At 48.1% G+C, this 574,680-nt stretch overlaps 5 protein-coding genes, 1 long non-coding RNA gene and 2 other non-coding genes across 33 annotated transcripts; 4 read left to right on the top strand and 4 right to left on the bottom strand.

The window, feature by feature from the left end:
• Positions 1 to 2,016: 2,016 nt before the first annotated feature.
• IRAK2 (interleukin 1 receptor associated kinase 2) lies at positions 2,017 to 63,283 on the top strand. Of its 3 annotated transcripts, XM_015069352.3 has the most exons (13): positions 2,017 to 2,234; positions 10,280 to 10,462; positions 29,480 to 29,617; positions 35,738 to 35,829; positions 37,956 to 38,150; positions 38,234 to 38,298; positions 40,808 to 40,922; positions 43,482 to 43,591; positions 45,643 to 45,838; positions 49,714 to 49,776; positions 57,347 to 57,547; positions 60,775 to 61,066; positions 62,144 to 63,283. In XM_015069352.3, exons 1-13 carry the CDS (start codon positions 2,141 to 2,143, stop codon positions 62,254 to 62,256), a joined length of 1,857 nt encoding a protein of 618 aa, XP_014924838.3. In that variant the 5' UTR covers positions 2,017 to 2,140; the 3' UTR covers positions 62,257 to 63,283. The 3 variants fall into 3 exon arrangements, with proteins under 3 accessions (XP_014924838.3, XP_026898417.2, XP_026898416.2); XM_027042616.2 differs by lacking the exon at positions 29,480 to 29,617; XM_027042615.2 differs by lacking the exon at positions 49,714 to 49,776.
• A 2,347-nt stretch (positions 63,284 to 65,630) lies between these two features.
• Positions 65,631 to 90,276, top strand: TATDN2 (TatD DNase domain containing 2). Of its 3 annotated transcripts, none has more exons than XM_053218945.1 (8): positions 65,631 to 65,711; positions 66,441 to 66,872; positions 74,029 to 74,523; positions 81,842 to 82,720; positions 87,061 to 87,188; positions 88,724 to 88,907; positions 89,323 to 89,491; positions 89,672 to 90,276. In XM_053218945.1, exons 2-7 carry the CDS (start codon positions 66,447 to 66,449, stop codon positions 89,461 to 89,463), a joined length of 2,253 nt encoding a protein of 750 aa, XP_053074920.1. In that variant the 5' UTR covers positions 65,631 to 65,711; positions 66,441 to 66,446; the 3' UTR covers positions 89,464 to 89,491; positions 89,672 to 90,276. The 3 variants fall into 3 exon arrangements, 2 of the variants coding, with proteins under 2 accessions (XP_053074920.1, XP_014924839.2); XR_003415063.2 differs by lacking the exons at positions 65,631 to 65,711; positions 89,672 to 90,276 and adding exons at positions 65,731 to 66,328; positions 89,099 to 89,196 and having other exon boundaries at positions 89,323 to 89,459; XM_015069353.3 differs by lacking the exon at positions 65,631 to 65,711 and adding an exon at positions 65,731 to 66,328.
• Positions 90,277 to 94,926: 4,650 nt separating this feature from the next.
• On the bottom strand, positions 94,927 to 108,610 carry GHRL (ghrelin and obestatin prepropeptide). 7 transcript variants are annotated; one of them, XM_027042638.2, is made up of 5 exons: positions 101,355 to 108,610; positions 100,999 to 101,115; positions 97,938 to 98,046; positions 97,752 to 97,794; positions 94,927 to 97,147 (listed from the first exon to the last, which is right to left on the bottom strand). In XM_027042638.2, the coding sequence occupies exons 1-5, from the start codon at positions 101,460 to 101,462 to the stop codon at positions 97,132 to 97,134; spliced, it is 393 nt and encodes a 130-aa protein (XP_026898439.1). In that variant the 5' UTR covers positions 101,463 to 108,610; the 3' UTR covers positions 94,927 to 97,131. The 7 variants fall into 7 exon arrangements, 6 of the variants coding, with proteins under 6 accessions (XP_026898439.1, XP_053074922.1, XP_026898440.1 ...); XM_053218947.1 differs by lacking the exon at positions 97,752 to 97,794 and having other exon boundaries at positions 100,999 to 101,112; positions 101,355 to 101,476; positions 101,909 to 108,610; XR_003415064.2 differs by having other exon boundaries at positions 97,752 to 98,046.
• Positions 108,611 to 122,500: 13,890 nt separating this feature from the next.
• SEC13 (SEC13 homolog, nuclear pore and COPII coat complex component) lies at positions 122,501 to 157,501 on the bottom strand. 2 transcript variants are annotated; one of them, XM_015069356.3, is made up of 9 exons: positions 157,388 to 157,501; positions 154,018 to 154,062; positions 151,688 to 151,803; positions 148,576 to 148,727; positions 147,897 to 148,030; positions 134,174 to 134,307; positions 133,627 to 133,750; positions 132,575 to 132,721; positions 122,501 to 122,953 (listed from the first exon to the last, which is right to left on the bottom strand). In XM_015069356.3, exons 1-9 carry the CDS (start codon positions 157,388 to 157,390, stop codon positions 122,840 to 122,842), a joined length of 969 nt encoding a protein of 322 aa, XP_014924842.1. In that variant the 5' UTR covers positions 157,391 to 157,501; the 3' UTR covers positions 122,501 to 122,839. The 2 variants fall into 2 exon arrangements, with proteins under 2 accessions (XP_014924842.1, XP_026898437.1); XM_027042636.2 differs by lacking the exon at positions 157,388 to 157,501 and adding an exon at positions 156,962 to 156,980.
• Positions 142,083 to 142,185, bottom strand: LOC113594678 (U6 spliceosomal RNA). The gene has a single exon (XR_003415098.1). It is a non-coding gene; the product is annotated as a U6 spliceosomal RNA (small nuclear RNA).
• A 4,468-nt stretch (positions 157,502 to 161,969) lies between the features above and the next one.
• ATP2B2 (ATPase plasma membrane Ca2+ transporting 2) lies at positions 161,970 to 546,462 on the bottom strand. Of its 13 annotated transcripts, none has more exons than XM_053218944.1 (27): positions 546,302 to 546,462; positions 461,011 to 461,055; positions 365,636 to 365,730; positions 283,110 to 283,627; positions 244,193 to 244,390; positions 238,046 to 238,303; positions 236,918 to 237,043; positions 224,014 to 224,139; positions 222,295 to 222,327; positions 221,102 to 221,161; positions 215,906 to 215,947; positions 214,904 to 215,062; positions 211,897 to 212,111; positions 207,978 to 208,220; positions 195,817 to 196,058; positions 194,463 to 194,697; positions 185,817 to 185,996; positions 185,548 to 185,635; positions 181,365 to 181,471; positions 180,708 to 180,899; positions 177,682 to 177,895; positions 175,777 to 175,988; positions 175,485 to 175,592; positions 173,471 to 173,653; positions 172,049 to 172,224; positions 167,828 to 167,882; positions 161,970 to 165,029 (listed from the first exon to the last, which is right to left on the bottom strand). In XM_053218944.1, exons 4-27 carry the CDS (start codon positions 283,306 to 283,308, stop codon positions 164,718 to 164,720), a joined length of 3,963 nt encoding a protein of 1,320 aa, XP_053074919.1. In that variant the 5' UTR covers positions 283,309 to 283,627; positions 365,636 to 365,730; positions 461,011 to 461,055; positions 546,302 to 546,462; the 3' UTR covers positions 161,970 to 164,717. The 13 variants fall into 13 exon arrangements, with proteins under 13 accessions (XP_053074919.1, XP_026898419.2, XP_026898418.2 ...); XM_027042627.2 differs by having other exon boundaries at positions 164,945 to 165,029; positions 172,053 to 172,224; XM_027042618.2 differs by lacking the exons at positions 167,828 to 167,882; positions 172,049 to 172,224 and adding an exon at positions 351,992 to 352,084 and having other exon boundaries at positions 546,302 to 546,461.
• TRNAN-AUU (transfer RNA asparagine (anticodon AUU)) lies at positions 268,252 to 268,324 on the top strand. Its single transcript has one exon. It is a non-coding gene; the product is annotated as a tRNA-Asn (tRNA).
• On the top strand, positions 346,656 to 358,142 carry LOC113594645 (uncharacterized). 3 transcript variants are annotated; one of them, XR_008297009.1, is made up of 4 exons: positions 346,656 to 346,869; positions 357,086 to 357,297; positions 357,506 to 357,672; positions 357,879 to 358,142. It is a non-coding gene; the product is annotated as an uncharacterized LOC113594645 (long non-coding RNA). The 3 variants fall into 3 exon arrangements; XR_003415066.2 differs by lacking the exon at positions 357,506 to 357,672 and having other exon boundaries at positions 346,661 to 346,869; XR_003415065.2 differs by lacking the exon at positions 357,506 to 357,672 and having other exon boundaries at positions 346,662 to 346,869; positions 357,089 to 357,297.
• Positions 546,463 to 574,680: the final 28,218 nt, after the last annotated feature.

Here is a 574,680-nt window from a genome sequence, read left to right as displayed (position 1 = left end):
CTTTGTCCTCTGATGGATTGTGGGAGCACTCTTCCTGGAGCTTTTTTTCAATATTATCAATGGCAGCTACCATTTTTCGAGTCTATTCTCTGTACAAGAAAGACTGTAGTAGGCATTCTATATGGGTTGTATAAATTGATTTAATCTATTTCTCTAGCTCACAACCTTAGGCAATAGAACTCATCAGTACCATTTTATAGATGTGGAATGCAAGGTTTGAGAAGTGAAATGGGTTGTCCAGGGACACAAAACCTGTTGGTGGCAGAACCAAGGCTTGCCCCAGGACTTTTTGCTTTCCTTTCAGGTTCCTTCTGCAGCCGGATGTTTATGGCCACAAAGTGGAACTCTAGTTTATTTGCTCTCACTGATGTTGCCTAATCTCTTGGAACTTCTCTATTTCCGTGTAAAAAAGGGGATAATACTGGGATGCCTGAATGGCTCAGTTGGTGAAGCATCCAACTCGTGATTTCAGCTCAGGTCATGATCTCACAGTTGTGAGATCAAGCCCCTCATGGGGCTCTGTGGTGGGCATGCAGCCTGCTTGAGATTCTCTCTACTTCTCCCTCTACTCCTCCTCCACTTGAGCATGTGCGTGTGCACACGCTCTCTCTCAACAAAAAAGGGGGATAATACTATCTATAGCCTAGGCCTATGAAAGTTACAGAAAATGATTTATGCAGAGCACATGATAGGTATAGATAAGTGGTAGTTATTATAATAAAGAGGAAGTTTGTAGCCAGTGATCAGACTGTTTGGGTTCAAATCCCAGCTCTGTCACTTGTACCTGTATGATATTCGGCAACTTACCCAACCTCTCTGTGCTTCGGTTTCTCATCTGTACAATGGAGGTAATAACCACACCTACCTAATAGGTTCATTGAGAGGAGTAGTTAAAATGACCCAGGTGAAGTCTGCACATCGTAAATGATCAATAATACTAGCCACTATTAGTGTAAGTTCTCCTTCTACTCTACTTAATAATTCAATTTGCCCTGAAATCTCTCTTATTCTGCTTTCCCCCATTAAGATTTATTACCTTCTAAGATAATAATTCAGTGTGCCACCCCCACTCTCTTTCATCATACTTTGCTTTTATTCTCTAATGTTACCTATCATGTTCTATAGTGCTAAGTTATTTACTTACTTAATATTTTACTGCTTATTGTCTATATTCCTCCAGGGTATGGATTTTGTCCTTTTTTTTCTTTTTAAAAAAATTTTTTTAAAAATGTTTATTTATTTTTGAAGGAAAGAGAGAGCATGAGCCGGGCGGTGGGGGGGGAGGGGAGGGGGGAGGTGCGCAGAGAGAGAGGGAGACACCGAATCTGAAAGGGGCTCCAGTCTGAGCTGTCAGCGCAGATCCCAACATGGGGCTCGAACTCACAAACCACGAGATCATGACCTGAGCTGCAGTTGGTCACTTAACCGACTGAGCCATCCAACGCCCCATGTCCTTTTTTCCTCAGAGGCATTGCCAGCACCTAGAACAGTGTCTAGCACATAGTAGCTGTTCAATGAACACTAACCGTTATTATGATAAAGTCTATCTTGTCTACCCTATTTAACTCGCTCTCAATTCCTAATTCCCTTAACCAACTTTCCTTTTTCTTTTTTGCAATAGCACTTACTACCTTTTAACACACCTCATAACTTATTTATTACATACTTTTATTACTTATCATTAGTTTTCTTCTCCCACCATCTAGGTTTTAAGTCCCATGAAAGTAAGGAAGTTTGTAGATTTTCTCCAATCCTGTATCTCCAATACCTTGAACAATGCCTGGCATATAGTAGGTAATTAACAGAATATTTGTTGAATGAATTCTATGTGGCGGAGCGCCCAAAACACTGGGACTGGAGTCAGAAGTCCTCCTGGGACTGCCACTGAAGTCCTCGTGTGTCCTTAAACGCGTTCCCGCCCCACGTCGCCAGTCGGTCCAGCCGGCGGGGCGGGTGTCGCGCCGCGAGTGGCCGCTGGGGGCGGTGGTGCCAAGCTCCCGGCCCGCCCACTTCCCCGGAGGAGGTGGCTGGCTGGCTGGCTGGCTGGGACCCGCCCGCCCCCGGAGTAGAGAAGCCCCGGGTCCCCGCGGGGCTGCCCCAGTTGCCGGCGAGCCTGCCCGCCGGCCTCCGGAGCCCAGCCATGTCCTGCTACATCTACCAGCTGCCCGCCTGGGTACTGGACGACCTGTGCCGCAACATGGACACGCTCAGCGAGTGGGACTGGATGCAGTTCGGTGAGTGGGCTCCCCCTGGCGACCCCGCCACCAAGCCCCCTGCCCACCCCTGTTTAAGTGGGTCCCGAACCGAGGGGCTCTTTGTGCGGCCGTTCCGGGCCGGAGCCTCGTCGTGTATCCTCAGCTGGCCACCACCTCTTATCTGGACACCCCCTACTCCTCACCACTACCACCGGGATTGTCTGGAAGGTGTTAGACGATCTTAGAAAATTTCTGTTGTTCATCTGTCGCTGAATAATGACCGGCTCGACTTTGCTGTTTACGGTAAAGCTTATCCTAATAGCTCTATCAGCAATTACTGTGCGCTTACTGTGCGTCCCGCCCGGATGCAGGCACTGACACGGATTATCTCATTGAATTCCCACAAGGGCCTATAAGGTGCATGTTTCTCTTACACCTTTTTACAGACGTGGAGACAGATTGAGAGAGTGATGGAGTAAATTGCCTACGGGCATGGCGTTGCTACACTCCTGGGTGTGTTTGTTTGTTTGAGCTTGGTAATAGGCAGAGAGGGCCTGGCATCTGGGGCGGGGCGGGGGGGACGCTGCGCCCCTCTGGTCCTCCGATTCCCAAGCAGAGGTCTGCATTCCAGTCTCCACCTCCTCCCAGCTGGTGACTTTGGACAAGTTGCTTCACTTCTCTGAGCCTCAGCTTCTTAATCTGTAAACTGGAGGTTCTTGTGAGTAATGAAAATTACGCAAAGGCACCTGACACTTAAGTGTCAGATTCTTGTAAGTAATAAGGAAGTATTAATAATTATTATGTTTGTGTTTGAAGTCATTGTAACTGGTACCACTTTATTTTTAAAATAATCTCTATATTTTCTTTAAAATTTTTTTTTTTAACGTTTGTTCATTTTTGAGAGAGAGTGAGTGAGAGCGAGCCCTAGTGGGGGAGGGGCAGAGAGAGGGAGACAGAATCTGAAGCAGGCTCCAGGCTCGGAGCTGTCAGCACAGGGCTGGATGCGGGGCTTGAACTCACGCTTAACTGACTTAGCCACCTAGGTTCCCCTAAAATGATCTCTGTATTTTCTTTCGAACTTAGATTATGGTATGTACCATTTATACAAGAGTGTATGATATATGCACAGTTGAAAGAATAGTAATAAAATGAACGTGTTTTTGTTATCCATCAGTTTGAGCAAATAATATACCTTTTAACCTAGTGATTCTCAACCAGAGGCGATTTTGCCCCCTCGGAAACACATGTCTGGACATTTTTGGTTGTCACAGCTGGGGGTATGCAGTGAGTAAAAGCCAGGGGTGTTGCTGACCACCCTACAATGCACAGGACAGCCCCCTCCACATAGGATTATCAGGTCCAAAGTGTCAATAGTGCTCAGATTCAGAAACCCGTTTTCAACCAGTAACAAAAATAATACACGCTTATTGAAAAATAGCGTGGCAAACAAAGATTAGCTCAAATTCCACTACTCAGGGATAACCATTCTTATTTGGATGCTAATATAATAATGATAATAAACAGCAACAACTTTTGCTGCCTACTTCCTATGTGCTAGCAGAGTGCTATGTGATTTATACCTTCTAGTATATAATAATAAATTTACTTATGTGCATGCATTTTTCAAAAATTGTATCATTTTGTACATTCTAATAGCATGCTTTTTTAACTTAAAATATTCAGGTATTTCTCCTTGCCAAGCAATGTTCCTTAGCAACATGGATTTAGGTTTTATTTTTAGCTTGTATTTTTGTTAACTATTTTTAATGGAAAAAGCGACGCATGCATTTATAAAAGTAAATAATACAGCAGGGGTGGGGAGGAAGGTAAATGTCTTTCTTCTTCCGGGTCTTCAGTCTCAGTCCTCTCCCCAGAGGCGGTCACTGCTAACATGTCAGGACACCTCTGAGAAAGTCAGAACACCACCTGATCTTCTAGACTGTTCCTTTGTTCCAATGACCTGTGACTTCTCTACTTTGAATGTTTCCTGGGCAGTGGACAAATTTTGTATAAGAGACTCCCTCTAGGTTTTTTTTTTTTTTTTCATGTCGGCCTTGACTGTAAACACCAGAGGAACTTCTGTTCCTAAGATATTTAAAAGGTACACCTGTGGCTTTTTTTTTTTATTAAAGTTTATTTATTCTGAGAGAGAGAGAGTGAGCAGGGGAGGGGCAGACAGAGAGGGAGAGAGTCCCAAGTAGGCTCCTCACTGGCAGTGCAGTGCCTGATGTGGGGCTGGAACTCACAAACCGTGAGATCATGACCTGAGCCAAGATCAAGAGTCAGACACCTAACCAACTGAGCCACCCAGGTGCCCCCAACATCTGTGGCTCTTTAAAAGCACTTTATGAGATATAATCCATATGCCATACAATTCACCCATCTAAAGTGTATAATTCAATGGTGTTTAATATATAGAGAGAGTTGCATATCCATCTCGACAGTTAATCTTAGAACATTTTCGTTGCCCCCAAAAGAAACCCTATGCCCCTTAATTGTCAACCCCAACATTCCCACCACATACCACTCATTTTCCTCAGCTTTGGGCATTACCTATTCTGGACATTTCATAGAAATGGAATCATATAACGTGTAGTCTTTGGTGATTGGCTTCTTTCATATAGCATTAGTGTTCAAGATTCATCTCTGTTGTACCATGTATCAGTGCTTCATTTCTTCTTATTGCTGAATAATGTTGCACAATTTATTATCCATTCACCAGTTAATGGGGTTAACATTTGGGTCCTTTCCACTTTTTGGCTGTTTTGAATAATGCTCTTGTGCATACTTGTGTACAAGTTTTTATGTAGATATATGTTTTCATTTCCCTTAGTAGATACGTAGGAGTGGAATTACTGAGTCATATGGTAACTTTATATTTAACGTTTTGAGGAAGTGCCAGACTGTTTTCGATATTGTCTGCACTATTTTACAGTCCTTCCACCCGTGTACGAAGGTCCAATTTCCCCATATCCTCCCCAACACTTGTTATTATCTGTCTTTTCACTGCTACCCATCTGAGCAGGTGTGAATGTAATTGTAATTTTGATTTGCATTTCCCTAATGACTAGTGATGCTGAGTATCTTTTTATGTACTTGTTGGCCATCTGTACATCCTCTTTGGGGAATACCTCTGATTTTTTAGACCCTGGAGACACTAGAATTGCTCAAAGTCTTCAAAGACTTCCAATTGTGATTTAGGATATAATCCGAGCTCTACCAGGCTTTCCCGATCTGTCACAATCTGACCCCCACTGACTTCTGACCTCTTCTCCTTCCACACTTGCTCTTGCTTGCCCTGCTTTCAGCCACATCGGCCTCCCTGGTCCAGGCTCAGGGCCTCTGTACTTGCTGTTGCCTCTGCCTGGGACATTCCTCCCCCAGTGTTCACCATGGCTGCTTAGTTCCCTCTTGCCGCTGTAACGAATTACCACAAATTTAATGCCTTAAAAACAACACACATTTATCATGTTACAATTCTGGAGGTCACAAGTCCTAAAATCAAGGTGTTGGCAGGGTTGCATTCTTCCTGGATGCTCCAGAGGAGAATTCATTTTCTTGCCCAAATGTATCAGCTTCTAGAAGGCTGTATGCTTACGTTGGCTCGTGGCCTCTCCCTCCACCTTCAAAGCCAACAACAAAGCATCTTCAAATCTCTCTCTGACGTCTGCTTCTGTTACTATATCTTCTCTGAATCAGACACTGCTGATTCCCCCTTGTAAGGACCCTTGTGATTACATTAGGTCCACTCCGATCATTCAGAAAATCCCATCTCAGAACCCTTAATGTGAGCCCATCTGCAAAGTCGCTTTTGTCACTCAAGGTGGTTTTGGGGTTTAGGATACTGACATCTTTGGAGGGCCATAGCCCTTCTGGTCTCAGTTCATACTTCACCTTATTCCAGAGGCCCACCCTGCCCCCCTGTTACTCTGTACCACCACTGTGTTTTATTTCCTCTGTTCCACTTAACACACTTTGATATTACCTCATTCCTTATTTATTTATGTGTCTCTCTCCCTGGAGAATGTAAGCACCATGAGTGCAGAGACCTCACCCATCTGGTTCACTCCTGTATTCCCAGAGTCTAGGACAGCACCTGGCCAGTGGGCAGACATTCAACAGCCACTTGAACAAATGATGAGCTGAAGGATGTAGGAATGGCAAGGACGGGGTGGGTGTGCACTTTTTACCCCACTGAATTGGCTTTGGCCCATGGTCAACCAGCTCTCCGTGTTGGCATGGGGCTCGCTGGGCTGGGAGCTAGCCATGTTGCCCGTTTAGCTGCTCCTTGCCAGATCACAGTATTGTCTGGCTTCCTCTTCATCAGCACTAGTGATCGCCATTGTCCTTCCATTGCTAAAGAGTTTTTGCTTCTGTGAGTCATTTAGAAAAGAAAAGAGGGGTACTTGGGTAGCTCAGTCAGTTAAGCATTTGACTCTTGGTTTTGGCTCAGGTCATGATCTCCTGGTTTGTGAGTTCAAGCCCCGCAATGGGCTCTGCACTGACTGTGCAGGGCCTGCTTGGGATTCTCTCTCTCTCTCTCTCTCTCTTTCTCTTTCTTTCTGTCTCTCAGAATAAATAAATAATAAACTTAAAAAAAATAAAAGAAAAGAAAAGATAGTCCCTTAGGGCAGATTGTGGTACTGGGGGGTACGTGGGGTGGGAAGATCCTTTGTCAGGTGATTTAGAAAATCACATGGCCACATATGCGTGCTCTTTGGATTTGGCAACTGTTGGGAGACATTGTGGCTGCTTCCTGTTCATTTCCCTATGATTACAGTGGCATCCATTTTTTGTCTTAGGGCAAGACAGGCTTCTTACAGCATCACCCACCCAGGTGTTTTCCAAAGGGCCCGAGGGCAGGAGTTGCTTTGTTGGACTGCTCTGCGTTTTGCTCAGTCATGCATGTGCTAGCCTTTGTGCATCGCCCTGCTTTGTCCCGGTCTAGCTGTGTGATTTTGGGCAAGTGACTGCCTCTCTCTCTGAGCCTTCTGTTTCCTCATCTACAAAATGGGAGTGAGTTGCTGAGATGCTTAGAGGACATGTTAGGGTCTTTCGTGTTTTCTCCTTCTCTTAGCCATGGAGGAGTCCCATTAATCCTGACAAGGGTCATTTGACCCTACATCACTTCCCACTGGCCAGGAATCATTTCAGGAGGCTATGTCGTATCTGTTTTAGAGGGCTTTGAGCATGAGGCAAGGCTTACTACTCTCAGGTGAACGAACTCCTGCAGGATTCAGGGACTCAGATCCGGTGGGATGGTCCCTCGTGGTCTTAACCGCAGGGAACAAAACCAGGTTTTCATAGAATGTAGATGGCTTAATAATTACAGTTAACACTTATATCATATTTTCTATGTATGAAGCATTAGTCCAAGTACCTCTCTATATATGACTAATCTGATCCTTGCAACAGCTTCTGAGGCAGGTGCTATTGTTATCCTCATTTGCAGATGAGGAAACTGAGGCACAGGAAGAGGTGAAGGTCCTTCCTAAGTGGCAGAATAGGATTTTGAACCCTGACCTCAAAATCCAAAATCTAGGCCCTGAACCACCCCTGTCCTGTCCTGCTTATATAAATATGTATTTTTATATCTGTAGAAAAGTTTGGAAGATTAGAAGCAAAAGTATGACCAGTGTGGGATGATCACAGAGACTTTGATTTCATCCTGTTAGCCAATAATGACCAAGTATTTCTTGTGTGTGCTGAGAAAAGAGTTGGGAACTTAGCAGGGCCCTCAGTGCTGACTCATTCCCCCAAGATCTCTATCTTGCCTTGACCCTGTTTTAAGGGCCTGGTTAGATGTTGATAGGTTAATGCGTTAAGAATTGTCACTTTCATGCAAATGTGCTTTCATGGAAATGTTCAAAGTGCAAGGCACCTCAGGGCTGAGTTCCTATTTCTCTTGTGTTGCCTGTAAGGAAAGCGCACCCCAGAAAGGTGTGGTGGAACACCACACCAGGGTTTCTGTTTTTCCCACTACCTCTGAAGAGTGGGAGGCGTGCTGTGCCGGTGAACAGGTGAATAGCCGGGTACATAGGGAAGGGGGCAGGGAGAGGTGTGGGGGAGGTGTTCCTTCCTCTTCCCTCCCCTCTTTTCTCTCAGCTTCTAGAAGCAGCCCCTGACCCTGCTGACATCATTTCCCACTGACCAGGAATCTGGCCTGGGGTTTCCAGTGACTAAAGTTGCAACTGAGAACTTTCCATCCCCTAACAGGCTTTCTCTCCGCAGAAAGATTGAGGCTGTCTCAGTCTTTCCCATTCCTCCAGAGGGAGGGGATTGTGCAATGTGATCATGTCACTGGCTCTGAGGTCTTCTGTAGGTAGTGTCTGTGGCTCTTAGGATCAAGTCCAAACTCTATATAGCCCGGCCTTCGAGGCCTTTAATGTAGTCCTGAGTTTTATCTCTTGCCTCCCCTTCCCCACTCAGTTCACTTATGTTTGTATTTTTCAAACAGAAATCTCCATGGGCTTCTGGTTTATTCACCACGGTATCTCTACAGCTTGTCACAGGCTTGGAGCACAGAAGTGTTCAGTGATGTTTTGCCGAATGAATGAACGAATGAACGAACAACTTGATGTTTATATGCATTCCTGTTCCATGATTTCTGAAAATCTGGAACTGAAGCGTGATTATTTTATTCCTAATTAGGACAAAAAAAGCCTCCTTCACTTTAGTAAACTCAGTGGAATACATGTGACCATTCAAAATGCCATTTAGGAAGAGTTTCTAACAACTCGGAAAATGCTGATGGTGTAATGATAGTAAATGAGAGCAGGATGCAAAATCTTACAGTCCAGCAACAGTGCATCTAGAACCGCTCCTGTGTGGAGGGGAGGGGAGAGGAGAGTTTTGGAAAGAGAAAGTACCCTAGTGGGATGCTGTGTAACATGTTATATTGGTGTTTTTCTCCCCTTTTTTTTCCCAAGTTTTCTTTAGTGAACAACCATTAATTTTATCATGAAAAATGGAAAGCAGGAATGCTTTATATTTAGTATTGCCAGCAGCAGCCACCTGCAAATTTTGTAGTGTTTCTGAGTTGGCAATGTGCTTTTAGATGCATGAGCTCTCTTTTTTTTTTATTTTATTAAAAAAATTTTTTTAATGTTTATTTTATTTTTGAGAGAGACAGAATTCCAGTGGGGGAGGGGCAGAGAGAGAGGGAGACACAGAATCTGAAGTAGGCTCCAGGCTCTGAGCTGTCAGCACAGAGCCTGATATGGGGCTCAAACCCATAAACCATGAGATTGTGACCTGAGCTGAAATTGGATGCTTAACTGACTGAGCCACCCAGGCGCCCCTAGATGCATGGTCCTTCTTGATGCCTGTAACAGTTCTATGAGGATGCTGGGCCATGGGTTCATTTGTTCCTTGGTTCTTTCATTCGTTCATTCATTCATTCATTATTCCCCCTCCCTTGCTGCCAAGGCTAGGACTTAGGGGTGAGGAGAATGAGATGCCCAGGGCAAAATTTAAGGAGGCACCTACTTTCCAGCTACTTCTCTAGCTTCTGAGATCAGCCCTGAGAGTGAGCTTTTGCCCCTGAGTGCCTTAAGTTTTGCTGCTGAGTGCCTCCTTTGCCTCACCTTGGTCCTGGTCTTGCCCCCACTCTGTACCAGGTGCTGTTCTCTGCTCTGGGGATCTAACAGTGGATGGAACAGATAAAACTCCCTGTCTACATGGAGCTTCTGTTCTAGGAGGGGAGGCAAGAGAAGTTCTATTACCTGCCCCCTCTTACAGTTGAGGAAACTGAGGCTCCTACCAGTGAGGTGACTTGCCCATAATGGACAAGCAGCTGAAGTTCAAGGTCGCCCCTGACCCTCTCCTCCAGTGGGCTCTCTCCTAAGTTTTGTGTGGCTGTGAAGTTGATATTTACACTGAGGTGTCGAAGTGCCAGTCCCATGGGTGTCAGGTGGACTCAGTGCTATAACTCGGGCTGCCTGTGGACCCCAGCTACAGGTAGAATTTCAGGTGTGAAAGGGAGCGAGTGAGAAGCTACTGCGGACAAAGACCGCTAGCCTGGTGACCCTCTGGTGGAAGTACTGCCTTTCTGACGCTGAGATGGCCTCTCGCTTGCCTTCCAGCCTCGTATGTGATCACAGACCTGACCCAGCTGCGAAAGATCAAGTCGATGGAGCGGGTGCAGGGCGTGAGCATCACGCGGGAGCTTCTGTGGTGGTGGGGCATGCGGCAGGCCACCGTCCAGCAGCTGGTGGACCTTCTGTGCCGCCTGCAGCTCTACCGCGCCGCCCAGATCATTCTGAACTGTGAGTATCCAAGGCGGCCCGCTCAGCCGCCCGCGAGCAGGTTTCAGCAGGAGCCGCACCCTCTGGCCTTGGAACTTTTCTTCACCTTAGGAAAAAAACGTAACTGACAGAATTTACCACCCAACTAAGAAATTACCTCTGGGAGAGCAGTTGGGTGGCCAGGGAACCAGATATTGGAGAGAGACTTTTCTATAAGTTCTTCTGTACCTTTAAAAGTCTGCTTCTCTATTCCAAAAGTACATTTAAAAATAACGATTAAAAAGATAGCTATACACAAAAATCCAAAAGAGTCTACAGTAAAAAACGATTTATGTCGTCATCCTATATTCTCAGTTTTACTCCCCAAGAAGGTAACCACTATTAACAACGTCATGCCTATCTTACTGGAAGTTTTCTGTGCATTGGCTAACATATATGTGACATCTACAACTACTTTTTTTTAAAGATTTTATTTTTAAAGGAATCTCTACAGCCAACGTGGGGCTCAAACCCACAACTCCAAGATCAAGAGTCAGTTGTACACTCCACTGACTGAGCCATCCAGGTGCTCCTGTATTTTGAGTTTTTAAAACGATTTTATTTTATTATTTTTATGTGTATTTTTTAAATGTTTTTTTGAGAGAGAGAGAGATAGAACAAGCGGGGGAGGGGCAGAGAGAGACATGGGGATAGAGGATCCAGAGCCGGCTCCGTGCTGTCAGCACAGCAGTAAGCCCGACATGGGGCTCGAACTCACTCTCGAACCATGAGATCATGACCTAAGCCAAAGTCAGATGCTCAAATGACTGAGCCACCCAGGTGCCCCTTAAGTTTTGGTTAATGTTTGTACCAATATTACTGGAGCACCTGGGTGGCTTAGTTGGTTAAGCATCCGACTCTTGATTTCGGCTCAGGTTATGATTTCAAGGTGGTAAGATTGAGCCTGCATCAGGCTCTGCACTGAGCGTGGAATCTGCTTAAGTTTCTTTCTCTCTCTCTCTCTCTCTCTTTCTCTCCCTCCCTCCTTCTGCCCCTTCCCCGCTTGTGTGTGCTCCCTCTTTCTCTAAAATAAAAACTGGAGAGCCTGGGTGGCTCAGTCGGTTAGGCATCTGATTTTGGCTCAGGTCATGATCTCGCAGTCTGTGGGTTCGAGCCCCATGTCGGGCTCTGTGCTGACAGCTCAGAGCCTGGAGCCTACTTTGGATTCTGTCTCCCCCTCTCTCTGCCCTTCCCCTGCTCACACTTTGTCTGTCTGTCTCTCTCTCAAAAATAAAATAAAACATTAAAAAAATAAATAAAAATTTAAAAATTAAAAAAAATCTGGATCAGTATTACCAAATTACCTTCTTACCCGCTATTACAACAGTGGTGGGAACGTATTTAGCAGGTAATAATCGTTCTCTGCCATGAAGAGATGCTGCAAAATTGAAGTAGAATTATGCCAAGTGCCTTGTGTTCAGCCAATGCTTAGCAGAAGGCAGGTAGGGTCATGGCTACTCCCATCTAGAACCCACCCCTTCTCATGTCTCCAAAGAGACAGTGTGGGGCAGCAAGCCGGTCTTTTATTTTATTTTTTATTTTTTTAACGTTTATTTATTTTTGAGACAGAGAGAGACAGAGCATGAACAGGGGAGGGGCAGAGAGAGAGGGAGACACAGAATCCGAAACAGGCTCCAGGCTCTGAGCTGTCAGCACAGAGCCCGACGCGGGGCTCGGACTCACGAACCGCGAGATCATGACCTGAGCTGAAGTCGGACGCTTAACCGACTGAGCCACCCAGGCGCCCCAACAAGCCGGTCTTTTAATAGGTACTTTCTGAGCCCCTGCCTAGTGCCTGGTGCTGTCCTAGTTTCTAGACGACAGTGATGGGCAAAGCGACAGGTCCTTTGCCCTCATGGAGGATATAGTCATATGAAGATATAATCAATGGACAGGAAAGTAAATAAAAATAATAGGTTGGAGTGAGCAGGCAGGAGAGTCTCCTAGAAGATGTTAGTCATGGAAGACTAAGAAGTCGGAGAAGGTGAAATTGGAGGGATGGAAAGAAGACAGCCATGTGAAGAGCTGAGGTAAGAGAGCCCAGGGAGAGCACTGGATTTTGAAGGAACCAGCATGAAGCTGGTGTGGGAGTCAAGAGCAGTGCATTCTGAGCCACAGAGACCTGCAGAAGACCCTATGTAGGCTCTGGTGTCATCCTGTCTGGGGCTTTTGGTCTGGGAAGAAGCTGGCTGAATCAATAGACACAGGTTCAACACTTTCCTGACTGCACCTCAGGACTTCTGGAATCATGGAGGGCTTCCAGGAGGAGGGATGGTAGGATCTAGAGCAAAGAGCTGATTGATGGGGGCTTAGAAACCTCCACCCTCAGAGGTGGCAGGAGAATAAGGGACATTGGGGTGACCCTGCGGGTGAGGAGATCTAGAGATGAAGCCCAAGGCAGGATTTCGGGTACACCACAGGGGTAGATCACCTCTTGGGCAGGGAAGGCTAGTGGGACAGTGAGACCATCTCTCGCCCTTAGGCACGTAGTGATTCTTCAGGATTTCGGGTGTCCGGGGACACAGGGCTTCTGCACACCCACCAGATCTTATTAGATGAAGGACCGTTCCTCTGCTGGCAGGATTCTCTGCCTGGGGCAGGTTGTGGGGAAGATCCTGCTTACACAGCAAGCAGTGACACACCAGTGTGGGACTCAGCCTGTTCCCTGCCTCCAGGCCCTAGCAGCATAATCTCTGAATCAAGAATGGGCACATCTCAAAACATGGCTACCCCCAAACTTCTGCAGCCTCTGCCCCTGTCTGGCCAGCCTCCCCCAGCTCACCATCTTCCTCAGACTGGGGAGGGGTGGTCTGCTCAGCCCCCAGACTCCCCAAGCCTTTGGGAACTTCCTGAAACCCCTCCCTACCCTGCCAGCCCTTCTGTCCTGAGAGGGTTCCCTTAAGTCCAGTCAGACAGCATCCTTACCCTCACATCCCCAAGGCCAGGTCCTCATCCGGGTCAGCCGGGGGTGGCTGTGGTTTTACAGGAAGGTGGTCAGGCAGTGTGGCTAAGCCCTATTGTTACATGGGCAGGTCCTCCCTTTCCCTGGGCCTTAGTCCCGCCTTTGTCCAGTGGGGGTGGGCTGGATGCCGTCTGAGCCCCCTCTGGACACTCCTGGTGCCGTGGCCCCCATTGTCCCTCAGACCTTGTTGGTTGGTGTGGCCGACGCCTGCCCTGTTTAGCCATGCGCAGACCCTGGCTCTGGCTTCTCTGTGTCCCCAGAGCCTGGCACGTGGTGGATATGGAGATACGATTAGCACTGATTATGTGCTCAAATATTTTTCACCTTTTGAGAGATTTAATGGTAAACTCTTAATGGGTTGGAAAAGAGGCAAGGAGGGAAGGGGCCGCTGGAGGTGAGGGGAAATGCCACTGGGTCAAATGCAGTCAGAATCTAGCGGCCTGGGCTTCTCCAGCCTAGCCCACTTCGGGGAGGGGGCCAGTGGGTTGGGGCCCGCACGACACCCTGGTTTTGTCTCTGCTGAGCGGCTGAAACACTACCGGGATGTCCTGAGCCCCGAAAGCAGACAAGTACCAGGCATTGAGACAGGCCTCTGGTTGGACACATCAACTCGCTATTGACGTCAAAACCTGACTGTTGACTAATCTTGAACATGTTCTTAACGATTTGAGGTCAACACACAATGTAGTGCCAGGTTTAAAGAAGCCACTCACTGCGGCATGACACTTTAAGCTAACTATACTGACTGAGCCCTGAGCTGCCTGCTTGCCTCCTCCCAAAAGCCCCTTGAGGTGGGTGCTCTAAGGAGCCCCTTCTCCACCTAAGGAGACTGAGGCCAAGAATGGCTCAGTGACTCCCCCAGGGGCATAATTCTGGTCGTGGGTACAGATGGAGTTCACACCCAGGCGTGTCTGGATCCAACGCCCTCATGCTTAGCATTTCTCACAGAAACTTCACTGAACACAGCATTTGGGCTTCCAGGCAACAGTGATATTTTTTCTGTCAGCCTCTCTTCTGTTTAGAATTGTACTCAGATCCCCGCTTTCCTGGTCTAGCTGCCCTCAACCTGTCAGGACTGTGGGAGTCTACCTTTGCCCCTCAAACCTCTCCTCTCTCCCCCTTAGCCCCTGAGGAAGAGAGACCAACACTTGTTTCCACATCCACAAATCCCCTCGATGTTCTTCTGACAGCCTGGTTGTGTTTTTACTATTGTTTTACGTCCTCAGGCAGGACACTTCCCCTTTCTATTTTTGTCATTAGTTTAAAAAAGTGCCATAAATCTCTGCCCCTTTTTGGAGGTAAATATAGAGGGCATATTCTATATGTGTGAAGCGTTTTAAGTTTCTGTATTCTGACTAGTCAAAGCCATTTTCCCTTCCCTAATCAGAACTTAGCTAAACCTTATTTTGCATTTGCTTGAGGAAGATTGCTTATGAACTTGATCAGCTGCTTCCGGCAGTTTGAGAACCTGATGTCTGCCTACCACTTCTTAAAGGGCCTCTAGAATAGATTTGATAGAAGCATGCTTGGAAACCGCACACACCAGAGGTCCTAGGTGTAAATTGGCTTCCTTAGAGACTATATTTGTATTTGTATCTCCAGGTGCTATATTTGTATTTAACAGAGGCCTTCTGAAGATTGTATCTGAACTGAAGGGCAGTGTGTGGGGTCCCCTGGGGGCCACATTGCACCTAGTCTCTTGAAATCAAGTACTGTGGGTGGTCGCTGTTCTGACTGTGTAGAGACCTGGGTCTGTGGGTCTCTGTCCCTTGATATTTTCTCCACCTTCATTGCCAAGACTGTTGTTATTCTACTTGCCAAACTCCTAACATTAAATGTGATAAGAATTAGAATAGGGGTACCTGGGTTCCTCCAACTGAAGCATCCAGCTTCTGTTCAGGTCCTGATCTCATGGTTCGTGAGTTCAAGCCCCACATTGGGCTGTCTGATGTCAGCATGGAGCCTGCTTTGGATCCTCTGTCCCCTTGTCTCTCTACCCCTCCCCTCCCTCTCAAAAATAAATAAACATTTAAAAAATGCCTTAAAAAAAGAATTAGAATACATTAGTACAGAAGGCTTACCACCCAACTGCCCATTCCTCTAGCAAATTTGTTTTCCAGCGTCAACCCCTTTTTATTCTCTGAGCCATCTCTTGGTGGTTGTCTGTATTAACATTTCTGGTTCACTGCTGTTACTAAGGGCAGACTCCAGTACTCAAATAAGGTGCACGCCTAACTTGCCACCCAAGCTGTCGGCCAGGACCTAGTCACATGATAGCACCTAGTTGCAGGGGAGACTTGGGGAATGTAATCTGTAGCTGGGAGGTTGTGTGCGTAACTAAAGCTTCTATTACTCTAGAAGAGAGGGAATAAATATTGGAGGGTCAGCAGTCTCCCTAGAATTTTCCCCTTTGGGCTACCCAAATATCCATTTATACCTGTCTTCCCACAACTAAAACATGCTCACCCCTTCCCCAAGAGAGACAGGACCGAGGCCCTAATCAGTTTCTTCCTTTAGCTCAAGGCCCAGAATCTGTGGGTGATGTGTAGTCTTCGGGATCAGCCCCCAGTGGTCCAGAACCTCTCCACCAAAGAGAAGTTACCTGCTCCCCTTCCTCCAGCACACTCAGAACCCAGTGGTGGTATCTGCACAGGGAGCCACGCTCACAACTGTCCCGTTTGAAATGAGAAACACGCTGTGGTCACTGATCTGTAGCAGTAGACATCTGGCAGAGCAGCAGGTGTAAAGGTCCAACCCGGCCAAGGGAAGTAAGTTTTTGGCTTGATTCATCTGCACCCCTTGTTCTTCTTGGTAGATCAGGGGTTCTCACTGCGCCAGACCTCCAGGCATCAGCATCACCTTGACCTTGTTAGGAATGCAAATTCTGGGGTCTCACCTCGTCTTCAGATTCAGAAACTCCAGGGGTGGGGTCTGGGTCTATGTTTTACAAAGGGGTGAGGGATGGGGGCAGGAACTGGGGGGAGCTTCCCTGTTCATTATTCCCTGTGGCCTCATCTGAAGTGGGAAGTGAGAAAGATCTGCCCTTAGGGAGGGCCACTTGGCTTGCACAGCCCGCTTCCTGTTGGTCTGGGAAGTGTAGTTTTTAGCCAGGCAATCATATGTCTAGCTAAAACTTCTAGAATGTGTGAAGACAAGGGGAATGGGCATTCTCTGCCTTATTAGTACTGTCTCTAAATAATGTGTTTATACTGATCCTTTCATATTTATTTTTATTTTTTTAATTAAAAAAGTTTTTTAATGTTTATTTATTTTTGAGAGAGGGAGAAAGACAGTGCAAGCAGAGGAGGGGCAGAGAGAGAGGGAGACACAGAATCTGAAGCAGGCTCCAGGCTCTGAGCTGTCAGCACGGAGCCTGACGCAGGGCTCAAACTCATGAACTACGAGGTCATGATCTGAGCTAAAGCCAGATGTTTAACCAACTGAGCCACCCAGTTGCCCCTAATTTTTTAAGTTTTCTTTATGTATTTTGAGAGAAAGAGAGTGTGGGCACACAAGCAGGGAAGGGGCACAGAGAGAGGGAGAGAGAATTCCAGGCAGGCTCTGCACTGTCCACACAGATCCTGATGCAGGGCTTGAACTCAAGAACTGTGAGATCACGACCTAAGCCGAGACCAAGAGTTGGATGCTTTACATACTGAGCTACCCAGAGGCCCCTCATATTTATTTTTAAATGCAACATACAAACTTTATTTTATTCTTTTTAAATGCAGCATGCAAACTTTTAAAAAAAGAATTTATTTTTAAGTAATTTCCACATCCAACATGGGGCTCGAACTTAAAACCCCAAGATCAAGAGTAGCACATTCTACCACCTGAGCCAGCCAGGTACCCCTAAACTTTATTTTTTTTAAATTCAGCATATAAACTTAAAAAAAAGTTTATTTATTGAGAGAGAGAGGGAATAGAGAGAGAACAAGTGGGGGAAGGCAGAGAGAGAGATGGAGAAAGAGAGAGAGAGAGAGAGAGAGAGAGAGAGAGAGAGAGAGAGAGAGAATCCCAAGCAGGCTCCATGCTGTCAGTGCAGAGCCTGATGCAGGACTTGATCTCAAAACTGTGAGATCATGACCTGAGCTGAAATCAAGAGTCGGACCCCTAACCAATTGGGCCACCCAGGTGCCCCACAAACTTTTTTTTTAATGCATCATACAAAGTTTATTTTTTTGTCCTTTTCATATTTATTAATTTAAATATTATCCACTAATTTCCTAGAAGAAGATTTGGCTTATACATAACTTCTCTCCCTTTAAAAAAATTTTTTTTTCAATGTGTACTTATTATTGAGAGACAGAGCAGAGCATGAGCATGGGAGGGTCAGACAGAGGAGGAGACACAGAATTTGAAGCAGGCTCCAGGCTCTGAGCTGTCAGCACAGAGCCCGGCAGGGGCTCAAACCCACCAACTGCAAGATCATGACCTGAGCCGAAGTCGCACACCCAACCGACTGAGCCGCCCAGGCGTCCCACTTCTCTCCCTTTCTAATACATTTATGTCACAATTTTTAGTTCCTCAGTATATTGCTTTTGTAACATTTAAAGAACATCCTTACATTTCTGGTTCTTTCTTGGTCAGCTCTAGGCAATGCCTATTGATTCCCCACTTTGTGAGATGAAATTGCCCATTTTCTTGCCCTTTCTTACCCTATTCTGTCCACTTTCACCTCCCAACTTTGGGTGAAGACCAGTTGTAAGTAGTCCTCCATGGATGTTGTTATAGCTCCAGGCTCTGGTAAGCCCACAGGGAAGAGCTGGCTCTTGGGTGAAACCCTAATCTCAGGGTCAGGACAGGCAGGGGAATGCTGTCTGTGTGTCCTGGTTGATAGATGTCTGTGATGGGGAAAGTACTGTGTGCATAGGGCATCTGCAGGGCGAATCATAGTCTAGAGTAGCCTTTCCCAAAGCATGGGTCTCAGAAGAGTACTCCAGCCAGATACCCCTGCTGCAAACCAAAAGCTCATGAATAACTAAACTTGGGCAATTCTGTATGCTTTATCAGTGGCCCCTACCTTTGGAGATTCACAATGTAAACCATCATATTAAGGCTCTGATAAGTCCTGTAGCAAAGACCTGCTTAGGCCCATGTTTCCATTTATATTTGATCATGGGACCCCTTTTGATGTGATACTTGGAAATAATCCCACGGAACCAACACACTGTGGGAATCACTGCTCTAAAGAATGGTGACCATGGTGAAATTGCCAGACATTTCAGAGAGGCCTCATGATGGAGAGACCAGGGGATCAGGAGCAGACTTTTATGGTCAGGCTGCATTCAGCATCAGAAGAGTCTGTCCCAGGGGGCCAGGGCTGACCATCACCCTGGGGCTCAAAACATGAAGATCCTACTCCTCAGAGGGACTTTTCCAGACTCTGAGCCTTGGGAGGGGACTGTAAGCCAGGCTCCAGAGCCCAAGTTCTAGCATCTTGGGTGCATAGGAACTGGAATACTTTGACAGAGGCCAAAGTATTGGAGCTGTGACTTCCAGCCAAAGACGGATCGGCTGTCATCACTGCTGAGCTCTACAGCTGGTTAAATGCCACCAAAGGCAGGCCTAGGAGCTGAGCCTGTTGATGGTGAGGACCAGATGGCTCTAGCTCTGAGGAAAGAGGCTGGAAACCAGCTGTGCCTAGCCCGTGAGATAAAATTCTCCCTCATTCCTCCTCATAGAGAGTTAGGTACGTGGAAGCTGGGCAGGGGTCAGTAATGAACTAAAGAAATATTTGTCAAGTGGCTACAATATGTCAGGCACTAGGGACACAGCAATGAAAATACAGACACGGTCCCAGGCCTCAAGGAGCCTGCAGTCTAGCGTGGGAGACAAATACTAACAGGATGATGACACAGAGACCATAACCAACCGCAGTGTGAGTGCTTGGGGAAGTGCATGTGGGGTGATAGCATGAAAGAGCGCAGGATTTGATCTCATCAGGGCAAGCTTCCCTGAGGAAGTGAAAACTGAGCTTCCATTCGAAGGCTAAGTGGACCTGGTGAGTGAGGGACCTCGCAAACATTTCTAGGCAGAGGGCACAGCACGTGCAAAGGCCTGGAGATGGGAAGGAGTGATGTTTGAGGACTCAGAGAGGCCGTGGAGGTCTCAGCTAAAGGACATGTGAGTGTGGGTGGGCTGAGCCTACAGAGGGCGCAGGGGGCAGGGTCAGGCCACTCAAGGCCTCACAGGCCATGGTCAAGGGTCGGCTTCCTCAGGGGCAAAGGGAAGATTTTGGAGGGCTTGTCCCTGGGGTGTGCCCATTGTTCTGTCCGCTATGTGGAGTAAGGTTTTGTGAGGTTCCGGGTGTGAGAATCTGAGTGGGAGAGCAAGAAGCTTCTGGAATCATTCCTCCTGCTGCCACCGTCTTCTCGGAGTTTTCTTGTGACTTTTGCAATTTTCACGTTTTGTTTTGGTTGTGCAACCTTGACAATTTCTAACTTTTGGTTTGGCATCTCAGCCAAAGTCATTTCCTTCCTGGAGCTGGGCTCTCATTGAATGGGGAATTTTTGGCTGCTGTTTAAAAGGAAACAGAAGAGAATGATCTCTTTCTTTCCAAAAGAGCCTGGGCTGTTGCAAGGGCCGGAAGGGGCTCCTGCATTTGCTCTCTTGGAAGGCTTCCCAGGATCCGCCCGTTTCCAACTGCTAGGGAATAAAAAAAAACATGGATAGGATTCAGGGTCACTGGAGAATTGCCCCTGGAGGTTGGCACTGTGTTTGGCCAGGATTCCCCCAGGCCTGGAGTCTGCCCATCTGGGTACTAGTTGTAACTTGTATTTTGCACCTAATATGTGCCAGGCAGGCATCTTCTCTCACAAATCTTATTATCCCCATTTTATAGATGTGGAAACTGAGGCTCAGAGATTGACTAACATGCCCAGAGCCACATTGCTCGTAAATAATGGGCTGGGATGGGGACTTACACCCTTACACCCTACTGGGGTAGGTCACTAGATGGTAGGTATCAGGTCTCGCTTTCCCCCTCCGAAAAACAGGTACACACATTGCCCTGTCTATTTTTCTTGTAAACTAGGAAACTTCAAAACAGAAGAGTTGGTGAGGTTTTTAAAAAGTTACTGCTGTGTGGCTCAGGACAGATCATCTGACTTTCCTTCCACACACTAGCTATTCCACTGGAATAAAGCAAGGCTTTAATCACTGTGGGGTTTTTTTGGGAGTTGTGTGAGAATGAACAGAGGGTCTATGCAATGCATCTAAAGCAGTTCCCAATTGTTTATTTATCTTTGAGACAGAGAGACCACAGTGAGTGGGGGAGGGACAGAGAGAGAGAGAGAGAGAGAGAGAGAGAGAGAGAGGATCGAGAGAGAGGATTGAAGTGGGCTCTGCCCTGACAGCAGCAACCCCTGTGAGGGGCTTGAACTCACGAACCATGAGATCATGACCTGAACCAAAGTCGGATGCTTAACCGGTTGAGCCACCCAGGTGCCCCCAGTCCCAAATTTTTTAGAGAGGAAAGGTAAGAGCTGGTATGAAAGGAACGGCCATTTACTGAACTCCTGCTCTTGGAAGTAGGCTTCCCTGGGTTGCAAGTTTTGAACACTTTGAGATCATCCCCTAACCGGGATAGGCTAGGCTATGTTGCAGTCCCAGATAAACCCTGAAATCTCAGTTGTTCAACACAACAAAGATTGATTCCTTAACGTCCAGTGCTGTCTCCTGCATTTTTGTAGCTGGCTTTGTCCTGTGGAACACATAGCTCCCAGGGGCAGCGTGGCTGGGGAAGAGAGGGCTGAAAGAGGCTCACTGGCTCTTAATGGCTTTGTCCAGAAAGTGATGATAGCATTTCCAGTTAAAATCCATTGGCCAGAACTGGTCACGTGGCCCCAGCAAGGGAGCCTGGGTTTGAGAGGAAGCAAAGGACTGTTTGGTCAGCAGTGTCTCGCCTATAGGTTTCCTCAGTTCACGGGGATTTATGATGAGGTTCTACCTAACCATGGCCTACGCGATCTAACCCTTGCCCAGCTCTGTCACTTCATCTGTGCCACCTTCTCCTTCATTCATTTAGCTCAGCCACTAGGGTCATCCTTCATTTGAGGAGATACACCGGGCAGTTTTCTGCCTCCGGACCTTCGAATATGTTCTCCTCAGAATGCTGGTCCCTCCCCAGCTCTTTGCATTCTTCCCGGGGCTAATCTTTCTCATCTTTTGAGTCTCTCCTTAAATAGTATCTGTCCACAGAAGCCTTCCGAGGCCACCCCATGTAAGTAAGTCTGTCAGGTACCCTCCCCTCTCTCAACTTTGTTTTCAGCGCAGAACTTCTCCCAGTTTATAATCAGAAATCTCTTATTTAACTAGCTTGATGTTGGGATTATGTCAGTTTTGATAATGGATGGCATCCCCAGTCCCTAACACAATGAATGAATAAATGAATGAATGAATGCAGGGGAAATCATTTTAGCAGCTGGTGGAGTACAGGTCAATGGAAAACCAGAGGCAGAGCAATTAGGAAGGCTGATTAGGAGGTCATTCTCTCAGATTTGCCTAATTTTGTGTCTAGCTTGAATTGGGAGTTGAGTGGTGTGTGTGTGTGTGTGTGTGTGTGTGTGTGTGTGTTGGACTTTGGATATCCAGGAGGGTCCAGTCCAGAGATGAAAAGGGCAAGGAAAAAGGAAGATCCAGAAAGCTATGTTTGTCACTGATAATGCCAGCTGGCACCAGGATTCTTTAGTTATGGCTGAATCACTTTTATTTGTGCTAGAAGGCTACATTTCAGCCACATGAGTCAGCTGAAGTGTGAAAACACACATACAAATATTACATCACTGTGTATCTCGAGAGCTGTGAAGGGAGGGAGGGATTTCCAGATTGTGCTCACTGAGGAAAGACCTTGTTGGCACAGTCCCCTCTGCTCGAGTGTTCGGCTCCTGGGTTTGCTACAGTATTCAGTGTCCTTGAGCAGCTGCGGGGGAAACCCCAGGCTCCTCTCCCAAGGGTTCAACATGCATCAGCCTTTCACTTGAAGGAAGTGGGTCATAAATAAGTGAAACAGACATAAGATGACTATTCTGGGTTTTGCTTTTTTGAATATATAAAACAGAGAGAGCAGTTGAACCTGCTCCCCAGAGCTGTTAAATAGGCCATGCATAGGGGCGCCTGGCTGGCTCAGTTGGAAGAGCATGTGACTCTTGATCTTGGGGCTGTAAGTTTGAGCCCCACACTGGGTGTAGAGATTACTTATATATATACATATAAATATACATATACACATACATATACATATACATATATATATTAAAGTAGGTCATGTGTATGGGAAAGCCCTTAAGACAAAGCCTGACCTTGGGTTGGGGATAGTGATAATAACCATAGTAAATAAGAATAATAGCTTACATCTGTTGAGCCATTGCGTGTTTCATCCTCACAGCTACTCCGTGGGAGTGAGGGTACAGGGCCTCTCATTTGTCACATGAAACAGGTCACCTCGCCAGTGAGCCTGACTGTGTCTGGTGGGAAGCATGCCAAACGCTGTAAGCTCACTATTTGGCTCCATGAAGGGGACACAGAGAAATGCTTTGGCTCCCCTGTCCCTGTCCCCTGGTGCCTGAAACTCAACCCTCATCCCTCTGGGTTAAGCCAGTGGTTCTCTCAGCTTTACCTGGGGAACCTTCAGATACATCCAGGCTCTGATGCCCCACAGCCACTGGGCCTTTCGAGACCATGCCACTGCCTGCTGAGAGTCACGGTTTCCATTAGAGGACTGAAAATGTTGCCAATAGCCATTCACCCCATATGCTTCCTTCAGAGACCCTAAGCTGAGAACCAGAGGTTCTTTCTCTGTGCCTTTTGGGCAGGGAGAGAGGGCAGAGGATGGTCATTGAAGCAGTTTGTGCCCTGTCCCTGACCTTGGGCTGGCTGCTTTACATATCCTGTCCCACTGAGTCCTGGGGTAATCCTGGGACAGGAGGGTTATAATTACTCTGATTCCACAGATAGATGCAAATGATGTTCAGGGTTGAGAGAGTTGCCCTCGGCACACAGGTGGGAATTGTAGAGGCTGGATCTGGAAACAAATGGAAGCTTCCCCACGCTTAGTCTCTGTTCTACTCTTTGATCACAGTTTATATTTTTATTCTTTTTTTTTGTTTTTTGAGAGAGAGAACACATGTGTGCGTGAGGGAGGGAGATGGGGGGGGGAGGCAGAAGAAGAGGGAGAGAGAATCTTTTTTTATGTTCTTTTTTCTTTAAGTTTTGTTTGTTTAATTTTTATTTTTGAGAGAGAGAGAGAGAGAGAGAGAGAGAGAGAGAGAGAGAGAGAGAGAACAAGTGGAGAAAGGGCAGAGAGAGAGGGAGATAGAATCTGAAACAGGCTCCAGGCTCTGAGCTGTCAGCACAGAGCCCGATGTGGGGCTTGAACTCATGAAACATGAGATCATGACCTGAGCTGAAGTTGGACGCTTAACCAACTGAGCCACCCAGGGGCCCCGAGGGAGAGAGAATCTTAAGCAGGCTCCATACTCAGCATAGAGCCTGATGTGGGTCTCTGTCCCATGAGCCGAAATCAAGAGTTGGATGCTCAACTGACTGAGCCACCCAGGCGCCCAAAAATACAATTTGTATTTTTGGATCTCATCATGCTGCAGAACCAACTTCACATGTGTAGAATCATTTTGAGAATATAATCCCAGGGGAGAAGAGTGTGAGGCTGTGCCTATACATCGGTCATAGAAATGCTATAACCAGTTTGTTTCTAGTCTTGGCCTTGGCAGACAGGAAACTTGTGGTGAGATTTCAAGTTTGTCACAACCCTTTGTCGTGAATGCTTTGGCTTCCTTTGCCCTGCCCTGTCATTGATGGTCTATTTTTACCTCAACAGCACTCAGGTGTCTCAGCCTGAAAGAGTGGGTGTCGTATCTGCCCGGCTCTCACAGATCAGGTTCCTATAGGCATTAAGGGTAGAGAGCCACATTTTCTCCTTCTTCTCGTTTTCGAGGTGGGAAAGGAGGCTTGCAAAGGCCCACGGCATAGCTTCCGACGACTCAGATCAGGCACCGGCAGCTCAAGAAGAGAAGTGGAGATGTTTAATGTTTATACATCTTATTTATTGTCAGTACCTAAAATACATCTAAAAGCACGCTGAGACAGGGGTTCACAGGAAACTGAAATTTGTCATCCATCTGTCACTGTGGGCCTGACGTGGAGCTCTGTCAGCTGACCTCTGTGGCTGGCTGTGGCCTTTGAAGGTTGACTGGGTGGAAGGGTGGGTGTCAGCCAGGAATGTGCTGGCAGGTAGACCCTGCTGATGTCACAGGACAGTTCTCCCCTCTCTGTGTGGGGACCCCCACTCCCGAGTGCTGACATGTGACCCAGGGTGCCAGCTGTAGGCCACTGCATGTCACTGTAAAAGAATAAGAAAAACAAAGAGGAAGGCTGAAGTCTCCTTAGGATGAAAACATAATGAAGCCTTTATTTCCCACATGGGTGGAGGCCATAGAGGTCAGCCACAGATGGGCTGGTGGCCTCAATGCTCCTGTCAGCTATGTCCTGACTGAGAGGCAAAGATTTGAGCAGTCAGAGAAACGATGAAGTCCCCAGCAATAGGACGCTGCAGTGAGGTCAGGCCAGGATGTTCACCCTCCCCACCCGCCCCTCCATTTGATGATGAGGAAACCAAGGCTCAGCCGGGGCCTCAGACAGGGGAAGGTGCTGTTTTTTTCTGGGGCCACAGACAGCTCAGGGTGCAGGTAGGACCTTCAGGAAGGCAGTGTAGCTCGGGAACATCTCCTGTTGTGGCCTGGCGTCTGCAGGAAGTCGCAGTCTCGGGTCCCCTTCACCAGCTTCATTGCGAGGGGAGCTGGGGCCAGGCTGTAGCGGGCCTCGTGAGAGGAGCCCCCACTGCCCTTCTGCCTCATACACAGATGTCCTGAGATACCACCATGGTGGCCCTTTGAGGAGCACAGGAGCCCCCGCCTCGGGGCAGTGTGTGGTGGGAGGATCCTGGGAGAGGCGCCAGGCCAGAGAGGGGAGGGCAGAGGCGATGAGGACTCCAAGTGGCATGGGGTGGCCCCTTCCTCCTGGGGCAGGGGCACAGGGTTCACTTTATACCCACCTGGGAAACGGGAGGCTCTGTCCCCACTCTGCTCACCAATTCACATTCATAGCCGGCGATCTTTCACTTTGTCATTTTGCACGAGGGCATGTGGAACGAACGTGGAGGTGTCACATAAGGCAAAGGTGTGTGACTCCATGTGTCCGGCTGCAGGGCTGCTGCTGGAAAGGACTCCCCTGCTTCTAGGCTCTCAATTTTGGCCAGAAGGTCTTCGGCCTCAGGTGGGGGTGGGGGTGCAGCCTGGCCCATAGACAATTTTCTGAGTGCCTGGGGACCCCAGATAGGGGGTGGGGGATGAAGTGTGCATTCTCCCCGGGGGTCCCTGCTGTGGGCATGAGTCCTGCCCATGGCCCTGGCCTCCCCTCCTTCCTGCTTCAGTGAGTCTTTCCTCTGCCTTCTCCCTCCGGTGGGTCTCCTCTCCTCCTTGAACCGCTGGTTCCCTACTTGCTACTTCCAGGGTTGTGGTGAGGATATTTGTAGTGAAAAGATCAAGAACACATCTTGGTGGGTGGCAAAAAAACAGAAGTGAGTCAGATCTGAATCTAGAGAGATGGCCTGTTTGCTAATCTAGGTCAGAAGGGGTCTCCGGGGCTGATGACTACTCACTCTACCTTGGAAGACTCAGTTCCAGTCATTATTGTAGCTAGCTTGCTTCCGGATTTTTATCCTTCTCAGGAAACATACTTTACTGTGCAACTAATGCATGACCATCATTGAAAATTTCTACAGTGTGAATAAACGGAAAACTAACCAACCAAACCCATGATGTAAAATAATTGATAACCGCAATTATCAATTGCAGGAATAATCACTGTTCACATAATCACTGTTCACTGTTTTGTGTATATTCTTCAGGTTCTTTTTTTCTTCGTTATTCTATGCTTTCATATTTTACAGAAAACTGGTTACATAGTCTGTAGACTCTCCTGTCACTCAAAAGTGTGTTAACCCCTTTCCATGTCAAAGGAAAACATTTAGTTGCTATTAAAGTGAAAAGAAAACCCACACAAGTTAAAAAATTTAAATGAGCAGTCACATTTCTAGAGAAAGAAAATTGAATGCTCTTGCCAGGGTCTGACGGCGGGGAGGGATGGGAAGTTGGTTTTTAAAGGGGACGGAGTTCAGTTTGGGAAAGTGAAAAGGTTCTGGAGTTATCTGGTGGTGATGGCTCCATGGCAGTGTGAATGGACTTAATGCCACTGAACTGTGGACTCAAAAACGGTGTAGGTGGTAAATTTTATGTCTTGTGCATTTTACCACAATAAAAAAGATATAATAAAACTAAAAAAGAAAAGTGTCGATGGTTCAGAATTGTGTTCAATGAAAACTAAGATTCACATCTTACCCTCCTTATACTAAATATTTTTAAAATATAATAGCAACAAGGGGCACCTGGATGGTTGAGTCAGTTGAGCATCAGACTTTGGCTCAGGTCATGAACTCATGGTTCGGGCGTTCGAGCCCCGTGGAGGGCTCTGTGCTGATAGCTCAGAGCCTGGGATCTGCTTTGGATTCTGTGTCTCCCTCTTTCTCTGCCCCTCCCCTGCTCACACTCTGTCTCTCTCTCCAAAATTAAATTTTAAAAAACATTAAAAAATTAAAAAAAATATAACAGCAACAACAATGAAGTTCCCGTGTTTGGAGCTAAGCAGACCACGTGCACTGTGTCCCTTAGTCCGCACAAAAGAGGCTAAAGGTCAACTGAGCTGGGACATGATAGAGCTGGTTTCCATTTCAGAGCCTGAACTCTAATCAGCTCATCTCTGCTGCTGCTTTTTCTTTTTTTTTTTTTTTAAAGATTTTATTATTTTTTTTAAGTTTTTTTTTCTTTGAGTTTATTTATTTTCAGAGAGAGTGAGCATGAGTTGGGGAGAAGGAGAGAGAGAGAGAGAGAGAGAGAGAGAGAGAGAGAGAGATATTCACAAGCAGGCTCCATGCACTGTCAGCGATGTGGGGCTTCATCTTATGAACCATGAGATCATGACCTGAGCTGAAATCAAGAGTCCGCTGCTTAACCTACTGAGCCACTCAGGCGCCCAAAGATTTTATTTTTAAGTAATTTCTATACCCACATGGGGCTCAAACTCACGATCCTGAGATCAAGGGGTGCATGCTCCATGGACTGAGCCAGGCAGGCAGACCTGCTACTTTTTCCATAAGATCATTTTATTTAAGAGAATAATAAATAGGTCATTGTCAGGAAGGGAGAAAGTCATCCATTACCCCCCATTCAACCTCCCTACTGCTTCTGTGCGTTCCCTGTAGACTGTCTTCACACATTCCCACCGTTTTCTCCTGCTTTGTGCCGTGGCCACAGGGTGGTGCTGTCTGCCGAGGGGAGTAGGGGGTTTGGGGTGGGGGGTGGGGCACAACAGTTGGTGTCTCAGCCTGAGCCATTCTGGTGTAGATGGCGAAACCAGCTCCAGGTTTGAATCTGATCAGTTGTTTGGGGACAAATCATTTCGCGTATCTGAACTTCAATGTGTTCAAAAATAAAATGCAGTCACTTCTGTCAGCCTCCAGAGATTGTCCTGAAAATCAAATAAATCTGTGTGGTGCCATACAAGTGTAGTGCCATGCATTTTTAGGCATTATTAATATTGTTCTAGTCCCAAAGCTTGGGTTTGAAAAGCTTGGCTCCTTGGTAATAATCAGCGTTGTTTAGAGAGATACACAGTTTACCTGTCAGAAGAAATGCTGCCAGAGATACACAGGCTGGAGACGTTTCGTCCTAGCCCCATCGGATGCATGTGTGAGCAAGTCGGAGGCTTTCCCCGGGATTTCAGTGCCCCTGTTTCTGTGGTTCTCAAACGTGGGTCCACCTAAGAACACCATAGGGTGACGGGCCTTGAATGCAGGGCTGTAGAATTTGGATTTGGTCTGGAAGGTAAAGGGGAGATACAAGGAGTTGGGAGAAGAGCGAGTACTTCATTTGGACAGTGGGAGGTCACGAAGGCTTTAAACAGGAAAGTGACAAGGCAAGATTTGTATTTTAGCTAGATGTGGCCTGGGAAGGGATCGGGAGGCTGCCACAGCTAGAGGCAAAGGCCAGCCTGGGGAGATGACGCCATCCGGACAGTGGTAGAGGAGGCAAGAGGAGGCACTCTGTATCACTGAGTGCAGGCTCTGAGAAGCTGGCTAGGAACTGGTGTAGATACACCCTCGCAGCACCTTGGGGTTTCCCACATTGGTGCAAATGGGAAGTGATTCCTCTCAAGGACGGAGAACCTCCACCCAGGCTTCTTCGGCCAGTCGTGCATGCCCAGGCTGTGTGATCTTGGGCAAGCCGCCTAACCTGCTCCGGCCTCTGTTTCCTCATTTCTAACCTGATGAAATGCAAACAGCTTGTGGGAATCTGAAGCATGCCCCTGGAACTCTTGGTGCTCAGTGGATGTAGCCTCTGTTTGCAGGGCTCCCACCTGTGAGACAGGGAAGGATGCACATGATTCCACTGTGTGTGGAAGGGGAACTGTAGGACTGCCAGACTTGTATATTTAGGGGCTCAACTAGGCACTTGGTGAAGTGAATATCTTTAATTTCCTCATGTGTTCAGGGGAACATGCAGTCTATAAAGCCCTTTCACGTCTATCTTCCCATTTCCTTCCTCTCAACAGCCCTGTGAGGTAGGCAAGCAGGCACGATCGTTATTATCCTCTCCATTTTATAGGTGAGGAAACAGGCTCAGAGAAGGAGAGTGTCTTGTCCAAGGTCACACAGCTGGCAGGGTTGGAAGCCTGTTTTGTGTGACTCAGTGTCAGAGCTGGACCGATCACAGGAGATTGTTGTCTCCCCCCATTACTTTCCTGGGGAGGCTGAGACCCAGGAGGCAAAGAACCCAACGGGGCCCAGTGAATTCTAGGGAGAGCCCGGAATAGACCCCAGCTCTCTGACTTCTAGACCCGGCGACTTGGTGGCTACCCCGCTTCATTGAGTAATACTAACTTTCTTTCTTTTCACCTTGTTTCAGGGAAACCAGTTCCTGAAATCAAATCCTCTTTCCCGGATGCTATGAAGCCGGGAAGACCTTTGGCAGCTTCTGTAAGAAACACTGAAGATGAACAGGGAAAGGGGCAGTCTATGAGGCCAGCTGCCTTGCCAGGCCCGGGTATTTTAAATTAAAATTTTAATTTAGAGTAAATGTATCTATAAGGATTTTCAACTCAGCATATAATAGCAAAAAATTGGGGCACCAGGGAGGCTCAGTCTATTAAGTGTCCAACTTCAGCTCAGGTCGAGATCTCATGGTTCACAAGTTTGAGCCCTGCATCAGGCTCTGTGCTGACAGCTCAGAGTCTGGAGCCTCCTTCAGATTTTGTGTGTGTGTCTCTCTCTCTCTCTCTCTCTCTCTCTCTCTCTCTCTCTCTCTCTCTCTTTCTCTCCCTCTCTGCCCCTCCCCCACTCACAGTCTGTCTCTCTCATTCTTTCAAAAATAAATAAAAACATTAAATTTTTTTAAATTAAAAAAATAGCAAAAAATTGGAAACAACCATGGGGATGGTAAAATTAATGACAGTCGATCATAACAATATAATACTGTTAAAAATGATGTAGATATTTTTACATATGTGGAAACATGCTCACGATATATTGAATTAAAACAGCTAAAAAAGTCAAATGACAGAACATATACCGTTTATTATCATTTTTATAGAAAGAAAGAAATAACTCTGTAATTGAGGGCTCTCTATGTGTCGGACATTGTTTGGAGCACTTCAGAGATGCTGACTTATTTAATCCTCAGCTGTCCAAGTTAGGTATTTTGATTATCCCCATTCACAGATGAGGAAACTGAAGCACAGAGAGGTTAAACAGCCTGCCGAGGTCAAATGCTTTGGGGCCCAGGTATTTTACCTATGGTTTTACAAGTCCCCAGCATGGGCTGATCCTGCTGCTGGCTCCGGCTGGGAGCCCGATGACCTCTCTGTCCGTTCTCCACAGGCCGCCTTACCCTCGCAGCTGTGCGCTGAGGGCACTGATGGGAGCTGCCTGCCCCCACTCCCCCAGCCTGCCGCTTTGTGCTTAAAAAATTCTTTTTAATGTTTATGTATTTTTCTGAGAGAGAGACAGAGTGTGAGCAGGGGAGGGGCAGAGAGAGGGAGACTTAGACTCTGAAGCAGGCTCCAGGCTCTGAGCTGTCAGCACAGAGCCCAACGCGGGGGCTCCAATGCCCACGAACTGTGAGATCATGACTTGTGCCAAAGTCAGATGCTTAACCGACTGAGCCACCTAGGCGCCCTGCTGCTTTGTTCTACAGCACCTGAGGCACTGAAAGGAAAAGTGATTTGCTCAAGGTCATACAAGTAGAAAGTAGCATGTGAGCAGTGTGATTTAAATGTCCGTGTCCCTAACCACTGCACACACCGCTATCCCCAAGCCTTTCAGACCACTTGTGCCCATGGAAGGGTTCAGGGACAGTTTACCAAATGATGGAAGGACTCAGCCAGTGGATGACTTCCCCGGGGGGTGGGGGTGGTGGTGGGGCCACTGCATACATCCATGTGTCCATTCTCACCACCCCTCCCTGGGGGCCTGGCCTCCCTTCTGCTCTCCTGTGAGCTGAAGGTCCCAAATCCATGAAATCTCAGTTCATCGATGCTGTTCCTGAAGCCAGAGTCAGCGTTGGCTGGGAGGAGCATGCCTGGGGTTTTGTACAGAGCTGTATTTGAGTCCCACCTCTCCCTTTCTAGCAGGAGAATTACATAGCTTCTCTGTACCTCGGCTTCTTCATCTAAAAAAGTGGGCACAATAGTGAAAGCCTATGGCATCATGTTGTAGTAAGGAATCAAATACCTCAATGTTGCTACCATGTAAGCATTTATCAAATGTCAGTTAATATTAACAGCATTCTGGGCACCCCAGATAGGTTGAAGCTGGGAAAATAATTTTGGCGCAGGAAGTCTGAATTGTTAATTGTAGCTAAAGATAAAAACAAGCAAAAACAAGTGCAGAACTTTGAGCAGCAGTTAGAGATAAGGGGAAATGGTCCTAAAGCAAATGTGAAATGGTTGATGGCCAGAGGAAAGAGTGATAGTAAAAGACGGAAATTCTAGGGGACTGCTGGTCCAGATGGAGAAGGTGATGGGGGTTGCAGTTTCTTCTGGTATTCCTTACCTGGCCTACTGTAGAAACCAGCCTTATCTGGAGAGGCCTTTGCACTGTTCAATCTCTTAAATGGCCCTCGGGAGCACATGTGCCCCTGCAAGGGGAGATGATAAACACAGTCTACAGACAGAAAGGGGAAGCCAGTGGTCTATCTTTGCCCAAACTAAAAATAATCATTAATTTCATCAGTGACCCAAACCTTGTCTTCTCTTGGGAAAACCCTAAGGTTCCATCGGGCCCCAGATTTCAACATGACTGATTATCTTGTTGGGGTGGAAAATGTGGAGGTGGTGGCGGGGGAGGACAGAGATGGGTGGTGGCAAAGGTGCCCTTCTGTGTGGGAGACGCTGGCCCAGGAACTTCTGGTGCCCCGCTGAGTTGTAACTCAGGGACGGGGCTCTGGCTGCTCCCCACACCCCCCAACCCTGGACAGCTGGGGAAGGATGCCGAACCTATTGAAGCTTCATGGCTGTGAAAGTGGCAGGACCAGGATCCAGCCCAGGCCAGTTGCCCTGGAACCCATGAGGTAACCCGTCTGTGCCGGCTGCCTTGTGGGTGGAAAGGAAAGGGGGAAGAGACATGGAGGAGGAAAGTACGTGAGTAGCTCATTAAACAGATTCAGAGACAAGGGCTTTAGTAGCTTGAAATACTGTCACAAAGCCTTAGCTGTAGGAGAGGCCATTGGGTTCTCAGTCAGCATCTCTTATCCTGCACGTATTTTTACCATGTTTGGTACTCCGCATGTGCCAGAGACGGAGCTTGTGCTCTGTAACGGTCATCTTGTTTATTTAGTCTGGATGAGAACTCTACAAGGAATGGGCTTTTATTGCTCTTTTTACATTTTATTTATTTATTAAAAAAATTTTTTTTTAGTGTTTATTTATTTTTGAGACAGGGAGAGACAGCATGAACGGGGGAGGGTCAGAGAGAGGGAGACACAGAATCTGAAACAGGCTCCAGGCTCTGAGCTGTCAGCACAGAGCCCAATGCGGGGCTCGAACTCACGGACCGCGAGATCATGACCTGAGCCGAAGTCGGACACTTCACCGACTGAGCCACTTTCTCTTTTTACATTTGAAAAAGCCCAAAGAAATGAAGCACAAGTCACCCAAGTGCAAATCTTACTAAGGAAGGAACCAGAACTTGAGCCCATTTCTCTCTGACGCCAACAAAGCAGATGGGGAAGCTGTAGAGGCCACTCCACTGCCAGCCACAGGGCCGGATGCAGAAAGCCCCCAATCAGATATAGCACCACTCCGACATTATGTCCTCATGCCTTCAGTGACACAACTCAGAAGGACAAGATTCAGGGTATTCTTCTTAGGGAAGCAGACATGCCAGAAAGATTTCTGTAGGATTTTTTTTTTTTTCCAGTAAATGTTTGGCACATGGAAGGTTAGTGATTTGGAAACGACCTGTGTGAAGATGAGTGTCTTCCTGGACCCAGTGCTTCCCCCATGCATTTACAAAGCAAGGGCTGGCTATTCTCTGAATTGTCCACCTTGTGGTGTTGGCTCACATCCCATTCCGTTTTCCCTACAAACCACAGGGATAAATAGCCACTCCTCCAACTAGTAGCCCTCAGATGTCACGAGGTCAGACCTCAGTGATCACCCTCCCAACCCAAGAGGCCTAGTACAGCCTTCAGGTGAACCCCAGGCATCAAGCCAGACCAGAAGGTCATGGTTTATCTGAGGCCAGTACTGGCCTGGGAGTCACCGGGCAAAGGGAGAGGAAGAGGGACCATGTGTGCAGTGAGAGCCCCTGTCGTGAGGCGAGCTCTGGGCTGGGGACAGGACAGAATTTGAGGGAAGAACCGGGAGGGAAATGGAGTGGCCTGGAGCAGCCTAGAGCAGCGGTCCCCCAGGGTGTGGAGCCTGGCTCCCCAGTGGTACCAGAGAGCATGCGTGTTAGAAAAGATGTATATCTCATGCACAAAAAACTAGGGGTTTCAAAGCTAAATACATAATATGTGAATTAAAGGGGATTGAAAGAAAAACATCAAGTAACTCACAGGGGAGGCGGCACAGAGACATGGCCAACAGTTAAGAGATGGATGAACACGACCACAGTCTGGGGACACAGGCCAAGGGTACTGAGCCGAGGCCAAGAGCAGGCAGGGGCATGGGTAGAGGCAGTGGTGGCAGGGAGCCTTACTCCAAGGCAGGGTCCCTGGGCCTGCCAGCAGAGGCCTACATTGGACTAGGTCACCTGAGAAGCAGGAAGATTTTCACCAGACAGGGATGTCTGGATGGCTCAGTCTGTTAAGTGACTGACTCTTGATTTTAGCCCAGGTCATGATCTCACAGTTCGGAGATCGAGCCCCATGTTGGGCTCTACTTGGGATCATCTCTCCCTCTCTCTTTGCTCCTCCCCCACTGTGTGTGCACTTTCTCTCTCTCTCTCTCTCTCAAAATAAATAAATAAACTTAAAAAAAGAGAAAGATTTTCACAGGACAAATGCCTGAGAGAAAATGGGGAAGGTAGGTGCTGGGCAAGGCTGGGAGAGACTTGGGGCCCAAGGGAAGGAGAGAGGGTGGGAAGTTTGGGTGGGAGTGTCTAAGGCAGGCCTACCTGGTGTCTTTAGGGAGATCAGGACCCTGGGTCTCCCCTTAATCTCCCCTCCACACTCATTCACTGGGGGGAGCAGCCCATGGGAAGCACAGGGGAATGTGGGGGATTGATTTGAGAGGGCGGTAGGTCTCTCGGTCAGCTGCCTAGAAGTAGCAGCTGGTCTAGAACAGTGGCCCCAGGGAGAGAGGCTTAGGATGCACCTCCTCTTGGGTCTTGTGGGGATAAAAGATCCTCAGCTTGCATTACGTGAGCTTTGTTTTATCAGCTGCCTGGGTTAATAGTTTAGCAAGTCTGATATTAGTTTCAGCATGGTGCCCTTTTCAGTCTTCTGAATTAAATTTTTTTTACGGTCAAAGTTCCAGATTAATCACTCATTTCCTGATGTTGTAAACCAGAAATACCTGAAGTAAGTGGATTGGGCCAGCAACCCTGGGGTCAAGGCCAGGTTCCCTTGGAGGGCTGGCCCCAGGTTACTCAGAGACCATCCTAGCCATGGAGCCGCTGGGTATTTCCACATGGGGACATCTGAAGCTCCTGGCTTCTGGCTGAGGCCTGCTTCTGCGTTGATCAGCCACCGCAGCCCATCTCATGTCTAGCTTGCACCTGCTCTAGTTCATCCGACTCCAGACTGCTTTGTTAGTGTTCAGGTTAATCTTTTGGCGGAGGCTGGTGGGGAAATGTCACCTCTTTAACCTGGCTTTTACTGGACCCCAAACTACACTTCAAGCCTTCTCTCTCCTGAATCTTCTTCATTTACTAAGCGGTGAAGAACATGGACTCCAGAGTCATGACTGTGTGCCCCTGGAAAGGTTGCTTAACCTCTCTCTGCCTCAGTTTCACCGTCTGTAAAGAGGAGATGGTAATGGTCCTTATCTCCTAGGACTGTCTTGAGGTTTAGATGACGTGACAGTATTCGCTAGTTAAGTGTGCCTGGAATATTTTCTGCATGCCTGTGCTTCCCTGCTGTCATACCTCCACTCAGCCAGTCTCACTCCCTCAATGCCTTCTGACCTCATAAGCACTGTTCGAAAACATTTCCCCATCTTTCAAGGTCAAATGCTCCTTCCTCTGTGAAACCTTCCTTGGCCTCCCAAACTGCTTTGGTGGCCTCTCCTGCCTCTGCCCTTGGGAGGCTGGTTATTGACATGACTGCTGCAATGGAGTTTACTGGAAGGAGGGCTCCCTAGCTAATCACCTCTGTGTCCTTCACTATTCCTTGTGTGGGAGGTGGGGCGGAGTAGGGCTTGGAAGTCACACGGATCTCCGTTGGAAGCCTGGCTCTGCCACTTAATTGGCTGTGTGCCCCTGAGCACGTAGCCACCTCCTGCGCCTCCATTTCTCCACCCATCAACTGGGAATCACATAGAACCAACCCTGGGGCTGTGGTAGAGCTTCACTGAGGTAACTTGTAAGGAGTGTGTGGGCTGGCCCCTGGGGGTGTCAGAAAGTAGCAGTTGTCATTTGGGACACAAAGTGTTTGTGGAGTGAATGAGAACCTGGTTTGGTGTGGGAACTGGTTGAGGACCCCTCCTATCTTCCTCCTTTCCAGGGCCTGCTCCAGCCCGAGCCAACCTCCTGCCTCCTTCCGAAGATGCCCCTCATTCCTTAAAAACCAACTTTCCTGTTTCATCTGATTCAAAGGTAAATCTTCCTCACCCCCAGGTGCTACCTCCCCAGCTTGTGGCTCTCACTCAAAAACCCAATGTATAGGGATGCCTAGGTGGCTCAGGTCATGATCTCAAGGCTTGTGGGTTCGAGCCTCACTTTGGGCTCTGTGCTGGCAGCTCAGAGCCTGGAGCCTGCTTTGGATTCTGTGTCTCCCCCTGTCTCTGCTCCTCCCCCACTCACACTCTATCTCTCTCTCTCCTTCAAAAATAAACAAACATTACAAAAATTTTTTTAAAAGGGAATGTATTGGGGTGCCTGGCTGGCTCAGTGTGTTGAGTGTGCAGCTCTTGATCTCAGGGTAGTAAGTTTAAGCCTCATGTTGGCTGTAGAGATGACGTAAATAAACTTTAAAAAAAAAAAAAAAGCAATGTATTTACTTCCTTGGACCAGTCTAGGCTCTAGTGGTTAGGGGGATGGGGAGAAAGGAGACTCGTGGAATTACTCCAAGCTTCTAAGATTCTACATGCAGGCTGTCAGTGCAGCTGGGTCCTGGGGGTTGGGGGTGACTGAAGAGGGTTCATTTCAGTGAATACATGTTTTTTTTTTTTATTTTATTTTTTTAACGTCTATTTATTTTTGAGACAGGGAGAGACAGAGCATGAATGGGGGAGGGGCAGAGAGAGAGGGAGACACAGAATCTGAAACAGGCTTCAGGCTCTGAGCTGTCAGCACAGAACCCAACGTGGGACTTGAACCCATAGACTGTGAGATCATGACCTGAGCTGAAGCCGGATGCCTGACTGACTGAGCCACCCAGGCGCCCCAGTGAATACATGTTTTTAATGAGCTTTTCCATTATTTGTGTTTAAATGAGGGCTGGCATCTTTTTCCCCTCACAATATGTAAGTAATGTTACATTTATACTAAGTCATTTGCTTACAAACCACCTCTCTTCTAACCTTTTTTTCAGCCCAGTATATGTCTGAGTTACCCTAAACATTCAGTGTCTTGGGCCCAGGGCCACGTATGACTTTTGTGGGTGTTTAGGCACTTTTGCCCTCCTAGGCCTTTTCTTTCCTTTGTTAAAAAAATAAAAAGATTTTTTTTAATGTTTATTTATTTTTGAGAGAGACAGACAGACAGAGGGTGAGTGGGGGAGGGGCAGAGAGCGTGGGAGACACAGAATCTGAAGCGGGCTCCAGGCTCTGAGCTGTCGGCACAGAGCCGGTCGTGGGGCTTGAGCTCACAAACCGCAAGATCATGACCTGAGCAGAAGTTAGACGCTAACCGACTGAGCTACCCAGGCGCCCCTAAAGATTATATTTTAAAATTGCATCGGCACAAAGGTGAACACAATCCAACTGGATTAAAAATTAAAAACATTTTCTTTGACTCTAAAAGTTCATTTTTGTTCTTCTGACTTTAAAATAAATCAAAACATTTTGGTGGGCCTCTACAGCTGTCCTGGGCAGGGTGCCTGGCGGAGAAGCCAGTGCTTTGTGGGTCTGGTTAATGAAGCTCTTCCATAAAGAAGATGGGCACTGAAGCGTGTGTTTTTAAATAATAATTTTCAAAGATAGTGTAATAATTGGGAGAATGATCATGGTATAATGTTAAATGAAAACACCAGAAATCAAAACTAGGAGTATGGCATGATCCCAATTTAAAAAATAAATCTGTACATCTACTTTATAAGAACTATCTTCAACATTAAGAGCAGTTCAGTGGATAATGGGATCATGGATGATTTTTTTCCCTTCCAATTTTCTAAAACTGTAAGAGCAGATACATCTTTAAAAAAAAGTTAACTTTCTGTGCATCTATTTTTTTAAATGTTTTATTTGTTTTTGAGAGACACACACACACCTATAAATAACTACTACTGTGTTCGCATTTTGATATATTTTCTTTAATCTTTTCTGTATTCATATATGTGTGTGTGAATAAACACATTTAATAAATATAAATTTATTTATATTGAGCACGAGCTCAGCCATTGATCAGCTGTGTGACCTCATCTCAGCTCTCTGACTGACCTCCTTGGTTCTCACCTTTGTAAACTGGGGAAAAAATAAAAACCCCCAATCATGTGCCAGGGACAATAATATTTTCCACATTAATTCCATATTAAATTCCATCTCTCCTCTCTGCATTCCTAGGACTTTAGCGTCTCCATTCCTAAGCAGGAAACACTTTTGAGTCTGGCTGAAGACAGTCTTTTCTGGAGTGAGGCAGACGTGGTCCAGGCAACTGATAACTTCAACCAAAGCCACAAAATCAGTGAGGGGACCTTTGCCGACATCTACAAAGGGCAAAGGCATGGCACGCCATTCGTCTTCAAGAAGCTCAGAGAGGCGAGCGCTTCTTTGTTTCTAGTAAGGGGTGGAGCCTGTATGGGTGAGGCTGAATTTTCATGTTTCATTGTCTTTTCCCACAGGTGGCCTACTCAGGTCCAGGATCTATCGAAAAATTCTTCCAGGCAGAGGTACAAGTTTGTCATAGGTAAGCCCCCCCTTTGGAAATACCTTGTTTAATAATGATGACAGCTAACCCTTATATAGTGCTTTCTGTGTGCCAGGCATGTCTTAAGTATTACACATCTAAAAATTCACTTAATCCTCACGAGAACCTTGTAATGGAGCTGCTGTTATCAGCATTATTTTACACAGGGGCAAATTGAGGCCCAGGGAGATTAAGTGTCTTATTCAAGATTCCACAGCTAGTAAATGGCTGCATAGTCCGTGCTTTTTCTATGTAGCAACTATATGCATAGATTAGACTTATCACACAAACTTGGTTCACTTGGTCCAGCTCGTTCCTTCCATTTTTTGAGATGGGCAGAAACTGACAGTTTCTAACTCCAATGGCAAATCCATCTTAAAACTGTATCGCTCCAGAGCAAGAATTGGCAAACGATGACTGATGGGCTAGATCTGGCCGTGCCTGTGTTTGTCTGGTCTGATTGCTAAGAATGAGTTCTCCATTTTCGAATGGTTGAAAAAAAGAAAAAGAAGAATATGTCATGGCACATGAAAAGTACATGAAATTGAGATTTTGGTGTCCATAATAAAGTTGTACTGGGACACAGCCACACTTACCTATTTCTGTATTCTCTGTGGCTGTTTTTGTATGATAGAGTACAGCTGAGTAATTGTGACAGAGACCATATGGCCTATAAAGTCTAAAATATTTGCTATCTAGCCTTTTACAGAGATATTTTGCTGACCTCTAGTCTTGAACAATAAAGGCCTTCAAAAGTCATCCTGAAACCTGCTCCTTTTACAGATGGGAAACTGAGGCTGAGAAGTGAAGTGAGCCTGCCTGTCACAGAGCTGGGTGGGGATTGGGAAAGAAAAGGGGAAGGACCTAGGAAGACTCATTCTGGCTCTGCCGTCACTGATGAATTTAACAAATGCGTATTGGGCACCTGTCATGCTCTGGACTCCAGCTGTCATTCAACCTTGGCAAGTCACTGTCGGGGTTTCCTCTGCCAATGTGTAGCCTTGGGCGAGTAATGCATGATTACTGGAGAGTATTTTAAGAAATAAGGAAAATCAGGGGCGCCTGGCTGGCTTAGTTGGTAGAGCACATGACTCTTAATCTCAGGGTCGTGAGTTCAAGCCCCACGTTGGGTGCAGAGCCTACTTAAAGGAAAGAAAAAAAGAAAATCAGAAATAAGGAAACAGAAATCACCTGTTTTCCATAGCACCTGTAAATAACTACTACTGTGTTCGCATTTTGATATATTTTCTTTAATCTTTTCTGTACTCATATATGTGTGTGAATAAACACATTTAATAAATATAAAATATTTAATAAATGTTTTTATTTATTTATTAAATATTTTATATTTATTAAATAAATAAAAACATTTAATAAAAGATGAAAGTATAATTCCCCTTCCCATTTTGGCAAAGTGCCTTTCTTGAGTTGGCAGATACTCCTTCACTGAGTGGGCAAATGTTGAGTTGTCAAGGCCCTTTTTTGGCTCTAGAGAGTACAGTTGTGAAGAATACACAGCCCCTGCCTTGTCGAAGTTTAGGGTCTGGAAGGGACTGAGTGTAAATGGCTCTCATTAGTGTGAAACGTGCAGTAGCATGGCCTGGGGAAGTGGGGGAGGGCAGAGGGATTGGATAGGAGGCCATTACAATAGTCCTGTGGAGTATCCATCAGGGCCTAACTCAAGGCAGAGGAGGGAGGAATGAAGGGGACAGTTGGAAAGCTATTTATGATGGTGAATGCTGACTAATTAGATAGGGAGGTAGGAGGGTTTCCACGAAACTGGATGGATAGTGGTGCCCTTTGCTGAGATAATAACCGTGGGCATGGGAGCAGGTTTGGGACTTGTTGAGTCTAGACTGCTAATCTGCAGCATCGGAATGCTGCAGACATTCAGGTCTGGACCTTCGGGACGGGCTGAAATGAGAGACGTTGGGACATTCCTGATACAGGTGGGAGATCCCTGGAGACACAGCTTATCAAACAAGATGATGAGCGGGGAATACTTACGCTTCAGAGGAAGGCAAAGGAGAAGGGTCTTAGGGAAAAAGGCCATGAAAGAACAGTCAGAGAGGTAGGAAGAGGGTCAGGAGGGAATAGTGACTCAGAACCCAGCAGAAGAGGATTTCAGGAAGAATCCAGTCCTGGGAGTCAAACAGACCTGCGGTCTGATCCTGGCTTCACTGCTTGCTGGTTGTGACTATGAGCCAGTTCCTTAACCTCTCAGCCTCTGTTTCCAGAAGATGGGGTGGTTAAGATGTTATGTGCTACCAAGCAGTGAGGCAGGATAAGCTTGAGCTCCTTGACTTCAAGCTTGTTGAAGGCAGGCAGTTTTCATCTCTCTACCCTGATGCTCAACCCTCAGGGGTCACAGCATTTGGTACCTGGGAAGCCACTGGTGGCCTCTGAGGGGTAGAGGGGGCAGAAGAGGGGTGGGAGGTGAGGAAGTGGAGCAGTCTTTGGTTATTCTTTCTGTCTGACTCCTCACCTCTGCACTAATTCCTGATTTCAGATGCTGCCACCCCAACGTCTTACCTTTGCTGGGCTTCTGCACCGGAAATCAGTTTTACAGCTTGATCTACCCATATATGGCAAATGGTTCTTTACAGGACAGACTCCAGGGTCAGGTAAGGGGCTGGATCATGGTCAGAGAACAGGACCAGGTAGCATCTAGGTAGGGACTCAAGGTTTAAGGACTTCCAGATGGGAGAGGGGCCATCCAGAGAGAATTTAGGTTGGGGTAGATAAGATCTGGCTAAACATCTTCAGATAAAAGCCTATACAAATTATTTGACAAGAGGCATTTCATTTAAGTCAAGAGCAAGACAAAGGTATCCCATAGCACTCATTTTATTTAACATTGTTCTGGGGGTGCTAGTCAATGCAATAGGACAAGAAAAATAATTAAGAGATACAGAGTATGGGAGAAGAGGAAGCAGATTTTTATTTGCTGAGAATGCTATTCTTTTTTTTTTGAAAGCTTCCAAGATTATTCAAAAAATTTTAGAAAACTATATAAGATTAAATAATAAAATATTAATTTATATGAGAAAATAAAAATTTAGCCACTTTGCTTATTAATAAAAATGCAAAAATCAACAGTATTAGCCAACAGCACACCTATGCAACTTACAATAGCATCTCAGGTATAGCACTCTGTTCTTTTTTTTTTTATTTTATTTTTTATTTTTTAACATTTACATCCAAATTAGTTAGCATATAGTGAAACAATGATTTCAGGAGTTGATTCCTTAATGCCCCTTACCCATTTAGCCCATCCCCCTTCCCACAACCCCTCCAGCAACCCTCAGTTTGTTCTCCATATTTTTTAGTCTGTTTTGTCCCCCTCCCTGTTTTTATATTATTTTTGTTTCCCTTCCCTTATGTTCATCTGTTTTGTCTCTTAAAGTCCTCATATGAGTGAAGTCATATGATTTCTGTCTTTCTCTGACTGACTCATTTCACTTAGCATAATACCCTCCAGTTCCATCCACATAGTTGCAAATGGCAAGATTTCAGAGAATACTATTCTATTATATATTTGCTTCCATATTTATGGACTATCTCTGGAAAGATACAAAAAAACTGGTGTCTTGGCTACCTCTGAGGAAGTGAGCTAGGTAGCTGGGGCATGGGACAGGGGGAGAAACTTTTACTACATACCCTTTGTGCCTTTCACATATTATGTGAGCATCATACCTACTAAAATTACAGTTTTAACAACAAACAAACCACCTTCCCGTCAAATCTTCAAATAGGGGGAAATTTTATTCCACAGGAGATTACTGCTTTCCTTAACAGAGACCAGACAAAGCAATTATTTGTGATATAATAATGATCATTAGCTTTATTGTGCTCTTGCTGTGTTCAAGACACCATGATAAAGGCTTCTCCTTCAGGCCTTGCCACAACCCAAGAGGTATCTCCCATTTTCTAAAAGAGGAGTCTTTGGGGCTCCTGGGTGGCTCAGTCAGCTGAGTGTCTGACTTTAGCTCAGTTTGTGATCTCATGGTTTGTGAGTTCAAGCCCTGCATTGGGCTTGTTGCTACAGCGCAGAGCTTGCTTTGGATCTTCTGTCCTCTCTCTCTCAGCAACCCCCTTCTCTCTCTCTCTCTCTCTCTCTCTCTCTCTCTCTCAAAAACAAATAAACCTTGAAGAAATTGAAAAGAGGAGTCTCTGGCATAGAGAGGCAAAGTGTCTTGCTCAGAGGAACAAAGCTGACAAGTGTCAGAGCCGGAATTTAAACAGGGTTCATGTGGCTCTAAACTTCAGAGGTTTTGAGGAGAAACCTGTTAGCAAGGCCAGTTCTTACAGGATGTGGGACCCAAGACGAGACTTGAAAAATAAGTAGTGACTTAGCCTGGACTTCCAGTCTTAGAACAACTGTGGCAGTGCCTGGGGATGGTGGGGGCTTTAGCTCACCCCACAATCCCCATCAGCCCTTGTGAGGTCTCCCCAAATACACATAAAGTTGGTGTAAGGCCCATATGCTTGGTGAGCTAACACAAGCTCCCTAGCTCCTCTCCCAGCCATCCCCTCCTAGAGGAAAATTCCAGACTTTACCACTCTATAGTCATGATAAAAATAGCTGTAGTTTATTGAGCACCCACTGTGTGGCAGACACTATGCTAGGGGCATACCATATACTCCTACACCATATCCTCCTTTGAATCCTTAGAGCAATCCCAAAGCATAGGGGTTTAACATTTAATAACATTTCCATTTTATAACTGAAGAAACCGAGGCTCAGAGACGTTGAGTGTCTTTTCCAAAGTCACACAGCTAATGCGTGTCTGAGCTGGGATTTACATCTGGATCTTCTCATGTTAAAGCTGGTACCCTGCCAGTATTCCATGCTGGCCAAACCCTGTTGCAGAGGAAGTGAAGGTCTGGAGGAGAGACAGGAGCTCATTGGGACTTTAAAAAGTAACAGGCATAGGGGCGCCTGGGTGGCTCAGTCAGTTAAGCATCTGACTTTGGCTCAGGTCACGGTCTCACAGTTTGCGAGTTCGAGCCCCGCGTCGGGCTCTGTGCTGACAGCTCAGAGCCTGGAGCCTGCTTCGGATTCTGTGTCTTTCTCTCTCTCTGTCCCTCCCCGACTAGTGCTCTGTCTCTCAAAAATAAATAAATGTATATAAAAAATAAAAAGACACAGGTGTGACTCTCCTCTTTTTTCCTTTACTTAGGGTGGCTCGGACCCCCTTCTCTGGCCCCAGCGTGCCAGCATCTGCTCTGGGCTGCTTCATGCTGTGGAGCACCTGCACAGCCTGGAGATCATCCACGGCAATATCAAGAGGTGAGAAAGGTGGGCCGCACCCTGCTGACCACCTGTGCTGCGGGGACAAGACAGCACACGTTCTTGTGTCCCTTCCTCCCCCCCCCCCACCTCTTTTCTCCGTGGCTCTCTCTCCCCATCTCACCTCCCTTGGGTCTCTTCTGTCTTTCTTTGTTACTGTCTCAAAAATCAGCGTCTGCTGTCCTCACGAACTACCCATCTGTCACCCCGTCTTTTTGAGCTGGTGTTTTCCCAGCGAGCACCTCACATGCCGATGTATTTTACTTCCAACCCAGTAGCTGGTCTGGACCTGATCCTTGAGCTTTGGGTGGAGCCCCCTGGGATTTTGAGCTTTTCACTCAGGGTCTTCTTGGAGAACTGTCCCCTGCTTGTGTATCTGTTGGCAAGAGCAACTCGTGTCAGGGAATCTTCCTGAAGGGTAGGTGTGCAACCCAGTATCTCATGCTCCCAAGAACACGAGAGACCAGTCTGGGGACTGGAAGCATGGGGAGAGATTCCAGAAGACACCGGAAAATCTGGCAAAACTGACCTCAAAACCATAGAACTCATGCTTCCTCAAAGTTCTGTGTTTGGCAAGTGGGATCCCTGTCCTCTTTTTTTGTCCCTGATTTTTGTTTGATTGCATAAACAATTGTAATAGCGAGAAAGGAAATGAAAGGGTGAGAGGTCATTCTGGCTCTGGCACCCTGACTCACACCTGGCCTCCATTTCTTCAGCCCTTGCCCTCACAGAAGTCTTAGCCTTAAGGGAGTACTGTTACTTGGTTACCAGTTCACATTTTCTTTTTCCCCCCTTTATTTAAACAAGGCAGATATTTCCCTTTATTGCTTGTCATCCTTTTTTTTTTTTTTTAATTTTTAATGTTTATTTTTGAGAGACAGAGAGACAGAGTGTGAGTGGAGGAGGGGCAGAGAGAGAGGGAGACACAGAATCCGAAGCAGGCTCCAGGCTCTGAGCTGTCAGCACAGAACCCAACGTGGGACTTGAACCCATAGACTGTGAGATCATGACCTGAACCGAAATGGAATTGGACACTTAACCAACTGAGCCACCCAGGCGCCCCTGCATTTCACCATTTTTAGTGACTTTTTAGTTTTCTGTTGAAGGATTTACCCATAATTTACTTAACCACTCCTAATAGTGGATATTAGAATTGATGTCTCTTTTGTAAACAACTATTTAGGGTTAATTTGATAATTTTCACACATGTAACTTAGTTGTTTTCTTGTTTGTTGTTTGTTTTTTCCTTTGAAGTACTTTATGAGAATGTTTACTTCCACAGATTAGATGACTAGGCTCAAGAATGTTTCTTATTGCTTCCCCTATTCCCCATGATCTGGGCAGGACTAGTCACAAAGGACGGTGGCCTTCAGACTTGAGTCAGTTGGGCCAGAACTTGGGGGTTGGAACAATTTTGGAAGGGACCAAGCCCTCATAGGCTATCGGCTTGGCAAACTGAGGTTGATGAGGGTTTGACATCTGTGGGGGTCAGGAAGGCCACACCTCTTTGGCTACACCAATGGCATGCCTGGGGCAGCACAACTAATCTTAGCTCTGTCTTCATTTCCTGGTGGGAGTGGGTTCCCACTCCCTGCCCTTATCAGGACTGGCTCAGAAAATCCAGATTGAGGGTCTTTTTTTTTTTTTTTTTTTTTAGTTTGTTTATTTATTTATTTATTTATTTATTTATTTATTTATTTAGTGTGTGTGTGTGTGTGTGTGTGTGTGTGTGTGTGTGTGAGAGAGAGAGAGAGAGAGAGAGAGAGAGAGAGAGAGAGAGAGAATCCAAAGCAGGCTCTGCACTGTCAGCGCAGAGCCCAACACGGGGCTCAAACTCACGAACGATGAGATCATGACCTGAGCTGAAATCAAGAGTTGGATGCTTAACCAACTGAGCCACCCAGGCACCCCCAGATTGAGGGTCTTAAGTGACCCTTAACTTGTAGGGGCCAATGCTGCTTACTGCAAAGTTGTTTTCCAAAAGGGTCTCCTTGGCAACCTCTTCTTTCCAGCTCAAACTGAGAAAGTTCTGTCTGCTTTCTTTTCCACAGCTCCAATGTTTTGCTAGACCAAAACTTCACCTCCAAGCTGGCTCACCCAATGGCTCACCTGTGTCCTGACAACAAAAGGTCAAGATATACCATGATGAAGACTCACCTTTTCCAGGCCTCTGCTGCATATCTGCCAGAGGATTTCATCAGGGTGGGACAGCTGACAAAGCGAGTGGACATCTTTAGCTGTGGAATAGTAAGAGCTTCCTTCTGTGCTTGGACTTTGGCCTGTACCTATTTGTTCTCCCCACAGCTCCTTTGTAAGCATAAGATATAATAGTAGCCCATAGATATATTCCATCAAAGTACAGTAGGGGTTGGCAAACTATGGCCCCCAGGCCAAAACTGGCCCAGGGCATATTTTGTACCACCTATAACTAAGAAAAGCTTTTACATTTATAAAAGATTTAATAACAATAATAATGAGTGAGAGAGACTTGGTTTGTGGCCCACAAAGCCTAAAGTAATTACTGTCTAGCCTGTTACAGAAAGTTTGCCGACCCTCAAAGTACAGCTACTCATGAGTGTCCAGCTTCTAGTAGGCTACTTAGTGCCCTGATTCCCAGCCAGCCAGCCATCTAACGGTCCAACCAGTTGTCTGTTCATCTTTGTCCATCCATCTGTCCAACCATCTGTTCACTTAGTCATCCAGTATCCATCCGTTCAACAGCCACCCACCGATTTAGTATCCACCTCTGCTTCTACCCTCCCTCCTCACCACTCCCACCGTCCTGTCCTATCATCACTGCGTGCTGGGCACTCTGAATATAAATGTAACTAAAACATAGTCCTTCCCCCAGGAGCTCATGGTCTGACTATAACAGCCTCCAAAGTATTTCTCTGGAACATCCTTGCATCTCTGTAGGTTGGATGTGTTTTAAGGCTTTTATGGCTAAATAGATATGAGAAATGCTGGGTTAAGTAAAGTCCAGCACATTTCTTTATCACAAAATTAATCAGAGACTTCAATATGGTTATGAGCCTTTATTTTTTTATTTTTATTATTTTTTTTAATATATGAAATTTATTGTCAAATTGGTTTCCATACAACACCCAGTGCTCATCCCAAAAGGTGCCCTCCTCAATATCCATCACCCACCCTCCCCTCCCTCCCACCCCCATCAACCCTCAGTTTGTTCTCAGTTTTTAACAGTCTCTTATGTTTTGGCTCTCTCCCACTCTAACCTCTTTTTTTTTTTTTCCTTCCCTTCCCCCACGGGTGTCTGTTAAGTTTCTTAGGATCCACATAAGAGTGAAACCATATGGTATCTGTCTTTCTCTGTATGGCTTATTTCACTTAGCATCACACTCTCCAGTTCCATCCACGTTGCTACAAAAGGCCATATTTCATTCTTTCTCATTGCCACTTAGTATTCCATTGTGTATATAAACCACAATTTCTTTATCCATTCATCAGTTATGAGCCTTTAATTTAATTGGGAATTCACCACAGCTGGGCAAGTGGTATACAGCATTTCCCAAATTTATTTGACCGTGGAACCTTGTTTCCTCGGTATCTTTCAGCACCAGTGTCCCATGGAGCCCCATCTGGGAAATGCTGGCTGAGAAAAAAAAAAGTGACAGTCTCTGATTGACCTTTGCCAAGAGCAAACACTTGCCTCTCAGACCTTGCCCTCTCTCTTCCTCTCTAGCCTCGAACTTTGAGCTTCCTCTCTCTGACCCCAGTCTCTTATCTGTCCACCTCTTGCACTAGTGCCTTCCCCAAGCCACCTTCTGCTCTTAGCCTGACCTCCATATGTCAGATTCTGCTTCCTTCTGTCTCCTATTGGCTCTTCTGGTTTCCTTGACCCCATCAGGGGTCAGTGGCTCAGTGATGCTTAGTGGGGCTAGGCCAGGCTCCTGCTCATCTTAAGAACCAGCAGGACTAAACCCTGAGGCTACCGGGCAATACAGTGCAGAGCTTAAGGGCAGAGGTTTGAGTCCCAGCTTAGTTATTTTCAGCTTTGTGACCTCGGCTAGGTCACCTGTAACTCTGGGCCTGTTTTGTCCTCTGTAAAATGGAATAACGATAGGTATGGAGACTAATAAGATAATATATATAAACTAGTTAGCACGGTACCCTGCACATGTCAAGATTATTATTATTGTAGTGGTAGTTATTATTCCTACCCTTATACGCTCACTCTTGATTTCTTTTATCCTTGAAATAAAAAAAAATTTTTTAATGTTTATTTACTTTTGAGAGAGACCATGTGCTTGAGCTGGAGAGGGGCAGAGAGAGGGAGACGCAGAATCTGAAGCAGGCTCCAGGCTCTGAGCTGTCAGCACAGAGCCCTATGTGGGGCCCTAACCCATGAACAGAGAGATCATGACCTGAGCCAAAGTCGGATTCTTAACTGACCAGCCACCCAGGCACCCCTACCCTTGAATTTTTAACTCAGCTCTTGATATAACAATTTTTTTTCATTCATTCACGCATTCATTCATTCAGTGCCCACTGGCTCCCTTCACTCTTTTTCTGTGCCCTGCCACTGACACTATGATTTTGAACTCTGGTTCCTCCTGTTAGGAACACTGCATTTCTCAGTGTTTTTGTTTGTCTGTCTGTTTGTTTGTTTGGTGAACACTGAATGATCTCCATAAAAGGTTCAGCACAAAGCCTGTCTGTACTAGGGGCAGAGGGAATGTCTATTTATTCATTTCCCCTCGTCCTTCCCTCTCTTCCTGGCAGGACTGGTTGGGAATCCCATTTCAATTTGCTCCCATCCATTTGCTACGGGGTGCCCTCTGCTGCCCCCTCCTGGCCCCTGCCAGTCTGTAATTAATCCTGCAGGTCTGTCCTCTGGGGATAGGATGCCAGCTCAGATTTTAGGCACTTGCCTGAAGATCACCTAAGTGATTAAGGAAGAGAGTCAGGGGCACCTGGGTGGCTCAGTTGGTTAAGCGTACAACTTTGGCTCAGATAGTGATCTCTTGGCTTGTAAGTTTGAGCCCTGCATTGGGCTCTGTGCTGACAGCACAGAGCCTGCTTGGTATTCTCTCTCTCTCTCCCTTTCTCTCTGCTCCTCCCCAGCTTGTGCATGCACACTCTCTCTTTCTCAAAATAAATAAACTTAAAAAAAAAAAAGGAAGAGAGTCAGAATTTAAATCCAGGCAGTCCTGTCTGATCGTACACCCCTTAACCACTATGCTCTTATGTCTGCTGAGAATTTCTGTTCAAAGCAGGTGTTCCCTATAATAAGACACATCATGGTTTGTCAAAGCTGTGGTGTCTTATACTGGTGCAGGGGTGTGCTCCTTCTGTGCGTGGGTGAATTAATGAACAAATAATGTTAATAAAGGCCGAGGAAGAAACATGCTACAGATACTGCTGAGACGTGCTGTGTAGAATAGACATATATACCCAGACTCCTCCTTTTCCTGAGACTGATGTAGCAATGCCTACTTACCACTTCGGATGGGTTTTTTAGTGAAATGATCTTTAAAATATAGTGTGTGGGCCCCTGGGTTGCTCAGTAGGTTAAGCATCAGACTTTTGATTTCAGCTTAGGTCATGATCTCACAGTTCATGAGATCGAGCCCTGTGTCAGGCTCAGCACTGACACCATGGAGCCTGCTTAAGAGTCTCTCTCTGCCCTTCCCCCACTCATGCTTGCTCTCTTTTTCTCTCTCAAAATAAATAAATAAACTTAAAAAATAGACTTAAAAATAGTATGTGTACATATATGTATATAGATAGATATGTGAGTATGTGTATACACATATTTATATATATAGTATGCATATATAAATATACATATTATATATTTATGTGGATATACATATGCATATAAAACTCATGGTAATACACACATATTTGCTTTCCATCATTCCTGACTTGCTATTTATTCAAACCTTCTACTAGCAGCTGGGTGTTGTGTTTAGTTGGAGGAGGTGTTTAGTGATACTCTGATGTTCCAGATTTGGGGCAAGTGTCTGTCCTGGCAAATGGCAGAGCCAGGCCTGGAGCTCAGCTTTTGTTTCTGAGAAGAACCGTCTCTCTTGGCGAGAATCTGCTGTCTGAACTTCTACATGAGTGTCTGAACCATGCTAACTGCATGTTTTCTCCAGGTGTTAGCTGAGGTCCTCACCGGCATCCCTGCAATGGATAATGACCGAAGCCCAGTTTACCTGGTAAGGGAACCAGTCACTTCTGGCTCACAGCTAGCAGGGGAGGGATCCGGAGGGCAGAGACCTCTACTGTACCCATTTTACAGCTGGTTATGAGGCCTCAGTCTAGGGTTTGATCTGCAAAGTAACCTTAACTTCTCTCCTACTTACCAGCCAGCCAAGAATTTATTTTTTGTGATAAGAGAACTCAGAATGTTTAGGGGAAACCCATTTCTTCTCTCCACACATCCAGCAATCAAATAGAATTTGTTTTCAAGTTGGAAAAAGTGAATTTCAGTCCTCTTAAATGGGTTTATATAATAAAAACAATAATTTCCATTTTGAGGGTTCAAAGAATTAGCATTCCTGTGTATATACATACAGTGTAATTTCAAAAATATAACAGCACAGCCAGACTCTGTGTTTGGCACCTTACATATATTATCTTTCTAAGTCATCTCAAAACCGCCACGAGATTGCTAGGGTCATTGCATTCACCCACACTTGAGAAAAGCAGGCTCTGAGGTTTGCCTGAGATCTCAGCTTTACTAAGTGTCAGAGCTGGACTTCCACGTCAGGTCTTTCTGGACCACAGATCCTGAGTTCTTAACCCCGACACTTGGCTGACTGTTTAATTTTCATGACAGTGCAACCACATGAATTCAAGATTATTATCATCCCCATTTTTCTGATGAGAAAACTAAGGCCAAGGTGAAGAGATTTGTCTCATGCCCCCCAGTGAGATCTGTGGTAGAACTGGGATTTGAACCCATGTTTTCTGCAGAGTTCCAAATCCTTTTCATCAGTTTGAGAGGGGAGCACCTTTCCTGACTTGATGGTGAAGCCATGAGAGCAGTTGGTTTTTTGTGGCTGGGCCCCAAAAGCATCCCCTGGGCCCTGGGGTGGGGGGCTGAAGGCCTTCCTACACACAGGAAGCCATGACTTCTCCTTTTGCTGATCCCCCAAGCTCTGCCACTTTTGGGCCACCGAGCCCCAGATACTGCACAGAGGTAGGTTTCAGATTTGATGTGGGGCAATTTGAGGTGGTTTCTCCTATTCTGACAGTTTTCTTTTCTTTTCTTTTCTTTTCTTTTCTTTTCTTTTCTTTTCTTTTCTTTTCTTTTCTTTTCTTCTCTTTTCTTTTCTTCTCTTTTCCTTTCTTTCTTTCTTTTCTTTTTTTCTTTCTGCATTTTATTTATCTTTTTATTTTTTAATTTACATCCAAGTTAGTTAGCATATGGGGCAATAATGATTTCAGGAGTAGATGCCAGTGATTCATCCCCTATGTAAAACAACCATTGCTCGCCCCAACAAGTGTCTTCCTTAATGCCCCTTACCCATTTAGCCCATCCCCCCTCCCACAGCTCCTCCAGCAGCCCTCAGTTTGTTCTGTGTATTTAAGAGTCTCTTATGTTTTGTCCCCCTCCTTGTTTTTATATTATTTTTGCTTCCCTTCCCTTATGTTCATCTGTTTTATATCTTAAATTCCTCATATGAGTGAAGTCATATGATATTTGTCTTTCTCTGACTAATTTTGCTTAGCATAATACCCCCCCAGTTCCATCCACGTAGTCGCAAACGGCAAGAGTTCATTCTTTTTGATAGCCGGGTAATACTCCATTGCATATATATGTACCACATCTTCTTTATCCATTCACCCATCAATGGACATTTGGACTATTTCCATACTTTGGCTATTCTGACAGTTTTCGTGAAGTGAATTCCCTAGCAGTCCTCTGGGTCTCCCTGGATGAATGTCACAGGAGAAGGAGCTTGTTGAGACATTTATGTAAAATTTTCTGGAAGGCATTTTTTGTTAATGGTTTCTAAAAATGTGGAGGAAGGGATGCCTGCTGGCTCGCTCAGTACAGCATGAGACTCTTGATATTGGGGTCATGAGTTCAAGCTCTATGTTGGGCATAGAGTTTACTTTATAAAAATGTGGAGGGTATAATTTTTTAAAAATCTTAATTAAAAAAATTAAGATTGCACATGTATTTAAGATTTGGGTCAGAGATGAAAGCTGGTAACACCTAGTGTGGTCCACGGTAGGAGGAAGCTGGCCTTTCCTTCACCCTCGGGGGAGTGTTTCTGGCCACAGTGTTTTTGGAGGTCATTAGGTGGTTTCCATCAAAATTTAAAATGGGCATGCCTTCTGATGCAGCAATTTCACTTGTACATAGGGACACACACATACAAGGGAGGAAAGACAGATGGACAAGAACGTTGATTGTAGCATTATTTATGTTAGTAAAGAGCTGCAAACAAGTGAAATATGTGTCAACTGGGAGGTGGTTAAAGAAATGACAGTATAATCACACACCGTGGAAATTCCATGAAGTTATTCATAAATAAGTTCATGAACATAAGTTTATAAATATTTATAAGTAATGAGGACAAAGTGTATAATGTGATAAATTTTGACATATGTATATATCTGCAAAATCATCACCAAGCCAAGCTCATGACTGTGCCTACTACCTCAGAAGTTACCTCTTCCCCTTTGTAATCCTCCCTGCCATCCCCCACAGCCATTGATCTGCTTCTTGTCACTGTACAAGGCTCTGTTTTCTGGACTTTCATACAAAATAAATCAGAGAGAGAGTACTCTTGTTGTCTGGATTTTTCCACTCAGCATGGCTATTCTGAGATACATCCATGTTCTTTGTGTCAGTGGTTCGTTTCTTTTTGCTGAGTAATGTTCCTTTGCAGACATGTGTCACTGTTTGTCCCATCACCTGTTGATGGACATATGGGGTGTTTCCAGTTTTTGATCGTTACACATACAGCTGCTAGGTACTGTTGTGTGTGGGTCTCACTGTGGACATGTGCATTCATTTCTGTTGAGGTATAATTCACACTTGTGAGGCGTATAGAATGGTGTACGTCTTAGAAAATGTAGACATTTATGTAACCAACACCACCACAATCAAGATATGGAGTATTTCCATCATTCCAGAAAATTCCCTTGTGCAGTTTTACAGTCAATGCCTTCTCCCCACTTCCAGCCCCTGGCAACTACTGATCTAATTTCTGACCGCATAGTTCTTTTTTGGAATATCAGATAAATGGAATCATAGAGTGTGTACCTGTTTGTTTCTGGCTTCTTCCACTTAGTGTGGTGCTTTTGAGATTCATCCACGCTATTTTGTATACTAGTCGTTCATTCCTTTTCTTGCTGAGGAATATTCCAATGTATGGATATATGACCATTTGTTTAACACCAGTTGTTGGACATTTGGGCCACTTCCAGGTTTTGGCACTTCCAAATAAAGCTAACATAAACATCTTATAAAAAAAAAATAATGAGAGGGGTGCCTGGGTGGCTCAGTCAGTTAAGCGTCTAACTTCGGCTCAGGTCATGATCTCTGTTTGTGAGTTTGAGCCCCGAGTCGGGCTCTGTGTTGACAACTCAGAGCCTGGAGCCTGCTTTGGATTCTGTCTCCTTCTCTCTCTGCCCCTCCCCACTTGTGCTCTCTCTGTCTCTCAAAAATAAATAAATGAAAAAAAAACTTTTTTTAAATAATGAGAAAGACACATATGTTCTTACAGGAAAATATCTCCAAGTGAAAAAAGCAAGTTCAGAATACCTTTATAGTTTAATCCCATCTTTGGCAATAAGTAGATGAATGAATAAAAAAAACTTGTAGCTTACATTTTCTTATTTGCAAACTGGGATAGATAATAGTACCTACTTAAGGGGCTTTAGTGAAGGTTGAGTAATATGTACCTAAAACAGTACCAAAAACAGTGACTTAGAGCGGCGCCTGGGTGGCTCAATCAGTTGAGTGTCCCACTCTTGATTTCAGCTCAGGTTGGGGGATCATGCCCTGGTGACAGGGTCTGTGCTGAGCGTAGAGCCTGATCAATATTTTCTCTCTCTCTGCCTCTCTCTCTCTTTCTTCCCCCCCCCAAAAAAAAATTAAAAGAAATTAAAAAGTTAAAAAAAATACCAGTGACTAAAATATAGTAAGCACTATATGAGTTAACTATTAACTATGATTACCGCTGTTTTAATAACTCTTAAGTGGTTGCTTGCCACTATAATAATTATTACATATAACTAATATGTAACAAAAGTAATTATACCTATAGACTTCTGTAGCAGAAGGTCTAGGATAATATAATCCAAACCACTAGCAGGTGTTACCTTTGGCAAGTGAAATTGAAGGGATAATCTGCATATTTGGTTCCAAAAACCCAACCGCGCCTCTCTCCCCCACTTCTCTGGCCTCAGGCATGGCCACTTCTTGAAAGCCCCTTTTGTTATGGAGAATTTCGAAGCTGCACAAAAGTAAAGAGAAGAGTATAAGGAATCTCCATGGATCCATCCCATCAGTTATCATTATCACGCTTTTCTTATTTCTTTTGAACCCAAAAAACGTGTGTGTGTGTGTGTGTGTGCGTGTGTGTGTGTGTGTGTGTGTGTGTGTGTTAAAGCATAGCCTAAGGGCACCTGGGTGTCTCAGTTGGTTAAGTTGGTTGATTTCAGCTCAGCTCATGATCTCATGGTTGGTCATGGATGAGATCTAGCCCCCGAGTCAGGCTCCGCGCTGTGGGTGGAGCCTGCTTAAGATTCACTCTCCCTCTCCACCTGCTCCTCCCCCTCCTCTCTCAAAAAAGAAAGAAAGAAAGCATAGCCCACGTATTATATTATGCCACCCATAAAATACAGTTTTCTTAATTCCTTAATATCATTTAACGCCCATTCCATATTTAAATTTCCCAAGTTGTCTCCAAAATTGCTTTTTAAAGTTGGTTTGTTTGAAACTGATACACACAAGGTCCACATGTTGCCTTTAATTATGTTTCTTGAAACCCTTCTTTTTTTTTTTCTTAAAGTTCTTTAATTTAGATAATCTCTACACCCCATGCAGGGCTCAAACTCATGACCCCAAAATCAAGAGTTCATGCTCTTCTGAGTCAGCCAGACGCCCCTTGAAACTCTTCTAGTCTCCAACTGCACCCTTCCCCACTTTTTCTTTCCACATATTGCATTTTTGCATAAAGTGAGTCATTTGTACCGTAGACTGTCTCATGTTCCGGATTTTTATGTTGTTGTGGTGTTCTTATTTCTCTATTCCTCTTATCCTGAGACTTGGTTAGATTCACGCTCAGTGCTGCTTTCTAGATGGTGCTGGGTGCTTTCCACTGCATCACAACACGATGCGCATAGTGGATCCTTCTCCTTCTGGTGCTGAGGTTCATCAGTGGGTCCAGGTGGAGTTGCTGACTCCACTAAGTTCGCTAAGTTTCCCCATCACACCCCCCCCCCACCCCGTGCTCTTAGCATCTCTTGATGACTCTTGCCAGATGAGATCCGTGATTTCACGGGGGGGGAGGGGGGAGTCAAATGGTGAGCTTCTGCCTCTATCATTCTTTCAGGGCAGTCGTTTTGAACAGTTTCTGACTCTGTTTCAGATGGTGGTAACCTCCATATCTGTAAATAACACCCTTCTGATGTTTATTGATGTATCAACTTTAAACACCATGACAACTTCTTAAAATATGTATATATAGTTTGGGGCGCCTGGTTGGCTCAGTCATTTGAGTGGACTTTGGCTCAGGTCATGATCTCATGGTTTCTGAGTACGAGCCCCATGTCAGGCTCTGTGCTGTCAGCTCACAGCCTGCATCCTGCTTCAGATTCTATGTCTCTCCCTCTCTCTGCCCCTCCCCTGCTCATACTCTGTCTCTCTCAAGAAAAAATAAACATGAAAAAAAATTTAAAAATATATTTTAATATGTATTTATTATTCAGAGAGAGAGAGAGAGAGTGAGAGCACAAGTGGGGCAGGGGCAGAAAGAGGGAGACAGAGGATCTGAAGCGGGCTCTACGCTGACAGCAGAGAGCTCAGTGTGGGGCTTGAATTCACAAACCATGACACCATGACCTGAGCTGAAGTCAGACACTTAACAGACTGAACCACCCAGACATCCCTATATTTATATTTAAATATATATTCATATTTTATATTATTTACGACATGGAGCTCCATCACTTTTTGCATTTTATATAGCATAAAATATTGTACAATATTTATAGTGCATATAACATTGTATACAACATAAAGTACATTGAAATATTTGCATATATTTACATGAGTAACTACATAAAATACTACATATTCTATGAAATATAATTACAAATATGTACACATATAACATACTGATTAAAGTATATATTATATATAACAGAATATGTGTGGAAAATTTATATTAAATGTTTTACTATGTACACAAATAAATATATCACAAATATAAAACATAAATGTAAATGCTTCATATGTTAGTGTAATGTACAACAGATTGTTATATCAATAACAATATGCTATAATGCTGAATGCAATATGCTATATGCTATATGTTATGTCAGTAAATATACATAATTATATTACATAGTTCCCTATACTATATTTAATATATTTAATCAATGCATTTAATATATTTGCAACATATTTACATATTTGTAAATATATACTTATGAAATATTATGAAACATAATTTATACTATTTATGTTTATATATTTATATAAAAATATATAGCATAACTTTTGTCATATGCATAGTTTAGATTTCTGCTAAGTAGTATAAAATATTATAAACCTTATAATATATAAATATAAAATTTATAAAATTGTAAGTATACACAATATTTATATAGTAGATCTCCTATTAAATATATATGTGTTAGGGGCTCACTTAGTAGAGGATGTGACTCTTGGTCATGAGTTTGAGCCCCATGTTGGGTGTACGAATTATTTAAATAAATAAAACTTTAAAAAATAATAATGCTTCTTGAACTTTAAAAAATAAATAAATATACATGAGTCAGAATCCTACACCCTAAAATATGTATTTTATATCAAAAAAATGTGCCTGTAATTGTTAATAAGATTAAATTATGAATGTAAATAAAGTGTTTAGCATGTAGTACTATATAAACCATAGCTATTGCTACTATTTATCATGGTCACTAATAGACTATTGAATCTTTATTCAGTGTCGAGTGTCACACTTCATGCCTTAGATGCGTTATATCTTTTAATCTTTGTGTTAGTCCTATTATCTCCATTTTCCTGGTAAATCAACTGAGGCCTATGTTAAGTCCCTCCCTGGGTGGTACTAGTGTATTATGGAACACCTTGTACATACATATAGGGAACTTATCAGTTCTCCAGTTCTGGCTTTTTTCCTTGTTTCTTGGATCCTTGTATGCTTTTATTTCTTAAAATCCTGTTAAAATTTTATTTTTACATTTTTTTTATTTTTGAGAGAGAGAGAGAGAGACAGAGCACAAGTGGGGGAGGGGCCAAGAGAGAAGGAGACACGGAATCTGAAGCAGGCTCCAGGCTCCGAGCTCCGAGCTGTCAGCACAGAGCCCGATGCAGGGCTTGAACCCACGAACCGTGAAATCATGACCTGAGCCGAAGTCAGTTGCTTAACTGACTGAGCCACCCAGGTGCCCCTGAAAATCCTGTTTTCTGCGAAGTTTTGCAGCCCTGGTGTGTCGCGGGGGATGGTGGGGAATGTGCGGGTTGAATCCCACATCCCTGCAACTCACACTGGAGTGTTTATCCTCTTCTTCCCACAGAAGGATTTACTCCTCAGTGAAATCCCAAGCAGCACCACCTCACTCTGCTGCAGGAAGACGGGCGTGGAAAAGGTGATGGCTAAGGAGATCTGCCAGAAGTACCTGGAGAAGAGAGCTGGGAGGCTGCTGGAGGACTGCGCCCAGGCCTTGGCCATGGCTGCCTGCCTCTGCCTGCGGAGGCGGAATGCCAGCCTGGCAGAGGTGAGCCTCACTCTCAGCCTTTACCCTGGCGATGAGCCCTGCCCTGGGGTGGGTGGGCCTCCCGTCCCGGTGGCCCTGTGGTTCTGCTTTACCAGGGACTAGGTTAACACTCGGGGTCAAGCCCTTTACCGGTGATTTCATAAACCTGAGCCTTATTTGGTTGCAAGCATCACAACTTAATGGAGCTCATAAGAGCAAAGCAGGGAAGCCAGTGACCTAGAGTAGCTCAGGAACCTGAGGGCAGTGTGCTGGGGACCTCAGGAAGCCCAGGATCCCGTACTCAGATGTTAATAGAACTCTGCTTTCCCTGAATCTGCTTGATTCCTCCTCTCCTCTCCGTAGGCTCCCTTTTCTTGACCTGTGTTTTGGTTAGGAGATATGGCCATGGGTATTATTTATATGCTATGGTTCTACCCCGACTGGGAGATCAAGTCTCCAGGTCCCAATTCCAGTCTCTCAGTGAGAGAGCCTGTTTGGCCTACCTAGAGTCATTGTCCACCCGTTGGCCAGTCAAGTAAGGCGAGGGGAGTGGGGCCCAGTTTATAAACCTGGTGGTCAGGGGGTCAACCCAAGAAAGCTGGAAGGGCTAAGTCCTAGAGGAAGGGAGCATCCTTAACCCATGGGCCAGGCAGATATCCCAGAAATCAACCATATCAGGGGCTACAGCATCTTTCTATGCATGTGATATAGAGTGGTGGTTTCCATGGTAACAAGTATAGATTTGTGGTCCATGCTGGGTATTTCTAAGGACCAAATGATTGCCTGAGAGGACTCTGAGACTAACAGTGATCTTCAAGTGGTGTTTGGCAGAGAGGGACTCCTTGCAGTTACCTCAGGAGTTGCTTTTGGCAGCAAGAGGGCTCAGGGAGGTGCAGGCCCCACCCAGGACTACAACCAGACACCCCCTTTTACTTCACATAATTGTACTGAGTACTTAACACTTCATTTGAGGAAAGGGCTTAGTAGCTGAAAAAAAAGTCTTTGAACACCACCGCTGTAGCCCAGGCCTGCCATTTTATAGATGGGCAAGTAAAGATCCAGAGAGGAAAAGATGAGGCCACAGAGTGAGTTTCTGTCAGAGCTCTCTGGACTCCACGTTCATTCCCATGTCCACCATATTGCACTGGGATGTGGCAGGAGCTAGAGACCCAAGTGGTTGTTCTTCGCCTGAGCTGTTCCAGGTGCCAAGCGGCACAGCATTCATTCAGTACTTGTGTGTTGGGCAGGGGGATCAAATCGGTGAACAAGGCAGGTCCAGTTCTGCTTTTCTGGAGCTCGCAGACAATGTGTAGTAGTCATCTGTGTGGTGAGCACTATAGCATATGATGGGGTCCCACCCAGGAGGATTTTCCCCAGGTAGTGATTGTAAGCAAAGAGCAATCCAAACAGAAGGAGCAGCTCCTGCAGATGTCCTGAGGTGAGAGAAAGCCTGGCTTAGTCAAAGGTCTGGAAGAAGGTGTAAGTGACTACAACAAGAAGCACATGGGGAAGAGTGGCTTGTGGTGAGGCTGCTGAGAAAGGAGGAGCCCAATAATTTAGGGCTTTGCAGGCACAGTTAGGATTTTGAGGAAGACACTAGGGGTTTGAAGCAGGGGCAGGACGTAATCAAATTTATGTTCTGAAAAGATCTGTCTCCCTGAACCACTTATTCTTTCATTCAGGCTTTCATCTCTTCATTTATTTTATTCTTTTGTTCAACGTATCAGTTAAAGGACACTCGATGAAGCTGTTATAATGAGGAGACTCCAGAATACAGTGGTTTAAATGAGATAGAAATTTATTCTCTTTAGCTGAACAGCTTCAACGCAGGCAGTTCAGAGCTGATGTGGCAGCGCCACTTTACTGGGGACTCCAGGCCGCCTCTATATTTTTGTTCTGCTATCCTTACTGTGTGGCTTCCGTTTCAGAGTCCAAGATGGCTGCTCTAGCTCAGGCCATCACATCTTCATTCCAGCCATTGAAAGGGGGTTAAGAGGAAGAGGAGAACACACTCCTTACCTTTTAAAGGTGTGACTTGGAAATGCACACATCACTTTTTCTCACACCCCATAGGGCCTAATCTAGTGACATGGCCACACCTAGCCACAAGGGAATGCAGTTTTTTAGCTTGGCGAATATTTATTTGGTACATGCTCTGAAGATTTGTCTCAAGAGATGACATTTGAACTGGACCTTGAAGGATGAGGAGGCATTAGTTATGTAGAATAAAGGAGATAGGGCATTTAAGGTATACAAAGAGGAATGAGAAGTGATCCTTGCCCTCAGTATTGCACAAATAAACTGGGAAGATGAGAGGTCATCTGGGTCATGGACTTGAAGACAAGCAGGCCTGGGGTCAGTAGTTCTGTTACTTACTGGCTGAGTAGCCTTAGGCAGGGAACTTAATTTCTCTGGTCTTTTAAATTTTTTACCTATAAAAACTCACTGTGCATCACATTCAAATGTGCTTTGTAAGTTGCAAAGGGACTGAGCAAGTGAGATGTGTCATCATTATTAAGGGTATATCTGTCTGCCCTTTGTGTGTGTGTGTGTGTGTGTGTGTGTGTGTGTATGTATGTATACAAAGAAGAAACATTCCTTGCCTGCCTCCCTCTGATTTCCTAACCTCCCTAGTCAGAAATGTCCTCAAGGGAAATATCTATATTACTTGGGGCGTTTCCAGTTGAAAGAGATAGAATTTAAGTCAAACTCTTAGTCACACACATACCCACAACACAGGAGGGGGCCTGGGAGGGAGTATATGAATGAGTGAATGAATGAATGAACTTATTGGCTCACATAAACAAATAGCAGACAGGAGACACAGGGTCTCAACCAGCAAAAGCGCATCTATCTCTTTCTCTGGCCTCTGTTTTATTCTTTGTGGGGGGTCTTAATTTTTCCTGCTGTGAACAGGTTTTCTGTGTGGGTAAGGAGTCTGGATCTACCACTAGAAAGGAAACTGGAGTCTTTCCTCAATAAGCTTTAAGTAGAAAGGTCCCAGAATAGGATTCTGGTTGACCAGCTTGGGTCACGTGATCAAACCTTAACTCATTAAGGTCAGAGGAATGGGATACAATGTTTGGTCCATCTTGGTCATGTGCTCTTTTCAAAGGCACATGCTCTCTTCTTCTAGACAAAGCAGCAAGAATCAACATTTGATTCTTCAGTCTCCCTCTTTCTCTCGGCTCAGGAGACCTGTAATATTTTTGATTTCAGAGAAAGTTCTTATCTCTCCTCTCTCCAAGGTGTGTGGTTCTGTGGCCGCTGTGGAAGAGCGGCTGAGAGATCAGGAGACGTTGTCCCCTTGGAGTGGGCTTTCCGAGAGCACAGGCTCTTCCTCCAACACCCCAGAAGAAACGGACGATGTGGACAATTCCAGCCTTGATGCCTCCTATTCCATGAGGGCAGCACCCAGGGCTGGGAATGTTGCCTCACTCCCCCCTACAGAGGGCAGAGAAGGCAGGCTGCAGGCTGATGGGGGAATGCCGGCAGATTCCTCCTCTGGAGCCTATGCCAGTCCGGAGCCTCCCCAGGATGGTAAGTGTGTGGAGAATGGAGTGCTTACACAAGCTCGTTTATGGGTCTCTAACTCAGCCTGCCATTTGTTCCTTCTATTGCTCTAATTCATGCGTTCTTTGATTTTTCAGCCGTTCACCTACTACTAGCTGACTGCACAAAGAGAAGCCTTGGGTGGAGGTCATCCTTTATACTTCCCTCTGTCTCTGGCTGCCTATGTCCAGCCCATCACCCAGTCCTATCCATTGGCCTAAATATCTCTCAGCTCCATCTGCTTCTCTGCATTGCCTGGCCCCTCTTGGCCAGGCTACTGTCTTCTTGCTGGATGACCACACAGCCTCCCTGTGTCCCCCCTGATCCACTCTGGCCCCTTACCCTGTCCCTTCTCCAGCGACCAGCCAGAGTAGTTTTTAAAAACAACTCATGTCACCCCTTGTTTAAAGCCTTTGTATGGCTCCCCATCATACTGAGGGACCAAGTCAGAATTCTTCCTATCTCTCCGTCTCCTCTCCAAACACCCCAGGCTTCCTTCTGAAATAAAAATTTGGAAGGCCTGGGTGCCGAGGTGGCTCAGTCAGTTGAGTGTCCAACCCTTGATTTCGGCTCAGGCCATGATCCCAGGGTGGTGGCATGGAGCCTGCTTGAGATTCTCTCTCTCCCTCTTTGCCTCTCTTCCCCCACTCACATTTTCTCTCTCTCTCTCAAATTAAAAAAAAAAAAGACCTTTTTAATGCAGTGTCCTTGTCCATTACTAAACATGGCTTAATGAATGTCCCAGGCCCTACCTCTACCTACATCTTCCTCCCATTGGGAGAAGAGAGGAGGGAGAAGAGAGAGAGGGTGTAAGTGTTCATGCCAACGTCTCCCACCCATGAGAAGGAGCGTGGAAGGCCCCGCCTTTCTGAAAAGTGGGGGCAGGTGGCAAGGCTTCACTGCAAAGGCAGAAGCAGGGAAAATGCTCGTTATGCTCAGGGCCTGATTCAGAAACCTGATTTAAGTGAGAAACTGACCAAGTCTGACTTCTAAGAATTATAATAGTAACTATTTCTAAATGCCGTTTGTTCAAGTTCTTTCTTTAAATTTTCTGTTGAATGCCAGCTACAGAGACTTCATGGAAGATTGAGATCAATGAAGCCAAAAGGAAACTGATGGAGAATATCTTCTTCTACAAAGAAGGGAAACTGGACAGCCTTGAACTTTTTGGCCCCTGATAACTAGAACACAGCTGAGGATCTTTGTCCTCAATTGGAAAGATGAACACCAAATCAAGAAATCTGATGCCGAATCAAAATCTCCCAGGAAACACCACCCCCCGGCTTTCCTGGGCCGGGAAGAAAAGCTTCCAGAGTGAGCTAGGGAAGAAGGGACCTCAGCTTTTCAAGACAAAAAATACAGGAAGTCATCATCCTTTCTGGGATTTGTCAGTCAGAGCGGAGTATTAGGAGACTGAAGTGTAAACCGCGGTCCACGGGCCCAGAATTTGGGCGATTTTATGGGTTTGGGCTGTGTGTTAATACTGTTACCCAGCTCACACCCCTCAAGAACTGCCGGGGAGTGCTGTCATTTGTACTTTCCAAAGTTAAGATCTCTGGGTCACATTTGCCACCAACTCCTGCAAACTTCCATGGCCTGAAAGATTCTCAACTTGTGTGTCCTAACGCAGTTCTTAAATTCACATACCAAGGCCTCGAGTTTTACAAATGCCAGACACCTGGCAGAGGACTCAGTAGGTTTTCCACTTTCTGCATCTTGTAACCCACAGATATTTATTTAACGCCCACTCGGCACCTTTATCCTCCCATCCCACTAATGCTAATATTTTCAGTGGAGATTTTATTTTGAGAGTATGTATTATTTATGAGTGAATGAAGAATCTGGAGAGCTAGTTTCATGTCTGATTCTGCTATTTAAATCACTTATTTAATTTCTGGAACCTTGGTTTCCTTGTAAGTACACCTGTTCGTTTTCCTTCCTGGGGCTGTTGGGAGGAACAGGTGAAATGGCTACAGAAGTACTTTGAAAATGCACTTGCCCTGTTTTATAAAATAAATAAAAAGACAATAAATATAGATTTCTGCCATGTACTTAAGGTTTATGCAGTGGGTATTTTTTTTGAAAAGTCATGTTGCAAATCTTTTTGGGAAACATCCTGTTTTAAATTCAGTGTGTCCTGTTTTAAATAGTCCTACTATTATAATGATTTCTTCTTTTCGCAAAATAAAAATACATGGCAGGGGGGCACCTGGCTGGCTCAGTCAGAAGAACATGTGACTCTTGATCTCAGGGTGGTTGAGTTTGAGCTCCACGTTGGGTGTAGAGATGACTAAACAAATAAACTTAAAAAAATACATTGATAAAGTTAACAGATATCTTGTAATTAGTTTTGATTGTATCCAGATGAGTTTGTTTGGGAAGGGTGCCCTGCGCCACGGGGTATCATGGAGTGTCTAAGAGTTGGGCGCTGCCTCTAAATGTTGATTGTTAGTAGCTGTGTGATGTGTCAGGTTAGGGAGTTACTCTGAGCCTCTGTTTCTTCATCTACACAATGGAGAGAATAAAAAGTACCCTTTTCATGTGTTTGTCATCAGGCCAAGGGGAAGAACTTGCTTCGTGAAAGCATTCAGTAGTCCCCCAAGAAGTTCAGCTTTGTACTGATGCGTAACAAAGATGAGCACACTCCGGTCTTAGGGGCAGCCATGTGTACTGACACCCCTGTTTTAAGCTCTAATGGCTGTGAGGAGTCAACTAGAGTGTGTGTTATATGCCCCAACCAGGACCTGGAATGTGGCAAGCACCTTACAATTCTGAGTAGGGTCTTTTCAGGACTAGTGCCAGTAGGGTACTGGTTATCAAGACATACCAGCATTTGGAGAATAGGGCTTCATACATTTCTGGAGAAGTCAGTGAAGGGGCTCCTGGGTTATGTCAGCTAAGCATCTGACTTCAGCTCAGGTCATGATCTCACGGTTCGTGAGTTTGAGCCCCACATCAGGCTCTGTGCTGACAGCTCAGAGCCTGGAGCCTGCTTCAGATTCTGTCTCCCTCTCTCTCTACCCCTCCCCCCGCTCATGCTCTCTCTGTCTCTCTGTCTCTCTCTCAAAAATAAATAAACATTAAAAAAAATGGAGAGGTCAACGAACCACTCTGACAATCTGATGAAAGCTACAGACCTTCTCCCCTCAACAGGATGTAAATATGTGCATAGACATTTGTGGATATGAATTCCAGGGGGGGCTCATGGGCACCATGATGTCTTTCTATGGATCCTTAGAGGGAAGGCCTTTTTTCCCCAAGTTAATAAATGTACATGACCAAAAAAATCCAGTACAAACCATTACATGCTAGGAAAAAAGCCTTTTTTCCACTGGGGTTTTAGTCTCTTGCTTCTTCTCTCCAGAAGTTACCACTGCTGCTGTTTGGGGTATCCTTCCAAAGATGATGAAAATTTTATCTTTTTGCTTAGCGTCATTAATCATTAGATTTCATTAGAAAATTTTCATTCGAAGATCAAAACTGTGAGTCAGACATGGAGTTGGAATTTCTGGCTTCAGTGTAGGCATGTTTTTTCACATCCTTCCTGGCCATTCTTCCTCAACAGTACTTTTGGATTACTTTAGTCTTTTTGCCTGGTATTCCACTCTAAGGATATTTTATAATTTATATAATTAGCTTCCAATGCTGGATGTTGAGGTGGTTTCATTCTTGTTACTACAAAGTGCTCCTTCCAAAAAGGCTGTACCAATTTACACAGAATCAGGTATGGGAATGCATTTCCCCCCATCCTCAGCTACAAAGAATATTATCATGCTTCTTGATCATTGCCGATTAATAGGTGAAAATTTATAATTTTATTCGTATTTTTAAGTGACAAGTGGAGCCATTATTTTCAGATATTAAAGAGCCTTTCGTAATTTGTGTCTGTTTCTTGGTTCCTTTCTGTTTCCTTGGTTCATTTTATTTTTTTTTTTTAAGTTTTTAATTCCAGTTACTTAACATCTGTTTCTATTTTAATACTTATCTTATTAAGACAGTTTTTTACATAGTAAGGACATCAGCCCTTTTTTATGTGTTGCATTTTTCTAATATTCTTTTAACTTTGATATTTTTTGCCCGGCAGAAATTTTACATTTTAGATTTTTGTATCGTCTTTTTTTCCCTGTGGCTCCTAACTTCCAACTCTGCCACTCTCTGGGTGTGTCACTTGGTCTCTGAACCAGTTTCCTGCTCTGCAAATGGGGTCATGATGTTAGTGCGGGTTCGAGGAGAGTATCGGGACCTGAACGCGTCTAGCTAAGGGTTGAAGCGCTGAGCAGCAGGGAGAGACACTGTAGGGTACGGGTTCGCGGACTCCCCCAGAGCCGTGGAACACTGGCGAGCGGAACTGCGGCCCTCCCTAGCTTCGCGCTCTTCGGGCCCACGTGAGTGGCTCCGCCCTGCCTTGCTTCCGACCAATGCCTCCAAGCCTCCTGACCAACAGGCGAGCTCCGTCTTGCTCGGAGTCCCGCCCCCTGCCGATTCGAGCAATGGGCGTCCCCCGTTCGGCGCAGTACCCGCCCCCGCCGCACGCCGGGCGGTGGGCCGCAGGGCTCGTTCCGGGAGGCGGGCGCAGCGGAGGCCGGTGTGGCCGGAGCTCGGGCGGAGGCCGGGCGCGGGCTGCAAGACTGGGGTGGGAGGCGAGCGGGCGGCCGGGGTGGGACGTTCCGGCCGTGGGGGCGGCGGGGGCGGCGTCTGGGCTGCGGCGGCAGGGGTCACCGGGCGAGCCGGAGGCTGTCCCGTGGCGGCCGAGCGCCGCACCGCTGGCTCCTGAGGGGCGGCTCGGGCCCCTAGGGCCCCGGGCTGGTCGGCGGGGCCGCGGGAGCAGGGCGGGCTGCGCGCCGGGTCTGGCCCTGCCCTGCGGCCCGCCCTCGGCATTCCAGGCCTCTGGACCACGCGCCCCCCCCAACCCCCTAAAGGCTGAGGGTCTGGTAGCCATGTGTGGACCCTAAAGCGCCTTGTAGTCTTTTGAAGCGCTTTGACATCTCGGAAGGGCTCTGTACTGCAAACTAAATCGAAGCGCTTTGTAATCCCGGAAGCGCTTTGACATCTCCTAGTAGCGCTGTGCAAACTGAAGCGCTTGGTGATCGCGGAAGCACGTTGTGGGGTTTGGAAACCAAACCGACGCCCTTAGTAAATCTTGGATCGTTTTGACTAAGGCGAAGCGCTTTGGAATCGCGAACAGTAGAAGCGCGTTGGTATCTCCGAAACCTTGAGAACTGTGATGGGCAGTGGAAAGAACGGGGAAAGGTCAGTGAGGCCCCTGGCTCTGACCTGGCTTGCCCTCCTCCAGGGGACCCTGGGATGGCGGGGGTCTGCGGAGGGGTGGTGTTGGAATCCAGGCCGCCTCTTTACTTTGCAGGTGCCCATGGCGTCGGAGCGGCGCAAGGTCAAGTACCACTGGAGCAGCACTTCGGAAGGGTGTCCCCGCAAGCGCAGCTGCCTCAGGGAGCCCGGTGATGTGGCCCCCTCCAGCCGGTCAGCTCCTAGCTCTGCGTCGCGTTCAGGAGGCACCAGCAGCCCTAAGCGCCTGAAAGCCCAGAAGGAGGACGATGTGGCCTGCACCCCGAGGTTGCCCTGGGGCTCATCCTGCCGCAGAAATTCTTCCTCCTCCTCCTCCTCTTCCTCCTCCTCGCATTCCTCTGGCCCAGGTGTGGGCGGGGCTGCCCCCAAAGGCTGCCTGATTCGGAGCACACGGGGATTCCTTTCATCGTCCAGAGGATCCCCTCTTCGCTCTGCCAACCCCTCTCCGGAAGAAATGGCTTCTCTAGAGGAGGAAGCCTGCAGCCTTAAGGTAGGTGACTGGGAAGGCTTGCAGTCGGTGAAGCCCTTGCACGTGGCTTGAGATATTGGTGGCAGGAAACTAAGAAGGGTCATGTCTTTAAAGACCTCTGGGGTCTTCCCAGAGGTCTAGCAAACTCCGAACACCCAGCAGTTGGTCGAGGGGGGGAGGGGGCAGGCTAAAGTGCCATAGAGAGGTAGTTTTCAAACTTGGCAGCGCTTCAAAACTATTTGGAAAAGCTTTAAAGTGCTTGTGCCTGTTTCTCATTCTCATTTAATTGGGCTAGGGTGTGGCCTGGGTTTCCAGATTTTTAAATGCTCCTCAAGTAACTGTAATGTGCAGTTTAGGTTGAAGGATTACTGCATTAGAAGGGGCACGGCAAGTTCAAGAGACACCGCTGTGTTTATGTCAGTTGTAAATGTAAGGAATGGTGCCCTTGTAATCTGAACCTTTCTGAGTCACAGAACTGAGAATCAAAATTTGGTTCTTGGGGCGCCTGGGTTGCTCAGCTGGTTGGGAGGCTGACTTCGCCTCAGGTCATGATCTCACAGTCTTTAGCTTGAGCCCCGCATTGGGCTCTGTGCTAACAGCTCAGAGCCTGGAGCTGGCTTGAATTCTTTGTATCCCTCCCTCTCTTCCCTTCCCCCACTTGTGTGTTCCCCCCCCCACTCAAAAATAAACATTTAAAAAATTAAAAAAAAAAAACTTGGTTTTTGGTGTGGCTTTTCACCAGAGTTAACGGTTTCTAGCACCTTGGGATTTTGCTTGGTGGGTAGGGTAGCATTTGTTTTGGAGCTTAAATATTTAGTTCCCCATTAGGAACATGCAGGAGGATTTCTCAGAGGAGGTACATTTCATCCACTCCTTCATTTTATATTAACTTAAAAAAAGATGGATAAAATTTTCTCAGCCTTTTGCTTTTGAGAGGGAGGTGGTTGTGGTGAGGGAACGTTGAACATGAGTCTGTGAGAAGTAGAAGCAAATGTAATTCATCTCTCATGGTCTGCTGTTTCCCCGGTGGAGAGGGTGAGTACTAGCTAATGTCACCGGCTCTACCATGAGCTTCATCCACTCTTCCAGTCAGGTTTGGAACAAATATTTATCGAGGGCCTCGATTGTCACAGGCAGTGCTCTAGTTGCTTGAGATTCTCCAGGAACAAAACGGACATCACCGCCCTCTTAAAAGTTTGCATTCTGGTTTTACAGCTCTGGGCCTTAGAAGGTGAGGAGTTGTGTATGTGGAGGAGTGGAAGAAAAGTCATAGTTGGGTGAGATGAGCTGCTTTCAGATAAAGTGATCTTACAAAAGAAATAAAAGGCAATGAGGAAAGTGGATTGACCTATAAACTTTGGCTCACTGGTTAAATTACATGGAACTGAGAAATTAGGCTGTCGTTGGCTGTTGATCCTGTGGATCTCTTAGGTGAAGTGGGCCGGGTGTTCTCACTGTGCACCTCACACGACTCTTGTATGGCACGTGGATTTTTTTGTTTTTGTGATTTCAGATTCTTACGTCTTTGGCATAAGAATACATATTGAATATGATTCAAATGTAAATCAGGTGAATATCAGTCTTGGCCCATATAATTTAATCTTGCCATTAATCCTTGACATGATTCACTTAATTTGGGCACAGCATAAAATAATGTCAATTGATTAAATTTTACTTTGGTGACAATTAGAGATAGAATGAAGCCCTTCAAGAGGGGCGGGAATCTTTGGTTGGTCTTTCAGGGGTGCTGTATTCCTGGCTTAGGCTGTCCTGCAGACCAGGAACCAAGATTTGAAGATATAGCCTCTGATCCAGGTGGGTGTAAGTCTATCATGGACCCATCTGTATCTCATTTAGGCCTAAGGGCCTTCTTATGCCAAAAGCAATTTAATGGTTAGCTGTGGAGTCATGAGTAGTCCGGTCCTGTCTCAGAAGTCGTGAGGTTAGTGCTTTGCCTTTAGTCCATAAGCTCTTGAGGGTTCCTGAGTACCAAGCACTCTGCTGGATTGTGGAGCCATGAGATGGCTTCTCAGGAGCACATGTTTTGGGGGGAGGCTTGAGAAGTCACAAGACTGCCTCGTGATGTGGTGCGTGGAGCATATGAGTGAGCCCAGGATGGAGGCTAGCGAGCGAGGTGAGGGTAGGTTGCAGCAGGACTTTAGTAGCCAAGGGAGTTTGGATTTTGTTCTAAGCCATTAGAGAGTTCTATAGAACTCTGTACATGGGGAAGGCAGATTAGCATCTTTGAAAGGTCACTCATGTTCCATGAGGATAGAACATAAGCATGTTGATACTGTTAATCCTAATTCTTCCTCTCTAGCTCTACTAAGGGTTGTTCCTATAGTGCTTGCTAGTTTGAAAAAAAGGTGTGGTACTGGCCTCATCTTGATGAAATACAAAATGCCTTTCTTAGTTTCCTCTCAGTCTGCACCTCTGCCCCTCTTGCTCTGCAGCCACGTCCAGCTTGTTTGTCTAGTAAGTCGTAAGTCCTAAGTCCCGTCAGCAAGCACAGCCCAGCGGCACTCACAAAAAAATGGCATGTTCCCCCCTCAGGTCCTTCTAAGGTCCCCTTACTCTTACTTTCTACCCACTTATCCGCCTGTTCTTCTTCATTTGCTCTGTAAACTTTGGGGTACACCCTTGGCTTTGTGTGTGGGTCCTGCATCATCTGTCTCCTCCCCAGTTTCAGCACTGAGGTCTCAGCCAGGTCACAGGATATTCAGAGGGGAAGATGCTTGCTTGAGTCTTTTCTGGCTGCAATAACAATGCCGCAGACTGGGTAGCTTGTAAACAGTGGAAAATTATTTCTTACTGTTCTGGAGGCTGGAGTCTGAGATCAAGGGGTCAGCATGGTTGCGTGAGGGCCCTTTTCTGGGTTGCAGATTTCTCCTTCTGTCTTCACATGGCAGAGGGGACAGGGAAGCTCTCTTGGGGCCTCTTAGATGAGAGCGCTAATCACATTCATGAGGCCTCCACTTTCATGACCTAATCACTTCCCAAATGACCCACCTAGTACCATGACCTTGAGGTTAGAGTTCACCATAGGAATTTTGGGGGGACCCATTCAGACCATGGCTAGACTAGGCAATTTGGAATCACTAGATGCCTGCTGGCCCAGCCTCTTAATGTTTATTCCTTATTACCTCTCTCTAGGACAGTTGTTGGAGAAGTTTTCTCAAATTCTAATGGTGGCTGAAGATCTTCGTTTACTCTTAGAGTAAGAGTTAAATTTATCTGTTGTGAGCACCTTCACCTACCTGGTCTTTAGTCTTTAGTATGACCTACCTAAATTTCTACTTTCAACTTAGGGAAGGAAGACTGGAAGGGAAAAAATTGAACATTTATGATGTGATAGACCTTTATCAAATATGATTTTCAATGTTTGACCCATAAGCTCTCATATAATCTTGAGAGGCTTGTGAAATAGGGATTAATATCTTTACATGTCAGTTAACAAATATTTACATATCGATTAACAAATGTTTGAGCACCGAGTATGTGTAGGCTCTGGGAAAGGAGGCTCAGAAATGTTAAGTAACTTGACCAAGGCCATATAGCTTGTATGTGGCGAAGCTGTGCTGTAGTCCCAGATCCGTGGGACTTCAAAGCCTGTGTTCTTTCCAGTGCGGCCCTCTGGAGCACCTGCTCTGTCCTGGCCCAGTGTTAGAATGAGGGATGGAGAGATGAGGAGGGCAAGATCCTCCCCTTGAGGAGCTCTCTGCAGGGTGGCACAGCCCAGACATAGGAAGCCATTGTGTATGTTGGCTCTCGAATGACAGAGCTTTCCTGTGTGATTGTGGTTCCTGCATACTCACCCGGCAGATGTCCAGCGCTCGGGTGGTAGTCCGTGCTAGCGCTTGGAGGTGCGAAGAATAAGGCCGTGGTTGAAACACTGAAAAGTCATTCATCACTGAGCATTGTGTGGAGTGCTGTAACAGGGGTATTTAAAGTACTCAGAGTCAGAGGGATGAATGACTAACCATCGAGAAAGTCCTCACGGAAGAGGTGCCCTCGCTTGCATTTGCTCCAGCACCTTTCTTCATTCCCGGGCACTTGGGTGTATGGAGAAAGCTGGGAGATGATGCTTGGAAAGAAGCTTGGGGTTGAGCCTGTGAATGGCTTCCGATGTCATGCTCGGGAGGTGGGGATGTATTCTGTGGGCAAATGCAGCACGAAGGGTTTTAAGCAGAGGCGTGATGGGGCACCTGGGTGGCTCAGTCAGTTAAGCGTCCGACTTCAGCTCAAGTCATGATCTCATGGTCCATGAGTTCGAGTCCCGCATCAGGCTCTGTGCTGACAACTCAGAGCCTGGAGCCTGCTTCAGATTCTGTGTCTCCCTCTCTCTCTGCCCCTCCCCTGCTCGCACTCTGTCTCTCTCCCTCTCAAAAATAAATAAACATTAAGAAAAAATTAAGCAGAGGTGTGAGGTTGCCAGATTTTAGAATTCCTCTGGTGCACTCTAGAGAAAGGATGGGAGGGAGTAGGCAGGAACTGGGTAAGAACTGTTGGCAATTGTGCAGGTGGGTGAGGACTAGGGCTGGAACAGCATCTCCACTGAGTCTTTGCCCCACCTTCAGAGATGGATAATTCACCAAGCCATGCTGCCAGGAAAAATGAAATCTCTCCTTTAAGGAGCCAGGTTGTTGGCCTTTTCTGTTGAACTTTCTGCCTAATCTTTACCTTTATATCCTCCTATTCTGAAAGTCTTCAGTAACCTGGATCCATTTCGGGTCCTCACGGCCTTTGACATCTCAGCCTTTGCTGCTGTTTCTCAATTTTCATATTTTTGCCATTCTCCTTTGGTTTCCAGGATATTAGGGGGTACTTGAGTTTGCCTCCTAGTTCTGCCACTTACAAGGCATATGGCAGTTTCCCTCTCTGTACAAGAGGGATGACAGCTGTGGCATCTCTGAATTGTAAGTCACAAGGTAACACAAGGTATGTTATTTGAATTCTAACACTTTTTTCTCCCCCAAGGATAGTCCTGGTCTTCTTTACCAGGATGGGCAAAATGGTGGTCCATAAGCTGAATGCGGCCTGCTGGGTCCTCAAAGTACCCAAAATTTTGGAAATTGCACATTAAAAATATATGCCTCCTGTCCAGACCTCTGCCTTGAACCGGGGACTTGAGGGACCTTCTTCTCCTTCCCTACTTTCTACTCCCTTTTCCTGTGTTATTTTTCTCTCTGGCACTTTTCACTCTCTAACATATATATTGCCTTTATTCTGGTTTTCCCTTTGCTCACCAACTAGAATGTAAGGTGCAGTAAGCAGGTGTTTTGGTATGCTTTATTGAATGCTAAACCCCCAGATCCAGAAGCGTGCCTGTTAGCATATAGTAAGTGCTCAACAAAAAATTGCTGACTGGATGAAAAAATGAGTTAAATTTGAGATTTCTTGTTTTACTTGGAAAACCAGAATCTTTAACTCTGGATCTGTACTAACAAGCGGTGGCAGTTGGTTTGAGATGAGGAGCTATGACCCATCAGACAGTACAGGGGCTCCTCTGTTTGCTGTCGACCTTGTCTTTCCATGCTGTCCTACACCTGCCCTGGGCCAGGGGTTGGAGGGCGAGGAGAGGGGTAGCTCATGGTCCAGGGAGAGGTAGAGAAGTCAAAGAAGGGATTTGGAGCCTTCCAGGATGAATAGTAGTTTGTGAAATGAATTCTAAGGCAAGGGTATTCCAAGCAAAGGAGATTAGATTTGCCTATAAAGGTATATAAGAGGGTGTGACGGGGATGCTGGAGGCTGGCAGGTGGTTGGTGGTAGAGATGCGGGTGGTGGAGAAGCAGGCTGGGAAGTTGTGGCTGTGCCCTGTAAGGCAAGCCCAGGGAACCTCCAAGTTCATTTTTAACATTTGTTAGATTTTCTCAAATAAGGAAAGGTACCCAAAAAATGGTTTATAATCTCCTTTCCCAGATAATCCCCGAGGCAATTAAAAAAAAATGTTTACCATGTTAGAAAATTCAGAGGTTCAAAATGAAAGTAAAAACCACCTTTCCCGTCCATTTCGTCAAAGCTAGTAGATGCCAACAATTTGAGTACTGCTAGTAAAAAAATAGCATGCCATGTTAGTGTCTAGATTTATATATTTCAAAAGCCTTAAAAAAAAACAGACAACAACCAAAGATGATATGTGCTTCCTGGAAAGAGTTCAAATAATATGAGAGGTGTGTAAAATAAGAGGGTAAACCTCTTTATGTAACCACTCGCTTCCTGATGGACAGTAGAGAAAAAGTATCAGCGACCTTAGTGTGGAGTTCTCTCTCTATATATATATTTGAGAGGAATTTAATGCAAATGAATTAGAACAAGTTGTAGGGACTATAGAAGGCCTTGGGATAATGGTCAATCTAGGTCCTGGTTGGGAAGGTTTGGACTTCATTGCTTTTGAGATGATTCTAGAGGAAGATGTGTTGAGTGTTCTTACCCCAGGCTGGGATTAGACTGGATGCATTTCACAGTAAATTAACATTGAGAACAAATAGTGTAGCTCCTGGAATGAGTGAGTGCTGAGGGGAAGGAAAGAAGGGACTGAGACTTGACCTGTGTCTCTGAGGAGATTTGAGGTCGGGGGTAGTTATAGTCTCTGGACTGACCCTGGTGCATTCTCTGGGAGACGAGACACCTCCCAGCACCAAGGTTTTGATTTGGGGGAAGGAGTTTGCAGAGAATTTCGATAAGGCTTGCACCCTGCCTCAGGACTTGGGAGATTGGAGTCTATTGCTCCCTGGGTCCTTAGGTCTCTTGGACTCTTAGATGTGGGATTGGGTTAATTGAGCCTTTTATTGCTGAAATTTTGGGGTTCTCTTTTGTGTATGTGTGTTCTGAAGTGTTTGGTGGTAGTCCTTGGCCTTAAGGAACTTACATTCTAGTGTTTTTAGACTGTTTATCTCTCAGTTCATTCCTGCCCCCTACAGTATGAGCGTATGATCTAATGAGCGGTAGAAAGTGAATAGTAAGAAATGGCAGCAATTCAGGCCCTTTTACAGTGGTACTTCTCAATAGGTTGGGATGGAAACCACCTCCAGGAGAGAATCTTTGTCTTAGCCACTGTCACTTTGCCTATGATTGGTGCAGCCACCACTGATTTATGATTTGCTGAGTCCTTGCTATATGAAATCGCCCTTGGGACAACCCTTTCATGATCTGTGATTTTTTTTTTTCCCCCTTCCAGGTTGATTCGAAAGATAGTTCTCGTAACTCCACAAACTCTGAATTTGCAGCCGAAGCTGAGGGTCAGAATGACACAATTGAGGAACCAAACAAGGTCCAGAAAAGGAAGAGGGATAGGTTTCGAGACCAAGGCTCTACAATGATCTACCTGAAGGCTATCCAGGGCATCTTGGGAAAGTCGATGCCAAAAAGGAAGGGAGAGGCTTCCACTAGGGCCACACCAAACACAAGGGAGCGTCCCAGCCGTGGAGAAGGGCCAGCCAGGAGTGCCACTGTGTCTCCTCCTCAGAAAGGGAAAGAGTCAGCCCCAGAGGTAAGAGCAGAGGAGGAAAAGGCTGTGCTGGAGAGGACCAGCTTCTGCGACAGGAGAGTGGTGATAGACCCTCAGGAGAAACCCAGCGAGGAGACACCTGGTGACCGAAGGACAGTCATTGACAAGCATTCTCCACCTCTGGAGTTTTTGGATGACTCTGACTCTCATTTAGAAAGCCAGAAGGTGAGTTGAACTTACACCAAGCATTAGGTTTTTAGTTCTCTTGATTTTATGTTATTTGGCCTTTGTAGTTTGATCCTAGGTGTTCTTCGTTAAAAGCAGCATTTGACTTACCCACGATTCCAGGACAAATTGATGATTCTCTTCTAAAATACTTCCAGAGTTTCTAAGAAGTCTCAAGACAGTGCTGAGTTTTCTTTCTTTAAGATTTTATTTTTAAGTAATCGCTGCACCAAACTTGGGGCTCAAACTCACAACCCTGAAAGCAGGAGTTGTATGCTCCACCAACTGAGCCAGCTAGGCACCCCCCAACCTTTTTTTTTTTTTTTTTTAAATGTAGACTTTATGTTTGTTAGGATGTGTGTGCCTGCCCTAACAAAATGGATAATGGCTTAAAGAAAATAGAAACCTGGCTTCAGAAGAATGGCTTCGTAGTTTCAGGGACACTGGTGCCCTCTGTCTTGATGCCCTGCCCCCTCAGCTCAGTTTCTATCTGTGATCTGAGTTGGCTACTCTGAAGGGACCCTGAGTACATTACATTGACATTCTAGCCAGTAGGAAGGGGAGAAGAGCAGAGGAAAGTACACTCCCTCTCTTTTAAGAACTTGGCTCAGAAGTTGTCCACATCATTTCTGCTTTTATCTATTGACATGAATCTAGAATCCTGGCCAATGCCTAGCTGCAAGAGACTCTGGAAAATTAACTTTCATCTGGGAGATTTACACCCAGATCACCTTTATTGCTCTTGAAGGAAAGAATGGTATTGGAGGGACACTAGCAATTTTTAACACAGTTTATAATTGGGGGGAAAAGCATTCCTCTGTTGTACCCATCTCTACTTATCCTTTACTTACGTCTCTTGAGTAGCAGCTCCTTGAATCTCTTTAACTCTTTCTTCTAGTATCTCCATATTTCTCAGTGATCTTGCACTGTGTATTGATTTTCTAGTTGTAGACATCTATGGACGTGCTATGCAGAAGACGAGAATTTAGTTTGCTGCGCTAACTTTGGCACCACCACACCCATGAACCTGTTACCTCTTCTCCTTGCAGCTCCCTGTGTTGTTGTCATACAGTTTCTGGCTAAATCTGTTGAAGATTTGTTATTCCCATGTTCCTAGCCCAAATCATCTAATATACTCTGATTACATTTTTTGTTTTGTTTTATTGTTTATTTTTGAGAGAGGCAGAGTGTGAGCGGGGGAGGGGCAGAGAGAGAGGGAAACAGAGAATCTGAAGCAGGTTTCCGACTCTGAGCTATCAGCACAGAGCCCGATGCAGGGCTTGAACCCATAAACCGTGAGATCATGACCTGAGCCACCCGGGCGCCCCTGATTACATTCTTATAAAAAGTTTATCTTCCTTTGAGAGCATCACTGCCTTGTTTTTTCCCTTTAGTTTTCTTCATACCTGTCACTAATTCATCCCCAAACTGCTGGTGCCATAAAATTCTCCTCAATATTGTCAAAATAAGTAATCTCAGTTTTCTTCTTCCCTGTACTTGCCTTAGTTGTTGCCTTAGAATTCCCCCTTTTCCTGTTTCTTTCATTTTTGCTTTCTTTGTGAGTAATTAAGGTAGGTGTATATAATACTTACTGCCCGCCCCCCCCCCCCCCATTTTTGACATACTTAATGTCTTGGTTTTTTAAAAATTTTTAAATGTTTATTGTTGAGAGAGAGAGAGAGAGTGACAGAGTGTGAGCAGGGAAGGGCAGAGAGAGAGGGAGACACAGAATCCAAAGCAGACTCCAGGCTCTGAGCTGTCAGCATAGAGCCCAATGTGGGGCTCAAACTCAGGAGCCATGAGATCATGACCTGAGCTGAAGTTGGACACTTAACCGACTGAGCCACTCAGGCGCCCCTGACATACTTAATTTCTAGGAACACTAGTTTAATGTTTTGAGTATTCCTTTTTTAGAGCATCCTATTATTGTTTGAGATTATCATGCCTTATCTCTTTGAGAATATTATAGGTTTGTTTTGAGTTTTCTTCTGCTTTCTGCACTACTTTTTCACTGAGTTTCCTTCTCATTTTTTTCCAAGTATTTTGGTTTCTATCTTTTGTGGTAGAGCTCTCCTGGGATGTGTTGGCTGTCTGTTCATATTTAAAGATGGAGCTTTCAAAAGCTGATTGCAAGTCCTAAGTGCTGGCTTCAACATAGAGTGATGACATTGGGTAATTTTGTGGGGGTCCCAACTGGATCTGTGGCTTGCTGTTCACAGGCTGCTCAGTGTCCCCCAGGGGAAATGCTCTATTCCTCCACCTAGGAGATATACATCTGGCTGCTGCTGTTCTGGGAGTCAGGGTGAGGGAGGTACCTGGGTTGTCAACTGTCTAACGTGCGATGGTCCCTCACCCTTGATTGTGTGTCCATTGTCCCTGATTATTCCATAATCTCCTTGGCTCAACTTTTCCAAGTATGAACCTTAGTCTTTTGCTGGGTGGAGAAAGGGCAGACCCACCTGCACAGGATGAGAGGAGGGATCTGGGGACCTAACATCACAGATTCCAACTCATTCTCCTGTTTTCATCTCCAGCTTTACCTTCATTTTCAGAGGTCGAATACTTCCAACTGAGTCTTTTGGGGGTCCTGTACTGTGGCTCACCCTGGGTTTTTCTCACTGCAGGCTTAGGTTTTGGCTGTCTCTGATCTGCTTATCTGATAACTGTTCATCTGTCTGCTTTCTAGCGGCTGATTTTTGTGTAATTAGCTTTGCCGTTTATTCTATATGCTTTCTCTTTGTAGGTTTATGTATTTTCAAGTCATTTCCTATAATTTTCAAAGGGTTTTTTGGCAGGAAGGACAAAAACCACATGTGCTATATTTAACTGGAAATCTCAAGAACAATATGTTTTATAACCTACTTTTTCTACTAACTATATAATGGCTGCGTTTCCTGTCTGATGTTGATCATGATCTTGTTGGGCCACCTGAAATTCCTTTGTATGGATGAACTTTCCAAACTTACCCAGACTTCTGTTTGTCAGGCAGGACATTTAGATTGTCTTTGTTAAGTATGCATTTGGAGGAGGCATGAAATGGTAGGTAAGCACTGAGTGTTGGGATCAGGTAATAAGGGGTCATACCTTGGCCACCTGAACTGTGATCATGAGAAAGCCGCTTAACCTCTTTGAGCCCCAGTTTCATCTGTGTAAAAATCACAGTTCTTGAAATCTTATCATGGTTAAACAAAAGGATCAGCAGACTTATTTTGTAAAGGGTCAGGTCATATCTTAGGTGTTGTGAACTATGTGGCCTGCGTTGGAACTATTCAGTTTTGCTGTGGAAGCATGAAAACAGAGACGGTATTTAAGTGCACAGGCCTGACTGTTCAGTAAAACTTTGTTTACACCAACAGGGAGTGCATTGGATTTGGCTTATGGGTCACAGTTTGCTGAACTGATACATGAAAACACTTTGCTCAGTGACTAAGTATATAGTAGGACCTCAGTAAATGTAACTTTAAATTTTACCATATTTGTGTGAACCTAAGGCAATCTTCAATATAGGTAACCTTCCATTTTCTTAAGAAAACGCAAAAACCTTTTCTTGGCCAACTTGACTAAGCCTTTCAGGAACTTAGATCACATAATCATAAGTCTGTTTATGGTATGTATTTGTAGTTACACTTGCATTTTCAAATTCATATGTTTTCCCCACTCTGCTATTTTTCCCACTCACTCATTTCATTAAATTTTATTGAACCTTTGCACATATCTTTGACATGGTCTTTGCTGTCACTGGAGTTACTTTTTGAGTCAAGTAGTGTGATTTCCTGAACTTCCCTGATAATAAGAATGGAAAATCTGACTCAGGAGGTCTGAGATGGGCATTGATGTTTGTTTGTTTGTTTTAATGTTTTTATTTATTTTTTTGGGGGGGAGGGTCAGATAGAAGGGAGACACAGAATCTGAAGCAGACTCCAGGCTATGAGCTCTCCTCACAAAGCCTGATGCGGGGCTTGAACTCGTGAACTGAGAGATCATGACCTGAGCCAAAGTCGGATGCTTAACCAACTGAGCCACCCAGGTGCTCCTCAAGTATTTTTCCAATGTCTCTTTATGTGCAATCGTTTACCATATTGCTTTTTAAGAGTGATAATTAAAAAAAAATTTTTTTTAATGTTTATTTCTGAGAGAGAGAGACAGAGTGTAAGCGGGGGGAGGGACAGAGAGAGAGGGAGACACAAAATCTGAAGCAGGCTCCAGGCTCTGAGTTGTCAGCACAGAGCCCGATGCGGGGCTCGAACTCACAGACAGCAAGATCATGACCTGAGCTGAAGTCGGACGCCCAACCGACTGAGCCACCCAGGTGTCCCAAGAGTGATATTTAAAAAACAAAAAGTGTGGGGCCCCTGGGTGGCTCAGTTGGTTGAGTGACCGACTTCAGCTCAGGTCATGATCTTGCTGTCTGTGAGTCCGAGCCCCGCGTCGGGCTCCATGCTGACAGCTTGGAGCCTGGAGCCTGCTTCAAATTCTGTGTCTCCCCCTCTGTCTGCCCCTTCCCTGCTCGTGCTCCGTGTGTCTCTCTCTCAATAATAAGTAAACGTTAAAAAATTAAAAAAAAAAAATAAAAAAATTAAAAAAAAGTGCTCTTTAAAAGGTTTGTTGAAAATGACGTTGGGCAAACTGTGAGGTCATATCCTCCAGAAATGATTATTGAATCTGGTACATCTCTTTGCTTAACCCACCCCTCTATTTTTAAGAAATGAATTTAGGGAACCTTCCTATAAGCATCCAACATTAGCTTGGTTGAGGTCTGTTTGGGGTCATTTGTCCTCCTCACATAAAAGAATGTACATCTTGCAATACAGGAGACTTTGTAAGAACTAGCATATAAAATGCCCCCTTTCTGAGGGGTCATCTTCGGGGATAAAACCTTACCTTCTGTTCAGGTGCTTTTTGTAATTTTAATCAGATTAGTTATTTAAAGAAATGGCAGAATAACTTTAAAGAGCTGGATTGCAAAGATGTTAATTGCATCTGAGAATGGTTTTAACTTTCAAGTGCACATATACAAAAGTAATGTTTCTAGTGTGTCTTAGTGGAAAAAAGGAAAAAAAAAAAAAAAAACTTGTCCAGCTCTAGCAAGACTGCAAGTTTTTATTGTCTACGTTGGTGGAAATTTCCACCATAAGTAAGATGGTTTTTGAAGGATTATTCTCCCTTAGAGATTAACTTGTAGAAAACTTTTTTTTTTTTTTTTTTTTAAGTAAACTCTGTGTCCAATGTGGAGCTTGAACTTGCAACCCTGACATCAAGAGTCACACACTCCACTGACTGAGCCAGACGCCCCTGAAAAACCTTTTATGGGAAATTTCAAGCATATTCAAAGTAAATAGATTAGTGTAACAAATCACCCAGTTGCCTGTCACCCACCTTCAGGAGTCCAGATTAAATGTTAAATGTGCTGCAATTTAGGTGATCTTGTATCTTAGAAAATATTTTTTAAAAAAGATTTTTTTTTTTAATGTTTATTTTTGTGAGAGAGAGACAGAGACAGAGCATGAGCATGAGCAGGGGAGGGGCGGAGAGAAAGGAAGACACAGAATCTGAAGCAGGCTCCAGGCTCTGAACTGTCAGCACAGAGCCTGATGCAGGGCTCGAATTTACGAACCGTGAGATTGTAACCTGAGTGGAAGCCAGACACTTAACTGACTGAGCAACCCAGGCACTCCTAGAAAAGGTTCTTGTTTGGATATTTCTGTTACTCAGGAAAGGAGTAGCAAGAAGAAAATCTAAAGTGGGAAAGTATCCTATGGGAAGTTTATAATTCATTAACATTTTTGTGACCAATAAAATGTGACCATTTTGTTTCCTTTTGGAGTGTGGGTAGAGGTATGGAAGATTAGTATCCGCAGTAGAAACAAAAAAAGATTTCTTTTCCATTTTAAGGAGGTAATCAATTTATTCATCAGGCTTCTTTAGAATAAATTTTTTGTTAGGTGATTTGTATTTGCTTATACAAGTATTTTTAGGAAAACACTTTGTAAAGTGTGTTTTGCTGCTCAAGCTGACTGGTCCTGGAGGGTATAGATGGCTTCGTTAACTAAAAGAAACTAGGAACAGTCTTTTTGGCATGAGTTGAGATCTATGTGTTTACTGTATTTCTCAAACCTGATTTGTATAAAAGTGACATGGAGAATTAAATACGGATTCTTTGGGACCCTGTTGAATTAAAATATCTTAGGGTGGGGTAGCCTTAAAAAGCCCCCAGTTGGTTCCAATTTGAAGCTAAGTTCAGGAACCATTGCCCCATTTATTCTACAAATTAATTCATCAAATATTTGTGAGCACGGTATGCTAGGCACTGTTGTAAGTGTTTGGAAGATATGAGTGAAGAAACCAAAAATTCATGACCTTCGGGACTTCTGTTTTAGGCAAAGCTAAATTGATTTAATGTAATGTGATCCACTTAACCATTGCCATGTAGTGGCTGAAACTAAATGTTTTACTTTGCTTTCAGTTTTGTGAGTGAGGAATTCAGAAAGGTCCGGACAAGGCAGGTCTTGCTTGGGGGTGGAGGTGGTGGTCTGTCATGTGCTTCTCATGCAGTTCTTGGGAGGCCTGCATTCCGAAAGTTCATCAGGGCTGGACGGGCAAGGTGCTTGCTCATGTGGCTGGCAGTTGATGCTGGCACCTACATGGGACCTCTCTAGCGTATGGTCTCCGTGTTCTGGCGTATGGTGGCTGGCTTCCCTGGGAGGAGCAAGCTGTCAGAACAGAGGGGAAGCTGTAAGGCTGTTCTGACCTAGCCTTGGAAGTTGTCCAGTGTCCCTTCTGCTGTGCTCTCCTGGGTGTTCTCCTGTGAGTCACTAGGTTGCCTTAGGTTTGAGGGGAAGGGAGGGGTCACAAACCCCACCTCTCAATGGGGAGTAGTGTTAAAAGCATTTGCAGACACATCTTAAACCCACCTTGACTGTGCGGTTTGCATTTGGAATGTATTGGAGACACGTTAGAGATGAGACTTGCTGGGTGCTGCTTTTCTCTAAAATCCCCAGCACACCAGGTGTTCTAGAGAGCAGATTTTCTCCAAAGGGATCATTCAGAAAGGGAGTGCAGGAATAGCATCCCCTTTAGGGATGGTATTCTAAGACTGTGGTCACAGTTGTTTTCCTCAACCTGATATGACTGGTTATAACTGTAACCTGGCTCACATTCTGGAAATTACAAGGAAACCAGGCAGAAAGTAAGCCAATGCAAAGCCTTCACTGTGGCCAGAAAGACAAGCCAGGGTTTATGTTCTGCTGATGACAGAGTGTGAGAGGCTGTCTTCATTCACACAGGAGGGCTCACCCATTGTTTGTTTTCTTTTCTGCAGCCTAAAGAAAGGGAGGTGGTGATAGAGCGCACCTCTTCAGGAAGTGACTGGTCTGATGTAGATGAAGTCTCCACAGTCCGATTCTCTCAGGAGGAGCCCGGCTCGCTGAAACCCTCCACAGTTCCAGAGCCTTCTGCCTTCCCCACTGACTATGTCATGTACCCGGCTCATTTGTACAGTAGTCCGTGGTGTGACTACGTCAGCTATTGGACCAGCAGCCCCAAGCCTTGCGGCTACCCCTCTGTGGGCGCCGGCAGTGACACGCTGCAGGCAGGGCGGAGCAACCGGGGCCTCCTGAGTGATTGTCCCCCTAACTCTGCAGCGACTTCCCAGAATACTTCCAGAGACCAGGAGGCAACAGAGGAAGGCACATCCCAGAACTCCCGTTCATTTCATTTCTCCAGAAGCTCGGAAGAAGAAGTGAAGGAGAAAAGAGCACTCCAGGAGGAGATGGCACCACGTCCCTGCGGAGGCCACGCATCCGGCTCCCTGCCAAGGAGCCATCGGGGGTCAGGCCTAGAAGAGGGTTTCATCGATACCCACTGTCACCTGGACATGCTGTATTCCAAGTTGTCTTTCAAAGGGTCCTTTACCAAGTTCAGAAAAATTTATAGCAGCTCCTTCCCTAAGGAGTTTCAGGGCTGCATCTCTGACTTCTGTGATCCTCGGACACTGACTGATTGCCTGTGGGAGGAGCTCTTGAAAGAGGATCTGGTTTGGGGGGCCTTTGGCTGTCATCCTCATTTTGCACGTTACTACAGTGAGAGTCAAGAAAGAAATCTTTTGCAAGCCTTAAGGCACCCCAAGGCTGTGGCATTTGGGGAAATGGGCTTGGATTACTCGTATAAGTGCACCACGCCTGTCCCAGAACAGCACAAGGTAATGAGGGTCTTTTTAGTTTGCTCACAGTTTTATTTCCTCTGTCAGTTGTTGAAACCCAACAGTAAAGCTTTCTCTGCTCTCGTATCTAGAGAATTCAGAGCCCCTAAAAATGTGATGGCTCTTGTCCAGACCCTCAAGATGTTACTTGTCACATGATTCACCAACTATTTCTTTACACTTGATTGTGTAGGAGAGGGGGATAGGTACTCTGTGACATCTTATGGCATGATATATATATATGGCAAGACATTTGTTACTCTTTTTGGGAGGCAACCAATTTTGTTCAAACTATATTTTTAATCCGATTCTAAAGTTAAGTATGTTAGTAGCAGAATATTTTGAAAATATAAAAACAAGTAAAGAGAATTTCCCATCCTGCCAGAGATGACGACTATTACCCATCTTAGTACTTGCCCCTGTCCAAGTATTTTTTTGAGCACAGACATTTGCCAGAGGAAGGGTGGTTCGAGTATTTCAGTGGAAGTTTCTGATTTGGGAAGGAGCAGGACAAGAGGAAAGACCCTCCCACGTTGTCACTGCTCACACTGCCAGGTTGCGTTTGTTGTAGAATTTGTTGTGTGCTGTCTTCGTGCTGATGATGCCTGGTAGGCTGGGTCTGCATGCCCAGTACGTTCCAGGCCTTGGTGAGAGGGCTCGTGGATGCCAGCCTGGGCAGAGTTTAGCAAGCCAGCTTTCCCTTTAGCACTGTCCCCTGCCCGGCTCGGTCAGCCTCTGCCATGCACTGATACTGTGCCCCATTGATACTTGCATCTGTGGTTAACGGTGTGAGTTAAGAGAGGGAATCTTGTAGAGTCAGAGGTTTCTTAGTTTTCCCTTGATCAAAGAGAAAGTTTAGAGAAGGTGTGGTACTCTTCTGCTGAAGGACTCCAGACCTTTATACACCTTTAGGAGAGAGATTCCAATTTGAATACAGTTGTCCATGGCAACCAACTTGCGTGCAAGGCTTAAGAGTTAATTTACATAAGAAACGATTTCAGATGCTCAGATGCTCCTAAAGGATCTCTTTAAAATGAGTTTTCTAGGACCTGCTAAGGTTACTAAATTTGGAACAGGGTGATTTTGACTTGATCTGTTTTCAGACAGGTGGGGTTTTATTTGTGCAAATGTTTTCAATTTTTTACTTTAGTGAGTTTCTAGTGTAAATAGTGTTTGTGTTCAGAATTAGGTTTGTCTTACACAAACTTCTTGCGTGTCCACAGTTCTTTTCGCTAATACTAGAAAGCTTGCAGTTCCTGGCTTGTGGCAGTCATAAACTAGTCCAAAGTGAATGGAAGAATAGCTAAATCTGAAGACATAGAAAACAGATTTTTAAGAAAGTGAGGAATATTTAATATTCAGCTTTCCTGGTTTGTTTCCCTGGCTCAATGCAGGTGTGGTATGGAAAGAGGAACAATTGAGAAATGTGTGCACTAAGGCAACTGGAAGGAAGAAGAGTATTGTGTTTAATTGTATAGCTGGGGTTGATTGAATGCCTACTATGTGCCAAGAAACGTACTAAGTATTTCACAGTAACTTTTCCCTTTATTAAGTTATTATGGTAACGGGGCACCTGCGTAGCTCAGTTGGTTGAGTGTCCACCTTCAGCTCAGGTCATGATCTCACGGTTCGTGAGTTTGAGCCCAGTGTTGGGCTCTGTGCTGACAACTCAGGGCCTGGAGCCTGCTTTGGATTCTGTGTCTCCCTCTCTCTGCCTCTCTCCTGCTCATGCTCTGTCTCTCTGTCTCTCAAAAATAAATAAACATTAAAAAAAATTACTATGGTATCAGATCTGCACGTCGAGGCCCATAGGGCGTGTGTGCTGCGCAACAGACATCTTGAAGGTGTAGCAGAGGGTGATAAAATCCTGTGGATATCATCTGGCTTGGTGAGAGGGGACTCATGACTGCAAAATGGCGATTCAGAGGAAACACATAGCTGGCAGCGGGAGGGGAAGATAAAATATTTCTGTAGAACACTGACGACCACCAGGCTGGACGGAGGAAGTGGATGCCTTGTTCTTGATGTAAGTCTACACTCAGGCACCAAAGTGAGAAGTGGTGGGACCTAACAGCTACAATAGGTAGATGTCTGCACGGAGTTGGATTTACCTAAAAGCAGAGTGGTTGACAAGTTCTTGATGAATATTTTACCTTATGAAGGGAAGAAGATAAGCTGATGGAAGAAACCGTATCTGGCTAAGTGATAGGGTGCCAGCTCTGGTTGGTTATTAGAGCTTGGTTTCTGTTACCTAGTATTTTCTGGAAGGATTGGGAAACAGGAAAGCAAAAGAATTGGGGGAAAATTCAATAGTTACCCTGCTACTCAGAGTGAACCACTGTTAACTTTTTCCTTGCTTATCTGTGTGTTCGTAGATTTAACTGCCTATTTGACTCCTAAGAGTTAGTTCCTGGATAGTTCAGGTACGAGTTGCACACATCAGCTAGCATGACTATCAGAATCTCTTGGTATCTGGTTTCAAAAGACAGGGAGAGTGGGCTGGCCTTCCCTACCTGGGCTGTCTGATCCAGGCGGTTTTTGCCTCTAGTTGTGTTTGACTGAAATTAATTACTGGGGAATTGAGTATGCAAGAGCTGCCTGGGCCACCCCTAGGAGAGACTGATTGACTCAGGAATTCCTGGAAATAATGGATCCGTGGGAGAACCAGAGCTCGTACAGGCAGAAGAGTAATTATGCTGGGTCAGTAGCTTCCCCTCGCTTGATTCCCTACTGGTGTTTGTCAGCTGGATTCCTGGTGATGACAAATGCTCTAGGTAGCTCCAACCCAGCCACAGGGTCCTGCCTTCTAACACGTCTTCTCCCATCTGCCTGTTTTTGAAATTTGGATGTTTTACAAAATGTTGTATTTTTAGTATTATTGTCCCTTGTAGAATTGCAAGGAACAAATGGCATGTCTGACAAGAACCTGTCATAGAATTATATGTCCATGCTTTTTAAAAAAGAAGTTAGGAAATAAAAATTAGTTTTGAATGTTTTTTCCACTTCTGAAAAGGTTCTGGTTTCAAATATATTTTGAAAAAAATAGGCTTTTTATAACAGCTTTGTAGTATTCTATCCTAAGGCTATAGTTTGCCCTTATGAACAATTTTTTAGAAGCAGGAATTAAGCCTTGGAAATTGAATCTGTTGTGACCTCCAGCTTCTGGAGGGACCCAAGGAGGGCAGCTGTGTTGGGGAGGGGATCCAGCGAGCTGTAGATACAGGGCTAGACCGTCTTTGAAGACTCTACCAAGCATTCTAAGATTTTGGTGTCTGTGGTCATTTTCCTTTTGTTGAAAACACAGGTTAAACAAGAATGACATCAGAATTGGTATTGGTTCACTGTCACTGTTAGAAGAGGAAGCCCAAGCGTTGGACTTGAAGATGTCATTCTCAAGTGAATATTACAGGACTCAAATTACCAATAGTAGTTTTTTGATGTTAAAAATGCAAACATGAATTCTGTTCCACTGTTTAAAAAAAAAAAACTCATGGAAACATTGTTTTAGATGAGGTCATTTGTTTATAATGAATTAATACTCGTGTTCTTCTAAAGCTGAACTTGTTAGAGGAAAGGATAAGTTCTAGCCCCTTTTTTATTTAAATTCTTAACAATATGTGTATTTTACTAGTGATTTAAAAGTGGCTAGAGTTTGTTGTTGTTTTTTAAAGGTTAAAAAAATGAAAGGTAGTGTATCAGTAGGTATTCACCTAGAAGGATATCTGATTTTGGTTGAGTAAAGAAAGTGAGTTGGAGAAAATAGGTAGTTTATTCTTTCAAATACTTGAGCACCTTTTGAGATCCACACATTGTGCGGGTGTGTGTGTGTGTATGCACGTACAACTTTGGAACTTGCGTGGAAGGGGATTACCTCTTGGGGGTAGGCGTAGAGATGGGTACGGTGAGGGGAAGGACATTTAACTTGATGTCCCTGAGCCCTGCCCTGCCCCTGCAACCCCACATAAGCATTGCATGGTGGTTGCTCTGTGGAGTGCCAGGGTTTAGATGTGGATTGTGGTGCCCCAGCTTCCAGTTGCGGATCCCTTGCCCTCTCCTGGAACCTCCTCTTCTTCAACTGCATGACAGGCCAACAACAGTACCTTACCTTAGGGTGCTTGCGAGAATCACAGGAATACACCTAAAGAGTATTTAGGAATACACCTAAAGAGCTCTGAGCTCTACCTGTGAGTCAGCACCCAGTAAGCGTTAGCTGTTATTATAATACATTATGTAGTCTGCAGAATTGGGGACGATGGAGGTGCTCACTGCTCTGGGTGTTGTGGAGGTAACAGGCTTCTGGAGTGGCTCTGACCCACAGGTGTCCCTGTGCCTTCTCCCAGGTGTTTGAGAGACAGCTGCAGCTGGCCGTATCTCTGAAGAAGCCCTTGGTGATCCACTGCCGAGAAGCTGACGAAGATCTGCTGAACATCATGAAAAAATTTGTGCCCTCAGACTACAAGATCCATAGGTTAGAAGGCTGGAGCTTCGGTGGGCAAATGAGAGGAACACTTCTTTCTGTGTAGGATATTAGTTGGAAAAAGGAAAACTCACTGAGGAGAGGATGATCCTATCAGGTCTTTGTGACATAGTATCCCTTCTAAAGATGAAGTATTAGATTCAATCATGTGAGATTTCTGATATTTGACCATTTTTCACTTATACAATGGCAATTTCATATGGTTTGAACTAATATCCTAAATCACCTCTGAGCAACAAAGGGGCTTTCGTGACCCTGGTCCCTGGTGGCAGGCTACAGTGGAGTCTGAGCTCTCAGAGATGAAGGCCCTACATCTGGGGAGAGATCACTGTGTTGTCCAGTGACTTAGCAAATAGAGATCATTCCAGGGCACCAAAAAAGAAATTCTTTCCTTTTTTGAATTTGAAAGTTCATTTTCTAGCCATTGAATTTCACTATGCATTTAATCTGAATTGTGTCTAGGGGCTCAGTGTGGTAAACTCTTGATCTCCTACCTGGGAGATCAATGCCTACCTGTCCTAGGCATTTGGCTCGGGGTCCCTGGGAGCAGCTGTGGAGGCTGGCAAGTGACTTCCGCAGAGAGTAGGGCTGAGTCGTGCATAAGGTGCTGTGGGAGCCAGAAGAGGGGCTGTTAGCTTAGCTTTCCTAGAAAGGGGCCAGGAGGTAATGCCTGAGCTGGCTCTTTCAAGATGGGTGAGATGGGTTAACTGAAAAAACGGAGCCTAGAACCCAAACCAGGTGTTGACAGGCAGCAGAAGGCAGTGGATTATCAGGCTAGACCGCCGCCTTTCAGGTGCCCAAGTGGAGAGGGCGACCTCTCTGATTGTTGTAGCACACACCAGAGATGAGGCACCGTCCCTCAGCCCTTTTGGGTGGGTTGGTTGGCTTCTCATGGCTTTGTTTGGGGATGGCTTTGAAGGAAGTCTAATGGGGGACAGGTAAACCAGGGCCAAGACGGCTCAGCGAGGTGTTGTGGCTGGAGGAAGCCCTGAATTTTCCGATTGGTTAACAATATAACAGTGCCTTAAGAACATGAATGGATAACACATTCAGAGAAAATTGACCTGTAGTCCCACTCTCTGATATCTTCATTTTTTTGTTTGCTTCCAGTTCATTTGGCTGCAGAGACATAGTTTTTTACCTATTGTAACTGTAATCTTGGAGGGGCTGCAGGTTTTAAGTCTGTTTCTCTTCTCGTGTTACAAGTGCACCCTGTCCCTATATTGCTGCTGGATATTCCCTGTGGTGGCCACTTCGAGTGGCTGCGTGGGATTGGGCGCAGTGATGGGCTAACTGCTGAGCTTTGATCGCTGAGAGTCACCGTGGGTCTTACCTTGTTGGAACCATGGTGTTCCCGTCTGGCTACCGTGGAGTCCTTCTCTTGGATGAAATCTTTGTGTTTCTGGGAATTTGTCCACACAAAATCATTTGAAAGGGCCACTGTGTCTTGGGGGCAGTTGGGGGCTGTTGCAAAGGGGGCTGTGAGAGGGTCCCTGATCTGGAAACCCTCCCCTCCCCCCCACCAGGCACTGCTTCACTGGCAGCTACCCAGTCATCGAGCCTCTGCTGAAGCACTTCCCCAACATGTCTGTGGGCTTCACAGCAGTCCTGACTTACTCCTCGGCCTGGGAGGCCCGGGAAGCTCTGAAGCAGATCCCGCTGGAGAGAATCATTGTGGAAACGGACGCTCCCTACTTCCTGCCCCGACAGGTAGGGGTGGGTCATCAGGCTGAGTTGAGGCGGGGATGGGGGGAGGGGGGCGGTCACCTTTGCAAGGTTGGCAGGCCCAGAGCCCCAGTGACTTCCAGGTTTCACCCTTGGCTGTGTAGATGTCTCCTTGTTCTCTGCAGAACCAAAAGTCTAGGGGGCTGAGAAGCTGAAGGGTAACCACTCTCTTCCAGGCAGTGCAAAGCCCTACCCTGTAGAGGGTAGTCCAAGGAAGCGTGGGACCCTGCTCACCCAGAGCCCCCCATGACTAGGACTCTCCCTGCACCTGCAGGTAAAGGGGTCTCTACAGGGCAGCCCCAAAGAGGTCCTTGCTGGGGAAGGGACGGGGGGGGGGGGATCTGTGTAATGACTGTGCACAGAAGGCACAATGATGTTCTGAATGCTTGATGTCTTCCAGGTTCCCAAAAGCCTCTGCCAGTATGCCCACCCAGGCCTGGCCTTGCATACGGTCCGAGAGATTGCGAGGGTCAAAGATCAGCCGCTCTCCCACACCTTGGCCATCCTGCGTGAGAACACCAGCCGCCTCTACAATCTTTAAGCAGAGAGGGTGCAGTCAGGAGAAAAAGGTCAGACTAGAAAAGGTCATCAAGATCACGTTACATGTTTTTTAAAAATCAGGACAAAAATTGGTTTCTCTGCATCTTCTTACTGGAGAGAATGTAGAAAATAGGGTGAGCATTTAGCCTGATCTGTCTTGAGTGAACTTGGTTTGGGACCTTCTTCCTTTTCTCTCCCCACCCCTCCAGGACAACCAGTGGCCTGACAGAAGATGGGCTGGTTTGCTCTCTGCCTGTATGTCCCAGGTCAGGGATGTGTCTGAAGAGAGCCCCTTGGAACGGAGGAAACCAGGACAGGATGTTTGCCTCGAAGCCCCGTCCTAAAGCTCTACTTCCGGCTCGGGGGTGGGGTGGGGAGCAGCGTGGAGCAAGGGCGCGGGTAGGGTCTACCTCCTGGGGCAGTCAGTGACGCAGGAAGGGGCTGAGAGGAGGGCGCAGCGAGTTCGCCACTCCAAGTCCTGGTGCTCTGCAGCCTGCGACGTTGAGTAGTCTTCACAGACCCTCTCCTACTCGTCTGAGCACCTGTGTGTGTGTAACTCCGCTCCTGGGTCTCCGATCTAAAGATGAACTCCCAAGTGGGAAACCTCCTCTGGGGGACGTTAACTGGAGCCTTGTCTCGGAGGTTTATGGTCCTTCAACTGAGAAGTCCTCCCCTTCTTTCCCTGGATAATGCTTCGGTTTGGCTGTCCCCGCTGCTGCCTCAGCTCTGCTTCAGCATGAGTGGAAGACCTTGGCTGCTCGTCTCACTGGTTCTTCTGCCATTGGTCTGGAGGGGCGGGGGACGCTCACTGTCTGGGGGATCTGGACAGACTGGGGGACTCCAGGAGAAGGCCTTTGGGAGGAAGAGGACCCCTGAGAAGGTGTTTCTGCTTACCGATGCCCCCAGGGCTACGGCTCGGTTGTGTTCATCTGGTAAGGGTTCAGTTTGCAGCAGATGCGACCTGCTAGTCTGCTGTTGGGACGTCCCACCTGCCTGTTGCTCCATTTTTGCCCCATTCTCCTGGAACACTGGACCAAGAATACTTCTGTTTCATCCCATGTAACAGCCCCTTATGTGCCCCACCCGGGTTGAGAGGTAAACCAGTTTAATTCTTCAGAACTCTGTTGGGGCTGCTCAGCCATGGTGTTGCTTATGCCGCACATGATCTTAGCCAAAAGGCCGAGAAGCGATGGTGTTGCTTATGCCAAACAAACAGGCCTGGTGTCTCTGCCTTTCAGTCCCCTCCCAGGGCTCTTTCTCCCTTGCCTTTGCCTCATCTGTGTCCTTTCTCCCTTGTTGGAAGTGAGTGCCTCTCCTTTGACTTTTGAGAGGCTGGGTCGTCAGGTTCTAAGCTGTGCTCTGCTCCCTGCCTGGTATATCTGTTACAGGCCCTGGAAGGTTCTAATGGTTGAGGGTTAAGTGTGAGGACACTCTGCACTTTGTCCAAAAGGATCCTTTACCCCGATCTCCCACAGTGAGACGGGACACCTTCAGTCCCTTGTCTGTTTCTTGGAGGCCGGTAGCTTAATTCGTGAAATCCATCACTTAATGCTGGATTTCTCTAGGGGTTTTTGGAAGGTGCATTTGAGCCTCGTAAGCTGAAAGGGAATGGACTTAACGTTTCATAGCTGGTGTTTCTGTCTTGGCCTGGTGCACGTGTCACTGGCCTGGGAAGCAGGCCTTGATTCACTGTTGGCCTTCCATGGCTCAGCTGCGTGGCATTGTCTGTGCCTCCAGTTTGCCAATGCGGGGAATCGGGGGCTTGCTCTCCCGCTTGGAGGACTAAGTATTTCAGAGCGCTCTGTTGTCCCGCAAGTGAACTGCAGCCTGTACACCTCCTTTACAACAAGCCCTGTCAGTCAATACTCGCTGCGCTGGAAGCGGAGTGGTCCTGTGCTAGAGGGCTAAAAGTGATGACTAAGTGGATGTCTCTGAGCCTGTGCAGTCTCCCTGCCAAGGTAAAGCACAAGGTGCTGTGTACTCTCATCTCTAGGATTTAAGATGATCATTTCTGTGCTGTTACACAGTGGAACATGACTTGTGTGGGCGGTGAAAGCTGGTGGGCATTGTTTTTGACTTGATGGCTGACTTGATTGTTTTTGCTGTGCTGCCGGAATGCCTCTGTATGTCCCCCCACCCCCTGCCCCTTTTGGCCATCTCTTTCTGAAAATAAAGTGATGGGTCTTTAGCCAGCTCCTGTGCCCTCTGTGGTTGGTTACACTTCTCAGAGTGATAACAATCAAGTTGTTGGCCAGCCTTGTAACCTGAGAATCCAAAGTTGGGGACAAATTCTCAGGTATACATGTTATGTCTCTGCAAAATGAAACTGGTAATAAGAATAACTGGTACCTTCCTTCTTCAGAGTTCTGCCCTCGAACATTAACCCATTTTACTGCCTGGGAATTCCGATGTACTGCTGCTTAGCAGTACACAGATCTTTGCTTTTCCTTTCTCCCCCCAGAGCACTGCAGTAGGAGAAACGGAGTACACAAGGGTAGTGTTGACAGATCTGTTGTAGTGAGGCGAGTCTTTGGACTATGGCCTCCTCTGATGCCTCTGGGCAAACTTGGGAGGAAATTCTGTGTCACTACTTTCAGTCGGTCCTCTAATTTTGTGCCAAGGTATTACTGAACACAAGTGCACAAGCCAGAAGTAAGCCTGTAAAAAGGAAGGCTGTGTTCCAAGAATGCTACAGATGCCTGTGCTGATTTGACGCCTGTGCTGATGCCTCGTTCGAGACACGGTCATCGATGATGCATCTTCAGCATATAATTCCATCACTTTGTCTCCTCCGTTCCTTCCCAGGAGAGCACACGGTTGATGGCATCTGCTCAGGGGTAGTCCTATTTGTGGCTAGAAATCTGCTCTCGGCTCTTGTGGTGCTTCCATCTTTTCCTCTGTATTAAGTTTGGGACCAATTACCAGTTGTTTACCGTCAGCACGTTCACGTTTGCATCAGTTTTATAAAATAAGGGCAAATGGCCACTGAGCTACATAGTGACGGAACAGACTGCATCAAACAGAGATGGCCGAAGTGTTGGTCAGTGGCCTGCCAGCCCCTGGATCACAGTGAGTGCTCATTCGTCAGTGATGGTTGGGGGCGTATCCAGATTAAAGAAGGTAACTAAGTGTGGGTCTTCATTCTTATGTTTGCACGCTGTCAGATGAATGTCTGAGCACACACCTATAAGTGTATAGTAAGTTAAATACATGTTACTGTATACTGTATACTGTATACTGTAGCAGGTATATTATAAAAAGTTTTTTTTTTATGCTCCAAAACCAAAGTTTTTTATAAGGAGGATTTTTCTCCCCCAGCAAATATGTCGCTTCCCCCAGGGATAAATACATGCTCTTTCAGAGACACTTAAGCTAGTGGCATCATTAAATGATGCATGGAGGCATGGGTTTAAGAAAGCTGACCTAGTCATAATCTCACAGTTTGTGAGTTTGAGCCCAGCATCGGTCTCTGCAGTGATGGTGCGGAGCCTCACTGGGAATCTGTGTCTCCTTCTCTCTAGCCCCTCCCCTGTTTGTGTGCGCTCGCTCTCTCAAAATAAACATTAAAAAATTTTTTAAAAGGCTGACCTAGGACCATTTTGGAAATGCTACATTTTCTCAAGTGTTTCCTCTGCTAAATTTTATTTGTCAGTTGTTGACTTGAAATTGTCCTCACCCCACTTCGATGTATTATGAAGGAAAATGAAAAACAAAAGAAGCCCCTTGGATCATAGGCAGTCAGGCAAGGGAAGCAGGGACTAAAGATAAACCCAGGTACCATAGCTCTGGATAGGAGTCAGCAACAGATTTGCAGGTTGACTTTGGAAAGTTACTAACTTCTCTGAACTTCTGTTTTCTCCCTCTTAAGTGGGCTTGTGCAAGTTAACTGCGACTACGTTGAGTACATATAAGTTTATAGAACAATGCCTGGTAAACAGCAGGCATGCAGTAAATGGTGATGGTTTGAATAAATGAATGCCTGCTATGTGCCTGGTGTCCGTGTGGGGGATACTATGTTCAGTCTTGATAGTGACCCAGGGAAATAGGTGTTTTACATGCGATGAGCCTGAGAAATTCATTGTCTTGGTCTGGATCATACCTCTGGGATTCAAATTTGGGTCAGGCTGAAGGTCCTAGCTTTGTATCACATCATGCTCCCTGGCCCAGGAGTGAGAGTACTTGTTCCACAGTGGGTGCTAAGCATCTATTTCTTTGCTTTTTCTTTTCTTTTTGTCATTCACTCAATTTATTTTTTTTTATTCTCAAGTTAGCTAACATACAGTGTGGTCTTGGCTTCAGGAGTAGATTCCCATAATTCATCACTTCAGCATAACACCCAGTGCTCATCCAACAAGTGTCCTCTGTAATGTCCACTCCCGTACCCCCCAGCATGTGTTTCTTCCACAAATCACCTAGGTAAGTGGGAGAGTGCTTGTGAGTCCTTTGCAAGAGGAGTAAGCCCTTGTTTTTGTTTTGGAAGCATCAGGTGACCGTATTCCCCTCATGGCCTGACACCCATGCTGCCTTGAGCTCAACCCATGCATGCTTCTTGGGTTGCCAGCTGCCTTCCTAGACCACTTTGACCATGTGTGAGCCTTGGATCCTCCTCTGGCTATTGAGAAGAGGGCTGACAGTGAAGAAAACAGTCAGCAAAACTAAAAGGCAGCCGACGGAAGGGGAGAAGATACTTGCAAATGACGTATTAGATAAAGGATTAGTATCCAAAATCTATAAAGACCTTACCAAACTCAACACCCCCCAAAAAACAAATAATCCAGTGACAAAGTAGGCAGAAGACATGAATAGACACTTTTCCAAAGAAGACATCCAGATGGCTAACAGACACATGAGAAGATGCTCAACATCACTCATCAGGGAAATACAAATCAAAAGCACAATGAGATACCACCTTACAGCTGTCAGAATGGCTAACATGAACAACTCAAGCAATAACGGATGTTGGTGAGAATGTGGAGAAAGGGGAACCCTTTTACACTGCTGGTGGGAATGCAAACTGGTGCAGCCACTCTGGAAAAAGTATGGAGGTTCCTCAAAAAATTAAAAACAGAACTATCCTACAACCCAGCAATTGCACTATTTATCCAAAGGATACCAAAATGCTGATTCGAAGGGGTACGTGCACCCCAATGTTTATAGCAGCACTATCAACAATAGCCAAAGTATGGAAAGAACCCAAATGTCCATTGACAGATGAATGGATAAAGATGTGGTATATATATTTAAATTTTTTTTTCAACTTTTTATTTATTTTTGGGACAGAGAGAGACAGAGCATGAACGGGGGAGGGGCAGAGAGAGAGGGAGACACAGAATCGGAAACAGGCTCCAGGCTCCGAGCCATCAGCCCAGAGCCTGACGCGGGGCTCGAACTCACGGACCGCAAGATCATGACCTGGCTGAAGTCGGACGCTTAACCGACTGCGCCACCCAGGCGCCCCTGTGGTATATATATTTAATGGAATATTACTCAGTGATGAAAAAGAATGAAATCTTGCTATTCCCAACAGCATGGATAGAACTAGAGTGTATTATGCTAAGCAAAATTAAGTCAGAAAAAGACAAATATCCCATGATTTTGCTCATGTGGAATTTAAGATACGAAACATGAACATAAGGGAAGGGAAGCAAAAATAATATAAAAACAGGGAAACAAACTGTAAGAGACTGCCAAGTACAGAGAACAAACTGAGGGTTGTTGGTGGGGTGTGGGGTGGGGGGGGGGGGGAAGACCTAAAGGGGTGATGGGCATTAAGGAGGACACTGGGTGTTATATGTAAGTGACCCACTTCTAGGAAGAAAAAAAAAAGGGCTGTGGGCCTGGTTAGTGATGATCAGAGTTGCACCCCTACTAAGTTACAGAGTTTAAGGATGTGGCTAATCTCCAGGATAGTGTGCTAGTCTCTACATCAGTGCCTAGGGGGTGGCCATCTGGAGGCTGAGGAAGGTCATTTCCCTGCATTTCTACTGCCTTTCTCCCTCTTCCCTCTCTTCTCCCACTGTGTTCACCAGTACCTTAAATTCTTTATATGGTGAATAATGCTTTTCAATCTTACTACTGAGGTTTAGAGGTAGATGCTTTCAGAAGCAAGGATTTGGTGTGCAAAGTGCCCATGTAGTCATATAGTCAGCGTCTAGACCTCTGGGAGACGTAAGTATGTGTGTGTGGTAGGCATAAGGGATGGACATGACGGCAAGCCTGGGGCTAGAGAAATGGGAGGAGGTAAGTGAGCATGATGTTTTCTCAGTTCTGTTGAGGATATCACCTGGCCAGGTGTGAATTTTCAGAAGTTTTATATGAGATTTTATATGAGAATCGACACCAGTTTGTGCTGGGTGGGTGATCTGGTTCTACTGTGTGCTGTCCTGCCTGAATTGAATAGGATCCAGTTGTCTTTCAGCACCTTTAAATAAGCTGTTTATTAGCCCAAGGATCTTGTTAAAATACAGATCCTGGTACAGTTGGGTCAAGATTCTGCATTTCTAAGAGGTTCTCAGATGATGGTGATGTTCCAGGGTGCACGTGGTGTTCGTTGCTGAGGGTGGCAGTTGGATTTCAGTGTGCCTGCCAAGTGTGATCAGTGGTTAGTGCCAGTGGGGCTGTGCCTTCAGTGCCAGGTGATGATAGTTTTACTCGAGAAGATACGTGGCTCCTCCAGCACCCTGATAAAGGCTTTTCTGGGCTCTGCATGTTACCCCAACTCTGTGCAGAGGGTCGGCCTACATGTTTCTAATAGGTATTGGCAGTGCTTATATTTGGAGCCTCCTTGTTCTTTACCTTTTTCTCTCCTTAGTGATTCACCCATCGTCTGTCATCACCAGCTCTTCAAAGACAGTTCACACGTTTTACGTGGAAGTGTAAATCACTGATAACTGACATTCCTCCCGAGAAGGCTGGTATCTTTGGTGGAACTAAGTTGTGGAACTTAAGGATCAAGTCTCAATTCAGCTGTGAGCTGGAGTTGAAAGTGTTTAGGAACACCTGCCTGGTATCAGTGAAGTACCCCGAGGCAGTGCCCAGCCTGGCCTACATGAGGTGGCATCTGCTTTGCCGTGTCTTTTTGGGAGAGGACAGGGAGGAAGGAGAAATGGTTATTTCAGCCCTGTCTAGCAGTGGCTAGTAGCCGTTGTAAGCACCCCAATTATGTATAACTTCATACTCATGCCTTCACATTCCCAGGATCCTGTTCTGATCTTGATGTCACTTCAGTGGATGTTGGCTCTGATAATGTCACCTGAAGTTTCCTGGTCCCCCATCCTTGCTGATTGCTAAATAGCTCTCATTGTAACTTCACTGTGCTCAGGAAGCTGTGGTATTTAAAAAAAAACAGTCTGTCTTCTGTTCCCTCCCTTTCTCCCTCCCCTCCCTCTCTTGGTTTCCTAAGTATGCACACCTGCCTTACTACCTATCCCTCCTTGCTCTTTGTACTGACCATAGATTAAAAAAAAAATTTTTTTTTCAATGAAATGTGAAGTTTTCCTCTGGTGAAATAAATTTCCATTTTGAACGTTCGGCATACAGCATGAATGTTTATTCACTTCTTAAGCTAGTACCACTCAGAACTGGGTGTTGTTGCAGAAACAGTTTAAAAGCCAGGTGGGCACTGTCAGGTTGGGAGGAAAGCAAGTGGGTCGTTCTAGTGGATGATCACTCATCTGCCAGGACCTCTGAAAAGGAAAAGGTCAAAATTCAGTGTCCACTGTCCTGCCAGTGCCATCATAGATGGCTTTTCTTCCACAATGGCGATGTCGGAGGTAGTGTGTTGTAATGCGGGGAGGAGGCATTGGCCTTGGCGTGTGGACTGTGTGAGTTGATCTTGTCACCTAAAAGCCGAGCCTCGGTTTCCTTCTCTGCACCCCCCAGGTAAGTGCCATGCTCCCTGCCTACCTCATGTGGTTGGTGGGGGTACAGGGTGACACCGTGTTAGTTAGGGAAGTGCTTTGCATGTTGTAATGTGCTTCCAAAGGCAGGTGTTGGCCCCCGTGACCAGGAACAAATGAATGGTTTGTTTTTATAAGCCAAGAAGGGATTCAGAACAAAAGCAAGAAATCTTTGCTTCACTGGCTGCAGAAGAGCCTATTCTGATGATAGCACTAATTCCTTTTGTTCACGAGGTGAAGTTATATAATAAAGGTATAATTTTATGCACTCACAGTTGAGTGTTAGCTGCATTTTATGGTTAGGATATTGGGGTTCCCTGGGCCCCAAAGTTAGTGTGCTAGTTCTTGGAACATAGCGAGCGTGCTCTTGAAATACAAAGACTGTGTTCACCTCTCTTCTGAGCCATTTGGAAATCCCAGCCCAGTCTGCTCTCCTGCAGACATTTGGGAAGGAAGAATTAGAAGCTCTTTGCGAGGCAGTGGTAGGGGAAGAAAACTTCTCTTGTGTCACCCATAGGCTGAGCTCCATTTGGGACTCCATGGAGACTGAAGTGACCTGACTGGGGCAATGACTTACCCTCGGCCTCTTCCCAAAGGACGTCCTGAAGAAACTTCCCCAGTGCCTGGCCATGCTGGTGGTACTGAGCCCCTGACAGCTTGATTCCAACATCAAAAGGGGCGTTGAACTAGGAGGAGGGGTGGGGAAGACCCAGGAAGTGTCAGAGGTCACACCCTCCCACCTCTGCCCCAAACACACAGGCCTCCCAAAGGATTTCCTGGGCTCTCCGGGTCTCATCACAGGGACAGGGAGGGAGGAGGGTGTGCGGGCCCAGCAGGTGCCAGTGAGAGGCTGCTCAGCCAGATTACTCGCCTTCTTAGGCCTGTTCTTCCCGCCCCTGCCATCTTCAGGAGACTTACCTTGTACTCTTTGCTTACCTCTAGTGAGGTTGCTCATAAAAGCTATGGGGTTCCCGAGATTGCTCCCACTCCCCCTTGTAATTTTGGAAGACCTAAGTTTGAGGTTGCCAATGGTAGAATTTCAGACTCCAGTAGGGAGACCGGGAGGACAGTGGGTCTTGCCAGTGTCCTAGCAGTAGCCCGGGTGGTGGTCTCTGCTCCTCATCTGCCCCCACCTCTCCCAGCCATTCTTCCTCTCCTGGGCACAGGTCTTTCCTTGTTCCATGGGAAGTTAGACAAGAAGCTGACCTTTGCCTGGAAAGATGCTCTGAGCCAAGTGCCCCCTTCTTTCTGTGCCTCTGTCTCTTCCCTTCTCCAGGGGAGCACCCTATTTTCCCAGCTCTGTCAGCACTCTAGCAAATGATTTATTGAAGCTCAGCTTTGGGTAAATGGGGAAGAGCTCTGTTTGCAGCCACATCATGGATTCCCCTACTTAAGAGCAGACTGTATCGTTATCTCTGTTCCTCTAGTAGCTGCCTTGGTACCTGGCAACCTGCATGCTGGTCACCGAGATGTCTGAACAAGTCACTGAGGGGATCCTGGTGGTGGGAGGGAGCCTTTGGTCATTGGTCCTTCTGCTGCCTGCCCTGGAGCCTCGTCCGGTCCAGGGCTGCAGTGACACCCAGCGTGGAGCTCCCTTGTCTTCGCCAGGCTGGCCCAAGGCCTTGCCTCCGCGCCGGGTGCAGTCCTCCGGGCCTCTGCCAGCAGGTACTGCCGTCATTCTCATTTCACACATGAGCAGACGTGCTCCAAGAGGTTGTGAGAAAAACAAATAGCTGCTTGTTGAAAAAACTGACCTTCCTCATCTCCACTGTGAAGGTGGAGAGAATGGGGAAGGACATGATTGATATTTTAGGAAACTTTGGCCCATCTGTTCTCTCCCATGGGCAATTATTTCTTTCTCTTCCATCCTGTGGCTGACAGGTGACCTGAACAGACTTCTTGGGAACCACATGAGCATGGGTCTGGGGGCCTGCTGGCTGGCAGGGCACCCGGAACTGGGGGGCCACATGGCAACTGCTAATGGGGAGGTTTGCTTCTGGTGACTTGAAAAGGTCCATTTGGCCTCAGTGCCTCATGAGTTCTGTCAGGGATGGGGGGCGCCAGGGGAAAGGACAGGACTTGGTCTCAAAAGTCTTACGGCTCTGAAAGTCGATTCCGGGAGGAACGTGTCTGGGGGATGGTGGGGGCCTGGGATGGGACAGGTGGAGCCCCAGTGCAGGAGGGGCTCAGGCAGTAGGTCCAGAGCCCTGCAGCCAGGGATGCAGGCCTCCCCACCTCTGTCAGCTCCAGATTTCAGGTTCTAGTTGAGGCAGCACAGTCCACCTCTTCCAAGGCCAGCCTTTGTGGGAACTGGAAACTTCTGGTCATCCCATCTCTGCCTTGAGTCATCAAGCCACTGAAACCTCTTCCGTGTCTGGGCAAACTGAGCATTAGCCCGACTGGGGTGAGTGTCAGCCACAGGGGCTGCCGGTCTCACCAGGAAATTCCCCAGTTTGAGGATTTGTAGGAATCGAATGGGGCTCTCACATGTGGTGTGGAGGAGGCACCTGAGAGCACCCCTTGGTTCTGCTGAGGGTCTGAGAGCAGGGGTTGGGAGCTCATCCTTTTTTGCTAGAAGAAGCTGGCGGGAGGGAGGGAGGCCAAGGCAGGACACCCTCCAGCTTCTCGGGCCAGAAGAGACTGGGGAAGGGCGTTCTTGGGCCACTGTGCATGCTCTGTTTGCCAGACCAGTGAGGGGAAGGGGGGCTTGGGAGCTGGAGTCAGCCGTGACTGCAGGTCCTGCCTCTGCCACACACTGGCTGTGGCGTGTCAGGCACGTGTGCTCACCTGTCTGAACTTCTTTTCCTCGTCTCTACCACAAGGGCAATAATGTCAGCCCTACTTACCTCACAGGTTGTTGTAGAGATTAAATGGTGTGCGATAAGGGAAAGACAGTTTGCAGATGAGATCCCGGTCAATAGACACAAGCAGTGCGATAATTAAGGACTCCCCCAGGGGAATTCTGGTTCCACTGCATGGAGGCGTCTGTCATCTGAATGCTTGTCAGAACCATCGCCTTAACCACAGCCAGCCTTTCAGGAAAGTTGCATGGAGAACCCCTACAAAATCCCTTTACTCCCTCTCTGTCCTCATGTTCTCTTTATTTCGAAGCTTGCTCCTCACCTCGGGCAGGATTTGTCGGAGCCATGATAAGCCCCACCGATCCTGTCGTTGTCTACAGATGGGGGTTGGTGAGGGGCCACCAGAGATGGGCTGGCGGTAGCTGGCCTGTCCAGGGTGCCATCTGCATACGCTCCAGCCCCAAGAAAGGCTGGAGAGGCCCAGAGGCCACGAGTTTTCTGTGGGGAAATGCCTTCAGTCCATGACCAGCCGACTCTCGCTGGCTGTCTGTCTTGGCAACATGCGTGCTGGCCCCCTTTGAAATCATTTGGTGTCAGCTAGCACCCCTGCTGTTCTGCTCATGGCTCCGGTCCTGTCCCGTTTTGTTGTAGCAAAGTCCTTTCTCTTAGACATCTGCCTCCTGATGGGAAAAGACCTGGAGCCAGTTCAGGGTCAACTGTTTTGTGCTATTTTACATTTCTTAAGTAGTCGGTAGGTGGATCCCTGTTCATAGCCTGCCCTCCTCCTCCCTCCTCCCGTCCACTGCCACAAAAGCATAAAACTGCAGAGGAACCAACCCGGATTTCTAGTTCATCCTCTGCCCCTTCCACTTGACTTGTGTCTTCTGGGTGGATCAAGCCTTCTAGAGCTCGGGGCTGCAGTTTGGCTGGTGGCTTCTTGGATTCCTTTCTCTGCTGGAAAGAGGTATTCTCTTTTTAGGGCCCCAATCCTCTCCCTCTCCCCAGTATACTTCTGGAAGCAGAGTGAGGTGTGAACCTATGGTCAGACCCAGATTCCTCCTTTGTGCTCTTGGAGATAGCTGAAGCCCAGAGAGTTTGAGCTACTGCCCAGGTCACACAGCTGGCAGCTACATGGCAAGGCTGGGATGAGATACCCCAATTCGAATGTGGGGCTTTGTGGGGAGACATCTTACCTGTACTTTCTGGTGTTCGGGGCTCAGGAAGCTGGAGCCTGCCATGGCCAAGTCTGCCCACAGCACGCTGAAGAGCAGCAGGCTGCACACGGTCCCCGGGGAGGGCATGGTGTCAGGTGGGCCTGGAGGACAGATGGTGTCCAGGCAGTGGGTCCTCCCCTGTCTCCCTGTGCCCCAGATCTGGTGAGGGGACTTGGCCCTGGGATGTCACTGCAGAGTAGAGAAGCTCTTCCTACCCCTGAGAGAGGGGCTCCCTCTGTTCACTGCCGCCAGGTAGAAGCGAATTAAAGGATGTGTGCCCTCTATTCCCAGGCTGTTGAGCACTGAGACTCCCCATGTTTGTCCTGGGCCCCAGGGAGCTTGTGCTGAATTTCTTAATGAAGGATCATGAAGCTGGGCCAGCAGGGTCCCCAGGGGATACAGGGGTTTGGGGGGCTCCAGCCGCCCCACGTTGTGCAGCCTCCCCTTTGTTCAGTTGGGCCCGTGAATGGCCAGCAGTCACAGTAAATTAAACCCATAAACCCACACACGAAGAGTAGAGAGAGAGTACCTACCTGGGGTTCCTGGTGGAAGTGGTGCCCGGTAGCCGTCTGGTCCTTATGTAGGAAGCCCTGTGTTTGTTTTAAACTAGCAACCCCTTCCTAACTTCCTGTGGCTGCTTTACATTCTTTGGGAACTCATATGCTCATGTCCTCTGGGTAGAAATCAGCAGTGGAGGTCACATGCTCGGAGAGATTGCTGTGTTGGCACCTGCTCCAGCTGTCACCAAGTGGTCCCAACTCTGGTTCAGGTGGGAGGGGGGAGGCGGCTCAGGGGTCCAGGTCAGCTTTGCTGTTCTCTGCTGCTCTGCATACTCCCCTTCTGAAATTCCTCTTCTTCCTGGCTAGAATGAGGTGATGGTTACCAGATTTTTAAGAGTTTTTCCAGCCCCAACATGTTATTTTCTGTGACTGATGCTGCTTTGGCTTCCACAAACCTCTGGAGCTCATGGGGATCCTGACTCCGGAAAGTTTCACACTTTCCCAAGCAGGGAAGTGCCATGATAGAATGAGGAGTCTGCTGGGAGGGACGGTGACACAGGCTCCTGACCGTCCTTTCAGAGGAGGCGGCGTGGGGATCGTTTCCAGAATGCGTCGGTTTGCCTTGGTGTTTCCTGACGTCTTGCCTTGTCTCCCTTCCCCTAGCCAGGTTCTGAGAGGGAACAGACTGGCCCTGGAGGGAGAAGAGCTATGGCCCAGTGCTGGCACAGGTGACTACTCCCAGGGTGATGGGCCCCAGGCAGATGACTAGTAATCTGCCTTGTGTCAGAGCTGCTCCTCAGAGTGGCTTTGAGGATGACATGAGGTGATGGATGTGAAAATCTTCTGAGGTGTCATGCACACGACTACCCCTTCTGTTCTGGCCAGTGGGATTTGCAAGTGTATGCTGTGGTCACACATTCTTGGATGAGGAGTTAATTAACATCACAGGGGAATCCTTCCCTGTCTGGAGAGCTTCATCTATTTGGATGCCCAGGCAGTGACTCCTAAGGGCTAAATGAGTTGCCTCCACAGAAATTGTAGCATTTCTGAGCAGGAACTCTCTTCGTGCTGGGGCTCAGGGGCTCAGAGCTGGGAGATCAGGAAGGGCTCCTTGAAAGAGGCAGAAGGTGAAAATGGAAGGGAGGGCATCACCCGGTGTGAGCAAAGGTGAACAGAAGGCGTGGGTGTATGTAGAGCGTTTGGGGTAAAGATTAGAAAGTTGGCTGCCTTGGATGAGGGTGTCCGTGGGCGGGGGGGAGGGTGTCATCAGGAGAGGCCTAGAAGATGGTTCTGGGTCAGGTTATACACGGCCTTGAAGGCCTTGCTAGCTCAAGGAATTTGGGCGTTTTCTGCAGGAGGGAGGCCCCGGAAGGTTCTTGAACAGAGGAGTGACAGGATTGTAGAATACAAGAGTTGGGAAGACCTTGAAGAGCTGGGAGGCTGAGCTTTGATTTCACTGGAAGGAACCCTGAACACCAAAAAGGCCCCAGTCCCCTCAAAGCCACACAGCCTTCAGTGGCAGATGCTGGCTTCCCAGGTTCCTGGCTGCTAGGTCAGTGTCTTCCCTGATAGACCATCCTGATTGCACAGCAAACCTGGGATTCCAGAAATATCTGCTTGCTGTGAGAGGGGTGGGATTGGGGCAGGGGATGCAGTTAGGCTATCAAGGCAATAGAAGGCTGATCATCAAATGACTGGCCATCTGACTTAAAGGGGGCACTGGACCCTTGTAGAGTCTCTAGGGACAGTGGAGGCATGGGAGGGTCTGGACTAAGCCCCTTAGTAGAAGGTGGGGGACTAAGTACCTTTTCGTGGAAAACCTCTCATTGCCAGATTGCCATAAGGGCTGGAATCCCTCCTTTAGCCCCAGCAGAATGTGAGCATGTTTCCAGGAGGCCTTCCCTCTTGTCAGCCACCTGAGCTTAGATCTCTTGGCTCCTGGGTGTGGACAAATCCGGAGTTCTTGGAGAAGATTTGCAGCTTTTTCAGAGCCCCTTTCCCAAAAGGAAAGCCAAACAGAAGCCCTCACAGACCCAACTATGGTGACCAGGCACCTGCTGAGACATGAAGCCTCTGCTTAATCCGGATGCAGGAGCTGCCAGTGTTGATCCTAGATAAGGCTACCGGCCAGCAAACACCCTGCTCGCTCTGTTATCTTTGGGGGACAGAGAGATGGCCAGTGTGTCGGGAATGACCCTAACCACATACCACAGAGTCGAGGCTGGTAGGGGGAGGGAGGAACATCTGACGGATGTCAGAACTGTTGAGGAAGGAGCCAGGGGACACCTAGAACTTTCCTCGCTGCCCACTCATAGTCATGGAAGCAGAGACAGGCATGCGGTGAGGAACATATACACATTGGAGCCAAGGGGAGTCTGGAGGAAGACAGTGTGACTCAGGGAAAGGACTGACTTTCCTGAGGCTCATTTTCTTCCTCATTCCTTTCAAGTACGGATCATCTCAAGGCCAGTTTGGCCCCTCCCTGTCCTGTGTCTTTCCCAGAACTTAGCGGGTGCTCATTGCACATGCTTCTTGTGGATTGCTTGCTGGCTGGTGATTTCTTTCCCATTGTGGGGCCTTGCGGGCCTGCCTTAATGAATGGATGGGAAGCACTCATCATCTCTGAATTAATTGCTGTATGTAAATGGTGTCTGAGAACAAATTATACACTTTCTACTACACTTTCATTTCTACTGACAATTTAGTTGGCTTGTGTAGCACTTTTTTCATCAGTTTGGCCAAACCTCTTGTCTGAATGAGGCAGATTTTGGGGTTGTAGAAAGGGGTTTTTATTTTTTGGTGATGGGGTTATAGATAGAAATTTTTTTCTGGTGGGATTTCTTTTTTTGTCTTGGTTTTCATACTTTTAGGTTGGCATTGTTCAATAGAAATACCATGCCAGCCTCAAGAGCCTCATAAGTATTTTAAATTTCATTAGGAAATGTAAAACCCAGTGAAATCAACTTAATATATTTTCTTTAATCGAATAAATCTAAAATATCAGTTTGATGTGTAATCAATCTACAAAATGCTTAATGAGATACCAGACACTGGTTTTCTTTTTACGAAATCTTCAAAATTCAGTGCACCTTAAACTTTTTCCAGTACATCTCTGCTCACACTGGCCTTATTTCCAGTGCTTAGTAGCTGCATGTGGCTTGTGGCTGCTGTACTGGACAGCACCATTCTAGGTAATCATGAGTATCATTCTTGCAACTCCCACAAACTTAGCCATGCTCTCTTCCATGCCTCCAGCTGTCTGAGCCAGGTCTTTCCAACCGAGGCTTCCCGTTGTCCTGCCGTCATGGTGCTGGGGCCCCAAGAGTTAGTTTCTCCTACTTTCAGTCTTCCTCCCCAACAGCTTCTGCTCTCAGCCTTAAAATATGCCCTGGTCTCTAATCCTGCAAGGGTCTATCCGGCACCGGCCTGCTTCCCTTCACTCTACCACCTCCAGGAATAACTTCCTTTCCCTCCCTGTTTCTTCCTTAGTGTACACTGGCCCCTCAAAACCCCAGAGAGAACTCCCATCTACACCCTGTGTTGAATCCGTTCTCTGTGTGTTGCTGGTAGCAAAGCCATAGTCTAGGGACCACTAAGAGCCATGGGATCTCAGGATGAGGACTTCAAGGCTGTCTAATCTCAGTTTCTGGGTGCAGGCCTGTGCTGGGCTGCACTGGATTCGTGGCGGAGCTTATAAGGACACTGGGTATTTTTATACCTGATTCTGATCTTAAGTGGGGCCCCAGAGTTTATATTTTTTTAAAAAATTTATTTACTTTAAATGGTTATACATTTTGAGGGGGGGGGTAATGTGTGAGTAGGGGAGGGGCAGAGCAAGAGACAGGGAGAGAGAACCCCAAGCAGGCTCCATGTCCTGTGCAGTGCAGAACCCCACGCAGGGCTCGATCTCATGAACTGTGAGATTATGACCTGAGCCGAAATCAGGAGTAGGGTACTTAACCAACTGAGCCTCCCAGGCGCCCCTAAATTTTTATTTAAATCCCAGTTAGTCAACATATAGAGTAATATTAGTTTCAGGTGTACAGTATAGTGATTCAGCACTTCCATACAACATCTAGTGCTTATCATGACAAATGTCCTCCTTAATCCCCATCCCCTATTTCACCCATCTCCCCACCCACCCCTCCTCTGGTAACCATCAGTTCTCTGTAGTTAAGAGTCTGTTTCTTTGTTGGCTTTTGTTTTTCCCCATTTTGCTTGTTTGTTTTGTTAAGTTCCATATATGAGTGAAATCATAAGGTATTTGTCTTTCTCTATTTCACTTAGCATTATACTGTTGAGCTCCTCCATTCATGTTGTTGCAGATGACAAGATTTCATCCTTTTTTATGGCTGAGTAACATTCCAGTGTGTGTGTGTGTGTGTGTGTGTGTGTGTGTGTGTGTGTGTGTGTATACACCACATTATCCATTCATTAGTCATTGGAGGCTTGGGCTGTTTCCATAGTTTGGCTATTGTAGAGAAAGCTGCTACAAACATCAGGGTGAATGTGTCCCTTTGAATTAGTGTTTTTATATTCTTTGGGTACACCTAGTGCAATTGCTGGATTGTAGAGTAGTTCTATTTTTAACTTTTTGAGGTATCTCCATTCTGTTTTCACCAGTGGCTGCACCAATTTGCATTCCCACCAACAGTGCAAGAGGGTTCCCTTTACTCCACATCCTCACCCAACATCTATTGTTTCTTGTGTTGTTGACTTAGCCATTCTGGCACTTGTGATTTGTATTTCCCTGATGATGAGTGATGTTGAACACCATTTCATGTGTCTATTGGCCATCTGTGTGTTTTCTTTGGAGAAGTGTCTGTTCATGTCTTCTGCCCATTTTTAAATTGGATTATCCATTTTTTTGTGTGTTGAGATTTTTAGGTTCTTTATATATTTTGGACACTAATCCTTTATCAGATATGTCATTTGTAAATATCTTCTCCCATTCCTTAGGTTGCCTTCTAGGTTTGTTGATAGTTTCCTTGGCTATGCAGAAGCTTTTAATTTTGATACGTACCTATAGTTTATTTTTTATTTTATTTCCCTGCCTCAGGAGACATATCTTGAAAGAAGTTGCTATGGCTGCTGTCAGAAAAATTACTGCCTGTGCTCTCTTTGAGAGTTTTTATGGTTTGGGACTGACATTTAGGTCTTTAGTCCATTAAAAAAATTTTTTTAATGTTTTATTTTTTTTGAGTGAAAGAGACAGAGCATGAGTTGGGGGAGGGGCAGAGAGAGAGGGAGACACAGAATCTGAAGCAGCACAGGCTGATGCAGGGCTTGAACTCATGAACTGTGAGCCAAAGTCAAATGCTTAACTCACTGAGCCACCCAGGCACCCCTCTTTAGTCCATTTTGAATTTATTTTTGTGTATGGTGGAAGAAAGTGGTCCAGGTTCATTAACTTGCATGTTGCTGTCCAGTTTTCCCAATACTATTTGGTGAAGAGACATTGTTTTTCCCATTGGACATTCTTTCCTGCTTTGTTGAATTTTAATTGACCATATAATTGTGGCTTCATTTCTGGGTTTTCTATTCTTTTTTTTTTTTTAATTTTTTTTTCAACGTTTATTTATTTTTGGGACAGAGAGAGACAGAGCATGAACGGGGGAGGGGCAGAGAGAGAGGGAGACACAGAATCGGAAACGGGCTCCAGGCTCTGAGCCATCAGCCCAGAGCCCGACGCGGGGCTCGAACTCACGGACCGCGAGATTGTGACCTGGCTGAAGTCAGATGCTTAACTGACTGTGCCACCCAGGCGCCCCATGGGTTTTCTATTCTGTTATATTGGTCAATGTGTCTATTCTTGTGCAAGTGATCAGTTACAGCTTTGTAATATAACTTGAAGTCAGGAATTGTGATGCCTCTAACTTTTTCTTTTTCAGGGTTGCTTTAGCTATCTGAGGTCTTCTATGGTTCCATACAAATTTTAGGATTGTTTGTTTTGTGAAAAATGATGTTGGTGTTTTGATAGGGATTGCATTGTGTAGGGATTGCAAATGTGTAGATTGCTTTGGGTAGTATAGACATTTTCACAATATCCTTCCAATCCATGAACAGTGCACATCTTTCCACTTCTTTGTGTCATGTTCAGCTTCTTTCATCAGTGTTTTATAGTTTTCAGAGTATAGGTCTTTCACTTCTTTGGTTAGGTTTATTCCTAAGTATCTTAGTGTTTTTTGGTACAATTGTAAACAGGATTGATTCCTTAACTTTCTGCTGCTTCATTATTGGTGTATAGACATTCAACAGGGGTGCCTGGATGGCTCAGTTGGTAGAGCACATGACTTGTAATCTCAGGGTTATGAGTTCAAGCCTGATGTTGGGCATGGTGCCTACTTAAAATTAGAAATGCAGCAGATTTCTATACATTGGTTTTGTATCCTGCGACTTTACTGAATTCATTATCAGTTCTAGCTAGCAGTTTTTTGGTGGAGTCTTTGGTGGGTTTTCTACATATAATCATATCATCTGCAAATAATGAAAGTTTTATTCTTCCTCACTGACTTTGAGGCCTTTTATTTCTTTTTATTATCTGATTTCTTTGTATTTTTTTTTTTTTTATTATTAGCTGTGACTAGGACTCTAGTACTGTGTTGAATAAAAGTGGTGAGAGTGGACATCCTTGTTTTGTTCCTGACTATAGAGGAAAAGTTCTCTGCTTCCCCTACCTAGGATGTTATTACCTGTGGGTTTTCATATAGGTCCTTTATTATGTTGAGGTATGTTCTCTCTAAACCTACTTTGTTGAGAGTTTTTACCATGAATGGGTGTTGTACTTTGTCATACGCTTTTTCTGCATCTTTTGAAATGATCATATGGTTCTTAGCCTTTCTTTTATTAATGTGATGTATCATGTTGATTGATTTGCAAATATTGAGCCACCGTTCCAACCCAGGAATAAATCCTACTTGATAGTGGTGAATGATTTTTAAATGTATTACTGGATTTGGTTTGCTAGTATTTTATTGAGAATTTTTGCATCTAGGTTCACTAGGGATATTGGCTTGTGGTTCACTTTTTTTGTGGTGTTTTTTTTTTATCTGTTTTTATCTGTTTTTGGCAATCAGGGTGATACTAGCCTCATAGAATAAATTTGAAAGTTTCCCTTCCTTTTCTAATTTTTGGAATAATTTGAGGAGAATAGGTATTAACTTTTCTTTAAATGTTCGGTAGATTTGCCTGTGAAGCCATCTGGTCCTGGATTTTGTTTATTGGGAGTTTTTGGATTATTGATTTCAAGTTCTTTGCTGGTTACCAGTGTGTTCAAGTTTTCTATTTCTTCCTGTTTCAGTTTTGGTAGGAATTTATCAATTTCTTGTAAGTTATCCAATTTTTTGGCATATAGTGTTTCATAATATTCTCTTATAATTGTATTTCTGTGGTGTTGATTATTTCTCCTCTTGCATTTATGATTTTATTTGGGTTCTTTTTTTTTTGATAAGTCTGGCTAGAGGTTTATCAGTTACATTAATCTGTTCTGTTGGGCTTTTTTTCTTGTTTGTTTCTATATCATTTATCTCTGCTGTAATCTTTATTATTTCCTTCCTTCTGCTGGCTTATTTGTTCTTTTTCTAGCTCCTTTAGGTGTAAGGTTAAGTTAAGGTTGTTTATTTGTGATTTTTCTTGTTTTTTTTAAAGTAGGACTGTATTGCTATGCTCTTCCCTCTTAGAACTGCTTTTGCTGTATCTCAAAGATTTTAGACCATTATGTTTTCATTTTCATTTGTTGCTAGGTATTGCTAAATTCTTCTTTGATTTCCTAGTTGACCCTTTCATTGTTTAGTAGCATATTATTTAACCTCCATGTATTTGTGGTCTTTTCAGATTTTTTTCTTGTGGTTGACTTCTAGTTTCATAGTGTTGTGGTGAGAAAAGCTGCATAGTAAGACTTCAGTCTTTTTGTATTTGTTGAGGTCTGTTTTGTGTCTTAATATGTGATCTCTTATGGAGAATGTTCCATGTGCACTTAAAAGGAATGTATATTCTGTTGTTTTAGGATGGAATGTTCTGAATATATCTTTTAAGTTCATCTGGTGCAGTGTGTCATTCAAAGCTATTATTTCATCAGAAAAAGACAGGTATCATATGTTTTCACTCATATGTGGAATATGAGAAACTTAACAGAAGACCATAGGGGAAGGGAAGGAAAAATAAGTTACCAACAGAGAGGGAGGCAAACCATAAGAGACTCTTAAATACAGAGAACAAACTCAGGGTCGATGGGGGTGGGGGGTTGGGAGAGCAGGGAAAATGAGTGATGGGTATTGAGGAGGGTACCTGTTGGGATGACCACTGGGTGTTTGTATGTAAGTGAGGAATCACAGGAATCTACTCCCAAAGCCAAGACTATACTGTATACACTGTATGTTAGCTAACTTGACAAAGTATTAAAAATAAAGAAATAAAAATAGATTTTAAAAACCCAAAAAACAAAAGCCATTTTCCCCTTGTTTATTTTCTGTTTAGATGATCTGTCCATTGATGTAATCGGGGTTTTAAAGTGTCCTATTATTGCATTGTTATCAATTAGTTTGTTTATGCTTGTTTTATTTTATTTATTTGGGTGCTCCCATGTTGGTGCATAAACAATCTTGTTGGATTGTCCCTTTTATTATTATATAGTGCCCATCTTTGTCTCTTGTTACAGTCTCTGTTTTAAAGTCTAGTTTGTCCATGGGGTGCCTGGGTGGCTCAGTCAGTTGAGTGTCCAACTCTTGATCTCAGTTCAGGTCTTGACCTTATGGTTGTGAGTTCAAACCCTGTGTTGGACTCATGCTGAGTGTGGAGCCTATGTAAAAAATAATAATAAATGGGCTCCTGGGTGGTTTAGTCAGTTGTGTCTGACTCTTGATTTCAGCTCCTGTCATGATCCCAGGGTTGTGGGGTTAAGTCCCATGTCTGGCTCCATGCTGAGTGTGGAGCCTGCTTCAGATTCTAAGATTCTCTCTCTCTCCCTTTGCCCCTCTCCCACACTCTCTGCCTCTCAAATAATAAAAACAAACAAACATCTAGTTTGCCTGATATAAGTATTGATATTCTAGCTTTCTTTTGATGTCCATTTGCAAGGTAAATGTTTCTCCATCCCCTCACTTTTTTTTAATTAAAAAAAAATACTTAATGTTTGTTTATTTCTGAGAGAGAGTGTGAGTGGGAGAGGGGTGTAATTTTTTTTAATGTTTATTTTTGAGAGAGCGCAAGCAGGGGAGAGGCAGGAAGAGAGGGGGACAAAGGATCCCAAGCAGGCTCTGTGCTGACAGCAGAGAGCCTGATGTGGAGCTCAAACTCACAAAGCGTGAGATCATGACCTGAGCCAAAGTTGCACACTTAACCGACTAAGCCAACCAGGCGCCCCAACTCTAACCTCTCACTTTCAATCTGCAGGTGTTTTTAGGTCTAAAATGAGTCTCTTACAGGCAGCATATAAATGGTTTCTTTTTTTTTTTTTAATCCTTTCACCCTGTGTCTTTTGATTCGAGTATTTAGTCCATTCACATTCAAGGTGTGCAGGGCTTGAACCCACGAACCGTGAGATCATGACCTGAGCAGAAGTCAGATGCTTAACTGACTGAGCCACCTAGGCACCCCAGTGTTTTTGTTTTTGATTTTAATGTTTAGTTTTTGAGACAGAGAGGGAGGGAGGGAGGGAGGGAGAGTGAGTGGGGAGAGGCAGAGAGAAAGGGAGACAGAATCTGAAGCAGACACCAGGCTTTGAGCTGTCAGCACAGAGCCTCAATGTGGGGCTCAAACTCATGGACTGCTTGATCATGACCTGAGCAGACTGAGCTACTCAGGCACCCCCTTGGTGGTTTTTTTTTTTTTTTTAAGTTTATTTATTTTAAGAGAGAGAGAGAGTACACATGAACGGGGTAGGGGCAGAGAGAATCCCAAGCAGGCTCAGTGCCATGAGTGCAGAGCCCAAAGCAGGGCTTGATCTCATGAACCATGAGATCATGACCTGAGCCAAAATCAAGAGTCAGACGCTCAACGGACTAAGCCACTCAGGCACCCCTACTGGTTTTTGATACAGAGTTTCCATTAGGTTTATATATAACCCCCTTCTGCAAATAGCAATCTGTATTAAGTTTATGGTTGTTTTAGTTTGAAGACATTCTTTTTTCCTCTCCTCCCCATGTTTTAGGTATGTATATGTTACTATATTTTATATCCCGTTTTTGGTGTGTGTCTGAGTTCCTTGCCTGATTTTTAGAGACATACTCATTTTACTGCTTTTGTGCTTCCTGCCTTTATACTGTCACTTTTAGTCTCTCCACACAGAGAGTCCTCCTTACTATTTCTTGTAGGGCTAATTTAGTGGTCATGAACTCCTTTAGTTTTTGTCTGTCTGGGAAACTCTCTCTCTCTCCTATTCTGAATGATAGCCTTGCTGGATAGAGTAATCTTGGTGGCAGATTTTTCCCATTCAGCACTTTGAATATATCATGCCACTCCTTTCTGGCTTGCTAAGTTTCTGTTGAAAAATCTGTAGCTAGCCTTACATGTTTTCTCTTATAAGTTAATGACTTCTTTTGTCTTACTGCTTAAAAATTTTATTTTATTTTGCAGATTTAATTACAATATGTCTTGGTGTGGGTCTGCTTCTGTTGATTTTGATGGGAGTTCTCTGTGCCTCCTGGATCTGGATGTCTATTTCCTTCCCCAGATTATGGAAGTTTTCAGCTATTCTTCAAATAAAATTTCTGCCCCCTTTTCTCTCTCTTCTTCTTCTGGGACTCCTATAATATGAATGTTACTACATTTGAACAAGTCATTGAGTTCCCTAAGTCTGTTCTCATTTTGTATATTTTTTTCTCTCTTTTGTTCAGCACCATTGCTTTCCATTACCTTGTCTTCTAGGTCATTAATTCATTTCTCTGTTCCTTCCAGCCTTCTATTCATTGCTTCAAGTATGTTTCTAATCTCATTTATTGTACTCTTCCTCTCTGATTCTTTTTTAACTCTTATATCTCTATGGTAGGGTCTCACTGATCTCTTCTCTTCTCTGGCTGTGGGTTTATCTTATGCTTTCATTTGGGATAAATTCCTGTCTTTGCATTTTGTCTAAGTCTTGCCTTCTTCTCTGTGTTAGAAAAGCCATTTATGTCTCCTGCTCCTTCTTTGATGTGGCTTCTTCTCTCCCTTCAGTTGTGGAGTTTGTTCTGTCAGTCTTCAGATCAATTTCTGGGATGTTTAGGATGTTTTTATAGTTATCTGGTTATGTTATTGAGATGGGACAATTCTAGGGTCCTCCTACTCCACAACCATCTTCTGACTATTCCCAAGGATCTGTATTTTAACAAGTATCTCAGGCAATTCCTTTCTGATTGTAAAATAATTGGTTACCTTGAGCAGAAAATTCAGCCCCCCCCTATATATTTTAATACCTTATTCTGGAAAGTCTCAAACACATAAAAAAGGTTAATATAATGAATCTCAAGGCATCCATCATCAGCTTCAACATTTATTTACATCTTCCTCTGTTTATCTTCCACATTATTTTTTTGGGGGGTGGGATAATCTCAGAAGTCGTGTAACTTCAGCTTTAAAAACTTGAATGTAGGGGTGCCTGGGTGGTTCAGTTGGTTGAGCATTTGACTCTTGATTTCAGCTCAGGTCATGATCCCAGCATTGTGGAATTGAGCCCCACGTTGGGCTCTGTGCTGACAGCATGGAGCCTGCTTGGGATTTTCTCTTTCCCTCTCTGCCCCTCCTCTGCTCATGTACTGTCTCTAAATAGATAGATAAACTAAAAAAAAAAAAAAAAAAAAAAAGGCCTTGAGTATGTGTCTCCACAGATAAAATACACAGGTGGTTTGTTCACATCCGGAGCTCACATTTGGTTGACCAGTCCATGAAGTCTCTTAGTCTACAACAGTCCCCTACCTGCCCCTCTCTTCCATCCCTTCATGCATTTTACACAACAGGCTATTTGTCCTGCACAGCTTTCTGCATTCTGGACTTGGTGGACCACTTTCTTGTGGCATTGTCTGACTTATTCCTCTCCCACCTGCCTCTCTAAACTGGTAGTCACACTTCAACACGTAGAGCCTCATGAACTTTTCACATAATGGAGTTATGTACCACTGATTGTTGTCTACATGTTTTATTAAGAATTACAAAAGGTGATTTTCTGTTCTGTTGATTTCTAGGTTTTTTAGTATTTTTTCCTTTAGCAATTATTTTGTTAATTCACATACAGTTTGTACCAAAAGGCAAAATAAATGTAGGATTTTAAAAAATTATTTACTCATTTTCAAAATAAGGTTGGTGCCTTAGCAACCTGCAATTTTCTTTCCTATAATAAACTTAGGGATTTTTTTATGTAAGTGTTTCAATGAGTTTTATAGTCCCTGCAATGTTTTTTTCCTATAATAAACTTAGGGATTTTTTTATATAAGTGTTTCAATGAGTTTTATAGTCCTTATTTCTTTAGATGCTTCTATATTTGATGATTCCCATGTGGTTTTGACATGACACTATACTTTAAAGTTTGAGAGTGCATGCATGCATGAGTGGGGGAGGGGTAGAGAGAATGTTAAGCAGGCTCTGCACCGACAGTGTGAGCCTGATGGGGGGCTCAAACCCATGAACCGTGAGATCATGACCTGAGCTGAAATCAAGAGTCAGGTGCTTAACTGAGCCACCCAGGTGCCCCTCAAAACACTTTAAAAAAAATTCTTAATAATTTATATATTTTTAAATTTACATTCAAGTTAGTTAGCATATGGTACAACAATGATCTCAGGAATAGATTTCTTAATGCTCCTTACCCATTTAGCCCATCCCCCCCTTTGATAACCTCTCCAGAAACCCTCTGTTCTCTATATTTAAGAGTCTCCTATGTTTTGTCCCCCTCTCTGTTTTTGTATTATTTTTGCTTCCCTTCCCTTATTTTCATCTGTTTTGTATCTTAAAGTACTCATATGAATGAAGTTATATTTGTCTTTCTCTAATTTCACTTAGCATAACACCCATCTAGTTATATCCGGATGTAGTTGCAAATGGCAAGATTTCATTCTTTTTGATTGCTGAATAATACTCCAGTGTACACACACACACACACACACACACACACACACACGTATACATATATACATATGTGTGTGTGTATACACACACACATCTTTATGTACATATCATATATATACATATATACGTGTGTGTGTGTGTCTGTGTATATATATATATACACACACACACCACATCTTCTTTATCCATTCATCCATCGATGCACATTTGGGCCCTTTCTATACTTTGGCTATTGTTGATAGTGCTGCTATAAACATTGGGGTGCATGTGCCCCTTCAAAACAGCACACCTATATCCGTTGGATAAATAGCTGGGTTGTAGGGTAGTTCTATTTTTAATTTTTTGAGGAACCTCCATACTGTTTTCCAGAGTAGCTGCACCAGTTTGCATTCCCACCAGCAGTGCAAAAGATCCTCTTTCTCCGCATCCTCACCAACATCTGTTGTTGCCTGAGTTGTTAATGTTAGCCACTCTGACATGTGTGAGGTGTTATCTCATTGTGGTTTTGATTTGTATTTCCCTGATGATGAGTGATGTTGAACATTTTTTCATGTGTCGGTTAGCCATCTGGATGTCTTTTTTGGAGAAGTGTCTATTCATGTTTTTTGCCCATTTATTCACTGGATTATTATTTTTTTGGGCATGTTGACTTTGATAAGTTCTGTTTAGATTTTGGATACTAACCCTTTATCTGATATGTCGTTTGCAAATATCTTCTCCCATTCTGTCGGTTGCCTTTTAGTTTTGCCGATTGTTTCCTTTGCTGTGCAGAAAATTTTTATTTTGATGAGGTCCCAATAATTCATTTCTGCTTTTGTTTCCCTTGCCTCTAGAGACATGTTGAGTAAGAAGTTGCTGCGGCCAAGTCAAAGAGGTTCTTGCCTGCTTTCTCCTCTAGGATTTTGATGGCTTCCTGTCTTATGCTTAGCTCTCTCATCCATTTTTAGTTTAGTTTTGTGTATGGTGTAAGAAAGTGGTCCAGGTTCATTTTTCTGCATGTCCCTGTCCAGTTTTTCCAGCACCATTTGCTGAAGAGACTTTATTCCATTGGATATTCTTTCTTGCTTTGTCAAAGATGAGTTGGCCATACGTTTGTGGGTCCATTTCTGGGTTCTCTATTCTGTTTCATTGATCTGAATGTCTGTTGTGCCAGTACCATACTGTTTTGATGATTACAGCTTTGTAATACAGCTCAAAGTCTGGGATTGTGATGCCTCCAGCTTCAGTTTTCTTTTTCAAGACTGCTTTGGTCATTCGGGATCTTTTCTTTAGGCTATTCTGGTTCCATACAGATTTTAGAATTGTTTGTTCTAGCTCTGTGAAGAATGCTGGTATTATTTTGATAGGTATTGCATTGAATACATAGATTGCTTTGGGTAGTATCGAAATGTTCACAATATTTGTTCTTCCTATGCAGGAGCACGGAATATTTTTCCCTTTTTTTTTTTTTGGTGTCTCCTTCAATTTCTTTCTTAAGCTTTCTATAGTTTTTAGTGTATAGAGTTTTCACCTCTTTGGTTAGGTTTATTCCTAGGTATTTTATAGTTTTGGTGCAATTGTAAATAGGATCGATTCCTTGATTTCTTTCTGTTGCTTCATTCTTGGTGTATAGGAATGCAACTAATCTCTGTGCATTGATTTAAACAAATTTTTTTTAAGTTATTCATTTTTAGAGATAAAGTATGAGTGGGGAAGGGGCAGAGAGAGGGAGACACAGAATCTGAAGCAGGGTCCAGGCTCTGAGCTGTCAGCGCAGAGCCCGACGCGGGGCTTGAACTCATGAACTGTGAGATCATGACCTGAGCTGATGTCAGACACTCAACCAACTGAGCCACCTAGGTGCCCCTGTGCGTTGATTTTATATCCTGCGACTTTGTTGAATTCATGGATCAGTTCTAGCAGTTTTTTTGGTGGAATCTTTTGGGTTTTCCATATAGAATATCACATCACCTGTAAAGAGCGAAAGTTTGACCTCCTCCTGGCCGATTTGGATGCCTTTTCTTTGTGTTGTCTGATTGCCGAGGCTAAGGCTTCCAATACTATGTTGAATAACAGTGGTGAGAATGGACATCCTTGTCTTGTTCCTGACGTTAGGGCGAAAGCTCTTAGTTTTTCTCCATTGAGGATGATATTAGTGGAGGGTCTTTCATATATGGCTTTTATGATCTTGAGGTACAAGGCTTCTCTCCCTACTTTCTTGAGGGTTTTTATCAAGAAAGGATGCTGTATTTTGTCAAATGCTTTCTCTGCATCTATTGAGAGGATCATGTGGTTCTTGTCCTTTCCTTTATTGATGTGATGTATCACATTGATTGATTTGTGTTTATTGAACCAGCCCTGCATCCCAGGTATAAAGCCCACTTGGTCATGGTAAATAATTAAAAAAAAATTTTTTTTTTAATTTATTTTTGAGACAGAGAGAGACAGAGCATGAGTAAGGGAGGGGCAGAGAGAGAGGGAGACACGAATCTGAAGCAGGCTCCAGGCTCTGAGCTGTCAGTACAGAGCCTGACATGGGCCTCAAACTCACAAGGCATGAGATCATGACCTGAGCTGAAGTCAAACACTCCACCGACTGTGCCACCCAGGTGCCCCTAATGCATATTTTTGAGAGAGAGAGCGTGAGCAAGGGAGGGGCGGGGGGGCGGGGATAGAGAATCTGAAGCAGGTTCTGTGCTGACAGCAGACAGCCTGATACGGGGCTTGAACTCATTAACTGTAAGATCATGATCTGAGCCGAAATTGGATGTTTGAGCCACCCAGGCACCCCTGAAAGATTTTAAGTAATCTCTACACCCAACATGGGGCTTGAACTTAGAACACCCCAGATCAAGAGTCTCATGCTTTACCGATTGAACCACCCAGGCACCTGGGGTCTTGTGTTTTAAAAGTCCATTCTGATAATCTCTTATCAGGGGCCTTTAACTTGGAGTGTTTAGACCTTTTATATTTATTGCAATGACCTACACAGTTTGGTTTAAATCTAACATCTAGCTATTTACCTTCAATCTGTCTCCTCTGTTCTTTGTCCCTTTTTCTTTAAAGTTTATTTGTTTCTTTTGAGAGATACAGAGACAGTATGAGTGGGGGAGAGGCAGAGAGAAAGAGAATCCCAAGCAGGCTACACACTCTGCCAGTGTAGAGCCTGATGTGGGGCTCAAACTCAGAACCGTGAGACCATGACCTGAGCCAAAACCAAGAGCTAGATGCTTAACTGAGCCACCCAGGTGCTCCTCTTTTCATAGACACTTTTGGACAAGTACATTTTATAATACATGCGGTCTTCACAGTTGGCTTGTTAGTTATACTCTCTGCTTTATTCTTTTAATGCTTGACCTAGGATTTAAAAATACAACTTCAGAGGTGCCTGGGTGGCTCAGTCAGTTGAGTGACTCTTGTTTTTGGTTCAGGTCATGATCCCAGGGTCGTGGGATCAAGCCGTGTTAGCCTCTGTGCTGAGCCTGGATCCTGCTTGGGATTCTCCCTCTCTCTGTCGTGCGCGCTCTCTCTCCCCCCGACCCCTGCTCCCTCTGCCCTTCTACCCTGCTCATGCTCTCTGTCTCAAAAAAAAAAAAAAAAGAATCTGACTCTTGATTTTGGTTCAGGTCATGATCTCATGCTTCATGAGATCAGCCCCGTGTTGGACTCTACACTGAGTGTGGAGTCTGCTTGGGATTCTGTCTCTCCCCCCCTCTCTCAGAATAAACATTAAAAAAAAAATCAACTTCAGGGGTGCCTGGGTGGCTCAGTTTGTGAGCATCTGACTCTTAATTTTGGCTCAGGTCATGATCTCACAGTTGTGAGACTGAGCTCCGTGTTGGGACTTGTAGTGAGTGTGGAGCCTGCTTAATATTCTCTCTGCCCTTTTCCTGCTTGTGCTGGCTCTCTCTTAAAAAAAAAAAGTACACACACACAAATACAACTTCAACATAATGCAGTATGCTTTCAACAAATATGATACCACTTCCTATATAAGACCCTTACAACAAAGTATTTTCAATTCCCCCACTTCCATTATTTGTGCTATTGTTACTTATTTTATTTCTATAGAAGTTGTAAGCCTCTCAATGCAGTTAAAATAATCAATACTGGAGAGATAAAAGGAAAAAAAAGTATATTTACCCACATTTTTTTCTATCCCTGGTTCTCCTTATTCCTTGGTATATATCCAAATTTTCATCTGATATTTTCATTTTGCCTGAAGAACTTCCTTTGACATTTCTTATAATGCAGCTCTGCTGGTCATTATTCTTTCAGCTTTCATTTGAAAAACTCCTTATTTCACCTTTATTTTTGAAAGATATTTTCACTAGCTACAGAATTGTAGGCTGATAGTCATTTTTATGTTATTCTTTTTTCAGCACTTTAAAGGTGTTAAATTTCTTATGGTTTGCATAATTTCTGATGAGAAGTTGGCTGCCATTCTTATGTTTGTTTCTATGTAGTATGTGTCTTTTTCTCTGGCTTTCATAGTTTTTAAAATTTCAGCAATTTTATTTGGGGTATGTATGTATGTGTGTTTAGTATTCTGCTTGGGGTTCTGATCTTGGATCTCTATGGTTACAGTTTTAATCCAGCTTGGAAACATGTGTTATTTCTTCAGATATTTTTTCAATCCTCCTCGCCCCTTAATTTTTTTCTCCTTGGGACTCTAATTTACACAAGACTACTTGATAGTATCCCACATTTCAGTTGCCAGGTTTGTTTTGGTCCCTTCTGTTTGTGCTGTTTGTATAGTTTTTATTGCTGTATCTTCAGACTTACTGATCTGTTGTACTGCAGTGTGTACATGCTCTTCCTCCTGTCCAGTGTTTTCACTTCAAATATTGAATTTCCCATTCCTAGAAACTCCCAACTTTTTTATGTCTCATTTTCCTTATGTTCCTGTTCCTTTATATTCTTGAACACCTTTGTGATATCTGTTGTTAAGGTCTTTATCTGCTAATCCTGAGGTCTCTCTGATTTGTGTCCATTAATTTTTTTTCTCTTCTGGTTATGGGTCATATTTTCTTATTTGCACATGTAATTTTGGATTAGAAACTGGACATTGTGAATTTAGTTTCTAAGTGCTTAATTTTCGTTATTGCTTTAAGTGTTGGGTTTTGATCTGGCACAAAGTGAAATGATTGTGGACCTCAAGGCTTGGTTTTCATGGTCCAGAGGAGCCTGTGCTCTAGACCTAATTTAAGATTATTACTAAGGCGTGATCTTTCTTAGGACTCTACCCAATGCGCTGCATATTCTGAAGTTGTACTCTGGGTCTCAGGCACATGAACTCTTCCCACTCCTCTGAGTTCTAAGAATTGTGTGGTCTATTGGTTTCTGGTCATGAAGTTGTGCCTTTTATTCATGTAGGTTAGGACTTGGTCAGACTCTAGGAGACATTTCTGTAGATCTGAGGAGCTTGCTCTGAGCAGTTCCCTCTTCTCCAGGACTCTGCTCATTAGGTTCTAGCTTAGCATTCCTGGACTCTGACCTCTGTGTCTTCAACTTGACCACTAGACCCTGGATTGTCTCCTTGCCCTTTGGCCTGAAAGTTGCTCCTAGGCAGTAAGCTGGAGCAGCTGGTGCTCCCCTCACCTGTTTCCCTCACCCAAACACTGTCTTTGTCCTATGTCCATAAGCATTTGTTTCATGTATATTGTGTGGTTTCCTAGTTGTTTAGGGAAACTAATTTCTAGGGAAACTCTTACAGCCATTACTCCTTCATGTGTGGAAGGCAGTGGAAATCTCCCCATTTTTGAACTCACTTGTCAATGAAAACCTGTGAATCCCCTGGTTTCTAGTTCTCACATTGGCTTGCTGAGTTTTCTATTTGGGATGGATGAGTATTTGATGGTAATTTTTGGGTTACCTGGCTCATAGGATCATAACAACTTCCTTTTTTCTTGCCTATGCTGGTCCCACACAGGTATTCTAGGTATGAAGAGTTTGGCCCTAGGGTTTGAGGGACTACCTTAATGTTGTCTGGGGGTCTCATTTTTCTATCCCAGTTTGCTTTGTTTTTGTGAAAGGATTAAAAACCATTGTGGTTGCTATTGCTCTTACCCTAACCAGAACTCTCTACCTTTTAAGTTACCTTTCCATTCATATCACTTGGGCATGGCCCTTGAAGACTGACAGTGTGGTATTTCCAATTGATTAGTCTATTTTGTGGTAACGAAATTTGAGGGATTTTGCTTTTACCCCAGGAATAGTTAACACTTTAGCACTCTATAAACCATTATGGGTGGTAATTTTACTTACCTCCAGATTACCTTGATTCTCTGTGGTGTAAGCCACAAACAGAGCTTATGGCCAGGAGCCCACTAACCTACCACCAACCCACTGTGTGACACAGGACTAATTTCTTCTCGTTGATGGTAGCAGACACCAGAAGGAAGACCAGGCCTGTCCTTGGGGGGAGCACAGAGCTTGTTAGGGAAGGCAGACATGTAAGAAGAGCTAACTAGAACTAAGGGGTAGTTTTTATCCCCTGAGAAGTGTATACAAAGGTGCCTTCTTGAGTCTTTTCTCATCTGAATAAACAGAAGCACAGTTCTCATACTGTTGTCCAAAGGCTTGGATTGTACAGAATGACATGGAGGCTGAGGGGCAGGGCTGTGGCCTCTATATCCTTACTTCAAGCACAGTCGATCCACCTTTTCCGATTTTATACATTATGATCTAATATTTATTTCAAAACAGGGGTTTTGCTGCTGAAAAATGAAGGATGAGCAGGTAGAAGAACAGGGGTCCACATTTCCTTGTGCATGCAGCCTCCTGCGGTGAGTGGCCTGACCTTTTACAAAGCTAAGTGCACTCACATAAAGGTCTGCTGTGAGCACCACCCCACATTACAGCTGAGGAGCCCTCTGCTCACATACTCTTCCTGAGTCGTGCCTTTGACAGCACCCACTCTGCAGTTGAGCTGGATTGGGACTCAAAGGCTAGCTTTACCACTTGGCGGTGGACAGCCCTGGGCAGGTCTTCCACCTTCAGTGCCAGTTTCCTCATTGGTAAGTTGGGGGTATAGGCCTACACTGGTCTGTTGTGTTGCAACACAGGACGGCTCCAGTGTAGTACCAGCTCGCGATAGGTTTCAGTATAAATTATACCCGCCGTTGTGACGACCGATTCAGGTGAGGGTCTCAAGGCTTCTGCTAACAGGTGATACTAGGTTCAGGGTTGACCAGGACCAGAACCATGGTCTCCGGCACTGACAGGGTCCATAATCTGCACGAAGTGTACCCACTTTCCGGGCCAGTCTCTTAATTGTGGGTATTTGGTTAATACTGCCCTGTGTTTGCATGGCACGTTATGGGTCACCTCCATGCATTAGTTCATCCGAGTCTTCTCTGTAAGGCAGACTTGTATTCCCAGTTTCTGGAAGAGGATATGTGTCCAGAGGACACACTCCCCCTCACCGGAGCCCACGTCCAGTGTGACTGGAATCACAAGGATGTTACACAGATACCAGCTTTGTGTATGTCGGCTGGGGGTTCAGCCAGCCTACAGGGACCAGGGTCTTGGAGAATGTTGTTCTAATACACTGACAAACAGGAGTGAACATGAGCTTTTTAGGGAGGGGTTGGGATAATGCAGGAAGAATTATAAGCAATATGAATTTATTTAACTATTTTGGAAACAAAACCCCCCAAATAATGCCTGAAACCCAAAAGGTACATAAAAATGGCCAAAAATATTTTAAAATAATAGATTTGAAGATCATTTGTAGCTTTTTTCTCCTAACATGAGTGCTTTCAGCAGGACACTAAATTACAAACCATATCAAATCATGTTAAGGCAGATGATCTATCTGGTTGCACTTGTAACTACTCCTGGGGAAGGAATCTTGTTGGAGCTATTCCTCCCAGCGGTTTGGTCAGTTGGTCCAGGAAAGGGCAGTCCTGGAGTCAGCAGGAGGGGAGCTGAGCCTTTCCTGTCTTGTCACTGCTCGTTCTGCTGGCCCTCTGTGACGGAAGTGGACACAGAACCTTGGCCCTTGTTGACATCACTGATGCACACCCACTGCCCGTCGACAGACTCCTTCCACAGGGTCACCTGCAAGCCAGTGCACACAGCCTGTTACAGGTCTGCACCCTTCCCTCTGCTGTCCTTACCTTCCCAGATCTTCAGCAAGACGGTGACAAAGGATGTTTCTGACTTAGCTCCCCCTCACAGGAAGAACAACAAATATTCATGAACAAGAAGCCACTGAGCAAATCCTAGAAGACAGGAATGTGGCTGAAGCACCCCCTGCCCGACCAAAGAGACCAACTCCTTGTACCAGAAGGATAGTCTGGAAGGCTACATGCTGACTGCATGGCCCCCACCCAGGTTGACTCAACACCACATCCAACTTGTTTTTCCAGGGGGAAAGGAGCACAGGGGTGACATCCAGTCACTCAGCACTGTAAGTCATGGCCTCGTGGGATCCCTCATTCTGGGCTCCGCCCCATGGGGACTGCAGGCACATCTGTGGGTTTCAACTACTCGGAATCTGATGGTGACTAAGTGGGGTTCTTAAGTGGTCAACACCACAGGGGAGGCATGGTCCACCTCCCGGTCACCAGGTCCAAGTGAGATAGAATCATCATGCCCATGCACTGGGTGGGCTTCCCGGAACCAGCACTGTGTTATTAACAGACCAAGTTCCTAGCTGCAGAGCCCAAGCAGTAGTCCCAACCAGTATCTCTGCTCATCTACAGCACCAAGGTGGGGGTCCAGTCTGCCCCAGGGAATGCTCTACAGTGCAGTTCTGCCAGCTCTTGAACCTGGTCTGCCCCCACCCAGGCAGAAAGGCTGAGTCACAGCTCCACTTGCTGCAGTTCCTGGCTCTTGGTCTCTCATCCAGAAAGCCAATTTACAGACTCTTGTAGAGAGCCCAGTCCTGACTGTAGGAAGCCTGACCAGAGAATCCAGGTCACATTGACACCCACTAGCTTCACTTGGGCAGGGAACTCGAGTCAGCAGTCCTACCTGCTGTTCTCACCCAGTGGAATACCCTCTATGCTCAGAACTCAAACAGTTGCTTCACTAAAAAACAGACCCTAACAGCAGCCACACCTGTCCAAGGACCAGGAATGACCAGAAACCCAACTGCGCTGACCGGTCAAACTATCTGCCAAAGTGAGCCTGCAACGTTTGGAAGAAGGGACCACTTAACTCCAATGCAGACACCAACACGAGGATCATAGAAAGCCAGGTAAATGTGACACAACCAAATGAAACTAATAGAGCTCTACAATGGACTCTAAAGACAGGAAGACGTATGAACTGCCAAGAGGCCCTAAATAAACAGGGCTACAAAAGACATGTCAGAATCATCAAAAGTCAAAGAATTTTAAGAGCAGCTAGAAAAAAAAAGGTTACATATAAGGGAACCCCCATAAGACTGTGAGATTTCTCAATAGAAGCTTTTCAGGCCAGAAGAAAATGGGATGACACAAAATACTCAAAGCAAGAAAAACTATTAACCAAGGCTACTCTACCAGGCAAAAGTGTCCTTCGGCAATAGATAGACTTTCTTGGACAAACAAAAGCAGAGGGAACTCATCACCGCTACATCTGCCTTACAAGAAATGCTAAAGGGAGTTGAGTATAAATAAAAGGATGCTCATTAACACTATACAAGGCAGCATAAAACTTACTGGTGATGATAAAGTTGGATTCTGTAATATGGTGATGTTAGTGCATAATTCACTTCTAGCTCTAGTTTAAAAGATAATGTAGTAAGAAATAACCATGGTAGTTAAATAACCATAACTACAATAACCTGTTATTAGTTACACATTATAAAATATATAAATTGTAACATCAATAACCTAAAATGTGAGGGGGAGAAGTCAAAGTGTTTAGATGTTATTTTAAAACACAGTGTTTTAAAATGTCTTATGTAAACCTTATAGCCACAAGGGAAAAACCTGTGGTAATATTAGACCAAAGAACATGACAAGTCAAAGCATACTGATACCATAAAACTTCAAAACACAAAAAAAGAAGGAACAATGTATCAAGAAAACCACAAGAAAATAAAATGGCAATTGTGTAAGGCCTTAATAATTAATAGTTACTTCAAATATAAATGGTTTAAACTCTCCCGGGGAGACAACACCTGGCTGAATGAATAAAAAAAAACCAAAAACACAAGATCCAACAATATGCTTCCTATAAGAGATTCACTTCAGCCTTAAAGACAGAGATGGAGTAGGGATGGAAAGAGATACTTTAAGCAAATGGTAACCACAAAGAAAGCAGAGGTAGCTATATTTATATCAAATACACTTTAAAGTGAAAATAGTAAAGAGAGGGGTGCCTGGGTGGCTCAGTTGGTTGAGCATCCGACTTCAGCCCTGGTCATGATCTCACGGTTCACGGATTCAAGCCCTGCATTGGGCTCTGTGCTGACAGCTGGGAGCCTAGAGCCTGCGCTTCTGATTCTGTGTCTCCCTCTCTCTCTGCCCCTCCCTCTCTCAAAAATAAATAAAATGTTAAAAAATAGTACAGAGAGAGGGATCAACACACCAAGAAGATGTAACAATTATAAATATATAGATACCCACCAATGAAACATCTAATTATATGAACCAAAACTAAACAGAACTAAACGGAAATAAAGAGTAACACAAAAATGGTTGGGGACTTTAATACTCTCAACAATGGAGATCATCCAGACAGATAGATAATAAGGAAACAGTGGATTTGAACAATAGTACAGAACATATGGGCCTAACATGTACATAACCTTCTGACAGCAGAACATAAAGTGCACATGAACATTTCCTATATGTTACACCACAAAACGAGTCTTAGCAAATTAAAAAAAAATTAAACCAATTATCTTCTCTAACCACAACGGTATGAATACAGCAAGATATCAATAGCAAGAGGAAACTGAGAAATTCACAAACACATGCAAATTAAACACTGAAATTATTTTGAATCAAACGAAAAACACAATATACCAAAACTCACAGGATGCAGCAAAAGCAGTTCTTAGAAGGAAGTTCACAGCAATTAATGCCTACATTCAGAAACAAGACCTATCCCAAATAACCTAACTCTATGCCTTAAGGAATCAGAAAAGAACAAACTTTGTCCAAAGCTAGCAAATAATAAATATTAGAGCAGAAATAAATGAAATAGAGAAGAAAATAGAAAAGATTGACCAGAAGAGTTGGTTGGTTGACAAAACTAACAAAGTTTACCTAGATTAACCAAAGAAAAAAGAGGACCCAAAACAACAAAATTATAAATGAGAAAGGAGATATTACAACTGATCATCACAGAAATACAAAGAAAAGTAAGAAACTACTATGAAACAACTCTATGTCAACAAACTGAACAAGCTAGAAAAAATGGACAAATTCTTAGAAATGTTACCAAGACTGAATCAGGAAGAAACAAAAAATCTGAATAAAAAATTTTATAAAAATTAAAAAATTTTCTGAAATACAATATCTCAACAGTAAAGAGACTGAATAATAATTGAAAATCTCCTTGTATAAAAAAAGCCCAGGGCCAGATGGCTTCACTGGTGAATTTAAGCTAACATGTAAGGAATGAATACCAATCCTCAAAATATTCCAAAAAAAAATTTTTTTTTAAGAGGAGGAAATACACCCACACACTCATTTTTACAAGGCCAACAACTGCCCTTATACCAAAGCCAGAAAAGGCTACTACCAGAAAATAAAACTTTGGACAAATAACCCTGATGAATATAGATGCAAACTGAATTTGGCAGTACACTAAAAGGATCATTCACCATGATCAAGCAGGATTCAGACATGGAATGCACGGACGGTTCAACATATGCAAATCAACCAATGTGATCTGTTTGTGATAATGCTTAACAGATTAGGTATAGAAGGAACATACCTCAATAATAAAGGTCATGTGATAAGCCCACAGCTAGTACAATACCCCATGGTGAAAGGCCAAAAGCTCTTCCTTGAAAATAGGCAATAAGAAAAGGGTACCCACTCTTACCATTCTTTTTCAATGTAATACTACAAGTCGTTGCCAAAGCAACCAGGCAAGGAAAAAAAAAAAGTCATCAGAACTGGAACGGAAAAACTAAAATTGTCTCTATTTGCAGATGACAAGATGTTATACACAGAAAATCCTAAAGGTTTCATCAAAAAGCTTAGATCTAGGGGCGCCTGGGTGGCGCAGTCGGTTAAGCGTCCAACTTCAGCTCAGGTCACAATCTCACGGTCCGTGAGTTCGAGCCCCGCGTCGGGCTCTGGGCTGATGGCTCAGGGCCTGAAGCCTGCTTCCGATTCTGTGTCTCCTTCTCTCTCTGCCCCTCCCCCCTTCATGCTCTGTCTCTGTCTCAAAAATAAATAAAAACGTTAAAAAAAAATTTTTTTTTTAAAAAAAGCTTAGATCTAAACAGTGAATTCATTAAAGTTGCAGGATACAAAATTAATGAAAATCAGTAGTGTTTCTATACACTAAGAATGAATTATTCAAAAAGAAATAAAATGATCCTTACGATAACAAAAACAATAAAATACTCATGAACTTAACCAAAGAGGTGAAAGATCTCTACTCTGAAAACAAGACAGTGATGAAAGAAACTGAGAATACAAATAAATGGAAAGGTATCTTGTTCATAGATTAGAATAATTAACATTGTTAAAATTTTAATACTACCAAAGCCATCTATAGGTTCAATGCAATTCCTATCAAGATTCCAATGGCATTTTTTTTTTTTTTTGACAAAGATAGAAAAAAGAGTCCTAAAATGTATATGGAACCACCAAAGACCCTAAATGGCCAAAGCAATCCTGAGAAAGAACAAAGTGGAAGGAATCCTACTTTTTTTTAAAAGTATTCTTTTTTAAATGTTTTTTTTTGAGAGAGAAAGACAGACCATGAATGGGGGAGGGGAAGAGAGAGAGGAAGACCAAAGAATCAGAAGCAAGCTCCAGGCTCTGCACTGTCAGCACAGAGCCCAATGTGGGGCTCGAACTCATGAACTGTGAGATCATGACCTGAGGTGAAGTCGGATGACTGAGCCACCCAGGCGCCCCAGGAATCCTACTTTTTAATTTCAAGCTATTAAGCTATAGTAATGGCATAAAAACGAATAGATGGTACTGACATAAAAACAAATAGGTCAATGGAATCAAAAGCCCAGAAATAAACTCAAGCATATACAGTTAACTAGTATTCGGCAAGGGAGCCAAGAATACTCAATGGAGAAAAGACTGTCTCTTTAATAAATGGTGCTGAGTAAACTGGACATTAACATGTAAAAGAATAAAATTAGACCCTTATCTTATACCACTCAAAAAAACTAACTTCAATTGCATTAAACACTTAAATATAAGATCTGAAACTATCGAAACTCCCAGAGGAAAATATATGAAAACAAGCTATTTGGGTGCCTGGGTGGCTCTAAGTGTCTGACTCTTGATTTCGGCTCAGGTGATGATTCTCATGGTTCATGCCTGCTTGGGATTCTCTCCTTCTGTCTCTCCCTCCACCATTCACACACGTGTATTCCCTCTCTGAAAATAAACTTAAAAAAAAAGAAAAACTCTTTGACATGAGTCTTGACAAAGATTTTTTGGTTGTGACATCTAAAGCAAAAGTAACAAAAAATAAGTTAGCAGGACAGCATTAACTAAAAAGTTTCTGCACAGCAAAATAATCAACAAAGTAAAAAGACAACCTTACAAAATGGGAAAAAAATATTTGCAAATCATACATCAGAAGAGGAGTTAATATCCAAAATATCCAGGGATGCCTACATGGCTCAGTGGGTTGTCTCTTGTTTTTATAGATTTATGTTTTAAATTTATTTATTTTGAGACCGAGCACATATGCGTGTGCATGTGCATGAGCAGGAAACGGGCAGAGAGAGAGGGAGAGAGGGAATCCCAAGCAGGTTCCGCACTGGCAGCCCAGAAACTGACATGGGGCTTGAACTCACAAACTGTGAGATCATGACCTGAGCCAAATCAAAGGTCAGATGCTTAACTGCCTGAGCCACCCTGGTGCACCAATTAAGCATCCAACTTGACTCTTGATCTCAGCTCAGGTCTTGATCTCAGGGTCATGAGCTCAAGTTCCATCTTGGGCTCCCCGGTGGGTGTGAAGCCTGTTTACAAACAAATGAAAACTCCCCACGCCACAATATATCCACAGAAGACTAAAACTCCATACCAGAAAGCCAAAAAATACAATTAAAAAATGGGCAAAAGACCTGAATAGAAGATTTCTCCAAAAAAGATATACAAAAGGCCAATAGGTATGTGATAGTGAGAGATAAGCATCTCACTCAGCATCTCTAATCACTGGGGAAGTACAACCATAGGAGAATATCACCTCACACATGTTAGCATGGCCATCATGAAAAAGACAAAGACACAAGTATTGGCATGGATGTGGAGAAAAGGGAACTCTTGTGCATTACTGGTGAAACTATAAACTGGTGTAGCCACTATGGAAAACAGTACGGAGGATCTTCAACAAAATTAAAAATAGAACTATATGATCCAGCAGTTCAACTTCTGGGTATTCATCTGAAGAAAATGAAGAGACTATCTTGAAAAGTATCTGCATCCCCGGGGCGGCTGGGTGGCTCAGTCAGTTAAGCGTCCGACTTCGGCTCAGGTCATGATTTCATGGTTCATGAGTTTGAGCCATGCATCAGGGTCTGTGCTGACAACTCAGAGCCTGGAGCCTGCTTCAAATTTTGTGTCTCCCACCCTCTCTTCCCCTCCCCGGCTCCCGTTCTGTTTCTCTCTCAAAAGTAAACATTAAACACACCCAAAAAACCAAAAACCAAAAACCAAATACTGATGTTGTTTTAACCAAGTTGCTACAGGTTCTGTAAGAGGATACGGGATACAGCAGTGGTTCTCAAAGTGTGCTGTCTAGACCAGGGCATCTGCCATAATGGGGAGCTTGTGAAAACTGCAAATTCTTGGGTCCCTGCCCAGACCCAGTGATTCAGAAATCCTGGGGGTGGGCTTGGCAATCCATGTTTTAACAAGTTAAATACTAAAATCTGAGAAGTGTGCTAGAGGAAGACAACAGATGCGTTAAGTATGTTATTTCAACACTGACATAAACAGTGGAATAAATAGCTAAGCACTGGAAAGGTTTATTTCTGGAGAATGAAAATTAGACTGCATTAAAAAAATTATAACCTAATAAAAACTACTTCAAGCTATGTACGTGTATCTGGTAAAAAATAATAATGATTTTAAGAATTCCTGCTTTAGCAGCACCTGGGTAGCTCAGTCACTTAAGCGTCTCACTTCAGCTCAGATCATGATCTCACAGCTTGAGAGTTTGATTCCTATGTTGGGCTCTGCTGATAGCTCGGAGCCTTGAGCCTGCTTCAGATTCTGTGTCTCCCTCTCTCTCCTGTTGCTACCCTGCTCACACTCTGTCACTGTCCCTCTCAAAAAATAAACTTGAAAAGAATTTTTTATAATTAAAAAAAAAAAAAAGAGAATTCCTGCTTTAGAGTCAGACTATTTACTACATATGCACTATGCAGAATGCTCTAGACTGCAAACTAAGTCCTTTAGTGAAGGAATGCTATGCAGACAGCAATAGAGTTGAGCTCTTTGTAGCAAACAGTGATAAAGAAGAGTTGAGAAGCATAAAAGAATAATGGCAGCAGAACCCAAATGTGGAATGTGCATACAACCAGCCACTTGCCCATTGCCTTGTAAATACTACTGTAGGGCTCCTCAGGCAAGTCAAGGTCGGCTGGGCTGTCCTAGGTGCCACCAAACCTGGGGCCTAGTCCCGCCTCTGGCACTTACTAGAAATAAAGAGGGTTAGATTAGTTATCTTTGAGGGTCATTCCAGCTCTAAAATTCTATGGCCTGGAGTAGAGGCCTGCTACATTTCTAGGACTACTGTACATGAAAGGGACCCCAGGCTGGATGAAAACTGCCCACAGAGTCTCAAAGATATCTATATCTATATCTATCTATCTATCTATATATATCTATAGATATAGATATAGATATATATTTATTTATTTAGAGAGCGTGCACGTGCGCAAGCAGGGGAGGGGCATAAAGAGAGGAAGAGAAAGAATCCCAAGGAGGATCCACACCATCAGCAGAGCCCGATGTGGGCTCGATCCCACCAACTGTGAGATCATGACCTGAGCCTAAACCAAGAGTGGGATGCTCAACCGACTGAGACACTCAGGCGCCCCTCAAAGAGATACTGTTTGTACTCCCATGTGCACAGCATTACTGACAACAGCCAAAGGAGGAAGCACCCCTGTGTCTACCAATGTATGTGTAAATAAAATGTGGTAGAAGAGTATTAGTCTTAAAAAGGTAGGAAACTGACATATGGTACAACACAGATAAGGATACTATGGGAAGTGAAAGAGGCCAGTCACAAAAAGACAATTACTGCATGATTCCACTTACATGAGTTCCCCAAAGTAGATTCACAGATAGGAAGTAGGATGGTGCTTACTGGGGTCTAGGGGCTGGGTTGGGTGGAAGTTAGTGTTCAGTGGGGACAGAATTTCAGCTGGGTAAGATGTAAACAGTTCTAGAGACGCATGGTGGTGATGGTCGCACAATAACGTGAATGTACTCAAAACCACTGAACTGTACACCTAAAAATGGTTACGATGGGTAAACTTTGTATGTATTTTGCCAGGATTAAAACAAAAGGCTGCCTCTAGGAAAGAAGAAGTAACAAGCTACTGCCATCTCCCTATTTTACGCCTCTTTTCTCAGGCAGACGGTCCATATGTAACTTTAAAAAGCAGGTTTCAGGGGCGCCTGGGTGGCGCAGTCGGTTAAGCGTCCGACTTCAGCCAGGTCACGATCTCGCGGTCCGTGAGTTCGAGCCCCGCGTCGGGCTCTGGGCTGACAGCTCAGAGCCTGGAGCCTGCTTCCGATTCTGTGTCTCCCTCTCTCTCTGCCCCTCCCCCGTTCATGCTCTGTCTCTCTCTGTCCCAAAAATAAATAAAAACGTTGAAAAAAAAAATTAAAAAAAAAAAAAGCAGGTTTCAAAGCAGTGGTCATGGCTGTTCAAGCACATTTGCTTTGTTGCTATACTGTCCTGAACTACTCTTTGTTTTACTGTTTTCCAGTGGCTACTTTGCCTCCATGTCCCTTCCTTTATATGGCTTATAGCCCAGTAGGGAGAGGTATATGGTGGGTGAATAATACTCATGAATTATACAGATTTTTAGAAATATGTCTCTTAGGTGTCTGACAGAAACCCTCCTATCTTTTTGCTTTTGTTTATGAGGTTTTTTTTTTTTTTTTTTTAAATCTATTTACTTTTTGGCCGTGCTAATTGAATGTCACCATATGACAAGGTGGTCAAATGGTTAAGGTGATGGGACTATCAAGGCAGTGACTTGGGATTTAATCTGGGCCCGATTGCTGGCTCTGCCATCTAAAAGCTTTGTGACCCCTGTGCATGTCAAACCACTTCTGCCAGCTTCTTTCGTATTTGTAAAAAGGGGACAAACAACCTCTGGGGGCTTGGGGGTGGAGGTACAGGGGACTGTAAAATTTAATGATATAATTAAGAGACATACTCAAAACACAGTCCTCATTAAGGATCCTTCTAAGCCTCTCATTACATGGGGAATTCAACTGTGCTTTCTAATGGGCCTAGTAAAGACAAACAGGGCCCTGTCTACCATGTCATGGAAATGGGGTGTACCTTATTGTCTCCGCCTGAGACAGCCAGGATGTTGGCGGTGATGGACCAGCTCACATGCCACACAACATCATTGAACTTGTGCAGGAGTTTGGGGGACCACGTATTGCTCGAGATGTCATCACAGGTCCAGATGAACACACGACCATCCTGGGAAAAGATAGGCTAAAGTCAGGGAAGGTAAGGCAGGGATCTTGCACTGGGGATATCTGCTCAATCTGGAGCCATATTGGACTTTTGCAGGAATAGGGTGGGGGATTCAGCACAAAGCACAGCCAAGGCCCTCCTGGGTGTGCACAGCTGTGATGGCCAGTGTCCAGCCCAGCAGCCGTGCTTTTATCCCTTTACCCCAGGAACACGTTTCACATTCGAGTCTCCCAGGTTCCTGTGCTCATACTGGTTTCAGGTATGGACTTTGCATTGCTGCTAACTGTAAAATTTTCTCTGGGTTTTCCTCCTGTCTGCCAAGTCCCCTCCTTATTTTGGCTCCCTTGGGCTCTGTCTATATTTTCTCAACCAAATAGGTATGGCTGTCTATAAACCAAGCTCAGAGAATGAGAAGGGACAAGTTTAAAAAGTCCCTCTCAAATTTAGGATGAAACATAACAGGCTCAAATGAAGCCTGGCTTAACCTTTTCAGTGGTGGGTTAGCACATAATTTAAGGCTTGTCCTTGGTTTTTCTTTTGTGATCTGTGAAGACAGAATAGGTAGGTGAGTCCAAGACCTTATTAGAACTTCCAATTGCCCCTAGACTCCACTTGGGAACACTCCCAGAATGTACCTGGGCAGCTCTATTTCCCAGCCATACAATGCTGAGGATGGGAAATTGGTCCCAAATTTGACCCAGCTCGTGGCTCAGTGGAGACAAGCCACTTGTGCCTTTTGATCAAGTCTTCGCTACAGGATGACCTGGGTCTCCTACTTGCACTGGTCCAAAGGTGCCTGTTGCCCTACCCTTACCTTTAAAAGACTTTACCCTAGGGGGACTATAAGGGCTGACGGGACTTACTCAGAGATTAAACAACACGGGAGGCTCTCATGGGTCTGAGCTGACCTGGGAGCAGCTGGCGATGGTGCTGGTGGGCAGGCCAATGGAGGGGGCCCAGGCCACATCTCGAACCCAGTCACTGTGCGCTTCTAGCTTCTGTTCCTCCTTCCACTGGCCATCCTCCTCCTCCCTGACAGGGGAGATGAAAGGAAGAATGCAGCAGGTTGCAGCCCAGGTGTTTTCCCACACCTCCATTCCACCCCCAGCCCATGGGCTTTGCAGGGGCCAAGAAGCTATTCCATCTTTCTGATTTCATTTATTGACCTTGTAGATTTTTACTCAGTTCACCAGCTATAAAGAAACCCTCCAAGAAATGCTCTGTTCCCTCACAGCCAATGGTGCCGGCAATTGGGAATTAGGTGAAGAATTAAAATGCTTGAGCAAGGCCAAGTTGTTTTTAAAGGATGTCCTCTGACAGATTGAAAATGGTATTCTATCAGCAGGAGGGGAAAAAAGGGTGATCCTGTTTCTTGTGAACTGTGGCTGAGTCGCAGTAGGTAGGGTGGAAGGTAAGAAGTGTCCCCTTGAGGATAAGTCCACCAACCCCACTTACTTCCACAGCTTGATGAGGTTGTCACAGCCGCCTGACGCAAACTTCTTGATGTAGTTGGGCTTCTGCCCCGATGGCTGGTCTATGAGGCTTCCAGGTACAACAGCAGGGGCCCAACTGACAGCATTGCAGCCAATCTGTAAGGATGGGGATTGGGATGACTTTGCCCTTTTGACTTGCAACAGAGCACTGCTTCTGCAGATCCAAAGCTGCAGTTCATATCCCCTCCAATTCTCAGGACAGGATTAAGTAGGACAGCTATTTTGATGAATTAAGGATTAGCCACCATAATGCTTTTCAAGGAGCCCTAACAGTGCCTTTATTTTTCAGCAATATATTTAAAGTAGGAGAAACTCCAGGGAGTTTAAGAAACAGAACAGTTTTCAAAAATATGAAGGGATTCAGAAAACCATGCAAAGTAAATACATGGCTTAATGAATTAGTCTAAAGCATTCTTGTAACCACTACTTGCTCAAGATAGCAAATTACCATTTACCCAGGAAGCCTTGTAATTATGTCCTACGTGAATCATAGCCCTCTTCCCCAGTAACATTTTCCTAACTTCTAATTTCTTACCTTTTTTTTCTTTTTAGTTTTGTCACCCAAATATGCATCCCTAGACACTACAGTGTGGTCTTGCCATTTAAATGTTTTTTTTCAAAATCTTTTTTACATTTCCTCATTTATAGATTCCCCGCTCTGATCTTTTTTCTTTACAATTTTTCTGTTGAAGAAAGACCAGTCATCCGACCTGCAGTATCTCAGGCTGATTTGTTCTTTCTCACTTGGTTCAACACTTTCCTCTGAATTCCTGAAAACTGTCAGCTGGATCCTAGACTGGATCAGACTCAAGTTTGACCCCTTTGTTAACACTACAGGCAGTATTCTTTCATTGGGAGGCAAATGACATCAAATTGTCTTTTTTATGTTATTAGCATCTGTCAACAGTTTATGTCTCTTTCAATTCACTGGACATTACAAAATGGTGATATTGTAATTGTATTCATTTCTCATTTATTATTAGGAATAAGCTAGACATGGGGCAATTCCCCTCATTAATATTTGGATCCTCATGGGTACAGATCAGATAGGAAAGGCAGGTCAAATGCTTGACACTTTTGAACTGGTTTCCTGACGGTCTTCAAGGATGATTGATTCTCTCTTTATATATCATTATGAACTCATAGATCTAAGCATATCTGATGGGTTTCAGTTCATTTTTTTGACACCTAAACTGCAGTGTGTGTTCAAATTGGCTTTCCGACATAATTCTAGTATGTCAAAATACATCTTTGATTATTTCTGTTAAGTATGACAAGATATCACAGACTCATCTTGTACATTTCCTGCCTCAGACCTGAGATCAGCCACTTCCTCAGGAATTAGGGTTTCTTTTGGTGAGAAATTATTTCAAAACTATAGACTGGTGCTAGGGATGCTCGCTGCCACATAATCATTTTATCTCATTTTACACATCGGTCTCAGTCACTGCCAATGTATGGAGGTGGGAGGGGCGTGTTTTGTGTGTATGGTACCAACATTAAAAGATTCTGACCTCCTGCTCTGCTTGTGCCCACTTTTTAAATAGTTGTCCATCCACTACCTTAATAGAGCACATGGCCAGTACATCCTATACTCTGCCTTATAACTCATTTGGTCTTATTTCTCTACAGTTAAGTATACTTGATGTCTTTCCAATCATTTTTTTTTTTGTCTGAAGCTTATTCTCAAGTAGATCCCTCAGGAAGGGCGAGTGGAAATAAGTCCTTGAGTTTGTGTATAGCACTAACAGTTTACGTCCTTTATACTCCAATATAAAATTTTATGAAGGGCTTTGAGGTATTATTGACATAAAGGCACAATCTGATGAACTCTGACACAGGTTTACTCTGTAAAACTACCACTACAACCAAGATAACAGACATGTTTCAAAGTGCTGAAAGAAAAAAAACTTCCAACCCAGAATACTCAGGGAAGTGAAGCTATTCAGAATTGGAGGAGAGAGAGTTTTCTAGACAAGCTAAATCTAATGGGGTTCATGACTACTAAGCTCACCATATAAGAAATGTTAAAGGATCTTCTTTAAGCTGAAAATAAAGGGTGATTAGTAACAACAAAACATTTGAAAATAAAAATCTCACTGGTTAAGGTAAATATAGGAAAGTTGGTAGGTTAATCACAGCTAAAGCTAGTATGGAGGTTTAAAGACAAAAGTAGTAAAAATATAACTCCAATAATTAGTTAGGGGATACACAAGATAAAAAGTGATGTCAGAAACATAAAATGTGGGTGGAGGGAGAGTAAAAAATGTAGAGCTTTAGAATGCGTTCATGTGTAAGTTCTTCTCAACTCCAAACAGACTGTTATAAATATGTTATAAATAAATGTAAGCCTCATGGTAACCACAAAGCAAAAATCTAAAGTAGATACACAAAAGATAATGAGACAGGAATCTAAGCATACTACTAAAGAAAGTCATCAAGCCATAAAGAGAACAAGAAAGGAACTACTAAACGGCCAGAAAACAATGAACAAAAATGGCAATAAGTACATATCTATCAATAATCACTTTCAATGTAAATGGCCTAAATACTCCAATCAAACGACAAACGGTGACTGGATGAAAAAACAACACGCATCTATAGGCTGCCTAGAAGAGATTCACTTCGTACCTGAAGACACATAAAGACTAAACTGAAGGGTTGGAATAAGATATTCCATGCAAATGGAGGCAAACAAATAAACCAAAACCTGGGGTAGCAATGATTAGGTCAGACAGAATAGAATTAAAAACAAAGATTATAAAAAGAGACAAAAGAAGGGCATTCCAAATGATAAAGGGATTAATTTTAAAAAATGGGAAAAATATAAGCACATGGAGACTAAACAACGTGCTGCTAAACAACCAATGGGTCAATGAAGAAATCAAAGAGGAAATAAAAAATACACTTGGAAAAAATGAAAATGGAAACACAATGGTTCACAATCTTTGGAATATAGCAAAAGGAATTCTAAGGGGGAAATTTATCGCGATACAGGTCTACTCAAGAAACAAATCTCTAATAATCTAACCTTATACCTAAAGGAACTAGAAAAAGAGCAAACAAAGCCTAGGGGTACCTGGGTGGCTCAGCTGGTTAAGCGCCCGACTTCAGCTCAGGTCATGACCTCATGGTCCGTGAGTTTGAGCCCTGCATCGGGCTCTGTGCTGACAGCTCAGAGCCTGGAGCCTGCTTCAGATTCTGTCTCCTTCTTCTTCTCTCTGCCCCTCCCCCACTCGCACTCTGTCTCTGTCTCTGAATAACAAATAAATGTTAAAAGGATTTTGAAAAAAAAAAAAAAAAAAAAAAAAGAACAAAGCAAGCCCAAAGGTGGTAGAAAGAAGGATATAATAAAGATCAGAAAGGGAATAAATAAAATAGAGACTCAAACTACAACAGAAAAGATCAATGAAAGAGCTGGTTCTTTAAAAAGATAAAAAAAAAAAAATTGATAAATCTTTGGCCACAATCATCAAAAGTGGACTCAAATCAGAAATGAAAGAGAAGAAATTACAACCTACGCCATAGAAATATAAAGGATTATGAGACTACTATGAAAAATTATATGTCAACAAATTGAACCACCCAGAAGAAATGGATAAATTCCTAGAAACATACCATCTTATAAGACTGAATGACATCTTACAAGACTGAAGAAACAAAATCTGAACAGATGGATTACTAGTAATAAAACTGAATTGGTAATCAAAAGACTTCCAAAAAAAGTCTAGGACCAGACGGCTTCACAGGTGAATTCTACCAAACATTTATTTTTTTAAGGTTTTACTGTTAAGTAATCTCTACACCCAATGTGGGGCTCAAACTCACAACCCGAGAGATCAAGAGTTGCATGCTCACCAACTGAACCAGCCAGGTGACCCTCTACCAAACACTTAAAGAATGAATATCTGCCTTCCCAAACTATTCCAAAAATAGAAAAGGAAGGTATTCTTCCAAATCCATTCTACGAGGCCAACGTTACCCTGAAGAACTCATGCAACTTAACCTCCGAATAGATAATCTGATTAAAAATGGGCAGAGGACCTGAATACACAATTCCCAAAGACATACTGATGATGAACAGACACATGAAAAGATGCTCAGCATCACTCATCATAAGAGAAATGCAGATCAAAACCATAATGAGATAGCACCTCACACCAGTCAGAATGACTAGTATCAAAAAGACAAGTGTTGAATATGTGGAAAAAAGGTAACCCTTGTGTACTGTTGGTGGGAGTGTAAATTGGTGGAGCCATTGTGGAAAACAGTAAGGAGGTTCCTCAAAAAATTAAAAATAGAATTAACATATGATCCAGCAATTCTACTTCTGGTTATTTATCAAAAAAAGCAAAAACAAAAACACTAATTCAACAAGACATCTGCACCCCCCCATGTGCCCTGCACGTTATTTACAATAGCTAGGACATGAAAGCAACCTAAGTGTCCATCGATGGATGAATGAAAAAAACCCAAAAACGTGATGTACACACACACACACACATATATGGAATATTCAACCATAAGAAATGAAATTGTGGCATCTGCAACATGGATAGACATTGAGGGCATTATGCTAAATGAAGTGAAAGACATTGTATGATCTCACTTATATATGGAATCTGTAAAAAAAAAAAAAAAAAAAGACAAACATGAGAAAAACCATGCTCATAGATGATACAAAGAACAGATAGGTGGTTGCCAGAAGTGGGGTGTGAGGTGTGTAAAATGTGTAAAAGGGAGTCAAAAGATAAACTTTCAGGTATAAAATAAGTCACAGAGATGTGACTATAGGTAATACTATACTGCCTATCTGCAAGTTGCTAGGACAGCACATCTCACAAGTCCTTCTTATCACAAGAAAAAACTTTTTAGATTTTATTTAAAAAATTTTTAAGTGTTTATTTTTAAATATAATTTGACAGTGTATACAGTGTGCTCTTGGCTTTGGGAGTAGGTTCCCATGATTTATCACTTATATATTAACACTCAGTTCCCATCCCAACAAGTGCCCTCCTCAATGCCCATCTCCCATTTCCCCTCCCTGCCCTGGACCGCCCCCCCCCCGCCCCCATCAACCCTCAGTTTGTTCTCTGTATTTAAGAGTCTCTTATGGTTTGCCTCCTGTTTGTAACTATGTATTTTTCCCCCATCCCTTCCCTCATGGTCTTAAGTTTCTCACATTCCACATATGAGTGAAAACATAAGATACCGGTCTTTCTCTGACTTATTTCGCTTAGCATAATACCCTCCAGTTCCATCCACGTTGCTGCAAATGTCAAGATTTCATTCTTTTTCATTGTCAAGTAGTATTCTATTGTGTGTGTGTGTGTGTGTGTGTGTGTGTATGTGTGTGTATACACACACACCACATCTTCTTTATCCATTCAGTTGATGGACATTGGGCTCTTTCCATAATTTGGCTATTGTTGATAGTACTATAAATATAAAATAAATATTAGGGTACATATAAATATTAGGGTACATATGCCCCTTCAAATCAGCACTCCTGTATCCTTTGAATAAATTCCTAGGAGTGCTATTGCTGGGCTGTCGCGTATTTTTAATTTTTTAAAGAACCTCCATACCGTTTTCCAGAGTGGCTATACCACGTTGCATTCCCACCAACAGTGCAAGAGGGTTCCCCTTCTTCCACATCCTTGTCAACATCTGTTGTTTCCTGAGTTAATTTTAGCCACTCTGACTGCTGTGAGGTGGTATCTCAATGTGGTTTTGATTTGTATTTCTCTGACATGAGTGATGTTGAGCATCTTTTCATGTGTCTGTTAGCCATCTGCATGTCTTCTTTGGAAAAGTGTTTAGTTTTGAGACAGAAAGAGACAGAGCATGAGCAGGAAAGGGGCAGAGAGAGAGGAGACACAGACTCCAAAGCAGGCTCTGAGCTGTCAGCACAGAGCCTGACATGGGGCTCGAACTCATGAACCATGGGATTATGACCTGGGTTGAAGTTGGAAGCTCAAATGAAAAAATTTGGGGGGTAATTATATACAGTGACAAATGTTAACTAGTCTTATTGTGGTAATCATTTTGTAATGTATACAAATACTGAATCATTAAATTATAAATCTGAAATAAAAATATGTCAATGATACCTCAGTAAAAACAAGAGGTGATTAAAAAAAGTATTTTACTGAAAAAAGATAAATCTATCCATTGCCCCTCAAAGTTTCCTCTGGTCTTTTTCCTAGTCCCTCCCCTAGCCCTGCTCTACCCCAAACTTAAATGATCTGCTGTCACTCTAGTTTACTTTTTCTAGAATTTTAGATCAATGGAATTTATAATATATACCTTTTAATCTGATTTTTGTCACTCTGTGTAATTATTTTAAAATTCATTCTTATGTGTGTCAGTAGTCATTTCTTTTCATTGCTAAGTAACATTTCAATAGTATGGACAAAACACAATTTGATCCATTCACATGTAGATTATATCCAGTTTTTGGCTTTTAAAGCTGCTATGATCTTTTGTATGAACTTGAAAGTCAGTTTTGCTGGTTATAAATCCTTGGCCCACACATTCTTTCCTTGATTATTGTGATTTTTTTTTTTCTATGCATGGATCATTGCTGTTCAAGAGTCTACTGAAAATCTAATTTTGTTTCCCTTGTAAGTCACATGGCTTTTTTCCCCCGGATGCCCAAACGATTTTATTTAAAGGCCAGTAATTTTATTACAATTACGCCCTTTATGCTAGTGATTCTGGGTTGATACTTTTTTTTTAAGCATTTTATTTTTTTAAGTAGACCCCATGCCCAACATGGGACTGGAACTCATGACCCTAAGATCAAGAGCCATATGGTCTATCAACTTAGCCAGCCAGGCACCCCTCTGGGTTGAGATTTCAAAAGTTTATTTATTTATTTTGAGAGAGAGAAAGACAACGCTCAAGGAGAATCCAAGTAGGCTCCGCATTGTCAGCACAGAGCTTGATGCAGGGTTTGATCCCTTGAACCATAAGATCATGACCTGAACTGAAAGCAAGAGTCAGATGCTTAACCAACAGTGAGCCGCCCAGGTGCCCCTTGATATTCTTATGTGTAGAGCATGCTCTCTCAAAATGCAGTTTCAAATTTTGTTTTAAAATTTTAAGATAGTTTTCTTGAATTAGTTTTTAGTATTTGTTCTTTTTTCTTCTTCAGGAGTTCTTCATATTCGTGTTTGATCTTTGCCTTTTTTCTCAAAATCTTTTTATCTCTTCATTTAAAAAAAAATTTTTTTTAACGTTTTATTTATTTTTGAGACAGGGAGAGACAGAGCATGAACAGGGGAGGGTCAGAGAGAGGGAGACACAGAATCTGAAACCGGCTCCAGGCTCTGAGCTGTCAGCACAGAGCCTGACGTGGGGCTCAAACTCACGGACCACAAGATCATGACCTGAGCCGAAGTTGGCCACTTAACCGACTGAGCCACCCAGGCACCCCTATCTCATTTTTTTTTTTTAAGAAATACTATTTTATTTTCTTTTTATATTTTAGTTAATATACAATGCAATATTGGTTTCAGAGGTAGAATTCAGTGATTCATCACTTACATATGACGCCCAGTGCTCATTACAACAAATGCTCTTTTTAATACCCATCACCCATCTAGTCCATCTCTCATCCACCTCTCCTCCAGCGACTTTCAGTTTGTTCTCCTCATTAAGAGTCTTTTGTGGTTTGTGTCTCTCTCTTCTCTTTCCCCCTTTCCCATATGTTCTTCTGTTTTGTTAGTTAAATTCCATATATGAGTGAAATCATATGGTATTTGTCTTTCTCTGATTGACTTATTTCGCTTAGCATAATATATTCTAGCTCCATCCACATCGTTGCAAGTAAGATTTCAGGTTTTTTGATGGCTGAGTAGTATTCCAAAAATATGGAACACTTCATGAATTTGTGTGTCATCCTTGTGTAGGGGCCATGCTAATCTTCTCTATATTGTTCCAATTTTAGTATATATGCTGCCAAAGCAAGAACAAGAAATTTCCTCTTCTTCATGATCTATTTCTCTTAAGACATTATCTGTTGTTGTGTTTATTTGCTCTTGTATTCTTTCCAGTTTAGTCTTTATTACTGAAATAATTTTTCATTTCTGATTTTTTCCTAAATTCTGTCACTTCATTTTGAAGTTTTTCTAATTGTGACTTATGGTATTTTTTTCACACCTTGTATCATTTAAAAAATGTTTCTTAGCTTGATTTGAAATAGCAGGTGAGAGTTTGATTCTGTTTTGTGGGCATGCCTTTCTTTCATTGCTTGTCAGGATGTTATTCTGTATATTCTTTTTTTTTTAATTTTAAGTTTTTACCTTAATTCCAGTTAGTTAACACGCAGTATTATATTTAGTTTCACAGTGATTCAACACTTCCATCCATCACCCTGTGCTCATCAAAAGTGCCCTCCTGAATCCCCATGATGTATTTCACCTATCCCTTGACAACTTCTTCCCTGGAAAATTTTTTTCCTAAGAAATAACTTTAAAACATTCAGAATGCTCAAGAATTTAGTTAAGGATAAAGCTCCTAAAAATTCCTAATGTATATTATATACATTCAGAACAATGTAAATTACTCAAATAGTTTATTATACCAAAACCCCCTTAGAGCCTACCTAACTACATCCCCTCTTAAATTAGAAACTTCCATGGTAACATGCTGCCCACCAGCCTCCAAACCAGTTTCTATACTCTTTCCCTTTCTTGTGAGTTAAAATTTATGTAATTTCACCTCAAATGCTTTTGTTATTTTTATGTGAAATTAGTTGTCCTGAAAAAGTGAGGTCCAGGGAAGCCTTTCTAGGTTGAGAAGTCTGTTTTTGTTAATAAATGTGCTGACAAATATGACAACTTGCTTTCAAGATTTCTTGGCTCTGTTCCCCTCCCTGACTTTGGTCTACATCCTTGCTTTCCTTTTTCTGTGTCTCTCTCCTGCTCGATTTTGATTTCTAGTAGTTTCTCCTCACCAGGGGTCCTGTCATGGAAACAAGCCTTAGTGGGTCATAAAGGTCAGATTTCTACAAGTCCCTTTAGTTTTTCCCAGGGTGAGGGACTTGCACTCAACTGGTAGGACAAAGTATTAAACCCCTCCCAGTCAGTCCTCCAAAGATAATACAGATGGCTAGTAAGCATATGAAAATGTGCCCAACTTCATTAGTCATTAGAAAAATGCAAACTGAGGCCACAGTGAGGTACCGCTTCACACCCACTTGGATGGCTATAACAAAACAAACAAACAAAAAAAGATGACAGTAAGATTTGGCAAGGATGTGGAGACACCAAAACCCTTGTCCACTGCTGGAAGCCATGTAAAATGGTATAATTAACCTGGAAACTCAAAAAGTTAAACAGACACTTTCCATCTGACTTGGTAATTCTACTCCCAGGTATATACCCAAGAAAACTGAAAACATATGCTCACAAAAAATCTTATACATGAAAGTTCATAGCAGTATTCACAATAGCTGAAAATGTCTATTAACGGCTAAATGAGATACATAAATTCACAGGATGGAATATCACACAATCATACAAAGGTATAAAGCACTCATACTATGATATGAATCCCGAAAACATGTTAAATGAGAGAAGCCAGTCACAAAGGACCACATTTGGCATACCTCATTCAATTGTGTTCCACTTTATTGTGCTTCAGTTACACCATGTTTTTTACAAATTGAAGGTGTGTGGCTACCCTGTGTCAAGTAAGTCTATTGGTGCCATTGTTCCAACAGCATTTGCTTGCTTTGTGTGTCTGTTTTGGTACTTCTCACAATATTTCAAGCTTTTTCATTGCTATATTTGTTATGATGATTTGTGATCAGCAATCTTTGATGTTATTATTGCAAATGTTTTAGGGTGCCATGAATACACCTATATAAAATGACAAGCTTCATTGATAAATGTGCATGTTTTGACTGCTCCACTTAACTGGCTGTTCCCCCATCTCTCACCCTCTCCTTGGGTCTTCCTATGAGACACAAACGATACTGAAATTAGGCCAGTTAATAACCTTACAATGACCTCTAACTGTTCAAGTGAAAGCAAGAGTCACGTGTCTCTCACTTTAAATCAAAAGCTAGAAATAATTCAGCTCAGTGAGGAAGGCATGTCAAAAGTTGAGACAGACTATACAAGCTAGGCCTCTTGCACCGAAGAGCCAACATCTGAATGCAAAGGAAAAGTTTTTGAAGGAAATTGAAAGGGCTACTCCAGTGACTATGCTAATGATAAAAAAGTGAAACCACCTCACCACTGATAAGGAGAAGGTTTTAGTGGTCTGGAGAGAAGATAACACCAGCAGCCACAACATTCCCTTAAACCAAAGCCTAATTGAGAGCAAGGCTCTAACTCTCTTCAATTCTGTGAAGGCTGAGAGAGGTGAGGAAGCCACAGAAGTGTGAAGCTAGCAGAGGTGGGCTCCTAAGGTTTAAGAAAAAAGGCCATCTCCATAACATAAACGTGCAGGGTGAAACAGCAGGTACTGATGTAGAAGCTGCAGCAAGTTATCCAGAAGATCTAGCTCAGATCATGAATGAAGGTGACTACAGTAAACAGAGTTTCGATGTAGATGAAATAGCCTTCTATTGGAAGAAGATGCCATCTAGGCATAGCTAGAGAAAAGCCAATGCCTGGCTTCAAAGTTTCAAAGACAGGCCGATTCTCTTGTTAGGGGCTAATGCTGTTGGTGACTTGAGGTTGAAGCCAGTGCTCATTTACCATGCAGAAAATCCTAGCGTCCTTAAGATTTATGCTAAATCTACTCTGCCTGGGCTGTATAAGTGGAACAACAAAGCCTGGATGACAGCACATCTGTTTACAATGTGGTTTATGGAATATTTTAAGTCCCCTGTTGAGACATATTACCCAAAGAATCCTTTAAAATGTCCCTGCCTGGGGGAGCCTGGGTGGCTCCGTCGGTTAAGCGTCCCGCTTCGGCTCAGGTCATGATTTTGTGGTCTGCAAGTTAGAGTCCTGTATCGGGCTCTCTGCTGTTACCATGAAGCCCACTTCAGATCCTCTGTTCCCCTCTCTTTCTACCCCTCCCCTGCTTGTGCTCTCTCTCAAAAATAAATGAAAGTTAAAAAAAAGTATTACTGCTGACAATGTACCTGGTCACCCAAGAGATCTAATGGAGATTAATGACAATGAGATTAATGTAGTTTTCATTCCTACTAACACAATATCCATTCAGCAATTTCCATGGATTAAGGAATAATTTTGACTTTCAAGTCTTATTATTTAAGAAATATATTTTGTAAGGCTGTGGCTGCCATGGTGATTCCTCTGATGGATCTGGGCAAAGTAAACTGAACACCTTCTGGAAAGGATTCACTGTTCTAGATGCCATTAAGAACATCTGTGATTCATGGGAAGAAATCAAAATAACAACATGAACAAGAGTGCGGAAGGAATAACTGCAGATGTGGTGGAAAGAGCAAGAGAACTAGAAGTGGAGCCTGAAGATGAGACTGAACTGCTACAATCAAACGATCCAACTTTAACACACAAGAAGTTGCTTCTTCTGGATGACAAAGAAAGAGGTTTCCCGAGATGGAATTTACTCCTGGTGGAGATGCTGTGAAGACTGTTGACATGACAACAAAAGATTTAGAATATTACATAAACTTGGCTGATAAGGCAGTGGCAGGATTTGAGAGGATGGACTCCAAGTTTGAAAGAAGTTCTGCTGTGGGTAAAATACTATTAAACAGCATTTCATGCTACAGAGAAATTGTTCATAAACGGAAGAATCAATAGATGTGGGAATCTTCAAAGCTGTTTTCTTTTAAGAAACTGCCCCACCACTCCAGCCTTCAACAACCACCACCCTGAACAGTCAGCAGCCATCAACACTGAGGCAAGCCCCTTCACCAGCAAATAAAAAACAAAACAAAAACCAAAAAAACACACACAAAAAAACCCCAACCCCCCCCCCGACAAAAACAAAAAAACATTACAACTTGACTACTCAGATGATGCTTAGCATTCTTCAGCAATAAATTTTATTTAAGGTACATACATTGTTTTTTAGACCCAATGCTATTACTGTATACTTAATAGACTATAGGAGAGTGTAAATATAACTTTTATATGCAATGGGAAACCAAAAAATTCCTCGACTCCCTTTACTGCAGTGGTCTGGAACCAAACCCACAATGGCTCTGAGGTATTATAGGATCTGCCTGTATTATAGTATTCCATTCATACGAAATGTCCTGAATAGGCAAATCCATAGACAGAAAGTCAATTAGAAGTTGCCTAGGTTGGGGGTAGGGGGGAGAGCGACTGCTAAGGAGGATTCTTTTTGGGGTGATAAAAAAGTTCTGAAAATCAGCAGTGATAATCGCACAATTTTGTGAATATACTAAGAACTACAGAATCGTATATTTTAAAAAGGGGTGAATTTTGTAAATAAATTGTATATTAATTTAAAAACAAAAAAAATGCAAAACTTCTTTCAGTTTCAGGTGCTGTTCTTACACTGGCCAGCTATGGTTTCCAGTGAACACGGTTGGCTGCTTTGTCAGTTAGAAGGCACTCCATTGCTTCCTGCTTCCTCCTGCTCAGATACCAATACCCTAAAGCCTTTGGTTGTTGCTAGTTTATTTCCCTCTGCCTCTACTTTGGTTGTGGAAATACCTTGTTACCTCGTTCTGTTGTAAATGTGGTTACTGAGTTTTTGGTTGTGCTACCTAGTTGCTCTGTTGGTTTTTACAGAGAGATGAGGAAAGACTGAAAAGCTATGATGCCATTCCCCACCATCTTCCCAGAAGCCGCTCACCCTATTCATTTCTGCAAGCTAGTCAGCAGATAAGAATCCAAGCACCTCAAGTAAAGACCCTGACACAGGCTCCTGGGGCCTTGAGGGCTGAACAGGCTGTGGATCTCTTAAACTCGAGAGGCGCATAAGTACAGTGTCAAACTTGAGAGCTACCAAGTTTCCATCTGGGTAGACTGCAGAAGAATCTGGGGCCACCAAAGTTGGAACTGTTATATAGTGAGAAGGCACAGATTCTGGGTTCTAACGCTGACACAGGACCTTCTCTAAGTCGTTTACTTTTTCTAAGCCTTTTCTGTGTCAACATAAAATGGGAACAGGACTGCTTACCTTGCAAATCTGTTAATTTGATAATTTCTTCTTTCATTGACAAATGTTTGTGAGGATTACGTGACACACAGTAGGGGCTCAAATGGTGTGAGACACTCTTCCACTGTCCATAGTGCTTTCTTATTTCAACCATAATATCCAATGAATGGAAATGCAAGGCACTGAATTCCTATGATGCTCTTTATAACACCACTCAGTTCGAGGGGGTCCCAATGACCACTGCAAGCACGTTAACTTGAGGCGTCCATGGCAAAGGTAGCAGGAAGGCAGGCTGCCACTATCACCTTGCCAGTGCCCTGGCCCTCCCTGACTTGGGAGCTTGCAAGAAGGCATCTGTGCCAAACCCTGTCCTGGGCTGAATGAGGCTGGTGCAGCTTGGGGCCTCCCTGGATGCCACCTCTGTCTGGCTTCAGAGCAAAGCGGCTTGAAGCTGCCCCATCAAACAAGTCTGAGCATCAGTCCTTCCCAGACCCCCGCAGAGCAGCGACACAACTCCTGCCACTCTCTAGGGAGTTTCCAGGAGACACAAGGCAAGGCAGCAGAGCTACCCTCCACATGCAGGCAGAGTCTGGACTTACAGTGTGAGCATTGTTGATCTTTTTCACTTCCCACTGGCCCTCTCCGGTGTATGTCAGCAGGGAGATGGCCCCATCCGAGCTCCCACAGGCGAGGATTAGGCCATAGTCATGGGGGGCCCAGCACACAGAGTTTACTGTGGGAAGGAGGGAGGCACAGTTAGCAGAATTTCCCAAGAGGAAGTTTCACTTTTGTCAATTAAGAAGATTTAAAAAACCCATCACCTACGACTATCATAACTTCATAAACTATAGTCTACCTTTACAAAAAGTAGGATGGGGTGGGATAGATAAAAGGGATTAAGGGTGTACTTATTGTGATGAGCACAGAGTAATGGATAGAAATACTGAATCATAATATACATCTGAAACCAATATAACACTACATTAATAAAAAAGTAATAGGAAAAAAAGTAGGACAATAATCTGAGAATAAAGGCCAGTACTTAAAATGAATAAACTTAAAAAAAAAAAAATGCACCGTGTTTTTTTTTTTCCTTTCTTGATTTGCTTTAGACTGGCTTTAGGTCTTAGCGCCTTACCTCTGCTGCGGACAGAGAGCAGAAAAACCAACCAAATCCAAGGGATAAACAAGGAGCACCACGAGGGGAAAGGCGCCAGTGAGCTTCAGCCCCGCCCGCTGCAAGGCCCCGCCCACCCGCTCCTACCACACTCACGGTACCTGAGGAGTCGTGGCCTGTGTGCTCATGTGTCTTCTCCCAGGTGCCATTCTCCTCTTTCCAGATAATGACTTTCCGGTCATAGGAGCAGGATGCCAAGATGTTCCCATACATGGGGTGGGCCCAGGCCACTTGCCACACAGGACCCTCGTGACTGCAAGGGGAAAGGATCAGAGGTGGCTCACATGGGCCACAGGAACCTGCGGTGCTCTGCCAGCCACTACTTTGGACCCAACTGAATGCCTTCCTTGATAGGCAGATACAGTATCTTAGGACAGAGCCACCTAAGAATTTTATAAGGGAGAACTATAGGATGTCACCGCCAAAAGGGACCTTTGTTGGGATGTGAAAGAGGTCACAGAGGCTTTGAAAGCAAGTCAGGACTCTAAGTTAGCCTCTTTGTTCCTACACGGCAGAACCTCCCTCTCTCGTCCCGCAGTGCAGCCGACACCACTTACACCTGCCATCATCAGGAGAAGCCTCTCAGTCTATTCATTTGTGCACTGATCAATCTAGGGTTTGCACCCACAAATACTCAGGAAGTATTTACAGAGTGAACTGCTACTCATCCTTCCACAATGGCTAAGTCTTGAGTATCTGTTTCATATTTTTCACTCTTCTTCTAAATTGTTCAAGGGCATGTCTCTGCTCTTCTGATCTTATGCATTCACCTGGTAAGTACTATCTGAGCACACACGTAGTGCTAGACTCTGTACTAGGACTGTCTCTAAGGTGCAGGGAAGGGTGGGCACCAAGCACAAAGAAGCGGCATGGCAGAGGTGATGGCCCAGGCTCTTTCACACCCACTCGCCATTCACTAGCTGCTTGACTTTAGGCAAGGGCCATGCCCTTTCTATGGCTTAGTCTCCCAATGGAGATATGAGCAAGGCTTCTTTCATACCGTGCTCATGAGGGGAAATATTGGTGATAACTCACATATAAAGCTTGGAACAGTGCTGGGCACAAGAAAAGAAAAAACCACTCATGCCTGTTAGTTGGTACTGCTGTTCCTTGTTCACTCCTCTACCCCACTCAAAGTGTCCTCCCTCTGGCTGGGACAATTCCCAGTCCCCACAAAGGAGCTGCCAAGCAAACTCACAGGAGACTCAAATGTCCTACAACTAGCATAGTTTTAACTGAGGCAAAAAAAAAAAGAAAGGGTGTGTGAATTTTTTATTCCTGTAGTATTGCACATCTTTTGAACCTAAGAAAAACAGGGCAGAAAAGACTGAGTAACAGCAGACGTGCCCGCTTCTGCCAGAGCTGGCAGCCAGGCACCTCTCTGTGTAGCCATGGGCTGCTGCTGCCCAGGGAAAGTAGCATGTGACCCCTTACTCAATTTTTGACACTCAGGAAGAGGGGAACTTCTAGGCCCATCTCCCCAGAAGGCTACTTAGTTATGCCTTTTTTTTATATAGAAAACTTAAAAAAATTTTTTAATGTTCATTTGCTTATTTTTAAGAGAGAGAAAGAGCATGAGTGGGGGAGGAGCAGAGAGAGGGAGACACAGAATCCAAAGCAGGTTCCAGGCTCTAAGATGTCAGCACAGAGCCCGATGCGGGGCTTGAACTCACCAACTGTGAGATTATGACCTGAGGCAAAGTCGGACGCTTAACCAGCTGAGTCACCCAGGCGCCCCAAGTTATGCCTTCTTTAATTAACAAACGTGTAATGAGCCCCTGTCTGTCAGGGGTTCTTAATTTCTCCTGTGCAGTCTGGTGAAGGCAATGGTTGGTCCCTTTTCAGAATAATGGATACAATACATCAAGCTAGGATTATAAAGGAAACCTAATTATACTACAATATAGTTAGTGAAATGTTAAAGAACGATTTATAATATAGTGATACGTGTACTTCTCGGTTAGCACATTAATAAACTCTAGTGGCAAGTCTAATAGCCACTCTTAGTTCAGAGTAGTGATGAGTGTAAGTGCTACTCTGAGACAGCTACAACTGTAATGTGATATGAAACCATGTGTTTCTTCTACTGGTAATAAAGTTACAGGTGCTCTGACTTCTGTGGTTTCCAGCCTACCTCCAAGGTTGAAGGAAATGCTAAATATCTGAGTCACTGAAAATAAAGATGTGATTTTTTTTCCCCTCAGCCCCAGTTCACCAACCCCTGAATTCTATACACAGAACACTGGAGATCCATGGAATCCAGGTCAAGAACTCCCATTTATTTGAAAGGCAGTGGAATGAGGGAAAGCAGAAGTGTGGCCACAAAAACCAGCCAGGATCTCAAGAATCTCAGTAGGGAGATGAAATATGGCCCTTAGTAGCAACGTGGATGGAACTGGAGAGTGTTATGCTAAGTGAAATAAGCCATACAGAGAAAGACAGATACCATATGGTTTCACTCTTATGTAGATCCTGAGAAACTTAACAGGAACCCATGGGGGAGGGGAAGGAAAAAAAAAAAAAAGAGGTTAGAGTGGGAGAGAGCCAAAGCATAAGAGACTCTTAAAAACTGAGAGCAAACTGAGGGCTGATGGGGGGTGGGAGGGAGGGGAGGATGGGTGGTGGGTATTGAGGAGGGCACCTGTTGGGATGAGCACTGGGTGTTGTATGGAAACCAATTTGACAATAAATTTCATATTTAAAAAAAAAAAAAGAATCTCAGTAGGGAGAGAATAAATCAAACATTTGTAAATATTACTGAATATCTGCCATGGGTAAATAGGCAAATTTATGGGATTTATATAATTACTAATGCATTTTTACATTAACATTATTCTTACATTTCTGCCTTTCAGGGCCACTTTAGATCACGTTGGCTACACAAAGGAAGGTCATTTCCCACTTTTAAAGGGAGCAGTAGCTATTGAAAGCACGTGGTGAGCAGGCCCTGCCTGGGAGGAGGCAGCATCAGCCCATTTTGAGGGTGAGCAGGTGAAGGCCTTGCCCAAGGTCTTCTGGGTGGCAAAGTTGGGATTTATTCCTGGATCCATCAGCCCGGGATGTCTGCTGAGGGCAGTCACTTGGCTGGGACCTGGGTGTTCTCTCTGCTAACTGCACCATGGGGCTCCTCTGATCTGCGTTCTTAGCTTTTCCTGCCTTTCTTGAGAAGCCCAACCATTCTCTGAGATCTTGCCCAGGTGTGGCTACACTCACCCCCTGAGGTCGGCGATGAGGATTTGTCCTCCATTTCGCACATCGAAGATTTTCACGGACCTGTCTGATGAGCAGGTTGCCAGGCGGGTGCCATAGTAGTCCATCTGGGCATCGTGCTGCAAAGGGAGGATAGCTCAGGAAGCCTGCAGGCTGGGTGGGTGGGGGTGGGGTAGTCACCAGGACAGTCTAGTTTGGACCAAAATTTACCTGAAATTAACCTCAAAGCAGCATCACTATCAGGCAACAAGCCAGCATCCTGACATTCCCATTTCTCTGACAGGCACTGTCTTTCTGAAGGGACAAGAAAAACCATACCTAGCTGCTTTGAGACCCTTTACAGACACGGGAAAGTCCTTTCCATCCTATTCTGTAGGGTGGGTATGGGAGACAAAACGCTGACTGGCTAGCCTCCCTCTTCTTCCTTCGTCAGGCCCCACCATGTTCTGAGGCTCTGTGGGCTACCGGGGAGGATACCTGGAGGTTCAGCTCAGCCCCAGAACCCAGGGCTAATGCTGATCCAAAGGAACAGCCTAAGACTGCCTGTAGTCCCCAGTGAGGTCCTCCAAAATGCACATTGGGCCTGGATACAAGGTTCTATTCAGACATTTGGGCTCCTTCCTCCAACCATGGCCTTAGATCCTTTGTGGACCTTTGTTTCTGGATTTTTACTAGACCTTTTTCCTAGTAGTAGGTCCAGTACTCCAGACTCTTCACCAATGCCTTAAATGTCACTAGTCCCACCGATGAATGGACCTTCTGGATGCTAACTGTCCATCCAGACCTAGGGCTGGTCCCTGCCCACAGCTCTTGTCTCCCTGGTTCCTCTGAGGTGCAAGGATGAGGCTTTGCCCACTGAACATCCTGGTCCTTCCTGTTTGTTGCCTATTCCAAGGTACCTTCTTCAGTTGTCTCATCTTGGGGGTTTTAGGAACTATCAGCTATCATTCTTATGGTATTCAGGAGCAATTCCACTTTTTCAACAGAAGCATTGTCTGCTTCAACATTCTTTCCCCACCTCTCTCTCTACCTGAGGAAAACGTCCTGATTCTTCTTTGGAAGTCACCCCCTCAACTCTTCTAGGTCTTGGCTTCTTGGAAGGCAGGCAATGCAAGTATTAAGATAGATTTCTTGGACACTTCTCTTGCAGAGTGCCATCACACACTTCAACAGGAAGTAGGGCATAGTACCTACAGACTTAAATCCTATCTCTTTACCTTACCTGGAAAATGACATAATCTCCTTAAACTTGTTTCCTTCTCTTTAAACGGGGCTAATGGTGGCATCTGCTTTAAGAGTTGTTATGAAGGGTAAATGAGATACTGAAAGTATTTAGTATGAGTCTGACAGTAAGTGAACATGCAAACATTAGTCATTACTACTATGCCTCATCTGCTTCTCAAATCTAACCTACCCAAGCAGGTAGCATATCCATTATTTTCCCCATTTTACCTATGGGGAAATCAATGCTGGCCCAGAAAAGTTAAGAAATTGGTGGGAGTCTCAGACTGCATTTTCTTACCCAAGGTACCATGCTGTCTCCAAGGAGGTGTGGTCTTACAGCTAGACCAACACATGACTGCATCCAAAAAAGATATACAACCACCGTGAGACCAAGCAACATCTCAGAAGCCCAAAAGCAATTGCTGGTGAGGTTGTGAGGGCAGGGAGGAAATGCTGTAAGCTTATTGAACAGGGTCTTGCTCAAAGGCTGGGCCTGGACTGCTTGGCCCTGCATGAAGGAGTGTCTGCATCTTTGCTGCTAGAGACTTTAATCTCTGGACCTTCTCCACCGCCCTGTCCTCCGATACCGAGCTGTGTTTGCCTCTCAGGAAACGCTCTGAGTTAATGAGTTCTGGTTCAAAGGGCTTTGCCCGGCCCACTGTCTGTGGTAGTCCTACCTTGGCTCTGCTTTGGGCTTTCGCGGTAAATGCTCTCTGCCTTTGTACTGAGTAACCTTCCTATTCTCTCTTCTTTCAGCCCTCTTTGCTATGGGGCTAAGAAGTAGCAGTAGGAGGAAGGCATGTGGGAAAACCATTGTCAGACCTTCGCACCTACGCAGCCTTCATCTCAGAGCAGGTTACTCTGTTGCCTAAAGACCGAGGGTCTTGAGCTATAAACAATTCCCAGGTTCCTCCCACTATAGAGTGACCAGAATGTCAGAGTCCTGCCAATGTGGCAGCCACTTCTGGGAGAATAACCATATCCTGAGGCTACAACCTGACTAAAGGGTGCAAAGCCACACTGGATTTATGGATGATCAACAGAAATGCTCCCATGCACTGAAATGCACACCTGCACAGTGCATGAGGGAAGGCTAAAGGAATACTTACAATCATGTCCTCATGGGAGGTGTCCACAGTGTTAATTACTGATACCTAAAACCAAAGATACAGTTGGTAAATCAACAGATGGCAGTTAGAATGCAAATTAAATCTATCAGTCATTTCTAAAGTTCTTGCCTGCATTTGTTCATTCATTCACTAAACATTTAGTTTCAGTATGTTCTTTTTACCAAGAAATGGAGATATAATGAGTAAGAAGTATTTCTTGGGGTACCTGGGTGGCTCAGTTAAGCACCTTACTCTTGATTTCAGCTCAGGTCATGACCTACAGTAAGTTGGAGCCCCATGTCAGGCTCTGTGCTGATGGTGTGCAACAGGTTAGGACTCTCTATGGGCACGCGCTCTCTCCCTCTCAAAATAAATATTTTAAAAAATGAAGAAAAGAAGTATTTCTTGCCCCAAGAATGTTGCACATAATTAACCCTGACATGCAAAGATAAGTACTTTAACGGTAGTTTACATGTACGTAGCAGCCTGAGGGGCTGGTGGTGGTAGACATGAACTGGGGGTCAGATGATGAGAAATTTGCCAGGTGGCACAGGGGAAAAAAGGAAAGTCCAAGCAGAGGGACTAATATGAGCAAAGGTGGGGGGAATGGCAACCAGTCCTGGCTACGTTTGAGGGTAAAGAGGCATCCTGGGGGAGCTATGGCTGTTGTTCCCTTCCTGGATGACAGAGTTTCTGATGTTACAGGCAGTTTTTTACATAACAGAGTTAATACCTAAGATTTGGAGAGCCGATTCAAGTTTCTCCTGAAGCTGCTCCCTGGTCCACCACCTGTGACAGATCCTAGTCCTTCACTTACTGGGATCCAGGGTTGAGCAGCTTATAGGGCTGGAACACAGCGGCCATGGTCATCACCCTCCCATTCATTCTTTGAGGTCCAGCTCAAATTATGCCCCTGTTCTCGAAGATTCCCAGATTCCCCAACCTGCTGGACTCCTCTGAATATCTTAAGCACTTAATGTCTACAACACTTTACATTGTTTCTTTCTGTTTTTAAAAATTTTTTTAAGTTTATTTATTTTTGAGAGAGAGAAAGAGAGCGAGAGAGAGTGCAAGCACACAAGCAGGTAAGGGGCAGAGAGAGAAAGGGAGAATCTGAAGTAGACTCCTGGCTCCGAGCTGTCAGCACAGAGCCTGATGCGGGGCTCGAATCCACAAACCTTGAGATCATGACCTGAGCTGAAATCGGACGCTTAACCAACTGAGCCACCCAGGTGCCCCCACTTTATACCCTTTTCTTAACACAAGATGAACTCCCTGGACCAGGGTCTGTGTCATCCACAGTTCTGAATCTTTTCAAATCACCCAAGCACAGTGCTTTGCAACCAAAAGGAACCCAGTGACTGCTTGCTCAATGAATAAATGAACAAAACCAGACAACTTTACTTTGCTCAACCACTATTTAAATTCTTGGGACAGAAAAGGACTGTAAGGGAGGTTTCAGTTTGGAACTGTATTTCTTTCCTTTTTCCTTTCTTTCTTTCTTTCCTTCCTTCCTTCTTGAGAGAGAAAGAGAGCAAGCGAGCAAGCAGGGGAGGGCAGAGGAAGAGAGAGCATCCCAAGCAAGCTCCACGCCCAGTGTGCAGCCTGCCTTGGGGCTTGATCTCATGACCATGAGATCCTGAGAGGAAACCAAGAGTTGGATGCTTCACCAACGGAGCTGCTGAGGCACCCTGGAACTGGTATATCTTACCACCTCTCCCATTTCATTTTTTTCTGGTACAAGCCCTGCAGGTATAAAGTCTGATTTGACTTTTTGGAAAAGTGGAGACTGGAAAAGGACCGTTGCAAAGCAGTTCAAAAGGTACATAACAAGTAAGCACTGGTTTTCTCATCAAATTCTAGGCTCCCTAATAAGCAGACCTCTAAGGTCTGCAAAGGCAAGTATGGAAGATGAAGATTCTCTTACTCTTGCCAAGCCGTCTAGATTACAAAGTACTCTCTCAGATGCACTGGGAAGGACAAAGGGCAGGATTAATTGGAGCCATCTGATAACTAAGGAAATGAAGAAACCCAGAAGAGAGAGCATTAGCCAAAGTCAAAGAGCTAGTTAAAGGCGGAGCTGGAAAAACAGCCCCACCTGTTAATTCCCAGCGCACAAAGCTTTCCACCTGACCAGGCTGTCTATCTACAATATAAAGTAGTTGTTATACTGACTTCCCTAAATCAGCAGCTGAGGGCTAAGCAGAGTCAGGAACAAAGTTTACTGGTAGGTTTGCCCCAGCTCACCAAAGGGCCTCAGGAATAACTAGCATTTATTTTTAACCACCCTCACCCACCAGCCAGGATTGGTGGGAACCGCACTTCTGAAGAAGTGACTTTTTCTTTTGTTTTAAGCTCTTTTCTAAAAAAAGGTCCTTCTTCCTGAGCACCTCACGTTGTCTGGTCCTTGTTAAGTAGTAAGAGGCAGCCCTTAAAACAATTCAGTTCTTCCCAATCGGCTGAAGAGTTAAAATTTCATTTAGAGAATGCTGAGTATCAGAACATGAGCGATTCTACTCAGCAGCTGAAGAATGAGGGGCCAAAAGAGGTGATTAATGTCAAACCCTGCAGACCAAGAACTAAACCCAGTGTCCTGACTTCTGGTGTGTCCAAGCACACCCATTTTCCTGAGAGCACTGGTTTACTGTATTCCCCCTACTCTGTGCCAGGCTCCAGCGACATGATTTTATTCATTAGTTACCATTCAGTCATTCACTCAAAGAGTAAATGTGGAATGACTGTACGCTGGATGCCAGAGATTTAAAAAATCGAGCCCCTACCCTCAGTCATTTAAAAGCTCATCCTCACATCAGTTTCTTGAAGCGCCCATCATACTTTCCTGCCCTACACCAAACAACTGTTCCGCATACATCTCTGCTGGGAGAGGTGGTAGGTGGTGCAAAGGACTGGTTAAGAGGGTTCGAATCTCAGCTCTGCCACTTACCAGTGGTGTAAGAGGCTTCACCTCTCCGAACCTCAAGCTTCCTCATGCGTAAAGTGTCGATAATAACAGCACCTATTTTGCAGGGCTGTTAGCAGGCGGAGATTATGGACAACGCTTGGAACTTACTAAGGCCCAGGATACAGTAGCACCTACGGTGTTTTGGGTTTTTTTTCATTTGTTGGGGGAGGAGAAAAAAAAAAAAGAAAAAAGAAAGAGCAAGAGACGCGGCAGCAACGCGGTCCGCATAGTTCCAAGAGGTTCTAAGGCCTCCCTCTGGCCTGCCCCTCCGAAAGGTTCCGAGGGGCAGGACCAGAGCCCCGCAAACCTCGAAGCGGTGAAGGGGAGCTGAATGGCCCCAGTCTGGGGCTTGAACCTCAGCAGGGTAGTGGAACCCGGGAGGGTCGCATCCCCGGACCCCACACTCACCATGCTTGCGACGGTGGGCAGCTCCCGGTCTCGGACGTGGCAGCTCCCGGCGGCGCCCCCAAACAGCTCACTTCCGGCGCCGGGCTGGCCGGCAGTCGGGCCGTGGCTCTAGAGCCTCCGGGTAGCAACGCGCTCCACTCGCACGAAAGGTCCGTGCCTTTTCCGGGCCGTACCCCGCCCTCCCAAGGCCACTCCCCTTCTGCGTGCGGAGCGCACGAGACCAAAGGGGTGGGGCTCTGGTTTCCAAGTCCCGGCTCACCCCGGGGCCTTTGGAATCCGCAGCCAGCCGTAGCCAGTCTTCTCTCCTGAAGAGCCCTTGCCTTTTGCTGGGATCAGTACACGAAAGGAAGGATTCATAACTACAGCTTCACCTCTCTCCCTGCGGGTTCTGGGTCCAACCGGCCTTAGGATGAACACCGTAGGAGAGTAATTTTGGGGGTAGTGGGTAGACTGGTCCTAGTGCTTTCTTGTTAGTCCCTCCTCAGAACCCAAAGCTGGGACCGGAGGCAATGAAGGCCAGGGGATGCCAGTTACCAGAGGTTGAGCCCTCTCACCCTGCCCTCTCCAGGCCATGGGAGGAACCACGACCTCCAAACTGCCCCTTCCCCACAGTCCTGGGATCCTGTGAATCCGGTCCATCAGGTGGACACCCCAGGCAGGGAGGGATCTCAGCTAGGCTCTTGCAGCTAGAGCCCAGTACCTAAACCCCAGTGTCCCCAACCCCTAGGTCCCAGGCTTCCTACAAGCACAATGAGAATGCAGTACTGCTGGACAGAGCCTGGGAGCTCCCCTCAGCCACACATGGTCAGGCAGCCCTGGACCTCTCATGGCGTTAATGAGTCCAGTGACCTAGGGTGGAGTCTAGTCTCCCCTTGTGTAAGTCACAATCCCTCAGTTTCTGTCTTGACACTAGATGGAAGAATTCTAGCTGGCGATGGTCACTGCTGGAGAGAAGATGTTAAGGCTCAAAGAGTGTGACAGACCTAGAGCATCAAGGAACTTTGGAGCGGGGGCCAAAGTTGTGTGGTGTTAAAGAGTTAAGTGCTGGGCCTCCAAGCAGTGGCTCATCCTTCCGCCCCCACCCCAGATTTCAAGATTATTTCCCTCTAATGGAGAAATATTGCAGGGATGTTGGCGGTGGAGCTAGGGGACAAAGGGGGCAGGGTGCTTGGGTCTCCTGTTCTTCAAGGGACAAGCCCTGGCCTTCAGTCTATAGCTGCATCACTGATTCTCTGGGTGCATCATTTCTCTCTGAGCCTTGTCTTTCTCGAGTGGAAAATGGGGACAATGACATTTTTGATATAATACAAATAATATAGTTGTTATTAAAGGAATTCCCTGGTGTAGGCATTGAAGCTGGAGAGATTGTGGATTTGGGACAAGCAATGCAATTGTTTCTTATTCATTAAGGTATTTGCTGGTAGGACTGAAGCACACTGTAATATAGAAGTTTTGAGTGCCAATTCTGGCATCATGACCACTTGGATCACTCGTGTATCTTCTCCTTTCTAGGTGGGAGAAGCACTCTCTCTGAGGTGCTGTCTTCTCTTCTGTTAGGTGGAAATTATAATACCTACGCTGAAGGTTGATGTTGGGAGTAAATGGACCCTGGGATGTGAAACTGTTTGGAAGTTGAATGGGCTCATGGTGCTTGATCTGGAGATCAGTTATCCCTGAGAAAGGCTGGCCTTTAGTGTGTGTGTGTGTGTGTGTGTGTGTGTGTTGGTGGGGGGAGGTGTGTATGTGCAACCCTCAACCTTTGGACCAACATTGAGACCATCGCTTGGTCTGGGCACATTCTTGTTTTCTGCTAATGCTAGCAGAGGTTTGCACAGTTCAGATTCTTAGGGTGCCAGGCTCCCTTCTGCCTCCCCCATCCCCAGTAAGGGATGCCACCTACATCCTCTGTCCATTCCTCCTGTCACCTCCCTCCAGTTGATCCTGGACCTCAAATCAGGCCATTCTTAGCTTTCCCCCATATGTGCCCCTACCTCCGAGACCCTCTGTCCCCAAATCTCTTCCTCCTTCTCCTGAGGCCTCTTCCCCCAAAGTCTTTCTTTTTGGGACTGCTCACTGTTCTTCATGAAAGGCAGGTTAAACTTATCTCCCTCAAATGGTGGATGTTTGAAAGGTGTGGCCTGATGGAAGGAGAGAGACACCCACTGAGCTATGCACCCTTGGGCAAAGTGCCTTTCCCTCCCAGAGACTCAGTTTTCTCGAGTTCAAATCCACAGAGGACGAGGACCCAGCTGTCCTGCGGAAAAAGGCCTTGTGATGTGTACCGTGTCTGTGTTTCCACGTGTGCATTTATTGTTATTGCTCAGTATAGTGTTGAAAAGGCAGACAAATCCCATTAATTACAAAGAGCACAAGCCAGAGATACAGAGAAATAAAGAGTGTACAATAAGAGCACAGTCACTTCCCAGCCCCAATTGCCCCAGAGCCCCCGGAGCCCGGGCAGCTCGTGGAAGCTGGAACGGCACCATTTCCTCGCTACTCTGTTATAAAATATGTGCACACAAGAGTTAGCAAAGTGTGGCGACCCCCGAGAGGAAAGGTCCGGAGGGAGAGCACCACAGGCGTTACAAAACAGACTTCGGGGGCTGAGAAGGTCCCAGAGCAGCCTCAAAGGTCTTGTGTTTGGTGGAGGGGGTGATGGCTGATGCCCAGGTCCTGGGATCCCTTTCCCTGTACTTGGGCGAGTAGGATCTCTACATCACAATCAGGAGAGCTTGCTTCAGAACTTGGACAAGACCTGGGGATTTTTCTGCTGTTGTTTGATTTAGGCCTTGGCTCTGGAAGACCCAAAGCCTTCAAGAAATGCACCCCTCCCATCTTCTGATGGGATCTCGGACACTAGGGAGAGAGTTTTGGGTAGGAGGCACGTCACAATGCACCTAGCTGACAGCCTCCTGTAAGTAGAGCAAGAATGGGCAGAGGGTAAGGGTGGCGTGAAGGTCCAGGAAAGAAATGGCTGCATCCCAGAGGACCTATCATACAACCACTGAGAAAACTTTGGACAAAGAACAGGAAGTGAACTCCCTCCCCCCCCCCCCCAAAAAAAACCAGTTCAGGAAAGGGGGATGGGAATAAATGTTTCTCCAGGAGGAGAATAAGAAATACAAACAACTGGGCCATGCATCAGGTAGCTCCAGGTCTGGGAGAGAGCCTTCTTTCTCTTCTGGACTGGGGCAGGTGGAGGGTCCACCCCAGCACAACCAAGGGGGGGGGGTGACTTTGGGTCCCAAACTGAGATTGGGAGGGGACTTGGTGGCCTCTCCTGTTGACACCCTTGCTTAGGGTATAGATGAGATGTTGTTGGGGGGAACATCCGGCCTCCCCCCAAGATTTAGGACACTCCTTTTGTTTCTCGTTTTGAGACACTCTATTTAGCGACCCTGAGTGAACAGTGCTTACAATGGCAGGAAGATGAAGATGTTTGCACGTAGAATGACAGGGCCTAGTATATGGGGTGGGGGAAGGGCTGGGGCTGGAAGAAGACTTGGCAACATTTTAAAGTTTACTTAAAAGAACAGCTGTGTTGGGGCGCCTGGGTGGCACAGTCGGTTAAGCGTCCGACTTCAGCCAGGACACGATCTCGCGGTCCGGGAGTTCGAGCCCCGCGTCAGGCTCTGGGCTGATGGCTCAGAGCCTGGAGCCTGTTTCCGATTCTGTGGGTCTCCCTCTCTCTCTGCCCCTCCCCCGTTCATGCTCTGTCTCTCTCTGTCCCAAAAATAAACGTTGAAAAAAAAAATTAAAAAAAAAAAAAGAACAGCTGTGAGACAGTAACCAGCAAGTTTTGCTTTAAAAAAGAGAGAGAGAAGGGTGTTTATCCTATCACATGATAAAACATATAAAGCGACAGTAAGCAAAACTGTATGGCTGGTGCCAGATGAGACACCCAGATAAGGGAACAGAAGAGAAATTCCAGAAATAGGCCCACATCTATATACACCATCAGTATGTGGTACAGGGCAGGGGTGGGGGGGCATTTCAACATGGCTGTGAAGAGTGGCTACTCCAGGGGTAAGCCACCCAGGCTGAGACAGGTCCAGAGTCCTCGGCCCAGTACCATCATTGCCACTGGTCTGGTCTCAAAAGCAGGGCACCCTCCCTCTTGTCAACTCTGTGCTCCAGTTGGGACAAAGGAGGAAGGGGCCAGGGTGAGGTGAGGCGGTGGGAGCAATCGAGGCTGCTTCTGAGTTAGGGAAAGTGCTGCCTGAGTTGCAGGGAGGAGACATTTCCTCCCCGCCCACCTTCAAAAGTGGGTGATTCTCCAGCATCAGGGGTCACTCAGTGGGCCCCTCGCTCTTCTCTCATCTGTTTGGGAGAGACAAGTTGCTGAACTTAGACTTCAGAATGAATCTGCTACCTTCTCCTGGAGCCCTTGTCCAGAGGACAGAAAAGAAGCTACGTGGATGGTGCAGTCCCAAACTAGAAAAAAAATATACATTACAGAATATATATTTACTGTGTTCTGTTTGATTTTGTTTTTTTCCTTTTTTTTTTTTTAAAACCACAGACATTTCAGAATCACACTGCGGCAGTAAGAAGAGTCAGCGATCGAAGCATAACCATTGCATAGTATTAAATGAACAGAGACGGTGAGTTCTTTATTTACAGTTATTGTCTAGATAAAAAAATTCATAAAAACAGATGAATGGTCATAAATTATTTACCCCCTAATGGGGTGGACTGCCAAACGTACCCCATGCTGCTAGATATAGGACGCAGAGTGCAAGCTTTATGTACTACAGTGAGTTTGGACAAACCAATCATTTCCTCTGTGTGTGTGTGTGTGTGTGTGTGTGTGAGCATCCATCATTCCTGACAAGAAAAGACCAACGCTAATGTCGGGTGTCCTCCGTTACTTCCGCTGCTCCCTGTTCTCCAAGCTAGGCTCTACTCAGAGAAACCCCTCCTGTTTTTCCCTGTGTCCTGGCTCCAAATAAACAGGGAGCATGGGTGTGCAAGCACAGCTTTCCTGGTGTCGTGGAATGAGGTCATGGACACAAGATTGGAACAAAGAAGGTGGGGAGATGGAAAACCTTGAGAAAGGAAGCTACAAAAAAACACCATGTTCCAAGGCTGCTCCATGTTTTACATGTGCGGGTCTCTACTTTCTCGGCAGGCGAGCAGTGGGCTGGCTTTTTGTGGTGTTTGTATTGGAATCCAGTAAGCATATCTGAGGGCTGGTCACCCCTTTGGGGATGCAGTTTCCTCTGCTGGGTACATTCAGAGATATTCCTTCACGACAATCAGGTGATGCTCTCGCACACGGAAGGTCCTCCTTCCAGGAAGGTTTTGCCAGGTGGGATGGGCTGACTTGGGATCCCAAACCCTCAGGTTTCTTCACAGCCACCCAGACGTAGGCCCTCCCAGCTGACTATGGCTCTTTTCCCGAGTGGCTCTCATCTTGTTTGTGGAAGAATTCTCTGGGCCTGGAGAAGGGAAGGGCCGAGCTGACACAGAGCAACTGTGGGAAAGGTCAGTATGAGGAATGAATTTTGCAAGCGAGGTGGAAAAGTGTTTGGTTTTCCTCGAAGCATGGGACGTCATCGATCATGGTATTCAAAATGTCTTTTGCACTGTACAAGTTTATGGAAAAAGATTGTATGCTGAAAAGTCTCAAAGCAAACTTTGTATTAAATACAAAAGTTCTTTTATGAAAAAAGCTGATACCCACAAAGTGCTTAGCAGTTAAGAGGCTGACGTACAATTAAATAAGCTGTCATTAAGTGGGATTACTAGTGCTGTTATTGTCTTGGGGGGAAAATAACCACCTTTTCTCACCTGTGATACTGTAGGGTTTCAGAATGGCTTTCTGTCTGGGAAAGCGAGCCTTGCTGTCAAAAGGCTACAGTATATATTGCGACTACAGGAAGACAATTTGGTTTAAAAATCACACTGAATACATCTCAATATACACATCATAAGGTTCGTTCGGATCTAAATAGTGCAGAGAAAAAGGCTACTCTTCTTCAAAAATAAAAATAAAAGCAGCAGGCCTTAATGATCCTCATCCAGTATGCCAACAGCTCATACGCTGCAATTTATAAGTAAATAAACCTCTAAATTACTAAAAAAAAAAGTCAACACAGTAGCATTTATAATATTGCAACACTACCTCAACCTCTGTACAGACAGTGCCAAAGAGAACCTTTTTTTTGAAATGCTCTTAGTAAACTCAAGCGAGTTTCATCGAGAGAAAAGTCTTCAACCAGAGCTTGGCGGACCCCGTCATCCTCCTTGGGCCGGGCCGGCCGTTAGTGCTGCAAACCTAGGAAGCCTTCTCTCCTCCTCTCCCTGTGTCTACGGAGCACGAGCACGGTGTTAACCCCCTCCGGATGGACACTCAGTAGCATTTGGCGTCTGCCTGAGCCTCCCGCGGTAGTGACATAATTGAACGGAAACAGCAGGCAAAAATCAGAGCATGGCTATTGTAAAACATCAAGGATGCAATCCAGGGAAGTGTCTGTTGGGCTGAGCTGTCTTTATAGCATCTCAGCCACCAGTGTTCTTAAACCGTACAAATAGCCAAAGACGTTATCTACAGGTTTGTAAACAAATTACATTCTTGTTTTAGGACATAAATAAGTTAAAATAGAGCATTTAAGCGGAAACAAGGCAACATGCCGGCAAAAAAACTTTATATATCCGTGTGTGTGTGTGTGCGTGTGTGTGTGTATACCTATCTATATGGACGTATACAGTCTTGCAGAAGTATACGTTGATATAGATACAAAGAAATGGATATAACCTTGTGAGTGTCTATGAAGTTCTTCGGTTCCATTGGTGCAAATTTACTAGGTGAGTTAAGCTCTGCAGTTTCAAAAAGTTGTTAAATTAACCTATGCAACTGAGACCATGCTGCGCAAGCATTTCAAAAACTCACAGACCAGTCGATTGGATAAATAGTCTCAGAAAAGAGTCTGTTGTCAGTTCCCGCCTAAGAAAACAAACAAAAGACCCTCCCCGACCCCCCCCCAAACCAAACAAGGGGAGGACTGGAAGTGCACAGTACATTCATGCAGGGGACGTGGTGGCCTGGCGGGTGCATGGCTGGTCCATGTTCGGGCGGGAGCCGGGAAGGGCTTGTTCTGGGAAAATCGCTCACTCCCGCAAGCCCCCCCCTCCCCAAGGAGATCCCGCCCCTTGCCTCAAAGTGAAAAAGAGTTCAAACAGCATCGCAGCCAGAAAAAGGGTCTTTTGGGTGGAAATGTTGGTTTTCTCGCCAGTATTTGGTTTCCTGTTGTTGCTCGTTGCTGCTTGGGTGAGCTGGGTGCCTGGATGGGTGGGGCCCGGGGGTGGGTGGCGGCAGGGTCCTCAGCTAAAGCGACGTCTCCAGGCTGTGGATGGGGCTCCCTGGACTTGAAGAGGTAGCTGATTTGCTTGTGTCAGTCGTCAGATTGATCCCGCTGTCGATGGCGCTGTTGTTCTTGTTGAGCGATGACGGCGGGCTCGAGTTCTGCTTGAGTGCGGCATCTTCTTCCAGGTCGGTGTCGTCAATGAGGGGGATGTGGGGCTGTGAATCTTCGATCCGGAATTCGGGGTGAGCCATGAAATTATGGATGGAGGTTCGAGACTCAGGCTTTTCTAGACCTTCATAGAGAGAGCTACGGAACGCCTTCACGACGCGAATCTGCAAGGGAAACATAGGGGTGAGAAGCACTGCCCTGGGTGGGGGGCCCAGTAGCCAAGCTGGGGGGGGGGGCTCGGAGGAGGGGCTGGGGGGAGGGGTCAGGGCACAGCAGGCGGCTGGAATCCACAGTCGCTGGGTGTTATGAGCATGGGAGGAGGGGGAAGAATGGAAGAGGGGCTCAGGTTATATGCATCCGAGAGGTTTTAAAAACTGCTTTGGTTTTGGTCAGAACTACAGTATGAGGACAGGAGGAATCAAGCCCCATCACAGAGATGGTGGGAAACAGTGGTTAGAGGAAGCATAGTCCACTCCGGCGGCCACCCAGACCTAGTGAGAGACTGAGCCTTGTTAACTTTAGAGCAGAAGTTCAACCATGCAGAAGGGGTGCGGGACCAGGTGGGAATAAAGGAGGAAGGAGGAGAGGCTATTTTTAGAAAATTAATCTCCAAAAAAACCACACACAGTTAAGAAACCATACAACATGGAACAGATAACGTCACAAACGGAAAAGGAACAGAAAGGGGGAGACGGTTGGATGAGCCGGGATGGGAGAAGACACACGAGGGCCAGAGAACAGGAACATCAAACCGAAGGCAGCAAAGCAAACCAAAGCCAACTCAGGGCTTTCTGGGGTGCAGAGCAGAGGCAGCCAGAAAGCACGAAGGAGCCGGCAGACTGATGACATTCATGGGCAGGAGCATGCCACGGTGAGGGGTCAGGAACCACACAGCACACACAGACAGACACACGGCTACACTTGGAAGCCTGGACAATGTGAACGGAGGTCTTTGTACCCAACGTTTCTTTCCTTCATGCATTTGGGAGGTAAACACTCGAGTATAGACTCAAAGCCCTGGCCAGTCATTGGAGTTGGCTTTGGGGTCCCTCATTTCCTGGGGTATTTGATTTACTTGTGCTTTGAAAACACAAAAACCCCAAAAAAGGAAGCCAGAATCAGATGGCCAAACCCAGCCCTGGGTGGGATTCTAGGGGGTGTGGACCTGAGACACAAAACAGCATGTTCTTTCACCTTCTGTGACTTCGTTGGAAGCCATGGTTCTCTGAACCACGAAAGGGGGTTGGATCTTGAGTCTTCCAGGTTGGTGGAAAGAGCACTGGACTCAGAGTCCGGAAGACTTGAGCCTGAGTCCTGGCTCTGGCACTTTTGGTGCCTTGACCACGGGCAAGTGACCACATTGCCTCACTGGTCGTCCCCTGTCCTGCCTCACGGAGTGCAGAGGAACAGGATCCCTGTGTTGAAGAGAGGGGTTCCTTCTCCAGACTCTTGGGAGGGGGAAGCCATGCCTGTCATCTCCAGGGGCAGATGGAACTTGGGATAAAAAGGTACTTTCTCCTCTATTCTTAGCCCCAACTCAGAGTGGAGGCAGTGGCAGGGGAATACAAGGCAGCCTCAGTGCCTCCAAGGAGCAGAGCCTCAGCCGAGGTGGCCGTGGAGCTGAGAGCAGTGGCTGCCTCCACACCACAGACCCGCGGGAGGCAGAGGACCGCTGGGGTCCTTGTGGGGAGGCCCTTGCAGTCCCAGGATCTGTGGAACTCCCAGCTGAACCCAGGGGTATCTTGCTGGTGGGACACAGGTGGGGAAAGCGTGGGCCATGGAGGTGAGTTTTCTGGGTGACTGTGGCTGGTGGTTTTAAGTGTCATAGCTCAGGGTCTATTTTACTATTTCAGAGGGAAGTGTTTCTAAAGCACATAAGATGTGTATCTATTTAGTGTGTACAGAGAAGGGTTTAACTTCAAGTTGGTCAGGAATCCTTTTCGGTCTTGTGTAAGACCCCAGAATTTTGATTTTGTTTGTTAAGTTTCTTTTGTTGTCAGCCATCATTAGTAGTTCTGATTTTTCCTTGTTTTCTCAAAAGCATCTCTGTCCCTTTTCCTCCTTATGTGCTGGGGCCGGGGACTCCATGGGACCCTCCTTGTTGGAATCATGCTTTAAATAAGAGGCAGCAGGTGCCTGCAGATGCCATGCATTAGTGCTGGCCCTCTGACAGGCATTTCACTGCTCCGAGGATTCTTTCTCCCTGGATTCCCCATTCATGGCTCTGCAGAGATTATTAAATATTCTGATCTCCTGATGAGCAGGCCACTGCACCCTTGAGTCAGTGAAAACAATGAAAAAGGTGTTGTGGGCCTCAGTTTTCTTATCTGTAAAATGGGAATAATAATCACTGTAACTGCCCAGCCTAGTGCCCAGTGTGTTCTGAGGCTGAACTGCAATAAGATGCTGGCTGGGGCACCTGGTGGAGGAGGAGGGATGGTGGCAGGACCCTGTCATGTGACTGAAAATGCAGAGGGGACGACACACAATGAGATGCAGGCCCCTTGCCCTCCCCCTGGCATGGAGACAACAGAGAGAATGAACTGCTCTGGACAAGACTGTGGGGACAAGACTTTTTGGGACACCCCACCACGGCCATCTCAAGTCTCCACTTCGGTTCACTCCGCGGCTGAAATGGAAAAAAAAAAATACGGGAAGAAAAAAAGCTCTTCCGCCTCCCTTCCTTGCCTACCCTAAAGTGAGATTTTTGGGCGTGAGCCGCATTTGGGCATGGGGGGAGGGGAGAGGGGTGAGGACCGGGCCTGTGGGATTTTAGACATTTTGGTTTCATCAGTACAAAGGGAGTAGGACACCCATGCCCGTGTTGGAGGGCTCTGAGGAAATGCGTAGGCCCCGGGCTGGGACGGGTTCGACATACTCGAATGTTTACCCGGCTTCAGGGAAGCCAAGAGTCTGGGATTGATTCACATTCATTTCAGGCTCAAGGTTAAAGACTCACAACCTCTTTTAATTTCACTCTCTCTTGCTGAACTCTGTATCCAGGGTTCTCTAGCCCTCTAGGGAAACAAACACATGGAATATTCAGACAGTGGAGAGGTCTAGGCCCCACCCCAGAAGCAAGCCATTTTCTCGCCAACCCAAGATTGCACTAAGTCAGTTACCAAAACGCTAATGATAGATACAGTTTTCTTTTCTTTCCTTCTTCATTTCTCCCCTTAAGAGATGCAAACTCCTTGCTCCTAGCAGTCCTCAGAATCAGGAATGTGACGGGGAAGTGGCAATAGGAGATGCCCGGTCTGGTAGTGGCCAGAAAGTGGCCGGTTCTGGGTTAGGACCCTGCAGTTCTTGGCTTGGTTGGTTTGAAGGAGTAGGACCTTCACTGACCAACACGGAGCCTGCCACACACTCGTTAAATACAAAAGTGGTTTGAGATGGGTGCAGATGAGTGTAGCTTGGCCCTGGGTCAGAGCTGAATGTTAATTTTGTCCTGGATCACCAGCGGGGAGGTGCCCTTCTCCCCAGTCCCTGCCAGGCTGGTAGAAATTCAAGCAGAGAGACAGACAGCTTTCTTGGCCTTCTAAATCCCAGAGGATCGGCTCCTTTCTACCGTATGAGACTATGGGCATGGGCACTGGTTCTGGAATGAAAATTCCGCCTCTGCAGGCTCCAGGTCTATGCGCTTGTCTGGAAAGTGGTGTGCACTGGTGGGAAAAATGAGGGACTTTGGAGTCAGGCCTCTTGCCACTCACTTGGGTGATCTTGGTCAAGTCAGTCCACTTCTCTGAGCCTCAGTGTCTTTCTCAGTTAAATGGATATATTGAAGAAACTCCTTCCTCCTATTCATTTGCGAGGCATATGTGAAGTGAAGAATATGGGAACAGCTTTGGAAAACACTGAGTGAGGCTCAAGTATAAGGCCTTATAGGCATGTGCCTTTAAGTTTCTGGGGGAAAAAACCTCTCATTTTTGAGTGAGTCAGAAGAGGAAAGCACGAGAGCGGACGAGAGTTCCCGCACAAACATTCCGGATGTCAGCCTGACCTGCCTGTCATGTCTGCATGCACCTGTCTGCCTGGCACCCTCTGTCCCACAGTGGTGCCTGGGGAGCGATGTGTGATGTGGTGGGGGGGCTCCTCACCCCAAGGTCATGAGTCAGAAGTCCATCCCAGGGACAGGGGCCCCCGGCCTTGGTGCTTAACTCTTGATAACCCAGGAAACAGTGGTTTGACTCCTTCTAGAATATACAGACTCCAGGTATTTTGAACTCAGCATACATATGGCTATCCTCCTCTGCTGGAGAATCCCCAGGAGGAAGACCCTTCTCAGAGGAGGTGGGAGGCAGCCTACCTTTCCATCCCACCCAATTTGGGACCCCTTCTCTTAACTGTGGCTACTGGCTTCACACCTCCCTGTGGGAAGAAAGCCTTTGGCTTTTTTTATTTTTTTAATTTTTTTAATTTTTTTTTCAACGTTTATTTATTTTTGGGACAGAGAGAGACAGAGCATGAATGGGGGAGGGGCAGAGAGAGAGGGAGACACAGAATCGGAAACAGGCTCCAGGCTCTGAGCCATCAGCCCAGAGCCTGACGCGGGGCTCGAACTCCCGGACCGCGAGATCGTGACCTGGCTGAAGTCGGAGGCTCAACCGACTGCGCCACCCAGGCGCCCCAGCCTTTGGCTTTTGAAGGGACCTTGGCCGGTAGCTAGAGGGCCCTCAGAGTCCTTGGAGACCAGAGGGTATGTCATTGTTATAACGACTATTCAGGAGAAGGAGGAACTGGGACTATTTATTTAGAGTTCACATTGTGACTGTATTGACCAAAATGTGTGTGTTGAAACCACAGAGGTCGTGATCTCTTTTGGAACCAGTACCCTCGGCTAGGGGGGATGGTCAGGCTCCCATAAAGCATGCTGAATTACAGTCTGGAGTCTCCAATAGAGGGTAGGAATACAAAATGCTTAAGGAGACAAGATGGCAATTGGATGAGGGAGTCACGCTTGACCATTCCTGTTGGGTCCTTGGAGAGGTGGGCAAAAATGGGTGTTTCTCTGAAGAAGTGTTGAGAGCTGATTGTTCCTCGGCTGGCCTTATGGTTTTATAAATGGCACAGGAAAAGGTGAGAATGATATTACCCAGGTTTGAGATGACCAAGCTCTTTCCCTAGACTATAAGAGCTAAGGTGAGGGGCTATGCCACAGGAAGACTTCCAAAGGCTGCATGGGTGCCCAGAAATGCCAGGTTGTCTCTGGCTGTGGCCAGGGTGAAGCACCATGCCTCAAGAAAGAGGCTAACCCGGGATGGACAAACAGCTGAGTGAGCACTCAGAAGCCAAACTGGCTGGCAGCCAGACCCAGCCAGGGGGCTGTAGGAGTTACCAGGAGGGGTGGCAGGAGCCAAAAGAAATGGATTTTTCAGCCAGTGGCTCTCCAGACCGGAACTCTTTTTTTTTTTTTTTTTAAGTGATCTCTACACTTGAACCAAGATCAAGAGTCATATGCTCTATCCACTGAGCCAGCGAGATGCCCCTAGACCAGAACACTTGGTCATTGGTCTTCAAGAAAGGTGGTAGTGAGTGCTGAGCAAGGCCAGAGCTATGTGGATGCAGGAGTAGGTCAGCTGGGTGAGGCTCTCTGCTGTAAAGGGGAGGAGGAGGGGACCAAAGTGTTTCCTGCCCTGAGAAAGCCTGGCAGTGACTTCCTAGTGATAGTCACAGACATGCGACTTGGACACCATCTGCTCAAATAGCTCTCCATTTCACTTTGGCTTCACCTCCCCATTGCTGGGATTTTGTGCTAATGAATGAACATGGAAGGGCTTTTGTTCCCCTTTCTGCACCCCGCCCCCCATCCTGTCTACCTGGCAGGGCTGCATCCATTGAACAGTCATGGGATATGAGCATATGCCATCAGCAGTCTCTCTGTGGCTTGTGTCTCCCACCAGAGGGCTCAGATGGCCCAGGTCCCACCCTGCATGCAAGTCCTTTCCCACCCAGTGGAAGGGGATGTGTGTGGTGGGTGTACTGTGTTTGGATGGGGGAACAGGCACTTTACAAAATATGGAGAGATGAAGCCTAGAGTCTGTTCCTCGTCAAAAGCTGGGCTAGAACAGACACACTGTGGCAATCTGAGAAGACGAGAACCAGGGGTTCCCTTATGGTTTGGGAGAGGTTGACTGGAGACAAGGTAAAGGAGGCAGGTGGCAAATAGACACTTCTTATTCTCCCTGGGGCCTGAAGCCATGGGGGAGGGGTGGTTCAGAAAGATCTCGACAGGCCAGAAATGAGAGACCCAGGTCAGAAGTCTCCACTTGAGAGGAGGAGGTGAGCTTGGCAGGAGGGAGAAGATGGAGGAGGTCAGAGTCCCCCGCTATCCCTGAGATGAGGAAGGGCCAGAAGCCACGGGTTAGACCAGGTCCTTCAGGGCGTCCTGGCACCCAGCCAAGACGTGAGCCTGGGCCCACCGTTTTGTACCTGAGGTCAAGCTGAATGGGTCAGGAGCTCTGTCCTTTCTAGAAAGGGGTCAGACCCTCAGTGTGCAGGGAAAAGTGTGTGTAAGGCAGTGGATGTCCTCAGATGTACAAGGAGAGAAGGCAGAGGGTTCTGAACCACCAGGCTGTGATCTCCTTGATGGCCTGGGAGCCCTCACCGACTAGGATCTCTGACCTATAAGTGACCCCTCTCTTGGCTGCACCCCACTGTGACTTGACTGTGACCCCTCAGGGCCTTGACCCGTGGTAACCCCCTACCTAACTGACTATAAGACTCTAACTGCTTGGCCAACTCTGACTTTGCCCTCATGGGCTAGGCTTTTCCTGACTGAGTATGATCCTAGACTGATCCTAGACTGATGCTTTGCCCTCCCCGCTGACTGCTGTCCCTTGGCTGCTGTGACCCTTTGGTGCTGGGACATTTGATCACGGGAAACTCCCCTCCAGATGCTGATCCTTTGACTGACCCAGACCTTTTTGGCCACTTTCAACCTTCACGACCCCTTAGCTGAGTGGTTAAATCCCTGACCCTGACCCCAGCCAACCCTGGCCCACCAAATGACTGCCACCCCATGACTGGCAATGCTCTCCTGACCAACTGGGACCCTTCTCTGTGGCTCTGGTCCCTCAGCCCCCTGGGCCTCGCCATGACTGGCTGCCCCCCGTGTCCTTGGTGCCCCGGCCCCTGCCCGCCCAGCACTGGCGTCGGTGGCGCCCGAGGCAGTAAGGATTCACACTCACGCCCAGCTGCAGCAGGAGGAAGGCTGGTCGGAGAGGAAAGAGCATTGGACAACGACACGCGACTAGGGCTAGAGAGATTGGCTACGTCCTGGCTCTGGCTGGTGACGGAGGACTGTCTCCGCAGGGCCCCCTGAAAGGAGGCCCCGCTCTTGAAAGTATTGACTACTTCAATCTGCAACGGAGGAGAGAACGAGACAAGTTGCGAGAAGAACGGACACACAGCTACACGACTGACAGGCGCAACGCCACGAGAACAGCCGCAGCCACGGTGACAATGACAACGTCACTTAAAGTCAAACAAAGACTACCAGACACACTCAAAGCCTCTGCAAGATGTCTGCTCAGCTCCAGGCCCATCTGTAGGCCCCAGAGTCCCGGGGAGGGCTGGCCAAGGGGGCCGTGTGCTGGGGTCCTTGTCGTGGGGGAGAACCCAGGCTTCTCAGGAGGCTCTTGGTCTGAAACCTGTCCCACCCCAACCCCGGCTCCCAGAGAGTGCTGTCTCCTGAACCTTGGTCACCCCTAAAACTAGGGGGGCATACCTACCTCTCAGGGCTGTGGAGGCCAACGAGAGGATGTTTGGGGGTGCCCTGTGGGGTGTGAAGCAGCCCAGGTAATCTTCTGTTTGTTACCTAGGCCTGGCGGATCGAGGTAGGGGCTGGGCAGTACTTCCCAGAGTGATGGGGGGGCAAGGGACCCACCCTCTCTCAGTTTCCTAGTCCCCCGTGTCCCTCATCCCACGGGGCTGTGAATGAACAGTGTGAACCACAGCTCCAGCCTAGGCAGAGGGCTGTGCAAGAGTGTGTGGGGCCTACACATTTGTGACACGGGTCTCTGTCCTGGGGAAGGAATCCGTCCCACGTGTGTGCTTGGCATGTGTGTCCTTGGTGTGCACGTGTGTGTCTGTGTATGTGTGGGGAAGACCAAACTTTGCTTCCCAGAGTGGTGTCAACACCCTGGCGGAGGGCAGTGTCTGAAGGCCCAGGTGGAGGACATGTAAGCACGTGTAGAGACGCCAGGACCTCCCAGGCTGACCCCCAGGCCCGGGAGAATGTGGGGTTGGCCCTGCCCTTACATGGCCTGGTGCCCACCCTTGCATTGCCCCTCCCGGTGGCCACCCCACGACCCTGACCCGAGCCTCTCACTCACCTCAGCACTCAGGCCCCCTCCCCGCTTTGGGGCATCCCCCCTCAAAACCCATGGTGGGTGTGACCCCCAGTCTGACCCCTTGCTGGTCTGTGGGGCGAGGCGGAACATTCCTGGGGAGGCCGCAGCTTCTTCAGCAGCCACAGGAGCGTGCGTGTGGGGAACACGGCTGGTGAGATGGGAGAGCAGGGCCGGAGTCCGGTCTCTGAGTGCCTGTGGGGTGGCATGGAGCACGCCCGTCTCCGTCACCCACCCGCCCTGGGAGCCTCCCGTACCTGGGTCTGGATCCGATTCAGGCCTCGGAACCACAGGATCTGGCCCCGCCGCAGCTCCCTCTCGGCGTGGTCTATCTCCTCCACGTCCTCATTCAGCTCCTCCTCCGGGATCTCCTCCTTCTGCGTGAGCCTCCCTGCCTCCTTGAGGAACTTGAGCCTGCTGGTCGGGATGGTGGCGATGACCTGCAGGGGGTCCAGCGGCAGGGTGATGGGGGCCGTCCCACAGGTGGCCTCCTTCCGCCCTGCCACCCCACCCCCCTCTCCTCCCCACTTACCTACTCATGCTCAGCTCGCTCCTTAACTCATCCTACCTGTTCCTCAATTCCATCTTGTATAATTGCTTATTGATTTGCTTTTTAAGTCACTCATTCAGAGGAAAATCTTGGCCTTTAGGAGTTGGACAGATGTGACTTTGAATATGCCCCAGGCCTTACAGGCCACATGACCTTGGGTAAGTCACTTAACGTCTCTGAGCTCTGCCTTTCCCATCTGTAAAGCTGGGGGTAATTCTCAGAGTTGGAGGATTAAGCAGGGTGGTGTATCTAAGTTGCTGTGCATGAGCCTGGCTCATGGCTGGCCCTCAGGTCCCTGGGCTCATTCCTCCTGATCATTTGGTCCTGTGGAAACTGAGTGTGGGCAATAGGGGCCCAGGGCACGGGTACCTTGGGGGCAGCCAGTCCTAGGACTTGGAATGGTTGCCTTCCCAGAAAGGGAAGGCAATATGGGAAGGGGATATGCTTTTATCCTTAATCGTCCTCCAAAGGGCTTGTCCGTGGGGCTGAGACCTGAAAGACAGACCTTGTGGGGAGGCTGAGGTGACAGAGATTAGAGGCCCCTTTCCTATCCTGTAGGGACAAACAGAGGCTGGCCTGGACACTCAGTCTCACGGGTTCTCTGGAGGTTTCAGCATTGCCCACCGGCATAATCCTCAGGCGTCAGGAGTCTGCTCTCCCAGAAGCCAAGAGCTCCCTGAGGGTGTGGGCTCTAGGAGGATAAAGATGGCCTGGCTGTGAGGGTGCCCAAGGAATGGGGTTGCGAAGTCAAATCTAGTTTATCAACTTCCCAAAGAAGCTCCAAAGTTGCAAGAAGGACCTTTTTGGATGAAACTAAATTTTCTTCTTTATCTTCTATCTAATTTCTGCTACTGCAACTTCCCACTCCAGCCTGGAACAGCTTGAAATCAAGAACAATGTCTCAGGCAACCTGGGGCTCCCAGTACCTGGATGACGGAGCACCTTGGGAATAAGGCCCCCTTGGCCCAGATCCAGCTCCAGGTACTTCTCCCAAGCACTGCATCCTGGTCTGTCTGCAAGCAGACATGCTCTGAAGGAGTGTGTGCACGTGTGTGTGAGCGTGTGTGTGTATGCATGCACACATGCACACACGCACACATGCTTAGGACTTGGGCAAAAGTAGGGAGAATGTTCTGGGTCACGGCTGGAAGGGCCCCCACAGAGCAGTCAGCCCATGGTTCCCTAAAGCTGGGGAGGATCTCAGACACAGCACTGGATAGCTCTGAGACAAGGCAGCATTCACCCCTCTTCTGTTTCCTTGGAGCCCTCTGAAGGAGTCTCTGCTTGGACCCCTTTAGACAACAAGCTGGCTTCAGGATCTAGTTAGAGTTTAATAACATAGTTCTCATTGCATTATTATTTTTTTGGTTAGCTTCTGTGTATGACAGATGATGCCGATTTTCTAATCATGTTAACAAGATAAAGTTGCCTTTTGAAATAATTTCAATTAAAATAACTGATTGGATTGAGGGAAACCATCAAGCAAATAGTAGCATCAGAGGTATATAGATCTATAGCAAAAATTATAGTTGTGGTACCCCAAAGACCAGTATTTGGGACCTGGGGCCAAACCCCATCGCTCACATGCCCGGAGATGGGGAAGACCTTGCCTAGAGCCAGACAGCGAGCCCAGGGCAGAGCCAGGACTTATTCCTGGGGCTCCCGGATTCCCTGTCCAGTGCTCTTTCTCTCCCTCTGTTGAGAACCCATCCAGAACGTACCTGGCCCCAGACGAGCTCTCCCAACCCGATGAATATGCACCACATCCACTGGTCCAGCTGCAGCGGAGAGCAGCTGAACGGCTTCCCCCCAAACTGCACGATCACTATCTGGAGGTCAAAGGGGAGCACAGGGACAGAGAGAGAAAGAGAGAGAGAGAGAGAGAGAGAGAGAGAGAGAGAGAGAGATAGGCCATCAGGGGCCAACTCAGGGGTCTGGGCTCTCAGGGCAATGCCAAGGGGCCCCGGCTGTCCACTGCCCACCCCAGCCCAGGTGAGGGTGGGGCCTGGCTACCTGGATGGCAAAGGTGCCCAGCACGATGGTGCAGAAAATTGGGTTCCGGAAGATGCCATCAAAGACATTGCGCTCGCCATGGATCTTGCGGGCGTTGATCTCGTTGAAGAGCTGCATCATGACGAAGGTGTTGAAGATGATGGTGTAGTGCTCCGAGGGTGGCGAGTGCAGGGGGGCGTTCCTCCCACTGTCGATCTGGAACATCTTCTCGCCTGCCAAGCCGAGAGGGCAGGAACTGGGCTGAGGGCCATGGCTGGGGAAGACGCTGGCCCCGCGTGGGGGCCTCTCCTACACAGCCAGGTGGGTCATGCAGGTCAGAGGCGGTGCTCTGGATATCAGGGGGCAGAGTGGGCTTGCGCTGTTGGGTGGTCCTGAGTGTGAGTGGAGGGATAACAGAACCCTTTCTTTTCTAGGGGGAAAGACCTTGGGTGAACTTTACTTCGCTTTTCTGTGGAGATCTGATAAAGGTGGAATGCCAGCTGTGTTGTGAGCTGACACTGCTTATAGAAAGTGACCTCCAGCTGGCAAACTCATCGGGGACTGGGAGGACTGGGTGTGAACCAGGAATCCCTGGTGGAGCCTGTGGCCTTGGGCTCCCCTGAAAGGGCTACTTCTTGTAACTGAATGTGTCCCTTGCTGAGGCCTCTGGAGACCCCTGGGGCTCTTACAGGAAACATCGAGTGCTACCTGGAGGTTGGGACTCCTAGGCCAGGCCGGCTCTGCCTATGTGGCCTCATTCTCTTGTACCCGAGCTGTCACGTGATGGGGGAGAGTCGACCCCCCCCCCCCCCCCCGGCTGCTGTGTGGACAGCCACAGGTGGCAGGCCTGATGTCATTCTATATCCCTTTGCAAAGCTGCATAAGCAGGTGCCGGGAGAGCTTGTGGAATTTTCAGAGTGTGAGGTGTTGAGCTGAATCCAAGACCACTGAGGGTAGGTGCTCCACTGGGGGAAGCCAGCAATTAGACCGGGAACCTGCCCTCTTCTCCCCTCCCCCACCTGGCAACCTTCTCTCCTAGTTTTTCATTCATGTGGCTTCTTCAAAGACTCTACACATAATCTTTATGATAGTCCTGCCAACACATTGCTTTCAAAATTTACACAAGAGGACTTCCCCTTGAGGAGTAGGGTCCATGCACTACCCACACCTGTGCCCTGGACTTAGCGGGTAAGTGCTCATTATGGGCATGGAAAGCCCAGCTCTTCACGTGGAGGGGCCCTGCCCTGGCTGGGGACTCCCAGCCGGCCCCCACTCCCTGTGTGACTGTGGACCAGCCCCTTCCCCACTCTGGGCCTTTCCGTGACCCAGGGGTAGGCTTGGCCCGCATCATCTCTGAAGCACCCAAGGAAACGAGGCCTGGTCTTTACCCAGGCTTCTGAGTTGGGCTGCGTCCCCCAGGCAAAGTTACCTCACCTCTGTGTGCTTCAGGGCACTCACTGTAATGTATGGTGGTGGCTGAGTGGCTGGAAAACCTAAATGAAGCAGCCTAGATGAGAATGCTGTGGAAACAGCTGGTGGCTAGGCAGGCATGCGGCACCTCCCCAGGGAAGTCTCAGTGAGGATGCCTTCAGGGGCGAGGATAAGGTGCAGGGATGGGTCAGAGGAGGGGCCAGAGCCCTGGGCTCCTATGGGGCAGGTGAGAGGGGCATAAATCAGCACTTGGGTGCCGCCTTGCACGGTGTGTATTCAGTTTCTGGAGCCGTCATCAGTGGCAAAGCCCTGGCTTTGGGGTGGGCCAGACCTGAGATGGGGCCTGGCTCTGCCCAGGAATTGCTCTGTGACCTTGAGCAACTAACTTCACCTCCCTGGGCCTCTGTTACCTCCCTGGCAAACGAGAAGGCAGATGTGAATCCAGAACGCTGTGTCTGGGCCACAGTGTCCCAGGTGGGCCGGTGGGGGACTCACCAACAAAAAGCAGGGTGAAGATGAGGGTGAGCTGGTAGACGGCATGGCCCAGGATGTTCTTCATCATGGTCCGAGAGATGAGGGGCTTGTTACGGCCGTATGGCTTCCTCAGAAGCAGGGTCTCGGTGGGCGGCTCAGTGGCCAGGGCCAGCGAGGCGAATGTGTCCATGATGAGGTTTACCCAGAGCATCTGCACGGCCTTCAGAGGGGAGTCCTGGAGATGGCAGTGGTGGGGAAGGCTGTCATGGGGGAGGCCAGCCCCACCTGCCGCTACGAAGTGCTGGGTGTGGGTCTCAGCAGCATCTTGGTGGCGTCTTGAGTCAGCTCTGCCCAGTGGGTCTGCCCTAGGCTGGCCTGCCCGCTGGGCTCCTAAGCAGGCACCCAGCAGGTTTGATAGGCTTTCCCTTCCCTGGAGAACAGCCTAGACCTGTGTACCCGTGTTCTCCTCCAAAGAGAAAATAGAGTCCTCTGGGCATAATGGTGAGCAGCTCTTTTCCTTCTGGGAAACTTACCTACACCCCCACCATCTGCCTTCCTCCCCTCCACTCTCTGTGGACACATCTCTCCTGGCTAAGGCCAAGATCCCGTCTCCAGCACAAATCCCGTGTCCTCACCCTCCCTCTGCCCTCCCCATTGCTGCTTTCCGCTCAGCTGTCAATGGCTCTGGTCTCTGCTATCCCACAACCAGTGCCCATGACCCCTGTCCTCTCTTCACTACCACCCAGTTCCTTTTTACCTCATCATCCCACTTTAAGCAATTATTGTGTGCCTCTGTGATTCCAGAAATAACACATTTGGTGGTGGAACATTTGGGCAAGTAAGGAATAACAGAAGAAGCTAAAACTCATCAGTGGTCTTGTCACTTACAGGCTGCCGCCATCCACATTCTGGTGTGGATCCTTGCACGCCTCTCTCTGGCTGAGACTTGGGTCCTATAGTGGTACCGCTCTGTGCACAATCATATTGCATGGGGTGCACTGCCTGGAGGAGCCGATCGACTGTCCCCTCCTCCCTCGCACGCCCAACTAACATGTCTTTGGGAGCCAGACTTTGGCCTCTCTGTGCTCCCCAAATCCCCTTCTCCAAGGTCACCAGCACCTTCCTTGTCACCAATCTAGAGACACATTTTCCAGCCTCATCTCCTGGTTTGGCCACTGCCTCCTCCTGGAGCCTGACCCCACTCGTCTGGCCCTCCTCTTCCTCTCTTAATGTTCCTTCTCCATCTCCTTCAGGCTCTTCTTCCCCTGCCTTTTATTTTCTTATTTTTTTAATATTTGTTTATTTTTGAGAGAGAGAGAGAGAGAGAGCGCACGTGCGCACACACACACAGGTGGGGGAGGGGCAGAGAGCAAGGGAGACAGAGGATCTGAAGCAGGGTTCTCCCTGATAGCCCCAATTTGGGGCTCAAACTCATGAGCTGTGAGATCACGACCTGAGCTGAAGTCGGATGCTTAACCAACCAAGCCACCCAGGTGCCCCTTTCCCTGCCTTTTAAATCTGTGTCCCCCATGGCCTCTTCTTCAGCCCTACTCTCCTCTCCACACCTGTCCCCCTGGCTTTCATTTTGTTGCCCACCTCTCCCCACTCTCCACCCCAGACTTCCCCCTCTGGTATGAGCCTCATCTACTGGGGGAACACCTCCATTCAGGAAGCCCACAGACTCTGTAAGCCTAATAGCCTAAACTGAACTGTTCGTCATGCCCCTGTCATTTCTCAGTGCATCCCTCAAGGCCCACTCTGCCTGCACGCCATACACTCACTCACTTCTCCTAGATACTCATCATAGCCCTTCCTCCAGGCCACCTCTCCCACCTCTGCCCTGGCCCAGCCAAGTTCCCCAGGCCCTGCGGCTTCTTCCTGCTCACCAGCCTTCTCTGTTTACAAGTGCTTCAGGGTCAGGGCCCCCCACATCTCCACCAAGGCCTACACGGCCCTGCTGCCAACTTAGTCTAAGACCTCAGGCAAACGGATAGTCCTGCCTGAACCTGTTTCCCCAGCTGGTGTCAATGGGTCTCCAAGAAGCCTTGCAGGAGCTGCTGTGCTGCGGGAGTGTTCCCTAAGCCACCCCTAGAGGGAGTCTCTCGCCCACAGAGCAGGAGAGGGCCCTTTGGGCAGAAGGGACCCACCAGCCACCTCCCAGCTCACATTCTCAGGATAGGGTACTGGGTGCTGCCACATGCAGCCCCAGGGGCTCAGAATGCAATAGAGGGGAGCAGCATTCCTGAAGCCACAAGCTCTTCACGGCAGTGCTACCTTCTGGACCTCTGGGGGCTCCTGTCTGTGGGCAGGAGCTTGTCGGCCCATGTGATTGCCAGAAGGCCTTCGAATACCAGCCCTCTCCTCCCCCAGGCCAGGCTGGTCAGTCCCTAGGGGAAGGAAGGAGGCTGCTGGAACAATGGAAGGTTCCTGACTGGTCCATCCTCTAAGCCTCAGTTTCTGCCTCTGTAAAATGGGCATCATCACAGTTCCCACCTCATGGGGCTGGGGGAGGAAACAGTGAGGCTGTAGACATGCAGACCTGCTGGCTGGCTTCCCCAAAGCTCAGGGGATGGGGCTGCCCCTGACCCAGATAGTGATCCTGATGGACAGCTGCCTCTCCATGACCAAGAGCCCCAACCTGTCCTCAGGGCCCCAGGCAAACAGGCCTCTCCTGTCACACTCCTGCCAGAACTGAGGCCCCCAGGACCCTGCCGGTTCCTTGTTCCCAGCCGGTTGTCGGATACCCCTTGGGTCCTGCCCCACCCTGCCTCCCTCTGGCCCTTTGGGGGCTCTGCCTTCCTTCAAGGATGACCTCTACTGCCTCCTGGAGCAAGGACCGGGCCTGTGCCTGGCTTGGGCCATCATGGGGGTGAGGCTTGACATCTCTCATTTGCCAGATGACCTTGGGCCAGCCCCCGACCTTGCTGAGCCTCATTTCCTCGGGCTGGTGCCTGCACCTGAGGTCTGCGATGCAGCTCCTGGCCCTTGGCAGGGGCTCCCCCAGGCTTTGGCATGCCCCGCCCTGCCCGCCCCCCTGGAGGACCCACCTGCGTGATGCAGGCGCCTGTGAAGGCCACAATCACAGCCACTACGTTGACTGTTAGTTGGAACTGCAGGAATTTGGAGATGCTATCATAGACGTTGCGGCCCCACATCACTGCCTTGACGATGCTGCTGAAGTTGTCATCCGTCAGGATGATGTCCGAGGCCTCCTTGGCCACATCCGTGCCTGCGATGCCCTGTGGGGACAGGGACAGGAGCCTGGGTGGGGCAGCTGGGGGGATGGTGAGCAGTTCAAGCAGCACCGTCCTCATCCCCTACACATCCTCAGTCCTACAACATCCCTCACATGCATACTCCCAACTGCATGGCCAGGACCACATGGGGTGTGTGTGCCTGTACTTCTCACAGACCCAGCCCCCTGAGGCCAGCTCTCTGCCTTCAGGAAGCCTCTCCCTGGCCCATCCCCCCACCAATGCCTCCCCCCCCAACACCCATTGCAGGGAGCCCCCCTCTACCCTTCCAGGAAGACTGTGGTGGGGGGCCAGACAGCCTTGAGAGCACTGGGCACATGAGATGCATGGTGGGTGAGCTGAGTGTGAACTGGGGGTCCCGCACAGTCAGCTGGAGGCCATGCTGCCCACACCCCATGACTATGAGCTCCTACCAGGCACCACCCTGGGCCCGCTGTGAGCTGCCCCTACCATGGCGAAGCCCACGTCAGCCTTCTTGAGTGCAGGCCCGTCGTTGGTGCCATCCCCTGTCACGGCCACCACCTGCCGCTGCTCGGTGTGTGTGCTGTCGATGATACCTGTGGGGTGGGGCAGGAGTGTGCTTAGGGCCCTGGGATAGACGCTTCACGGGGCCAGGGCAGCCAGGACCAGTCTGATTGTTGGGAGGACCCTGGGCTGGGCACAGCTTCCTCTTTGGCCCCAGCCATGCCCCTCCCCGCCCCCCATCCTGGCTTTTCCCAGCTCCAGGCTTGCCCACAGCTGCCAGCACCTGCAGGGCATGTCGGGCACCTTAGCCCCCTGCGGGCTTGTGGCCCTCTGAGGTCTGGGCCCTCACTGCCTTTCCAGCACACTCTGCACTCTCTGCAGCCCTTGGCTCGGTGGCCACTCCAGCCAGAACATCTCCTCGTCTGCCTGTGTTCCAGGAGCTCCTCTGTTCTCCAGAGGCTGGGGTCCCACCACCTTCTCCCTGGGCCGTCCAGTCACTTACTGAGGAGGCCCGGGCTGGGCCATTTGCCGACGACCCCTGACCCACCATTCTGGCCTTGACCTCTCTCCAGACATTCACCCTCAATAAAATATAAAATATTCAGAAAGAGAATAAATAGGTGACACGTGGCTCCGTCACTGAGCTGGGGCCAGTGGAGAAGAGTGGGTGAAAGATGTCATCATGGGGCCCACGTGGAGTTTGAGAGGACATGTCCACGGACAGGACAGAAATTTGAATGTTACTCTTGACATGTCTCTCTCTCATCCTGCACCTCATATCCATGGCCAAGGCTTGCAGATTGTGCTCCGAGATCCCAGGTGAACTATCCCACTTCTCTCTGTCCCGTTCCCTCTGCCACCAGCATCCCCCTGCCCTCTCCCTAACCCCAGGCTGCCCCTCCAATCTGCACAGCAGTGCCAGGGGCTCTCTCTAAGCCCTGGGACAGACCTGTCCCCTCCCTCCAACTGAGAGTCATTCTCTCACTGCCCACCCTGGCCTCAGGGTGACATCCATGTTCTTAGCTCCCTCCGAAAATTTGAAGTTCCCTGTGGTCAGGCCTCGCCCCTTTCTCCAATCTCCTCTTCTCTCGCCTCAGGCCGCCCCCAATCTGTGCTCCAGCCATAGGAATGGCTCTCGGTCTGCAAAGCTGGCTTCCTTGCCCCTGTCTACATGGGCTGTTCCCTCGGCAGCTGTGCTGTCACCCACCTGTGGTCTCAGCTCAGATGCCACTTCCCCTGGGAAACCTTTGTGACTCCCTGAGGACCCTTGCCTGCCCTAATCAGATCACTGTAGCTCCCATACGTGTCTCCCCTGTCCTGTGCCTGGCAAACAGCAGCAGCCTATGGAATGAGGGAATGGATTCTTGACTTGGGAGACTTCGTAGCCTCCCAACACTCCCCCAGCTCTTTGCAAATATCCAAGTTCCACCCTCTTCAAGGCCCAGCTCCAAGGCCACGTGCTCCGGGAGTCATCCTGGGCTGCTCCCCCCCAGCTGGTGGCTGTCCCTGAGTCGCCCCCCAAGACTCGGCCTCCAGTCTCTGTCTACTGGGCATTTGAGGACTTTGTTCCTGTTGGTTCCCTCAGCCTGCCTACGTGCTCCTCTAGAGCAGGAAGGGGGCCAAGTTTTCCTCTGTGGCCCCTCAGGCTGGTACCAGCTTTGCCCCAGCCCTCCCACTGGTCCCAATAGAGGGGGAGCTGGGAGGACACCTCCTCTCACACCCCATTCCTCCACCTCTAGCGCTGGCATGGCCCCACCACTCCACTAACATGTCCCCACCGTGTGTGGTCACAAAGGGCCTTCCTGTGGCCACACCCCTGTTCTGTCTCTCTGGACCTCTCAGTGCCATTCATGCCATGGACTGCACCTTCCTCCTCAGCAGGCTCCCTTCCTTGTCTTCCTAAGACCCCACCGCTCCTGGCTGTCCTCCTACAGCTCTGGCGGCCTCTTCTCGGTCTCTCGGCCTCTGCCCATCGCTCACATGGGAGATTCCTGGGTTCAGTTGGCTTTCCCCACTTGGCACGCTCCACCTGTGCCTTAATCTTTCTCCTGAGTCCTGACTGCATGGATGGCCAGCTGTCTTCTGGACGCCCCACTTGGATGTCACAGAGCCTCCAGCTCAGCTAGCCCTAAACTGCACATGACACTCTGCTCTCAAACGTGTCCCTTGTGACTCCTCACATCCAGCTGCCCATCCAAAACCCAGGGGCCATGCTGACACATTGCCGGCTCTCAGACAGGTACAGACGGAGGGAATATGGGACTCCTCCCCTCTGTCAGACCTCCACTACATCCGAACAGCTGCTGGGCCCATATCCTTCTGCCACCCAAGCAGGTCTCTGACCCGTTGCCTTCCAGCTCCACCTGTGCTGTCACCACCCTGGTCCTGGCATCACCTCTTACAGATGGACAGCTTCGGTGGTCCCTCTGCTTCCAGGCTATTCTCCCCACAAGCGGGGAGGGAACTTACTAAAACAATGCTTTCCCCTCAAGGCCCTCCCAAAGGCTCCCAATCCTGGGCTAACAGCTCAGGTCAGCAGCCTGGCGTTCAAGGCCCTATGCAATCTGACACCAGCACCCCCTTCACTGGCTCCTCTCTCTCTCTTGAGGTCCCTGCCTGGTCAGGTCAGTTTCTTTCCACTCCTTCAAAGTGTCTGGAAATCTTCTGGGCTTTCACAGTGCAGTCCTCTTCCCTGCCTGAAACACAGGCCCTTTCTCCTGGAGTCTCAACCCACCTTTGACGGCCTGTTAGGGGACACCCATCCCCAGCCTGAGTGAGAGGCCAACAGACGGTCCCACCCTTCTCTTCCACCAATGCAGCCTCCAGGTCTGTGGGAGGAAAGCTATTTAATGTCTTCTGGATGGAATCTGGACCGTGAATTCCAAAAGGGAAGGACCATGTCTGCCAAGAGCAGGACCTGGCACTTAGTAGATCCTCAATAAACATTTATCAAGAGAATGAATAAGTAAATGAAGGAGTGATTGAAAAATAAATGGGGATGGGGTGGGGGGCCTCCTGCTCTGTTATCTGTGGTTCTGAGGTTCTATGTTTCTGTCCCTGGGCCACATCTGCCTCCATTAATGTCCTTGGGTAGTATTTTGGGAGGAGAATCTGAGATGCCCTAGGGATGACCTCAGCCAGAAATCTGCCCTCCTATGGCCATTTTAAAGATGGGAAAATTGAGTCCCAGAAGAGGAGGGACTTGCCCAAGGCTATAGAACAGGTCAGTGGCAGCCAGGCAGCCAGGCATGGGAAGCCAGGAAGGCATGACTGTAAAAGTGCCCAGAACCTGGCCACCTGCATGAGCTCAGCAAATCGTATGCCCTGTATCCAGGAGACAAGGAAGGAGAAAGATGTTAGCTTTTGGCCTCATTTATCAGGTTGCTATTCCCGGGATAAACCACCCCTGGGGTCCTGGTTACAGTTGTTGGTTGGGGTCCTCAGAGAGCAGGCAGACCAAGGGTCTCAAACTCACAACTCTGGGGACAGACTGAGAACACAAATAAGTGAAGTGGGCTGAACGTCACATGACAAGGAGTGGTGAGGACTGCTTCAAATGTGAGGGGAGGGTGCCTGGGTAGCTCAGACAGTTAAACATCTGACTTCAGTTCAGGTCATGATCTCATGGTTCGTGATTTCGAGCCCTGCATTGGGTGAGAATGAGCCCCACTTACGGTAAAAAAAACCAAACAAACCCACAAGCCCCACTTTGGGTAAGCCCTGCTTCTCTCTCTCTCTTTCTCTCTCTCCCTCCCTCTCTCTGTCCCTTGCTCACTTGTGCTCCCCCCCCCTCAAAAAAAGGGCTCTTTTAAAAAAAAAGTGAGAGGAGAGTTTGTATAAAGCCATCCAAATTCAACATAAACAAAGGCACTGTACCAGCCAAATACAACACATCTCTGGGCCCCCCTTGGCCCTCAGGCCAAGAGGTTTGGACCTACACATGCCCAATCTCATTGCTTCCTAGAAGAGTGGCACCCAGAGAGAAGATTCACAACCTCCCCATCTCACTGTGGCCCTTAGAGGGCCTCCCAGGGCTGCAATGGGGAGAGACAAGGGTTTTGCCGGGTGTGGGGAGCCCCATGCAAAAGCCCCTTTGTCCTGGAAAGAAGCTGCAGGCACCAGGAGAAGAGGGGGTTCTGTCCTCAGAACTGCCTCCCCCAAGTCTTACCTTTGACGAGGGTATGCTTGTCCGTGGGGGAGGAGCGAGCCAGCACCCGTAGCTTTGGCCAGATCTTATCAATTCGCTCTTGTTCAATCTGGAGAGGGATGGGGGGTCTGAGAGAGAAGCTGAGGCCTAGACAAGGGAGGGGACTCACCCAAAGTCACTGGGCTCTTAGTGGCACACTGGCTGGCTTCTGCACAGTCACGCAGCCCCCATGCCTCCCAGTCTCCCATCCTAGCTCATCCCTCTGAGGACTCTTTGTGCTGGGCACGTACCTCCCCCTTCTCGTTGCGGATCCTCCGGTTAAACTCCTTGCCCTCCAGGCACAGAAAGTCCTCCCCAGGATGGATGATGCCACACTTGATGGCGATGGCCCGGGCCGTGTTGATATTGTCACCGGTGACCATGCGGACTGTGATGCCCGCTCGCTGGCACTTGCGGATGGCTTCTGGGACCTGGCAGGAGGGCAGGAGCCATGGGAGTGAGCACCACCTGGGGCAGGCCCTCACTGCCCCGTGGATTCCAGAGTGAGCCCTGCTCACAGGCAGCCCTATCGTAAGGAGCCTGGATGAGATACCGATAGCATGCATGGAATATAGGCCATTTCCTCCTTTCCTGTGCCCATGGCAGGCATTGTTAATCGATCACAGAATCTTGTGAGTAAACCCTGATGTGGTCTCAGAATTCTCAGTAGAGCCTCAGGCAGCTACCACCTATCACCACGATAGTCTGTCCTGAGATGAAACCACTGGCTATCCTGACTTGGGCAAGGAATTTGAGAAAGACCCCAATAACACCCTCTCAGATCTGGCCCCAGGTGGGAGTAGAATACTCTACTATTGCATGAGAATGTGCTTTATACACATGCACAGCTTTATCCACATGCACAGTTCCTGCAAATTCAGTGACAAGTATGTTTGTGTATTTTTAGATTTTTTTTGGGGGGGGTTGGGGGGATACTGCACTTGGGAGCATTTTATTTACAGAATGTGACACTGGCTTAGGATACATACAAATGATTATGCTTCATGTAAAACAGGACATTCCCCAGAGAGAGTAAGGACTGCCTCCTGCCCTGACTGCAATGATAGACTGATGTCTGGGCCAATCAGGCCAGAGTAGACCCAGCCAATCAGCAGGTGGCAGCACCCTCCCCCCCTCCCCATCCCCCCAGTCCCTGCCCCTATACAGAGCTGTGGATTTATCTGCCCAGCAATTAGGATGCAGAAACCAGCTTGGAGCTGCCACAGCCCTTTACACACAACACAGATCAACTGAACAAGTGATTCTTACCCATGGGCAGTGACAAATGATAAAATAATAAGGTAATATTTGCTATTTGCTGCACAAAGTCTCTGAGTGGAAGAGGACACGTCAAGGGCAGAAAGTCCGGTTTATCAAAAGACCAAAGCACTTTAGAATCTCAGGCTTGGATTCAGGGAGTCTGTCTCCCCCTCATCTCGTACCCATAGTGTCTGGGAGGTCACTCCCATCCCCACTCTGCAAAGTCGCTGCTGAGAGGGTCTGGTGATTATTTGGGCTGTACTGTGGCTGCTCCAAAAAGATATGTTAAAGTCTTGGGGCACCTGGGTGGCTCAGTCAGTTAAGTGTCCCACTTCCGCTCAGGTCATGATCTCACAGCTCATGGGTTTGAGCCCCGTGTCAGGCTCTGTGCTAACAGCTCAGAGCCTGGAGCCTGCTTCGGATTCTGTGTCTCCCTCTCTCTCTCTGCCCCTCCCCCCTCCTCTCTCTCTCTCTCTCTCTCTCTCTCTCTCTCTCCCTCTCCCTCTCTCTCTCAAAAATAAATAAAAATTAAGAAAAAAAAGATATGTTAAAGTCTTAATCCCCAGTACCTGTGAATATGACCTTACTTGGAGATAGGGTGTTTATAGAGGTAATTAAGTTGAGGCTGGTAGGGTGGCCCTCAGTCAGTGTGACTGGAGTTTTTATGAAGAGGGGAAATTTGGACCCAGACACACACGCAGAGAATGTCATATAAAGAGAAAGGCAGAGATTGGGGTGTTGCTGCCAAGGACCAGTAAAGATTGCCAGCAAACCCCCACAAGCTGGGGCTGGGGGAGGCATGCAGCAGATTCTCCCTCATGGCTCTCAGAAGAGATCAACCCTGCCAACACTTGATCTTGGACTTCCAGCCTCCAGAACCGTGAGAGAATCCAGTTCTGTTGTCTGAGCCACCCAGTCTGTGCTATTGCATCATGGCAACTAATACAAAGAGTCAGAACATTGGTTCAAAACCTGACTGGACAGCTCCTGACTGCTGGTCCCCTTCCTGCCCTCAGGAACTTTAAAAACAAGGATTGATCTTGAAAATATCTAGCCTCTGTCCACCCCCGTCCACAGCATCTGCTATTCCCTCAGCACAGAGCGCCACCATTCCAAGTGGGGGCCACTGCCCAGCCCCTCCCCAGTCTCCCTGCCTCTGGCCTCGCCCGTCTTCCGTCGCTCCCCTACCTGACCTCCAATGACCTGCCTAGAGTTCAGCCTGGGGTGTCACTCCCTCCCAGCTGCTTATAGAGAAAATCAAGACTCCTGAGCATGGCCATCTTGTGGTAGAGCAGGGAACGAACATCGTGAAGAGGCAGGGTCCCGGCCAAGGTCAGGAGAATGCACCCTCCAGCTACCAGAATCGTATAAGAGACCAGGTCTGTGGTGAGAGGTAGTGATCTCCCTGTCACAAGGGCTGGAGTAGGGTAAGCTGACCACGGGTCTCCTCTGGCTGCATTTCCAGGGCCTGAGGAAGAGCCCACTTGGGGCTGGGCAGGGGGCACATGAGCAAGGCCTCTGCCTCGTGCCATAGCTGCTGCTCACATAGGCAACTGTGACCTCTTTTTACAGAGCCAGAGGGAGTGGGGACGTGGAGCGTCCAACATCCCGCTTACATAATTGATCGATGTCCTCAAAATGGCTGTAACCCGGGCTGCAGCCCCCTGCCGTCTCCTGTTCAGAGGAACGGAAAGAGCCACTGCTCTTTCGAGGACATCCACCTGATCTGGCTCCTTCCCTCAAAGGAATAGTTTAGGTTTTGTTTGGTTTAAAGACGCTCGAAGTCTTAGAGTTGGAAGGGACTTCAGGTCATGACTCTGACTCTCTCCTCGTTGCCTAGCTCTCCTGCTAGGCATCCCAACAGATGGCCAGCCAGCTTCTGCTTGTAGGTCTCTGGTGACAGGGTGCTCACTCCCTCCCAGGCTGACCACTCCACAGTGGAACAAGTCTATCATATCCTTTCACAGAATTGTTCTTTTTTTCAGATGAGAAAGCAGGTGCTCTGGGTCAGAGCTGTAGCCTTGTAGGAGGCAGGGTCTTTGGTAAAGATCTCCGCACAATGGGCTCTGGGAGCAAAGGAGAAGGGTGCCAGTACTTCAGAAGGAAGTAGATGCAGAGGAGAAATCCGAGAAAGCTTCCCGGAGGAGGGGACGTTCGAGTTGCTTCTGTTCAGCTAACACTAACTGAGGCTCTGGTGCCTGGCACTGTGCCCTGGCTGGGGCTACACAGGTGACCACTTCATTGTGGCCCAGGCCACAGGGTTCTGTCCCATGAGAGGCACTGGCACAGAAGGTGGGAAGGGTGCTGGAGGAAGGTGTGGCAGGTGATCTGGAGGGGCTGAGGCTGTGGGGCAGGAGCCGGTGGCCATGAAGCTGGAGAAAGGCTCGAGGTCAGAAGGTGCTGGAATCAGGGGCTTGCTCCTTCAGGCCTGGGAACCGTGGTAAGTTCTGAATGAGTGATGAGGTGACTGGCACTGTGTTTTAGAAAGACTAATACTTTTTAGGCTGTCTCGGGAGCTGCAATCTGCCTGCTTGGAATCCTCACCCTCTGGGGCTCCCCAAAACAAGCTGGCTCAGGGAGAAAAAGGAGGCAGCTAATTTTTATGGCCCCCGCGCTTTCCTCTGTATGGTGGAGGCTTCTCTCCCTCTTGGAGAGAGGGCTCAGGGACCAAAAGGCTGGGCTGGGCTTTGCCCTGGGGTTCCCCCTGAGCGTTGGCATCCTCATCTGTAAAATGGGGATGATAGTCTACACCCCTCAGCGAGGCTGGACGATGCCATGACAGGGGTAAACAGTACCAAGCATGGAGCCAGCCATGCTGGTGGTGGCGGTGGGGAGCCTGGCAACACGCCGGACCATGGTCTTCCTTGCTTGTTCTTCCTGCTCTGGGAGAGGGGGAGGGGTGCAGAGGGTGTGGATGTAGATGCGGTGGGGGTGGGGCACAGCTGGTGTCGGGGACTTGGAGGGGCGGCCATTTGTTTGGGGCAGTGGGATAGTGTGGATGCTTCACCATGATTTCTGGGCCAGGTGCCTTAGAGGTCTGTGACCTGCCTAGAACGTGGGGGGATTCCAGAAACACCCCAGGGCATCCCCGACCTCCTTGAGGTACTCCACCTCCTTTCTGGGCGGCGGCCCGTGTACCTGGACGTCTGTGTTGTGCTTCGGTCTGGCTTGAGGCTCTCATGTGCTTTGGGTCTACTACTCTTGCCTTTTTACCAGGCATTTCATTAGGCTGTGGGCTCTGGGGGGCAGGGATTGCTGACAGAGGGACATGGCACAGGGTAGGTGCTTCGTAAATGTGGGTCATCACGAACAGTCTCTCTGCTTAAGTCCCTCAAAGCCTGACCTGGTGAACGGATTTGGATGGGGACATGAGACCCTTCACAATATCGCTCCAGGCTCCCTTCCTAGCCTCTTCTCTCATAAATCCAAAGCGGGGTATTCACTAGACTCCAAACACTTAGCATCCCTTCCTGGACACCTCTCTGTGTTTGTCCACGCTGTTCCCTCTGCCTGGAACACCCTCTCTCCCTTAATCTGTGTGTCAAAAGTCTCTTCTTTTTCAGGTGAGTTGCCTCTCCTCATGAAGCCACTCTGGGTTCCTCCAACCCAATGGGGTGCTTCCTTAAACTGCACCAGCATTTCCTTGTATTTATTCATTCATCTGTTTGGCAAATAGCTACTGAACATCTAACTGTTCTGGCCACTGAGGATCCAGAGATGATGAAGACTCAAGCCACAAGGGCACCAATCTGGTTGAAATAGACTTTCCACATAGATAAAGTAGCTGTAAAATTAAAAAAAAAAAAAATCCCTTCCTTTGCTAAAATTATCCAAGATTTTTCTCACTGAGGAAAAACAGCCAGGAAATGGGCGCTTCCTGTTTTCATTAAATAAAGGCTTTTAAACATCTGTTGTTTCTGGTGACACCCATTGTCTGTGACTTCAAGGGCTCCAAACACCCCCGGATAACCCGGCAAATCCCAGACTGCTGCTCTTCTGATGGCTTTATCTGCAGCAGCTTCGATCAGCCTCGGAAAGTGTACCCGAGGGAGCATCCTATGTGTTGTCTGGGGGGTGACGGGCAAGTCTGTTTCGATCTGTTCTCACTTCTTGAGGGAGGAAGGCAACGTGATTTGTCCCCTTGACAGATGGGAAAACTGAGGGAGGCAGGGTTTGTGCTCCAGGGGCAGCTGCCCAACAAATCTGAAAATGTTTGTACGACCCTAGAGGTGGTCCAGCCTGAGGCTCCCGCTCCGCCAGCCTCACGGTGGCCTGGGAGAGCTTGCCAAAAACTGTGGGCATAGACACTCTGCGAAGGTCACCCAAGAAACTGTGAGGCAGAGACCAGGGGACTGGGGGGTGGCATGGGAGGCTGCTTCACCCCTTCTGTGCTATGGAACCGTTTGAATTTGGCTCTGTGTGTATCAATCACCCGGCCTAAAAACCAAATAGATCAAAAGCCATCCCCACCCCCACTGGGAGATGCTGAGTCAACAGGTCAGAGCTTTTATACTTTTAAGCAGTGCCACCAGCAACCCTGCTATGTGTCTCTCACTTGGGAATGTCCTACTCTCTCACTGTTCAGATGGGGAAACTGAGGCCCAGGGAAGCGATGCACCTGTGGGTCTTCCGTGAGGAAGTGGCAGGAGCAGGATCAGTACCCGTATCCCTTGATTCTGCTGTGTCACCCTAGTAAGTCACTGCTCTCCAACACAGCTTACCACATCTAAATCTACATCCTGGGAGAGAGTCCAGGGGAGAGAGGAGGTCACCAACAAGGATGCACCAACTTGACAGAAGCAGACAAAGGTGTCAGGGTAAGCTTCTAGTCAGCTGGCTCAGAATGTTGGAACTTGGCAGGGACCTCCCTGGGCCAACCTCCCATTTTACAGATGAGGAGACTGAGGCACAGGGGCGGGGGAAAGGCTTATTATTGACAGACTTGGGGCTCGGATCCAGGTCCCTTTTCTCCAATGTAGGGGCCTCCAGGATGACAGTGCTGCCGGGTGGGACAGCTGCCCCTTCCCAGAGTCTGTGACTGAAGCCAGCTTCTCTGGATGATCACTCTGTCAATGGAAAATGCCAGGGACCCAGCTTAGCCCCTCTTAGGCCCTGTCCCACCTCTCTCCACCCTCCTGATTGAGAACCACTTGCCCTTTCATTTCCGTGGCATCCTGGGGAAGGGCCTGAGGCAGGAAGGCAGAAAACCCATTCTAATATGGATTTGCTCAGCCTTTTACAGCAGGTCTTTGGGAACATCAGTGTCCCTGCTTGGCCTTAGTGTTTTCACCTGCTCAGTGGGGGTGTGCAGAGGCATTTGGACTAGGTCAGCAGCAGCTCAAACCTAAACTTATGCCGTTTTAGTGGATTGTGAAATCAGTTTTGTGGGTGACGACTAGTGTTAAAAAAAGAAAGAAATAGAAGAGAGTAGAAAATACTTATAAGCGCATCGCGTTACTTTGTGAGATTCTTATTTTGGTCAGGTGTATGTGTTTACTGAGTCATGATATAAAATACATTTCTTATTTTTTGTGGGTTATGACCAAAAAAGTTATGTGTCTGATACTTCTTTCCACCCCAGCTGCAGGGTGAGGAACGGGGAGCTCTGGGGATGGGAAGGACAGGGGAACCATAGGCTGGCCTTGCTTGCTATGCAGAGACTAGTCTCTGTTGCCTGTAAGGAGATAACATGTCATGGGAAGCCTGAACCCATTAGCAGCTGGTAATGAGCGGGCGTCCCATGGGGAGGCTGATAAATGGCCTGTCTGTTCAGGGACAGACACAGTCTGCAGGAAAACACACATGGGCTCCAGTGCCAAGCACCTGGGGCACAAATCGCCTTTGCTGCTTTAGGCTCTGGGTGGGAGTGAGGAGGCCTGTGGTGTGTGTGTGTGTGTGTGTGTGCGTGTGTGTGTGTGAGGGAGAGAGAGAGAGAGAGAGAGAGAGATGAGTACCAGGCACAGTATTGGAAGATTGGTGTTCGAGTCCCATTTGTTCTCATTCATTCACTCCACACTTCTCAAGTACCTTCCATAGGCCGAGCTCTGTGTTAGGGGCTGTTACATGTCACTGGATCCAGACTTATGCATCTACTGGGGAGGGGCATAAAAGAAGGAGACCCACAATGATGGGCCACGTACCTCATGCCAGGGTCTGCCTGTTGCTTCTATGTGCATGATGATACCTCATAGTACCCTGGGGTATGTATGTGTGGAGAACACTGTTATTATCCCCAGTCTACGGATGAAGAAACAGAGGCTCAGAGAGGTTACATAACTGGCCCAAGGTCACACAGCCAGTAAGGCCGGGACTCAGGATCCCAGGCCTGTCCGATGCCTGAGCTCATACTCTTGACGACGCCTCTCCCTGCTGCCTCAGCGTGAAAGTCCACATCCGCGACATCCTAGTTTCACTTGGTTTTCGGAACACAGAATCTTAGAACACTGGGGCTGGGACTTTGGAAAACACCCTGTCTACCCCCTTTCACTTGAAAGAAAGGGAAATGGAGGCTCCAAGAGGAGCAGAGAACAGCGAGAGGCCCCCACAGAATGGTGTCAGGGCAAGTGGGGGAGAGTGAAGTTGCCTTTACTGGAGGAAGGTGGCCCTGAGAGGCACTGTCACCAAATTCCGCAGCCAAGGCCAATCTGGGTGGGCCTAATTGGGCCAGCCTGGGAACCAACCTGAGCCCCAGCGGCTGTGTTAGTCTTTCGAGGATGTGGAGGCCGGCCTCTCCTGTGACTTGTCCCATGTGCTGAGCTCTGCCCTCTGGGGCCCCGCAGGGTGAGCAGATTCACTCTGCTTGCCCACAGGAACATTCTGGAGATCTGTGGCAGCCCACGCTTCCTCCCACGGCCTCTCTAGCCTGGGCAGTCTGACTGACCACACGTGTCCATCCTCCCCCAACCCTGCAAATCCCCAGCACCGAGTTCTGTCTTCCTGCCAGATGCAGAGGCGGCTAAAGGAGGCTGAAGACCTATGTGAGTTGAGCACTCCATTAGGTGCACTTATTACATCACCTTCCTTCGTCCTTATAGGGAGGGGTGCTGTCATCCCTCTTCTCTTCTGCCTGAGCACCTGACCTTTGGTTAACTTTGTAGCTCTGTTCCCCTGGAAACCTGATAAAGGGAGACTGTCAGCTGTGTCACTGTGCAAGCCTACCGGGGAAAGCTGATCAGTAAGCCGGATCTGGATGGACAGAACTCTAAATGATGGTGTGACACCACACGTGGGTTTTCCTGGATACTGGTTGTTTCTGGGGGTCTTCTTTACAGGGAGCCTGGAATCTAGGCCTATGGATGTGTTATAGGAGGTCCTGGCTCCTGTGGGGCAAGAGGCTTCTAAGGCAGGGCAGCCCCCATGCTTGTCCTTTGGGGGCAAGGGAAGGTTTCTGGGTGCTTGGGTGGATGGCTCCGGGACTATCCCCAGCAGTCGGCTGTGGGTGCTGCCACGGGTCCTGAGCAGACCAATGCCAAACGTGGCCTACACTGGTCTCATGAGTCCAAACGTTTAGGAGTATGTGCAGAAAAAACCTGTGGACGCTATAGGGAAACTGAGGCTCTGAAAGGTGAGGCAACTTATGTCAGGTTGGCAGCAGGCTGGATTCCCAGCCTCTCCAAGCCTGCTGGTAGGGTGCCTACCTCGGGCCGCACGGGGTCCTCGATGCCCACCACACAGATACAGGTTAGGTCGTTGAGGATGTCATTCTCATTGTCCCAGTCAGGCTCCGGGCTGCTGGGGAAGTCGCGGTAGGCCACACAGATGGTGCGGAGCCCATCACAGGCCATGGGCTTGATCACCTTCTTCACCATCTCATCCCGGTCGCGGGGCCGGAAGACCCGGGGCTCCCCTGCCCCGTTGAGGATTTTGCAGCACCTGGGGGCAGATGGGAGGGAGATGGGTAAGGTCCAGCTGAGGGCCCAAGGATCCTCCCTCTGACCAGCTTGAGCTCACCTCCCCCTCCCCAGTGATGCTCAGCTGGCCGTGGTTGGTCATCCAGTGTCCATCCTGTTCAACTCCCATAATGCTTCAGGGCTGGTCCAGGCCCCTGGGCCCCAGGCAGGGATGAAATCAAGACCAGCCAAAAAGAAATCAGGCAGCCTTCTTATAATATTTGCCCCGGTCCATTCAGCAAGACCACATCTACTTTGATCTGTTTTATATTCACAAGATTTCATCTGAAAAAATCGTTCCACAACTAAAGTGATTTTCAAAGGGGAGGAAACTTAGTTATGCTAGTGGTTCTGGACCTTGCTTGCACATTACAATGGTTTGGAGAAACACTGAATAAATAAATACCCATGTGTGAGCGCTGCCCCAGAGGTTCACCCCAACTCAGTTTGTCTGGGGTGAGTTCAGGAATCAATGTTTTTTCTTTCTTTCTTTTTATTTACTTATTTAATGTTTATTTATTTTTGAGAGAGACAGAGACAGAGACAGAGCTTGAGCGGGGGAGGGGCAGAGATAGAGGGAGACACAGAATCCGAAGCAGGCTCCAGGCTCTGGAACTGTCAGCACAGAGCCTGACGGGGCCTCGAACCCACGGCCCGTGAGGTCATGACCTGAGCCAAAGTCGGACACCCAACCTACTAAGCCACCCAGGTGCCCTATTTTTTCTTTTTTTTTTTTCAAGCTCCCTGGGGTGATTCCAGCGTGGAGCCAGAGTAGACTAGGTCACAATGAAAATCACTCTATGCTAAAGGAAGTAAAATGAGGGAGATTTAACACTGATGATGGGGAGCCCTTCCTGATGATCCAGTGATGTAGGGAGGAGGATGGGGAGGGCTCTCTGCAGACATTTATAAGAGGAAATGGGGAGAAAAGCAGTGGGTGAGGGACCCTGGAGGTGGTCCTGCTGTGGGACATTGGGCAGGGCCCCCCCCACACACCTCTGAGTACCAGATGGCCCTTCGGCCCAGCCTGTAGGACAGCCCGTGCTGCACGACTTGGTGGTCCCCGGCTCCCCACACCCCTCCCCGACCACGCGCGGCTTACTTCTTGAGCACGATCTCAGAAGCACCCTTGCTGTACATGCGGAAGCTCTCATCCGGCAGCTTGATGACTGTGCTCATGGACTTGCGCACAGAGTTGAAGGTGTACACCTTGTACAGCTTCTCCTCTGGCATCTGGGTGCGCACGGGCTCATAATCCTGCTTCAGGTCCAGCACGAAGCCCAGCAGGCCGCACTCTGTCTTGTTGCCCACCTGCCGAGGCAGGGCACCCTCCTTCTCCGGGGGCTGCAGAGAGAGAGGCCCAGGTGGCTCACAGGGGGTTGCTGCTGAGGCCCTGGGGCCGAGCCACCCCCTCCCCTTCTCAGAGAGCCCTGTGTGCCCCCTTCCCACCACCCACACCCTCAGGCCTCTCCATCCAAGACCCAATCCTGGCTCTGGATGAAAGGAGTTAAGCAAGATCCGTGTTTTAAAAATCATGAACTCAGGGGCACCAGGGTGGCTCAGTTGGTTAGGCGACCGACTTCGGCTCAGGTCATGATCTCATGGTCTGTGACTTCGAGCCCCGCATCAGGCTCTGTGCTGACAGCTCAGAGCTGGGAGCTGCTTCAGATTCTGTGTCTCCTCTCTCTACCGCTCCTCTGCTCACGCTCTGTGTCTCTCTGTCTCTCAGTAATAAATAAACATTAAAAAAAAAAATCACGAACTCTTTTGGGGCACCTGGGTGGTTCAGTTGAGTAAGTGTTCTACTTCAGCTCAGGTCATGATCTTACCATTCGAGAGTTCGAGTCCCAAGTCAGGCTCTGCGCTGAAGGCTCAGAGCCTGCAGCCTGCTATGGATTCTGTGTCTCCCTCTCTCTCTGCCCCTCCCCTGCTTGTGTGCTCGCTCTCTCTCTCAGAAGTAATAAATGAATAAACTTAAAAAATATATAAATCACAAACTATTTCAAACATAAAAGCAGGATAGAGAATAATTAAAGAAACACTGGTGTACCCACCATTCAGCTTTGTAGAACCTGAGAAATAGGCCATATTAGCTTCAGATTTTCCCTTTTTGAGAAGGAAAACATGACAGATACAGGTGAATCCCCCTGTGTATCCTTCCCAGTCTGCAGAATCCTCCCCTCCTCCCAGAAAGAACCTCTGTCTCAAATGTGGCATTATTATTACCCTGTGTGTGTTTTAAATGTTTATTTTTATTTATTTATTAAAAATTTTTTTTGAGATAGTTCTAGATTCACATGCAATAAGAAATACACTCTTCCTCCAGTTTCCCCTAGTGCTCACCTGTGTATGACTACAGTACAATGTCACAGCAAGACACTGACACCGATACAATCAGACCCACCTCACTCAGACTTCACCGGTTTTACATGCACTCACGTGTGTGTGTTTAGTTCTATGCAACGGCATTGAGTGTGGATTCCCACGACCGCCAGCAGGAAGATACATGAAGATACACACAGTTCATGACAAGGATCTGATCCCTGTGACACCCTTTTTAGAGCTGCAGTCACCTCCCTTCCCCCCCACCCCCAGCCCTGGCAGCCACTAGTCTGTTCCCTATCTTTATCATTTTGTCATTTCAAGCCTGTTCTGTAAATGCAACCATACGGTATGTGTAACTTTTGAAGACTGGCTTCTTTTCACTCAGTATAATCTCCTTGAGGTCCAGGCAAGTTATCGTGTGTGTCAACAGCTTGTCCCTTTTTTTTTTTTTTTAATTTTTTCAATGTTTATTTGGTTTTGAGAGAGAGAGAGGTAGAGAGGGAGGGAGACACAGAATCCAAAGCAGGCTCCAGGCTCAGCTGTCAGCACAGAGCCCGATGCGGGGGCTCAAACCCACAAACTGCGAGATCATGACCCAAGCTGAAGTCTGACGCTTAACTGACTGAGCCACCCAGGCGCCCCTGAAACTGCTATGTTTCTAAGTCAAAATGGTCAATTACATGTAGCCTAACCTACTGCATGTATGTGGGTGTAAGGAGACTGTAGACATTCTTCTAAAAGTTGTTTGCTCATGTAATTGCATTTTGAGAGGCACCTGTGTTTATGGTTCTGATTTGTTCTTTTTTTTGACTGTCCTATTGATTCCCTTCTATGACTAAGGCACAGTTTACTTTTCCCTTCTCCTGGTCCCTTCCACTTTTCCTTCTTTCTACTCACTGATCTGACACACACTCTTCAGCACCGGCTGGGTGCTGGCCCTCTGCCAGGTGCTGGGCTGCATGAACACAAACTCCCACCCTGGGGTCTCAGTGAAATCATCAGCCACCTCTCCCCCAGCACCTCTCACTTCCTTGTGTGGCTGGCTGAACACAAGCTGTTTCATGCCTCTGTGCCTTTGCCTCTGCTGTTCCTTCCCCCTCCCCTGCAAGGCAAACTCCTCCATTCCCTTTTTACTTTAAATTTATTTATTTATTTTTGATATATAGAGAGAAAACACAAGTGGGGGAGAGGAAGAGAGAGAGAATCCCAAGCAGGCTCCACACCATCAGCGCAGAACCTGATGTGGGGCTCGAACTCACGAACCTCAAGGTCATGACCTGAGCTGACATCAGGCGCTTAACCAACTGAGCCAGCCACCCAGGCACCCCTCCTCCTTGCTTTTTAAGGGCCAGCTCAAATATCACAGTGTCTTTGACAATTGCTTCATGGGTCTGTCTCCCCCTGAATAAATGAGTTATCAGATTCTTTTCTCTGCAGGGTTCTCAGGACCAGCATAAAACCCAGCACACAGTGGGCACTTAGTCATTGTTGGCGGGATGGCTCCATGCAGATCAGAATGGTGGGAGAGGTTAATAGGTAAGAACAAGAAACCTCCATGTGGGCTAATGGTGGGATTAGCCAGAGGGAATGGGAGGTGAACTCACATCCCACCTGCACCCACACCCACGTGCATGCACTGCTCATTTTCCTTGCATACAATTACCATGCAGCATCTTAGGTGGAGGTGGCTTCGGGAGTGGTAAAAGGCACCACAGATAAACTGAAACCCTAGAGAGATTTAGAAGAGGAATATCTACCTATGAGCATGCCTGTGTCAACAGCGCCCCCCCCGCCCCGACTCCCGCCACTGCCATTAGTGGCTTTGCATGGGTCTCAAACCAGCGTTGTCCAGGAACTCTGTATCCTCAGCCCCAGCCCCTTGTCATATTACTCGAACGAGCTTCACAGACAGGAGAAGGTGGGGTCTGGGAGATGCTGGCATGGACCACTTGTGCAGGGGACAGGACGGCGATGGGACATAGCCCTGGCCAACTCCCCCTTCCACAGTTAGGGCTCAGGCCTAGGGAGCCCACCCAAGCACTGTGGAGTCACTGGCATTGATAATGCGGTGGTCTTGAGACTTAAGGATTCATAGGAAGGACAGAGCCTTAAGCTCTTGTCCTCAGTTTCTCTGTCTGTAAAATGGAGAGACTAGAGCAGATGATCTCTAGCTGAGAGAAAAATCAACCATTTTCAACCCTTTTCTTCAAGTGGATCATGTGAGGGATGGTGCAACAAGGCGGAGGCACAGTCCTCAGCGGTGGTTGAGGGCTCTGGGCGGGAACAAGGCTCAGAACGCCCTCCCTGCTCCCACGCCAAGCAGAACTATGTCTCCAGCACCACAGGCCTTGGAAGGCTCCCCACTCCTGGGCTCTTTGGTGGGATTTGATCTGGAAACAAAGGAACCTTTGGTACAGCTTCCCATTTCTAATGTTTGTGAAAATAAATTTGAAGCACTTCCCTTTGTCTCTGTAGCGTGGTATTATGTTGTGCTTTAAAAATGATATATTTATTTACCTACTTTTAATGTTTTCTACATTTTGATAATTAATCTTCTGGTGACCTCCAGAGTTTTATGTATTTTCCACAACAGTTTTTCTCCCCTCTCCACCAATGAAAGAAAATGACGGCTCGGAGGGCTTAAATAAAAATGCCTAATTACTTCTTTGCCCAAGAGAGCTGAGCAGTTATGCCTTCAAAATACCCGGCATTTTATTACCCTCTGTGAGATATTTTAATTTTCCTCTAAAAGGATTTCAAACAATCCATGGTTGCAAATGGCAGAGCTGCCTCCTACGTAATTCAATTTGTTTCCATGAACTTGAGCTCTGAGATCGCCCACGTGCATTACTAAGAAGCAGAGGCCCATCCCTTTTTTCTTTAGGCTTTTTTTTTTTTTAATCTTGACAAACCCAGAGATTTTGCTATTGCTGTAGACTTTCCAGGAGCTTTTTTATCTCCAGGGCTCCAATTCTATAAGGGAGTTGAGGCATCAGTATTGTTTCCATTTTAACAGACAGGAAGCAGGCCCAGGGGGACGTGACTTGCTCTTGATCACAGACCTGCGGAGGGGCAGGCCTGGGGCTGTCCCCAAGCTTCCTGGCTCCCAGGGCAAGAGCTTCATCCAGCACATTCCCCAGTATGGTCCTGAGCCCTCTGGGAATGCTGGGTGCAGCCACGAGGCATAATTTTGAGAGGACAATTCATGTCCCTGTTTTGGGATGCTGGGGGGTGAACAGAAGCAAGGGCAAGGAATGATGACTTAAAGAGCTACAAGTTATAAATAACATCCGCACAAATGAGATTAAAAAAGCATAGCTGGCATGTACCACCCCACACTCATTAGGGTGGCTATTGTAAAAAAACAAAACAGAAAACAACAACTGTTGGTGAGGGTGTGAAGAAACTGCAACCCTGCGTACTGTGGGTGGGAAGGTAACACGGTGTTGCTGCCATGAGAAAAACAGGATAGTGGATCCTCAAAAAATTAAACAATGGAATTACCATACTATCCAGCACTTCACTTCTGGATATATACCCAAAAGAATTGGAAGCAGGAACCAGAAAAGAGATTTGCATGTCCGCGTGCATAGCAGCGTTACTCGCAAAAGCCAAGAGGCGGGAGTAATCCAAGTGTCTATCGACAAATGAACGATAAACAAAGTAGGGTCTCTCCATGCAACGGAATATTATCCAGCCATAAAGTGGAAGGAAATTCTGACACATGTGACAACATGGATAAACCCCGAGGACATTATAAGTGAAACAAGCCAGTCACAAAAGGACAGATGCTGTATAATTCCAACTGTATTAGGTACCCAGAAGAGTCAGATTCACCAAAACAGAAAGTAGGATGGTGGGTGCCAGGGGCTGGTTGTGGGGGGAATGGGGAGTTAGCATTTGATGGAGACAGAGTTTAAGTTTGGGCAGATGAGAAGTTTTGGGATTGATGGTGGTGATGGTTGCACAACAGTGTGAATGTACTTAACGGCGTGGGACTGTGCACTTAAAAACAATTAATCTGATTCATTTGATGTGATGTATATTTAACCACTAAAAAACCTCTAAAAAGTCCCCCCCAAAAACCTGACAACCGTAGCATAGTAAACTATAGCATCTGCAATATGATGATTTGGAGCGTGTTCGGGAACGACTTTCTGCTGAGCGGCTGCCTCTGGTGGCCTAACCCGCTCTTCCTCACCCCTCAAGGACAGGCACTGGTGGGGAGCCTCCCTAAGGCCCAGACGAACCACCAGCCCACTCAACAGGAGCATCAGCGGCCACTGTTTGCATGGTGACTCTGCCCCATCCTGTAATGGGCTTGTCACACGCACTATCTGGTTGTACCCTCCCAGATCCCTGGGAGGCCAGCTACTAGCATTCCCATTTCACAGCTGTGCACACGAGGCAAGGTCACACTGCTACGAAGCGGCCCAGCCAGGATTTGACCCCAGTGTTCTTGGCTCTGAGCCCACAGCACATGGTCTCCCCACAGCCCCGCCTGTCTCCACTGGCCCTGGAGATCTTTAGTTGACTGGGAACTTGCTGCTGATGGCTTTAGAGTCCAAGGGGATGGCGGGGGGACGTGTCTGTCTTGCTTATCTTTGCCTCCCACTTCAGGGTAGTCAATAAATATCTGTGGAATGAATAAATGAATAATCCCATGCTTGTGTGTGTAGGGTGCTGCCAATACGAGGCCGGAGGGGGCTATTCTGGCCTCCAGAATCGTCGTCTGAAGGCCGGCCTCCCCAGGAGCTTCTCGGTGCTAGGCCTCCTGAGGAACGTGAGGCGCAGGGCTGCGGGATCTTCCCTAGAGGCTGGGAAGGCAGGTCAGTGTGAGTGTCCGGGACAGGTTGACACGGAAACCTTCCCAGGCTTAGCAGTGTATTGTGTGTATGTGTGTGTGTGTGTGTGTGTGTGTACAGTTGTGTGTGTGTGTGTGTGGTGTGTGTGTTTGTGTATGGTGTGTGAGTGCAGGTGTACATGTGTGTATGGGGTGTGCACAGCGTGTAAGTGCAGTGTATGCGTGTGGTGTGTGTGTAGTTGTATGTGTGTCCTATGTGTGCATGGTGTGCAAGTGTAGTAGTTTTGTGTATGTGTGGTGTGTGTGCAGTTGTGTGTGGTATGTGCAGTTATACGTGTGTGGTATGTGTACAGGGTGTGCAAGTGCAATTGTGTGTGTGTGTGTGTGTGTGTGTATGCACACATGCAGGGTGACAGCATGTGATGTAGGGATTAACAGCTCTGTTAAAAATCCAAATTCCCCATTTGGAGTTATTTGCTTTGAACTCTTCTCCCAGAGATGGTGTTTGCAAAAAAAACACAAAAGAAAACAACCAAAACAGGTGTCAAATTCAGCATACAGGCCCCTGCCATTTCACAGAATCACAGCCCACCCCACCTCCCCATCTTAATGCCCTTGCAAAGTCGCCTTCAGAGTCGTCCACGCTTTTGGCACGCCTGGCTTGGCCAGAGCCCAGTCGCAGAGTATGGCTTGACTTGGGGACTCTGAGGCTCATTGGAATATTCAGTTGAGCCCTGGCTTTGCAGCCAGGAGATCTGAGTTCAAGGGTTGGCTCTCTGCTTCCTGGAGCACTCCCTCCCCCTCTCTAAGTGCCCAGGTTCTAAGATTTATGGGCAATACAGTGAAGCAGCTCCTTCCTGCCTTTGAGGGTTACTGGGGCTCTCTGGGGTGAGGGGCATCTCAGCATGGGGTATGTTGACGACCCGGGGTTTCTCATTTGGTGAAGTTTGGCTTACCTATTTGGGCAAACCATCCTGCCAGGAAAACCCTTTTTGCTCTTTCCTCCAGAACCACTTCAGGGGCTCCAGGGAGATTTGTTTTTTGTCTCAATAGTTTATGTTTTCAGAAATACGCCATAAACTTCCAACAATTCAGCTCCACAAGTCTCCATCCTCAGCTTAATAATTCAAATGTTAACTGCACTGTCAACCTACTTTCAAAGAGGTCTCATAAAATACAAAATTAAGGTCCGCTTGGCAGTTTCAGCACACAGAGGACACACGGTTGGAAAAGGAGAATGTTTTCCCAAGAAAGCACAAGAAGGCCTCCAAAGTCTGAGGAAGGAGGTATTTCTATCTTAACACTCAGCTGTGGTTCTGAGAAGCTGCAGGGTGATGGAAAGAAGCTAGTAGAAGTCCTGATGTTCAAAGAGTCAGAGACAACAAAGGAAGTCTGAGGGTGTGCCAGGATTTCTGAGGCAGGGAAGCAATTTCTCACTAAAGGATGATTCACATAGCTTCTCTCAGAGGGCAAGTTTAGTTCCTAATGGTTAGAAATAAGACAGGAAAGAAGAAAGCTTTGCTATCCTCACAGGGATGGGGCTATGGGGTTGAAGCTGGCCCGCTGGGAGGGCCCTTCTAGACCACTTTTCCTGGCCTCCCTGACACTAGCTGTGGCCCTCACACCACTCTCCACCTCTGCCTGGGGTGGTTTTTCTAAGTACCACGAGCAGCATCCTTTCAAGGGCTTATCTGATGCCACCTAGCTGTCCCCGCCCCCTGCCCTCCAGCCTCGACTCTCATCACTCTAGCCCCAGAGAAATGCACAGGCCACAGATCACGTGAATGAGCCATGCATCTTAGGGTCCCTGGGCCTTTGTAGGGCTGTGTCCCTGTCTGCAATGTCCTTGCCCCCTTGCCCACTTGGTAAACTCCCCCAGAATTCTCTGGGCCCCACTCTGCCACTTGGTGGTCAGGAGCAATGCTGGGCAGGTTACTTAATGTCTCTGCAGCCAGTGTTTTTAGCTGCAAGATGGGAATGGTCATATTTGCCTTTATTCCCCTGAAGGGATATGGAGGGTCAAGGAAGATAGTGGCTGGCAAAATAAACGACAGAGGATAAGGCTCAGAAATAATAACAGAAGTAGTGAGAGTAATAACATATGTGGACTGAGCACTTGCTACATGTCAAGCACTGTGCCGGGAGCCTCACATATATTTTCTCATCTGATCTTCACGGGAGCCCTGAAGCTGCCTCAAGGCAAAGGTGCAGCTGCATGAGTTGGGTGGGAAGGGGTGGTGAGCTGCACAGGCTCCAGCTTGGACGGGGTTCTAATCCTGACTCAGCCTCTTATGTGCTCTGGAACTCCAAGCATGATTTTTAACTTCTCCCAGCTTCAGGGTCTGAGCTATGAATTAGAGATGTGATGTCACTTACTTCATGGGGTTGTTATACAAGGCAGAATGGGGTATGCACTTAGCATCGAGCCTGGCTAAGTGAATGTTACCAATTAGGATTAATTATGTACTCACTTTATAGATTTGCAGATTGGAAAATAGAAGCTCAAAGAGGTCAAGTAACTTGCTCAGGGTCACATGGGTGGTAAGTGCTGGAGCTGAGGTTTGAACCTTGGTTTGTTGGACTTCAGAACCAAACCTCATTACTTCTTGGACTGGGTGTCCAGACATCTGGATTCCAGCTTTAATAGTCCACAGGGTGACTTGGCACAAGTCCCTTTCTATTTCTGGGCCTCAGATAAAGTAAGGGGGCTGGACCAGTATGTCTCTAAGGTATGCGAATCCATGTAGATGACACCCACACAACCTACTCTTGCAAATACTCAAGTAGGTGTGTGTGTGTGTGTTTTAAGAATGAAAGGTGCTAACTAATTGGGAGGTCTCCGGATCAATGAAGACCAGAGAGCAGAGGGCAGCTGCAGAAGAGATCAGCTCAGTATGCTGGAGGGACCCAGAGAGCACTGCTATTGACTATGGGGCAGAGATGGGGCCAAACCCTACCTCTTGCTGCCACAAGAACAGGAAAGTAGAACACAGAGATAGTCCTGTTCTGAGCATCTTATTAATTCACATTCACCCAGCCACTGCCCACATATTCATCCACCCATACGTCTAGATTTCCCAGCCTGGTTTAGAGGGTGGTTGGACATCTACTCTGGACCGAGCAAACCCTTACTCTTCTCAGGATTCCTCTGGGCCTAGAAGGACAGTCCCTTAGACACCCTTTGCCCCACATGGCTGGCAGGCCCTGGTTCTGAATATGACTGCCTGGACCCCAGGCCTTCCTTCTTTGAGATCACCCTATACTAAAGATGCTGCAGGATTGGTTTCAGTGACCAAGAGCCTGGTCTGGACACTCTACTCAACAGCTGGCTTTGGAGTGTCTATAAGTTGGCTTTGCCATACTTGGCTATGTGACTTTGGGTAGGACCCTTTCCTCTGTAGTCCTAATGCTTCCGCTGTCTGTTTATTGGTTAGCCTCTGCATTGCTACAAACGGAATCCTCTTTCAATGGGTGATTTTATTCAATGGGCGATTTAACGACAACACTAACCATACTTAGTGCTGAATACGAGCCAGGCATTGTGCTAAGCACTTGTCACTTACTAACTCATTTCATCCTCACAATAATCCTATCATTTCCCCCAAGAAACTGAGGCAGAGAGAGGTTAAGTAACTTGTTGACATTCATATAGCTGGAGAGGGATTTGAACCCAGGCTGCCTGGCTCCAGAGTATGAGCCTTCACCACTACCCTGTCATACCAGGGGACTCTGCTATCCCTTCTATACCAGTGGCCATCAGCCCCCAGCAAGGAGAACCACGTGGCCAGGGGTCTTTCAGAAAAGACCCAGAAAGAGAGGCACAGGGGTCCTAGGAGGCTGGGGTTCAAGGCACATCAGGAGACACTGGTGCCTAAGTAAGAGGTAAGTGATTTAGCCTGATTACAAACCAAAGATTCCAGTTCTGGGGTCCCTGAACTCTCTTTAGTCTCAGCAGTTCACCTCCCCAGGTAGACTGACTGACCCCTGTCCTTTAAGCCACCTAGACACAACCAACATTGAAAATGAGAATTTAACTTTGCTGCCAGTGCTATGAAACACTGCCTAATTGAGATGTTTCATCAGCCTTCCTGGCAGATCCCAGAACTCCTTTTATGGTGATTGCATAACACACATCTCCATCCAAGCCCACCTCGCAGGGCTCTGCCCACGCGGCCACCCCCTCGCCCGAAGCCTGGTCTGGGAATTGCTCTGCTCCCCTCTCTGCCACATCTCCAGGACAAGGTCATGAACAGCATCTCAGTGATTTTAGGGAGGCCTGGGAAACGGAATAGAACATTGCTGATCTCCCTTGATTCCCACATTGGGGTTGGGGTGGGGGTGGGGTGGGAAGAAGACAAAACATGGTCATTTCTGGCATCACACACAGGGTTCTCTATCGCCCATCTGCCTGCATCCTCCCGACCTACTTTCTCCTTTCCTCTGTGCTGCCTCCTGCAGCCTGCAGCTCTAGGGTGATGTGGGTGGCTGCTTAGCCCTGGACCGGCCGGTGTCTAGAGGCAGAAGTTGCCTCCTCCCCCCTCTCCCACCAGCCCTCAGCCCCTCGCTGCTGCTGAGTCACACTCTCCTCCCCGTTTGGATAAAGCTTCTGGCGGCTCCCACAATCCAACCTGATGGTGATGCTTCGAGCTGGCTCAGGGGCAGAAGGGAGAGGTCAGGGCTAGGGCACATTTGGAGGGTAAGCAAAAAAGCCCAGCTGCTCACCCAGAGGCTCACACTGCAGAAATGACCTACACATCTGGAGGCTGACTGACCTCCGGATGGACAAGTCTGTGCTTCTCTTCATCTGAATGCTGGTTAATTACAAAAAAAAAAAAAAAAAAAAGCCATCTGTGCTTCTAAACCAAAAAGGGATTACAGCATGATGAGTCTATGCAGCTTAGCTGAGACAGGAATATGATAGTTTTTCTTATCAAAGCTTGTGATGCTGCTACCTAATAGAAGTTACTAACAACAATGTCATCGGTGGTGGATTGTGAAAATGGCCACAATTAGTTCCTCTCTAAATCCATGCCCTTTGCAATGTGACTTGGCAGTTCCTCCTGGCAAGAGATGGAGTCAGCCTCCCCGTTCCCCGGGTCTGGGCAGGCCTCTTGGCTTGTGTTGGCCAACAGGATGTGGCAAAATGACCACGTCAACACACCTAGACCAGCCTGCCGGAGGAGGCGGGAGCGCACAGAGCCCAGATGAACCATCCCAGCTGAGGCCATCCTAGACCAGCCTGCGGTGCTGCCGAGATCAGCAGGGCTGTCCCCAGAGCCACCACAGATGCAGACGTGTGAGGGAGTCCTGCTGAGAGCAGAAGGACCACCCCGCTGAGCCCAGCCTGAATTGCCAGCTCACAATCGAGCGCTAAATACAGAGTTTGATTTTGAGCCACTAAGTTTTGGAGTACAGCAGTCCCCCACTTATTCTTGGGGGACACGTTCCAAGACCTTCAGGGGATGCCCAAAGCTGTGGATAGTACCAAGCCCCATGTATACTATGTTTTTTTCCTCGATACACATATCCATGATAAAGTTTACTTCATAAATTAGACACGGTAAGAGAATAACACCTGATTCATAACTGATAATAAAATAGAACAGTTAGAACCATATACTGGAGGTATATGTGAATGGGATCTCTCTCTAGATATCTTATTGTACTGTACTCACCCTTCTTCTTGTGGTGATGTGAGACGGTGGAGTGCCTACATGCTGAGATGCAGTGAGGTGAATGATACAGATATGTGACATGACATTAGGCTGCTACTGACCTGACGTATTGTTAGCAAAGGGTTATCTGCTATGGGACTGAGGCTGACTGGAGGTAACTGAAACTATAGATACGGGGAGCCTACTGTAGTGATGTAGCAAAAGCCTGCTAATAAAAAGTGTGGAAGTTTTCTGGTAAGGGGGACAATGATGGGATCTAAAAAACACAACTAACACACTATTTTTCTGTCATAAAAACACTATTGCTAAATCAAACGGAAACAAGTTGCTTACTCCACGACCATCCCAAAAGACACCAGCAGGATTCAAAAATACGAGTCACGTCGCTCCATCTGCCCAGAACTTCCGCCTCGCCCCACGGACGTGGGTGCTTCCCCCAGAGGAGGCTGCACCACTCACCAGAATCTTGGTGGTGTAGGCGCTGTTGATGGCAATGGCATTGACGAGCAGCTCCATGGTCTTGGCGTTGATGGAGCTGGGGTCGGGGATCTCCTTGTAGTGGACATCGCCCACGTAGGCCTGCACGACTGTCATGCGATTGGTGGTCAGTGTGCCTGTCTTGTCCGAGCAGATGGCGGTGGCATTGCCCATGGTCTCGCAGGCATCCAGGTGGCGTACCAGGTTGTTGTCTTTCATCATTTTCTGGGGGAAAGGGGCGAGTGAGAGGGCGGCAGTAAGGAGAGGGAGCTGGGGGGCCAGAGAGCTGAGGGCATGGGGGAAACATGCAGTAAATGAGGCTCTGCCTCTGCTATCTGCCCCTTTGCCTCCCACAGACGCAAAGGGCATTCACTGAAACGTTGACATCTGAACTCCTCGTGTGTGTGCAGCCTTTTCCTTTACTTTGATTTGAACCATTTAGAAGATTTGATGAATTGACTTTGTTCATTTGAATTATGGAAATAATCTGTATTCCTTACAGAAAAAAAAATAAGGGAGAAGGATGATAAATTAAGGTTGGGTCCTTTCCGGTTACCTCAAATATTTTTCTCTTACGCCCTGACAGAAAGAACCATTCCTTATCTGGTTACGGGTTTTTTTTTTCAAATGTACCATCTTTTGCTGGTGCCTGGTTTTCATTTGGTTCCACCAAAAATAAATAAATTTAGGATAGATATGTGTTTATAGACATAGAACAATATCTGGAAAAATATCAAAATATTAATGTCATTATTTCTGGGTGGTAGAATTATAGGAGATTTTTATTGCCTTCTTTTAAAAATCTATAGGTTCTTCTTTAAAAAAATTTTTTTTAATGTTTATTCATTTTTGAGAGAGAGACAGAGAGACAGAGCAAGAGCAGGGGAGGGGCAGTGACAGAGGGAGACACAGAATCCTAAGAGGCTCCAGGCTCCCAGCCGTCAGCACAGAGCCCGACGCAGGGCTTGAACCCACGAACCGTGAGATCATGACCTGAGCCGAAGTAAGACACTTAACCGACTGAGCCACCCTAAAAATCTATAGATTCTAAAAAAAATTCTATAGATTCTATTTTCTGCATTCAATGCAGATTATAACTTGTATAATAAAAATCACAAATTTCTTTTCAACATAGATATATGGAAAAGAAAAACCAGCCATAATGCCATCACCCAGAACTGACACAGCTTATGTATCAACATCTTTTCTTTTCAAATTTATAGCAAAAATGAAATCCTACCATGTGTATTATTATTAATTTTCTTGTATTCGTCTTCCTCTCTGTCTTTCCAGCTCCACTCCTATAGCTTCTTTCAGGTTCTCAAGCAAGTCATGCAAATAAAGTCACTCTGCAGGAACTGCCACTCAGTGCCGGCCCTCCCGACACAGGGACCCTATCTGCCAAGGAGGGACATGAAAAGTTGCTAGAGGCGGAATCAGGCACAGTTCCAGCCTGTTCCTCGGAATCTGATTTCCTTTCTTCTTGCCCATTATAGCTCTTTGTAAGAAGGGTGAAAAGAAGTGTCAGGAGAATAATTTTAACACTAGTTCACGTCACTGCAAAATGGGTATCGGTTAGAGATCTGTGCTATTGCCATTTTCTCTTATAACACATTTAATGTACGTTTACTGGATGATCAACTTACAGACTTACAGTCTGCAAAGTGCCTCCTCACTTTCTGGTCTGACTTTACTACAAGGATTTTCGTCAACCATTTCGGCAACTGAAAAAAGTCACGGCCGAGTGATTTGACCAGGATCACACACCTAATGTGAGGGTTAAAGTTGGGACAGGAACCCAGCTCTGTTGAACCTCACAGCCCGGATCATTCCATCAGGCCTCTGACCACCTGCACTCTCGGAAGAGGGTTCGTCTGTCGGGCTTCAGAATACATAGGTGGCTACCCGAGCACTAGAAATGTGGCTGGTCTGACGTGAAACATGTGGTACGTGTAAAACACATGTTGGATTTTGAAGACTTATCATGAAAAAAGAAATGTAAAATATGTGACTAGTGATTTTTATATTACATGTGGGATTGATAATAATTTGGACATGTTAGGTAAAGTAAATTATATTATTAAAATTAATGTCACTTGTTTCATTTTACTTTTTCTTTTTAACGTGACTACAAGGAAATTTAAAATCACACATGCGGCTCATATCATATCTCTATTGGCCAGCGCTGACCTAAGTGTCATCTCTAGTGTTTTGATGGCGGCTCCCAGGGGGGTATGCCAGGCTCAGAGAGGGGACAGTTTGCCTCTCCTGGGTTGGGGTGCTGTACTAAGTTTATCAAGTGACTGTATCAAGTTTATCAAGGGACTGGTTGGGGTGCTGTACTAAGTTTATCAAGTGACCTAAGACAGCTGAAGGCACCAGGTGCCAGAGATACAAACTGTAGATGGTGCAGAGGTCTAAAGATGTCAGTACATAATCCCCCCAAACTAACCCTGTGTGACTTTCAAAGACACCCTGAGCTCAGCTGGGTGGCCATGGGGGTCCCAACTCATGGCTGTGTGTGTGGGAGAGTCTCCATCTCTGGGCCCCAGGTCCCCAAGCAGCATCGTGTTGTGACCTGTTTGGGCTTTGGTTTGTGGGATGGAGTTTCTTCAAGAACCCTAAAACAAGGAGACGATAAGGGCCGTATCTTTTACACAGAACTGCCACTTTCTGGCACCTGCCTGGAGATCTCTTTTCTGTATGAAATTACATCGGTGAGCCCGGTCGAAATTCCAACTTGGAAACTGACGCTTGCTATGCCCTCCACCAGCTCTGCCAACGTCTCGGAGAGAGCGCCTTGTTTATAAACATGCCCTGGCCTCTGTCCTCACGGGGATGTCCTGGCATCCGGACCCTGGGAACCAGGAGCGTAAGGTGGGTAAACCATGGGGCCAAGGGAAGAGAATGAGCCCGCCATGTGAACCAGGCTCAAAGTGCCCGTGGAGATGCTCAGCTCAGTGTTCAGGCTCTGTGGATGGTCATTGCCTGGAAGCAGGGGGCAGGGGTCTCTGCCATCTGGGGGGCACTAGGAACACCCCCCAAGACCCAAGTTTTCATAGCTTTCTTGGGCCTACCCCTCTTCATTAAACTTTTTTTTTTTTAAAGTTTGTCATGCCCACGTGTGAAAGTGGGAGCAAGCAGGGGAGGGGCAGAGAGAGAGAGGGAATCCCAAGCAGGCTCCACACTATCAATGCAGAGCCTGATGCAGGGCTCGATGTCCACAAACTGTGAGATCATGATCTGAGCCAAAATGAAGAGTCAGATGCTCACCTAACTGAGCCACACAGGTGCCCTCATGAAACTGCTTTTAAACCCTCTTCCATTTTCCGCCCATCCCTTGAGAGGAGGGGGCTTCCTTACATCAGATATCTTTTGGTTTTAGGTTTATCTCTTCCCAAAGTTAGGGAGTACCCTCTGAGATTAGTCATAGAAGTACTACAGACTTCTACTTATATTTGGTGGGTTGGGGATGGGTTTGGGCCTACACGGTGACATCTGCTCTTTGTGCTTTTTTTTTTTTTTTGTTAAGTTGAGTTGATTGTCAATGTTTAAAAATCAAGAGAGTTCATATTAAGTCCACGTTTCTGGCTTCTCTGGAAAATTGTGAAGATTTGGCAACAAAGGGGCTTCTCTGCAAGGTGACACTTGGCTGGGATGAATGATGGCTGTCCCTGCAGCCAGGGTGTGGCCCTCTGGTTGTGGCCACAGGCCCCGGGCCTCCCTGAGGGTGTGTGAGCTTTGGGTTCCTGCATCCGTGTTCTCTCCCACCTTCCAACGTGCCCCCTCCCTCCTTCTCAGCGCTTCTCCCAGCCCCAGCACTTGCCCCACGGGCCACCCCCACAGAGCCCCTGGTGAGGGGGGGCAGCCAACTGTATCCATCTGGTCGCCTCCTTCTCACCTTCACAGAGTAGGCCAGTGAGATGGTGACGGCCAGAGGGAGCCCCTCGGGCACGGCCACCACCAGCACCGTCACGCCGATGATGAAGAACTTGACAAAGTACTGCACGTAGACGGGCGTGCACTCGGGTAACCATGGCTTCTTGTTGACCACGAAGGTGTCCACGGTGAAGTAGAGCACCAGGATGATCACTGTGATGGCCGACATCACCAGTCCTGTAACACGGGTGGGGGAAGACCTGTTCAGGGGTTTTCCTGGGGGTGTGGGCCTGGGAAGTGAGATGTAGACCAAACCCTTGGCCAGAAGGGCTCTGGGGCCAGGCAGACCCTAGCTCACATCTCAGCTCTGCCACTTACTCGCTTTGTGGCCTAGGGCAAGTTCTTGATCCTCACAGAGCCTCAGTCTCCTCCTCTGTGCAACGGGGATGCACGTTTATCTCATGTGATTTTGTAAGTATCAAATGCGATTAGTGCTTGTAAAGTGCATAGCATGGTGTCTGCCCGACACCTTGCAGGGGCTCAAGAAATGTGTGCCGAGAGACCATGTGAGTAAGTTAGAACTGCCTGCATAGTACTCTCACACAATAATGATGTGCAGTTGGTACCATGTATTTACTCATTCACCCAGACACCTAGTAGTTCCTACTTCAGGAACTAGGGACACAGCAATAGAGAGGGCAGAGTCCCTGCCCTTGGGAAGCTGAGACTCCAGAGGGGGAGGCAGACCGGAAACAAGCTCATGAATAAGATAATTCAGATAGGGATAATGCTGTGACAAAAAACTTCAGGATGACAAGACGGAAAGTGACATGGGCAGAAAATGAGAAAACGACCCAAATGTCCATCGACAGACAAATGGATAAAGAAAACGTGGGGCACACACACAACGGTATGTGACTCAGCCTTAAAAAAGAAGGGAACCTTGCCATTTGCGACAACATGGATGGACCTAGCGGACATCACGCTGAACGAGAGAAGGCAGACACAGAAGGACTTACATGAGGAATATAAATAGTCAAACTGATGGAAGCAGAGAGTAGAAGGGTGATTGCCAGGGGCTGTGGGGAGGGCGGAAGGGGAGCGTTGTTTTTCAGTGGGTACAGAGATTCAGTTATGCAACATATATAAGTTCTAGAGCTCTGCTTTACGCTACAGTGCCTACGGTTACCAGTACAGTATTGTGCACTTCAAAATTGGGCAAGAGGATGGGTCTCCTGTTAAGTGTTCTTACCCCCAGAACAGAAAACAGGAAAACTCATGAAAGAACACAAGGACGTTTAGGAGGAGGTGGTGGCTAGGCTTCGTACCCTGCTTGTGGGGATGGCATCACGGGTGTATGCATGTGTCCAAACTCATCAAGATGTACATTAAATGTGAGCAATTTTTTGTATATACGTTGTGTCTCAATAAAGCTTAAAAACAAAACATGGGCTGGCATGGGAGTGACTACTTTAGCGACGGCGTCCAGGGAAGACTTCCTGGAGGAGGTGATACTTGAGAAGATGGGGAATGATGAGAAGGATCAGGCAGATGGCGTGACCTGCAGGAAGAGTGTTCCAGACAGAGGAAAGAGCAGGGGGCCCTTTTTTGGATGAGGAGACTGTGGCTCAGTGAGGGGAAGTGACTTGTTCAAGGCCACAGGCCAGAGAAGCGCTGCAGAATTAGTAGAGGCAGGTGCCTACCTGCCTGGATCCCCTGGGATCCCCTTGCCACTTGGGTGTGTGCGGCCTCCACCTGCTGTTGGTGCCAGGCAGGTGCCCCTGAGGCTGTGCACACCTGCGGCCGCTGCCAGAGGAAGCTCGTGTTTCGGTGATCACCGTCTCTTTGTCAGGAAGTGCCTGGGAGGGCACCCCACCCCAATGTGATGGCCAATATCCAATGGCTGAGGTAGGGGTCCAACAGCCCAGTCCCCTTGGCATGACTTGGGACAGACCCTGCAGAGGTAGGTAGAGACTGGGATTTCTCCGGAAAGTATCTGGCTTTCCCCCTGGCCCTGTCAAGTCTCTTACCCTTTAGAGGTTTCACCTGAGCACACCCTCGCCCCTAAAAATCCTGCTCCCAGCCACGTCAGGCTGTGCTTCAGGGAATTCAGCCCAAGAGAGAAGCAGAGGTGGGGTGTGAACCTAGACTCTGAACTCCATTCTCGGCAAGGCTGAGGAGAAGGAGGGAGATGAGCAAGGACTTTGAAGGCCATGGGGTTATCCTCCTCCTCCTCCTCCTCCTCCTCCTCCTCCTTCTTCTCCTCATCTCTCTGTTCCCTGCCCCCCAGGGCTGCTGCCTGTTTCTGTGGAGTCTTCTCCAGGCCGAGAATGGAGGAAATCCCTGGGCCCATCGCTCGCCTGCCCCCACCTCCAGCTGTGGAACTTCAGGGCCGGCTCTACCCCCATCTGACAGTCGCAGGGGCGGGAAGCCAAGCTCCCAGCAGCCGGGAGCTATCACCAGGCCCGAATTTAAATATAGACAGTCAAGCCTGTAATTTGCCCCCCTCCTCCACGCCGTGGTGCCTATAATTAGAGCCGAGAGACAGCCAGGTGGGGAGGCCTTGGTGTTTGCTGTGTCCTCATGCCGGCGGAGAGGCCCGGGCAGTGTCAGCCAGGTGGGGCACGCCTTACAGCTGGGCTCAGCTTCCTGGGCCAGAGGGGCCACCACCAGCCGTCACCTGGAGCCACCAGCTCAGTTGGGAAGCTGAGCTTGCACTGAGGCTCAGACAAGAGGCTTCTCCCTGGGCTCCTGCCACTGCCCTCAACCTCTCCCATCTTTCCTCTGCCCTGCAGCCGGGGTGGCTAATATAGAGCCCTAATCCATCCCTGCCCTCCCGTACTCCAACCTATTACTTGAGTGTCTATCGTCTCAGGACTCGGGCTGGTTGCTGTGGTAGAAAAGGGTGGGTGTCAGGGCCATCTCATGCAAGCCGCCACTTTGCAGATGAAGTACTTGAGAGCCAGCTTTGCGTCCCACTGTGCACCCCACGTTCCCTCTTGCCCCATCCACTGTGGCTGCACACTTACCTGCCTTGCCTATTTGCACAGCCAGCTTGGTGAGCTTTCCCTGCAGCACAGACTTCTCCTTCTTGTGCATGTTGGCCTTTTTTTTGTCGTCGGCATCGCCGCCCTCGGCACTCTTGAGGGGCTGCATCTCCATGGCGGCTGCCCCGTCCTGCTGTTTGGCTGCAGGGGGCAGAGCACGCACGCACACACACACACACACACACACACGCACACACACACACAGACATGCACGCACCGAGGTCAGCCTGCTGGGTGGGGATATTGGCACCCACCCTGCCTGCCCAGGGGAGTGTGGTGAGGCATTCATTCACTCCGCTGCCTGGACCCCTGTGTGGCTGGCACAGAAACCCTGCAATGTGGGGTCTGCCTCTTCCAGGTGGAGACTCTGGTCCCAGGGCCAGTGGTTGCCTTGGAGCTGGAATCCAAGTGCAACCAGGGAGTGACACAGTTCCACCTTGGATTCCCAGCAGGAGGAGGCTGGGGTCCCCTCTGGGCCTGAATAAGCCCACAGACCCTTCCCAAATGGCCCCTCACCTTTCCCCACATTCAGACAAGGCAGGTAGGCTTGGACTTCCCCGGTTGGTTCTTGAGTATGTTGCTGGGATATTAAATAGTCACCAGACAGAAGGGACATAGGGGGCTTAAAAGATAAAAGAGAGTGTCCCTTTCCGTGGGTGATGAGCCTCCTCCTCCTTCAGTGGTGGACTGACTGGTGGGCCTGGGGCCCTATCCCTTAGCCCCTAAGGATCTCAAAGAACCAGCTACAAGTCTTCAGCTAAATGGGCAGCATGGCTCAAAGGCTGGGGAAGAGCTGGCTCACAGGTGTCCCCTGTCCTCACCGGTGACGTCTCCATTTGGCCTGGAAATACATGAATCACAGCTATGCCCCACAAAGATGTCAGGCACCTGTAGGTGCGGACATGTCTGCGTCTGGCTTGGCTCTCAGAGCCGGTGGGGAGGGGCTGCGGGGACCACAGAAGCCGGTTAATACAAAAGGGTTACCTTTGCTCTGGCTGGCGTCCACATTGCCATCCTGCATTTTACCTACACGACAAAGAATTTTAACAGACAACAGAGAACAGACAACACACGTTGATCATCACGAAGACGCAACAGGGCCACGGACATTCATGTCATAGAAGGAGGAAGCACCGAGCCGACTCAGTCCCTCCATATAGGGATGCTGGGGACGCCCTGAGACAAGAGCAAACCTGGCCACCACATTGACTGCAGGGTCTGTCTTGATTCTCGGGGGCTTGGAGAGAGAGCTTCGGCGGGAATTATTTTGGCCCTGAGCATCTTACAGATTAAATGACAGCCTTTGAGGGTAAAAGGGACCACAGTAGGCTGGCAGGAATCAGAGGGGTTCTCAGGTCCCCAGTGATTAATTTGGCTGGTGCTTTTGTGAACTGAGAGGAGGCAAAGGAAATGAGAGAGAGACAGGGAGAGAGGGAGAGAGAGCAAGAGAGCAAGAGCGCGCGCGCGAGAGAGACGAGAGAGATTCTAGAAAAGAGAGGAGTTTGGTCAATGTGCTCCTTACTTTCTGGCTTCAGGAGGGATGTATGTAGAGTTCTACTTTCTCCTTTTTCCACCTGGAGGAGTGTGAAGGCACAGCATGGACAACCCCCTGCCCAGCCCTATTGAGGGTAATGCATGCAAAGGCTGGGCAAGGGCTCCCCAGTGGTGGGCTCTGAGGTGCCCTGAGTGAATCCAGGGGGCTCAGTGGGAGTGCCCTGTCTCTCAAGGGGACGCCGCTGGCCCCTCCCCTCCACTTGGGTGTGTGCTCTTTATTCTGCAGTTGACCAGCTCGGGCCTCAGTAGACAGGGAAGTTGGGCTGGTGGGTTCCCTGGGGTGCACCCCTGCCCCGGCCCTGCGTGCCAGGGCTGGGGAAAGGGCCGAGTCTGGGGCTGCTCATCACCTAATTGGGGCTGCCTGGGAGGCCCCCTCCCCAGTCTTAGCCAGAGGCTTGGGGGCTGGGTTTGCAGTGTGGCAGGTACTGGTGGTCACTAGTTGGCAGCTGAGATACCTGCCCTCGCTGCTGGCACTGAGGAAAAGGGGTTTCCTCCTGTCCCCTGGACCTGACCACTGAGCTCAGTCAGAGCTCTGCCCATGCGCCTTGCCACCTCAGGAGGAGTCTCAGTAGGTCAGACACCCTTGGTCATTTGCTGCAAAGGTGATTCTCACAGCTCATGTTCTGTGAGAACCCACCATGTGCCAGGCGCATCTATAACCCCCGTGATTTCATATAATCCTCACCACATCCCTACAAGGGCACTCCTGTAGTGCACCCATTTACAGATGAGAAACTGAGGCTCAGAGAGGCAGATGGCCTGCCCGGGTCCCAGGGGGTAAACGGAGAGCTGGCCCCAAAGTGCGTCTATGTTTCCACCTCCGATTTCGGAGAGAGCAGCAATCCCTCAGCCCCTCTGAGCCCAGGGGAGGGGCATCAAGGCGGCCCTGGTGGGACGGGGCTCCCGAAGCCCCTGTTTTTACACCAATTAGCTGTGCAGCTTTACCTCTCCCAGTCTCAGCTTCCACCTCTGTAAAATGGGGATGCAACATTCAGCTCCCAGAGCACCTGATGGTTGCCTTAGTAATAACCACTTGCCCACTTAGCACTTTGAGGTTTGCGAGTGTCATCTCCTGTCAATCTCCCCAATGCCCTGCAGGTGGGATAGGAAGGATTCTCATCAGTCTCATTTTACAGATGAGGAGACTGAGGCCAAAGGAGGTTCAGAGATAGCCCTCATTTCTGGAGCATACTGATCATAACGCTGCCTTATTGGTTCCATAAAACTGTCATCAGCATCACCATATCGCGTTGTAAGTGACTCCGAGGGGAGAAGTGGCTTTCCTGGATCCCAGCCCCCTGCTATCTCTGCAAGGGAAATGCAGGGCTGTTCCCACTGCCTCGCACAGCAAAGGGTCAGTGACCCACCCTGGGGTTGAAAGAGAAGGGCCCTGTCGCTCTATTATAAAGTTCTTTTTGCTGGATTAAAAACAAAACAGGAAAAGCCTTTTTAGAGCAAACAGGAATGAACTACAACAATTATTTTTATTTTCAAAAATAATTTTACTAACTGGGCTAAAGGGCACCGGAGGACTCCTCTTTGATACTTGATTTTAGAAGACACAAAGGGGCCTTTATTTGCATTGCATATTATCAGATGCAACAGCCCATGTGTGTGCCCATTAACCAAGCTAGCAATTTCCTCTTTTATTTCCATAGTGATCACGTGGCTAGAAAAATAATCACCAATGCATATGTTCGAGGAAGGGAGAGTTGTTCTGGGGGTGCTTTGGTGCAGATGGCCTGGTTTCTCAGAAGCAAGGGACTTATTTGGGGCTCTCCTCAGCCAAACTGGTGCTTGACTATCCCCGGAACTATGGTGGGGCAGCTAGGTCTGGCTCCAAGCACAACCTGGAGGGTGGGCTGTGTTTCAGGGGAGCTGGGATGGGGACCTGGGGTGGAGACTTGGAGGCCTTTCTGCATCAGATGCCAGATGCAGCTTTGACAACTAGGTCTGTTCTCTTCATGCATCGCCAGGGACATGGGTGTGAAAAGCACATGTGTGGAGGGTTCACGGGAAGATGGCCTGATAAACAAGCTTTGGGGAGACTGACCACTAACTAGGTGAACTGGGGGATGTCCCCTCTCTCACCTGTGCCTCCGTTTCTTCCTCTGTGAAATGTGACCATTTCAACCAAGATAATGCTCATGAAAAGCACCACAAAGTGTCCTGTAAATGTCTGGGGTCCAGAGTGATTATTTACTAATTATGATTATAAATGATGTATTAAATAGTGATATATTAATAAATGTAAAAGAAATAATAAAATAACAATAACAAGTGTAATGCCTCCAAGATTAATGGAATACACCCACTTTCAGTTGGGAGGGGGATGGGGGGGTGGAGTCAGGGGGATTACTGCCAGCTGGGTGTGTTTTCCATGTCCAAATCATCCTGACGGCTCAGAGGAGGGAGGGAAAGGAACGGTTAATTCTCTCATTGACCAAGGCTCAGCCTAGTGCTTCTCAACCTTTAATGCACACTGGCCTAGAGCCTGGAGAGCTTATTAGAATGCAGATTCTCATTCAGTGGGTCTGGGGTGGGGCCTGAGATTCTGCATTTCTAATAGGTTCCTAGGAGATGTTCAGGCTTCAGGTCCTCTGATCACATTTTGAGTAGCAACGGCGTAGAGTACTATTTCCCAAAGTATATTATGGAGCCACACCAATCTCATAAGATTCAGCCAGGAAAAGTCCTGCAGCCAAATCAGCCCGGGAAGCCCTCCATGGCTAACTTTCCACTATACGCCAGCCTATTCAAGGTTCTGAGAAGTCCTGCAGTGAGGAAGAGACCAATTCTGTCCCACGGTTCTTAACCACCTTTGACCACAGGATCCTTTCTTGGAGATAGGACCGATTAATATCCCTATGAAGTTTACAAGACATACTCCTTCAGGAAATCCTGGATTAGGAAGAGGAGCACACACTTTAGAGCCTGCAGGCCTGGGTTCAAATGCCAGCCCTGCCACTCTCTAGTTCTGTGACCTTGGGCTAGTGTCTTGATCTCCCTGAGCCTCAGTCTCCCCATCTTTAAAGTGGGGACAATAAGCTCTGTATCATAGGGTTATCATGAGGACCAAATGAGGCCACGAGCATGAAATGTTTGCAAAGTTCCTGGTTTACAGTGGGTGGTCAAGTTCCCCATCTTTCCTGTAATTTTCCTCAGGATACTTGCGAGTTTTCTGCTACAGTTTGGAGGTGAAGCTGCCTTTTTTTGGGACCGACCAGCCTGGATGTAGTCTATATGTTCAACGAGCCCAGGAGGCTCACTGCTCTGGGGGAAGCAGAACACCACCTCCCATTTCCTTCTCCCCCCCGCCCCCCCGGGTTTGCCTATATCGGTTCTCCCTGTCACCCCTCGCCACTCCTCCATGACGCATGACACCTCCCACACCCCAAGCTGTTCTCCTTTCTCCTCCTATGCTTGAAATAGACCTACACCCGAATTAGCCCTTCTTGGCAAGGCACGGCTCGCCGAAGTGTCTTGCTTGGCCCCTGACATCCACTAGGTGCTTCCATCATTGGTCATTTTGAATGCAGGTGGCTCAGCCAGAGGTCTGGGGCAGGGGATGGGAGTATGAGGTAGGATAGGGCCTCCATGTCGTCCAGGAGTGGTGAGGAGTAAATGATATAATGAATGAGAAACCCACAGCCCAGTGCCTCGTACACGGTGATGCTGTAAGAATGGCTTTTCCTTTCCCTTAGATTCTCTCGGGCAACAGTTTTATGATCAAGCCCTACAGCTCTTAGTCTGGGTGACTATCATGCTACCTAATTTGGGGACAGGGGAGCTTTCTGAGCAAATGGAAGCCTCTTCACTCTGAAGATGGGAGGGTATAGAAATAAGAAACCCTCTAAAGGCTTGGAGGCCAGTGAATACAATTCCTTCATGCCTGTGGGTAAGGAGGTTAAAATGCAGATCCCATGTACAGTGGCAGCCCCCCCCCCACCACCCCTCACCCCCGAGGGGCCCATAAGAATGCAGAGACTCAGGACAAATGCTCCAGCACAGGCAACAGCAGGAAACACCAGTCCACGTCCGAGGGACAGAACCAGGCCCGAGCCCAAGCGAGCCCCCTGCCCGTTCACTCCGTGAAAGAGAAGAGGAAGAAATGTTTATCTGTGGCTCAGCCATGCTATGGGGTGGGGCCAAGGGGCTGAACCCCGGCCTGGGTCCCCCCTGCCTCGAGGGAATTTTCGAGCCAAGGACTGGAGACTTCACTAGGGACCCAGATGCCAGCTTCAGCCCAGGTCCTGACCCCAGGCCTTCTTCCCCAAGCTGGGGCCAGGAATGTACTTAGGAGAGGGCCACGCCGGGTGGGATGCTGCTTCTTGGGAGTCAAATCTGAAGCCAACGTTATGTCCCTCTTCTGGGCTCCACTGGGGGTTGAGGGCCCACCAGGAGCCAGTGCCATTTTGGCAGCCGCAAGTGGGTGCGGAGCGGATTCCCCGGTGGTGGCTTCTCTCTTAAGCGCCTGCCCCACGTGAGAGGACGATTGTCCCAGAGCTGCCCATGCACATCCAAGATCTGTGCGGTCCAGAACAGGGAGAGGCAAGCCCAGAGTTGGGGGTGGGGGAGAGAGACGCCCATCCAACCGAGACCGAGCGCTCGCCATCGAAGACGTACCATTGACTAGGCTGGTATTTGCACTATCTACAGCATTTGAGCCTGCTGCACCATCGGCCGCTGTGGGGGTGGGAGGGATGGAAAATGCAGTGTGTCACAATGGAGAAAAGCAACAATGCAGAACAGCAACAACAATAAAGACATGAACCAACTTGCGGGAGGTAACATGACTATATTCTTCAAAAAAAAAATCTCTGTTGGAAATCAAGAAACTCAAATTTGGGGGCGGGGGTGAAATGTTCCCATAGAGATGCCGTAAAAATCAGGGTAAAAAACTCAGACATGGAGGGTCTTTGAAATAAAACATGGCAGATGATCAATGTGGTTGGGTAGGATGCACCCCTTGGCCGTGCCAATCGGGCAAGTCCCCGTCACAGGAGCTTCTATGAGAGGGCATCTGGCTGCCCGTCAGGGCCAGAGGGACCCATGGCCAGGAGTCATTTCCAAACCTTCAGTAATGGGTGCAGTGTGGGCATTCTGATTGGGTATCTGCTATGACTGCCATCACTGCGTCCCAGTGGAACATGGAACAGCCGTGGTGGTGACTCAGGATTCAAGCCCTTGACTCAGGCCACTGCCTGCGGCCACCTCCTCCTTCCTAACCAGCACTCAAAAGATCGCCTTGGTCAACCCCCTATGAGATGCCCCATCATTTAATAGGTGATACCAAGCATGTCACACGTTGTGCCTGAGACAGAGAAGGTACTAGCAAGTTTCCCTTAGTTTACAAATTACAAATGACATGAGATGCTCAAATCCACTCTGGTTGTTCTTTCTAGGCGTGGGGAAATGGGTTGAGTGGGCAGGAGAGGGAAGTGACACTAGCGGGCGGGGGGCACATGCTGAGTGGTGAGGGGAGCTGGGACAGGCTCTGTGGGGTGTGCACAGGAGAGCAGGGCTATGGGGTCACAGGGTGGTGAGTGGGGCACTACATGCCAGTGTGTGGGCCTGCGGGCCGTGTGGTGGCGCCATGTGCATGGGCTGGCAGGGTGAAGGTCTGGAAGGGCAAACGGGCAGAGTGAGGTGCTGGTTCCTCCCGTGGGGCTGGCATCACGTGGGGGCACAGTGGAGGGTCTGGTGGGTCAGGGAGCCTCCTCCAGCTGTGTGCTGGTGGCTTGGGGCCAGGGCTCAGTGCTCGAAGGCTGCTGCTATTTCTAAAAGCCCCATCTACCCTGAGGGGTGTCTTACTGTACCTGGTAGCTGAAGGCCATCCCCCTTCTTCACACCTGTGTGATGATTTTTGAGACACGTTAATGAAGGAGAAGCACATCCAGCCTCATCTGTGCGCACGCACACACACACACACACCCACACGCACCCACACACACACCCGGCTGCACGCCTGTGGTCATCCTGAAATGGGGGCCTGTGGTTGGCAGGCTCTAAGCAATGACCCTGGTGGAGGTGATGAAATGGGAATGCAGAGGGGGCCCAGCCCTGGCCGTGCTGCTCACAGGGGCTTGAGAGGTGGGGCTGCCCCGTATATTCCTCTGCCCTGTCCTCCCACATCCCACTTCTTCCTTCTACACTGACACCCCCATCTCACTGGGCCATAGATGTGTGTTCAGTAAAGGGCTCTGACCTGTGCTTCCGGGCGGGAGAGGCCCACCTTCCTACTGAAATCTTTGAGGACACTGGTCTGGCCTGTGGGAGCTTCTGGGTGCTTCTGCCCCTCACCCAGGACCCAGGGAGGCCAAGAAAAGGGGCAAAGCCTGTGTCATCCTGCCATACCCCGCCCACTGCCCATATCTGCCCCACCATCTGCACCCTGGGGCCAGAGCTGGCCACAGCTTCTACGTCACTGTGTGAACACTGTCCTGACACCCTCTGGGGCTCTTGACAAGGACTGTGTCCTCAGCTTCAACCTCAGCTGTCTCCTGAGACAGGTTCTCTCCCACCTCTGGATTTCTCAGATCACAGCTTAGCTCCACTGTTCATGTTGCTGGGGCTGCCATAATCTTAGGGAGACCCTTCTAGAAAATATAAGGTATTACCCTTAGGAACAAGCAACCTTTGGTTGTGACCCAGGCTCTGGGCCTGGTCGGCCAAGGAGAGCTGGAGGTAGCAGGCCTGCCCCTATAACTCAAGGAGAGCATTCTTATCTTCTTCCCCCGGACCCCAGATGGTGTGGGTGTTGTGGACCCTCCTCTGGAGCTTGGGGAAGGAGATAGGACAAAAGACTGAAGATGTGAGAGGGTTCTGTCCCCGAGACTGACTTTAGGTGTTGGGTAAGGAGCTGGCTGTGCAAGGGCCAGAGGCCTGGGCCTTTGGATTTGGGCCTGGGCTTCTACAGTCTTCCGTGCATCCCTCCCTCTGCTCTGAGAGGCACTTGTAGCCAGGCTACCGGCTCGCTGCACCGAGGGGGAGCCCAGGGAGTAGGAATCTTGTTTCCAAAGTGGCAGAGGAGCTAGAACCCAGGCAAGGTGCCAGCTCTGGGGGGATAGGGGAGGAAACCATGAGTTTGGCCACATTCCCCAGAATCTCTTCTGCCCACATCTGGGCTGAGTCAGTGCTGGGTGGGTTTGCAGCCCTGCTCTGTGGAGTTGAGACTAGTGGCAGGAGTGAGCGCAGGTGGGGCTTTCGACTCCGTATGAGGCCTGATGATGGGACCAGGTCATACTCAAGGCTGGAGACTCAACAAAGTGCTCAGTGCCCTGGGCCTGGCCTGACGGGAGGGTACTCCATGACATGACCAGACAGACAGAGACTGGGACAAGACCCTGGAGATGGAACAGACAGAACCCTCCTGGCCCAAGCAGGGCCTCAAGGATGCAGGAGACAGCTGTTGGCACAGGGCATGGACATAAAAGTCACTCAATAACTATTTTGTTGAGTGAATGAATAAACGACAAAAAAAAAAAAAAAGTGACCTGAAGAGCTCCTCTCCTGGTCTGTGAGGGGGTTGCGCTTACCTTTCTTGTCTTTCTTCTCTTCCTCCTCACCGCCAGCCCCCAGCAGGGTAAAGATGATGCCAGTCTGAGAATTCACACCCACTGCGGTCACTACCATCCGTCCAGAGCCCTCCATCACGTGGGTCCCTGGGGAGGGGGATGAAAGCCAAGTTACCGTTGCATGGGCCCAAGCCCCCTCCCCAGAGGAGTGGAAGGAACTGGGTCCCAGAAAGCTCCTGGCTCTGTCTGCCAAGGTCCTGGGGTACCGCCCATGATTAGGGTTCAAACTATGCCCTTGGGACAGAGCTATCATGGGCCTGGGACTCAAACCCTGCTACGTCTACCACCTACTATCTTCTCTTAGAGAGCCACCTCCCCACTCTGTCCTAGACAGGACTAGACAGGACTGCTTAAAATGGAGTCCACTCCCTCCCAAAGATCTGGGAAAGAACTCAGGGCTCTGTGAACTTGCATGAGAAGACAATGACATCTTGGTGTTCACAACCGTCTAACTGAAAGTTAGCATTTTCACCATGACATAGGCTACCGACCCCAGGAGTGTTAGTCGCCCGCAACGCCGTTACATGTATTACAAATATGACAGGTTCTTTGTCATGCGACTTTATAGCTGTTGCAGTCATTCACTCATCCTGATTTTACAAGTAAGGCAGCTATCAGACTGACCGCTGGTTCTTGTCATTAGTGTGCTGACAAAGAAGCACAAAGAAGCACATTACTCTATCACACACATTTTTTATTATTTTAATTATTTCAGTATCATCGGCTTCCTTTGTGATCCAATGTATTTTATTTTATGCATTTTAAAGCTTTATTCCGACTAGGGGTGGCATCTCTGAGGACACCAGACTTCCCCAGGCTCCTCGGTGAAAGAAAGGTTAAGAACCCCTTTTGTAGAATTTTAGGATTTCCAAACTGGGCTTTAAAATTTTTTTTTTAAAGTTTCTTTGTTTATTTTTGAGAGAGGGGGGCAGAGAGAGAGAGGAAGAGAGAGTGTCCCCAAAAGGCTCCGCGCTCTCAGGGCAGAGCCTGATGCAGGGCTTGATTTCACGAACCGTGAGATCCTGACTTGAGTCGAAATCAAGAGTCAGACACTTAACCGACTGAGCCACCCAGGCGCCCCTCAAACTGGTTTAAAGGCCCTGGAATTCTTTTGAGGGGCAGGAGGGCTGGCTGTGGGGGGTGAGGGAGGCCTCTTGTCAGAGTGGCTCCACTTTTATTCATCTTTGGGGTTTCTGTGTCAGTTGCACTTTGCACAGGCCCCTCCACCGTGCAGGATCAGAGGGCAGCCTGTCCAAGGTTCATTCGGGGGACTCTGTACTAGAGTGAGGATTAAACGCAAAGGTACATCTGCTGAAAAGTGTGCTGTATACATACAATGGAGTATTATTTGGCCTTAAAAGGGAAGGAAATTCTGGTACAGGCATGAGCCTTGAGGACATTATGCTCAGTGAAATACACCAGTCACAGAAGGACGTCTATGGTGGATTCCAGTACAGCAGCTCCATAGAGCACTCAAATTCACAGAGACAGAGACAGTGGAATTGTGGTTGCCAGGGGCCAGAGTGGGGAACTTATGGTGGGGATGGTGTTCCCATTCAACGGCTCTAGAGATTCAGTTTTGCAATATGAAGAGGTCTGGAGATGGATGGTGGTAATGGGTGCACAACAGTGTGAATGGATGTAATGCCACTGACCTGTATACTTGAGAGGGGTTAAAATGGTAAATTTCACATCATGTGTATTTTGCCATGATAGAAAAATTGCAGGGAAAAAACCAAACAAACCCACTGAAGCTGGCTGTGACCTCACTGGGGAAACAAGGGGAGTCCAGGGAGGGCGGCTGGGACCCAGCCTGGGGAGGGGATGGCCACTACGGCAGCCTGGGTTCCGACAGAGGAGATACAGCGAAGCCAGCCCTCTATCCTCAGGCTGGTGCTGGGGACACATCACTGTGTCCCAGGAGCTTTCACAGACAGACAGGTCACTCACAGAAAGAGTTAACCTGCATGGCCTGTGTGGGGTCACATGCAGAAGGCTCCAGGGAACACGTGAGGAGGCACCTTCCGTCCTGCCAGTGGTCCCTCTATTTAGTAAAGAACCTAGGTAAGTGAAGTTTGGACTTTTGGGCACCTTTATTTTTTTTAAATATAAATCCTTACCACCCAGGGTAGAAATCTCTCTTCAATGCAGCATGTATTTCCTTCTCCGACAGAGAGGTGAGCATCCCAGCCTGGCTGGAGCATTTCAGGCCATCCACAGGCCACACAGTAAGAACCAGACAGGGGCTGAGCCCAATGGCCACAGACACCGACCCGGATGCTAAAAGGCCCTGATGAGTTGCTTCTTGAACTCAGTTCTGCGTTTTAGAGTTTTTCCTTCTTTTTCTTCCAGACTGCTGGCCACTTCTCCCTGTTTTCGGGGTGACTTGTCTCTAGCAGCTTTCTGTTTTCCGGTTTGCTTTAGACCTGAAGGTTAGGTCAGCAAACTCAAGAAACATCTACCTTACAACATTTTCCTCAAGAAAGGAATCTATTTTCACCTTTCAAAAGGTTTCACCCACTCCTTCTTTTCTGTTCTAGGACCTGAGTGATATCCTGAGATTGTGTGTGTGCATGTGCTGGTGTGCATGTGTGTGCACCCATGTGTATACAGGCGTATGTGTGCGCATGTGTGTATATGTGTGTTCTATCCTCTGGCCCTCTAAGATCTCATGATCTCAAAGTGCTTTACAGGCAGACAGATGGACACTCTCCAGTGAGTTTCTTCATGGTGGGTAAAGGTCAGTCTGTCTGACCGTGCATGGGTAAACCAAGGCACGAAGGCTCCCAGAAGGGGCATGCCGCCCGGTGAGCTGTAGCAGAACCCACATGGTCAGCTGGCTCATTGTTCATTCTAAGGACAGAAGGACAGCACTCTTTCATCTCTGGGCAGGGCACAGTGGGGACCACAGGGTGAGCTCAGACACTGACTAGAGGCCAAGCAGCCCAGGCCGACTCTGGAGCCCATCTACTTGCCGAAGAGGCACTAACTGGGAACACCAGGGCCCACTGACAGGACCCTGGTAATTACAGTAACTTGCTGACAAGATTTCTTGCGTACTGGCTCAGCTTGTGTGGGGTGGGCAGGGGACAGTTCGACAGCAGCAATATTAGACAGATAAGGAGCCTGGGGCCTGGAGAGGTCATGTGGGGGTGGGGTCACCAGATCCTTCAAGGTGAGGAGCACAGTGCACTGATTCAGAGCACAGATGGCAGGGGCAGTGGTCAGTGCTGACCTCTGTAGGACACCTACCGTGGGCCGGGCATCGAGTCAAACCTTTCACACACCATTATCTAATTAGAGTTCACACCGGCCCTCAGTTTACAGAGGAGGAAAATGAGGCTAAGGGAGAAGCGGCTTGCCCAGAGTCACTGGCTGGTGGGGGCAGAGCCGGGATTTGAACTCTCCCCTCTCTCGTGAGCCTATCCTCTCTGTCACCTACCAGCGCCCACCCCAGGAAGCCAGGCCCTCATACCCTGGTCTCAAATGTATTCTGAGGAAGTTTCTCTGCCTCGTTGGTAATGAGGATGCCGCTCCCCACCTCCCCAGCCCTAAGCAGGATGGAAAAACACATAGGGGGCCAATTTCCACCCAAGATAATCAGACCCCAAATCACCTTCTAATCTAATCACTCCCATCACAGTAGGGAGCTGGTAGCTGTGCCTCAGGAGGTAGGGAGGAGGGAGGAGGAAGCCAAGGGGGCACCACACAGGACACGGGATATGGGGACACGGGGTGAAGGTGCAGCACATGCCTGCTCAGCCTTAAATGAGCCTCAGGGTGGGCCTCCAGGCCCCAGCATTAGACGGGCCAAGAGAGCTGGGGGCATCAGCCGCCCCTACCCTGGTCCTCCCTCCCCCTGTGCCCCAGCGGTCCCCCCCGCCACGGCTCTAACCACTGTCTCCCAGCCCAGACACCCCTGACATCATCTCCAAAATCCAAACACCACTCAGCAGGCTTTGGATGAGACCCCAGCCTGCTCCAGACCCTTGACCTCCGATTCTGCCCTGTGGCCTCTGCCCTGCGAGCGGGCAGCTGACTGGAAATTTGTGTTCAGCCTCCCACCTTTGCTCACCCAGTTACCACCCCCCAAGTGGCATTCTCCCTCCTCTGGTCCAAAACCTCCTCCTCTTGGCTTGGGACAAATGCCCCTCTTAGGTGGCCTTCCCTGATCCCCACAAGGGGACTTTTTCTCTCTCCTCTGGATTGCCCCACCCCCTGCAGTTTCCCCTGGGGATGTTTCCAGGCCTGGCTCCCCCATAGGCTGTGAGCTACTTGCTGTAGGTTCGGACTGTGAGTCTCCTCTTAGCAGAGCCCAGCTCATAGCTGGAAACTCCAGCCCTTTTTTACTGCTGCCTCCTCGCTTTGCATTTTCTGTGGTGGGTACCTGTTACATTTATGGAAAATCTCCACACCCTTCATACACTATCCTGATGGTTTTGCAAAGGGTCAGATTTATCCCTGCTTAGCACTCATCCCCACGCCTCACTGGGCCGTCCCTCTCCCCTCCCAGGGGCTGGCTGCACCCTCCTACTAGAGGAGGAGTTGAATGGACCAGGTCACCCCCTTCAGCTATCACACCCCAGCCCCAGATTACCCCACAAAGGGCACTGTTTAACCCCAAGGGCTGCAGCTGTGGTGGAGCCACGGGCATATATGGGTCAAGGTTGACCAAATCTTCCACAGGAAAATGGCAGGGTCTCTGGGGAGAGGCGGAGGTGAGAACCCTTCAGGTTTGGGGGTCCCGGCAGAGCCTTGCACCAGGACCTCACTGTCTGTGGTCCTCTGCCATCATCCTGCAGCCTCCACCTCCTGTAGGTCTCACAGAGCCCCTCAGAATACACAAACACGGGGGGTGGATAAATTGAGAGAGCCCTGAGCTCAGGGGAGGGTGGGACCTGGGAACTGGTCTGGTGTCTACTTCTGATTTCCTGTGTGACCTGAGACCAGCCCTCTCCCCTCTGGGCCTCGGTCTGTCCTTTGTAAAATGGGTGGTCTATGTTAGGTCATCAGCTCCGAGTGATGAAGTCTGGGCACCCAAGGTCCCAGAGAGACAAGGGCCACTCCTGGGTGGCGTAGGGCAGCCTCCATTAAAAGGCTGTTATCTTGGGAGTTTGGATCTTGGTTTGGATGGGGCCAGTAGAGGCTCGTGCAGACAGACCGACCACGTGTGGCACTTTCTGCGTACACCATGCTCATTTACTTGACGGACAGATGTGGTAGAACACCGGCAGGGCCCAAAGGGAGGTCCCTGCCCTCCAGAAGCTCACAGTCCAGCTGGGGTGAGGGGAGCAGACAGGAACACAGATCAATGACGACGCAAGACAAGAGAGACCTAGGGCCCGGTGGGCTGGCGGGGGGTGGGGTCGGGCACAGCCCAGGCAAAGATGGAGAGGTGGGATAGCGCGATAGCCGCTCAGGGTCGTGAGAGGAGGAGCAAGAGAGAAGCTGGACGGTGTAATGGCCTGAGTGGAGAGAGGGCTGCAGAGCTGGGTCTCTGCTGGGTGTTCAACGGGGGAGCCGCTGGAAGCATTTCCAGGGCAGGGAGGGAAACAATTAGTATTTAGGGAGCAGTCCCTTGTGCAAATACTGTCTGAGCTGCTTTTTCCACTTGGCTGTCATAATCACCCTGTGAGCGACCATCATCACCCCATTTCTACAGACAGGGAAGCAGCCCGGAGAGGTCATCCCCACATTCAGCCTGGGGGGAGAGGGCCAGGGTGGACTGAGGGTGTCATGCCAGTTCTTTCCACCTCGCTGGGAAGGTCTGTAGTGAAGCCAGAGGCAGGAGAATGGAGGGGAAACTGTGTCAGCCACCCAGCGGCTGTCCGTCCACGACAGAAGGAGCTCAGGCCCAGGGAACACTGGGTGTTCCACCAACCAGATGGCCTGTCCCGTCCCACCTGAACCTTTATCTCCTCCCCACATAGGAAGCAGAGGGTGGGCCAGAACCTTCCCAACTGCTGGCTCAAAGGCCATCTCTGCTTCAGACTGGCTCTGGGCAGCAGGAGACAGTCCCCACTGTGCCTCGTCCAGATGTCAGCTGTCTCGGGCCCGAAGCCTTATGTAATGGCAAGTGGGGTGCACTGAGCCTCTGGTGGCAGAGCTGGAGGGGCCTAGTTTTACAGAGTGGGGCTTCTGCGCCCAGAGAGGGCAAATGACTGACTGAGGTTGCACGGTGTACCTCATGGGTACACGAGGGCATGGTTGCATGAGGTACATGGGTACATGGGGCACAGCTGGGGGCTCAAACCTAGGGCTCTTCACTCTTCTGGCTCTGACTTCCCAGGCCTCTTTCTGGACGGGAGAGGAGAGAGGTCTTACCTCCTAAAAGGTCTCTTTCTGGGGGTAGAGATATGAAGAAAGGATAAAGGCCATTTCTGGCCTTTCTGGGAATTATCATCTGCCTCCAGGCACAGGCTCCGAGCAAAGCCAATGTGGTTCCCAGCCCAGGAGCAGTTCCTTCATCATTATTGTTATCAACGCAGTTAATAACAGTAATAACACATGCCTGCAGAGCACTAGACAGTTTGCAAAGCATTTCAGCGCCCACAAGACTGTCCTCCTCACAACAGCCCTGTGAGGTAGGTTTTGGTGCAAGTACAACCCCAAGCCCCTCCCCTCCCCATGGCCTCTCTGGCTCAGAGAGGTGGAGTGGTGGCCCAAGGTCACACAGCTGTGAGCGGTGGAGCCGGGACTTGAACCCGTGCTCTATCCACTACACCCCGCTGCCTCTCATGGAGAAGAGGCAGGGTAGTGTAATGGAGAGAGCGCGGGCCGAGCAGCAGACTGGGACTTCCTGCAGTCACGGTGTCGTCCTAGGCTCCCTGGAGGCGGCGGCAATGGCGGCAGGTCTGGCTCTCCGTGCCTGGCCTTCTGCTTGGCAGGCAGGGTGGGGCAGCAGGCCTGAGAAAGTCTGCCGATGTCCTGGGCAACTTCGTGCTGTTAACGCTCTGGCTCCAGGGGTGGAGGTGGGTGGGGGGTCGTGCAGGGGGCTGAGCCAATGGGCCTGGCTGGAGCTGGGCTCTGCTGCTTTTGGGGACACCCCCCCTGCCTCGGCCCCCTGGCTCCTGCCCCTTTCCCGGCCACATAGATGGCGCCTGGTCGCTGGTTTCCCAATGGAATTTACGATAAACATCTCAAACAGGCCTTGCTGCTGGGTCATAAAGTCACAGTGTCCTCAGAGGTGGGCTTGTGCATAGAGGCTATGGGAAGAGCTTGGGACTAGGAGGCTGGAGGGCTGGGGTCTCGCTCTGGCCCTGCCTTCTGTGGCGCTTTACACTCCTGCTCTGGGCCTCAGTTTCCCCAGGTGTAAATCCAGACCAGACCACAGTTCTCTAGGGATCAGCGAATCTCCAGGAAGGCTGCTGAATCACAAGTCTGGGTATTTATTTCTCATTTATTTCGCTGCTTCCACGGGGCTCTCACAGGGATTCATGACCTGGGGGCATGAGAGACCACGGGGTTCCATGAACGGAAGCTGTTGTGTCAAAGGAGGCAGAAGGGGCTGGACATCTAGATGCCTCACAGGGCCTACGCTGGGTCCCAGCCAGGAGGATGCGGTGGGGACCGTTGATGGACACGAATACGTACAGAATATTAGTTAATGGTATTACATCAATGTTGGGTTTCCTGAATTGCTAGCTGTGCTGTGGTTATGTGTGAGAATATCCTTTCCTTAGGAGAGACACATGAAATGGGGCGCCTGTGTGGCTCAGTCGGTTGAGCGTCTGACTTCAGGTCAGGTCATGACCTCACAGTTTATGGGTTTGAGCCCCGCGTCGGGTTTTGTGCCGACAGCCCAGAGCCTGGAGCCTGCTTTGGATTCTGTGTCTCCCTCTCTCTCTGCCCCTCTCCTACTTGCACTCTGTCTCTGTCTGTCTCTCAAAAATAAATAAATGGTAAAAATTTAAAAAAGGAGATACACATAAAGTGTGAAGGGGCCAAAGGGCCATCACGACCACAAGACAGAATGAGCCTCCTGAGAACAAATGGGGCAAAAATGGTAACATCAGCTGAATCAGAAGGAAGGGCGTTCAGGTGTTCTTTGTACCAGTATTGCCACTTTCCTGAAAGTTGGAAATTATCTTAAAGTACAAAACTAAAAAAAAAAAAAAAAAAAAAAAAAAAGGCCCAGGTCAGAGTTTGTACTCCAGGGCTCACCCATATATTGCTTGATCACACACACAGGCTTTTAAAAAATGGGAATTTCTTGCCAACAGTTGAACACTGGGAGATTGTACACGAAAGCTGGATTTCTGGTTCCCCTTGTACAGAGGACGCTGCAGCCACACTGGGGCCAGGGTGCTTCTGCAGGCAGCAGCCAGAAGTAGTCATGCTCTTGGTGTGGCACCCACGCTCTCCCTGCCCGACCCCATGGAGGTGGGAGCTTGCGACCCGTAAGCATTCTACCGTGCCTGGCCCGAAAACACCTCAGTCATGGGCCTGTGTCTACCTGTCCATCTTGGGAGACGAGCTCCAGGCCTTTATTGGATTTTCTTTGTGCCTGAGCACTGGGGACATCTGAGTCTTTCTGAAGGCAGGTCTGTCCCCATTTGTCAGATGGAGAGGCTGAGGACCTGCGGGGCAGAGGTCATAGGTGGAGCTGACAGGGGTCTGGGACCTGGGTGTTCTGCCTCCAAACGCTGTCCTTGCTCCCCACCACACAGCACCTCACGCCTGTACCATTTGCAAAAGATAGTCCCGTCTGTCCATGCGTGTGGTCCCCACAACAGCCCTGTGGGGTAGGCAGGGGGCGGGGGGGAGGGGAAGGGCCTTTGACCAACTCCCCCACTGCACACAGCGGGTCTCCCAACATTGGGGCACAGGGAGGTGGACAGACCTGTACAGGGTCACAGGCTGGGCACAGCTGGGCCAAGTGACCCAGCAGCAGAGAGTTCCTTGCCTTCCTCTAGGTTGAACCACTGTGCCAGATGCCATGAGGGGGGTTTCTGAGCTACCATGAGGACCCTGCAGGTGCCCCCAGCCAGGTCCCTGTCTTCCCCAGGGGTCATTCAACTGGAAGGCCCAACAAGGCCTCCCGGCACAGGGAAGGTGTCCAAGGTGTCTGTCCATGCACAAAGACGAGCATCCAAATGGCAGTTCTCCAGAGTTCAGAACAATTGAGGAAAATCCCCTGGAGGAGGCAGGCTCATGCAGGCTGAAGGTGGGGAGGAGCTGGATGGGGCAGATCTCAGAGAGGAGGAAGGGGGAGATAGTCAAGATGAAAGAAGACTCGTGAGCTGGGGTCAACCCATTTTATAAGCAAGGAAATGGAGGTTCCAAAAGGGTAAGAAGCTTGTCCAGGGGCTCCTAGCAAATGAGAGCAGTGGGGATTTGAACCCAGACGTGTTTCACTCCCAAGCCCAGGCTCCATCTGAGGAATAGGGAAGGGAACCAACCCGTTGTGGGCATCCCTCAGCTAGCACTGGGCTAGGCAGGGGCTTCGCCTGCATCACACACCAGAACATCCCTACTGTCTTCATGGATCAAGAGAAGTGGAGCGACATGGCCCAAGGCCACACAGTGAGTTCATTCCAAAGCCCAGATCTGGCTCAGTCCAGCCCCACCCAGCTTTTTCTACAAGAGCCCCAGCCTCTTTCCTCTCTCTGGCAGACAGTGCTTGAGCCCCCACGCCATGTGGACCCACGGATGGGCGGGGCATGACCTCCTGGTAGCCTCACGCTCAGGGCTTCTGGCTGCTGGACCTGTCTGGGAGAGAGGATCCACGAAGAAGGGCATCCCAATGGTGATGGTGTGTGTTTATCTGCATATGGCCAAGGATGGAAGGGGCCCATAAGAGTGACATCATTAGATCTCTTTGGGAGGCAGAACTGGAAGAATTTTACTCTTTACCTTATCTGAGATGGTTTGAACGGTGAGAGACTCGGTCAACATGACGGGGCTGTGCTTGAAAGGGCCAAAGCACAGCGTGGGTGTCATGGGCTGAAATGTGTGTGAGTGCCATGCTGTATGGGGGTGACTGCCCACGGGCAGTGGTGGGCAGAGAAGGCTTCTTGGAGGGGGTGGAGCCTGAGCAGATGAACAGGAGTTAAATGTGTAACAAGGAAGGGAGAGGGCCATCTAAGAGTGGGGAGCAACTTCAGCAGGGGCAGGGCAGAGGGAACAAAGCAAGGTGCACCTGTAGCAGAGGTACAAGGTGAGGATGGGTGTGATGAATCTGTGACTCTCAGGCCTGGGAGGGCATTGAATGCAGTGCCCATTTGGTGCTTGGGTCCACTCCACAACACCCCCAACACCCCACAGCCTGTCCAGGCCTGCTTACACACAAACCGTGACCAGGAACTCACCAGCTGCCAGGCAGCCTCTTTTGTCCTAGAATGGTTTTGTTACAGAATTTCCCTTTCTGTAGACTGCTTTCTGTAGGGCTGCCTATACCCTCTTCTCACCCCCCCCCATTCCCCGTGAGCCTGTGTGAATCATTCGGCCGTCCCAGCCCCATGCAGATATGTTTCAGAATGTCAGCACTACAGTTCACAGTCAAGCTCACCCTGCACTCTGGCATTTTTGGTGGGTCCTGACTCTTGCTTTCTTTTTGCCATCCCCCTGCACTCATGCATGGTCTCTGCAAAGTTGACAGGCATACTTTCCATGCTGAAACAGGATAGAGCTCCAGAGAAGCCCAGAAACCTCCCACTGGATTACCAGCAACCTACCAATCAGCACAAACCCACCCAAATCTCCTGGCCCCTAGCACATCCTGCTGTATCTTGCCCACAGGGGCATCCCAAGACACCTTGGCTGCTGTCTCGTGACATCTGGAGGCCCAGGGCCTACACTATTTACCTGGGCTTCCAGTTAGATGTATAGGTAAAGGCCCAAACAGTTGGTTCGACTTGGGCTGGCTAGCTGACTTCCCATCCCATCTCTGCCCTGTCTGTGTCTTTTCCAGAGTCTCCCTGCACCTGTGCCCATCTCCTTGGCTGGTCTGTGATGCACCAGAGTCAGTGATTCTGAACATTTTATCTCCTTAGCCTCCTGTGATGTAACTACCCCTCCTCTCCCTTCTCCAAACTGTCTGGAACCTTCATCACCCATCCATTCAGGCCCAGTGCCTCCACTTGACTTCTGCTGATCCAGATGACCCACCAGGCCACTTCTCCCAAGGATGATTGCCTCTCTGTCAACCACTTTATCTCAGAGGTCAGAACCAGAGCCTCAGTGACATGAACCCTGATGTGGCCCTAAGTTCCAAGAAGGCGTTCAAGGCTTTATATGATCTCCTAGTCCCCAGAGCCTTTGCACTTCCTGTCCCTCTACCTGGAGTGTTATTTCTTCTCGTTGTGCTGGTTTCAGCTCACAAGAAACCTCCTCAGACAGGCCTTCCCTGACCAAAAAGACTCCTGTCCCCTTTCTCAGAGCCTCTATCTCATTACAGTGGTATAATGTCATCTGAATATTTGAAATTATCTTACATATTTGCTTGCTTGTTCCTTTATTGTCTGTTTCTTTTTACTAGATTTTAAGCTCCAGGAAGGTAGGGACCTTACTTGTCCCACCAACCACTGGCAAACTGGAGCTACCTAACAAATGTTGGTTACATATGTTCTGGATAAATAAATGCCCCAGCTCTGATTCTCACTCCTTTCTCCCATCCTACCCTGCAGACCTGCTGATTGTCCTCTGTGTATTGCTAGGACATCCCATATTCCTTCAGACTTCTGTGTCTCTGCACACATTTGCCTCTGCTCTGAGGCCCTTCCTCTATAATTCTGCTTGGCGAGCTCCTACTCACCCTTTAAAACCCAGCTCAATTCCAATTTAAGTGGTTCTGTCCCTTTTCTGGCTTTCTCGCGTCTTCTCACTCCTCTACTGTGGAATGAGCTGTTTGCAGTCTACAGGCTGGAGGCCCTCATGGTTAGGAGGAGGCTCAGAATCATTGTGGGGGCCTGGCCCAGGGCAGCTTCTCAGAGGATGTTTCCCGAGCCGCGCTGAGCAATGAGACCCTTTGTGTGTCCCCTCGAAGGAACTGTCTCATCCAGCAGGTGCCTCACCTCTGCAAGGTCTCTCTGCCTCCTCTATTGCCCCCTGCAGCAGCCAGAATGAGATTTTACAAATGCAATGTGACTAGTTCACTGCTTAAAACTATTCCAGATGACCCTCGTCACACTTAGACATTTCAAAACTAACTCTTCGAGAGCTGGCATCGAGGCCCTCCACCCCGTCCATTTTACTCAATTTCCTCCTGCGTCAGGACCTTTGCACTTGTTGTTCCCTCGTATACGTTCCCCACAAATAGTCACTAGGCCGGCTCTCTCTCATCGTTCACACCTCACCTCAAACATGGCCCCCCCGCCCCCTGCAGCCACCTGCCTTCCATCGCTCTGCTTTATTTTCATCATAGACCCACCACCTTCTGGAGTTTTCACAATGTCTGGGGCTTCTCACTGCACCACAAGCTTCTCAGGGCAGGGGCCTTGTCAGCCTCATTCATTGCTGTATCCCCAGTACCCAGCCCAGTGCCTGGCACATGGTAGGTATTGAACATAACTGTCACCCGATCAATCCTTCCCTATCCCTGATAAGAACAGCCTCTGGTGTTTGACTTTTCAGAAGACTAAGTCACTAGAAAGTAAGTTCTATGAAGGCAGGGATTCTCTGGAGATTTTCTTTACTGCACTATCCCCAGGGCCTGGAGCAGTGCTAAGTGCACAGTAGGCTCAAAGTACGGTTGTTGGGGGGAAAGGGAGGGAGTTGTCATTTGGGGCTGAGCTGGCTGGAGATCTGAAGCCAAGGAACAAAGTCTTTGAGAACTTCCAGCCTCATGAAGGGGACACAGGTGCCCCCCACAGCATAGAGGCAGGAACTGGCAATGGGAGTGACCCACCGTTGGGCCACATCTCACCTGACAGCAGCATGGGGTCCTTGTCCACGGACTTGCGCACCTGGTCAGACTCTCCTGTCAGGGAGCTTTCGTCGATTTTGAGGTCATTGCCCTGGATGAAGAGGCCATCAGCAGGGAGGAGGTCACCTGGTGGTAGGAAGGGCAATCGAATTAGCAGGGTCTCAGGTGGCTGGAGGGTCTGGGAACATTCCTTTGAAGGTGTGTTTGCAAGGTCAAGTTCACCATTGGGGACCAGCTGCCTAGAGCTCCCAGGGTGTTGGAACCAAGATGGCACTCATCACAGGCCAATAGGCAGCTGAAGACTGGAGCCAAGGTGAATGGCGCAAGGCCTGGAGGGCTGAGGCTGGGCCCAAGAACAATCCTAGCTCAAGTGGGCTTGTACTTCTGTTTATAAAGTGCTTCTCTTGGCCTGGTGTGGATTTGGGGCCCAGTTTTCTCAATGATGCATTCTCTGGTCTCAACTACAGTTTGGAAAATTCTTCTAGGAGGGACTAGTCTGTCTTGGCTAGGCTGAGGAGACCCTATGACAGGCCACTTTATCAGAGGAAACCAAGCCCCCTAAGGTGGAGTGAAGAGGGAACTCCAATCTCTTCCCCATCGTCTGCCTCTACTTACCCAGGACATATCTCACCTATACCCCCTTTGGCACTAGCCAGCCTGCCCACTCTCTCCATGGTAGTATCACAGGCCCATCCACGTCCACTCCCTACAACACCCTCTCTAGCCCAAAAACCATCCATCAACAGCTCAATTATAGATGGGAAAGGGATTTTGTCTCATAAACCCATTCTGAGTGTCAGTGGTCCTTGGAGCATTATGTTGAGAAGGCTTCTGTATCTAGGCTTTGAATTGTGATTGATTAGTAATGTCTGTTACAGGTGGAGGTTTTGAGAGTGGTAGCACATGTGCCATGTATCTGCTATTTCTGACTTTCAGGATTCCGGAATCCTACCTCCTCTAGGAAGTAGCCTTCTACCTCCCAAAGGATCTCAGAAGACATCCTGCCTTGGGATTAGCTTTCAGGAACCAACCCCCTTTCCTGGGCCAGCCTCTTTGGGTCTGCCTGTCCTGTCCCGCCTCTGCCCAGACTCTAGCTCTAGCACCTGGCTCTGTGGCTGGGACACTTACCATATTTGACCTGGGCGATGTCCCCAACCACAATCTCGGCCACAGGGATCTGGACCACCTGGCCAGCCCGAACCACGGTGAACTTCTGCTCCTGCTCAATGCGGCTCTGCAGGCCCCGGAACTGCTTCTCTTTGCTCCAGTCATTGAAGGCCGTGACCAGGACCACACAGATGACAGAGAGGAGGATGGCCGCCCCCTCGATCCAGCCCGCCTCCGCCTCCCCTTCATCCTCTGCCCCTCCCTGGGCCGTCGCACATCCTGCAGAGGGCAGAAGGAAGCAGGCAGGGTGGGGTCAGCCAGGCAGGAGGGGCCTCATGGGCCTGGATTTAAATCCCAGCTCCCCAAGTAAAAAATGTTGATAACTGGATGAACACGATCCAATTTATCCAACGTGTCTGGGTGGTGAGCCCTTCAGTTTTCTGTGTTGGTTCTAGGAGTGGGATCTTGGACAAACGACTCCATCTCTTTGAACCTCAGTTTTCAGATCTGTAAAAAGGGATGGATATTCTTTATCTGGGGGACCTATTGTGAGGGTTGAACTTCAGTGAGGTAAGGTCCATGGTGGCTCCAGCACAGACCCAGCAGAGGACAGGCCTGATTCACGAAGAAAGAGAAAAAGTGAGGATGTAACAGGACGAAGGTGGTCAGTATTGATCAGGGTCTGGAGGGCAGTTTGGCTGATGTGCTTTCTTTCCATTCTTCCAGCAACTGTGAGGCAGGCCTGCAGACAGCAGGCTGGGGGCAGGAACCACGATGCTGGGCCTGACCTCCAACGAGCTGGTTCTAATTCTGCCACTGCCCCTGCGTGATCCTGAGTAACTCACTGTCCTCTCTGTGCTGCAGTGTCCTCCTCTGCAAAACTGGAGTCACGGAGACCTCCTCCCAGGTTCCAGGAGAGGAAGGTGAAAGCCCCACCTAGAGCTTAGCACACAGCCCTTTTGCATCTCTGGTTGGACTTGATGCCACCCTTTAGGCTGTAGGCTGCTCATCTGTCCTACAGTGACCGTGCATCCCATACACTCTTGCACTGTTGAACATCCCAGTCTGGTTCCCCAAACTGCTTGAGGCCTGCCAGGCCCACCATGTGAACAGAAGAAGAAAAAAGCAGGCCTATCTGATACAAAAGCCTCAGGCCCTGCCCATGCAGTACTAGGTCCTAGGGTCTTTCCAAGCCCCTCCATGCACCCTGCCTCCTGTGTCCCCTAAAGGACCCAGAGAGGGAGAGTTACCTCCATTTACAGATGAGGAAACTAAGGCTCAGAGAGGTGAGGGAACAGCCGAGGTAGGTGTGACAGCCAGGACTAGCCCAGCCCCTTTTCTCCACCAGGAGGTGGTGAACAGCCCTTTCTATGGAAAGTGACCCGAGTAGCATCAGACTATCCATCCCCGGAAAACTCAGAGAGCTTTCCTTTCGTGGTGGCAGGGCAGGGTACTGGACCATTCACAAGTGACTTGTGCCAAGCACTCACTTTAGTTCTCAAGCTGACCAAGAGAAGTGGTTCAGAGAGGGCTGGCAACTCACCTGGGGTCATACAGCAGATCTGGAGTTTGAATCCAGGCCTGGAATCTGGATCTGGTCTGCCTACTGTCCCTGAGCCCAGTGGCCTCCTCTGCCATGTGCTGGCCTCACGTTGCCAAAGACCCTTGGCTAACTGTCTGGAAGTCCACTTCAGCCCCAAGGAAGAGAGAACAGTTTTGAGAGATCCTAGCAGGAGCTTCTGGGAAGCCAGAGGGTCAGAAGCAACATGACCAGAAGGCCAAGTGGTACCAGGGAATGTTTTCCAGCCCCTGGAGGGGTGGAGGTCCAGGCTAGCTGGTGGGCCTAAGCTTGGGACGGTAAAGAATCATGTGGCCCAGCAGTATGTATCACTCCTGGTGAAATTCCACAGCTTTCACCAAACAAGTCACACTCTGCAGACTAGTAAACAACCGCATCACTGCACAAGGTCCTCGATGTCACTCTTTTTTTCTTTTGAAATTTCAGACTTTTGCAATAATCTTAAACTGCTTAACTGGACCAGCCTTTAGTGCTGATGATAATCATAATCATGCTAATCTAACTGCCATCGGGCCAGCCTTGAGCTTGAATCCCAGCTGTGATTCAGGCACTGCTGGGTGCCTATGACCGGGCTACTTAACCACTGTGCCTCAGTTTTCTCATTTGCAAAATGGGGGTGGTGACAGACACTCCCTCGAAGGTGGCTGAGAGGACAGAGGGAGAGCGTTTACGTAAAGCACTCACCCTCCTGAGCACATAGCCAACAAAGAGTGAAAGCTGCTGTTTTTTGTCATTCGGTGTGCAGAGTGCCTAAATGCATTCAAATTCACAGCCAGCCTTGGATGGAGCCTGGGGCCCCAAGCTATGGAGGCGTCCAGCTGGAGTTCAGCTGCGATGACCGGGGGAGGCAAACAAGGGCACCCCTCCACCATCATGAATGACACCAGAAGCCCCAAAGCCTGGGAAACACAGGTGAACCTTTCTAAACAGAAACCCAATCCATGGAAATGTGCTCTTTTGGGCTTCAGGGGAGTGACTTGAGATACAGAGCCCCAGTTCTTTGCTTTATGGGACTTTTATTACTCTCTGCCTCTGCTACATGCTTTGTAAATGGGAAGACTATTCTTTCCCTGTTGTGTATTTCATCGGTGTTCCCCCCCCACCCCCCATTTACAGATGACAGCAGTCACTGCAGCATTTAGGACACTCAGAGATAGCCCAGGACCATGGAAAGCCTTTGGGGTCTGGAATTGTAAAGACTGACTTTGAATCCAGGTTCTGCTGTGTGACCTTGGGTAAGTGACTTGGTCTGTCTGAGTCTCAGTTTGGACAGCTGTAATGTGGGATGACTTTGTGACCCCAGGGCCTAGTAAGGGCCTGGCATCTGTTGGGTACAAGATAAATGGTCTCCTTTGTATGAGCTACTCTCCCTGGACTGGCTTCTGGAAGCCAAGGGGGTGGTAGTTGAGCAGGGTTCATACTCTGTTCCCTTGACTCCCAACCCTGCCTGTTGCCTTTGCTGGTTCTATACCAAGGAGCCCTTTGGGTCCTTGAGGGCACTCTGCTGGCCAAAGCCCATTTGTTTTTCCTTCCTTCTGATAACTGTCTGATGGTCACTCTGTGCCTTGGGTGGGCCAGAGTGGGGCTGTGGATTGCTGGGTTAGGCCTTCAGCTACCAGGAGCTGCTGGACCCTGGGAACAACTCCTGCTGCCCCAGATGCAATCAGGGAAAAGAGATGGGGAAATGGAAAGAAGGGGGGCACTGGGCAGGCCCTGCTGAGGTCTCCTCTGGGGCCCCTTGGGCTGGGGCAGGAACAGGTTCTGAGCAGCCCGCAGCTGCTCTCCCTGGACCTGGGGCTTTGTAAGGTTTGGCTTTTGTCTGTGTGACCTCAGGGAACTTCTTGGCCTCTCTGGGCCTACTTTTCTTGTCCATCAGTAAAATGGGAAAGTGACTTTCTAGAAGGTTACCAGGGCCCGGCATCAAATATGGGCTCTTGAAACTAGAAGAGACACAAACGTTTTCTAAACACCTACTATGTGCCTGTCACTCTGCTGGCACTCTGACACTAGGGGAGCTGCCATGAACAGGGAGTTGGGAACACTGGTGTGCCAATCCCAGCTCTGTCATGAACATGCTGTGTGACCTCCCCCAAGTATCTGGAGGACTCTGAGCCAAGGAAGCAAACAGGAAAGTGCGGTGGGTGCCGCAAGGCTCTACGGTTTGTAAACCCATCACCAGCATCATTCTGGACACGACTGATGAAGCTTGAGTCTGACTTGGCAGGGCGGTGGGCCTGGCAACATGGAAAGTCCAGAACTCAGAGCTCAGGCCAGAGCCTGGGCATTGGGGAGAACGTATAGCCACAAAGCGCAGGAACTTCACTCTCTGGTGCTGGGATATGTGCGGTGGCTGCCCTCATCCACCCAGGCCTGGCCTGAGCTAGTGTCTCAGCTAGAGGTAGGGAGGGGCAGTGGAAAGAACTAGAAGACTTGGATTGAAAGTCGAGCCTTACTGCCTAACAAGCTGTGTGACCTTGGGTAGGTTCTTCCCCTCTCTGGGCCTTGGTTTCCATGTCTCTAGAAGGGAAGAGATGGCAGCCCTCTGTTTGGAGGGCTGTGTGTGGGAAGGCTCCTCCTGGCATGCACTTGGAGCTAATCCGTTCTCTCACGGGAGCCCCCTCTACCATCTGCCCTCTGACTTCTCTATCTTGCACTAAACTGGGTCACAGGAAGCCATTTACCTGGGAGCATTGACTCAGTCCTGTCCCTTCCTGAGGAAATGCAGCTGAGTGATAGAGCGTGGGCTTGGAAGCCAGAACGTCTGGGTCTGAGTCATGCTTCTGCTGCTTCCTAGAGTGTGACCTAGCGAGTCATTTACTATCTCAGGGCCTCGGCTCCCGGATGATAACAGCACCTACCCACAGGGTTCTTGTGAAGATCAAATGAACTTCTACTGTAAATTCTCCCAATTAGTGCCGGCTACACAAATAGTTAGAAGAATGATCGTTATTATTATGGTTGTGTGTTGCACCTTTAGCTGAGTTCAAGGCTTATTCAAGTAGCCATGTGTAGCCTTCTACATTTTCTGTGAAACTCCTGCAAAGATTGTTGCCCAATATGCATCTCTTATAAGGCCCTATGTGAAAGTTCATCCCAGAATTCACTGTCAGGGGACACGCTACCAACCGAAGAAACTGTTTTCCTGCCTTGTTGATAGCCTGAGCTAAGAAAGTCATCCTAATTCCCTTTCTGCCTTGGCATCCAGGAAGCTTAAAGTCAAATTTAAATCTCAGTCATGGCAGGAAATATGGTTGGTTTATTTGCTTCCATTCCTTTCCTGTCTGTCTTTTCTGTTCAACTTCATCTTGTGAGATGTGCCCTTCTTGTGTCTTTAAACCCTTTCTGGGAAGAGTCACACAGGATAAAAAGCAACTTAGTAATATTATGCATAAAATTGAGGTAGTTGGCCTAAGAGACTCGGTCATTAGACTTGGGCAACTAATAGACTTGGGCAACTCTGGCTTTGGATGGGGTGAGGGGACAGATGTTCAAGGAATTTCAGAGACCACCTCCTCATCTGGGAAATGAGGCCCATAATGGTTATTTCTTATAAGCTATTCACTTTTTATTTCCTTGCTTGAAGCAATGAACATAGTAGGATTATCTGTTGATGTAGCACATTCACTAGGAAAATGTCGAATCATAAATAATAACAAGTGTTTATAACATCTTACTAATGAAAAATCAGATTGTAAAAATCTAACAAAACGATATATATTACGTGATCCCATAGTATGTGTCTGTCTATCTATCTATCTATCTATCTATCTATCTACCTATAATGTGACATAGGTTTGAAAGACTGTGTCATCATAAAAGAAAGAGTCATTGAGTTGATAAAGCACTAGCTGTTAGCAGGTGCTCTCTTTCTGGAATGAAAAGATGAGGGAAAGTTGAAGTTCTCCATTAGGAGTCCTAAGTTCTGACTTTGACAAGAGTAGGTCTGCTCCACAACCCTCCCTGGATGAGCGGGTGGTGCTTCCTCTGTCAACGGAGCAGTGTCCCCAGTCAGAACTCAGGGACAGATTTTGGGAGGCCCTCTCAAGACCAGGACTCCACACATGGGAAAACATGTTCGGCGTCAGCCTCACAAGTGTGTGCGTGATAGTGAACCAACTCCGGGATAGGAACTTGAAAGAGGAGGAGTCGCGTGGATACTGAGTCTCACACACGCATGAAGGATGAGCCCTAAGAGGGAAACTGGGAGGAGGAAGCCTGGGGCCGTCACACGCATGGTGGTAGCAGGCCCAGCACCCACTCGGTGACCTCGAGTGAGTTAATGCCCATCTCTGTTCCTTGTTTTCCTCATCTTTAAAATGCACCTAATCATGGCCCTTACCTCATGGGGATTTAGGAAGATGACATCTGAGCTCAGAGCTCGGCACACTGTAAGTGCTCAATAAATGCTCACTGTAGTTCTTCCACTGTTGGTGCAATCCTTGCATCTTGCACATGGGAAAACTGGGGACCGGGGGCTGTGGGTGGGGCCCTGTCCCCTGGGCCTCAATTTCCTCACCTGGAGGAGCCATGGCTGAGTCCCGGGTACCGCAGGTGCACATTTGGTGCAGGGTGGGGCGCTGAGGTCTTACCTTCATTGTTCTCTCCAGGCGGGTGGTAAAAGGACAGCCCCAGGGAGATGATGGCCGCGATTTCCAGGATGATCAGCGTCACATCTTGCAGTGCCTCCCACACTAGCTGCAGGAAGGTTTTTGGCTTCTTTGGAGGTATAAAGTTTTGCCCAAAAATCTGCTTTCTCTTTTCCAGATCTGGAGCGGTGCCCGGCAAACCTGTGGACAGAATGCAGGAAGGTTGGCCTGGGAGGCCTGGGAAAGACACTCAGCTTCCCAGGAACCGTCCTGAATGGGGCTGGCCCCATGGGGAAGCACAGAGCGGGGATGGGGGTGGGGTGGTGGAAACAAAGCAGAAAACTTGCAGGCACCAGCCAGGCACCCAGCACTCATGCCAGGCCCAGAGTGGGCTCCTGTGAAATGCCAGAGACACCATGAAGTGGGGTGAAGAGTGGTCCCCCACAAAATGATATGTCCGCATCCTAATCCATGGAAACTATGAAGGTGACCTTATTTGGAAATAAGGAAAACGGTCTCTGCTGATATAGTTAAGGATCTTGGCCTAAACCCAGTGTTAAGTGTCCTCATACGTGACAGAGGGAGAAGACACAGACCCAGAGGACACAGGCCATGCGAAGATGGAGGCAGAGATGGCAGGATGCAGCCACCAGCCAAGGAACGCCGCAGCCACGAAGACGCCCAAAGAAGCAAGGATGGGAATGTCCCCTAGAGCCTTTGGAGGCCGCATGGCCCTGCCGACACCTGATTTCCAGACTTCCGGTCTCCAGAACTGTGAGAGAATAAATTGCTCTTGCCCAAAGCCACCCAGTCTGTAGCCATTTGTTATGGGGGCGACAGGAAGCACATACACACACCAGGCCCACCCCCCACCACACCCGTGTTCCTGCTTTGCATTTCCTCCCGATCTCTTCATCGAGCACATACTTGGAGACCCCTGCCTTGGGTGTGAATCCCAGCCTGTGCCTCCAGCTCTGAGCCTCAGTGTCCTCCTCTGTGATGGGGATGACGACTGTACGTAGCCCATGAGTGGTTGTGAGCATCTCAGGACAGAATTTGTTAGGTCAGTGTTTGTTGAGCACCTACTATGTGTCCAGCACTGTTCCAAACACTGGGACAGAGCAGTGAGAGACACAAACAGAGCACCCTGCCGGAAGTGCTGACTTCCCAGGGGACACACAGGACGTGGTCAAGCGGTGCCTGGGGTGTGGCATACACTCAGTGGAGGCTAGTGGCCTGTCTCATGGACCATGGGGGTGAAGTGCAGTCCTCATCATGTGGGGCCGGGACATAGCGGCCCACTTCCAACCCACTGTTTCTTCACTTCCAGACAATTTTCCCTGCCTCACCAATCCGATCCTTACTCCCTGCTCAGCAATCTTTGGAGGCTCCGCACTACCTCCAGAATAAAGTCCATGCTTCTCAGCTTGGCTCTCTGGCCTCTTGATCGGACCCCCAAGCCATGCTTGTGGCCACATTTTCACTACCTGGCCCCCTCCCAACCAAATCAGGCCTGTCCTCTGCTGGCGTGGCTTGTGTGTACCTCCTGCCACATGTTTGGTCGGGTGTGCCTTCCACGTCCCTCCTCCCTGCTCCGTTTGCCTGTCTGCAAGTCCCCTCCCAAACTCATTCGCTCCAAGGTGTGGACAAGAATTGTCCAATTCTACCCATAGTCAACATTTGAAATCATTCCACTTGGGCTTCATTCCTTGAAATAAAAACTCCAATTCCTTTAGATTCCCTGGGAGAGGGAAGCCATCATCAGATCTGGACACCATGGTGTGAATGAGTTTTAGGCTTTTTCCTGGGAGTGGGATTTGATAAAGAGAAGAAAGGAGAACTGGGGATAGTGGTGGGGCCTCTGAGGGAAAGGGCTATGACCAGTCAATACTGGCCTGTTATGGCAGTTTGCTGGGCTTTGACCAGTCAGTTCCTTTTTCTGAGCCTCAGTCTTGATAATAGGGGAGTTCAGTAGGATGGGTGGGTCCTAAGGATCCCACAGGTTCCAAGGTCTGCAGGTCCTGAAGTGGTCCTGCTGGGGTCTATTCACAACTCTTCATAGGTTTGGTATAAATAAGGGCTTCACTAAGAAGAAGCTTAGCAAAACTGGGGCCAGTCTATCTCCTAGGCCTGTCCTGATTGATTCACAGAGAGTGAGTCTTTGAATCTTCTGAGGGTCTGTGATTCAAACGTTCTGGAGTGTGACCAGTTGAAAATGTGGGTATTCCCCAGTTCTGGGAGTCTGGTCATAGCTCAGGGGTTCTTTCATCTGGGGATTCATGGAACTGGCTTTGAGATCTTGGGTCCTGGGGCAGAGCACAGGGCAGGGGGTTGCAAATCTGCAGAGCCATGGGGCTGAGCAGCTTTTGTGAATGAGTGAAGTAGGTGGGTGGGGGGCAACAGGGAGTAGTGGGGACTGGGGCAACATGAAGAATCTCAGTCATTTTAAAGGGGGAAATTATGTCTTAGCTCTTGTGGGAGAATGTGGAACCACTGTGGTAGATCTGTCAGTCTTCCAAGGGAAGCTGGACACCTGGAATTTGAGGTAAAATCTTCCCATTAAAAATAGCCTAGGATGAAATACAATGTATCTGTGAGCTAGATTCAGCCCTGGGGTTGCTGGTGTGAAACCCCCAAGGCTATGGACTGGGGAGAGGGGAGGAGCAGGGAGGCGCCAGAGTAGAACAGCCTCCCTGTCTCTTCCTCATCTTCACTGGGCTTCCCCCTCCCCAGCACTACACCCTGCCCTGCTGTGCTCCCTGCAGGTTCTGAGGTCTCCTCTGTTTTTTAGAAATAACAGCTCATAGAATAAAAATATTTGTGTGTTCTGTAGGGCCAGTCCCACTTAGAAATCTCTAGGCAGTTTCCACACAACAAACACCCTAGTATATAAACCCAAGATGGGAACCTTGGGTGTTGAGGTGCTCACATAGGGTGATTGAGATGACAGATGGTGGCCATGATATCTTGCTCACCCTCTTCCTCTTAGGGGAAGAAGGTGGGCTGAGCTGGAGATGGGGATACCCAGCCCCACGAATTCAGATGGGCTTGAACTCAGACGTTATAGGTTCAGATGCCAGGTCTGAGTGACTTTCGGCAAGAGGTGTCGCCTCTCAGTGCCTCAGTTTCCTCATCTGTAAAACGTGAGTAACAGCAGGGCCTACTTCACAGGGTTGGGTGGGCCTTTGGGAGGATGTCTCGCGTAAGGTGCCCGGTGCTGTGCCTGGCACTGGGTGAGGGTATTGGTTAGTGTCGCTCAGTTTTAGGTGGTGTGTGTGATAATTATGGCCTGCCGGAGGAGGAAGACTTTGTTTGGACAGGTGGCATTTCAGTAAGATGGGGAGGAGATCAGTAAGATGGTCAATGTGAGGACAGGAACAGCAGAAGGGCTATATGACTGCAGACAAGCCACTTATCCTTTCGGGGCCTCAGTTTCCCCATAGGTGACATGAAGGATTGGCCTGACGGAAGGATAGGGGCTGGTGGCTCTGATACCTTGTATCCAAAGACAGTGGTTTTGAGGACATACAGGTGGGACTTCCCACTGTCTAATCCACCTATCATGTTTTTCCCAGGAGTGTAATCTCATAGTTTCCCTGCCTTCTGGCTGAAAATGAACATGCCTATTTTGGGGAGCAGAAACAACAGAAGGTGATGTGAGAGATGAATGGTGCTGGAGATTCAATTTAGATTAAAGAGCATCTCACCATTTAGCATATTAAAAATTAACATTCTGTGTCAAGTATCACTGGACAAAGCCAACAAGGCCTTGAAAATTCAGAACCACAGTGCCTGGGCATTGATGTCAGAAGCCGTGTGGGGTTGTGGGTTTCTAATGTGAATTTCTTTTTTTGCACAAGAGGCAGAGGACAGAGATCTGAGTGAGAAGTCAGGTTTGTGGATGAACTTGGGCCATTTATCTCATCCCTAGAAGACTCAGTGTCCTCATCCATAAAATGGGAGCAAAGTAATTCGTAGACTGTGGTGAGCCATGCAGAGAAGAATGTGTGCAAAATTGTACGGGCGTAGCAATTGTGCCTTCACAGTAAAAAGCCTCCAGCACTTGTACAAATTCTTCTATTGGAATCGGAATTTGTGTGTTCTATTAATCATGTAATAGGAGAAAGCCAAGCACAGAGCATGGGAAACTTGGGTTGTACAGCAATTATTTGCTGCAATGGCTGTTTGCTATCATTGGATATTAGAATAACCTTTGCGCCAAGCTTCATTTCTATCCCGCTGTCCTGGACACAACTGGATTTGTTCCCAGCCTCTAAGCCCGTGCCCCTGCTAATCCGCATTCCTCTATGTGGATTGCCTTTCTCTCTCCTTAGCTCTTTCAGGCCCAGCCCTGAGTGCTGCAAATGGCAGCCTCAGGCCATCAGAGAGGTCTTGTTTGGTCAGCTGCACACTTGCACAGTGTTAAAAAAGTGATAGGGGCGCCTGGGTGACTCAGTCGATTGAGCATCTGACTCTTGGTTTCCACTCAGGTCATGATCTCATGATTTGTGGGACTGAACCCCGCATTGGGCTCCAGGCTGACAGTGTGGAGCCTGCTTGGGACTTTCTCTCTCTGCCCCTCCCCTGCTTGCACACGGGCACGCTCTCTCTCTCTCAAAAATAAATAAAATAAAACAAATGATAATTTGTTGCCAGCATTAAAAACTCAGGTACTTCCACATAAAAATCCAGATGTCTAGCTCAGCAAGGATGTGTGCATGGACCTCAGGGAGCTGGAACCTGTGGATGAGAGCTCTCTGACCCAAACATTGGCCTCATCTTGGCTGGGGGACATGTTTCCTGTTAAGGAAAGCTCAGGGGGACAGTGAGAACCAGCTTAAGTTCTTCCAGGAGCAGAGGAAGTCTTTGCATCGTCTGGGCCTAGCACAGAGCTGGGGACCAGGAAGAGTGAGTGAGGGAGGGATCCTGGTTTCCTTAGAGGGAAGGACTTTGTCACCGGTGGGCTGAAGTGGATGGATGTCTAGGGAGGAAGGAAAGGGAAACACACCCAGAGGCTGGACAACCTGCCATGGTGTCCTGTCACTAGATGCCAGGCCCCCAGCGACTCAGGAGTCTTTTCTCTAAAGAGGCCTGAATTCCCCCTGGCCCCTCTGAAGGTAGAGAAAGTAGTTAGGATCCTATTAGATGGTGTGTATCCAATCTTCCACTTGCTTATTTAATTAATCGACAAATATTTATTGAGCACCTACTATAAGCCAAACATTGCTTTACATGTTGGGGACTCTGGTGCCAGGAAGGGTTTCCTGGAGGAAGTGTAATTGGTTGAGCTCAGAAGAAAGAGTGGGGGCTAATCAGGTGAAAGGGTCTGGGTAGGGTGAGAGGGTTGGCGATGGCAGAAGAAACCCCAAAGGGCTTGGGAAAGGCCAATGTGGCTGAAGCATCCCCCGTTTGCCCCTCAGGAGAGGGGGCAGATGGTCTCCAAGGGAGAGGACACATCTTTTTGGTGCCACACGGGGTCCTCATTGAGCAGGCCTTGGAGTGCTGGGGCGGGGCTATCTAATGGATAGCGGAACTCATCTTGTTGCCCTCTTTCCCTTGCCTGCCTGTTAGCTCAGCACTGAATTTACAGTTCACTTCTTAGAGCTGCATGGAGGACTCAGTGGTACCTGTTGTGCCTGTAAATCATCATCTTACTTCTCCTTTCTTCCCTTTGTCTGAATTTCCTCACTGAAGTCATTAAAAATCTTTCTGTATGAGACAAACTTTTACAAGCTGCTCTGCAGGTAGGACATGCGTAATCAAGTAGGAAAAAAAGGGAGTGGTGAGGTAGGCACAGGTGCAGGGATTCAGAAGTCAGAAGGAATGGGGGCATGTCACATATGACTTACTTTTGGCCCTGGTAATTGGGGGCTGGGCTCTGCTTTTCCTGTGTGGGGGACACTGACGTGAAACTCCTCATGCCAACCAGCTGGGCTCTGTGAAAAGTAGGGGCCTTTGGCCATTGGGAGGGGCTCAGGGTGAGAGTTGGCAAGCCATCTGGATGACCTCTGACCTCTTCTTCCCTGCTCTGAGACCCCCACAAGGCTGAGCATCCCTGTTCCCCGCAGAGGGACGCCAGAGAACTTTTTCAACCCCAGGAAGGTAGCCATAATGAATGCTGCCACTGAATTTGGCTGATATTTGGGGGGCATTGCCTGGCTGAGTGAACCTGCCTGCTGTCTGAGCAAATGATTTCAAGGAGAAAGTAACTCTCCATCTGCTGCTCAGCGTTAGTGCAAAAAACAAAGTGCCCCCGCCCCCCCAGATGCCGGTGCTTGGCATATATTGGCCCTCATAAATCATAGATGCAGTTGTTACTACTAACTACCACACTATCAGCATTACCGTCACTCTCAGCCTGGAATGTGCCTCCTGGATATTTCTGTCAGCATGGCTGCTGTCTAAGACTGTCTGAGACCCACCACTGCAGCCACGCCACACCCCTACCTAGGTCCCGAGTCTTGGTTTGGATGCCTCTTCACTTGCTGTGTGATCCTGAGTAGGTTACTTACCCTCTCTGGGGGCCCTCAGGTTGTTTCACTTGAGGATCAAACAGAACCAGGCTCTGACAGTGCTTTGTGAACTGTGACATTCTTCCTCCTCTATTGGGGTCACCCCATTATGCAGGAATGTACACTGAGGCACAGAGTCCTTCTGCTGGGATAGCGACTGAGTCAGACCCCTTGCCACAGAGTCCAGGGGTCACACTTGCCCTCCTCCAGCCTGATCTAGTTAGGGGTGGGCTGCGTCTGCCCAGAACAAATGCCCCACAGTGATCTTACCTGATTAAGCTGACATAAGTCACTGGCTCACACAGGCTTGATCCGTCAGCTGTGGGGTGCTTAGTAAATTTCAGATGAAACAAATTGTGAGTGCTTCCCCAGGAAGGCCAAAGGGGGCTTCATGGCTCTTGCGTGCATTTAAAAAAAGGGAAGAGAGTGCAAACTGGGGAATGTACCCAGAAGGCAGGTGTGTGACTCGGTATGTGAGAGAGGCTGTCTGTGCAGGTATGCGCGCACTCGAGGGTGTGGCTGTGTCCGTGTGCACGTGAGTGGCCTGGAGCTTCACGTAGGAGGGGGCGTCCACATGCTCCCACCCTGTCAGAGGCCAGGGAGAGTGGGCCGCTTACAAAGACATCACTGCTGAGATGTTTGGGACTTCACAATGCTCAAGACAAAATGGTGAAACGGTAGGAGAGACCGGAGTTTGAGCTTTGCCCAAGGCTACTTCTGAGCTCCGTGACCTTGGGCAGGTGACCTCCCTGGTCTGGGCCTTGGTTTCCTGGTGTGTAACTTGGGGATGAGGACAGCACTCGTCTCACAGAGTCACTGTGGGGAGGGAACACAGTGGATGTGCTAGGTTGGACAGGGGCCTGGCTCGGGGTAAAGGCTTCATAAGCAGTAGGCTTGCTACTGTTGCTGCTGTTATTTGAGCCACCCCCAAGCCACTAGCTCCAAACTTGGTTGTATGTTGGCATCACTAAGGGGCTCTGAAAAATAGTGTCTGAGCCTCAAACCTAGAGATTCTGATTGAAATGGACTGGGGTGTGGCCTGGGCCTTCGATGTGCTGGGTGAAGGACTTACTGGTTCCCAGACCCGCAGCTGGAAACACGTTAGAAATGCAAATTCTGACGCCAGCCCAGACCTACTGACTTGACTGCTTGGGAGTGGGGTCCAGGCATGTGTGTGGTAACAGCCTTCCTGCGGGGACAGGCTGAAGAAGGGGCAGAGGGTGGAGAGGACGTAGCTAACATGCTAGGTGCTTTGGGAATGGCACTGCCCTCGAGCCTCACCGACCACCCTGGTTTCTGCCGAGGTTCTGAGCGGGCAGTGGCTTGAGCGGCTTACACAGCAGGTGGGGGACAGAGCCTGGACCAACCTTGTCGATCTTTCCCTTCCTTCAGCAGCAGGTGCCTGCTCCCCCACGGCTGGTCTCTCTCCCTGAAGGCTGCACACGCATGTCAAGCTCACAACCTGCCTTGAGGCAGCAGAGGAGGGAATGAGTGTTGTGCTTTGAGAAGCTGACAGACCCAGACTTGAAGCCAAGGGGGTCATGGAGGCCACAGTCAGACCTTCTGTCTCCTGCTGGTGGCTGAAGGAGCCTAGAGAAAAACTAGGAACAAGGTGAGGAGAGAAAGGAGACCAGAAGAGGAGATCAGGCAGCCTGGGGCCGGGAGTTCCTGTTGAAGGTCGAGCTGACAGAGGTCCTGCCCTGCTCTACAATCTTCCATGGCTCCCCATTCACAACTGTGACCAACTCCTGTGCTGGTGGGCTCTCTGAGGTTGTCCCAAAGGACTTCTCCCGCCTCACTCTCGGTCTTGCTGTGTTTATCCCTCTCTGCTGCCAAGCTCTGAAACATGTCTGGCATTTGCTGGTGTTTGTCTGCTGTGTCTATATTCATTTGGCTCCTGACCCAGAAGGCCCACCCCTCCCCCCTGTTGAGCTAGTCAGTCTTCTGAGACCCAGATGAAAATTCACTACCACCTTCTGAAAGCCTTCCTTGATTTACCCAGCAAGAGCAATCCATTCTTCTTTCCTTCCCTGAAACCATTTGTCACCCGGGACATTCACTAACACACTTACTTGGACATCCCTCCTGTGCTGGTTTTGGCCCTGGGGTCAAAGGCCGACAGACCCATTCTTCGCTGCCACTATCTTCTAGATTCCGATTCCAGCACACCCTAGAGGAGGCTGTTCGTGCCTGGGAGAGTTGGCCCTTAGGAAACTTCCTTCCCTCTCCTGCTTCTCTGGTGACCCGACATGGGGATGTGAATGCCGGGGCCGCCCCGAGGCCCCTGCACACACGAGCGACAGCCTGTGCCACCCATAAGAGCCGCTTAACACACCTGGGCTCAACCCCTCTGCAGAAAAACAGCCCATGCCGTGGGCATCCCTACGGTCTGCACCTGCATGTGTCTGGCCAGTTGCCATAAATAGAGAGGAGACTTGATGGCTTTATTCCAGTGTGCACAGCGGGCAGGTGTCTGGAGTTCATGATCACATCATGGTGTTAGTGATTCCCAACAGACGGGTGCAGGAGGAGGGCTGTGTCTCTGAAATATCATGGCCCCAGGTGGGGTCGTCCATGGATCCAGGGTCTCTAATAATTACGGGTGGCGATGTGGAGGCAGGAGCTCACACACAAAGCTGACAGCTGGCGTGAATGCGCACGGCTGCAGCACTGGCCGCTTTCTCTGTAGCACGTGGATGCGACGTCCATTGGCTCATGTGCATACACGTGGACATGGCATGGAAGGGCACCAGGGCTTGTGGGCACCCCAGACGCTGTGTCCCTCTAAGCCACCTTGACCCACATGCGGACACGAACTTCTCCAGTGATTTAAATTCGCCAGTTGCCTTTTCCCCGTGTCAGGCCAAGTTTCCACCCTTACTCCACGGTAGGAATCCTTACACCTATAACACCTCTCCACGCATGGTTCCAGAATCTCCATCTGACAGGGCAGGGGTATGGGGGAGTGTGGGAGTGGGTGGTGGTGATCTGGTTGGGAGGCGGGTGGCCAGGGGCTCATCTTAAAGCTGTGAAAATAGCAATTACCAAGCATGAGGGGTCCAGGGGAGCTGGGGCCTTGAATAGGGTTGCCAGATAAAATACAGGAACCCAGTTAAATCTGAATTTCAGATAAACAGCAAATAACTTTTTTTAGGATAAGTTATATCTCATACAGTATTTGGGACATACGACTAATAAAAGCATGAATTATTTTTTGTTTACCTGAAATTCAAATTGAACCAGAAGGCCTGTATTTTTCTTTGCTAAATCTGGTAACCCTACCCCCGAGGCTCCCCCAGTCCCCTCTCCTGGCTTCTCCACTGTTGGAGCAGGACAATTCCTGTGGCCACCAGTCCCTGCCCTCCCATCTGAGGATGAGGGAAACGAAGACCCAGAGCCGGGAAAGTGACCCAGCCCAGATACAGGGTGATTCAGCTGTGGCACTGCGGCTGGGCTCCTGATTCCCGGTGGAGGCCCTTTTCACCACGGGAGGGGACGCTAGTCTCGCTCAAATGAACAGTGAGCTTTATTGCACACCCCCAAACGATGGCCATTTCATATTCTCTCTGTGTGTCAATCTCATTTAAAGGATGTGATTCAGACTGTCCTGAGGTGACCTCTGAGAAGCTTTTATCTCATCCCCTTGGAAAAATGGAGGCCAGAAAAGCCATTTTTCTCTTCTGTGACAGGGTCTTGGTGGCTGAACGTAGACACAGGAGAGCTCATGAGAGGAGCTTCTCTATCCCCCCAGGAGAGGGTGCTCTGCACAGCTGCTGCCTGCAGCCTCCCTGGTGGGGACGTACCAAGGTGCAGAGTGCGGGTCTTGACCACTTACTGAGGCCTTGAACAAATGGCATCCCCTCTGTGAGCCTCAGTTTCCTCATCTGCAAATTGGAGCTGAGGAACAATCTTGCTCTGTCCTCTGGGGTTAAGATGAAAGGAGGAGAGATGTGGGAAGCGCCTGGCAAACAGCTGATGCCCAGAACCTGGACAAGATAGCCCTTTCTTGCCTCTGAACTCAAATGCCACCCCCACATGACATCGCCAGAGGGGCAGAGTATATATGTCTTCTCACTGACCCCTTCGGGGAGGCAGGGGGCTCCTCACACCCCCATCCCTCCACTACACTGGGACCGCAGACAGAGGGGGCCAAATGTGCACGTATGTGCAGTTATGTGATCATCCCTCTACCCACGTGCCTTGCATTTAATTCTCCTGGCCATTCTATGAGTTCTACGCGTTAGATGGATGGTCAAACCGAGGCTCAGAGATGTCAAGTAACTTGCCCAGCGACACAGAGCTAAAGCTGGGATTTGAATCTGGCTCTTTAAGTCTCCATAGCTGTACCCTTTCCACACTGTGCCAGGCTTCAGACCTGGCACTGAAATCAAAGCCAAGAACTTTACCATTCTCCTGCTGCTCTTGAGACAGCCTTTTGCTATCAACAGAGACTTGGCAATGGACAAGGGGTAGCTTTCAGGATGCCAAGCACCTGAAGGAAAATGGGAGAACTTAGTCACCAGGCTGGGCATTGCCAAATATTTGTGTTGTCACTGAGGTCTGGATTCTTCCATTAACGTAAATAAAAGTCTCATATTTTGAAAGGGAAAAAAAATCCGCAAGCCCTTCAAAAGCTACAACATTTATAGAAAAATGCCTTTCTGTCTTTGGAAGGCGAGCGGGCTGAATACACTGTGGTATATGCAGTCCATAAAATAATACTATGCAACAGTTAAAAGAAATGAGATGCGGGGGCACCTGGATGGCTCAGTTGGTTAAATGTCCGACTTCGGCTCAGGTCATGATCTCGCGGTCTGTGAGCCCCGTGTCGGGCTCTGTGCTGACAGCTCGGAGCCTAGAGCCTGCTTTGGATTCTGTGTCTCTTACTCTCTCTGCCCCTCCCCGACTCTGCTCGCTCTCTCTCTCTCTCTCTCAATAATAAATAAACGTTAAAAAACATTTAAAAGAAATGAGATGCATTTCTATGTACTCCCAGAGAAGGCTCTCCAAGACAAACTGGGGAGTGGAAAAAAAGCAAGTTACAGAGCAACATGTAGTTTGATTCCATATATGTAAAACAGACAACTCAACAGAACAACAGCTTCTATTTTCTGTGGGTACGTATATATGAAAATGTGTAGCAAACGGGCCTATAAAGATCTGCTCCAAACTCATGGAGGTGGGACCTCTGTGGAGGAGAAGGTGCTCGGATTGACTGTACAATCATAGTGGTCAAGGGGACCCTATTTTTGACTGAAATATTTTTAAGCAGGAGAAGGTGCTCATGTTTTATTTGAATAATTCAAATTTAATTTACAGAGGCAATGAATATGTACTACAAGAAAACATAGGTTTGTCTCCATATAACCTTTGGAGAGAGTGGGCTTGGGGACAAATACTCTGGGATTAAAACCCTGGCTTCATGACTTATTACCTGGGCGTTGCTGAGTGAGTCGCTTCACCTTGTCCGTTGCAGGGCCTGTGGTGTCTGGCCCAGAGCCTGGTTGTGCAGATTAAAATGGGGGGGCAGGTGCGACATGCCAGACACACAGGAGGTGCTCTGTGCACAATGGCCATCATCGCTTCTTTCCCCCGAGTCCTGTCCTCGTCTCCCATCAGGGTCCCCTCTTGCCCCCAACCCTATTACACCACCCAGAAAACCTCCCCCACCCAAAGAAACGGTTGTCTCAGATCTGCCCACTCTCCTCTACTGCCCGCACGTTGGCCCAGGCCACCATCACTGCTCACCCTGGGGGGCTTTGGTAGCCACCTCGCTGGTCTCTCTGTTCCCACTCTCAATATTCTTCACCCAACAGCCAGAGGGATATTTCAAAAGTACGGAATATATGGTGTTAGCGTCAGGCCCTTGCTTAAAATCCCCCAGTGGCTTCCATTCCCTGTACAGTGGTGGCCTTCACTTTCTTCTGCAAACTCACTGCCCCCTCTGACCACTGTGCTCCTGTGACTCTAGCCTCTTTTCTGCGGTTTGAACGCAAATGATTTACTGCCTCAGGGCCTTTGCACCTGGTGTTCCCTCCCTTTCCTGGAATGCTCTTTCCCCCTTTGCACCTAACTCAGCACTTCCTTTGGCTGAACCTGTCCCTCTTCCTGCCCCCAGAGAGAATGTTCTCTTTTGAATGGTCTCAGAGCTCTCCGGAAATCCCTTTTATTTTTATCATGATTTTAATAATTAGTAATGTAACTCGTTTTTCTTAATGTTTGACTCCCTGCTGACTCTAAGATCCATGCAGGCAGTGAGTACATCTGTCTTGGTCTGATACACACTAGATAGACAGACACTCACAATAAACATGGGGCCTCTCCTAGACAATTGCATGGGGAGAAAGGAGGTAAGGAGGGGACAGTGTGTAACTCCAAGGCAATGCCTGCTCTGGGACATTTTCACGCTGAGATCTGAGAGGCAGGGGAGAGACTTGGGGTCTCCTTAAGTCACCCCCAATATGGCCAAGGCCACACTGCAATGACCTCAGCGGCCTCCTCCGTCCTTGTTGCTGATGGGAGGGATGGAGAAGCCCACAGCCAGCCCCCGCAAAGGGACTTGCTGGGGAAACACCCAGGCCAAGCCTCACGCTGGGGCATCCCTCACACTTCCCACGTAGGGGCCTGAAGTGGCGGCTGGGGAAAAAATGTCAGTGAGATCTAGTATCAGACATATGCCAAGGCAGGTAGAGGCCTTCATTTCTGTGACAGCAGCTTCTCTCTGTTGCTAAAAAAAAAAAAAAAAGCAGCTTCTTTGAGGACTAGGAGGCAACTCCTAGAAATAGATGCTCCCTCAGGATGAAAGAATTCGGGGGCGGGGGAACGGAGATGGAGAGGGGAAGAGAAAGATCGTGGTGTGATAGTTATGAAGCAAATCAGAAAACCCACGAGGACCCCAGAAAGCTGAGGGTACCTCTGTGAAAGCTGTAACCGGCCGCTAGCATATCTTATACTGGCATTCTTCTCTTCCCTGTTGTACCCCCTCCCCTCCCCCTCCCCCTCTTGGGATCACTCCCAAATATACCACCTGCACCCCAGCCTCGGCTCGCGCTCTGCTTTGGGGGGAGCCCTGAAGAAGGAGACAGGTTGCTAAGTGAGACTTGTGTGAGCAAGGGTGCAACACAGCCCTGGGGGCCGGCTTCCCGGGTCGACCTTCCTCCAATCACTGGCTGTGACCTCCGTGGACCCTTCCGCCCAGGGGCTTGGATCGGCTCTGTATGGGCCCTGGCCGCTCACAAATTCCCAGGTCCTCCTGCACACTTCTCTTGTAACCGTATCACTCATTCACGAAGCTATTAACCTTTAATGAGGGGCCTTTTTAGGCTGCTGGGTCAGCCTTGTGGCCGCTCACCTCGCGGACGGAGCTGCCCAGGGATGAGGGTGCCCTGTGTACGCGGCACACACACAGAGAGGGTCCCTCCCAGGGTGCGGGGCGCCCTGCCAATGATGTCACTCTGGTGGCGAGCTTCTTTTCCCCTCGCTCTGCCTTCCGTGTGCCCGCTCGCTCTCTGCCTGGCTGTTCACCTGCCTGGCTGCCCTTCTGGCTCTCATCTTTCTGGGGTGGCTCTCAGCACCTTTTTTGGGAAGCCACCCCCGAGCAGCCCCAATCCGACCTGACAGCCCCATGCTGCTGCCTCCTATCTCCACAGAGGTTATCAAATGGCATTTCAACTGACCCTTCTGATTACTTCATTTCGAGCTCCTCAAAGGCAAGTCCTGTGTTGTGTCATTTTGTGTCCTTGGCTGTGGCTGGACACAGGAGACGCCATGTGCTTGTGGAGGGAGGGAGGGCTGTTGGCTGTGCTCAGTCACCACGTGGATACGAACCCCTCTGGTCCAATCATTCACCCTCACGATCACCACCGACAACACTTCACGGTTCCCCCGTGCCGGGTTCTGTGCTCACAGCTCGGCCACGTATAAGTCCATTTGATCCTCGAAGTGACTCCTTGTTGGGGGGGGGGGTACGGTTAACAACTCCTTTTACACACAACTAGTACGGGCAGGGCTGGACTTGAACCCAGGGAAGCTGGCTTGCGTTCTCTTCTGAACTGCTGTAGTGTTTGGCCTCATGCATTTGATCAATCGTGACAGTGCTCCTCCCTGGTACCAGTACCCCCACCAAGCAGTGGTCATACACAGCTGAGCAGAAATGGCAGGTGGACACTCACCTGGAGGCCTGACTGGGTACTGCTTACCAAATGACATCTCAGAATCTTTAGAGAGCAAGTGGGACGTGCATTTCATCTTGATCCTCTGGGCTTTGAACTGTGTGGTTACAGCATCCAACAATTACCCGTGATTCCAGCTGTACCCCCCTTTAGGGCTGTGTGACCTGAGGTGAGTCACTCACCTTCTCTGGACCTCTTGGGTTATAAAATGGGAGAACCCTGGAGACTCTAGAGGCCGATGAGAAGATTATGTGAGGCCATGCATGGCACAGAGCGCTTGGCATAGAGTGGGCACTTAATAAATATTCCCTCAAGTCACCAGTTGGACTTCAGTTTCAACTACATAAGGCCAATAGCCTCGTCCTTTATGGAGGAGGAACCCGAGCCATTGGTGGCATAGCCAGGACCAGAACCCAAGTCTTGAGACACCGAGGCCCCTTGCTCTCGCTGCTCCATGACTCTGGCAGGTGTGTACGTGTCCCTTCTGGGAACGGTAAGCATTCGCAACTCGTGTCTATCTTGATAGTTAACTACACGCTGGTGGATGTTCTTTTGTAACTTAGATGTTTTGTGGATCTCTCCAATAATTTGATCAAGGCCACCTCCATTGCTGCCCATGTGACAGAGAAGGCTCAGCGCCTCTTTCATTTCATGTATTAGATACCTCCCATCTGTCCAGCAGGAAGCTGGCCACTCCCCTCCCTACCTAGAAACCTGTCACATTCTCTACTTAGAAGGCCGTTGTTTTGGGACACAGTGTGCTCCCTTCAGCAAACTGTTTCTGAAGTTTTACTAACTCTAAGCATTAGACAGGATGCATGTGTCTGGCTTCAGGAATCCGGTTCCTGTGATGCCTCAGGACCCACGGGTCTCTGGTCAACCCCTCAGTGACATTTCTGTTGGGAGGCAAGTCCACTCTCTTCTGGGAGAGAAGAGACACTTACTCTGCCAACCAGCCATGTCCCTGTTCTTGCCAGGTTGAAGGCAGGGACACTGAAATGCCAGCTGTGATGCTTACGTGGTGACTGGAAGGAGACTGAGAACATTTCTCTCTCTTTCTCTAGTTGTAAAACTGACAGTTTGTAAAGGAAGAAAGGTTGTTGAGCCTGGCCACTGGTGAAGCCACAGACAGCTCTAAGGCCAGCTCTTGCCCCAGTGTGCCAGACTGTGAACTGCATGAGGAGGCTGGTTGAGACTGGCTTGATACCTGGCACAGAGTTCCAGCACACAGTAGGTGCTCAATAAACAAGTGTGGGAAGAATGAATGGCTGGAGGCTACAGATCTCACAGTATAAGAAAAACATCCTCCTTAAAGTCTTCACCAAACAATGGAACTAAAATCAGTTGAGAACAGTTAGGCTTATCAGGAAAGTTAGTGATATTCTGAATGTGCCCTCAGAATATTATTCATAAAAATGAATACTCTTTCACTAAATTGGAATGAATGAATATTAAGAGCTGGATGCTTTCGCTTAAAAAGAGTTCTCTTTATCTATTTTTTGAAAGTTTATTTATTATTTATTTATTTTGAGAGACAGACCGAGAGAGGGAGAGAATCCCAAGCAGCCTTCTCTGCACTGCCAGTGAGGAGCCCGACATGGGGCTTGAACTCACAAACCATGAGATCATGACCTGAGCTGAAGCCTGACACTCAATTGACTGAGCCACCCAGGTGACCCCAAAAGAGTTCTTAAAAAAAAAAAAAAAACTTTTAGAGCACTTGCATGGCTCAGTCCGTTAAGTGTCTGACTTTGGCTCAGGTCATGATCTCACAGTTTGTGAGCTCAAGCCCCATGTTGAGCTCGGTGCTGACAGCTTGGAGCCTGAAGCCTGCTTTGGATTCTGTGTCTTTTTCTCTGCCCCTCCCCTGTTCTACTCTGTCTCTCAAAAATAAATAAACATGAAAAAAAACCTCTTAAGGAGTTAAAGTGTTTAAACTCTTTAAATCTTTAAAATCTTTCTTTAAAAAAGAGTTTAAAGACACACAGAGGGAAAATTTCATGGTTCTGACCTTTATCTCAAGTGGTTTACACCCTGACCTTAACTTCCAAGGCTCACCGCTCCCACCTCTGCCCCTTCATTGCCTCCCTCCCTCTTTTATTCTGGCTATCAGAGAGCGGCCCATTCTGAAGGCTCCCCTGGTTTCTTCTCATGCAGGGGCAACAAATAAATTTCCTTTTGCAAGTCGACTGTTATTGATTAGTAGGCTCTACTTGGAGTTGCGCTTGAGGAGTCTGAGCATTGGGATTGATGGGTGATGGATCTGCCACAGATGTGGGTTCAGAAAGTGGAGAATTAGTTGTATTTCAGGTATTTGCTATGTCTCTCATCTTGTCTGCTCTCTTTTAAATTTTTTTTAATGTTTATTTATTTTTGAGACAGAAAGAGACACAGCATGAGCAGGGAAGGGGCAGAGAGAGAGCAGGCTCCAGGTTCTGAGCTGTCAGCACAGAGCCCGACGCGGGGCTCGAACTCACAAACTGTGAGATCGTGACCTGAGCCGAAGTCGGATGCTTAACCGACTGAGCCACCCAGGAGCCCCTTGTCTGCTCTCTTTTGATCCTTGGGCCAGGATTTTATGGGGCCCACAAGGTAGCCCCTGGTTGTTTTGTCCATGTTTCCAAGTCAGCAAGTCTAGGACCAATCTTATTGTTTCCTTCAAATCTATTCCTCTTTCTGGTCATATTGACAGCCTCTTTGGTATTTCTAGATTTGGCCTTTCTTCTTCAGTCTTGAGATCATCATCTGAATCTGGGCTTCCAGAATCTCTCGCCTGGCTACTGCTGCAATGGCACCTTAGGAAGTCTCTGTCCTTCCAGCCCCATTGCCTCTGACCCACAACATATGCTGCTCTGATCTCCCATAAGTGCCCACTGTCCACACTGGAACTTGCAACGGATCTAAATGCTCAATTAACAGTATCTAATATCTCTTGTTTGAGAGTTAAGACCAATCGCATTCGTTCGTTTGTTCATTCGTTCATTCATTCATTCATTCCCCTTTCCTTTCCTCTTTGTTCATGTATTTGTTAAATAGACATTTTGTGATTACTGTCATGGAAAATGTCAGACATGTGTTGTCTCCTAAGGACACAAAGATAAACCACGCATGATCTCTGCTTTGAGGAGCTCACAGTCTGGGGTGGAAACAGACACCTAAAAAATTAACTCCAATCCAAGGTAATAAAATGACACTCGAAATGCCTCTCTTTCGACCTCTGGTTCCTTTTCCAGACCATTTCTTTCATCTCTCCTTTGGGATCTGACTCAAAGCCATTCTTCCTAGGGTTCTTCTTCTCTCTCAGCACCTGCCACATTCTGGGGCACAGAATGATGGCCTGTCTGGGTCTACTTGCTTCTACTCCCTTTCCACCAACTGATGCCTTTGCGTCATTTCTGTATAAGGCAAATTGTCCAGCATGCAGTAGGGCCCCACTAACAGTTGGAATTGAATCACTTCCAGTTTTTGACTAAATCTCTCATGTGTTCTATTTCTCCTCTTCAACCCCAATCTGACCTCTCAGATGGGCCATCCGTCCATTTGCTTTGATGCTGGGCTTGGGGCCAGACTGCATGGCCCTGCCACTTACAGGTTGGGTATGTTAACCCCTAGATGCCTCAGTTTTCCTATCTTTAAAATGGGGATTATGATAGAACTTTCCTCATATATGTTGATGGGTTTAGGACAGGGTTTGGGACCTGGTAAAATTGCTGGCCACTACTATGGTCACAAAGGTCTTCCCCTACATTTTGGAAAAAGGCCCTTCTCTTTATCCTTTTGGGCTGAACCCATTCAGTGTTTGGAATTGTCACCCTCTCCTGCTTGTGTCTACCTTGTATTTTGTCCACTGATTGTGAGTCCCTGGGGTCCTGCCCAGGGGGGTTGAGCCTTGGAGGGCTGTGGAAAGGGGAGGGTGGGTGGCCCAGTCACTTCTGCCCAGGCAGAATCATGGCCCCCACTGCTCACAGGTCACGCCTGATTGCCTAGCAACAGGAACATACATCTTGGCAACAGCTTGCAATTTTATGGGGAAACAAAATGTTCCTGATTAACCCTCAAATCACATTCCAGTGAGTTCTGTTCAGCCTGAGGCTGAGCAACATAACCAAAATGAACAGAACAGAGCTCCAAGGCATGTGGTGGGGAGGGCCCTGTGCCCTGGGGCTGGGGCTCCGGCCATGGGGTGGGTAGGACAACACAGAGGCCCTTACCTAGGTCTAGGTTCAAAAAGTGGCCTTGTCACCTCCTCATCAGGTGAGCCTCTCCTCACCTGCCAGAGTGAGGATTTAGTCCCTGCCTTCAGGGCCCCAGTGAGAATAACACGAGAGCCATGCCACTCCCTCTTCTCAGCCCTGGTGGCTGCCTCACTTGAGAAGAAATCTCACACACCTCCAACAGCTCACAGGCAACCTCTGCTCACTCCCCTGGCTTCATCTCTTGCCAAATGTCCCCTCAGGTCCCACCTCCAGCCTTTGCCCCCACCACTCCCCCCCAACCCCCTCCCCCCCCCAACCCTTCTACATGCAGCCTCCCTTTCATTTTCCAAGTGTTCTCTGCCTCCTGCTCCCAGGATCAGAGGATCCACTGTTACTCCCAACTTCAGCCCCTTGCTTATTTCCTGCAGGGCATTTGTTACAAGGGACAATCTCAGGGATTTTGCTATTTACTTGGCTTTCTGCTAGTCGCCCACACTGGAATGCGAGCCCCATAAAGGCAGCAACGTTCATTATTTTGTCCACTGCTGTGTCTATCTCCAGGACCTAAAACGCCATCTAGCACATAGTAAGTGTTCAAGAAACATGTGTTGAACCAATGCATAACCAGATGGAGGGCTTTGCCAGTGCCTGGTGTTTAGCGGGTGTCCACGAGCCTTTGCGACCTTTACCTCACTTAGGCTTTTCTTCTCTGCAAAGGTGAGTGAGCTGACACCCTTAACCCCCTGCTGCTTGGCCCCACATCTATTGGAGGAAATTCCTTCCTAGGGATGTATAGTAAAAAATAAAAATACCTGTAAACCGAAAAGCATGCTAGCAGGAAATCATCATGCCTAGCACTTTTCAGGGATAAAACTTAGGACAGAAGTAGCACCAGGTATCCCAAGAGGCTCTGAAATTTTAATACACAAAATAAGGACAGGGGAAAAAATATCTACGATCTGAGGGCATATGAACACACTGAAAGGGCAGGGGTTAGGGCCACATAGGCCTGGGTTCAGACGTCATCCAGCAACTTGTTGCTGAGTAACCTTGAGCACACTGTGCCTCAGTTTCCTCATCTGTAAAATGGTGGTACTACGGAAATGAGATGTGGTATTTAAAGGGCAAGTCCCCCCGGCCACATCCCAGGCTCAGGATTAAACCCCAGGGATGAGACCCACCATGGTCTCCAGCAGGATCTCCCTCAGCCTCCCATGTTGCGGCTGTACTTTTTTCGTTACAGCACGGCTGACTCCCTGAGATGGTAATTGTTAGGACAATTTAGGTAAGCCTTTGGGGGTGACAAAAAAGCTGGCAGTTCCAGATCAAACAGTCAGCTGTCTCATGGGTCCGTCATCAGAACATCAGAGGGACAGTTTTGCAGCCTGGCCTCACATTAACTGCAGCAGCCAAAAAACTGATTATTCCAAACCCCGGTGCTCACTTGCTCAACACTGTCTGCTTGTCTGGGTAATTAGATCTCCCAGGACTTCAAGAGGATGCTGGCGGCTTCGTGTCAGCTCATGCGTCCTTGAGGCTGGCAAGGGGGCGGCAGGAACTGCTTCTCTGCCAGTCAGATCCCAGCCCCTCCCTGGCTGGTACATTCCCCCTGACCCAACCTCTGGGTGGGGATGAAAGGCCCACACCTTTCCACATCAGAGACAGGGAATGCAGGGGAGTCGGGCCAGGGCTGGGACAGGGAGGTGGTGGATTGCTGGTGGCTTTGGCCAGGGTTAGTCTCTGATATTTCTGTGGTCTCCCTGCTGAGCTGGGTGATGGGTTCCGGTTGGGGGAAAGGTGGACTGAGGAGCCTTCAGCCCGCACATAATATGCACATGCACAGGTAATCACCATTCACGTTTTCATTTACTTAGAATCCCTGTTAGGTGCTTGGGGATTCAGAGGCAAATGAAACTGCCCTTGCCCTCAGGAAGCATAAAATCCAAACGTCTAGGAAGTTGCCTGCCTACCCACCACCTATGCTATGGCTGCCTCTCTCAAGTGGAAGAAAAATGATTTCGCCCTTTAGGAGGTAAGCCAAACTGTGGTCATTTACAAAGCTACTGGCAGTGTTCTACAGTTTCCCTCTGCAGGGATTTTTTTTTTTCCCCTGCAGGGGGCGTGCCCAGGATTTTCTCCACATGCTTATTCCTTTGTGATTGGGGCAGTTTTGCAACCCCGTTTTCTCACTGAGCACTCAGTGACCTCTTGGAAGTTGGTTCTCTCCCAGCTGAGAGCCCCAGGTTTAACAGACTAGGGGGCCCTTTCTGACCCTGTGATTTCTCCAAATACATCCCAGCAAGGAAAGAGGTGAGGGAAAAGGAGGAGTGGGAAAGTTAGTGGATTCAAAGACAAATCCCAACTCTGTGACCCACCACTGTGTGATCCTGTGCAAGCCCTCTATGAGCCTCAGTTTCTTTCAAATGGGAAGCTGAGAATGCTTTTCTCCTATGGCATCTATGATATAGAAAGAGATCACAAAAGCTTGTTGTGCCTAGCAGAGTACCTGGCAGAGCCCAGGAAATGGACATAGGGGATCTGAAAACACTGAAAAAGCAGTAGCCCCACCAGAACTCACCCTCAGTGAACCAGGGAAAGCAATTCCTGGGGATCCAGCGCGTCACTTGAGGCTCAGGTTAAATATCACTTCCATAGGGAAGCCCTCCCCCACTGCCTGTCTAAGCTGCCCCTTCCCATGGTTGCCCTCAAAGTCCTTATCCACCTGATATATTTTCTTGTTCATTTATTAGTTTCCTGTATTTTTTGCTGGACTCCTGTAAGTTTTGTGAGGGTAGGTATCTTTGTTCACTGCGGTATCCCCAGAACCTAGGACAGCACCTAGCAAACAAGCAGATGCTCAATAAAGGCTTCTTCAAAGGATAGATGAATTAAATGAATGCAGTGATTCTCGGCCAGAGGATGGTGCAGACCCCACCAGAGGATGTGTGAAATTTGGTGGGGAGTAGTAAGTGGTAGGGCATCTATAGTCTCAACATTGTAATTATTATAATTTACTTTCAGTTATCTTTAATTTATTCTGGAATCCTAATATGGCACCAATGGAGGTGCAAGCTATGTAGTTTTAAAGGAAGCTCTAGGGACTCTGGTCTCCTGTAGGCCTGGAAGCCTGTGTTTGAGGACTTTGCAACAGGGTGGCAGCTGGATCATGCCAGGCCTGAAGGCCACAGTGATTTTAAATTTTATTCTTTTTTAATTAAAAAAAATTTTTTTTAACATTTATTTATTTTTGAGACAGAGAGAGAGCACGAACAGGGGAGGGTCAGAGAAAGAGGGAGACACAGAATCTGAAACGGGCTCCAGGCTTTGAGCTCTCAGCACAGAGCCTGATGCGGGGCTCGAACCCATGGACCGTGAGATCATGACCTGAGCTGAAGTCGGACGCTTAACCGACTGAGCCACCCAGGCGCCCCTCTTTTTTAATTTTTTTAATGTTTATTTACTTTTGAGAGAGAGAGAGAGAAAGAGAGACAGAGAGACAGAGTGTGAGCAGGGGAGGGGCAGAGAGAGAGGGAGACAGAGAATCCAAAGCGGGCTCCAGGCTCCAAGCTGTCAGCACAGAGCCCGACGCGGGGCTCGAACTCAGACTGTGAGATCATGACCTGAGCCGAAGCCGGACGCTTAACCGACTGAGCCACCCAGGCGCCCCAAATTTATATTTTATTCTAAGAGCAGTGGGGATCATTGTGTTTTGAGTAAATGGTGGTACGAGTAGATTCATTTTTAAGTCTATTCTGGCCATGATAGGGAGAATAACTTGGAGGGGGAGAGGACAGAAAAGGGAGGGGCTTATACATACATTATTTTCATTTAACTTTTCTGGTAACCCTGTAGGTAGGCATATCTAAACTCACTCTTGAGATAAAGAAACTGAGGCTCAGAGAGGGACTATAATTCACCTGTGGTCACACAGGAGTGAGCGGAGTGGCTGACATTGGATCCTAAGTTGGTGTACCGTGTCCAGGACTTGCCAAACAGCCTCCAGCCCCTGGGCCTAGAATTTGGGCTCATCTTTTATAGCCCATTACTCCCAGACCTGGAGGCCCTTGAGAATGTTGCTGGCCAGAAAGAGGTAGGTGAGTGAGACCTGGAAACCATGATCAAGTTCATAGGCAGATCAGGCATCTGCCTGGCCCCCACCCTGGCCTCTCTCTCTCATATTTGGGCCTGAGCTCCACTGTGTTTGGGAGCAGCCAAAAACTCCCAGGCTTCTGGGCAAAGTCCCAGCACCACCCTGCAGGGAGCATGGAGCCCTGGGGATGCCCCCTCATTCCCTTTTAACAGCCCGTTAAGAGAATGAAGTGTGGCCTCATCCAGGCCTAGAGTTTTACTCCCACAGGGGTGTGGCTTGGGCAAGTGAGTCACCCCTTCTGCTCCTCAAGTTTCCTCATATGCAGAATGGGGAAAACAGTGGCATTTTGGGATAGTGCTTGGGACAAGATGATGGCTGACTTGGCTATCACCGGAGGACTGGGCAGTCTAAATCGACCTCCTGGCCTGCCCTAGGTTGAGCCTTCTGCTGGCCACCAGGTGGTCCCTAATAAGAAGGCAGCCCCAGAAGAGCTTCTGGTGTGGGGATCTGGTTCTTCACATTGGACATCTGTGGCCATGAGCCAGGCACATGTGGCCGCAAGAGAGAATTCCCATCTTCCTGGAGGGTCGGTGGGGCTCCCTGCTAAATCATGATTCACTATGTTTAGGATGTCCACTCGGCCTGGTTTTGATATCAGGTCTAAGCCCTCAGGGGTACTTGTCTCTTATCTGGACTACTCCAAACCCCTGAGGGTCTCTGTTCACTTTTCCCTACCCTTAGGAGTACTTGTCAACACTCTGCCCTATGACACTCTTCCACTAGGGATGTCTGTGTCCTCTTGGGAGAATCTCTAAGGGTGGGCTCTCAGGCATGTGACAGGAGATTTAGTTCATGTACCTCCCTCCCAGGAGAAGGTGGGGAGGCTGGGCTGGGGTGGAGATGTGGCCTGGATGTGGCTGCTCTGAGCCCCTGTAACTGTCCCTCCTGGCTGGGTCCTTTGGTTTGCTAGTCTCAGGATTAAGTTTTGGATTATTTTTAGAGACTCTGAGACTTCAAGCAATGATGAATAAAAAAAAAAAATTAAGAAGATATCGTCAGAGAAAAAAATATAACTTAAAGAAATTACCGGGGTGCCTGGCTGGCTTAGTCGGTAGAGTATGTGACTATTGATCTCAGGGTTGTGAGTTCAAGTCCCATGTTGGGTGTTGAAATTACTTGAAAATAAATTTTTTTTTTAACATTTTAAATACAGAGAACAAACTGAGGGTTGATGGGGGGTGGGAGAGAGGGGAAAATGGGTGATGGGCATTGAGGAGGGCACCTGTTGGGATAAGCACTGGGTGTTGTAGGTAAGCGATGAATCACGGGAATCCACCCCCAAAACCAAGAGCACACTGTATACACTGTATGTTAGCCAACTTGACAACAAATTATATTGAAAAGAAAAGAAAAGAAAAGAAAAGAAAAGAAAAGAAAAGAAAAGAAAAGAAAAGAAAAAAGAAAAGAAAAGAAATCATCAAAAGAGAAACAAAAGCAGGTGTTGGGTTTTGGCTGTCCGGTGGCTTCTTCCTTCCTTTGCGAAATTAGGTCCACTGGGAGGAGTCTTGGTGGCTGTCAATCAAAATGCTCCTCCTCCTTCCTGGCCTGGAGGTGGGCACGTGACCAAGCCAGGCCACTCACATGCTCTCTCCGTGGACTTGGAATCCGTGATGCAGCACAGCCAGCTCACTTCTGCTTGTAAGAGCCAATTGCTACGTTTTCAGATATTTTTGTGAACTGGTTAGTGCAGCCATCACTGGAATTAAATGATTATACTTAAAATTTATATAAACTATATTCAAAGGGTAACAATATCTCACACTCATCCCTTCCTGATTATTTTACCAAATGTCACTAGGATCTGTTGTCTTGCATAGAGAGCCCATTGCGCCCGCTGGTAGAAATAGGATATAACACTACGCTGCGGCATATGTCTCTTCCCAACTCTGCATTCAATGCCATCGTGTTGGGGACGTGGTGGGACTATTTACACCACAGAAATCAGCACACACTACGAACAAGGACTCCTTTGCTACCCAGACAGCTGCGTGTTATACATTTTCCAACACAGCACTGCTTGGAATCCTGAGGATCGTGGGGACCCACACAGCTGGAGTGGACTTTTCCCTACCCCCCATGACCCAAAGGGACATTGGTTCTGTCAGTCCTGCCACAGATCCAGACACATCCCAATTTCCCTCCAGAAAGCTGAGCTGGGGTTTTCAGACATAGCTCCAACTTAGAGCATTATGATCAGGGATCTTCCTCATGTGCTCAGGCAGTTTCTGTTGCTTACACCCAGCATGCCTCGGCTGACCTGTCTTAGAACAACATCCTCACAAATGCAGAGTGACCCTGAGAGAAAAACCATCGCCCTTCATCTCACCCCTTAACCCCAGCACCGGGACCTTCGGGATACTTCCTTTATGCCTCTTTCCCCTTGCATCTGTTTTTGTGAAGCTGCTGCCATGGTCAGTGGTAAACCCCACCTTTTTCCTATCACCTATTTCAAGAGCCTCATTCATCCTGCGTTATGTTCTCCGTTACTACCATTTTCCGTAGTGTTCCACGAGACACGTGGAGAAGCTGATAATAGGCTTATGTGCTCTCCTAATACTGGGCATTTGTGAATTACGCCCCCTTTAAACAAATTTTTTTTAATGTTTATTTTTGAGAGAGAGAGTGAGAGAGAGAGAGAGAGTGAGCAGGGAAGGGGCAGAAAAAGAGAGGGAGACACAGAATCTGAAGCAGGCTCCAGGCTCTGAGCTGTCAGCACAGAACCTGATGCGGGGCTTGAACTTATGAACAGTGAAATCATGACCTGAGTCGAAGTTGGACGCTAAACTGACTGAGCCACCCGGGCACCACCCCCACCCCCCACCTTTTAAAAAGATATCCTACAGGGGCGCCTGGGTGGCTCAGTCGGTTAAGCATCCGACTTCGGCTCAGGTCATGATCTCATGGTCCGTGAGTTCGAGCCCCGCGTCGGGCTCTGTGCTGACCGCTCAGAGCCTGGAGCCTGTTTCAGATTCTGTGTCTCCCTCTCTCTCTGACCCTCCCCCATTCGTGCTCTGTCTCTCTGTGTCTCAAAAATAAATAAACGTTAAAAAAATATCCTACAGCGATGTGGTTTAAAAAGCTGGGACTATGGGTTGGGAGACATGAGTTCTCGTTTGGTTTTGTGCCAGATGGCTGTGTGATCTTGGGCAGGATTTTTCCCTTTCTGGGCCTCAGAAACCTATGTGAATGATGACATCGGTAATGACAAGAATAATAATGGTTTTCATCCCCTGCAGGCTTCCTGCTCTGTGCTGTATGTTCTTACACGCACCTGATCATTTATTCCTCACAGGGGCCCACGAATAAGTACTAATTCACAGATGAGTAAACAGGTTTTGAGAGGTGAAGTCATTTGCTTGGCACAACACAGCTAGTAAGTAAGTGTCACAGTGGGGAGTCAGATGTAGGGCGTCTGCTGTTTAACGCTTAGGCCGCATCACTATTTCCTAATGCCCAGCGTGTGACAGGCTCTTGGAGAACATAGGTGCCCACAGAGCAGTGAGCTTGTCTGCCCGCACCACAGTCCTTGTCTGTTCCCATTTATGTCCCCACTTTACAGGAGAGAAACTGTCTTTGACCGCAGAATGTTCTGGGTTGAATTGTGTCCCTCCACAACCATAAGCTCCAGCACCTCAGAATGTGACCATGTTTGGAGACAGGGTCATTGCAGGGGTGACTAGTTACTAAGTTCATATGAGGTTGTTGGGGAGGGGGGGCTAATCATGTATGACTGGTGTCTTAAATACAGAGGAAAGCTGGACACAGAGACTCATGGGAAGCCAGTGTTAAGACACAGGGAGGAGATGGCCATCCACAAGGCAAGGAGAGAGGCCCTGAACAGATCCTTCCCTCACAGCCCTTGGAAGGAAACAAGCCTGTTGACAGACACCTTGATCTTAGACCTCCAGCCTCCGGAACTGTGATACAACATATTTCTGTTGTTTAAGCTCCCTCCTGATCTGTGGTCCTTTGTTATGTGGCCCCTGGGAACAAACACAGAAACTGCACGGATGGATGAGAGAGGCGGGGCCTGGGGGGAAGGGTGGATGCATTGGGGGCAGAGGGGAGGGACTCTGTCCCCTTCACCACATGTAGGGATGACTCAGGGCTCCCCAGTCCCTGGAGCTATGTGCTCGGACAGATCCCTTCCTTCCTGGGCCTCAGTGTTCCCATGTGCACCCTGGGATTGCTGGCTGGTCCCCGAGAGCTGTTCCAGACCTGTGGTTCTATGGGTGCCTGAGTCCCTCAGGCCCTTGTTCTTTCTGCTCTTACCCAATTGAGCTGGTATGGGCAATGGGGGACAGCCCCAGGGAATGCTCTATTTTGCTGTTCTGTCCAGCAGATGTTTCCCAAGACCTCATCCGGCAGCCTGCCCTCAAGGCTGTTGCTCTTTTATTGTCCTCCTTGAACCTCTCCTGGCAACCTCTATGTCTAACTGACTGCCCTTCCAGTGTCAGACACCCTGATCACACCCTACCTGCAGGTGACCCTCCTTATATCTCTCGGATATCTCCTGCTTTGCCCGCTCCCTTAGGTAGCTGGTGCTCCCTAAGGACCCATGCTTGGTGAGTGCCCCAGGTGAACTCATTCCTGCATGCTTATTGAGTATACTCCATGCTAGACACTGTTCTAGGTGCTAGGATAGAGCAGCGAACACCACAGGCCCACATCTCTGCCTTCCTGTGGCTGACTTCCCCCCTTGAGGGACTTGGGAGCAGAGACAGGACTTCTCTGTCATCTCCGGGCCTAGCCTCTCTGCAGGGTTCCATGCCTGCCGTTCTATCCCCCAGGCCCTGAGAGTGCATAATGCCCAACACAAACCTTTTGTCTCACCCTCAACCTTGCTCCTCTCCTGTTGGCTAGTCTCCTCCACGAGCAGCCAGTTGCTGTCTGGAAAGCTGAGTCTGCACTGACACCATTCTCTTCCTTGACCACCTACCACAGGCTGAGACCTTCTGCTTGGTGCTCCTTCCTCTCCATCACCACCACCCTGGCCAGGTTGAACTCTGTCACCTCTCTCTTGGATGCCTGTCCCTCACTCTGCTCTGGCTCTATCCCTTGGGGTATCTCCCCATTACAACCAAGATCAGTGCTGCCAGACCAACTGTCTTGACCACACTGCTCCTCTGCTCAAGAAACCTCAGGGGCTCCCTCCTATCTCTTCACTTAAGCCCAAACCTTTAGCTCAACATTCAGATCCCTTCACAGAGGTTCCTAGCATGGGCTCTGGGGTTGCCTGCCGGCATCTGGATCCCAGTTCTTACACCCATTAGCTGTGTGACCGTGGGCAAGTGATTTAACTTCTCTGTGTCTCCTTTTCCTCGTTCGTAAAAATGGGGATAATCCTAATGCCTACCTCATAGGGTTTGGGGGGGATTAAATGGGGGTAATAATGTATGTAAAGCTCTTGGAATAGTGTCTAGAAGATATAATGCTCAGTTACTCTCAGTTACCTTCCCCCAAGCTCCAGCCAAACAGAATGTATGGCTCTTCTTTTTACACACCCTTCTTTGCTTCTGTGCTTTTGACTGCACTGTTCCCTCTACCTGGAGTGCCCTTCCCTATCGCAAACCCTGCCTATCTCTCAACATCTTGTTCAAGTACTGCTTCCTCTATAAAACCTTCCTAGATTCTTCAGCGAGAAGGGCTCACTTCTGCCTCTCACCTCCATGGCTTCTTGTCCAAAGCTATCCCGCAGAAAAAGCAGTCTTTGCTGCTCAGAAATAGTCCCTGGGACCACGGAAATTTCCAGGGGGCCTCCCTTTGGGGTGGAGGCTGATGCTGGCAGGGGGGTACTAGGGAACCATCAGCCGAGGCACTAATTTCCACTGACTATAAATAACTCTGGGTCTGAAACCACAGCAGGGGCCTGGATTGCGCCAGGAGGAGTAAGATAATCATTGTGCAGGGAGGGGGGCCTGTATAGATAACTTACCTGCCCTGTTGGGGCCTCTCGTGTGACAGGCGGGTCTGCAGGGAGAGGCTGCTTCAGCTCTCTTAAGCTTTGTGGGACCCAGGCTGGGGGGGAACACTGATGTTGCCCTAACACTAGAGATGGTCCAGCCTGGAGTTACTGAACATCTCTCACCCCTCGGCCCATTTGGCAGATGAGATCACGATTCAGGGAGGCAAAGTCATTAGAAACAGAACATTTCTGGGGGCCAGAGAAATGCCCACGGGGCCTTTGGAAGTCAGTGTGTGTAAAAGCTGCCTTCTAGGGAAGGGCTGCTGGGCTGGGGCTAGGGTGAGGGGCCATGAGCACGGCTGTGGAAGGTTTGGGGTGGAGCCTGAGGCATGCCCCCAGGATTTGAGGCCACAGTCTCCCAGAGGGAAGAGGGAACTGGGTCTGGCTGTGAGTCAGCCACCCTCTGGCCAGTCTGATGTCTGTACTACTGGGGGTACGAGGCAGCGTGTTTAGAATTCTAGAATGTCTGAGCCTGGAGGAGCCTCAGAGACAACCAGACCCACACTCTTTATTTTCCAGATGGGGAGAATGAGGCACAGAATTGCAGGGTGAGGGTGGGCGGGCTTGAGATGGTCCCAGTTAATAAGGGCCAAAGTCAGGATGGTCCCCCCTGCATCTTCCTGGCTCAGTGTCTCTTCTAATACAGGTTGGGGGGCTGAATGTCCTTTCCCTGCACCCCCTGGGGACCCAACACAAGAGGACGGACAAACCTTCCCTGAGGCCCCACTGTGGGCCAGGCACTCCCTGTGCATTTTCTCGTTGAATTCACAGACCAGTATGGGCCCTGGAGCTGTTTACCACCTGCCAATTCTACAGATATAAAAACCAAGGCGCTGAGAACTTATATAACCTGGGCCCCAACTCAGGCTTTTAGATACTCTAGTTTACTGCCTTTTTCTAATTTCATCAAAAGTTTTCAAATTTTTTTCTTTTCTTTTTTTAAAACTCTTTGTTGAAAAAAAAAATCTTACCAGATGCTTCACCATGCAAAGCAGATAAAAAAGGAGCTGCTCTGGTACATGGTAGGGCAGGAAGCCCAGAGCTTCACCCACTTATCTCCTTGTACCCTGGGGTGCCTCTGTGGAACCCCAGAGAACCCGGTATGAGAAACACCTTTCCAAACTTCAGTTCTCCTGCATTCAGCAAGTTCTTTGGCTCTTCTGGCCCATGAAGACGAGCTGTACTCTGACCCTCTCCCAACCCCATCCCCATTTTTCACACTCTTCACGGACAGCACAGACAAGTTAAATACCTATTACCCAAGCTGAGTCTGCACACATAGCATGAACCAACCAACTAAAAGTCACAGTCTACAAAAATCAATCCCCGGTCTGTGGGCCGGAGTTCTCTGCCCTTTGAGATGTCCCCTAGGCTCCAAGCACAATGCATTCCCCATTTCTTCCCGTGAACGTCCCAGGGCTCACCTCAGGGCCTTTGCTCATGCTGTTCCCTTTCACTAAGAGGGTGCCTTCCTTTCCACCTCTGCATATTCAGCTCATCCCCGTCCTTTGAGACCTAGCTCCCGAGAAAGCCTCTCCTGTATTTGTCCCCCATCAGGCATGGATCCGATCGCCTCCTCCTTTGACCTTCAGCACACTCCCTCTGGCTGCAGAGTTATTTTTATCAGCAGAAGGCAATAGCTGAAGGATTATGTGTGCATGTTCAGGAGACAGCCTGCCTGGGTACCAATCCTGGCTGGGCCCCTTTGACTAGTGTTGTTCTGAGCCTCAATTTCCTCATCTGTAAGCTGGGGATATGAACAATTCCTGTCTGAGAGGATGAAATGAGGTAGTGCCAGGGATCCTCCGCAGAGAGCCTGGTCTGAAAGCACTCGATATGTGTTAACGCATCCCTAGTGTCACAGCTGTCACTGGTATCATAGCTAGACGGGGAGGGTCTTCAGGGCAGGGAAGTTTACAACCCAGCTCTGCATACCCCCTTTCCTGGAAGTCTTTAGGGAGCTCTGGAGGGAGAGGGGGTCAGGAGGGGCTCCTCCCTCCTTTCCTCCTCCTGGACTGAGGCCCGGGCCCCTGTCCCTGGCTGCCCTCTCTTACTGGTTCTTGCCTGCCTCTGTGACCTTGGAGTTGTCTCCTGTCTGACATCCTTCTCTCCTTGCCCTGGATGCTTGGATGGAGAGGGAATGTCTTGGAAGGCTGTCCCTGTCTTGGCTGCCCCACCTGTCCTGCGTACAGCCACATCACACAAACACTGCTCCTGAGGAGCCTGGAGAAGAGGAGTGTGGCTCAAGCCTGCACACAGTAAGTGCACAATACATACGTGGTCAGCAAGTGAATGTGTGTCAGCCTACATCTCTGCCTGGCATGCCTGAAGCAGGAGAAGCAGTGGGACAGTCACTGAGCACCTGTATCCACCGGTTCTGGGAGGTGGGCACTATGATCATGCCCTTAACAAATGGGGATCTTGAGGCTCACAGGGATGCAACGACTTGCTCAAAGTCCTCCAGGGTGGTGGAGTCAGGCCTCAAAGCCCGTGCTCTTTGCATTCCTGAGTAGGCACTTAGTGTTTGGTGCATATTTATTCTGCAGAGCAAAGATCTCTTCAGAGAAAGAATCGGGGCCCCCTGTCTCTCCAAGTGCTTGTTTCCCACTCAAGGGGCTGCTGTGAGGACCACACGAGGCAACCCAGTGGAAGAGCCTGGCCCTGAGGAGTTTGCACACAGCAAGTTACAGCCGCTGGGTAGTTCTGGGACTTGCGTTTTCCATAGTGGGTCTGCACAGCATGGCGCGCACCCATAAACGCTCCGCACAACTGCTTAGAGCCTCCACTCCCCTGTGGGTGCCTGACTGTGCAAAGCACCCACGAGGCCACTCAGCATTGTCTGTGGAAAACGAAGCTCATCCAGTCCTGCTGGAATCCACCCAGAAGCTCTTCGGTCAGCGGCAGGTCAGGGCTTTTGCTACCTGTCCTGTTCTCTTCCGGCCGCACCCAGGCCTGCAGAACTGTTGGCCTAGCACATATTCCGCTGCCTCCGCCTGGGAGAATGGATAGTGTGTCTCAATCAACATGTGGGGTTATCTTATTGATGATTCAGAAAGATGTGAGGGTGGCATTCTGGAAAGCATCCACACGTGATTCATCAGACTTTCACAGAAAGCTAGTGCTTTTAAGGGATGTATTTTTCCTGGTGATGGTGGGGGGCGGGGTGTAAGCGTTGCCAATCAGATATGGGGCTTTTTTTTTTAAACCCACAGATTCCCCTGGCGTTGCTTGGGCCCACTGATCTGCCCAGATAAGCTGCCTTTGTCTTCTCTGCTAACTTAAACCCAATCTGCCCCTACAGTCACACACAGAATCCTCAGCATAGAATAATAACAGCTGACCCCGACATAGCACCTGCCACATGCCAGGCACCAAGCACTTCGTGCATATTACTTGGATCCTCACAGGAACCCTATGAAAGAGGCACTGTTATCGTCCCATGTTACAGATGTGGAAACTGAGGCACAGAGAGGTAGATAACTGGTCCAGTGCTCCACAGCTGGAGAAGGAGTGCAGCTGGGATTTGACCGTGACCCCTACTTGGCCACTTCACTGCTGGGACACGAGTCATCTACCTACTTCTTGTGGACTGTCCCAGCTTATGCCCACTACACTGGTGTAAATGTTAACAGTGCTGTGGTTTAGCTGTGACCCAAACGCTCCTTTACTGTTCAGCTGCTTCCTCAGTTCCACCCTTTCTCCTCATCCAGGCCAAGCTCTCCTCCAGGGCACAGAGCATGCCCACACCCTCCCCGCACAGAGTGGGGCCTTCCATACAGTAGGCCCACAAGCATGTGTGGCCTGTGCCTCTATCTCCCTCTCCCTCCCACAATCTCCATGCGGTCTGGATGGACTGACCTGCATCCCACTGGGGCGAGCATGTGACCCGGATCTGACCTATCTGCCTCTTCCTTCCCCTGGCCGCAGGGATTGCGTCAAGAATGGCCATGTGACTCCAGTTGGCCAAATGAGAATCTGTTCTGGGACCCAGGGGAGGAGACCATGAGGAAAGAGGAGCCTCTGGCTGCTGGGGGGGCCAGGATGGGGGGGTGTTAGCCTGAAGCTAACTGTGTGAGGGCCTGCCCAAGAATGAAACCAACATGGAAGGCAATGGAGGTGAAGGAGAGCAGGAGAGGGATGGACAAAGCCCTTCTGCAGCACTGAGGGTCCTGGATCCAACCTTGCCTGATGCTAGATGGTCTCTGCACCTTTCATTTGGCACAGGCCAGAAAATCCCGTGTTTGCATAAGCTAGTTTGAGATGGGTTTCTATCAAATGGAATCCTAATGGATAGAAATACTCAGGGAATACGGGAAGATGATTCTTTGGCAGAAAACTTTGAAAGTATTTTCAACTCACTGTCTCCAAACGTGGCACAATTCCCATTTCAGGTCCAGAGAGTGTGGGCGTCTTGCCCCCGAGGTCAGGAGCCTGCTTGGTGACAGAGGGGAGGCCAGAGCACCCCCTATGCAGCTTCCCCTCCTCCACCCATGCAAGTATCTGAGAAGGCAACTGCATTTCCTCAGCCTTTTTTTTTTTTTTCATTTTAGAGAGAGACAGAGAGAGCATGTATGTGTGTGGGGGGGGGGTGGGGAGGGGCAGAGGAAGAGAGAGAGAATCTTAAGTTCAGTGCGCAGCCTGATGTGGGGCTTGATCTCACGACCCTGCTGAAGTCAAGAGTCAGACTCAACCGACTGAGCCACCCAGGTGCCCCACTTCCTCAGCTTCTTATATACTTGGATGAGCTTTTCTCCTCCAGACCTCACCCCTGAGAGTCCTGGGTTCCACAACAGAACATGGGCCACTTCACCTGAAGACCCCGGTTGAGAGGCATTCTTGCACATCTTGGGCCAGGCAGTGAATTCCCCACATGGACCCCATGTCTGAGCGGTGCCCAGCCTTACCCTGCCTGGCACACTGCTGAATCTGTGGCTGCCTCGGTTTCCCTATCAACCTCTCCGGGCCCCCGTGATGCATGGGGAGATGGAGAACATGGAGAAATAGAGCGTCACAATGATAAACTGACGATCCCCACTGCCTGGGATCCAGAGACATTTAAGACACACGTGGCCTTCACATCCTCCCCCGTGCCCAGCTGGTGGCAGCTCTGTGGATGATGACACGGTCCCTGCCGGGTCCACGGATGTTCTGGTTTAACACTGTGTTTATGCAACATGAGGCACCGTCCCCATGATCCGCTCTCCTCAGCCCCACTCTCTCCTCCACTTGGGCAGGCCGCAGGATTCATACAAAATTAACCGGAGGTTCTGTTTCACAACACTCCAGTATCCAGTTCCCACCCCACCCTGCTGCTGCCCCACCTTCTTTGTCCCCTTCTCTCCCCCACCAGGAAACACACAATGCAGGGGGCACCCAGAGGGACCTGTCTGAGCTGCCCCTTCTGACAGCCCGAGGTGCAGGTGTTAGGAAGTGAAGGACAAGGGATGTTCCTGCCCAGCAGCTCAGGGCAATGCCACTCTGAGCTTGGGGAACTGAAGCCAGTTCCATGGGTGACACAGTGTCTCGTGTGTCCTGTGTCCTGTCCCCTGGCTACAGCCTTCCATTCCACCCCGCACCAGGGGTATCCCCAACCTCTTCTGTCTCCCTCCCTTCTTCTTATTTTTTTTATTTTATTTTAAAGAGATAGAGGCAGAGACAGAAGGAGAGAGAGAAGGATGGAGAGAGAGAAGGATAGAGAGAGAGAGGAAGAGAGGGAGAGAGGAAGAGAAAGCGTGCGAACAGGGGAGGGGGCAGAGGAAGAGAGAGAGAATCTTAAGCAGGCTCTGTGCTCAGTGTGGAGCCCACATGGGGCTTGATCTCACGACTGTGAGATCATGATCTGAGCCAAAATCCAGAGTGTCAAGACACTCAACTGACCAAGCCACCTCGGTGCCCATCCCCTTCCCTTCTTTCGGTGAATATGTGTTCAATCCCCCAGGTGTTGTACCAAGTGCTGGGGACACAGTGGAGAATGACAAACAGCTCCTGCCTCTGGGGCTCACAGGCCACTCATCACCCATCTTTCCAGACTCATCACAAAGTAGCCTACTCTGGGAAGCCTTCTCTGGTAGCACTTTTACTCTTTGCTCAGTACCGTCTTATTTAATCGCCCCATTTCTTTCATGAGGATATGGCCCATGCATGTTGTTGTTGTAAGAAATATTTGGTTATAATAATAATGACAATGAATGTTATTTTGGAAGTGTCTAGGATATGCTATATGCCACACTAAGCCCTTCATGTGGATTATCTAATATTCACATCCTGTGAGGTAGGTAGTGTTATTATTCCCATTTCACAGATAAGGCAATGGAGGCTTGCTTGGGGAAGTTAACTGAATTCTTCCGGTATGTCTCTTGAAGATAAGTGTCCCTTGAAGAGTAAGCCTGTCAGAATTTGAAGCTGGGCCTTGGGCTCTATTGTCCTATGCTGGAAGGGTATGGAAGGAAAGGAAGCAGTGGAGGGTAAGGAGGGAAGGGCATCACCAGAGTGGAACAGAACCAACAGTGGAAGAGGAAAGAAAGAGAACTCATTTCAGGGAGAGAGGCCCTCATAGGGAGCCCGTTTACCCCAGAGTTGTCACCAGAGTCAGGACTTCAGGGGGAAAATCCAACACTGTCAGGTCATGGGAACTGAGTCCCTTGCCTGTGCTGGCAGTAGGTGGTACCCCGGGTGGGAGTTGAATTCTCCTGGTGTCAACCTCCCTCTATCACTTGCAGAGATCTTTTTGCCTAAAATTAGCTGGATGTGAAGGGGAAGGCTAATTTATACACGGCCTGGAGCAGTTTCCTGTAGAGTGACTCAGAGGCTGGCTCCTTGCTGACGTGAGCAGACCAGGGGCACAGAGGGTGTCGGGAATGGCCAACCTGAGTCCCTGTCCAGACCTGGCACAGCCGCAGACCACATGGCTTTTAAGCTGGGGGTTAGGGCTGGAGGCCAAGCAAGCATTTCTCGAAGTCAGAAGAGGGCTAAACAGGGCAGGACAAATGCTGAACATGAGAGAAAAGGTGGCCCCCAACTACTCAGGCCCTTATCGCACAGAAGGCGTCTTTAGAGGACTGTTCCCAGGTGCACATGCTTGGCTCAGGTGTGAAGGCACCTCTGGGGTGCTGTGTTCAAGAGAGCTGTGTTCAAAGTCTGCTCTGATGGGAACTGTGGTGGTGACCTCGAGCCCTCAGGCTTCTCATCCACGAAATGGGATAGCCACGCATGCTTCTAGGAACACGTGCAATGAGAACACAGAAGGGCCTGGGAAAAAGTAGTCACACCGTTCACGGACATTGGCCAGCATTCCATGAGGGTCAGGTTCCACCTTTTCCAGAGGACATGCTTCTTCCAGAGTAATGATAACCATAATGAAAACAACAGCAACAGGAGCTGACACTTATAAAGCACTTAGAGACGGGGCACTCGGCCTAATCTCATTCAACGTTCACAACCCATTTTACCAATGCGAAAATGGAGGTGGTTAGTCTCTGGGGCTGAATCCTAACATGTAGCACTATCCATGCGCCAGGCATTGTTCTAAGCCACTGCACTCTGCCCTCACCACCCTATGAGACAGTCACTATTATGATCCCATTTTACAACCGAGGAAACCGAGGCACAGAGTGGTGGATACCTTGCCCAGAATCCCACATCTGGTAAATGGCAGGGCTGGGATTTGAACCCAGGTCACCCAAGTCTGAGGTCAATAGCATTCCGCTCTTTTGCCTCACCCCAAACCTCTTCCAGCTCTACCTGCACCTGGGAGATCCTTCTAGGGACCAACACAGCAGAGGCTCTGGTTAGTCCTGCAGCGGGCTTTCCTCCTTCTCAGGGATCTTTCCCATCAGAGATCTCATTGGGTCCTCATGAAAAATTCGGAAGCCAAGACCCAGCGAGGTCAGACAAAAGGCCCCAAACACACACAGCTGACAGGCAGCAGAGCAATGTTCTGAGCTGTCATCATTCTCTCCACTGTAAAGATGAGAAAACTGGGTCTCCTTTATTCCCACATAACGCCTACCTTTTTGCAAGTACACTGGCATTCTGCAGGATTCCACCTAAGAAATGCTGTTTTATGCCATGCTACATGCTTTTCCTTCTCTTTTCTCCATAGCCAAGTTCCAATGCTTCCTCCTACAGGAAGCCTTCCTTGACCTTCACGGCCCACCCACCTCGCCTCTCCTCTGAGCTCTGGGGTCCACGCTACACTTGGGCTGAATTATGTGCTGTTTTGGCTGCTCAGCCATATGAGCTGCTCCCTGTGGGCTGGGGATTCAGTGGCCACGTCTCAGGGTTTTACTGGGCAGTTATCCAACCTCGTCTGTGCCAGGTACCAGACTGGGAACTAGATGGGTGGAGAGGAGCAGGACAGGATCCCTGCCCTTTGGTGTGCTCCTGCTTTCCCAGCAGGACGCACTGGGGGACACAGTAAACCAAATGGTAATGGCCCCGGACGGTGCTGGAACTTGGCCGCAGGCCGTTCAATTTCCCAGGGTCCAAGAGCCTGTCAGGGGGGAGGGGAGGGTGGGGTTCTTAACACCAAGGTTTGTCTCGTATGCCAAGGTCCATGGCTTTGCTTGGAGGGGCTCTGCGAATGTGCTGATAGTGTGAGCCATGTCTGTAGTATGTGGGTGTTTTTTGTTTTTTTGTTTTTTTCTGGGAAGAAGGACTACAGTTTCATTAGGTTCTCCAGAAGGTCTGAGGCCCAGAGACACTTAAGATTTTCCAACTCAAGAGAATCTCCTCGTCCCATAGAAAAGACAAAGATGACCAGGGCAACACTGCCTCCCGGAAGGCTAGTGTGCCAACCTCATGGCGGAGATGAGCACGGACCATTCTGCCACAGACTAGGGTTCACATGAGGCCCAGGAGCCCCCAGGCAGGACTCCCTCCTGTCTTGGGGCACACATAGCCGTTCTCAAGCCCTGGGCTACTATTCTCCTCCCCACCCTCAAACAAAACCAAACAACACCAAGAGAGCAAGGTGTTTCTAAACTTCTGCTTAGGTGAGCAGCTGGGTCCCTAAGCAGCCTCTATAGGAAATGCGTTGAGGGTTGGTACCCAGCAGTGCCCAGGGCATGGGGACTGGAGTCAGGAGACAGGACAGGAGGGACCTTTTGGCCTTGGATTTCTCATCTCTCACATGGGGATAAGAATTCAAATGCTGTCTTCCAGCTTGTGATCTGTGCTTGGGGGAGAGATTATCATCCACTTTTTAGAATAATAATGGCTGCCACTTATTGAGCACCTACTGTATGCTCAGGCTTCTAGTAGGCACTGTGAGGTAGCCATCGGTTCCATTTTCCACAGGAAGAAACTGAGGCTCATTGCAGCCTCTTTGCATGGGGAGTGCTGTGGAGGTGCCTCACACCCATATCTTTGGGGTTTATGCAGGGAATTCTTCTCCCTCATGGCAAGGGGAAAGTGATAGTGGGAATGGTGACACACACTCTATGCTCTGGTGCTCAGGCTGGGCTGGTTTCTCTTCCTTCTGCCTCACAGCGGGTGACCTGGCTTTGGTCCCCTTCAGAGGAGCACCCAGAAGCTGAAACTCTCTCTCTCCCAAGATCCTAGGCCTGTTCATTTTCTCAGTTACACAAAAGCCCCACACCCATCTCCAGGGCAAGACACATATGGGTATCTGTCACCTTTCCCATGACGGCCCATCTTCCTGCCTTCCCTGTCTTCCAGCAGTTCCATGGCCTATGGCTGCCCCAGACACCTAGGGAGCCACCATCAGAGTTTGGATTTGGGACAGCTGGGCACAACCCAGGCCAGTGATGTGGGTTATGGAGCTGGATTTGAATGCACACTAGCAATGCTGTGGTCCCATGCTTAAACCCAGATGAGGGGGGTTCCTGGGGTCTGGGGAAGGGAGGCCAGGGATTGGGTGTCTAGATCCCAAATCCAAGCACTGTGTTCAAGTCTTCCACACCTACCTTCCACAGGTGAAGTCTTGAGGCGCCGGCAGATGGCTTCAGTGTCCCCATAAGTCTCCTTGATCTTGACCACAGCCTCGGTGCCCCGTAGCTCCATGAGGGAGCGGAGCTCCTCCATTGTGCACCCGAACTCGCCCCCATGGCTCGACTCATTTCTTTGGTTTTTGGAGTAAAAATCGCTGTTGGTCATGTCACCCATGTTTGCCCCAGTCCCTGCTCAGGGTGGGCCCGAGAGTCAGCGCTGGACAAGAGGCTGCTGGGCGATGGCTCCGTGTGCCTGTCCTTAGCACAACCTCACTGGATGACTGTGGCTCCCGGTGGCCGACTTTGGGTCCCAGGGGGAGGGGGCGGCCGAGGTGGGCTGGCGACAGCGGTGGTGAGCTCCAAGGGGTGTCCCTGGGCACGGGGCAACGTCCAGGGGCCGGAGGGGCTCAGGGCTGTAGACCCAGGAGTCTCCATTCAGTGGGGCCCATGCTGCTCCCTGGAGCTGGCATCTACATGGTCAGGGGTGGTGGCTCCTGTGGGGGCAAGCACAGAGTGGTGACAAGGGTCAGGCACTGAAGGCTTCATGGGACAGGTGCTTAGGAAGGCCCAGCCTGCACGTGCTTGTACACACACAAACCACCCCAAATAACAACCACTACATATACACATACCCTAACGTGGATGTTTCATACCATACCCCATAGCACAGCAGCAAACACTGTAAACCCAAATATACTGTGCCCACTTGGGCACTCCACAATATACCACCCCCAAGCCACAGCCTGGTGCAACCTCGTAACATGCCCTAACCCCCTAATCGTCCACTCTGCTATTTAACACATTGACTTCATGACATGCACCCTGGTGTATACACACCCTCTGACCTATACAGCTCAGGGTGCTCTGTACACCTAACCTGCCTACTTTTAGGTCCCACCCCCCTGCCATACACATACACCAACACACGAGTCCCACTTCACACATACCCTGGTGGACACCCCCCTTGGCACCATAAACACTGTCACATGCAGTCATGCTTCTAGAAATACATCTTAATATTCCCACTCCCTTCCTCAAAAATACCTGTGCTCACAGTCTTGTTTACGCACACACACCACACTCTCACGATCCGGAGCATAACCCCATCCATCCCCCAAGTACAGAGCCCCCAGGTCCCCCAGCATATATGCTTCCTTCATCCATGCCACCTACATCTGCTGATATACTGTTATCCCCCCCTTTGGTTTCCCAGGCATGGGAATGGGAGAAAGCCTCCCACTTTCACCTGTAGCCCCCAACCACATTCATCAAGGCCCTTGGTCTGGCCAGAGGAGTCAGCTCATGCATATTCACCAGGATGTCACTGAGGACCCCGCTTGGCCCCAAGCATGAGCTGGGGTGCATGGAGCCCTCACCTGGGGGGCGGGGGTGCACAGTTCAGCACCACGGACAGCAGCCACGACGTCCTTCCGGGAGCCCGGGAGAAGAGAGCACGGACTTCTCCCTGCTGGCCTGCCTGGCCACCCTTGCAGAAGTGCCGTATCTGCAGGGCTGCCAGGAGAGAATCCAATCCACCCCGACACCCAATACCGGTGTCCAAGGCCCCCGGCAAGCGTTGGGTGACAAAGGGCCTCTGCTGAGCTTGGCTGGGCCTGGCATGGGGACTGGCCCCACCCAGTAGGCATAGACACCTGGCCATCCTAGGTCCAGGACGGTAAGGCGGAGGGGTGGGGAGAGGAAGATGGGATTGAGCCCCTGACCTAGCCCCAATTCTTTCCCCTTGTCCCCTGTCCCATCTCTTTGCTTCACCATCCTCTCCTCTTGCACAAAATTTTAGTGTTGGAGGCATTTTAGACTCAATTTCATTTTCTCAGTAAGGAACTGGAAGCTCAGAGATGGAAAGGAACTTGTCCAGAGTCACACAGAGGGAGGCAGTCCAGAGGTGGGATGGTCTCTGGACTCCCAGCCTGGTGCTTCTTCCCCTTCCCTTAGGGGGCGCTCCCTCCTTATTCTGAAGAGCAGAGGCTGATGGGTGAACAGTGCCTGATGGCAGTGAACAAGACAGGTTCTACAGTCAGAGCAAGATGGGTTCAAATCCAAGTCCTCTCAAATCCTGGCTATGGGACCCTGGGCGAGTCCTTTCATTTTCCCAAGGTTCTGTTTCCTCATTTGCAAAATAATAATTATTGACCCCTCTACCTCCCAATTTATTGGGAACTAATTATAAACCACATGCAAATTTGTCGTATTTCCACCTGGGTTGTGGGGCTTCCCAGCTATGGGTCATAGGGTGCTGGAGCCACTGGAGAAACTTTCCATGCCTTACAGGAGGGCAGCTGTATTCAAGGGTGCAGTAGGAAGCCTTATTTTTATCCTGGGAGCAGCAAGTATCTTATAGAATGGAATATAAAATGGTCCTGATGTCTTTAGCAGAGACACAAGACACCAAAGAAAGAGTGTGCTTGGGGCTCCCACCCCCAGTCCTGTAGGAGCACTTATGGTCCTTGGCCATCTGAGCATGCACCACTCCCAGAAACCATGAGTTGGGTTTGACCCCAAAGGTGTATCCTTATGAAGAGCGGCTAAGGAAGGGCCCAAGGATGCCTGTGTGTGGACATGCCATAGAGGTTAGCTGCAGGAGAACTAAGAACTACAGTCTCTGGGTTCAAATTCTAGCTATTCCACCTCCTAGTAGAATGGGAATAAAATGAATTTAATATCATCTAAAAAAAAGGAAAGGGGAATAATAATATCTACCTTATAGGTACTATGAGGCTTAAATGAGTTATTTCCTGAAAAATAAAATATTACAACCAAACCAATAATACTATTCCCATACAACACACGAAGGAACTGAGGCCAAGAGAGGTGAAGCAACTTGCCCAAGGTCACAGAGCTGGTAAGTGCCAGAGTTGGAATTTGAACTCAGGCAGTCTGGATCCAGAGGCACACCCTTAATCAGGACACTATGCTGCCTCCTCTTGTGAATCTCTCTCATGGGGTTCTCATGGGGTTCTTACGATGCATAAATAAAGTGCCGTATGTGAACAAGAAAGTGCTTTGCAAGCCACAAGGGATTTCCTAAACCCGAGGTGCTGTTTTCTATCTATCCCCCTGCTACCTGCAGGGTGCCTTACAGGCACTGATAATTACATCCCTGGCAGCATGAGCTACGAGAATCGTTAGGAGTAATTATATTTACAATGACAATAGTAGGCACGAGTTAATGGGCTACTGGTGATTTTAACTATTGTGTTAAGATGAACAATGATCTTCAACCATGTATTTACCCATCTACCTATCTATCCATCCATCCATCCATCCATCCATCCATCCATCCATACATCCATCCATACATCCATCCATTCAATAATTGTATTTCAGGCATCTACTCTGTGCCAGGCACTGGACAATCCAGACAGAGTTCCCACCCTCCAGAAACTGACATTGGGGATGAGAGACAATTAAATGAGTGACTTCTATAACATGATTGGTTTCCCATTATGGGGAGTGATAGTTGCTATAGATATCTAGAGCAGGAAGATCTGATCTGGCTCAGGGTATCAGGAAAGATTTCTCCTCTCATTATGAGTAAGGAATATTTTTTTCCCCATGCAGGTAAAGCAGGACTTAAGCCAAAAGATGAACAGAGAAGAAACTCAAATATACAGCTGTCTATTACTAACGGGTTGGGAGAGACATAGTAAAAGGTGCAGGAAGGGACCTGTACATATGGAGGGAGGCAATTCTGGGATAACAAAATTAGTTAAAAATCAGAAATCTGCCTCTGTAGATAAATGATCTTAAACTTCCTTCTTTGAATAAAAACAGAACAAAACAAAACGAACTTCCTTCTTTGAGATTTCCCATTGCAGCTACCTCTTCTGATATGGCTTTTCCCCCACCACTTGTCCCCTACTCCTGCATCTCATGGGTGCATGTATGAGACAACCCTTGTTCTGGGCATCTTGGTTTGTCCTAACTTGTAGAGCTCACCTTGGTACTGGATCTGACTGTGGGATTTGCTTGATTTGAAAATGTGAAGTCCACGGGCACAGAAGCATCTATATGATGCTGCACAAATGATCTTCTGGCAGACAGAACTGAAGACCTGCTAGCTTGTATAGAATTCACTGAAAACTCCATACTTGCCCCATATCTGTCATAGAGCACTCTCCACTATCTGGGCCTTCCCCACCCAGACAATGGCTTGTTCTGCTCAGCACAGTGCGCTTTCCTTGGAAGCCTTCCCTGACCACCCAGGAGTGTGTAAATGCTCCCAACTCCGGACACCTCTCGTATCATACTGCACTTCACACTTTATTGTTCAGGCCTACTTAGCTGTGTCCCTTTCTTGGGAGCCTGAGAGCTCTGTGTGAACAGTAGCCATGTCTGTTTTGTACCTAGTATGGTGCCTGGCATTCAGAAGGCACTCTATAAATGCTTGGTGAATGAATGGATCAGCCCTTGGGTCATCTGTCTTTGGGAGGTATGACTTTAGATAGGTCCTCATACCTTAGTTTCCTCATCTATAAAATGGAGTTGGGATTCCTCTCCATATATGTTGCAGGTTTGCTGGAGGTCTGAAAAGATGTCAGAATCAGTAGTTGCATTTTTTCCTTTGAGATACATCCCCTATCCTCCACTCCCCAGTGTCTCTTTGTTATAATAAGGCACGGGTGTGAGGCTAAAACTAGAGCAGGCAGCTGTCTCCTTAGCCAAAGCCCACCAGACTCTGATTTTCTTACTGCCTCACTTAAATACCACATGAGCTACCACTCTATGGCTGAGGGATTAAATGAGCTGTGTGACTTTGGAGAAGTCACCTAGCCTCCCTGGGCCCCATCTGCCAAGTGGAGTTGACCTACCTGTCTTGCAGGTTGCTGTGGGAATGACTGATACACCTGTGTGTGGGCTCTTGGTGTGGCTCCTGGCCTGGAACAGACACTCTACAACACTGGCTTCTGTGCCTCTGCCTGACCCCTCTGCACCCCCTTCTTGGCAAGTGCAGCTTTCTCATTGTTGTGATGAGATTCATTTGCAGCCAGCACTCAACATGGTTCAGTCACCTCTGCCCTAAGCAATGGGCACACAGGCTGCTATGGACTCAATGTGCCCCTCAAGTTCATGCGTTGAAATCCGAATCCCCGACGTGACGGTATTAGGAGGTGGGGCCTTTGGGAAGTGCTTAGGTCATGAGGGTGGAGCCCTCATGAATGGAATTAGTGCTCTTATGAAGAGACATGAGAGAAATAATCTTTTTTGGCCATGTGAGCACACAGTGTGAAGACGGCCATCTGCAAGCCAGGAAGAGGGCTCTCATTAGGAATTGAATCTGCCAGCACCTTAATCTTGGACTTCCCCACCTCCAAACATGTGAGAAACACATTTATGTTGTTTAAGCTACTCAGTCTATGGTATTTTGTTATAGCATTCTGAGCTGACTGAGACATTGGCCTGAGCAAGCCATATAGCCAGGGTCCAGAGAGCTTGAGCAACCCATCAGGGGTCACAGAGCCAATGGGGGTCAGAGGCCCATTGAAAAGTCCCTCTTGGTTTTCTAAGCTCTAGCTGTGTGACCTTGACCAAGCCCCTTTTCTTCCTGGGCTCAGTTTCCCCATGTGGACAGTGAAGGAATTGGACATGTTCTCTGGGGTTCCTTCAGGCTCTGATGCAGCAGGCCCTTCAGAATCCAGGGGAATGTTCCGATAATATTAGATTTATGCATTTCAGTTTCATCTTATTAGCATTTAAATGACTGTATTGTTACATGTCAATGACTCAAGAATAGGTTAGGGGCGCCTTAATAAAATCTCTGCCAGGAGGGATGCTGGCAGAGGAAGGAGCAATGTTTTTTTTTGTTTTTTGTTTTTGGAGTTAATTTAACAAAGAAGTAATCTATCTTTTGAAGGAAGGATTAAAAAAAAACTCCACCAAAACCCCAAACCAACAGCTTTTTAAATCCTAACTGAAGGATGATAGCTGGGACAATTACAAATGAAATATGTACTAAAAATAACTTTCAGATGCAGAACCCTTCTGTTTTAAGACATGCTGAATTTAAATGCCACCTTAATAAGTATTTTTAAAGTTCCTTTTTCCTTTGAGTTGTCAGTAGTTCCAATGGCAGATGTGGGGAACCCAGGTCCCATTTGGAGATCTTGGGCAATGAGGCCTGGTGCTGCCCATTTGACAGTTTGTGGCTTGGGCAAGGCTCTTAACTCCTCCCTGTGCCTCAGTTTCCTCCTCCTTACACAGAGCCAACTGGACAGCCTATTTCATGGGGTTGTGTGAGGACTTATCAAGATAGAGCTTGGCCCAATTCCAGGCACAGAGGAAGAACTTGGTAAATGGTGACTGTTCTTACAATATCAGTTGAACTTACTTCCTGCCTCTGTCCTCTGCTCACCCACGTTGTCCCCCATGCTACTGTCCTTAGCTCAGAACTCAGACCAACTGTACCACAATACCACTGGCACTGCTCTGAAGGATGGGGAGGGTCCTAGTTTGTATAGCACAACATGCAAGCTTTGCCTCCCTCTGCTCCGGTCCCAACTAACTAGTTCCTTTGGGGCAGGACATTTTCTTTCCTCTCCTGGATGCAAATTCTGGCCTTTCAGGAGTGCCTCCCATGCCCTGGTGATGGGAACCCTCCTCCTTGGTACTGACCCAGGGAAATGGGTTAACTCAGCCAGGCAGCTGGAGACAAAGGGACAACTGCTTCTCCTTCAACCTCACCTGGAGAGTCATAGTCCCTCCGGGAGAGGGAAATGTCCTTTATGTGTGTGCGTGTGTATGAGGAGAGAGCCTGATGGGTCTGGAGTGACTACGTGAGTGTGGGTGTGCATGTCACTGTGAGTTCGCAGGGTCAGCGTCAGTGTGTTATGGTGGACGTTCAGCACAGCCAGTACATAGTCTGGGGACACACCTGAGTCAAAAGGAGTATGAAAATGCCAGTATCAGGCTGAGCCTGGAAGTGGAAGTGACTTTGTGTGTGTGTGTGTGTGTGTGTGTGTGTGTGTGTGTGTGTGTAGGTATGTGTGTGTGTTAGAGGGTCCCTGTGGTGTGTCAGCAGACATGTGCTTAGTGTCAGTGACCCTGAAGGACACGGCTTGCTGTGTGCAGGTCTACTCAGCATGAGTGCGTGTCTGTGAATGTGAGACAGAAATGTCTGTACCCACTCCCATCTGAGTGTGCAAGCCCCATGGGGTGTGTGTGTGTGTGTGCGCGCGCGCATGTGCATCAAAGTTGACAATGACAATTTCAGCTTGGAATTCTCACAGTTGGGGAGACAGAATGAAGAAAGAGGAAGGGAATTGAAAATGAATACCTCAGAAGCAAATTTAGTGCTATTTTTAGAAAACTCCTATCCTGTTAACCAGAAAAGGAAAATCTAAAAAAAAAAAAAAAAAAAAAATCCCACAGAAACAGCCACGCATCAGCCTTGAAGGCACAGATGGCAGAATCAGGGCCAGGGGGTGGGCTGTTAGGGACCTGGGTTTTCTTGCATAGCTTTTTGCCCTCCTGTTTGGTCTGAGGGAGGGTCAGTCCAGCCCTTAGCTGCCCACCAGGGTCAACTCCCTCTACTGTCCTCTGTTCTTCAGAGGAGCTGCCAATGTTAGGTGGTAGGAAAAACTCAGTTTCTGGTCCTATAGGTGCCTCATGTACTCACTCATCCACCCACCCATCCATCCATCCTTCCATCCGTCCATCCATTCTTCAGCTGTCTGTCCATGTGTCCATCTCTCCAACTTTCCATCTACCCACCAAAAAAATGTGAGGAGGCGCATCTCAGACTCTGCCCTGGGCACTGGGATTCTGAGGAGAGCAAGGGAAGTGCTCAGACCCTCCTTCCTGCCATTTAAAATCTGCTCACTTTGCCACATAGAGCCCCAGTAACCCCATGGTCAAGATCTGTAGGCTGAGTCAAGTGATTCCTGTACACATTTGCTTCAGGTTTTGGGATGATATAACCCAAATGGCACTTGCCTGGGAACCATATCTTCTGGGTCCAGATCTTGGCTCGAACATTACTATTAACAGTGATTGCTAGCAAATACTTCCATGGGCTATGTGGTGTTAATGCCCCTACCTTACAGGTGAGAAATCTGGGGCTCAGAGATGTTACAAATGACCAAGTCTATATGGATAGAATCTGGCATAGTTTAAATTTGCCTGGTCAGGTCCAAAGCCTCTGTGTCCCATTATCTTTCACCCTTTCACAGTATGGCCTTGGACTAGTGTTTTCTCCCCTGTACCTCAGCTTCCTTTTCTGTAAAGTAAGTGGGTCAGTTGGACAGATGCTCAGTCTCAAAGGGCCATTTTAGTGCGATCCTTAAGGATTCTTCCATCACCCGAGACTTGCTTCTCAGGGCACACACACTTGACTGGGTCTCCCGGCTGTCCTACTGTCCCCAGTATGTCCTACTTGACTTGGCCACTCAGTTGCAGGCCAAGTCCTGCTTGGGTGGAGGCAAAAGGAAAAAGAAAAGTCGTACAACCTGGGAATCACAATTGGATCCGAATTCATCTGCTACCTCTGACATCTCCTACCCCACCTTGGGCATCTGCACAGCAGTGCCGGCCTTTCAGGATTTGTACACTTTATGTGCTCCTTGTTTAGAATTCTTCCCTTTAAGGAAAGTCTGAGAGTTTCCTGATGAAGCTAAAACAGTAACGTCAACAGTAGATGGAGGCAAGAAAGCCTAGCTGAGGCAGTAAAGCACTGGGTGGGACTTCACTTTGGGCTGCAAGAGGGGACATCAGTGAGAAGGTTGAGGATGGTGGCTCTGCCCGGGGTAGACCAGCTGCTTTGAACAGTGTTCTCTGGTTTCAGCCAAATGCTTTGGCTACCTCCCCAGCCTCATCTCTTACCCTGCTCAACGCTCCCTACAGACATATTGAATGCCTTAAGGCCCTTTTTGCAGCCCTGAATGCCTCCAGCCTCCAGATCCTAACTGGCAATAGTGACACCGTCCTCTCCTGTCTTCATCTCCCTCCTTCTCTCCCACCCCCTGCTCTGTTCTGATGGATTACAAGCAGAGGCTGAAGAAAGGACAAAAAATGATGACAACAGCAACACTTAGATCATACATACTATGTGCCAAGCACTGTTCTATGCACTTTGTTTCTTATCTCATTTAGTCCTTCACAACAATCATGACACAGGGGCTGCTGACACTTCCACTTTACAGAGGAGAAAACAGAAAAAGAGACTGTAGTTATTGGTGTAAGGTGCTTGATGAGGGGGTGGCAGAGCCAGCTGTCAAACTTACACACATAGACAGACACTCTTAAGGTCCCCCACCTCCCAGGCTCACTCACATTCCTCTCACCACCAGACCAGGCTCCTGCCTTTTTCTCTGGTTTCCTATAGGGAAGCATAAGGTTTTGCTTGTTTAGTGCTCTGGCCGCACACAATAGATCACTGGCTGGTTGGTGAGTCTTCAGGCTTCACCTCTGACTATGGAGCACTGGGGCCCAGAGAACTGTCTCTGTTGACGAAGTGCTGACAGATGGATAGAGGTGCGTGCTGGGGAGAGACTGGGTGGCTGAGGTCAGGAAACCTGATAACCGCAGGCCCTCTCTCTCCTGCAGGCTGACCAGCAGAGGCTGGGAGTGAGTGTTGTCCTTGCAGTCATGATGCTGACTGACAGCCCCCCAGGGGAGGACAAAGAAGCAGGCACTGAAGAACTAGCTCCACTGGGAGCTGTCCCTGAGGCAATGGTGCTGATTGAAGATTTGGGTGGACTTTAAGGACCAGGAGCCAAGGAACTATCCATGTGCTATGGTGCTGACACAGAGCAAAGGGTTAAATGGGCCTCTAGGAGCTATCCAGGACTATAGTGCTGACCAACAGGGTGTGGGGTTGGGGAGCCTGAGGTTTTTGGGTGTGGGTGGAGAGGGGAGGGCACAGGGTTTTTTTCCATGAGCTCTGTGAGCAGGTATGGGGAGGGGACCCCAGTGATTTGGTGCTAATGCACAAAGCCAGATTCTCAGGCAATGGGGTATCACAGTGAGCAGGCCTGAGCCAATAAAATGACACTATGCAAAGGGCCACTTGGGGGGCATTTAAGTGCATATGCAAAAGACCCACCTTGGCTCATCAGTGCTATCTGTCACTGATGCCAGAAATATCATCATTAGTTATCCATGCTTTTGCATTGTGCATGGTCTTCTACCTCTGGTTCCTATTGGAACATATTTCAGTGGTAGCATCTCAGTCTGGCTGAGTTTGTTAAATTTTTTCTTCTGCAGAGTGTGTTATTCATTCACAGATGTGCCAGAGGATAAGTCTAAGTTTGGAGATTACTTTTGAATAGTTGAGTGGGTCCTTTGGGGTCCAGAGTATAAAGAAGCTAAGGCTAGGAAGAAAGTCATTCTATGTGGCCTGAGAATACAAAGGCCAGGAAACAACTAATGGAGAAGGGTGAAGAAAAAAGAAAGTAGGACTTCTGGATTCAAAGGAGGAGGGGGGTCAGACTGAGAGGGGAGTCAGACTGATGCAAGCACTTGCAGGGACTGGTGTGTGTATGGGTGCGTGTGTGTGGGGGGGTGTTTTTTTAGATTCTTTGTCTCACTACTGTGGCCAGACTTCTAGGCTGAAGCAGAGCTGCCCCAGTTTTGTGACTGTGCACTCACTGCCTTCTTTGCCTCAGTCCAGGTTATCCCCCTTGGAGTCTCCCTGGTAGAAAGCTAAAGAGTTGTGTCAGGCCACTGACTTGGCCTCAGAACTGCAGGAAGTGAACCAAAAAGTCAGGAATCCAGAGGAGCAGCTGAGAGAAGGAGTTGCCTCTCCCACAGTCAAGGTTTCCCTTCCTTCCTCTCCTCATAAAAGCTTCTCTAGGTGGAACTTGGGGACTTCAGAACATGTCTGCTCAAGGTGCAGTTCCCTCAGGGCCACCTGTGTTGGTGTCACTTGGGGGCTACTTGAAATATAGATACCTAGCCCTAAGTCTGTAAAGATGAGTCAGTCCGGTGGTGGGGGCTGGGACTTTTAAACAAGCAAAAGAACCATTGCCCTAGTGCTTTAGGGGTTCCCATTCCAGCCCCTCTTTCAGCTCTCTTCCTGTTGTAGCCAACATCCCCCCAGTTTTGGGTTCTAGAATCCTGCCCTGTTCTTTTGACCCAGCCTCTGGCTCAAAATCACCTCTGGTCTCTGTCTCTGCCCTTCCAAATGCTACTCCCTGTTGACCAGGTCCCAAGTGGCTTCTGAGGATGACTCCCACTGGCCGACTCCAAGGCCCTTTTCCGTATTCACACCCTTGCTATGCTGATGACTCCCAACCATTTTCCCCACTCTCCTATGGCTTCTCTGACCAATTCTGTCCAGGGATCTGCATGGCATCTCTGTTTTGGGCCAGTTGTAGCCTTTTCCTGTTTCTGCTCTTAACCCTCTTAAAGACCCACTCTCTCTGGGCAATACCACCCACCTAGTATCAACTTTCATCCTAACATAAGTAGTTCCCAAACCTACATTTACACCCTGCCCTTTCTCTCAAGCTCTAGAACCAACCTTCTATGACTGACAAATGTCTCTTTTAAAGGTCATTCAGGTCTTCATATTCCCCCAATGTCCTCGTCCTTCTGTGACTTGAGTCACTTATGACAACTAAAGCATCCCCCAGGTCCCAGAGTTGACTATCAGGGTCACCCTAGACTTGTAACAAGCCAGGTGCACAGATCCAGAGAGCAGTGGGGTAAGGGCTCAGGCTCCTTCCTCTTCCTTACCATCAGGACTCCTGACACTAGTTCAGTGTCCTCACCCATACCCTCCCAAATGACCTCTCACTCCTCCTCCTTCACTTTCCCCCAAATAACGCTGGTGGTGACTCTCATTTACTGAATGGCTTCCATATGTCAGGAGTTGTGTTAGGCTCTGAATGTATATAACCCACGATAATCCCAGAGGTAGACATTATTAGGCCTATTCTATAGATGAGAAACCAAAGGTCAGAGAGGTGAAATAACAACATGCCTAAGATCACACAGCTAAGGAGTGGCAGAACTAGGAGTAGAACTGGGACCTGTCTGACTCTAAAACCAACACAAGATGTTGCCTCTTGCATTTGAGCATATTACTCTCTAGATTAAAAACCATTTCTGGCACCTGGTACCTATTTAAGAAAAACATATTCATGACCATGGCATCCAGGATTCTGCCTGATTGGCTTGAGCTAAGTGGACTCCTTGCATTTCCTGAACAATGAATGCATGCTCCTGCCTCCCACCCTTTGCATACACTGTCCCCTCTATCCAGGATTGTCTGCCCTCACTCTTCCATTAATCCAAACCTTCCTCTCCAGGGCACAGCCTCTATGCCAATTTCTTTGTGAAGTTTTCTTCTGCTTCAAATTTCAGCCCACCCTTCCATTGCCAGCCTATCATGTGCAGACCATTCCTTGATTTGTACCCTCTATTCTCAGTCTTGGGGTGGGTTTTGCCAGCTTGCCTCCCTCGCTAGACCACAAACTCTCTGAGAACAGGGTCACACCAGCCCCCAGCACAGGACCACCCTCCACCAATGCTGGTTCCACTGCTGAGAAATCAATCTGACTAAGGAAAGCCAATGGGGACAATGAATCTTAGAGTGTGGCCTGCATTTGAAAAGTGGAAGCTGGTCAGCCAGATGGTAGACAGAGCTGATGCTGAATGCATCCAGGCAGGATGCCACAGCCTTACAGGCATCAAATTGGCATATTCACAGCTAAACCCTATGAGGCAGAAGTTACTGGCGTCCCATTGTACAGATGAGCAAAAGAGGCTTTGCCAGGTTGAGGAGGCTGCTGAGGGTCACAGAACTGCTGGATTTGAACTCAGGCAGTCTGCCGTCAGAGCCCCTGCTCGTAATCAACAGCCTAATTTCCTTCCTGTGATGACTCAGAAGCTCTGGGTAGTGGTGGCTCAGGCAGTGAGACACATTGAAGTGTTTGGGTTCCAGTGAGGAGAGGTTCTAGTACTTCTGGATCACACTGGTCAAGCCCGTGGTTTCTGCCACACCAGTATTAGGTCTCACAGAGGATCCTTATAGTCTGACTATTGTTCTTTTCTCCTCCTGCCTCTTCTCTATTCTCTATACAAAGCTGGAGGTCAGGGATAAGGGCAGGGCACTCAGAATCTGCCAGGAGGTAGTCCTAGGCTTAGGCTCAGGGACCATGCAGGTGTGTGGGGGCACAGGACACCCCTCTATGCTGAACTTGTCCTCTGTGTTGGCTGCTCTGACTCCATAACTACCTCACTGGCAGTCCCAGATCCCAGATTCCAGAATCCCACACCCTGAGGGCCTGTAGAATCTCTTTGGCTCCTGCATCCAGCAGGCCAGCACGCTGATTACTGACCGTCCCAGCCGGCCAGCTCTGCGGCTCTACCCCTGATTTGGCGTGGCTGTCCTGGACACTGCAGAGATGAACAGAATCCGCCCGGCACCTTGAACAGATGGTGCCACTTCTAAAAATAACGCTGCACCACGCTCCCCGAGCAGCCTAGTCCCAGCGACAGAAGGGGGTGCGGGTGAGGGTGGGGGCTGCTGGCTGCACTCACCAACCATCTGCACGGGGACAGATGCAAATGCAGCCTCCCGGGGGAAACAGGCCCAGGGGACCCCAGCCTCACCGAAGCTGCACAGAACCATGGGCCTACTGATGACACTCTGAGCCCTGAAATGAGAGTAAGCAAGGCCATGGCAGGTGTGTACAGCTTGGCTTTCCTCTACCCCCATCATTGCAGCTGCCCTAGCAACCCTACCTGCACATGTTGCATGGCTGGGATCCCTATCTAGAGCCTGGAGCCTGGAGCCTGGAGCCCTATCCCTATCTGGGATCCTTCTCTTTCTCGCCTGTTGCCTTCTACCCCATATCCGAATCCCTAGATCTACAACCCCTAGTGCCATGTCCTCTTGGCAATTTCCTCTGTCCCCCCAGATCTCCTTCCTTCTATGGATTCTTAAGCCACTTTTCATTTGACTCAACTTTGTAGGGTCAGAACCTCTTTGGGGCTTAGAGTCAGAGAGATCTGGGTTAGAACCCTCACTATGCCCTCACTGAGTGACCATGGATTAACCAAGGCAGCTGTCTGGCCTCAGTTGCTGCATCTCTAAAATGGACATGATAATCCACCCCTCCGCCCCCCGCCAATCTTACAGGATTGTTGGGAAGATATGTGAGTTCATGCAGGGCACAGGGCACCGGGCTCAGTCCAGAGCCAGGCCAGCAAGGGGCACACAATCAACTGGAATGATAATGATTTCCACATGGGGAAATAGAGGCCCGGAGGTGAAAGGTACCACCCAAGGCCACAGAACAGGTGCTGGCATATCTGGGCTCAGGCCTAAGGTCTCACCCTCCTGAGCCATCCCCTTGATTCTCAGGATGCTCCAAGGATGTGTCTCACCTTCATCCTTGGGCATGATTTTCCCTGAGTACCAGTCTCTTCTTCAATCCTGAGAGCTGGCCTGGGTGGTCTAAAAGATGCCCCAAAGTTTCTCCATTTTTTGCTAAGAACCAGCCCTGAGCCTCCTCTCACTTGACCCCTGGCCCATCCCCTCTAGCTTCTCAAGGAGGTTCAAGTGTTGTCTGAAAGTTAAAGAGCTCAAAGGACAAGAGCTTCCATGGGCCCTAGGAGATCCCAATCCTTGGGCCCAAAGTTATCAACATCCAACAGATGCCCCACAATGGCCTGCAAAGGCTCTCCTCCCTCTGTGTTTCTAGGCTTGAAGCCCTCTCTCTTTTTCCCAGGTCTGATGATGGGGCAATTTGTAGGGGCTGCAGGTGGGAGTGCTCTGCCTGCTTCCCTCTCCTCTAGTGAGGCATGGCTTAGGCCTTCTATCACCTTATTCTGTCTTTCAAAAGTCCTTCCCCAGCCACTTCTGCTCTTCCTTTATCTCCTGGGGTTCTCAATGGCTCTGGGTATCTCCTTGAAGAACAGGGGGACCCACAGGGGACTGATCCAGGCCTGGATTCTAGGCCTCATGTTGTATAGTCTCTGAGGCCTCTGTGTGGGGTATAATCCAGGGGAGGTGGGTTTTAGGTTTCAGATGCAATCAGAACCTATGTTCAAGTCTGGCACAACTCCAAGTCAAGGGGTCTTTCTCCAGCCCTCCTTACTCACTCCTTACTCCTCTAGATATTTCAGTCCCTGACACCCCTGCTTTGCAATGCCCAAGTCAGGGCTTCTGCTACCCTGGACTCCTTGTTACAAGGGACTGACAAGGTCAGAGCTGCCATCTTTCCCTTTTCAGGATCTGCCCTCACATGAAATTGGTGCCAGGATTGGGGGCCTCCAGTGTGTGCATCTCTAGTGGCTGATACCCCATGACATCAGGCTTATATGGTCCTGGTCACTGACTACCCTGTCTTGTACTACAGAGGTCCCCTGGAAGATCACCCCAGAGCAGAGAGCACCAAAGGGGCACCATTATTTGCAAAGCCTGACAGAAAAGCAAGAGCCTCTGATTCCCTGAGCTTATGCTACTCCAGAGACCAGCAGGACCTCAGGGGTCAAAGTCCCTAATGCTCAAGTCCCTTCATAGCACCTATATCAAGTCCCACCTGTGCCTGCATGCCTCTCCTGACAGGGGGTTCACTCCCTCATTCCATGATAATCTGTGCCAATGCTAGTGGTTCAAAGTTCTTTAGGTTGACCTAAACGCTTCTTCTTGCCAACTATTTTTAGTTTTATAGTTAATGGGCATTTTCTGACTCATGCAAAATAACCCTGCTCCCTCTTCTTCACTGGAAGTTCATGACAATGAGTGCGTAGATGTGTGTGTGCGTGTGTGTGTGCATGCATGTGTGTGTGTGTGTGAGCATGCACACATCCAGAATGTGTACATGGCTGTGCAATCAGGCATGCATGTACAAATGTGTGTCTGTATGTGTCAGAGCAGGGTGGAGCACATGTGTGGTTGCACAGAGAATGTGTATGAGCCTGCTTGAGCATATCTGAGCAGGGGATGTGTTGAGGTGTGCAAAAAAATGTACGTATTTAAGAAATAAGACTCTAGACTGTGTGTGTATAGGGGTTTTGTGTGAAGCAATGGGACATAGCAAAGAGTTTTATTACTTTCTTGAGACTATCTTAGGTCTCCTAGTTTGAGAGGTGGGTGGGTACTGAGAGAGGGTACCCCCTAAGGCTCCAGAACAGAATAGAAAGCCAACCTGTACCAGATGCCCTGTCACTGTCTCTTGGGTTGTCTACAAGGTGGCCCTGAAAATCATGGTCCCCAAACCATGCCACAGATGACTTCAGCTCTTAGGGAATGCGGCCGTTAGGGTTCACCCTGAACAAAACGACAGTGGTGACAAAATAGCATTTTATAAGAGTGTTCATAAAGTGCTTTTCAGTTTGAAGTTCAAAAGAACGCTTTGATTATTTCCATTTCACAAGCAGGAAACTAAGGTTTCAAAAATTCATTTAAAAAACGGCCGGTCCTACAGAGAACGACATTTCCAGAGGGCAGTCTGTGGGCTCAGGACCCTACAAGAACGTGTAATTCCAGGGCTGGTCATCCCCAGCATGGGTGGATAAGTCTTGGGCAAGCCTGGCTAGGAGATCTGCCATTAGTTGCCCTTGCCCAACTGTCTTCCCTCTTTGGGTCTCAGTCTCTCCATCTGTAAAATGAGGAGGTCAGACTAGATGGCTTCTAAGAGATCTTCACACGCTGACTCACGCTAAGTCTTGGACACTAGATCAGGCCCAGAGAAGAAGGCCTCTGTAGCTCTTAACACCCAACCCTGATGGGCATGGATTTGCCCATGGATCAGCCAGAGTCACCCTCTGGGCACTGAGACATCTATGAGGGGAAAATTTCTTGTTTAAATAATAAAAAAGCAACTCAGAGATGCTTTGTGGACCACTGGCCATGCCTCAGCACAAGCTTTTCCCTCCCTTCTTGCTTCTCTGCCTGGTGGACTCCTATTCACCTTGCAGGGCCTAGCCCAGGGGGCTTTTCCTCTGTGAACCCTATGCTGACCCCACCCTCTAAGTCAGAGTCAACTGATCCCTCGATGGGGCTTGACCATTCATGCCTTAGAGGGCAGGGGATGGTGTCCTCCATCTCCAGGTCCCCAGTGCACCTGAAAGACACAACTGGTGCCTAAGAGAAGCTTATTGAGTGGCTCTAGGAACCTATAGTTTGACCCCAGGAACTAAGAGAGAATAAGATTGCCTGGGTCATGGACTCATCTACTTCAACAAATGCTTGTGCTTGAATACAAAGGTAGAAAGCAGGCATTGAGTACCTACTGTGTACTCAGCATTGGCCTCCAGGAAGGAAGGAAGCTGTGACTGAATTAGGAAACAAGGTAACACTTCCAGCAGGGATGTGGCCACAGTAGCAGCCACATCTGAGTAGTAGTAACAGTAATAAGAATAGTCCTATGAGCAGCTAAGTTTTATTACTACCAAGGTCACTCCTTATATTCAGATTTTCCCATGTATGATCTTGCTCATACCCATAACAGCCTCTGAGGTGGATGCTCTTATTTTCTCCATTTCACAGATGTGGAAACTGAGGTTCAGAAGGTGGGCTGACTGGCCAAGGTCACATGAACGTCTGAGTGGCAAGGCTGTGTTCTTGATGTTGGCATGCAACAGATTTCCAGACCCACAGCCAGCACAAATAGAGCTGTCCTGTGATGGGGACACCAGAGGAGTGAAATGTAGCGTGCTGGGGGTTCTGACAAAGCCACCATGGCCCTCCTATCCAAGGTGGAGGAATAGTGCCTGGCATCCAAGTGGGCTGGGGGCTGGGAGGAGGCTCCCAGGATTTTGCCATCTTTAGCATCCACTAAGGAAACCCCAGTGGGATTCTTCTCCCCTACATTGCTGACAGGTGCGAGGCGGGGGCTTTGGCTGACCTGGCAGGCTGGGTGTGAGGGGTGGGAAGCAGATGGCAGACCTTTCCTGTGTTTGGAAGAAGTCAAGAGTGAAATCCTGGACCCGGCAGCCTGGCCACATCACCTGCTGTTAGAAATGGCCCCCAGGCCAGAGGGCTGGCGGCCACCCAACATGGTTTTGCTGTGGAGTGGGAGGCCTGGGGAGGCAGGGCCATCAGCCCAGTCCTTTTCTATGGATAGCATGGCTATCCTATTGCAACTAAGGACTGTTACTGGAAGGTGCTCTTCACTGTATGGCCCCTTTTATCTCGCCTCTGACCCTGGGGCAGAGGGGGCAGGGTGTCCATTTTAAAGACAAAGAGACTCAGGCTGTGGTGAGGCAGGTGAGGCACCTAGGGTGCACCACGCAAGGAGGTGCTGATTCTCAGGTTCCTATAAATGGCGAGTCCCCACGCTGCCACCAGTTGTCTGCCCTGCTATTTAAGTCCACCAGGATTACCCCTGCACCTGCCTTCCCCAGTCCCACCCCAAACACAGGGCTGAGGCTGAAAAGCTACAAAGAAATTCCAAAACTATTTTGGTAATTTTGAAGGAAACAGCCATAGTAGATTCTAAGGAATACCTGGAATTGTAAAACATGTTTAAAGTCAACGTCTCAGCTCTCAGTTCCCCAAGCAGCAATGGATTCCAAGGGAAATGGTTCGTTTCTCACCTCTGCTCATTTGGCAAACTTTTGCTGAAGGTCTGCTATGTGCCAGGTCCTGTGAGATGCAACTTGGATAGAGGGGAGCCAGGCCCAGCCCTGTTCTGAAAAAGCTCTGCCCTATTCTCTCCCTGTGTGGTACAGTGCCTATGCTTTATAACAATTTAATAAAAACAATCACGATAAGGCCTTTTCTGTGCCAAGCTCTAGGCTAAGCATCAGCACATTTGTATATGTCATCTCATTGGATCCACACCACAACTCTGTACAGATATCCTTGTTATACCCATTTTGCAGAATAGAAAATAGAGGCAAAGAGAAGTTAAATTGCCTGAGGTCACTCAAGCAGGACACAGTGGAGCTGGGATGAATGCTCAATAAAATACTTGTTGGGTGAATGAATGAAAACACAGGAGAGGTCATACAGGACATCGTCCAAGTAAACATAAGGGTGAAATTATTTGCTAAGTGTGGCCATGTAAAGAGCCCTGGGACCTCCAGGAGGTGGCATCAGGCCTCCCAACGACTGTACTAAGAGAGGGTAGGGGAATTCTCCAGGCTTTTGGGCAAACTTGGGCTGCAGGCTTCCAGGAAGAGGGTGACAGTGACAGCTGCCATATCAGTTAGCAGCGTGAGGAGGCTCCGATTTCTCTCTGTGCCTGACCACGTGCCCCACCTATAAAAATATCCCAGGCCAATGGGCCCCTTTACTCTGAAAGAGTGGGCTCTGAGACAGGCTGGGCCTGGGCAGGTCTGAAAAGAAGAGGAGGTCCCTTCTGGACCGGCCCAGGCAAGGGCCCCTGCCCTGGGTCCTCCCACTCCCTGGCTGCCCAGTGATGGGCCCCCGGCCTTCAGGGAGGGGGCTGCAGCCGGACACCCTGACACCCAAGCCTCCTGAGCTGGCACCTTGGTTGCCAGGCAACCATGCAGCTCAAGTTTCGGGAGTGGAGGATAGGGCTCGGGTGAGGGCGTCAGTAAATAATAATAGATACAGCCCAGCCCGGTAGGGCTACTCAAGATACACCAATCTCAGACGTGGACAAGGCCTGAGTGGTCCCACTGTCATTTTGCAGATGGGGAGACAGACCTGGGAGGGAAGGGGAGTTGCCTGATGTGACCAGTGTTGGTGAAGAAGCAAGGGTCATCTTGGCCAGGAAGGTTGGAATAGAAATAACAGTTCAGAAAGTGATGTCAGGTAGAGCCGCCACGTGTAGGGTGCTGGCTTTGTGCCCAGCACTGTGCCAACAGCCCCTCCCACAATGGCCCCACTCATCCTCAAAACAACACAGCAAAGTGTAGATGTTATTTTCACGCCCATTTTATAGATGGGGAAACTGAGGCTCAGAGAGATCGTGTAACCTACTTCAGATCGTCCAGCTGGTGAATGGCAGAGGTTGGGTAGGAACCCAGGTCAGTGTAACTCTGAAGTCTGTAAGATTCACCCTGACTCCGCACTGTCCCTAGGGACAAAAAGGGTATGGACTGAAGGACCTGCCTCGCAGCTGGTAGGCTTTGATCTCTTCAGCATCCCCCAAGAGGGGAGGAGTATTACCCCTCCTGGCTCAACCCTGAGGTGAGGATGCTGAACTCAGGGGTTAAGTGGTGGTCCCCAGATGACCTAAACAGTAGGTGGGGATGCAGGATTTGAATCCACATCTCTCTGGCTTTAAGTCCTGGGCTGACCTGCTGTGCCCAGTTAACTGGCAGTGCCCTTTGGCCAGGCCTCCCAGAATCAGACTTCTCTGCCCCATGTCCCCCAGCAAGGTGAGATTTCTGGGTGACAGGACCCCACCCCCAGCCCCCAAGAGAGCCACCAAGCCCCAGCACAGAGCAGTGACCTTTGATTCCAGGCCACTGGACCTCTTCCTGGATTGCCCACACCCCCACCTCCCGCAACCTGAGCCTGCTGGGGACATGCAGGTTACCATGGCGACAGCACATCGGATACTGACCTGGGGACCCGCTGGCAGCACAGGGGAGGGGCAGGCTTTGCCTCAGAGGAATGGCTGGAGGGGTGGAGGACAGGGGGCCGGGCCGGGAGTGCCCTGCGGCGGCGGCCGAGGTTTCTCTGTGGGCCAGGCTGGGCACAAGCTGCTATTTATAATTCTGCTGAATGGGCCCAATGACCCGACCTGCTGTCTGACCGCCTGGGAAGCCCAGCAGCTGCACAGAGGGCAGGTAACTATTCAGGGACTTCCTCCTGGCCCCCAGCTCTGACACAGGGGTGAGGAAAGGTTTGTGGGGCGGGGGGAAGGACAGGAACCTACCCATGCCCTTGTCCCCCACTACCTGCATTAGTTTCAGCATCTACCCCTCTGGCCAATCCTGCCATCATCCCTGTGTTCTGGAACAGGCCGGGCCTGTATGTGTTAGGGGGAGGGGGTGCTGGAGCCTGGGCTCTGTTCTTACAGGGGCAGAGAGAGGCTGTTCTGGGGTGCTTTTCTATGGAGGGAGAAGAGAGGGGAAAGGGGAAAGGGGAGGGAAAGAGAAAGAGGAGAACAAGAAGCTGTCAGACAGAGGGGAACTTGAGAGCCCAGGGGTGGGAGGGAGAAGGGGAGGAAAAGAGGTGGAGCAGGGAGAGAGAGAAGAGAGGGAAGAAGGTAGATAGAAAGAGGGAGGAGACGGATGGAGAGTGGGAGAGATGAGGAATGAGGGAGGGGGAGATGGAGGGACAAAGAGCCAGAGGAAGCGGAGTAAAGGCACCGAGAGTGAAACATGCAATTAGAAGCCCAGACGGAGAGGCACAGGAAGAGGGGAGGGACAAAGCTCCAGAGCATGTTCTCTTTGGCCATGGAGGTCATGCCACCGGTCCAGAAGCCAAAATGCAAACATGACTCCGTCTCACGGGGTAGCTCAGTGGCCCGTGAGCAGGAGGAGAGAGGGCCTATACCGGTGCCTGTGCTGGCCGCCCAGCCCTCTCGGCCAGGGACGGAGCTCTGGCTTGGGCATCCTGACTCCACCCCCTCTTGCCACCTGGGGGCACAGGGCAGGGCAAGGACTGCTCCAAGGTCACTGGAACCTGGCCAGGAAAGGCATGGTGGCAGCTCTTGGGGCTTGCTGGGCTGTCCGCCCTCGGATCCGGGTTATTTTGGGAGCTGAGAAGCTAGAACACACCTCCCTCCTCCCTTGTTCCTGGGCCAGTAGATGCTGACTCAAAATATTCTCTCAAGGAAACTGTCTCCCCAAAATCCAATGTCACTTCTTCTGAGAGGCCTTCCCTGACTCTCCCAGATTTAATTTTCTGCTCACACAGGGCCTGGCTTACACCTTCAGTTTTCAGTACTCATCCTCGGGAACCGCCGGCCGAGCCATACCTGCCCATCTGTCCCATCAGACTGTGAGCTTCAGGAGCAGGAGGGCTGGTTTCCTGGTACCACATGGGACGCCTGCCACTCAGTCTTAATAAGTAGCATCCACAACCCCCAAGTAGCAGTGTCGGCCAATGTTTATTGAGCACTTGGGACGCCCTGAGAACTTTCCATGCACCAGCTCGTTTCACATCTCAGTACCCCTAAGTGTAGGCTTCGTTAGCAGGCCCCATTTTACAAAGGAGCACACGGAGCCTCAGAGAGGCTAAGTGGTTTGCCAAAAGCCTCAGCTGGGGAGTTGGTGAACCAAGACCCAAAGCAGTCTGATTCCAGAACCCAATCCTGTGACCACTAGACATATAGCCTCCCCAGCTCTAAGCTCTAAGGATTGCTTCCACTTCCTGGACTCTGTTGAAGAACTTTCTGTGGCTCCCCAGTGCCTCTCAGATGAAATCCGAACATCCCACCTGTGCTGGTTCCTGTCCTCTATGTGACCTTCTGTTGACCTGTCAGGTCTCATTCTCCCTCCTGTGATCTCCTGCTTCTAGGGGTCCTTCTGCTGTCCTCAGGTTTATTCACTCAACAGTTATTTAGGAAGTATTTATTGTGTGCCAGGCACACTGAGCTTGCTCCTGTTGGGGAAGACAGATCATGCAAAATGCTATGAAGAGAATAAGGCATTATGACCAGCCGCCTGGGGACCCATTTTGCCAGAGAGCTGGGGTCAGTGTGTTCCAGGCAGGAGGAACAGGACAGACAAATGCCTGGAGGTAGAAAGGGGTTGGGTATGGTTTTAATGATCCAAAAAGGGCAGCATGGCTGGGGCTTATGACTGAGGGACAGTGAACTCAGAGGTGGGCAGTGGCCAGACTGTGCAAACCTCTGAAGCCACAGTGAGGAATGTGGATTTTTGCTTCAGGTGCAGAGGGACATCTCTACAGAATTTTAGGTGGAAGACTAGCACAGAGTTGTTTAAAGATCCATCAACCACTGGAGGATGAACTGTCAGGGGGTGAGAGGGAGGGTGGGAGAAAAGTGGTTACTGCATCACCCAGGCAGGCGGGGATGGGGTGGCAGTGGTGTTAAGGAGGTGTGGGCAGGTGGGAGTTAGGAAGTAGAACCAAGAGAGTGAGCCAGGGGCCAGGGCTCGAGGGGTAAGGTGTGGATGGTGAAGGCTCTGCCTTTAGCAGGAGGGTGGATGGTGGTGCCACTTCCTGGGATGGGAAGTCTGGGAGGGGGCGGGTTTTAGGGGGGTGGGTGGACATGATCAAGAATCCCGTTTTGGACTTGTTAACTTTGAGAGGCTTGTGAGAAATCCAAGTAGAGATGCCAAGTGGCCAGTTGGATGACGAGTTGGAGGTGCAGAAGAGGCTTTGGCTAAAGATATAAATATGGGAATCAGCAGCTTAAGGATGGTATTTAAAGCCATAGGATAGAGTGAGATCATCGAGAGAGAGAGAGAGAGAGAGAGAGCGAGCAGGGAAGAGGCTCAGAGTTGAGGCCCCAGTTTAGAGGTCAAGTAGAGACAGAGAATGCAGCTACCCTAGCAGGCCTGATTGGGTGGCTTCCTGCTGTCCTCAGGACAGGGTTCAAAATCTGTAGCCTGACACGCAGGCTCTGCCTACTTCTCCAGTCTCATGTCCTCCGGCCCCTTCCTTCCAATCATAATAGACACCTTTGTGAGGTTCCGTGCCTTCGGACATTTGCGCAGGCAGGTGCCCTGCCCAAAGTGTCCTCCTATGGGCAGAGGCTAATTCCAAGCCTTGCTCTTCTGAAGCTTTCTCTAACCTCCTAGGCAGACTTTGCAATACCATCTGTGCTTCTGTGGCCTTCTGGAGACCCCACGCTGTCACTGTCTTCCTGGGAGATCCCTGCGGGAGGTGGCTGGTCCACTTGCGTGTCCTGGGCCCAGCATGCCTGTGGCGCATGGTGAGCCCTCCTGCACTCGGCGTCTGTCCCTGTGTCACCCGCTAGTCTGAAATGCATCATCAGAGCTGGGGTGGGCTGAGATGACAGACTTAATTACTTCTAGTTTGAGCCTGGGCTGCTACTCTGAACAGACGCGGGAAGGAACGTTAACGGAGGGAGGAGGCGCATGGGCATGAGAATGCGGGGTGGCCACACTGGGCATTTGCTGGGCCTCCCACCTGCCACTGCGACAAAAGAAAAAAGTAAAAAGACAAAAGCAGATAACTGGCCCAAGCTCATGACAAGAGACTTTACTGTGTAGGAAATCAAAGAGTTCACTGGGGAGTGGGGGACCTGGCCTGGAGGGGTCATGTCAAAGCTCCCGCACCCTCCCCAGTCCTTTTTATTCTTGTTTATGCTTGATGTCACCACCTGCATGCTCTTTCAGAAAGCCCCTCTGCCTGGAGGGACTGAGGAGGGGAAGCTTATCCATCTATGAAGCACCTACTGGGTGTTGGGCACTCTGCATTTGGTCAAGGACACAGACTGAGGTTAGGCAGACCTGCACTCTGATTCCAGCTCTGCTCCTGGCTACGTGCCCTTGGGTGGGTCACTGATTTGCTCTGGGCCTCAGTTTCTCCATCTGTGAGAAGGGGATACGTACATGTGCCTGCCTAGGCTTTGGGGAAGATGATGTGTGACAGTCTCTGTGAAACACTGAGCATGGTGCCATTTTACAAACAGGGAAACTGAGGCTCAGAGAGGTCCAGCTCATAGTGCTAGGATGGACAGAGCTAATGACTATGAACATTTCTTGCTTCGAAGCCAAAGTCCCCTCCAGTCTGCCATGCCCCATGCACACATTCTTACTTGTCATACAGTTGGTTGAATCTGGGACCTTGGGCTGGTCTCTGGGTAATTAAAGATGATTCATACAAAAGCTCTGCCCTCGAGGGACAGAGCTTCCCACCCACCCCTGACTATTTCATAACCTCTTCTCAGAGAAGCTGAGAGAGGGGACTCCTGACTCTACAGAAGAAGGTGAGTTTGGAAATTCCAAGCTCACAGGCCCAGTTACTTCCCTCTGGACAAGGCAGGCCTCTTGGGCTACCCCTCCGAGCCTCAGTTTTTCCATCTGCAAAACTGGCACAATCCTATTTCCCCTAGAAGATCACCAGAGGGCAAAGCAGAAAAGCACTTTGGGTGGCCTCAGTTTCATTACAGGGAGCTCCAACCAAGCTGTCTTTAGCTGAGGTCCTTGTGTAAAGGTCCTTTGTAAAGGTTTGTATAGATTTACAGTTTTCTATGAAGGAAGCCTGTCATTTTCACCAGCTGGTCCAAGGCATCCCGGACCCCTCTGCTCCACAAAGACTCAGAATCACTGTCTAGCAGGACCAAGCCAACTCCCTGCTTTTCAACAAATGCTGTGTAGAAACAGCACCGAGGTGGTGGGGCCAGGAAACACAGTGGCTTGGGGATGATTAGAAAGAGCGAGGTTCAAGGCTGGAACCCCTTGCTTGGAAACCCTCAGTAAAGCAAGGTCCCTTGAAAATCACCTCTCACTCCACAGCTTTCCTATGGTTCAGTGGCTCAGAATCCTGTAGTGATCAACTCCCTGCCATGCCAGTACAGCTAAGAAGAAAGAACTCAGGGGATGTGCTCTCCCAAGCAAAATGCAAAGCTCTGTTTTCCAGACAGCAAGTTCCTACAACCGTAACTGATCAGCCTCCAGTTGAGAGGAAATTAGATTTCATCTGACTCCCCATTAGTCCCGGGGACAGGAGTGAAGGCGACAGAGCTAGGCAGAGAGCTGTTACCATAGTGCACCCCAAGTCTGGCCAGAGAAGTAGACAGATGGTCTAAGTTGCACCCCAGTGAGATGCTACTCAGGGCAGGTACCTTGGAAAAATGCTCAGGGCTTAAATGCTCAGGGCTTATCTGCTTGGACAATCCACAGCTAGACTCATTCCAGAAGTGGCCCAAAGTTACTTAGTCTAGCCTCGTGGGTCATAAAGTAGGTGACTCCACGGCAGGCCCATAATGTACAGATCGTAGCTTGGAATATCAGCTGACAGCAGGAGCCTCACAGGTGGTTCCTCCAGTCCGGGCTCCATCACGAATGACAGACACCATCTTCCCACCTAGCCCCTCTACCTGGATGTCCCCACACGTTGTATGCAATCGATCTCAAGTTCAACTTGTTAGTTTGTTTTTTTTTTTAATGATAAGTGTTTTTTATATTTTCTCTGAAAAATCATTTCTTACTTCTAGGTGGTGAAAGATGTTCTCCCATATTTTCTTCAAGAAGCTTTATAGCTATAGCTTTTACGTTCTGATCTAGGAGTCATCTGAATTTAATTTTTCATCTACTTTGCTTTTTATTGTCATTAAATCTATGGAACATAAAATTTACCATTTTAACCATTTTGACACATTTACCATTTTAACCACCATACAACCCAGTGCCATTAGGCATATTCACATTGTTGTGAAGCCATCATCACCATCCATCTCCAGAACTTTGTCATCTTCCTAAACTGAAACTCGATCCCCATCAAACACTAACTCCCCATTCCCCCCCACAACCAGCCCCTGGCACCCACCATCCTACTTTCAGTCTCTGAGTTTGACAGCTCTAGGCATCTCATAGAAGTGGAATCCTACAGTATGTATGTGTCCTTTTGTGACGGGCTTATTACACCCGTCATTACACACAATGTCTTCAGACAATGTTGTCATCCATGTGTCAGAATTTCCTTCCTTTTTAAAGCTGAATGATATTCCATTGTACGGATAGATCACATTTTGTTTATCTATCCCCATTCATTGATAGATACTAGAGTTGCTTCCCTCCTTTGGCTACTGTGAATCACGCTGCTATGGACAAGGGTGTACAAACACCTGTTTGAGCCCCTGCTTTTGGTTCTTTTGGTTCTATACCCAGAAGTGGAATTGCTGGGTCATGTGGTAATTCTGTTTCATTTTTTTGGGAGAAGCCATCACACGATTTTCCATAGCAGCTGCACCATTTTACTTTCCCACCAACAGCACACAAGGGTCCCAATTTCTCCACCTCTTTGCCAATACTTGTTATTTTCTGGTTTTTGTTTTTTGTAATAGCCATTGTAATGGGTGTGAAGTGGAATTTCACTGTGGTTTTGATTTGCATTTCCCTGATGATGTTATATTGAGCATCTTTTCATGTGCTTATTGGCCCTTTATATATCTTTGGAGAAATGTTTATTCAAGTCCGTTGCCCATTTTCAAGTTGGATTGTTTGTTTTTTTTGCTTGAATTGTAGGGGTTCTTTATATATTCTGGATATTAATCCCTTATTGGATATATGATTTGCAGGTACCTTCTCCCATTCCCTGGGTTGTCTTTTCACTCTGTTGATAGCATCCTTTGATATACAAAAGTTTTTAAGTTTGATGAAGTCCAATTTATCTATTTCTTTCTTTTGTTGCCTGTGCTTTTTTCATCATATCTAAGAAATCAATGCCAAATCCAATGTCATGAGGCTTTCCCCTCCATTTTCTTCTACCTCAAATTGATCTGTGTGTGGTGTGAGGTAGGGGTTCAAACATAACATGTCTAAAACCCAACCCTCACATTTCCCCACCCCACATCATTTTCCTCTGGGGTTAACTTAACTGTCACTTTAAAAGGCCTTATCTTCTCTCTACATGGACAGCTCAGAAAATGACTCAATCCTGTCACTTTCCTCTCCATCATCGGAGTCCTGTTGATTTTGCTCTTTCTACATTCCTTAAAACTGCTCATCTCCCCACATCTTCACATCTCTTGCCCTTGTCCAAGTTTTTCTCATCTCTTGCCTGGATGGCCACAATAACCCCCTAATTGGCCTCCTTGGGAAAGCAATTCCAATAATATCACAATGTACTCCCCACCCCCACCCATCTTGCTTTTAGAATAAAGACAAAACTCCTTAATGTGACCTTCAAAGTCTTCGATGGCCTGCCTGGGCTCCACCAGCCCCACCCAACACCCCACTCTCCTCACTCTCTGTGCTCCAGCCATACTGCTCACTCTCCCCACTAGGCTTTCATCTGTTCTGTTCCCTCTCCATCATCACCTAGGAAACTCCTACTTATCCTCCTATTCTCAGCTTAATCCCTTCCCTCATTCACCTTCTATACACTCTGTTGTCACATTCATCATGGTTTTGTTTTATATACATTTGTGTGTGACTGTTGGATTAATGTCTGACACTAAATCACTGAGGGCAGGATCTGTGTCTGGATTTTAATCACTATTGTATTGCTAAGGCCTAGCACAGTGGCCTTACTAATACATAGTGAGTTATAGTTGGGGAGGGAAAGAAGGAAAGAAGAAAGGAAGGAAGGACAAAAGGAAAGAAGGAAGGAAGGGAGGAAAGGGGGGGATGGTGTGTTAATATAGTGAATAGATTGATATTCTTTGCTATAAAGGCTCTTCCCAAAGTGGGAAGCTATGATGTTCAGTGTATGATCACCAGGGGGTAAGGGGTGACACTCACTTTCTGCCAATTTCAGATTTTCTCAAACTTATTATATGACAAACACCATGCAGGCCCTTTCTCAGCCTGTTTCCTCACCTGTAAAGTGGGGTAATAACATTGCCCTGCAGGATTGTCATATTAGAAGAGATTGTGTGTGTCAAAGTGCTGAACCCCAAACACATTCTCCATAGATGAGCTTGAACCCAGCCATACTCCCAGATACAACCAAACTCTCCTGGGTTCTATGTGCCTCAGCTTTCTCTTCATTAGCTGCCATATCTGGGCAAGGGCACATCCCTAGAATGGTACATGGATACTCAAGTCCCTTCTGAAGCATGCAGTCTTTGAAAACTGCCCCAGGCACATGCCCTAGGAGGCTTAAATCAGCTGCACCTGGATCTGACCATACCTGAAATCTGGGCAGGACAGGAGCCTCAGAAAAATGCTCATGGCTCATCTGCTTAGACATCCAAAAGTAGACCCATTCTAGAAGTGGCCAAAGACTTAATCCAGTCTGGTGGGTCAGAAGGTGGGTAACCCCAATGTAAGCCTACTATTTCTGAAAAGCCTAGGCTCAGCAATTCTTTGCTTGAATATGACTTGAGCCAGTCTCCCTGGGGGGCAGGGGAGACCATGAGCTTCCCTTAGGCACGAGGTGAAGGCCAGAGTAGGTCCTGAGGAACTTGGACACAGCCTTGATGTTTCTTTCAGGGGATCTTAGCCTGCCCTGGGCCCAGGACCGGAGGAAGGGGCAGTGCCCGTGGCTGAGTACAAAACTCCCTCAATTGTGGGTCTCCTTCTGTCTACTGGCTGGGCTTCCTGCCCTCTCAACCCTCCAATCCTCATAGCTGGGGCCATCTAGACCCCACCTGCAGGTTCCAGGCTCTCTGGGCCCAGGTGGTCCGGAACTGGGAGGGGATTCAAAGATCCCAGGCCTCCAGCCTAGGGGGCTCGTGTCACCTGGGGAAAGAGGCCCCAATTCCAGGGACTGGCTCTTGCCTTGTCTCTGGCACAGAGCTCCATCCCATACCCCAGTTCCCTTACCAAGTTCTTACCAAAGCTCCTACTCCCACCTAGACCCCAAGCTTGGTACAGGCTTTCTCCTAAGTGCATTTCAATTCCATCCTCTTCTTTCCATCTCTACTGCCACCATTGGTGCCCACCTGAGTGACTGCACCAGCCTCCTCCTCAATCCCGCTGCTGCCCCCCCTGCTCCCACAACGCATTCTCCACACAGCAACCACACCGATATCCCTAAAACATAAACTAGATCATATCACTTCCCTACTTAAAGCCTTCCAATGGCTTCCAGCATATGCAGAACTAGGCCCAAAGTCCTCACTGAGATCTCTAAGACCAGGCCCATCTGCTCTGGCCCTGCTGATCCTCTTGCCTCCTCTCCTTCCTCTTTACCTCACACACCTCCTGCTCCAGCTACATTAGACCTCAGTCTGCTCCGAACTGTTATGCCTCATAACAGAGCCTCTCTTTTTTGCTGCAGTTACTGATGGGTACAGGAGCTGTAACCTTCCTGAGAATGAAGATAACACAGAAGCAGGCTGAGCTGAGAAATGGAAAGATCTCATCTGAGCACCAAGATACAACCACTCCTGAAACCATCCTCCCTGTTTGTTTCCTGTTAAGTTAGCTAATGCATCTTTTTTCTTTAAAAATTTTTAAAATGTTTATTTTTGAGGGGGGGAGGGAGAAAGGAGACAGAGAAGGGGTGGAGAAAAACAGAGAGAGAGAGAGAGAGAGAGAGAGAGAGAGAGAGAGAGAGAGAGAAAACACGAGTGGGGGAGGGGCAGAGAGAGAGAGAGGGGGACAGAGGATCCAAAGCTGGCTCTATGCTGATGCGGGGCTCCAACTCATGAACCACAAGATCATGACCTGAGCTGAAGTTGGATGCTCAACCTGCTGAGCCACTCAGGCACCCCATGCGTCTTTTTTTCTTAAGCAAACTTGAATTGGCATTTATATTACTTGCTTCCAATTAATTCAACTGGCCAACCCTCCCTCACCCCACCCTATCCCTTTTTCTGTTCCTCCAACATTCCAGCTCCCACCTCAGGGCTTTCGTCCATGCTGTTCCCTTTACTGGGAGTGCTCTTTCCCCAGATACCTAAATGTCTCATTTTCTAACCTCTTGAGGTCCCTGCTCAAATGTCACCTCCTCAGGGAAGCCTGCCCTGACTACTTCCTTAAAAATAACAAGCTTCATCACCCTCTACCCTACATTATTTTTAAAATAATACTTTAACCACACATATTATATATTCACTTATTGTCCGTCTCCCTCCACTAAACTTTAGTGGATTGTGTTAGGGTGACCAGCTGTCCTGGTTTGCCTGAGACTGAGGGCTTTTTTGGGATGCAGGACTTTTGGTGCTGAAACCAGGCATGTCCCAGGCAAACCAGAACAAGTTGATCACCCTAGACTGCCTTATTTATTTACCATAAAATCCCACTGCCCAGACCAGTACTGGCACACGGTAAATGTTCAATATACAGCTGAGTGGGTCAACGACTGCAGGCCCTGGGCCGGACAGTGCCATCCAGTATTTATGTACACTGTTTTATCCCACCCTCGTAGCTGGCCTGGGATGTGAGCCCTATTGGGACCCCCATTTTGCAGATAGGGGCCTGCCCACACAACACAGCTGGGGAAGCAGGGCTAGAACACAGCTCTGCCAGCTGCCCAAGTCCAGCTCTTCACTGGTCTGCAGTGTGCACCTCCCAGTTACAGCTCCTCTGCTCATGCCAGCGGACCCTCAGCCTGTCACCTAACAACCACAGCGGGGCTCAGAGAAGCCCCACCCCTCACTTTTCTCCACTCAGATGGGAAAAACTGGCTCTAGGCCAGCCTGTTCCCGGCCAGGGTGGTGGTCAGGGGAGAGGGAGAGTGGGTGGTCCAGGGGCTGGAACCCCAGAGTGTGGCAGCCACTTCCCCTGAGTTGCACAGACCCACGGCTCCGCCAGCTCCTGGTGTCCCTGAAGTCTTGTCAATCCCAGCTGCCTTCTCAGCCCGCCCTCACTCCTAGGGCTGAGCTGGAGAAAGCCTGTATTCCGCCCACCTACAGGGCCTAAATGAAAACACTCTTCCCTCCTGAGTCTAGGGAAAGGGCTGTCTCTGCCATCCCTGCCTTGCCACTACCCCGTGCCCTGCCTCTCCTGCTCAGAACAAGGGAGGAGCACTGGGGGCAGCAATGCTTCCTTCCCTCAGGCCAATCTACCTCTCACTCAATCCCTACAACCAACCCTTGGGACAGGTGCTCTTTTTCATCCCCATTTCATGGATGGGGAAACTGAGGCCCAGAGAGGTGAAGTCACTTGCCCAGGGTGACACAGCTCATAAGGGGATTCCCACAGATGGTTCAGGGCTGTTTCCCAAGCTCACCTGTTCTCTGCTTTACCTCATCTTGCTGGTGAGGGTGGTGATGGAGACGACCAAAGTCACTGATATTCATTGAGCCGGGAACCTCACTGCATTAGTGCAAACCACTTGTCTCCACTTTACAGATGAGGGAGCTGGACAGCACAGGAGTGAAGTGACCGACCAAGATCATGCACGCGGCACAGAGGTCTCTTAATGGGACCAGACTCCCCTCCCCCTCCCTCCTTCCTTTCCTTCCTTCCTAGCAACCTACCTGTGCACCTGCCCACCAACTGACCAATCTACTGAGCATCAACGACGTTGAAGGCCCTGCCCGCATTGCCAACACCACACCAAGCACTAGCGGCAGGAGGAAATCCTGGGCTCTTGCGGCAGTCCTGGCTCCTGGCCTGGCACAGCTGGAGATCCCTTCCTGAGAGACCGCCTGGATTCCAAACCAGGATCCCCTGGGTCCGATTAGCAATCCGCTTGGGAGTCTCTCACTGGGGAATTCTCTGCACGTTTCATTCTGGGATCCCAGCTGCTGTGTCCCCTGCTTGGCCACCAAGGGGCTGTTTCTTGTAACGAAGTGGGATGGGAGAAGGGCCATGGGAGGTTTTAATAATTCCATTGTCGGAAATTTCCATGCAGGTGGAAGAGACCTACTGGCTGGCCTCCGAATGCTTCCCTGGAAAAACTTCAAAAAGGAACTGCCCACTGCAGCCCAGAAGGATGCTGGAGCTACCTACACAAGGGCTCAGCGGTCAGTGCACCAGCATTAGCCCCCAGCTCAGAGCTGGACACCCAGAGGCCCATGGATAAGGGGAAATGAGGACCCTTTTCTCTTCCGGAGGGAAGTGTGAAAGAACAAGGGAGGTGCTCCTTTGGGAGGAAGTCACAGCCTGGAGTCCATTTCTCTGCCACTTGCCCACTGTGTGACCTCAAGCAGTTCCTAGACCTCTCTGAGCCCAGCTTCTCCCTTGTGAAAGAAGGCAATTGGCAGGATGCTCTCTAAGATCGAAGCATCGATGAGTGCCGGCTCTGACTTTGGGTCTCCTGAGTTTCAGGGACTGAAGCCAGAAAGGGTACAGAGAAATAGAGTCCCAGAGAACTCTAGAGGCATCTAAAGGGACCCGAGGCTTCCTGGGAGGGAGTAAATGAACTGAACATCCTGCAGGTTCTGGAAGGTGCTAGCTGGGGGCTGAACAGGGAGCCTCCTCACTGCCCAGCCCCTCCCACAGGCATGCAGAGCCTTCAGCTGACTCTATACGGGGGTAAGGGGGTCAGCCTGAAGGACCTGCATACAGGTGAGGGTCCTGGGATGCTTCCAGCACCTCCCCCACCTTCACCCCCACAACCTTCCCACTGCCGCTGGCTTTGGGCATCTCTGTGGCATTCCAAACTCTCCAGTGCTCACCAGGGCTCCTACCTTGGTTACTTCCTCACTGTCTGTCCCCAGGCTGCCCTAGTCCAGGCTCTGTCTTCACTCACCAGCCAGGCTGGCCTCTGCTCTTCCCAGCTCTGACCCTGTCCTGCTGAATGCCCCGCAGGGCCCCCAGGCCCCTTGCTCCCCAGCGACGGCAGAACTGGGGCGCTGACCCAGTGCAACACCTCTCCCTTCACCTAACATCTCTTCTCCAGATACCGGAAAAGCCCCTGACACGTTGGAGGCCACAAAAGTATGGCCACACCCAACAGTCCGAGAAGAATCCCCTGCAGATCAGGAAAAGAGGCGACTGCCTACAAAGACCTGAGTTTGAGCCCCAGCTTCTCACTTTCTGTGCAGATTCCTTCACAGCTCTGAGCCTCGGTTGCCTCACCCATAAAATGGGGATGAGGCCATACTCCTTGCACTGTTGCCATGAGGGTGAGAGGAGAACGAGGTAGACGTCTTGGGCACAGAGCCTGTTCTGAAACAGACCCTGGGTAGGCCTGACTTGAGCAGGACCCCGTCCGTGAAAGGGACTGGGTGAGGCCTCAGTGTGATGGGTTGGAGGGGGTGTGAGAGGAGGGAAGTGTGGCGGGGGCAAGAGGTGAGGGAGGATTTAGGAGGCTGGGGAGCCACTGTCATCATGAGAGCGGCATCTGCTTTTTCAGCCGGGCATTGGTTGTATGCCGAGCACCAAGTTTAAAGGCTTCTTGTGGCTTCCTCACAGGTCCTGCCCAGGAAGGTTTATTACCTTATTTTACAGCCGTTGAAACTGAGGTTCAGAGGAGTAAGGTCACCTGGCTGGTGAGCGACACAGCTAGGACCTGTCCCCCTGAGCTCTGCACTGGGCGAGGGCATGGGAGGGGAGCAGTGGAGTGACAAGAAAAATTAGAAGAGGACGTAGGTGATGGAGATGATTACCTGTCTCCAAATTTTATTGAGAGACAGGGGTAGGTGGTGGGGGGAGAGTGGGGTGAGGGAGAACCTTGTCCGTCCTTCCTGCTCACCTCCACAGAGAGTCATGAAGGCTGGGGCTAAGCACTGGCTGTCCTGGCCTTCTGTGTGGCTTGGCAGGGGCTTCCCTACTCTGGCCCAAAGGCATGCTGCTCTGGCTGACCCCTTGGCCAGAACTCGGCTCCTAGGGCCTGGGAGCCAGGGAGGGTCACTCTGCGAGAGTGCTGCGCGTCAATGGCAGAGGAAGGCTTTTGCAGAAGCTTCTGGCAAAATCCTGTGAAATCCATGCTCCCAGTACCCACCTCACAATGGCCTTGAGTGGATGCTGGTCTAGGGCACCACTGAATAAGCCAGTGCCTCTGGAACCTGCAGCTTAGGGGTAGTGAGTTAGATGAGGGGATGGTCTGCCGTAGGCTCATGGAGACACTCAGGGCAGGAGCCAAATCTGAGGGACCACGTTGGCATCCTTCAATCCCACTCACACCACATCACTGTCTGGTCCAAGATCCTTCTGTGGGTGCCCATTTGGTCACACAGAAGTGGATTCAAACCCTACTCTGCCACTTATTAGCTATGCAACTCAGTTTCTTTACCTGGAAAATGGGAATTTCATCACCAATTACCCAGAATTGTGCAAGGGTTGAATGAAATGACATTCCCTTTCCACACGGTAGCCAGAGGGGTCTGTATATGTGTCTCACCCCAACTTAAGACCCTTGAATGTCAAGGTCAAATCCAAGCACCAGAACAAGCCTCTCTCTTTTCCACTCAGGGCCCTTTGCACATGTTGATTCCTTTGCTGGGATTGTTCTTCCCCCGGATGGTGGCACAGCCTGGTACTTCTCATCATCTCAAATGTCATCTCCTCAGTGAGGCTCTCCCTGACATCCTACACGAGCTGTCCCAGGCAGCCCCTTTGACTCTCCTGTTAATTTTTTTCCTTGAAACAATCACCACTGCCTGGAATGACTTACTTTATTTATTAGTAAGATCTCTTCCCCACTACCTCACATGGTACCTGGCAAGTAGCGAGAGTTCAAGAAATATTTGTTAAGTGAACAAATAGATATACAATGAGTCTGAAACACAGTGGGCCTTAAGTGCATGCTGGCCCTGTTTCCTTACCCATTCCCAGTACAGCTTTCCCCCTGAGCACATGTGTGTGCATACACACACACACACACACACACACACACACACACACACACACACAAAGTAAATCTCCAAATGAAACCAAAGACCAAGAATCCCAAACAAGAAAACCCTGTGCTAGGAAGGGGACACTAGGGGTCATTAGGGTCCCAAGACCAGTTGTAAGGCTTACCCGAGGCTGTAGAAAGACCAGGTCACTAGAAAGGGCATGGGGCAATCCCTTCCTTCTCAGCATGAAGCTGGTATGCCACCGAGCCCTTGGGAATAACCTGCATTCTGTCTCTGGTTCTGTAGCCTAAGGGGAGTGAAGAATTGTGTCTTGTGGGCAAAGACTTGGCTGGTTCATTCACGCCATATCCAGTGCCCTCAGCTCAGAGTAAGTGCTCATTGAATGCTTATAAATGGGTAAATGAATGAGGGTTCTGTTGGACAGCAGAAAACAGAGGAGATTGGCCACTAGCGTCCATGGGCATCACCAGCTTGGACACGGTGTTGAAACCTGTCCAATGTCACTCTCTGAGGGTACCTCCAATAGTACTCACATCCTCTCATGCCCCTGCTCAAGAACCTGTAATGGCTCCTACAGCCTCTGGGAAAACGTTTGGATTCTGTAGTCTGGCATTCAAGGACTGCTTACTTTCCTCTCTCCCTGCCTCCCTGCCTCCCTGTCTTCATCCATCCCTCCATCCCTCCAGCCATCTGCTCAGCCATCCTTTCATGCAATATTCACTGGGTGCTTCCCAGGTTCCAGACAATGTGCTAGGTGCTGGGGTCAACCCAGCTCTTCACTTTTGTAATGAAATTATCTTACCAAATATCTACCTGCAAATCCTGTCTGCTCTACCTTCAAAACATGAATAGTGCGATCACTTCTTACCACAGCCACAGTCTCTGCCCTGGCCCAAACCACCACCTTGTCACCAGGCTCACTGCGGGAGCCTCCTCCCTGGTCTCCCTGCCTCTCATCCTGCACACCCCATCTGTTCTCCACACACAGCCAGAGAAAAACCAAGACCCTCTTCTGTTCAGAATCCTCCCGTGGCTCCTGCCATTCTCCCAGGAGAAGCCAAAGTCCCTACAATGGACCACAAGGCCCTTCATGATCTGTACTCCCCACCCTCTTACCTCCCTGAACTCCTCTCCTAACATCCCCCCCTCCCCCCCCCCCCCCCCCCCCGCCACTGGCCTTCTCATCATTCCTTGAACCAAGTGAGCACGCATCCACCTCAGGACCTTTTCGCTGGCTGCTCCTTCTGCCTAGAACCCTCTTCCACAGATAGCCTCCTGCCTCCCTCAGGTCTCTGCTCAAATGCTCCCTTCCCAGGGAGGCCAGTCCTGAACCCCTCTTTGAAACAACGGGCTTCATCTTCCTTCCTCGGACTTATTTTTCTCCATATTCCTTGACGTGCCACCCACTTATGCCTTTGCTTATCATAGATCTCCACCCCCTTGATTGCAAGGCCATGAGGCAGTGAACCAGCTCACTGTACTCAGCATGATGTCTTCGATGCCTGGAGCACAGTAGGCCCTCAGCTGCTGTTTGCGGAGTGAATGAATCCCCCACTCCTTAGGCATGGGTGGTTATTTTCTTTCTACGAAGGACTTTCACATTCCTTCAGTCAGTGGTTCCCAAGTGTCTGTCCATAATCATCCCATTAAACAGATTTGCAAGCCCCTGCCCTGGATCGGGTTCGTAGGTTCTCCCCAACCTGCTTCTCCTCTCACCATCTCTGGGCCCTTCTAAAGGGCCCCCACACCAGCTGGGACTTAGCATGTCTCCCTCGCTGCCCCTCTCCCCCAGTCCCAAAGCCCCGTCAGCTTGCCGACCGTCACCTACCTCGTGGCAACCCGCGGCTCCATTCTGTGCTTGCTCACCTGACCAGCCTCAGGCCTCATCCTCAAACCCCTTATCCCCACTAGGGCCATGGGATCTTCCAAATGGGCCAGCCTGGTCACATTACTCCCCAGCTTAGAAGTGTTCAGCCCACTGCCCTCGGCTTGGCCCGGCCACCTCTCCCGCTGAGCGCTCACTGCCCCCGCCTGGCACCTTCTGCTCTGGGCGGCTGGTGGTGGCTTCCGCCCCCACTCAAGCTGCGCCTTTGCCTGGAGCACCCTTTCCACTTCCTACCTTCCTTCCAGTCGGCTAGCTCTTATTTATGCTTCCACTTGGCTGCCGTGTCAGGACCCCTTGAGGTTGTTCCCTGATAGCCCAACCAAGGGCTGGCGGGTGGCATCTCCTCCAGGCTTGGGTATCCCGGCCGCCTTACCTAGCCCGACTGATAGCACACTGGTCTGTGGTAACTGGCCTCCATGCCAGACCCAGTACTCTGGGACAGTGAGGTGACTGTCATCATGGTTAGGCTGAGGGCTTTGGAGTCAGGATGCTGGCCAGGTGCCCTCGGGCAGGTCACTGTATGTCTCATAGCCTCAGCTGCCTAACGTGTAGAACGGGAGAACGCCTGCCAGAGGCATGTGGTATTAAACAAGTCCCACAAAGCACTTGGAACGGTACCTGTGCGCATGTCAGTCAAGGGCATTCTGGTTCGGAAACTGGCACAGGGAAGAAGCCCAGGGGCCTCTGACCGGCAGGTACATCTGGCTGCCCGGGGCCTCCTCGAGTGTGCTGGACCTGCACCTAGTAGAGGCTGGGCCAGGGGGACAGCAGATCCCCTTGGCCTCCCTGTGCCTGTCTCCTTCCTAAGAAGCTTCTATTTGCTTCAGTTGAATATTTTAAAATGCATCTTCTTTGTTTTGGGGGTGAAGGAAGCATCTTTCCAGGTTCATGTTTTCTGTCTTTGGTGTGTGTTCTCTCCTGACCTTTGAGCCTGTTTTCTGACTTCACCTCCTGCCCTGGTTTGCGCGTGGCCTGTTTTAGCCGACCTTTTGCACCCAACCTTTTTTATGTGAGCCAGACTCCCTGCCTCTCTCCTCTGGGTGTCAGAGCTGCTTGGTTGAGGAGGGGGTGGCAATGTGCCCTGCTTTGCTATGCCATCCACTTTGAGGGAGAAGAGGGAAGGAGGGAAGTGCTGACACCTCGTCCCAGACGGTGCACGCATGCTGGCACCCGACTGTGGTAATGAGGGCACAGAGAGGGCACACCACAGCTGGGAAATGGCAGAGCTGGCAGCTCTCAGGCCCTCGCCCTCTGCACAAGCCTCTGCTGCCTCTCATTCAAAGACTGCTGAGCTGCTAGGATGATGGCCAACGGGCATCCAGACACAGGGTAAAGTCACAGGTATGAGTAAAAAGATACCACAGAAAAGACACAAAACCCCTCCGGACTTACACCTGCCAGTGAGTGAAAGAAGAGACAGGAGAAAGTAATAGCAAGTTGCCAGATTTTGATGATTCCAAGTTGAATTGCAGGTTGCACCAGGATTTTGCATACCACCAAGAAAGAAAATGTGCTTCCAATGAAACTCTGATGTGCCATGAGCTGCAAGATGCATCCTGGACTTGGGGTCACGAACTCGTGGGAAAAATGTGCATCCCCAAGTTGACAAAACAGGGTATGGACCGTGGGATGTGGGGAGAGGAAAACAAGTCCTTTAGCAATGGACCTTCTGTATCATTCTATTTGCTTCAACAAGCATGCCATTAGTTTTATAATTCAAGTGACTGCAGTTTAAACAAAGAAAATAGGGTTTTCCAAGTGGTAGCTGCCTGCTTTCTTTTCTGGCCACCTCATGGGCTGGGGACACAGTAATTGGTAGCTCTGGGTGCCCCGCTGGGGGCTTACGTGGGGGAGGGCAGGTAAGCACCAGGCACGCTCTTTCCAGAGCTCAGCCTGTGTGGGTCTAATCAGCAGAGATTTCCCTTTATTAAGATCTGGCCCCCAAACCCATCATTAAGGCCTCTTCAAGCTTGAAAGTCCACAGTGGACCACAAACAACGCGACAAAGCCCAACTTCCCAGAGAACAGGAGAGCTGAGAGCTCTTCCTCCCAGATCTTCCTCTGCTTTATTCCGCCTTGCACTGTGTTACAGGATTTACAGACTCATCTGGCCTTCACCGCCCTCTGCCCAGTCAGAATGTAAAGGGCAGGAGACCACGGATCACATATGCCTCACTTAAGGCAGCAGCCCTCACTCACTGTCTCCTACTCTCTCCACTTCCCTCCCTCCCCTGGGGCAAAGAGAAGCTCATTAGAAGCAGGTGGGTTGAGTGTGGGGTTTCTGGACAACCTCCTGCAATCATTTCCACTAGGTCAAGAGTAAAGTTGAGGAAGGACACTCTTTTCTCCTTCACAGCTGCACAAGAAAGACAGCCTCCCCCCAGTGCTAGGCTCTTGAATACAACAGTCAATGAGACAGACAGGCTTCCTGTCCTAAAGGAGCTGATTGTCTAGAGGGGAGGCAGACAAGAAACAAAGGAATAACTACAAGAAAGAGTGTCAATGTGATAAATTCTTGTTAAAAACCAATTGGCATGACAGGGGGAGCCCTAGATGAGGGATGGCCTCAATGGGGAAATGTCCTTTGGTTTGATGAGAAGGAACCTGCCATATAAGGAGGAGGAGAAAAAGCATTCTAGATAAGGAAACAGCATGTGCAAAGGCCCTGAGACAGGAAAGAGGCTGTGAGTTTGAGGAATGGAAAGGAAGACAGTAAGCTAGAGAAGAATGAGTGAGGAAAGAGGGTTGGGATGAGTGGCGGGCACTGAGAGGCTTGTAGGCTATGGAAAGAGCCTGGGTTTTATCCTGTGCATCATGGGGAAGACTGTAGTTTCAAGCAGGGAGTACCACAGTCTTTTATTGTTAAAAGGGTCCATCTGGCCACTTAAGGAGAACAGATGATGGGGGGGGGATACAAGAGAGGATATGGGGGAACCAGTGAAGAAGGTCACCCTTTCATTCATTCAACATGTGTTTATTCAGCAATGTTTTAATGACCCCCCCCCAAAAAAAACCCCACAAAAATAAACACAAATAAAACTCAGTGGCTAGGGCATGTGTCCAGAGGTCCAGGGTCTGGTGCCTGGAAGCTTACAATAACAGGAGAGCCACGAAGGTCTTCCTGAATAAGGAGGCATTTCAGTGGGGTCAGAAGGATGGCTCCAGGGTGCTCCAGGGGTGGGCACAGCTTGGGCAAAGGCTTGCAGGTGAGGGAGAAGGTCAATGTGTATTGAACAGCTAAATTCCTGCCTGACTTGGTGGCTGAAGTAATTAACTGCTAAAGGAGAAGTGGTAGGAAGGCAAAGCGTGGAGGAAGATGCTGGAAGGGTTGTTGGGGGATAAATCACAGGTGCACTGAATAGATGCTGAGGAGCCTGGGCTTTACCTGCTTGGCAACGGGGACACTGGAGGCCTAGACTGGAGAGTGGCAGCCAGATGGACATTCTGAGAAGCCCCCCCCCCCCCCGGTGGCCATGAAGGAGGGAGGGCAAGATTCGGGTGGCGAGGGTGAAGGATAGTGCATACTCCTCTTCCCATTTTGATTCTATGAGTAATAATACCAGTAATAATACTACTAATAACAATAGATACTTCATAGAGCTTCCTATTAGGAGTGTCAGGCAGTGTTCTAAGCTTCTTACACTTACTACATTATTTAATCTGCATAAGAACCCTATGAAGCAGGTACAATTATTTACTCCCATTTACAGGGGAGGTGACTGAGGCATAGAGAGGGCGGATAGATCACTTGCTCAAGGTCGCACAGCTAGGACGCACTGGGGCTGGGAATCAAGTCCAGGCTTCCAGGCTCCAGAGTCTGCTCTTAACCACTGCCCCGTGCTGTCTTCTCCCTGTAAGACCCCACAGTTTTGCATTCTGGAGTTTTGTCTCCTTGACAGAGAAAACCCTCTCTGGACAGTGCCCTTGGCTGCCTTCTGAAGCCCTAAGAACACAGCAGTAAGTCCCTCAACGTACATGAACTAACCAGCTCCCGCTCACAGCACCGCTGCTAAGCCGGTGACCAGAAGCAAGTCCCTGAACCTCACTGAGGGAGCTGTGTCCCCCTCTGTAGAGTGAGGAGAGAATGCCACCTTCACAGGATGGACATGAGAACTGTGTGTCGCTAACCGGCATGATAATCGCCAGGTACGGGGCTGCCACTGGGCAGGGTCTTTCACTCATACCTTACATAATCTCCACAAGGGATACAGCCATCTCCCCCACTGTGCAGGTGAAAACACTGAGGCTCTGAAAGGAATAGTAACCACCCACAGAACACAATTCGTCAGTGGCAAAGTTGGGCTCTGAGTTACGGTTCCCCCCAGTAGCGTCGAGGAGGGGCTTAAGGAATGTAAGACTTTTCTCCCCGCAGTGTAGACCCGGTGTGGCTCCAGTCCTATAAGGGTTACTGGGGTGTCGTTTAGGGAATGGGGAGGAAGAGCAAGGATGTGACTGATTCCTGGGGCCCAGGCCTGCGTTTGCCGAGGCATCAGCCTGCTGTGCACAGCTGTGTTGGGATATGAGCTGGGTATGCATGACCCTGTTCCTGGCTTGGGGTCTGTCCCAAGGCCTCACCCTTTCTCCTGGATGGTTGGGAGGTATATGAAATTTGAGGGGTGGCAGCTGACAGCAGGACAGAGTCCTGGGCTACTGGACTCGCAGCAACCTCAGGCAACTTTGCTCTGGGCCTCAGTTTCCCCTTGAACCCAAAGGGCATAGCAGGATGATGAGGGGCTGGGCCGCCCCTGAGCCCTGGGAGCCTGCCTAAACCACCACACTTCTCCGAGACCCAGTCTCCTCCTCTCCAAATGGGTCCATCGCACTTGCGAAGGGTAAAGGAAGGCATGCTTGCAGAGAGCCTAGCACAGACAGTGCTTGCTTAACAGCTGATATTATTATGCCAGGTTACCCTGAAGGCCGCAGTGAGGCTCGGGGGAGCTCGGTGTGAAGGCTTGTTGGCCACTTTCCAACATGGCATTTGCATTCATTTCTAGCTGCAGTCCCATTGTAGAGGTTGGACTCTGGAGTTCAGAGAGGTTCCCTGGAAAAAGGCTTTGGAGGTCCCAGGGTTAAGGGAAGCTGTTGGAATTCCATTCTCTTGAGGCCATCAGGGCAGAATGAGGCCGCTGAGAGGGCAGAGAAACACACAGAAACAGCCCTAGACCCTAATGCTCAGCCACATGGGCCCAGACTTCTTCCTATACTGGCTCCATTTTATAAATGAGAAAACTGAGGCCTTGTGGGTGGTGAGGCAAAGTCTTGGACAGAGGAGTTACTCATGGTCCAGCCCCCAAGCTGGGCATCCGCTAACAGCCACCGGCTACCACCTTCCACCTGGGGCTGCATCGGCTCCCCACTGAGAGCTGGCTCTGGAGCGGATTCATCTCCGGGCTCGGCACGGAGCTCGACACACGGCCTGGCACATACCAGGTACTCAGCCAATATTGGTTTTATCGATTTACATTCTCTTCCCTTTTCAAGATCCTCTGAGCTTGGAAACTTGAAACTGGCTGGAGGTGGGATGGGGAGAAAGGCCTCATTTTAATCTGAAGTGAGTCATGTAAGTTGATAAATTTAGAAGTGGCCTAAAGAGCTCTTGATCTCCTGCCTTCAGATAGTTGCTAAAAGAGACTGGTTCTCTGCAACCTTTGCATTGCAAATACACACGTCAGCGTGGACACTGTCGGTGCCCCGCCTGGGTCCCCCTCACCAGCCCGCGGCACTGGTAACCCAGCTGCCTGGCTGTTATACCTTCTCTGCAAAATTGCCTTGGAGTCAACAGGGGCTGCTGCTGTCCCAGGCTTGCTCCTAGGGACCTCCACCCCAGAGCCACATGGATGTGCACATGCACAGCCTTGAGCTCCCTCCCTCTAGCCCTGTCCCTTCCCCATGACCTTGACTAGCAGCAATGCCTGGACAATTTTGAATCTTAGACATTTAAAGTCCTAGGGGGCACATCTAGCCCCACTGTCTTTGTTTTAAAGATGGAAATGGGGGCCCAGAGAGGGGCTGTGATGGGTCCAAGGTCACTTGGGGTGTCTGTCAGGCTAGGCTGCACCCAGGTGCCTCCTTCCCCACTCCCATTCCAGTTCATTCTGTGGCCCTGGCTCTGCCCAGCGGCTGGACCAGTTGGCCAGCCAGGGCTTCTGCTCTCTCCAGGAGGGAGTTTTGCTGTGTCAACTCTGCAGTAGCCACTGAGAAAGCACTTGGAGGCCAGGAAATGCTGGCTGGTAGGCATGCAGGGTGGCTGGCAGGCTCTGCTGACCTTGGGCATGGCCCAGCTCAGCCCCCTCCCCTGTACTGGGGTGAACAAGCAGAAATGTGAAGGAAGAAGGACATCACTTCCGGAGAGAGCTCCAACCCAGAGGATGCTGCATCCGGCTGCAGCTTCTAGAAATCTCCCCTCTCTTATGGAGAAGGCAAGGACCCCCTTCTCCGTAAGAATCAGAGCCCTGGACTGATGTGGGCAAGAAGGCAATATTGGGCTGGGGCCTGGACACTGGGGAGAGTCAGCTGTGTGACCTTGGGCATACCCACGTGCATCTTGGCCTCAGCTGCCCCATCTATAAGACGAGTGCAGTCTGTATTGTTATTATTTTATTGAGCCCAGTGTCTATTTTAGCTGCCATTTATTGAACTCGAAGAGACTCATTAGGAGTTCATCAAATAATAACTGCCTACACTTCTGCCAAGCATTGCCCTAAAGTACTTTAATTTTATTTCCTTCTCCTAGCAATCCTAGCAATTGGAGACTTTTGTTATTCCCATTTTATAGATGGCGGGACCAAGGCACAGAGAAGTTAAGAAACTTGCATGAGGTCACACAGCGAGGAAAGAGTAGAGCAGGAATTGGAATCCCAGAGTCTGTTATTTATACTACAGTCTTTGTGGTTTGTTTTGGGCTACCAATTATTAGGCACCTACTGTATAGGGGCACCCTGCTGGGCATACGATTCACACATAAGCTTGCTGACTGCTTACAACAGCCTTGGGAGGAAGAGGAAACAAAGGCTCCTGGGGGGTGCAAGGAAATGCCTAAGGTCCCGCTGTGATTGAGGTGGGGAGGCAGGCAGGGGACTGACTTCTTCCCAACAGCTTGGTGGTTCTAAGTTCTCTATGGGTTTTATCTTATTTACCATATTTCATGGACTCTATCGTAAGACGTATTGCTACTTTGTATATACTGAGGAAAGGACAAGACATGACTGGTTCACTGTGACATGCCACCAGTTGTAACAGGCACCCCTCTTTCAGAGGTGTCAAAATGTGCATCTGGGAGTCCACATGGTGCAGCTTTATTCACAACAACCCTGTAAGGTGGGCACTATTACTGTCCTCATTTTACAACCGAGGGAACCAAGGCTCAGCGCCCAGGCCTCGGGTTGGATGTCACCAGGCTCAGCCCAGACTTGGTCCTGAACCACCATGCTACATCACTGCTAATTCAGCCCACGTGGGACGTGCACCCTGCCCTCGGGCACAGGTCAGAACGCTGAGGAGACTCAGTCACCTGAAGCCCAGCCCCCCCTTGCTCTGGATGAGGTTTTGGCCCTCACCCAGTGCAAAGGCCTCAGGCAGACAGGAAGACACCTCCAAATGACTTCCCAAGGAACCCGGCCCCCCACCCCCCACCGCTCTACAGCCTTGATGGAAAAACATGACAGTTCACCTTCCCTTGCCAGCCTTGAGCTGTTGCCCCAGGCCAACTAAGCAGGGGTCTGAGGCAGCCAGGCTAGAGTGAGCTCCTTTGGATGACAGTCCCCATGGCCCCTGCAAAGCAGTCCCTGGGTGGCCAGACATGACCCAGTGGAGCAGCCCAAGCCAATGTGGAGAGCACCACAACTTTATAGAAAACTGCCCTCGGGGTGGGCATGGGAGCCCCAGAGAGACCTGCTTCCTTCCTTCGAAGCTATATGGCTCTTGGACCCCAAACGGGGTCGTCTGTTCTTGGCTTCTTCCCATAGCCTCTTCCAACCACCCACTCCACTATAGCACGACTTCCCGGGGTCTCTGCAAAAATTAAATCCACCTCTCCTGGGACTAGAACTTGCCTCTTCTGAGGCCATCTTTAACGAAGTCCTCCGGGGGCCCTTCTCCAGAAGCAGGACAGAAGCTCAACGTTTCTGAGTGTCTGGCATGATCGGGACCCCATTTGTGACAGTTTTCTATCCATCATGTCACACACACTATCTTGTTAGGTGGGTCTCTTCAAATCCCCTTTACATCTCAGGGTGCCAAGCTCCCAAGCTCCATGGGGCAAAGATACTGGTTCAAGGTCACAGCAGTAAACACTGGCATTAGGATTGAAATTCGAGTCTTTCCCATGGCACCAGGGAAGGCCATTTCAGTACTGATCTCTGAGCCAAGGGCTCCGTTTGCATCACTTCCCCAAATCCTTACACTACAGGTAACAGTACGATAACACTATCGTATCTCTATTTCCTCCCAGGCTTCGGTGGACCGGACCGTAACCCCAGGCCAGGTACTTCACCTGAATCCCTTCTGCCTCTCAGGACATCTGGGAAGGTGGGTACTTTTATGGAGAGGTAAACTGAGGTCAAGTTCAACCACTAGTTCAACCACATGCAGCTATTCAACAGTAGAGCTGCTTAGCAGGATGAGGCTTGGAATAAGCAATTACCCTCCCACACGTGAAACTAACAAACATTTGGAAAGTGCTGGAGGACACATTTTAGCTATCAGTGATGACTATCAATGGTTAGCATATTAGAGCTTGGCAGTTACCCCACAGGTTTAGTGTCGCTCTCCCCCATTCTTCAGATGAGAGCCACGAGGTCTGTAAGAGCATTGAGTGGCAGAGAGAAGAAGGCACTGTGGGCTCTCGACCCTCTGCTGTGCGGGTCTCCTGGGCCTAGCATAGCCCCCCGATACCTCCAAGCTCCCCTGCCCACCTCCAGCTCTCCTTTCTGGGGCTCAAGAACCCCCCCACCCCCAGGTCCTGGATCAGCTCAGGACTGGCTAGAATTCCTGGCTCACGGGTTCCTGGGTAGAAGCAGCCGCCAGCCAGCTCTAAAAAGATGGCAAGGAGAAAGAGCACCAGAGACCTGGGTTCAAATCCCAGCTGTGCCCCTCGCTTGCTATGTGACTCAGGCATGTTCTAACCCCCCCCCCGCCAGGCCTCGGTTTCTTTATCTGTAGAAGGGGTGCTTGTGAGGAAGCAATGAGACACTGTGCAAAGGACTTGCTAATAGTGAACTAGTAAAATAGTAACGATTGTAGTGGGCCGAAGTGTCCCTCCCAAGTTTCACGTCCACCAGGAACTTCAGCATGTGGCCCTATTTGGAAGTAGGGTCTTTGCAGATGTATTTAAAGATCTCGAGATGAGACCATCCTGGATGGATGGGCCCTGTATCCAGTGACTGGTGTCTTCACAAACAGAAGAGAGGACACAGAGACACAACAGAGAAGAAGGTGATGTGACAATGAAGACAGAGATTGCAGCGATACAGCCACGAGCCACTGAGCTCCAAGGGTCGCTGGCGAGCAACGGAAGCTGGGGATGAGGCGCGGTGTGCCAGCTCCCTCAAGGCCTCCAGCAGAAAGCAGCCCTGTGACGCCTTGATGCCAGATGTCCAGCCTCCAGAACCGGGGGACGCTAAATTTCTGTTGTTTCAGGCCACTCGGGTCGTGGCCATTTGCTGTGGTGGCCACAGGAAACAGAGCTGTTATAAATGCTGCTGCAGTTAAACCTCAGCCTTGCAGTGTCTCAGGCCCTTCAGCCCAAGGGCCAGCTGGCAGGAGACTCTACCCTCACAGAGGACACGAGGCAGGCAGGATCGCTGCCCCCTCTTCCAAGGGGAAACTGTGAGACCTGGGGACTGACACGACTTGCCCAAGGTCATCCATCCCTGACCGAGCTGGGCCTGGAACTCGACTCTCCTGACCCTCAGACCCAGGCCTCCTCCCCGACACATGGGGACCTCTGTAGCCTCAGGGACTGCAGCCCTGGCCTCCTCCCTCTGCCTCCATCAGGCCGGGCCATCTTGCTCTCTACTCCCCTGGAGGGCTTTCCTGGAATGCGTCTAAGGCCTTAAAAACACTCCCTCCCTCCAATGCGGGGCTCCCCACTGGAGACCAGGGTGAAGCCCTCAGCACATCCCCTGGCACACAGCAGGTTTTCAGGGGTTGCTGAGAGCGTCCCCTATTTTGTATCGTCATCATGCAGCAGCCCTCCGAAGTGGGCACCTGTTCTCATTTTACAGACCAAAGGCCAGGGCCTGAAGAGGTAAAGCAACTGACTCAAGGGTCAAATTCTTAAATGGCCGAAGTAGGTTTCGAGCTCACAACTTAGTCTGATTCTCGATCTCGACAACTTCCACTCACTGAGCCACAAATACTGGCCACACCCTGAGCCTGCCACTCAATGTCCAGTACTTCCCCACTTGCCCCTTGCAACAACAGCCTGAGAGGTCACAGAGGGGTGAACTGAGGCTCCACCCTACTGCCTTGAACTCTAGAGCCTTGCCATCTTTCCCATCAACTATCACCACTGTCTGTCTCTGTCCACGGGGACATCCTCCCTAAATAGTTTCTTGTTTGGGGCTCCTGCTCAGAGGGAGAAATGGATTACTGCATGTTTAATGTTCTGGCCTTGGAGATGGCAGGGTGGGCTGGGGTGCCCAGATTCCACATAAGAGACCCACCCCTGTCTCCCACACTGCTCTGTGTGTTACAGGGGAGGTTGGGGAAGGGGCTCATCCACCCCCACAAAGTGTGTTTGCATGTGGCGTCCAGAACTTGCACCCCAGACAGCTCTCCTGCAGCCCCTTGGGAGCTAAGGGGGGAGGTCGAGAGGAACTACACTGTGCACCTCAGGGTCCCCCAAGTCCCCAACCTTCACCCTGCACCTATGATGTGCCAGCTGCTTCACACACATCACTCAGAATCTTCCCAACAGCCCTTCTAGAGAGGGGAACATTGAGGTTTACAGAGGACAAGCCAATTCCCTCACTGCCATAGAGCTGGGGAGAGGCATCATGGCGACTCAAACCCAAGACTCAGGGAGTCTCTTAGGTGCATCCCTCCCAGCCACACTGCTAAGAAAGATGGCCCTGTTTGCCATGTGAGAAGGGCCCGATTTAGGGGTGCAGGGTGCAGCCAGAGGCTGGGGGCAGGACAGGGGACTGGAGGGCTGGAGATCTGAGTCTCAGTCTCATTTTGCCACCAAACTGCCAGGTGACCTCAGTTTCTCTGGATGTGATGGGAGCAGATGAATAGCATGATGCTCCAGTTACTCCCAGCTGTGAGAGCCTCCGAGCTCCCCCAAATCCACTCTCAGCCACCTCGCTCCACTGGGTACACAGCTACAGAGATAAGAACCCAGCGACACCTGTGAAAACACAGCTCCTGGGACCTCCTGAATCACTGGGCGGGGGACCTGGAAATTTGTCCTCTACCAGGTGATTCTCTAGGTTCATTAATATGCCGGAGACCCATCGGCCTAGAGATTTCCCTTCCTTCCTTCCCCTCCTGACTTTGGCCAACTGCAGCAGGAAGGTGCTCACCGGCTCAGGCTCCAGGCTCTGATGCCAGTGGCACCTCTGTGCACAGCTCTCTAGGGTGTTCGAGGTTCTCAGATCACTGTGGGGGGAGGCAGGGCAAGAACAGGCATGCCCTGGTCACAGAAGAGGAGACTGAGGTGCAGAGGGACAAAGCAGCTTGCCCAAGGTCATACAGCTGGTCAGAAGTAGAGGCTGGGCCCGGTGCACTCATCATTTTAACTTGCAGTCAAACAGCTGGGGAAAACCAGGAACCAAACAGGCCCCTGCTGCTTCACGCCTGGGACCTGACGGAGGCTGGCAAGACACCCTACTCTCCAAAAAGCACAGTGTGACCTTGGACAAATCCTTTCCCCTGGCTGGCCCTCAGTTTCCCTGTTATGAACGGGTCCAGGCCAGGTAACTTTAGAATGCACACATCTGCATTGGCTTTCTAGTGCCATCAGTTCCACCAGATAAAAGGTGGCAGAGCTGTCTAGGACAGGGCCACATGTGTCTGGGGAGGGCTCTGCTTTTGCCCTCAGGAGACTCTCTGGACCCTTTCCTGAAGTCTCATCCCCAAATCCCAAGTTCTTGGACTGTTGGTTCCCAAGATGTTGGCACCCTAAGTTGAGGCTGGCCTCATGAAAGAAGGGAGGGGAGGGTCCAAGACGGCAGGCAGGGAAGCCAATGGCCTGGCTTCCACCCTGTCTCCGCCATGTTCCAGCTGTGTGGCCTTGGATAAGTGTCTCTACTTCTCTGTGCAGCTTCTCATCTATGGCATGGGAATAACGTGGTCATGGGAGCCCCCCCACCCCCATCCCTGAAGCGATGGATGCAGAACCATTAGCTCAGTGAATGCTAGCTGGCTTACTATTATTTACCCAAGTCTCCCAACCCATACCTACGCTAGGTGGGGAGAAAGGAAGAGGGGCCAAGGGGAGAAGAGAATTTCAGTCTCTCTACAGCATGAGCCACAGGCAGCTTTTGTGATCTGTGGTCTGGAGAGAACTTGGGGGCTGTTGGCAGTGTCCTGGACCCGAGCTCTGAGAGACTCCCTCCAGTGTGCAGGTTTCCTGGTGCCAGAGAAGTGGGGTGGTGGGACTGGTCCAGACTCCTGGTGGTCTGGGCTGTGGGCAGCAGCTGCTCCTGCCCCCTCCTCTGTCCCCTTTCCAACTCTGGGCAGCCTTCTCCACAGAACATCAATAACCTGACTCCAATCAGAGCTCCCTGGGAATCTGGGCTGGCCCTCGCCTGGCCGGTGTCCCTGTGTCCTCACAGGTAGTCCCCTGAGGGGTAAGCCTCTCCCCAGTGCCCACAGAGGCACCTTCACTCCCAGGGCAGATGTCTGAAAGCTGAGGGGTGGATGTGTGCATGAAGCATCTGCAGAAGTGCCACGTCTGTGTGCCTGGGCTGTCTTTGTACATCAGCAACCTACACTCCCCCGTGGGCACATTCCAGCATGCTGTGCGCCTGCTAATGCATGGAAGGGCATGCAGAAATGGCCTGTGGGATACCACAAATATGTGCTTGTCATTTTCACATGGGGGCCAGCCCTCACATGGCCACATGCCACATTTGTGGCTGCTGCAGGGCACCACGTGCAGGCCAGTTAGCCCACATGCAGCCTCCTGCATTCCTGTGTTAGAGCTACGTGCATGTGTGGGTATGCTGCATTCACAGGTGTGTGTGTGTGTGTGTGTGTGTGTGTGCGTGCATGATGCATTCATGTGCATGCTGTGGTTTGCAGGTGAGCAGGTGGTATCCAGGGATTTGAGCTGTATTCACATGTGCTGAAGTGTATCTATGGGCACAGGAACTCTGTATGTGTGTATGATTTGAACACATACAATACACTACTATGTGTCCTGTATTTGTATAAGTGTATCTGTGGCTGTGTACATGCCCTGATGAGAATGGGACGGGGGGACAAAGGTAGCTAAATAATATGGGCCATTTGCATCTTTCCTGAACTCCCCCTGCAGGGTTCCCTCAGAGCCATCTTAGCCCCCTCCCTGCCACTGTTCCTTCAACGAAGTTAACAGGCGGAGGCCCCTGAGGCCTGCGCTCCAAGCCCCCTCCTACTGCACACGTCAAAGGAGAATTTCTCCGGATGGCGCCTGCAGCTCCTGGAAATGCCCCAAACGTCAGCTCTGCCTCCTCCCAGCGATTTGGAGAGCAATGCAGGCAAGGAGGGGAACCCATTCTGTGCTGGGCGAGGGGCGCTCAGCGTCACGCCAAGACCCTCTGCTGGCTGAGCCTGCCCACTCGCTTACCCTTCTGAAGGTCGAGCCTGGCTGGGCCTCTGTGTGGGGGCCCCAAGACCCCTGGGGCACTTGCCTGACTAGGGCAGGCCAGCCCCAGAGACCCCTCTCCATACAACCTAGGTGACCAGAGGACAGCCATGCATGGAGTGACCCCTTGGCTACAAAGGGTGGCTGCGCAGCTCACCCATGGGGAGTGCAGAGACCCCCTGATGGATTTCCTCAGTCTTGACCCTGCAGGGGGCAGGGAGGAGCCCCAGGTACCTAGCTCTCAGCCAGAGGCCACCCAGACTGGCCGAGGAACTGGGCATCCGGGCTGAAAGTGCCAACTCCACCACCCAGCATGACTGCTGCAAAATGGCCTGGCCACCCCACTCGTGCCCCCCTCCTGACCATCTTGGGGACCTGGGGACTCATCCCTGCCACCACATGCCTTAGCTGGCCTGACCTGGTGGTCCTGGCACACTGCAGCCCACCCTGCCAGAAGGACCCTCTGTGGGAGTCTCCCTTTGCCTCTTTCTTGCAACCCAGTGGGGGCCGGCCAGGAGGCACCCTCTAGTCCTCTGCCTCTCCCTGGGACAAGCTCAGAGGGAAGAGAACCTTGCCCCCTGCTACTGGCTTGCCGGCCCTTGCATAACATCCATCGGGGGCATTTGCTGAGCAGAGGCTGCCGGCATCTACCTGAGACCCTGGGCATCCGCTTGTCCAAGGCCCCCTGCTCAAGTCCCCAGCACCCCCGTCCTATCCCCCAGCACACGGACCCTCACGCTAGTGTCTCCCTCGGCGGCGGCTCCCAATGCAGCCTCAGCTGCTGCCAGATAAACAAGCCGGGCTCCCACCAACCACCCCCCCCCCCCCCACTGCCACCACCACCATCAGCAATGAAAAAAATCAAATGAAATGAAACAAAATAAAATGGGTGAGGGAGGAAGGGGAGAACGGAGTGGGGCGCTTTTTATTTTTTATTTTCTCATGCTGGGGGATGCCGGTACTTACTTGGCTACGAAAATCACCACAAATCCGGCACGGTTTCCAGGCGGGCAGCCCCGTAATCGCGGTGCGGCAGCTGGTGCCGCGGCTGAGCCCAGCCAGCGTGCCCGGGTCCCTCTGCAGACTGTACCATCCTGCCCGAGCAGGTGGGGGGGCGGGGGGGGGGGGCGGAGGCGCCGGCGCCGGCTTCTAGGAGAGCATCTCGCTGGCAAAATGCAATCTCGGGGGAGGCAGAGGCCGCCCCTGCCGCTGCGCTGCCGGAGGCTGGGGGAGGGGGCGGAGGACGGAGGACCGAGGGAGGGACGCGGGGAGGGCTTGTTCTGGTGGGGGGACTGGGGGAGGAGAGTGGGGGCGGGGGTGTGTGGACCGAACCACCACGGTGTTGTTTGCGGTTTTAATTCCTCCCGTGGGATCATGAGGAACTGAAGCTGGCAGAGTCCCAGGAATATGCCTGCTCCCCCAAAGTAGGAGGGAATGTCAAGGGCATGGTGAGGGTACTGTCGGGGCTGAGCCTGAGTGGAGGGCGTCCTGCGATTGATGGTGGTCGTCGGGAGACCGTAAAAGGGGAGAGGGGAAGATTTTGCTCAAATGGCCCCAGGTCACCCCCTACTTTCTGAGGGACTCCTTCGGCTATGCAGGGGCTCTGGTGTCCCCCTCTTTTTGGTCAGGGCACCCCCAGACCAAAGGGGGGCAAAGGTCACATAGGGGGAGAGCAATGGACTCCACAGAGACTAAACACATCTGTGGCTGCAGGTCCAACATAGCAGAGCCGGTACTGAGCTCCCCGCTGCCATCTAAACGCCACCCCGGCAGCCCTGTAGCCCTACCTATGGGTACTCCCACCTGCCTGGGGGCTGCAGGGCTGGCAGAAGACCCCTTCAAGACGCTAGGCCGTTTCTCTGCTCACAGGTGCACACCGGCAGGGGTGTCTACAAACGTCTCCTGTATCCACTTCATCTACAGGGACATCTGTGATGAGTTGGGGGACTGACCATACTGGGGTTGGCTGGCCACGTCCAGAGACTCCAGGGACCCCCAATAAGGAGTCTGAAGGAATGCAACCCCCCCCCACCCCCCAGCCAACCGCTCACTTCTTCCCGCCTCATCTGCTATCCGTTTAAGTTCAGACCTGCTGCCCCTTTAAATCCAGACTGGTGGGAGGACAGACCCAAGATCAAGGTTAGGAGGTCACAGTAGGTGAAGGGGCTTCTCTTGGATTCTGAGGCCTCCCTTTCCACTGCCCTACCCCCTTAGAGGAGGGGTGCCCTGCTTGGGAGGACGGCACGGAAAGTGGGAGGACCTTCAGGACCACTGTCTCAGGGCACCTGTCAGCGTGGAGGGGGCGCATACTGGAGGAGGGTCAGGGCTGGGGGTGGCCCCGGAAGGCAGCTCCAGATGGAAGCTGCCTCCTTCCCCTGTCCCCACCCCCTGCCCAGTTCTGAGCTGCCCGCCCGAGCCTGAGCGTCCCGAGCTGCCTCTCCATCCCTGGGCTGGCACAGAATATCAATTTGTCTCGTTAAGCTGAAAGTCTGCACTGCACCAAAATCAGAACCTGGCCGGGCAGAGGGGCCGAGGGAGGCAGAGAGCTGGGATCGAGTGCCAGCGGCAGGGCCTCTGTCAGCAGGGCCGTGCTGATACTCCTCGCTCTTTATTTCCCTAACCCACCAAGGGGTCCCATTCTGCTCCTGGGCCAGGCAGGGAAGGCACTCGGCTGGGGTTCCACCTAGGACACAGCTCAGAGAAGCTCTTGCCCCCACCAGTGGCCTGGGACAGGGAGTTCCCATGTTGGCTCCTTCTTGGGGGCACAGATGAGGGGCTCCACTGGTCCCCCTCCAGGTAGACCTCTCAGTCAGATCCCACCTTAGGAGAGGCCAAGCCAGGAGTCCCCCACCCCTTCCCCAGGGCCTAGGGGCAGCCTCTCTCCTCCTACACAGGGCCAAATAAGAGCGTTCTGAGATGGCCGGGGTGAGGGTGGGCAGTAAAGGGGCAGAGGGCGAAAGGCTCATTGCAGCTCACGTCTGGTTGGAGTAAATGTGTCCATGCCAGGAATCCCACCGTTATTTCTGCGACATCATTGGTGGGCAGAGGTGGGGGGCGGGCGGGAGGAAACCACTTTTCCTGATTACAAAACAAACAGCCCCACAAGGGGCCAGTTACGAGCCACCACTGCCACAGCAATAATCCTATCGGCGTCCAACACACTTTACAGTTTGCAAAGCCCACTGCAAAACAGTGAGTCGTTTGATCCTACCACGATAATGACTGCTGTGAGCACCTGAATTACAATGAGAAATTTGTGTGTGGTAGCCAAGGTAAGGTCTCTCAAGCCAGGAGGGGGTAAATCAAACCTGTGACCTAAGCCTGAGGACGCCAGGCCCATGGCTCCCTATCTGTGAAGGCCAGCAAGGTGTGGGCCGGGTGGGAGCCCCAACACTCATCCTCTTGAAAGTCCTGAGTCCTGCCTGTGCGCTGGCCCCTGTTTAGGGTGCACTGGGCCCTCACCAGCCAACACCAAACTCTCAGGAGCTCGTGGATTTTTGTTCCCAGAACCTAAGACTAGAATGGACATCTGGTTAAGCTCCCATCTCCTTGGTATTTCAGGCCTTGTTGTGCTTCAGCCTCTGTGTCTGTACCCCAATTACAGGCTGCCCCCTAACTTCCGAGGCAGCCCAAATGTCGACCCGCAGAGTCTGAAGGTTTTTCAGTATGTTTCTCCCATGAACTCCTATTCATCCTTCAAAGTCCAGCTCAAATGCTGCTTCCTCAGATAGTCCTTCCTGATTCCACCAAAAGAACCAATTCATGAGTCTGGCCTGGCTCTGAGCACACGGCATTGCGATGGTCTACACATCTGTCTCTCTCACTGAGCTGTGACCACTTCAGCTATGTCTCCAGAGCCCCAGCTCCCGGCATGTGGTAGGTGCCACAATAAAGGCTTGAATGAATCCAGTGCTGTGTGATTTTGATTTATCACATGTCAGAACCAGAAGGACCTTCATGGGCTCCTAACCATTTCTCCCATTTTACGGCTGAGCAAACTGAGGCCTCAAGAAAATGACGTAAGTGGCTTGCCCAAGGTCACCTAGCCACAGACATTCGTCCCCTGCCCTGCTCCCTGTGCCTCCCCTAGGCAGCAGGCACACCTAGGGCATCTGGCCTGTCTTTCCAGGATATGCTGGGGGGCAGGGGGTACTGGGCAGGCAGAGGTGTTGTGAAATCTGACAAACAATGGTGCCAGTGTTGCAACTCCGGGAAGGTTAGAAACTACAAGGCAGGGTCACCCACGGGGAAGAGGGGGAGAGAGGCAGGAGGCTGGCCAGGAGGATTACTGATAGCTTCTGCCTCCAGCATGATTTGGCTTATGGTGAACAAGGATTGAGGGTTAGGGTTGGGGGAAGGTATGAGAAATAGAGCAGGGCTGAGGGGAGAGCCAGCCCAGTCTGATTTTCAAACAGTCTTTAGTTGTCCAGACCATGTCTTCGGGCAGAAATCCTAGAGCCAGAGAATAGGGGAAGTAGAGGGTCAGTCTACCCAGGGATAAGGGTAGGGATGAGGTCCAGTCTGATGAAGGCAATTTGCATAAAGGAGACAGATGAGGTAGGTCCAGACGGGTCTCAGGGAGGCAGAATCAAATGCAATCGGATGCCAGCTGTGTCCTTTCTGGAAGACACAGGTTCTCTTTTGCCTCTCCCTCTTGAAGAGAAGTAGGAATGAGGACCACATCTACCCATGCCTCATCCAACTCAGGGTCTTTTGATGCCTCGACAGGGGTCCTGGGGCAGGTTAACTGTTGTCACAAAGAGCTGCTGGCCGGAGCTCTTGGAGGATGAGAAGATATTTCCAAAGGCCCCTCACATCGCTGCCTTGTCTGGCCTTCACACATCACCTCAGGAGAGACTGGGCTTCTTCCCATTTTATAGGAGGGAAAAATGGAGGCTCAGAGACCTCAAGTGGCTTGCTTAGGAGTTACAGAGCCAGTGAGGGCCAAGGTCAAGATTTGAGCCCAGATTGGACCCACTTGAGTTTGAGACCGTTCCCTCTGTCCCTGACTAAATTTACTCTAGTTTAAGGCATATGACTCATGCTCTCCTAGGACAATGACCTTGAGGGGCCATAGAATGGGTGTCTGGGGACTATGTGCCCTGGCTTCTCCCAAGTCTCTCACCCACCTTGGGGCCCTATACCCATCCCACAGAGGTCCAAAACTTCCTCAGCCAACCCGATCTTGGTTTGGTGGTCAGTCAGATCTGGATTCAAATCCCCGCTCTTTCACTTACTGGCAGTATTTGGGCCAAGGACTCAACTTCCCTGAGCTTTCTCATCTGTAAAATGGGAATAATAATACCTATTTGGCTGGGTTGCAGGCTAACGGAAAATGGCAGCTGTTATTAATAGAATAAGCACAGAATAAACACAGAGGGTGAGATTCTCCAGAAGGCCCCTGGGAAACATTGTGGCGGTGTGTGTGGGGGGGTCTCTTCTAGCCCTTCATCCTGTTGGATGATGGCTCAGATCCCTCCCCCGTAGAGCGTGGGCAGGGCTGGCCTCTAAGAACCTGCCAATCCAGTGCAGACTTCCGACCCACAAACCCAGGCCCCCAGTGCCTGGCTCCCCCCACTGGTTCGTGCTCCCTCAGTAAGAAGGGTTCAGCCTGACTTCTAACTTGAGGCACCATTCATATCAGCATCCTACCGTGCGGCTCATGGTATGACCTCCACAACATCCTGGGAGGTAGGTCCTATTTTTCATCCCCATTTTACCGATGAGGAAAGTGAGGTAGAGCGAGGTGAAATGATGTTGCCGAAGGTCATACAGGGAGTTTGGGAAATGAGGCTTGAAACCAGGACTGCGTGAGTCCTCGTGCTAAGCCCAAGGACCCCAAAGGAGGTGGGTGTGAACCTGTATCCAGGGAGCCACAGGACTTAATTTCCCACAGGTCAGGAAAACCAGAGCCCGGATGGCCTCCCCTAGCCTTCCAGTGGGGCAGGGAAGGTGTGTGGTGACGACTGACCTTGCTGCCCCTCTGTGAGGCCAGACGTTAGGAACAGTGGCCAGTTAGAGAGTTGGTACTTTCTCTCCTGCAAGAACACAGAGCCTGGGGAATCAAGAACTATTATGGGAGGGCTCCCTGGGGGAGGTTGCCTTTTCCAGGCCTGGGGAACATGGTCTCATCCATGCTATCCCTTTGGTTAATGCACATGCAAACACACTGCCCACTCCCATCTGTCCATCCTGCCTCCTCACCTTGGTCTCCCTCCTCCTTCTCCTGCTATCCTTCCCCTGCTTACCCATCCCTGCACCTCAGAGAGCTTCTCAACTCCTCTAAACCCTCTTTGGCTTCCCTGTGCCCTTAGCATAAAACCCAAAGTCCTTCCAAGGCTCATGAGTGGCTCATGAGAGGCTCATGACTATTCCAGACCCTCCCCATTATCCTCTATCCGTTTTCCCCCACACTAGGCCTCTCCTGCTCTCCAAACACACTCTTGCATTTCCATGCCTCTGTGTCTTTGCATGCACTATCAGCTCTGCCTGGGATGCCTTCCCTTCCCACTTTTCTGCCTGGAGAACTCCTATTCATGCTTCAAGCCTCAGCTCCAGCAACCCCTCCTCTCTGAAGCCTTCCCTGATTTCCCCTCCATCATCTCCAACCCCCAACAAGAGTTTGTTGCTATTAACCTTTTTATGTCATGCCCATCAGGTTGGGGGAAATCCTTGGGGATCCTGGGGATCTCATTTGCTTGTATCCTCAGCACTGGGCACAGAACCTCAATAAATATTGATTGAACTGATGAGTGCAGGTTTGTTGAATGAAAAAGAAATTCCCCTGGTGGTTTTGAACTGGTATTTGCATCTCTCTATAGCTCTGCCAATATTCTTTGCACTTGCTGGAGGTCCTGGTTTAAGAGTTGCTATTTCCTGAGCCTGTCAATGAATGGGCTCTCTCTGCATGCCCACCTTGTGAAGGACAAAGGAGGACCTGAACTTCACTCTGACGTTCCTCAGTAAGGTCTCAACTGGGAATAGGATGCTTGAACCCAGGGCTGAACTCAAGGTGAATTGAACACCCAAGGAGGCCCTATCCCTCAATGCTCCCTCCCAGCCACCTATAGCCTGACATTTTACCATTAGTAATTCATTTCTTCAGGATTATTCGGTCTAAAAATATTTATTTAGCTCTCACAGAATGTGAGGTACTGTGCTGGGGTTCCTAGTTGACATGTGTGTGTGTGTGTGTGTGTGTGTGTGTGTGTGTGTTTTCACTCCTGCCAGAAGGCTGACTCCCTGGGGAAAGAAGAGGAGAAGGAAAGAGGAAACAGAAGGAGTAGGGATGATGGAGCTAGGACTGTCAGGAGAAGAGAAAAGGGAATCTGTCATTTGCTAAGTGCCTACTATGTGCCAGGCACTTAACACAAGAGCTGTCATTTATTCCTCATTGCTACCCAGGAGAATTTAGTGTTATCAGCCCTCAATTTACAGGTGAAGAATAAGCCCAGGGAGGGCGAGTGGCTTGCTTGGGGGAGCACAGCTGTGTGGCACAGGACCAAGCATTCAAACCTAGCAGTCTGCCCCACAGCCTGCCATCTCTCTGGAGGTTCTCCTCCTGAGGAGGTGGTGGGGCCCAGCAGGGAGAGAGGATTCCCAGAGAGGATGGGAGCTGAGGTGTGACAATAGAGAATACTGCAGCTGAGAGGCCCACGCACTGAGTGCTGGACAGGTGGACACTGTTGGGATTGTAACCAGTAAGGAGTTAGGGACCGAAATGCACCCATTCTGGCTGCTAGTGTGTCATCAGAATAGGTTGGAGGCCGCAGGGAACACGTCAGCTATCTCCGCTGAGAGCTTTCCCGTGTGCTAATGCACATATCTATGCACACACCATTAGCCTGTTATGTGGAGAGCATCACTCCACATTTTACTGACGAGGAAACTGAGATCTGGGGAGTGGAGGTGACAAGCCCAGGATCACATAGCTGGAGCCAGAATTAGAACACAGATCTTTCCCGGAAGGCTCACAGAGGAGAAGTGAGGTTAGGGGCTCATAACCTTACGAGGTTTCTAAGGAGCAGGGCTCTGAGGGGGACTGAAGCCCTTATCCTGTCACTGAAGCCCCCTCCCTCTGGGAGAGCCTCTGGTCCTCCACCGCACCCCAACGTGGCACGGGAGAGGGGTGGGTCCAGAGAGATTAGCAGCCAGAGCCCCATGGACTAGCTCAAATCCTGCTCCACTCTGATGGGCTGTGTGATTTGGGGCAAGTCTCTCGATCTCTCTGGCCTCAGGCTTCTCACCTGTAAACTAGGCATAGTGTCATCAGTTTCCTGCTTCTCTGTATGCTCATTTGTTGAGCAAATATCCACTGATGTCTACTACTTTCCAGGTTCTGTGCTCGGTGCTGAGGATACAGCAGGAAAGCCATGGTGTCTACTCTCAAGAGGATTTAGAGACAGATGTGAAATGAATCCACAAACCGATGTAAATTGACAAAAGGGTACAAGATGAAGGGGCAGAGGCCATGAGCACATTCAGCAGGAAGACCTGGTCACCCCTGGTGGGAGTAGAGGGGGGAGTTGCAGAAGGTTTCCCCAAGGGGGGAGTCACTGAGCTGAGGTCTGGAGTCTGAGCAGGAGTTCTCTAGGCAAAAGGAGAGGTGGTGTTCCTGGCAAAGGGAATGGCATGTGCAAAGGCCCTGAGGCTAGATAGAGCTTGGCAATTTTCAAGGAACTTGAAAGGGGGCCTGAATGCCTAGAGGGGAAGAGTGTGAGCAAGGGGCAGGAGAGGAGTGGGGGACTTGTAGACCACCCTCCAGATTTCTGTCCTTATCCCTGGAGTAGGAGGAACCTTAGAAGGATTTTAAGGATTAAACAAAACGAGGAACATGAAGCCCTTGGCAAGGCACCTGCCACATGATAGAATTCCATATTGTTAGACAGCTGCACCACAGTACATTGCACCTTCCACAGGTAACACATTCATTCAACAAACCATGATGGGGCAGACTCTGAGGCAAGGATACATCCGCAAGACAGAAAGGGGTCCTGTTGGCACAGAGTCACAGCTGTGAGTTTAAGAACATTCAATAGACATTTAGGACTCTCAAGTGCGCTGGGGAATGAGGGGAGCCACCTGACAGAAGGGGAAATGGAGGCTAGGAGAGGTGAAGGGATCCCTGCCCCTGACTGTCGGGGTGACTGACGTGAGAGCTGTGGATTCAGGACTCTCAATCCAGTGCTCCCTCCAGGATGCTAGATTGCCATAAGGGCAGCTCCACTTGAGAGCCGCTGGGCAGAAGAGATGCTATTTGTACATGTTACAAATAGTAGTACTGAGAGGTAGCATTGCCTGGACAATTGCTACGTGCCAGGTACTGTTTGTTCTAAGAACTTTTCATGTTGTGGCTCATTTAATTACTACTTATTATCAGCCCCATTTTACAGATGATGAAACGGAGGCAGAGGGGCCATGTAACTAGAATGAAGCGGTCCAGCCGGCAAGGGTATTGGGACCTGAACACAGACCTTCTTCCCTACCCTGCTGTAAGTATGGGGAATGCTTGGGCCCGGCCAGGGTGTCCAGCAAGCGGCCGAAGGGAGCAGGGTAGAAGTGGGATGTGGTGCTGGGCCTGAGGAGGGAGAATAGGCAGATGAGCTTGTCTGCCCTTGGAACACAGGCAACGCTGATGCAGCCTCAGCAGCCTTCAAAGGTATCCTGTGGGGGTGTCCCACTTTCTCCCCAGAGGAAATCCCCTTTGGGATCTGCCTACAAAGCTGGTGTATGTGGACTCATGGTCCACTGGTGCCAGGAGGTGCTACCATGCCCCCCCCCCACCCCCATCATCCCTATCCTTCCATTTTATAGAAAGGGATCCTGAGTCCCAGACAGGGGCAGCCACCTGTCTTGGGCACAATGCAGCAAAGCCAGGGCTGGGAGGTGAGTGGTGGCTCCAAAGAAGCCCTTTAACCCTATAAGAAATGCTCATCACCTTGTGGGACCCCCCACCTTGTGGGACCACCTTGCTCAGAATCTATCTTTATAAAATATGGCTCCAAAGAACACCTGCACAGTGGCCATGGTCAGCTTCCAAGGAGACCCTGCATCAGTGGGGATTTCTAGGCCTGGGTGGCCCACTCCACAGGCCCTCTGTGGACAGGACTGTCCTTAAGGTTGGCCAGCTCTCTCACTGCAAGGCCATGGACATGTTGCCCCTGGAGGTGAGGCTAATTGCCATGGGCCAGAGAGGTGTCCTGCTCTCTTGGGCCCTCCTTCCTGTACCCCAGCCTCCCTGCCCTCACACCCACAGGCCAATTTGCAACAATGAGGTACAAGAAGGAAATGGAAGGGTCTTGACAAACTGTAAGGAATTGTCAGATACAAGGTGCTATTTCTTTCTGGGGTACACTGCATAGTACAGCAGAGTGCTTAGGGGTCACAGAGATATGGGATGGAACCCCAGCTCTGCCACTTACTATTGCATGGCCTTGAGCTTGTCACTTGGTCAGTTAGAACCTCTGTGTTTAGGGGTGCCTGGGTGGCTTGGTTGGTTGAGCATCCAACTTCGGCTCAGGTTATGATCTCATAGTTTGTGAGGTCGAGCCCCACACTGGGCTCTGTGCTGATAGCTCAGAGCCTGGAGCCTGCTTCGGATTCCATGTCTCCCTCTCCCTCTGCCCCTCCCTTGCTCATTCTCGCTCTCCCTGCCCCCCCCTCAAAAATAAATACAAAAAATTTTTTTAAAAACCTCAGTTTCTATATCTGTGAAGTGGGAATAATAATATAATTGATCCAGTCTTCCAATAAAATGAGAGAGAATATGAAGATATCATTGGTTCATTCCTTCAGCATTAATTTAACACCTACTACATGCCTGGTGGTATGGGGACTGGTTCTTGGAGCAGGGCTTTGTAGGAGGACACTCAGTTGCAAAGGAGAGAAGGAAGGAGCAAGGGTTTGGAGATCCCTGTGGGGTGCCAGGGGTGTGAGGGGAAGGTGGTGCTCCAGCTCTGTGCCGTTCCCCTGTGGGTGTTGTCTCAAACCTTTCGGGACTTCTCCCAAGGGTGGGTGACCATTTCCTCTGGGACCTGGTCAGGCCTCTCAGCTCCGGCCCCACAGAGGAACCCACCTATGAACCTCTGTCTGAAAATCCAGCCCCAACTTAGGTTCCAGAACCTCTCTGGCTGGAGGCTGGGTGGTACAGGGCTGGGGTGTGGGCGCGGAAGTCACACACACCTGGGTCCATATTCGGGCGCTGCTACTCACTGGCTGTGTTACCTTGGGCAAGTCGCTTCACCTCTCTGAGCCTCTACTTCTTCATCAGCAAGCTAGAGATAACGTCTACCTCAGAGGACTGTACTGGGTATTGAAATACTACATGTAAAATACTTGGCCTGTCGTGTATTACATGAACAACTAATAGCAGCTTAAAATGACTCACATGCCCCTCCTCTGTTCCCTTAAGTAAGCAGGACATAGGCATCCTAGCCTAGGTGGCTTGGCATGTGGCAGTCTTGACCGACGGTGTTCTGGAGTTGCGCTGGCTCCTGAGAGCTGATAGCATGTGTAAGTGATGTCACAGGGGTAGCTGTAATCTGCCAGGGTGGGAGCATTTACACCATGGAAATTGGCAAACACTACAAAGCAGGGCGCCCACCTCCCTGAGAGCTGGTCATTAAATGTTCACCAGCACACCACTGAGCCCTGGGCAGGAGCTCAACACCGCTGCCCGGAGTCCATTGCCTTGCAGTTCTGGGGACCCCTTTCTGCTCTGGTGTCCTTTGCCCCTCCAGCTGCCCTTGCCCATCCCAGCACAGGTAACCTGCTCTTGGGACTTCTCTCCTACCCCCCTGCCATGGGCTTGCCAAGGATGGCCACCCAGCCCAAAGGGATTTCAGTGTCAGACGAGGTGAGCCTGGCCAATTACCTTCACTCTTCCTCCCCGCTTGGCCGCTCTCAGGGCTGAGCCCTTCCTAACCCACCTCCTCTCTTTTGTTTTAAAGTTTATTTGAGAGAGAGACAGAGAGACAGAGACAGAGACAGAGAGAGACAGAGAGAGAATCCCAAGCAGGCTCTGCATTGTCAGTGCAGAGCCTGATGTGGCGCTTGAACTCACAAACCATGAGATCATGACCTGAGCTAAAGTTGGACGGACACTCGACTGACTGGGCCACCCAGACGCCCCCCAACCTACCTCCTCTTAACCTCCATCACCCCAGCCACCACTTCCTCACTAAAACTCCCATCCCGAGGGGTCCACAATGCCCAGTGCCTATTTCTGTGATCTGTCCACATCTACCCCTCTTCTTCCTCCAGTCCCATAAGGCTGCTAGCAGCCAGCAGACTGCTGAATCTGGGGACAGGTGACCCGAGGTGGTCCTGCTCCTTTTTCCCCGAAGGCTTGGGCAAGCTGCTTCTCTCCCAGAGACTCTACAACAGGGACAGTGATAGATGTCAGGGCCCCACCATCAGTCAGGCGCTGAGCCACTGGCTTCACTGGCCAGTCTCATTCCTTATTTTCTCATCTGAAGAATGGGGACAATAAAAATGTCTCCCCCAGGGAACTGCGTGGTGATCCCAAGCAATGGCTTTTGTGAAATGGGCTCACTGACTGTGAAGTGCCATGCTAACGCTGTTATTCTACTTTGAAGGGCAATGCTTGTTTAGATCTCCAGGTTTTAGATATGTGTGTTGCATGTGCATGTGCGTGTGTTGAATGCCACAGCCGTGTTATTTATAGTCAGCTCTCATACAGGTTTTTATCATTCCTTGCCTGCACGGCTAAAAATAACAAATGACAAAGGTCATGTCTGCTCCTACCTATTGGAGGAATCTACAAAGAATGAAGCTTTTGATTCACTGACTTGGGGAAGTGAGAACTCTCCTGCCGGCCACAGCCCCTGGAATTCTTCACCAGGTCTCGCTGGCCCATGCCAAGGACATGGGGGAAGCTCAGGGAGGTCTGCCTGTCTCTCTGGGAGAGTGAGTCCTGGACTGTCGCCTCTTCCACCAGCCTGGGGAGGACATGGGGGAACAAATGTAGATTAAAGGGCGGAAGTCCCAGGCCCTGGTTCCAGGGGTGTGACATGGGCCTCAGTTTCCCTGTATTCAAAATGAGAGGGGTGGAGAAGGTAGGTGCTGAGAACGTTCTCCTGATCCTAAATGCAGAGGCGCTCTAGTCTGATCTCCCTGCCCTCCACTCTGCACCACCGTGGACTCACTGAATATCTACCGGCCCCTGTTAATGATAATAGCATTGAGGATTCCTGTGATCAGAGCCAGTATTTGTGGGGTGCTGATGACGTGCCAGGCACATGCCTTTAGGTGGAGTAAACTCACTGACTCTACACACCCACCTGGGGCAAGGAAACTTGGCATCCCCATCTGACAGAGGAGGGAGGGGACAGAGCCCCAAAGGTGAGGTTGCATGAGTGCCAGCTGACACCAGGCAGTGATGGCTCCAGAAAGTGACCGGGTGTCTGCCGTCTGGGCATGTGCTTGGCACCAGGTACTGAGCTGGGAACAGCAGGCAGGAAGACTGACACACCCAGAGCTCACTTTCCCCATTACCGAGGGAGCCATGGTCCCAGCTATGATGACTCTCATGCAGTGTGGGGAGTGGCAGTGGAGGGACGAGGGCCTGGGGCAGCCTGGAGGAGGATGCCTCCGTATGGCCCCATGGAGGCACCAGTGAGGAGCTCACTTTACTTGGTCCTTGCCAGTGGAAAGGTGAAGGGGAAAAGCATTCCAGGCGGTGGGTACAGCAAGAGTGGGGCAGGGGTCAGGCGCAAGGGCAGGGATGCTGGAAAGGTGGGGCTGGGGAGTGGGGTGGGAGACACAGAAGGCAACTAGAACCCCACAGCAAGGAAATTAGCATTTTGCCCGTGGGCCAGAATCCCCCAGAAGTTAGTAATGGTGGTTGCCAATTCCATGAGTATATATTTAAAAAAAAAAATCAACTCTCTCTTAAAAAAAAGTATACACCTACTTGGTATTATCTTAAGCATATACAGCCACGAGATCATGGATTTGCTTTGCCAGTTGTATTTTTCTCCTAGCATGTTAAAATAAGTGCACGGCTATTAAAATAGAAAGGACGCACTTGTTCACTCCCCAGAATGGTGGCCTGAGTGTGCCCTTTGGGAAACACAGCTTGGCCTCAGCTTGCGGGTGGTTGTAGGTGGCTGATCTGATCTGGGTTGCGGTAGGACTTCTCAGCGATTAGAAGGGGCAGGAGGACATTCCTGGGGGTGGGCCCCCACCCCTATGGCCACATCTTGGGTGCCAGCATGCCCCTAGCTGAGCACTGCTCATCGCCTCCTTCTCAGCCTCAGCTCTCTGGCTTCCCCTGAGCCCGGGAGAGCTCAGTCCTGGATATACTCTTTTCCCAGCCAAGAGCTTCTGCGGCCCGCTCTGACCTCAATGACTAACACACATTCCTGGCCTAGTTAGAAAGCCCCTCGCCTCTCATATTTATAGCCACCTCCCGACTCTGCTTGAGCCTCTGAGGGAGGCTTGGGCCTTCTTAGCCACCCCCGCCCTGCCCTGAGTCTTGCTTGTCCTGACAGACATTGTCAGACTCTCTTCTTTGAGAGAGGAGTGGAGTAAGGGTTTCATTCTGAGTGACAGTGGCCAAGTAGCTTCTCCTCCGCATACCTCATCCATAAGATGAGAGGCATCAGACCACCAGGTTGGGCTGGCTGTGGTGAGGAGTCAGTGAGATGCTGGTTCTGAAATACCAGGAATGACGAATGCTTGTGGACTGCCCATTATAGACTGGGCCATATTCTAAGCTCTGGACACATACCAACCCATTTAATTCTCATAACAACCCTATGAGGGACAGACTATTATTATCATGCCCGTGTCGCAGGGGAAGAAACTGAGGCACAGAAAAGTTAGGTAACCTGTCTGAGGCTACACGGCTAGCTGGGATTCAGAGTGGACTTCAGACTTGGCTCAGAGAGTGGGTCCTCATCCATACAGTGGACTTGCCCCCCATTTGTTCCCTGCCTTTGGGATCTCCTTACTTAGTTGAGCACATCACCCCCTGTCTGCAATAAAGTAAGTGGCTAGGGCAGCCACATAATGGCCTCAGGCATTTCCCCCTCTGAGGAAGTTGGTGAGGACAGGGCTCATGAGGGAACAAAGCAGGAAGGGGCTGAGAATCACAGCTGGGACTTCTGTCACGGCACCTCTCTTTATACTGGGGGACTCTGAGTCCTTTTTTTCTGGGGAAAAAAGGAAGAGCAGGCTGGTATCTGGTGGCAAGTGAGAGGGCGGGCCATGGAAAGGGAGCCCTCAGTTGCCACGCCTCCAGCCCCACCCACTTCTGACTTCTTTGGCCCTTGCCTCTCAAAGGGGGAAAACATACAATAAATTTTATTCACCTACAGGTTTTAGGTTGAATGAGTCCCACGAGTGTTTATAGTAGCCAACAGGGATTCCAAGAGGGACAGGAGAGCTAATACTCTCGGGGGTTTACTCTGCATGGTGCAAAGGAGCAGTTGAGGAAATGTCCCATCTTGCTGCTCTTCCTAAAATCAGTCCTAAGAGATAAAACCCTGTTCTCAAACTCAAAACTTCAAGTCGTGGTTTCAGCATCCTGGAGTGGAAGAAATGTGTCGGGCTGCCTGTCCTTAGCCAGAAAATTGATGGCCGACCCTGATTTAATTAGCTTTTCCTTCCAATGATTTAGGGAAGCCTGTAATTAGCTCAGGGGCCCAGAGGGAGAGGCTGGGTGTGGGAGCCAGCACGGGAGCAGGCAATAAGGGGTGGGGGTGGGGTGAGGTGGGGGCTAGTTTGAAGCTCAGACTCCCAGTCCTGCCAGGTAATGGAGGATGGGAGAACCATCTGCTCCCCATGGCAGGTGGGTAGAGAGACATCCTAAATAAATGCAGAGTGGGAGAAGGGGGCTGGGCAAGGGCAAAAACGCGAGCTTAGAGACTGTGCCTTGACATTTTGACTTGTATTGGACCAAACTACGTGACTTCTGCAGGCGACATATCACCACGGCTTCGGAGCCGGGCACTGAGGCTGAATTGCTGCAGATAAGCTCTCCAGGGCCCTTGCAGGTGCTGTGGAGCTCCTCCAATAGTGTCAGGCATTAAAGCAGCATTTTCCCAGCTAGTAGCAGGGCGAACCCCGCTCTCAGTTCTGAGGAGGAGGCTCCCGAAACAGGGCCTGCACCTCACGTAGGTAAGGGGTCATTAGCCAGACATAGGCAAGCTCTGGCCCGAGCCCCTTGCCAGCTGGACTTCAAGGGCACACACATCCCAAATGCGCAGATTGCCTCTCTATGGACCCCCAGCCCCTACAGGCCCGAGCTTAGTGGGTTTCCTTCCAAGCTCTGCACCTGTCCCCAGATGTTTTCACAGGGAAGCAGAGCCAGTCCCACCTTTCGGGGATTCAGCCGCACCTCTGTGTTTCCAGAGAAACACCCATAAATAAGCAGTCCAGCAATGGTGCCGAATTTACAGACCATCTTCAAGAATAAGACCTGGGACCTGGGACCAGGAAGCCTTTCATTCATAAACTTTCAACCTGAGAACTTTCACAGACACTAATAAACCCACAGCCAGAGGATGGTTTAGTGATTATGGATGGGTGTTTTAATCCTTGAGGACAGTTTGTTCTTGATCACTGAGCTGCCCGTGGATACTCTTTTTTGAGGTGTTTTGGGGACATCATTAGCCCTACCATGGCCAGTCAATATGGGAGCAGTGTGGAAATCATGTAAAGTGACAGTGGGAAAAGAGGTAATACTGCATAGATGTTTATAGCCCGGGTGCTTGTGTTGTCTGGGATATAAAGACAAATTGTGAGTGCCTTAGGGAATTTGGTCTGTATGTGAGCAGAGAAGTCGGAGGTAGCCATGGGCCACGCAGGTAAGGAGCAAGCGCACTTCCTGACACCACCTTCAGAATGCCTACTATGTGTCAGGGACCATGCTACGTGCTTTCACACGCATCATCTCTAACTCCTACAATAACTCTGCTAGGGAGGCAGTATTAACCCATTTATAGCAAACATTGGGAGGTTACCTGCCCAATGCCACCCAGCCAGAATGCACAGAGTTTGGACTTGAATCTAAGTCTGTCAGATACCAGAGTCTGTGTTTTTTCACACTTTACAGAGGTGTGCTGGTGGGGTTGGAGATTAAAAGAAAAGGAGGACTAAATGGGTAGGCAGGGGGTAGAAAGGAAAGTAGATGTTAAATTCAGGTTTTTAAATGTATTCTGTGTACCTGCTATGAGCCAGGCCATAATGCCTGTCCTCTAGGGGCTCATGATCCCGTGTACGTGTACTGCTAAGCCCTATGTGACCAGTCTTCCTTTCCAGTGTACGTGTACTGCTAAGCCTTACTTGAAAAGTCTTCCCTTCCCCAGTTCAGCAGCTGACCCTTCTACCCTGGACCCCTTCTCCCCAAACCCTTGACTGGTTTCTATCCTATTCTCTACCCCCAGCAATGTCTGCAGCCCCAGCCTCGGACTTGGGAACTAGTCTCATTGGTTGTTTGTGGGATACCCATGCTTTGCTTCTCAGCTGCTTTGCTTATTCCCTTCATCATAACAATTCTCTATGTGAGGCTCAGAGAGGTTAACTAGCTGGCTCAGAGTCACACAGCTAGGAAGTGGAAGAGCCAGGATTTGATCACATATCTGTCTGCCTCCACAGCCTGAGGCTTTCTCTGTGATCCTGTCTCCCCTGTGACCATCATGCCCATTTCCTTTCTATCTTCCAGGTCATTCCACTGGAAGTGACTTGCTTTGAGCAGAGCCTCTGCTGAAACCGGCTTTGCACTTGTTAGCTGGAGGGAGGAGATACATTTTGGAAAGCACCCAAGAAAAAAGACACTCGAAATAACTTTCCTTCATGGCTCCTACTGCCAAAATGCACTGAGCCCCAAATGGGAGCAGGCCTCTGCAAGACTCACATTGATGCTGTCCCTTTGGCTGGGTTTACAGCTGACAGTGCACTTTCCAAGTATTACCTCATAGATCCCCACAGCAGCACTGAGATGGGTGTCCTGAACCTCCTTTTACAAATGAGGAAGCTGGAGGCTCAGGATGGTAATGGGACTCGCTCAAGGTTGCGTCCCTACCTGGGGGTGACCTTGGATAAGTCATGTTCCCTCCCAGAGCCTCAGGTTCTTCCTCTGCAAAGATGATGATGGTGTTGGCTTCCCAGAGTTACTCTGAAGGTTAAGGAAGAGAAAATAGGTGGAAGAGTCAAGCACAGAACCGGACCCACAAGAACTCCTCCACAGCTACTAGATGCATTAACTCTCCACACAAAGCGAAGATCACAATCATGCAGACCGAGTAAAGAAAGGCCAAGAGTGAAAGGTTCTCAGGCTACTCCTGTACACACAGGCAGGCTGGCCGCTGCTGACAATGATAACAATGGCTGATTTTTATTGTTTAATCCTCTGCACATGCTGTCTCATTTCACCCTCATCACCAGCTGCAGGAAGTGAGTACAATATTTATCCCCATTTTACAGATGAGGAAATGGTGGTACAGTCTGGTTAAATACATGGGAGCCAAAGAGAAATTTTTCAGTAAGAAAGAAAAGATAACTCAAGTTCAGAGTGTGACAAGCCTGTAAATTAACTCTCTTCCCCAAAAATACTCCTCTAAAACTTCTCTCCAGAACATGACTCCCCTCTTTTTTTTCCTCAAGCCCTCTACCTATCACGTAGTGACTTCTTTACAACAGAGCTCCTCCCTTAGTCACCACGGAGTGGCAAATGGTAAGATTCAGGAACCCCCGGGAATCCCAGGCCCTTACCTGCTAAGCCAGGGCCGAGAGTGAAGCTGGAGCTTTATACATTGTAAGTCTCTGCTATGGCTTTGGAAGTGGGGGTGGCTCTTGCTTCACACTCAGCTACACCCCTGATGCATGGTGCGAATGGTATTTAATTAACAAACATCAGATTTCAAATATGCTACTAAAAGAACCCTGGCCTGGAGAAAATTCCCCTTTTAGCTCTCTTCCCTCACCTGGTCCAAAGTCTGATTGATTACCTGGGGAACCCTGTGGCTTGCAGCCAGGAGAGGGAAACCAGCATGTTGCCTGTTGACTGCACTAAGTGGTCAGACACAACAGGTTCAAGCATTTCTCTCTGGGCCTCAGTTTCCTTTCCTCTAAAATGCAGGAGAAAAGTAAAAGAAAGCAAACTGGCAGGACTGGACTGGGGTAGAGGCTGCAAACCAGCCACTTGGGAGAGCAGCCAGCTTAAAATAAATTTGTTTGTTTTGCTAAGAGCTTAAAATAAATTTGAACTAAGTGCCAATGTTTAAAAATTGGGAAACTGTGCATAAGAATCCAGATTTCTGGCTTCTCTTAAAATATTGCCCAAAAAAGTGCTGCCTATCCTGGGGTTGGCTGGAGGTAGGTGAGGCCACAGAGATGGGCAGCTGGTTACCACTTCAGCCCTCTCCCCATGTGACTTCATTAAGGCAGGTTCTCACCTGGATTCAGCAGGTGAGTTAACAATGCCTGAACCTCAATCTCTCCTGAAAGTTGGGGCCCTTCCAGGGAAGAGACTGGGCTTTTGGCATAAGACCTTTCTTCTATTTAATAAACACTCCTTATATGCCAGGGGTTATTTTAAACATGCCAGGTATAGTCCTAAGTGCTATACACACACCAATGAATTACTTCGTTCTCATAAAACCTCGTGGAGTAAGTATAATTACCACACCCATTTTACACATGAGGACAGAGGCACAAAGATGTTAACTCACTTGCCTAAGGCTACATGGCCAGTAAGTGACAGACTTGGAGTTTGAACCCTGGCAGACTGGTTCCCAAATCTGTGCTCTACCTGCTGTATAATGCCACTCACCCACCTTTTCTGGGTTAGTGGTCACCTTTTCTGGGTTAGTGTATGGCTTCGTCTAAGTTTCCATGTCCCGATATGAAAACTAAGTCATCACTCCCCTCCGCTATTTGTCTTCCCTCCTCTCCTATATTTATTACTTCCCTCCCTCACGGGTACTGCTCTTATCCCCATTTTAAGTTGAAGAAATTGAGGCACAGAGAGGTTGACTTGTCCAAGGTCATGTGGCTGGAAGCAGCAGAACCAAGGTTCAACCCAGCCAATCTGACTGCAAAATCTGTGCTCCTGGCCCCCTTTATCTCCCTCCACACACCCCTAAGAACCCACCCTTGCCACTTACTTCTTCCCGCCATTTCTTCACTCACCTATCCATCCAACACTCAACTCAGATCCTGTGCTGGGTATGGGGGACACCTATATGGTGCATCGAGGTTGGCTGGGGTGGGCAGGTGACATCCTGCTCCCAGAACAGGAACTGCCCATGACCACTCCCTCTGGAGCTGAGGCCAGTGGGAGAACTGGTTTCCAACTGACAGCCCTGGAGAGCTTAACAGGAAGCAGCAGAGGGAAGCCGGCTGGCCCCTGGCAGCTTCTTGTAGGGCAAGGCCTCAGCAAGGCACTCAGAGATTCACAGACCCTATTCTGCAGCTGGAGCACTGACTGATCTTTGGGTTCTGGCTCTGCCACTGACATGCTACGGGGGCCCTGCACAGGGAGCTTCCCCTTTCTGGGCCTCGGTTTCCCCACCTGTAAAATGGGGACATTATAGCACTGGATGTTGCAAACTGGCAGCTTAGAGGCCAGATCCAGCCTACAAACATATTTTGCTGGAGGATCTGCTGAGTGATTTTTTTTTTAAGTAAACTTTTTGTTTTAGAACACTTTTATATTTACAAATAAAAAATGGGTAAAATAAAAGAACACTTTTATTTTACAAATTTACAACTACCAGGTAGTTGTCCTAGTATTAAGAGCTTATACTAGTATGGTACATTTTCACAATTAATGAATAAATATTGGTATGTTAATATTAACTAAAGTACATAATTGATTCAAATTTCCTTAGTTTTTATCTATAACCCCCCTTTTTTCCCCCTCCAGGATCCCACATTATATTTGGCCATCATGTCTCCTTAGGTTCCTCTTAGCTGTGATAGTTTTGCAGAATTAAAAATAAATAAATAATAATTAAATTAGAATGCCTCAGAAGGCATGTCTTGGCATACTAGAATTATTCCATGTTTTGATTTGGGTAATGGTAACACATGTATAAATATATATGTAAAAATCACCAAGTGGTACATTTAAGATTAGCATACTTTACCACTTCAATGTATGTATGTCATGCCTCCAAAAAAAGAAAAACAAAAAAGAAACAAAGAAAGAAAGAAAACCTGAGTGACCCTCTCCAACTTGCCAGTCTCCAGCACTTCCCTATTACACTCTTCTCAGAAGTGCTCATTCCTTTGTATCATCTCCTTGGCATCTGTAATCACCACAAGGTATATATAAATAAGCCTCTGCTAGTTTACTCATCTGTAAAATGGGTATACTGATATTTTCTACCAGATAAGGCTGTAGTGAAGATTAGAGAGGTAATGTACATAAAGTTCTTAGCACAGTGCCTGGTGCATAGTAAGTATTCAAGAAATAGGAACAATTATTATTATTGCTTGGGTAGTATTTACATTATTAAAATGAGTACATAACTAATCTTTCCCCTTAAAGCAAACCCCATCCTTTCCTTCCTCTGTGTCCATGCCTCCTCTTATGTCTCTGTTCCTCCCTGCCAGGGAAGGACCAAACTCTGATGGGCAGAAGGTGAAAGAGACAGGGACAAGTGTCCCACCAGAGGTGGTCCATCTGCTAATGGAACTGAGATGACTGAGGATGATTCCCAAACCTGTCCCCAAGGTCCAAGGAAACTTTGCTGGAAGTTGGAGTCCCAATTCTTCCCTTTCTTATGGAGCACCTTGGGGTATAAGAAGTTCTGCAGTTTTCAGACATCTGCCCCCCAAAGCTGCATCCTGTCCCCCTCAAGCATCCCCCTGGCCAAAGATTCTGGGGACAGTGGGGAAGCTGGCGGGCTTTTGGAGGGATGCTGTGGAAATCATGGGGAGAAGGTAACCTCCTGCCTGGCTCTCTGCTGACCTAGCCTCTCGGGGGGTGCCAGCTTTTGCTGCGGGGCACCCCCAGATCTGTGTCTGGAAGCAATGAGGTCAGGGAAGGCAGGTTCTCAGATACATTTGGATGACCTCTTGCAAACTAAGCTCTTGGTAAGATGTGCTGAGAGGTGACTAAAGAGGGTTGGCCCTCTGAGATGGCCACCTCTGAGATGGTGAGGTGAGCAGAAATCAGGGGCTGGAGGTTGGGAGGCCAGGGCTGGGTCTTGTCTTGCTCTCTGACTTTCTGTATGACTGCTGGTAAGTCCCCTTCCCTCTCTGAGCCTCCTTTTCCAATAATAATAATAATAATAACAACAATAATAATAACAATAGTAATAATTGTGTCCCTGATGAGTCCCAGGCCACAGACACAATAGTTATTATTATTGTTATTATTATTATTATTATAGTAACAACAATAGTGATAATGGTGGCAGTGATGGTGGTGATAATGGCTCCCAATTTAAGTATGAGGTAGAGAATAAGCCCTTTATGTGTGCAGCATAATTTCATGCTTGTAAGTATCCCATGAAGTCGGTCCTGTAATTGTCTCCATTTCACATATGAAAAAAATGGGGCTCAGAAGGTCAAGGACCTAAGGCTTCCCAGCTACAAAGTCTGCAGACACAGGATTCAAACCCTGGGTCTAGGTCATCTCCTTTGTGGCTACACCTATGAGATGAGCAAGCAGCCTAATGGGTCTCCTGACTTTCCTTCCAGCACTGACCCTGCAGCTCTGAAGGCTGGTCCCGGGTCTGGGGAGCAGCAGGCGGCAGGGACGATGCTCTGAGCTCCAGAGCACTTACCTATGCTAAGGTCTCTATGGTCTCATCTGACATTAGCAACGGCCTTACGGAATAGGGACCGTTGGCACCACCTCCACTTACAGGGTGGGAAACTGAGGCACAGAGAGGCAGAGGTAAGCGTGCAGTCACACAGGTGTCAGGGTTTGAACCTGGGCCATGTGGCTCTGGAGCTCATGCTCTTCTATGCTTTAGCAGCCCTCCGGAGGAGGGGGGCCTGCAGAGCTGAGTGAGGCCAGAGACCGTCCCCCACGGGGGGTGCTCCTTGTCAGTCTGCACAGGGCTTGTCCAGACCAGGCCTCACCCTCCAGCCTGCCTCCTAGCCCAGGGCTCAAAGGTTTACAAGTACTCCCTCTTACATGACAAAGCTGTTTCCATCTCAGCAGCTCCCCCTGCACTGGAGACCCAGGCCCTTGAGCAGTGCCCCGTGAACCCATTCTCCCATACCTGAGCTGGAGATGGTGGCAAATCCCCCGGTGTCCCCGATGAGTCCCAGGCCACAGACACAACCCCCCACTCTGACCTCTCGGCTTCAGCACAGACAACCACCGCAGAGTGGCTACACCCTGCGAGGTGGCCACCGGATCCAGTCCAGGTGCCAGTGGGGCTGCCTAGCTTTCTGGCCTTGGGAGCAGTGAGCGGGGAGGGGGCGTGGGGAGGGGCAGGGAAGCATGGCTGGCCTCCACAGTGCTGTGTGCTTGGCAAAATAGTAGCCTCTGCCAAAGGCAGCATGGATGGTGGGTGTTTCTGTGCCCCTGGCTTCCTTCTGGGCCACGTTCACTTGAGGCTTCTGATCCTATCAGTGGCACTCTGGCTGCTCCAGTCCTGGTTACCTGGAAGTCCTTTTGTTCTGAGGACTCTCTGTACGACTGGCTGGTAGAGAGTGGCCCTGGGACCATGAGGAAAGGGCAGCCACCATGTGTCCACCTGGCCGGACCCAAGAACGGAGGCTTCCAATGAAATGGGCCATGTGAGTGTGAACGCTGGGGACAGGCCAGGCAGGGAGAGGTGGGGAGGGCCTGGGCCAAACACCTCGGATCTCACCTCCTCCAGGAAGCCTCTCTGGACTAAAGGGAAGAGAGGTGACAGAGTCCCCCACCCACCTTGTCTCTCGGCCCCACGACACCCCTTGCTTGTTCCCTTAGAACATGCCTATCCTTTTCTCTCTGTTTACAGAGCACAGGAAGAAACCGTGCATTGTTTCCCGTCTGGCAGAGCAACGTGACTGGAGAGACAGCACTTCCCACAGAGTGGTTTCCCGGCTTTTACAACCTTCCCCTTTGTGTGTTGACGTTCTGTTTTATTTTAAACTTTTCAGGTGTGAGGAACTCACCCCTATTTTGTTTTTCACTTTTAAGTGAATGGATAGTGTGCTAATCACAAGAGTTCCTGTTTGACAAATACTAGAACATCTATGCTGCAAACATATTATTTAGTCAAGGTAGCATCTTCCTTTCCTTTCCAGATTTTTATTTCTTAAAATACAGTTTAAATCACACAGGTACCGATGAATGCTTGTCTGCTGGACTACGCCAGTGCAGGGACCACAGGGATGGCGGCTCTTATGGAGTGATCCCTGGGTGGGGATGTGAAGCTCTTCCAAGCGTGTTTACCTCTGCTGCCCCTTCACTAAGTAGCCCCAGACTGCTGCAAGTTTTAAGCTTGAGGGTCTTATTTTTCTGAGTGGCTTGTCTCTGCTCTTGGCTTCAATGCTGTGAGCTCTCCATGATGGCAGTGCATTTGCTTCCAGTCTCAAACTCCCTCCCCTGCGACCTCATAATTTACCCCACCCAGCGGCTTCCTTGCACTTCCTTTACTCAACAAGTTCTGAGCACCTACTATGTGTGTGTGTGGCGGGGGGGGGGGGTGCTAGGGATACAGAGAGAAGCAGGACTTCCGCTCTGTGCTCAGGAAGGGAGAGGGTCACACAGACGTTGACATTGATCCATGTGCTCAGAGAGGGTTAGATCACCTCCTCTGGATCATAAGGCTAGAAGGAAATAGGGCATGAAAATCAGACCTATTTGAGTCTAAGACCCCAGCAAACTCCTTCCACCGCTCCACTCCTGCTGTGGGGCATTTAGGGTCTAGTGGGAGAGAGGTAACAAAACAACCAAATAAAACACATGTGATGGGTTCAACCACAGAGGCGTATCAGAAGAGTGGCAGGGACCAGGAAGATGGAGTGATTTGTTTTCTTGGGGGCGGAGTTACACTGCAGGTGGTTCTGGGGAGGTGAAACTTGAGCAGGGTCTTCCGGTGACTCTTGTCATTACAACTCTTTCTAAAGGAAGAGTAACAATGCCCTGAGTGAGGAGTGCTGGGGTTTTTAATGCGTAAAATGCCTGACCATGAAGTGCATGAACTGTGTGCCATCTCTGCTCTTTGCCACATAACAGGGAGTGAGGCCCCTGTCCCTGGAAGGAGCCAGGAAAAAATTTAAAAGTTACTAGTCAAGGAATCAGGGGAAAGCTTCTATCATTGGGTGGAGTTGCTGAAGAGTTCCTCAGTTCCTTCTAACAATAAGATCCAACGTATTTTATTTATTCTTGGCCCAGTGGAGGGAAGGCAGACCCCTTCTCACTTCTCCTACTGACTCAGGCAGGCCAAACCTGAGACCCGGGCCTGAGGGAGCTCAGTGACACCTGGGACCCCAGTAGCCTTTCATCCCATTGGATTCAGAAACAGTTTTGAGCAATTACCTCTCAGGCCCTTGTGTATTGGTTGCCTTAGTAACTCTCAAGGCAGCCCCTGAGGCAAGGGATGCTGTGCCCAGTGTACTGATGGGGAAAACTGAGGCCCATCAATGAGTGGCCCCATCTGGTCTCTCCCGGTCTGAGCACAGGGCTTCTGCCAGCACAACTGCCAGTACCCACGGAAGAAAGACCAAGTGAAGGGAACAGCCCAGAGGAGGGCATGTAGAGGAGGCCCAGAGGCTTCTGCTCTTGCCATCGGAGGTTGGACACCTGGCCTATCCACATGATGCTAGGGGCCCAGGAAGAGGGGGCAAGTCCTGCCTTACGACCAGCTTGTAGAATGGGCATGTGGCCTGCAAGGGCACCTTCCATCCTCCCAACCACCCCTGCAATGTGGCTGCTGGTTTATTTCCAGGAGAGCCAACCGAGGACCAGAGAAGGGAGGCCACTTGCCCAGCAGGACCCGATTTGAACCCAGAGTTCGTGCCCTCTCCACCACACCACGCGCCCACTCTACCCCCTACAAATGTTTTTGTTTCATCCTCACTTGGGTGCAGTTCAATACGCAGAACACCCCCCAGAGACACTGCAAACCCCAGCAGCATCATGGCAAGGCCTGGGGGCAGACCCTATCCTGCAACAGGAAGTACACGGGAAGACAGACTTGAGCGCAGCCCATCCCCAGCCTTCCTGACCACGGGTGCCCACAAGCCCGCCACTAGTGCTCTGGTGGTTTCCGTGAAGCACTTCTATTCAGCTTCTCTCTGGAAGGACAGTGTCTCTGGGACATTTACCTCCCCCCACTGCCTCTGGCCCCAGGCCCTGCCCTCTGCAGTCTGGGTGAGCCGATCCATTAATACAGTCATCTTGACAGGCATCGGCGGGGACCAACTAGGAGACATGGCCTGTGCTAAGTATTGACGGCTGTCCCTGTGAAGACGCTTTTGCCTCCAGTGCGTCGGAGAGGCCTTGGTTACCCGGACATGGGGCGGGGAGCATCTGATTTGGCAGCCTCAGCTCCAGGCTCTGCAACCCTGGGTGGGTCTCAGAGACTTCCAGATGTGTAGGGTAAGAAGAGAATTTATGGCACCTGGTGAGGCACAAACTCAGAGACCTCTGGATGGCTGCACTAAGTCAGAGGCTCCTGACACCTCGCCACTGTCACCCGGAACCACTAGGCCTATGCAGGGCAGGAGGCAGTCGTACTAGGTCACACGGTGAGCTCCTGGCAGAGCAGGCCTGTGGGCATGGGGGGCTCTCTCTGCCCAGCCGGTCGCTGGGCTCCCTGGAGACTGCTCTCAAGAGCCATATGGGCTGTGGCCAGAACCCAACTGGTCCCACACCTTGTCTGCTGGGGAGGAAGCTGAGGCCCGAAGACAGAAGCCGGAGAATGCTGGCTGGTTGCCCAGCACCACATGAGGTCCTTTCCAGACATCCCTCACTTGTGTGGTAGGAACTGCCCCCCCCCCACCCCGCCCCTTGCACATGAGGGAACTGAGACTGGAAACGTGGCAAGATTTGCCTAGAATCACAGAGCCTGGACTGGTGGCATTGGGATTTAAACCCAACACCGAGGCATGCTTGTGCCCAGTCGGGCCCACTCCAACCAGATCAGAGCACATCCTCCCCAGTTGTCACTGTGGCATCAGAAATGTAGATTGTCGGCTCTCCATTCAAGTGATATTTGTGGTGGGAGAGCTGATTTTAAAGATGAGGATCTGTCAAGAAGGGGGTGGGGGGTCTACCACTGACCTCTGACCTCTTCAGGGACCCTGGGCAAGCTGGGGATGCCACGGGGTGGCAGGCTTGGGTGACTCTACACTTGGGACTTCCTGTGTAACACAGACTCAGGAGCGGGTCTCATCCCAGAATGAAAGGTGAGTGACTGATTAGTTATCTGATTGCACGAAGAGCTAGTGGGGTTTCTTGGTGCTCTCAGAGCACTCAGGAAGGGCATTTTCCCTTCAAGGAGACAAAGACAAGAAACAGTCTGGGAAAGAAGCCTTTTCCCTCCCCGCTGAAGATCATTGCTAGGAAAGGCCCTCTGGCCCCCGGCACGTACCTGTCCAATAATAGCAGCCAGCTGCATGCCTGCCTGTCCCGTGGCCCTCCCCTGTGACCGCCTCGAAGGCTAGGACTCTGGCTTCCCGAGTTCCCTGAGTTCAGCACAGTCAGAGCTGACAGAAAGCTTGGGTTCAAGTCTGCTTGCTCTTCATGTTAGATGATGGCTGGCCCAGGAGACCCACGCTAAGGTTTGTTAAGGCCAAGAGTTAATGGGAAGCTCCTGCAAGCTGAGGAGTCAGTGATTTTGAGAAGGATGTTGCCCTTTTGGAAAACGATGTAAAATATTCTTTGAGTCTATTTAAGAAATGTCATGAATGCATTGACGGCCCTTCCAGAATCCACTTCAAACAATGATGATAGCGTTATGGGTTGAATTGGGCCTTTCCTCTCAGAGGTACTTTGGAGTTCTAACTCCCAGTAACTGTGAATGTGACCTTATTTGGAAACAGGATCTTTATGGAGGCAAGCAAGTTAAGATGAGGTCATTAGGGTGGGCTCTGATCCAACATGACTGGTGTCCTTATCAACAGGAGAAATCTGGAAGCACACAAAAGCATAGAAGATGATACGAAAGGTGGCAGGGTGGGGGGAGAATCAGGGTAATGCACCCACAAGCCAAGGAATGCCAAAGATTGCCACTAAACCACCAGGAGCTAGGAACAGATCCTCCTTCGTGGGGCTTGGAAGAAATCAACCCAACTGACACCTTGGTGTCAGACTTCCAGCTTCCAGAATGTGAGACAATAAATATCTGTGTCTTCAAGCTACTCAGTTTGTGGTGCAAACTGGGGTTGTTAACGGCAGCCCTGGTAAACTACTACAGAGAGCAAACTTTCTGTTCCCAGGGCTTGTGCAGTTGAGAGTCTGACATGGTCCCAGAAGAAAGGGGCCTGGGGTCCTCACCATTTGAGGCACCTGTTCTCACTGGGGACCACCAGGAGAACAGAAACCTGCTGAGCACTGTTAATATCCCAAGCAGTGCTGGACATTTCAGATTTCCTCCCCCACTTAATCTTTCCAATATGGCTTCTTACTCCCATTTTAAGTTATTATTTTTTAATGTTTATTTATTTTTGAGAGAGAGACACAGAGTGTGAGCGGGGGAGGGGCAGAGAGAGAGAGAGAGAGAGAGAGAGAGAGTGAGACACAGAATCTGAAGAAGCTCCCGGATCTGAGCTGTCAGCACAGAGCCCAATGTAGGGTTCAAACTCACAAACCATGAGATCATGACCTGAGTTGAAGTCGGATGCTTAACTGACTGAGCCACCCAGGCGCCCCTTCTTGCTCCCATTTTAAAGAATATAAAACTGAGTTGGGAGAGTATGTCAACAACTTGCCCAAGATTGCATAGCTGGGACCTGAAACTAGTGGAGGTGGGCCAGGCAGCCAGGAGCCATGTCACCTCCCCAGACAGAACCCGTGTGGAAAGAGCTTCCCAGAGTTCACAAGCTGCTTTTAGAGGTTTGGGTGCATTTTTTTTTTTTGATCTGTGGCCTGTATTTCAGACCCTGGGGCAGTCTGGCCACGGGGAGGGCCCAGGTTTGTCTCCATTCTCTCCTTGAGGAAAACAGGATGGAAGGAAATGTCCTAACTCCCTACAAGGATAAGGTGTTGAAAAATCCTCAAGTACTCTCGAACCCTCATTTGCATAGGTTTTCACCTCTTATGGGGCACTTTCCCATGTGTTGTCCCCTCCCCCCTGCCCTCAGCACTGCCAGCAGATGGGAATTACTGTCCACATCTGAAGGAGGCATGAGTTGCTTTGTAAACTGGGGTTAGTGACAACAGCCTCATACATTGCTCTGACATGGAAATTCTGCCAGACCTCCCAGGTTTGAATCCCAGCTAGGGTAAGTGATACAACACTCTGTCCTTCAGTTTCTCATTTTGTAAAATGGGGATAGTGGTCGTGCCTACCTTATTATAAAAAGTGATTGCTATTACCGTTATTAATTCATTCCGCCAACATGGATTGAGGGCCTCATGTGTGGAGTCAGACTGACTAGGTTCAAATCCCTACCTTCTACTTACTCACTGGATGACTACGGGCATTTTACTTAACCACTCTGTGCCTTGGTATCTTTTTCTGTAACATGGGGGATAATAAAAGTACATATGTCACAGGTTGATGGGTGAGGATAAGGGGCTGGTTCCCTCTAGGTGCTGAGTAAATCCTACATACTGTTGTCACTGATGTCAGAGTTATTGGGATTCCTGTTGGGTCAGGCCAAGCCTCCATAGCTGCCCTGGGAGAAACTCACAATCATCCTGGACTCCCCTCTGGAGGCTGGAAGGTCAGGTTCAGGACCAGGGCAGCCCCACCTCTGTCTTCCCTGGATTCTCCTTGACCATCCCCCATTCAGACCCAGCACCCCAGTCCCCCAAGCCCTCTCCCAGCTGCAGAGGAATGTTTCCCAAACATGCACCACATCACTAGAACCCTCCAATAGCTTTGTCACTACTCCATGCAGACCCCTCCAGCCTGCTGTCCTCCTCACTCTTCCCCAACCCTGGACCTCTGCATGGCTGGCTGCTTCCTCCTCAGGGGACTGCCGGCCAATGCCACCCTGCCACCCGCTTTGTTCCGTTCACAATGCTTGTTATGCTCTGATGCTATTTATTTGGTCACCTGTCCACTGGAGTGTCAGTACCATGAGGACAGGGGTCTTGTTTGTTTCACTCTTGAGGGCACCCTGGGGTGAATAAAAGCCTAACAGTGACTGCACACAAAGGGTGCTCAATAAACACTCAAGAATAAGCAAACATGTGGTCAGGCTCTGGCTTTAGGCATCCTTTAGGAAATGATAATGCATCTTTTTCATTATGTAATAAATGCAGCTAAACCCCACAGTGAAAACTCTGCTAGGCAATTGTCAACCATGGGCCTGGGAAGCCTTTCAAGTCATCTTGGGAAATGAAGAGGGACGGGGCGGGGAATGTCACCTTCTCCTCCCATAAATGGCTCAGAGATGGCTCTCTTCAACCTCCTTCCCCACCCACGCTTGTCAAAAGCTGCTGGGTTTAAACACCCATGTTTCTGTTCCATATTATCGATCGTTTAATATTCAAGAGATGGCATAAATAAATATGTGAGCAATTATGTAACATGTTTGGAAACAATCTGGTTAGCCCCGGAGTGCTGGGGCGAGAAACAAAACTTCAGCAAAGCCAGAAGCCTGGGTGATCTGTGAGGCGGGGGACAGAGGTGCGTGGCCAGTCTGCCTGTCTGCTCCCTCCCCAGTTCTGTCCAGAGGTATTCCTCTCCCTCAGCCCAGGCAGAGTGGGGTAGTAGGCATTGAGCGCAGAATCTTGGAGGCACATTGTGGTTCCCCCTGCTCCTGTCTGGGAGGTTACTTCTCTCTGGGTCAGTCTTCCCATCTGTGAAAGGACTAACAACACCGCATGGGAAGGTCAGGTGAGACGCTGACTCAGCTCTGGCTCAGAGGACAGTCTTTCTGAAGGTAAGTTGGGTCTGATGCCGAAAGATGAGCTGCATGAACTCTGGTTCCTGACATGGGGGGGGGGTGCAGGCCTGGGCTTTGAGGTTCACAGGTGTATTAATGTAAGGTGGACTGAGCAAGGCAATAACAGAGCCCCAAAGAATGGGCTTCAGGAATACAGAGAAAGACATGCTTCCCAGTGAGGAGCAGGAGAAATCTTACAGAACTGCCAGATGGGCTGGCCCCAGAAGGCTGAGTGGGATTGTGACACCAGAGAGAGGGCCGCCCCATTTAACGAACACACATTAGGCACCTAGCGTGTCTGTCCATTCTGTAAGCATTTATTGAGCACCTATTGGTTCCAGCAACTCTGCTAAGCACCTTACATGGGTCATCTTTGCTTGGACTTCACAAGAGGGAGATGCTGCCATTGTCCCCCATTTTACATATAAGGGTGAGACTCAGCTCAGGATGACAAGTGATGCTGCCTTCCTTCTCCAACTTCTAGGCCATAATCCCTATTTAAATGCAAAAGGGATGTGGGGCAGTTTTCCCAAACCAAAACAATGGTGCATAAATAATTCATGTGTCTTCTCTGAGGTTGCAGAGGGAAGGGAGCTGCCATCAAACTCTGCTTTCTTGCTCAGCTGACCCTCCATTTAGCAGCCCCCCAACAGTGCCCTCTTCCACATCTATCCCACTCCCACCCCAGCCAAACCCATCTCCAACTTACCCCTCTGCGTCTTCTGGTTAAATGAAAGGCGCCAGGATTCGGGAAATGGGACCCATGTCTTGCTGGCTCTGGGGACTGGGTGATGAAGTTCAGCTCTGGAAAAGGGGAGATGGCATTGGTTAGGGGTGGGTGACCCGATGGGGAGCCAGTCAGGAAAGAATAGGAAGGGAACAGTGCAGTGAAGTGGGACCTAGGGGCCAGCACTGGGTGAGGGCCTGCGTCAGGGGTAGATGGAGACAGAGGAGAAGCAGGAGTGGCTCAGTTCCCTAAATACCTCCCAGGAGCTGACCTCGCCATATGGGGACCCACCCCCTGACTTCCCCGTCAAGACCTCCCAGGCCTCAGGCCCTCTTAGGGGAGCAAGTCCATTACCAGCAGGGTGTCAGATGGGGTATTTCATCTGCTGGCTGGTGCGGCCTTCAAGGGCAGAAGGAGTGGGACAGAGTGGGCAGGGGTGTGCACAGAGGCCTTGGAGCAAGAGGCTTTATGTTTCTGAGTCTGCTTCTCCATCTGCAGGACAGAAATACTAATACCTATTATTCAGGAGTTTTGAGAGGAGTAACGGAAGTATAATATGTGTAAATGCCTTCACTTGTAGATGTGTTTAATAAATAGCAGAAGAGAGCTAAATGTCTCTCCTGTATCAGGTTCCCTTTCTGTACCTATCTATCCATTTATTCATTTGTAACTTTCTATTTTGAGATAACTGTCCATTCAAAGCAAGCTTTAAAGAAATATATAGGGAGATCCAGTGCTCATTCCCCCAGCTGACCCCAGTGGTAGCATCTCACAGCACAGGGAGGTGCAGGGAACCTTCCTCTGGCTGACCCCAGTGCTAGCATCTTGTACCACGATGAGCTCTCATGCACCTTCCCCCAGCTGACCTGAGTCAACATCTCACGCTTAGTGCTCTGGCAAAACGAGGCACGTGACATTAGTACAGTCCCTGGAGCTAATTCAAATTTCACCAAGGTTACATGTACTTGTGTGTGTGTGTGTGTGTGTGTGTGTGTGTGTGTGTGTAGGTCTATGCAATAGTATCACTTTGTAGTTTTATGTAAGCCCCACCACAATCTAGATACACATCTGTTCTACCAGCATGGCTTCCTTGGGCCCCTCCTTTATAGTCACATCCGTTCCCTCCCTGCCTTCATCCCTAACTCCTGGAAATCATGATTCTGTTCTCATCTCTATAATATTGATCTTTCAATGATGTTCTATAAATGGAATCACACAATATGTGACCTTTGGAGATTGGCTTTCTTCACTCAGCCTAATTCTCTGGAGATTCCTCAGGTTGTTGTGCATATCAATAGTTCACTCTTTTTTATTGCTGAGTAGAATTCCATGATGTGGATGGACCACAGTTTATCCATTCATCTACTAAAGGAGATCTGGGTTATTACCAGTTTTTGGCTATAATGAGTAAAGCTACTATAAACATTTGTGTACAGGGTTTTTGTGTGAACATAAATTTTCATTTATTTGGGATAAATGCCCAAGAGTGCAATTGGGTTGTGGGGTAGTTGCATATTTAGTTGTGTGTGTATGTGTGTGTGTGTGTGTGTGTGTGTGTGTGTATGTGTGTGTGTGTGTGTGCGCATGTGTGTTTAAAAGAAATGCCCAGGGGCACCTGGGTGGCTCAGTCGGTTAAGCGTCGGACTTTGGCTCAGGTCATGACTTTGCGGTCCGTGAGTTCGAGCCCCACATCGGGCTCTGTGCTGACAGCTCAGAGCCTGGAGTCTGTTTCAGATTCTGTGTCTCCCTCTCTCTGACCCTCTCTCGTTCATGCTCTGTCTCTCTCTGTCTCAAAAATAAATAAAAACGTTAAAAAAAAATTTAAAAGAAATGCCAAGGGAGCCTGGGTTGCTGAGCTGATGAAGCATCTGACTCTTGGTTTTGGCTCAGGTCATAATTTCACTGTGAGACTGAGCCGAGCCCTGTGTCAGGCTTTGCACTGACAGTGTGCGCGTGGAACCTGCTTGGGATTCTTTCTTCCTCTCTGCCCAGCCTTCCCCCCATCCAAAATAAATAAATAAACTTAAAAAATAAAAGAAACGTCCAAACTGTTTTTCAAGAATGGCTATGTACCAATTGATATTCTCACCCACCTATGAATGATCTAATTTTTCTGCATCCTGCTCAACATTTGGTATGATTTTTTATTTTTGCCATTCTGATAGGTGTAAAAATATCTCATTGTGGTTTTAACTTGTATTTCTTTATTGGCTAATGATGTTGAACATATTTTCATGTGTGTATTTGCCATCTATCTGCACATCTTTGGAGAAATGTCCCTTCGTGACTTTTGCCCATTTTTGGGGTTGGATTGTTACATATGTTTAACAGTGGAATTTTGAGAGTTTTAAAATTTATGTCAGCTACTAGTACTTTGTCAGATTCCATGGTTTGCAAATACATTCTCCCAGCTTGTAGCTTGTTTTTCTTCCTCTTGACAAAGTGTTTTGTAGTACAAAAGCTTTTAATTTTGGTAAAGATAACTTTATCTTTTTATCTATCTTATCTATCTATCATCTACCTATGTATTTAATTACGATTCAAGTTAGTTAACATATAGTGTAGTACTAGTTTCAGGAATAGAATTTAGTGTTTCATCACTTACATATAACAGCCAGTGCTCATCCCAACAAGTGCCCTCCTTAATGCCCATTGCACATTTAGTCCATCATCCCTCCCACCTCCCCTCCAGCAACCCTCAGTTTGTTCTCTATATTTAAGAGTCTCTTATGGTTTGCCTCCCTCTCTGTTTTTATATTATTTTATTTTTCTTTCCCTTCCCCTATGTTCACCTGTCGTGTTTCTTAAAATTCACATATAAGTGAAATCAAATATTTGTCTTTCTCTGATAGACTTATTTCGCTTAGCATAATACATTTAGTTCCATCCACAATGTTGCAAATGGCAAGATTTCATTCTTTTTGATCACTGTATCTACTTTTTATTTTTTATGGATATTTTTGGGATTAAGACTAATGTGAATTATTTTCCTAACTTTTCTTCTAAAAGTTTTGTGGTTTTAAATTTTGTTTGTTAAGTCTATGATCCATTTGAGCCAATTTTTGTGTAACATGTGAGACTTAGACAGATTTTTTGTTGTTGCTCTTGTTTGCCTATGGATGTCCAATTTGCTTCAGCATTATTTGTTGAAAAGGTTATTACCTTTCTTTCATTGAATTGCTTTTGTACCTTTGTCAAATATTAGTCAGTTGTGTGGGTCTATTTCTGGATCCTCTGTTCCATTCCATTAATCCATGTGTCATCCTTCTGTCAACACCACACAGCCTTCGTTTCTAGATAAGTCTCAAAATGAAGTAGGATGATTCTTCTCATTTTATTCTTCTTTTTCAAAACAGCTTCAGCTGTTCTAGCTCCCTTGCCTTTCCACATAATTTTTAGAATAATCTTTTTCACATTTACAAAAATTTTGCTGGGATTTTGATAGGAACTGCACAGAATTGACATCTTTATTATCTTGAGTCTTCCGATCCATGAACATACTAGGGCCACTTCATTCATTTAGATCTTCGATTTTTCTCATCAGTATCTTGTAGTCTTCAGAATATAAGTCTTGTGCATGTTTTGTTAAATTTACACCTATATTTTTTGTGTGTGATTATAAACGGCCTCGTATTTTTAATTTTGGTGCCCACATGTTCTTTGCTAGTATACAGACATACAACAATGTTTTGGTATGTTTATTTTGTATCCTGTGACCTTCCTAAACTTGGTTATTAGTTCCAGCAGGGTTTTTGTTTTGTTTTGTTTGTTTGCCTCCTTGCTCTGGTAGATTCCTTCGGAGTTTTTTAATCTAGACAATGACGTTATCTCTACATAGGGACAATTTTGTTTCTTCCTTTCCAATCTGCATGCCTTTTCTTGTCTTGTCTTACTGCACTGACTAGACTGCCCAGCACTATTTGAAGGCAAGTGGTGAGAGCTGACATCCTTGTTTTGTTCCCAGTTTTAGGAGATAGCATTCAGTCTTTCATCATTAAGTATAATGTTAACTGTAGGTTTTTGTCAGTATTCTTCATCAAGTTGAGGAAGTTCTCTATTCATATTTTTCTAAGCATTATATCATGAATGAGTAATGAATTTCATCAAATGCTTCCTGCATTGATGCATATGATCATGTGATTTTTCTTCTTCAGCCCATTAACATGGTGGATTATATTAGCTGATTTTTAAAAGTTAAAGCAACCTTGCATTCTTGAATAAACCCTAGTTGGTCCTGAAGCATAATTATTTTTATATATTACTGAATTCTCATTGCTAATGTTTTGTGAAGGATTTTTCACATCTGTATTCATGAGGGAGGTTGGCTTATAGTTTCATTTTTTTATGCTGTTGTCTGGTTTTGATATCAGGGTAATACTAGCCTCATACATTGAACTGAAAGTGTTCCCTCTGCTTCTATTTACTGGAAGACATTGCGTAGAATTGGTGTTAATTTTTTAAACATTTGGTAAAATTCTCCCATGCAACTATTAGGTCTATTACATTAATAATTTAATGTAATTATTGATATGTTAAATTTTAAGTCTATCCTTTTATTTTTTGTTTTCTGTTTGTCTTTCTACAAACACAACCACATCTATAAGTGTTGTAGTTTTTGCTTTGGCCACCAAACATAATTTAGAAAGCTCAAGAGGAGAAAGAATGTGTATTGCATTTAGCAATATTTTTGCTTACCATATTCTTTTTTCCTTCCAGGTGTTCTAAGATTCCTTTCTAAAAAATTGTTTCCTTTCTGTCTGGAGAACTCCTTTCTGTTATTTTAGGGCTGATCTTCTGGCAACAAATTCTCAGTTTCCTTTCATCTGAGATCTCGATTCCCCTTCATGTCTGAGGGATAGTTTTCCTGGTAATAGGGTTCTCAGTTGACAGTTCTTTCCTTTCAGCATTTGAAAACTGTTGTACCACTTCCTTCTGGCCTCTAGGGTTTCTAATGAGAAATCCACTGTCCTTAAAATTGTTTCCCCACTATCAGTGAGTTGTCATTTTCCTTCCATTGCTTTCACGTTTTTTTTTTTTTTTTTTTTTTTTGAGTTTTCAGAAGTTTACTATTTTGAGTCTTGATGTACATTTCTTTGGGTTTATCTTCTTTGGAGTTTTCTTAGCTTCATGAGTCAGTAAGTTTATGACATTTTTGTTTTGTTTTGTTTTGTTTTTACCAGATCTGGGGAGTTGCCAGCCATTTTTTTCTTCATGTACTTTTTCAGCCCCACTCCTTTTCTCATCTCCTAGGAGTTCAATGACACAAACATTAGAACTTTTGTTACAGTCCCACAGGTCTCTCAGGCTTTATTTTTCTTTTTTTAAATGTTTATTTATTTTTGAGAGACAGAGAGACAGAGCATGAGCAGGGGCGGGGCAGAAAGAGAGAGGGAGATAGAATCTGACGCAGGCTCCAGGCTCTGAGCTGTCAGCACAGAGCCTGACGCGGGGCTCAAACCCACAAGCCGTGAGGTCATGATCTGAGCCAAAGTCAGACGCTTAACCAACTGAGCCACCCAGGCTCCCTGGCTTTATTTTTTTAAGCTTAATATGCTATTCAGATAGACAGTTTCTTTTGTTCTATATTCCAGTTCAACGATTCCTTCCTTTGTCCCCTTTAGTCTGCTGTTAAGCACATCCATTGAGGTTTTTTTTTCTTTTAATTTCAGTTATCATATTTTTCTGTTCTAATATTTCCTTTTGGCTCTTCTCTAAGTCTTCTATTTCTTTGCTGGGACTTTCTTTTTATTTTTTTTTCTCATCAGTTTCAAGTGTGTTCATAACTGTTCCTTGAAGCATTTTTTATGATGGTTACTTTAAAATCTTGGTCAGATAATTCCAACATTTTTGCCATCTCAATGTTGGCATCTACTGATTGCCTTTTTTTTCATTCAGTTTAAGACTGAATGAATTAGTTCTTGGCATTGGGGAATTTTAATTGAAATGTGGGGATTTGGGATATGAGGTTATGGGCCTTGGATCTTATTATTTAAACCTTTGTTTCAGCAGGCTTCCATGACACAGCACCAGCAAAAGAAGGGGGGTTGGGAATGACAGCTCCCAATTAGGCCCTGACTGATACTTCCCTGGCTAAGAGGAGTAGGAATGACTTGTTACTGTTCCCAGTGTGGTCTCCACTGGTACCCTGGGGGCTGGAGGTGACGTCTAATTACCACCTGGTGGGGAAAAAAAGCCCTGGCTCCCTACTTGGCATTCTCTGACACCACCCAGTGTGGGACTTGGGGTTGCCTCATAGTCTGATGAAGTTAAAAGTCTAGTCTCCCCACAGGATCACTGCTGGTGCATGTATGGCCATAAATGTTTTCTATGGTGTTTGGCTGGAGTACAGCAGTTTTTGTCTAAAAGTGTCAGTTTTGCTAGGCTGTCCCCTTCCTTGTTCTTTAGCTAGAGATAACAGGCTTCCCCCTACCCCTCAACTACCTATTGGCATTTTCTCATCTCTGGCTTCTTTCTCCAACGCTGTGATATATGAGGAAAAACCACCACCACTACAAACTCACTACTGTGTTGTTTCTTGGGTCCTCAGGTCCCTTGCAGGCTTGTCCTTTCTCTGTCTTTCAGAGTTTTCTCTTTTCTTTTCTTTTTTAACTTATGGAAAGTTTTATTTTATTTTTCATCTTTTTTAAAAATTTAAATCCAAGTTAGTTACCATATAGTGTGATAATGATTTCAAGAATAGAATTTAGTGATTTATCACTTACATATAACACCCAGTGCTCATCCCAACAAGTGTCCTCCTTAATCCCCCTCCCCCATTTAGCCCATCCCCGCACCCAACACCCCTCCAGCAACCCGCAGTTTGTTCTCTGTATTTAAGAGTCTCTTATGGTTTGTCTCTGTTTTTGTATTATTTTTGCTTCCCTTCCCTTATGTTCATCTGTTTTGTATCTTTAATTCCACATATGAGTGAAATTATATATTTGTCTTTCTCTGACTTATTTCGCTTACCATAATACACTCTAGTTCCATCCACATTGTTGCAAATGGCAAGACTTCATTCTTTTTGATGGCTGAGTAATATTCTATTACATATATATATATATATATATATATATATATATTACATATATATTATATAATGGAATATATGTAAATATATTCCATTGTACACACACACACACACACACACACACACACACACACACCACATCTTTATCCATTCATCAGTCAAAAGACATTTGGGCTCTTTTCATACTTTGACTATTGTTGATAATGCTGCTATAAACACTGGGGTGCATGTGCCCCTTCAAAACAGCACTTCTGTATCCTTTGGATAAAAACCTAGTAGTGCAATTCCTGGGTCATAGGGCAGTTCTATTTTTAATTTTTTGAGGAACCTCCATACTGTTTTCCAGAGTGGCTGCACAGTTTGCTTTCCCATCAGCAGTGCAAAAGGGGTCTTCTTTCTCCACATCCTCACCAACATCTGTTGTTGCCTGAGTTGTTAATTTTAGCCTCACAGTTGTGAGGTGGTATCTCATTGTGGTTTTCATTTGTATTTCCCTAATGATGAGTGATGTTGGGCATCTTTTCATGTGTCTGTTAGCCATCTGTACGTCTTCTTTGGAAACGGTCTATTCATGTCTTATGCCCATTTCTACACTGGATTATTTGTTTTTTGGGTGTTGATGTGGATAAGTTCTTTACAGATTTTGGATACTGACCCTTTATCTGATATATCATTTGCAAATATCTTCTCCCATTCTGTCGGTTGCCTTTTAGTTTTGCTGACTGTTTCTTTGATGAGCAGAACTTTTTATACTGATGAGGTCCCAATAGTTCATTTTTGCTTTTGTTTCCTTTGCCTCTGGAGATGTGTCAAGTAAAAAGTTGCTGCAGTCAGAGTCAAGGAGGTTGTTGCTGGTTTTCTCCTCTAGGATTTTGATGGCTTCCTTTCTTATGTTTAGGTCTTTTATCTATTTTGAGTTCATTTTTGTGTATGGTGTAAGAAAGTGGTCCAAGTTAATTCCTCTGCATGTCGCTGTCAAATTTTCCCAACACCATTTACTGAAGAGACTGTCTTTTTTCCATTGGACATTCTTTCCTGCTTTGTCAAAGATTAGTTGGCCATGTTTATGGGTCCATTTCTGGGTTCTCTATTCTGTTCCAATGATCTATGTGTCTGTTTTTGTGCCAGCCCCATACAGTCTTAATGATTACAGCTTTGTAATACAGCTTGAAGTCCAGGACTGTGATGCCTCTAGTTTGGTTTTCTTTTTAAGGATTGCTTTGGCTATTCAGGGTGTTTTCTGGTTTCCTACACATTTTAGGATTGTTTGTCCTAACTCTGTGAAGAATGCTAGTGCTATTTTGATAGGGATTGAAAATGTAGATTGTTTTGGGTAGTATTGACATTTTAACAATATTTGTTCTTCTTATCCATGAACATAGGATGTTTTTCCATTTTTTTGTGTGTCATCTTCAATTTCTTTCATAAACGTTCTATAGTTTTCAGCATATAGATTTTTCACTTCTTTGGTTAGGTTTATTCCTAGGTATTTTATGGTTTTTGGTGCAACTGTAACTGGGATAGATTCTTGATTTCTCTTTCTGCTGCTTCATTATTGGTGTATAGAAATGAAATGGATATCTGTACATTGATTTTATATCATGCGAGTTTGCTGAATTCATGGATCAATTCTAGCAGGTTTTTGGTGGAGTCTTTGGGTTTTCCACACAGAGTATCATGTCATCTGTGAAGGGTGAAAAGTTTGACTTCCTCCCTGCCAATTTGGATGCCTTTTATTTCTTTGGGTTGTCTAGTGGCTGAGGCTAGGACTTCCAAAACTATGTTGAATAAGAGTGGTGAGAGTGGACATCTTTGTCATGTTCCTGACCTTAGAGGGAAAGCTCTCAGTTTTTCCCCATAGAGGATGATATTAGTGGAGGATCTTTCATATATGGCCTTTATGATCTTGAGAAATGATCCTTCTTTTCCTACATTCTTGGGTTTATTTTCTCAAAGGCCTTTTCTGCATCTATTGAGAGGATCATGTGGTTCTTATGCTTTATTTTATTACCGTGATGTATCACATTGATTGATTTGCATATATTGAACAAGCCCTGCATCCCAGGAATAAATCCCATGTGATCATGGTGAATAATTCTTTTAATGTATTGTTGGATCTGGTTTGCCAATATCTTTTTGAGAAATTTTGCATCCATGTTCATCAGGGAAATTGGTCTGCAGTTCTCTTTTTTCTGGGGTCTTTGTCTGGTTTTGGAATCAAGGTAATGCTGGCCTTGTAGAATGAGTTTGGAAGTTTTCCTTCCATTTCTATTTTTTTAGAACAGATTCAAAAGAATAGGTGTTAACTCTTCTTTAAATATCTGGTAGAATTTCCCTGAAAAGCCATCTAGCCCCGGACTCTTGTTTTTTTGGGAGGTTTTTGATTACTGATTTAATTTCTTCACTGGTAGTGGGTCTGTTCAAATTATCTATTTCTTCCTGTTTCAGTTTAGTAGTTTATATGTTTCTAGGAATTTGTCCATTTCATCCAGATTGCCCAATTTGTTGGCATGTATTGCTCATTATAGTCTCTTACTATTGTTTGCATTTCTGTGGTATTGATTGTGATCTCTCCCCTTTCATTCTTGATTTTATTTATTTGGATCCTTTCCTTTTTCTGTTTTATCAATCTGGTTAGAGATTTATCAATTTTGTTAATTCTTTCAAAGAACCAACTCCTGGTTTCACTGATCTGTTTTTTTTTAATTAATATCATTGGTTTTTGCTCTAATCTTTATTATTTCACTTCTGCTGGTTTTAGGCTTTATTTGCTGTTCTTTTTCCAACCCTTTTAGGTGTAAGGTGAGGTTGTGTATTTGAGACCTTTCTTCCTTCTTTAGGAAGGCCTGGATTGTTATATTCTTCCTTCTTATGACCGCCTTTGATGCATCTCAGAGGTTTTGTGCTTTGGTGTTTTCATTTTCATTGGTTTTCATGTACTTTTCAATTTCCTCTTTAATTTCTTGGCTAACCCATTCATTCTTTAGTAGGATGTTCTTTAATCTCCAAGTGCTTATGGTCTTTCTAAATTTTTTCTTGTGGTTGATTTCGAGTTTCATAGTATTGTGGTCTGAAAATATGCAAGGTATGATCTCAATCTTTCTGTACTTGTTGAGGGCTGATTTGTGTCCCAGTATGTGATCTATTCTGGATAATGTTCCATGTGCACTCAAGAAGAATGTATTCTGCTGCTTTAGGATGAAATGTTCTGAATATACCTGTTAAATCCATCCAGTCCAGTGTGTCACTCGAAGTCATTGATTCCTTGTTGATTTTCTGCTTAGATGATCTGTCCATTGTTGTGAGTTGGGTGTTGAAGTTCCCTACTATTGTGGTATTATTATCAATGAGTTTCTTTATATTTGTGATTGATTTATATATTTGCGTGCTTCCACATTGGAGGTGTAAATATTTACAATTGTTAGGTCTTTTTTTGTGGACAGACCCCCTTAATTATGATATAATGCCCTTCTTCATCTCTTGTTACACTCTTTATTTTAAAATCTAGTTTGTCTGATATAAGCATGGCTACTCCAGCTAGCCATACTTGATGACCATTAGCATGATAGATAGATGGTTCTCCATCCCCTTACTTTCAATCTGAAGGTGTCTTTAGGTCTAAAATGGGTCTCTTGCAAGCAGCATATAGATGGGTCTTGTTTTCTTATCCATTCGGACACCCTGTATCTTTTGATTGGAGCAGTTAGTCCATTGACATTTAGAGTGAGTACTGAAAGATATGAATTTAGTGCCTTTGTGCTGCCTGTAGAGTTGGTGTTTATGGTGATGTTTTCCGGTCCTTTCTAATCCTTGTTGCTTTTGATCTTTTTTGTACTGATTCATCATTTCTCCAACGGACCCCCCTTAAAATTTCTTGCAGGACTGGTTTAGTGATCATGAAGTCCTTTAGTTTTTGTTTGTCTGGGGAAACTCTTTATTTCTCCTATTTTGAAAGACAGCCTTGCTGGATAAAGAATTCTTAGCTGCATATTTTTCTGATTCAGCATGTTGAACATATCCTGCCACTCCTTTCTGGCCTGCCAAGTTTCTGTGGATAGGTCTACGGCAAACCTTATCTTTTTTCCCTTACAGGTTAAGGAATTTTTTTCCCCTTGCTGCTTCCACAATTCTTTCCTTGTCTGTGTGTTTTGTGAATCTGACTATGATATGCCTTGGTGGTGGTCGGTTTTTATTGAATCTAATGGGAGTTCTCTGTGCTTCTTGGATTTTGATGTCTATGTCCTTCCCCAGATTAGGAAAGTTTTCCACTATAATTTTCTCACATAAACCTTCTGCCCCCTTTTCTCTCTCTGCATGTTTTGGGATGATTCAGATGTTATTCATTTTTAATAAGCCACTGAGATCTCTAATACCTGTATCATGCTCTTTTGCCTTTGTTTCCCTCTTTTTTTTCTTCATTATTCTCCATAATTTCATCTTCTATATCACTGATTCGCTGCTCTGCTTCATCCATCCTTGCTATTGTGGCACCATTTGAGATTGCATCTCAGTTATAGCATTTTTAATTTCGTTCTGTCTATATTTTACTTCTTTTATCTCCACAGAAAGAGATTCTAGGCCTTTTTTTTCAACCCCAGCTAGTATTCTTATTACCAAGGTTCTAAATTCTAGTTCAGACATCTTGCTTATATCTGTGTTGATTAAGCCCCTGGCTGTCATTGCTTCCTGATATTTATTTGGGGTTAATTCCTTCATTTTATCATTTTGGAGGAAGAAAAAATTAATAAAATAAAAAATTAAAATTAAAAATAAAAAAAATCAAATAAAAGAACCTAGATCCTAGGTGTGTTTTGGTCTGCTTGTTGAAAGAAGCTTGACAGAATGGAGAAAAAAGGGAAAGAAAAGAAAGAAAAGAAAAAAATGTAAGAAAAAATTTAAAAATTAAAAAAATATATAATATAAAACAGAATAAAATGAATTAAATAAAATGAAATAGAATAAAAAATTTTTAAAAATAAAAATAAAGTAAAAATAAGAAAAAAATTAAAATTAAAAAAATACAAATAAAAATTTCTTTTTCTATATCCAAGGAAAAGAAAATACAGGGGAAATAAACAATTTAAACAAAAACAGAAGCAACAGAATGAACTAATAAATGAAACAGCAAACAGAATGAAACCCGAAGGAAGTTACATCCAATTTCCCCTAGAACTGAAAATATGAACTACTCTAAAGTCTGTACACAAAGCAGGTGGAGTGACTTGTGCTAATTTTCTAGCTGATATGCTTGGAGGGTGCAGTGGGGCGGGGCTTGGTGTAGTGGCTCCATTATCTACTATATGGCACAGCTTCGCTTACTGGAGTGGATCAGAGAGCATGCATGTGCACAGGAGAGGTGGAAATGGCTTCACCCAGCTCTCTAGTCTTTGGCACAGGAACTTCACACTCTCACCAACCTGCAATCAAGCACCCTTCCTTTGTCTCAGACCTCCATCCATTCCCCACTGCTATCCTGTCCATGTCTAAGCCATCTGCCTGCCAGGGGGCACCTCCTTTCAAAGTTTTATCTCAGATGGGTTTGTGTTTCAAATCCTCAGTTTTCAGAGACCCCCACAGCTTGGCCCACACTGATTATGTGGGGCAGGGGGGGGGGATCTTGCTGAGCAATGGGCGGGTGCCAGCTTGCCCCAGAAAACGTTTGTTTGATCAAACAGTGGCAGAGGTTCAGAGATTATGAATCACAATATACAGGTTTCACTGTACTCTGGTGACTTTCTCCCAATACCAGCAAATTGTGGCTGCTCTCCAGGGTTTGCTAGGACCTTTGCCTGTTGGGAGGCCGTATGGCCTCTACCAAAGGCACTCCAAGCAGGGGAACTGCTTCTCTCCATGTGCACATGGACCCCTCAGACCCCTCTGCCCGTTCTTGGAGATTCACCCTACTTCCCCACCAGAGCACCACCAGGCACTGAACTCCAGAACTTCAGACTTTGTGCTCCACTGTTTATAGAGTCCTGGTAGCATTGAAACCTTCTCCTTTCTTTCTGTCAGTGGTTTTGGAGAACAGATTTCTTGTTCAGTCCCCTGCAAGTGTTTTCATTTGTTCTCTCTCTCTCCAGCTACTTTCGGGGGAGTGTTGTCCTGCACTCTCCCCCTCTGTCTTCTTTCCACAAAACCAGCTCCCTACCCTCCACAGCTTTTCTCTCCCCCAGTTCACCTCTCCACACTGTGTACCTGCTGAGTTCTGTGGCTCAAGTTATGCAGATTGTTGTTTTAATCCTCAATTTCCTAGTTCTGCAAAATGATTTGATGCTGATCTAGCTGCATTTCAGGGATGAGACAAGCTGAGTGTCTCCATGCTGCTCTGCCATCTTAACTTCCTCTCCCCATAGTTTTCTAGTGTTTGTTTTATATATAATGTCCAGGGATTTTAGTCACATTTAGTGAGACAAATAGGAAAAAGAAAATTCTATCTTCCTGGAGGCAGAATCCCACCTGAAACCCTCTCAACAAGTGCTTCTCAGTTCGCTTGAGTTTTCAAGAATCACCTCTATCTTCTTAACACTGATAAGCAGATCAAATCAGAATTCCTGACATGCTTGATACTTCCCATGGGGTTCTAGATTTCCACTTGACTCAGGTGAGTATCTATCTGTCTGGTAGGAGACAAGAGGAGCTCTGGGCTTTTAGGAGGCCTTTTCCTTTCAAACTCGTAGATGTAGTGGTGGGTAACTTAGAGCAGAACCCCAAAGACACTGATCCAGTTGGGCATCTCTTTCAGGGCCACTAGGCCTAGCCTTCTTAGGTCTTTTCAGGGGAATACAGGGATCCAGGCAGTGTTGTCAATCATAAGTGGCTTAAGCCAGGATGTGAAAGTACATAACTTTGCCTTATTCCCCACTGCTGCTGCTTCCTCCTGCCTGGGCTATGCTTTACCATTTACAAGAGGCTCTCACATCTGGGCCTTATTTCCTCCCCTCCTCAACCCTGGGGTTGGGGGCAGGAAGCACCTACCACTCTTCATGTGTGAAGTCTCTGGCTTCCAGAGGGTGCTGACTTACCCAAGGCCATTTAGTTCCACACTGGCAGAGCTGGGATCATATCCAGCTCTTATGACTTTGGCACTCAGGTCATTTTTGAGGCTCTGCACTATCTGGCCCCAAATATTCTCTGCATTTTTCTCTAGGGTGCAGTTCTCATAGTGTGGCCCACATGCCTCTGAGAGGGTCCCAAGACCATTGCAGAGGGTCTGAAAAGTCAAAACTATTTCCCTAATAACAGTAGGATGTTATTGCCACCTTCACTGTGTTGATATTTCCACTGCTGCTGCAAAAGCAATGGTGAATCGAGGGAGACAAATCAGATTGTCCCAGCGGTCACTGTATTCTTCATCACCACACAGTTGTGGTGAAGAATGCCAGGTTCACTTGGGAACGTCTTGGGTGAAGCAGTAATCATGATGAGTTTTATTAATCATTGGGAGCAGAAAAGGCAAAGCATTCATTGAACATTACTGCTGTACCGTGAAGTGTAACAGGTATTAGAGGCAAAGCTGTTGTGTGATTGTTTGAGTTGCAAGCTGAATTAGCCTCCGTTTTCATGAAATGCCGTTTTTGCATAAAAGAACTGACAAATGTTGGTTATTCAGACTTGAGTACTTGGCAGACATTTTCTCAAAAATGAACAAAGTGAGCCTATCACTTCAAGGACAACAACGGACAGTAACTTGTTGCCAATGATGACGTTTGAGCTTTCAGAGCAAACACTGGAATTTTGGAAAACTGTCTCTGTCATCATGAGCCTGACAGCTTCCCAAAGACAAAGATGTTTCTGATGAGGTCAGGAGTAGAATAACAAATGCGATTTTTAGGAAATATTTTATAACAAAATGTGCAAATATTTGAAAGATCTGCATAACTCAATGAGCCAATATTTTCTGAATACCAATGCATAACGTTACAAAAGCAGGAATGGGTAAACATTCATCACCGTGTGAGAGGGAAAAAAATGGATTTCAATGTGAAGGTGGATAAGTTCATTAACATGGCTTTAGATTCTTCGTGGCAACTAATTTTTAAGATGCTATTAGTTATGGTCTCTTCAGAATTCATATGGTGCAGTCCTAACACCCCTAGGACCTCAGAATATGACTGTATTTGGAGACAGGGCTTTTAAAGAGTCAATTAAATTAAAATGAGGCCATTAGGGTGGGCTCTACTGGAATATGACAGGTGTTCTTATAAGTAGAGGAAATGTGGACACACAAAGAGACACCAGGGATGTGTGCGTATGGAGGAAAGACCATGGGAGGACACAGAGAGAAGAGTCTAAGGAGAGAGTCCTGCAAAGACACCCAACCCTACTGATGCCTTGATCTTGGACTTCTGGCCTCCAGAACTGTAAGAAAATACACTCCTGCTGTTTAAGCTCCTCAGTCTGTGGTATTTTGTTATAGCAGCCCTAGCAAATGAATACACTATCACTTGTGAAGTTTGGGTGTAGTATCAAAGAAGAATATCTACAATTGTCTGAAAAGGCTATTAAAATACCCTTCCTTTTCCCAAAAGCCTATCTCTGTGAGGCTGGAATTTCTTCATATACATTAACTGAAACATCACATGAAAACAGACTGAATGCAGAAGCAGATGAGAATCCAGCTGTCTTCAATTAAGTCATTAAAGAGATTCGCAAAAATATAAAACAACATTACTCTTCTCACTAATTTTTTTTTTTGTTTTGGAAAATACAGTTATTTTTCACAAAATATGTTGTATATGTTATCATAATGAGCTTATTACTGTTCTTTTAAAATGCATTAATAAGTAAGTATTAAAATCTTAGTTTCACTTAGTTTCACTTCTGACATGGTAAATGGCAAAATTCATTGAGGATCTCAATCATTTTTGAGTGTAAAGGTCCTGAAACAGAAAGTTTGAGAATGGCTGACTGAGGTCAGCATTTCCCAAACCTGCATCAGTTGAATATGACTGTCAAGATGGTTCCTATCTGTCCTTTAATTAATCTTAGGAGTTTTTTTTTTCTTCATGAGTTTCTTGATTAAAACTCAAACACATTTATTTTAAAAAGAAACTTTTGTCAGGAGTGCCTGGGTGGCTCAGTCAGGTGAGCAACAAACTTTGACTCAGGTCATGATCTCATGGTTCATGGGTCTGAGCCCCACATCAAGCTCACTACTGTCAGCACGGAGTCCGCTTTGGATCCTCTGTCCCCCTCTTTCTCTGCCCTTCCCCCACTTGCACTCTCTCTATCAAAAATAAATTAAAAACATTAATAACAAAAAAAGAAAACTTTTGTCACTGTCATCAGTGGAAAATCAGTGCCATTCCCCACAAATAACAATTGACCAGAGGAAAGAAATGCACAGGATGTCCTTATGTTTAGTGGAACCAACTGTTGCCCGAAGGCCCCGAGCCCAAAGTCTCTCTGCTCACAGTTTAGCCAACGTTTAGGTGGGGATATACTAGTTCCAAATAGAATCTTTTGTCTTGATGTGACCTGGAAGACTGATGGAGAACTGAATTTTCCCATCAGGTGATGGGCTGTTATTTCAACCCATCTAGTATCCTCTTAGGTACCATGAGAGGTAGATGTCTGGCACTTAGAGATGCTCAGATTTAAGGGCACCCAGAAAACTTCTCTCTTCACAAATGGTGCTTTCGCCTCCTTGAAGGCAGGCATGGGAGAGGGTCCTGCTTATGTTCATGAGTGCAAGATTGCTGAGTGTGGCAACTAAGCTCAAGAAATGGCACATTCTAGTTCAGCCAAACCCATGAGATGTTCTTCTTTGCCGCCCTCCTTCAACATCAAATCAGCGATGACCTGTCCAGCTTATGCATGCCCCACTCTTGTCTCCATCCCTCTACCAAACGTGTTTTTCCACCATGTTCCTTTTCTAGGTGAATAGCACCATGGCCAAGAATATTCCCAGCAACGTTGTTTGCAAGAGCTGAACCCAGGAAACAACCCACATGTCCACTGGCAGGAGAGTGAATCAACAGATGGTGATACCTTCATGCCAGCGAATATTATACAGCAATAAGAATGCATGAACTCCAGCTGCACACTGATGAATCTAAGAGACATAATGTTGCCAGAAAGAAGCAAGTCTCAGAAGGTTACGTACTGTGTGATGCCATCTAAAAGAACTGAAAACAAAAGCAAAACTAAACAATAGGTGTTGTGAGCATACACATGAGATAAAAATGTTTGAAAAGAAAAAGCATGGGGATTCTCTGTATTTTCTGCTCAATTTTGCTGTGAACCTAAAACTGCTCTAAAAAAAAGGTCTATAGAGGAAGAAAGGCAAGGAAATGATAAACACAGGATGATCATTTCTTCTGGGGAAGGCATGGGGTTGGGATCGGGACACTCATCCAGGAATAGGCAAATTACTGGTGACATTCTAGTTCTTGGGTTGGGTGGTGGGTCCATGCTATAACTTGTATTATTAAATGAATATACGCAAATAATTTCTTTTGCATGTATCAAATATAATTTTAAAGGACATAAAAAAGGAGGAAATGTTAAGTTTCTGATCTGGTAATTTTGCTTCTTAGGAACCTATTCTAATGGAAATAACTAAAAATGCAAACATTTCAGTCACAAAGATGTTCATCACACTAACAGACACATGAAAAGATGCTCAATATCACTCACCATCAAGGAAATACAATTCAAAACCACAATGAGATACCACCTCACACCTGTCAGAATGGCTAAAATTAACAACCCAAGCAACAACAGACATTGGCAAGGATGCGGAAAAAGGGGAATCCTTTTGCACTACTGATGGGAATGCATACTGGTGTAGCCACTCTGGAAAACAGTATGGAGGTTCCTCAAAAAATTAAAAATAGAGCTACCCCATGGCCCAGCAATTGCACTACTAAGTATTTATCCAAACGATACAAAAATGCTGATTTGAAGGGGCACATGCACCCCAATGTTTATAGCAGCGCTATCAACAATAGCCAAAATATGGGGGCGCCTGGGTGGCTCAGTCGGTTAAGCGTCTGACTTCAACTCAGGTCACGATCTTGTGGTCCGTGGGTTCGAGCCCCGCGTCGGGCTCTGGGCTGATGGCTCAGAGCCTGGAGCCTGCTTCTGATCCTGTGTCTCCCTCTCTCTCTGCCCCTCCCCCATTCATGCTCTGTCTCTCTCTGTCTGAAAAATAAATAAACGTTAAAAAAAAAAAACAAACAATAGCCAAACTATGGAAAGAGCCCAAATGCCAACAACTGATGACTGGATAAAGAAGATGTGATGTGTATACACACACACACACACACACACACACACACACACACACACACAATATGGAATACTACTCAGTGATCGAAAGGAATGAAATCTTGCCATTTGCAACAACGTGGATGGAACTAGAATATATTATACTAAGCAAAATAAGGCAGAGAAAGACAAATATCATATGATTTCACTCATATGTGGGATTTAAGAAATACAACAGATGAACAAAGGGGAAGGGAAGGAAAAATAAGATAAAAACAGTGAGGGAGACAAATCATAAGAGACTTTTAAATACAGAGAATAAACTGAGGGTTGCCGAGGGGAGGTGGGTGGGGGAAGGGCTAAATGGGTGATGGGCATTAAGGAGGACACTTGTTGGGATGAGCACTGGGTGTTATATGTAAGTGATGAATCACTAGATTATACTCTTGAAACCAATACTACACTGTTGTTAATTAACTTGAATTTAAAGAAATTAATTGGAAAAAAGATGTTCATCACAGTGTTTTTCTTTTTAAATCATAGCAATAACTTGGGCCCAATCTTAATGTCTACTTGTAGGGGATTTGCTAAGTAAATTACTGAGCCACCATCACAGGATGGAATATCATGTTTTCAAACAATTTTTAATGACCTAGGAAATTTTCTGAATAACCTCGAGTGAAAAATGTATAGAGCTGAAACAAATTAGGATCTTAATTTTCGTGACCCCAATGAGGAATATATTGTTTATAGGATAGAAAAAAAGATATAGCATTGAAAGACATAATAATAAGAGATACCGTATTCCCCAAATGTCAACATTGGTGGGGCCAAGTGTTTTGGTTCTTCTATAAAATGTCTCTATTTCCCTTTCATCTATAGTAAGCATGCATGTAGGGAAACATGTTGGCACACAGCATATTAATGCAAGAAGACCACCTTGCCCACCCCCCAGCACCCTCACCAACCCTTCCCTTCAAATGATTATCCAACTGTCCCCTGAGGCTGGAGTTTAGTGCCTGATAAGCCCTTTCCAGCCTGAATCAACCAGGAAGCAAGAGGAGGAAAGAGGCCTCAGACACTCCTCACCACACCTGTCCTTCCCAGCTTCCAGCCTCCTGACTGAAGTCACTCTCAGTGTGCCCCCTTGCCCACCTCAGCCCAATCCTCCTTCCCCGGGCACACCCCACCTGGCCCCTCTTTCCAGGGTCACCCACTAGGAATAGAGGAAGTGGACGGTTCTCTGGGCTTTGTGTGGCTCTGGCCTAACTGCCATCCTCTCCACACAGCTGAGGCCACTAGCCCCTACATGGTGGCATGGAGGGACAGGCCCTTGGAGAGCTCCTCTCCAGACCCCAACTTGGGACCTGCCAAGGACTCCTCCCTTCTCCCACTTTCCCTTTCCAGAGATAGAAACCAGCCACTAAAGTGCCCCCACCACATCTGCATCTCCTCCCATTATGAAGCCACCTCTCTGTCAGATTGATGAGGCCTGACCTATTGACCTCTTTGCCCCATTTTGCAAATGGGGAGACTGAGGCTCTCAGAAGTCAAGACCACATATCCAAGGGTACACAGCTAAAGGTGACTAAGCCAGGATTCGAACCCAGGCGGTGTGGGTCCCACAGTAAGTAGGTTCTGCTGCTTCATGCTCCAGACCTGCTGCCCCCATCAGCTACTGCTATGCACTTGTGTGATGTCCTCTTTGAGTCAAAAATAAATCGAGGCTCAGTTCTGCTGTGCCATCTGCCACACCAATTCAGAGGCAGAAATGTTGACTTGCTGCATTGAGGGAATGCTCCTGAGCCGAGAACTGAGCAGTGAGAGGCCCTGCTCCTCCTGGGTTTCCCTGGCTGGGGGCTGGTCAATCACACAGGCACAGGAAGGGGACAGGGGCTCGGGGTGGGTGGGGAATGGAGGGGCTGCGACAGGCACACTTCTTAGCAGATGGTGGGGGAGAGCTGTGGGCTGTGAGTCAGCATCCCTGGGCCAAAGCTGACTGCCACTGAGGTGGGTGGCCTTGGGCAAGTCTTCTCCTCTCTCCAGCCCTTAGTTTCCTCGCTAAAAGGAGTTAGAACCTATGATTCTTTCCAGACCTGACAAGGTCATATGTTATGGCTGTAGGTCTCAGGGATGGGGGGGGGGTGGGTGTCTTCACATTCCTGGTCCTTTGGGGTTGACAACAGCCCATGGGGAGGAGAGGGATTCCTAGAAAGAGGAATCTTTCTCTTGGCTGGCCCAAGGTCACATCAGTCCTGACAACAATATCAACACAGTGATAACAATATGCCCCTCCATGTAAGACATAGGCAGCTTACACCACCCAAAGCACTCTCATGCCCATTATTTTGTTTATAGTTCCCATTTTACAGAGGGGGAAACAGGATCAGAGAAGGAGAGGGAGTAACCTAAGACCACACAGCTGGCTTGTGCCAGGGAGGACAGATCCTCATTCTCATTCTCATACATCTGTTCCATGAAACTTCTGAAGTTTAGTCCCCAGGGAAGCTGCAGGCATAGACCTTTCCCCTTGTAAGGCAAAATCATCCTGTTCCAAAGGTGGGAGAGATGCTCCACCCAGGAAAATTTTCAGTTTAGACATTTGATGACTATGTGTCCTGTGCTACAAGAATAATCACTGGGCATCCCAGCTGGAGGGTTTGCCCGGCACCTTCCACATGTGTGTCACTCACTTCAAAGGCAGTTGGCAAGATCGCTGGATGTGGAATCTAGTCTTGGCATTGCCCCCCTCAGCTATGTGCCCTGGGATGAGGGAGCTGGATGAGGCAGCTATCCTAGGGCCCTCACTGCTCTAGTCACTGCCCTCATCATTACTGGAAATGCATCTGTCATTTCTTTCTTTCTTTTTTTTTTATAAATATTTTCTTTTAAAAAAATTTTTTAAATTTTTATTTATGTTTGAGAGAGAGACAGAGTGCAAGCAGGGGAGGAACAGAGAGAGAGGGGGACACAGAATCCGAAGCAGGCTCCAGGCTCTGAGCTGTCAGCACAGAGGCTGACGTGGGGCTCGAACTCACAAACCGTGAGATCATGACCTCGGCTGAAAGCCACTTAACCCACTGAACCGCCCAGGTGCCCTGCATCTGTCATTTCTTACTCACCTTCTGTCAGGCAGGAGGCACCCTCAATGTTGGATGACCAGGACCCTGCCAGCTAAGCTCACTGCCATACCCCAGTGCCTGACACTCAGTAGGACCATGCCACCCCTTGTAGATTGGTGGTGAGGTTTTAACGCACATATCCCCGAGGCATCTGTTTTGTATCACACACAGGATGCTGGGATATGTGCCAGGGTCTGTTCTCCAAACCCTACATAATCCCACTTTCTCCTCACAGTGACACTAAGAGGGCAGAGATACTGCTGTTGCCTGGCTGGTAGTCCCCAGGTCTGTCCACCGTGGTGCAATTTCCCCCCTAGCACCTGCATCTCTGCCTGAGGGCCTTCTCTGGTCAGCAGAACACCTACAAGTTCTAGAGAAGAACCCCAGTGGCCCTCAGCCAATGACTATTGGGAGTTGGAAGTTGGTGTGTAACTGCCCTGTCTCCCTTGCTTCTGGGGCAGGAAGACCGTGAGGTGTGGGCTCTACACTGGCTCCTAGAGTCCCCAGGTGCCCATAGTGATCATTAACTCACTTGAAAACACCACCTTCCCTTTCCTGTCTCGCTTCCCACTCCCCTGCTAGCATTCCTGTGCCTCCCAAATAAATTATTGGCACTTCAATCATTGTCTCATGGTTTGCTTCTTGGAGAACCACATCCGAAATGAAAGGCACTCATACTGTTTCCATTTTGATGGAAGGAAAGCCAATGCTCAGAGAGAATTAATTTTCCCAGGATGACACAAACAGTGTCCCAGGACTTTTTAACCTCTGATGGTTTGTTTTGATCATCACATATGCCAGGAAGAAAGAACTATGAGTGAGACTGAGAGTCTAATGAGAGAGTGGCCATGGAGGAACATTCACTCACTCACTCATTTATTCACTCAAAGACTCCTTATTGAAACCAACGACTTCTCAAGCTCTGAACTGGGTGCTTAGAGTGCACTGGTTACATGCACTGTCTCTGGGATCTTGGGGACCCGGGCTCAAATCCAGGCTTTAACCATGTGCCAGCTCTGTGATGTAGGTGAGTAATTCAACCTCTCCTGACCTCTGCTTTGTTGTATGTCAAATGGTGCCTATGACACAGGCTTTGGGAAGGGTAAAGAGGCTCATACATATGAGTAAGTTCTCACTATGTATTAGTTACAAGATGATTAGTTACAAGATGATGATGGTGAAGTCAGAGCTGAAAACTGGGAAGTGACATGTGGCAGTGAGTACTGTCATTTTTAGCATGTCTTATCACTCAGGCCAGCCAGTGGTTGCAGAGAAGTTTAAAGTTTGCATTTCCCCTTACTTTTCCTTCCCCTTTCCCTCCCTTTCTTCTTCTCACCCTCCCGAACCCCATGCCTTCTGCTCCTTGTTGGGCTCTGTGCTGGTCCCTGGGACAAAGAGATGATAAGACTCTGCTCCCAGGGAGCTCTCAGGGCCTAGGGAAGATGGCGAGATAGACAAACGAAGAGTATAGTTCAGTGTGGTGAACAAAGGGCAGCACAAATTTAGAGGAGCATGAGGAGGGGCACCTGACTTTGCCTGGTGATGCTGGAGTTGAGGGGAGTAAGCCATATGGCTCACAAGTCACCTGCTCAAGGCCACATAGCAAATAAGTGGTTGGTCTGACTTCAAATCCCATGGGATTTTAAATATGATGTTATGTGATCACATTCTGTTAAGAGCCCCCAGGAATCCATAATAACAATGACTTCTATTGCAAGATAGGTCTTCAGAGCTCAGCCCAAGGGAGACTTTTGTGGCTGGCTAGCCACACACACACACACACAAAACCTCAGAGTCTCTAAAATCTCATTAGAAAGAGCAACTGAAAAGTGGAGAACAATATGAAAGCAATAAATATTTATTTCAAAGGGAAGCAGATAAGACATACTTTTCCTGAGAATTAGAAGCTAAGCAAATAGCAGAAATGTGACAAGACAGTTTCCTGAAGAATGAGAATACTGAAGAATAAGTTATGCTTAGAGCATTTTACCTCACTGCAGACCACTGTTTTTCTTTTCATTCACCTCAAGATGAACTATATAACAATATATTTATTTTTTCCTTTGAATCTTTTTTTTTTCTTAACACAGAAATACACTGGATCCTAATTCTATACATTGAATTTTTGTTTGTTTTCAGAAAGCACGCTTCTCTCTGTGATTTTTTTTAAAGATCTGGTACAGATCTGAGGTACAGATCTTCCTTCTTTTGGGGTTAAAAACTTCTCCCTTCCAGAAGGATGCATTCTCAGTGCTCTAGTTAAAGTCAGCCAGAATACAGGTTCTGATATACAGACACTCATTTTATGGAACCCTGTCAAGACTTAAGGTATCCTGGGGCACCTGGGTGGCTTGGTCGGTTAAGCAAGTGACTCCAGCTCAGGTCATTATCTCACAGTTCGTGGGTTTGAGCCTCGCATCAGGCTCTGTGCTGTCGGTGCGAAACCTGCTTGGGATTCTCTCTCTCCCCCTCTCTGTGCCCCTCTGTGGCTCATGCTCTGTCTCTCTCAAAATAAATAAATAAGCATTAAAAAAAAAAAGGACTTAGGTATCCATCCCAGGAACCCAGGCTGCCTGATCAACATCACATATTCTTCTGATTATGGCAAGGATCAATGTCACCCCAAAGTCCACAGAACTAGTTGCAGAAGAGTTTTAAATAGTAGGAAATCCATGCTAGGTGAGGTCATGGTGCAGACGAAGGGAAAAAATTCGCAGTTTCCCTGGAAGAGAAGGAAGCCGTTATGCACCGGGGCCAAGACCTGATGCCGAGCAGAGCATAACCCCCAATCTGGCCAGGCGATTGGCAGGATATGGCTCACCCTGCTGGTCCTTTGGCTGAAGGGGACAGTCTGGCTTTTCTCGACTCGGGCCAAGCAAGTTTGAGGTACACACAGAACTGAGGTAGGTGGCAATGCACGTGGATGCTTTCTTTTACGTTTATTTCCCTCTGGCCTAGGTAAGAGAGCAAAGTGTTTCATTGAGCAGATTCCAACCAAAGGCAGCTGCCATGCAAAATCACCCAATGACTATGCAAATATTTTCTACTCCTCCTCTCCCTCCTAGTGCTGAGCTGGATTCCTAATTAGCTCACAGGACAGTAAGTCGAGTGGCTGATGGAAGTACAATTAGTGAACTTGGTAAGGAAAGTTGGGAGGACAGAGCCCTCAGTGAAGCAGGTAGTGTGGTTTCAGAACCAGGCAAGGCAGAGGGGCTTACATACCATAAGCACATTATAGACGGGGCAAAAGTGCCAACTTCAACAGCTTAGATGAGGATATGGAATCACTGTCGCTGCTACTTGGAAAATACAATCCTCAATACAACATCTTTTCCTTGAATACTCAGATACCACCTACTCCGCAAGCCCAGCTTTGGCAATATGAAGTTTCGTATAAAGAAATATTTCCCCATAAACACACTTCTGTTTTATTTGCTTTCATTTTATTAAAAAAATGTTAAGTGTTTATTTATTTTTGAGGGGGAGAGAGCAAGAGAAAGACACAGTGTGAGCGGGGGAGGGGCAGAGAGAGGGAGACAGAATCTGAAACAGGTTCCAGGTTCCAAACCGTCATCACAGAGCCCGATGCAGGGCTCGAACTCACAAACTGTAAGATCACGACCTGAGCTCAAATCAGATGCCTAACTGAGCCACCCAGGCTGTCCCCCCTTTTTTCTTATTTTTTAAAATGTGTATTTATTTATTTTTAATTTAAAAATTAAAAAAAATTAATGTTTATGTATTTTTGAGAGAAAGAGACACAGAGACAGAGTGTGAGTGCGGGAGGGGCAGAGAGAGAGGGAGACACAGAATCTGAAGCAGGCTCCAGGCTCTGAGCTGTCGGCACAGAGCCTGATGCAGGGCTCAAACTCATGAGCTGTGAGATCATGACCTGAGCGGAAGTTGGCTGCTCAACTGACTGAGCCACCCAGGTGCCCCAAAATGTTTATTTATTTGTGAGAGAGAGAGAGAGAGACAGAGCGAGCACACTTCTGCTTTAAGTGAACTTATATTCCGAAATAGATTTTTCTTTCTTTTGGTCAGAAATCAAGAGTTCAAAATTCCAGCCCAGCGATGGGACATTATTGCCCACAATTACATTTCATTTGAAAAAGCATAAAATGTGTATTTATCTGTTTTGCTCTTTCTCTGGTTCCAAAAGCTAACTAGGATGGCCAGTGTGTGTTGGGGGGGCGGGGGGGCAGAGTTTTGAGGGCTGGGAGTGTCCTAGCCATGTGGCCTCAGGCACGTCTTAGTTTCCCCACCTGTAAATTAGGGACACTAGCTTCGGCCTGGGCTGCTGGAAGCAAGGCAGGAGGTCTGGGCTGGGCCAGCTCCCTCGGGCCCTCAGCAAATGGAAGTTAGAAACATTAACATTGCTTTAGAACAATGTCAAATGTTGTATAAGGCAGGTAGCATGCTTATCATGGGGCCTTGTTTTGGTTTTCTGGACCAATCCTATGGTAGCATTTCAGCAGCGGGAGAGGAAACACCCTTCCCACAGCAGGCCCAGGCCGCCACCTCACTGCTGGGTGGTGACTGACGGCAATGGCAAGGGGCGTGGATGGGGAACCACTTAGGCATCACCAGGGAATCTGACAGATTTTCCCCCATGGAGCTGCTCTGTAAAGAAAGGGGGAAAAGGGGCCCCTTCTCCTCTTGCAAGGTGAGTGGTATGCCCCAGAGTGGCTTTCATCAGCTGAGCTCCCTCACGGTCAACGTGGCTGGAAGCAGAAAGCCTAAAGCATGTCCTGACACAGGCTCCTGGGGTGGGGGTGGGGCGCAAACCCCACCTTGTGGGAGCTGCCCCTCGCCCACAGGTTCCGAGATTCCTCAAACACTTAACATCGGGAAAGCGATACCCAACTTCTCATTTTTGAGGCTACGTGCTAGGCCTTCTACCAAACTTTCATGCGCTGTGTGCTTCACTCCATCCTCAGTACTACCTATTCTTATGCCCATTTTATAGATGAAGAAACAGAGGCTAGAGGCAGGTCACACAGCTGCCCAAGGCAGAGCTGGATTCCAACAAGACCTGTTTTCGGTGTTCTGAAATGTGTCATAAGACCCCTAAACTGTTGTGTTTGGTCATGTGAGAAGCAGACAAATATTCTGGAAATGTGGCCACTGTGGAGAGTACAGCTCAGGGAGGAGGAGCTCATTTTTGGCAGCTGCCATTTTTATTTTTATTTTTTGTAAGTGTTTATTTATTTTGAAAGCGAGAGCATGCACATGCACACATGCACACACACGCGTGTATGTGTGCAAGCCAGGGAGGGACAGAGGGAGGGAGAGAGGGAGAGAGGGAGAGAGGGAGAGAGAGAGAGAGAGAGAGAGAGAGAGAGACAGAGAGACAGAGAGACAGAGAGAATCCCAAGCAGGCTCCACACTGTCAGCGCAGAGCCTGACTCAGGGCTCGATCCCGTGAACTGCAAGATCAGGACCTAAGCAGAGATGGAGTCAGATGCTCAACTGACTGAGCCACCCAGGTGCCCCCAGAACCCACTAACTGGTTCACAGTGGTGAAAGCACCGAAGTCTAGCCCCTGGACCACCAGGACCTGGCAGCTGCCATTTTGGAAAGGACTTTGTATATGCTGTCTCATTTCCTTTTCACAACGGTTTTATGAAACGAGTGCTAACGTTTCTATTTCACAGGGGAGGAGGCGGAGGCAAAGTTGCCTCCCAAGGGCATCCAGCTGGTCGCTGTCTTAATCCCCGCTGTCTGTGACCTCCAGCCTCCAGCTCCTCATCCATGTAATGGGGAGATCTGAGAACTCACCCCTTCTGATGATGGCAGGGTTAAGTGAGGTAACAGAAGGGAAAGGCTTTAGAAACTACAAGATGCCACCCGAATACTAAAGAGTGTTGTTATTTACTAAAATAGCTTCATGGGGAGAGCAAAGTGAGGCTGAGACGTACAAGGTTCTGGATTCAATCCTAGATCTGCTGAGTGCTTATGTGGCACTCTTCCCTGGACTGGAAGCTCCCCAGGGCAGGGGATCGTGTCTGGTTTGCCTCAGTTTCCCCAGTCCAGGCCTGGCATGGAAAGAGTCCTTGAAAATCTTGGCTGATTTATGCAGGATTAATTCAGGACAGGGGAAGACGGAGGTGGGGAAGAGAAGTAGAATCAAGGACTAGACGTGGCGGGGTCACTTATGAGAATGAAAAGGACACTTTTAATAGTCACAATAAGTCAGGACTGTTCTGGACCCACCAGGGCCCACACTCACCCTATTTGCTGATCATCTAGTCTGATCCCCGTATTATGGGGGAAACTGAGTCTGGAGAGAGGCATGGAGCTGGGACAGAGCCCCAGGCTCCCTCCCCGCTTCCCACAGACATGCTTTTACACGAGCCAGAACTGCAGCTATGAGTGGGTGGAGCGAGCCTGCAGCTCTCTGGAAGGAATTGGGCGTTATAGATATAAAGTTTCTGTTGGGTAAATATCAACACTTCTGGGCTGGTTACTAAGGGCCTGAGCGGTTGCTAAGCGGCCGTATGACCTCATGAGGGGCTATTGTTCAGTACTCAATAGGCATCCTTGAGTGACATTGCCAAACTCCCAAATCCCAGGGGCCCCTGGGGTTCTGTGAAAAGAAGCCAGAGATTATAAGGCAGGAGCGGTTGACAGACCCACGTTTGTTTTCTCGGGATAGGGCATGGGGGGAGGTTGTGGCCTTTCAGAGCAAAGCACAGGAAGGCCTGAGCACCCAGTGAGAACTGTCAGCTGACAGCTACTAGCGACAGAAACACCCCAGGAATAAAGAATCAACCCCATGTACAGTGCCTGACCCGCTGTAATCCACTTGAACACACATATCTCAGTTTGTCTTCAAAGCAGCCGTACAGCGTGGGGATCATAACGATCAGCCCCGCTTCAAAGTATAGGAAGCTGAGGTTCGAGGAGAAGAAACAGCTTGCCCAAAGCCTCCCTAAAATGTCTTGCCTTCCCCGGGTGGTGGGCAGAACAATGGCCACCCAAAGATATCCATGTCAGGTTTCACGGCAAAGGCAAAATGTGAAGCTTGTTCATCAGCTGACTGTGAGACAGGAGATGACCCTGGAGGATCTGGGCGGGGGTGGGGCGTGTAATCACAAGGGTCCTTAAAAGTGGGCAAGGGAGGCAGAAGGGTCACCATGCCAGTGATGCAGTAGTCAATGTGAGAAAGTCAGTGCCAGCTTGAAGATGGAGACAGGGCCTGTAAGGAGCATGGCAGCCTCAAGAGGCTGGAAGAGAGAAGGAGTCAAATTCTCCACAAGAGCCTCCAGAAAGGAACACACGTCTGCCTTGATTTAAGCCCAGTTGACTTGCACCGACTTCTGACCTAGAGAACTGTTAGCTGGTGAATTTTAAGCCACTCGGTTTGCGGTGATTTGTGATAGCAGCAAGAGGGGAAAAAGGGCACCAGAGTTAGAAATCTGAAAGGTCTGAGCCAGAAGGGGGGCCATGGGGATCGTTTAGTTCCTGGGATTTAAGGAAACCAGAGGCCCAGAGAAATGCAGCAAATTGCTCGGGGTCACAAAGCGTGTGACACAGATGGTGACAGAGAGCTCCAGTGAGGGTCAGACCTCCCCAAGACCACTGAGACTGTCTGCAGAGGGGTGGGGTCTTCCGGGCTAGCCCTCTGCTGATCTGCCACTGACCAGTCTGATCTGGACCCTGGGCCCCAAACCATGCCCCACTGTCTTTCTTGGCCAGAGCAAGCCAGTGGCCCATTTTGTGATAGGCAGGAGGCATTCTCCTGCTATGTCCCACCATGAAACAAGGTGGTCTGGAGCTAGAACTCAGCCCATGGCTTGGACCTCAGTTTCCTCACCGGAAAATGGGCACAGCCCTCTGCATCAAATGGTGGGAATACAACATGAAGCGACAAAGGGGAAGCCTGGGGCACCATGTCTGGCACACAGTAGGTACTCAAGGCTTACTCCTTCCCTTCTGTCAGTCAGACCCAGGCCCTGCCCTGGGTCGCCCGAGGCTCTCATGCCTCCTGTTCCTTCTGAATTCAAGAGCCTCATTCCCAGAAGTGTGTTATCTCTGCCGAGCGCTGGACGAATGCTTTTGGAATGGACCACGGCCTCCATGCCTGAGTGCTGCTCCCCACCCCCCCTTTACCCGAAGGCTCCTACATCACATGTCCCCTCCTTCGGGCAGTCTCCCTGACCCCAGTGGGCAAGGTCACACTTTGCTCTTTGGGCTAGGTTTCTGGCTTGTCTGCGGCACCCAGGTTTGCACGTTTAGGGCCCAAGCCGTGACAGCAGACAGGCCTAGCCTGGCCCAGCCTGCATGATTCTGGCCCAGTCACCCCTCTTCTGGCTTCGGTGCCTCTGCTCAGTGGGAATAATGACAGCACCTCCACTGTGGGGTTTTTGGGAGCAGCACATGAGAGGCCGTGTGAGAAGGGCTTAGGGCAGTAGTGGCACAGGGGGTGTGTGTGTGGCAAACGGCAGATACTTTCATTAAAATGGTCGCTATTTTCTCAGATGGCAAAACAAAGGACCCCGGGGCAGGGATGTGTCTGATTCATCTCTTTGACAGACCTCAAATCTTTACCAAGCCCCTACTATGTGCCAGGCTCTCCTGTAGCACCGGGAGAACAGAAGGGAATGAGGCCCCTGCCCCCGTGAGCTGCCTTTCCAGGGGCTGGGGAGACAGATGCTGAACCATCTACACAAACAAAAATAGGATGTATCAGGAGGGCTGTGAGGAAGCCACAAAAAGGCAGAGCAAGGGGCAGGCAGTGACAGGAGAGATTCTATTTTGGCCGATGTGTGGGGAAGAGCATTCCTGGAGAGGGAACAGACAGTGCAAATCCCTGAAGAGGGGAGGGTGCTGGTGTGTCTGAGACATAGCAAGGAGGCCATGGAGTGTGTGCTCAGAAAACACATGCAGAACTGAAATGCTATTATGTTATTTACATTATTTCATTAAAAAATATTTGTTGATGCCTATTTATTTATTCTTTCCTATTTTATTCTAGGAGACTCATATTCACTGAGCCTCTTCCACGTATTGCATCACTGAATGCTCACAGCAACCTTCCAGGGTGGGCGCAATTGTCTCCATTTGGCAGATGCACAAAACCAAGGCTCAGAGAGGTGAAGTGCTTTGCCCGTGGTCGGAGTGGGTAGGTGGTGAAGTCAGGACTGGATCCCAGGACTGTGTGATATTTCAGCTCTTACTTTTTCTCCCAGGACATCAGGCTAGGGGTGGTACTCATGCTCTCCAACTCCTGCCCTTCCACATGAATCAGCCTCTGGGTGCGTGTGTGTGTGTTGGCGGGGGCATGGGTGGTGACCTCCCTCCTTCCTTCCCTGGCCCGGCATTTAAAGCAGTATGTGTGGGGCGCCTGGGTGGCTCAATCAGTTGAGCGTCCAACTTTGGCTCAGGTCATGATCTCGTGGTCCATGAGTTTGAGCCCCACATTGGGCTCTGGGCTGACAGCTCAGAGCCTGGAGCCTGCTTCAGATTCTGTGTCTCCTTTTCTCTCTGCCCTTCCCCTCCCCCCAAACATAAATAAACATAAAAAAAAATTTAAAACAGTATGTGTGGCCTCCCAGCCTGGACCTCGGTTCTGAGACATAGAGGTCAGCATGGGGCATAGACCCCAGGGTGGCCACTGTGGGCTCTGGAACACAGGTCCAGTTCCAGGGGCCCAGGAATGTCACCATCAGAGGAGGAAAATGAAGATGCAGGAGGGCAGGCATATGCTGGGGAAGTGTGAACTTTTGAAGACTTATAAAAATATGTCAGAAAAGTCAAACCGGTTGCTGGATCTCACTCCGGCCTCTCACCGCCTTTGCAGCATCTGGGCTGCTGGACGAGGCTGCATTCCCCGAGGAGGTCATGCCTTGGCAGCACAATGAAGGAGGCAGGAGAACCTTCTATAGGAGGGCTGATGGAGGCGGGTGGCGGAGTGAGCCCAGGTAGGGGCTCCAGGGGAGACCAGCTGCAGGGAGATACTGGGTGGGAGGGGGAGATGGCATTCCCAGAGGACAGGGCACTGGAGCTGGCCTCACAGGGACAGGGGAGAAACAGACTGGGCATTGAGGTGGGGACTGCAGGGCACAGTCAGTGAGGGCTGTGTTCAGGGCAGGGAGAGTGGTCAGAAGTGGCTGAACCGGCACAGTCTCAGAGGTGAACATTCTACATCGTTATTCTGTTTTCATCGTTCCTCCTGCCATCATTTTTTTTAAAGCTTTTTTATTTACTCTGAGAGAGACAGAGAGAACACAAGTGGGAGAGGAGCAGAGACAGAAGCAGAGAGAAAATCCCAAGCAGGTTCTATGCGGTCAACACAGAGCCCGATGTGGGGCTTGAACCCATGAAACTGTGAGATTATGGCCTGAGCCCAAATCAAGAGGCAGATGCTCTGACTGAGCCACCCAGGCGCCCCTCTCCTGCCATCATTTATCTCAGTGGCAGAGCGGGGATTCAAACCCAGATCTGTGTGAGGCCGATGCTGTTTCTGCATCTTCCTGCTAAGAATCGGGAGGTGGGTCATGGTGGTGGCTGGACCAAGTGGTTGGGGAGGAAGGGGGGCCAGAAGGTCTAGGGGCAAGGCCAATAACGTCCCAAAGCTGGGTGGCTGTGGGGCTGCATCCTGGCAAAAGATGGTACTAAGAAGGCAATGTGGTGGGGCAGTAATATGAGGACACGTCCATCATATGCAGAAGTAGGAGAGACAGGGCCCTAGTAAAGCTGCCCAGCAAATATAGTGCTTCCTGGTGCAATGATGCCCGTGGGGCCTCTGCTGCCATCTGTGCCTCCTCCTTTGCATCAGAGCAGCCTGGAATGCCTTTGGGGAACCGCTCATCCCCCACTCTCAGACTGGGGAGTTTTGACGGGGCTGACCTCACCTGGGGCTCCCGGGTGGGTATGCGTCCCAACCGTGACCTAACAAAGCTTTGCGGTTCCCATGCAGTGACTGGCCCGTGGATGTGCACTTGACCTTCGTACCATTAAGAATCAGCCTTGAGACTTCTGTGAAGACTACAGGGAAGGGAGTGCTCTCTTTCTGCTGGGTGGCTGAGCTGGTAGGATAGAAGTCTGAAGCTGCTGGGGGCCACCTTTACCACCACACCAGGAGAGGATGCCTGAGGATGAAGCCAGCCAGCACAGGCAGAACTGAGAGATGGGGAGAGGAGAATACGTTCTGATGGTATTGTTCTAGCCTCTGGATCCAGCTGTACCTGAAGCCTATTACCTTAGGGCTTTTCAGTTACTGAGGCCACTAAATTCCTTTGGAGCCTTAAGCCAGTCTGAGTCACCTCCGACAGAAAGACTCTGGACTTATATAGCTCATAACCTTCTTAGAACAAAAAAAGGAAAATGGAACCCAGAAAAAAACAAAGGAGAAAGATGGATGGGGGGAGCAGGGAGGGAGAATTACTGTTTCATGGGTATAGAGTTTCTGTTTTGCACGATGCAAAAGTTCTAGAGATCTGTTGCACAGCAGTGCAAATACACTAAACACTACTGAACTGTACTCTTAAAAAATGGTTAAAATGGTACCTTTTTAAAAAAACCAGTGTATAAGAAAAAAAAAAAGATGGCTGAGAGGAGACAGTGGAAGAACAGAAAGGGGAGAAAAGGAAGGCAGGAGAGGTGAGGGGAGGTGAGGAGAGAACAAGAGAGGACAGTAACAGAAGGTGGCCCAGCAGCCTCCAGGAGTGAGGCCAGCTGCTCCCTCACCTACTCTGCTATTTTTACACCATGCGGCTCTCAAGGTAACTTCACACCCGTTATCCCTGCCCTTCAAACACTGATTTGTTTTCCAACATTTTAGAAATGCTTTCTTTGCCTAAGAAACACTGCCTACTTCTCCAGGTTGCTCTTTTGTTTTCAAATGCCTGCGTAATAGACCAAACAAAAGTAGCCACTGAGGGGTGTGCTGCTTTTGTTTACAAAGCACTTCCCCTCTCAAAATCCTAGGGAGGTAGATGGTGAAGTGACTAGCCCATTGTACAGATGAGCACATCCAGGGGGCAGACAGACACGCTCAAGGTCACCCAGCCCGTGATGCTGGGGCTTGCATCCGGGTCCTCTGACTTCCAATCCTGATCTCTGAGAAGAGCTCGTGGTGGGGTGGGGCAGGGTGGCGGCTCGCAGAGAATCTGCAGAACGCGCTGGCTTCTCAAAGATTCATCCTGGGCTTGATTTGGAAGAAACTTCAAGGAGGCGCAAGGCCCGCAAATGGCATCCCTGTGCGTATTCCCCCATGGGGAGCTCAGGACGAGCCCTGGGTATTCCATTTCCAAAGCAAAATTATTTAAAGATGCAGCAGGCAGTTCAAATGCTGGGAATTGCTTAACAATCTTCCTTTCAAGTGTCCGCGCTGAGCGATTGGGTTTCCATTTCGGGAGGAGTAAAGTCGCTCCGATTTTAAGGGGCTGCTGGTGAGAACGGCGGCGGCCTCTTGCCGCCTTTGATCAGGGCGCATTTGACTCTGACTTCCCAAACCTGAACAGCTGGTCTAGGCCCTTTCAAATCTAGCAGGCAATTAAATTTTCACAAAAAGAAGTAGAAACTCCGGGGATAATGAGATGGGAGCAACTCAAAGGCAGCAGCTGGGCTTTCGAACAAACCAGGGAAAACCACTATGGGGTGGACGCCCTTTGTAACGAGGTGTCACCGGCAGAGCCGGATGGGGGAGCCTTAGGAGCGGGCGCTGTGTGGTGGGAATGCTCACAGCTCTGGCAATGGTGGTGCTAGCCAGGACTGGCCCTGGAGGCAGGGATGCAGTGTGGCGGGAGTTCAAGAGAGGAAATGACAGCCTGGATGTCTCATCGAGGCACTCTCTCCGAGGCGTCTGGAAAACCACAGGAACCTCCCTGTGGCCGGCCCTTCTGAGGGCCAGGACTTCACAGCTGCAAAGCACCTCAAACGTCCCACGGCCCCAACTGAGTCCCGTCCTTCTCTCCAGCCTGCTTCTCCTCCAGTCTTCCCCATCTCAGGCTATGGCTTCCATAGCCAGGGGCAGCCAGCTGCCTGCCAGCCCTCAGCCCCTCCCACTCAGCCCACCGTATGTCTTGACAAATGCAGTACCTTCCACCTGGTCTCCCGGCTCCCACCCTTGCCCCTACAGTCCACTCTGAAGCAGAAGGGTCTTCTGGAAGCTAGAGCCTTTCACAGGAAGCTTCAATCTTTCCCTGGCTCTCCAAACTCCACAGGTCTCGTCGGTGCCTACCCTCCCTCCTCACAGCACCATTTCCTGTTCTCTAGGCTCCAGTCACACTGGCCTTCCTTCACTGTCCCCACTGCACAAGACTGACTCCCACCTCAGGACCTTTGCACATACCGCTCCCTCTGCCTAGACCACTTGCGCCTGCTTTCTTCCTGACAAATCCGTCTGATCAACGAGGTCCCATGGTGCTCACGCAGCATCCTGTACACACCTTCTACATAGCGCTTTCCTGAGATGGAAATTGTGCAGTTATTGGGGTGATGATTTGATTCTTGTCTCCCTCACCAGGGTGAGAGTTCCTGGAGCAGAGAGCATTTGTCCTGTGTACAGTTATATTCACAGAGCCTAACACCGTAGCCAGCATGCAGTCGCTGCTCAACCGATAGTCTGAAGGAGTGACAGACAGAAGTCAACTGGTCTACAGTGCCTCGCCAGAGCAGGGCATGGCAGAGGCTGCCTTTCATGACTTACATGCTAAAGTGCTATATGGGATTATAGTGATTAACTCCCCGGGGGTCTCCTGACGTTTAAATGAGCAAATTTCTGCAGTGTCTGGCACATGATTGGAACATGTCAGCTAGTAGTATTACTATCCCCATTTTACAGATGAAGAAGCTGAGGCTCAGAGAGGGGAAGTGACTTGCCTGAAGTCACACAGCTGGCAAGTGGCCGAGTCACAATATGGGCCCTTTCTGACTATAAAGTCGCTGCATTTAACTGCCAAGCCATCCTGCATCTCCAGGAGCATCTCACACAAAAGCTACATACATCCTTGTTCATTTCTAGAACATGTGTTCATGAAGGGCTCAACAAAACAACATCCCCATTCCTAGGGACCTCAGAACCTGGGGGGTGGGGTGCGGGGGTGGGTGAGGTTCACCAACACGTAAACAGTCCTAGCACTCTGTCCTGGAACAAACTATAACACTCTTGAGTGCTGTGCAGCGGGGACAAAAGCCTTTACAGAAGAAAGATCGCTTGAGCCACATCTTGGGATGTTTACCAGGGGCCAGCACCGACGAGAGGGCGTTCCAGGCCGGGGGGACAGCAGGAGCGGAGGCATGCTGATATGACGAGGACGGTGAGTAGTTTGGCGTGGATGAAGGGTTAGGCATGAGCCTGTGTGTGGGTGGCTGAGTGAGTTGTTGTTCTCCTCTCATATGTCACATGATCTTATGATGAGCTGCCCCCAATGCGGTGGGGGTGCTGCCCCATTTTCCCTTCCCAGTCCATAGGACCTCTCCTGCTGGCCCTTGGGGAAGGAGGGAAGGCTCAGCAGGCAACGACGGCTGGATATCTGGTGCCCTAGATCACCTCTTGCCCTCTCCCCCCACCAGCTCTTACCAATCTCTAATTCCAATCTCTTCTCAGGACCACAATCCCATCCAATCTGCCTTTTCCCTTCAGGAAGAGCAGGAAGGTCTGGGCTTCAGCATGGTCACTGAATTGGTACCAGTGTTGGGTAAATATTCAAGAATCAGCCAAACACACGTGGGTACTAGGATATTCACTGTAACGCTGTTTCTCATAGAGAAAAACTAGAAATGCCCATCAACGCAGGTTAATTAAATAAATTATGGAATACCCACCCATTCATTCTATAATGAATATGATTGTTTTTGCATTAGGTATGGTTGAATCATGTCCGTACGCATAATGAATCTGGTTTCCCTCTGCTTTGGCTTCTGGGAAACTCAAAGCCGAATATGAGGCATACACGCTGTGAACTAACTTCCCCGCTTTCATTTTATCCTCCGAACATTATCTTCTGATTCTCTAGTTCCTTCCTCTTCAACCTTGTTGCAGTGTACAAACAAACAGCCTGACACAAATCCTTTCTTTTCCTTTTTTCTTTTAATTGTGAGAGTCGTAACGATACAGCATCTCATACTGAGTGTTGGCTATAGCTCCACGTGGAGACAAGAAATACCTCCTCCAAATCTCACACCAACCCATGAGGAAGACACTGTCATCCACCACTTTACAGATCGGGATGCTGAATCTGGAGAGGTCAGGTAAGTTTTGCAAGGTCAACTGCTTAGCAGTGGCTACATCGAGACTAAGGCTCAGTTTTGCCTGACCCCAGGATCTGAAGTTCTAACCGCTACTCCACACGACACCCTGATAAATCAATAATCCAATCACGTCACCATGGAGCCACTCGGACCCTCACTGTTTGGGTGGCGAGCTCCTGTGGCCTTCCCCCCTTCTACCCTCATAGGCGAGATGGCCAGGCACTGATGGCTTGGGGTTGACCTCGTCAAGTATGAGAATTAACACCTCCTTGAACCTGAGAGGCCCCCAGTTTGTCCTGACAGGATGCAGGAAATACAGGGGTGGCAGGGACCTCATAGAAAAAGCCAACACTTCTCTGTCTCCAGGGGGTTTCTGGACCCTGACAAAGGATTATCAGGCTTCGTCTTGCATACCTTTTTTAGCAAGGAGCTCACCATCTATGAAGGCGGCCTCTCCACATTGACTGGCTCAGACTGTTTGGAAATCTTTTCCTTATACTGACATTGGCATCACTGTAAGCAGAGATCATAAATAACAACAACGAACAAGAAAAATTAGGCTACTGTGTCAGCTACCTTGGTATGATTCTTTCACTTAATCCCTGCAAACAATTCTCCAAGGGTAGTATTAGCATTCTCATTTCACAAACGAGGAAAGTGAAGCTCAGAGAGGCGAAGCAACGTGTTCAAGGACACACAGCTCCTAAGTAGTGGAGCCAAGTTTAGAGCCAAGTCTGCTTACGCTTTTTAAAAAAAGAATAACGAAGAGATTTTATTGATAGGGTAGGTTCGAGAGGTCACTAGTAAGTCTTATTTTTTTAAATTGAAATATAATTGACATACAACATCCTGTTCAGTTCAGGTGTACCTCACAGTGATTTGATATTTTTATATATTATGAAATGATCCCCATGGAATTCCACTTGCTAATGGTCTGCTAATGCTTTCACCTCCACCCATGAAGCTTGGTTCCATGCATGGAAGGCACAGCAAACAAACCCACATGTCTGACCAAGTTGGTCCTTCAGACAAATGGAGGCCAATCTGTTCTATCTCCTGGACATGGGAAATATAGGAAGGCAGGGGCAGGGGGAAAGGCAGGAATTGATAGAGGGGGATAAGCAGTAGTTCTAAGAAACCCCACGTGGAATATGTTTCCATGGGCTGCCACTCTGGAAACTTCCCCCAAACGCTGGTGAGAGGAGGTACCAAGGATACAGCCAGATCTCCATTCTGGGTCCAGCCCAGCTCCAAGGCTTGCAATCTTGACCCTGCCAGCTAGAGCCAGGTGGATTTGTTCATTTGGAACAGGTTCATGCTAGCAAAACTCTTGAGGGCTGATTAATAACACCCATGGGTGGCAGCCACTTTCTGCTGTTGCTAATTCCTGGATTGTGTGCTCTTTAAGTGGCTTTAGTTCTTCTATCACCATGCAACCAATTCCCTGCATTAAATTCCCTCTGTCAGAAGCACCTGGAGTGGCTTCTGGTGTCCCTGTCGGCCTCCAGCACCTCCATGACCACACTTACGCTAAGTTGGCTCCACGAGTAGACTCTTAGGCCAACAGCCTCTCCCTCCCTCCTCTGAAATGGGGGGGGGGCATGTCTTGCCAACATCCTTTTGCCTTTCACTCAACCTTCAGTCTAGGCTGAGCCTGTCCCCCTCTTCTCCTAAAATATTCCCTCTCCTAACCCTGCCCCACCCACATTCTGGCATGACAGACTTTCCATTTTGAAACAGCCTCAACATGTCTCTGATCTCTGTCATCATGTACTGATTTTGTGGCCAGACACTCATAGTTCTGGGAGTGCCTTGCTGTTCAATTTGCACACCCATTAAGAGCAATGGTGATGATGCCTACCATTTCCAAGCTTCTATCTCATGCCAGGCGTGTGCCAGGTGCTCCTTGAACATTATCTCATTTTGTCCCAGTGATGACTCTGCATCCCAACAATTCCCAGATGTGATAGGTTTCCTGTCGTCCTCCCAAAGTCATTTTCCTCTTTTCCCAGAGTAATTGAGATGTGGCTGGGCACATGGCTTCTCAGATGGACTACACTTCTCAGCCTCCCCTGCAGTAGGATGGCACCACATGACCTAATCCTCATCGAGTAGCATATGAGTGGAAATAATGTGTTCACTTCTAAACCTTGACTTAAAACATCTGGGTGTGTGCCTTCCACCTGGTCCCCTTCCCTGTGAGCCAGAATGTGATATGACTGCCCATGCAGTTGACAGCAACATCCTAAGTGGTGGCAAAGAAATAAAAGGAAGGGAACCTGGGCCAGTGAGTGACCTTGTGGAATAGGGAATCTATGTCAGGCTAGAACAGCCAAGTATTATTCTAGAAAAATGCTCTAGCTTGATTAAGCCACAGTATCTGAGGTTCTATTTGTTACAGCAGCCTAGCCTTTATTGCCCTAATTAATTGCCCTGATATATTTGATGCAGGAGGCAAGGTTCAGGAAAGGGAAGTGACTGTGTTCAAGGTCACACAGACCTCTGTGATATCTGCTGTTCCTCGTCTTATAGTCACTAGGACCTGACAACTCAAATTCTGGAAGCCTCCTGAATCGATTTTTGTTTCTCTGCCTTCTCAGCTGCATCTCTGGCCCAACTCCTCATTGACTGACACCACACCAGCCTCCTGATGGGCAGGCTTCCCTAACACCTGGCCACTACATTTCTGGATAAACTGTCTTTCTAAAGTCAGAACTGATGGTGTAATTTCCAGGCTTAAACAAAACCCTTTGTCAGCCCCCTGGTTGCCTGAGGATGAGGTCCAGGTTCCTGTGGTTCCAGGTTCACAACTGGCCCTTGATGTTCTCCAATCTTTAGCCCAATGGAGTAGTAATGATTTAGACAGACCAGGGTTCAAATCTTGGCATCACCTATTCCTAGTGGGCAAATTACTTCATCAAATGTAATGTAGGGATTCAGAGAATGGGTTCTGGAGTCAGACTGCCTGTGTTCCAATCTTACAGACTAGCTCTGTGACCTTGGCCAAGTGAGTAAACCTCTCTGTGCCTCATCTTCCACCTTCCCTCATTTCATCCATCCATCCTTCCACCTAACCACTCATTGACCTGTCCATCTACCCACACACATCTTCCCATCTGTTCATTCATCCATCCATCTGTGGCCACCCACTTAATGTGTCTGTCCACCTGTCAGTTCATCTGCTCACCATGCCTGTCTGTGCACCTACTCACCCATTTACCCACCCATTTGTCCACTTACATTCTTATCCATCCATCCATCCACCCACCCACCCATTCATCTGTTTGTCCACCTACCAAGTCTATCCAACCTCTCGCCTTTCCCTCTGTGCACCCACCTGCCCATCCATCCATCTGCCCACGTGTCTATCCACTCAAATGCCCCTCGTTCATTTTCTGTCAACACCTACTGTTCACTTGCTAATTCAGTGGGAGAAACAAGATACACAGATGACTTCAGAGGCCTGGAGTAAGAGCAAATGTTCATGCTTACATCTTATATCCCAGATAATTAGGGGCAGGGAAGCATGCACAACACCATTTCTGTCCACTGTGCCTGTGGTTCTTGGCTCCACCTTATCCAGTATCACTCTTACTACCTGGAAGGCGAATTCACAGATAACATAACCAATCGATACATGTAATTCAGTCTATAATGTTCCAACTGCAATACAGAGGAGAAATGAAAGGAAATTCATCCCTGACAACACAATGGACATTTCCACATCGCAACGCCTAGGCATGATGACACTTGAAGACATAATGAAGCAGTCAGATGATGGGTCCTACTTGAGATGAAAAATTTGGAAGAGAAGACAATGTTCGGCTGAATACTGTCAATTCTTTTTCTTTTTTTTACATGTTGAAGTGAGGGCTAAATAAATACATTCATAGATAGACACTGAATCACTGGAAATGTGACAATTGCTAAGAAAGTCAGGGCTGCTCTATCAATATCTCAAATACCATGGGTTGCTGGCCCCGAGTTTGTAAAAGAGGACAGTTCTTGGTGAAGTTATGAACAAAATGAAGTACAGTGTTCCCTTGATTTACTTGGTAGTTTCCTTCCTAGAAATTCCAGCATATATTAAGTGTCAATATGTAACCCAGAGGGAAGTTCTGGCTTAGACACGAACAAACAGGATTTTCTTTGACACAATGTCCACTAAGACATTCAACACTGTGTCAGACTCAGGACAAGTCTTTGATGTTCACCGTCTAGAACACCCCTGATCCTCACCCATAAATGCCAGTGGCCCTCAGCCATTGTAACAACCCAGACCCACTCCCTCCACTCACAGCCAGACCGAGCCCCCTCCTTCCACAGCTGATTCATTCTGGTGTCAGTCCCTCCTCCCAACCAGAGTCTGACAGGGCCAGGGACCCAGGGCATATTCTGCAACCTACAAGCCCTCATCTTAGCTGTAGCCAATCAAAGTCCACTGAAGGACAGAATGCCCTTTTGGAATTTATCCAAATGTGTTGCAGCAAAAGTAGATTTGCAACCGAAAGTCCTGCAGCCAGTCTCAGCTGGGTGATCTCAGGGAAGTCAATTGGCCTCTCTGAGCCTCAGTTTCTAGAATCACCAAATCCGAATAATATTTCCTGTGTTAACATGCATTTGGTAATCCTATTTTTACTCATGCTGACAAAAGAGGCATAGAGGTGGGAGAAGGTCCAGCAACCCACTAGCCTAGCTTTGCAATTTTCAATAGCCCCACTCATCCGCTATGTGGCCTTGGGCTAGATGCATGACTTCTCTGGGCATGTTTCCTCATCTGTAAAATGGAGATGATAACAGGGGCTGCTTTATAAGATAGCTGTGAGGTTTTCACAAGAAAATGTATGCAAAGTGCTTTGCACATGTGCTTTGGCCAGAGGAAGCCCCCCCCCCAAATGTTAGCTATATTATTGTTATTTTTTTTAATTTTTTTAACATTTATTTATTTTTGAGACAGAGAGAGACAGAGCACGAGCAGGGGAGGGTCAGAGAGAGAGGGAGACACAGAATCCAAAACAGGCTCCAGGCTCTGAGCTGTTAGCACAGAGCCCGACGCGGGGCTCGAACTCATGAACCGCGAGATCATGACCTGAGCCGAAGTCAGACGCCCAACCGACTGAGCCACCCAGGCGCCCCATATATTATTGTTATTATTATGAATATGATGAATACATGCTGGGCTGGGGGAATGGGACTGTGATGGCAGAAAACAATAATCAGAGGCGCCTGGGTGGCTCAGTTGGTTAAACGTCCAACTTTGGCTCAGGTCATGATCTCACCATTTGTGGGTTCGAGCCCCATGTTGGGCTCTGTGCTGACAGCTCAGAGTCTGGAGCCTGCTTTGGATTCTGCATCTTCCTCTCTCCCTGTCCTTCCCCTGCTCGTGTTCTGTCTCTCTCTCAAAAATGAATAAACACCAAAAAAATTTTTAAAGAAAACAATGATCGGACTGGGCCCACCCTGCAGCAGGACTGTTTTATTCCCAGTACATACTAGATACTAAGGGAATGAATGAATGATTACTGGGTTCACGGTAAGGATTGATGAGCTGTCAGTCTGTACACATAGGGTCAGTGAGGAGGGGGTAGATTGGGTGAAGGAGGCAGCATTAGCGTTCTTCTGAGAAGGGCTAAGACAATATCTTCTGTTTGTCCAACTCCAAAAATGACCCCTGCTCCCCAGGCGAATAGAAGGCAAGATGAAGAGGTCCCGTGTTGCTGGAGCCAGGCTGTGCCCCTCAGGGGGGTCACGGAGAATGAAGGAGGGTGGGCTTGGCCCTTTAAAGGGGGTGGGGCCAGAGACTCAGGCGAGGCCCTGATGGAGCAGGTGTGGGGCTGCTACTGAATGAAGGGCAGTCCTCTTGCCTCTGTGCAGTCCACTGACGGGAGACTGGGAAGGGTGGTGGCTGTTTTCCTGGCCCATGACACCGGAGCTAAGCCATCCTGTTCCCACCCTTCCTCTGCTCACACTCCAAAAGTGTGTATGTCTAGGAGATATTCAAAGCAGGCCTGGCTTTTTAGGCCTCTGACACAATCAGGAGGTAAGAGTGGCTCATGGTGTGAAAATCCACACACCTGACATTCAAAGAAAGAAAAACTTCCTGAGCATAAAGCTCAGAGAAACCCTAAATGTTCCAAGATCTAAAGAGACACAGGTTCAGATGGCTAGAACTGAGGGAAGTTGGCCTCCCACACCTCAATTCTGACGGTTGAACAATCAGTTTACAACTGGCTATTTTTGGCTCCCACTGCTTCAGAAAATGTCCTTTTGGAAGCAAGGCCTTGGGGAGCCATTGCCACCTGTTTGGTCTGAGAATCATGCGTGACTTCCCCGATAAGGTCAGGCAACATCCCCTAAGAGCTGCTCAAATGATTCTCGGAACACATTCCCAACCTTGGCCATTCTTTCCAACCCCCAAAACAATCTCTTTCCATTTGCATGGTTCCTGCTCTTCAGAATGCAGATACATAGCCTTGGTTTTCCATTTTCCCTGCCTCATTTTCGTGTGAACAATAGACAAGAAACTAAAAACCTACCAGCTGACCATCGTCAGGGGTAGGGAAAAAAGGACAGAGATTTACCGTCAACAGGAAAAAGCAATAAGGCCAAATATAACCAGAGCCACCCCTGTTTGCAGAGCCCTTCCCATCTCGGCTGAGCCTCCTGTTGCGTCCCGCTACCTCTGTGATGAGGCTTCGCCATCTTCCTTCTTCAGATGAGAAACTCCGGCTCAGAGAGGTTATGTGAGTTACCCAAGCTCACACTCTGGGGAGTATCGGAGCCAGGTGGCAAATCCTTATGTGGCTCCAAAGCCCACACCCCACCCACCGTGACAAAGGTGACAATTATGAAAACAAAAAGCTACTCATTACTGAGAACCTACTATGTGCAAGGCACTGTCCTAGTTGCACAGGTGATATTTTCATTGGTTCCATTCATCACTCACATCCTACTTGGAAGAACACGCCCTATTTTGCAGACCGGGAGACGGATGCCTGGAGAGAGGAAGTGGCTTGTCCTGGGTCCCATGCAAGGAGGTGAAAGAAATGGGACTTGACTCCTTTGAGAGGGTACCCCAACAAACGGTTTTTCTTATTTTAGTGATTATGAATTATTTTTATGTGCCAGAAAAAAAATAACGTAACTACAAAATAAATCTTGACTAGGTAGTCAAGTCCTGGATATTATTCCTCTTTAACTTTTTATTTATTTATTTATAATTTTGTTTATTTATTTTGGGGAGGGGGAAGAGAGACTGCATGAGCAGGTGGGGAGGCAGAGAGAGAGACAGAGAGAGAGAATCCCAAGCAGACTCTGCACTGTTAGCACGGAGCCCTACGCAGGCCTCAAACTCATGAACCGAGAGATCATGACCTGAGCTGAAACCAAGAATCAGATGTTTAACCGACTGAGCCACGCAGGCGCCCCCTGGATATCATTCCTTCTGACAAAGCTGTGGGTGATAGTTAACTGATGGAAGTGAGTGAATTCAAGGAAAACTATTAAGCTGAGTCATTTAGAGCCTTGGGGGAGTGTCTGAGTCTGAGCTAGAAGGAGCTCAGGTCTCTGGATGACAGTGAAGGAGGTGAGGCCCAAGAAGTGAAAGGGTCCTCCCAAGGGTTAGCAAAACTTCAGGCTGGTACGGTTCAGAGTACAGACAGCGCTTTATATCCCCTGGGGTTGTCTCTACCTATTGACCCTATTTTACAAACATACATCAGGACACTTGGTTGGCCAAAGGACTTTGGAGAATTTCCAGGAGAAAGACAGAGAATGAAACTGGAAAGCTAACCTGATGGCCTACTGGGGGGCATTTTATGGCTTATCTGGACCACAGGAAGAATGTTGAAAATCCAGCCTGGTCCGTCACATTGTCCAGGGACACCTGTCATTTACTTTGGCCGGGTGTCTAAACCACTTCCTGTATTTGAGTGGCTGCCCACCTTGTGACTGAGGACTGAGAGCCCACCTTCCCACTCAAGGAGCTGAGAAGTCATGTAACTGGCCTCCCCACCACCTTTACTGTGCAGGGTCAGGCACATGACCAGATGCAGCACCCCAGACTTGGCGTTGGGAGCTAATGAAACACAGGCAGCAACATCGGGAGTGGGGTCTTTCCCAGGTTGGTTCCACTGAAGCTCTTGGGGCCTTAATCCTGGTCAGGCAGCCCTGAGCCTGGTTCCCTGTCCTTGCTGAGAGTTCATGCAAAGGTGCTTTTAATTAATTTTCTGCCCAAACCATCCAGGGTCAATCTCTGTTGTTTGCAGTCTAAAATCCAGGCAGTTCCAGCACGTTGTTGGGTCACTTGCCCAGGGGCATTTACAATTAAGAGACCCTATAGAATGAGAATTTCCACCAAGAGGTAGCTCATTATGGGGGAAAGAACAGAAACACAGGGCTCAAAGGGACCCAAGTTCAGTACCCTCTCAATACAAATTGTGCCACTTTAGGAAAGTTGTTGTGTTAGTTTTCTATTGCTGCTGTAACAAATTACCACACATACAGTGGCTTTAAAACAATGCAAATTTACCATCTTCCAGTTCTGTAGGTCAGAAATCCAACATGGGTCTCACTGGGCTAAATCAAGGTGTTGGCAGGCCATGTTCTTCCCTGGAGGATCCAGGGGAGAATATGTTTCTTTGCTTTCTCCACCTTCTAGAGGTGGTCTGCATTCCTGGCCAATGCCTCTTCCTCCATCCACCTTTGAAACTAGCAAACATCACCTTTCTCTGACCCTCCTTCCATCATGCAGCTCTCTCTGACACAGCCAGGGAAGGTTCTTGACATTTCAGGGACTCATGTGATTAGACTGGGCCGCGTGGGTAATACAGAATAACCACCCCACTTCAAGTTCCTTAACCTTAATCACATCTGCAAAGTCTCTTTTGCCATGTAAGGTAATATAGGCACAGGTTCCAGGGAATAGGATGCAGATTTGGGGACCATTATTTTGTCTATAACAGGTTGTCTTGAGGTCCACTGAGATTCATGTCCATCCCTCATGCAAAATATATTCACTCCATCTCGTGGTGCCCCAAATTCTCATCCTGTGATTGCATCAACTTGAAGTTCAAAATCTCAGCCTAATCTCATCAGCTCCAAAGTCCCAAATCACATAAATTGGGGTGGGGGTCTGGGTCTAATCCATCCTGGGGCACAATTCCTCTCAAGAAACAAGCTATCTGTTCCCTAAATATGATGATGAGACAGACATAACATAACAGTTATAGACATTCCTGTTCAACACAAAAGAAATCGATGGAAAAAAGAGTCGCTGGTTCTAAGCAATTTTGAAATCCAGCCAGGCAAAGTCCATCAGGTCTCAATGTCTGGGAATAATCCTCTGTAGCTCAGGGCTTTGCAACTCCACCCTTTTAGTCCTCCCCCCCACCACCCCTTTCTCATGAAAGGTAGAGGTGTTTGCTGATGAGTGGTTTTACCAGCCCATGTCCTGTCCATAGGATTTTTGGGATCCAGCAGCCTAGTTTCATTTCGTGTTGTCTTTCAGGTCAAGCTGGCAGTGTTTCACTGGTATGACACTCTCAAGAACCCTGCGGGTCTCCTATTATGTCATGGGGACTCACTGCATTAGATAAGAGCCTCATCCACATACCTGTCCAAGGTAATCCCTTAATTTTTGGTATTTGCTGAGGTGGCTGAGCAAACACACCTTTAAGTTTCTGAGATACTCTGGAGTTTGACTGAGGGCATCTGTGACTCACACCCATAATCTCTTCAAAGAGCCTTTTGTGTGACTGAATACTTTGAACTTTTGATCTTTCTAAGGTATTAGCAGAAAGTTGTAGAGCTGCACACTCAGCCTTTTCTCTAGAGCATGATCTCCTGACAGCAAAGTTCTTAATTTCAGCATCTTTTTCTAAGTGAGAGAGGCAGAGAGATGCCCAATCATCAAGTCCTGCTTCCTTTTTTTGCAACAGTTCTTCCCCCAAGCTTCTCTCTTTCTGCTCATATTTTTTTATAAGCAACAGGAAGATCCTTATAGGCCATACCTTCAACATGTTGCTTGGAAGTCTCAGCTAAATATCCACATTCATCATTTACAGGATCCATTTTCCATATAAACTTCAGGACACAATCGTGCCACAATTCCTGTCCCTACACAACAAAGATCCCTTTCCTTCTAGTTTCTGATAACATGGTCCTCATTTTCTCCTGAGCTCTCACCAGCAGTGGCTTTTAAAAAGTCTTTTTATTTATTTTAGTAATCTGCACCCCATGTGGGGCTCAAACTCACAACCCTGAGATCAAGAGTTGCATGCTCTTCCAACTGAGCCAGCCAGGCACCCCCCACAGGCAGTGCCCTTAAAGCCCCATCTCCCCTCACAGTTTGTTCATGATGTTAATTTCTTTCCGAGTCACTACAAACAAGTTGTTCATAAGCACTTCTACTAACAGCATATTCAAGGAGATCTAGGGTTTTTCTATCATACTTCTCAAAATTCTTCCAGCCTCTGCCCACTGCCCAGTTTCAAAACCACTTCACCATTATTTGTTAAGGCAACAGTCCATTTTGGGCACCAAAATCTGCATTTTTCCCCCCTGTTGCTATCATAGCAAACTGCCCCAAACTTAATGGCTTTAAACAACACGAATGTGCTATCTCATCATCGTGTAGGTTCAAATTCTAACTCAGGTCTCACTGGGCTCAAATCAAGGCGTCGGCAGGACTGCCTTGTTCTCTGGAGACACTAAGAGTGAGTCAATTTTCTTGCCTTTTCCAGATTCTAGAGGCAGTCTGCATTCCTTGGATCATTCCCCCTTGCTCAATCTTCAAAGCCAGCACATGTCACATCTGACATGAACCTCTTTCCTTCATCATTTCCTTCATCATTTCCTTGGGTCCACCTAGATAATCCAGGCTAATCATCGCATCTCAAATTCCTTAACCTTAATCACATCTGCAAAATATCTGTGTCCGTATCTGTAACATATTGACAGGTTCCAAGCATCAGAATACTGACATCTTTGGGAGGCTGTTATTCTGCATGCTGCATTACTTAACTCTCTGAGCCTCAATTTTCTCACCTGTAAAACAGGGATACTAACATTCCTCCCAGGATTGTCATGAAGATTGAATGAGAGAGCATCTGACACTCAATAAATATCAGAAATGCAGGCTACACCCCAAACCCACTGACCCAGAATGTTCGTTTTAATCCTTAGGAGACTGAGATGCACAGCAAAGCTGGAAACATGTTAATGTTGAGAATTTAGTGTTGGACTGAGAATCTCATCCCTTGGACCCTAACTCTGCTTTGCCACTAATTTTACTCTAAAATAAGGGGCCTGTTCAGGTATCCTCAAGGAGCACTTTCATCCAGGACATTGAACCAGCCAGATTCCAAAGCTAATTAAAATCTTATGTTTTGGAACTGATGGTACAAGTTTCACAATGGTGAAACTGTAGGCAGCAGCCATTGGGTGAGTGGGAGGGATTTTCAGCAAGGGGAGCTTCCTGCCATCCCTCAAGTCACATCATTAAGATGACCACCCCCTCTGCCTAGACATGAGGCTGACTCGGTCCACTGTTTGTGATTTTAAGAAATCAACGTATTCCCAGCAGGCTGGACTGGAGCTACAGGAGGGCCTAGTGGTCCCACCTGAAACAATGAAATGGTTGTCAACTATCCAACTCATTCCCCGCCCCCCCATAATTAAGGAAGATTAAGAAGGTAGATTCCTCACGTTCTCTGGCCACAATTATGTGAACACAGAGACTGTCTTCTTGGTGGAGAGAATTACATGGAACTCCCCTGGCATGTTGAACAATGAGTCAGCACAGGTCAGCCCCTGTTGGAGCCCCGCTCAATGCTTCATTGGCCGAGAAGTCAAAGGCTTCCTGCCCCCTTCAAGGACAGACTGCTTTCCCTATGACTTCTCAGACCCTCAAATCTCACCATCTTGACCCATGCCTGAAAGACTCCTTCCTTCAACATGCAAGAGAGGCCCACTTGTGCCCACCTGAGTTCCCTCTGCTCCCTGGTCCTTAATGAAGATAATTCTCACTATCATTACTGAGGTGCACACAGAAAGCTGGGTTTAAATATAAAATTCTGGGTCAGTGAGCTGGCCTACTTCATTCTTTTCATCGATCCTGGGTCCTAAATGAAGAGAGAAATTTCTCCATGTTTAAGTTGCTTGAAGAGCCCAGTCTGAAACTCTGGGGGTTGAGGAAAGGGAGGTGTTTTGGAAATTCCACATGTTGTGGTTACCCTATGTGAAAAGGTGGGGACTCTTCCTGAGACTGACTTGGCCCATATCCTAGGGTTCTCCAGGCCCTCTGAGATGGGCAGAAGCTGGGGAAGGCCCTTGCCCAAGGGCAGGAGGGCTGCCCAGTGGCCACAGCCTGGATACCAGGAGGTGGGGCAGGTGACCTGTGGCCTCAGGCCCCCCGGGCTATGAAAGCCTGCTGTGCCACACAAGGCTCTCTGCCTAGAGTTTCTAGTGGCAGACTGCATGGTGGAGGGGGCCTCGCCTTGACACAGAAGCCTGGGTGGTTTCCACCCAAATCCACATGAGCAAAGGAATGGACATAAGTGTGTGGCCAACAGTCTGGCAAGAGGTGGAGGCTGGGAAGTGGGGGGAGCCAGGTGAGTTTGGCCGGGCCATTCAAGCTTAGCTGCCAGAAGCACTGAATGCCATGTTAAAAGCTCTAGATGGAGTTGTGAACTGTTGAAGAAAGCTGAAATCACTGTCATGGTGGTGGTGGGGGCACCTTTATTTAAGCCCTGGATTAACCCTTACCTAAAGGAAATGAGTGTTGTGGGGCTCCACCCCTGCACCCAGCAGTGTCTGTATGACTTTGTATGGCCTCCCTGCTCATCCTTAAACAATCCTGTGAAGTGGGAATTAGTTATCACTACAATGGAGTCATGGAAGATCATACAATTGGCCCTCATTCCTGAGCTTGCCCTGCATGCAGCCTTTTGCTAAGTGACTTTGTAGTTACTCCCATTCAAGGAGTGCAGTCAGTTTCCCTGACCCTGGCTTTGCATTTGGCCATGTGACTTGTTTTGGCCAATAGTACAAGGTGTGCCTCTGCCGTGGCCATGAGAACATTCCCCTTGACAAGTTTGCTGGCTCCCAGCAGAGGCTCAGAGACAAACAGAGCCAGCCTGGATCAGCCAACCCCTGGCCCACCTGCAGACTCCTGATTTAAAGAAGTGCTTGTTACTGTATCTGGCTGAAGTACTATGGGTTTTTTTGTTACACAGCATTATCATGGCCAAAGTTAACTGATACACAAAGATGGTAACAGACTATTTCATAGAATCACAGGGGGGATTCAATGAAAATAATCCACCAAAAAACTCTAGCTAAGTGTTTCAGTTTGGGGTGTGCCTGGGTAGCTCCACTGGTTAAATGTCCAACTCTTGATCTCAGCTCAGGTAATGACCTCAGGGTGGTGAGTTCAAGCCCAGCATTGGGATCAGCACTGACATAAAGCCTATTAAAAAAAAAATTCAGTTTGGGAAGATGAAAAATTTCTGCAGATGGGTGGTAGTGATGGTTGTGTAACAGTGTGAACACACTTAATGTCACCAAACTTTAACTTAAACATGGTTAAAATGGTAAATTTGATGTTTTGTATATTTTACCACATTAAAAAAAACACTAAGAAAACACTTAGTGTCAGGCACACAGGCAGTGCTTGAGAAATGTTAGCAATGACTAGAAGGCAGCGGGAGGTTTGTGGTGTAACTGCTATCCAACAACACTGCAAGAAGTGATCAGTTAAGTCCCCCAGGTGAATGGCTCTGAAGTGACTATGCCTGGTGCCTCGAGCCTCACTTCCTAAAAGAAGGGGCGCAAACTCATTCCTACTAATATGCCAAACAGTGTTTGCAGTGGTGACATAAGGAGAATAATGTTAGAGCTAGAAGATTGTCGAGCAAAGAGTCTCCCTTTGTTGGGAGAAACTGAGGCTCAGAGAGAGGCTACCTCAAGGTCACTCAGTAACTTTGTGGCAGATCTAAAACTGAAGCTAGGTTTCTTGACTCCTAGCCCAGTGCTCTTTCTATTCTGTCACACACAGGCTTCATCTAATCACTAATAGGCACCTGCAGACAGGATTTGGGGATTCCTGGTGCATCTAAAACCACGTGAGCAAGACATCAACCAGCACACAAAGCAATTCCTGCTTGCAGTTTCCTTTGACACAATGATGAGATAAAATGGTTTTCTCTCCCTTCTCCTCCTTTTTTAAATTAAGCTGAATACATTTCTTCATGGGATCTTTATTCCAGTTTTGGACAGGGTTAATTAAAAGAAAAATACATATTAAAAGGCCAATTTGATTACTGCTACACATTAGTGATGCAATGAATAATTGATTGAATGTCTATGTTAATTGCTTCCTGAATCAGTGATTTTGCTGCTGAATACCAAAGAGCTGTTGCTATTTTGAAATGAGTGATAATTTCAACGCTCCAGGTTGGCAGAGCACAACACAGGAGTGCCCTCCTGGGTTTAAACCTACCTCTATTTCCTCTTGGCTCCCTTTATCCTGACTTCTCTATTTCTTCCCTGGATCACTGTCTATCACCCACTCCTGAGATCAGCAGCTTTCAAACTCTGGTCTGCATCAGACTCCAGGGAGCTTGTTGAAATGCACAATCCTGCCCCCGGGGTTTGATCTGTCAGGCCTGGGACTCTGTATTGTCAACAAGCATTTTAGAGGCTGGGTTGGGGGTTTTGCTTTGAAAAAAGCTGGCTGATGTCCTATGAGGTGCCAGACTCCAAACTCTGAGAATCACCACTTCCTCCCACTGGGTGGAAACCCTGTGCTTCTTTGCTGGTGGGTTTCCCTACAGCCCAACTTATGTAAAATGAATCCATTACTGACCTCCCATAACCTGCTTTTCCTCCTTGAGTTGCCAGCTCAGCATATATGGGCTCTGCCCAGCCCTACTTCCTCAAACCCAGAAGCCTCTTCTATTATTTTACCAGCACTTCCCCAAACACCTGTTCAGCAGCCAGATCCTGCCTGTTTACCCCCATTACAAGTTCTACTGAAATATTCATTTCTGCAACTTTAAAACATTCGTTTCCAAGAGTTCTCTTTTTTTCTCCCAATAGCCAGTTTAAAAAAAATTTTTTTAATGCTTATTTATTTTTTGAGAGACAGAGAGAGAGAGAGAGAGAGAGAGAGAGAGAGAGAGAGAGAATGAGTGGGGGAGGGGCAGAGAGAGAGGGAGACACAGAATCCGAAGCAGGCTTCAAGCTCCGAGCTGTCAACGCAGAGCCGGATGGAGGGCTCAAACTCGTGAACCAGGAGATCATGACCCAAGCCAAAGTCAAACGCTCAACCGACTGAGATGCCCAGGCACCCCACCAATAGCCCTTTTATTGCTTCTCCATTTCATGATGCAGTAACTTCTTTCTCTGAGATGTTAATTACACTGGCTTTGGGAAGTCATCTTCTGCTTCCTGTATCATCTCTATTTTCTCTCAGTGTTTTCCTCCCGTTTTGGTCTCTGTTTCCTTCAGACATCTGCTGAGTGAGCCTGGAGGTCTATTTCCATTTAGGGTAGAAGCACTATGCAGTTGACTGGGAGCTCTGTGGGCGTGATCAGTGAAGGGTAGGCTTCATGGAAGGTGGCTGAGATGGGCTGTGCAATGGGCGGCCCCAACATAGCAATCAATATCTATGGGTGTTTCTTTGGGAGCCAGTGAATTTCCCTAGAGCAGAATCGCCCAGTCCTCTGCCTGGATGCAGGCATTCTCAGAGCAAGTAGGCAAGGGGCTTTGCCCATATCAACCTTTCTTTCTATTGACTCGTCCTTCATCCTTCCTTCTAGGGTGGGCTTCTAGCACCGCCCTCACCCCCAGCTGTGCCTCCGGCAAATTTTCGCCCAGCACATCAGACCACCCTGGCTCCCTGAGCCGGTGGGTGCCAGCCATCTGGGCACCAGCTCTTCCTCCCCCCAGGCCCTGCTGGATGCTATGGAAAGGCCCAGATTGCCTGCGCCATTTCTGGGCAGACGTCCTGACACCCTGGGGAGCACTGCCATCTCAGCTCTCACTCTCACACACCCAGTGAGGGGGCCGAGGGTGTGGGGCTCTGGAGCCAGACTGTCCGGATTCAGGATCTCCTGGGGTCTGGCAAGTGCCTGCCCCTCCTGTGAAAGGGCCAAGGTAACAGCATCAGGTCCCCGAGAGGAGAGGAGAGAATGTGTGAAAAACTTAGCACAGTGCCTGGCACAGAGCACACTCTTGGTAAGCACTAGCTCTTCTGACTTGAGTTGACTACATTCCTGACTGGAACTGTGCCGTTGCTGGTGAAGGAGGCTTCACAGTATGGGGAGGTGGAGGCAGAAGGGGGGTGGGCGGCACTATCATCCCCATGTTATGGATCAAAATAAATATCAGGGTGAATCAAAATAATCATATAAAATTGATCATGCTTCATAATCATATCTGTGTCATAGCAGAATGCAAAAAAAAGGGAGGGGCAGAAGAGAATACAAAATAGGACTGTGGTGATATTTTCCCTCTTCTACCCTGAGAACTTTCTATAATGTTGAATTATCACTTTTTAAATCTTTTAGACAAGTAGTTTGAAATTAGGGCAGTGTGGGATCATAGAAAATAATCAGAGAGACCAATTCCGAACCCCAGCTCTAGGACTTGCCAGCTGTGTGACATTAAATGAGTCGTTCTGTGTGCCTGAGCCTCAGTTTCTCAAGTGAGAAAGGGTGCGATATTTTGGGTGAGTGGTATTTTCTTATTTTTCCTTGTCTCTAACTTTCTAATTTCTCTTTGGTTTTCACTGTACCTATACTACTTGCATAACGTGGAGAAAAGATATTTAAAAATACTATCTACTTTGCATCATGTTTTTAAGATTAAATTAGGTCATGAATGTAAGGAAGCTGATGACACTTACAATATTAATTTTCAAAGAATAAACAGGTCTCAGCAGGATGCGAAGGGGGGACAGATCACTCAGGGGGTGGGACAGTTGGGGGGCCAGGGGAGGATGTGTGGGTGTGGGAGATCTGGGGTCGGGGGAGCTTGTAGGGCGCACGGTGGGAACAGCTCCTATCACCAGCTCACATGGGGTTGGCTGACTTGCCTCCCAGGCCTGCCTCGCGTCTACAAGGCTTCTGACTAAACAAGAGCATTTCTGACTCCTTAGTGAAGCCACCAGCTCCTGACTGCTCAGTGACTAGAGTCACAGTATAGATTGTCCCCCCTGGGGGATCCCTGAGTGGGGAGGGCTGGAGTAGGGGATAGGTTCCACCCTGCCCCCTGACTCAGGCTCCATCACCAGAAAAAAAGCCATCCGAACCACAATCCAGAATTGCTTGGCAGAGGGTGTATCTGGGGGAAAGTGGGAAAGGGCTGAGCCTGTGAGCCCTGCTGTTATATCCATTCTGCAGATGAGAAAACAGAGGCAAAGGGGCAGAAATGAGACAATGACCATAAGAGGTGTTTGGGAAAAGCACTGAGTATGGTTCCAATGCCAGGAGCTGGGACCGTTCCCCCCACCCCCTCCCCCCACACACCCTACGCAAGTGGTAAGTGCAGATCAGAGCTGAGGACGAGGGGTATATATGCATACGTAAAAGTCAGAGATAAAAAAGAACGTGTCCCCGTGGCTATGGGGGATGTGGAGATAGGGATGTCAGGCACGACAGAGGCAGGCCTTAGTGGAAACTGAAAGAAAAGGCACGGTCCACCCAGAGGGACAAGGGGTCAGCAGGAGCAGACCTGGATATGGGCAAGCTCAGGGAATGTTCTGGAGACAGCAAGTTTCTCAGGTCAGGATGTGAGGGTCTCTAGAAGGAGCAGGGAAGGGGGAAAGTATTTTGGGGCTTTGTGTCTGTGGTGAAGGGTCTGTTTAGAAGCCAAGAGGTGTCGGGGAGTTAGGAAAAGTTCTTGAGTAAGCCAGTGGTACATAGAGGCTGACTCAGGAAGATGTGCAGGCCAGAACCAGCCTAGGGTAGGCAGGGTGGGAAAGATGCACACAGGGTCCTTGTTTTGAGTGCTGCACTTGAGAGGGAGAATTTCCTCTGGGCTGCCGGCTGGCCGAACTATAACACTCCTTCCTCTAGAGGAATTGGGTGGGAGGCTCTGGCTTTCTGCAGCTCATGTCAGGGAATTTTGCCCAAATCAACAGCCTTCTAGGATGACGTAGAGGAGGGCTGATTATTTGAGGGAGAATCTAACTCTGGAAACAGTTCAAGGTCTGGACCCTATAGACCCCATGTGCTTGGTTCCTAACAAGGTAGGGAATTCTTAAACCTTCTCTCATCCATAAGGCACACATGATCACTTAATAAGCCCTTCCTGTGGGTTGTCTAATTTTCCCTGCACCAGGGCTCTGTACCCTGAGGACTGCTAACGTGCTCATTTCACAGATGAGAAAGCTGAGGCTCTGCCCGGGCCCTACAGCCAGCTGGCAGAGTGAAGTCTCAAACCTGGTCTCCAGACTGCATAAGACCCCGTGCTCACTTCCTTGAGCCAACGGACTCGGAACCAGAGGAATGGCGGAGCCTGAGGAGTTATGCTGTAGCCCTACAGTCCTCCTCCTCACGGGCACCTGTGCTCCCGGCCACATTTCACCTTAGTAGAGTTCAACCAGATGGTTATTTAAAGGGCAGGAGTCTATTTGAAGAGCTGGCCAGGAGGCTGCTGTAACGGGAGGTCATCTTTACGTCAGTAGCTAATGTGTTCATTTTATTATTTGCTTGGCAAAATATATGCACGGCACTTCAAGCCAGTGGTTCCTTTATGTTCCTGGTTAGGATAGGTGTAAGTTTTTAAAAATGTGACTTAGGGAAACACACGGACTGGGGGGAGGGTCCAGAACTTGAGAAGCACTGGGCTGGGTAGTCCCTAAAATGTGGCCAAGCTTGCCAAATTATTCCAGGAGATACCGAGAGAGGTCTTTGAGCCCCAGACACATCAGCCCAGCTTCCCTAGATTCTTAGCAGTATCTCCATTTCATGTCCATTGACAGGGGCTCAGAGAGGGAAGGCAGCTTCCCTGATATCACCCAGCAAGACAGTAGCAGAGCTGGTTGAGAAGAGGGTTTTTGGTGTCCCAGGCCCCTGCCTTAATTCCCAAGGCACACCCAGGAGAACATGGGGCTCTAGAAACCCAAGGCTGGGCCAGAGCTGAGTAAGAGTCTCCAGCAGCCCTGGCGTCCTCATTAATCTCCCGACCTCAGAATGGGTTGTTTTCCCGGGAGGAACAATCGGTGCCTTTGGGGACAGCACAGCCCCTGAGATGGGGACTCCGAGAGAGCCCTGGGCTGCAGAATGCAGACTGTGTCCTGCCAGCTCACAAAAGAACAGTCTTTCCTGGCAAGCTCATAGGGATGTGTTCCTGGCAGTGTATCTGGGAAGATCAGGGTTACCAGGGAGCCCGGGCTCTCCCTGGGGATGCTGGAGGGGACCCAAGGCAGCGTGCCACAGGGGGATGAACACCGGCTTGGCCTGTCACTGCCACTGATGAGTGTTCTGGTTTTCAACCATTCACTTCATGTTCTGAAACATTTAAAAGAACCTCTTCCATTCTGATTCTGTCCTGAGTTCCCTGCCTGGAACTCTGACCACATCAGTCTCAGAATCTCACAGAGCCCGAGTCTCTGCTCTAATATCAATAAGCTATATGGTCTGGGGCAAAGGACCCAGCATCTCTGAGCCTCAGTTTCTGCTTCCATGAAATGGATGTGATTATATACCTACCAAAGTGGTAAAATAAAAAGGATTGTATGAAAGGTTTGATGGGGGGTGTGGAACAACAAGAACTCTCAGACACTGCTGGTGAGAACGTGAGGTGAGACAGCCATTTGGGAAAATGTTTTGACAGTTTCTGGGAAAACAATACACATACCCCATGGCCCAACAATCCCACTACGAATAAGAGAAATGAAAATGTATGTCCACCCAAAGACAGGTCATGAATATTCAGAGACTCGATTTATAATAGCTTAAATATTCATAATAGCTGCCCTCACAGGGGAACAGATGAACAACTTGTGATGGGTTCATATGATGGAATACTACGCAGCACCGAAAAAGAATGGCCCATTGATGCCTACAAGAACATAAAGGAATCTCACAGACACGCTGAGTGAAAGAAGCCAGATTCAGGCAAAAACATACTATTTACTTCTCATGGTATGAGGTTCAAGAGTAGGCAGAACCTATCCACGGTGATAAAAGTCAAAGCAGTGGTTGCCTCCAGTGGGTGAGGAAGGACCCCCTGGAAAGCAGCCTGAGGGAGCCCCCTGGAGAGCTGGCAGTGTGCCGTAACTGGATCTGGGTGGTATTAGTCACACAGGTATAAACAGAGTAGAAATTCATCTGGCCGTATGCTTGAGATTGATTTTACTCTGCAATGCCTGTCTCAGTGAGAGAAGGAGAGTGAGCACACGTGAGAGATGGGAAGGGTCATTCCCACCTCACAGGGCTGTTCTGAGAATAAAGAAGAGAATGTGTCCAGCTCCTAGTGGGTTCTCCGTCAGCTGTGGATTAGTCAAAGTCTAGTGGGGGGTATGTCTCATTCTCTCAAGGCCTTGGTTTCTTGCTCTGTAAAATGGGAATAAAGACAGTTCCCTGGAATGGGGTCTGCCGCGTGAGGGGCAAAGAGGGGGTGGTCTGTGCAGCTTTCCTTCACTCAGGGACTTTCTCAGATGACCTAGAAATTCTGTTCCAAGGTGCTGTCCCACTCCGTCCCCTTCCACAAACAGCACAAGTCACTAGTTAGTGTGACAAAGTCACTAACAAACACCCCCTGTCAGGCAGCAGTTCTGGGAAGCCCGGTCACAGAGACGCCCCACCCGGGGCTTTAACAGCAAGGATGGGCTGAGGTCCCAACCATCCTGCATCAATGGGGAGCATGGATCATGGGCCTTCTGTTACAGTCAGGGAAACTGAGCCTCACAAAGATGAAAGGACTGGTGGGTAAGGGTGTGGGACCAGGTCAGCGTGACCCCAAACTGTGGTCGGCTCACTGCAGCACTGAAAACCAAAGAACACTTATCAGTGACGTGGCCCTTGAGAAGTCACTTAGCCTCTCTGGGCCTCAGCTTCCCTCCTCCACTGCCATCTGGGAGGGCAGGGGGTTCGGTGTATCTTGCTCTCCTTGTGGCCTCAGCACACAGCACCGGCGGTGGCACAGAGTAGGTGCTCTGTAAATACTTGTTACAAGGAATCAGTGAATCCCTGAATGAGTGTGGCATTCAAGGTAAGCCTGATCTGGCCCCTCCCATGATATCCCTGCATACGGAGCCTCCACCCCCAACCCTCTGTATTCTTATCTTTGGGCTTTATCCCTATCCACAGCATCTCCCCCACCCAACACCTTCCCCCTCCTGTCTGCCTTGCTTTCCCCCAAAACATTTATGCCTGGGAGGGAGGTGAGAACTTTCTGTTTTCTACCCCTTTACAGCATTTCAGAGATAAGCATAATAAAGACTGCTCCACTGACCAGGCATCTGCACACTAAGGCCTGTGGGTCCAATAGGGCTGCCATCTATTTTGTAAATAAAGTTTTATTTGCACTTATTTATGTATTGCCTATGGCTGTTTACACACTACAACAGCAGAGTTGGAAAGCTACAAAAGAAATCATCTGACCCTCAAAGCCTAAAGTACCTCTTATCTGGCTCTTTAACCGAAGATTGCTGACCTCTGCCATAGATTAAGTGTAGACTATGAGATTTTACACATATTATTTTGTTATGTCCTCAAACAACCCTATAGGGGCGCCTGAGTGACTCAGTTGGTTAAGCATCCGACTTCCTCTCAAGTCATGATGTCACAACTCTTGGGTTCGAGCCCCGCGTCGGGCTCTGTGCTGACAGCTCGGAACCTGAAGCCTACTTCAGATTCTGTGTCTCCTTCTCTCTCTGCCCCTCCCGTGCTAGCACTCTGTCTCTGTCTGTCTCTCTCGAAAATAAGTAATAAACATTTAAAACAATTTTTAAAAAAACAACCTAATAGGAACTTGGGAACCACCGTTATGCCCATTTTGTGGAGGTGGAAACCAAGGCACAGACACCAAAGGACTTGCCCAAGGTCATGTAACCAGTAGACAGGGGATTTGAGCCCACCAATGTCCTATATTCCAGGAACAGACTCTAACTGCAAACACAAGACAAACACAGTGAAACTGGCTTGAAAGTTGCCAAGTAGATTCTATAAGCACAAGAGAAGTTCTGTAGATGAGGGTAAATGGGGCCAGAGGAGCCCAGAAGGCTCTTGGAAGAGGCGGAATCTGAGCTGAGTCATTTAGGGAGAGGAGTTTAGCCGGATGGGGGGAGGTGAGAAATCTGGAAGAGTACATGAAGGAAATCCGGAAGGGTGGACCAGATAACTGGGACAAGGCAGGGGCACGAGCCAGCTGGGGAAGGCTGGCTTAAAGCTGGGTTAACAGGGAACCACAGGAGGACATTCTTAAAAGGATGCTGAAGGGCAATTTATTTGCAGGGCCTCAAAGGCTGCCAAATGCACAGAGAGGAGAAGGGCAGTGCTGCAGGAAACTCCTTACCTAGGCAATACAAGGAATTCCTAATTTCCTAAAAAGGACACAGACGAGAGCTGGGTGGCTTTTGGCAGAGTGGATTATCAGAGAGGTTTTCCCTGTGGCCAAAACGTTGGCAAAAAACTCCCTCCAGGGCACAAACCATACGAACTTGTGCAAGTGATTTAAATCTATGCCTTGATTTCCTCAACTGTAAAACCAGGAATGCTATGGGCTTGTGTGAGGGCTAAAAGGCACTGATATTTGCGAAGCACATCGAACAGTGCCCAGCACGGAGTAAGCGCTAGAGAAGCGTTTGTTAGGTAAATACAGAGCACAAATAAGATCCAACTTCAGCAAATATCAACTCCTAACTTTTTCGCCCCGAATGATTCACATGCTGTTCGGAATTCACTCGGTGCACAATGTGGTTAATTTAAACACTGCCACAGAATGGCGAACCTGAACGGCATTTCAATGAACATAAACCTTATTTTTAACAAGACACACTTGGGCACTTGCAAGAACATTTAAAAATACCTTCCCTGTTCCAAAGCAGTATTGTGTGGGGCAACCAGGTCCAGGGAGAAATCCTTAGTTTTGGGGTCACTGTTTTCTTTGGGGCCAGGGCTTTGGGGAGGGGTACCGGCCAGAGTTGTTGCAGGGGCTGCTATGGGCATCTGTGGCTGAGCTGGAAAGGGATTTTGCAGGTCGTTGATCAACCTTGAAGTTGATAACTGTTGGTCTGCTCCCCTCTAGACTGGGGGTTCTCAGAGGGAGAGGTGCTGAGTCTTCTTTCATTCAACACACAGGGATACCTGCTGCACTGTGGACATAGGGATGGGGCCTCAGTTCCAGCGCTCATATTCCAGTGGAGTGATAACGAACGTGGAAATGAACAAACAAGCCAATGAGATTGTTCCAGAGAGTTACATGTGCTTTTGAGAAAATAAACGAGAAAATGGGACTCCTGTGTGTGTGGCGGGGGTGGGGGGCGGGGGGGGGGGGTGGTGAGGATGTTCAGGTAGGAAGGGCTTCCCAGGTGGTGACTTTTGAGCTGAGCAGGGAATGATGAGTTAGTCTGGAAGATCCAGGGAAGAGTGTTGGAGGCAGAAGAAATAACACGTGTGAAGTCCTAATGGCATGGTGGAGCCTGGTGATTTTAGACCTGACAGAAGACTGGAGTGGAATGGGTTATGTTGACTGGCTGAGATGCAGTGGTAGGGCCAGACCATACATGACACAGAGACCCATGCAGAGGCCCCCTCCAGAACCCCCAGGAAGAGGTGCTGGGTAGCTGGGGGTAGGGTGGGCACAGGCGCTCGGGGAGCAATGGGAAGCCCCGCCTAACTCCAGCCGGTGCCATTCACATACTGCTTTTTATATGAAGGGTGGCCCTTGGATTGTTCAACCTTGCCGTTCTGTCCTGGCACTGAGGCTGGCACACAGTAGGCATGTCATAAATGTCTAATGAATAGTCACAATGACCAGCTTGCCTCAATGACCCTCAATCTCCAGCAAATCTGCAACTGCGTGCTTGCTGCCTTTTCTTTCTTTCAAACGGTTCTTGTGCATTTCTTCTTAGCACCTCCGTCTGCTGGACTACCGGGCAAAAGGAGTTTGTGGTGTCAGACCATGCCTTAGAGCCCCTGCAAGGAGGCTGGATGGATATCTCGGCCCTGTCTCTCCCAAGTTCCGTGGCTGGGAGGGATTGCATTTTGATCGATACTTGGAGTTGCAGCAAAATGTCTGTGTCTAGTGTTTAAGGAACAACCAATAGCGGAGAACCGGCCCACTGATGAATTATTTCTTTCAGCACCTCCTCAACCGCCAAGAAAATGCTTAAGGCATGTTTGCCACTCTGCAACATATCCAAACAGTGCCTCATAAAGGAGAAGCTGAATTCTTGACTGAAGCCCCATTTCCCCCCAACCTCAGCATATTTTGGTTCTTTGCAGTGAGAGAGTGCTGGGGTCTTAGGTTCCCTGCCAAGTCCCCCATACTGCATTCAGGCACTTCTTATTTCAGGTGGCTGACTACAGAAGTTACAAGTTGTTTTAAACAGGTTTCAGAAACAACATCAGGCAGCTTTGCAAATTGTGATCTCATTCCCTCTCTCCTTTAAGGGGATCAATAATTCCCAATTTACAGATAGGGAAACTGAGGTCTGAGGTGGTTGCAAGATGAGCAGGATTTGTTGTCTGGTGGCGTTCAGACTTACGTGGGTATTTTGCCTCCAAATAGTGCCCTCTCTTCCACTCTGAGAGGCAGGCATGAATGTGAAAGCAGTGTCGTGTCGTGGAGCTATGAGGGTCACCAAGCCTTGGTCACCAGCAATATCTCGGCACATACCGGACACCAAACAGAGCAGCAGTGTCCAGGGTCCTGAGGACAGCTCCACAGGATATAGGACAGCAATCAATGGCCGAGTGCCCGCTACTTGCCAGGCCCTGAGAACATCACAGCAAACAAGACAGACACAGCCACTGCCTCCCTGCCGCAGAGAGTCTGACTGGACGCTGGTTCTTAAGCAAGGGACTTGCTAGAAAGGGAACCTCAAGCTTGATCTGGAGGAAAAAGTAGGAGCTGGCCGGGCAGAAGGAGGTGAGAGGAAACAGTGAGAAGACCCAGAGAGAGGCACGGCACCAGCAGGAGGGAGGCACAGGCCAGCCTGAGGGGGTGGGGAAGGTGGGGACCCACAGGCAGTGAGGAGGCTGCTGTGGCATTTCCACCCACAGAGTCTGACGGTAGGAGGAGGCGCGGCAAAGCAGGGAAGAGGGTCATGGAGTCCAGCTCATCCCTTGAGGTTTGAATTCAGAGGCCTTGAGGTTTGAATCCAGAGTTTTGTCTTGAGATCTTTCTTGTTCCTCTTCTGTTGGTGATGACATAGCCCACAGGTGTCCAAATACAACCTTGGGGGCTCTCCAAGTGATATCCTGGAACTCTCTAGAGCATCCTGACATGCAAGGGCCCTTTTGGACCCAGAGGTCCTGAAAAACTGTTCGGAGCCAAGTGAGCCACTCTCTCCAGGCAGAAAGGGGCATTCTGCTTATGGCTAATATTCACATAATGTCTTCACAACCACATCTCCCGGAGGCTGTATTCCCTGAACGTCCCACCTTAACTCCTTATTAATTACTTTTCATTCTGGGCAATCTTAAGGCTCTAATCTTTCTATTCCACCATTTCCCAGCCCTCATCCCTGATTCCAGGCACACATATCCACCTGCCTACTCAGTGCCACGGCTGTGATCTCTAACAGACATCCTAAGGGCGGCCTGATTCCACCCCACCAATCCTTCTCCCTTGAGCTCTCCACCTTGGCAAATGGTCACCACCTTCCCAATTGCTTGGGAAAGAAATCAGGGAGCCATCCTTGATTGCTCTCGTTCCCTCAGCCCTTGCATCCAATCCCTTGGCAAACCCTACTGGTGCTATCTCCAAATTTATCCCGAATCTGAGCCTTTCCACCTCCTCCCCGGCTGCACTCAGGTCCAAGCCACCACTGTCTGTTGCAATTCTCTCCCCCTTGTACACCCACTGACTGTAGCTTGGTTCCCACGGAGCAGCCAGAACGGGTGTGTGCAAAGCACAGACCCGATCAGGTCACTTCCCTGCTCAAATCCCTTTCAACGGTTCGCACTGAAACTAGAATCCAGTGCAGGCTCCATTCTCTGGCTTATGAGACCCTGCATGATCTGGCTCTGCCGGCCTCTCCAGCTTCTTCCCTGTCTGTCCTCTTCAATCACGCTCTATACCTGCCTTCTTTTTGTTTCACCAACATGCAAGTCTACTCCTGTCTCAAGGCCTTTGCACTTGCTGTCTCCTCTACCCAGAACGTGTTTTCCCCAGACACGTACCTACATCCCCCCCATGATTCCAATCCAACTCAAGCCTTCCTTTACACCTCACCTAATGCTGCCTCCCATTCACTTTCTATCACATCACTGCTTTGCAATGACCTTAAAACTAGCTTATTTGTTTATATGTTTAATGCCTGTTTCTGTCCTGCCACAAGAGCATAAGCTTCATGAGCACAGAGACCCTCCATCCTCTCTGTTCAGTTTACTTGACCATCTCTGACTTCTAGAACTATGCCCAGAAAATAGCAGGGACTCAGTAAACACCTGCCGACTTACTGACTCACTCAGTACCTTTGCTCAGGCTGTTTCCTCCTCCCATGGTGCTATCCCCTTAGTGGTCATTTTTAATAGTCAAAGATATTTTTAGAGAAGACAAATTTGTTTGCTTCTGATTAAAACCACGATGTTATCACTTTTGCCCAGTTATGTTCTTATGCTGCCACTATTGAAAAAAGCGGTATTGGAGACTTCATTTTCCTTAATTTTCTTTTCCTGTAACGTGGGGTCCCTTAACTCAGTTATTAACTTGAACAAGAGAAGGATGCCAAGAACAGGGAAGACGAGGGAGGAAGGGCACACTTTTAGTACCTCTGTGCCAGGGTCTATGCCAGAGCTTTCCTAATATCATCTCAGCTGGGTCTCCATCACCCCAGTGGGACAGGCGTTACTGTGGCCATTTTGCAGATGAGAAAGCTGAGGCACAGAGAGTTTAAGCAACATTCTCAAGTACACATGACTGGCAATTGGTTGGAATTGAACCCAAGGCTGCCTCTGTAGAAAGAGAAGCCATGAGGCTCCTTGAGAGAACCTTTTCCTCTTCTTGAAGGTCCAGTCTTTAACTGCCTGTGCATCCTTCCCGGCCTTCTCAGAGGCGGGCACTGGCCAGAATCCCGCCTTCGGCCTCTTCTCAGAGGTGTCAGAGGAAGCATTTTGATGGATTGCACTTCCAAAATAAGAATTCTTGCCATTTCTCAAAAGCTTGACGGAGACCTTCTAGAGCAGAGTGGTGCATTTCTCCGCCTTAAACACACACGACATCCACATATGCTCCATTTGTCACGTCCTGCTCCCGGCCTCTCAAGTCCCTACTCAGAAGTCACCTGTCCGTGAGGTCTCCACTGATCTGTTCTTCATCACACAAAGCCCTGACCCTGCTTTAGCTTCTTCATGGCACTTCTCACCACCAGCTGTTTTGTTGTATTACAGATATTATATTTGTTTAGTCCTCTGTTGTCCCTTTCTGCTAGAAAGTAAGCCCCAAGAGGGCAACTTAATCTATTTTTCCCCCACTGTTCTGTTTCCAGTGCCTAGAACCATGCCCGGCATTTACTGAGGGGTCAAGAGATATTGGTTAAATGAATGAATGCACTTAATTACTGCATTTATCCAGTATGCTTTTTATGTCTTCCTGCCATTATTCTCTTTTTCCTTCCCTAAAAAAAGTTTTTATTATGTAAGCAATACAAATCCATAGTGGGGAACTTTAAAAATACAGATAAACAAAGGAAAATAAGCATCTTCAGTAATCCAACCATGCCACTGGTACATTTAGGAATATTCTCTGTCAGACTTACTTACCCATAGTACAAATGCATTTTTTTATAGACTCATTTAATCAAAAATGACATGGTGCATGTTTGCTGTATTCCAGGCACAGTGACAGGCACTGGGCTCGTATGAAATCCTGGATCAGGGCAGGATTCTCAACCACGGCACTAGGGACAGTTTGGGCTGCATAATTCCCTGCTGTGGGGGTTGCCATGTACATTGGCCTCTATCCACTAGATGCCAGTAGCTCCTCCCCAGTCATGACAATCAGTAGTGTCTCCAGACATGGTAAATGTCTCCAGACATAGTAACCCTAACCCTAACCCCTAACCCGGGTGGAGAGGGATGGGAAAAAAATCACCCCATTGAGACCTGCTGGTCTAGAAGGGAAGCCAGATGTGTACAGATGATCACACTGTCCCTTGCCTTGGATGCCCAGGAGTTACTGCTCACTATTTGTGAACCCATTTCCACATTCCTAGACACATTTCTAATGGCTCCCTGTTCCACAATTCATACCTGCCATCACTACTGTCAGGTACTGAGGCTGTATACTTGACTTCTGAGTGAAGTCAGAGCTAAGAATCCAAGGGAGCCTGTTCTACCTAACTCTGGCTCGTCTCATCCAGGCTAACTGCCACCAGCATTGCCATGGATTTCTGGAGGAAAAGATCTTGAGCCACATACCTCTTGGCTATATCAGGTGCCAAGCCCCCAAATCATCTCCCTGTACCTGCTCATACCCTTAGCTACCACAAGTAAGGGGCAAATGGAACCTGGAAGGGAAAGATATTTCGAGTAGAGAGGGCTAGTGTGGAGACCATTTTGCTCAACATCCCCATTCTACAGATGTGGAAACTAAAGCTGGGAGAAGGTGAGGCTGGTAACCCTCTGGTGTGAATGTTCTAAGGGGATTTGGGCACCATTACTTCAGGGCCATGGTGAGACTCAACTGAGATGGAGGCCGAGGGAGAAAGGTGCTTCATGAAAACTGCTCTCCCCAGCACTCCCTGAGCACCTCCGTCAGGGCTTCCCTGCTGAGTGAGCCACAAGTGGTATTTCACTATACCTCTACCACAGTCTTAAGAGATAGAGATACTTTTTATGCCCATTTTTACAAAGAAATAAAGTGAAACTCAGAGAGGTTAAGTGATTGGAAATTACTGGTAAGAAGAAAAGAACTAGAAATAGACCTGGCTATAAGTAACCTCTCCTGTTAGATTTCAAGTCCAGCTGGATTCCCCAAGAGATTTCCATGGCCAACAATGCCTCGTAGGCCTATATACTGACATTAGGAGGATTTGGGAGTCAGCGGCATTTCCCAGATCCTGATTTCTGGTCATGAATTGGGGCAGAAAGGAGGGAACAAACCCCACAGACCTGGGGGTGGTGTGCCTGTGGCTTTGAGATGATGTCAGGATCTAGGGGTTGGGATGGTCAGGATGGGCTCCCTTTTTGGGTGCAGCTGGCAGAGCTGTACAAGTCTGGCTCAGTCCTCTGACCTCTGGCCACCCCCATTTGTAAGCAGCTTCCTCTCTGGGGGATGAGAAGAGTAGTCCAGAGAAGGCACTGGCATCTAAGGAAGACAAGAAGTCCTTTGGGGGTCAGCAAGAGAGTCAGCCTTGCTTGCAGCAGGAGCTAAAATACTTGCTGCCTTGCTCTTTGGTTGGGTAGGTCCTAGGCCTGAAGGTATAGAAATGACTAGGGCATGGCCCCTCGGGGGCTTACAGACCATCAAAGGAGGCAGATGGGGACAGAAGTGATTGCCAAGAGAGGCATGCTAGAGTAGAGAAGAGGTACAATGACAGCATATCAGGTGCCGGTGAGGATGTGGGACAACTGGGGCTCTCATCCATTGCTGGTGGGAATGAAAACTGGGACACCCACTCAGAAAAAGAGCTGGGCATTGCCCTATAAAATTACAATAAGTCTATCATACACCTCAGCAATCTCACTCTTAGGTATTTACCCAGGAGAAATAAAAACTCATGTTCATATAAGAATAAGATAGCTTTATCCATAGTTCCAAAAACTGAAAAGAAACCTAATGCTTCTCAATAAATGATTGAATAACTGGAGAAGTGAACTCTGGAGCATCCTGGCTATGGAATACTACTCAGCAATGAAATGGAAGGAACTACTGATACATGTGGCAGAATCTCAAATGCATGATGGGCAGTGAAAAAAGCCAGATGCACAGGGTTTGTACTTTTTGATTCCATCCAGATAGTGAAATGGAGAAGGCAAATCAATAGATGAATGGTTGCTGAGGACTTGCAGTGGGGTGAAAGGGTTGACTACCAAGTGACGAGGGGAAATTTTGGGGATGATGGAATTGCTCTATACTTTGACTAGAGTGATGGTTACATGACTGTATGCATTTGTCCAAACTCACAGAATTTTATACTAAAAAGGATGAATTTTACTGTATAAAAAGTATGCCTTAATTTTTAAAAAGACAAAAAAAAAAAAAAACCCCTTCTAGAATGTTCTTGGCCTGATGTTCTAAGACCATCCCCTGGACCATTCCTTCATTCTCTGGATTACCCAGGACTGATGGGTCTTCACCTCTCCCTGCCTAACAGCCCAACCTTTTCTACCCCAAGGTAGAGAGGGAGGGCACAGCTGTTATTGGATCCACTCTGCCCCGTCATTACTGTGGGGCTTCCTTCAGAGCTGCCCAGGGCCATAGGAGCAAAGGGTTCTCCTGCCAAAGCCCCAATGCGTCCTTCCTCCCCAGTTGAAATAGCTGAAGCTGAGGGAGGGGCAGCTGTGCTCACAACTTTGGCCTCAGGAAAGAAGGTCTGAAGTGTGGGCACCTGTGCACATGCCTGAGACTTAGGGACTGAGGACCAGGTTTCAATGACCAGCTGTCCATGTTTGCTGACATGAAGGCTTAGCTTCGGGGCTCCCACCCCCTGGTCCCCACACTTCATAAGATGTGGAGTGGTAACATCCGGCAAGATGGGCTTCCTGCTGAAAGCCCAAAAGCACCTCATTATCCCTGTTGTCGCTCCTTGGCAGACAGCTTAGCCAGGATGGGAGAAGGGGGGAGGTGCCAACCAGGCCTGGGTACAGGAATGCCAACTAGGAGGACTGACTGGAGCTGCAGGCAAGTTACTCTATTCCAGGGCCCACAAGATGGTCACTGAGGACTAGAGCCATCTTCTGTTTGACCCTCACTATTTAAAAAAAATCAAAGCCAATGTTTAAGTTGTACTGTCCAAGAAGGTAGCTGGAGCCAATATGGATGCTAAGCACTTGAAATGCGACTAGTCCTGCCTCAGGTGTGCTGTAAGTGGAAAACACACACCAGATTTCAAAGACTCAGCATGAAAAAAAGAAAATATAAAATTTCTTATTTTTTTGTATCAATTACATGTTGAAGTACTATTTTAGATATATTTGGTTAACTAAAATATATCATTAAAATCAATTTTACCTGTTTCATCTTATTTCTCTTAATGTGGCTATTAGAAAATGTAAAATTCCCTTTGTGGCATGAATTGTATTTCTTTTGGATCACTCTGGTTTAAGACTGGGTGAGTTCACATAAAAATCTAAGCTTCTGGATCCTCTTGATAATTCTGGCAACGTTGGGTCTGCTGGGCAGCAGTGGGCTGGGGCTGAGTAGCTGTTGAGATTTTTAGAGAGGGCATGTACCTCTAGATTGCCACAGTCCCCACCACTCCATGTGTATCACATCTGTCCCTCTTACCTTATTTATACAAACTGCTTGGTTCCTATCAGCATGTGAGTTTACAAATCCTGGTCCACATATTGTTTATCTGAGCACATGCTCCATCCATGAATGTATAACTCAATCCTCAGGATATGCCAGGTACTGGGGATTCAGTGAGGAGCAGATACAGTGGCCCTTACCTAATATTCCCCAAACCCTCTCAATGGGTCTCCTGAAGCAGTCCTGCCCTCACCAATCCATCCTCCACACAGCTGGCATGACCATGTTACTTCCCCTGCTCAAAGCTCTCTGATGGCCACACCAATTTCAGGAGAAGATTCAAACATACCTGCAGGTCCCCAAGACCTCTGTGACCAGGGGCCCACTGGCAGTGAAGCCTCACACAAGACTCATTCCAGTGGGTACCCCTGTTCCACTCAATCTTCCCTTTTGTTCCCTCTCTACTGATCATTCCCATCAGCTTCAAGCAAGCTGTGCTCTGCCATCTTAAAAACATACCCTCTTTTGATCTCAGCTTTATCCTCTTGAAACATTTCTCTGTTTTCCTTGATGGCTACAATCTCCTTCTACAATGCTTACTCTGAAGGGGATGGATAGCAGAGTACCAGGCATTGCAACTGCCCTCACAGCTTAAATTTTGCAAAGTACTTCATGACATGAACTTGGTACTATTCCAGATAAATAAGGTTAAGCTTGCACTGGTGAAGGCCATTTAACTAGTGTGCTAGAACCCCAATTTTTCTTCAAATATATGGCATTTTAATCAGCTTTGCATCTGGGTAGACCAAAGGATTTTAGGGGCAACCTCAACTCTCAAAGGCAAAGGGCTGCTAGAATAATGGGGGCCAAATTCCAGAAGATGAATGCATGCAGAGGTCAAATTTTAACAGGAGGAAGATCAGAAAACCCCAATGCAGAGAAGTGAATCTGAAGCCCACCTGCTTAACCAGGTGGGAGGCTGGGAAGAAGGGGAAACTCAGACACTTAGAACAACCACTGTCATGATTTTCTTTCTTTCTTCATCTTTCCAGACACCCTGTGCTTTTGATGCTACTATCATCCCTGATTTACAGATGAAGAAACTAGGCTCAGAGAGGTGAAAACTTACTGCCATCCTGCTGATTTCCTTCATTACAACACAGGAGGAAGGGAAATGGATAGGGGAGAGATGATACAAGACTAATCAATGGATGGTAATTATTGAAGCTGGGTAATGAGTATACAGGAGTTTACCATACAGTTCTATTTTTGATATCTTTGAAATTCTCCATAATTAAAAATTAAACATAAATAAAGCCACCCAGCTAGGTGGTAGAACAGGCAGTGGAAGTCAAGCTTGGGTGACTTTCATATCCATGTACTTTAAATTTTCTCTCTGTTCCACAGGGACTCTCTGTCCACCCCTCTCTTTGTGCTTTTATGTTGGAAAAGTTTCAGGTACTCAGAAACTTTTCACATAACAGAAACAGGCACATACTTTTGTTCTTCTTTCCCTGTGAGTATGAAAAATTTAGCAAAAACCTCATGGACATCTTCCCTCTTATACCCCAAGGGCCCTGTTCCTTCCAAGAACAGGTCTTTCTCTTGGGATTGCAACCATGAAACTTCTTGTTCACATACCTTAGACTCTGCCTGAAAGTTATGGTGCTCCCATAGTGGTTATATCTGATCAACTTAAACACAGGTCAAATTTCATTTCATTTCACACTGTCACACGACCATTTGCTTTCATTTACTGCCTGCCCCCTTTTAATGGCGTTCAGGACAACATCATAAACGTGCTGTCAGGTTAGAGATGGATTTCAAATTCAATTCTATTTTAAAAAGAAGAGGAAAGGAAGGTCACCTAAAATTTCAGTATAAATCCACAAGTCTTCATTTAGTGCTTACTAGCTATTATTCTAGCTATTAGACCCTATTAAATATGCAGGATTAGTCCCATTTCACAGGTGAATAAATTGAAACTTAGAGAGGCTTAGTCACTCACACAGCCAGGAGGAAAAAGAGTTAGGGTTTAAACTAGGTCTGAGGGACCCCAGAGTCCCTATTCTCATAACCAAAGTTCTGACCTGGGCAGAGAAACACTTATTAATGATCATCTATATCTGTGTGGCATTGTATTAGGTTCTTTCAGTGCTTTAGCACATTAACTCACACAGTCAATAAGAAACAGGCATCACTATTTCCATTTTACAGATGAGGAAATGGAGGTTTTAGTAGTTAAGGTCACCAGCTGGTTGGGGGCTTTAATCCAGGTCTGCCTGATCCCAAATGTGGTTATTTTTCCAGGTACTTGTTCTTGGTCCAGATGTGGTAACCACAGTCCAATTCTAAAACAATGCAACTGGAGAGCTCTACTGAAGTGACTGCAACATTCTGGGACTCTCCGCTGGTCAGGACCTTGGAGAGCTCCAAACACCTCCGTGCTGATTGGCTCCAGGAAGGCTGACCTAAGTGCACTTCAAGGCTTTCATAGGCCCGCCCCGGAGAGGTCCCTCCCACCCCAACAGGGAGGCCATTGCAAGGCTGGCATTTTTGGCTTTAAGTGGGTCTTTAAAGGTAAAGGGTGCTGTCAGGTGCCTGGGGACCTTTGAAAGAAGGGCTGCTAGAGGTCCTCAGGGCATGAGATAGGTGTTAGATAATCAGTTTAGGTATCTTCCTCCTCCCCACCCCCGGTCAGGTCTCTAGTGGGCATTTTTTTCTTAGGTGCAGTCTAAGGTCCTAACTAATAAGGGGTGCCTAAGTGGTGAGTTCTCAGTGGAATAATACAGTTTCCTGTGCATACCACCTGGCAATTTATAAAATACTTTTTTGTGTGTGTGGCATTATCACTTTCCATCTTCACAACAGCCCTGTGAGTCAAATATTACCTCACTGTGCAGATAAGGAAACAGAGGCTCAGAAATAGTAGATGAGCTGCCCAAGGTCAGACAGCGGGGAAATCTCAGAGCTGAAACTTGAACCCTGTGATCATTATACCAAATTGCCATGACTCTTTTAAAGAGACCCCGTAACTTTCAGTAAGAATATTATTACTTTCATCAAAATGACATTTATCTGATGCTTAAAAATTATGTTTTGACAACAAAACAGTAAACATGACCATAATCTATCACCATTCCTGGATTCAAACATCAATTTGTTAATCAACAAAAAATCAGTCTATTAATAGAATAAAATCCAAACTCTTTCCATGGTCTCCAAGTGTCTACATGAACTGGCCTCTGGGCCAGCTCTCTTACCTTGACTCCCTTTGCTGTCCACGGACTTGCTATTCCCTGAACTTACCAAGCTCATTCCCAACTTGGTGCTTTGCACTGACTGTACCTCTGTGCCTGGGATGCTCTCCCCTCAGATCTTTACACAGCTGGCTGCTTGTCACTCAACTCTCAGCGCAAAGGCCCCCTCTTCAGAGAGGCCCTCCCTGACTACCTGAGCTAAGTAGCCTCTCATCACTCTCTTACATCACCTTGTGCCATACTCTTCCTGGCAGTCACTACCATTGGAAATGACTGACTTGGTTTATTAGCGCACTGTCTTTCTCTCCTGCATAGCACCTAAGTTCCATGTGGGCAAGGACTCTGTGTGACTGAACATCACCATATCACCAGCATCATGCACAGTATAGACACCTAATAAATGTCTGCCAGATGAACAGACTTCCTCATTGATCTCATGCAGTGACCACAGATTTAGATTATGCAGGTTTACACTGTGTCTCTAAATTATCTCAAGGGAGATGCCAAGGCTTTGAAAACAGTTCTTAATTTTTTTTTTTTAATGAACAAGCCACATATCACAGTTGTAGAGGGAGAGGTTGTCACTTTAGAATGGTAAGAGTCACTGTAGTAGTCAGAGCCTATATTTCTGCAGAGGGGGGCGGGGGGAACAAGTCCTGCAGGACTAGGAATTCCTTGTCTTTCACTCTTCCATGGCTTAGTTTCAAATGAAAACTGGAGTTTCCTGAAGAAGGCTCAAATAATTCTGAAGGGCCATTTCTCTTTGTCCCTTAAGATGAAAACTCTATAGTCAGCTGGCAGCAGCATCCCAGAGATAGGCAAAAGAGTCCATCAAGAAAGGCTTCCTCCCCAAATGAAGGAGGCGGAAGGGAGTCACAGAGAGCTCTGCTGCACTTGCAGACATGCTCTGTACAAGGAATCTCAGCAATCCAGCCTGTAGCACACGCGCTACACACACACACACACACACACACACACACACACACACACACACACACGCATGTTCTCTCAGGTGACTAAAAACGAGCCCCTTCAGTGTACAGAATTCTATTGTGGGAGGGAAATCATAAAACCTAGGTTGAGAAGGAAAGAAAGAAGAAGCCACCAATGGAACTAAAAGAAGAGTCAGTAATGAGCAATTAAATCATCTCCAAATATTTACCAAGTGTTTCTAACCTCCCCATTAGACACCTGTGTGGCAGCTGAATGAAATGGTTCAGAGTGTGGGTGCTAGAGCCAGACTTCCTGGGTTTGAATCTCGGTTCCATTTCTTGCTAGCTGTGACCTCGGATCAGTTTACTCCTGAGCTCAGTGCCTCAGTTTACCCATCTGCTAAAAGGGAACAACAATACCAGTATCTACTGCCTATAAGTAGACCCTACATACATTTTAGCTGCTGCAATTTTTACTATGGCCAAGGTCCTTAAGTCTTTGAGTTCATCTCCTCCATGAAATGGTCCTTGAGCCACCAACCCTCAGAAGGACATGATAAGGATTACATAGGAAAAGAACTTGCAGACAGTGAATGTCACATAATTAGGAAGGGAAGAATTAGAACATGACCTTGGATTAGACTCCAGGCTGGGCTGCTGGGGAAGGGGGCTGCACACTGCAGCTTCTGTTGAAAGGCAGATGTCAGGGGAAGATAAGTGGTAAGACCACTGGCCAAGGAGACTCTTCAGAATGCATAGGCCTCACTGGCATTCAGAAAAAGGAAAAGATCCTCTGAGATGCATGCTCTCGAAAGGCCTCACAAAGACGTGAACTGAGTACGATCTGGGGTGAACTAAGCTAGCTGCAGAGGTATGTGAAGGATAGAATACTACCACGGTGGTTAAAAACAGGATTTGTGGGGTCAGAGTCCCTAGGTTCAAAACTCAGTCACTCCACTCCCAAACTGTGTGACCTTGAGTAAGTGACTTGCCCTCTCTCTACCTCAACTTACTCACCTGTGAAATGGAGGTAATTACAGTCCTTACTTTCATGGGTTATTATGAAGATTAAGAGAGGACATATGTAAAGCACTTATTAGCCTGATATCACAGGCTTTATGTTTTTGAAAGACATAAATGGGGAAACACAAAGAAATGTGGTTTGTACATTTCCCAATTGTTCACCCTCCTAGGAAAACAAGAACTCTACCCTGAGGTAACAGGGATTTAACATAAAAGATCCTTAGCCTCCTCTTCAACTTCTTCTCAACTCGTTCTTACCTCTGAACCTTTGCCCATGCAGTTCCCCCCACCTACCCATACTCTGGGAGGATCTGTGGTTGAACAGAATAAAGTCAACAAGCAAGCAAACAAACAAAAAACCTGGGTCTGCACTAAATGAGTGTGTGTTGACTGATTGCACAACATGCTTTTAACCAAGGGGACAGCATTTCCTGGGTGGTTTCTTAGCTCTAGAAGGAACCAAGGAGGAGTGATGACCTGTAGTCCCAGGCCTGGAGAGCATACCCAGGGTACGCTGATATGGTACCTGCTCTCTCGGCTACTAATCCAGGACGAAGTTTATCCCCTTCAGAGGAAAGCATATCTTATATCAGGTAAGTGATCCCACCTGCCCCTGTGTTACTGCTGGGCCCTCTGCAGAGGCCTGCACTAACTATTGTCCTCAGAGAGGGGCTGGTGCCTGAGATCATATTCCATATCTCCAAGGGGAGCAGAGGCAGGCCCCAAATCCTCTGGGGCCTTGGTCTACCCTCTGAGCTGCTACTGGAGGAATCTTCCTAAAACACAGCTCTTCTGGCATCCTGCCCCTACTGAATAACCTTCAGTGGCTCCCTACTGCCTTCCAAAGTCTGGATCTTGGGTGTGGCATTTGTAGCCCCTCAGAGACAGATCTCTACCTATCCTCCAGACCCAAGGCTCCACCATTTCTCACCAATGGTTCTCAGAATTGGCCTCACCCCCCTGGGTACTCTACCTTTTGACTGTGGGCTCTTCTCTCCCAGGTACACCCTCGCTCATCCTCCTTGACTGTCCCCCTCCTCCAGAAAGCCCTACCATTCCCTTGCCTGGACACCCTCTGAACCTCCATTACAATCTTATCCCACTGAACTGTGATGTTGTGTCTCTCTTCCCCTGAACTAAGAGCCCCCTGAAGGTGGGTATGGTGTTGGCTTCATCCCTATACCCCCAGTACTACCCAGCCCAAGGACTGGCATAGAGTGGGACAGGGGCTCAGGGAACCTCTGCTGACTGATCCCCCAAATCAAAGTGTTCACAATGGACTTTTATATTTTTGCAATTGCATCCTGCTTTTTAGGTGAAGTCTTTGTCCCCAGGTTTTACCAAGTGTATTCATTCAACCATTAGTGAGTACAAGATCTGTGCCAGGCACTGAGTGAATAAAACAAAGCCCCAGTCCTCATAGAGTTTATGTTCTACATGGGAGAGATAGCCAATATGCAAGAATTCAAATAAACAAGATGGTTTTAGAGTGCTGGGTAACACGGAGTGCGGGGTGGTAGGGGATATCCCAGATCCTGGAGGGCTTCTCGGAGAAGGAGACATCTGGTCTTTGATGATGGATCAAGGGAAAGGTGGGATGGGTAACACAGGCTGAGTTTCCTGCAGGCCTCTCAATTCAGAGTTTTGTCCGTGCTGTTTGCTGATCAGTGGACTGTTTCTGGGCAGGAAACCAGCCTGTGGCAGGCGTAGAAGATGGTATCAGAGAGCAGAGAGGCTGGGGCCGGTGAGGGTGGAAAGGCTGCCACCCAGCACAGCCCTCCACCAGCTCCTCCTTGAGCCCCCACTGGGCCTGTGTAAAATCAGAAAATATCTTCCTCCTGCCCTTGGGTTTAATTTTCCAAGTGTGTCCCTGAAGGTGCCGTTAACCAGATGCCCAAGGAGTTCTGGCGTCCTGCAGGGTGGATTCCTCTGCACTGAACATTAGCCAGCTGCTAACAGGCATGCAACTACCTGCCCTGGGCTCTCCACCTACCCCCTGCTCACCATTTTCTGGCGGGGTGCACGCCCCCAGCCTCCCCATTCTGCTCCCCCTGGGCCCTGGAACAGAGGGCTTTGGCAGCTTGCTCAACCCCAACCGCTGTGTATTTAATTAAAATGGAATCACTGCTCACCCAGGAATCAAGGGGTAAAACAAAAGGCCCTTTCATGGTGGGAACAGGCTTGGTGGCATCAGTGGCGTCGGCTACGGCTTTACTCACAAGCCTCCGGTTTCAAACTGCAGACGAGTTGGTGCTGTGGCTCTTCAATCGGCAGGATCTGTACCCCTCTCCCTGCCCCTGGCCCAGCCCAGCCCACTCTGCCTACAGCATGGACGAGGGCTCCTAGAGCCTGAAGGCCAGTCCTGGGGTGCCTCGGGACTGCTCACCTTGATCACAGAAAACCAACCTTTTCCTCCCTGCAAGGTGGGGGAGGGCCTGGGATAACGGAGGGTGGAACAAAAGGGGCTGACCATGGAAAACAGGTAAGAGGTCAGGCAGAGGACGCAATGAAGGGGCAAGGCAAGACTGAGATGTCCCTGGGAGAGAGGCTGGGTTTGCAGCTGTGGCTCATCATCCGGTAGGAGTCCCATCCTGCAGCCAAGGACACCCCTAGACCCCAAGACCTGTATACGTTCTGATCCTGCAAAACCCAGCTGCTCTGAAAGAGGAGGTTCTGATGCACACAGTGAGGGTACCCTCAGGGGGCAGTCCCCTCAGGGGCGTTGGGAGCTTGCACTGCCTTGCTGGTTGGCCCAGGGGGGATGGTTCCAGAATCTCTGAAGAGGGAAGAGACTTTGTGTGTCAAGCCTAGCAAGTGCAGGGGAAGTAGGCACAATCTCTAGGCAGAAAGGGGGAAAAGCGCCCCCGGAGACTGTGATTGGAGTCCAGTATGAGCAAAGGCACTCCTGGAACAAAGAATTGGCACAGGTAGGAGTCTAGTTAGGTCGAACCCTGAGCCCAAGGCCCATAATGGGAATGCCCACCTGGCTGGTCCGGGGGCATGCTCTGAAGCCACTTACTCATCAGCCCCCTGAGAGCAGGAAGACTGCAGGGAGCGATGACCGGACCCAGAGTCAGAAAGCCTGGATCTGGTATGGCTCTGCTCTAGACAGGCAGTCAGACCTCCCTCCTCTGGGCCTCAGTTTCCTCATCTGTAAAATGAAAGAGGTCATAATTCGCACTCTTAATTGTGGGGAAACGATGAACCAGAAGGTCCCTAAGGTCCTTTCAGCCTAATGTTCTCTGTCCCTCCCCCTGCTCACCCCTCCCCGCATTAAAGCCTACTGAGCAAAGCTAAGTAGGGGAGGCCCCTCAAAGACAAGGGGACACACATGAGCATGCACATACCACACAAACTTGCACGGGGCAGCGGGGAGGGCCACAGTGGGGACCCATAACCCCAGGACTTGGGCAGAGCCCCAACGGAGGCTGACTGGAGCTCAGGGTTGATGTGGGACTTAAGTCTACTTTCTGACCCTATTAGGAGCAGCCTCCCAGCAAGGGAGAGGAGTTTGCTTCATTTTCTTCATTTCTCCCAACTAAGCCTGTTCCTAGGCACGCAAATTCATTAATATGGGATTACAGGGATTAGGGGCTGCTGTACCCTGAAGGTGACCGAGGGCAAACTTGAGGGGTCTCACCAAGCAGAGAAAGAAGCCAAGGCTCAAGCACTCTCCACAGAGGGCAGGAGGAACGCTGCATTGAAGTCCCCCTTGGAGCCCCCCTCTGCTCCTGCACCTGCATCGAAGGGGGAAAGCATGGAACCATGCTTACCTCCTGGTCACAGAAAGCGTGGCTCTCCTGGAGTCCCACCCGCTCCCTGCCCTCTTTCTCTTCCCTCTGTGTGTTTCTCAAGAGGAGACTTGCCATTGTCAGAAGGGTTAGAACACGACTTCTGGCCTGGCTTTCTGCAGAGCACCACCCCGGACTCTGAGGACCCGAGGGCCCACTTCAGGAGGCACTGAGTGATGCCGCCTCACTGTGTGGCAAAGCGGTTCAGGCTCCTTCTCACTCCTGTTACTTAGCTCAAGGAGGAAATTCTTAGCTCCGGGCCGTGTGTCTTGGGCACCCAAGACACCCGGCCCCCTGGCACTTGCAGAACCTGTTCCCTTCTAACAAAGGCAGAAATAGAGACCAAGAGAGAGGGAGGCAGGCAGGAGTGACAGGTGGGGAGAGAGAGCATCAACAGACCTCAAGCCGCAACAGCTTGAGTAGAATTTCACCACATTATTACGTTTTCTTTGTATTTATTTTGATGGCTCGCTTCTATGTGTGACAGGTGGTATTCTATTCCATTTAGGTGCATGATGCCGTTAATCTTTAAAATAATGTCCTGGAGTACAAGGGTGAACTGACAAAGGCAAGAGCAAGCGGCTGACGGTGCACGTGGTGTTCAGATGCTGGGAAAATGGTGACGCGGAACGTGAACGGCCGCAGCTGGGAACCCTGACATAGAGGACGAATGCCACCCTTCACAGATGGGCACACTGAGGCCTGGAGAGGGGAAAAGACTCGCTCAAGGGGAGCTCATGGCAAAGTGGGGATCTGCACCGGGCCACCCCCGCTACCAGCCCCGGTAGCCTCCCACCTCCTCCCTTTCTGAGCCTGTGTCATTTCTCTTTGCTCTGAACTGGACCTCTTCCTTGTCTGGACTTCTCAGCTCTCCCTCTTGCCAAACCCTGGGAAGCCCCATTCTCCCCATCCTTGTTCTGGTTCAGGGACAGAAACTGGAGTCAGTGAGAATTCACTGTGAGGTGTATTAGAAAGAACTCAGAGTGGATGGTTGTCCCGGGAGACTCCATGCTCACACGCTGAGCAAGTCTGCACCAGTGCCTCACCTCCTCTGGGCCTGGCTTCCTTTCCTCTGCAAGAAATAACAAGGCCACCCCTCTGAGGACTGCTGGGAGGCCTCAATGATCCAACGCCTCTGAAATGCCCAGCACAGCGCCTGGCATTTGTATTTGGCAGACGCTCGACAAAGGTGAGTTCTCGAACAGAAACATTTCTTTTCAAAAGGAGCACAGTGTTGCTGTGGATGTCCTTGGTATATTCAGTGACACTCTTGACAGCAAGATGAGAAGTCTTAAAACCGCTTTAAAAATAGATTAGCAGTCATTTATAATTTGTACACTCATTGTCGCAATGCAAATGATGTTGCTAAAAGCCTTCTCTCTTAAGTGGGCTTGTTCAACCATCAATCTGCTTAGCAAATCCTTTTTCTTCTCTTGAGTGCAGGTACAATCCCCTTGCAAGAGTTCAGAATTGCAGAGCTATTAGCTCAGAGACTGGCTCCTGGGAATGAGATTTTATTAGGTAGGACCTACGGGGCCTGGGTAACCTGTGTGTTCTCTGCCCACCCCACTCCCCTCTGCTGCCACAGCAGCGGGGGAGGTGGGGGGAAAATTGATCAGAGCTGATGTGTTCCCAGATTTTTGTTCTGGCATTAAGTACCAATGCACCTTCTCCTTCTTCGGCCTTTCTACGTACAAAACACAAACCAGCACCCTAGAAATAAACTTCTCAACTCTCAGATCAAAGAGCAACCAACAGAGAACAAAGGCCTCTGGAAAGTGGGTGAGATCTGGGTGGGGGTGTAGCTCTGCGTCTTCAGCCCTCCCTCTCTTGAGAGCTGCGTGTTTGGCCAAACGGCATATCTTCCCCTGGGTGTCCCACGGGCATCTAAACTTAACAGGGCCCAAACCAGACTCATCGGCCCTCCTCCCTCTGCCCCCACACACTTCTCCCAGATTCCCCACCTCGGTGAGAAGCAGCCATTGAGTCATCCCTGTGGGCCAGGGAGCTGGCAGGCACCCTGGTCCCCGTCTCCTAGCCTTTCCAGTCTGCAGACATGTGATTCCTCTTGAATCCTAGAGCTCCTTCTCCTCACAGTCTTGGCTCCAGCCACCACGACCTCCTCCCTGGAGCCCTGTTAAGCATCCTGTCCTACCTCTCTGCCTCCACGTGGCCGACGGAGTGATGGCCATAAAACACACTTGCCATCACTTTCAGTCTGCTGCCCCAAACCTCAGTCTACCCTAACTTTTCAGATAACGTCCACATTCCCTGACTCAAATGCAGGACAAGCGTCGATTGGGTCCTGCGTGTGCACTGGGCCCTGGCCCCTTGTCAGACACAGGCCTGCCAGCATGGAGCATCGTCTCCTCTTATGCCACCCTCTACCCCTCCGTGAGAGTCTAAACCAGAGGCTGTAAACTGGCAGCCCCCGGGTGTATTTTGTTTGGCTTCCCCAGGTGCCAGACCAATATTTTGAAGTCAGGAGATTTCACACAAAAACTTGGATGCCTGGCTTCTCTTAAAAACTCAGGACACCTGACAACACCGAGCCAGCTTTCCTTCACAGCGACAATTGCCTGAAGCCGAGTCCTACTTCCCCTTTAGAGCCATCAAACACCTTCCAGTTGGCCACAGTCCCCGCCACTCTGTATTGTCTTACCCCGGCCTGCTTCTCTCACTTAGATCACGTGCCTGGGCTCTGTGGATATTAGAACCTGCTCCTCCTGGTCTATGTACAGTTTCTCCAGTGCATCTGACTATTCTTGTCCTGACCTTTGGCCTGCTTATCCCTCCTCCTCGAATGCCCTTTCTCCCCCTGATGGAAAAACACCCCCGCCCTTGAGACTCCACTTCAGCACTCCCCTTGCTTCTTGAGAGAATGCACTTTAGCCTTCTGTGCCCCCACTGCACCCTGTACGGATCTCCTTCCCAGTATCTCTTGCACCGAAGTACTCTTATTAATACTTCCGTCTCTCCCACTGGAACGTGAGCCTGCTGCTCCCTATCTCTAGAGCACAAGACACTCCCTCACTAAATAGGCCCATAAAAAACTGTCGATGGGTGGATGGATACATGCTAAGAATAACAAAACAACAGTACTAGCCTGTGTGCTGGGCTCTGACCTAAGCATTTTATATGTGTTATCCCATTCAACACTGAACAGAACCCAACATGGAGGACCATTATTATCCCCATTTTACGAATGGGGAGACCAAGCCTGCAGTGGGGCAGAGGGTCTGACTGCAAAGTCAGCCTATTCACCACCCTGAGCAGTGTCTCCTTGCCCCAGTTAGGCTCAAAGTCGTTCTTGTCACCTGACAAGTCAATGCCCAGAGAGGCCAGGCTGAGGGGAACCTGGGCTATGGTTCTGGGCACCAGGCCTGGGCCATCAGGAAAGAAGCACCCCATGTCCTAGGAGGTCTCAGCTTGTCAGGAAGGATCAGGAAGACCTAAGGACTCCACCATCCAAGGTGGGCCCGGCATCAGGATCACCCTGAGCAGCACCAGCACTGGGATGCTGTTTCCAAATGAGTTCAGAGTTCAAGTCTGGGCTCTGCCATGCATGAGCTGCCTGAGACCCCAGGCAAGAGGCCCCATCTCTCTGAGCCTCACTTCCCTCACCTATAAAATGGGGGTAATAATTGCACCCCCATCTAGAGCCGGAGTAAATGTACAAAGAGACAGTGCATACCAAGTGCCCAGGTCTGTGGTTGATCGATGGTGGTGGCAACTCTCAGCAGAGTCCCTTGCACAAAGCTGCACTATGCACCATCCCATTCTGGGAGCTCAGCCCCTGGCTAGCAGATGGGGTAGAGATAGGAGCCTGGATTGAGGTCCTGGGCTCGACTCTAGGGTGAAGTAAGACAGGCTGCACTTCAAATTCTCCTGGCTATCAGGCTGAAGGCCCAGTTCCTTCTCCTTGGTTAACGCCTGTGGGTGAATGCGTGTGCGTGGGGCTGTGCAAATGCATGAGTGTGAGCCCTGGGGGCGTGTATCTGTGTCTGTTGAGGCAAACGCATGCATCCTTACAACACTGGTTGAGATCCCTAATGCATGCATACATATTTGTATATCTGGTTACGTGTGAGACCCTTTCTCACATGCCTACTCACGATGCCCTGAGAGCCTGGATCATGTCTGCCTTGGTCACTGCTGTATCCCCAGGGCCTGGCATATAGTAGGTTCTCCATAAATCTAAGTGTGATAAATGAGTCTACACACACTCACACGCACACATCCGTCTACTGTTCCCAATCACTGTATGTTTTACTTTTTTTTTATTGATTTAAAAAAATTGTTTAATGTTTATTATTTTTGAGAGAGAGAGAGAGAGAGAGCAAGCAGGGAAGGGGCAGAGAGAGAGGGAGACACAGAATCGGAAGCAGGCTCCAGGCTCTGAGCTGCCAGCACAGAGCCTGACGCGGGGCTTGAACCCACAGACCGTGAGATCATGACCCAAGCTTTAGTCGGCTGCCCAACAGACTGAGCCACCCAGGCGCCCCTATGTTTTACTTTTTTTAATGTTTATTTATTTTGCGAGAGACAGAGCATGAGCAGGGGAGGGGCAGAGAGAGAGGGAGACACAGAACCCGAAGCAGGCTCCAGGCTCTGAGCCATCAGCACAGAGCCCAACGCGCGGCTCGAACTCACAGACCACGAGATGATGATATGAGCTGAAGTTGGACACAACCGAGCCACCCAGGTGCCCCTCCAATCACTGTATGTTTTTTAAAAAAAGACTTAATTTGGTAATCTTGTGATGAATCTCATACTGTTTTCAAGTGTCCCATCTTTCTCAGCTTCACCCACTCAGAGACCAAGGGGCACCATCAGCACGGTGGTTGGTGGAGGGGGAAGAGAAAGCCTGCATCTGAGTTGGCCAGGTTTGGCAGGAACCCAGTTCTGCCTTGTGCCTTATGACACTGGCCAGCTCCTTTACCTCTCTGATCCCCTTGGGTGAAGACTGGTTATGTCTGGGCAAGGGAAAGCACAGCACAGAGTCCAACACAATGGAGTTGTCTGTCTTGGTAATTCTGACCTGGGGCTCCCCCACCAGGCTGGGCACACCCAGACTTCCAGCATTGGGCCTCCCAACTTAGAAACAAGATATCTCTAAAATTTTTCTTTCTCCTAACCAAAGGTCTTTTCCAAAACCAAGAAGGATTCCTGGACTCCCAGGAGAAGGGTCAGTGGGGGGGCCAAGGCAATGCTCAATTAGCCAGCCTGTGATCTCCCCTTCCCCTTCCCCTCTGATACCATGCTTAGGCTCTCCCGGCACCTAGCCAGGACACGAAGTCATTCTGTTATGTCCAATTTCAAGTTTAGGCTCTCCACTACCAACCTCCCCAGCAGCACTCCCATTTAATATTTGGAAAACCTGCCCTCAGTAAAGACATGGCACCCCTCTTTCATACTTGCACCCAGTATCATTTAGTCCCAAGCTTCAAAGGATTCAGTAGGGGCAGGGTAAGATCTTCCTGTCTCACTGCTGGCTGATACCACAAGTTCAGTGACCACATTGGAAGGGCTAGGAATCTGGACGGTGTGCAGGTGATACATCTGGCTTTGACTCAGCTGCTCCCGAGGTTTTACCATGGAGCCTGCTGGGACATGGGATTGAGGGCGCCTCCAGGGTGACACCATATTGCAGCGATAGCCTTCTAGCATCACTAGCTCACCATGGCCACATTCAAGCTCATTACCTCTCCTCCCTTCCCATCTGCACCTGCTCCTCTTCCCTCCTCCCCTCTCTCATCCAGAAGCCCCCAACACCCATCCAGTCTCCACGGCCCACTCCCAAATCATCCCAGACTCTTTCTTTTCCCTCACAGTTGGTGTCCCACCCAGCCTTGCCACTGGAACTCAGAAAAGAGCAGAGCTCTCCCTGGTTCTCCACTTCCTAACCCCACTACCTTGGTCTAAAGCACTGGCCTCCAAGAGTTTAAGGTCACAGTTTTCTTTTTTGGTGTGTGTGTGTGGGGGGGGTGGGTACTCCCTGGGTCCCTCTTCACCCCATCCACATTGTAGCCAGACTCAGTTTTCTCAGATGCAAAACTGACCACATCACACCATTCTTTAAAAATCTTCAGTGCCTCTCATCTGCCTATAGGATCAAGTCCAAACTCCCTCACCAGGCATTTGAGGCTTTTCATGATGTGGCCATTCTCAGTCTTTTCTGCTCATTTTCCGCAGCCCCTGCTCAGGACTGCTGAGCCTGTCACTATAAACTATTACCTTGTTGGATGTCCAAACCTTTTTTCAGTCACTCATAATATCTTGGCTGCCTTTTGTCCTCTAAAGAACTCCTACTCATCCTTCAACGCCCAAACCAAATGGCCCCTCCTCTGGCACCCTGAGGCCCGAGTGGCCTCTCCCTGCCCCTGGAAGACCCTCTCCTATCACACAACATGTGACATTACAGTTCTTTAAGGAAGCATCCTCCTGGAAAGACTAGGGGTACTTCCGGGTAAAGGCCTCATTCTAGCCCTCCATAAACCCCCTGGTGCCCAGAAGGGAGCCTGGCATGTACTTGGGCCTCAGAAAACCTCTGGCAAAGAATGAAGGAAGGAGCTAAAGTCTTTCGGGGAAGTCCTACAAACTACCTTGTTTTGGATATGAGCCAATAGCAACCTTCCTTCCCCAGAATTCTGGGCCACCTGAAGGGTGAGCAGAGCCAAGTCTCCCTGCTGCTTCACAGAATCACCAAGAACAGGCTCTTAAGCTGTTTCCTCCTTCAATCTCAGGAGCAACAGCTTTATCAGCCTCGTTCTTCTAGGAGGCCCAGAGCCTGTGGCTCCTGCCCAGCCTCTGTGGGTCCATGGCACTTGCAGACCCTCACTTACCTACCCTTCCAAGCGTGTCCTGGGCCGGCTGCACAGGAGGAGCGGGCCTCTCCTGTGCCCGGGGCTCCAGGGCTCCAGCCCAGAGGGGGCTGCGGGGTGAGGAGCCGTGTGGAGCTCTGGCTGCCAGCAGCAGAGGCGGACAGAGCCGATGCTGCAGAGCCTGTGGCCGCCCTCACCCAGGACTGCGGCTCTGGCAGCCGCAAGGAGCCTCCCGGCATCGATCAGCCCTGCTACTACAAGTCTCGGTGCTCCTGGCTGAAGCTGGAGGCTTTGAAAGTATGCAGAAAAAGAAATAGAAAATTAAAGAAAAACATCTAACAAAGGGCCATCCGTGGGGGCCAGACGGCAAACCATTTGCCAATATAGGAATGCCAGTGGATGGGGGAGAGGAAGGCCCTCTGATGGTCTGTGCAAGGGAAGGGATAGCAGGGGGGGTTCCAAGTTCCTGAAGGTTAACCCTGTAAGAGCTAACTCTTTTGCCTATCAGGGTTTTGGTTTTACCAGGAATGGGTATAAAACTCACAACACAATGAGCAGTGGCTCTCACTTGTACTTTCAGCACCTTCTGATGATGACGACACAGTGATGACGAGGTGAACCTCACTGGGACACTGCAGTGTCTTTGGTCCACTGGTGGGGGAGTGGGCTGTGTGACCTGACACTGAGTGACCCATACTACCAGGTCACTCTTCAACGACCCGAGCTCCCTCTCGTTCAACCCCTACCATACTGTGAAGTTTCACATTCCCACTGGGCTCATCGCAGTTCAGGAAAATCCTGTGACTCAGTCTACTCTCTGTAACCATTCCTGGTTCCTTTGCTTCTCCATGTCCCCTTTTTTTCCTTCTTATATCTGTCTTATCTTTTTTTTTTTTTCCTAACACACAATGCTAGGCTCTGGCATTGGAGTTCTGATGATCACATTCTTCAAAACCAAAGGGCATGAGCCTTCCTTCCGGCCCTGACCAATCAGTTCGGTCCTCTGGACTCCTAGAGCGGCCCATCCTCTTTGCTTATTCTTGGAAGGGGCCAATTTGGGAGCATTTCCAGGACCCTGGGGGCTCTTCCAGAATTTGAGTCAAGGGATTCCCTAAGTGGGGTCTGACGTGAACTGCATTTGAGGACAGTGGGCCTTGGGGCTTGCAAAAATGATGGAGGGGAAGGAGAAAGGAATCGCCAAGCCAGTCCAGAGACAAAGTCAGGATCAGTATCAGCACCAGCCTCAGAGACCCATCCTGGGGGTAGGGTGTGCATATCAGGCAGCAGCAGGCAGAATCTAGACCCAGACTTAGGGTCCTGTGGACCCAGCTTCTCAATCTGCTCCCCTCCACTTGTTGGCTGGGCCATTCACCTCTCTGAGCCTCAGGATGCCTGCATGTGAAACAGAGACAGTGATGTCCACAAGTTAAAAAACCTACACTAAAGCTTCTGGCATGGCACTCTGTACCTGGTGGCTGCTCAGGACACATGATTGGCTCTCTAACTGTCCCCTCCTTCAAATCTCCCAAGGGGCTCATGGAAGACACCAAGAACTAGGTAAGGAAGTTCCAGAAAGCTGCGAAATACGACCCACAGCCAGGAGCCAGCCCACAAGGCACACAAGTCAGGGTTTCTGGAAGGCAGCATGGAGCCCCCTGGGAGAGTGGAGCAGGCACTGGCTTTTCAAGAACTGGTGGTGCCTGCCCAGTGTGGATGCCCGAAAGCAGGAGGGGGCCAGGCATGCCCTGGCCTCGTTTGTCGCCTGACCCTAGATCCCGAGCATTTTCAAACCCACATTTACAGGCTCCTTCCAAAATCATGCATGAGTGTGGCAGAACATTATGTCCTCCGGCAGGTATCATTTAGTACTTTTTTCCTTTTAGATGCTTCTCCCCATGCAACTGGAGACTGAACCGCCAACACTTTGGCTGTATGAAGAGAGTGAAATAGTGGGATCACGGACGTCCAGATAAAGTGACTGGGTTGACGGTTTCCAAATGAAGAATGTTCTAGGCCTCACTCGCTCTCCAAGTGTCTGATGAGCTGGGATTCCTAATATTCTTTTTGAATACAAAGGTGAGCCTCCCTCCTCCACCTTAGGTCTTTTTCCTTCCCCGTCTCCTCTTTTTGCTTATTCCCTCCGGTCTCCTTCCTTGTCTCTGTCCTTCCCCTTCCATGGTGCATATGAAGATTGAGGGAGGAAGTGTCAACACGTGCTGGAGGGAACCTTGGCCCAATCCCTCTGGGTTTCCATCTACTTCTCTGTGAAATGGGAGGCATGGGGAGGGCCCTGCCAAGTTTCTGTGTCTGCCCTGCAGAGCCATGCACGCTGCCAGAGGGACCAGGAGGAAAGCTCGCCCGGTGACCACAAAAGGTATTAGAAGTGCATCCCACTGGGCTGGCCTTCCTCTGCTGTCCTTCCTAGCAGGTGGCATGCAGCCCAAATCAGCCAGGCTGTGCCCATTTCACAGGTGGGAGCACCCACGGGCTCAAAGGCATGCCTCGGCACACCTGAGACATCTTAGAATCAAACAGCTGCCAAATCCCACCTCAGAAGGCATTCTCCTTATTCATCCATCTGTCTGTTAGAGCTGGTGGTTCCCGACCACTCCTGAATGATGCTGATGACACCTGGTTTATCCTGGGCGTTTCTGCTAAGTGCTTTCTCCACAAACGATATTTTAAGTCATGATTATGCACCCTGGCAGGGGTGGGCAGGGCCCGCTGCTCCTGTTCTACAGACAGGGATGATGAGAACTGCCAGCAGAGGCAGGCTCCTTCCTACCCTGAGTGAGGATATGGTAGGGGTGGAGCTGGTGGCCGAGGGGCAGGCAGGGGTGTGTAGGATCCACACCTGCCTCTCAGCTCACAGCCCCCACTCCCTTCTCCTCCCAGGCTCTCCCTTGCCTCAGCCTGCCAGCCTTCATATCTGTGCCCTGACCCGGGCGGGGATGTGTTACCCTCCCCTTACTGGATGAAGGCAGCCTGAGAGGTTAGGAGCCTGCCGGGAGGCAAACTGCCGGGGACCTGAGCAGAATGGCATTCTAGAGAGGGACTTGGTCCCTCTCCTGAGTGACTCAGATGTGACTTAGGACCTGCCCACTCTTTTTTTGGTTTTGTTTTAATGTTTATTTATATTGGAAAGAGAGACAGACAGACAGATAGACAGACAGTATGCAAGCAGGGGAAGGGCAGAGAGAGAGAGAGAAACAGAGACAGAATCTGAAGCAGGCTCCAGGCTCTGAGCTGTCAACACAGAGCCTGACGTGGGGCTCAAACTCATGAGCAGTGAGATCATGACCTGAGCTGAAGTCGGATGCTTAACTCACTAAGCCACCCAGGTGCCCCTGGACCTGTCCCACTCTTGTTCCAAATGACTCTGCCAGGGCCCCCCAAACTCACATAGGCTTTTTTATCTCTGAGTTCTCATTTCAGCCTATCCCGTTGCTCCCCTTTTTTACCTTTACCTGTAAAAATCCTTTATAGTCTGCATTAACTTCTATATCTGGTAATTCCTAAGAGTGTGACCTTGGATAAGTGACTCCGCCTCTATAAACCTCAGTTTCCTTTATCTGTAAAATAGGGACAGTACCAGCACTGTGGGAGTTAGATAAGAGAATTCATTTCGAGGGCTTGGCATGTTCCCAGGACGGGGTAGGCAGGCACTCAACAAAAATACCTTGTTGCTATGCCCGCCCTGATCGCCCTCAAAAAGGAGTGATTTCTCCTGGCTCTACATCTCTGTTATCCTACATCCCACTTCTCTCACTCTGTTCTACTGTGTGGGTAGTGACTCCCATCTCTTCTCTCCGGCCACACTCTGAACTGCCAAATGATGCCTTCAGCTCCTGGCCCGGAACTAGGTACAGACAGTGCTGGACCACTCCCCTCTGGCTGCCAGCTGTGCAGTGACAGCTCCCATCTTAACCCTTACAGGCCCCACAGCCCCTCAGGGGTCCCTGCTCTCTGTCTGCACTTCCTCACCAACCATTCCCACCATCATCCCCCCCAGGCGGCTACTGTCACCTCTCCTCCTCTGCAGCCACTCAGCTCAAGGTCACTGCAGTCCCCATCTTGTCCAGTCCCGTGGCCATTTCTTGGTCCTCCTCTTCCTTGACTTATTGCATTTAGCACTGACTTTATCACCCCTCCTTGTGAAACACCCGCCCGGACACCCAGCGCTCGCCACTTCTGCCCCTCCCCAGCCACTAACTGTTGCAGGCCTTGCCTTTTTTTCCTTTTTTTCAGCTCCTTTTTTTCCTCCCCAACTACACTCACTCCCTGAGTTATTCCATCCAGTCCTGGGGCTTCAAATATGATCTATATACTGATCTCTCCCTAAGCTCCAAACTCATAGTTCCAACTGCCTACTCCACACCTCTACTTGGATGTCTAATGAACATCTTAAAGTCAATGTGTGCAAAACATTAGCCTTCATTTCCCCCAACCAAACCTACTTCTCCCTAGTCCCCACTCCTGGCCTCCAGTCTTCTGCTAGTCTTAGTAAAGGACACCAGTGTCAACCCTGTTTATAGTAATGAATATGACTGACTTTTGACCCGGGTTCCTGGGAGGGAGACTCTAAATCCGGAGAACTTCCCTAGTGACAGAGGTATGTCTTGTCGTTCATGAGCCCCTGGGACTACACCTGAGTTTATGCTAATAAGCTGAATCAGGGTGGGGGCTGGTCACCAGAAACACCAACTATGGCATGAGGGGATCAGGGCTTTGAGCCAGCTCCACCTCTAGGGGAGGGAGGATGGAGACTGACTTCAGTCATGTAGCTAAGGAATCACTCATGCCAACATAATGAAATCCTAATATAAACTCTGGGGGCGCCTGGGTGGCTCAGCAAGTTGAGCATCCCACACTTGAGTTCTGCTCAGGTCATGATCCCAGGGTCATGGGATTGAGCTCCACACTGAGAGTGGAGCCTGCTTAAGATTCTCTGTCTCTCCCACTCTGCCCCCTCTCCTTCGCTCCTGCTCTCTCTCTAAAATGCGAAAAAACAAAAACCAAAAAAACTCTGGAGACTGGAACTCAGTGAGGCTTCCTGGTTGGTCAACAACCAAGGTGCCAGGAGGGCAGACACGTCTCTGGTGGGACCCTGCCAGACCTCACCGATGTGTCTTTTCATTTGGCTCCTCCTTTATAATAAAACTGTAGCTGTAAGTAGTGTGCTTTCCCGAGTCCTGTGAGTCATTCTAGTGAATTATCAAGACGAAGAGGGCTATAGGAACCCTTCAGACTTGTAGGCAGCCCAGCAGAAGTGTGACAGCTTGCACACCCCACTTGCAGCTCACATCCGAAGCTGGGGCAGTCTTGTTGGGAACTGTGTCCTTTAACTCGTGGGGTCCGTGTTAACTCTGGGCGGTTAGAGCCAGATCTGAATTTCGCCACCGCAGCTGGCGTCAAAACACACCCCAGGGGTCATCTATTCAACAGGGCCACTTCTCCCCACTTCTGCTGCCACCATCTGGGTTTGGCACCGTTGTCTCTCCCCTGAAACACCACAACAGCCTCTTCCCCGGTCTCCTGGGTTCTACTCCTCCCCCATGCACGTCTACCCTACACAAAGCAGTCAAGGGGTTTCTGTTAATACACAAGTCAGCCCCCCTCACTCCCCTGCTCACAATTTCACACGCCCCATCCCAAAGTCCTCATGATCTAGCCCCTCACCAGCCTCCCAGACCTCACCTCCCACCACTTTAGCTGGCCAGCCTCTGGAAAAGATCTCAAACGGATGACCCGGTGTCTCGGAATCTTCTGCTTTGCAGCTGGCTGTTAAAAAGATTTATTTACATAGATGTGGAAGGAATCACAACAGGGCTGTAGAGTTCAAACAGTTTGAGCCAAAGAAAAAAATGTTTTGTTAGCAGGCAACAAACAGATGCTCTGAAAGCAAAATGTGCTAGGTCATTTACTTCAAAAGTTACCGAGAGATTGAAGACAAAAAACAAAACAAAACAAAACAACGCAATTGAGAAAAACGTATTGAATGTGGAATCTCCTAATTTGGGTTTTAGTTTTATTTCTCCCAATTCTGACTTGTGTGACTTCGGGCAGGTGGCATCCTCTCCCTGAGCCTCAGTTTTGTTATCTGTAGAATGGGGAGACTCCAAACACCTCCTGGCCTATTTCCTGGCATCACTGTGAGAGTCTCATGAGAGGCAGCTGGGAGAAGACCCATCAGATGTTATTTAGTTTACTCCTGTGTCAACATCTATCAGGGCAGGAGGAAGTCCCAGGACATTTGGGCAAGAAATAAAGGGTCAGTACCAAGTGGATGGCTAGGAATAAAGGCAGATTTTCAGTCTCCCAGGAAAGGTGCCGAGAGAAGAGATTTTGCTGAGTCAGAGGAAAATGGTAAACCAACTTTTGGTGCTTTGTGGGTCATGTTTCCTTAATCAGCCATATGCTCAACAACTCCAGGGTGCTGGGCACCGTCCTGGGTCCCAGTCTGGACACTGGGCCTCAGATAGGCAGCCTCTTCGCCTCTTTGGACCTTGGGGTCCTACCCTCCCTGCCGTCCAACCTGCTGGTGTCACTGTGAGAACTTCTCCGAGGGGCTGGCGGTTGGACTGTTAGAGCTCAGTATCGGGTGAGCATCTGGCAAAAGCACCCCCAAATACCCGTGCCTCTGCCCTTGCCTAAATCCACACCTGGAGTCATCCTTGACTCTCTCTCTCTTTCTGTCCACATTGTGAGAGCCATTCTCCTCTGCCTACTTCTCATCACCCATGGCCACCATCAAGTCAAGGTTACCCCATTTCCTGCCTGGACAGGAGCCTCCCACTGGTCCCCCTCCTGCTCCCAACCATCCAATCACTGCAGAGCAGCAGCCAGGGTCATCTTTTAAAATCACGAACCTGTTCGTGTTACGCCCTGACTAGAAGCCTCCGGGGGATTCCTCATGTTCACAGACTAAAATCCAAACTCTCTCAACAATGGTGGCCCCCTGATGCTACCCTCCTGCCTCCACCTCTTATCTCACCAGCCACCTCCCTTGCTCTCTGTGTTCTTGCAATGCTCAGCTTCTGTGTTTCCAATGCTTCTCACTCCCTGCAGGATCTTTCCATAGGCTGTGCCTTGGCAGGAATACCACTTCCCCTATTTGGGGTCCCTTTTCCTCACCTTCATCTTGGCCCATCATCTAGCATCTATGACCTGTGCAGATAGATGCATCCTCACATATCCTCTGAATTTCACCTCAAATAAGCCCCTCCTCAAGGAAGCCCACCTTGATTCCACCACGCAGCCCCCACCGCTGGGCTCTCCCAGCAGGCTGAGGGTTTCATTGCCTTCATCACATTATAATTATTATTCTGTTACCCCCTTTAGGCTGTAGGCTCTGTGAGGGTAGGGACCGAGTCTGCATTGCTCATTCCTCTCTCACCAGTGCCACACTTGTAACAGGAACTTGCTAATTTGTAAAATTTTACAGACTCACTTTGGAATCATTTTTGAATCTGTTATGCTCCAACTACCTATGCAGCTTATATCTAGCCACTGACTATATCATCAATCTTACTCTACCCACACTTGCTGAGTGAGGCCCAGTGAGGCCAGGCAGCAAACAGCAGGATATGCAGAGAGATCCCCACGACAGGCTATGTCAGTGCTTTAAAGTGGGGCTGAGGTCAAGAGAAGGAGTGTCTTCCTGGGAGGTTAAGAAAAGCTTCAGGGTAGAGGGGCTCCTTGAATGGGGTCTTAAAGGATGCTTAGAAGTTTGCCAGGCTGGGGATGAAGCAGAGGGAAGGGCTTTGGAAGAGACCCAGAAAAATGAAATAGTGTGAACATTCTCCTAAATCTTCCTCTGCAGCTCCACTTCCAGAACTTACATCTAGACCCTCATCCCAGCACCTCTGCAAAGGCCATCTAAATAGATTTTCTGTTACAGTCTCTCTTAGCTTCTGTTCTCAATCTGCTCCACCTTTGCTCAAGAGCCTGCTGTAGCTCCCTCCTACCCTCCCCTTAAATCCAAGGTGCCTGCCATTAGATGCCTGCCTCAGCCTCTCCCCAGTTCTCACACTACTCTCCGGTCTGATCATCTCTGCTTCTGCTAAACTCAACAACCACAACCTTCCACACCCCACTGGCTCACCTATTCCTTTTCTCCACCATTGATTTGATACACCAGTTTCACCTTTGAGGTGATGCTAGGAAAAACTGTTCTTAAATTTTGAGTTTTGAATGATTTAATTGTTCACACCTAACTCACTGGTTCTTACCGCAGCAGACATGCTTGAGAGCGTCTTAATAAAATTATCTTTTTTTGCACGCTGAACTCTTTCTTTTGCCTTGACATTGAACAGCCACTCTCTGGTGGCAGGCCACAACCAGGAATGGTCATACTTTTGCTTCTGGGTGCTGTTGGAGAGGTGAGGTGTTACCCACGTGTACTGGTTGCATTTGGTGCCTGCATCACGCCTCCCTAGGGGCCTCTTAAAGGCAGAGACGATGTCTTCTCCATCTATATCCCTGTTCCCACTCCAGCTTCAAGCTTAGTGCTCTGCAAAATAGTGGCCACAGTCACTGAGAATAGGCTGCCCCTGTTATGGGCCGAGATGTGACCCCTAAATTCATGTGTTGCAGACCTAACACTCAGTATCTCAGAATGGACTATATTTGGAGATAGTGTCTGCAAGAAGGTAATTACAGCAAAATGAGGTCATGAGGGTGGGTCCTAATCCAACAGACTAGTGTCCTTTTAAGAAGGCAAGATTAGGACACAGACAACACCTATTACGACGATATGAGGACCCAGGGAGAAGGCAGCCATCTAGCCAAGAAGAGGGACCTCAGAAGAAAACAAACCTGAGGACACCTTGATCTCAGACTTCTGGCCTCTACAACTGTGAGCAAATTCATTTCCATTGTCTAAGCCACCCTGTCTGGGTATTTTGTTATGCCCATCTTAGCAAACTAATACAGCCTCCAAAAAAGCTCTCTAAGAACCACAGTTTGAGAGATGGAAGCATACTATGTGACACAGGTTTGGGTTAAAAAAAAATGTGTTAAGAAAAAGAATACTTTCGAATGAAAAGCCCCAATATAACAATCTTTCCTATACAGCAGACTAGCAAAATATATACATACACACACATACACAGGGTGGAGTGGGGTGGGGAGAATTTCTCTCCTAATTGTGACTACTCTCTGTGATAAATAGTGAACATTCCACTGTGGGAAGAAATGCAGAAAAGCACAAAGAAGAAAACAGGTCACCTGTTACTCCCCCACACTTTGGTATCTGTTACTCTAATCTTCCTCTCTCTGCTACCCTGCTTGTTTCTTTCTACCCATTTTTTTTAATGTAGTTAAATTTTGGCAAATTGCCTTTTCACTTAACACTGAAATAAGACCATTTTCTCCTACGTTATGAAAAATTCATCTCAAACCGTATTCAGTGGCTGGCCAGACTCATCCACTACCCATCTGCCTGTACCAAAATGGGCTCCCCCAACCTCCCGCTGCTGGACATTCACATTGTTTTTTGTTTTTTAACAAACATAAATAATACTATGATAAACATCCGTGTGGATAAATCTACGTACACAGGCTACTTCCTCAGGGTACGTTTCCCAGAAGGGGAATTACTGGTTACTTACGTTCCGAAAGAGGAAACTTTTAAAAATTATTAAAATTTTCTAGGAGCTTATGCCACTTTAGGGAATGTATCAATTTCTGACCACACATATGAAAGGCTCCCCAGAGTCTGTGTTGTAATTTTAGACATCTTAAAAAGAAAAAAAAGACAGAAAGAAAGAAAGAAAACCTCGGTTATGGGGCCATAGTCAGTGCAAGAGCAGGACATCCATCCCTGGCTTCAGCGAAGTTGCCCTTCAAGTGAGAGCCTGGTTACTTAGCAAGAAAGGGGAGAGGGGGTGCTTTAATGGAGGGAACAAACCAGGTTGACCTTGTTTTCGAACAACGATGGTGATTTGCCTCTCTCGCTCACGAGCACAGCAGAACCAGAGAAGGAGGCCACGTTCACCTCTGACAGCTCCTTAATCCTTCCCCAGCGCCACTTTTCGCTTCCCCATCAAAACTTACCTGTCCCACGTCCCTTCCCCCAAGGCCCAGCTACCTGCCGGAGCTAATGTGGTCAGATAATTGCTACAATGGACGCAAGCACCCATGGGTCACTAGACCACCCCAGATAGCATTCGGGGGTGAAATAAATCAAAGTAGCATGTGCTTGATATGTACAACGGAAAAAACGGAAAACTCGAATTGCATTTAACCTTGCAATGTGGATATAACCACCATGAACCCTCAGTTAACATTTTGATGGAAGCTTTCAAAGCTTCTTCCTCATCCTCTCCCAGAGAGTGACACAGATGGTGGCGATTTGGGCAGCGTGACCAGGGGGGCGGAAGGGGGGTTGGATGCGGAAGGCTCTATCCAGTTACACACCCTGGGGCAACTGCTGATTCCATCTAGGAATGAAGGGGGCTCCACACACAGCCACCCCCGAGGAAGGATGATTTCTCTGAGATAACTGAGGGTAGCAGCCCCAGGCCATCGGTAGTGGATCAGCCTGGCTGGTCCCAGACAGTTCCCCAAACAAGGGGCTGTGTCTTCAAATGTTTACACGCAGGTGGTTTGGAGTTGGGGGGCATGATTTCCCAGGGCCATCATGGTGATAAGGCCGACAGACTAGCCTCCAGAGGCCTCACCCACCCAAGGACAGGGGCCAAACAAAGTACTGCCAGGGCCATAGCCAGCTTCACACAGTCACTAAGTTACCAGAAATGTCCTCGTCAGGCCCTGTACCCAGGCTGGGCCAGGGCCCTCTGTGCAGTGCTCCTCCTCCATTCCCAAATCAGACAACCTCTCAGTGTGGCTGACCCCAGCAAGAGAGTAATCAAAAAGTAATCACATGGCATTAAAAGATACTAAAGTGTGAATGACTGATACGACGGCCCTGTAACCCACACATGAGTATTGCTTTTTATCACAAAAGAACATTTACTAATCCAAGCACACCTCTATTTTGGTAGAATATCACACTAACGTAAAGGGGCCACAACCAGGCTCTGGGGGGGACTGGGGAGCAGGGAAGTCACATTTAGGAAATAGGCCCAAACTGCAGCTTCAGCTCTGCTTCTGGCTTCCCTCTTCCTCCACTGCTACCCATAGGTTTTTTGGAGTGGCTGCTGAGAGCTTAGATGCTGGGAGGAAGGTTAGGAAGGCTGGGGTGCACAGGACAAGAGGGGTACGGAGAATGAAGGTGGTATAGACACATGGTTCGCAAACCACATATTTCTAAACCCGGCCACTGATGGTGCTGAAGTATGTGCCCAGGTGAGAGTGGGGCTTCTGAGGCCTTCCAGGTGAACCAGGGGTCTTGGCTCTCATACTCACCTCTTTCCTGGGCTGCTCTCAGTCTGCACTCCGGGTGTGGGAAACCTACAAGCAAAGGAGATTGAGATCAGAAAGGTCTGTCAGAGGGGCCTGTATTTTCCAGGTCATAAACTGGTGGCCAGATTCAGATCTGGCTGTTTAAAATTTAATATTTGAACTGATCCCAGTATTTAGAAACTGAGGGATTTCAAGCAAAAGTCCGGCTTTCTGACCCTCTGGGGACAGCTGTACCTCTGGGCCATCTGCCAGCAGGCCAGCGATGGGCTGCAGCCACGAGGGCTGCCAGCTCAGGCCACAAATGCTCCCCAATCCCAACCTGTCTGGGCCCTGTGAGTGCTCAACTGTGACGTCCCTGCTGTGGGATCTGCCACCAGGACCCGCACAGCCCAGGTGTGCTCCCTCTTCAGGCCTGCCTGGGCTCCCTCCCCTGCCTTCGCTTCTCCTGCTCCAGACAGACTAGAAGTACAGAGGGAGAAATCCAGGTTGGCCCCTTGGAGAAATCAAGAATAAGAGGATGGAGCTAGGGGTGCCTGGGTGGCTCAGTCTGTTCCGCATAGACTTCGGCCCAGGTCATGATCTCATAGTCCGTGGGTTCAAGCCCCTCCTCTGGCTCTGTGCTGACAGCTCAGAACCTGGAGCCTGCTTCAGATTCTGTGTCTCCCTGTCTCTGCCCCTCCCCTGCTTGCACTCTGTCTCTGTCTCTCTCTAACATAAATAAACATTTAAAAAAAAAAAAAAAGGAAGATGGCATCAGACTCCAGACACAGTTTGGGTGGGGGCGGGGGCTGCTGCCTCCTCTCCTGCATCCCTTTCTAGTGCCCTTGCTCTGCGGTTCTGGGGGGCCGAATCAGGCACGCTCCTAAGGGTTTAAAAAGGACCTCGTCACAAAAGCGTGTGCAGGAGTGGTGTGGTTTCCCTGGGGGGAGCAGAGGTGGGGATTCTGCTGCTACCACCCCCAGGGCGTGGGAAGAGGCAACGGATTCCAGACCCAGGCATAGAGAAGACCCCGAAAGGAGTTGGCACCTGGAGTCAAGGCATGTGGCCGGCCCAAGGGGACCCTGAGGGAAACGGCTGAATATTAAATAACCTAACATCTCTCCCCTCACCCTCACTTTATATCCTGCTGGAGCTCCCCATTGGCCAAAGCCAACAGGAAGCCAGAGAGAGGAGGAAGTGCACTGATGACTACAGGTCCTCTCCCAGGACACAGGGCAGCAGGGAGAGGGTAGAGGGTGGTCTCAAGGGGCAAGTGGCAGGTATATAGCACAGTGGCCCTGCCTTCCTGTACCCTGTTCATCCCCAGAACCCACACCCTTTAGGCCCTGAGGCAAGGATAAGCAGGTCCTACCAGGTGTCAGGAGCTCAGTGCCACCTTAACGACTCTTAGTTGGCATCTCTCTGCTCACGTGGAGTGAGCCCTGCCCCACCACGCCCCAGCACATGGAATCCAGCCCATGCCCCGAGCCCCTCTTGCAACCTCTGCCTGTTCTTTTCCACTAGGCACCCTTCAAATTCCTCTCACTGTGGAGCCAGGCTGTCCCCTTCCTGGAAAGACAGCCCAGCCCAGAGTTCACAGAGATCCGGGAGCAGAGCTGCAGGGAACCCACAGGCATGAATGCTGATGCAGAACAGTCATGGAGACAAAGTGGCCACCTGAGAGCTCCTCTCCCCAAAACTTTTCTGGGAAAAACCTGAGCCGGACAAGAGGCAGCCACGTGCAGGGTTTCATGGAACCCAGAACCAGAACTGACCCAGGAAATCACTTGCTCTCATACCTGCTTTGTAGTACAGATGGAGAAATTGAGGCCAAGAGGTGGGTGGTCCTGCACAGACCACACACACAAAATGGCAGAGGCAGTGTTCTGTTCGGCCACCAGTCTATCCCTTCCCCTTGGCTTGGGATACACGAGGGCTCAGCCACGTCAGGAGACTGATGTCGGGCTGTGTTTGCTCAATAGCGATTTTACAACACTGAACGATCCTCAGTTCGTTTATTCCTCACCCCAGCTACTGGAGGCACGTACTGTTAGAATCCACATGGTACAGATGAGGAAGTTGAGTCCCAGAGAAGTTACCTAGCATGCCTAAAACCAGCACAGCAGGTCAGTTCTGCAGCAGAGGCAACGGCATTGACAACAATGATAATGAGAGTCGGGACTTGGATGCTTTCTCTGTGCTGAGGTCCTCACACCCGTTATCCCATTAAAATTTTGTTTGTTTTTGTTGTTTTTTAAACTGGAGAGCTTCTATTAACTTTTCCTACTTAACTAAAACATGGAAGATATATCGTATATATATTTCCAGTTTTATTGAGATATAACTGACCTATGACATGGTGTAACTTGCAACATATTGATTTGATGCACTTCTATATTGCAAAATGATTACCAGCATAGGTCTAAGTAATGCATATATGCATATATATGTATATCCTATATTGGGTCCTATAATTACCGTCTCTTTTTTTTGCGGTGAGAACATTTAAGATCTACTCTTAGCAACTCTCGAGTCTCTATGTCCCATCGTTTTAATTGGAGAAGACTAGCCATGTGGTTATTTAGATGCCTCCTGATCATTTTGTTGCATACGTTTTTCTGACCCTCTGTGGCCTCTCCCTAATGCCTTTAGGTCATAGGAGGTAGAAAGTTCAGAATCAGCCACCTGTCACACGCAGTACCTTCTGGTGATGTTCAAGGGGCTTCCCCAGGCTCAGCTGGCCTCACCTGCTTCCCACCAAAGGCCCTGAACCCATGCACATGGTAGCAAGGTCTGGAGCTGCGGGCAGCCAATCGCGTCTCATCAGCGGTGCCCCTGTCTTCTCCAACAGAGACTGTTGAGATGAAAGATTGATGAGCAATCTGTCCCTGCTGGTGAATTTTTAATTACGGAAGAAAGGAGACCGACCCCAGCCCCTGGCCCAAACCAGAACTGCAGGGAGAGTGGTTCTTCGGTGTCAACACTGTTAAAATTTCATCTGTACTGACAACAGCTATGAACCCTGGGTCCAAGTTTTTTCTGTCCATAAACAGAGGTGAATGGCAGAGATGGAGAGTGATTGGTGGGAAAACCAGAGCTTCCCTCGCCGCCCATCATGGAAAGTTCTGGTGTGACATGAGGGGGAGTGAGAGACACGGACTCCAGACAGCCCGGGGTGTGTCTGGGCACAGGGGCAGTGGGTATGGGAGCCTGAAGACCATGGCAGCTGTCAGTCTAGGACTACTGTCCTTCTAAATTGCAGGTGACCCCAATTCACACCCTGGATCCTCTTACAGTCAACGAGTTGAGACAGGGCCAAGCTTGGAGCATGGTTGCTAGGTGGGGCCTCAACTCCAGCCTTGTAGAGACAAAACAGACCAGGCTTCAGGTCACTGCCCCAGGACAGCAGCATGCCTGTGGGATTATCTACGGCTTGGTTCAGCCCAAGTCCACAAGCAGACAGGAAAGGGAAATAAGGGCCCACATTCAAGTCTCTGCATCACCATTTACTGGCCCATTTTCCTGAGTAAGTCACTTCAACCTCCGGAAGCCTCAGTCTGCTCCTCTGTAAAATGGGGATAGAAACCACTACTGTGGGGGAGGTGTGCTGGTGAAGGTAAAATGGAGGATGCAGGGAAAACACGGAGCACTGTGTCTAGTACACAGGGAGTTCTTGAAAAATGCTAACCATCCCCCCCCCCCCAGCTCTGCTCTCAAACTGCTTATAAACTATGGCTAAAACCGAAACTTGGCCAGAAAGAATGGAGTATGGGTAAAATGTTTCTTCGAAACACATGGAGTGAGAATTTCAGGGGAGGGATCATTTTTGACTCGGGGGTGGCAACCAGGGGAGGCTGCTCGGAAGAGGGGACCTGGAAAATACACTTCTAAGTGCTTCCATCTTTTGTGAATTCAGCGACTAATCTCAGGTGGGAAGACTTCCCCAGCCTGAAATTCTCGCTATGCAAACTGGGCACTAATTAGGATGTATCTGGTTCTCAGTGATACTACTGTTTAGTCAATAAAGTCACAGGTCATTGTCTCCCAGAGTCCCTAGACTTTCCAGCTCATGTCCTGCCTCCCCCAGTAATCTTCCTAGGATTGCTTCAGCGCACGTGATTTCACATGCCACTAGCACCCTAGGCCCAAACCACATGCCCTGAACAGCCTGCTTACAAGAGAGGAAGGAGCCCTGGATTCTAGTCCCAGATCAACCCCCTGCTCCCTGTGAGACATTAGCCAAGTGCCAGCCACTCTCTGGGCCTCAGTTTCCTTATCCGTCAATAAGGGAGTTGGACTAGAGTCGCCCAGAGGAGCACTGGGGAGCATTAGACTTTTGAAAGGCTCCCTAAAATAGCGTCCCCTTGTTTCATACTATCGCCCTCACCTTCCTTACAGATGTCACAAAGCAGGCAATACATCAAGGTTCTGTAAAGTCCTGCAACATAGAAACCAGTTTCGTTTTGCTTGACCCAGCATTTCCCAAACTAACTTTATCTGAACCTTTTCTTGAGTGATGTCTATTCACATCTCACACAGCTAGCATTCCACAGCACCCACTTTGGGAATGCTGGCCTGAAAGATCTCTCAGGGATGCCTTGGTGTTCTGCCGTTCAGGGATTCAAGAAGAATCTGGAGTGTGGAATTTCACCCTCTGAGTAACTTTTCCAGGATGCCTCTGCTTCATTTCTGGCCGAGGCGTGCAGGCACCCTTCTCTAACTCCCACGGCAGGCACTGTCTAGATTTCTTGCACTGCAGTAACGGATGTGAATCTGCCATGAGCTTTTGAGCGAGGAACCATCCCAGAGCTTGTTAAGCTCAGTGCCTGAAGCACACAGTGTGTGCTCAATAAATATTTTTGAATACAGGGGTGAGGTTTAAAATGTTTAACAAGTGGTATGGCCCTGGCATGCAGCAAGAGGGACACAAACCACAGGGCTCTCCTGACTGTGCTTGTCAGTCAAACACCATTCATTCAATGAGTGAATGAATGAATATAATGCACGAGAGACCATAACTATGAACTAGAGTGAAAAAGCCCTTTTAAAAAAATATGTATTTATTTTAGAGAGAAAGAGCACAAGCAGAGGTGGAGAGAAAGGGAGACACAGAATCCAAAGCAGGCTCCAGGCTGCAAGCTGTCAGCACAGAGCCTGACTCGGGGCTCGAACCCACAAACTGTGAGATCACGACCTGAGCTGAAATCGGGCGCTCCACTGACTGAGCCACCCAGGCGCACTTTCTAAGGCAAAGCCCGGTGCTGTGTTTTTCCCCATTCTGGGCAATTCTGGCTTGGCCTTTCAGAGCTGGGGGTGGGGCTGGTTGATGCAAAGATGACCCCTCCTTGCCATGGCTCCAGGCTGGAGCCAAGGCCAGATGAGAAAGTGGGCTTTTCTGTGTCCCTCAACGGAGCTGGCAGCAGCTTTAAGATTTCAAATATCCTTCTGAAATCTGAATCCAAAATAGAACATTTTTTCAAGTAAATAATACCCTTGATGTCAGTATTGCTGGAGGAGGCTCAGGAGCATCTGGAAACTCAGGTGACGACGTGCAGGGAACCGTCAGAGCACAGCACAACCAGAACCTGGGTCTCCTGGCTCATCCACCAGGCCACCTGCCTTCCAAGTGTGAGGAGATTTATTTGGGCACTTCAGGTCTCGGCAGAACTGAGTGACACTATTTTCTGATCATACATGTTAATGCCACAGGGGAATTCACAAAGGCCACACACTGGGGACTCTACATTGTCACGGGCTTTGGGGACCCTGGGTTAAGGACGAGGGGTGACGGAGAAGTGGTGGAAAAGTCTGGTGGCCAAAGGTAAGATTAGAATGGGTCAGGGCCCTCTCTGAGTGACAGGCAGCACCTGACGCCCTCCAAGCTCTGGGATGGGACAGCTTCAGATTTCCATATTGGTTTCCTTCCTTGGTCAGGATTTGAAGCAGATACCACCCGGTTTGAGTTACAGAATCCGGCTCATGGCTTCCTGACCCTTGGCTTCTGGAAGGGTTGTGGGGGAGGTGTGAGTTCTCAGGAGAGGGCAGGTCCAGGGCATAGAGGGAGGCCTCAGAAGACAGCGGCCAAGATAGCACCTGGCCTGATGCTTCCCAGGCAGAGTTTCCTGCTTTGGGACAGGAGTGGCCCCTACCCTCAATGCCATGCCATCCTGTGATACTAAAGCACACTGCAAGAAGCCATTCCAAGGGGAGAATCTCTGTTTAGACCTTGCTGACCTTTAACACCCTCTTTAGAACTTGCTAAGTTCTCCATCAACAAAGGAGAGCTGGCCTCCATTGCTGAGAAACAATGTCTATTTAGAATTTAACAACATTAGCAGTTTGCCTTCCTTTTTCAAGTATTTTTACGGTTACTTTCTATTTATGACAGCTGTTACCATTTTTTTTCCATTTATGGTAGTAATAAGGCTTCATTCTAAAATGTATTTGGGGTAAAAAAAAAAGCCCATTTGAATAAAAACGTTAAGTACTTTTTAGTACAGTTGATCTCATCTACAGGTGTGGAGGGAGGTATATGAATGACTGAGTCTGGGAAACACTCATCTAGTCCAACCTGCCCACATCACAGATGCGTATGCTGAGTCCAGATGGGAGGGGCCTTACCCGAGGACATACTTGTGGGATGATGCACTCAGGGTCAGGGTCTCCAGCCTCTTTCTGCTTGGTCATCTCTTCTTTGTAAAGCCAAGCTGCGAACACCTCCCTCAGGGCTGCCCTCACATTGCAGGGAAAATGTGGCCTTACAGATCTGCTGCCTCCAGGGTACTGGGGATCTGCAGAGGCCAGAACTGAGACTTCTCATCTTTTTATTCCAAGGAGCCGGTCACAGAATTGGCGTTCAATGAAAATCTGATGAAAGGGATGGATGAGGGGCACCTGGATGGCTCAGTCAATTAAGCGTCCGACATCGGTGCAGGGCATGATCTCATGGTTCGTGAGTTCGAGCCCCGCATCAGGCTCTGTGCTGACAGCTCAAGAGCCTGGACTCTGCTTTGGTTTCTGTCTCTCTCTCTCTCTCTCTCTCTCTCCCTCTCTCTCTGTCTCTCAAATAAATAAACAATTTTTGGATGGATGAATGGGTAGGTAGATGGGAGAATGGGTGAGTGAAAAGACAGATAAATGGATACATGGAGATATAGACGGAAAGAGAAGGGGATAGGTTGGGTGGATGGATGGGAGGAGAGACAGGTAAGTGGATAGATGGAAACACAGACGGAGAGACAATGGAATAGGTGGATGGATGAAGACATGAATGACTAAACTATTTGGCAGATGACTTAGGGTATCTGTCCCCTCTTCCACCCATCCAAGGATATTTTCATTCTATTCGAGAACTCGCAAAAATCTCTCTAAGACAAAAGAATTAACAGTGAAACTTCAGATACCATGACAGACTGGAAGAGAAAGAACCTTTTCTTGTCTGCAATTCCTGACCTCAAGGCAAAGGTGAGCAACACTGCCCAGGGAGGCCAGAGCCTCAGCTTCTCATTTTGCTTTTGAAACTCACTCTCTGACCTTGGAGGAATTCCCTCCCTCTCCTGGGCCTTAGTTTCCCCATGTGTAAAATAAAGGCGGTGAGTCCAGTGGGTCCCGCTATCTCAGCAACCTGTGTACCCTCCAGGGCCTACCAGAGGCCAAAGCATCCCCAGCCACGTCCAATGTGCCCACAGGCACCGAATCCATCAATTGGACTTGGCTTCCTTAAGAGGTGAGCACCTTTCAGGGCGCCTGGGTGGCTCAGTCGGTTAAGCGTCCGACTTCGGCTCAGGTCATGATCTCACGGTCCGTGAGTTCGAGCCCCGCGTCGGGCTCTGTGCTGACAGCTCAGAGCCTGGAGCCCGTTTCAGATTCTGTGTCTCCTTCTCTCTCTGCCCCTCCCCTGTTCATGCTCTGTCTCTCTCTGTCTCAAAAATAAATAAACGTTAAAAAAAAAATTAAAAAATAAAAAGAGGCGAGCATCTTTTTGCAAAGTGACGTGCTGAAGGCACCCAGACAACCAAGAACCCCCCATGAACAGAATCCCCAATGCATTTGAAACCAGTGTGTTCCATCTGTCTCTGCCTTAGAAACCAGTGTATTCAAAGAGAAAGCATCAGAAAGGCAGGTGACACGAGGTCAAGTCTTCAGTCCTCTAACGGACGTCTCCCCTCCCTTCACATTTAATTAAAACTGTCATGGGCAGGATGTGTACAACCCAAAGGTGAGAAGACAAGGGAAGGGCTGGAGGGAGATGCTCAGACCATAGGCTCCTGGGTCAGCCAGACCTGGGTGTAAATCCTGCCCATGACCCTTCTTAGCTATGCAAGCTGGAGCCACTTCTCCCACCTCTCTGAACTTTATCATCATTTTCTTCCAGTATGGGGACATCTTAGCTCTCCAGTTTGTTGGATGGTTGGGCTCCACAGATGGGAGTTCTGTCCTTCTACTCTGTGAACTGCAAGGAAGAGCCTGGATCTTGTCCAGTAGGATTTGTCCCCCTGGGCAACATGGGAATGGATGTTTGCTCCCTTACTAAGCTTATTGAGCATCTACAATATGCCAGGCCCTCTCCTCTGCTCTGGGGACTCAGTGGTGAGCTAAGGCAGCCCCAGTGTCTCACTGTGTAGAGTTTAAAGTCTGGGGGAGGAGATGGGGAGACGATCACTTACTAAGTGGTCACTCAAATAAATGTGAAGCGTCACTGAGATAAATTCTGTGAAGGGGAAAGTGTGCTGGTGGAGGGTGCTATGTCACGGAGACTACTTTGTCCCAGGTCAGAGTCATCAAGGAAGTGACTTGAGCTGAGACCTAGAGGACACACAGGCCGTGAGCAAGTATAGGCGTTGGAGGTGGGGGAGTGGCTAACAGGGACAGGGAGGGAGTTTTGGCAAGTGCAAAGGCCCTCTAGCAGGAGGGGTGCAGTGTGTTCAAGGGTCAGAGAGGAAGCCAATGTGGTTGGAGCAGAAAGCATGGGGCAGCATGGGATCAGATAAAGCTGGAGATGTGGATAGGGGCCTGACCACCCAGAGACTCAGAGGCCACAGCAGGGATGGGAAGCCATCCCTGGGCTTAACGGCCTAGGAAGCCATTAAGGGCATAAAATGGAAGAGTGCGAGGCCTGGCCACTGCAATGTGGACAATGGATAAAGGAACCTCAGAGGGGAGGCTGACAGCAGTGAGGCACTCATGTGCTGTCCAGGCAAGAGACAATGGTGTCCCAGGCTGGGTGCTGGCCAAAGAGTGGACGGCAGCCAGGAACATCTAAGCTTTGGCAAATAATTAACATGCGGGGGAGTGTGCCTGTTAGGTCTACTAGGACTTCCCCTGTCCCCTTTCGACGGGGTCTCTCAAGACACTAAAACTTAATCTCAGCCCCACGGACCAAGGCGGGCCCTGCCCAGAGGCCTTGGTGCAGGACAACATTGCTGATGTCCGTGCAATAGTCAAGGTGATGCCATTTACAATGCCTACACAGACTTTACAGTTCACAGCCTTTATCTTATTTGGTCCTCACAACCACTGTCAAGGTGGGAGAACTCCAAGCTCCAACTTCCTTCCTGATTCTCTTTCAAAGAACAAAAGCAGTTAAGACTCACAGTAACCATTGCTATATAGTTGATTCTTACTATTAGCAGTAGTCAGGTTCTATAACGTCTCCACCAACACTGAATTCGTGAGTAGTAAACCACTGCTCCCAGGGAAAATATAGGGTGAGATTTCTGAGAACCTCTATTCACAGTATTTTTACCAACCAATCAATACATAACTTTGTTTTAGGAGTATTTCTGTATAAAGACACCTTATTTAATATCCACCACAAATTCGTTAACATTAAATTCATGGCCGATAGCACTGTAACTCATGCCTGAATGAAGATCTAACACATGCATTTTCTCCCCAAGACACACCTCAGCCTTCCGGGCTTAGGAACACTAGACAGCACTTCAGCCCTGCACTCGGGGGCCCTTTTTAAGCAGTGAAATCAACAACAGAAAGTGCAAAAAGGCGAAAAACAGGGCACCACGTAGATGGCAAGAAAGCACAGTTGTTTACATACAGGAGCTCAAACAAGAAGGCCGAGTGACACCTGGTTCAGCCTCAGCTGGGGATCTGCGCACTGGGGGACTCAAGATTTGCACTGCTCTGAACATACCTGCAAGGGACTGCAAAAGCACCCCGAGGACTGGTTTGGGGGTTACAAATACATTTGAGTAGGTAGGCAAATTTAATAAGTAATATGCAATCTGTGAAGAATGAGGATTGGCTGTATTTACCATTCACTTGTTGACTCCTCGACACATTTTCATTGAAGATTCCCACAGGCTCTGTGCCCCCACCCCTCTGGGTGCAAGGACAGGAGGTGGGAGCCTGCTTTCAGGGGCTGACTCTTCATTTGCTGAGTGAGAGCTGCACGCCAGGCATTGTGTGGTCTTGCCACAGACACCCTCTGGCCGCCCCCCACCCCCGACCCCCGTGGCAGGGGCTGCTATTTGTCAGAGGAGACAGACAGCTTTGGAGGCGGGTAGAGGGTCCTGCAGTTGGGAAGTAGCCCAGCAGGGATGAAAACCAGGGGCCCTTCCTCTGGGATCCAGCTCCACGCCCTACACCCCGAAGCTTCAACTGCACACCCGCATTCTAAAAACCATTTTCACACCAGATTTCTTAAAACTCTGTGCATTTTCCCCTTCCTGCCAAGCAAGCAGTTAAATTCACAAACTATATTAATCCCTGGCATAAGTTCATTTAAACAAAATATTGCCAAGCAACGACAGGCAGAAATCCTCTTACAACCCACACGGGTATGGATGCTGTGCGTTGAGGGAAGGCTGTACCTCTTAGCATCTCATTGTAAACACACCTGAATCCTGGACAAAGAGTCCAGGCCCAGAGGGAAAGCCCCCACCTTGGGATGGAATGACCACTGGCCAGGGTGGGACGTGGATGGGGGGATGCTGTTTGCCTGCTGGTTTCACTGTGAGTCTCCTGGATCCTCAGACAGTGGAAGACAACACTTTAAGTGTTGGATGTTTTTTCAGGGAAAACCAGCTTAATGATCCTGACTATTTAATTTCCCCAAGCCCCAAACAGGGCATTTAAGACTTTATAAAGCACTTTTACATCCATGGTTGATTCTACTTCTCTCTAACTGAGAGGTAGGTGGTGATAGTAGCCCAGTTTAGAGATGAGGACAGTGAGACCCAGGGGAGGGGGGAATTACTGGCCAGTGTCCCACAGCTGGGCAGGAGACAGTGGGGATTGGATCCCAGGCTGTTTGTCTCCCAATGACAGAGTCTTTCAACTACGTCTTCAGACAGCGAAAGGAGGATTTCTTCCTTTGGGCTGATCACTGCAAATGGGAAAATGTGTTTCAGAAGGACAAAAGCTTAAAAGGAGGGGAGGAAGTGGTTACATGCACAGCTCCTCGGCCACAGGGATTGGTTTTGCAGCCCAGCCTTGCCATTTGTCAGACATATATCCTAGTGCAAGTAACTCTCTCTATGTCTCAGTTTCCTCATCTGTAAGTGTGGAAAACAGTATTTGCCTTCCAGAGTGGTTGCAAGGATTAAATGAGTCAATATTTGTAAAGCACTTAGCACAGAGTTTGCCACTTAGTAAACGCTATATATAAATACTCGTTAAAATTTTTAAAAATTAACCTAGGCAGAAATCAGAAGGGAAAAGCATTTGCCAAATTTGTTATTACCCAGAATTTTCTGTTTCTTACCTCAGTTGAACTACATGTTGACTTGTTGTAATTAACATTACTATCAATAACCAAGAGGCAGCACCAACTTTCCTACCTGCAGGAACCTCAGATCGGAACAGAGTTGTACCACAACTCTGCTTGTAGATATTATTAACCCATTTTATAGAAGAGGCCTTCTGAAGCTCAGGGAGGTGAAGCAACTTGCCCAAGGTCACACAGCTGATAAGGGGCAGAGCCAGGATTCAAATCCAGCTCCATCTAGCCCTAAGGCCTGTGTTGTTAATCACTCTGCCTCTGGTTGAATCACTGGTACCCAAGCTCCTGTTAACTGAGACCGACTCACAGAGGTCCAGGCTTTGGGAGAGAAGGTCTTTGCCAAGGGCCTGCTGTAGACACAGTGGGTTAGACCCCACTCCCATACCAAGGGTGTCTCTGCATAAAGCCTGGCAGTCCAGAACAGAAGTGGGGCTCTGTACACCATGAGTGATGTGCTCTGCCTTTTAAAAGGAAAGCACTGGGTCCCCTGCGTCCTGAGCAACAAGGAACAGAAATGGCTCCGTGTCAAACACAGCTTCAGGATTAAAATTGCAGACCACTCTTTGGAAGGTGCCAGGAGCTTTAATAGCACTTGCTGTCAATTCCCAGCTTGTTTCTTACAGGAACAGTTTCAAGAGGGCTGTATTTTTCACTCTAAGTGGCTTTTTCCCCCCAGACTAAAATATCATCCCACATCCAGAAGAGAAAATGGACTTTGAAGTTAGTGGGAAGCAGACCCACAAGGTTCCCAGCTTGGATCTGGAGGACTCAGGTTTGAGGCCTGGCTCGGCCACTCTCTCGCTGTGAGATCTCGGGAAAATCCTTTCCTTCTCTGTGCCTCAAGAGCAGTGGGTAGCAGCCTGACAGAATCTGATCCGAAGATAATCTTTTGTTTGGCTTAAGGAGACCTTTAGAAATTAGAAAAAAATATATGTAAGTGCAGATTTCTGGACTTTCTTAAAAAATGGGGATACCTGGCTCCTGGATCCCACACTCCTACAAGGCAAATTATTGGATGGCATTGAATGTGACTGTTCCCTTAGAGAGGCCACAGTCCCACTCCCCACTGTTACCTCTATCTTCACACAGCATGGCATCCGTCTGACCCCTGACCCCGGGGATATTTGAGTTTGCCACCCCTAGTTTGGTCAATATTCCCTGTGCGTCCTTTAAGCACTAATGTGCACTGGTTTCAAGAGTGTCCCTCCACATTAAGCTATCATTGTTCTGAGGCCCAGTGAGAATAGGGACCATGCCTTGCTCACCCTGGTTACCCCAGGGCCTGGCACATGGCAGGTGCCTCATATATTTCTGATGAAATACTCTGAGACTGTGGTAAGCTGGAATGAGTCAGGAGGGCCTGGCTTTGAGCTCTGGCCCTGCCACATAGGGACACTGGGCATTGATGTGTCCCTTCCTCTCTCCAGATTCCTCTTTTTGCATCTAAAGAAAATGCTCTGCCAGGCACCCTGCAGATGGCTCAGGTGACAAGGCCCTGCAAAGTCTAGGACATTGAGGTCTTGGTTTGGTCCCCCCAATGTCACTGGGCCCTTGTGCTGTGACAGCCCAGAGATAGTGAGGCCCAATAGACCTGCCACTCACCTCTGCTTCCCAGACCTCCTTCCTGCTCTCCTCCCTGCTGGCTGGCTGGAGGGCACAGCACTGCCATGAGGCCTGCCCTCCCCTCGCCCCCCTTGGAGCTCAGGCTCCTGGGGAAAATAAGGACATTCAGATGCAGGGAGTGGTATCTTTGTGTGATTTCTGCCTGGGCGCTGGGAGGCCCTGGCTGAAAGGAAATGAAGATGATAAAAGACCAGATTATGCAGGGTCTGGGGAGGGGAGGACCAGTGGCCCTGAGCAATACAGGCCTGCCGTTGGAATCCTTACTCTGCCACTTCTTAGATGTGTGACCCTGGTCAAATGACATGGCCACTCTGTGCTTCTCTCGCCTCATCTATAAAACGGGCATCCTAATCACTGTCTTATAGGGTCGCCGTGAGACTGCAGTGAATTAACATACCTGTGTGCATCATATGCAATAATGGAATAACAGAGGATAGAGTTCCCTCTATTCTGTGTTTTCCACCCCTCCCCAGAAGCAAAATATTTTTCTTTTCTTTTTTTATTTAAAAAATTTTTTATATGTTTTTATGCATTTTTGAAAGAAAGAGAGACAGACCACGAGCAGGGAAGGGGCAGAGAGAGATGGAGACACAGAATTCGAAGCAGGCTCCAGGCTCCAACCTGTCAGCACAGAGCCCGACACGGGGCTCAAACCCACGAACCGCGAGATCATGACCTAAGCTGAAGTCAAATGCTTAACTAACTGTGCCACCCAGGCGCCACTATATTTTTCTTTTCTAAATCCCACCCTCTGGAAACCTAATCCTGGTGATTCATTCTTTGAGGTCGATAAGCCCTTGTGTGCTCATAGACATGGACCACGACTGGGACCTATCAGACTTAACACTTGAGCACGAATTTGTTCAAATCAAATGCCTTCTTTCCTGAGGGTAAGATATGGGGATGGGGATTGTAATGAAGGGAAGACATAACATGGAAGCATTGGCTCTTCATAGGGGCCCTGGGTGGGCAAGAAAAACTGGAAACCTGCCAGGGGAGGTGGACTAACTTAACCTTTAATATCCCAGCACTTTCTGAAATAATAACCCTAAGCAACAAAGCTTAGGCACTGTGTATTCCTGGGCATCTGCCACAGCCCCATGAGATTCTCATCTAGCCTCCATTTTACAGTTATGGCAGGGCAGCCCATTTATTGTCCACCCGACAACCCTTCTCCTCCTCTTCTTTATGCTGCCAAGATATAGCAGAGACAGGAAATGTCTGACACTGACTTTCCCACACTCTCTCCCAGCTAAGGGTACCCTATGACCCATTCTTTAAGACTTCTGCTAGAGAGATCTTAGACAAGGTTTCCGTCTCCAGTCCAAAGAGACACACAGGAGAACCCTTCTTCCTTGCCCCCTTCTTCCTATCTTTGGTTGCTTCCCTGTGAGGAGGTAAGGCTTGGAGCAATGGCAGCCATTTTGCAGGCCCGAGGCTGACACAATGAGAGGGCACTGAATCCTACTGAATAAACCTGGGGAACTTCCACTACTAGGATTTACTACTTTAGTACTTCTTTATGTGTTCTGTTACCTGCAGGTGAAATGCTCCCTCTTGATGCTCAAGGCACCTGAGGCCATGTGACCGCTTATAGCCAACGAGGGGTTAGCTGGCGGTGATGGCTGCATGGCAATACCCTGGCTTCCACGATTTCATTATCTGCCACAGCACTGTATCCCAAGGTGATCCTACCGGGGCTCTGTCCAATTCAGCGTGGAAGACATCACCAGGGGTGGCCCACTCCTCCACTCAAGAAGTATACCTTTCATGGCCTCCTATATAGATGCACCATGCTGGCCCCTGACCCCAATCAAGCTTAATGATCTCCCAATGCCAAAGAGTCCCAGGACCTTCTCTCTGTGGCTTTGAGGAAAAATATCTTTGGGGATCATTGCTACATTAAGAAAATATAAAACATCCCTTGTGCAGCCTCTAATCATGGTCTTTGAGGGCTGACAAAACCCAGCACGGGCCATCTGAGTCATCCCCCTGCCTCCAGTGAGATGGCCTGTTCTCTTCAAGGAGGAGTACACAATTGCTGTCTGCCACCTGACCCCATGTCAGGCCAGCCAGTTCACCCAGAAGGACCCTTGCCCACCCCCCCCCCCGCCCCACCCTGCCCCAACCAAGTACCTCCCTTGTGCACCTCCTAGGACCTAGAGCTCCACGCCTTCTGTGTGAGGCTTTGTGCTCTGCCAGGATAAAAACTGCTTCACTCTTCCTGGCAATGAGCTTCAGACCCCTCTCTCAAGGGGCAGGTTTGGTAGAGAAGCCTCACTGTCTGTGCAGCCGGGGTCCTTTGTCAGGACGCTTGGAAGTTTGAGCTGGATCTCTCAGGAAGACACTTGAGCTCACTCAGCTTGAGGCTGTCACAAAGGAAAGGGAGATGACCCCTTGCATGGCAACTAGAGGGGGACAAACCCTATCTGATGGAGGATAGGGCTTCCAAACACTCCCAGGTTCGTGAGTTGAGTGTTCACAGAAATCAGTGGGTACCTACCTATCGTGTGGGAGGCAAGAGGGTGTGGTGGGGGCCGTGGGGGGTGGTGTGGGCTTAGAGAGCGGTCACTGCTCAACACAGGGCTGCCTGGGCTTCTACATTTTCAAGAGAAGTTGGAAATCCAGATTTTTCCACGATATCTTCCAATTTGGGGATTTCAGTAACTCATTCCCATTTAAGACAGCCGGCAGGATAAGGCAATGTACACAAAATTAGACATGCGTCCACAGGATTAGCCTGAAGACCTCCAGTTTGGAGGCCGTGGTTTAGAGCTTTGGTGGTTAGTGCTGCAGGCCAAGTAATCAGGAAGCAGCTCTAAGAGCCACATGTGTCCCCCTCCCTTCATCAGTGACATCTTGAGGACACAAGACACAACAACTTTCTGGCTCTTAGGTGTATACAGTGGTGAAGTTTCTCCACTGTACTCACGTGCCATCGCTTGCCATGTCCTGAGACTCTGGAGGCCACCCTATTCCTTCCCCCTAAACTCTCCAGTGTTCTGAGCGTTTGGGATTGCAGGGACAGACAAGAATCAGAGCCTGCTGTCTAGCACAGTCTGTGATTTGGCCTTGGTGGAAAATTCCACCGGCTCCTCCCAGGTAGCATTTTGCATGCAATGACAACACAGCATCCACAGGCATCCTTCCATAAAGCCCTGCTTTTCTCTGATGAGGATGGTGTCCTCTCGGTCATCCTCATTGATCCCTGCCAGCTTTGCACTGACCAGGCAAGGCAGGCCTCTGCAAATGGTCCCCTGGGGAGTGTTTCACTGAGTGCTCTCCGGCCTCAGCTCAAAGAGATTCCCGCCTGCAAGGAGGCTGTGGCGGTGGGTCTGAGTCACTCCCAGGCCTTCCATGCTGGAGGTGCTGGGGACATGGGTAAGACCAGAGGACCCCTCAGAGCCACCCTGGGCCTCAAAACCTGAGTTAGTGCTCAGAGACACAAACTATGCCACTTAGCATGTGGCAACAACTCCGGCCCCTAAGAAAGGGATAAACGTCCTCGACCTGCTGACCCCATGGGGGTCAGGATGTGGACGAGCCTGGTGCAGAAGTGCTGCTCTAATGCCAAGGCTAATTGCTCTTCCAGTGGCCCTTGGACGCTATCCTGGCATCAACTCCCCTGCTCTTGCCAACACAGTGACAAGTTGCTTCATTCACCCAAACGCTCCCTGCCTCTGAGCACCAGGGACCTGCAGACAAAAATGTGAGGTGATAGCGGGGGGCACTGGGCCACTTCCCAGGAAATGTACACAGCTGGTCGTGAAGGGCTGGCTTCAGGCCCACACCACCTTTCGGGGCTGGAGGAGGTGGAGAGAATGAGCTCACTCAGGCAGACAGGCCTAAGACCCCAGAGAGGTTAGGAAAAACTTCTAGAAACAGGGATTGTTCTAAAAGGTGAGGCTCGTCTATTGCTCTCCTGATTTAAACTGCTCAAGGGACTTCCATTTGGAGCCAAGAGGGAGTAACAGAGACCAGGTTACTCTTGTGCTTGCAGAAAACCTAAAAAAGGGCAAAACATACAAAACGAATTCGTTTGCAATTGGACATCAGACAACAATGGTCAGTGATAACTGAGAGGTGGCAAATAAGAACTGAGTCCAGGGCCTGAGAGGTTTCCAGCCACAGACCGGGAGGGGGAACCCAGGTAGAAACCAGTGGGCACCTAGAACTGAGGAGACAGAGGTGAGAGTCCAGGACAGAGGACCGGAGAGATGAGAGAGGTATAGAGCGAGATCTCTGGAGATTGGGAGAAGACCCCCTCTAGTATTCAGCTGTGTACTGACCTGGTTTGGGTGTGAAGAGGCCAGGAAAAAAATCATCTGGAAGGATAAGAGGAGTAAGTCCTTGCTCTCAGGCAGTTCTGGGAATAGTGCCTGTTGCCACCAGTCAGACTGTGAACTCTCAGGAGTCGTTGAGTCAAGCACCTGAAAGTGTCTCACCTCAGTAGGGGTAAGTGGGTTTGAAATGAGCACTGTTCCGGTCTCACCTAACAAATAAGCAAAGCAAGAACCCTGATCAAATTGCTTCCAAGTAGCTTAACTGCATCTCAAACAAAGCTCAAGAACATTGATAGGGATACAGTATCTAGCACCCAACAAGGTAAAAGGCAGTGCCTGGAATCCAATAAAAAAATGATCAGGCATACAAAAAGTAGGAAATTATAATCACAGTGACAAGATCAATCACTTGAAACTGACCCAGATGTTGGAATGGGTAGATGAGGACACGGTAACAGTTATCATAACTGGATTCCATATGTTCAAATAGAGATAAGTCAAATAGAAATGAGATACTAAAAAGGCATTCGTCATCCTCTAGAGATGAAAATGAAATACAGTGTGTGAAATGAACAAGACACTGACTGAAGCCAACAGCAGATCAGACAGGGTGAAAGGAAGGGCAGGTGAACCTGAAGACAGCAATAGAAACTATCTGAAATGGAACACAATAAGAAGAGAGAATAAAAAACTGAACAGAGCATCAGTGTGCTGTGGGACAGATTACATGGCCTCACACACTTGTAACTGGAATCCTCAAAGAAGAGGAGAAAAAGCAGAAGCGTTTGATCAACTAATGGCTGAAGCATTTCCAACATTTGATGAAAACCTACCGTCAGCAATCCCAAAGAATCTTGAGCGCAAGAAACATAAAGAAAACTATACAAAAGTTCACCAAAATAAAATTTCTGAAAACAAGTGATAAAGAGAAAATCTTCAAAGCAGCCAGCAAAAAAAAAAAACAAAAAACAAAAAACAAAAAACAACAAAAAACAAAAAACAAGGATACATCATATATGGAGAAACAGAGATAAGATGACAGATTTCTCATTGGAAACAATGTAAATGAGAACACAGTGGGGGCGATATCTTTAAAATACAGAAAGAAAACCTATGAGCAAAAATATCTTTCAAAAAACAAAGGCAAAATAAAGACATTTCCAGACGTATAAAATCCAAAAGAATTCATTATCAGCAGAGTTGTACTATAAGAAATGTTAAAGAAAGTCTTTCAGACAGAAGGAAAATGATACCAGATGGGAATACAGATCTTCACCATGAATAAAGAGCATTGTAAATGGGAAGTACATAGGCAAATATATAAATTTTTAAAAATTATTCAAAACTTTAAAAAAGATATTGATTGTTTAAATAAAAAATAACAAAATAGTGTGGTCTTTTTAATATACACAAAAGTAAAGTGCATGACAAGAAGTACAAAGGTCCAGGGGTGGAGTATAGAAGTACACTATTATAAGGCATACGATACGTAATGTGATATCACTTGAAGACAGACTGGCCTAAGTTAAAGATCTATTCTATAAATCCTAAAGTCACCACTAAATTAACAAAACAAATAATGAGAGCTAAAACTAACAAAGGAAGTAATACAGAATCAAAGACATTCCATCAAACTGAAAGAGAGCAGAAAAAGAAGAAAAAGGAAACAGAACAAACAGCAAGATGACAGATTTAAAGCAAATGTACCCATGATCTCAATAAATGTAAGTGGTCTAAGCCCCTCAATTATAAGGCACATTGTCACACTGTATTAAAAAGCAAGACACAATTGTATTCTGCCTGTAAGAAATGCACTTCAACATAAAGTCACAAATATGTCAAAAGCAAAAAAAAAAAAAAAAAAGGAAAAAAGATATACCACACTAACAGTGCTCAAAGACTGGAGTAGCTACATAAATGTCAGACAAAGTAGATTTCAGAGCAAAGAATATTAGCAGGGAAAAAAGAACGTCCTTTCACAATGATAAAGAAGTCAATTCATCAAGAGGACACAACACTTGTAAATGATTAAGCCCCTAAGAAGAGAGCTTAAAATACACAAAGCAAAGCCTGATGTAAATACTAGGAGAAATAGACAAATTCACAGCATAGTTGGAGATATCAGTACCTCTCTCTCCATAAGTGATGGAACAAGGGACAGAAACAGGACAACATTCCACAACTGTAGGCAACGACTGAAGCAATTATTTCTTACACACACTGCCAAAAGCACTATCCGTGCGAGAACAAGTTGATAAACTGGACCTCATCAAAGCTTAAAGTTCTGCTCTTTCAAAAACACTGCTAAGAAAATGAAAAGTCAAGTCATAGACTCAGAGAAAACATTTACAAATTATATATTTGATCAAAGAGAAGTATCCAGAAAATTTAAGGAACGCTCTGAAGTAAGAAAACAACACAGTACAAAATGGAGGAAAGGTATGAACAGACACTTCACCAGAGAAGATATACAGATGGGAAGTAAATATTTGGAAAGACATTCAACATTGCTGGTCATGAGGGAAATGCAAATTAAAACAAGGAGTTACCACTACCCATGTATTAGAATAACAAAAGCAAAAGTGTGACAACACCAAGTGTCAGCGAGGATGAGACACAACTGGAATTCTCATAACCTGCTGGTGGGAACGTAAAATGGTACCCCCACTTTGGGAAACAGTTTTGCAGTTTCTTAAAAAGTTTATTATACTCCTATGATATCATCCAGCCATGACATTCTTAAGTATTTACCCAGGAGAAAGGAAAATAGATGTCCACACAAAGATTTGCACATGAATGTTCACTGCAGAGTTATTTGTAATATGCCCAAAGTGGAAGCAACCCAATTGCTCATCTCTAGGTGAACAGATAACAAACTGAGATATATTCCTACAAAGGAATACTATTTCACTGCAAACAAAAAAAAGAAAGAAATATCATTGTATGCTACAATCTGGAAGAACATTAAAATAATTATGTTGAGTGAATGAAGCCAGACCCCTCACCAAAAAAAAGTACAAATTGTACCATTCCATTTATATAAACTTCTGGAAAATGTAAGTTAATAATTTATGGTGACAGAAAGCAGATTAGTAGTTCACTGGGGATGGAGGAGTTGGGAATGGTCACAGGGAGGGGGCAACAAAAAGACACAAGGAAACCTCTGGGAGTGATGGATATATTCATTAATGATAGAGGTGATGGTTTCATTGGAATATACACACGACAAAATTTATCAAATTGTATACTTATATATGCACAGCTTATCATACATCAGTTGTACCTCACAAAAGCTGTTGAAAAGAAAATAATTTTTTAAAAATTAAACAAAATAAAAATTTCTTCAGCGTGTCCACACAACCCCTAAGCTGAAGCTCAGATTTCCATAAAAGCCTGCAAGACCCTGGCAAGGCAAGGTGTCACCTACTGCCCTCTTCAGCCTCACCATGGCTGTTCCTCATGCCATTCCCACCCCTAACTCCCTACCCAACCTTAAATGCAGCCTCTAGCCATGCTTACATTTCTACTTCTCCAAGGCAGTATATCCACTCTTGTCTCCAGGCTTTTGTATTTGCTATTCCCTCTGCCAGGTATACCCTTCCACTTCCAAATTCATCTGCTAATCCTCAGTTCTGGAAGCCCAAATTAGGTAACCCTCTGGGCTCTCACACTTACCAGTCTGTATTATAATCACTCATTCATTTCATCTCTCATAGTAAGTCTCAACCAGTATGTGTTGATTAGAAGAAACCCAGCCCGCCTCAGACTATATGCTCTGTAAGGGCCGGGCACAGGTCTGGTTGGTTTATCTTGGAATCCCCAGCACTAAGCACACCCATAGAGACTTTAATACGTGCCAGACCCTATTCTCAGCACTTTGCAAACACTGTAATCTTTACAGCATGGCTCCAAGGTAGACACCATTTTTATTCTAATTTTGCAGATGAGAAAACTACAGCTCAGGAAAGTTGAGTAACTTGCTCAAATTCACACTGCCAGCAACTGGGGCAACCAGCCCTTGAACTCAAGTGGTCTAGCTGTTGATGACAGTACTATGCTGCCCAAGAAGGGAACACATAAGAACTACAGAAGCCTCGCACATTAGACAGAATGATTTTGGTGTCATCGGGTCCAACCTCTTAATATGCCCTGTGGCTTTGGAGGGCCTGTCCCCCTCTCATGCCAGGTTAGGCACCAGACCCAGTTCATCAGACCAGCACACACCCCTGGCCATTGTGATTGGTTAGGAATGATCACATGACCCAAGCTTGCTTGGTCAGGCTCAACAAAACCTAATTTCAGGACTTTTGCTGGAGCTACTGAGCCAAGGGCACTTGCTTCCTTTGGGGTCTCCGAGCTGGTGCTACATAAGCTTCGATCTGCTGGGGGCACCTTTAAATGTCGTGAAGAGATACAGAGAAAACATAGCTGACAGGTAGAGGCAGAGTTGGTGTTCCTGGATCCAGCTGTGCCTGAAGCTGTACAATTTTAGTTATGAGAACCTATATATTCCCTTTTTAAAATGTGCAAGGTGGACCTGAATTTGTACAGCTTGCAACCAAAGTGATCAAGTAACGAACAAGGCAGGGGGCACTACAAACAGAAACTAATGTAACAGGCCACTGGGTGTTGTAGTAGGGAACACCAAAGACCCAGAACCTCAGAGCTGGAAGAAATTTTAGGGTTCTAAGTGTGTACTATCCAATCATCATACCTACCAGTCACATCAAGGCCATTTGACTCAAGAAGGGGTGCGGTGTTACATCCTGCGCCCCTTGTCCTCCCCACGCCTCCCTGGGAGACACACTGGCAGTGCTTAACTTTTGCAATTTGGCTTCAACTACTGCCAAGGGGAAGGAAAGAAGTGCTGTGGCATCCCTGCTTCACTCATGGGAAGCCACACTTCCACCCACCGGATGGAAAGGATGAGCGAAGGGGCTCCTGGCAGGCCCAGAGGCCAAGACAGAAAGTTCCAAAAGTAACCTGTGTTATATTGTCATCACCGCTTACTTGGGAACAAGCAACGACAGAGAAGCATTTCCTCATCCAGATGTATATCCCTGGGGGTCAAAGACGGGTCTTCACCTTGCTTATAGGGCAGTAAAGTCCCCAGGGAGGGTCTCACACCACTGACCACTTCTTTGGACACCAGGCACGGATCCAAAACACCCAGCAGCCAATAGCCACAGCAGGGGTCACAGTTATTAACCTCATTTCACGGATGAGGAAACTGAAGCTCAGCGATGAAGGGATTTGCCAAGGCCATCCTCTCAGTAATTAAGAGTCAGGATCCACACTGCGACTTTTCTACCCACAAGTCCAGAACACCTTCTAACACACCCAGGTTAAAAAAAGCAACATCTAGAAACTAGCATGATGATAACAGTAAACAGATCACATGCACTCACATAGCCGGCCACTGAGCTGGGTCCTTCAGACATGGTATATATAATTTGTGACCATACACCCAGCAAAACTTACCCCAGATGGCTCAAATGAGAGACTTAATTTTTTTTTTAATGTTTATTTGTTTTTGAGAGAGACAGACAGACAGAGCATGAGCAGGGGAGGGGCAGACAGAGAGGGAGACACAGAACTCGAAGTGGGCTCCAGGCTCCGCCCGTCAGCACAGAGCCCGACACGGGGCTCGAATTCACGAACTGTGAGATCACGACTTGAGCCAAAGTCAGATACTCAACCGACTGAACCACCCAGGCACCCCTCAAGTGAGAGACTGTAATACAGGGAATACTTACAAGGTATGGACAGGGTCCCAGGAAGGATGTCAGAGGCTGGCATTTGGTTTGGGGGTTGCTATCTCACCTTGTCCTGAAAGGACAAGGAAGAATATGACACCTGGAGCCATGGTGGAGACCTCAAAGCAGGAGTGAGGAAATACCCCGGCCTTTCTTTCCTCCCACTGGCTGAACCCAAGCTAAAGCTGGAGGGCGGGGGAGCTCAGGAGTACAATCTGTGGGATCAGCCTCCCAGGACACAGAGGAAATCTGCAGAGAGTGGATCTGGGCGGAGCTGGAGGGTGACCAACCATCCCAGTCTTCCTAGGGACTGTCTGTGTCTTAGTACCGAAAATCTCGTGTCCTTAGAAACCCTTCCATCTCAGGCAGACAGGGATGGTTGGCCTCTCTGGTGGAGGAGCAAATGGAGAGGAGTCAACACACTGGCAATGCCCTTGTCCCTCTAGTACAGATGAGGAGATAGAGGTCTGAGGGGTGAGTCACTTATCCACATAGCAAGGCAGCAGGATTTGATCCTCATCTATCTAAGGCACCCTTTCACCCTATAGGACTCGCTCTGAAGATGGAGAATGATTCGGGAATTATGCCAGAGGTCAGGACAAAGACACAGGTGGCCCAAGGGGAGGAGAATACAGTGCAGCCACTCCTCTCAAAACTGACTTCTGTCTTCTCTGTCACAGAGAATCATGCTCAGGCTGCAGGCACCATGGAGGAGGGGCACAGGAGTCAGCCAGGGTGCGGTGTTGGTCTGGGACCAGTTAGTTTCTTTACAGGGACATCCTAGGGAAGTGAGGGTCCTGTGACATGATCTCCCAGTGGCTGTCTGGGATCTGAGGAACTGTGGGAAGGCCAGAGGGCGGGAGGGGTCATCAGTGACCCTCCTCAGGATTCCTGGAGGCTTCAGCGATGGAGAAGGGCAACTTGTAATCAAGAAAGAGAAGGGTAAGGTTTGGATGTCCTTAGCTCACCCCTCAAGGCTTCCTGACCACAGTGAGGATGTATGAACTGCAGCAGGGAGGATCAGGAAAACCCTAGGCTAAGTAGCAACCTTGGAATCTCAACTGAACTCAGGGCAACTAACAACCTTGGGACCTCAAATGAATGAAAGGAAACACACAGAAACAAAGCAGGATCCATGAGACAGGTGTACATGTAGAAGGTAGGGCAATATCACTTTTCTAGACAGCTGTTTGCACAAAAGAGTCAAGGGTAGGATGCTGCAGGCCAAGAAAGCAAATCTCACCTTGGACCGGTTGACTAGAGGGGCAGTGCTTGATCAGGGATTGCAAACTCAGGCCCTCCAGGGACCAAGCAGATGATGAATGAGCAGAGATGAGTGGGGACCACAGCAAATGGAGAATCTCAAGTCTTATATCACATAGACAGCTGATTCTCAGCCCAGCCCAGACTGGCCTGGCACATATGAAGGCCCAAGTTTCCAAATCTTCTTTTTAAAAAATGCTTATTTATTTATTATGAGAGAGAGAGAGCGCACGCGTGCAAATAGGAGAGGGGCAGAGAGACAGGAAGAAAGTGAATCCCAACTATGCTCCACACTGTGAGCATGGAGCCCAACACGGGGCTTGATCCCACAAACTGTGAGATCATGACCTGAGCCAAAATCAAGAGTCGGATGCTCAAGTGACTGAGCCACCCAGGTGCCCCTCGAGTTCCCAAATCTTCTGATTTTTCTTAAAAAGAAGCTGGAAATCAAAATTCAAGGTAACTCCCTTGATCTTTAAATAGTAAATCCTTGTTTGTTTGTTTTGTTTTAATGCTCACTGGATCACACAGAACATTTCCAGGGGTCAGATTGGGCCCTTAGGCTACCACTTGGTGACCTGTGGTCTAGAACAAGGATCGCAGTTGTATACTCGTTCTCTGTCTCTCTGTCTCTCTCACTGCTCAGCTCTAACTGGGAATGCATCTGAGGGAATAGCTCCTGGAGACACACTGTGAAAGGCAGTGGGTTCCAATGAAGCAGGAAGGAGGGAATGGAGATATTCCCATGAGAAGCTAGGTCAAAAAGAGGAGAGGAATGGATGAGATACCGTGTCTGGTTGACTCACCTGTCCATCCATCCCATCTATCAATCCACTCACCCACACATTCATCCACTCATCCATCCATTCATTCATCATCCATCATCCCACATATCCATCCATCTACCCATTGACCACCCACATATTCATCCACTCATCCACCCATCCACACACATATCCATCCATCCATCCATCCATCCATCCATCCATCCATCCATCCATCCCAGAGTATGCTGTTGTAGATAACAACATGGATTGTGGAGCCAGACTGCCTGGGAAAAAAAATCTAGCTTTTCCATTTCCTGGATATGTGAGCTTGGCCAAGGTGCTCAACCTCCCTGAGCCTCTGTTTCCTCATCTGCAAAATGGGGGCTACAACAATAAAGCCATTGTGAGGATTACAGGAGTATTAATTCATGTATAGCATGTTGAACAATGTCCAGCATTTGTAAGTACTCCACATATGGGAGCTCTACTTGGCTATCAGTATTCACTTAATGGTCATTTACAGAATGTCAGGCATGTGCCAGGCACCATTGGGTACTGGGTGGCAAATAAGACAGGCACAGCCACTGGTCTCAAGGAGCCTAAAATCTCCTGGGAGAGACAGAGCAGTAAACAGATAACTTTACATTCTCACCTTTTAAAACAAAAGCAGTCACCACGTCCGTGGATGCATGCATGTGTATGCAGGCACGCACACACAAACATGCACAACAGAGAGTCCGACCTACATAAAACTCAGTAGAGATCACTGAACACATATCATTGAAATAATCTGTTTCTATGTTTAGAGAACACATGATTTTTCATGACCCAGTAGGCCCACTTCTCTGGAAATAATCACAGGTATGCACAGAGATTTAGCTAAAAAGAGACGCAGCATGAGGTAATGCTTGCGGTTAATCTGTTTTGAGTATTTGCCATGGTGGATGGGTGCTTCACACTGCAGAAGACCCCTGCAGTGCCAGAGTGAGGTGGGGAAGCAGCTCGTCCCCCCACAGCTTTCCCCCCACCCTTGTGCATTGAGGAGTCCTGTACTCAGACCTTGTTCTCACAGGAACCATAGATCCTTAGGGAAATAGCTGACTGTAGGGCTGGAAAGGATGGGTTCAAGATAGACCAAGAGGAACATCTTGTTATGCTAGAACGTTAAGGAGGTACATACACGCCCCCCCCCCCAAAATAAGAACAAAACAAAGATGAAGGCATGTCACAAGGATACAAATACCAGCTTGCAGGGGCTCCCATGGGCCGATTCTGGGATGATTTAAGCAAAAAAATTAGACAGAGGCCCAGGGGTGGCTCAGTCGGTTAAGCATCCCACTTCAGCTAAGGTCATGATTTTGCGGTTCACGAGTTCGAGCCCTGCGTTGGGCTCTGTGCTGACAGCTCAGAGACTGGGGCCTGCTTCAAGTCTGTGTCTCCCTCTCTCTATGCCCCTCCCCTGCCCATGCTCTGTCTCCCTCTCTCTCATAAATAAGTAAATATTCAAAAAAAGAATTAAAGACAGTAAGCAATTATAAGCCTTTGGTGGGGGGGGGACAGAAATCCATGAATTTACATAGAAAAAAATGGATAGGGGCACCTAGACGGCTCAGCCAGTTGAGTGTCTGACTTCAGCTCAGGTCATGATCTCGCAGTTGGTGGCTTCCAGCCCTGCAATGGGCTCACTGCTGTCAGCATGGAGCCTGCTTCAGATCCTCTGTCCCCTCTCTCTCTGCCCCTCTTCTGCTCGTGCATGAGTGCATTTTCTCCCCTCTCTCTCGAAAATAAACATTAAAAATGAAAGAAAATTAAAAAATGGATAAATCAGTGAATCCCTGGGGAGAGGGAACCCTGGCTAGCCTGCCGTAGTCCACCTGGTAAATGCAGAGAGAGTGAATGAGTTGCAAAACCAGCATTTGGCAACCATCGCAGTAAAGAATGATTCAGGCAAGGATTACCAACGGATGCTAAGTCTAGGGGAGACTTTGTGGAGATGCAAGATATTTACATGGTCTTCAAGTGTTTTCCCACTGGTTGGGGATAAAATAGTAAGGATACAGCGAGTAAATTGAACACCTTGCCCAGGTAATCAAAATAAACAATTCCACTGCTGGGCATATGCCTAATAAAACTGAAAACATGTAGTCAAACAAATATATATCCACATACGTTAATAGAATCTCTATTCACAGTAGCCAAAAGGTAAAAACAGCCCAGATGTCCATCACTGGATGAAGAAACGAAATGTGGTATATCCATACAACAGAGTATTATTCAGCCATAAAAAAGAATGAAGTTCTTCTACAAACTAGTGTGGATGACCTTGAAGACATTATGCGAAGTGAAAGAAGCCAGACACAAACGGTCATATATTGTATGATCCTATCAAAAAGAAATATCCAGAATAGATAAATCTATAGAGACAGAACACAGACTAGTGGGTACCAGGGACTAGAGGCAGGTGAGGCATGGGGAGAAACTACTTAATGGGTATAGGGTTTACTTTTGAGGTGGTGAAAATGTTTTTGAATTAGAGGTGGTGGTTGTATGATATTTTGATAGACCAGATGCCACTGAATTATTCACTTTACAATGGTTGATTTTATGTTATGTGAATTTCATCTCAATGAAAGGTATTACACCAGTGTTAATGTTATAGAGTGTGTAACTGCACTATGGTTATATGAGAATGTCCTTCTTAGGAAATACATACTGAAGTCATCAGAAGTGAAGTGTGAGGAGGTTTGCCACTTGCTCAGAAGATACACATACAGGCGAGCAAACACACAGGACAACTGAGGGAAATGTAAACAATGGGTACTTGCAAATAAAAACAGATGAGGGTTTTTTTTTTTTTTTTATCATTTCTGCAATTTGAAATTACACCCACCACAAAAAGAAAAAAAGGCCATCGTGGAGACAGGCGTAGGAAACAAGGTCTGGAAATGGGGTTTGCATTTATCTCCTCTCACACTGCCTCCGGTGATGCCTGGAAACATGGTCAACACGTCCCCGCCAGTCCCCATTTCTCCTTCATCAGCAGCTAGTTCCTGCTGGGGTGGTAGCCTGGGTCTCCTTTCATCCTGGAACATCTGAAAATCTCCTCAGGTAACTAGAATACAGTCAAAGGGAGAGCTGCGAGGTGTTGCTCTCCCGTCTCCAACACACAAGGCCTGTGCATCATGGTACTCAGAGATCTCCGACGTGGCCCCGCTGAACCCGGGAAGACCCATCTGACCCCCCAGCAGGATCCCTGTTGCAAAGATGTTGTTGCCAGCAGCTGTGCTCAGGGCTGCTTGGTAGAGTCGGTCTTATCCCCGGCAACCAAGTGGCCCAGCAGACCGCTCTCCCCAGAGAAAAGCCCACCCTTTTGCCTCTCTGGATTTGGATGCCATGGCTTATCTGGGGCCAAGGTCTGCTTTGGTGGCAGGAGGGGAGCTGAACCATCAGGAGATGGGACACCAAATGGGATGCTGAGGGTGTTCTATGTGACTGTTTATGAGAGTTTGCATTTATAAACTGGGCAAATTGCCCATTCAGGGGCATCGCTGACCCTCCTGAAATCAATAAAGACTCCTAGGTTTTTGCAAATGACACTGGTTTCTGACCTTCTCACGCTGTCCTGGGGATGCCTGAGAGGACACCTAGGCATAGCAGCTGTCACATCCCTCCTCAAATTCTCCTTGCCAAGAATTCCTTCATCCCTCCCTGTCCCAAACCTCCCTATCCGAGACACCCAGCTCAAGTCCTTGTGCCTCCCAAAGTCAGCCTCGGTGATTAGAGCTTAAGAGGACAGCCCCCTCTCTGACTTCCTGTGGCCTTCATGGCTCCTCCATTCATTGCTTCATCCCGTATATGCCTTACACTTGTGCTCATTTCCTGAGCATGTCAGACCCGTGGGGCCTGTATCAGCTGTTTTATTCACTCACTCCTCCTTCACCCCCAAAATCCCTACCCAGTGCCACCCACCCAGCAAACACTCAATAATGCTGGCACACTAAATGGAGGGAGCCAGATGAGTTATGTAATGAGAACAATCCTTGAGAAAGATTTTTCTGACAGCAGCATAAAGGATGGGCTGGAGAAAAATCAACAGCAAGCCCATCAATCATCACGTATTTATTGAGCATCTCCTGTGTGAGCCACTCTGCTAAGAGCTTTGGAGGATTCAAAGACACATAAGGCACCCCTGCCTACTCCCCCCACCCCCACCGGAACTGAATTCAGGTTGAAGAGACAACACGTGGGGAGTTACATAATAATACAAGGCGTGAAGCACCCTGCAAATCAACAGCATCAGAGACAGGGCACAGCAGGATGTGATTAATTGCCAGGTGAATGACGGACTACAAAGAACATTCTATGATGCTGTGATTCAGCAAAGCGGTGGGACTTCAGTGCATGGAACACGGTGGGGGCGACAGGAGTGAGAATGACTGTGGGCAGCGTCTTCCAGCAGTTCCAGGATTTGGGAAGGGAAAGACTGCAGAGAAAGGGGAATCTGAGTTGTGTCCAGCCGCAGGAGGGTTTCCATAGGGTGAGAAGTGGCAGGGAAGTGGGTCAGGAAAAAGAGAAAACAGGGATTGTGGGAGCGAGCCGTGTGCTCAGGGGGCTTGGATAGCTAAGTCTGGGGCAGAGGAAAGTGAGTGTCAGACAGCAGCCTGGGGTGGATGGGAAAAAGCGACACAGCTGACGGAATCTCAACAGTCCTTATCTCTGCTTTGGTTTATTCTGTTTCTTCTCTCTCCCCCAGTCATCTAGGCTCAAAACTGGCCACCACAGAAGCTAGGGGGAGAGATCCCTGGAGAAGAGGAGGGGCAGAGAGACTGCCCCAACCATGTTGTCACAGCTGCTGTGGGGAAGTGGGGGAAGATGGACACAAAAAGGGTCCTGTGGGTCTGTCCACAACGGGATGGGGGCCCTGCTAGGGTTTCTGACGATGGGGGGCAAGGAGTTGGGCAGCCAATGTAGAGCTCTTCTGGAAACTTGGGCTGGAGAAGGAAGGAGAGGCTAAAAGATAATCCTTGAACAGTGAAAGCATAAAAGGAAGGAGTAGTTTTTCCTCAGTAGAGGAAGCCTGAGCATGTCTGAGAAGAGAGGAAAAGAGGGAAGAGAGGTGTAAAGGGAAGAAGATGAAGTTCACACACCATGGTCCTCATTGCCCAACTCCAGGCTGCTCTCTAGTTTCCTCCATGCTGTATTCCTGAAAAGGTGGCCTATCATGCAAAAGTAAAGGACTGGCCAGGGGTTGCATTTGGCTGCAGAGATGAGAGCACTTGGGAGTCTAATTTGGGAGGAGAAGGTTGAAAATAGTCTTGTCAGCAAATCAGCAAGGAAATCAACATGCTGTCTGCTGGGCTGACTGAGGTGTTGGGAGGTGCTGAGAGGGTGACAACTGTGGTAGTCTGAGCAGTAGTTGATCATAAATCAGCTTCTCCAGCAAGTCTGGACCAACTGAGAAATTGAGGAAGGGGCTGATGATGGTCTATAGAGAGGAGACATTTCGCGGTCCATGTCTGGCTGGCCAGTCTTCTCTCAGGAAAAAGTCACCTGTGTGCCCTTAAATCAGTGTTTATAAACCATATTTGGATTTGCACCTGCCCAGTATGCCCACCTACTTCAGGGAACTGTGGCTCACTTCACTCTACCCACATAGTTACTGAGGGAGCAGCCAGGTAAGTATACCATGGCCCCGCCCCTGGCAAAACTGATTAGTTCAGGAGGAGGCACCTGACCCAACTAGACCAATCAGATTCCTTCCCTAAAATGATAGCAACTAAAAGAAAGACAAGTTTGTTTGTCTCTTCCTGTGCCTCAAGCTGAAGGCTGGTAAACTCAGCAGTTGTTGGTGGCCAGGTGTAATGAAGGACAATAAAGAACAGTTGATGGTAAGAACAAAAAAGGAAAGACTCGGAGAATCTTCCAGGGTTCTTAGTCCTCTTCTATAGCTATATTGACTCCCCAGAAGATTTCATCCCATGTTCAGAGTTTTTCTATACTGGTGACTCCCTAATTTTATCTCCAGCCTGGACCGTTGTATCCACCTGCCTGATCCACATTTTTTCTCTTGTATTTCTCCTCTTAGATTTCTAACAGGCATCTCAAGCTTAATATATACAAAACCAAACTCCTGATATTCCTCCCCCTACTTTTCCCATGATCTCCTCCTTCTCTCTTAACAACTCCATCCTTCCATTTCTCAAACTCAAAACCTTGAGGTCATACTGGACTCCCGTCCTATATCCAGAATCTGACCATCTCCACCACTAGCATCATCTCTGTCCTGGGTTATAGCATCAATAGTCTCCCTGTTTCTGCCCTAGGCCTCCTCCTAACAGGAATGATCCTGTTCAACCCAAGTCACATTACATAATACCTTGGCTGGAAACCCTGCAATGACTCCCCACTGCCTTCAGAATGAAAGTCCTTGCAATGACCCTGCATGGTCTAACCCCCCATTGCCATTCTGCCATCACTCACCACACTCCTGCTGTTCCAGCCACACTGCTCTCTCCAGAGACCCAGCTCACTCGAAGCCTCAGCCATCCGCAGGAATAAAGGAGAAACCTCTTTGTTCAAATGTCACCTCCTAGGTGAGGCTTTCCTGGACTGACCTGTTTGAAAACTGCCACTCTTTCCCTTATACTACCAATCCTCCTTCCTGGATTTCTGTGCCTTCATAGCACTTACCACTACATAACTTTACTTGTTTGTTTACTGACTGTCTCCCATATCCAGAAAAGTGACTGGTACATAGCTGGAACCCTGAATGATTGAGTGAGCAAGTGAGCGAATGAATGAATGAATGAATGAGTTCCTTGCAGCATGCCGATATCTCTATTTTAGCATATGGCAACCACAGTTGGATTCCATCTCTCCCAATCTAAGTGTGCTAACAATCACAGAAATGACTGGGGAAAATGAGGCCAACTGCATCTATGCAGGACAAGACAGAGGAGGCCAGATGTGGAGCTCAGAAGGAAGTTCTCAGTCATTCAGGCTTTAGATGTAAATGAGGATGGTGGAAATGCATATTAATTAAGCTAAATCAAGGAGATGGTGGGGCAGAACCAACTGCATTTATAACTAACCAGATACAGTCTGGTTAGTTCTTTGTGACAGTAGCGGTCAATGATGCTTCCAGAACTTGGGAGCTACTGTATGATGCCCTCAAAAATATGGAAAAAGGGCTACCAGATTCTGGCTGAGAGCCTTACTGTAAAATCACCAGTCACCTTCAATTGGTTCCCAAGTCTGCAGAGCCTGACTGCATCTCAGTAGAGGTTATTAGCACCCAAAGAAGTGACGTGTTGGGCAGACATGGGTGTGCAGAAGGAGGGCACAGAGGCATACACTGGCTGTCCACAGCTCATTACCCTTGACTGGGTCACCACTGATTTTCCATACCCACATGTCTGATGGATGTGGTTCTGTCCTCAGCCCGCTTGACTTCTCTCCATGTCTTGACCCCACTCCCCACCTCTCCAACTGGAACCAGTCTCTTCCCTTGGCGTCCATGACCAACACCGTCCTGGGATTCCTCCAATATCTCTGGCCATGCCCTCTCCATAACTCTACAGATGCTCCTTCCTCCACTCAGCATCAGAGTTGAAGGCCTTCAAGGCCTGGGTGTAGATCTTCTCTTCCCTGATCCTGTCCTGTCAGTACTCATGGCCTCAATTTCTACCCACTCACAAATGGCTCACAAATATCTATCTCCAACCCATGCTTTTTGTCTGAGCTCTGACCTCCCAAATGACATTTCCTCTTAGACAATTCAATAACCACTCATGCTCAGTGTGACTCAACCACAACTCAGGACCCCTTCCCAATCTGGCCCTCCTTAAGGGGTCCCTGTCTCAGAAAAAGCTCCACTCTTTGTCCTACTGTGTTTGTTGGAGACCCTGGAGGTTATCCCAACACTTCTGCTTCCAAGTCACTGACATCTCCTGCATCACCAAGTCCTGTTGATTTTCCATCTCCCGTCTCTCCCAGACCTCTTCACTTCTCTCCATCACACACTCACTCCCTAGTCTAGGTGGCCACTTTCTTCTCTGGGATACTGTAGAAGCCTCCTTGTCGAGTATTTCCACAGCCTTCCTTCTTTTTCCCAATCCATTCCCCACACAGCAGCTAAAGACCACTGCAATCATGTTGATTCAACCCTTGCTAAAACTCTTCATGCGGCCTCCTACTGTTTTAGGATACAGACCTGCATGGTTCCATGCAGCAGCCACTAGCCACATGTGGCCATTTAAATGTAATTAAAATGAAATAAAAACAGAAGTTCAGTTCCTTAGTCATACTAGTCACATTTCAAGTGCTCAGAAGTCACATGTGGCTAATGGCTATTATATTGGACAGCACAGTTATAGACTGTTTCTATCATCACAGAACGTTCTATTAAATATTAGTGGTATAAGCAGAACTCCCTATGGTGTTCCACACACCCATATGGTCCAGCCCCTGCTCACCCCTCCAGCTTCACCTTGTGTGATGCTCCTGTGCATCTCTCTGATCCAGCTCTAACTGGCTGACAGACTCCCTCCTAGTGCAGGCCCTTTACACATGCTGTTCCTCCCAGCTTGGGGCATTCTTCTGTCTTATTAGACTAGTTAGCTCCTGTTCATCTTCAGACCTCAGCTTACAGATGGATGGATGGATAGTTGGATGGACTGATGGAGAGATGGATGGATGGATGGATTGGTGGGTGGTGGGTGGTTGAAGGTGGTGATAGATTTAGCTAGTATCAACTGTTGTAATCTTCTGGCCGGCCCTTACCCATTGGGACACAGAGTCTTTTAGCTTTATGACATTCCACACTCCTTCACTCTCACTCCTCTACTTCAATTTGGTGCTATCTGATTATGGCCATGCAATCTGATAAACTAGGAGAGTTCCATATTTCTGGCCAGGATGATGGTAGTTCCGTGGTACATCAATACAATGGCCTTCTATTCTGATTTGGTTTCCCATGGAGCCTGGGGTTTCAAGGAGAGAATATTGTGGTCCAGAGAATGGGGCTGTTTCTCAATCATAAATAAATTAAGGGGCCTTCTTGTGTCCACTCCAGCCCTGGATGTGGCCTGGCTGATGTGAATCATTCTCTGAAGACTAATGACCCCACATACTACACAGGGGGGAGGGCATATTTACATCATTTCCAGATGAAATCCATAACCCATTCATAACTATATCTGGGAAAATAAGTGAGGGGCAGTGCCCTCTAGGAATCAGACACGAGAGGAGGCTCTAAAGTAAGTAAGATCTTTTTAACTCACAAAGAGGACTTGTCCCATTCTGGTATGTTCATTTTAACAAACTAGACTGTGGCTTTAACTTAGTCACTTAAGTGTCATTATAACACCATGCACCGATGTTACAGCATGACCTGAATCCAAGGAGATCTTGGCTTCATGAGTACTTGGAGACATACAGCAAAAGGCAGTGTCCTCGGTACATTCGTTATGGAAAACAGTATGGAAGTTCCTCAAAAAAATAAAAGTGGAATATCATGTGTTCCAGCCATCCCACTCCTGGGTATACACACAAAAGAATTGAAAGCAGGGACACAGACAGATTCTTCTCCACCCATGTTCACAGAAGTATTATTCACAAAAGCCAAAAGTTGGAGACAACCCAAGTGTTGGGCAATGGATGAATGGATAAACAAAATGTGGTCTGGTCTCTACTCAAAGTAGAATATTATTCAGCCTTAGAAAAGAAGGAACTTCTGACATAGGCTACAATATAGACAAACTCTGAGGCCGTTGTGCTACGTAAAATAAGTCAGTCACAAAAACACAAATACTATATGATTCCACTTACATGAGGTCCCTACAGCAGGCAGACTCACAGAAACAAAAAGGATGGTGGGTGCCAAGGGCTGGGGTGGGGAGGAAGTTATCATGTAATAGGGACAGAGTCCCAGTTCGGGAGGATAAAAAAGTCCTGCAGATGGATGGTAGTGGCTGTACAACAATGTGAATATGCTTAATGCCACTGACTGCATACGTAAAATGGTTACAATGGTAAACTTTATGTTATGGATATTTTCACAATACAAAAAAAATCAAAGCAAAAATAAAAAGGCGGTTTCCTCTACTGGCTATTTCTAGGGTAAGCACTCAGAGCAGTGGCTGGTACAATTCACACGTGGGGTAATGACAGGCCACCACTGACTGCCATTCAGTGGGTGTGCCCCAAAGCATTTGGGACAAGGTGGGAAGGCCATGCAGTGACTAGTATCACACTGCTGCTGACCATCAACCCATCCTTGGAACTTTCGAGACTTAAAAGTGCCCAGTTTTCATTGGCTGTGGGTGACTTTGCTTTCTGGAGCAGGGCAGGATGGAGGTAGGAAGGTTCCTGAGTTGAGTGACCCATTTGGAGGTGGGGCTATAATGTAATCCTACTCACAGGCTCCCTATGTGATTTGTTCATTTCCTCTCTTGCTTCTAGGCCCTTATAGAAGCAGAGGCTAGGCTTTTCCCTATTCCTAGAATACTTTTCCTCTCCTTTCTCAAAACAGTTTTGGTCATCCTGCACATCTACCCCCAATATCCTCCCTTCTGTGAGGTGAGGCCTTTTTTATTATTTTAGGTGGAATGAGGAGTCATCCCTTCCTTAAGGTCCCTAGACAGCAACAACCCTACTATTAGATAAACCTTACATGCAGCCTGAAATGTTAGGCATTCTGCATTTATTAGCTCTTTATTCCTCACACAAACCCTCTGTAGCAGGCATTATTATTATCTCTATTTTAAAGGTGAGAACACTAGAGCACAAGAGAGGTTAAGATACTTCTCCAAGGTCACACAGATACTGTGGGTTGACCCAGGATTTAAACCCAGGCAGACTGACTCCAAATACTTACTAGAATACTAGAATACTTTTAGTATTTAGCAACTTCTTACTAGATATGTCTCCTGAGGCAAGGGAAACAAAAATAAATTATTAGTTCATCAAGATAAAAAGCTTCTGCACAGCCAAGGAAACCATCAATGAAACTAAAAGACATCCTACAGGAGAAGATATTTGTAAATGACACAGCTGATAAAGGGTTAGTATCCAAATTATATGAAGAATGTATAAAACTCAACACCAAAAAACAAATAATCCAGTTAAAAAATGGGCAGAAGACATGAATAGACATTTTTCCAAAGAAGACATCCAGATGGCCAATAGACACATGAAAAGATGCTCGACATCACTCATCATCAGGGAAATACAAATCAAAACCACAATGAGCTATCACCTCACACCTGTCAGAATGGCTAAAATTAGGGGCACCTGGATGGCTCAGTCAGTTGAGTGTGTGACTCTTGATTGTGGCTCAGGTTGTGACCCCAGGGTCATGGAATTGAGCCCTGCATCCATGCTGAGCAGGGAGCCTGCTTGGGATTCTCTCTCTCTCTCTCTCTCTCTCTCTCTCTCTCTCTCTGTCTGTCTCTCTGTCTCCTTCTGCCCCTCTCCCCCACTCACATCTCTTCCCCCTCTCTCTCTCTAAAAAAAAAAAAAGGCTAAAATTAACAAGCCAGGAAACAACAGGTGTTGGCAAGGATGTGGAGAAAGGGGAACCCTCCTACACTGTTTGTGGGAAAGCAAACTGGTGCATCCACTCTGGAAAACTGTGTGGAGGTTCCTCAAAAAGTTAAAAATAGATCTACCTACAATCCAGCGATTGCACTACTGGGTATTTACCCAAAGGATAAAAAAAAATACTGAGTCGAAGGGATATATGCACCCTGATGTTTATGGCAGCATTATCAATAGTCAAATTATGGAAAGAGCCCAAATGTCCACCAACTGAGGAGTGGATAAGGAAGATGTGGTATACATACACACAATGGAATGTTACTCAGCCATCAAAAAAGAATGAAATCTTGCTATTTGCAATGAGGTGGATGGAGCTAGAAAGTATTATGCTAAGTGAAATCAGTCAGAGAGAGACAAATATCACATGATTTCAATCATATGTGGAATTTAAGAAATAAAACAGATGAACATTGTCGGGGGAAGAAAGGAGGCAAACCAGAAAGCAGACTTAACTGCAGAGAACAAACTGAGGGTTGATGTTGGGAGGTGGGTGGGGGGTGGGTTAAATAAGAGATGGGTATTAAGGAGGGCACTTGTTGTGATGAGCATTGGATGTTATATGTAAGTGATGAATCACTAAATTCTATACCTGAAACTAATATTACACTGTATGTTAACTGGAGTTTAAATAAAAAAATTGTAGAAAAAAGTTCCAGAGGAGGCAGGCCCTAAAAGAGGGAGGGAACCTACCAGGAAGAGAAGGTAGAAAAAGGAACGCCAGCATGGGCAAAGGTGGAGAGAGGAGAATCCACAGATTCTACTCCCTCTAGCATACACTCATCTTGTGCCATATAGGGTGAATGTTCCACTGGGAAAGCGGTAAAATGAGAGCCCCAAATCATGTACTGTGTTGTATTTTGGAAGGAGTGGTCCTCAGTGTATTAAAATCCCCTGGGGAGCTGGCAAAATAATGCAGCCTCAGGGGGTTCCCTGGAGATTCAGGAGAATCTGCATTTTCCTAACTCCCAAGAGAATCTGATCAAGCTGTCTGCCAACTACACTTAGAGAAATGTCGCCATAGAGACTGGTGATGTGGCCTCCTCATCACCATGCCTCCAATCCAGGAGCTGTCATCAGGGACCCCTCGGGCCTGGGCAGGCTTATAGGACCTGCCCAGTTTAAAAATGCTGCCATGTTAGCTTTCTTATAATCTGGAACTATAGTAAAGTCCAAACGCCTCACAAATCATCACAAATCTTGCCCATAGGTCAGGATACGTTGAAGAATAAAGGCAGTCAGTGGATATGCCCAGGTTGGGTACCTGGGCGCCCAGCTTCACTACAGGTCAACCACACCCATCATTCTTAGCTCACCTCTATTCTCCTTTTCCCCCTCCACTCTCCTTTAGGGTTTGAAGCCTTTAGGAAAGTCTGGCCTCAACACCCCTCTACCACCACCCCGCCTTCCTCTGTAGGAACGAAGTGTGGGCCACTCACTACGAGCACTTGCACCGCCTGGGAGCTTGTCAGAAATGCAGATTCTCAGGCCCCTCCTCAGACCTGCTCAGTGAGGATCCCCAAAGGTAGGGCAAAGGAACTCTGTTTTTCAAATTCCCACACACGAAAGAAGACTCTAACCTGCTTGCAACTACTCCATCTATCCAGTCTGCTAGACCCTTGCTATTTAAAGTGCAGTCCATGGACCACAGCCTCCGTATGTCCTGGGAGTCCCTAGAATTGCAAGTCCTCGGGGCCCATCTGATTCTGCAGTGTACCAGCATCCCAGTGATTCATCTGCACGTGACAGTTAGAGAAGAACCCAACCGTGTTCCCTTGTATCTCCGGAGCCACCTGCCCACATGGTCCTCTCAGCATCCCCTCCCACCACCACCTAACCCTTGCAGAAGTGATTCTCTTGTTATTTCTTCTTATCAAAACAAGTTCCTTCTTTCCCTCCTTCCTTTTATACAACCTGCCTCAATACATGCTTTCGGGAGTAACAGGAGAAAGCCTCCTCCCCCATAATAAACTGTGGAAACCTGATTTAAAAATCTATCCAACTCTCACACCATCTCCTTCTTTGTCGATGCTGGAGTTGATTAATTGGTATATTTAATAATTCGCTTCAACTCTTTACAAGCCAGTGGCACAAAAGGACAAAACATTTTTCCTCTTGGAGACACATCTGAAGGACAGGGAAAACAAAACCTTGATTGAGGAGTGCAAACAAAATAAGCTTTTAGTTGCCCAGTGGTGTCTTTGGGGATGGGTCAAAGTTTCTGGAGAAACTTGAAGAAGGCATCTGACTTATTTTGTAGGCAATGGGGGTGGGAGGAGGGGCTGGGGAGGGTTGAGGAGGAAGGCGGTGCCTAGTGAGCAAAGAGATGGAGGTTCTAACCTGAGGGGAGCTGCTGCTCTCAATGGGTCTGGGCCAACTTCCGTCCATCATTTCTCTTTTGCACTCTTCTAAAACAGGATGGGATCACGAATGGAACACAGGGAGAAGTGGCCGGATCATTTTAGGATTGGAAGTCAATCTATCTAGCTCTGGGCATCCCACATGACCCTGGAAATGCTCTCTCTTTCCTTCCTCTCCCCCTGGAACTGGCTGAGGCAGTGACCTTAACTGGTAGCTCCTTATTACTCAAAGGATGATGTCCAGATGCCTTACCTTGGCACTCAAGGCCTTTCACTTTTCAGCCTGGTCCCTCCCAGTCTCTGATCCACCCACACACACCAGTCAAATGCAGCAGATATTCTTGAGCACCTACTATGAGCCAGGCACTACTAGAGGCACTTGGGCTAAAGGGTAGAGAGAGACAAGATCCCTGCCCTCACACAGCTGATATTCCAGTGGAGAAATGTGAAACAGACAAGAAAACAATTAAACAAGCCTGGTGACTGAAACTGTTGTAAATGTTGTGATGGAATTAATACGGCAACGTGCTGCGGTGTGACTTCTCTCAGGCACAGTATAAATTGAGACATCAAGGACAAGAAGAAGCCAGCCCTATGAAGATATGGGGGAAGAAATTTTCTTTCTCCAACAAGGAGCCCAGCATGTACAGGAATAAGTTTACAATGTGCATAAACCAGAGTTGCCCAAACTGGCTGGAGAGAGTAAAAGGGGCAGGGCAGGAAACAAGGGTAGGGGCTGGCAAGGGTTGGACATGGAAAGATCTTCAGCTTTTTATCAAGTGAAAGAGGAAGTCACCGAAGGTTTTTGGTTTGTTTTTGCAGGAGGCTCAGTGAGACATGATCAGATTCACATTTTAAAAAGACAACTCTGGCTGCTTGGGTTTGGAGAATAGATTGGAGGAGCGTGGGGTGGAAGCAGGGAGGCAGTCAGGAAGGGAGGCTGGAGGGAGGGGGCACAAGTGCTTCCCCAGCAAGCAGTGTTTTTTACACCCCTGTGCCTTTGCACATGCTGTTCCCCTTTCCTGCAGTACCCTTCCCACCATCTCCATCTGAAAAATCCTATCTGTGTGTCCACTGGCTGCTTGGGGTCTGCCATGCATGCACCATCTGTTCTCATGCTCACACATGATAATCTGCTGCTCGTTCCTCTGGCCTCTTGGAAATTGATAGCTCTCTGCTTAAGCCCTTATCACATGCTGCAGGGTGGAAAAAACCTGGGCTTTTGGCCCAAGGCCAGGCTCAGCCACCACTGGTTAGGGGACATCTGAGAAAGTGGCTCATCTGGAAAATGGGAAAACAGTCACACTTCCTGCAGACCCCAAGAGGATTCCTGTGTGAGTGATGTATAAAGGGGAGGAGCTGTAAGGAATGGCAGAAGCAGCACAGGGACAGGATGAGAGTAAGCAAGGGTGTGGCCTCAGGCAGAACTCTCTAGGGCAGCTTTGGGGCTGTCACACCTCATCGCAGGGAGCCGGGGAGCCGGGGAGCCGGGGAGCGCAGGGAGCCAGGGAGTGGGGCTTTCACCCTTCCACACCCACCGGCAACTGCCTAAGGGTCCCCACACTGGAAGGGACATAACCCCCAGGCATTTCTGGTTCTCTGCAGGTGTTGGGAAGATGCCCCAGGAACCAGAGGATAGGCTGCTAAGGAAGAGCTGCAGGTGCAGGCATTTGAGGCAAGAGCACACCCCAGCTGGGGGAGGGGAGCGCAGACCCAGAAGGAGTTGTGTCCACCACACCACCCGCCTGCTTGGGATATTGCAAGGATCATACCCTCCCCACCGTCCCTCCACCACCCCACTCCCCCGCTGCCCTGGGGGAGTAGAGGCTAAGCTACAACCATCTTATTTAGGAGACTTTGGGTTCTCTGGGGACAGAACAAGCCCCCTCTGTCCACGTAGGCACGACTGAGTGAGGGAATGATTTGGTCACTGATATTATTTTACGAAGATACCAACCCACCCCAGAGCCCATGAGCCAGGCTAGATGGTGAACACTTTACAAGGTTGACTGCTCACATCTACCCTGAAAGGTCAGCAACAGCATCAGCCCTGTGTCACAGGTGAGGAAACTGGACCCCAGGGAAGGCAGACAAGTTCCCAGAGCTGGTGAGCAGCCCAGGGGCTTTGAACTTCGAGCAGCTTTACTCTGGAGCTGGGACCTTGGGATCTGTCGCCTCCCTGGCAGGCTTCTGCTGGGATGATCTCATTTCCTCTTCTCTGAAGCCCCCGCGGGGCCCTGTGGCCATGAGCACTTGACTTGTCTTTATCAACAGAGCAGCTTCTGGGGTCCCCCTTCCCCCAAAGCAAAGCCCCTCTTACCTGACCCCCACCTCCAGAGCAGTCAAGCTACTTACTCATGAAGGCCGGAGCTCCTTTCCTGAAACATCTGTGTCGAGCGACAACTGGGCGTCACCCAAGGGCACCTCTGAAGGTCTCCTTGGTCATGGGACTCGGCTTCCCCGAAGGTTAGACCTCCCCCTCCGCCTGCCACGAGCTTTGCGAGGACTTAGGGACTAATCCTATTTCACCAAAACTCTTTTGTGAGCCTCGGACCTGGGTCTGCTGGGCATATTTTTAATTTTCTCTTTCTCGGAGGTAAGAGGGATGATAAAAGATTGTTGGAAACATAAGAGCAAAGGTATCTAATCTCTCAGGTGCCTTGAAAAGGGAAGGAAATGGAGAAGGCCACGCTTGCCTAATTTGGGGAAAAAGAAAATCTCTTTCCTCCAACTCCCCCAAATCTGGCCTTCTTCTAGTCTCCCCCATCTCCAAAAAAAATGCATGAGCTACTGCCCAGATGTCTAAACCACAAGCCGGGAGCTATCCATACACTCCTCCCCCATTCACTCCATCACCTTTCTCAGGCCAAGTTGCTCTCTAGACCAGCCATGTCTCCCCATTCCAGTCACTGCTGCTGCCCTCAGCTGAGCCTCTAGCCCAGAGCAACATGGTGGTTCCTCCCTGGACCTCCCTGTGAACGCCAGCTCTTTGCCATCCAAGCTTCTGGGAACACAAATCGGTCTGTGTCACATCATAACCAGATCCCCAACTTCAAACAGCCATGATACTCCTCTCTGCACTGGGGATGAAGAACAAATTATATGCAGGGCCTGCCACGCCCAGGCCTGGCCCCACCCATCTCTGCCTGCATGGCTCCCTCCTCCCTCTCAGAGTTCAGGTCACAGGCCCTTTGCACAGGTGGACCTCTCTGTCTCTCCATTCTCCCCTTAGCCTGGCTAACCCCTCCCTACCCTGCAACCTGCAACATCACTTCTTCAGGGAAGCCCTCCCTTACCATGCTGCCCAGGCTGTATCCCTAGCCCCCATCATCCACCCACAGCTCCACACATGGCATGTTTATGTTTCTCACCACAGATGCAACCTTACATATATACCCGGATTAACATCTGTCTCCTAGCCAGCCTGGAAGGGACCTCATCTGGTTTTGTTCATCCTTGTATCCCCAGCACATCCATGGTGCCTGGCCTGGTACATGGCCTTCAATAAATATTTCCTGGGTAAGCAAATGAAAGCAAAGGCATGTGAGAACATATGGCTGAAACTGCTTTGGAGATTGTGCAGATGACATGACAAAAATTTAGGTTCCACATCCCTTCCTGACATCTTAAGCTCCTAAAAGAAAGACAGGCGTGGTGTCGCCTCTTGCTTCAGGGGTCCTACCCGTCCCCAGCACAGGGCTAACAGGTGTCAAATCGGGCAACAGAAAGAAAGCAATCACAGAAGGAAGAACAGACCAAGGACTGCCCCCTGAACCTGCCCAGGAAGGCCTCTGCTTCTGTACTCCTCAAGAAAATCTAGAGGGGAGTTCCTCTGGATGGAAGAAACTTCCAAGAATCTCTTGAATAGCCCTCCACAACCCATTTCATCAAGAAAGCAAGCAAAAGTCAGATATTTAAGGACCTGCTTTTGGTTTTGAGAAGTCTTTGGCAGAGCAGGGATAGAATCCAATTCACCCACTTAGAGCTTTCCTATGGCACACTGCGTCCCTGGCTGCTTGGGCTGGGGCCCCAGAGATACTTAGAAGTGCCCAAGGGGCTTGGTGGGTCAGAGATTCCCTCTCCGCCTACCTGCCAACGCTGCTTCTAAAAGCAAGGACTTGGCAGTGAGTGAAAGAGACAACCAAAGGGTTGGGGGGAGTGACTCTTGCAGTCTGGGGCAAATACACAAACACCCACGGCCAAGGCTGAACACACACCCTTGCTCCTCTGAATGCACAGTCTTTCTCTTATTCTTCTCTACCACACTGTCCCTGTCCTCCCTAGAGATGCTGATTTGCATGGGGATGCCATTCAGTAGCCAAAGCCTGCCCCCTCCTCCTTGCCAAATCCCACCATGCTCCGGGGCCTGCCCAATGCTTCTCTCTTGCAGGAAGTGCCTTCAGGCCGCTGCTGGTATCCCACTGGCTCACGGTCTCAATGGTGTCCTGTTCGTTAGGAACTTCCACATGCACCTCTGCCCTTCTCAGATGGAGGAGCTCTGGGCAGATCAGATGGTCTCCTGTCCTCTCAGCATGCCCAGAGATGCTCTGGTGGAAACCCAGAGGAGTGAATGGGTGGATGGATGGGGCTCGGTTCCCTGGCAAGCCCCTGGCCATCTTTCTCCCACTCCTTCCCTGGTCTGCGGGACCCCTGCACATGCTTAACCTTGTTGCCCTGAAGAAGAACCCAAGTATGGCTGAGGGGCACAGGCCCCCGCCCTCACACCCACTTTTCTCTGGAGGCTGGTAGGCATGGCTGGAAGGGAGAAGAGGGTCTCTCCCCTCCGGGACCATGAAGTTCTGCCTGCACTACGCTTTGAGCTTTAAAATTTCACCACCTGATGTTTTCCGGGCTTCCCACTTCAGTGGGGTTACCAAGCAACAGAGACTGTTTCTTCCACCCCTTTAAACTCCTGTGAGGATCCAGGCAAGGTTTCCACCCTCCATGGGGCTCTGGCTAGATGGAGCACCAGAGCCCTGGGAGCACCAGCCTAGCCACTTGCAGGCTGTGTACCCTCGAGTGGACCCTTTCCTCTCCTGGGCCTTAGTCTGCCCATTTGGAATATGAAGGGACCAGGCAGGACCATCTCAGAGTTGGTCCCTGCCAACACCCCTTGCTGGGCACAGTCCAGAAGTCCTCGCAATGGCCAGAGGAGTTAGATATTCTCCCCCATTTTATGGATGAGGAAACTGACACAGAGAGGTAAAATCACTGGCTTAAGGTCAATGGTAGGAGGGAGTTTGTATTGATCTAATTCAGACTGTCCATGCTCTCAGATACCCCAATACCCTCAAGTGATTCTCAGACATCTCTGGCGGCTGGCAGACGGGGAGGGGGGGAACCCAGATGGGCCCCAGAGGCTGGTGTTTCTTAGCATAATACCCCAGAAGCAAGGCACCAGGGAAAGGTGGCTTAGAGCGTGGGCTTTCTGGGTTTCCTGCTCTTAGCAAGTAACCCGAGCGGCATTCCACATCAGAAAGTCCCACCCAAGGGCCCCCCTACCTGCACGTTCTGCCCGGTTACACTGCCCAAGAACTTTCAAAGGTCCCATGTCCCCTGATCCCCAGAACCCCAGAGCTCAGCAGGGCACTTCACTGGTGACCCCATTCTACAGATGCTGGGATGAGGTTAGGAGAGGAAGACCCCTTGCTAAGTTATCATGTGCCCCAATTCAAACCCCAATCCTTCCAGTCCAGATCCAATGTGGTGTGAACAGCAGCTACACCTGGAAAGAACAAGATGCAGGTACAGGCAGATATGATGGGTGGCCAAAATCTCCATAGGCTCAGGACTGACTCTCTCCAGTCCTCAGGGTGAATTCCGAGCTCCCTCCCTCACTATGCAAAATAAACAACTCAGACAAGCTAATTAGAGGGAGGAGAGCTCTGAGTGATCTATTTTCAAAATCAAGGACTGCTGTTTCATTTTTAAAAAGAAAGAGCTGAGCTAGGATAGAAAGTGTGGGAGTGGGCAGGGGTGGGGAGCTCACAGGCCCTCTTGGTGGCTGCTGGGCCTCCTCCCCCTGCAATCCAGCTTCCAGCTTCCTGGTGCCATGTGACCTCTGGCACACAGGCAGAAGCACTGGGATGTGGCTTCTCAACCTATGAGGTGATGCAGGGGGGCTCAGGGCTCTCACTAGTGCCTACACTTTAGCATTATCTCCATGGTTCTATGCATTTGATCTCCATGAGAAACTTAAACTATAGGTCTCATTGTTACCACCACTGGGTGGAAGTTCAGAGAGGTTAAGTGACTTGGCCACAAGTGACACAGGATAAGATTTGCACAGGTGGGATTCAAATCCAGACTAATTCCTGATTAATACCCCTAATTGTCACATGCTTCAGAAGTGAAATTCTATGGCTCTACTAAAATTATCAATACTAGTAAGGATATTAATATAATATTGAGTCAGATCACTTTAAACTGACCCTCAGGCCTCCAGGCATGCCTCAGGGCCTTTGCACTGGCTGTTGCATTCCTCCAAGGCTCTTTTTCAGTTATCCTTGTGACTCCCTCTCTCACCTCCTTCAAGTCTTTGCTCAAAAGTCACCTTCCCAATTTCCTATTTAAAATTGCACCCCCATTTCCACACCAAACTCCTGATCCCTCTGTCCTGTTTCATTTTTTTCTCTATGACATGTTTCACCATCTAAAACACTCAATTTTGTTTGCTATCCCTCTCTAGGAGAATTTACCCTCCCTTGGGGTAGGGTTCCCCATCAGCTTGCCTCTGACCCTATCTTCAGCCCCTAGCACAGAGCACAGCACACAGTAGGTGGCATATAGCAGGCACTCAATTGGATCATGTTGAATCCTGACTGCTCCTGGCAACCTGAGGAGAAGCATACTGTTTTATCCCCCCTTTACAAATGGAGAAGTACAAGAACCCAAGTCTTAACTGCCCCAAGTCACTCGGCTTGTAAATGCAAAATTCAGCCCAGGAGGCAAACACCCAACTACTGAGATACTAAGAATATAATGGGAGGCAGGGACCCCTTTTCAGAATGGTGCAGGGGTGGAGAGAAGCCACTGTCGTCACCAGAACCTGACGCCTACTTGTCAAATGCTTTTCTTGTTCAAAAGGGGACTGAGTTTGGGACCCCAGGCAGGACACAGATGGCACTTTGGACCCAGGACCACATCTTTGGAATTACAAAATGGAGATGCTGCAGGATTTTCCTGAGGAGGCCAGGGTGGGGGACATGGCCTGTGGACAGACAGGCCCTTCTGGCCTGGTTTGTGTCAGTTACCTGGAGAAGTCACAAATAAGGGGCCATGTCCCTCCCCCCAGACTCTGGGTCCAGGAGTTGAGTGGGTCTGGGTGCCTGTATTTTTAAAAAAATTTTATTATTTATTTTGAGAGAGAGGGAGACAGCATGAGTGGGGGGTGGGGCAGAGAGAGAGAGAGACAGAGAACCCTAAGCAGACTGTGCACTGTCAGCACAGAGCCCTGCAGAGCCCCATGTGGGGCTCCAACCCATGCAACCATCATGACTTGAGCCAAAAGCAAGAGTCAGATGCTTAACCGACTGAACCACACAGGCACCCGTATTTCGACAAGAACCTGGGCAAGGGTAATGTGGGTGATCCACAGACCTTCCTGGACAACTGCTCCCTCACAGAATGCGCTTACAACGTTGGCTTTGGTTTGCATGCCCCTCTCTGCGCTCCACATAAGTCCTCATGTTATAACCCTATTACACTTTTATCCTTCAACTTGGACCCTGAATGCTCAGTACATGTTCAATAAATTCTTGAGGGTTGGCTGAGGTCAGCCTAGCTGGGAGGGATGAGTAATTCACAAGGTAAAAGACTCCAGAGCCAAAATTATCCCAGCAGGCAGAAACACTGGACCAGGCAGAGAGAATGATATTCAAGGATAGATGAAAGGCAGGCATCTGGACTCAGAAAATTATATAAGTCAGTGGAGATTTGCTTGGTAGTTTATGTGAGAAAGATTTGGGAGGCATATTTGACAGGGTTAATAGGAATCAACAGTACAATGTGGATGCTTAAAAAAGCCAAACAAAAGTTAGGATGTATTAAAAGAGGTAGAGTGTCTGATCAAGGGAGGTGAAGGTGCCCCTCTTTTTGGACTAGGCCAATGGGAATGAAGGGCGGTATCTGACTCCCTTGAAGAGAAATATTGACAGGCAGTGGTCACTCTGAAGATAATGGCTGAGATGGCAGTTGGGGGTTGCAAGGAGGGAGAGGCATCTAAAAATCATTTTACCCAAAGTAAAAATAACAAAACGGGGGGGGGAAGTTGACCTGGAGAGGGAACAGAAGATTGGTGAGTAGAAGCTGCAACAGGGAAGAACTAACTCTAATACTGGAAATGAACACAAAAATGGGGTTTTCCAGCAACGGAGCTGGTGCTCTATGGGGTAGTGACTTCCCCGTCACTATGGGCATTCAAGCAGAGCTGGCTGGCCCTGATGCAAGGAGGCTGTAAAGGGTTTTCTGCATCGGGTGGGAAGGAATTCTCAGATATTCTGTAAGGTCTCTTTTGATTCTGAGATCCCAGTATGTTTTAGGTTCAAATGGGGTCATTTCTCATCTGAACAGAGTTACCCTCTGGGCAGCAGGTGTGACTTGCAGGCTGGCCTGACTTAAAGACACCTTAAGAATTCCGGAAACCTCTTTGCACAACTAGGCATGTATCCACGGATACAGGCATGCTGTTTCAAAGGGGCACATGCACCCCCATGTTTATAGCAGCACTATCGACAATAGCCAAAGTATGGAAGGAGCCCAAATGTCTATCGATGGATGAATGGATAAAGAAGATGTGGTATATATATATACAATGGAGTATTACTTGGCAATCAAAAAGAATGAAATCTTGCCATTTGCAACTATGTGGATGGAACTGGAGGGTATTATGCTAAGTGAAATTAGTCAGAGAAAGACAAATACCCTATGACTTCACTCATATGAGGACTTTCAGAGACAAAACAGATGAACATAAGGGAAGGGAAACAAAAACAATAGAAAAACAGGGAGGGGGACAAACCAAAGGAGACTCATAAATATGGAGAACAAACTGAGGGTTGCTGGAGGGGTTGTGGGAGGGGGGATGGGCTAAGTGGGGAAGGGGCATTAAGGAGTCTACTGAAATCACTGCTTCACTATATACTAATTTGGATGTAAATTTTAAAAAATAAAAAATAAAGTTAAATTAAAAAAAAAAAAAAAGAATTCAGGACACCTCCTGTTCTCCAGGCTTCACATTCGGAATGCAGGCTTGAAATGAAGGAGATGATACAGGCAAGAGACAGGCAGAAAGCCAGGGGTCTCGAGGGTTGGCTTCAGTTCAGACACTGACTTGCTGTGTGGTTTGGGGCCCTCTCAGTGCCTCAGTTTCTAAAATACAGTATGGGCTAGGCCAAGTCCCAGGAAGACCGTCTGAGAGTGTGTATTTAGGGAAAGCCCCAGGTGAGGCCAATGCTGCTGACTGGGGCCTGCACGTTGGGCAGGAAGGATCTAGCAGTCTCCAGGTCTATCTGTTTGGACAGTCTGGGATTCCAGAATCCCTGCTCCCTCCTCTGCAAAAAAAAAAAAAAAAAAAAGGAAAATCTTGGGGTGGGTGTCCGCGTGATTTACAAATGTCCCTTCCTCAAACTAGGAAAAGTGATGGTAAAGCTCCAGAGCTGCCTAGTGTAAGATGAGGGGAGGAACACACTGGTCTGCTTAGCTAATGGGAGATTCAAGGACGCTAGTGGCCTGACAGGAGCCCCTTCCCGGTAGGATAACACATCCCCCTGAAGTCCCCACGGAGCACTATTCCCATGAACCCCAAGTCATGGAGAAAAGGCAAAGTCGTTGGGACTCCGTTGTATGCACTAGGGGCAGGGGACCCCAACATACACCGTACTATTTGTGCAAATGTCTGTATTTGCCTGTCAGAGAGTCTGATTTTACACAACGCGACAGCCAAGCAAACATCTGATAGGGTGTTTTGGGCCTGCAACCTTTCGGCAATCCTTTGAGATCCTAAGCCCCCACTGGTTAAATCATAAGCTAGGGTTTCTGCGGAGAGAAGCTCGAACAAACAAGCCTCTGAAAACCCAGGTCACCCCCAGCTTTCCCAACCTCCCGGCGCTCGAGTTTCTAACCCTGTAAGTAAAGTATCTACAAACTCACAGCTTCAGGAGAGGCCCTTGGGTTTTGTCCACAATAGCTGGATATGTATGGGGCACGGTTTATTTTTGGCATTTTGCTCTGATGTTGTGGAGGAAGAAAAAGGTGGCGGGGGTTGGGGGTGGGTGTGGGGGAAGGTCAGGCAGGTGGAGCTAAGTTTGGTTAACAACTGCTTTAACAGGCTCTCTGGAACGCCCAGGTGTCTTCCAGTTCCTGCACTTTCTAGGATTCCTGGCCCAATGGCCTGAGTCAAGAAAACAGCTTTGCATTCAGCACAAAGTGGTTTGGATTAATCATTATTCATGCCATTCCCATCACTTGGAGCGGGACCCCTGGCGCCGGCCCAGGCGCAGTCACTAAATTTTAAAGGTTTGCAGATTACCTGGCCATTGAGTGACGATATGACCAGGGTGTGCAGAACAGGATGATTAGGGTCATAAATTTTTATTAAAGGTCACTAACAGATTTATAGAAAGCACTGAAAACTGACACTTGTTTTTATTAGCAGGGATCCTGCCCCTTGACAGAAAGTGCCTGGGCTGAAGCAAAGTTGGAGGGCTTTCTCCAACAGAGTGACCTCGGATTCAAGCTCTTACAACCCACAGTCCCCAGGGTTCTCACTACACTGCAGTCCCCAGGGTTCTCAGCCAAGGGGCAAGGACGCTCCCAGGATGATTCAGACAAGGCCTAGTAGAAGTTCAAGGCCAAGATGCACAAAGCTATCACAGGGTGTGGCTGGGCTCCTGCCTGTGCCACATGCTAGATGGTGGCCCAGGCTGGTCTTTTCTCCTGAGAGTCAGTTTCCGCCTCGGAAAAATACGGGTCATAATGTCCACTCGTAGTGATGTTGTGAGGGTTAAGCTATGTTGGGATTGCAGGTACCCATGAGTGGGAACATGCAGGGCCCCCCATCAGTTCTATCACCAATGCTTTTCTTTTCTAAGTACACGCCCATTACCTGAACAGACCATTTGCCAAATGGTGAGTGATGAGGGAGTGTGAGGCAGGCTAAGGGGCAAAGCACAAGCTAGCACACAGCCCCCACCCCCAGGCGGGATGTGTGCGACAAGGACACTGCCCTGGCTGCCCAAGGACAAATGAAAGAAAACAAATGGTTAACTTACAGAGATCACAGTCATGCAGGACAGGAGTCTCCATCAGTTTACAAATATCTTAGTAAATTATAAGAAAAAGGCAATCTTATCAATAGCCTAATCTCCAGAAACCTATAGACTCAGTTTCCTGGCGCCCCAACATCACCCCTCATTAGTGATATGGGGAACGAAGGCAAAAAGGAAATGGCAGGTAAATTAAATTACTTTATAACCCGCAGCCCATTGACAAGTACTTGAGGCAGGCAGAGTAAAGTTTCCCTAGGAACTCCCTACTGTCTTAATGTTAATGTTTTGCTAGAGAGAAAAACAACCTTAGCGTGACAATAGCTAGGTCTCCAGTAATGTGAGTCTTTAGCATATGAAAGTGTCCTTGGAAACTTCCCTTTGACTTTACCTTCCGCGAGACAGTGGTATATAACCAGTTATCCCATCACAACCCCAGTGCAGCTCTTTCTGCACTGTCCTGTCCCCAATCTTTAATAAAATCACCTTTTTTGCACGATAGACGTCTTCAAGAATTCTTTCTTGGCTGTCAGCTCTGGACCCCACGAAACCCCAACACCCCAAAAACCGTATCAGTGAGGACAGATCCTGAACCCTGCACTGGAAAGGGTTAACCTCACATTTCCAGCTGGAACACTTGACCTGAGGTGCTCCCACATGGAGTGTATCCGGGTAGCTTAGGGGTCCTCAGAGGCTCTCATATCGACATCTAATTTCAATGTGCTTTTCTTGAAAAGAGGAGAGAGGAAAGGAAAGACGAAAGAAGAAACGAGAGCCTTTGGAGATGCAGAAAGACTGGGAGAGAACATACAAAAGTTATGGTGTCAGGGTGGGGCTCGGGTGTTCTTTTCCCTGTCATCTTCCCAGACTTTGTGTAACGTGAGAGTTGGTTATATAAAACAGAGGCAAACATAGGCTTTGGGGCAGACAGATCCAGGTTCAAATTCCAGCTTTCGTGTCCTTGTGGTAAGATTTGGACAAATTGCATAGCTTCTCTGACTCATGGGTTCCTGATAAACACAAGGGGGAAGACCATTTGCCTCCTGGATTACATGCAAGTGTGGAAACCACTTGGGGGAGAGGAGGGCTTTCCAGCATCCTCTCCCTCCTCCCTTTGGAGAATTTACCCTCTCCCCGATCAGATTGTCCTGGCAGCCATCTAGTGCTCAGTGGGGGAGAATGCTTAGCGGGGGAGAATGTGTCTTAAAATATAGGCAAATCAGAAGAAGCAGAGCAGAAAAGAAGAGGGGAAAGTGGGTCACATATTTTAGGTCCTTGATCAAGCCTGACCTGAAACTAGAAGACACCTGGATTGCTCAGATACATGGACCAATAAATATCCACTTCAATTATTTGGTTGGACTTTTATGACTTATAAAGACCCGACTCATGAGATTATATATAATGCATATTAAATGCTTAACAGACAAGGGACACACAAATATAGCTTGAATAAGCAGTAGGGTTTTTTTTTCTTTTTTAAAAATAGAAAATGGTGTTTTTTCTTTATTTCTAAAGTTTTTACTTTGAAAAACTTACTGCAAGAATAGTTGAACGTGTGTGTTCACCTATTGGTCACTTATATTCACTAATTGTTAACATTTTACCCCATTTGAGCTGCTTTCCTCCCTAAGTCCCTCCCTTCCCCTTTACTGAGACATGGGTCCATTTCAATGTTAAGTGCCTGAGTGAGAATCTCCTAAGAGCAAAGACATCCTCCTACACAAGCACTACCTCATCGTCCCACCCAGGAAATTCAACGTTGACACCACACATCTAATCCACAGTCCGTGTTCAAATTTCCCCAGTGTCTCCCATGTTTTTACAACTACTTTTTCTACCCGGGATCATGCATTATGTTTAGTTGTCATGTTGCTTTAGTCTGTTTTAATTAGACCAGTTCTCCAGACGTTTTCTTTCTTGCAATATTGATATTTAGGAGAAGTACCTTACTTTGGATTTGTGTTAGCGTTTCTCATGATCCAGCTTTATATTAACCATTCTAGGCTGGTAATAGGGAGGGAAGTAGGATTTGGTTGTAGTAAATAGTTGATTGGAGTCTCACAGATACACAGATGAGTGACCAGAGACTGCGTTTTCACAAACCGAATGCTCTGTTTCCAGCCCCTGGGTCAAAACACAGAAATGACCAGCCTCCTGGGAGCCCCCTTCACGCCCCTCCCAGTCCCCTGCAAGTTCTGTCATCACAGATTAGTTCTGCCTGTTCTTGACCTTCACATGAATGGGATCATTCAGCAGGTTCCCTTTGGGGATTGCCTCCTTGCACTCAATGTTGTCTTTGTGAGATTCAGCAGTGTTACTACATATATCTGTGGTTCACGGCATTTATGATGATTGATTTATTATTTTCATAAGAATGAAGAGTCTATCAGGCCCTATATGTTTTCAGCAATAAGAACAAATTGGAGGGTCTGGCACTGGCCTTCTAAGCTGGCCTGGCCTGCCACTCACCAGGTACCTCCTTGCTCATCAGTCCAGCAGCAAATAATGCCAGAGGTCCAGGCACAGCCCAGGATTCCTGATAATCTGGCCCTGGCCTACTCTCACAAACACTGACTTTCCCCAAAGCAAATCTTGGCCTTGACTCTGAGCTGGGCCATCCATCCCATCAGCCTCTGGATATGCTGTTCACAACTGCAAGACTGTGGTGGTCTGCCCTGCCTCTCTCTTCATTCACCAGCACCTGGTGCCCGCCGTCTAAGCACACAGGCCTCCTTTCAGTTCTCACCTCAGGGCCTTTGCACATGCGAGCTCTCTGCTTGAAATGCCCTTTCCCCACTCTTTGCCTTGTGATCATGTGCTCATCTTTCAGGACTAGGTGTAAATGCCACTTCCTCAGAGAGAGCTTCCCTCGTAACTACAGTGAATGTCAGTTTCTGGTCATTCTCTCCCATAGCAACGCAGACATCCCCTTCATAACCCTGATCACAATTTGCCAAGCTGTTTTTGTGAATTTTATCCATTTTCTATTCACCTCTTCCATTAGTTCCATGAGGACAGAGACTGTGTGTGTTTCATTTTTATGGCTTATTCAACACTTAGCATAGGATCTGGCACTTTCTAAGTTCAATGAAGAAAGAAGAAAGGAAGGACAGAGGTAAAGAAGGCAGGTGAGGGGGCATGGGGAGAAAGGAGGGGGAAAAGGAGGAAATCAGGCCCTGCTCTCTGGATCCTGTTTTTCCCCTGGACCTAGGCCAGCACCCCCTTGTGGGTCCCGGCTACTTCTGCTGCCAGGGATGGGGTACCACACAGCCCTCTGGAGCCCTTGACCACCCCCAGTAGTCTAGCCTCAGACCCTCTGCTGAGTGAGACAGTGGCAGATGGCTGATGCAAGCAGCTGTCACACCCATATGATCACCACTGTGCTCCCCGTGGGCAACAGCGCCTTGCTCACCTTCAGGCAGCAAATTTAAACACCAATCCCCTGTGCAACAGGATGGCAGCACAGGGGATGGAACCACGCACACACACCTGGAGAGGAGTAAATCTGCGGCAAAGTGTCTCTGGAGGTCAATTCGACTCCATATACCTGGTACTCAGTGGAAGGGCCCAGGAACTTCTCCAAAGAACTGAATGGCCTTTGGCCCATGGATCCCACTTCTAGAAAGCCATTCTACAGGAAAGAAAAGTAAGGATGTGCACAAAGACCTAGCAGCAGGGCAGTTCCCTTCAGTTTTAGTTATCATAAAGCATGAAAGATGTCTAGGTCCAAAATAAAGGATTGCCTAAATACCTTATTTTGTATTTAGGTGGAAGGTGTTTCAGCCATTTTAAATTACATTGTGGATGACATCGTATTTATTGGCGAGGAAAGATATGTGATGTGAAGAAAGGTTATAAGATGGTATGTTAGAGAGAGGGACGGAGGCAAACCATAAGGGGCTCTTAAACACAGAGAACAAACTTAGGGCTGTTGGGGGTGGGGGAGAGGGGAAAATGGGTGATGGGCATTGAGGAGGGCATTTGTTGGGATGAGCACTGGGTGTTGTATGTAAGCCAGTTTGACAATGTATTTTTTTAAAAAAGATAGTATGTTAGATATGATCCTATTTTTTTTTATCAAAACAATGTTAGTGACTAACAATTACATAAAACTGGTGTGCCGGGCCCTGTTCTAAGTACCTTCCATGTGTTGTCCCATTTTCTCCTCCCACAGCCTTATGAAACAAGTACTCTTGACATGCCCACTTTACAGATGAGAAAACTGAGACTCAGGGAGGTTAAATAACCTGCCCAGGTCACATGGCTGGTAATGGGGAAGCCAGAATTAAAGTCGAGGCAGTGTGGCCCCATCTGGAACTCCTGACTACTAGGCTATGAATGAATGTGCTCACAATAGAGGTTCTCATTAGGGGCTGGGATTCTGGGCACTTAAAATGTTCTTGACTATTACCTTGCTCATTGACATTTTTTATGCAAAAATGAATATGTATTGCTTTTATAATAAGGAAAGAAACCATTAAAGTGTAAGTCTGGATGGGTATATACCTAAGTTAACCAGAGCATCCAATCCTTGACAAACTGTGAGATGAAATTCTGCACCATAAACCCTGTGCTCCTTGGAAAATGAGATGTGCTCAGCAATCCCCAGAGGTGGGCAGCTTGGAGGAAGAAAAGGAAAGAAGATACAAGTGGCCTGCAGCAAGCAAACATCCGCTGAGCCCCTGCTGTCTGCTGGGACTACCTTGGAGACTAAGGGGCTGGCCCTGGCTTCTGTGAGTTCAGGTCTAGTGGAGGCGATGGCCTTTTCCCTCGCAGGGGCCTGGGGGATGTACCCAAGAGAGCACATGTCTGTGAGGCCTGGTGGGGGGCGGGGATCCCTTCTCCCTTCTTAGAAAAGTGTCCAGAGCTCTCGGAGGCACAGAGAGAAACTGCATTCCCAAAGGTGGACTGGAATTTGAATCTCAGCTCCACCTGCCTGCTTGCTGCGTAACCAGGGTTAATCAATTCACTTTGCTGAATTAAAATGCTGATAATAACAGTACCATCTTGTGGGAGGTAGAATTCTAAAGAGCCCCCTGGACTCCCATCCCTTCATGTACATACCCTGAATAGTTCCTTCCCCTTGAATGTGGGCAGAGCCTGTGGCTATGATGGGATAGCAGCCCTCCTGTGGTCAAACTAGGCTATGTAGCAAAGGTAAAGGGGTTGTGCAGGTGTAATTAAGGTTCCTAATCAGTTGCCTTTAAATGAAGCTGAATGGAAATTATCCTGCGTGGGCCTGACCTAATCAGGTGGTCCTTCACAACAAGGGAGTCTGGAGTCTCTCTCTTACTGTCTTTGGAGAAATAAAATTTTATAGTTGCAAGAAAATGAGTTCTGCCAACAACCACAGGATATTGGTGGAGGATCCTGAGCCACAGAGGAGACCACTACACCAGCCTGGATTGCAACTTTGTGAGACCCTGAGCAGAGGACCCAGCTAAGCCTACTCTGAATTCTTGCCCCATGAAACTGTGAGATAATATATGCGTGTTGGTTCAAGCTACTAAGCTTGTGATAATTTATTATAGGGCAACAGAAATACAACATACCATGTCATGAGAGTATTTATGAAATAATACATGTACCATTTCACACATACACACACACATGTGTATGCTCAACTATTTGATTCTCTTTCTTCTAAATGTCAGGACTCACAGCATTTCTTTTTTTTTAACTTTTTATTTTTAATTTTTTTTTAACATTTATTTATTTTTGAGACAGAGAGAGACAGAGCATGAATGGGGGAGGGTCAGAGAGAGAGAGGGAGACACAGAATCTGAAACAGGCTCCAGGTTCTGAGCTGTCAGCACAGAGCCCGACGCAGGGCTTGAACTCACGAACCGCGAGATCATGACCTGAGCTGAAGTCGGACGCTTAACCGACTGAGCCACCCAGGCGCCCCTGGGACTCACAGCATTTCTAAGGAGGTCTGTTCAGCACTGCTCTCCCATGAAGTTCTCTCTATTCTCCCTGAATAGACCTGAAGGAGCTGGCAGGGTACCCTCATGGGGGAGGCCACCAGCATCCTGTCACCCTCATCACAGCTGTCCCGGGTCTTGTATGATGGATGCTTGGTAACCAATAACTTACTTAAGTAAATAAAAGGAGCATATATGCTTTTTGGCTTCCAGCTCCTGTCCAATTTGGGGGGGTAATTGGCAGAGGACAAGGCTACAGTTGAAACTGGAAGGGGAGAGACACTCTTGTCCATCTGTACAAGGAGTTATATACAGAAATGTCCACTGTAGCTTTGTCATTGTGAAAGAGCAGAAGAAAGAAATTGTCCTAGAGCCCTTCAGTGGAATACTATACAGCAGTAAAAGATGAACTAGAGTCTCCTGTCTTAATATGAATACATCCTCAAACAATAGCAAGTTGCAGAAATATATGTACAGTAGGATGCCATTTCCATAAAATTTAAAAACATGTATCTGTCCTAGAAGTATAAAAAGATGCCTGGGGATAATCAAACTTAAATTTGGGGTTGGGGTACCTCCAGGGTGGTGGGGATGTGCGTGGAATAAGCAAGCAGGAGGGTTCAATTATATTAATAAGCTGGTGGTGAGGACATGGTACAAGAATATTAGTAGAGGGGTGCCTGGGTGGTTCAGTCGGTTAAGTGTCTGACTTCGGCTCTGGTCATGATCTCACAGTTCATGAGTTCGAGCCCCGCTTCGGGGTCTGTGCTGACAGCTCAGAGCCTGGAGCCTGTTTCACATTCTGTGTCTCCCTCTCTCTCTGCCCCACCCCTGCTCGTGCTCTCTCTCTCTCAAAAATAAAATAAAGATTAAAAAATTTAAAAAAAAAGATTATTAGTAGAATGTCAGCTCCACGAGGGATATTTGGTTTGTTCCCTGCTGGAGCCCAGCATCTAGAGGAGTTCCTGACACACAGCAGGTGCACAGTAACCATTAGTTGAATGAATGAGTGAATGAATGAATGAATGAATGAATGAATGGTACTGGTTAGGTTATCCTCTGCTAAATCCTCACCTGCATCTTCAAAATAAAACCTTGAAAACCCTCTGGCAGCAGAGACATCCCATCTCCAGCCACCAACTTGCTCTGTGGCCCTGAGGGAGATCACTGACCCCCTCGGGGGCCTCCACTTTGCCATCTGAAATGGAGTACCACATGGACTGGCCTCAGTTTCCTCCTGTTGCAGGCTCAGGAGAGTGATGGATCGGGTTGTGAGGGTCATCACAGACCAGTGGAGCTGTCTCCGTGGGATTTCCCCTTTTAATGATCCTTAAAGTTACCCTCATTCCTTGCAGGGCCCAGGTCAGATTTCCTGGGGTACATGGCTATGAGTCCCAGCTCTGGCATTCACTAGTGGTGCAACCTTGCACAGATTGTCCACCTCTTGATACCTTAGTGTTCTTATCCAGAAAGTGAGGACCATAATCCATCCTCAACCTGCTGGTCAGAGGCTATGACTGGGGTGACAGGCCTTTCAGAAAGTCTCACTCTGTGCCCCTCAAATGCGAGGACCATTGTGAGTATGCTAATCCCTTCTCACTGAGTAGCAGAAACTGTTTTTCACATATTCTTCCTCAACAGAGCTCCTTGGGATATACAAGTTTCCTGGAAAGCAGAGAGTACTCTCAGAACTTGTCCGAGGCTGACCTCCTGCAGGTGATATGTCCCAATCAGCCAATTCCTAGTGGCCCCAGCCTTCCCTGAGTGGCCAGGTTCCCAGGCTGGGTCCCATGCTGGGGGCCCAGAGACCCAGCCCCAGGTCATGTGTCCCTACAGCCAATGTGATGGCAATCTCTCCACTGTGTGCAGCGACATTTCCCCATTTCCCAGGTCCTGTCATGTCTCATACACCCCCACTAATCCTCACAGGTTGAGAGGCAAGCATGAGTCTCCCTATTTCACATGCAGGGAGATTCACATGCAAAACAGTGAAGTGTTCAACTCACTCACTCACTGTCCTGTTCACACACATATTCATTGGGCACCTGCTGGGTGCAGGCACACTGCTTGGTCCTCAAGATATAAATACAAAAACAGCCTGAATAACAACTGCAACAGTTATTAAGCACCTGCTACCTGGCAACAATTATTAGGCACCTACCATACTCAGAAATATTAATTCACATCATCTTTACAACCACGCCCTGAGATGCAGGTGCTGTTTTTATGCTAATTTAACAGAGGAGGAAGCTGAGGCTTATCAAGGTTAAGGAATTTGCCCCCCAAGTCATACTGCTAGTAAATGGAGGAACCAGGATTCAAACAGAGTCTGGCTTCAGAGCCTGCAAACTTAACTCTTCTGTTAATCTGGTCCCTGCCTGTTTGCAGGTTAGTATGGAGAACTTATGATCTCCAGGCACACAGTAGGTGCTCAAAAAGTGTGTATTAGATGAATGGATAATTGGCACTGTAAGGTGATCAGAAATACCTCCCCGAGGAGGAGGCACTGGAGCTGGGTCATGAGGAATGAGTAGGAGTTCACCAGGACTCTACATCCAGATTCTCTGTCCTTTCACAAGCCACACTGATTCTAAAATGAACAGAGACTGACAGAAAGGGATCTAAGGGGTATGACGTTCCCATCTCTGCCTTACAAAAGTCAGCCATAAAGGACTTTTCATCTGCCTCTTACCACCAGCTCTGAATTCCTTGTTGCTGTCCATCTGACGGCAAGTTCTGAGCAGAGTCCCACATAAATGTATGTGTTACCTCAGAAGGTAGGGAGGACCCCAAAATTAAAACATAAGACAGGACATACGAATCAGACAAGTTCAGAAACAGATACTGGCCAAGAACATGTGTTTTGGGGCAGACAGACTTGGGTTCAAATTCCAGCTTCCTCACGAACTGGCTGTGTGACCTCAGGTAAGTTATTTAACCTCTCTGTGCCTCAGTTTCTTTGCCTATAAAATAATGATAACAACAGTACCTACCTAGCAGGGTTGTTGTGGTGATTAAATAAGTCATAGATGTAGTGTTTACAAAGCACCATGGGAAATGCTTAGTAAGTACCTTTTAAATTAATATTCTAACCCTGAGAGCTTTCTGGGAAGACAGAGCAGCTGCACGAAAGTTCATAAAGAGGACAGACTTGGGGGATGCCTAAGTGGCTCAGTTGGTTAGGTGTCCGACTTCGGCTCAGGTCATGATCTCACGGTTCATGAGTTTGAGCCCCACATCGGGCTCCGTGCTGACAGCTAGGAGCCTGGAGCCTGCTTTGGATTCTGTATCTCCCTCTCTCTCTGCCCCTCCCCCACTTGCACTCTATCTCTCTCTGTCTCTCAAAAAGGAATAAATGTTAAAAATTTTTTTAAGAAAGAGGACAGACCTGGACGGGGCAGGGAGTGTCCCTGTGGACTCTCAGTATAGGGACTTCTAAGTAGGGCAGAAGCAGGGCCAGGTTGGGTTTTTAGGTAAATAAACCCAAGAGAAACACAAGAAATTCCAGAATCTTCCATATCTAGTCTGGCCTGGTTAAAGAAGGACTGAGGGTAGAAGGCTTCATGGGTCAGTTTGTGAGCCCACTGTCTTCTGCCAGGACAACCACGGGGCACCTGGCAGGAAGCAGCCTTGCAGCTGAAATGAGGATTGGAATGGGGAGACAGACCTGTTCTTTGTGTGTTCACAGTTCATAGACTGTATAGACTGTAAATTACTAAGTGCTGTGAACACATAAGCTCTGTCTGTGGAACCTGATAATCCTAAAAGATGGGGGTACAAAATATATGATCATACGCATGCCCAGTGAGACCCTGCTGTGTGCACTTCACCTCCATTATCTCGCATGACCTTCACAATATCCTTGCCAGGAAGGTACTATCATTGGGTCCATTTTATACATGAGAAAACTGAGGCTCAGAGAAGCTAATCCACAAAGGGTAGGCCTGGGTTTAGAATCCAGGTTCGTGTGGCCACAGGGTATATGCTCTTAACCACCTTTTGTAATCCCTAGGATGAGTCAGAGAAAGAGGTTGAGGCTGGGAACTCAAGGTGAGATAGCACTACTGAATTATTAACAATAGAAAACCTCCTGGGAAGATGGGAATGAGTGTCAGAGTTAGTTAAAGAGGAGTTTTGCTGACTGCATGTCTCTGCCTACTTCTTCACGTAAAAGAGGGGTGAAGGGACGCTGTGACTGGATAATATGAACTCCAACCCCCAAATTCTCTGCCCATCAAAGCAGTCCCCAGGAGGAGCACAGGGCTGGTTCCTTCTGGGCTGCTACCACTGAGAACATCTCTGCCAACACCCCTTTCAAGGTTGGTAGTGAATCATCCAAGAAAATGTCTCCCTCCTTCATTTCTCATTTTGACCCAAAGCCTTATCACTCGACTTGTGATCTCTATTAGACTGTCCCACTGACATTTTGCCCTTTTCAAAACCTCGCTGACCTTGCAGTGAGCATCAACTGTCTGCCAAGTCCCAATCGCCATCACAGAAGGGTCTCTTCCCGGTCCCTTCGGGTTTAGGTGAAGCTGTCAATCACTGTGCCTCCCCTGGAGAATCAGGGCAGCCCATCCTTCTGTCCGCAGCGGTTGGTCTAAGGGGAAGGCACATGACCTAAGCTGGACCAATCCTAGTCCATGCATGAGATTTGCTTTCTGTACAGGGGAGGGAGAAGACTGTTCTTTATATAAGTTTGTGAACTGACTGTAAAAACCACATCAGCCCAGAACTGCTGGTGGCCATCTGATCTACCACGAGGAGAGAATCCCTTGAGAATGAAGCCAACACGGGAAGCGGAGCTGAGAGAGGAAAGGAAAACTGAGCCCTCATTATATGTATGATTTGAACCTCTGGATTCAGCTGTGCCTGATGCCCTCACCCCTGTGCTTTGCAGTTATGTGAGTCAATACATTCATTTTTAGCCTAAACTAATTTGTGTTAACAATTTGGCCACTGGCAACTGAAAGACTTCTATTAAATACCACCCTCAAAGGATTCATCAATTAATTGTCTCATGCAACAATGATTTACTACCTACATTGGGCCTGGCACTGCTATGCTATCTGCCTAATTGAAGATAAGGACTAAGATTTATCATCTTAGGATATTTGGGGCAATGGAACCTGGGCTCTGGGGGCAGTTTATAAAGAGAAGAATCCAACATGTCTGAGTCCAGGTCTAGGCCCAGCTCTTAGAAGCAAGTTTGTGACAATCATAACCACAGCAGGGATCATACTAGCAATGAAAGCTAATCAAGTGTGTGGCAACAGGTTGAATAGTGATCCCTGTTGACTCGATGGCTATTTTACTTGGGACAATGACAAAAATCAAGACAATGGTTGTGTTTCTGCTGTTGTGAGTTCATCCCGGAAGACAGTCAGCATGGGGGCTGAGGTCAGCAGGGAAAGGGAAGGGAAGCCCGAGAGATCATGAAGGTTCACGCTTCCAAAGGAATTTACCAGACGCTAAGAATCACTCAAGACCAGCGGACAGACTCTAAATCCAGATCACCCATGACGTTCTGCTTCTGTTTCTCTCATAGAGCCTATCTTCTCATCTGTAAAGTGGGTGTATTAATTCCCTACCATCTAATCCTCAGGGTTGCTGCAAGGATCAAAAGACATTCTTGACAAATGGCAAAGACCAAAGCTTGCTTTCCAGTGAAAGCAGGTACCCAATGGAAGGACTAAAATCTGTACTGTGCAGTCAGACCAGGATGTGTGCTTGCCATGGCCAGACGGGTGGTGAAGAGGCACAGAACAAAGCAGATTATCTTCAAGAAGGTGGCTGAGCAAGCAGAGCACAGCTGTGGGTTTTGTAGAAATGACTCTTGGAAAGCAAGTGCTGCCGCGTATCCCAGGGAGACTCTAGCTGAGGTGTCTCCACTTTACTGTGAGACTGCCAGACCTCAGCTACAGGTATCCTTCCCTGCCCGACGGAGAGTGACAGTGTGTGCACATGTGTGGCCACATTCACCTGTGTTCAGGGTCACATGAAACCAAGAAGACAAATAGGGTTTATGTCCAGCCCCGTCTGCTTACCTAACAGCATGCCCCGGGGCTGCTTCTGCTCAGAGGGGGCATCACATGTACAAAGGTACCATGTGGTCTAATGGTGGACATGTGCATGAGCACACACACACAAGAACGCACACATGTGTAGCAGCAGTGGGGACCTATGTGTGAACCTTTATGACGGACAAATCTTTGGTAACTAGAATTTCTAGTTCTATTCTTCACTGATTTGTTTTCTAAGCCCCAACACGAGGCTTCTTATTTCTTCCTTTTTTTGTTTTTTTAAGTTTATTTATTTATTTTGAGAGAGAATGAGCACACACATGCAAGCGGAAAAGGGGCAGGGAAAGAGAGAGAATCCCAAGTAGGCTCCACACTGTCAGCGCAGAACCCGCCCTGGGGCCTGATCTCATGAACCGTGAGATCATGACCTGAACTGAGATCAAGAGTCGTACGCCTAACCAGCTGAACCACCCAGGTGCCCAAAGGCTTCCCATTTCTAAAACTAAATTTCTTTTTATAGGACATCTGGACTTTCTACCCAAACACACCAAAGGACAACTTTTAATCAAACAGATCCATTTAGAGCAGGGGTGATTTTGTTTTAATGAGCCACTCATTGTCCTTTCGTGTCTAAATTGTAAAATGCATAATCTGTCCCTTCTGCCTGCCTGTGTCCCTCAGCTTCCTCTCTTCCCTTTTGATTCCCAATGACCCAGAAGCTCGTGGTTGCCTCCATTTGAGCCATGTGGGATGGGAACTTAACTCTGTGTAAGCAGAAAGAGAGGTCAATGCCTCTCTGATCAAAGGCAGTCTGGCACACACCATTCTCCACAGAAAAGGACCAAGAGATCAGGCAAACTCTCGACATGGTTTCCTCAAATCAACGTTAGTCATGTGGGAACAGGGACTGTATCTTGGAACCTCCACGAGTATCTGTGACAAGAGTCTCAACAAAATAGAACCAGCTCTATTTTTTTACGTGGGCAACTATTAAATTTTTTTATGTTTATTAATTTTTGGGAGACAGAAAGAGATAGGGCACAAGTGGGGGAGGGGCAGACAGCGAGGCAGACCCAGAATCCAAAGCAGGCTCCAGGCTCCGAGCTGGCAGGACAGAGCCTGATTTGAGGCTCGAACTCCCCAACCATGATATCATGACCCGAGCCAAAGTCGGACACTCAACCGACTGAGCCACCCAGGCACCCCACCTGAGAACACTTCTTAAACAGTAGTTTCTCTGTCCTCTCAAAGATAAAACTGAGAACAAAGGAAGTTAGGTGCAATTCATGGGAGCTCCTACTTCTGGAACATTGGGGTGGGAGTGATGTGTGGTGCCAGTGTCACCTAATACATTCGTTTTCCGGCTGGAGAGAATGAGGCCCAGAGAGAAGCCTGGAATATTGGAGAGGCATGGCTGAAAGGGCTGGAGCCCTGTCTTCTGAAAGCACAGAGCACACAGAGAAGCCAGGATGTGGCTGACATTCATCGTGCATGGCCCAGAGTGGTGGCAGAGAGAAAGGGCTTCTGCATGGCAGAACTCCTAGTACACATATGCCATAGCAAATACAGAGTGTGGGTTTGGAGAATCAGCCCTGCCTCTTACTGGTGGCCTTGGTTTAGTAATTAACCCCTCTGCACCCCAGTCTCCTCACATATAAAGTGGGAACGATATGGGGCACCTGGGTGGCTCGGTTGGTTGAGCGTCTGACTTTTGGCTCAGGTCATGATCTCACGGTTCATGGGTTCGGGCCCCGCATCGGACTCTGTGCTGACAGCTCGGAGCCTGGAGCCTGCTTTGTATTCCTGGTCTCCCTCTCTGGCCCTCCCTCACTCATGCTCTGTCTCTCTCTCTCAAAAATAAACAAACACTTTAAAAAATAAATAAACAAAATAAAATGGGAACGATACAAAAGCCTTCAAGGTGCTGCTGTGAGGATTAAATAGGGGAATTCATAAAATGCTTAGCACAGTATGTGGTGCATCCCAAGTATTCAAGGATTTTTGACTTCTGTTATCTTGGTGGGCTAAAGATTGCTCTCAGTGCCTCAGTTCCAAAATGAATGAAATAGAAGATGCTTTTCCAATGGCATTTCAAGCCAACACTGTTTTCTTTAGTTTTAGAGTCTTCTGGGAACAGCTTTAGAGGAAATTCACTCCAATCAGACTTTTCAGTCTTAGTAAAAAAACAAAGAATTAGGTCACAAAATGATGAGAATTAAAAGGGTCACTGGGACTCAAGACACCTGCCAGTTATTAGTTATGTGGCCTTAGAAGTCTTAATAATGGGGGTGCCTGGGTGGCTCAGTCAGTTAAGCGACCGACTTTGGCCTAGGTCATGATCTCACCGTTCCAGAGTTCGAGCCCCACATCAGTCTCTGTGCTGACAGCTCAGAGCCTGCAGCCTGTTTCAGATTCTGTGTCTCCCTCTCTCTCTCGGCCCTTCTCCCACTCGCCCTGTCTCTCTCTGAAAAATAAACATTAAAAAAAATTAACAAAAAAAAAGAAATCTTAATGATGGTCAATTGCCAATATTTATTGAATACTTCTTAGTTGTCAAGCACTTGTTCTGATATATGTGTACATACACACACACATATTTATTCCTATCACATACCTATCTACTCATTAAATTCTCACCATGACCCCTGTGAGGAAGGTATCAGGTGTTTTTCCTATTTAGTTTCCCAGCCTCCGTCTCTCCAATTGTGAGGGAGGCCAGTGCACATTGGCCTTGAGTTATCAGGAATATCCAGAAGACAAGATATGGAAAGTACCAGAAAACAATGAGAGTTGGTCACTGGTGCCAGATGTCAGCCATTCTCCGCGGAGCTCCAGCCACAGAGAGGGCCCCAGTGGCTGGCTCTGGGAAGGACACCCCAATCCCAAGAGGTGAAATGCCACTAGCGAATCAGCCATCAACAGCACGTTGCCTTGAACACACAAATTTAGAATAATGGGCATGTCTTACTTTTCAACACCTTCCTATATGTCCTTTGCCTCAAATTCCTACTGTTCAAGATCAGAAGGGAAAACATTTTGTTCAGAAATCAGTCTGAGTCCACTTCACTACAGATTTGTCCCTGATGGTTTGTGCCGAATGACCAGAGTCCTCCAAGAGAACCACCAGAGAAAGAAACTCCGCCCTCAGAGGGGGACAAAATTAAGGCGAACAGACCTCCATGTCAGCATGATTTATTCCTCGCCAGGCCACCTACAGCCAGCAGCAGCGGCCAAACCAGCAAAGGCATTTTACAAAATCTGCAAAGTGCTTACTCACCAAAATACAGACCATTAACCTGGGCGTCAGATGATCAAGATGGAAACCCTGGCTTGACTGAGGGTGGAAATACAGTGATGATACAAGGGGATGCAGCCCAGAAAGCATCCATGTGGTCCTCAGTTTAAAAAGGCAAAGTGAAGGAGTCATGAGAGTCCTTCCCTTCATCGTACCGAGAGGTGGAAGCCACCTGGGCTGTACTCATGCTGCCATTACCTGGTAGGAGGGGCTGGGAAGGAGGGCAGGTCCATGACTAATAAAGGGGATCTACACTGGGCTATGTGTGAACATCAGATTTGAAGATCCAAGGCTATCTGCTCATTGGTTAGCACTGTTCACCTACAGGGGTTACTTGGGCCTTCCTGCAGATCGAGATCAGAAACAAAACCTTGAGTTATCTAGTGCATATCTCAATAGATTCTACTGGATCCATTACCCTGAGCTTCCCCTGGAGTGGCCCAGGGCTGGGGTGCCAGAATTAGGACTGAGCCTGGCCTTTGCCATTATGAACTCAGGGGAAGCCACTTCTTTGCACTTTAATTTTCTCATCTGTGCAGTGTGAACAGTATGTCTATTTCACAGAATTCTTATTAGTGTTAAATAATATAAACCCTTTCCAAATAAGATAACTCAGTGACAAATAAGATTTCCCAGACTTATGGAGGTCCTGGGCCAGTAAAATCAAAAAGCAAACCCAACTAATCCAACAAAGAAAAAAAAAACCCATTAGGTGAATCAATCTAGTATTGCCAAATACAAACATTAAAAAATGTCCTTCTGGCCTCAGCATCATAGAAAAAAAAAGGCCATTTTAACACAGAAAGAGTAGGAAAGTTACAATCTCAGGACAAAAGGCCTCCTTTCCCCCTTAGCTTTATGGAAAGCTCCCCACTGTCCCCCTTCTTGCCTCAGACCAGAGAACCTGCTGTGGACCAGCACTCTCATGCAGTTGCTGGGAAACTGCTAAGATGAGGTATTCTGCACAGGGAGAGAGCCTGGTGGATATCAGTGCCCTGCCTTATTTGTCACACTCTGCCTTGCTGTTAAGGTATTTGCTGCACATCCTCCACCCAGTGGTGGGCTTTGTGTGAGCAGGACCCAGATGCTCGACAGAGTAGGTGCTCAGTGAGGGTAGGGCAAACAGAAGGAAGAGTATCCTAGAGAGAGTGGAAGGCCAGTCTCAGAGACCAGGCAGAGATCAAAACTGAATGGAGGGGGGCCAACCACCCACCCCCACACATCAATCCATCTCTGCCACCCTCCACCCCCCACATACCAAGGATTCTGTCCTCACACAAAGTTCTGGGGCCAAACTTCAACAATTATGTTCATGTCAAAAGAATATGAGTCTTCATTTTAAAGGGCAAAGCAGAAAAGGGACTGGGAGGGAACTAAAGTCTCAGCTATGACTTTATTCACTCTCTGAGATTGACACAGAAGAGGGTACACCCCTGGTTCTTGAACAAGATTCCTTTAAGATCAATAGGAGGCTCAACATCCAATCCACAGGGTGAGCCACTGTTACTGTGGAACAATGTACTGTCATCCTCTTAACAGCTGACACTTGCTGAGCACTCCATCATACCAATATAGACTGAAAGAATGATGGGCAGATGCATACACGGACAGATGGATGGATGGATGGATGGATGGATTAGCAGATGGATGCAGAAATGGATGGATGGATGGATGGATGGACGGATGGATGGATAGATGGATTAGTAGATGGATGCAGAAATGGATGGATGGATGGATGGATGGATGGATATATAATGGATTGATAGATGGATAGAGATAAATAGACACAATATATATCATCTTATCTCAACTTCAAAAGGTACTCTTCAGTCACTGGGGCTTCTGAAGTTTGTTACTTGCTCTAGTCACTCACTCAATTTGTTAAGTGACTTTACAGTCTCTCCTTTTTGATGATTAGATTGTGTGAGGTAGATGCATGCAACATTTCTCAAAGCCACCCCCAGAGACAGACAGGTGGCTCTGATGGGGCCCACGGCCCACTTGCACACAGGGTCCACGTGTACAGAGAGAAAGAGAAGGACACCAGAATCTACTCCTAGAAGAAAATCCTTAACTTAATTATGGGAAAGGTCACGGTCTGATAATTCTCACCTGGATATGAATGAAGAAAAAGCTTTTGAATCAAGTTTTAGAAAAGCTTTTGAATCAAGTTTTTAAAATTCAATCCATAACCACATATTGAGTAACTCTTTGTTCACTGGCAAGTCCCAAATACCTAGAACAGTGCGTGATATGTAATAGGTGCTCGACAAGTATGTACTGAATCTTTACTGAATTTTTATCCATGTGGAAGGTACTTCATGAAGGCCTACTCTGGGTTTCCAGTTCCTCCTACCCAGATGCTTTCAAGTCAACATGGGAATATTTCTTTTAAAACAAGAATGGAGGTAGCACAGGCCTTGGCAGGGGGTTCTGGTACAGCCACTTGCTGGCTCTCTGATTTCTAGAAGGCTCCTTAGCTCTTGGAGCCTTAGGGTCTCTTCCATAAAACGAGAATAGGGATATCTCTACATTACAGGACCATTCATAAATAACCACATAATGGATCATGTCATGAAGGAAAACATTCTAGGACATGAATACCATAAGGTGGGATCCCAGGGCCACCACGTTAAGCTACTCTCCCCTTGCTGGTTTCCAGGCCACACATTCCCAAGTAGCTGTGGGAGGACCAGACCATTAGCTCCATCTGGCCAGGAGAGGGCCTGGGCTCCTTGGCCACCTCCAGCTGTGGTTCTCTGGGGCCACAGCCAAGATAGCACTGTAGGGCCCTCAGGCCCCAACAGCCTATCCTATTAGCATCCAGCTCACATTGATTTCTCCTAGTCCTCCACACCTGTCCCTTACCTAGAGCCTGACACAGTCAACAGCAGGAGGGCAAGTGCTCAGGTTTATGCATGAAAACAAACTTACTAAACACAAGTCCATGTCCATGATACAGGCCCAGCGCACCAAAGGCCAGCAGCAGAAGTCACCAGGAGGCCCCCATGGTTTCCTAGTGACTGTACCTGGGAAGTGCTCAGCAAAAATCTGATAATAAATATTATATTTCCATTCCTCTGTCCCAGACATGGACACTGAGGCAGAAAGATGGAGTTTTTCCATCCTTCCATGCCTCAAGTACATGAACTCAGAAATGTTAAATTCCCTAGGATTACACAGCAGCTTACATCCAAGCCTTGATACCCCAAGATCACAGTCTTCCTAGGAAGAATGGGGGGGTAATGGTTTTCTTTATACATAAGGGGTCTGCCATTAATGGTGGGGTCACAGGTGTTGGGAACTTTTCCATACAGTGACTTCCTTAATTCCCAACAGTGCTACCATCCAATCTCTACTTTATAGTTGAGAAAGCAAAAGTCTAGAGAGGCTGATGAGAGAAAGTGGAAAAGGCAAGACTTGAACTCTGGCCTTCTGACCTTAGTCTATTCTGTCGGCTGGCTCTGCAAAGGTTTGGATGAATCATACTAAGTCAGAAACAGAGTGAGAATCAGTTTTCACAGTAGCTCTATTTTCCTTTTATTAATTCAAAATCTGCATATTTTTACAAGACATACAAACTTGAGGAGCTCAGAGTTGGCGAGCAAACAAAATCCAAGCCAACGTGATTTTGATTTCTGCTCCAAGGGCGGGCAGAGTGAACACACAGATGCAGGCATTAGGATCTGCTTTGGCAGAGGGAGCCCAAAATAGCTGCTGTCCTATTCCTTGCCTCTCTCTCCAACCGTCATTCATTAATTTCTGCTTTGTGGGCGCTGAGGCTCACTGGCTACAGACAAGTCAACTGGCCTTGCAGGCTTTTCTGTAGCAGCATAATAAATGTTTGCAAGGATCTGGCAGGAAATGGATGAGGGGAGATGTCGAGGTCATGATCACAGCTTCTGGATGCCCAGGTTCCAGGGAGAATCCCTGAGTCTGAAAAGATTCCCTTGGTGACCCTAAGAGCATCTTCACATTATGTCTTCTTGGTTAGCACTTGGAAGGATGGTGTGTGGTCGTCTGATGGGGACAGCAAGGCATCACAGCAATTTGTGGGCTGTGGACTCCTAGGATGCAGGTTCCTGGGCAACACTAAACCGCATGCCTGCTTCTTTATTCTGATGATGGTGATGGGTCAAAGCCACATGTCCAGGTTCAAACCAATCACAGGCTCAAACCAGGCCCTCCAAACATACTTAGTGAGTGAATGAATGAGTGAATGAATGAACTACTTTGAGTCTTAGTGGTCCTTGCTGGTTAGATTATCCTATCACAGAAATTCTCATGTGCTTTAAAGATGAACACAGTCTTTTATCTTACATTAAAAGCTAAGTGTTGTACAAGTGTTGCTTGTGATTGGAAATTGAGCACTTGCCTTTAAAAAATCTCAACTCATATCAACTCAGCAAACAGTTCCCAAGGGTCTGTTCTGTGTTCTGTTCTAAGTCACACACGGGAGTTACTGAGATGAAGAGACACAGCGGGCTGTAGAAGCTCCAACATCTGAGAAAGAGGCAGCTTCCCCGTGGACCCCAGAACACATGGTGGATTCCCTAAGGGGCTGAGTGGGGGGGGGGAAGAGAACACATACCAGCCCCCCAAGGTACTCAGCGGGTTCCAGGCAATTTCTATATGTCCCACAACAGACTCTTCTACTTCTATACAATCCATCATGATGTGCCTAAAAACCTACCTGAAGGGCTAGGGCCTGAGATCAGAGGGAAATTGCATGAGCACCCATTTTTTTCCAAACAGGACTGATAGAAGGATTAAATGAGACAATGCAGGCAGGCACTCCTGACATGCTGTATCACAAACCACAAAAAAGTGAAATCACTCTGTATCCAATAACCAGTGTAGATAAGACCTAAGACCTGATGACTGTGGCTTCTCAGGGGTGGGGTGGGAAATGTGCTCTTGATGACAAAGTTTAAAGGAAAGTATGTGGCATTCTCAAGGTCAAAGGCATTCAATCAACACCACCCCCCTCTCTTGGGGGGGGTGGTGATGGTAAAGTTAACACATCATTGTGATGGACCTCATGCTGTCATTGGCCAACCCATAAATGGGTGCAATTCACTCTTTCCTTCCACAGATATCTAAGTGCCCCCAAGGGCCAGGCCTGTGCTGGGGTGGGGAAACTGCATGGAATAAAACAGCCACAACTCCCTGCCCTCATGGTCCTTATACTCTAGGAAGCTGGGCTGGCTTAACCACCAACAAAGAGTAAGTGAGTGAATGAAAGCTTGGCATTTATTTGACTGTGGTTCTTCATTTTTAAAAAAAATTTTTTTTAACATTTATTTATTATTGAGAGACAAAGAGAGACAGAGCATGAGCATGGGAGGGGCAGAGAGGAGGAGACAAGAGAATCCGAAGCAGGCTCCAGGCTCCGAGCTGTCAGCACAGAGCCCGATGCGAGGCTCAAACTCACAAACCGGAAGATTATGACCTGAGTGGAAGTCGGACGCTTAACTGACTGAGCCACCAGGCACCCCATTTTTTTTAAGTTTATTTATTTATTTTGAGAGAGGCAGACACAGTGCAAGTGGGAGAGGGACAGAGAGAGAGAGAATCCTGAGCAGGCTCAAACACTGCCTGATGCAGGGATTGAACCCACGAAGCTGTGAGATCATGACCTGAGCCGAAACCAAGAGTCAGACGCTTCAGTGACTGAGCCACCCAGGTGCCCCTCTTCATGCTTTTTTAAATAAATGCTTGATTCTGCTTCTTGCTCTTTCTTCCCAGTGATATGCTCTGGGAATAGAACCCTATCAGTAGGCAGAGACATGGATCTACCTTGGTTCTTCGCTTCTGTTGCATGTAATTCCTCAGTGCAGCTAGTCTGTGGTTTATTTACTCAGCTTCCTGTTGTGGGACCATCACTAGAATGTGAACCCCACATTCTATTTTGTTCATGGTTCTAGCCCCAGAGCCTGGCATAGTGCTTGACATAGTAGGCACTCAACAAATGATTATCAGGTGAAAGAATACATTTGGGTTGTTTGCAATGCTTCAATATCAAACAGTGCCAGTGGCCATCTGCATAAGCCGCCCAGGGCACAAGACCACATCTCTCTGACAGACACTAGCAATTGTATGCATTTGCCAGGCCAGGGTGTCTGGGTATTTATTTTTAACTTTTTATTTGGAAATGATTGCAGATTCACGGGAGGTTGCAAGGAAATGTACAGGGAGGACGCAGTCACCCCAGCCTCCCCCAAAGTCAGCATCCTACACAATATCAAAAGCAAGAAACGGGTACTGGTACAATCCACAGAGCTTGTTCAGGTCGCACCAGTTGTAAAGGCACTCGTGTGCATGCGTGTGCATACGTGCACGTGTAGCTCTATGCAATTTTATGACGTGTACCGCTATGTAAACACCACCGCCACCAGGATACTCAACTGCACCATCACCATAAGACCCTCTCCTTCTCCCTCTTTATGGCCACGTGCGGCTCTCCTCATCCCTAACTCCTGACAACCTCTAACTGGTGCCCTGTCTCCATGCCATTTCACTAATGTCACCTAAATGGAATCATGTGGTATGTAAGCTTTTTCACTCCTTCACGTTCATCCAGGTGGTTGGGCGTATCGACAGTTCATTCCCTTTTCCTGCTGAGTAGTATTCCACGACATGGTCATACTACCGCATATGTAACCCTTACACATAGTTTTAATTCTAAGAGGTACTGCAGAATTGTCCCCTCCGTGGACTGCGGCACGGAAACTCTGCTCAGCAGTGTCGACGGCATCTATTTCTCCCACGTTCTCACCAATACTGCACAACATCAAACATTTTAATTCCTGCTAGTCTCACAAGTGAAAATTGATCTCTCCTTGTTTGGCGGGGGTGGGGGGGGGGATACATTTTTCTGATTCCATAGATAAGACTCTTGTGGAAAACTCTTTGCACAGTGAGGGAATCCTGGGTGCCAGGAAGACTTTAGGAGGGAGGGTCACCCACTGTGACAGCTCTGGAGGCCAACACTAATGCCGATGGTTGTGCAAATTGAGGGCATCAAGGGCCCCAACTAAAAGCCTGCCTGTATGGGGGTGCCTGGGCTCAGTCGGTTGAGTGTCTGACTTCGGCTCAGGTCATGATCTCACAGTTCGTGAGTTGGAGCCCTGCATCGGGCTCTGTGCTGACATCATGGAGCTTGGAGCCTGCTTCTAATTCTGTGTCTCCCTCTCTCTCTCTCTGCCCCTCCCCCATTCACACCCTTTTCTCTCTCTCTCTCTCTCTCTCTCTCTCTTTCTCTCTCAAATAAATAAACATTTTTTAAAAAGCCTGACTGTATCAAAAGATGCCTCTGCCTTCAAGAGATGCCATCTTATTTCCCCACTCCTTGAATTTGGGGTCACCTTGTGACTTGCTTTGGCCAACAGAGTGCGATAGAGGGGAGACTGGGCCAATTCTGGGCTTAGATCTCAAGAGTCCTTGAGAGCTTCTGCTCTCTGTCTCTTGTAGCCCTGACACATGTGAGCCACATGAACAGACCCAGGAGAGTTCCTGGATTATGAGACACCGCGTGGAGGAGGGATGAGCTATCCCTACGCCAGCCCAGAGTCAGCCAACAGCCCAACTTGTGAGAGAGCCTACCACGATCAACAGAGTCACCTATCTAACCAGTGGCAGATCATACACGTGTGAGGAAACACAGCCAGGACCAGAAGAACCATCCGGTGTCCTGCAGATTTTCCAGCAATAGTATGAATCTACTGCTTTAAGACACCGAGTGTGGGGCAGTTTGTTATGTAGGAACAGCTAACTGAAACGGCCATGCAAGAGAGAAGTCTCCACCGCACAAAGCCCCCAGGGCTCTGTGACGACCGCACCGTATGGGTAAGGCGTCTCTGGCAAATTAAGTCTCATATATCTCTGTTCCAATATACAAAAGTCCCAGACAAGTTCCCCCACTCAATCCGCGGCCCTCGGCCACCCACTCCGAGTAAGGAACGTTAACAACTTCTGTCAAAGACAGCTCCCATCTTCACATGGTAGTGGGTGAGAAACCCAAAGTGGCAAAGAAGCATCCTCCCCAGCCTCACCCTACGAGACAGGGTGTTTGCGGATAAAAATACTCTTTCCCCTCTTCTCAAACATGGAAACTGTCCAGGGTCAGCCTCCCACACACTTCCACTCAATTTCTGCCTCTGGTTATAAAACCTTGTGCCTAAAAATAGATTTCAAGGGGATTTCACAGACGTGTTCTCAGGCATAATTGCAGTGTTCCTGCAAACTTTGGAGAAATTCAATCTTACTCTTTGAACACACACTCTTCAAAGCCCTGCCCCCAGGTATTAAGCAGCAGGAAGAGCTATGATTGATTCCTGTCCCTCTGATTCTCCCACGAGGAAGGCGGGTGTTGGGTGCAGCTGTTCTCAATGCACTTCTGCCTCGTTTGGTTTTAGCTGTTCACCTCTGCACCCACCTCCAAATCACCCAGCCCAGGGTTTGCACACCTGCCTCGTCTTTCCTGACTGCCTGGCCTCTGGTTCCTCCTTGCCTTTCCTTCTAACCTCTGCCCCTCCCTTCCTTTGCTTCTCCAGTCCAAAGTCAGTCCGGGACACCGCCTCACTCTGTTCTGATCCCGCGTGTCACTGCGGCCTCCCCCTTCCACTTCACGCAAGTACAGAGTTTAGAATAAGGGAGGAGGCTAGAAATCAACCAGCACCACCTCCTTAGTTTACAGATGAACCCTGGATGGAGCGCCTGGGTGGCTCAGTCAGTCGGGTGTCCAGCTTTGGCTCAGGTCATGATCTCACAGCTCATGGGTTCGAGCCCCACATCAGGCTCTGTGCTAACAGCTCAGAGCCGGGAGCCCGCTTCAGATTCTGCGTCTCCCTCTCTCTGACCCTCCCGGACACATGCTCTCTCAAAAATAAATGAACATTAAAAAAAAAAAAAAAAAAAGAAACTCTGGAGAGCCAGGACGATTGGACAGATTAAGCCAAAATCAAATGTGGATGTAGTGACCAACACAGAACTAGAACCCAGGAACCCCACACCAGGAGTCACCTCTAACTCTGGTTACTTACCTGCCAAGTTCTAAACAACAGCAACAACAATACTGATCATTAGAATAGCTCCATTTATTACATTCTTATTATATGCCAGGTACTGGGCGCACACATCATTTTATAGGTGGATAAATTGAGGTATAGAGAGGTGAGGTGACCTGCCCAAGGTCACAGATATTAATTGGCATATCAAAGATTTGTTATCAGGTTTAATGCCAAGACTGTGGCTCCTCAAGCCTGCCCTGCATCCTGTTATAAATACCTCTCCTGTTGGGGTGGTTGCCTGCATTTTCACTGCACCAAGCCTTTTCTAGGCCCTCCAGTCAGTTGCCAGGCTCCCCTTTCCCATTCCCTCCAGTGCCCACTGGTCTTTGGTGGGCTCCCTTTGGTTCTCACAGCCCCTCTGCAGGAGGGAGCCAGCTTTTCAGAACGGATTTGTTTTCTCAGGCAAACTTCACCGTTTCCTGGCTCTGTTTTGTTGGGCGAGCACCCTTCCCCTCCGAGCCTTAGCTTCCCCAGCTACAAGATGGGGTGAGAACGAGCCACTTCATAGAGGCACAGGAAAGATAAGGCAAAATAAGTCCAGTACAATGTCCCACACATAGTAGGTCTTCAAGAATGAGTTCCCTTAAGGCCTACTTGGTGCCTTCACTGCCTTACATCCATCACACTCACATCCACTCTCTGGGTCCACAGGTGTTTTTCTCCACTACCCACCTCTGCCCTTCATGGTATCTGGTCCCTAATGGGCCTCATCCTATTTCTCAGGGCACCTATGAAAGCATTTTCCTCCCACGGCATGTCCAGTCCATGTCAGAGTACAGGCCCTAAGTCCACATCTGTTTTAGGTTCTAGTGTCTTCTCCACAACCACTCCACAGTATCTTGGAGGGCAAAGCTATTCCTATACTTTTCGAAATACCGAACCCATGCCCCGAGTCGACCAAGCGTTGGCACTGTTGGTGCACAGACAATCCTAAAACCTCACGGTTTGATGGTGTCTCCAGAAACATCTACTGATTCCTGTCATTCATTCATTAGGACACAGGAAGGAATAAACCCCAATCCCCTGTCCTGTCACAGCTCCTAGCCTAGCAGGGGAGTCTGGAGAGTGAGCACACCGTTGGGCAGACTCTGGGGACCGCCTCCCCAGTGGCTATTCCCTCCTCCTCCCTGGCTGGCGGAGCCCTGACTGTGCCCCCAGCTGACTCAGAGCTGAGTCCTAGCCCTTTTAAGCTTTTGGTCCCATTCCCTTGGCTTAGGCATGGTCATGTGACCAAATTCCAGCCAATGAGACACACGAGAGGTCAGCTGGGGGCTTCTGAGAAAGAATTCCTACCTGATAAAAGAATCACAGAGATGCCCCTGTCTTTGGTCTCCCAGGCACTGTGACATTTGCAGGGGATGCTTCAGACAAGCATCCTGGTTGGATGATGGCAGAGGAGAAAGTCAGACAATAGCCTTGTTTGGCATGGATGAGCCCACGAATCACCCAGCTGCACAGCTTTTGATTATGTGAGATAAGAAAGGGTCTTACTGTTTGTCAGTTGAGTCAGGGAACCCAAATCACTGAAACCAAAAGCTGACTCCCTGGTTCAACAGTTAATACACAATAGTTAATGCTCTGGGGTGGGGTGGGTGGGGCGCCCTCAGGAAAAGTTTCACAAAGAAGTCACATTTGACCAGTCTTCCTTTTCAAGGGTGAGAAAAAGTTGGCCAGTCAGACGAGTTGGCATCTGCAAAGTCTGGAGGCATGAGCTAGCCCAGGAAGTGTGCAAAGGAAAGATCTGGAGTTGTGAAGGGGCCCACGCACTATAAAAGAGGACAACACCTCCTTTGCTACAGCCTCTGAGGGCCTCACTTTGCTCCTCTGTAAAATGGGGACAGAGACGTTCCTCGAAAAACGGTGGTGAGGCTCGAATGGGACTGTGCGCGTGAAAGTGCTTGTAATTGTCCGGCCCTACATAAATCACAGCTGCCATCTGTGTTTGGTCTTTGCCTGGGGAATGGCTCCTCTCAACCTGCCCATTCCCTCCACATTTCCGGCCCCGCTACAATCTCCCTTTCATCTCTTCTTTAGCCCCTTGCCGGCTGCCCTTAAGCTAGCAAGGATTTCTCTGACCACACCACAGTCCTCTTCTCTTGTTTCGTTCCAAACAGTTTTGCCTAAATCAGTGACTCCATTCAGGAATTCATCCTCAGGAGATGCCCGGACGTATGCCCAGGGGTCCACCCACCAGAATGTTCATCACGGTGCTCCCTATAATAGCAAAATTCTGGACACAGCCTGAGTGCCCATCAGGAAGGGATCCATTAAATAAATGATGACAGAGCCACTTATAAAAGATGCCCCTATTCTATTATTGACTGAGAGATAGGTACCCAAAAAAAACCTACTATCTATTTACTCATCACTCGTAGAGAAATGTCTGGGAAGACATTTGACAAAATGTTAATGGAGGCTAGCTCTTTTTAATGGAATTTTATTTATGTTTTACTTTCTTCTTTATGCTTTTCAGTATCATTTGCATTTTCTATAATCATTATGTAACATGTCTACAATCCAGGGGTCAGAGCTATTTTTATTTTGAAAGGGGAAAAAACAGACAGAACTGAAGCTAAGATCCACCTTCTTTGGGCAATCTCCCCTAAAGTCATGTGTGATAGGATTAGAGTTTTCTGCTAACCTGGAACCTTCTCCATGGCACCCCTGCTTGGACATCTTCTAGTGCGGTGAGCTCACTATTATTCCAGGCCGAGCTCAAGTGGCTCGAGAGTTCTCTCACACTGAACAAGAAGCTCCCTCTTAGTCCTAATGCTGCCTTCTATGCCTTGCAGAACAAGCCCGATGTCTCCCTCTCCTCCCGTGCACTTGTCACACTCCACCCGGCCACTTATCGAGTGACATGATGTTCTGGGGGATGCCCCGTTTTAGGCAGAGCATGAGCAAGGACCTGGAGATGTACAAGCACACAGCTCATTGCAAGGATCCTGGGAACTTGTCAGGAAGAGCATAGAGCACATGTGGAGACAGATAAGGCCAGGGTGAAATTGGAGAGGCCCACATATGCCATGTGAAGGAGACTGGTGGTCACCTCATAAGGCACAGTTCTCACCCACAACACCTCCAAACCCTAAAAATTTAGCATCACACTTGAAGGGATTAAAAGACTCAAAAATATCTCTAAACAAATAGTGATTATTTCAACTCATTCCCTACCTGTAGCAGTCAGGATGGGCCAGGTTATGCTGCAGTAACAAATAAGCCCAAAGTGCCAGGGCTAAATGCAAATCTCACTGATGCCACGTGCCTGTTATGGGTTGGCTTGGGGCTCTGCTCTGCAGCATTCTCACTCAGGAATCAGACTAAGGAGGCTACATCTCCATGCTGCCTCAATTGCCGAGGGATGAAAAGAGAAAGTGGCCAACAGTGTGCTGCTTAGTAGAGCTTCCATCCAGAAATGACACACATCACTTCCCAAAATTCATTGGCCAAAGCAAGACACACAATTATAACTAATATCAAAACAGGCAAGGAAGTTTAATTTATTATGTGCCTAGAGAGTAAAGACATGGAAATATTTCTTTTTCACTGTTAACTAGCCAAATTATGAAAAAGAAGAGGGAGCAGAAAAAGAGGGGGAAAATGAAGAGGGCAAGGGAGGGAGATATTTATGATCTAGGCTCTTTGCTAAACACTCTAAAAATCTTAATTCTTTTGAAAAATTTTTTTAAGTTTATTTATTCTGAGAGAGAGAGAGCACACCAGTCGGAGAAGCACAGAGAAAGAGGGGGGTAGAGAGAATCCCCAGCAGGCTCTGCACTGAGCATGCGCAGCCCAGTGCAGGGCTCTGACTCACGAACCGGTGAGATCGTGACCTGAGCCGAGATCAAGAGTCAGACACTTAACCGACTGAGTCACCCAGGCACCCGTATAAATCTTAATTCTTAAAACAATCCTATGCACTACTTTTCTTTTCCTTCTTCTCCAGCTGGGGGAACTAAGGCACAGAGAAGTTAAGCCACTTGCCCAAACGTCACACAGCTTGTAAGAGGTCTGTCCAGAATTTGTTCCTGGGCACTCTTAACCATCGTTACACTACTGAACAAACAGTCAACTGTGAATCAATGCCAATACAAACATTCAGGTATTTCAGAATTCAGCCAGTTGCCCTTTGCACGGATTTGCTGAGAGAGCACTCTCCTGGCTTCATGTTCTTATCGACTCTTGATGACAACGTTTGGGAGAGTCCATTCGAGGTGGTATCTCTGCCCAATGCCAGTTTATTGCACACCATGCCTCTTATATCCCGCGTACATGTTGGACCCTCTTTACACCCCCTCCCCTGATGCACCCAGGGCTATGTTATGACCCCTGGATGTTCACCTCAACAGGTCGTTTCTTCGCACAGCATCAGAAGCATATTTTGCAAGTTGCTCACACACTGACGGCCCACCTGTGAGTTTTCATGGACAGGAGTCACTGCTTGGGCAAGATGCCCTCATCCCAGGCCTTTGTCGTTGTTGTCAGCTGGGTGTGGGGGAGCAGTGACTATCTGTGTTATATAACAAAGCCATTCATCCAACACACATTTATTAACCATCTACTATGTGCCAGGGCCTGAGGATGCAAAGTAAAAAATAAAAAAGACCCAGTTAGCCCCACCTTCTGGAAAGTGTAGTCACAGTTGGGCGACAGACACTGGGATAGAGGCCTTTGGGTACTGCCCCCGTCCCTCACCTCCCCCCTCACCAGGGCCTAACACATCACTGCTCTCTGACATCCTGGCCCCATGACACCAGGAAGGTTCTGTTAGAAACATCTCCACACCAGCAGGCGCCATGTGGTGAGGCCAGCTTGAACTAGAAACACGGGGGCTGGGTTTGAGAGGTGGCTTCATCAATGAGTAACTACCTCATGGTGAAAGGAAGCTGATATTTATCGAGCCTTATTATAGGTTTGCTATGAAGATGGAAAGATACACAGATCTGCGAAAAGTTCTCTGTACATTACAAGATGACGATGATGGTCGCGATCACCACCAGCCATCAAGAAAGTGCCTACTGTGTGCCAGGCGCTGTTGCAAGAACTTTACTTGTCTTAATTCTTGTCATTCTTCACAGAAGTACCCATCAGGTGGGTGCTGTTAGTATTCTGCTTTGCATATGAGGAAATAGAGGTTGCTGAAGGCACTCACCCAAGATCACATAGATGCGATCAGAAAGTGATGGAGCCAGGAGTGTAAGCTCAGCAGGCTGGCTCAAATAGTAGCTGCTCTTGTGTGCACTTGGATCGTTTTCTCTCTAAATGTGGACTGAACAGCTGCTGTTGTTTTCTCTTTTTGATTCCTCAGTACCCGTGTTAACTTTGGGGGAAAGGGGAGCTCATTCTTACTGGAAATCATAACCATTCATTCCCTCCTTGGTTCATTGTTGTTGTGCATAGAATTGTGTCCTCCCAAGAGATATGTTGGGGTCCTGATCCCTGGTACCTGTGAATGTGACCTTATTTAGAAATAGGGTCTTTGCAGATGTAATCAACTTTAGATGAGGTCATACTTGATGACGGTGGGCCCTATTGCAACATGACCACTGTCCCTATAAGGACGGAAAGATTTGGAAACAGAGACATAGACAGAGGGAAGACAGCCATGTAAAGACAGAGGCAGAAATTGGAGTGATGTAGCTACAAGCTAAGGAACAGCAAAGATGGCTGGTGACCATCAGAAGCTAGGAAGAGGTGAGGAGGGATTCTTCCCTACAGGTTTCAGATGGAGTGCGGCCCTGCCAATGCCTTCATTTTGGACTACTAGGCTCCAGACCTGAGAGAGACTAAATGTCTGTTGGTTTTAAGCATCCCAGTTTGTGGTAATTTGTCAGGGCAATCCTAGGAAATGGATATGATAATCATGTATTGAGCACCTACTTTGTTCTAGACACACTGGGGATATGACATTAAATGAGACAGGAACTCAGACCTTAAAGTATTCATAGTCTGGTGCATCTGCCTTATACATAACTCTGCTCTAGAAAAGAACACACACACACACACACACACACACACACACACACACACCAAGTAGTGGTTTAAGTAGCAGGAGACATGAATTCTAGGTCTAGTTCAGCCCCTTTAATATGCTGTGTGATCTTGAAGAAGTCACTTTCCCTCTCTGGGCCTATTTTTTTCACTTTTTCTGTAAAATCAAGGAGTCGGCCCAGAAAATCCTCAAGGGGTTTTCGCATTAGACATTATCCTGGCTTTAAAGTTCTTTGACGTGCTGGGATGAAGACAGGCAGAAAGGGGCAGGGAAAGCATGTGCAGCCTCCCGTTCTCCTCAACACCCCTTGTGTGGAGCCCTGGCACTCTAGGGCACTGTCCCTCTGCCCTCATCATCCCAGGGCCATGTACTAGACAACTAGGGACAGCCCCCATGCCCCAGCGCCAAGCCTAAACCTGTTTATCCTGCCTGGCCTATTCCCTCCCAGGGAAACCACAATGAAGTCTCCTATCCACGTCTTCCTCCCGACCCCCTCTGCCTGCTGACCGAACCTGGTGTTTCCCCTGTGGCATGGTGTGGTCCCTCCTCTTGGGAGCTGGGATGAGCTGTTTTTCAATGGCAGTTGTCTTCTGATCTATTGGCCTCGACATACCTGAACTATAATAAAACCTGTATTTAAAAACAAGGACAGGGGTGCCTGGGTGGCTCAGTCGGTTGAGCGTCTGACTTCGGCTTGGGTCATGATTTTGCGGTTTGGGCTCCATGTTGGGCTCTGTGCTGACAGCATGAAGCCTGGAACCTGCTTCAGATTCTGCTTCCTCTCTCTCTGCTCCCCCCCCCCAAATAAATAAATAAACCTAAAAAATGTTTTTAAATGTGGGGCCCCTGTTAAAAAATTATCAAGAATTTCAATATGGTGACCCCAAAGCATTAAATCAAGTGCAGGGCCCTTCTCAACATAGGACCCTGCGTGACAGCATAAGTCATGTGCCCATGGAGCTGGCCCTGTTCTTTCCTCCTTCCCAACCTGGCATCTGGTTCCCTTCTGCTTCTCAAATCTCTCTAGCCTGATTTTCCAATTTCAAAGCCTCAATACTGAGCCCCCCCCCTTTTTTGTACTCCACTAATGGATTCAAATTTTTAGAAACCATAAAGCTTTAATAATTCTGCTTCATTGTGAAGGGAGGAAAGGAGGCCAGTATGAATTAATGAAAAGTCTAAGAAATAAGACATTACTAAAGAAATAGTGTTTTATTACCCTCCGATTTATATGGTGACAGAAATGACATGGAGAACAAGGGAGAGCGGAGGAAGTTGAAGCTTTTTGGATTTGATTAAACAAATAGAAAAGATTGAACTTATAGCTTGTAATAAGCATATTCCTTTTTTGGCAAATGATGTGACTAAAAACCACCTCCTTTAAGTAGGTTAATATTTCTCTTGTCCACAATCACTTTGCTCGCTGAGAACTTTTTAATGCTACAGAAGCTGGTAAATTTCTTCTGCAGTGATTCTATGTAACAAAACGAGTTTCCTGACCTTGCAGGCAATCTACAGTATAGATCGGGTTAAGGGAATTTCTTGTCAAAGGGAAATCCAGTATGGCAAATTCTCTCTGCTCCCCACCTCCAGAAAAGTCACATCTTCAGAGCAACCATCTAAAATGCAGAGCTCATCGTGTGCCACAGCACGACACTCCTGGACTTCATCTTCGCTGGCTGCCACATTTCAGACCTAACTCAGTGTCCTGCCACAGTTGGATCCAGACCTATTTTGGGGTAGTAGCCTCAAACGGTGCACACACCCCACACCTCCGAGCCTGAGCGACCTGGGCTTGGACTGCCCTCCCCCCCAACTTGCACAGTCTGTCAAAATCCTAACTCATGTTTCAAGGTCCAGCTCAAAGGTCCTCTCCTCTGGGAAGCTGCCTCTGACATTTCCAGGCAGAATCTCGACCTCCGTCTACCCCCACGGCACATCTATTCCAGCATTTGTGCTCCTGCCTAACAGTTGTCTGTTCACTTCTTTCAGAGGGGAAAGCGTGCCCTGGGGCTCACCCACCTCCAAAGAGGTGGTGTAGTCCAGCAGTTTAGTAGCAGAAGAGGTCCCAGCTCCAATGCTAACCAGCTGCATGCACACAGTAACACCAGCCTCACAGCACTGTGAGGATTAAATCAGATGATAACCTGAAAGTGCTTAGCACGGAGACTGGCAAAAAGCAAGCTCAAAAAATATTAACTGTTTTCTCTGAACACTAGTGTATAAACATGGGGTCACAGAATGGCCATGCGGCTGGTCAGTCCTGGTTTATGCCTGTGGTCCTGGAGCTATTATTAATGCCCTCTCCCCTTTTCAAAAGTGTTTCCGTTTGGGTGACAAATCACATGCCACCTATGACAGTTAGGACCAGGTCTATTTTATTTACCAGTGTGTCCCTGCCACATGAACAGTGCTTAGCACATATTAAGTACTTAATACAAATTTATCAAATGAATGAATGTGTCTCCCATGCCTAGCAAGTGCCTGGCACCTGGCAGGAGGTTCATAAGAGCTAATATGGCTGATTTCTCTGCATTTCCAAGCACCTCCTGACCCAGAGAAGGCATGAATCAAGGCTTGGTGAGTGAGTGAGTGAGTGAGTGAGTGAGTGAGTGAATGAATGAATGAATGAACAAACGAACGCACTCCCTCCAATCTGTTGCCAATAGCACATCCTGGGGAAACAAACGACATCTCACAGGGGTAGGGGCGAAGATTGGGTCAGATGGAGGACGAGGTGGATATGACGCTTCCCATCACACTTCGGAGAGGGGGTGTCTCTTCCTGGGGCTGCAGCAGGGCCCTGTTTTCATTTTCCGGCTAGAAACTGGGGATTGGTTTCCCCCATGTACCAGCAGGAGACCACAACCTAGGTTAGCCTGATCAGTAAGTCCAGTGGGCTCTTGAGGGTGCTGAGACCCTTGCCTCCATCAGACACTGTATATAAAGTACAGGTGCTCAAGCTTCCAGCAGGTGCTGCCTACCAGCTGCTGACCTAGCCACAGGGGAGAAGACAGGAAACTCCAGGTGAGAGGAGCAGAAGGAAGAGAATCGGAATGCTTTCTGCCTTTCTAGGCTCAGAAAGGAAATTTCACATGTTGGCAGCCAAAAACATTTGGATACAGACTACGCATTAGACATGATAAGAACTTCAAGAGCATTAACTCAGCCATGAGAACAGCCCTATGAAGAAGCTACTCCCATTTTACACATGAAAGTGAGTCAGAGTGGGGAAATGACTTGCCAGAGGTCACACAGCTAGTAAGACAGTGTCCCAGAGCTCAGATCCCTTGGCAGGTGAGGGTAGAAAACAGAAAGGAGTCTTCTCCATCCCTCCTCAACCCAATATAAGAAAGCCCAGTTCCTGTTCCCCCTAGTCGGGCTGTGTGACCTTGGGCCCCGCTCACCCTCTCTGAGCCTCACTTCCTTTTTCCAAGGCTAACGTTCTAGGAGGCTAGGATATACTCGATTTCCAGGACATCTCCTCCTCTGAAATCACAGGGTTTCGGGGTGACCAGGGAGCCTGGCTGAGTCCAGGTGTCCAAGAACATATTGATTCACCATGGGAGCCTGGCTGGGGGATACCTTCTCCACCCATTTCCTGAAGGAGCCCTTGCAGCTGGGCTGAAAAATCAAGCGGCGGATCCGAGAGCCCAACTGAGTGTGGGGCTTCGGAGCTCTCGTGTCACCAGGTGGGGTACCAGCCGCGCGTCTGCTTGGAGAAGAGCTGTGGGAAGGGTGAGGGATGCCAGAAAAATGCGAGGAGAGAGCTGCAGACAGCGCCTGGTGGAGGGTCCTTTTGCACTTCTGCTCTCAGAAGCTCGGATAGAAACCGCCTTTGGGAAGGGTAGTAGCCCCCAGCCCAGGGTCAACGTCCATAGCTCTGGTCATTTCCCCAGCCTGCAGGAAATGGGGCCTGGAGAAAGGGGGCACCCCAATACTGGGGGAAAGCCAGGCGGAGAAGTCAGAGCCAGCTGAGTAGGAGGAACGGGGTGGGGGGGGAGGTTCTAGCGCTCTGGACTCCCCCAGCTCCGGGGCTGTTCCGAGCCCGGAAAGTTTGCGCGCGGCAGGCGCACGGTGCGCCCCCTCCCAGCGCCCGCAGGCGCCGGGTCCGCAGGCGCCCACCCCGGCCCGCCCCGCCCGCCGCTCGGTGCCCGCTCAAGGTCACTGCTGACAAGGCGCCTGCCTCCGCGAAGCGAGGGGACCCTGGACGCGCTCGGCTTCAGCTCGGACTCTGGCCCGCCGGGGGTTCCCGGGGCCAAGCACGTATGGAAAGAAAGCCGGCTGGGAGGGAGACACAGACCGAAGGAGAGGGGAGGAGGCCCAGAGCCCCGGGCCCGGCCGCCCCTGCCTCACCTGCGCCGGCTCCGCGAGCGAGATGCTGCTGCTGCCGCTGCCGCTGCCGCTGCCGCTGCCGCCGCCACTGGTGCGCGCCCGGCCCGGCCCGGCCCCGCTGCGGCTGCGGCTCCTCTGCCGCGGCTGCCCCGCGCTTGCCTCGCCCCGCGGCCCCGCCGCCGCCGCCGCCCGCCTGCCTCCCTCCCTCCGCCGCCGCCTCTGCCACCGCTGCACTGCGCTCTGCCCGCCTCCCTCCCTTCCTCCCTCCCCTCCCCGCTCCCTCCTCCCCCGCGCGCTCCCCCTCGGCCCTCCCCAAACTCCGCACGGAAAGCGCCCCGCGGGACCCAGAGCGCGCCGTCCCGCCCGCGCCCTCCAGCACGCGCACACGCCGGTCGGCCGGGGGAGGGAGGGGGTCTGCAGCGTCTCCCCTGGTGCGGTCTACAGGTACCTCTGTCACCACCAGCCCCTTACTCTACCCCCATCCCCGCCGTTAACTTGGCCCTGGGAGGGACCCCCTCCTACCCTCCACCTTCCCAGCCCCCGTGGTCGGGATGTCCCAGACCTCCCCTGTGGTTGGGGTCATACAGTTTGGGGTGAATTGAGATATGGTGTGGGCGTGTGGGGAGACCTAGCTTAGGGGGAGGGGGCTGGGTGGACCAATCCTAGGGAGTTTAGCTGGAGGGTATTCAGACCTCGAGAAAGGACTGGGGTAGGGCAGGGGCACCTGTTGGGCCCTAGCCTCCAGCCTGTCAGGCCTAGGGCCTGGAGGAGAGCAGAAAGAGGCCCTGACCGAGAAAGGCGAAAACCCCAGGCACACACAGAAAGCACCTCCTCAAAGCAGGCTTCCCCTCCTTGGCTCGGGCCCCAGGTCGCTGAAAAGCCTAGCTCCACCAGGAAGCTTGGCCACCTGACTCCAGCGCCTTGGTCTCCTCCATGCCATCAATTAATCATGCCCGCTTGCTTATTTATTTATTGGCTTTATAAAAAGCCAAATGCACTGCTCACAGGAAGAGAGAAGATGGGCTCCCATGGGGGTGGGGGGCAGGGAGGGCCTGACCACGGTGACACCCCCCCCCTTCCCCATGCCTCTGCTTGGTGAATGTGGAGGCAGGGCTGGGGAGACCCTGGGCTCTGGATGTCTGCAGCACCTGCTTTCAGGGAATGGCTGGGATGTTGCCACCACTCACAGAGCCAGAATTTACCATGGTCTGTGCTCTGCAACCCTAGGATGGGGCAAAGGATATTTAGTCTTAGGGGCTTAGGCAGAGATAGAAGAGAGGGGGTCTTGGAGGCCAGTGACCAGAAGGAAATCTGACAGGTGTGAGAGGAGGTATCTCCAGGCTCTTGGCTCACAGCACTCCATTCTCACGGCTCTCACTTGGCTTGGCAGGCAGCGTCTGTATCTCCTGCTACAGCCCTGTCCAGTCTCTAGGTTGCCCAGAGGGCATCTCCCCATGGATGCCCCCCCCCAAGCCATATCTCCTCCCACCTTCCCCATCCCAGTGGGTGACTCTGCCACACCTCCAGATGGCTAGCTCCATATGTCCCCATCACCAAATCTTCACTCATGGGGCCTCTGCAGTCTCCCTGGAATCTGCTCTCTGGTCTCTGTTGAAGGACTCCCAGCACCTCTCTTCTGGATTCTCACAGCTGGCATCCTCTCTACCTCCATCCTGCTGCTGCACTAGCCTTCATGGAACCAGACATGTGACATGCCTGCTCCTGCTCTAAAACCTTCCATAGCTCCCAAGTGCCCTTCTAAACCTTTGCCACCTTAGTTCATAGTGTCCATCCTTGATACATGCTTAGCACTATATCATGTCTATGTCTCTCTTCAGTTCCTTCCATGAAAATACCTTTTGCTTCTCTCAGTCAGTTTCTGCCCAGTCATGGTGTCAAAGCTTAGCATTAGTCAAGATCTCTTGTGTGAAACCTTCAGAAACCAGGAGGCAAGTTGAAAAGTCAAAAGGAAAGGGTGTGAAAAGCCACAAAACATGAGGCAACTCTGCAAAAGCGAGTGACATCACAAAAGTCCTAGTGACAAAACTCACCAGTTGTGTGACCTTGGGCAGGCCCTCAACCTCTCTGAGCCTGTTGGTATATCTGCTAAAAGGGTGACGAATTCCACAGCCTACTCCAGTATAAACACTCAACAAATGGTAGCTATAGTTACTCTTGAGCACCTATTGTGTGCTAAGGCTCTGGGATTTACAAGGGTGATTTGGTAGGGATTGGAGGGACAGCAAAGATTGTAAACTCAAATGCCTCTAAGGACCAGGCAATACTGATTGAGGTGGGCTGGTTCTGTCTTGTGGCTCTCTCTCCTGGAATTTACCAATAAGAAAGAGCAACAATGTATGTGAAGTGGCAAATAGCTAACAATGGCCGTTTGGGGATGCAATAAGGAGTGGTGGGGACTGTGGCACCTACCTATTTACCTGGGCATAGCCACTACTCCACTCCATCTGACTGTGGCCAAGCAGGGATATAAGCCCAGACTGCCAGTTTTCTGTTTTTGTTTTTGTTTTTGTTTTTGTTTTCAAGAGAAGCTGGACATCTGGATTTTTATGTGGACACACTTGATCTTTAAATATCATCAACTAATTTTTAAAAAATTGAAAACTTTGGGAGGACTGAACACAATATAGTTGTGGTAGGTTTTTGGCCACAAAGCTGGCAGTTTATGACCTCTGGGTTAGCAGGAAGTAGATCAATGTTATTTACACACAGACATACACTCCCCCCTCTCCTCTCTCTGGCAGAATGTGGTCATGTCCACCTCAGAGGGTACAAAGGGTCATTAGGAATGGAGTGGAAGGAGCACCTCACTGCAGTGGGCATGATGGGAGGGGTCAAGTGAGTCACTGGGATTGGAACCATTGGGGAGGGCCTGGTCTGCCCCTACGGCACGTGGGAACTCAGACCGACCATCTGTCCTCGCTGAGCCTCAGTCTCCTTGGGCCGGGAGAGGGTGGGGAATTACTCAGATGTGGTAGAGCTTGTGTGAGGTGATGAGCACGTGAGAAGTGAGGACACGGGAGGTTCCAACGACAACGCAGAGGAGCATCTGCTTGTGAGAGAGTTTCAGCAATCTGGACACCCGGGAGAAGTCCCACTCCACTAAAAATAGGGCTCTGACAGACTGAAAACTTGAAGACTTCTCAAGAGACGGAACTGGCAGCAAATAACGAGAGAAATGGCTGCTTCCCTCTGCCGGACAAGTAAGAACAGATGAGGTGACTGGCACTTGGCAAGGCAGTGAGCGTGTGTCATCTCTGAATTCCTAACAAGACCAGAAAGAAGCACGAGTCCTGGTTGGCCTGTTAGGGAGGCAGAGGCCAAAAACGGCCAAGAGCAGAACTGGGAATGACTATGGGATCCCAGGGCCCCGTGAAAATCCCTCAAAGGGGCTTTGGTGGGATGGGATTAAAGCTGACTCCATTGTCCAATTCCGCACAGTGACCATGTGGTACTATTTTCGTCCCAAAGTTATTAAATGCATACGATAATCCTACTAAGCAAAAAGGAGACATCTAAATAAACCAACGAGGGAGATGGTCCTCAGATGGAAATCACCTTTGAAACAACCTCGGAGCTAGATTTTGACCTCACGTACCTGGAGAACTTGTTACCAGAATCTGTAAAGAGATTCCTGGGGCTGACTCAAGTCTCCAGAGTCAGAATGCCCCCGGGGGGGGGGGGGGGCGGGGAGATATCACAGCAGGTCCCTTCTGTTAAAGGACTCTAAACGCAGCCATGAAAACCCAACCCCTCAAATACAAGGCAGGGCAGCACACTTGAGGCACAAAATGCTACCAGCGAAGATTTAACAGGGATTCCCTCTGGGAGACGTGGGGCATAGAGGAGAACATTCTACCCTATATATTTCAGGCTCTGTTAGAATCTTTTACGGAAACAAAGATCCCATCGTTTTGCTTGTGCTGTTTTAAAACTTAAGTAAGAAGGAAAAGCCACCAAGTGCCAAGGCAGCCTGGGGGACGGACAATGAATTCTCCAGGAAGCAAAGTGGGATTTGAGCTGGGGGCTGAAGCAAGAATAAAAATGGCAGAAAGAGTAGCCAAACTCTATTAAGTATGGGTTACTATTCTTAGCATTTCGGGTACACTGATTTCATACTCCCAACAGTTGTATAAGACAGGTGTTTGTTAGCAGATGGTATTAAAGCTCCACCCTGACCTCTACCTGGCAGGTGCACCCAGTGCCTAGCTCTGTGGGTGTTGGCTCTGCGCGCCTACACCCTTCTGTGGAGGACGTCATCCTTGCCTGATGGGAATCACTAGGTGGCAACAACCTGTAGGGTGCAATTCACCCTCCAGGGGTCCCCCTGGGATCAGGCTGAGGGTAGACTTCTCTGGAGTCCTGCCTCCCCCCTTCCCCTACAGGTTTCTCTTGAGACTACTCCCTTAATATATTCCATGCACAAGAATGCCCATCTCAGACTCTGCTTCTGGGGAAGCAGACCCCAGCTCATTCTCTTATCCCCATTTTGTAGTGGAGGGAGGGAAGGCACAGATTAGACAAGACACTGACCTAGAGAGAGGAACAGTCAGGCAGTCAGACCCTTCTCCGTGCCCAGAGGATTTCTCTAAGACGATGAGGGAGCAGGAGCAAAGGAGTGTGAGAAAGAGACCACAGAGCCAGAAAGGAACATGACCACACAGCCCTAGAAGGTCTTGGGTCCCCTGGTGAGGAGTCATCATTTTTTTTTATGAAGATTTTTTTAAGTTTATTTATTTATTATTTGAAAGAGACAGAGACAGCACAAGTGGGGGAGGGGCAGAGAGAAGGGGAGACAGAGAGAGTTCCAAGCAGGCTCTGTGCTGCCAGCGCAGAGCTCTACATGGGGCTACAACTCATGAAACCGTGAGATCATGGCCTGAGCTGAAACCAAGAGTCAGATGCCTGACTGAGCCACCCAGGTGCCCCAGGAGTCATCCTTTCACTTATTTGTCATGTGTGTACCTACATGAACCAGGCCCTTGCATGATGTGCAGGATTCAAAGATGAATGTGTACAAATCCTTTTCGTCAAGAGGGGCTGGTGGGATGGGAAGAGGATCAGGTAAGGGGACAGGCCCACACAAGCTCAGGTTTGCACTGAACCCAAATGCTCAGGAAAGCAAAACTGGAAGATTTTGGCTGAATTCTGTAGTAAGAGAAGGTAGGCACAGAGTCCCTCTTTGAGATGGAGGGAGGAGAGACAGAAATAAGGGAATATGTTCAACTCCACTTCTCCATGAAAGCAAATGACCCTTGGGCTCGACATGAGACCAGCCTGGCCACAAGGGACAAGACTGATTCCTCCGCAGGACTGTGTTTATCAAGATGAAGTTGAACACAGACCAAGAGCCTTGTCTGACATTGGGGATCCGAAGAGGTGACCCCCTCCCGTACAGATAGGGGAATCTCTGTCTGACTTGTAAGTCATGGATTTGAAGGGGACCCCTGGATATTGAAAGTGAGTATGGGTTTAATATATGCCAGAAGAGGCTGCTGGAAAAGCTAATGCCATCGGAGGCAGGAAGCCCTGTCTCGTCCAGAAGGCAGACCACACTGGGAGGGAGGAGGAGAGTTTTCAGGCACGGGTGTGGACTATGATAAAGCAGTCAGACTTCTATGGGAGGCGGGAGGGTAGAAGAGGGTCACCCTGAAGATCAGCCTGCAGTCCTCATATGGACAACCTTCCCCATAGAGCCATGCTGAGCCCCTCTGCTGGGTGGGAAGGTGCACCAAGGAGGCATTCTCGGCCTCCTCCAGTCCGGATGAGGGATGGGATCTAAACTAGACCCCAAAGGCTGTTAGGCCCATAAGAAGTGAGAAGAAGAGGGCGTGGGGGAGGAGAGCTGCTGAGCCTGGGGGAGGGAGGAGGAAAGGCTTTTCTCCCGAAATATGTGGTCTTTAAATGTCATCTTTGGAGAATATACAGCAACCTTTTGATGGTGAGACTCTAAATGGCGCCCAGAAAAGGTGCTGGTAATGTCCTACTGTGTTCTATTGTCAACCATGTGTGACTCTTTGCCTGAGAACTTCTGTCTGACTTGGGGAGCTTCAGCCCACATGTGGGGCAAGCCAGGTCTGCTGGACTCTAATACCCACTGTGAGCAGCCCTCAACGAGTGACTGGTGGGAGTTGGTGGGGGAGCCCTCCAGCCGCCTCACCACTCAGGCAGGATGAGGCTGAGCCTGCCGGTCTATACCCGCTCCCAGATGACCCAGTGCAAATCAGCTCCAGTTGGCACAGTGGTAAGCTGTTTGATGATGCACAATTGTTGGCCTCCTTCCCTTCCCTTCTCCGCTTTGCTTCCATCTCCCCTACTGTCCCTTCCTGGAATCACCTCCCACATAAACTACCTAGGCTTGAATCCTGGTCGCAGGGTCTGTTTTGAGGGGAACCCAAACCCGGAGAGCCTCACAGTTAAACTTAGGGTCTCTGCAGTCAGAGGGCTCAGGTTCATGGCTTGGCTGTGTGGCCTTTATCTGGGAGAGGCACTTAATTTCTGCAAGCCTCTGTTTCCCCTTGTTTAAAATGAGGTGGGATCAGGGTGCCTGGGTAGCTCAACTGGTTGAGCATCTGACTTCAGCTCAGGTCATGATCTCATGGTTTGTGGGTTCAAGCCCCACGTTGGGCTCTGTGCTGGCAGCTCAGAGCCTGGAGCCTGCTTTGGATTCTGTGTCTCCCCCACTCTCTGTCCCTTCCCTGCTTGTTCTCTGTCTCTCAAAAATGAATAAACATAAAAAGTTTTTTTTTAAATGAGGTGGAAATAATAACTACACCTACCTCATACATTTGTTGTGATCATTCAGTCATTCCACAAACACTTACTGGACACTTACTATGTACCAGGCACTGAACTAGGTTCTATGGACACAGAAGTGGGTAAGACTAAATTTCTGACCTTGTGAAGTTTACATTAGTGGGGAGCTAGGATACTAAATAAATATATAATATCAGGAAGTGACAAAAAGCTAAAGAAAAAAAGCTGGATAGAGGACAATTGAAGTTATCTTAAATGTTAGTGAATTAAATGAGATGATTCATACAAGTGTTGAGCATATTGCATGGCACACAATAAACATTCAATGAATCTTTGCTAATAAAATCTTCACCACCATCCTCATCATCATCTGTGCCCACCCACCCCTGCTGTTTATTCATTGATTCGCTTGAGAAATAATTATTGGTCCCTCCTTAATGCCAGACCCTCTACTAGGGGATATTTTGATGGGCAAAACAAACATTATCTTCACTTTCATAGACTCATAGTTTAGTAGAGGAGAATAATAATCAGTAAAACACAAACTGTTGTATATTTACATCCTGAAATAAGTACCCATAAGGGAAAATCAAACACACACAGCACTGTGAGAGAAGGGACGTGAGAAGGTCTGTACGGTCACTAAGGCTTCTTCTCTGATGAAGGAATGCTTGGGCTGAAGACCAAAGTAGAATTAACAATATTCAGGGATGAGAAATACTCAGGAAAGTAGGAAAAGCATGTGCAAAGGTCCTGGGGTGAGGAAGAAGCAGGACAAAAGGGAGACTCAGAAAGAAGGTAAGTGTAGCTGGAGTAGAGAGAACAGGGGTATTGTGGGCAAGAAAAGGTAGGTCGAGGCCAGAACATTCCATGCTATTCTACCATTTATTGAGTACCAATAAATACAGCCTCTGTTTTAAGTACTTCATAAGTTTTATCTCATTAAGCCTCAAGCAGCTCTTGGAAGTGAGTGCCTTTATTATAAATTTTACACCCAAAGAACCTGAGGCAAAACAGTTTTCCAGAGAGGCAAAAGAGCTTGCCAAATTTACTTGGTCAGTGGTGGAGCTGAAATTTGAACCCAGATCTCACTGACTCCAGGGCCAAACCGGCATAACAATCTCTATCTTTATCTTAAAAGCAACAGGGTACAATAATTCAAGATGTTGCCAGTGGGGGAAACTGGGTTTCAAAAGGTACACAGGGCCTCTCTGCTATTTCTTGCAATTGCACTCCAATCTACATTATTTTAAGACAAAAAGTGTAAGCAATTAGAAAAGCCATAGGTATACTTACAGAGTTACTTAGTATATTTACAGAGTTATTAAGCAAAATGCCTGATCAGAATGGAATTTTGATAAGACCCATTGGTTTCTCTGTGCTCCACAGGGGAAAGCAGTGAGGGGGCACTACAGTGAGTTGGATGAGAGATGATTCTGGCTTGGGGCCCGTTTGCAGCAGTGAGGGTGGTGGGAAATAGAGGGAATTAAGAGATTGGGATGGGGGGTGGTTTATTGTGACTGGCCATGGAGCTAGTTTGGTTGGGAGTAAGGTAGAGAGAGAGGACAGTGAGGTCGGTGGAAAGCTGGAGAACCAAGCTCCAGGCTCCAATTCTCAGCCCTGAGTCTGGCTTCCCAGGGACCTGTGGTATTGTCACTCTTCTGAGATTCATGTTGTCATGAGTACAAGGCAGGGATGAGGTAGACCAGACAGATTCAAACCAAGCCAGCTTTGAGAAAATGCCACTCGATCCTGACCTCTGCACCATAAGAGAGAGCTGGGGCCCAAAAAGACCACCCAGTGCACACCCTGCTACATTAAGTGCCATGCTGTTATTTTTTCCTGTGTCTGTCCAGATGCCCTACTGGAAATGCAGTTAGTTCTCTAAGGACAGATGGAAGCCATTTCTGTGCCCCTGGCACCTGGCACAGGGTCTAGTACAAAGGCTAGGTTCCAGAAATGTTTGCCAAATGCTGGGCAGTCCTTAAAGTGGCCTGATGTTTCAAAAGAGCTGATAGCCACGAACTGGCCCAGACTTGCAAAAATATCTCAGGGGTCAGCAGAAAATGCTTTATTTCCAGTGCAGAGTTTTCAGTGCAGAGTAGACACCAAAAGCAGAGCAAAGTGCCCTTCTTGTTATGTTGACAGAAGAAGGAATAATGGTTCTCCAACTCCACTTTCTCTCCACAAAGAGAGGGAACCTCCCACTGGACATGGGCCAGCTGAGTCAATGGAACTCGAAGACAAAAGAGGAGAGGAGAGGAGAGGCCAGCCCCTGGAGCCTCTTGAGTGTCCAGGGTCTGAAGAGGAGCGTCCATTCCTAAAAAGACAGTCAAGTTCACTGCAGAGCCACCAGCCCAGGTCCTGAGACATCGGGAGGACTCCTGGAGAAATGCCAAAAGGCTGGAGGCATGGAAGTTGGGTCTTGATTTTCAAACAAGGCAAAACGTGATGCGTAAGAAACCACAGTCCTGTGACCTTGAAGGCTATCACTGTGACGAGAGGGATGAATGTAGGTGTTGGTGGTTTGCCCCATGCCAGGCCCCAACCCAGGCACTTTGGGTCAACAGTCATAGCGGGCAAAGCCCTGTTTTTAAGGAGCTTGTGGTCTGTTGGGGGTCAGAGGCATAGGGTGCATTAAGAGCAGAGGGGAAGAGAGGTCCTATTTGTTTAAGGATATCTTGGAAAACATCATGGAGCAGGTGGATTTAAATTGGATTTAAACCATAAAACCTTAATCATTAAACCAGTGTGGTACTGGCACATGGAAAGATGGGCATACCAATGGAACAGAGTAGAAAGTCCAGAAATAGACTCAAATGCATACAGGAAGTTGGTATATGATAAAGGCAACATCTCCAATCAGTGGGGTTATGAATGAATGTATTAATAAATGGTGTTAAGATAAATGGGTAGTCACTTGGAAAAAGATGTGGCTGAGTCCTTACACCACACCATACACCAAACAGATCAATTGGATCAAAATTGTAATATAATAGCAAAGTCACGAAACCAGAAAGTATCAAAATAAAACTTGGGCAAATTCCTTTAAAACCTTGGAGTAGGTAAGGTCTTTCTATCACTCAAAATCCAAAAGCCAGGAAAGATAAGGTTGATGAACTTAACAAGATAAAAAAAAATCATTTACATTTCTATGTGAGAAAAAAAAATAAGCAAAATTACAAGAGGCCAATGACAAATTGGAGAAAAGAATATCTTCTATCACAGGCAAAAGTTAATTGCTGCAGTGTATTAAGAGTTTCTGTAAATCAAGATGGAAAAGGCCAGCAGCATAATAAAAATGGCACAAACAGGAAGTACCCCACAAAATAAACCCAAAAGGCTCTTAAATATATAAAAAGCTGCTCAATCTCACTCATAAGAGAAATGTAATTTAAAACTGCGCTGACAAACCATTCAAAAGTCTGCTGGTGAAGCCTGGGGAAAACAGGTCCTCTCTCATACATTGCTAGTGGGAGTTGTAAATCAATACAGCTCTATGGGGAGAGATTTGCAATATCTGTCAAAATTACAAATGCAGCTATTCTCTGACCCAGCAATGCCATGTGTAGAAGTTTGTTCTACAGATATACCAGCCCACACGTGGAACATATTATTCCTTTAGCACTGTCCAGGATAGCAAAGGGCCAGAATGACCCCAAGTGCCTATTAGCTTGGAGCCATGGTAAATAATGATGGACATTTACACAGTGGGATATTCTGCAATTGTATAAGGAATGAGGAAGCTCTAGGTACAGTGATTGAGAAAGAGCTCCAGGCTATGTCATGAAATGAAAAACAGAAAACCAAGATGCAGAGCAGTCTGTATATGTAGCACTCTACCTTTTTTAAAAAAGGAGTTTTTGAGATTATAGTTTACCTACCATAATGCTCATCTGTGACAGTTCAAAGGCTTTTGGCATATTTACAGAGTTGTGCAACCGCCACCATAATCTAAACTTTGTAACATTTTCATCATCCCCAAAAGAAACCTTAGTACTCTACCTTTTGTATAAGAAAGAAAAGAAATAAGAAAATAGACATGCCCCATGTATACACATATACTCTCTCTCTCTCTGTCTCTCTCTCTCTCTCTCTCTGTCTCTCTCTCTCTCTCACACACACACACACACACACACACACACACACACACCACATGTATTTGCATGTGTTTGTATAATCCCTAGAAGAATACACAAGACATGAACACAGGCATGAATGGGAATCATAGAGCTATGTGATTTGGCTGGAGCTAAGTGTGCATGAGAAACGCTGATGGAAAATGAACTGGGACAGGCCAGCTGGGGCCAGATTGTTTAAGGCCTCAAATACCAGGCTAACGAGTTTGGGTTTTATCTCATGAAGTCCAACACTGTCCAATGGAACTTTCAGTGGTGAGGGAAATATTCTATACCTGTGTTGCCCAACATGGGAGGCACACGGGGCTACTGAACACTTGAGATGTGGCTCATGTGACTGAGGAAGTGCATTTTAAGTTTAATTTAACTTTCATTACCTTACATCTAAATAGCCACCTGTGGTGAGTGGCTACCATATTGGATAGCACAGGTCCTGGGGAGCCACAAAAGGTTTTGCAGGTGAGGAGGGACACAGTCTGATTTGAATTTGAGGGAGTTTGTGAAGGATGGATTCTAAGGCAGCAGTGGAGATTGCAGACATTGGAGGGACCTGGCTACATGTCATACAGAGGGGGGGACCTGGACCCCTTGGGCTTGGATCAGAAGGATTGAGTTAAAGAAACTTCTAGAAGGGGAGGTGGATAAGATGAGAGACTGTGAGGGTGAGGGAAGAGTTGAAGATGACCTGCAGTTCTAGCTGAGGACCTAAGGGGGTGGGGAGAACACAAATGGAGGGATCCTGGGGTGTGCGGAGCCGGTGCAGGCAGAGCCACTAATAAGCTCACACACAGCCTCTTAGCCTCAGGACAACCAAGTGTATTTACATTTAGAATAGAACCTCAGTTCCTCATGGAGCAGAGGAGACCACCAAAGTCTGGCCACTGCCCACTTCTCCATACTCATCTTCTCCTACTTCTCCATCTTCAGCCATCTCCACTTATGCTAACCTCCCCTCTGTTACCCAGCACAACAAACTCCCTCCTACCTCAGGACCTTTGCATTTGCTACTCCCTTATTATAGGGCCTGGCTCTGTAACAAGTAGGGCTCAAAGAATATTTGGTGATGAATGAAGAAGGTAGAAGGAGGAAAGGATGGAGAAAGCTTCTCACCTCCAGCTTCCCCAAGAGAACTCTCCAGAGACCTGAGCAGGAATGCTGGGGCCATCCTCTGCTAAGGACCAGCACCTCTGCTAAGGACACAGGCTCCAGCCAGGAAAGACCCAGGGGACAGTGTCCCTGTCTTCCCAGCCTCTCACAGTCAACATCGGTGAAGAGCTATAAAATCCAGGCCACACCATCCACCCAAAGCCGCTGCTTCTTGGTCAAGAGGGTCGTGCACCATCAAAGTGAGCGTCAAACTCCCAGCAGAAAGAACTCTGAGGGAGGAGAGACCAGTGTGAGCCCCGTATCTTCTAGTGAAAACACAGAGGTGAAAGAGAACAGGGCTTCTGGTGCCAGATTGACCTGCGTTTGATTCCTGGCTCTGCCTCTGGCCAGCCGGGAGTCTGAAGTTCAGTTTTCTCATCTGAAAACTGGTGGTAAGAATACCTATTTTACAGGGTAGTTGTTAGGAGTAGAGGTAATGGATTTAAAAGGCTTGACACAAAATAGGGCTGCCATAAATGTTATCTATCAGGAAATCCCATGACGTGGGAGACCTCAATTCCCTAATAAAAAGATGTAGTAGAGAGCCCAGTGCGGTAGCACATTCTACCTAGAAATAACTTGTGCCAGTCAGAGACGGTAATAATGCTTAATAATAATAATGGCAGTTACATCGCATTCGTCACGTGCCGGGCGCCGTTTTAAGTGGTTTGCTTTTATCAGCTCATTCAGTCTTCACAACAGCCCTGTGAGCTAGATCCCATTTTACAGAGGCAGAAACTGAGACACAGAGGGATGGGGAGACTTGCCCAGGGTCACAGCCTATAAGTGGCGGCTGTCTTGCCTGCTCTCAGCCAAGATTCTCTCAGGAAATACATACGTTGCATGTAGGGCCCACCCCTACCTCTGAGCTGGAGACCTGGGTCCTGACTGGGCAGCACTGTGCTTGTTGGGCAAGAACCGGAGTATCAGGCAGGTGACTGGAGCCGGAACGTGGATCCACTGATTGAGGACTAGCCAAGATCCTAGGCCTCAGAGCCAGAAGGTGTGGCCGGTGGACAAGCTGCCTCACTCTGAGCCTCAGTTTCCACATCAGTAGGAGAGGGGAAATTGTGCTTCCTTGCTGGGCTGTTGCAAGCACGAAATGGGCTCTTGTGTGTAAAGTACTGAGCGTGCTCCATACATGCCAAGTCCCTCCTGCTTAGGCACAAAGGCAGGTGTGGCGGTGGTGCTGAGAAGGCTAGGGGCGGGGTGGAGAGAGGAGAAGGAGTGGGTGGCACTTGCAATGGGGCCACTTGCACTAGCATCTGATAAAACATGGGGCTCAGAAAAGGGGCTAGCAGACTGAAATACCCCCAGTCTGTCCATCCAGGACTGAGCCTGACGCTGGGCCCCACAAAGGTCTTCTCATCAGAAGGGGAAATGCAAAATCTGCCAACATCTGGATTATGACTGCCTAAAGTCATGTATAAATGTGGAGAGTGAGAAGAAAAGACAGAGGCTGAAAACAGTTTCATGTTTTGTCTTGTTCTAGTATTTTCCCGTTAGGGGCGCTGTATCCTTTCAAGGGAAGTAAATGAGAAGAGAAAGAATCCTGATGGCCTCTTCTCTTGGCCCTCTTGTCGTACTTTGTGCCCAACATGGGTGTCTTTCTGTTGGCTGCGGAACTCAACCCGAGTCTCCTCAGCGTGAGCATTGCCGGGAACCAAATCCTGTATTTCTGCCAACTTGCGTGATGGAATCTGAGGTGTTAGCTAACATGGGGGACTTTAGAAGGCTTTTCCACGCACACGAAGGGCTCCTGGATCATTCATCTCTTTGCTTGTGGGACCATGCTCCATGCCGGGTGGAAAGAGACACAGATGAATGAGACCCTCCCCTCTCCATCCAGAGCTCACTGGCCCAGCTGAGGGGAAACATGCTAGGACTGAGCAAATACCCTCATCTTAGTCCAGGAATGGCTCGAGAGGCTTCTGAGAGTCAGTCTTAGGTGACAAGAGGGAGTTACCCAGGGGTCTGTGTGTTGCCGTGAGTGGGACCGGGAGGAAAGACCCGCCTGGCAGCAGGAACAAAGATGCCTAGAACCCATGTGGCATTCTGGTGGGAGGTGGGGAGTTTGTTTCATAGGAGAGGAAGTGGCATTCCATTTCAGGAGAGGTCAGGACACTGCAGGCCTCAGGAGCCACTTAAGGGTGGTCAGATTCCATCCTGAAGGTGATAGGGAGCTGCAGGTGAGCGTAAGCAGCCGTGACATGATCAGAGTGACAGAGATTCATTTCTGGGGGAGCTTCCGCAGCTCCGTGCCCCTCCCTGCAGCCAGCACTCATGAACGCAGAGGCCACATCTGTGGCCCCAGGAACACAATCCTGTCCTTCAGGTTTTCGCACCTCCCTGGCAGTGGCTGCCACCTACGACCTGATGTAATACAACCTGAAAAGTCTTGACGTTCAAGGCTTTGGGTTCTGTGAAACAAATCAGTGACCTACTTTTTATGCCTGAGTGAGAAATCTAATAAAACACGCACCCCTTCAGATTGTCCCAGGGAAGACAAATGGGGCAGAATGAGGGCGTGTAGGTGGTAAAGCTAGGAAGGCGGATGTGGAGTCTGTGGACAGGTGGACGTTCCCCATGCTGCCCAGCGATCGAACGGCCTTCCACAGTTACTCAGCAGAGCTGTCGAATGAAGCTGTCTCCCCAGGCTTTCAGACAGGCCTGGGACTGGTAGTTGTCGGCCAAGGGTAGCACCGTATGAGAGGGTTTGATCAAGACCACAGGGCTCCCCTGAACAAAACCCAACTGTCCCCTCCCCAACCCCACTGCTCTGCCTCTTCAAACTGTGGTGATTGTATTCGTAACAGAGCCTCTCACAGGTTTGCTAAGAGCAGATGAAGACCTGAATCCATGTGTGAAAGGTAGTTTGTTGAAAATTGGGGTTGCTTCTCTCTGTTTTGCTTCCTCCTATATATATTTATTATCTCCTCTAGGATTCAACTAGATCCAAAAGAAGTTAATGGCGAAAACAAAAACACCAAACAACAAAAAAACCCACACACCAAAACCAAAACAAAACAGAAAACCCATAACAGACTCTGAATAATGATTAGTCCTCTGTGGGATGAAGGAAATGTTTGCTTCAAAAATAACCTGAGATCATGAAGAGACAGTCCTCATTTCTCAAAGATGAGGCAAAATCTACACGACTCTCCTGGATGTCCCATGGACTTTTGTGGGAGGCAGCCAATAAATCGAGCCCCATTTGTAAGTTATCTCTTTTCTTTACCTGTCATCAAAAAAGTAGCAATTTTTTCCCAGTCCAGGGCTTCCTTCCTCAGTGATACCATTCAAAGAAGGCAGTGCATGTATTCCTCTGGCCCCTGCCAGGCTTTCTGACCCTCTACACCTTTCTATCCTCACCTGTGTTCTTACACATTCTCATCGCCTCTTCTTTGTCTTCAAGCCCCTGGACCATTCGTGCTCATAAGGCATCACAGTGGGGGAAAGCACTGGGGTTGGAATTAAAAAAAAATAAACCTGTGTTTGAGTCCTGGCTTTGCTACTTGGTGGCCTCGTGAACCTGGGCAAGCGGCTGACCACATTAAGGCTCAGTTTCCTCCTCTGCTAACTGGAGTTAGTAATTTCTACCTCTCTGTGGTGTTAGAAGGAGAGCATGATGGAAAACGCTGGAAAAGCCCCTCTGATAGTCCCTGGTACATACACCTGCTGGGTAGGCCTGAGCTGGATCATAAAGGGCCATCTCCTGGTCAAAGCTTGGCAGTGAGGATGCTCCAAATAGTTCACATGCTCCCATGCATTGCCAGTGTCCCCCTTTCTCCACCACTGACTTGGGGGTGCGTGGCTAGCTCTGGCCAGCGGATTGCAAGCCAAGGGGATGCATGTCATTTCTAGATCAACGGTGAGCCAGACTAGAGAGAGAAACCAAAGCGAAGTCTGAAGGCAGGGGTCGGGTTGTTCCAAGATTTCAAGGTGAGAACTGCAGCCCTTGACGTGGCGAAGGCTCATATGCTTGTCTGCATGCTTGACTCTATTTCACGTAGTGCCCACTACCATGAACGTCTCCGTGAATGCAGCCATGGGGAGGCAGCTTAGAAGCTGATATCTACATTGAGTAAATGACATGTACTCCACACCGTTGTACCTGCCCTTGTGGGGGTCACAGGGCAGTGGTCACCTACAGGCAAGATGCAGTTTATTTGGGATGTTTCCATCTGGAGCATTTTCCTTGTGGGGCTGGGTGGAGAATCCAGTCTCTGTTGGTGCAAATGTGTTCTCATGTATCCAATGACCATTTTTCTGGAAGACTACTATGTGCCAGACTGGTCTCCAGTACTAAAGGATGAAGGGAGGAAAGAGAGCATCTCTGAGACTCAGTTGCCTAAAGTCAGCTGCCATGGGCTGAGGGGCAAGGATGGGCTCAGAACTAACTGACATCCTATTTATGCCCCATCTCTGAACCTAAGAGCTTATAGATGGCCCCAGGCAGTTTTTATCTGATGTATAGTCTACCAACAAACCCACCTGATGGTAGCCTACCTAGTGCTTGTTTCTTGGCTCCCAGAGAGCTTTTCCATGGTAGGATTGATGTCTCCATTTTACAAGTGGGAAGTCAAAATTTGCAGAAGTCATGCAATCAGTTGGAGAGAATGTCAAGACCCATGCCTACATCTCTTAATTTTTAACCCAGGCTTCTTTCCACTTTTCTTTCCTTCCCAAAAAGGAAACTAAACCCCAACCCATCTGAATAGAGGAGAAGACAAACCTTGCCCCCAAACGCTGCAGTATCCTGTTTACACAAAGGAGCTCCCAGCCCTAAATATAGCAAATAAGACCACATCTTGGCTGTGGCCACAGGTTCCAAAGTGCTGAGGAGGCCGTATTTTTTCCTAAGCATCCCAGAGGCACTGGGATGTAAGGTACTATTTGCAGCCTGAATGCATTAATCATTTAGATGCTGAGATTCAGTTTGGAGAGTGGTTGGGTGTCCACTCATCCATCCTCGCAAAGCACACCCCAGATCAATGTTTTCTTCAGAGCCAAAATCAGAAATGCAGCCAGCCTCATTGGGCAGGCCATTATTGGGAACAGCTAGAAGTGGAAGGATTCGGAGACTGCAAATTCTGGATGGGGGCCAGCCCTCCTTGGTAATGGTCAATAATAGTACATAGTATGTGCAAAGCACTCTGAGTTCACAATGCACCTTCACACCCATTGTCTTGTGCAATCTCCCAGCAACCCTGAGAGGGATGAGCTGCACCAGCCCTGTTTGCAGAGAAGGACATCGAGGTTCAGAGGCTGAGTGACACACACAGTCACATAGCCTGTCAACGGAACAGCACAACAAGCAGAGGGGTAGCTCCCTATTGGCTACTCTTCCTGTAAATCTATGTTATTGTCTTTGGTTTGGCTACAAAAAGGCTCAACAAAGACCCTCCCTGCACCTGCCCCCATTGCCCTCACCATGGGTCAGCTTAGCACTGGGTGATGTTTCCTACATCTATGGTGGGGCCACTGATGCACATTAGACGTATTCAGGGACCAGTCCATCTACTTTTCTCCATGCTGTGGTGTCATGAGCTATAGGGGACATAGGCCCACAGAACATGGGCCTTACCCTGTTCTTCCCAACTTCCTCCAGGTGAGCTGTGGAATCCCTCAGGGCCTGGCTTTAGAGAGAATGGTAGGGCCTGGGCTGGAAGTTGGTCTGGGGTGCATGGGGGACATGTCAGTAGGCAAGCAATGGGCAACTGGGGTTTGGGAGCAGGGAAGTGCTGGTTCCAGCTGAACAGCCTCTGGCTGTACTGCAATGACTAGATTGGAAGGGACAGGACTGCAGGTAGTAGAAGGGAAGAAGGGGCAGGGGAGAAGCTGGGGCACTCCACCAGAGGGTGTGGGCTGGAGGATAGAGGGTCAAACCGGCTATAGACAGGGTCCAGAGAAAGCACTTGACCAGAGCTGATGTCTACACCTGTAGGTAATGAGTGGGCAGAAGGCGCTGACCACTGAGCTGACCTCGGTTCCAGCAGAGGAAGAAGAGAAACCTTGTATAAAAGCAAATTCATTTATTCTAGCCATATTTATTGAACACCTACTCTGGGTCAGGCTCTGAGGCTAAACATTTACAGCCTAGGGGTGCCTGGGTGGCTCAGTTGGTTGAGTATCCAACTCTTGATATCAGCCCAGGTTGTGATTTTATGGTCATGGGATCAAGCCTCATGTCGGGCTATGCACTGGGTGTGGAGCCTGCTTGGGATTCTCTCTCTCTCTCTCTCTCTCTCTCCCCGCCCACCTATGCCCCTCTCCCCTCCTCATACTCTCTCTTTCTCATAATAAATAAATAAACTTAAAATAAAATTTATTTAAAAAAAAAGAATTTACAGTCTAGAAGCAGAAGGCCGTTAGAGGGCAATTGGTTCAAACCCAGCGTCATCCAGGTAACACTGAGGCTCAGTGAGGGACAGATATTGACTCAAGGTCACATAGCAAAGAGACCAAAAACAAAGTCACACTCAGATCTCTGGATCCTCAGCCCAAAGCCCTCAATATCACCCTGAAGCTCCCTTCTCAACACATGGGGTGATGGGACCCAGACACAGATCTCTGGAAGCATTCCTGGGTCTTGGACCCATCCAGCAGGCTCATTCTTTGCAGCTAAGCAAAGATCACTGTTTACAGATAAGTTTAGTGCCATTGCTTGGCTTTGTCTGGAGGTCTCAGAGAACTGGTACCCCTTGCCCAAGATGCCAACCCCTATCCTGGGTCCCTGTCCTGGCTCCTCATTGGGTTTTTCTGGCCTCCCTGCTCTCTGATTTCTTTTCATTCCTCCCTTGGAACTGAGATTCACACTGCGTGTGTGAATCTTATTCCAATAAACTCTAGGGGCCTTTCTCTTGAGTAAATGACTCAGCAAAAAACAAAAGAAATGAAGGAAGAGGAGGAGGAGGAGAAGGAGGAGAAGGAGAAGGAGAAGAAAGAAAAAGCTATTTCACAACCCGGCAAGGTGAGCTTAAGCAAATTACTTCCTCCAAGCCACAAACAGATTTTAGCACCTGTATTTAATAAGGTCATATTTTCTAAACCACAGATCAGGCTGCTTGGATGGAGGAAAGCTAGCTTTGTAGCTAGGGAATTTGGCCTCGGTTTCCTCATCTGTAAAATTAGGGGAAGAGTACTGGTGCATCATGTGGATCCCTGAGCCAGCCATGAATGGGAAAAGGGCTTAACTCAGAGTCTCGCACACAGTTGGGCCTCAGCAAATGTAGCCGTCTACAGGCAGGGCCTTTAGGGTGATGCAGGCTGCACGCTGAAATTTGGACTGTGAGGCTGGTTCCTGGAGCTGTTTCTCACACATCAGCCTGCCTAAAAGTCATCTGAAGAGACTGACAACCTATAGACTCCAGATTGTTCAATTTTCCTGCATGCAGCCTTCAGAGTATGGAGTGGGGTCTGGGAACCCAAACTTCTGTGAACTCCTCCTGGATAGCCATGGATCCCAAAAGCATGCTGTGAGAAGGTACAATGTAGGTCACTAGATAAATCCACAGGTGATCCATAGCAACACGTAACCTTTGAAAAGCAGATTGTGCCTGACCAATTTCATGTCCTTCTGTGATGAGGTGATGGGAGAGGGAGCTGATGATGAAGGTGGCCTCTGGAAAGGGGTCTGCATCAAGGACAGGGAAGAAGGAGCAAGAGAAACCAAGACGATCAGGGCCGAGAGGGTGGATCATACATGGGTACCAGGACATTTTCCTGCCTTGACTAAATGACATGGTGGTCATGCTTCATTTCTGCAGGCCCCATGCACCATTTGTGTTTAACCCAGCTCTGCTCCAGGACTCCCAGAGTTGTGCCTGGTTTACTCACCCATTCATTCATTCACTCCCTAAACAAACAACTTGGTCATCTCCTTGGTGCCTGAACTACATGTGTTCGGTGCCAGGCTCTGTGGCAACAAACGCATTGTGACCTTCGGCTTGTCACTCCCCTGAACCATCTGTAAAAGGGTGAAACCACAAACATTTTAGAGGGTTACAGTGAGGATTCAATGAGGTAGTGCATGCGAAGTGCTCAGCTTAGGGGCCTGGACCACTGAACGTTAGGAGTGGTCACTTCTCCTGCAGCATGTGATTCACACGTGCAATCTTGTGGGTCCTCCCCAGCTCCCACTACTCTCTTTATCCAGGAACAATGAGCTTTCCTCGGGACCTCAGGGGCCCTGTGCTCTCTCTTCTGCAGTGCTATTTTCTGCCAGGAACACCCTTCTACCCCATTCCAACCCAAAGCCCCCTTTGCACACACATACACACTACCTGGATCCTTTGTCCTTGAGGTTTCCAATGTCACTTCTATTTATTTATTTATTTATTTATTTATTTACATCCAAGTTAGCATATAGTGCAATAATGATCTCAGGAATAGATTCCAGTGATTCATCCCTTATGTATGACACCCAGTGCTCACCCCAACAAGTGTCTTCCTTAATGCCCCTTACGCATTTAGCCCATCCTTCTTCCCACAACCCCTCCAGCAACCCTCAGTTTGTTCTCTGTATTGAAGAGTCTCTTGGGGCGCCTGGGTGGCTCAGTTGGTTAAGTGTCCAACTTTGGCTCAGGTCATGATCTCACGGTTCGTGGGTTCGAGCTCCGCGTCAGGCTCTGTGCTGACAGCTCAGAGCCTGGAGCCTGCTTCCAATTCTGTGTCTCCCTCTCTCTGCCCCTCCATGTCTTGGGCTCTGTCTCTCTTTCTCTCTCAAAAATGAATATTTTAAAAAATTTAAAAAAGAGTCTCTTATGTTTTGTTCCCCTCCTTGTTTTTATATTATTTTTACTTCCCTTCCTTTATGTTCATCTGTTTTGTATCTTAAAGTCCTCATGAGTGAAGTCATATGATATTTGTCTTTCTCTGACTAATTTCACTTAGCATAATACCCTCCAGTTCCATCCATATAGTTGCAAATGGCAAGATTTCATTCTTTTGATTGCTGAGTAATACTCCAGTGTGTGTGTGTGTGTGTGTGTGTGTGTGTGTGTGTGTGTGTATACCACATCTTCTTTATCCATTCATCTATCAATGGACATTTGGGCTCTTTCCATACTTTGGCTATTGTCGATAGCACTGCTGTAAACATTGGGGTGCATGTACCCATTTGAATCAGCATTTTTGTATCGTTTGGATAAATATCTAGTGGTGCATTTGCTGGGTCATAGGGTAGTTCTACCTTTAATTTTTTGAGGAACCTCCATACTGTTTTCCAGAGTGGCTGTACCAGTTTGCATTCCCACCAGCAGTGCAAAAGAGATGCTCTTTCTCCGCATTCTCACCAACATCTGTTGTTGCCTGAATTGTTGATTTTAGCCATTCTTCCAATGTTACCTCTTTAAGGGAGCCTTCCCTGATGTCACCCCCAATGCCAGTTGAGGATCTCCTGCCATGCATTTCTATAGCACAGTATTTCTCACCTCCGGTGCTTTTGACAGTTGGAGATGTCCAATTCTTTGTTGTGGAGGCTGGCCTGTGCATTATACGATTTCAGCAGCATCCCTGGCCTCTATCCACTAGATATCAGTAGCATGCTCCCAGGCTGTGCAAATAAAAATATTTACAGACATTAGGAGCACCTGAGTGTCTCAGTCATTCAAGCATCTGACTCTTGATTTTGGCTCAGGTCATGATCTCACAGTTTTGTGGGTTTGAGCCCCGTGTTGGGTTCTGTGCTGACATCGCGGAGCCTGCTTGAGATTCTGCCTCTCTCTCTCTCTCTCTCTCTGCCCCTCTTCTGCTCACTCTCTATCTTTCTCTCAAAATAAATTTAAAAAAATGTTTCTAAACATTAACAAAAGTCTGCTGGGGGAAGCAGAATTGTCTCTGAGATGGCCATATGCCATTTCACATAAGAGTTCCTCAGTATTCATGGCAGGAACAATGTTTAATGGTCATGAAGAAAGCAGAAAGCAAGCAAAAAGGGCTCTACAGATGACAAGAGAGGGAGACCAGCACGTCTTCCAAAGAGGAAAGAAACAGTGTCATTTGTGTCAGAGAAGATGACTGCAAAATATCCAGACGGGTTTTAGCTTGTGGTAGGCTGGGCTGAGGGGGCACGGTCTTACAGACAAATGATGTTATAGCTCCAGGTTCCCCAAATAAGGTGCATAGTTTGTTAAAGTACAGCTTCCTGGGCCTCATCTCAGACCTGTGATAGAGACTGTAATTCTGGATTTTTCAGAAGCATCCCAGCTGATCCTTATGATAAGAAAAATTTGAGAAATAGTGCTCCATGCCAAGAAGACAATGTGCATAAACTGAGCGAGTTGTACCAGGCATTCATTCATTCATTCATTCATTCATTCACTAAGCATTCAATGAGCACGTACTATGTGTCAGGCCATGTGTTAGGTAGAGAGGAATGAGTAACAAGACAGGTTTTGCCTTCCAGGAGCCTGCAGTCTGGTGGATAAGACTTTAATGACTCAGTGACATAGATAATGAATTAGTAAGTGCTGAGAAGTCAGGATCACCATAAAGATACAAGCAGGAAACCTAATAAGACTGATTTTTTTCTTTTTGTCCATGCAGCACCTGTATCCTTTCTTTTCAGCAATGACCTAAATGTTACCAATCAAATGCCTAGGAGTTTTTTATAGCTGGAGTGAGAGACTAAAGAAGCAGGGATGATGGGTGATTCATCTAGAAGGAGTAAGAGGGAAGCATAAATCATAGATCTAGTGACCAGGGCATCCCCCAGTGGTTGCACCCTGTATTAGTTATTACCTAATGCTGTGTAAAAAATTACACCAAAATTGTGTAGCTTAAAAGAACATTTCTGATCTCACAGTTTCTGTGGGTCATGGATCCAGGCACTGCTGAGCTGAGTCCTCTGGCTCAGGGTCTCTGATAAGGCTCCAGCTGAGGTACCAACCAAGGAAAAGTCAGCTTCCAAGGTCACTCATGTGCTTGCTGGAAGGATTTGGTTCCTCACTGGCTGTTGGCCAGAGGCCTCCCTCAGTCCTTTGCCATGTGGGCCTCTCCACAGGGCAGATCTCAACCTCCTGGCCCCTTCCCCGCAGAACAAGCAAGTGAGAGAGCAAGAGAGTGTGAGCAAGACAGAAGTCACAGCCTTTTTGTAATCCAGTAGAAGAATGAATATGCCCCATCACTTTTTATAGTATTGTATTCATTAGAAGCGAGTCACTAAGCCCAGCACACACTCAAGAAGGGATTACACAAGGACTTGAATACTAAGGGGGGGGGGGGGAACCACTGGGAACCATTGCAGAATCTGCCTACCACATATCCAGTAGGTCCTATGGTTGGATTTGGGCTATTTCTCATGTCCTCCTTCCTGGATCCCAGCCCACTCTCCAAAACCCCCTCTCCAGTCTTCCAGGAGATTCCATACACTGCCTGCTAATCTCTTCTGTTGAATGCTTTCCTGGTGTCTGTCACTGAAAATCAAGAATACTGATGGGGAACTCCAGGCTGGGATAAGGATTTCATGTCCCATCAGGCAAATCGGCAGAGGAATGCTGTGTTAGTTTCCAAACTAAGTATAAAATGCCACAAACTGGATGGCTTAAAACAAATTTATTGTCTTTCAGTTCTGGAGGACAGAAGTCCAAAAATCAAGGTGTTGGTAAGGCCGTGCTTCCTCTGAAGCCTGCAGGGGAGAATCCTTCCTTGCCTCTTCCTAGCTTCTGATCATTTTCCAGCAATCCTTGGCATTCCATGGCTGGCAGCCACAATATTTCAGTGTCTACCTTCACAGTCACATGACATTTCCCCCCTTGTGTGTATGTTTCTGTGTCTCTTTTCTTCTTACAAGGATACTAGTCATATTGGATTAAGGTCCTACCCTACTTTAGTATGACCTCATCTTAACTATTTACAACTAGAATGACCGTATTTCCAAATAAGGGAATCCTATTCATATTCTGAGATATTGGGGGTTAGGAGGGACACAATTCAATCCGTAACACATGCCAAGAGCCAGACACATTGTAGATTTTCAGCAAATATCTACTGAATCAATGGATGAATACTGTTGGCAAAAGGGGAGATCTGGTCTCAGCATTAGAGTGGACATTCAGATACAGGATTCATCCATCAAACCCACTAATATTTATCGAGTACCTACTGTGTGACAGCCACTGTTTTAGGTGCTGGAGACATTGTTATGGCAAAACAAGTCTCTAACCCCCCACTGAGGTTACATTCAGGTGGAAAAGACAGAAAACAAATAAGTATATGATCTAACAGCAGGTATCAAGCATTACAAAGAAAAATAAAGCAAGAAGAGAGAAAAATAGTCATGGGTTATGGGTATGGGCAGGGAAAGTCTCTCCATGAAGTGGTATTTGCTTCCATTCTATGTATGTGTGTGTGTGTGTGTGTGTGTGTGTGTGTGTGTATGTATTTTATTTTGAGAGAAAGAAAGAGAAAGAGAGAGAAGGTGCAAGCAGGGAAGGGGCAGAGAGAGAGAATCCAAAGCAGGCTCCATGCTGTCAGTGCAGAGCCTCATGTGGAGCTGGATCTCACGAACCATGAGATCATGACCTGAGCCAAAATCAAGAGACAGATGCTTAATCAACTGAGCTACCCCAGTCGCCCCTGCCTCCATTCTTGAAAGCTTGTCCAGAGCTAACCCTCACAACAGTATATGGGAGAAGAGAGGGAATGAGTCTCTGGGGGCAAGGGCTGGGCAATAAGAGGTGTTTGGGGAGTAGGATAGAAAGGTCTTGGCCCAAGAAGAAGGCTGAAGTCCAGTTCTCAGAGGGGGCCACATGATCAGTGTTAATGCAGCAAGATGGCCAATTTGAAGTCTGGCCCTCTTGTTAACAAACTAGGAGGAATTACGGGGCAATAATGGTAAGGATGATAACTACTGATTATTGCATATGTTAAGCATTTACATAATCTCATTTAATCCTCACAATAACCCTATGAGTTAGGTACTATGACCCCCCATTTTATAGATGAGGAAACAAAGGCCCAGAAAGAGAAGCAACTTGCCCCAGTCTCCCAGTTAGTAGCAGGGCAGGATTTGAACTCAGTACTATCAGACTCCACAGTCTCAGTCCCAGAAACAGATGTATGTGGGAAGGGTAAGTTAGATTCCATGTGTCAGCACTGGGGGGATTTCTGTAGCAGAGAACTCTAGGCATGATTTATGTTACCAGAGGAGAAACTGAACTTGTGTCTATGGTGGACTGACCAAGGAGCAAAAATTTAGTTTAAGCAGGGCTCAAGTCAATCCATGATAGGCAATAACTAAAGGTAACAAGTGGAAAGAAAAATAGAACATGTATACTACTAGATGTCAAGATATATTATAAACTTGCAGTAATTGAGACAGCATATTAAAACACAAATAGGCAAATAGACCAGTGGAAGGGATAGAGCTCAATAATCATATTGGGGGGTGGGTGTGGTATGAGTCCAATCCCTACCTCACTCCATATGCAAAAAATCAGTTCCAGTTAGATATTAAATCTAACTATGAAAGATAAAGCAATATTATTTAAAATAGCCAAAAACAAACAAACAAACAAAAACCCTACATTCCCATCAATAGTAGGATAGATAATAAATAGTGGTATATTAATGCAATGTTGAACAGGAACATGTTACTACTAAATGCATCAACATGGACAAATTCTACAATCATGATGTTCAATGAAAGGAGTTGGACATAAAAGGACACGTCCCATATGATTCTACTCATATAAAGTTCAAACAGGCAACTTTAACTGATATCATTTGAAGTCAGAATACTGATAGTCTTTGGGAAAGAAGGTGGGTATCATGAATAGCAGGGGCAGAGGGGGAGGTTTCTGGGATATTGGGAAGGCTCTAATTTTGGACCTCAGTGGTGATCACAGAGATGTGTGTTCATTGTGGCAATCATCAAGCAATGCACTCATGACTTGTGTGTTTCTCTGTATGAATGTCACAATAAAGTTATTCATTTTAAAGAGTGAAAAATGAAAAATTACTTGCGACAAATTGAGAAAGGGTAATAGCTCTACATATAAAGAGTAAATAAAAATCAATAAGAAAACACTAAAACTTCCCCACTAGAAAAACCAGCAAAGGAGATGTAAAAGACTAATAAAAGAGGCATTACAAATGGCTTTGTATATTCTTGAAAAAAAAATCTTAACCTTGGTAGTAAGGAAACAAGTTAAACATTTAAAACAATGAGATATCAGTTAAACTGAGAAAATTGGCAAAGACTTAATAACAAATAATAGGGGCTTCTACTTCTGGCCACAATGGAGTAACAGGGAATACATTTACACAAACACTCATACTTACACTAAGACCACCTTTACCAACTAAAAATAAAAGCAGACAAAATCATAGGAAATAATGGTTTTCAGTTACTGGACAACAGGAGCACTGTTTCACAATTCCTGAGAAAATGGAGACAAAGGATGGGAGCCCTATGATGCCTCAGCTTACTTACTGATGAGTTTCCAAGCCACAGAACAGAGAAAAATGAACCCACAGAGAGACTGCTGGTCTGTTTAAGTAGAGTAAGCAGAATTGAGAATTCATAGAGCTCAAGGAGGCTAGAGTTTGCAAAGCAGAGTACAGAGAGTATAATGCTACAGAGAGAGAGCCCTGGAGAGCTTTAGAAAGTTCCACTCAAATCTTAAGCCAAGTAGTGATCAGCACATGCATGTGAGTAAACCACCTGAGGCTTGGGAAGGAGTGGAAAGAATAATTCCCAATTCCCAAATGTACAGAGGGTCTACAATTGCTCATATTAACACCAACCAGAGTTGGAAGACCTTCTAACACACAGGCATCAGGTATGACTCCCAGAAGCCTATCTCCTTGGTAGTGGGGCCAAAATAGGTCCAGACTAAAGGGTATTCTGTTCCTGCTTTAAAAAGCTTAAAATCTAGCCTCAAAAGTATCAAACTGTTTCCTAGTAACTTAACTGAATCTCAGAACAGAGTTCAAAAGTATTTAAAGAAAACAGAAGAAATCCATCACCCAACATTCAATACACAATAAATTAAAAAAAAATTACTAGGCATGCAAAGAAAACTCATTAAATTAAAACATATCCAGAAGTGATGCAGAAATAAAATTAGTAGAATGACATTAAAACAGCTCTTTTAAAAATATATGTATGAGAAGGTGAAAGCACGCATAGACATATGCAAAGGAGAGATATGGAAGACATAAAAAGTCCCAGAGCAAACAGAGATTAAAAGTAGAATGTCTAGGGGCGCCTGGGTGGCTCAGTTGGTTAAGCATCTGACTTCGGCTCAGGTCATGATCTCACGGTCCATGAGTTCGAGCCCCGCGTCGGGCTCTGTGCTGACAGCTCAGAGCCTGGAGTCTGCTTCAGATTCTGTGTCTCCCTCTCTCTCTGACCCTCCCCCATTCATGCTCTGTCTCTCTCTGTCTCAAAAATAAATAAACATTAAAAAAAACTAAAAAAAAAGTAGAATGTCTAGATATGAATGATATTAACATAAAGTTAGCTTTAGCAGAAGAAAATATTAATAAACTTTATAAAGGGCAATAGAAACTATCCAAAATTAAACACAGGGATTAACAATGAAAACAGGAAGAGAAAATGGACAAGAGCATTCATGAGCACTGTGAAACAAGAAGCCTAATATTCATGTAATGGGAGACCACAAAGGAGAGGGGAAAAAAGAGGTTTTGTTTGGGTGGAGAAACAAAACAATGTCCTAAGAAATAATGGCCATATATTTAAAAATGTTGATGAAATCTACTAATCCACAGATCCAGGATGCTCCAGCAACCTCAAACACAGGAAGCATTACACACCACCACCACCACAAGCAGACTTTTCAAAACTGGTGAAAAAGAATCTTACAGGGAACCAGAGAGAAAGCACACATCAAGTATAGAGAAACACAGGAAAGGAAAGAATAACTTTTCGCTTTCTTACTACAGACTTTTCACCAGAAACAATGAAAGCTAGAAGGAAGTGAGACAATACTTTTAAAGTACTGACAAAAATTTGTCAGCCTAGATTCTACTAGGTACATAGTAAACACATCTTTTAAACATGAAGGAAAACAAACAACAAAGGGGTAATTGAAGCCCTAATATATTTCTGGTAAGCTTGTAAAATGATGCAGCTACTGTGGAAAATAATTGGGCAGTTCCTTTAAAGGGTAAATATAGTTATCATATGGCCCAGTGATTCCACTCCTAAGGATATACACAAAAGGATGGAAACAAAATTCTACACAAAAACTTGTGCATAAGTGTTCATAGAAGAATTTATTTGTACTAGCCAAGAGTGAAAACAACCCAGGTCTTCATCAACTGATGAACAGATGAACAAAATGGGGAATATCCATATAATGGAACGTTATT

This window comes from Acinonyx jubatus, chromosome A2, assembly GCF_027475565.1.
Source record: "Acinonyx jubatus isolate Ajub_Pintada_27869175 chromosome A2, VMU_Ajub_asm_v1.0, whole genome shotgun sequence".
Taxonomy (NCBI): Eukaryota; Metazoa; Chordata; class Mammalia; order Carnivora; family Felidae; genus Acinonyx; species Acinonyx jubatus.
Note: the sequence above shows the minus strand (reverse complement) of the source record. Positions and strands in the feature narration are given on the sequence as shown.

Bases quoted from the DNA above. Each gene is read 5' to 3' on its own strand.
- IRAK2 (XM_015069352.3), top strand. From the start codon at position 2,141: ATGTCCTGCTACATCTACCAGCTGCCCGCCTGGGTACTGGACGACCTG. The intron at 29,618-35,737 runs GTATTTTAAATT...CCTCCTTTCCAG, and splicing joins AGCTGCCTTGCCAGGCCCGG to GGCCTGCTCCAGCCCGAGCC. The intron at 43,592-45,642 runs GTGAGAAAGGTG...TCTTTTCCACAG, and splicing joins ATCCACGGCAATATCAAGAG to CTCCAATGTTTTGCTAGACC.
- ATP2B2 (XM_053218944.1), bottom strand. From the start codon at position 283,308: ATGGGTGACATGACCAACAGCGATTTTTACTCCAAAAACCAAAGAAAT. The intron at 215,063-215,905 runs GTAACCCTTTTG...TGCCCCCTGCAG, and splicing joins GGACGCCAGCCAGAGCAAAG to CCAAACAGCAGGACGGGGCA. The intron at 177,896-180,707 runs GTGGGTCCTCCA...TGCCATCTCCAG, and splicing joins CAGGCGCCTGCATCACGCAG to GACTCCCCTCTGAAGGCCGT.
- GHRL (XM_027042637.2), bottom strand. From the start codon at position 101,462: ATGCCCTCCCCGGGGACCGTGTGCAGCCTGCTGCTCTTCAGCGTGCTG. The intron at 101,116-101,354 runs GTAAGATGTCTC...ACCTCTTTCCAG, and splicing joins CCGAACACCAGAAAGTACAG to CAGAGAAAGGAATCCAAGAA. The intron at 98,047-100,998 runs GTTGGTTCCTCT...CCCTCCTCCTAG, and splicing joins AGGATGAACTAGAAATCCGG to TTCAACGCCCCTTTTGATGT.
- SEC13 (XM_015069356.3), bottom strand. The intron at 133,751-134,173 runs GTAAGTGGGGTT...CTCCCCTGTCAG, and splicing joins AACCTCATCAAGCTGTGGAA to GGAGGAGGAGGATGGCCAGT. The intron at 122,954-132,574 runs GTACACCCCATT...ACTGGCTTGCAG, and splicing joins TCTCAGGCGGAGACAATAAG to GTGACCCTGTGGAAGGAGTC.
- TATDN2 (XM_053218945.1), top strand. From the start codon at position 66,447: ATGGCGTCGGAGCGGCGCAAGGTCAAGTACCACTGGAGCAGCACTTCG. The intron at 74,524-81,841 runs GTGAGTTGAACT...TCTTTTCTGCAG, and splicing joins CTCATTTAGAAAGCCAGAAG to CCTAAAGAAAGGGAGGTGGT. The intron at 87,189-88,723 runs GTTAGAAGGCTG...CCCCCCCACCAG, and splicing joins TCAGACTACAAGATCCATAG to GCACTGCTTCACTGGCAGCT.